The sequence below is a fragment of the Canis lupus genome, chromosome X (assembly GCF_048164855.1).
Source record: "Canis lupus baileyi chromosome X, mCanLup2.hap1, whole genome shotgun sequence".
Lineage (NCBI taxonomy): Eukaryota > Metazoa > Chordata > Mammalia > Carnivora > Canidae > Canis > Canis lupus.
The window spans coordinates 121,519,050-122,065,296 of record NC_132876.1 but is presented as its reverse complement, the minus strand read 5'-3'; the positions used below and the strand labels follow the sequence as shown (position 1 = coordinate 122,065,296).

Below are 546,247 nucleotides of genomic sequence, written 5' to 3'. Positions count from 1 at the left end.
AGCAACAGAAACAGCTGGGTGAGGATGTGGCGCAGTCTCACCTTCAGAGTTGAAATGATCGCACCTTGATTTCCTCAAGTCGGTGATGGAAAAAAAGTTTTTTTTTTTAAATGCATATAAAAATGCATATAATTGCTACCAATGAACAGATTTCCTATTTCCACAGTTTCTTAGAAAGATATGAGTGGCAGCTCTGAATTTAACTTTATGCATCTGAACATTTGGAAGAGTTGAAAATAGAAGCAATTTTCTCCTCTCTTCTTCCTTGTTATTACAATCAAATTACCTAAACAATTCAGATAAGATGTAATTCAGGGTTTTGAGTTATTCTAACAAACACATCAATTTCCCACATTTACAGGATTGCAAAGAGAATTCCAAAAACTTGAGAGAAAAGCATTTGAGAATTCTTGGGAAAATCAAAAGAACTGATGAGCAAACGTACATGTTTCTTGGGTCAATATTTATCACTATATTGCTGTTTCTAGCTAGGAATATAAACATTTATGCACGAGAGCCTTAGGGCCATGCTACGGGCGCCTGTGTGTGGGTGCATGTGCGACCAAGTGTGTGAATGTTTGTGTATAAATCTGGGGAAGAAGGGATGCTTTAGAAATTATAGACGTTAAGATCACCCCTTAAATGATTTCATTTCATGTCAAGGAGAAAGCAATTCTGGTGCGATTGTTTCTTACGAAAATCACAGGACACCACCTAGAGATAAATAGACATCAATTCAGAAGGAAAGAGCAAACAACTGTCTCAGGGGAGTAAACAGCCATGAGGAGGGAGTTTGGTTTCCCGGAGATGGTGTCTCAGCAATGTCTGTGTCTCTGGAATATCAGGTCTCATCTCCAGGTGGAATGACATGGCCCGTGTAGGTGTCCAGTCATCGAAGGATGTCGCGACTGTAATGCACTTATGTGCACAAAGTCTTCAAAGTTTACCCCGGTATTCTTTTCCAGGAACTTAGTAATTCTTGCTTTTCATGCAAAATCACATCGACAGACAGTTCTCATCAGTATATATTTCTTCGTCTTCTTGTGGTTGTTTCCATGATAAGGTTTTGGAATAAAAGGCAAGCATAGCTAGCGAGCGAGCCAATACATATAGATGGAAATAAAGCACCATCCATGTCTGAAGCATCTTAGGAAGGATTTGGAAATGCCTCTGTCAGGTATATAGCTCATAAATGAAACCCTGGGTCTTCCTCAGGTGAGGTCTGGCTCACTTTTTCCTTGGATGTCTCGTTAGAGTGAATCTGGACATAATTTGCAACAAATATTCTTTTTTTAAAATTTAAATTCAACTTGCAAACATATAGTACATCATTAGTTTCAGATGTACATTTTAAAAATTCATCAGTTGCGTATAACACCCAGTGCTCATCACATCACGTGCCCTCCTTAGTGCCCATCAGCCAGTTACCCCAGCCCCCCACCCATGCGACAAATATTCTTGATTTACTTTTCTCTTTTTTTTAATTAATTTATTTTTTTTTTACTTTTCAAATTCCAGAATGTTCCACATGGGAGTTTCCCACTTTGCCTACATATATACAATATATACATAGATCTTTTAATATGTCTATGCCACATAGATCAATATTACATGGAAATATATACATAAAAATTGATAAGGCATTTTTTTTTTGTAGTAGACAGTAAACGTCATTTTTCGCAAATGTGTTGTTACTGGGATGTAGATGAGGCTATTTCCACATCTGAACATCCGCTTATAGTAGCTGTATTTTGTTGATGGGATTATAAGCTAACAGTATAATTTGACAGGCTTGATATATAAGTGGTTTTTGGGGCACGTGGGTGGCACAGTTGGTTAAGCATCTCACTCTTCGTTTCTGCTCAGGTTGTGATCTCAGGGTCTTGAGATCCAGCCTCCTTGTGGCGTTCCACACTCATTGCTCAGTCGGCCAGAGATTCTCTTTCTTCCTCTCCCTCTGGCACTCTCCCGTCTGCTGCACTTTAAAATTTTTTTGTATTTTATTTTTTTAATTATTTTATTTTATTTTTTGTATTTTTTTGTATTTTATCCGCTCTTTCTCTAATAAATACATTTTTTAAAAATGCTTTCATTTTGAGGAGTTTTTATTTGGCTAGAGATGAGGGTGCAGACAAGCAAGTTGTGGGAGGTGCTCAGTGAAGTCAAGATGAGACGAAGATGTAGACAAGGTGCCGTTTAAAACCATGTTCTCTTATCGGGCACCAAAATGTAAACTACACTAAATTAGAACCAAGTAGCCCAAAGCTGTACATTAGCTGTTTGCTAAACGGTCTTGAACAAGATGGATCAATAATATTGTTCATGACATCTTTGCCTTTGGTTCTCTTTGGATCTGGCCAACCCATTTACTCTTCTTTTCCTCATTGGTCTATGACGAGAGTCTTCTGTCTCCATTCCTTTGTATGTGTACACACGTCCAAATTCATATTGGACCTTCACATGAGGCGACTTTGCAACATGTATCTTGAATTTAGAAAGGACGGAGTTCAGAAGAGTGTTCTCACAGCTGCCATTTGTATGTGGTCTGTTAAAACACACACGTAGACACACACACACACACACACACACACACACAGGATTTCTTTATTATCATAATGTCACAATGATTCACAAAAGATGAAGTTGTGCGTTAATGGATGTTAGGGACCTCCCGTAAGAGGGGCAATTATTTTCCCGTAGTGCAGGCTCAAAATCTAATTTTTAAATTTAAGAAATGCAATTTTGAGAAGACTACATTGCTGACTTCACTGCCAACAGTTGAGTTTCATGTGTCCTCTAGACCCAGCTTCCACACATTACAGGCACTTTTCAAAAAAATTAGTATATTATTGTACATCAGTGTTACCCAAAGTTCTAATCACATTTTCATGCCGAGCGTTTCTTTGAAGTACGTATTTTCAAATGCGAGCATTTCTTTGAAATACGTATTTTCAAATGTCTTCCTATAAATGCCAGACAAACTCGGGTTGCACTACATCTGTCTTTACCCACTTTTTAAAGATTATTTACTTGTTTGAGTGAGACTGGGAGAGAGAACATAAGGAAGGAGGAGGGGTAGAGGAAGAAGCAGATGCCCTACCAACTAGGGAGCCCAACGCCAGGCTCGATCCCAGGACTCTGGGGCCATGACCTGAGCTGAAGGCAAACGCTTAACCACCCAGTTACTGTTTTCAGCTGTTCTGATATGCATGTTCTGAACTTTACATGGCACTTGATTCTTATGCCCAATTGTATTTTATTAAGCTTTCCTGATGAGCATTCTAATTGATCTACAAACTCGCATCTTTTCTGAAATCAAGATTCATTACATCAAGTTGTGAGGTGAAGCTGTCTCACGATCCTCCCTCTTAAAAAAAAATTAAGAAATACAAGGAAAAAAATCATAAAATAGAGAAAGGAGCATGAAGTAGGGGGAACATTATTTGTAGTTTGTTTTCCTTAACTCCAAAAGAGTGGGTTTGTGAGCTATGCTTGGTGCCTAGAGCAAATACTTTGCAATTTTACTTGTGATCATTGCTTAAAGTCTGTGAAATTTAGATACACCGTGACTTAACCAGTAGGAGCCAGAGTGAAAACACAGCCGACGGCTTTCCTGTCTTTCTGGGAAAGGAAGCTAACTGGCTGTGACTCCAATTAAGTAGCCTCTGGTGCTCAGTTGACTTCTTTCTTGTTGGAGAACACAGGTAATAAAAACTAGTAACGTTACAGCTTGCACAAATATTGAAGACAAGTCCGTACGACTTTGTTTAATAGAACAAAAACTGAGACTCGGAGGTGCTGAACAATTGGTGGAAGATTACTTAGAAAATAATTAGAGAACCACTGGAAAATAATCAAAATTATCAACCTTGTTCTAATGCTCTTCTCATGTGGCTGTGACACAAAGTTAGGATAGATTGCATTATCAATAATAATCATAATAGTCATAATAATAATAATAATAATAGCTCCCACTCAGGAATTGCTTACTGGGCCAGATTTTGTCCACTGCTTAACTTATTTATGTTTCTTTAAGGATTCTGTAAGACAGATAGGATTATTGCCTTTTGACCGAGACAAACCTTGAGTTGTATAGAGATTAACGAATGATTTGTCCAAATACCCAGAGCTAGAAACTTTTAGAAGACAGAATAAGAGTGGATCTGTTTCATTTCAAAGGAAGATATTGAATTCATATGAAACCTATCAAGTCACTACTGTGTGGCATTTTATGGAGACAGACTTTGTTGTGGACATTTTATTTCATGTCTAAGAATTCCAGCTTCCATTATCTTGTGATTTTTACCCACATACAGAAAACATGTATTAATATATTCTCGCTTTCAACCTGTTGATTAAATATTAATGAAAACTTCCCCCTCCAGCTAATGTGTTAAGTCTTCACGTACATATATTCTCTATGACACTTGGATATTGATAAATCATGTCCTTCCCATTGGTAAATGTAGCAACCCTTCAAAAATCAATTGAAACACACCGGTTGAAGCACTTGGTGTGTATTCATCCAGAAGATGGTCGTGGAGTGACTATTAGATTCCAGCTCTGGACTCTGCAGTGTGGACGGAAAGTCTGCTGGGATGTAAGCATAGCGTAGCCAGCACCAGCACCATGTGCTTCCATGAGCAAGTGGGCAGTTTCTGGAGGAGCAGAAGGGCACCCAGGTGTGGATTGGGTTGACTTTCCAGCATGTCGCTGGTTCGTAAAAATGATTCAATTTATGAGTACACGTGGAGACTTCACCTTGTCATTGGCCACCAGAAGTTATGACAAATTGTTGTGGATGGCTGCTTGCAGCCTGATGCCAATCCTCAGAAGGTGAGGTGGATCCCCTGGCTGTCAATTCAAGTTGCCCTGAGGGTGCTCAGCAACACGCTCTGTTCTTTCTCGTCACCCCACGAAGCTTCAGGATCATTGCCCGTTGCAGGATTGAAGGCGTCTTGGATGCAACTATCTGCGGACTTTTCTCATGTTTGCCTTGGACGTTGTTTGAAAACCACATAAGACCATGACTTCCCCTAGGTACGAATAAAGGATGCTATTACGCCCCTTATTTTAAGGTAAATACATCACGGTGAATAGTTACCTTAATGCACACACCAATTCATGGGGGATTTCCTCGAATTCTATGCATACACATTTTTTTTTAATTTTTATTTATTTATGATAGTCACAGAGAGAGAGAGAGAGGCAGAGACACAGGCAGAGGGAGAAGCAGGCTCCATGCACCGGGAGCCTGATGTGGGATTTGATCCCCGGTCTCCAGGATCACGCCCTGGGCCAAAGGCAGGCGCCAAACCGCTGTGCCACCCAGGGATCCCTGCATACACATTTGTAAGTGAAAGCCACCCCCATTTTTTTTTCTGGATGTGACAGCTTCATTCTGTTGACAAAGGGAGTTTAAAAGCATTCAATTTTATATAGTTTTAGAGTGAATGTAGACAAATTAACATTAAATGCATCATGTACTTACAGTCAAAGAGATCAGCGTGGACTTTGACAGCAGCTTGAGGTTAGATTGGGTGTGAAACACAGTGGAGGAAACAGCCCTTAAAGAGGGTTGATGGAACCAAGAGGAACATAGTGACCTTGTGTTTGTGAAATTCTCTGCTCAGGCCGCACAGCAAACAGCACTGGGGATATGCTGCACACGGCCCAAGACTCTTGTAGGCAAAGAGGGCTCAGAGCTGCCACGAAATTCAGCTGTTCTGGGGGCACCTCGTCAAGGGGTGTATCAGACAACACTGCCAAAAATGGGCTGCTTGCACTGACTCTCTCATTGCAACTTTTTTTCCTCAAACATTCCATCATTGAAACGTGACACATGGCATGCCTGGGTGGCTCAGAGGCTGGGGGTCTGCCTTTGGTTCAGGGCATGACCCCGGGCTCTTGGGATTGAGTCCCACATTGGGTTCCCCACAGGGAGCCTGCTTCTCCCTCTGCCTGTGTCTCTGCCTCTCTCTCTCTCTGTGTCTCTCATGAATAAATAAATAAAACCTTTTTTTAAAAAAGTGACACATGTTCAGACAACTTACAAAAAGGTAAGAAGGAAACAAGTGCACATCGACTCCTAGTGGTAACACCACGAACATTTTGCTGAATCTACTTCCCTCTTTTCATATGGACAAAGACACACTCGGTTGGTTTTTCTTTTACATAATTGAAATTGTAGCATTATATCTTTTAATAAGATGAGCACAATTTGTATATGATTCTCACCGGGTTTATCAGATGTGATCACCACCTACATCAAGGAACAAAATATCAGCACTACTTTAGAAGTCTGCCTCATGCAAGCTCCTTCTAGATACTTCTATTGGTTCCTAGAAGGTAATGGCTTTTTCTGATATTGGACACCAAAGTCTAGCCCCACCAGCTTTGGAAACTTATGTAAATGGAACGGGATTTGGCATGTTCTCTTTATCTGGAGCTTCCTCCACTTTGCATTGTGTGATGCAGGATGTAGGGGTAGGTCAGTCATTTCCATTATTTTAAAGATTCCCTCACAGAAATAGCTACAATTTATTTATCCAATCCCTTGTTTGTTTGTTTTTTAAAGATTTTATTTATGTATTCATGAGAGACACAGAGAGACGCAGAGACACAGGTAGAGGGAGAAGCAGGCTCCATGCGGGGAGCCCGATGTGGGACTCGATCCCAGGATCCCGGGATCACACTCTGAGCCAAAGGCAGACGTTCAACCACTGAGCCACCCAGGTGTCCCTATCCAATCCCTTATTAATGGACATCTGGATTATTTCCAGTATTTAACAATTACCCATAGAGATGCTAGGTTTTTAAAACAATTACGTGTGTCTGAGTGCATGCACGCATGTGTGTTCAGACATATGAACATACATCTCTGGGAACTGTTGGATCAGACTTGATTTACCTTTTCAGCTTTGGTGGATATCATCAGAGAATTTTCCAAAGATTCTGGACCATCAAAAGTATGAGAGATTCGTTGTTCTACTTTTCTCCAGCACTTGATATTTCCTGACTATTTCGTTACAGCCACTCTGGTTGGTATGTGGTTGTATTTTGTTCTGATTTCATATTGAATCTCGGTCATGATTAATGAAGTTGCATTTTCTCACACGATAATGGGGAATTTGGCTTTGCTCTTCCATAAAATCTTTCAGGTGTTTTGCCTCGCCACAATGTTACAGGATCTGCTTTCTTCATATTGATTTGTAAGAATCCTTATTGTGCATGAGTCTGCAGTTGTATGCAGAGCAATTTATGTATTTTGAAGCATTATAGATATCATGAACATATTCTCCCAGTCTGGTGGTGTGTATCTTCACTCATTCAGCGATGTCTTTTGATGGATGACTATTAGTTATATTATGATCCAATATATCTGTCTTTCCTTTATTCATATATAATTTTAAAGATTTATTTGAGAGACAGAGACCATGAGTGGGAGGGGCCAAGGGAGAGAGAATCTGAAGCAGATTCCGGGTAAGCATGGCACCCAACATGGGCCTCCATCTCAGGATCCTGAGATCACGACCTGAAACCAACAGTCAGATAAATGCTTACCTGACTGAGCCACCCAGATACCCAACATTTATGTTTTTAAGAAACCTTTCCTAACACAAGATCATAAATGTACTTTCCTACATGGACATCTAGCTTTATTGTTTTTCTTTTGAAAGTTAGACGTACCTACAATCTATGTGAAATAGAATTTGTATATGGTGTGAGGTACAGATCTTTCTCTCCTCTCTACATAGTTACCTACTTGAGAAATACCACACCCTGAAAAGATTATCTGCTAGTGTGTGTCAGGGTTTTGTATCAAAATTCAAATACCTTTATGAGTGGGTATATGCAATGTTTCTATTCTGTTCCATTAGATTATTTAGTGTAACACCACATTGTCTAAGCAGTTATAATTTAAAAAAAATGAATGGGAATGTTTGATGAAATTATATACAAATATATTATAATAGTAAGTCTTACATATAAAGGATTTGTGGGGCCCCGGGGTGGCTCAGTCAGTTAAGTGTCTGCCTTTGGATCAGGTTGTGATCTCAGGATCTTGGGATCGAGCCCTACATCGGGCTCCCTGCTCAGCGAGGAGCCTGCTTCTCTCTCTCCCTCTGCCCTTCCCCTGGCTTGTGTTCTTTCTCTCAAATAAACAAATAAAATCTTTTTTAAAAAGGGCACAGTGGAGGAAACAGCAGTTAAAGAGGGTTGATGGAACATGAATATATGTAAGGACATGAATCATCCTCTGAAAATGTAAGCTCCTCTCCCCCAAATGCTCTCCCTTTTGAGTGTCTGAGCTGTCCTTGATCTTTTATATTTCCATATGCATTATAGAATCTACTCGTGGATTTCTACACACTAGGATTTTGACTGGGATAATAATTAAGGCACAGATCATTTTATCAAGGTTTGATACTTTAACTGTATTATTATTATTATTATTATTATTATTATTATTTTATTTATTTATTCATGAGAGACACAGAAAGAGAGACAGGCAAAGACACAGGCAGAGAGAGAAGCAGACTCCTGGCAGGAGCCCGATATGGGACTCGATCCCAGGAACACGGGGTGATGCCCTGGGCCAAAGGCAGGCCCCTGAGCAACCCAGGGATCTCCTTTAATGGTATTACTGATGCAATTTTAAATATACTCTTTTGCAAATTCACTTTCCAATCTTTAGTTCCCAATCGATTTCTATATAATTTATATCTGTACATTGACCTCATATCTAATGACTGAGTAAATGTCAGATATTATTTTTAGTTTTTCATCTTTTGTCAATGTAATGATTTAAGTTGATATCTATATTCAGCCAATCTTGCACTTGGGCAATGGTGGGAACTTTGATTTTTATATATATCTCTGAATACAGTTTGTTAATATTTTGTTTAGGATTTTGGATCTGAGGTTCCAAATGGCAGATAATAATAATGGATGCAGGTTATATCCTCTGACTTAGCACTTGTCTTTCCTGCATTGCCTTCATGTCTTGGTATCAAAGAGGGAACTGAGAGGACACATTTCTAACAGAGTCTTGCCTGACCACACTGTTGCTTTTTTCCATGGATGACTTTGAAGAAGGCAAAGAAACTCAGTGCTGCCACTCAGCAAAGACTGGGTTTTCTCTTGTGATGGAAACAAAAAATCAGCATGTGTGAATTTCCTGACAGTTTACTGTTATGGTCCCATGTTGTCCTGTTTGAATGAGATGAGAGGGATATAATCTGCATCTGAAGGCAGCACAGATGAATTGTAATGATGGCCTGTCTCCGCAAAACTTGCCCTCAGCCTACCTCAGTCAGATCAGGCGGTTCATAGTTTGAATCTGCTCTGTGTGGCTTTGGGTCTTGCAAACTGTGTCCTGTTAGTGAAGGTTATTTTGATTGCAAGCAACAGAAAGTTGCTGTTGACAGGTTGGGCCACAAAAGGGAAATCCATGGGAAGGATAATGGGGAGTTTCTTCCATTGTCAAAGAATGTGTTTAACTGCAAAGTCCCTGTAAAGGAATTGACCAAGAAAGCTCTAGAGGCTTCTGAGTGAGAGAAGTTGTACTTGATTATTAGAAAGAAAGCTATCTGCAGGTCCACCTCACTCCAGATATCCACTCCTGGACCAATCAACCGAGGCCATGTCTTGGGGTCCTACTAGGAAAATTATGGATACACATTCTGGATGGATAGACATCAGGAGATGACAAGGGGTGGGTGCAAAGCAATTTCTATAAGATGTGGTAAGTACTGAAGCCAACAAAAACATGCCAAGCCAACATAGAAGCAAAGTGCTGACAAAGGCAAATCACATCCTAATTCATTCAGAAAAGGGATAGTAAGACTTACAGTAGATGCCATATGTTACCAATGTGCTCTTTATCTCTTTTGATTCATTTAGTGGTTGAGTTTCAGAAAACAAAAAACAAAACACACACACACAAACAGGGTTATTCCCAGGCTGTGTATAAAGAGACATTGACTATGGTCATAATGGGAGGAATTTGGATTGCTAAAATGCAAGGTTTACTACTGGGCATTCCACTGAATGACAAACATCCCCGAAAGGGATATGTAAGGGCATGGATCATCCTCACCTAATCATGAGAGTCAAGCAATAGAACGCCGTCTGCACTGTGCATAAAACATAACAGTGCAATCTGGCTGTGTCATCCACAAGAGAAGAGCAAACACAGTTGCTGGGACAGCAAAGAGGTGACATTTGCAGACATCCCTCGGGCACTGGGAGTAGAGGATTATTTTTCAAGAGCGCTATCTGCGGGATTAGAAGCAGATTTCCTCATTCTAGTCACGAGGACATGTGGTCCTGGCAGGTCAAGAAGGAAAGATGACTGAGCTGTTCTAGACTTGAGTCTTGTAAAGGTGAGGGGAAGCCATGACCATCACTTTAACAGATAAACAGATCATCCTCTTTGATATTTTCATTATGCGTTGTGTAAATCACCATCTTGATGTATGTAAAAATCATGAATCCACACGTTACTGCATCATTGATTGCCCAGTTTGTATAGTCCTACAAATCCAGAGTCAGACTATTTTGACACAGACCTTAATAAGTTTCTGTCAACATGAATACTAATTTGACATTCCAAATTACGTTTCGAATATCTCAACCTAGATGAGGCTACATGGTGTTTTCTTTGTCTCTCCCCAGTGAAGTAACGCAGTCTGAAAATTTAGCTCTTTACAAGGATTTATGCAAATTGAAATTCCTTGTGTCCCAAACAATATTGTTTGTCCTATACCAGATGATGTGTAGAAAGATACAGTGAGCTCATCTAAACGATATGTGAAACACTTTACCCATCTATATTTATTTGCTACACAGAATCTTTCACAATTCATTCCAAAATCAAATTTCCATAGTAACAATATTTTTTTTAAATGCACTGACCCATCAAGTTGCAAGTTCTCAGTCATAATCTGGCAGCTGTCCTTAGGGGAGCTAAAAATAAATCATGCGTTTATGGAAAACATCTCTGTAAAAGTATATTCCATTTCTACAAAATGTGTTTTTGAAATAGATGTTTTGATAATATCCTTGTTATCAAAATGCTTAAAATTTCACATCCTATATTTGATACCGAGTCATTTTATGATATCAAAAATTCCCTAAATTTGGGGGGATTCTTTTTGGTCTAGTTCTGATGTTGACCAACATAAATTTCCATTTTCTGTAGTTGGTAGGGTCAATTTCACATAATTCATGATGTCATTGTCCATGGAATTGATTGTTTTATAAGCTAGGAACTGAAAAATAAACCCTGGGATGTTGATTGTAGGAAAAACATCTGTTAGATGATCTGCTTGCAGTTCAGAGAGCCTTTAGATAGAGCTGACACCCTGAATGGATGCTTGTTACACTCCATGGAGGTATCGCCTCAGTCAGTAAAACTCTTCCATGCCCCTTGCACACTGGCCTAAAGTTGTACATGCAAGACTCACCTGAAGTATCAGGATTCTGGTGGATTTTCCTGGACACCTGAAATCTCCTACATGTATGAGCCCTTCACTTACAGATGGCATGGATTTGAATGACCACACTCTGCAATGAGAAATGTTCACTAACTTGATGTCTTTATTTCATTAATCTCATTTCAAGTTGTGGGATTTTAAGAAAACTAATGGTAGTCATCACTGGGACTTGAACCTAAATTTGCAAATCCCAAAGGTTGGGGGGGGAGGTGTTAGGGTGCTATCCAGTCTAAAGTATCAACCTCCAGTGGTTGATTCTCAGTGTCCCACCCAGAGATGTTAAATGATAAATTAGTTTTTCTCAGTGGGATGGGAGGTGAGGATGAGATGGTGGTATTGTGTACCTTGGGGGACATTTGATAATGACCAGACACATTTTTGGCTGGGGAAACACTACTGGAATCTGGTGGGTCGAGTTCAGACATGTTGCTAAACATCCTAATGCATACACGACAGCTCCATGTCACCATAAAGAGGTAGGTGAGATAATAGAAAATATTGCCCTGGTTCCCTGCATGGGGCTCCTAAACCCCTTGTAATTTTATAAGGGTTAAGAGCATAGGAACATCTTGTTCTAATGGGGTGATTCTGGGTGGGGTCCTGGATGGGGGCTGGTCACCATAAAGACCAAGCCGTGATGAAAAGCTTGGCATTTTCATTGCCTTTCCCATCCTCCAGATGTGGAAGCAGGGCTGGAAATGGAATAATGGATCATATCTAAGTGAGGAGGTCTCTGTAAAATCCCAACAGTATAGGGCACGGAGAACATCCAGGTTGGTGAACACATCTGCGTGGGGATAATGATGCAACCCAACTCCATGGGGCCAGAAGCTCCAGTGCCTGGGAATTCTTCCTAAACCTTACCCTGTGTATCTCTTCATCCAGCTATTCTTCTTATCCTTTACCATTTCTTCTAATAAACTGGTGAATGTAAGTGTCTCCTTGAGTTCTGTGTGAGCTGCTCTAGCAAATTAATCAAACGTAAGGAATAGAGCCTCTGGTTTGTACCAAGTTGGAGAGAAGTTGTGGACAACCCGGAGACCTGCTACTTGCACTTGGGGGTGGGGTGGGGTGGGGTGGGTGGTCTGGTGGGTCTGAGCTCTTAACCTATGGGACCTGATAGATTGTGTCATAACTGAGCTAAATGTAGGACACCCAGCTGGTGTCTGAGGAGTGAAGGAGATACACAACGAGAAAGACATGCATGGAAAACTATACGTATTTCCAATTCAAGTACATCTCCAGCCCCAAATATCAGCAGTGCCAAGGCTGAGAAAGGTGGTTCCAAACCCAAGGGAAGAAGGTCTACTGCTTCTACACCTTGCTGTAGTCTAGAAGACCTTGTGTCTTCATTCCAACCTCCCTTGATTAAAACACTGCCTTTCCATCGGCGATCCTGCCATCTCCCCTGGCACCTTTGATAAATCTGCTGAATTACCACCTATTTTACAAGGATTTACCATCTCTCCAATTTTACATGACTTCTAGTTCCCCACATTCAAACCTTGGTCCCTTTTCTGGTTCCTGGGGAAACCTTAGACTCTAACAAACTGTCTTTTCTATCACGTAGTCTTCAAACTGGAGTCCACGCATTCCAAAAATCTTTCTCTGCTGCTCGCAAGAACAAAACCCTTTGCTTTAACTGTGTGCACACAAACAAACAAACAAACAAAAAACAAAAACAAAAAACTGTGTGCACAATTTTTTGAGTGTGAAGTCCACTCTGTAAAACAGTGTCAACAGAGGAAAGACTGTACAAGCCAGAATATTAACAGCAGCATGCCAAAAAAGTGGCATGAATTATGTTATTGCTTTATATAAGCTTCTCTATGTTTTATAAATTTCTCATTACAAACATCTGATATTCCATAATAAATTATAATTCTTTACATTCCTGTGCTCTTCGGCAATGTTTTTCACCTCGATGGTACAAAGTTCCCTACTTATTCTCAAGCTTAGTTCATGTGAACGCTAGTACTATTTTTTACTAATGATATTTCAGCAATGATACGTGTAACAAATATGTTTTTTACAATATATTTATAGAATTCTACTACGGACATCTTGATTATGTTAGACTGGCTTTATAAAAACCAGCAAGAATTATATAACTGCATTCACTGGCTCTAGTGCTAGTGTAATTCATAGCGTGAGCATATACTTCCCTAAAGCATTAGTGGTATGGTTGTTCAGATGTTATGTGTCCTCAATTACATTAAATCTGAAAACATTCCCCCAAAATAAGCATAGTAATTGTGTAACTTCCTTTGTTTTGTTCCTTGTGGAAACCTGTGAAACCCTAATTGCATCCTGTTCTCTGTTGTTTGTTTCTAAATGATCAGAAGAAAACAGGTCTGGCAACTCAGAAAATTACACTGTAAAACCACTTGAGAAGAACACCCTTCAGTTTGTCGTAAACTTAGAGAACTCAGACCAAACTTCTCATGGAAAAAAACTAGCAAAGCTAGACAAAATGAAAAGTGTTGCAGTGGTTATCAGGTCACTATCTGGGGCATTTAGTGCTGATTTCCTTGGTTGTCTCCCAACACAAGCAGCGGCAGTCAGAAGCTGAACAAACTTTTCTGTAGCCCCATTGATTTAGAGGGAAAAACATGAGTGCAATGCCCACAAGCAGCACTAAATCTCCCATGCTTTAGACTGAGACCCTTAAATGCTATATCCTAGGAGTTAAGTGTAATCTACACCAAGTGTGGCTGGCACCAGAGCTAAAACCCAACGAGTCCCATGTAATGCCTCATGATGATCTGGGATTGGCATGCCAACTAGCCACCTACTGGCAGCAAAGGCATTTTTTTTTCTGAATAAAAATAAATATTTTTTTTCTTTATTTCTTATCTTTATTTCTTTATTTCTGAATAAAATAAAATCATTTGAGACCTAAAATTATTTATGTTTTATCATGGATAATGCCTGGCAGTGATTTAGAAATGACTAGGTAGATAGTTGAAGAGATAAGACCACGTCAACTCCTTTCTGTAACTCATAAAATAGGAACACAAAAAATAGGGTCTTAATGTATAGAAGTTTTGAAAACCATGGAAACAAAATTGACCAAATTAATATATGCAGTGTATTCCATTTGAAAAAATAGAGACTACCTGTTCATTTGAAGAATATGTGAAATACAGAATTTATCATATTTGCCATACCTTCATGAGATTTGCAAAAGGAAAGATTTCTTAAATGGGACTCCAGTTACACTAACCATGGAGGAAAAAGTTAATAAATGAATCTGGATGGCATTTAAGAATTTATATTCACCAACAGTCATTATTAAGAAGAGGAAATGCCCAGCCACATAGAGAAGAAAGATAGGTAGTTGACAGGTAAAAGATTGATAGATGGATAGGTACAGGATTGATAGAACATATATGGATAAACGTCTATTATTCATGGAAAATGTATTTCTTAGTGTGGGCTGTACAGTTGGCCCAAAAGTTTGAGTCTTTATTAGGTCCAAAGGAATGATTCATTTTATGAGTGTATGCACCATTAACTAACAATTCAACAGCTTCCAAACTTTTAAAAGTGTACTATATATGCAGCAAATCACACACAAAAAGGTAAGCATAATAGCCAGTTATTTGAATTTAAAAATGCAAAGGGAGGCACCTGGGTGGTTCAGTCAGTTAAGCATCCAACTCTTGATCTCAAGGTTGTGATTTCAAGCTCCATGTTGGACTCCATGCTGAGTGTGGAGACTACTTAAAAAAAAAAAAAAGTGCAAAGGACCATGTTTCCCCAAGTCTAGGTCAAGAGAGTGAACATTTCCCAGAACCACAAAGTCTACTCTATGTTATTTCCCACATAATTATAGGCATTTTGTTCCTATTGTTCATTATTTTATCTGTGAGATTAATCCATGTTGGTGTGTGCAACGTTGCTTTATGCATTTTCATAGCTGCACTGAATTACATAGAACACAATTTACTGGGGCACCTGGGTGGTTCAGTGGTTGAGCATTTGGCTCAGGTCATGATCCGGGGTCCTGGGATCGAGTTTTGCATCGGGCTCCCCACAAGGAGCCTGCTTCTCCCTCTGCCTATGTCTCTGCCCCTCTGTCTCTCTCTGTCTCTCATGAATAAATAATTTTAAAAAAAGAACACAATTTATTAATCCTTTCTACTGTGGATGGACTTTTCTCCCATCTTGGAGTGCCTACAGATAACATTGCAACACACATTTTTTTTTTTTTTTGAAACCTTTCTTCAGGTACAAATATGTGAGCATTGGAGGGGGGTAGTATATATATAACCATAGAATTTCTAGATCACATTATGTGGTAGCCAGCATAATGGCCCTGAAAGATGTCCATATCATAATTCCAAGAACCTGTGAATATGGTCCTTTATGTCTTCTTTGACCGCCCTGCCTTCTTCCTCTTATAAGAGCGCTCTGATTACATTGGGCCATTTCAGATAATTTGAGATGGGGAAAAAAAAAAACAGAGGCTTAAACCAGCCTTTAAAATGTTTGTTCCAGCCTTTCTACAAATAACCACAGAAAGCTCTTAAAGTCTATTTATATGTCATTGGACTAATTAAGGGAAATTGTCCACCATTACCTTTTATTTTTTTGATCCAGATTTTATGAGCCCTGAGTCTAACAAAAAGTAACTGAGACAGACATTAGTCTTCCAACAGTAGCTGCCATCTGAAGGGGCTATCATGCTGTCCTACACAGAAATAGCTCTGTACGCTGAGTGTACCGATGGCATTCTTGGTTCGAAGAGCCTCAGCAGACAAGTGGACATTTTCTTAATAATGGGCTCAGGAAAAGAACATGTGTTTTTACAACCAGATGGATGGATGTCCTTTGCAAACACACTTCAAAAGAGGTTCTTCCATCTAATTGGTAAAAACTGAGCATGACCCAGCATTATTACAGACCTAGACATATTCAAAATATTTAAAAATACAATGTGTATCCACTACATGAGTTCTTTTTTTAATATATTTTTTATTTTTTAATTTTTTTTTTCATTACATGAGTTCTAATAGAAATGTGTACTCTTGACGACTGGTAGAACCACAGGAATTCCTAACTTTATTTTCATTTTCTCCAACAGAAATCCTCAGGGGGGAAAAATAACTCTTGTTTCACGGGGCAATTGATACAAACATCAAACTAAGTGTGGAATTCCCAAAAGAAAAAACAAGCTATAAAGATTTCTAATTTAAATGGCTTAACTCAATCATTTTATTAGATTATCACTTAGATTTATGACTAATTTATTAGACTTATCTCTTAGAGAGATTTACATTGAACATAACGGTATATCATTTCACTATAAAAATCTGCTATATGACATTCCTTTCACATTAAGGGTGAATATAAAAAAATCACTTAATATGGTTATAACTATTTAATATATGAATATCTTAGTATTAAAAGATCTCTGCAAGGTTTTCCTTCTACCCTTACTCATATTCATCCAGGAAAATGACTGCAAGTCCTTCTGGGTAAGGCTTAAGGGGAGTTTTGAGTTCTCTTGCATGCCTTTTATGATAGGATGTTCCCTTAAGCATACCCTCACTTCGTTGAAAGATTCTGCATCTATGACTTGCCTTGAGTCTGGACAGTAGGTGAGACATTGTGGTTTCCCCCTATAGTGAGTTATTCTTTTGCCAAACAGGTCTGGGAAATTTTTTCCCTTCCTACATCAAGCAGCACCTATTAGGCTACTGCATTTTCTGAGGTCCAATGATCAATTAGGCATTGTGAGAGACTTTAACATACTTTGTTACTGTGTCCTGGTCCATTGTACCAGAAGGTTAACTACCCTGCAGACTCCACTCTCCCAGGACCCCTTTACTCACATTGAGATCAAGAACTGAGCATTGTTCTCATCTTTATTTATTATTTTTTAAAATATTTTATTTATTTATTCATGAAAGAGAGAGAAAGAGAGGCAGAGACACAGGCAGAGGTAGAAGCAGGCTCCATGCAGGGAGCCTGACATGGGACTCGATCCCAGGACTCCAGGATCATGGCCTGGGAGTAAGGCAAGCGCTAAACCACTGAGCCACCCAGGCGTCCCCCGTTCTTATCTTTAAACTTAAAACTTAAAAGCAAAATCTGGAAAGACCAAACTGTTTTCAAGTTAATATTATTGTGTCCCAGGCACAATTCAAGAATAATTACAGAAATGTTAATAACTAAAACAAACAAACCAAAAAACCTTGTCAACCTAGAAATCTATACCAAGCAAAAATATCTTTCAAAGAACAATGAAAAGGTTTTTCTGGACATACAAAAATCAAAAACACTTTCATCACAAGCAGATCTGCAGTACAAGAAATTTCAGTCAACAGGGAGATTATGGCAGATAGAACTATGGATCTAACCAAAGCAATTGAGAGGTAAAATGGTAAGTAGGTGGGTCAGTGTGTCAGATAGTTTCTTCTTACTTAATCATTTTAGTAGTTAATTGAACAGGTAAAAAGTTAAAATGTAGTTTGTGGTTTATAGCATATGTAAAATTAAAATGCATGACAACGTGGCATAGAGACAGTAGAGTAGGAAAACTCATTAGCCATTCTGAGGGAATAGAAGTAAATTATTATAATGTTCTTATATTATTTGTGAAATAGTATCACTGGAAGGTAAATTTGTGACAATTTACTGTAAATGCCACAAAGAAGGTCACTTCACAATAAGAAAGGGCTTAATTCACAGAGGACATAATTCACAGAGGACATAGCATTTCTAACCATTCACCCATCTAATAGAATTTCAAAATACAAAATACTAAAACAACAAACACTAGGAGGAAAAAGTAATAGAATTGTGATGAGTCAGATTTCAAATCCCCCTTCAATAATTGATAAAAATGAGAAAATCAGTAAATTTATGGAAGCAAATAAAAGATTTGAACAAACCTGAAGTCAGTATGTCACAGTTTTCGTTTATTTTCACAAGAGCCCTAAACTTTGATACATGTTGAGGTATAATTGACATACACTAAATGATACATATTTAAAATACATAATTGGATATTTTAATATATGTAGATAACCATTTAATGAAACCCCCAATTTTCCTCCTTTTCTTGGTAATTTCCCTTGTATATCCCCTCCACCGCCTTCCCTTGTAAATGAGCCATGATTCAAGGAGACAATCACAAGAAAACTACAAAATATCTCACACTGAGTCATAAGAATGTGAACAGACTAACATTCATTTGTGAAGATGCAGGTAAGGAGGTATTAGAGGAACGATTATAGCTCCACATGATCTTATTAGAAAACATGTTCATTGTTAACCACCCAAACTGCCCTCTTAAGAAGGTAGTAAAATAAAAAAGTTTTTTTTTTTTTTTAATGCAAAAGGAAAGAATAAAGAACGTAGAGGCGATTGACTGTTGTCCATGGAGCCTTGACAAAGCGTGGCAAGGACACAATGATGCATATGGCAGCATGTTTGCTGGCTGCTGATAGTTAAGTGGCAGATGAATGAAGGTGAAGAGACCCTTCCCCGACACTACAACACATACATGCACATGCTCTAAACTATTTGCATCCCAATTATAAAGTCCTATAATACTAAGTGACAAAAAATGATTCACAAAAGGCATGGAAGTGAACTACCTCCCCCAAAACTCTTCATAGATGATGTGCTTTGAAAATCACCAGAAGGGGCACCGGGGTGGCTCAGTTGGTTAAGCATCTGCTTTTGGCTCAGGTCATGATCCCGGGGTCCCGGGATGCAGCCCGTGTCTGGGTCCGTGGTTGGTGGGGAGCCTGCTTCTCTCTCTCTCCCCTTGCTTGTTCTTTCTCTCTCTCTTTCTATCTCTCTCAAATAAAATTTTTTAAAAAGTGAAAGTTACCAGAAGATGGGAAAACAAGCAAACAAACTATCCAAGCTAACTATATAAACTGGAAAGAAAGGGATTTTTGTCACATGAATTTCCCTGATTGGTTCCAGTTACTTCTTTTCTATATAAGCAGCTGCTGGAAGTCATGGATTCTTACTCATAATGGGGACTGAAGAAAACCTCAAAAATAAGGTGTCTATTTCCCTCATTTCCAAATCAACAAATTCTAACATGCCAGGAAACATGTAATATAACCTAGCAATAGGAGGCATGGTATATTTCAGCTAAGTTTATAGTTGAAAAGGAGTTAATTTGTTTTTTTTTTTGTTTTTTGTTTTTTCTTTAAAGAACCAAATTAAATTCAGTATTACAGCCGGCTTGGTATTTCTCTCCATAAAATATGTGAAGCTCATAAACATGTTAACTATTTTTTTTCCAATCCAGATTTACTTCTTTGCATGCTCAAGTATTTCTTTAGCTGCTGAAGAATATTTACAAATTATCAATATATTTCACGTCTATATGCCACGCAGAATACTATCTCAAACGACTTCTCTCACACCAGGTTTTATATTTAACTATTAAAATGGCATTCACGTACATTACTGCCACAACAACTGAGCCCTCATAAGATGCTTTGAAGATCACCATAGAAAATACATTTATTTTCCACGTTATCTCCTTTCACTTGTTTTGTGCCCCTAATCTCTAGGCACTGAGTAATGCTATTTTGTCTGGTTATTCAATCTTTATCAAACTGAATTGTGCTGATAACACAATTGACTTTGGGAATCCTGCTTCATTAGTGGGCTGGGGCAGGCAGTGATTTGCTTCAGGATCTTGAAGCTTTTCATCCATCTGTTACAGTGACAGGCTGGTGGTCATGTCCACAAATCCATCCCTGTCAGAACAAATCTATTCATGGACAACCCTGAGCATGAAAAGCTCGGCTGCATATTTGTAACCTATTTCTCGAGGCATTTCCAGCTTCCTTGCAAAGGATCGCTATCTATACAGTGTACTACCCAAAGCGAACTCGCTTATCATTTCCCACATTATAGATGTGGGCTTCAATTTTCTTGGCCATTTTCCTTAAATGGAACATTTTGGAAGCCAAGATTTTGATGATAATAGTGTCTGGTAAGAAATAATGCAAAAAAGACCATTCAAAATATACATTAAAAATAGTAAGGGGTATACTTTTCACCAAATCTTACACATTTTTAGCTTTTTAATGATGAAAATCATATCTGAAGAGGGTAAATAATTCAATTTGATGCAGGTAGCAACACAATGAAAAGTCACTCACTGGTCAAAAAGACCCCAAACAAATGAAACAAAAACAGAAACTATTCCCAGAGATAAATGCTCTTAAAACATTCTCAGGGCACCTGAATGACTCAGGTAACTCTTGAGCTCAAGGTAGTGAGTTCAAGCCCCACGTTAGATGTGTAAGGTTTACTTGTAAATAAAAGTTTAAAAAAAACCATTCACATGTGGTTTCTCAAGATTATTCTTAGGTGAGTATATCTACATTTGTGATAAATAGATGAGTTCTGGGGTAAATGAGATACCAAGTAGGTGGTTCCACTCTGGCTGGTTGGCTGGGGTATTCGAAATCTTCAAGTCATGCTCATGTCTTTCTTTCCTGTGTTCACCCCCTTTTGCACCTGTTCTCTGGCACATAGCATCTCAGTCACAGTCAAGAGACTCAAGAGCACCCTCCTAGATTTTGGACCACCTGCACGCACAGCTCTGTCATTCCCACTGTCTGGCCCACAGATTCTAGCCACTGTAGGTGCGAAGACGTCAGACAGTTCCTCCTCCGCTGGAGGAACCACCTTACTCTTCTTAACCATCCTCTCACCAAGCGGGAATTTGTAGTTCGGCAGAAAGCCAGGCTCACGCCATGAATCCTTTTTCTTAGACATCCACCATCTTGGGTGCCTATTGGCTAATGTCTGAAAATAGTTGGTTAGTATATCTTGTCATTTTTATGGTTGTTTGGTGGAAGAAGGATCCGCCCAGCATACTTGGAAACACGTTCTAGCACACACTGTCCATTCCATGTTAAGGCTGGTGAATGACGAGGCATCTTCTGTTTCCAGTAATACCATAGATGAGTTTTTTAAGGGTTTTTTTTTTTTTTTTTTGGCGCAAAGATGCACATTGAAAACACCTATAATATTACAACTCTATAATGGAAATTGAAATGCATGTCCACGAAAGCACAAATGTAAGGGGAATCCTTGAGGACCAGAAAACCAGTGTGTGTAAACCAAACAAGTCACAACAGGGGATGTGCTTAAAGCATCTACTGTTCCTGGTAAAGAATTTGCTACTTGTTTTTTTTCTTTGATACTGGTACAAGAAATTGTACAATGGTCATAGCATAGCATGTAGTTATATGGCTTTGCCATTTCCTCATTTCAATCTTCTAGTCCTGAAGTTAATACCATGGTCTGCACTTTCACACTCTTTGCATACAATGGATATATTGTATTCCCATCACTTGCTTATACATATGGTTTACTCAACGGATAGTTTTTTGAGTCGCTTGCATTGTTTTGTTTTTAACTGAAGGTGAGATTCTTGTTCTTATGAATCGTGAGTAGATTTTATCAATGGCCATGGATGCCTGGGAAGTTTTCATTGTTTTCTGAAGGAGTCACGTAAGGCTACTTTTCATGAGAAATGCTGGCTATGGGCGATCAACTTCCTAACAACTGAAATGTGCTATAGTTGAGGAGGTAAATGCTAGTTACATGAAAATGTTCCCAAGGTCTCTTGTATGGGGGCAGGGGTTGGAGCTAAACAAGGATATATCTGCTTCTATATTTAAAGACATTTTAAAAATCAATCACATGCTAAAGATACTTCATGGAGCATATCCAACTTATTTGGCCATAACACCACTTCTGTTTTTGTTTTAATCATTCAGCGATATTTCCAAGACAGGGACTCGAGGAGGACACTTATGTGCAGATGCCAAAATATTGACCATATTATTTTTTTAAGATTTTATTTATTTATTCATGAGAGACACAGAGAGAAAGGCAGAGACACAGGCAGAGGGAGAGGCATGCTTCCCACTGTGGGACTCGATCCCAAGACCCTGGGATCATGCCCTGAGCCAAAGACAGATGCTCAACCACTGAGCCACCCAGGCATCCCTTGACCCTATATTTCTGAAAAATGAAGCCTCTTTGGACTTTTCCTTCTTGGCAGAGGAAGCTTAGCCTTTAGACACGTGAGGTATGAGGTCCTTTGTACAGACTAAGGAAATCTCTTTAAACTCCTTGAGACATGAAGACAATCAGTAATTATTATTAATATGAAAGATATTCTTTATCTTCAGGCTATTTTTCCCCAGGCTCAGAGATACTGCAGTTTCTATAACTCCCAAGTCCACAATGGTTTCTAATTTTTCTCATCTAAAAGAACGTAGAGGCTGTGCTTGATAACAATGACTATTTTTATTTTTTTAGATTTTTTTTCAAGTATTGGAGAATTGGCATGTCCCCTATTCTATGAGACATATAACAAAATCTATCCTGTGTGTGTCCTTTGTATTAACTACCTCACAAGTACTAAATTAGCTCTGAGACACAGCCCTAGAATTTTCTACTGGTCATCAAAGCTCACTGCAAGGAGCTCGGTTCTATGTGGGTCGCTGTCACCATGATGCTTTTGTATCCTCAGCAGACAGATCACCATTGCTTCCCCATATCTGGCAGCTGTATTAACGCCTAAGATGATCACCCACAAACTCTTTAATAGTTTCCTGTCTGCATAGTTCACAGGAAAGAAGGGATACAGTTCAAGGAAACACAAGAACACGGATTTGCTGAGTGACACTAGAAACGTCTCCTAACCTCTTGGGTGGGAACTTGCTTACCCAAGAGCTTATGAACTCCAGCCTAGAGAGTCCAAGGGTCTTTAGAAAACTCCCACCCATGCTGCTAATGAACCGTTGACCACCAATCAAGGGATTCAACTGCTATCATTTCAGATAATTGTAGTTATGTACATGAAGGAGCATGTATGTAGCATGAAGGAGCCAGAACCAAGTCACTTTTGAAAGTAGAACAAATGGTGTCGTTCCTAGGGTGAAGTCAGATATTTCTGTAACACGCGCCCACATGCCGAGTAGAGAAGACGACACAGGTGGTGTTGTTTAGAAAGACATAAGAGAGTTGACAAGGGATTAAGCCGGAGAAGGTTACGGTCACAGCCTTTTATATGCTGTGAGGGCAGATCACACAGGATGCTTTTATTGCAGGAACCCCTGCAGACGGTCTCTGTTCTCTTTAAACACTTGGCAATAAATTAGGCTGGGCAGGATCTCTTCCCCGGCAGCCCTGTCCTCAGCTTGCTTTGCAATTCTTTATCACAAGCTAAGCTCAGAGCGTCCATGGAAAACATCAGACGCCACCGTTGCAAGCACAGCTGGGAAAGTTGGTCTGATCTCTGCGACCTGCCATTCATCATAAACGAAACGTTTATTTTTTCCCCCTTCCATTAAATGTCACCAAATAAAATCTCACATTTAATAGCCATTCGTTCTATAAAAGTACAAAAATATTTTATTCATACGAACAGTTGAAAGCATGGCAGGGGCACTTGGTTCCTGTTTGATGGCATGCAAGACCTTCTGAATGTTAAATCTGTTCAGAGTGCCTCATAATGTAGCTCAATCGAGAGTCTCCAAAGCGACAAGGCTCTGGGGGAAATGAAAGAGGCGACTGATCAGCCGGACATCAGAAAGTGTGTGAATTCAGTACTAAGTGTGGCCATTACACAGATGCGAACAGATACTGAAAACACGGGCAAGTGCTTCAGGAAATACCTTCCCCGACCTCAGGCTCTGGGCAACCTTGTAGATTCTCCGTCCATAACTAACCGACTGGCAAGTGACGATGGAAAGGCAGTGCTGATCCATAGGGTCTGGATTTTGTCCGGCACGGATGTGATTATAAATGCATGGACATCGGGGGCAAAAATAAAAAGAATTAGTCAAGTTCTCTATGTATTTACAGGTGTCAACCTTTGTCAGTTTAAGGGACAATTAATATGCCTAGCCACCTCCCAACTTTCTCCACTTTCTTCTTTTAATGACAATAAATCTCCTGTCTGGTTTCAGGCCATTAGTCTGGCTGTTATGGGCTCGACCCTATTGCAAGAACCCCTATTCAGATAGAACTTAGAAGCCAGTGAGCTCTATATGCAGCTCCAAGGTGGTTGCGCTAGGATAGTCAGGGATGAAACTAAAGGAAGTCATTTTTCCTACTTGTCTTTCTCTATGATGGCTTGCCCTGCTCAAATCAGTGTCAAGAATAAGCTAATACCCCCCAAAAATAATAATAAGCTAATACAAACTAATATTCATGGTAGGTACAACAATGCCATTGGGTTTTATTTAAGGGAGTCCTGCAGGTTTGCTTTTCTACAGAGTATTTCATCACACAGTGTTTGGACTGAATGGCTGACGATGAATCTATGAGGACGATAGAATGGCTTTTTGAGGTCTCTGCCGATGAACACAAGAAATTTCACCTTGGTTCCTGACTTCAGAAATGAACGATTCCAGATACACACATGGTTTTGTTTGAACAACAGGCTATAACAGGGGGAGATGATCACATAGAAAATATGGGCAGACATGGTGGGTGTGCAATGAACCTGGAGTGCGTTCACATAATGTTTCCTTCGCCCGCATGTTACCGTTCTTTGATTCTCAATAAGAGGTCATACGCTTCATATTACATCACCTTGAAATTGAAACTTGACAAAATAGGCTTTCCTTCTATAATCAATATTTCGTGCTAGGAAATTATATTCTTCTCTGGCAAGAACTGAACGCTGCACTCCAAATCTTGTATTTGGAAAGGGAAGTATTGTAAATTGCATTCAAGATGAATAGATGGATACATTGATGTATGCATTAATGTTTTATCGAAACCCATTAGGGTTTGAGGAAATAATTTCTTATTCTGGCAACATGAATATTTATATAAAGCAAATGGACCATAGTATACATACTATATATTATATAATTTTATATATGATATTAAGTATAAATTATATTTTATATAAATTATTATATGATTGTGATATAAATGACATAAAATATGTATATATACTATGTATATGTTCATTATAATATAAAATATATAAAATATTTATATGTACACTATGTATATATTATAATATATATAACATGTACACACTATATGAATATATTTGCAAGTGTATACAATAAAACATTGCATATAATAAATTGCCATTGCTTTGATTATTTCTTGATGATGGGGATTCTTTCCTCAAATTTGATTCTTCATTCCCATGGGAATATTTGAGCCACTTGCCCTAGGAAAAATCGTCTCTCAGTCGGATGTGTCTGCTATTTTCCCTCATGGAAAATATTTCAACTGAGCCAATTTACAGTGCAACGAATGTCTGAGAAAGTTCGTAATACACACACCACTCTCCCCAGCTCACATTTAGAGCAGCTCTCCCTGAAAGACTGATGAATTAGGGAGGCCAGTGATTTTCATATAATGAGATCTAAATGGATGTTCTTGTAGTATCTTACACCCAATTGACTATTAGAAATACCAGCCACCATCAATTACTTCATTCACTGAATCCTGCCATTTCCAGACTTACTTCTGGATTCTATGTTTGATTATAACAGATACCAAGTTCTATATGGCTGTTAACCATTTTTAACTAGATATTTTGAACATATTGTGGACATAGGGTGTCCACATAGCAGCATATCTAATTCACCTTTGCTATACAGATGTTACTAGAGCTGGGCAAAGTCATTGAAAATAACCACTAAGTAAATTTCATTGGGTTTCATATCAAACAAAATATTTTTTCTACGAAATTAAAACTGCAATCAGTGTAGAATAACATTATTTCCCAAGTAGAACTAAACGTGAGGCTGAAAATGCTTTCTATTCCACAAAATAAGTCTTGGAGATAGGCTGACATTTTGGTAGGCTTTCTTTAAAAAGTTGTATATTAAATAAAATGAAATAAAATAATAAAATAAAATAAAAAAATAACAAGTTGTATATTGTGATACAATTTGCCATTTCTTCATATTCACATTATGGCAATATTCAATAACTGTTGAGTTTCGATTTCTTATTTTCCATACCTATGAAGCTTTTCAAAATAAACAAAATGGAAAGGAGCATGAAAATAAAAAACAATCAAACTTTGCAGTTAATTATTAACTAATTCTAAAACCTGCAAACAATTCATACCTCAGGGGTATACATGTATTTGCAACTATATACAATAAACTATCAAAATGTATTTAACAGTAGTCAGTGAATGATGTATGAAATTCTTACCATGTAATTGGAATAAAAGTTATTGGCTTAATGTTTCCATACCCCACGTGGAAAACTTTGGGATCTTTGATATCATAAAATCTCAGTAAAAATTCTAGCAATGCTGGTCCTAACTTTAGCTTCCTCTGCAAATTACTATTTTATAAAAGATACATAATTCACTTAGGAGATGTTCGTAGCCTCTTGCCACATAATGCAGGTCTTTTTTGGAGTTATATAGAGATTCTTAAAAAAAGATTTTAAGAAGGGTTAAAAAGAGTTAATATTCTCTTATTTAAATCTTAGGGTTTTTTGTTTTTGTTTTTGTTTTTAAACAGACTATTGGGGGCACCTGGGTGACTTTGGTTTCGGCTCTGGTCATGAGGTGGTGAGATGGAGCTCTGAGTGGGGCTCGGCACTCAGCACGTAGTTGACTTGAGATTTCTTTCTCTTCGTCCCTCTGCTTGCACTCTCCCTGTCTCTTACTTAAATAAGTCTTTTAAAAAATAAAATAAAAACAGACTATCAAATACATGATATCTGACTTTTCCCATTTTTCTGTAACTCAGAAAGATGCAGTGATCTGGAAGTTATTTTACATTCCTTAAATTATCTCTAAGCAAAAAAAAAATTATCTCTAAGCACTTACAGGATTTTAATCTTTGGATAAATTTCAAATAATGTTAATTATTTTAATATTCCATCTGTGCATAAAAATTTGCTGACATATTAAACAGATATGGGCTATCTTTTTATAACTTGGCAATGTATAAATTCAAGCTTAAGATTTATCTTATGTAAATATTATACATCTATAAATTCCATATTTACATTATTTTAATTTGCTAATTGCCTACATTAGTCTCCCTTTAAAGCCATATTAAGATACATTCCATTTTATGAATGAGAACATTTTTCTTAGGAGATAAAACAGTGGAAGTATTATATTAATAGATATGTAAGTAGAGAATAAGACAAAGCAAACGTGATGGACACCTTCCACTTAAAAGTAGGCGTTCCAAAGTATATGGACACATTACATAATGCCAAAAACATCTTTTAAAAATGTAAGCTGCAAGGTGCATCTGAATGGTTTCTCAGATGAGTGCCTGGAACACTAAAATACCTGCCTGGAAACGTAAGTGTGCAGCTTCATGGTCATTCCACAGAGAGTGAATAAAACTGAATTCACAGGAAGGTCATGATTTTACATCACTGGAGGTTTCTGAGGACACTTGGGGTCTCTGAATACACTTGGCTCCCGAATCTCAAGGAGATGACTTCCCAGGGCTTGCTGCCTACTGCACTTTTGTTTTTAAATCATTTGTTTTATTAACCTCGTGAAGATAATTAAATGTTATACCGTGGAGGTGAAAGCATGTCTCAGTGAAATGCAAAAATGAACACCATGACCCCGTGTGACTATGTGGCTAGAAGATTATAGAATGTGGGTGAGAAAGGTGGAAATGAACTTAAAATCTTGTGCTATCTGGTAGGCTACCGTGACGTCCTAGGTGGTAGCTAAGGATGCTCATGATTTTATCTGCTACAAAGAATTCTCATCATTTTCCCGAGTCTTACATGAAGATGTGAAGACTGTTCAATTCTGAGGGCTTTTGTTTAGCTTGACTAGGGGATGAGATGCTATTTTAATGAATTACCACTTGTCCCCTTTCTCCAGCTACTCTAGGATTGCTGCTCTTTTATTCAAAGTTGCATATAAATCATTGGATAATACTTGGAAATGTCTTAAGCTGATCATATTTCCATTTTAGTTCTCTTTAAGCACTCCACACCTTACCCTAAGAAAGGGAAAAAAAAGGCAAGAAGTGGTCCTGAAGATTTTTTTCCCCACTAGATAATTCAAGTATTTTCAATAATGATTGAATATTCGTTGTGTGTATATGTCTATTTTTTTCAGCAGGAGATTAATCCCTTGAAGGCTAAAATATTATCGAGTAAACTTGGTTATCCTAAATTTGCTGAAAATGGTTAAAACACAACCCAGATGGGTGAATATAAAAATTAAGATGCCCCAAGATATTGAGTATACAGCCTGGCAGATGTCAAAAAAAGAGTTTAATCAGGAATTACAAAGTACAGCCAACCATTCCTCAAGAAAACTCTGCCAAAGCAGTCTCCAGATTTTTCCTTGATGGCCTGCTGAGAAGGAATTCTCAAAACACCCAGAGGAGGCTTCTCTTACCTGCTCTATGGGACATCCTGCTTCCTCTTACTTCTTCCAGGAGAAACGATTCCCAGAAAAACAATCTGATTTTATAAACCAACATGACTCAAATATTTGGAAATAGGATACCTAGGGTCCTCTTTTCACCAGACTCAACATCTCTGCCTCCCTAGAATGGTTCATAAATGAGATGATTTAGATTCCTTGTCTTACCCTGTTCGACATGTTTTGAGAAATTTTATCTACCCAAACGCCTCTCCAAAAACGGAATCCAGAACTAAAGGCTATAATCCAGGTGTCGCTTGGCCAATGAGAAGGGAAGCATGTTTACAGCCAACCTTGGAGCATTTCTGTAAGGATGCTTTGGCATCTCTCACCCACTAACCCTGCACAACATCTAAGTTAATTATAAATTATGTTTTCTATTGTTATGCGAGGTTTTTGGACTTAAGAGCATCTCAGTATGCAGTTTCCATCTATCCAGATCTCTTTTATTTTTAAAGATTTTATTTATTTATTCACGAGAGACACAGACAGAGAGGCAGAGACACAGGCAGAGGGAGAAGCAGGCTCCATGCAGGGAGCCCCATGTGGGACTCGATCCCGGGTCTCCAGGACCACACCCTGGGCTGAAGGCGGTGCTAAACCGCTGAGCCACCCAGGTGTCCCCATCTATCCAGATCTTATTCTGTCAATTAATGACTAGTTCCTTCAAATTGTCACTCTATGTGTTATACACATGTACGTCATTGATAGAGGTATTGAAGAGGCAATATAAATAAGTACCTTACTTGTCAGATTTTCCCCCAAAAGTCACCTAATTTAACATGGTTCCATTAATCAACTCATTATACATGAGTATTTAATCCATTACAATTTTGCACCTCTATCCCTTCAGATGCTGTGGTACTCCAGCACACTGGTTTTCTGTATGTTATGATAGCTGCTATTTTCATATCTTAGCTTTTGAGGACTTCTCCTCTTTCGCCAACGTATGAAATTTTAGTCCCTCCAAGTTTCCATGCTCATCCACTGGGTTGTTCAGACCACCAGCCCTGGATGAGCGCTTGTACCTTTAAAAGGGATACCCAACTTTATAGAGTGTACATCTACCTGATTTCGCAAAGACAACGACACAAGGCACCTTAATCCAGATAGGCCACTGTTTCTGCCTGTGATGTTTCCATTAACGACCACTGATCCCTCCCACAATCAACAAGCTTACAAGTGAAAAGCCCTTTAGGGCCTTCATCCCCACAGTTGAATGTCATGCCGTGCTCATTTATGTCCAAAATATTCCAATTTCTCTCATCTAACAAAATGTATCATCTATTTATCAATTATCAATCCATTCTTAACTCAATTCTCTTGAAATGGGTTATAAGCTTTCTTCTTATGCCACTACCATGTTGCATTATGTTATAATTACCAATCTTGAGAAAAGGGTTTATCTCTCTCTCTCTCTCTCTCTCTCTTTTTTTTTTTTTTTTGCCATCACAGTAGAAATAGAATACACCACATCGTCATTCTTCATTCTTCTTCTTTTTTTTTTCCTAAAGAAAGGGGAGATTGGATTCTATCAAAAAAAAAAAAAAAAAAAAAAAGCCCACATGCTATTGTGGATATATAGGACAGCCCGCAACAATAGGAGTTAAAATTCAGTCTTCAAGGTATGAGCACAATCAATGCCCAAATATTGCTCTGAGTTTCCGACATCAGTTATTTGTTTTATCTTTGCTCTCTATACTCAATGAAATGTTGGTCAACACATGTAGCCACTGGGTCTGTGGTATTTTGTTACATCAGCATGTGGATGAAGACAGAAATTGGTACCTGAGATGTGGGATGCTGGTGTAATAAACACCTAGAGTCTCGGAAGTAGCTTTAGAAATGAGTAATACAGGCTGAGAGAGAGTAGAGGTATGTGCTAGAAAGAGCACACTTTGCTATGAGTAGACTTTTAGAGGTAATTCTGTAGAGGACTCAGAAAAGAAAGGAAAAAAAGCTGGAGACAGAGCTGCCATCTTCTCAGTGACTCCCTACAGGGCCATGAGTAGAACATTGGTGGGACCATGGATGGTAAAGCCATTCTGGTGTGGTCTGAGACAGAAACAAGGGCATAGTCTTGGCACTGGAGGAAAGGTGATCCTTGCTATAAAGTGGCAAAGAATCTTGTTGAATGTGTTCATGCCCTCGTGTCTTAAGATGAGCGAGGACATTGGATGTTTAGCTGAAGTGCATTCTAAACAAAGTGTTGGAGGAGCAACCTGGTCCCATATGACAGCTTAGCACAGGATGGAGAAAGAAAGGATTTAAAGAGGAACTTATTCTTCAAAATGGAAACTAAACTCAAAGATCTGGGAAGTTCTCAGCCAGTCCATATCAAAGTGAATGAGGGAGTGTGTTGGGGAGAAAACAGAGTGTGGACATAGGATGAGGAGATGGGCAGTGGTCTCAACAGAAGGCAGGACTGTTGTCCAAGACCATGGAAGATGGAAAGCAGAAACAACTCAGATATCAACAGGGCTCTCCCTCCCATCTCTGGCTCAGCAAGGCCAGGGAAGTGGAGATGAGGAGAGCAGAATGAGCGCCACCCTTCTCGGCTGCCCAAGGTGTAGCTCCAGCAAGAACAGGTACTTCACAGGCTGTGGCCACTTCCACCCAGAATTCAGAGGATGTCTGGGAGCATCACAGGCATAGGGCTCCAGGAAACACCAAGAATTGCTGCAGGGGTGAGGCTGCCTAAGCTATGGGGGCAGGGCCTCTTGGAACCTTGGGAGCCCAACTGTGTCTGGTAAAGCTGCAAGAGCAGGGCCAGCATCCCAGCAAGTCTGGAGGGCAGAGCATGGCCCCAAAGAATATTAGCCTCAAGTCTTAAGGCCAAATGGAATTTGCCCCATGGGGTTTCAGAGTTGACTCAGGACCATTTGCCCATTCTTCATTCCTATCCCTCCCTTTTGGAATGGGTATGCGTGCCCTAGGTCTGCCCCAGCACCCCATCGTGCAAGCATAAAATTTGATGTCACACATTCACAGCTGGAGATGAATGTGCCTTGGGATGAACGGTACCTTGAGTCTCACACTCAGACCTGATTTAAATGTTCAAGATCTAGAATACGAAAAGAACATTGAGCTACAAAAGAAAAATGGCTAAAAATAACTCTTTCTCTTTGGAACTTTAAAAAAAATATATTAATATTCTGGCCTGGCAGGGTCCACAGCCACCTGTCACTTATAACATTTCAAACCCGTCATAGTGTCAGTGCTTTTAATATGAATAGACTTCCAGGATCTGGTTCTAAACTAAATCTTTAGATGAAAATTCACAGCTGGTGGAGCTTCTGCCACCCGTATGAATTATAGTTATTGAATCCCGCAGTCATTATAATTAAATCCCAGTAATCTATGTTGACTGACTGTCACTGTCCATATGGTAAGGTACCACTTTACTATAGTACTGAAACCATCACTAAAAATCTAAGGAATATGAAAAACTTCCTACATGGAAGCCTTTCTACTCTTAATTATGCGTAATACTTCACGAGGTAATACTCTCATATTAAAATATTTCATGACATTGTTCTGCCTTTAGGGAAAACAGTTGGTTATGTTGTTGGAGGCTCCCCTCCCGTCGTCACATTAGCTTTAAATTTTTAAGTCTGTTTGTTTGTATATAATTTTGTGAAAATGCATTTTTAACATGTTTGGTTGAACAAGAATTGCATAATGGAACCACTGTTTTTTGCACATTCAGAGAGAAAATTAAAACTCATTAAATGCAAATGGGAATCCTACTGCCATCCCATGAGCCTACTGTTTCCCCTGGTCTGCAAGAGGAGTGCTTCATGCTTTTCTTCTCACCTGGACACCTTCAACTCCACCCTACTTCTCCCCTCAACCCCTTAGATGATGACTTGAGGACAATCAGACACTCTAAAGAAAACCAACAATTACACCTCCCAGCAACTTTATCATCTGCCATGTATTGGTTTCCATTGCTATGGTAACCAGTTAGCCCAAACCAAGGAGCTTACCAGAAAAAGGCCATCATTATAGTTCTGGAGGTTCAGGGTCCAAACTCCATCTCAGAGAGCCAAGGTCAAGTTTTTAGCTCCATTTCTTTCTGGAGACTGTGTGGGAGAACCTGTTGGCTGCTTCCAGCTTTTAGAGACTTCTGCATTCTTTGGTTTAAGGGGCAGGTGTGTACTCTATAGGGCTAAAGTGAATTAAACTCTCAGCTTTTTTTTTTTTTTTAACACTTTCAATTAAAAATTGGAATTACTGTATCAACATGGAAAGTAAAACTTTGAGGGATCCCTGGGTGGTGCAGCGGTTTGGCACCTGCCTTTGGCCCAGGGCGCGATCCTGGAGACCCGGGATCGAGTCCCACATCGGGCTCCCGGTTCATGGAGCCTGCTTCTCCCTCTGCCTGTGTCTCTGCCTCTCTCTCTCTCTCTCTCTCTCTGTGTGTGTGTGTGACTATCATAAAAAAAAAGAAAGTAAAACTTTGAGACATTGGCTGATAGTATAACTTCATCCAAACATCAGCATCATAAATGACATGAATGTCCATAGGACAAACTTCCAAGGGCTTAAAACATTAAGAATACAGTCAACCTTTATAATGAACATTGCCCTGTTCTGCATTTTCTAAAATACATACTGCATTTCAGCATTATCTTTGTAAGTTAAGGGAGAGCCTTTTGCACCTAGTATGCATTCCTAAGTCACTTGTAACTCTTCAGCTGCACTAACAGTATTCTAGGATTGCCAGGAGAGTATTTTAATAACATGCAAAATCCAATATCAGCATTGCAAAACCCCAGATAAAAACATGCATGTCAACCTTGCAAAAAGCAAATGTGAGTTTGCAAAAAACAACAGCAACAACAACAAAAAACAAAAAAAACAAAAATAAAACAAGCCAAGGCTTGCAAAGCTGAGATCTTAGGAGAATACATCATATCAGTCCAATTAAAAAGCATAATATTCTACAAATAACTTGAAATGCACATCTTCTTGGATATTTATGAGGAAACCTTTAAAATGCTTTTGATGTCACATATTGAAAATTTTTTTGTGGGTGCTATTTTTTCTTACTGGAGCAGGGAGAGGGGCAGGGGAAACAAATATTCATGGAGACTCCAGAGGAATGCAAAGCCCAAGGCCTACTGGATCTCATGACTAGGAGGTCATGATCTGAGCTGAGATCAAGAGTTTGGAACTTAACTAACAAGCCACTCAGGCACTCTGGCATTTATTAAAAAAAAAAAAAAAAAAAAAAATTAGCTCTTGATCTTGTGTTGCTATGGTTAAGATTTGAGACCAATTAGTTCTATGCGCAGCTTAAATTCCATGAAGTAGTGGTTTTCTTTCAACGCTTCATTAGAAAGCCTACTTTAGTGTTTGTGGGGGCAGTGTCCCAGGAACCCATGGAAAGATTTTAGGAAGACAGAGGGGGAGAGAGGGAGAATCTCAAGCAGAGTCCCTGCTGAGTGCAGAGCCCAACCAGATCTCACCATCCTGAGATCAAGACTGAGCTGAACCAAGACTCAGAACCAACTGAGCCACCCCAGTGTGCCTAGTGTTTCATTTTTGTAAGATAGTACAGAGCAATGAAATCTGTTACCCCAAAATGTGTGTCTTTGGCAGGTGGGTCATTTGAGGTCGATTGCTTTGAAGCAGCAGAAAGTTCAGGAATTACCTTTGACCTTCCCCCTACCTGCCTGAAAGGATTTAGAACACCTGCTGCAGTCCAGGAGCCATCACCATAGGTATAACCACCGTGTAATAGGAGTCAGGCATGGGAGATGGAGAACACCCACAGCAAAGTCAGTTTCTGAAAACTCCTGGTCCCGTTGCTTCTGGATGGCCCAGCAAGTGTACCTTCTTTTGGTGAACACACTTTTACTTCCTTTTGCCTCCTCTCCCCTTTGAAGACCCAGACCATACCTGCTTGTCACCTCATGATGTCCTTAAAGCTGCCCGATGGCCTGGGTGCCTCCATTTCTCACACAGGAATAAAAAAAAAAAAACACAGGTTCGTTTTCTCCTGTTCATTGGTCTCCCATCAATTTTAAGACCAGAGAAACCTTGAGGCATAGAGGAAAATTTTCCCTTCCCAACAATGGGAAAAACTGAAATCCAGAGGCAGCAATTTAACTCCGAGGTGACAGGAAATGAAAGCTACCATCCATCTCTGGGTTTTCTTTTTGCATGCTTGGTGTTTTTTCCACCGCCCCGCAGTTCATTAATGCTCCAAATCTCTGAAAAGGCCGTGCATCACGCGCTCCTACAACACAGCTGCATTTGCAGGCAGGCACCCACAGGTGATCGCAGTTGGTGATTGCCTACCACGATTTTCTTGGAGGAAGCTAATGACAGTCAATACAAATTAGAGCAATTTCCTCAGGATGAGAAATTAACCTGCTAGACTCTTGCCAACAGGGAGGGGTTCAGGGGTGGTTATATGTTGTGAAGAACCCGAATCTTCGAGACATTAAAAATAGGCTGTGGTAATTGGTGAGCAGCATCTACTGCTTTTCTTGCTTACCCTGGCAGAGGTTGGAGCTGTTTATTCAACTCATTACCCTAAACGCACTGAATTGCAATTATTTAGATATAAAAGTTGTAGAGGCTGTATCACGCATGTAAGATTTGCTGTTTTCATGTTAAAAAGGCAGGCATCAAGCTATGTTTATTCAATTCAGTAGAGACCCCGTGAAGAGCTCTTGGAGCAAACAGCCTAGTGTGAACCCAGGGAACAGAGCTAGGACCCGAGGAGGTACTCGGAGGAAGAAAATGCTGTTGAAATGGATGATAGAGAAACATCATTTCAATATTGTGCCTATTTTGTAAGACTAAAGCAGAAAACAACTGCATATTAAAGATTGCAATGATCTTATGCAAGTTTCTCCAATGTGCTTGGATTTCTTGATGGAAGTTCTTATAATTTTTTTTTTCAATCCCAAGCCTGCTGCACAGATGTTCAGTGAAATTGGTAAGAAATCAGGAAGGAATGAAGGAAGAGTGGAAAGGGCAAAGAGAGGAAAAAAGGAAACCCAGTAGGATGTTCAGGAGGAGGCAATGTGACATTAACTAGGCACTGGAGGGGTAATAGAAGCATCAGTGTGGAGGCATTCAAGTTCCAGATTGAAATACCACCTGATTTGCCGTTGGAGCAGGGAGAGATGAAGAATGCAGTAGCAAGTCAATCCCTATCTCAGGAGGAAAGAACACCACTTGACTTGATTTTGAAGGAAAGATACAGATCCTGACCCAGTGCTGCAAGGCATGGGTTTCAAATCCTGGTTCTGGCGTGTTGCACAGCTAGACATGAAGAAAACAAGAATTCTCCAGGAGAATCACTACAGTATTCAGGCTTGGAGCCATTTGGGGGATGGAGTAGGGTGGGGACACATTTTAGGAAGAAAGAAATCAGGAGTCCACCCCCCGTGGTCCATTTTGTCATCTCTGATGTGCTCCTTTTCATTTATGCAGACACCAAGTCGTGTGAATTGTCTACTCAAACTGTCTGGCTAGTCGTAGAAATCCTTCAGTGAAATAAGGCGTCTGCTCAACGCCAATACCCTACGTGTGGCACAGGCTTTCTGCAGTTCCAGGACCACTGAACGGAAATGCCTGGAAGTTGTGTTGATGGTTAACTGCCAGCACCCTACTCTCCCAGAGGACTAGACCCTGAGATAGGATCCTATACAAGTGTCGATGAAAAAGGTGATGGGGGAAGGGTAGGGCAAGAAGACAGGGAAGGAAAGGTGTAGATTACCTGTAGATTCTCTTATATGTAGCCATGAGAGTCCAGATTCATTTTGAGTTGCTTCCAACATGGAAGAGTTCTCCATTCTCAACACCAAAAAAATCTCGGACACCATTAGGATATCCTACGTTTCAACTAAATTCTGACACCATCTTCCCAGAGATCCTGTCAGGTTCCACAGGTTAAAAGCTTATTCCTACAAGACTGTCCCACTTCCCAATACAAAGGCCAGTCATACAGCCCAGGCTGGGCTCCTGACCAAAGGCCTATAGATTGGAGGTTCCCACAAACACCTTCTCTCTTAAGTTCAATTAACTTGCTAGAGTGGCTCACAAAACTCAAAGAGACACTTATCTGTGTTCAGCCGTGTACCACAGGATAGGAAACAGGATGTGAATCAACAGGCAGTTGCAGAGATTCATAGGGAAAGGTCCAGAACAAAGGAGCTCCCATCCTCATGGAGCTTGGGTGGCTGGCTCGGCAGAGCGTGAAAGTGTTCTGACTCCCCGACTCTGGAAGCATCCAGAAGTGCTTCTGTTGGGTTTTTGTAGGCACTTCATTGCATTGCCATGATTCACTAAGTCACTGGCCATTGGCTGGCTCAACCTCAAGCCAAGATCAGGGGGTGGGACTGAAGGCTTCAACTCTAATCACCTGGTTGGTCCTTCAGGCAACTACCCCATGCCTGTGGAGGAAGGTGGTGTCTACAAGTCACCTGCAAGTAACAAGACACCCATTTCACCTGATGGCTCTGAAGCATTTTCAAGAACCGTGGATGAAGGCCGAATATATCTAACAAATATATTTTGGTCATGTAGATAACAAAATATTTATTACTTTTACCTTGTTATAACACTCTGATACACTGCTTCTCCAATTCAGTCAGGATCAGAATCACCTGGTGGTCCTGTGAAAACATGACAGCTGGCCCCAACTGCAGAGTTTCTGATTGATAGGATGTGGCGTGCCCAGGGTCTACACAGCAGAAACAGCTATTGTGGAATGTAAGTTACATTATGAAATTAATCCCTCCTGGAGGAAGATGGGCTGATATTTTGCATCTCATATCTATCTGCATAGGACATCCATGATTGGGGGGGGGGATGGCATAAAGTCCTAGATTAGATGGGCCAATTAGTGCAAAACCGAATCTCCAGGAAAGGAGAAATTTGTATGGGAGCCCTTAGCAGTCAACATATCACTGCTGGGGCTGGGTATTTATTATATTTATATTTCTTTGTTATTATAATGATAACAGAAAAGACAGATGTTCGTATTTGTGCATGGGAGTGACCAAAGGCCTTCTACGAACCTGTTTTTGTCATGAGTTTCTGTTTGACTTGCATGAATTCCCACTAGTTTTGAACATGGTTTGCAATTAGTGGGCAGCTTATTGTCAATACTTATTTATTGAACTGAATTGCCTGTGGTAACAGGACTTTCTCAACCATGGATCTTATTCTGTGGGCTCTATTTTTCAAACCCTGTGGGAACAGCACGTCATGTTATTTCCCACAGACCTCTGGTACTCTGGGATGTCTGGTATGTTGGTCAAGTCAGTTTTAGGGAGTTATGATTTGCCTATGCGGACTTTTGGGAGGCGAGTAAAATATTTTCTACCTTGGTTATGCAATTACCTTGTTTTGTTTTTAGATAATGTAGCATCTGACACATGAAGAAAAACCCTCAAGCTAAGATCTGTGAAAAAACCCTCAAGCTAAGATCTGTGTGATGTAAATCCCAAAGCCAACAACATCCATCCACATTGCAACCTGCACAAAGTATCTTTGAATGGAAGATGGGTTCTGTTGTATTTCTACTATCTGGGTTGTGCTGGGCTCACACTGGTGGGCCAGGAAACATGGCTTCTACTCACCGAGAGCCTTGACCCATTCTTCCTTTTGGCAACAACCACGTGAAGCAGATGAGGAGTCTGCATTTTTCCGATGAGAAAAGAGAGGGGCCTCCATCGAGGTGCACAGCTTATAGGACCAGTAAGAGATGGACCCAGCCGTGCTCTTGGAGCTAAATGAATGACACTACACATAAGGAAGGCCAAAGCAGCTATGTTTGGAGGTATTGCAACCCAAATGGAAATGATCTTTTAGGCCTAAAATGCCCCTTCCTTCCTCCCTCCATCTCATCGGCAATACTGGCGGCTTGCGGAAGTCGAGGACAGCACTTTTTCATTGTAATAATGGGCTGCTTGAGCACCGCCACTCATGTGTTATTGGCATTCTCTATGTGGTGCTTCCATGGGGTGCTGAGTTCTGGAGGATGATTTCTAGGACGTCTCCAGGCTAGCCTTGTTGGCCTGAGAACATATCTTTGGAAAATAAATATGTCAGCGCAGAATATATGGTGTTAGCGAACCTACAGTGTTTCACAGTGGTTTCACTCATGACTTTTCATTCCCACTGGCTTGGAAGAGCCCGGGAGCCTGACTCCTGCATGCTGGGCATAAGCCCCCCGCTGCACCATTGTGGGACAAAACCATAAATACTGATAGGCCCACCTGGACAGAGCAGTGGGCTGTTGGGTGAGATGGGCTGATAGGCCCAACAAGGCACCACTGAGTTGATAATCTGGTGTGATAAGTTTCTGTGTGTGTGTGTGCAACTGCTCAACAAACACTGCTAAGACCAAACGAGCAGAAGGCACCCCTTATCACACTTTATCTGTATGATTATGAGTGAGCTATGTAACGTTTCTTCAGCCTCGATGTCCAGGAAAAGAAGCAAAATTATTCGATGGAAAATGCTCCATTGAGGGCTGGCGAGGAGTTGGGTTTGGAAGCAACTGGCTTATAGCAGCATTTACGACTTGCTGCTTCTTCTTGCAAGTGGCCACCTGAGTACTGGGCGTTGGGCAGAGGGGTCTTGTTGACGCTTCCCATTAAGAACATCTTAGTTTCACCTCTATGTTTTGACTTGTTTTTTTCTCCTGTTTCTTTCTTGTTCTCCTGTTCTCTTTGCTCCAGGCTGTGGTTGACTTTCCCTATTGCCAAAGACTGCAACGTTTACACCTCTTGCCTTCACGTTATTTCAAGGGCATATCATTGAAGCTATCACTCTAAAACTATGAATAAAAGCAGTAAGCGAATATTGGGGATACCTCCTATCTTTCGTAGTTTCCATCCTACCCGATTTCATTGACGTTGATGCTGTCATTATATTCACAAATATGGCAGGTACACAAGCTCAGCGTTTCCAAGTGTACACAGTGCAGTGGACAAAGCGTGTCCATCCATGAGTGTCCCAAATAAGGAAAGCATCATGTTCAAAATTTGCACTTGCAAAGCTTTCAATAGCTGCAAGACATAGGTGTCTCAAAGTTGGTAGAAAGGATGTTTGTTTAACAAGCGCACGTTGGATTATGTCTTGCGAGATAATATCACAGGTGACAAAGATGTAGTTTAATTTTTGAAGCGTTGGGTGGGAGGTTTAAAATTGCTCTTTGATTCTTCTCAAGGAGGCAGAGTTCTCCAGATGTGACATCCCTTTATTTTAAGAGGATAGTTTACACACTCCCAAGTCATGCGGTCTCCTTTCTCTGAATGAGCCACCCACTCTATGGTTTTATGAAACATCTGTAGGAGCATCCTGTGTGTGTGGGACGGGGAGGGGTGGCGGGAATGGAGAGGGTTTGGGAACTTTCTCACTGTCAAAGACTGAGAGGCAATAGCACTCGCATTCATTGCTCATTGCCAAGGCCCCGAATCTGTCTACCTGCTGCTCAACCACGCATGTGTGCACACATGTGTTGGGCGCGTGTGTCCACAGAATAGTTTTACTGAAAATATTTTCCGATTGCAGAAGGAGTTATGTATTTCAGAGAAAGTTGGGGACCCTGGACATTGCCATCAAGACAAAAGTATACATTGTGCACTCAAATGAGTTTTACATTTCAGGCGAATGAACGTGCCTGTTGAACTTTTTTTTTGGTCACAACACCCATTTGTGTTCAAACAAAAGTCTCTGATCCTATAACCATGGAATTTCCCTGTATGAAGAAGACAATTTCAGGGGTTCATTTCCAGCACACTGAATTAAATATGTTTGGATTTGATTTAAGTTCTCTCACTGAAGACTGTCTCAGAGCAAGGGTTTGGGTAGATAAACCTGATGGGGTTTTATGAAGATGGACATGATACTGAATTCCTTGTCTCTGGGAGCGTACAAGCCACAGGAAAACCATTCTCCTTTGCAAAGAAACCAGCCTAGGGTGAATTCCTCTTTGTAACATGTGTGCTTTCTTTCTTCCTCTCAGTGTCCCTGCTCCTTCCCTCCACCTCCGATGGGAATATGACTCCCTGCAAGAACCCGCATGGCATCTGCCAGAAACCAGCTACATGCCTCCGATTCCTTGTCGGGTGTATGGGTATCGAAACAGACAAGAATCTTGAAAGTAGAGGGGATAAAAGGAGGCCAGGAGTGTTTGCATCATTCATTTAGGAACCATTTCAAACTGGGTCTTTGTACTCAGTGGGCATCGAGGGTGGCGTTCCCTGGGGAAGTGACATTAACCTGAGGTCTAAAGGGGTGGCTGGGAATTCATGGGATGAAGAGAGAAAGGTGAGCAAGTGACAATCTTGGGTGGGATGGAGGCTGCTCAGGTTTCTAGGTGGTATTTTGAAATTGCAAGAAGGGATCGGGAGCTCCAAGGAGCCCAGGTGTGGAGTGTGGAATCAAATGCACAGGGCTGCCAGGTCAGCAGGAACAAGACAGGCTGTCTTCTCGGTCTGGTGACCAGTACCAGAAGAGCGGAAAGCCCGGTCCAGCCATGGAATGTTCCAGAAGGAGATCCCCTGCAGGACAGTAGAGAGGGAGTGGAGGAGTTTCTCTTTGCCAAGATCCCTGTGGAACACAGCAAGGTACGGATTTCCCTCCAGTGCAAAACCAGCGGCTGGTCTGGGGTGAACCTCTGGAGGTGCTAGAGGGATCTCTTGGATGATTCTTCACACTCAATTTGATAGCTGCTGACTCAGTAAATATGAGATGGGCATCAGGTTAGAAAAAAAAAAAAAAACAAACACACACACACACACAAAAAAAAAACCCAAGTTCTGTTTTTCTGGAGAACCCTGACCCATCCAATGTCCTGCCATTGATGCTACCCCGTTGTATGTACTGTTTGGGGGCTCCTTTGTTAACTTTAATAATGTTTCCTGTCCCTGGATATCAATGTATGTCAAGTTTCTTATTCAGTTTGAAGAATCTCATAGTATGGATGTGCCATGATGGCCTTGACAATGTTCAGAGCGACGGACGACACTAGCTTCACATTTTTAGCAATAACGAACAGCAACCATGAAATCTGTACGCAGCTGAATAAAGTCCCTTGCAGTAAAATCTTCCTGTATATCCTATATTCCAGCATCCCCAGGAGAAATGTAATGTGAGCTGTATAGGGAAGGTCAAATTTTCAAGGAGCCACACACACACATAAAAAAGAAAGAAGGAAAGAAAGAAACAAAGAAACAAAGAAAGAAAAGAGAGAAAGAAAGGGCAGAGATTAATTTTTAAAATATAATTTATTGAACCTGATGCAGGAAATAGTAGAGTTTCAACAGTCAGTAGGAAGCATCACGAATGGGACGGCACATACCCTTTCTTCTCTAATAAGCTCCTGATATTTGGTGTGTATTTTACATTTAGAGCTGCTTTATCACATCGTGCCTAGAACTCTATACCTATACCACGTACATTCTTTTCTACCGGGGGGAGCATCACTATTTCAGGGACATATTCATAAAAAATGAGAATCCCGAATCCCGTAGCACAGACCCTTTTGACACTCATGTAGCCCAATGGTGGCGAACATCCAAACATGTGCTAAGCATTCTGTGAACTTAGAGCTCCCCGTATTTCCTGCCAATGTAACCACTTCATGAAGCTTTGGTAGGACTTTGTCAAGGGATCACGTTGGGGAAGGAACGATGAATGGGGAAGGCTGATGAATACACATCCCCAGATCTATGAACACTGAAGCAAGCCAGAACTTCCTGTGAGACATGGGGCTTTTTGCTATGGCTGAAGGCAACACTAGATGTTGCACTTACTGTTAATTTAGGCATTAAGAAATTGGTCATTAAGATGTTATTAAAAATTGACTAGGAAAGAATATCCCACGGTCACATACTCAGTAAATCCTAAGTCTACCTGCCGCCCCATTGCCAAACTCCCCTGAGGTCTCCGATGACCTTCAGTGGTTAATATTATTAATATTAATATTGGATAAGTCTTTCAGGTCACAGAATATCTCATCGCATTTTAACTGATGAAGGAAAAAAGAAAAAAACACTGCAAGAATGCTCCCTTATGGGGAGATATAAAAATATCCTTGACTTTGCCCCAGTGACGAGAGGGCAATTAAGCTACTGGACTTCAAATGAGCAGAACTAATTAATTTGCCAAAAAGGGCATCAGAAACACCTAAGGAACCTTGAAAAGAGCCCGCCTTACTTCCCATCGGCAAACAAGGCCGTCATTTCACAAAAGAGGGTGTGAAGGATGATACTAAGCTTGATGGAGGCCAGAGCCACACTTCTTGTAACAGAAGACATGATAGAACTGGACAGGAGACCTCACGAGACCTCCATTCATCACAGGCGGAGCTCAAGGGTCAAAGCCAAGCACCTGTGCTGCACAGTATGCGCGCCCGTCAGAATTGGTGCATCGGTGGAAGTGCACACCTCTGTCTACGTGGGCCACCTTCGTCTCATCATTTGAATTTCCCAGGGTGTCATCATGGCATCGGAGGGATTGCAGAACAGAAGCGTGGGACGTGAAGAAGACAAGCTACTGACCTTGGTCCACCATTCTTGGTTCTTGGGAGACACAAGGATATGGTTCATTCCAGGGGGAAGGGTGCATATCCTTGTTTTACCAACTTAAAGGGGTAGAAAAGATGGAGACAGGTTCACTGGTTTGGAGACCATAAGGGATTCACCTGGGACAAAGGACTCGCCTTGCTGGGTTCTTGAATCAGAACTGCCTCGTAGCAGGTAAAGTTCAAGGATACAACAATCATTTATTTTTTTAAATTTTGTCGATTTTTTTCTACCTTATTGAGGATGATTGGAGAGATATAATTGTGTATATTTGAAGTGTCCAATATGATGATCTGGTTTATGTCCGTTGTGGAATGATCGGCAAGATGAAGATAATCAACCCACCAAACGCGTGAGACATTTAACTTTTTCCTGTGTGTGGTGAGAATGCTTACCGCCTATTTAGAGCAACTTTCAAGAAAAAGTTGCGAGGATCTAACACACACCATGGTGACAGGAGTTCATAATAAGGGATTGTAATACTTAATCATCAGATTTTGTAAGAAAAAGGAGCATATCTCATAAAACGCTCATAAAATGCGTTCTGAATGTGAAAATAATATTTTTGTACCAGGAAAAAAAAATGCCCCCCACCCCCCACCTCCCAAGGGTGAGGACGTAAATGTCAAACAATTAAAATGTTTTTAGCGAAGGGAAGGACAGTGACAAATGCATGTGCTCCAAGCTTCATGGAAGTGATACGCATGTTCACACGCCGGTGTAAGAAAACTGAAGAGCTTTTTAAGAGAAACAACAAACATATGAGACTAGACTTTGCTTCTTTTTTGTAGGTAGTTCTAGCAGATTCTGGTGATCACATTGAAAGATGGGTTGCCACTTTTTAAACTCAAAGATGGAAAGCCACATCTCGACTCAATCAAGTAAGCTTGGAGCAAGCTAAAAAAATGATATATGCAAATCATTCATTCACTGAGAATATCTACACTGAACAGCTACTTAATTCTGATTTCACCAATAACAAATTTAATCAATGACAAATTGGTAAAAAAAAAAAAAGAGAGAAAAAGAAGAAAGAAAGAAAGAAGAAAGAAGAAAGAAAGAAAGAAAGAAAGAAAGAAAGAAAGAAAGAAAGAAAGAAAGATTGACGTGTTGTTTATATACTTAAAAAAATAAACTCTTTGAAGAGTTAATAACGTGAATTAAGAAGAATGCATTGTGAGAAGATAAAAGGAAGAACCAAAGAAATCTCAATTCCGTTACAAGTGCTAGCTGGCATGTTAATATTTAATCATATTTTTTGCTTCTATAAACCGGTTCTCCTGTCTCAGAAGTACCCTGATTATAAGGAAATCCTTTGTAATTTATTATTATTTATTGATAATTCAGGTATTTTGTTAACTCTAATGTTGTCCTTTTCAAATTATCCAGATCATTCATATTTGACTATTTTTTTTTTCATATTTGACTATTTTAAACCTTGACATTAATGACTTAAAGCCCCAGAGGCCGTGGAAGTCCTGTATTGGTAGATGATGTGTGTAGGTCGCAAACTTATAGTCCCCTTTCCTGAGCTGCTTCGAGAAGAAACAGGTGAAGTTTGAACCACGTGAGAAATATGCAAGGTGTTCCCCTCTCCCTTTTACACCTTTTAGAGTAGAAGCTGGTGTTTTTAATTACCAATATTAGTGTGAATGATGTATTTTAAGTAATTTGTCTGGTGGGCTTCAGAAAAGCGAATTATTGAAAATAGGCCGTGGCCCCAACTTTTGCATTCGCAGAGTTGTGCCGTTTTCTGCGTTGCCCCGACCCTGTTATGAGATATTTCCAGCTAAGCTCTGTCAGCTTGTGTTCTCCAAGCGGCAAAGTGGGTTAAATGTCATGCTTTGGATTTTCTAACATAGAATCAATCAGATTAGATTATTAGCATCAGTCAATCAACAGAAACAAAGACACGTGTTTAAGATTTTATGTGTATATAAAGCATTGCGCTCGTGATATGCCCACTATATTTATTTTTCTTGAGATGTACTTGCCATATAAGGTTGTATTTGTTTTAGGTGTTTTCGGTGGTTTTAGGTAATGGTTTGATACTTGTATACATTGCAAAGTGATTAGCAGAGTAAGTTAAGACGCATCACACACAGATACACTTTTTTTTTCTTGTGAGGACAACTTTAAAGATTTACTCTCTTAGCAACTTTCAAATATAAAACAAAGTATTGGTGACTGCAGTTACCATGGTATACATCGTATCCCCATGATTTATTTAATTCATACATGGAATTTTGTGCCTTTTGAGTTCCTTCACCTATTTTGTTCATCCCTAAACCTCTTCCTGCCTCTGGCAACCATGAATCTTTTTATCTATGAATGTCGGTTTTTTTGGTTTTTGGTTTTTGTTTTAGATTCCACACATAAGTGAGATGACAAGTATTCATTCTTCTCTGTTTGATTTATTTCACTCAGCATGATGCTCTCGAGGACCATCCATGTTGTCCCAAATCACAGGATTTCCTCCTTTTCTGTGGCTGCATAATATTTCATTTTATGTATACCGCATCTTCTTTGTCCGTTCTCACCGAGGGATATTTAGGTTGTTTCCATTTCTTGGCCATTGTAAATATTACTGCAATGAATGGGGTTAGGGGCAGATACATTTTCAAGATACTGATTTTCCCCCCATTGGATAAATTCCCAGAGGTGGAATTGTTGGATCATATGATAGTTCTATTTTTCATTTTTAAAAGATTTTCCACACTGTATTGCATAGTGCAATAAATAGGTCATTTTATTATATTATTTTATAAATATTTGTATTTATTTTTGTGAGAGCTAGCTGGAGTAGGGGGACGGGGAGAGGGAGATGCAAACTCCCCACTGAGCAGGGAGCCCAACATGAGGCTCTATCCCAGGACCCTGAGACCATGACCTGAGCTGAAGGTGGACCCTTCACCACCTGAGCCCCCCAGGAGCCCCTAAATAGCTCATTTTAATTGCCATCCCATTCTGTCATCAATAGTGTAATCAGAGTTTGACATACAATGCTTCATTGCCCTCTCACACGTTTCCATGTCAAGAGACCATTCTCCACCGTTCTATAGATAAGGCATTCCAGGGTCAAACAGCTTTTACTATTTTTGACAGTCACACTAAGTATCAAAATCCAGACTGTGACCTCTGTGCCCTGGCTCTAACTTTCACACCACACTTCTTAAAGGAAACAAAAGATGAAAGTCGGATGCTGAGCGGAAAAAAAAAAAAATCCATGTCCAACGTATACAACCCTATATAGTTCCCTTGGGTGACAATCTTGCAATGGCAGATTTGTAGAAGAGAAGGTGAGATCGGAGGGTGTCTGGGGCAGGTGAGGGAGGGGCTCTGTGAATACAGAAGCGGCGTCAGGGAGGGCTTGATGCTGGTGGAAGGGTCCTGCATCATGGTCTTGGGAAACAAAATAGGATCTAAGCGTGACAACAACATGCATTTTCCAGTTGGGATGCTGGTAACACTGGGACAAATGAGGGAAGGGTACTTTCAGCCACATAAATGCTTTTATTTTCTTCTACATATTTGTTTACAATAGATTGTGAATGTATAATTTTTCAAAATAAAAAATTTTTAGGGGTCTACAAATTTTGTCTAATATCAATCTCCTTAGCTTCATGATGGGATTTTAGCCAAGTGGATTAAACGGGGGGATGGATGTGTGACAATTAGCCTTCGATTGTAGTAAATAACAATAAATTTTACTTAGAAATTAAAACTAATAATGAGATTCCTGCACATGTAAGCTCTCACTCAAAGGGTGAGATGCCACGCTTTGAATGTTCTACCATATAATCAATCAGACTAGATTATTGACATCGATCAATCAGCAGAAACAAAGATATGTATTTAAGGGGGAGTGGAAGACATATACAACATTTGCATGCAGTAGCAATGGAAAATTTGAATTCTATACAATAGATAAAATTTATCCTTAAAATTTCAGAAAAAAATAGTAATTTCCTGTATCTTATAATTTAATTTCCTTAGGCTGCTGTAACAAACACGGCTACAAATTTCGTGGCGTAAAGCAACAAATTATTTATATTCTAAGACGGGAGGTCTAACGTGTGTCAGAGGCTGTGTGCCCTCTAGAAGCTCTCTGGAAGAATCCACTTCCCTGCTGTTCTCAGCTTCCAGAAGCCATGTGCTCCCTTCCCTCGTATCATAGACTCTTCAAATCTCCTTTTCTGGTTTGTGTATCCTTCCTTCTTAGGGCTCGGGAACCCCCTTTCTCTTTCTCATGAAGACTCTTGCCCAGTGACCGTGGGCCCACCTGGATCTCCCAAGGTAATCTCTCCATCTCAAGATTCTTGACATGATCACACCTGCACAGTCCCTTTGATCTTCTATGGTAATACATTCCCGGGTTTGCAACGTTAGGGCATGGACACCTCTGAAGGGCTATTACTCACCTCGCCAGAGGAAATCAGGTAAGATTGCATTGAAGGAAAGACCTTGATGTTGCCTTGAATAATAAGAGGAGGATGCTACCAATGCCAGGCAGTCATACCTATAATGTCGGGGTGGGTACAGATTTTAATTGTTCCTGCTTTATAGCATGTCCTATTCCTTATTGCAGCAGCTATAAGCCTTCTAAATGTATCGTATTGTTCAATTTTGATATAATTCAATCTCTAGAGAATCATCATGGAGTCCCTGTAGAGGTGGAGAAAATGAGCTTCAAGAATTTCAAATATTAGGGATTAAGGAGTCAATATACGTGAGCCTAGCTTCGTGATGAGCCCTTTTTCTGTCCTGAGACCCAAAGAGCCACACAGAGCTGGCGGGACAGCAGGGAGACCTGAACCACATATGAGGCCGCTTCCTAATGCCCTTTGTCCGCAGGGCCAGAACGGTTTGCCCCATGCAGGCCAAAGTTAAAATTCATGATTCAAATGCAAGCAGAAAAACGCAGAAGGAGAATGTTTGCACAGAACACGCAGTCTTAGTATCTGGAAAACAGAGCAACCAAACACATTACCTTGCTTCAGAGCAGCCTGGATGCTGAAAACAGCTTTCCAGGTGTGCGTGTAGGAAGGTTTCTCAGCAGATGCACAGCCTGCCAGCTGGAAGCGGAGACCCAGGTGTGGGAGCCGCCACTTTGCTGCTGACAGATTTTCAAGTAAGCGATGGGGATTGTGAGCCTGGGTTTGTCTTAGAGCACTGGGGGAACGTGAAGACACTGGCTGCTGTGTTTTTTCTTGTTTTTGTTTTTTTGTTTTTTTTTTTTACAACTACCAAAGAAAATGTGGCATTGATTTCGCTGGGATGGATGGAATGACTCGTCATTCGAACACTCTCAAGTGTGGCCTCCTTACTAAAAAATGTCCAATCCCAGCATGGGGTGGGTGGGGAGGGGCAGGCATGCAAACATATCCCTAAAGTTCAGTGTGAAGGTAGGGGCGCACATAATAAAGGATGTACATGAAGTTGAGCAGGAAAAATATTCAATGTTGGCAGACCTTGCGAGCCATCCTGTCATCCTGATGAGTGAGAATCAATTCAGCTCCATGGGGCATTAGACTGGCTTAGTTGACTTTCACCAGAACATGCTTTTTCCTGTGACTTTGGTCTTGCACTGTTTTTACTTCATCCATTATATTTTTTCAAATATATTTAGTGACTACTCATGGATCTTTATGGCCTAGAGCTGACTAAGGCATAAGCTACCAGAACTTGGAGGGTGTCTGGGGCAGGTGAGGGAGGGGCTCTGTGAATACAGAAGCGGCGTCAGGGAGAGCCGCTATTTCAAATTGTAATGTACGCACAGAGCGCTACTCAAATGCAGATTTTTCGTTCTCTAGGTCTCTTTCTACCGTGGTCATGCGTGATATCAAAGTTGCTGTCATGGAAGAGAAGAAAGTGGCTAGACCAATTGAATGGGGTGCCATTTGAAGCTATGAGGAGACATTTCTCCATAAGATTGTGTGGAGTGGCTTTCTATAATGGAAATGGGTAATTAGACATTCTGAGTCTATAGAGTTCAAACCTTGGGATGTCAGACTCCTCCAAATGTAATGTGGTTGACATGCAGCAAATCCACCATGAGAAAAGAGGAGAAATCAAACCATCATCTATCTATCTATCTATCTATCTATCTATCTATCTATCTATCATCTAGCTAGCTAGCTAGCTAGCTATCGGTCTATCTATCCATCCATCCATCCATCCATCCATCCATAATCATCTAGATCGATGGATCTATCATCTATCTATCATCTATCATCTATCTATCCATCCATCCATCCATCCACCATTCCCACCCCTCTTTCCCTCCATCTGTTCCATTTTCTATTTATATATCCATGTAACATCTATCCATCCATCTACCATCCATCCATCCTTCCCTCCATCCATTCAATTTCCTGTCTATCCATTTAACATTTATTCAGCCATCACCATTCATCCATTCATCCATTATCCATCCACCATCCATCCTTCCCTCCACCTATTCAATTTTCTATCTATCTATCTATTATCTATCTATCTATCTATCTATCTATCTATCTATCTATCTACCTATCAATCATCTATCTATCATCTATCCATCCATCCAATCATCCTTCTATCATCTATGCATATAGGTACTTATGTACACACATAAACCAAAATGCAATAGCCCGTAATCATAGTCCAAAGAAAAAATTTAACTTTGTCAAAGACTTGAGAGAAATACAAATAAATATAATGATAGAGTTTTGTTTCAAGTTTAAAATGAAATTTTGGAACCTGTATCAAACATGTGTATTTTAAATATGAGGTGGGCAGCCCTTCAGACTGAAAACCCATGTGCCTCTGCCCTTCCCATGACCCTTCATAAAATAATTGAGAGAAAGTACCTAGCCACTCTAGATGGGTTCTGGACACCTGTTAGATGGGAAGCTATGGACTATAACAAGGAAGAGAACTTAGAAATTAAGCTCTACCAGTCTGGTAATGCTTTCCCCAAAATGATTTCTCAGAGTGCACAGCCCACCAGACATCTTGTAGCTTCCTAATCCACAAACAGGTGAGCACCAGAGCTGCCTAGTATAGGAAGCAGGGGCTTGCCCATTCCTATCTCAGTCCCATTCTGTATGCTGGCTAATGATCACTATCCCAAAAAAGCATCTTCAGTATCACAATGTCCATAATCTAATCTTTTTTTAAATGGGTGGACATCTTAACTTTGAATTCCTACACACATTCTGTGAATCTTTTGCACTTTTGGTACGTGGATTATTTCAGTATGAGCTATGACTTTAAATACTCTGTAATGTTTCATTTCTGAGAAAGAGGTACATTTGAAATAATTTGGATGACAGAGGCACCTGGCTGGCTTAGGTGGAAGAGCACATGATGGTTGATCTCAGGTCATGAGTTGGAGCCCCATATTAGGTGGAGAGATTACTTAAATAAGTTAACATTTTGGGGATGCCTGGGTAGTTCAGTCGGTTGAGCATCTGACTCTTGGTTTTAGCTCAAGTAGTGATCTCAGGGTCATGAGATCGAGCCTCTGGTTGGCTCAGCGTGAGTCTACTTGGGTTTCTCTCTCCCTCTCTCTCGGCCCCCCATCCTATTTTCTCTATATGTAATAAATAAACAAATCTTTTAAAAATAGAAAAATAAATAAACTTTTAAAAAATATCAAAATTTTAAAACAGTAATAACCTGGACGACACAAATGACCAAAATTTTATTACTAACATTTCCTGAAATAAAGCGGAGAGACTAATATCTAGTTACCTGATCTCATGAAAAATTTGCATTTGACTTTCACTTTCTATAAAAGTGTTGGAAATGTACAAACCTTTGACAAAATCTAGGAGCCGTCGATCTAAACAAATCTCTGATTCTAGGTAAAACCATACAGTTGGTTTCCTCAATGCTTTGCAGCATTTATGATGGGCAATGATTCACGAGGGCCCTCATTCCCTATGGGTTTCTTTGGATAGAACTGCAGGTGCTAAATTGTAGGGAGCAACCATCTCTGTTGCATGCAAATGTTTGCACCTGAAAATGTTGAGGTGTATTTTTAGACACGTATTTAAAAGTTAACATTATCATTTCATGTGCTTCCCAAGATTATCTGAATCTCCACTCCTTTTGCCAGATGGCATATTCAAATGTTAGCTCTAACAGTGATCTTTGGATGCCAATATTATTTCCAATGATTTTTTTTAAATAATTGAGGATAAGATTTGGCTATAATATATTTATAATGCTCAAAATGCCCTATCAAATATCAAAGAAGGGAAAAAAAATCATATGTCCATTAGAAAATTTAAAAGTATCCCAAACACATGTTTCAGGCATTTTTTCTCACTCAAACTATTTAAATACCCTATGCATGTTTCTTAATAATAAATAATGAATCCTGTCCTTCCCATTTTTAGGACGGTCAATCGCCTTCCTTTGTGTTTGCAAGAGTCCACGGATGAACACAAGTGTTTGAAATATAAGCTGATGTTTAAAAAGAGCTTTAAATAAAAAAGGAACTTAAAAGATGAGAATTATTGTCTGTGATGGAGAGAAAAGAACGCATTCATGTTGGTTCTTGTTTGATCAAACGGGAGGGGATCGCAAGGATCTTATGGATGGAAATTGATAGAAACATGCTTTATTAAGAGTGGTTTGGTGTATTTACTACTACTAAGCCTACCGCTACATCACCAGCACTAGTCGGGTAATTACTAGTCAGGTGTGTCAGGTGACATTCTCAGCGCTGTGTCTAGTAATGCATTGAATGCATTAAATCATTTGGTTTAAAAATGGATTGGAGAAATTTGGGAAGAATTGGATTGGAGAAAAATTGGATTGGAGAAACTTGGAGCAGTCCTGTTTTAGGCAGTCTCACCATCCCAATATTATGGATGAAGTTACCATTTCTGGGGGTACCATCATGTGGAAACCATGCTTGTGGCTTTCCATTAACTCTTGTTCTCTCCCATTTCACAGTCATCGGCTCATTCCACATGCTTGCCCTATAGACTTTAAGACACAGCATCGGATAGGAGAAATGGCGGCTTTATAGAGTTTGCTAACTTGCTCTCATCACTGGGTGAGGTCACACCCTGGTGCTGCTCCTCTGGTTGTAACCTGTCTGACCCACAGAAGAATTTTAGTGATGTGAAAAATTAGAGTGATAGATTTGATATATTTTTCTTAAAGTATTGGCAGCCCGGATGGCTCAGCGTTTAGTGCTGCCTTCGGCCCAGGGTGTGATCCTGGAGACCTGGAATCGAGTCCCATGTCAGGCTCCCTGCATGGAACCTGCTTCTCCCTCTGCCTGTGTCTCTGCCTCCTTCTCTCTCTGTCTCTGTCTCTGTGTCTCTCTCTGTGTGAATAAATAAATAAAATCTTTAAAAATTTTTTTTAAAAAATAAAGTTTTAGATGTTACATCGAAACTAAAATGCAACAGTGTCTGGCTGGCTCAGACGGTAGAGCATGTGACTGTTAATCTCAGCATAGTGGGCTTGGAGCCTAGAGAACTAACTAAATAACTGAATGAATGAATGGGTGGATGAATAAATAAAGTAAAATGTAATTCTTATTTTGAAAAACAATCTTAAAAATACAATAAGTTATGGACAATGTATCCTATGATTTTTAAAAATTCACCGAATATTTGAAAATGGGCATATTTTACATTTATAATCAAAATATACTTAAACTTACAGATATTTATGTTTGATTTGCTTTGGCTGTGAGAATAGGCATGATCACACCAACTTCCCAAATTTCTCCAATCCATTTTAAACCAAATGACTTAAAATTTCTAACTCTCCAAAAGATTGGAAAGATTGTACTATTAAATTGATAACTTAACTATTTTCATTGTACTTATAATGTCTGAGTGCCTTTTAAAAGGGACATCATGAATGAAATAATGAAATAATTAAGAAATAAAAATAAAGGAAAGTACATGGATATCATATCTGCTGGATAAAGGAAGCCATTAATGAAACCAGTAATTCTTCAAAAAACAGGATACTGACAACTGGTTCATTGAAAAACCGACTCCTTGCTCACCTGTGTCTATCTATGTATCTTCGGTTGGATAGTATTATGCACAAAAACAGGTTTATTTACCTTTTTATAAATGCTTTTTAAATTTTCCACACTCCGATGACTTTGCTGGTTGAAGTAAGTGATCTTGAAATTATAGTAGCTTTCAAGTGTGAAATTTAAATGGGTTCCAATGGGAATGTTTCATTAAACTTTTTGTGTTTCTGCCTGGTTTATGGATGATATTTATTCTATATTTTGTTACCAATAAACAAATTCCCTTAACTTTAATAATGAGATTAATGAGTATTTTACAGTGTTATAAAAATTGTCCTTGTATTTATTCAGCCAATCTACATACTTAATAAATCAGTAGATTCTCATCTAGTAAAGTATTTAGTTTTACCCTTCACACAGATACATTTTAGTATATTTTGAGTGGGGCAATATGAAAACAGATGAACAATGTGACCCACATTTTTGGCATAACAGCAGGTGTTCAAACCCAAATGCTTTAGTTGTGACATATGATTTCCTTGACATAGAGGGTAACTTTCAGGAGCAGAGAAACAGCTTCTCCCAAGCTGGAAATATGTGTGGGGTCCTGGGAGATGTATGCCTGGTGTTTATCTAGGGAAATATCTGGATATCACGTAGCATGATTTTTTAAACATGTCCCTGTTACATGTTTCATTTACAATTTCCCATATAATCTAATACATTTTATATACGTTTTCAAATTCTTACAGGACACCAGAAATTCAAAGAAATTCTGATTTCAATGTTTAAAAAAAAATGCCTTGATCACTATCTTTGACCTGTTGCTAAGAATTCATTGTCGATTCCCCTGGAAACGCTTTCCAGTACAGATGACTAGGTATTGAAATCTCGTTAGAATAGAAAAATACATGAAAAGCTAAAACAATTTTCTAGGTTGTTGTTCTGGCTTTTTGTGTTGTTCTTTTTGTTGCATTATTCAGATAAGTTGATTTTCATTTTGTTCATACAGATTTGGTTTTAGTTAAACTAGAAAGATTATTTTGAAGTTATTAGGACAGTCTTTTTTTTTTTTTAATTGCTTCATTCCACTTGTATGCATTATTTCTTCTAACCAGAGGAGTTTTTGTTTGTTTGTTTGTTTGTTTGTTTGTTTGTTTTAAGTAGGCTCCATGGGGGCTTGAACTCACCATCCTGAGATTAGGAGTTGCATGCTCTACAAACTGAGTCAGTCAGGTGCCCCCTAATGAGAAGTTTTTCTTTTTAATTTTATTTATTTATTCATGAAAGACACACAGAGAGAGGCAGAGACACAGGCTGAGGGAGAAGCAGGCTCCATGCAGGGAGCCTGATGTACGACTTGATCCCGGGACCCCAGGATCACGCCCTGGGCCAAAGGCAACTGCTGAGCCATCCAGGCCCCCTAATGAGAAGTTTATAATCAAATTCTACACTATTGTTGCTATATTTGGTTGATTGTTATTACTGAGTAGTTTTGAAATATATTTTTGCCTTAATTGTCTTCCTCACAAAAGTTCTTTCATTTGTAACACTGAAATAATTAAAGAATATGCAAAGTTTGAAATTTTCTTGATATAATTTAAGTAGGAATTTTAGTTAAAGAAAGGAAACTAAAGCAAAAATAATACTAATAAGCCTTTTTTTTCAAAACGGTGTATCCACATATTTTCAAGTATTAATAAAAAGCCAATTTGCCTCTCAAATACCACAAATGCATATTTAAATTTCTCTTGAGAACCTCTCTCACTATTTTTGTTTCAATTTAATTAAATAGCAAGGTAGCATTGATTTCACAAATCTCTGAATCAAAGCTCTCTACAATACAATTGAAGAGGATTTCTAAAGTGTAACTCTGAAATGCAAAGGGAAAATTCATTATGCTTTAAAGTGAAATCCCTTTATTTGAACTGAGTAACATGAAAATGCAGTGACACCTATGATTAAGCGACTGATATTTTACAAAACTAACATCCCTTCGTGTTTGAAGACTATTGATTTCAAAGGGATCCCACACAGAGTGTTATGCAACTGTGGGCTTTGAATTTGCCCGTGAGCTCTTGAAATTAAAAGCTATTCACAGGTTTGGGAAACTATGGCAATCCTCCTGTCTCCTCACTTCACTTCATGTCCTACATCTAATCTGTTAGATGAATCTCTTTCACTAAACGATTAACATATACCAAGAATCAGGTACCACTTTTGACTGAATTCCACAGCTCCCTCCTATGCTGAGCTGCCATTTCTGTTCCCGTGAATTTCTGCCAGCGTCCTTCATCTTCACACTTGGGCACATCCCCAAGACTTTTCTCAACACAGACCAATTCGTCTACATCAACTCTTTCAAAGCACCTGCTACTCTATTCTTTTCTTCTTAAATGCTGTTTATTTTATTTATTCTATTCTTTATTGTCTGTGTCTTCTACTAAAATATAAGGCTGTCAAGGGCAAGGATCTTTGTTTTGCTCATCATGAAACTATACACAGCACTCTGTCCGAAACACTTGTTTACCAGAAAATAGGTAGGCAATAAATAAAGGAAAATGTGAATACATGAACACAGTCCCTACCATTCCTCTTAGAATCAACTTAACTGAGCATTGCATTATACCCATATGGGTTAACAACAACATTTTGTTTTTATATTTTGGGTTTTTTCTTCCATGCCATCTGATTATTAAAATAGTATTGCCATTGATTATAAAGCTTTGTATCATTTTCTATTTAGTCTGAATCTCTAATACAATAAAGAGTCAATGATAGATCCATATTGTGACTTTCTAGGTGGAGAAGGAAATATTTTCCATTTGTTTCACAGCATCAGGTGAAGCCGAAATTCAAGCAATACCGAGACTAGAAAGTGGCCTTCAGTTTGTGATTGTGTCATAGCTTGTTTTTCATATTTGGTAACTGGTCTTATGAGGGAAAAAATCTAAAGGATCCAAAATATTTAATCATGAATTTAGTAAAAGAGATAATTATGATATATTGGGTTTTAGTTTGTAGATGCTTGAAAGAAAAAAACAATTATATTCTGTTTATTTTAGGCATAATAATACATTTACAAAACTCTTAGTTGCATTGTGATGTGGAGATGTTGACTACAAATGGAAGAACAATGTGTGTGCTGCCAAAGTGAGCACTATAAATAGGAGAATAAAAGAATTTCCTTAGTTTTGAGAAACTGTGATCCTACCATACAATATTATTCAGTGAAGTTTATTCTGAAGTTTAGAATTCTCTTAGGTGAAGTGCCGTTCTTGGTGCTGAGGAACCCGCAGGTGTCTGACATAAAACAGGCATGATTTTGACAAGCCCAGTTCATTTTGAAACACTGTCAGGAAGTATTACTTTTGGAAATGTTAAAAAAGCCAGAATCACTTTTGAAGCAGATAGAGAGAGTGCAGGCATCTGTTTCTTTGATTTTTTAAATACACCAAAAGCAGTAACATTTATATACTGGATATTCTGTATTCTGGCTGCACAGAATTAGGTAAAAATGTAAAGTGGCTGGTACATGCGTAATACAGTAAGACCTTTGAAATTTATTGGTATTGATACCACCCATATTCTATTTATGTTTTTATTTATATTCTAGTTAGTTAACATACAATGTAATATTAGTTTCAGGCGTACAACTTAATGATTCAACAATCCCATATCTCACTGGGTGCTCATCACACATGCACTCCTTATTCCCATCGCCTATGTATTATTTTCTTTAAGTAGGATGGGCACCCGGTGTGGAGCCCAATGTGGGGCTGGACCCTGAGATCAAGACCTGAGCTGAGACCAAGAGCCACCCATCTAACCGACTGAGTCACCCAGACGCCCCATCCCATCGCCTATTTCACCCATCCCTTCCATACCCCTCCCCTCTGGTAAGCATCAGTGTGTTCTCTATAGTTAAGATGCACATAGCATGTTTAAAATAAAACATTGTACTTTTTGTATTCATCTGATAAAATAGAAATTGTTATCAGGATTCATTTAGAAGCTCAGGAAGTTGAAACCACTAATAGATTTTCATAATCTAGACATATATATATATTCTGAGTGAAAAAGAAAAGTATTGGGACGCCTGGTTGGCTCAGTGGTTAAGTGTCTCCCTCTTTCTCTGTCTCTTATGAAGAGATGGGTAAACTCTTAAAAAAAAGAAAGAAAAGTATCATCATATCAATAGATACATTTGACCAAATCCAACACACATTAATGACTAACACTGTCAGTAAACTAGGAATAGAAAGGAACGCTCTCAACTTAATAAAGACTATTTATGAAAAACCCACTGGTAACGTGGTACTTAAAGATGAGAAACTGCAAGTTTTCTCACTAAAATGAAGAAACAAGGCAAGGATGTCCCCTCTAAGCACTGCTTTGTAGCATTGTAATGGAAGTTCTTCCTAATGCTCTAAGACAATAAAATGAAATAAAAGGTATCTGGATTATGAAGCAAGACATAATACTGTCTGTGCTCACAGGTGCCACAATCACCTATGTAGAAAATCCCCCCCCCAAAAAAAAATCAACAAAAAAAGAAAGCAATTACAGAAAGGTTATAGGATACAAGGTGAATATACAGAAGTCAACTGTTTCCCTATGATTCAGTGCAATTTAAAATTAAAACCAAAATACCACTTATATTTGTACTTTGAAAATAAAATACTGGGTATAAATCTAACAAAATATGTACAAGATCTACATGATAAAATCTATAAAGCTCTGATGAGTAAAATCATGGAAGTAGATAAATGGAAAGGTGGTCTGTGATAATGGATAGGAAGACTGAATATTTGTCAATTCTTTCCAACTTGATCTATAGATTTAATCCCAATAAAATTTCTAGCAAGGTATTTTATGGATATCGACAAACGGATTCTAGAGTCATATGGAAAGGCAAAAGACTCAGAATAGCCAATACTGTACTGAAGAACAAAACTGGCGGAGTGATGCTATTCAGCTTCAGCACTTACTATAAAGCTAGAGTAGAGAAAACAACAACAACAACAAAACCCAGGGTGGTATTGGTGAAGGAATAGATGCATAGATCAATGGAACAGAATAGAGAGCCTGGAAATAGACCCTCATGAATACAGATCAAGTCATCTTTAGCAAAGAAGCGGAGGCGATATCGTAGAGCAAAGATCATCTCTTCAAGAAATGCTGTGGAACAATTGGACATCCACATGCAAAACAAACTAATCTAGACATGAATCTTACACTCTTCGTGAAAAGTAACTGAAAATAGATTAAAGGAAAATGCAAAAATGATGAAACTCCTACAAAATGATGTAGGAGAAACCCTAGATGTCATCTAGGTGTGGTGATGACTTTTCAGATCTCACACTAAAGACACAGTCCATGAAAGACAGAATTGACAAACACCACATCATTAAGATAAAAACTTTCCACTCTATGAAAGACAGTGTCAAGAGAATGAGAGGAGAGGCCACAGATTGGGAGAAAATATTTGCAAAAGTCACGTCTAATAAAGGACTGTTTTCCAAAATATACTAAGGGACCTTTCAAACACAACAATATGAAAACAACAACAAAAAAAACGGATTAAAAAAAATGGGTCAAAGAACCTCACCAGAACAGATATGCAGATGGCAAATAAGAGTCTGAAATGCTTCAGACCATACATCACCAGGGAGATTACGCAAACTAAAACAACGATGAGATACCATGGCACACCTATGAGAATGCCCAAAATCTGGAACACTGATAGCACCAGATGTCCGTGAGGATTCGGAGCAACAGGAATTCTCAATCACGGATGGCGGAAATGCAAACTGCTATGGCCGCTTTGGAAAGATAGTTGGGTGGTTTCCTACAAAACTAAAGAAACTTTTACAAAAGATCCCATAATCACACTCCTTGGTATTTACCCAAAGAGTTGAAAACATGTCTACACAGAAAGTTGTGCACGAATGTTTATAGCTTTATTCACCGTTGCCAAAATGTGGAAATAACCAAGAGGTCCACTAGAAGGTGAGTGGATAAATAAGCCATCGCTGTGCTTGTTCTTTACAATGGAATATTTATTTGGGGCTAAAAAGAAATGAGCTAACAAGCCATGAAAAGACATTCTGGAACCTTAAATGCATCTGCTGTATGTCAAGTACCTTCACCTGAAAATAATGAATACGTCAAAGAGACATATTTTGGGGTGGCGTGTTTGGATTCACCAAAAGACAAGTACAAAAATATTATTAGTAATAATCAAAAACTGGAAGCAACCTAAATGTCCATCACCAGTAGAATGGGCAATTAAACTGGGATATTCCTACAATGGGATACTATACAGCAGCTAGAACCAACAAATTAAAAACCCTCAATGGAAGAGTAATGTATTTCTGGAATACGGAGGGCTCTTGTGTCCTCATTTCTTCTCAAGCTTCAATTCTGTGTCCTTTCTGCTTATCACAAGGTCAAGGAACAGGGAAGATCTCATGGTACCTCCAACTCCACACCAATTCTTGTCCTTGATTAGTTTGTAGGGCTTCATCTACTAGGAGTGCAGTATCACCCCGGTTTCTGATTTTCTCTCAATAGTCATTGACGATATCACTTGTTCCTTGAAATCAACAAGTAGCTCTTCTTGAAAACCCATATTGCGTTTTTTTAGCTCTCTATTCACCTTTCTATCTAATCCATCATATTAATAAAAAACTATATCTTTGTACCCGCTCTCTGCCACTAGAAAGAAACCTGTTAAAGCAGCATCAAAAGTTTAAATTCATCTTTATTCTCTCAGAACATGCTGTATTAGATGAAATTTTAGAATCCCTAATTAGGTAGCATGCATTTAAATTTAATATAAAATAATGTCTTAATTTAGAAACACTGCTCCATCTTCTTTGTGTTTCATGACGTCATTTCATGCATAGTTTTCAATACATTTTAAAAACATTGTCTTCAAAACAAGGATAATCCAATGCAGTTGTTCATAGCACATCAAATTTATATCCATCAAAGAAAAATTTGAAGTCACGCAGATTTTCATCCCAGCGTGATGCTGTTAATGGACTTTTATTGCAAGACACAAGTGCCCATTTCTATGACATTAGGACTGTATTTTTCCATTCTACAAACAAAGCCTTTATGGCATGACTTTACATGTGGATTTAAAATGTTGGAAAATCACGTGGGTATTTTCACACCCTCAAGAAATAACACTAAATATTAATCATGAAATTTAATATGTTTAATAATAATAATTAATAAAAGTAATGAAATATTTATTTAGTATTATATATAGTACATAGTATATGTATTACTGCATATGTTGTTGCTATATTATATATATTATATATATTATTATATTAATTATATATTATTATATATATTATATAATTATATTATATATAATTATTATATATATTACTATATATAGTAATAGTATAGTTATGTATTAGTATACTAATATATATTAGTCATTAGTAATGACATATATGTACTATCAGATTATTATAAATTATATACATAATAATCATATATGTATAGAGTACTAAAATACATATGTACTTATATATTATGTATTAGTAATATGCACTTATCATTATTAATAATAAAACTGATTATATATACTATATATAATATACATAATCAGTTAATGTAACATATATTACTAATTAGTTATGACATATACATATTAGTTAATATATACACATACTTAAATTATTTTGCATATTTTTGAAAATAGTAATGTATTATATTTATATATTTTTGCAGACAATAATATATTAGTTATTAGTAATCATGACATTAACTATGACTATATATACTACATAAGCCATGTGATAACTAAAATACATATAATTATATAATATACATTATATTTTATACATATGAACTCATGTATAATACCATATATTAGTAATATATATACCAGTTCTTTTTTTTTTATTTTTTTAAAAATTTTTATTTATTTATGATAGTCACAGAGAGAGAGAGAGGCAGAGACATAGGCAGAGGGAGAAGCAGGCTCCATGCACCGGGAGCCTGACGTGGGACTAGATCCTGGGTCTCCAGGATCACGCCCTGAGCCGAAGGCAGACGCTCAACCGCTGAGCCACCCAGGTGTCCCTATATATACCAGTTCTAAGTAATGATCTACATATAAATGTGTAATTATATATGCTATATCTACTATACATAATTACTAATAACTAATAGGTATCTGTATATAACAGTTATTTGAGGGATTCATTTGAGGGTCATGTAGCCTCTTCCAAGATTATATGGGGATTTAAATTCAGCCAATTATCAAACACCCCTACCTGGACACCCCAATCTATAGGTTGAACATGCATCGCAGACCAGTCTGAGAATTCCATCCTGCCTTGTGCAATCCCAGCGTAGCTCCCCCAAAGCCAGTCTACCTGCTAAACCTTGATCAGCTCTCTTCCTGTCTCGTTCCTGTTTGCAGCATTTTGGCTGAGAGAAAGAAACAGGGAGGCATGGTGTGCATGTGCTTCACTTCCATATGCTTCTGTCCCCTCTTGTCATCCATTGTCATCCAGGGCAGTCTGTGCTCTGTCTTGGTTTTTTGTTTTTGTTTTTTTTTTTCATATTTAGGTCTCTACGTCTCTGGGAATCATAACCTTCAATGTCCATGTCTGCAGCAGAGTGAAATTTGGGTTTTACTGTTGACCTCAGTATTGATTTACATACTCAAGGACCTTCCCCTCCCCCAACCAGGACTCACTATTCACAGCAGTCAATCAACTTAATTGGTTTTATTGACATTGGTGCTTCCAGTATTGGCTTTGAAAGCGGAAGCAGTTTGGAAGAGTCAGACCCCAGCAGCAGCTGGATGGAATATGTGGTGAGAAGCAGGCAAACGGATACGGTTCTTCACTCCTTCTTCCAAAGCAAACCCTGAAATGACTCCATAATTCGGCTTTACAGAATTGATAAAAAAATAAATTTTTATTAGTATGAAAGACGAACAGAAAACTAGAAGACAAAATATGGGTTTTCAAGAAGAGCTTCTTGTTGATTTTTCTAAATGTTGAGACAACCTATGTCTTAACTGAAGAATGAGAACCAGGAACAGGGTCTTGTAGGCTCTGCACATAGTGACATCATCCATTAGGTGCTTAGTACCGTGCTGTTTCCACCCTCCACTTTCCTATCATCCTCCAAATAGATACTGTAAGCTGTGTTTAAGGGACTTTATAGGGACACCTAGTTGGCTCAGTAATTGAGCATTTGCCTTTGGCCCAGGGCGTGATCCCGGGGTCCTGGGATCAAGTCCTGCACTGGGCTCCCTGCATGGAGCCTGCTTCTCCCTCTGCCTGTGTGTCTGCCTCTCTCTCTCTCTGTATGTCTCTCATGAATAAATAAATTTTTTTTAATTTTAAAAAAGAGACTTTTTAATAAAATCTGTTACCGACTGTGTTTGAAAGATCACCATGTTGCACAATACAAGCTTTTATAATTTAAATATAACAATATCAGTGAAACCAACGCTCTCTGGACTCTAATCCCAATGCTTTTATTCACGCAAACAATTTATAATAGGAATAAATGAAAGCATAGGAACAATGAGTCTAAATGTGGAAGCGACCAAGTTGTCCTCCCGCAGGAGAATGGAGAAGTAAATGCTGGTCTGGTCCACACAATGGAATGTCATTCAGCACTAGAAGGAAACAAGCTATCAGGACTTGAAAAGATATGGAGGATCATTAAATGCGTGTTAGGAAGTCAAAGAAGCCGATCTGAAAAGGTGGCATATGATATGATAATAGCCAGGTGACGTTCTACAAAAGGAAAAACTATGGAGACATATGAAAAACATCAGTGGTTGCCTGGGTTTTGGGGAAGAAGCGATGAATTAAGCAGAGCACGGGAGATTTATTTTTAAGATTTTATTTATTTATTTATTTGAGATAGAGAAAGTGATCGATGAGGGAGAGGGATAAGCAGACTCCGCGCTGAGCACTCAGCCAATGCGGGCTCTACCCCACGACCTTGAGATGGTGACCTGAGCTGAAATCAAGAGTTCCATGCTTAACTGAGTGAGCCTCCCAGGCACTCCACGGAGGATTTTTCCGGCAGTGTATGATACCATAATGGTGGATACAGGGCATTAGAAGTTAGCTTAAACCCACAGAATATGTAACACCAAGGGTGAACCTGACTGTAAACTACGGAGCTTGGGTATTATGAGGTACCGATATAGATTCATCGATGGTCACGGATGCATCACTCCAGTGAGGGATGTGGACCATGGAGAAGGTTATGCATGGGGCAAGGGATGGAGGATCTGGGCAATCTCTGTACTTTCCCCTGAAGTTTACTAGGAACCTAAAACTGCCCGAAAAGTATGACGTCTTGGCAGAAAGAAGAAGTGTAGGTTTTGTGCACCTGCTTCATAACTTCCATCCCAAGACTGTGATGTTTGAGCATGCTCGCTAGGTCATTCTGCAGGCTTGTGCTACGGGTGATATGTTAGCTTCTGAATGCAACGGTGAGTCTTGCCACTCGTGTGGGAATTTGGGGACTTCTGTGCAAAGGGGCGGGACCAAAGGGGCTATCACCAGAACTTCAATTCAGTGGCAGGTATGCAAAGTGAGGATGTCACCTCCCCATCTGGTGGCAGCCTGCAAAGCATATGATGACAGGGGGAAGATTTGCACCAGCAACCAGCACCGTGCTGAAAGTTGCAAGACATCTTTTGGAGAAGTGAGTCAGCAACATCATCACCATGACTATTAATGCCTGACAATCACAGCCTTTTGGTGCCAGTTTTTCCTCAGAAATGGCAGTTTATAGATAGCGTAAAATCCAAACATTTGCTCACAGCTCTCTCTTTGCTCCAACCCAAGAAAATGTGAGCCACGGAATTGCAGAATAATGATGTTTTTTAGAGTGGTCACCTTGACCTTGCTGTAATCGGAGGGGAGAAAGTTGGCACGTTGACTCCTATAAATTATTGAAAAAAAATGCCCACAAAATTCTTAACACAGGAGAGTTTACAAGGAGACAGTTTTCTCCAGCTGGTAGGAGAAGGCGAAACCAAATGCACGAAGGCTGAGGAGGAGATGCTGTGCCATCGCTGGATTGGAGGGCATGGTTGGAGGGAGGCGTGTGCAAAGGATTTTACTAAGAATTTTTGGACCCCTTGGCACATGTGTCATAAGTAAGGGATAGCTTGAAAACAGTTAATATTTGAGAAAAAAAAAACAAGGACAGAAATATGTTAGAATGAACATATTTGTCCACCATATTTATTGATATGATACATATTTTGATATATATTTTGTTGTGCGGTAAATGGTAAATGGGATCAACCATGTCATAGGACAATGTATGGTTCTCCATGCTTAGTGCTTTGAGGGTAATGGTGCTCCAGACCCTTCTTTGGATGACGGCCTTACAAAGTTGATGGAGGTATTATAAGGTCTTCTGCTTCCTTTCGCGAAGAAGTCAGTGCCATGGATACAACGCTTTCTTATGTGGAGTTTGCTCGATAGGCGGAAATTGTCTCAAAGAGCGTGCCAGCCCCACATCCCTAAAAACCGAGTCATGAATCCTTGCTTTTCTGTCATCCATCAGCTGTTCTTCTGTATGGAGTCTACATAATCTGTGGCTGGGTTATGGGGACAATGATATGGACACTGTGTTTGTTAGTCTTCATGCACGTTACCCATTTGGAAGCAAAATAGGAGAAGACCCCCCACCCTCAAAAGCATCTAAATGGATAAAAGCTGAAAGTGATGCAATCCCCCCAAAAGCATTTAAATACATGGACAAACGTTGAAAGAGATGGGACGTAAATTGTTTCAATCTCCCCAACTGCTCAGCACAGAGATTAGGTTTTAGACACATTTTTATAAATCCCACCCTGTGTTTTTGCATAAACCACGTTGACAGCAGTAAGAATAAAGCCAGGAATTGCTTTTTATGTTCCAAGACTCAGTTAGTTCCCCTACTCGAGGTTGGAGAAGGCTTTTCATTCATTGCAACTTTGAGAATGAAAAAGTTCATGGAGTCATGGCGGCTTGGGCCCCCAACATCGGGGTGCTGAGCCTCGCAGTCATCGTGAAGAAGCCATGTCTCACACGCTGTTTCTCCAACGATGGCCCTATCCATCCTCCATGGGCTGTTGCAAAAAAAAAAAATTACTTTTCATAAGTCGTGTGAAGTCAAGTTTCACAATCGCCTGTGGATGTTTTCATTTGAGATGTGAAATCGCCAGGAGGAAATTTGGAAGGTGAAGAAAAAAAAAAAAAAAAAAGAAAAAACTTAATAGGGTTTATGTTTCTGTATGCAATCTGGTTTTTGTTAAATTCTGTTAACACATCCATTGTTACGTGTGTTCTAATTTCTTCCGTTGAATTTTAAGTGTGAGTTGACACAGGTCTGCTAAACACGTAACCGAGGCGCAGAGGCATGTACAACAGAGTAGAAAATGTATGAAATGTATGAAATAAGATGAATGCATTATGGCTGAGAGTGTATTTTCTTATGAAAAATAAGACCTCTGGCTGCTGTGTCCTAGTGACCGCCAGCTTCATGGGTCTGCCAAACGGCAGATCCATTTAGCCAACTATTTCTCACCGTATCTCGCTTAAACGTGTTTCAAATGTAAAGCTCTCACATTCCTCCTACAAGCCTACGTGTGTCTCTCTCGGGACACATCAGCATGTCTGAAAATGCCAGGACAGAAAACCACGTGTCACCCGTGACTCCTGTGTTTGTCTCACCTGCACGCTAATCCTGGATCACTCCTTGGTCTGTAGTATGTGCTTAATTAAATGCCTGCAGGAGGAATCAGCCAGGCAGTCTGAGTGAACGGCAGAGACCACGTACTGTCCAAATCCTGGGATATGTGGGACAGGATATTGGATAAATGGATTTGAGGGAAGGGGAATGACCAAAGTTGCAACTGCAGGATGTAAATCTCCAGGGGGCCAAACCCAAAAGAAGAGACATCAAAGAGAATACATAGAAGCGACATTCGGAAAGTCTTGGCCACGAGCTTTGTGGGTGCGGGGATCTGAAACCATGTTGGCTGCTTCCTATCACCTTCTTCCTGTATTTTTTTTAAGTGGTTGATCTTTATATATATATATATATATATGGAAAGTCACCTTTCCAAGAGTTGGACAACTACAAAATAGGAATAAAATAAATCATTCTAAATGTCAAAAAAAAAAATAGTGCTTAAAAAATAGGTAGCTGGACATGTAAGAAAATTTTTAAATAATCAAATTTCTTAAATTGGGTCTTAAAAGAGCTCAGTCACCTCAGTGAGAATCCTCTATGGATGAAGAGAATGTAGTATGTGTGGGGGCACCTGGCTGGCTCAGTTGGATGAGCATTGACTCTTGACCTGAGGGTCATGGGTTCAAGCACCACGTTGGGTGTAGAGATTACAAAACAAATTTTTAAAAAATTTTAAAAAATAAAAAAATAAAAGAATAGTATCAATGATATACAAGGGAAGTTCCACTCATGCTACTCAAGCTTATCAATTCTTGAGGGGCACCTAAGTGGCTCAGTTGGTCAAGCAAGCACCTTGGGTTTAGGGTCCTGGGTTTGAGCCCCACGGCAGGCTCCCTGCTCAACGGAGAGTCTCCTTCGCCCTCTTCCCCTGCTTGTGCCCTCTCTGTCAAACAAATAAATAAATAGGGCAGCCCTGGTGGTACAGCGGTTTAGCACCGCTTGCAGCCCGGGGTGTGATCCTGGAGACCTGGGATCGAGTCCCATGTCAGGCTCCCTGCATGGAGCCTGCTTCTCCCTCTGCCTCTCTCTGTCTCTCTCTCTCTCTCTGAATAAATAAATAAATATTTTAAAAAACAAATAAATAAATAAATTTTTTAAAAAAAAGTATTCCTGACTGACTATAAAAGGATAATGAGGTCAAAACTGCAACATTTTTGCAAAAGGTTCAAATATCCATTGCCAGACAAATGTGCTAATGCCTTCCAGAGCACCATCAGCCGCTTCTTTGGGGGCCAAATCCATGGCGTTCTAAAAATAAATGATAAAGTAGGCTGTCCTACTGAGGTGAACTTCTGTCTCCTTTCGAGTGGGATCTTCTCCATCCTACCTGCCTCCGGCGAAAAGCCTGTATCCACAAAGACAATGAAGACTTGACACAATTATGTCAAAAGTGGGTGTCACAGAATTACTCCCGTCTATTTCCCCGTTTAAAGTCTTTTATTTCGCCTGACTGTATCATTTATAAATTGTAAGTACGTGATGGGATTTGAAGCACCCATAATAGGACTGAATTCTCATCCCCATGAACCACATGTAGACATAAAGACAGTGTGGATCGCCTGGGACTTGAGGTTAACTTTAGCACCAGGGGAGGCTTTTCCCTTATGTGTTGATGCAGTAGCAGTGTCAGGCATCTGCAGAGAGCTGGAGCTTGCAGATCGCACTTGCTGATTGCATCGCACACCTTGATGAGGGCAGAGCCCGGGAACGTTTGCATCCAACAGCCTGAGGCTGGCGGCAGGGATTGGATTGGACAACCTGGAGAGTGGTTGGCAAATTTGAAGGCAAGTCCTCAAGTTTGTGCGGATCCAGGCTGACTTCTTTCTTTTCTTTTAAATTGTTTTAAATAAACCTTTTATTTTTCATTTTTTTAGATTTGTGGAGAATTTCCAGTGATGGTACCAAATGCCCAGATAGCACCTGCAGCCGACTCCACACTACGTGGGGATCCTGCATCCTTTGGTCAAAGCTGAGATGCAAACGTTGATGCCTCCTCGGTAGTGAAAGTCCAGTTTACCCGGATTCTTGCCATTTTTGTTAAATAGATAAAGATGTGCCAATCACCTTTATATGCCAAGAGGGTGCTTTTATCTCTCTCTCTCTTTTTTTTTAAGATTTTACTTATTTCCGAGAGAGAGCACAAGCATGAGCGGTGGCAAAGGGAGAAGGAGAAGCAGACTCCCTGCTGAGGGGTTTGATCCCAGGACCCCAAGATCATGACCTGAGTCGAAGGCACATGCTTAAGCAACTGAGCCACCCAGGCACCCCTGGAATGATGGTTTTTAATATACATTTTCTAAATAAACGCTTGTAGCAAAAGATGCATATGTTGAACCTGAGGCTGATGGGTTTTCATTGATTGTCTCAAGGTTGGATGGTTTGCACTTGACTTAGCCAGGACGGACAATGAGGAACCATGTAACCCAGAAGACAGGATGAGTCTGATTTCTCTACTGTGTTGACGTTCATTTTTATGAGCAAAATAGGTTTGCTGCTGAATCTGGTTTATTTTTTTCATAATCATTCTTGTTCCGATTGCCAATTGTTCCGAAGCCAATTTATACATTATATTTAAACTCTACACAAGCCAGAAAGTGCCTCACCTACCGCAACTCTCAAACCTGAGTAGGTTTGTTTTGAATAGCAAGAAGCTTACATGGGATGTTTATTTGTTCAACTGAAGCAAGAATACCTTCTAGGTCAACTTCAAGAGACAATCAAAAGTGATGGAAACCATCAAACAATTTACACTATCTCTTTAGAGTCTAAACACTTAAATGCAAAATAAACATCAACCCAAAGCAACTTTCAGTGGGCCTGAGGTAGCTCTTGATGACGGTGTTTGGCAGCTGCGTTGTGATGAGTAAGGGCAGCTTTCTTCGGGGAGTTTTATAAATCCAAAACACACCACAAAAATGGCATTCACAGATTCCGTATTGATAGGGAAAAAAAAAAGTGTGTATTTTATTGAACTTGATTTTTTTTAAAGGCGATGCTTCTCCTGGATAATAATTCAATGCTTGGAAGACAATACTGTTAACTTTTATCTCCAAGTATTCCTTTTCTTATAACTAACGTGAATAGATGCTTATCACAACACAACTATGTAGCTCGCTAAATGTCACCAGACGACGTAGGCGTAAAAATCTATGGCTGAGGGTCAGTCTGTGGATCACCTCCTAAAACTGACAATGACTGAGCCACCAGATTTACTGTATGAAATCCCATCAACCGAGACTCGTTGAAACTTTAAAAATCATCATTTTCATAGTATGTGACATCATAATGTTCCCTCGTTCAGGATTATATATTCGAAGCATCATCGCCTGTTAAGATATTATAAAATCAGCTCCTGCAATTCTTTGGCGCATGATGTTGCTGGGTCGGTAAAGCTACATTGTTAAAGATACCAGAAATTCTCTTGAGATGGATTAAGGAAAATGGAACGAGAAGGCATCTTAGAGCATCAACGACTTCCTTCCTTTCCCTGCATGAAAGCTAGAATGAGTGATCCGTATTGGAGGTTGCTCCAGCCATTATAAATGGTGAAACCAACCCAAGGACCCCTCAATTTAAAGTTAATTGACAATAACTGGACCTCTGTATTTCACTTGCCACTTCCTTGCCATAGATCAGGTCCTGTGCCTTTGGTAGTCTGTTCTCTTTTTTTTATTCATACACACGGTGTCATTTTATCACAAAACAGTCCCTAGAGGAATGTTGAATAGTATTTGAAGCAAAGAGCAAACACCTGTCTTAGGTGATTCAGATTTTGGTTTTTAGGTCATCTCTAGAGAGGCTGGGAGAACCACAGCTACACATCTGCTTTGGCGATTTGTTTTTTCCCCTTTTGCACATTCACGTGTGTGTTGCCACTCCGTGGGAAGGAAATCTCATTGCTTTGCAACTCCTAGGAAGACCTCATGGCCAGATCTCCGGCAGAGTAACAGCCTTTGTTGATGACGTCCCTCCCTACCTGGGGAATCTGGGCCAGTTGATATTCTCAGAAAAAAAAAATTAAAATTAAAAAATTCTTCCAAAATGCAGCCACAGTTAATTATTCCTTGTTGTCAAAATGCACCTAAAATATCTCACGAGTTGTCAGCATGCCACCGTGGAGAAGTGACACGTTTTGACAACTACCTATTTGTTGATTTGGGGATTTACATTGCATGTGACAAGAGTATTTTACGATATAAGTACTGACTGTTCTTTCTTCCGACTAGTTCAGTTTTCCGCAGGAGTTAGCTTTCTGGTGAAGGTCACGATGCCAGATTCTGGTTTGGCCTCAAAAGGAAGTCTTTAGTGTCACAGAATGCAGCAGAGTGGTGGGTGGGCAAGGGCGGAGGGTCTCTACCCAAGTTAATAAGGGGGAAAGCAGGTGGCAGCTGCCTAGTGGGCTCTGGCCATCTGCAGATACGAGAATCCGTGGACATGACACATTACGGCAGTCGGCATTCTCTAGAATTTGCGAAAAGTGATTTTATCAGAAACAAGCCTAGATAATTCTAGTGACGACAGACTTAGGAAGTTTGTCTCTACCGTTCATTATACAGAGTTCTCATTTAAAACGAAAACGTGCGGGGCGTGTCACATAACACATTTAAAAAATTGCTAGCTTCATTAGGAAAAGTTAGTCGGATCGTTCAAGTGTCTGATTTTAAATCGCTAGGAATTAAATAATTCAAATGAAACGATTGCATCTATTATTTTTAAAATAATAGAATAGTCGAAATAGAGAGGAGGAGAGAAGAGAGGATAAGAGAAGAGACATTGGTCCTCTGAGATGCCCAACAGGTGCAGCCCCTCTTTCTTACCTGCGGAGCAGAAGAGTTGGAGGAAGAGAGGCTCAGTTGGAGGTGTTATTCTACAGATTTCCTTCTATGTGAGGGAGCAAGAAGTATATGGGATAGGCACGTCCCTAAAAATATGCCTGCAGAGAAAATAGGAAAATAACATTTGGCTTTAAGACTGTATCGGATACCTGACATCACACATACTAGGATAACATGTTTTTTTTGGGTCTTAAAAGTTTAATCCTTTCCATATATACTCATGAACGGTGTGATGGAAGATGGAAAGGATGTCATGCTTCCCTACACACATAATCTTGGTCTACTTGGTTAATCAGTAGGGCACGGTTTTCGTTCATCAATGTAGGTAACATGAGGAATCTAGGGTATTGATAACACAAATTATGCTCTACAACTATGTTAAGTCATATTACCCATCGTCATGGCAATAAAACTCATGGATCACATCTCGTGCTGTTCATATATTTAATACATGTTTTAGAAAGCCATTCATCATCAAAGGCAATGCAGGTAATTATATATTTTTTTATTTTTTTCTAAAGATTTTATATATTTATTTGAGAAAGGAAAAAGAGAGAGAGAGGACAAAGGAGAGGGAGAGGCAGATGGAGAAGAAGCTACCTCACAGCTGGGAGCTCGACTCGGGGCTCAATCCCATGGCTCATGACCTGAGCCAAAACCAAGAGTCAAACGGTCACCCAGGTGCCCCACAATACACATAATTTTAATTGGCACTCCCCTTAGATGTTTCAGGTGCAAACGATAAGTCAGAAATAATGAGAATTATTTTGAAGTAACTTCCTTATTGGTGTTTACTTCAATTTCTAGTTAATTTTTCAGGCAACTGTTGTCTCAGTCAACAGTAAACGGAAAGTTACATGTTTCTCATCTTTCTTGAAAGCAGAGGTGAGTGTAAGATGTTCGCTAAATCACAGCTCAGTAGAGATACTTGATCAAGAAAAAAAAAAGACATTCAATCAGCCCGATTTTAATGAACACCTACACCCGATTTTAATGGTCCTGCATTGCAGCCGTAAAGAAAAGAGAGTGCATTTGTAGAAATGTGTGGCACTGGACAGGTAATCAATGATAAAGCAGCCCAGTGGGATCGTTGGGAATTGCAAGGGCCTGTTGACACGCTAATGTAGGTGCGATGAAATCAGGACAGTCCAGCCACTCTCTGGAAGAAGAGTCTTTACCGCAGGTCATCTGGCACTTATGTTCTATTTTTCTTGGGAGAGCACTTGGTGAGCTTTGACTATATTTGAGGTTGACTCTGAGCTGCTGAGCTTTGGTGTCTGGATGAATCACTGTTTTTTTGAAGTCGGGCATGGGGTCGCCGTGTGTATGAGTCTGAAATCTTGTCTTCTGCTCCCATGTCTGAAATGAACAGCACTGTGATTCTTGGTTGACCTCATTCCTGTGGGAGAAAAGGAAAAGTGAGACCATCTTTGGCAGCTCTTTCAAGTTGATCTGTTTATGTAAACCCTCAGGGAAGACCCAGCATACTGCCATGCATGGACACAAATTAAAAGAGAGAGAGAGAGAGAGAGAGAGAGAAATCCATCCAGACTTTGAATCTCTTGTTTTCTCCTTCATGTTCTGCCTAAATCCCACCCCTACATGTGGAGAAACTTATAAGCCACTGAGCATAAATAATATAAACTGACATAAGAGCATAGGCCAAAATATCTCTCAAGCTGGTGTTAAATAGAGGTGGGAGGTGTGTACTCAAATATATGTGACATTTTGGGAAAAAAAGGTGTGAAACAGAAAATGGTATCTATTCAGGAATGTAATGCAAGGCTCATGCTTTCCTTAAAAAAAAAATGCAATTTTTACATTACTTTAGATAAACATTGTGTAGCCAGAGTTCCTTTTAAGGAGGCCACAACTCCACTTAACAGTGTGTGGTTTTGGGTCTTTCTCAGCTTTTTCATCCCCAGGGCACCGGTGGTCGGACTAGAATAATCCATTCAGATGCAAATTCTTTCATGGGGGCAGGAGTCAAGAGCAGCATGGACATTGAGGTTGGGTTTAATTAGTTAAAATGTAGTCTGTTAAATCTTAGGCCACAAAGTGAAACACAGGTGTTTTCTAAAGACTTCTTGACAAGACTCAAGAGGAGAGGGTCCTTGGGATGGACAGTCTCATTACAAGGGAAATGGAAAAGATGGGACCATAAGAACCATTGGCTCATGAGGTCGTTAGGTGGTGCTGGTTAATTTGAGAAATATGGAAAGGGACGTCTGGGTGGATCAGTGGTTGAATAAATAAATAAATAAATAAATAAATAAATAAATAAATAAAATCTTTTAAAAAGTTTTTGAGAAATATGGGGAAAATTCTGGAAACACCCAGTAGTTAATTATGCTTGCTAAGGAAGAGGAGCTTGCAATCGTTCTTTCTTTCCCAAATCAGAAACAGGTCAGCCAGGATGATGGCTTGAGAGCACTTCTGGCTCAACCTCACGGGAATAATATTGTTTTGTAGGTTACAATAGGAATCCTGTTCCACGTCACAGGCACGGAGATCTTTTTGTGACACAAAAGGATTGAGGCCACCAATTGAGGAAGACTGTCCAATCGCATTCGCATGAAGGCGCTGCCTTTGCATATTTGTAGGTATAACGTCAAAACCACTCAGGTGCGTTAAGGGTCCCCACAGTCATATATACTTGTATGAAAAATAATTTCCCACTAAACTTGTATGTCTCCTCAAATGCTTCGGATCCGATTTTGCAGGGAATGCAACATGACAAGGTAATGACCTGCCAGAGAGAATCCAATCAGATCAAAACTTGAAAGATAGTGTTTTGCAAACCTGTTTTTAAAACAAGCCATGCATCTCTTTAGCTACTCATGCTATTGTCTCTGTGATATATTTAAAATAAAAAAATAAAAGTTATTTCTCAACTTGTTGGAGATGTGTGCATGTATGTGTATATATAGAGAGAGATTTCTAAACGGCACACATACACATATATACATATAGAGTGTGTGTGTATATATATACACACATGAATATATGTATACATATATATTCATATGTATATATGTATATATTCATATGAACATATTCATATCTACCTATATATACATATCTACAGAATTATGGATAAATAGGGACGCCTGGGTGGTTCAGTGGTTGAGTGTCTGCCTTAGGTTCAGGGCGAAGGTCCCTGGGATCAAGTTCCGCATCGGGTTCCCCGCAGGGATCCTGCTTCTCCCTCTGCCTGTGTCTCTGCCTCTCTCTGTGTCTCTCATGAATAAATAATTTAAATATTTTTTTAAAAAAGAATTATAGATAAATAGATAGATGGGATGCCTATATTATATACAACTCATGTTGCATTATTAAGGCTCCCAGTTTTAACCCAAAAGTCAGTTTACTGCTTCCAGGAGTATAAATTATATATAACATTTCTAAATATTTACATATCAAGAACACACACATATTAAAAGCACACACGTATATACATATGTATGTCTGCAATACATATGTACACATATATGTGTAATAAATGTGTAGAACTTAAGGACACCCACATACAAATATGTTAGAATATACAATATATAAAAGCAGAATTGAAGGTACAATTTTTTCCATTTCTAGTGGAAGAACTTGAAATGTAGCTCTTTGAATGTGTTATGAGTTGTTATAAAAACTGTAAAAATATATAGCCAGAACTCGCTTCTGGACACTGAAAACTACTATCTGTTCAATAAAGCACTTATGCCCCCCAAACCCCACATAGATTTCGAGCACTTTTACTTTTTAAATCGTACATAGGAAATTCTAGGTCGCTTGTAATAGTAATAAGTAGTATGTCTCTTAGGAATGTCAGAAAAGGCAAGGGGCTCTATACAGAGAGTTATGGGCTACACCAATAAAAAGAATCATGGTTAATCCTGTTGCCGTCTGTAAACTACACACTAAAATGGAAACCCTCTTGGATTACATAATATCAAAATAATTCCGGGGCACCTGGGTGCCTCAGTCAGTTGAGCGTCTGAGTCTTGATTTTGGCTCAGGTCATGATCTCAGAGTCGTTAGACTGAGCCCCACGGTGGGCTCCGTGCTCAGCTCATTGTCTGCTTGGGATTTTTTTCTCTCTCTCCTTCTGCCCCTCGCCCCACTCATGCTCTCTCTTTCAAATAAATAAATAACTATTTTTAAAACATAATGATCTTGTGCTGCCCTAAGTATTCAGCTTTCTTGTCTACCAGGTTATGGTGCCACGGATAGTTTCCCACTTCATTTCAGGCTATACTAGGTAAAAGGAGACTAAACTATCAGTGGGGAGCAAGTAAGTATATTCAGAGCTGTCCATGTGGACAGAGACAAATATATAATTTTTTTTTTCATAGATTGTCCAGAATCTGGAGAGTTTAGATCTGTTGGTATGGCTGCACTGGCTTCACAAGAATTTTAAGAGCCAGTGCAATGGACTATAGATCCCAACACTGGTGGCTTTGAAAATGTGTGTTAGCTGTGTCATATCGAAGCAGAGGGAAGGCAGGCAGATGAGTGGCAGGAATGCATGCCTTCAAACTCTAAATAATCTAATAAGGGCATTTGTTCTGCAAGTGACTACAAATCAAAACTAGTTTGGAGCAAGAGGCTACCATTCAGTGTCTGGGGAAAAAAAAAAAAACAAACTTCTCAAGACTAAGTGTATCTGCTGATGGGTTAACATGTCCATGAAGCAAGCAAACTGCCCAATATCTGGGAACAGTGAAGGTCAGTTCTGGCAATTTTTGAAATGGCATTTTTATGGGGCGATTTGATTTTAATGTGGAAACATGGTTTCTGGTGTGAGGTTGGTCAATGACTGGCTTGCTTTCCAAGGCACAGGGCTCGGTGACTGGGTAAGTTTCAGGACCATCATTCATGATGCGAGGCTGACGTTGAAAGATCACGGTGCTTTTGAGACCGGTTGTAGTGTTTCTGGTGGTTGAGGACAAGGAATAATCAGTCTCCCTCTGATGCTGAATTTGGAGCAAAAGATCTGTATAGCCTCATAAATGTCCAATGCAGGACCACGTGCATGCTCTTACTTTGATCCATTTTACCTGCCAATCTTCTGGTTCACATGTTCATAATCTTAATTTGTCTACCTACATCCGGTTTGACCTTCACAACTTCATCTACCCTGTGTGCTTCTGCTTTCAAATTTCCTCAAAGTATGTTTTCTTGATCAGTTTTTAACGTAAGAATTTCAGCAGCCCCATGGTTGTTTACATAACATTCAAAATGTAACAGGCACACAGCCATCTACGAGAAGACACAAAACAAAAACACAGAAATCCCACAGAAATCTAGTAACTGAGAAATAATGCAGTTGACATTCCTTACGTGTGTGGTTAGCCAATCACTCCACTCTCTAGAGAATGTTTTGTAATTTGAAGATTATTTTTAGGTAACAATTTTTATGGCATTGCTGAGATATGCGCTTAATGAGCCTTTCTATGCTCCCCAAATCATATTCATTGATACCTTTGCTGACTTCAATTATTATGGTGGATGTGGATGAAATCAATCAATAAAACTAAACAGGGAAAGGAAACAAGAGTATTAGGAAAACCTCCTTTCATTAGGAAGACGACAGATTCACATCTTGTTCACGTTTCTGATCTGTATTTATTCAAGAGAAGCTTGTGCTTTTCCATTTAGAAATGATCAACAATACCTCCCTTCCACCACAGAGCCGAGACTGCTAGACTGTCCTCAATATCCATGTCAGTCTTCTTCTTCAGTTAATGAACTGAATTCTTTGTCCAGCCCTGGCCAGTGGGAGCACAGGCTACATTTCTCCGCACCTCCTGGGATTGACAGTTGTCTGACTCATATCCAGGAAATGTCCTGACCACAATGTCCTGGGTGCTTAAAGATCCACCCAGATCTAACCAGAGGTTACGGGTCTATCTTAAGTCATGAAAATATGCCGGAGGTGGAAGAAGGCGGAAGAATCCTTGCCTTCTGATGCCATCCAAGACTATGTAGTCCCGTAGTCCAACTATGTAGTATGTAGAGGAAAATATCCCCACCTGCTTAATGGTGATAGACACTATTCTTTTATGTTCAAGCACACTGAGTAAGTGGGATTTTGTTTTGCTTTTCACTACCAGTCTGAATTCTACACAATCCAAATCTAGCTTTAAATACAGTCTGTATCTTACAGTGGTGAAAGGAATTCTCCTGTGTACGGTTGACATTTGATCAATGATGGGGCAGGGCCACTGACCCCCCCTCATTCAGCCAAAACCCTATGTATAACTTTGACTCCCCCAAAACTTGACTAGTAATAGCCTACTGTTGACCAGAAGCCTTACCAATAACAGCCAATTAACATATAACTTGCATATCATATGATAGCACACTATATTCTTACAATAAAGTTAGCTAAAGAAAATGTTAAGAAAATCATAGGGAGGAGAAAATGCATTTATAGTACTGTACTATATTTATAGAAAAGATATCCACATATAAATGGACCCACACGGGTCAGATCCATGTTGTTCAAGGGTCAACTGTGTTTCTCTTCTCAAATAATTTATTATCGCCTATGTTTCTGTGGTTACACTTAAATAAAAGGAGTTTTACAATAGGAATCTTACGCTTCAACATGCATGTGATAGCCACATTGCATGATATAAGGAACATAATGCATATTTATGTAAAGACAATCATCCCTAAAATTTTTGGAGTCTGAATGTTCCATTGTGGGAGATCTATTTTAAAAACCGACTGCAGTTCAGACATATTCTAATTTCAGAAACAAGATTCAAATTGTACGCTTTGTAACTTCTTGCTTCTGCAATTGATATTGGCAATGTCAAGTCTGCAAATATTCGTGTAGGTAGGACAGGTAGGTAAATGTTTGGGATGTCATGCCGGTATGGTATCAGGTATGCAGAAGGAGATTTTTTAAAAAACGAAATGTGCTGTTGATGCTGGTCTAGAGTAGAGAAAAAGATGTTTTTCTTATACATGCAACAGTGTTGCTTGGTTAAACTATTTCAATCGGCAGTATAACTGGACTGCCTTTAAATATCAGGTCTAAAGGATGACAAGGGTTTGAAGTTGTTCAACAGATTAGAGGAAGCTCGAAATGTTGATCGTTCTTTCTCAGAGGCCAATAGGTAGACACACACGTGATGCCCAACTTTATAAACGTTCAGTTAGGGGTGAGAAGGCAGTAGCAATGGAACATAACGCAACAGAACATCTGTGTGGCTTCAGAGTGAAGGTGGCACATAACCACGTCTGGAAGAATGAGTCTACATCTGCACCGTGTTGAACTTGTGCAGCCAATATTTTTTTTCTTTCAGATGCAATGTGCCCTCATCCAACTCTTCACTGACTCCAACTCAATCATTCCTATTGCTACCTTTGCACTGTGTTCATGGAGGATAAAGGGTGGACATCCCCAGGGAAGGGAAGAGAATGAAAAGATACGGCAAAGAAGCACATTCGTGTATGTCACAAAGTAGTTAATGCATATTCATGATGTGATTGACTACGTTAATTAATTGATTATGCAAGTAGCTAATGGCAAATACACTGTTGCCCAGCACGGGCTACTTTGAGTATGAGTGCATTTGCAGATACCTCGTTAAACATAGCAAGTTGAAAACTGTTATTTCCCATAAACCCACTAAGAAGACAAAAAAAAAATGTGTCGGTAAGAGGCAAAATTTTTCGAGACAGAAATAGGAGAGCAGATGACCACATGTTCAAGATTTCAACAAAGTAACATAAGCTGGGAAGCAGATGGATGAATCCCAATGTATCCAGATCAGAGAAGCTTGGAACATCTCATCCTCAGGGGAGTAAAACCAAGAAATAGGACAACTCTGGGCCCCAAATGCCAGAAATACTTGGGAACTGGTGGTACAAGAAGCCTCTGGTGGTGAGGTCCCAGGTGGGGATAAAGCAGGGCTATCCTGAAAAACAAAATCCCCCAACCCCTGCTCAAGGCTTGAGAATCGCCTCCTCCTGGACCTAGCAGAGCACCCACTGGAAATCACGTCTCTCTCGGAGGGGCTCCGTTCTTCCAGACGCCAGCTGCAGCTAGTGGGCAGGGTGGAGTCAGATAGAAAATGAGAGCATTAAGGGAAAGTCTACACACCGCATGTTGAGAAGCACAGCCCACTTTCCACACTGGATTCTAAGCTTGCTAACAGCTGGGGTTCAGCTATTTCTCCCTAGGAAAACGGACAAGTGGAGAGAAAACAGAAACAGATACTGCTATTTACATGTCCCCATTGACAACGCATGCCCCCGATTTAAGTGTAAGTCCCTTCAGTTGGCAAAATCTCTCCAATCACATGCAGCTTCCAGCCGATTTTCATGCAACTGAGGATCACCCAGTCCTTGAAGCGGTGCTCTATCCAACGCAAAACAGGGGGACTGCTAGAAAAATGGTCCGAGCGCACCTGAGGTTCCACTAAGTTGAAACTCTTCATAAAAACAATGGGACTTGACTTAAATTTTTTTTTAAAAAATTAAGTAATTACTTACTTAATTTATTAATTAAAAAAAATTAGTTTATTTTGAAAGCATACTTATTTCTAAAAATTATTTAATTTTTTAAAATTACTATTTTTTTATTTTTTAAGTAGGCTCCATGTTAAGTGGGGCTCGAACTCATGAACCTGAGATCAAGACCTGAGGTAAGATCAAGAGTCACCCAGGTGCCCCCCAAATTCTTCCATTTTTTAAAACAGACACTGCATTTATTTTTTGTGATTTAAAACTGAATACACGGAACACCAGGATGGCTCAGCAGTTGAGCATCTGCTTTTGGCTCACAGCGTGATCTTGGGTCCAGGGATCGAGTCCTGCATCAGGCTCCCTGTGAGGAGCCTGCTTCTCCCTCTGTCTATGCTCTGCCTCTGCCTCTCTCTCCATGTCTCTCATGAATAAATAAATAAATACAATTTAAAAAATAAAATAAAACTGAATACATGATGAAAACTTTAAAAAAGTCTTAGTTCTAATTTCTAATATGGTAACTACCGATAGATACGAGTCACTTGTAAAACATACCTGCATGCACACATATCAGAAAGATGGGGGATGGTCTTGTAAGTGGTTCTTTCCATTTACCTAGACTTGGTGTTTATATTCTTTTATCTGATAGAGGCGCAAAGTTCTTACCTGGTAGGAATGTGCTGGAGAAGGCTGCCCTTACCTTATATTTACTAATTTCCCTTTGTGCGTGCATGTGTGTATTCTCACAAACACAAATATGCATGCACACACACACATATATATACTGCATATATGTAATATATACCTATATATATATCCCTGGAGAGAGACAGATAGATTGATGATAGATAGGTAGGTAGATATGTAGGTAGGTAGATATCATGGATGGATGGATGGATAGATAGATAGATAGATAGATAGATAGATAGATAGATAGATAGATAATGATAGATAGATGGATAGGTAGGTAGGAAGATAGATAGATATGATAGTTGGATAGGCAGGTAGGTAGCAAGATAGCTAGCTAGCAAATAGACACACAGATATGATAGCTGGATAGGTAGGTAGGTGGGAAGATAGATTGATAGGCAGATAGGAAGATAAATAGACAATAGGTAAATGGATAATGGCATAATAATTCTCATCAGACCCTTTTTCCTCCTCAAAAAGTCTAGATAATTTTATACAAATGGATGTATAACATAGCATGCTTTACAACCGTTGTCCCGCAAAATGTCTCATGTATTACCTCATTTGATCCATTTGCTAATTTCTCCTCAACAAGCGATTTGGCGACTGTTGGGTCTCATCTCTGAAATGTGCAAGAACAATGGTGAGCACATAAATTAGGCCAGCGTCGCTGTGTCTGAAAGCAGCATGTGGGTGGTGTGTTAACTGGTTCAGAAGAGACGGATGTTGGCTCTTTGTGTTATGAAGAGTTTCCATCATCCAATAACTCATCCAAACGTTTGTTTTCAAGTGATCTTTTCTCTCGTGCATTATGATATTTCCAAACCCAACCCTTGGAATCCAACCAGGAGTGTCCCCTCTCCCTCAGGGCGCTTCTCGCCCCAGCTCCCTAGATTGAGATCAGGAAGCAAACACACTTCCCTGTTAGAAAGCACAGTCTAATTTGAAATGTAGAATGGAGCAGATCCCAAGAGTAAGAAATTAATGCCCACACCCAAAGGCACAAGTAATTATTTTCCAAAGAGTGTGCCCGCTAATCCATAACTGCCAGATGCACAGTACTTCCCCGAGAGGTGCAACGGAGAATGAATGGCAAACAACTCTACTTTCCTCCTTCGAAATCCCACCCCTGTCCGAGACCACGCAACGCCAGGCTCTACAAACATCATAAGAAGTATCTTCAAAAAGCAGATCCAGGGCAGCCCGGGTGGCTCAGCAATTTAGCGCCGCCTTTAGCCCAGGGCCTGATCCTGGAGACCCGGGATCGAGTCGCACGTCAGGCTCCCTGTGTGGAGCCTGCTTCTCCCTCTGCCTGTGTCTCTGTCTCTCATGAATTAATAAATAAAATCTTAAAAAAATTAAAAATTAAAAAAATAAAAACCAGACCCAGCCTCACCTCTATCTGTCCTCATTCAGCCCTTTATTGCCTTACCCACCCACCCACTCACCCAGCTTTTGTCTGTTTATGTTCAGCTTGATTGCAAAGCTGGGAATCACTGCTTAGGAATCAGGATCTGAGAAGTTGCATGAAAGAGACAAAGGAAAAATAATGTGGAGTCGATAGGAAGACACACGTGAGTGGGGAGACTGGCACCACATTGTCGCCTGTTGTATGCGTGGTGGAGATCCTCACCTGTCACCCCTGTTTGCGGGTCCCTAACGGCTAGTACAGGCTCTTTTAGTATCTGTTTCTCTACAGTCAGATGGTGCAACCAGATGCCGTTATGGGTGACGCGCCCTGTTCTCACCCTTACCCCTTTCCGAAGGGTTGCTGCGGACACACACGAGCTTGAGGGACTTCCTCTCTTCACCTACACCCCATGGCTGACTGATGTAACGCTAAGAACTGAGACCCCTCGTCTCCAGCAGAACAAACCCTGAGCTGCAATCCACACTCCTGAGTTCCCGTGGGGCCAGGCTGGGATGCTTTGGCCTCTGCCCTGCCCATTCTGCTCCCCTCACTCCCTGACAAGAGTCCCCTGAGACCACACCCTCCATAAGCCTTGGGCCCTTGCTCAGCTTTCACTTCCAGAAGGGACTGGCCGGTAGTTCAACAGGAGGATGATTCCCTTATACTGTTCCAAAAACTCGCAGGGTTACCTTGAAGAGGCAGCCGCTGCCTGCATGCTCCGTCCAGCTTTGTGGTGACATCAACAGAGAGAACCAGAGAGCCCAGCAGGGGTGCTGTGCTGTTCTGGCTTCTGCTGCTACACCTCCTGGGGCACCATGGACTTCTTTGGACACCCTATAGCAAGACACGTGCCTCTGAATGAGCTCCGTGGAGGCAAAGCCAAAAGTGATGCTGCAATGGGGTCACGTGCAGCCCTGTTCTCCTGATGGTTCTCCTTTACTCTGTTGTCCCATGGGAAGGGAAAGGAGTCTCTGTCTCTGATTCTGCTACACTCATCTGAAAACACTCTTGCTCTTGGAAGCATTGGCCAGATTCTCCACCCTTTATACTCGGGAGCTGGTCAACATGCCAGCTGGGCCAGATGGCTGTTTGGACAGCTAGCAGTTGGTACAATGCGGATGCTTGGGTGAGTCCTTTCTCAAGAGCTCCTAGCACTCTGATTCAGATTCATCCCAACTGGGACTCGACTTTAGCGAGAGATTTCTAAAGATATCGAGTCCTTCTGGCTAAATCAAAACCAAATGGAACTTCTACTGAGAACCGGGGAGCAGCAAGAAGAATCTCCAGGAGAAAATAATAGGGAAGACCAGTGATTGCCACTGTACACAGGCATGTGGTCGCAATGCTATGGCCAAGACATGACCCTGCCTGTTCTTTCTGTAGCATGTGGAAGGGTGAAGGAGTAGAGCAGACACGGTCTTCTCCACCTGCCCAGTAGACATGCCAAGAAAGCATGAGGTCCTGGGGTCAGCCAGCTCTCTAAGCAAGCTGGGAGCTCCCTTCTGCATTTGAGGGGCAAATAGCAAATATGCATTTAAATCCATATGCAGGAGCACCTGGATTGAACATCTTCCTTCAGCTCAGGTCATGATCCCAGGGTCTTGGGATGGAGCCCTGTGTTGGGCCCCCTGCTCAGTGGAGAGTCTGCTTCTCCCTCTTCCTCTACCCCTCCCCCTGATTGTGCTCTCTCTCTCTTTCTGTCAAAATAAATAAATAAAATCTTTAAAAAAAACCCATTTGTACACTCCTCTTCAAGATGCCTTTTAATAAGACATTTAAAAATCTAGATAATCTAGACAGAGTATTAAAATATTTTACAAGGCATAGATATTTTAGGAAAGCTTAGTAGAACATACGGGGAAATATTCGTAAATAAAGCATGCTTAATCAAAATCAATAAAGTAAGATAGCAGGTGGTAGGTATTGGGACCACACGTGCGTTATCTGCAAGTGTTCACGAGTGTTTTAAGATGCAAGTCAACTCTTGACACAAAGGAAGGACACACATTCTTGAAACTGAGTCCAGAAATATGACGGGTTCTCGTGAGGAAATAGTGTAATTCACCGAAGAATGTCTGAAATAGGAAGCTACCATGTATGAACTGGCGTCCTGAGGGCCATCCCTCACGATGTTCCCCACACCAGCTGATGTCACAGCTACAAAACATGGCTCATGAATGAAATGATTCAAGGGCCAAACTCATACGGGATATGCTTCGCTACAGATGATTCATTCCAAGGTGTCTTTTAGAAGAGTGGGGGTCAACAAACATCTAAATGCTGACAAACACACACACACACACACTATAGACACATACATACGCTATACATGTACACATCACACAACATTCCGTAGCAAGTACACATATGTACACATTACACGCATACTTGACACACATTACGCACGTACACATTACACAGTACTTCAGCCACACATATTACACACGCACACTTACACGCGGACTTCACACACATAACAAATGTACGCGTCACACTCATTACACGTGCAGATTTACACACATAGATTTACACACACACTTCACACATATTACATAAATGCACTACACTCGTACGTTATAGACACATGACACGCACATCACGCACACAAACATTACACACACATTTAGGAGAGCTGTAGTTGTGCCTTTGGAGAGATACACGTGGACACCTCTGGTTGAGAAGCAGTGCTTTTGAACAATGAACGGATTGTGCACCCCCAGAATGAACTTTGTGAATTTGTGATAAATAATGCATGACGATGCATGTGAGGTCTCAATCCTTGGCAAAACCTCAAATGCAACCGGTTTACGTTTTAGCTAAGCTGTAACATTGCCTCTCTTCCAGGAAAAACTAGGATGTTCATTCATTTATGAGAGTCGATAGCTTATTCTAAGATAAATAGGCATCCGACGCTTCACCTAAATAAGGAAGTGGTTTCACTAGATGTGGAGGATTAGATCTCTATGCCCGGGCCCTGATGCTGAGCTGCTGTCTCTTCCCTATATTAGCTAGTGGGATGTGGATGCTACAGGTTTTCTAAGCTTGACACTGCATCCAAGGGTTATAAAGATGAGTTTCATAGATGTGGCACCATAGAAACCTACATTTCTGGGACCTGGCATAGCATGTGAGGAAATGTCATGAAAACAATGTATGTTATAAATACTTGAAATACATATTATAAATAATTAATTCAAAATAGTATCAGTTTTAGGGGTAGTTCTAATTATTTTACAAGAAAAAACATAGTCATTGCTATGAGTAAATAAAGAGTAAATGCCCACATCCTCGCATTGCTAATCAAAAATTTATATTTTCTTTTTCTTATTTTGCCAGTAAAACCTAAAAAAAGTTGGTTTCGTGTCTGTGTTTATCTGCTTTTTTTATTACTAGCGTGACTAGCCATTTGTTTATGTTCATTGATCATTTAAATCTTTACCGTGAATACATTTTTTCTTATTTTATAATTGTGGTCTTGTGGTCTGATGATCTTATCAGTATATATTTTCTTACTTATTTAAAGCACTCATTAAAAAAAAACCACTAACATGGGCTCATTGCTCCTTTTGTGTGTTGAAATGGTAAGAGAGGGATAATAACCATTTTGGTTTTGTTTCTTTGTTTATGGTTTCTGGCTTTTACAGAGTCAATATGGTCCTTGATACCATGAATTTTGATATCTAATATCATGATTTTATGATTCTCTGCTGTCATGTAAAGCTTAGGAAGGCTATTTCACTTCCAAATCTATAAAGATATTATTATTCTTTTCTCCTCATTTTTTTTTGTTTTTTTGAGGGAGCTTTTGTGTTTTTAAGGCTTAAAATTTTATTTGTGCAGGTGGAGACCTGTCTGTATACTATTCCCCAAACCCCAGTAGACAGCCAAATGTCCTAACAGTGTTCATGGAAACGGCTCACTGATTGGATCTGACCTTCTGATGTATGACAAATGCCTTATACACATGGATCTGCCTCGAGATTTTAAGTTTTGCTCTTTAATGTTACATTTCTCTCTCTGCTTCACTCACCCACTATTTCTATTGCAGGATCCATTAATATCTGAGGGAGCAATATTTATACCTTACACTTCTGTCTCAGATATTTTTTTTCTTAATTATCACAGCACATTTCTCAACCCCAAAATGTGAGACTCAGTTTGGTAAGTCACGCCAAAACTCCCGTCCATTTGTTTGAACCACGTCACATTCACAGATTAATTTAAGATGGATGAGTTTCTTAAGCTTAGCATTTCAAAGTCACAAGAAGAAAAAGAAGCAGCGGTTTAAAATAATAAATATCCCAAAAGTATTTGGTAAGAGCACACTATTTACACTTCGAATACAAGATTCTCTGGACCGTGCTCTTTTCCTGAATTATTTTTAAGCCATGGAAGCCATAGGATATTCTGATGATGCATGGTCTCATGAGGGAAGCCGAATTTTGCATGGGCTGCTTTATATCAGACCTAAACCGGTAAGATTTAGTAACTGATCTTGCAAGGAAAGAACATTATGCATTAATTGACTTCTGCGGGCTTTTCATCTCTGTTGTCTCTGTTGCAAACAGCTGGTGTAGCAGGTGGCGTACTAGAATGTGTACAATGGTGGAGACTATGAACTCAAATTTTTCCTAAATAAAACAAATAACAGTAGATACCACAGATCCTCGCTACCATGGTCTAGAGAGACCCCTTAAAATTATGAAAAAGGCATGCTGCAATTTAATTCCTTGGCTCTCTAAAGCTGACTTTGCCCTATTATCAATATCAGATTCAAAATTAATCAGTGTGGTTTTCTCTTCAGCACATGTAAGCAAAACTAAACTGATGGCTGTGTATATATATAGAAAGCATGAGTGATTTCCACGTGCATGTGGCTGAGAACCAAGTCTCTGGATGGCTTCCCCCCCGCCCCAATCTATTGAATACATACATACGTACATACTCGAGAGGAAAGAAAGCTCACAATGACATTGCCAAGTCTTCGAAAATGAGTATTTCACTTTGAGTGTCGATAATAGCGTCAAATTGTTAAGCCTCGCTTTGGTAAAAGGATGGTGAATGAGTACATTTATGTTTGCTCTGTGGGGCCACAGCATGTTTTTCTAGATGTCCACTGGAGAATGGCACAAAGTAGGGATCTCCATTTGTGGGAAATTTGAAAATACAGTGCAACAAAATTTATGAGAAGGCTACTTCCTCATAAATTCTAGACTCTGAAGTAATGGAGAACGTGTACTTCTGTGTTCAGATCGCCAAGGTCAGAGTGATTCAAAAGACTATGGAGCTGGTCTGTTCTAGAATATTCTATGATCTCCAAGGGCATACACATCATGTCTCCATATCACAGGTAGCTCATGTGCTTCTCATCTACATATTTGCATTGTGTGCTGTCAACTCAAATAAAAACACCACGCAGCCACCAATGGCAACGGTGGGCTTGTTCTGTCCATTGCCAAAGTGGCAGTGATGCCATATTCACATGTCTATAAAGCATCCCCAGAAATCTTTCTCTTTCCCTCTCTGTTCAACCATTCCCATGTCACCCCGTCAATCAAAACCTACGCTGTCTCTGGATCTGAGAGCTTTTCCAGCTCCTCTTCTGTCTGCATCTCTTCCTTGGCCATGAGCTGTCTGACATTCTTCTACCCTCTTTGCTGTGTCAGTGATGTGATTGTGTTCTGAAGACAGATTTCTAAAGATAAATTTATAAATTTATAAACATAAAGCTGAATTACCCCAAAGCGATGGGCATGGGACCTATGAAACTCCCATAATGCAAATATGTATGCAATTGAATGTGAAGAAATACTAAGATAGTTTGCGTCTTGGAAAAAGGAGACGGTCATTTTTCATCGAAAATGTTCAGAATATGTTCCCTTCCTCTTCCTACTTACATGCGTTTCATAAGCAAAGATACCGCTGAAGCTAAGATTATTATCTTTGATGTTAGTTTTATTTTTTTGTTTTGTTTTGGAGGGAGGAGCAAGATTTCAGGCTAGAAACTCTATAAATGGGCTTAAATATAATTGCATGCCATTTTAATTGAAGCTTTCATAATCACTACAATAAAATTACTACTTTACCAAACGTAAACTATATATTCCAGTAACTATCAATCACACTGACAACCTTTGGAGCAAATGCAAGAATTTATCTATTTCATCTCTCCTTGCAATTCTCGTTCTATTTATAGAGGCCCCTGTGGCATTGATTAGGACCCGTTTCAGGGAAATCTTCTCCAAGTCTCTTATTCTATCCTGATCTTTTTGTTGCTGCTTTTATTTTTGCAATGATAGCTTTGTTTTTAAACCAGAGCATCTGCTCTGAGTTACTTGGGAATGAAGACATGTAGTAACACTGTGTCTCAGCCATTTAGCCTTGAGTTTTAGCTAGACACAATTGCCATAATTCTGAATGCTGATAATATTGACAATATATGTGAATAACTGCTTATCAATGAGGAATATCGGGGGATTCTTTATGGATTAAGTTAAAGCAACATTTTAAAAAATGACTTTATACTCCATAGGGTCACGAGGAATTGCTTTAATATAGTTCTGGCTTCTCTCCTGCTTTCTCTGCTCATATTATTCTGCAGAAGAGTCTTTGCGACAGTGACCCGAGTGTAAATATTTCTAAACTGGATCCCCGCCACCCGTGGCTACGTCATTTTTCATTCTTTTCTTTTCTGTATCTTTTGTGTCAGGGTCATTGGGATGTTTCAGTATCACATTAGATCTTGTTGATGCAAAACACGAAAGCTTGTATTTTTATCTTTGTAATAAAGAACGTAAAAGAGTCCCCCCCTTAACTACAGGAGATTGGTTCCAAGACCTCCAGTGGACACTTGAAACCATGGGTAGTAGCAAATCCTATATATGCTATGTTTTTTTCCCATTCACACATGCCTATGATAATGTTTAATAAGTTAGTCACAGTAAGAGATTAACAAGAGTAAGTAATGATAAAGTATCTCATTGTGTCATACTCATGCTTCTTGTGATGATGTGAGATGATAAAACATCTATGTGATGCGATGAGAACAGGTGAAGGACACAGGTGTCCTGAGTGTTAGGCAACTGACCTTTGCGATACATAAGCAGGAGCATCAGCTTCCAGGACGCTATTGAGCACAGGCAACCAAAATCACAGATAATGGGGGAGAATTCTGTCTGTGGATATTGTACAAAAAATAGAAAATAGAAACACAAAACTATAAATACTATTAATGTCATCTTGAATCTCATGAGTCAGGGATACCTACTCCTAGTGAGGCATCCTCCGTGGTTTTAAATATGCATATAAATTTTTATTTACAAAAACAGGATCTCCCATGAAACTCATTTTTTTTTTTTTGTATTTTTTGCTTTTTGTTCAGCCTTTAATGCTGGATCTTTTTTCCATTTCCACATATATGCACTGACATCATCATGTGTAACGGCCAGGGAGTCTATCCACGTTTGGATGGTCAGGATGTTTCCTCACCTCGATGGCCATGCTTGAGGTTCAGTTTTCAAGGTGGTAAATGGAACACACCTGCCAGCCACCCTTTGTTAGCTCACCGAGCTACAAATCAAAGGAAACCGATGCCCTGAAATGCTCAGAAGAGCACATGGTTTATAAAATTCCCAGTGGAGGATACAAAAAACACCAGACCAAAGAAGAAATGAAAGCAGAAGGCATGATCTGAATTCTGCTTCATGAGGCGAGAACAGTGCTTTATTCCTCTAAAGAACTACATTTCTGGAAGTTTCAATCTCTGAATACAATTGACCCTCGAACAACATGGGTTTGGGCCACTTACATGTGGATTGTTTTTCAGTAAATGCAGTGCAGCACTATAAATGTATTTTCTCTTTCTTAATCATGTTTTCTTTTCTCTGGCTTACTGTATTGTAAGAATACAATTTATAATACATAGAGCATACAAAATGTGTGTGTGGGGGGCGGGGGAACTCCATCCAAGGACCCAAGGATCACACCCTGAGCCAAAGTCAGATGCTCAACCACTGAGCCATGCAGGTGTCACCAAAATTTATGTCAGTGGACTGTTTATTTTATTGGCAACGTATCTGGTCACGGGTAGGCCATTAGTAGTTAAGTTTGGGGGACTCAAGAGTTTACACAGATTTTAACCTGCAGAGTGGGTCATCGGCAGCCCTGACTCCCACGTTGTTCAAGGGTCAACTGAACTTTCCTCTTGTGCAAGTTGATGAAATCTGACATCTCGGAAATTGATTTCTATTAGTAATCCACAGTGGAAACATATCACCGAGTAATAGCATTTATGATGCATAAATATTTAACATGAATCGCATCATTTTATGAAGCAAGTTCCGTATAAGCCACAAATAGTTTGCATTCCATTGTACCTACAGGTCATAATTGGGGATGGTAGCATTCATTTTATTCTCAGATTTGTTTGTTTTTTATTCTTTGTTTTTGCAAATGACCTAAACCTAGTCTTATCAGGAGATTTCTCACAAATAATTAGGACTGATGTGCTTTCTTTTTTTTTTTAAAGATTTTATTTATTTATTCATGAGACACACACAGAGAGAGAGAGAGAGAGGCAGAGACACAGGCAGAGGGAGAGGAAGGCTCCATGCAGGGAGCTGGACATGGGACTTGATCCCGGGTCTCCAGGATCACGCCCTGGGCCGAAGGCAGGCGCTAAACCTCTGGGCCACCCAGGGATCCCCAGGACTGATATGCTTTCTATAAGTTTTGTGATAAATAAATATTAGAGCGGAGAACATCCCTTTGCTAATTGAACACGTGATTATATGCAAACACATGTGAAATCAGAGGAGACGCAATGGTCCGTAAGGGAAGGAAGTGACCTCCTTTCTCCACAAGCATTTCAGACTGAGACTAAATTGCGCTCTGAGTGAGCACCTGCAGGAAACCTTGCCTGCAGCCTCAGCATCTCCTCCCACCCCTCTGGACTCCTGCCCACCCTCGGCTGCGGATTGGCCCCAAGGCTAAGACAGCTGCAAGAGAAAGAACGCTCATCTTCATGAAAATAGGCTTTGAAGCCCTTCTGCAGATAAACACTCTTCATTTGTTAACGACTTAATCCTTTAATTAAAGCTCACTTTGTTAGGTGGCTTGGCTTTCAAAAGCAGCCCAGGCCGATATTTGCATGAGTCCTTTAAAGATCGTCAGACCAGGGGAGATGGTTAAAAATATATTGTCCCAGGCTTATGGTAAACTGATGCAATCTATCCCTACGCGGGATGGGAAAAGATTACAGAAGACTTTGTGTTGAATTAGGTTTCCTGAAATATAACTCTTCCTTTTGCATCCATCTCAATTTGATACGTGTGGTCGTGTAATTCAGTCTTGGATAACTCACCAACAGTAAAGTTCTTTCCTTTCCTTTTTGGTTGAAATTGTAGACTAGTGAGAATGGGTCAATGGACTTTAGTAAGCGTAGACAGTCTAACACCTTAATTGAATGGGATCAGTAAAATATTGTTCCACTGGAAATGGGGTTCTGGTGTATCTCTGGTTCAGAAAGGCAGTTAATTGAAAGCGCAGTCTGGATGGATAGTGTGTGAAAATCTCATTCATGCTGCATTTACAGTGTCTGTGGGTCTTTTCAGCTTAAGGGATAGAAGCAATAATATCGATATTTTAATGTGCTACCGGTATTGCACCAACTAGGAGTGGCATTTATCGGATAGCTGGAGAGAGGGAGACGTTATAAAATGCCAAAGTGATTTTCAACATAGAAGAGAACTCACATTTGATGGCCTGGTTCTTTTTCGGGGGGCAGAGGTGGGCAATCCCCAGAGATGAGCAATCACATATAAGCTAGGGTGCAATCAGGCATGAACCTAAACAGAAAAATAAAAACTAGGAGAGTTAATAAAACCCTTCAAGAAAGTGAGCAAATAAAACGTGAAAATATCAGTATCTCTAAGTCTGATGTGGCCCCAGTGAGGAGACTGAAAACAATCACATTCACCGCATGTAAAAATGAGTATTTTTAAATCCTCTATAAAAGTATCTGTAGAGGGGCACCTGGGCGGCTCAGAGGTTGAGCATCTGCCTTTGGCTCAGGTCAGGATCCTGGTGTCCTGAGATAGAGCCCGACATCGGGCTCCCGGCATGGAGCCTGCTTCTCCCTCTGCCTGTGTCTCTGCCTCTCTCTGTGTGTCTCTTATGAATAAATAAATAAAATATTTTTTTTTAAAAAGTATGTGTAGAGAAATGGGACCACTACAGAAAAGTATCACATTTTAAATTAAAAATAAGGATTTAAAAACGAGTTGCACAATGGACAGCCTTTCCCAATAAAACTCAAAGACACCAGCAAAAAAATAAAAAAATAAAAAAAAATAAAAACGAGTTGCTGGCCACAATGGACTAAGAGACCTGCTTGAGCATCCTTCATGAGACATGGAAGAAATTGAAGGAAGGCTTTCAAGTGAAGTGGCCAGCAGGAAACAAAGAGCAGTGACCTTTGAGAGATACAAGACAAATTAGCTGACACCCAGCATTGCCCCAGCTCCCTAACTGCCTTGAGAGTCCTGAGGTAGGGGGAGAGAAGCCAGGTAGAAACCAGAAAACGCTCCGAATCTCAGGAGACCAAAGTAGGTAGGGTTCTTAGGACAGAGTATCATAGAAGAGAGCTCTTTGCCCAGACAGAAGAATGGAGAGCTGCAGAGAGTCCTCCCACACTCCCAGTTGAGTAAATACCAGGGCATTTAGATGAAGAGACCACTACTCGGGCTGCTCAAAGCCCGGGAACTAACCACCTGAAAAATACAGTAGGATCTCCACAAAACAACCTGAGGCCGGTAATGTGGGAAACAAAGGCAGAAGAAAGATGCCTAAATCTCCTTACTACCTACAGCCCAGTGGCCAGTCCTTGAAACAGGCAGAGGGACCTTCCTCTAAGAACTCAGCTGCCTTGATGTTAATACTTTGCTAAAGGGAAAAGGCCATCTTAGCCTGACCTTTATGATCCTGGGAGTCTACATTAACATCTAAAAATTCCTTTGGAAACTTTCTTTATCTCTGTCCCCCAAGATAACAGTTGGCAATCATCCTCCATGCATATGACCTTCCTCTATATACATCTGAAGGGTGTCATGGCTCAGGTTTAATTAGACGGTAATAATGACCTTTTCCCAACAATAGCTAGCCCTTTGAAGGTCCTGGAAACCTTGCTTCCAAAATTCCTTGAGACTCATGCTAAATCAAATCCCCTCCCAACTTGAAAGCATATAATGGGCCACCCTTCATGACCCCCATGCAGCTCTCTGCCCGTGAATCCTGTCCCCATGCTTTAATAAGATCAGATTTTTACACCAAAATCATCTCAAGAATTCTTTCTTGGCCATCGGCTTCGAACCCCCACATCTTTCCTACATCAGCCAGGAAACAAACCAGCAGAGGTGAGAGGGAATGTTTCCTAGAGATTGCCCAGGACCAGGAACAGCTGCTGTTCCAACCAACCACCCTAGGAAACTTCATGAAGCATGGTGGTAGCAGATGAGCTGCCCAGAGGATTTTGCATCAGTAGGAGAGGGTTTGTCTGGGCCTGACAACCACTGTGGTCCAGACTAACAAATCCTAATTAGCAAGATGTGAAAGAAACAAACTGTGTGGTGTGTGTGTGTGTGATATGTATATGTGTCCCAGAACAAAGGCCAAAGATATCCATGGGAATATAAAAATACCCAGCACCCAACAAGGTCAACTTCACAATGTTTGACATCCAATCCAAAAGATTGCCCAAGACATAATCAGGGTACAAAAATCAATCATTTTTCTGTATACTGGCTATTGGAATTAAATACCATTTACCAAGAAACGCTTTTTACTGTACCATCAAAAATACAGAATGCATGGGCCAAACCTGACTGAAGAGTGTAGAGCCCTGTACATGGTCAACCCAAACCATTCCTGAGAAACTTAGAATAGTAAGAGTCAGAAGAATCAGTATTGTTAAGATGTCAATTATCTTCTCATTGATCTATACATTCAAAAACATCCCACCTAAATTTCCAGTAGGCTCATTGGGTAGAAAATGCCAAGTTGAACTTGACAAGTTGAATGGAAAATTTTAAACACTGAGACTGGTCAAAACAACTTTCAAAAACACGAATGAAGTCGGAGAACATGTATTACCTGATTTTAAGTCTTATTTTAAAGCTATCATGATCAAGAGAGCATGCTATCATTGATGATGTAGGAAAGTCATTAGGGTTCAAAGCTGACAGCCAAGAAAGGATTCTTGAGACATTTTTAGTGCAAAAAAGGTGATTTTATTAAAGCTCAGGGCAGGACCTTGTATCACATTGAAGAGTTAACTCAAAATGAACCATAAGCTTGAATATAAATTGTGATTGAAAATCTAAATGTATCAAATTTCTAATGGACACAAATGCAACCTAGGGTCAGCCAGTGATTTCTTAGACAAGACACCAAAATTGCAATCTGTAAAATATCATAAGTAGAGCTTTGAAATTTGAAAGTACCTGCTCTTCAAAAGATGCCGTTAAGACATTGAGAAGACAAGCAACAGAAAGAAATCGTATAGCCAATAAAGAACTTGCAACTGGAATACACAGAGAACTCTCAAAACAGATTAATAGAAAACAAACAATCTAATTTTTTTTAAAATAATGGGAAGAGATTTGGACAGACACTTCACTAAGTAAGATGCATGCATGGCAAATAATCACATGAAAACAGGCTCAGCGTGTCAGTGATTTGCTGAATACGATTAAAACTAAAATACTAGTAGTTGTGGATGGGACTATTAAATAGTGTAACCAATTTGGAAAACAGTTCGACAGTTGTTATAAAGTTAAATGTACACGTACCATGCGACAATGATTCTATGACACTGACTTTTACTTGTAATATTTATTCCCAGAGAAACCAAAGCATGTGTGTCTACCAAGGCGTGCAAGCAAATGCTCATAGATTCTTCGTCGCTGTTGCTGACTGGAAACAACCAAATATCCATCCAGGGAAATAGATGAAGTATGGTATATGATGGATTGCTGCTCAGAAACGGGAAGCAAAGCACTATTGATACATGTAAAAATATGGATAAAAATATTTGTGTTAAGTGAAAAAGTCAGACCAAACACAAAAACCCAGAGTAAATACCTTAGGGTCCCATTTATGTACGTTTGTAGGAAATGTAGACAAATCTCTGTGCCAGGAAGATTACTGTTTGCCTGGGCAGGGGGTGGTGATAGGGACCAGGAAGGGTCGGAGGTGGGGTTAGAGGCGCCAATGTAAATTTCTGAGGGTGATGGCAATGTTTGTAATCTTGACTATAGTGATGATTACACACACACACACACACACACATCTTTCAACACTAACCAATTAGCAGACTTTAAATATGTGCCCTATGTCAATTTCATCTGAATAAAACCTATTATTTTTAAAGGGCGGGGGAGGGGATATTAAATAACTATAGGGTAAAGCATTCATATGTGCTAAACGCAGGCTACCGGATTTTGGACCTTGAAATATTTCATAATTTAAAAATGCAAAAGTGAAATACACGAAGTGAATGATAGGTTAAAAAAAACACTGGAAACGGGTATGTGACAAAATTATCATCTAAATAGCATATTGAAATACTGTTGGGAGAAAATACTAAGATATCAAGAATTTAATCTGTAGAGAAAATGGACAATATTGTTCAACAAATTGACAATCATTGAGTTCTTGAGGGGGAAAAGAAATCCGGCCTTGCTAATAATAAGTATATTCAATGTTAACATGTTGCTCTATTTCTTGTATTAATTTTAGATTGCATTGTCCCTGCCTGGCTTGAATATTGTGCAACTCTTCCTACCACATTCATGACTTTGTAAAGGTAGCGTAGATTTGTGGAAAGCAGTCTGTTAATCTGAATGAAAAGCCAGGAAATGATTTATGCACTCTGATCTGGCAATTCAATTACCGAGAAAGTACACTAAATATCTCCTCGAAAATACTGAACAATCTGTAGTTCAAATGTGTTTTGAGATAATTTCTTATTATGTCAAAATGTTGCAAATAATCTAATTCCTGCAAGCTTTTATAACAACATGAAGCCTAGCAATATAAATGAGGAGGAGGTATATTGTAACAGCATGGGGAATGTCTTAGGATGATAACATCATGAGTGGAAACAAAGTACAGAAAAGGAGACAGGGCTGGAGGTGTGGGGTTGCGGAAAGACAAGGAGACATCGTCAGGTTGCATAAGTTAAGAGCCTAAAGAGAAGTATCCGTAAGATGAATAGTGAGTAAAATACATTTATTTTAAAATTTTCTATCATGGGACAACATTACTGTTATAACTAAAATAACAGAGACATACAATCAAATATCTTTGTAACGATTGGGCGGGGAAATAAATGAATTATAACCTAAATTTTCGGAATTGCCTTGCAGGGGCAAACTGATGTTTTTTTTTTTGTTTGTTTTTGTTTTTTGTTTTTTTGGCAAACTGATGTTAAAGGAGAATACAGAATTTTGAGGGAGTGACGCCAAATGAGAGGGATCAGTATTTTTGAGAAAGGACAACTGGAGTGCATTTCATGATGACTTCCAGGCAAGAGCTTAAGACGTGATGGCAATCCTAGAAGGAAGGAAACGTCCAGGTGTGGAAAATTAAGGCCATGGCTGATTGGGTGTAAGGACAAGTCCATCAGGTGGCTGCGAATTTCCATCTTACACTTAAAGGAAAAGAAAATGCAGACAGAGACATTACTTTACATCTTGATATTTTGAGGCTCTGGGTTCCCCAACGTTGAACTGTGTGGGTCACGAAAGCACAGGCTGAGGAGTTGATAGGGTAGATGGTGTCCATGGGTATTTGTGTGTGTGTGTGTGTACGTGTGTGCAGGATTGAAGGTGGTTGTGAATTAACAGGTGGTGAGGAAAGAACCAGGGAGGTTCTCAATGTGCCTTAAAAATGGTGTCCACAGTTGTTCATATGTGGGAAACAAAAGCAAACCCCTTCTCTTGTCCCCACGTTGGTCCTTCCTGTCATCCTTTGGGCAGGCAGTCCTCACAGAGGCCATAAGGACTCAAATGTTTGAGGGACTCCCCCTCAGTTGTTTGAAGCCAACAAAGCCAACAGATGAATTTGGAACAGGCTCCTAGAAGAATAAAGAACGGAATCTGTCCTTTGGACCAAGCCAATCCCTTCCCTGCTCCCTGGTGACAGCATCTGGTACTCCACCAGAATTTTCACTTGTGCTACAGATGTCTGGGTTATGATGCAAACAAATCTCAAATCTATTGTCTCTTTCTTATGTACACTCATGTCTCTCAACGTCCCTCTCAGCTGTAGGCTTGCAGCATGCCCATAAAACGTTCAAACAGCAGCCCATTTGGTGAGCCGGCCACTGACAGCTCACATCCCCTCGGATGCTCCCTGAAAAAATAAACCTTTCCATCCACCCTACGTATCCCAGAGTGGCACCTGCTTCAAAGCTCCTCGTGCTTTGCTACCTGCTCACCCTCCACTCCCCCACCGGCCATGGTCATCTTCTGCTTGTGCTCACAGGATGAAATTCATCTGTACCAGGAATGATGGATGCTCCTCATCCCAACCATCCCCAAATAATTATATCTGCCCAGGCATTTTTAGTTGGCTGACGTTCACATACGGGCATGTAATGTTGGGCATTTTGAGCTTCCTCTTGGATCCTGTGAGTCAGTATAACCATTATTTAAGTGTGTGGTGTTCCAGGAAGGTGGAAGAGCATTGGTGGCATGCGACTGAGGAAAACGTCCTTCCTATCAAGGTTCCCCTGAAGCATCTGAAGGCTGGTGACATTTTTCTTAAATAGCAGATAATAAAGTGTTGAGGTGAGGGGGCAGTCATATAGCGATCCCTATCATCTCAAGTATTCCTTAAAATGGTCATATCTCAACTGCTGATGGAACACCTCAATAGCAGCCAAGCTCAATATTCCAGGAAAACCTAAATTTTGCCTTCCAAAGATTCAGAATGGCTCCACTGGTTTTAAATCTAGCAGAGGAGACATAACTGAGGCAGATTCATATGCTAACTTCCCTATTCAAGTCTCCATGTGAAATATTCTCTTCCATTGTAGAGTCTGTGGGATTTGAATATTTCAGATCCACTGTCCCCCACTTTTTTTTTCACCATGATGTTTAAATCTAGTGAGTAATTTCTTTCTCAAATTCAAGTACTGTTTCTTTTAACATGGCTCCATAATTCCTTTGGGTATCATGGATCATGGACCCTTTTATTTAATTTATTTATTTTTAAAATTTTATTTATTTATTTTTTCATGGACCCTTTTATCTTGTTAACAAGCCTGTGTTGTTAGAATCTCCTGAGCAAATTGCCATATTGACAAAAATGTGTTCTGTATGTAGATGGCATCAGGTTAGAAGAAAGAGTTTACTGTAATAAATGCATGGTGATACATATAAATATTTTCTCATTATATACATCAAAAGACTGTTCTGTATATTTACACTTAAAAAAAGGATAGAGAAAAACCTAACCGTGTTCAAGTTATATTACTAGCAAGATTAAACGCAAGCAAAGAATGAAAATCCACAAGGTATACTATAAGTCTACCAATATGTCACCCTTCTTTATATGTCATTAGAATATTTCACAAGCACCTAATCATTTCCATGTACTTTTGGTTAGAAAACTTATAATCAGCATATGCATTGCTTATTCACATTAAAGCTGCTTCCTTACTCATGAGTAAAATAAATAAGTTGATGAAATATCATTTTTATCCTAGATCCTATGTTACATAATTAATTTAGAGATATAAGCAAATTGACATAATTAGGATATTGAGCTGAATTAGTATTTGTGTGATGCAAATAATAATAGCTATTCTGAAATGTTAATTTTTATATATACAGAGGATTAAGCCAGCCAGCCATTGGACTAAGAAGAGAATGTCAGCTGTGAATTTGGATAGTAGGCATTTGATTTTTTTTTTAAGATTTTATTTATGTATTTGAGAGAGAATCTCAAGCAGACTCGCCACTGCATGCAGAGCCTGACATGGGGCTGGATGCAGGGCTCCATCTCATGACCCTGAGATTACAACCTGAGCTGAAGTCAAGAGTTGGTTGCTTAACCAGTTGAACCACCCAGATAGATGCTAATGTATATTTTTTTAAAAATCAACTAGTCATGCAACTGCCCTCAGAGATAAAGGTTCAGTGGTAACCAACATGGCTCAGAGCATGATGAATATGGTAGGAGGAAACTTACCTGATGGCTCATTGGTTCACATTCGCTCATCAGCACCAATCGCTGGGTTTAACATTCCACATTGAGACAATAGACATCAAATTTCAGTGTCGCAAAATACCCCTGGTAAGTTTCTATAAAATGTACTTTCCACTGGATCAGTAACACCATGGTTAACAATCGTCCTTAGGAACAGTGGCAAGTCTCATGGATTACAGATGATATTTGTGAAGATTACTTATGTGGGGAGGAGAGAAGAAGGAGAAGGAAGAGGAGGAGAAAAAGGAGAGAAGAAGGGAGGGGAGGAGGAAGAGAAGGGGGGAGAAGGAAAAAAACAGAGAGGGGAAGATAAATTTTAACATTTCATCAAACAGAGTATAATTAAATTTGGGACCAATTGCCTCTTAAAAATAATATTTAACATTACAGTAATAAAGATGCTGAATGGTTGCTAATGATTTGATTTCTAACAGCAAAAAGGAAGATGAATTACATATGTTCCAGTACAAAAGGGACTATACCGCATGCCCCTCCAAATCCCAATTTACCAAGTAGAATCTGAAATAGAAACAAGGCGAGAATCTGCAAAAAGCGGTTTGCTAAAAATGTGACGCCATATATATTTCAATAAGCCATAGACTTCACCATAAATGCTTTTAAGCATTTCTTGAAGATAGTCTTCATTTTGTTTGAATAATATTGTAATAATTGATAGCATTGAGGGGACATGAGGTTCTTCATGTAGTCAACTCAATGATTTAACTGAAAGGCCCTCGCTCCTTGCTCTGATTAAGTGTTAATAATTGTGTTTCTTTTTCCCTAGCTTTTTTGTCTCCTTTCTTATTCCCAAGGAGATAAATCTTGCGTAATGGAAAGGCAGTTAAAATTTGTTGAAAAGACTCCGCCAGGTGAGTCGGTGAGGAACACGCTTCTAGGAAATGTAACAAAGTGGGAGGCGAGGAAAAAAAGGGCATTTTCATTTTATATTATCCTCAAGTGAGGTTGACAATCCTTAGGGAATTTGGCCGTGAGTCACTCACTGAGTCTATTGTGTTCGATTCTGAAGCAGTTTGTTGATTCTTAGATGACTAACACTTACTCAAAATGCATGAAAAATGGCCACTTATCTCTGAAAGATGTCTCCATTTTTTGTGTGTGAAATGTGATACTTTCCCTTGAAAATCAAGTCCATGGAACATACGAATTAAGTTAGTTCTGAAATATGAAGTTAGACCCTAGAAACCAATAACCAGGCTATTGACTGCCCCAGTACCTTGGCTTATAGAGGTTTAATAAATGCCTTCCAGGGCCTACTTAATAACACTTTATTGAGTTTTAGGGGAAAAAAAAGATAGGCATCGTTTTTCACTCTGCATTAAACTGACGAACATAGAAATAATAAAACATACAATATGATAATGCCACCACATTTAACTGATCTTGCATGAAAAGGTCATCTTTTGAGCGCTTTTGCTAGATTCAAATGAAGTCTCTAGATATACAAGATGGATATTGAAACACTGACTCTGGAAAAAAAAAAAAATGAAAGAGAACCAGTTCTCAGATAAAGAAAATCTTGATCTTAGTTCAGCTATGCTCCCGAATATATTTTGTAAATTGTGTGATTATGTAAACTATAATGGAATTTGAAAAATGCATTCTGAAACAATTATTCTTAGTTTAGAAAGAGATGTGATGATATTGAAAATTATCAATGATTTGCCTTATAGAAACAATTCATTCCTTTTGTCTGGATCCTTTAGATTGGCACTTTCTTTTTTAAAAATTATAATTAATTGATTAATTTTGAGAGAGAGAGAGAGTGAGTTAAGGCGGCTGAGAGAAAGGGAGAGAGAATCTCAAGCAGACTCCCCACTGGGCACAGAGACCCACCCTGGACTCAGATCATGACCTGAGCTGAAACCAGGAGTTGGGTGCTCAGCCACCCAGGCACCCCTAGACTAGTAGTTTTCTTACAGAACTTCCTGCAAAGATGGAAATTCTCTATATCTGAGCTGTACAATATGTTAACCACCAAGCGTACATGGTTATAAATTGTCAGTGTCTACATTGATGTTAGTTAGAGAACTAGTTAAAGGATGAATTCCATACATAAGATTCCACCCACTGCATATAATCCCACATAAATACAACACTTGAAACATCCTTTAAAAATATCTCCACAGATTTCAATGTGCCTTGCAAGAACTATATGTACATATTGGATTATTGCCAGAATTATATGAACATATGGGACTCTTTCCTTCATTCTCTTCAGTCATGACTTTGAAGGGCACTTGGATCTCATCTCAACCACAGCACTTTTGGACAGAATGTGCCCTTTTACAATAAACTATCTGGGGGTGACTAGATGGCTCAGTTGGGCTGCAGCATGGAGCCCAGTTAAGTAAAAATAAAATAAAATTAAATTAAATTAAGTAAAATATCTGAAGAATTTAAGGCTGCAATGAAACAATATAGCTTCTCTTTGATGTGAAACTATAAATTACGTCAGATATTTAAAAATATATACAATTACTGATTATTATGATATTAGTTTAATTATCTTTTTTTTTTTTTAACCCATATGTCTACATTAGGTCTCAATGAATTCTAAAGAAAGGAAACCTAAGTTTCAGTTGAGGAAGTGTGTGGCTCAAGCAGACGAACCCAGCAGTACATTCATGGGGAGGATCACAACGTATGGACGGGGAAGACTCCGTCATTCATCCATGGCTGCCTCACCTCAGTCAACCTCTTCTAAAGAAAATAGGAAAATGCGTACAACAGGGTACAATCCAGTGCCACCGTCTACAACAGCTATTATACATTCCCTCTGCACCTAGTTTTTAATTTATTCACACTCTGCTTAGATCTAGAACAAGGAAAGAATTTTTTTTTTTTCTGTAAAAGGTCAACATAATAAGCTTTTTAGGTTTTGAGGACCATAAGGTCTCTCTTACAAATACTCACTTGTACTGTGTTCATGCCCACACAGCCATAGGCAATAAAGAGCTGGCCATAGTGATTTCTCAATAAACACTGCTACAAAACCAGATGTCAAGCTGGACTTGGTACGTGGCCACAGTCTGCTGACCCCTGGCATCCATCTCTGGCAGACTTGACACTTACTAATAATGTTCTCATGGCCAATTTGGAAAGATGACATCTTATTTTATGAGAATGTATGTACACGCCCTCCTTTTGCTCTAACAGTAACCATTTCCCCCAACCCAAGCATGGATGTGTCAGTGGGTTTGCTGGTCATAATGGACAAGGCCACCTTGCTTAAAACGAAGTCTTTGGACATCCCTCAAACTCCTACAAGAGCTCAAAGTGGTATCCAAAGCCTCCGAGGACAAGGGGATATACACCCACATTACAGTTGGTCTCGTTATAATTATCTGAGAACCGGTTGGAGGTTGAATGGGAATAGCTACACTGAAGTAGTGCCTTCCTGTTTAGAAAAGAAAAGAACAGATTTATCCGTTTAAGCCTAAGGGAAATGAGTACTCATTTTGGTGGGGCATTTAGAATATAATAATACAAAACACCATGAGAGGCCACGTCTGTTGGCTCTGTGACAGCAACGATCCTGTATAGTTAAGGCTTAGACAGTGTGGTGCCAAGGGTGGGGGGAGAAAGAGATAGAAAAAAAGAAGAGAAGAAGAGGAGGAGGGTGAGGAGGGAAAAGAGGAAGAAGAAGGAGCATGCGGTGGGGTAAATAAATAAATAAATAAATAGATCCTAAAAAAAGAAAAAAGAAAGAGGAGAGGGAGGGAGGAAGAAGGTGAAAGGAGATGGTAAATTAAGCATGCTTTGATCTCTGGGGCTTTGCTATCCCTAAAGGAATCCCCTCTCCCAGGACCAGTGCATCCCTACAGTCACTAAAGATGGTAGGTAACTAGCTCCCAGCTCACAGTTTTCAAATACAAGCCAACCAGCGTGAGATCCACACCCCAACCCTCCTCTATGGGCCTCTCACACTGGAGGGCACCACGCTCCTGTCCTACTCTCTCCAGGGCTAGGTACCCGATAACCAGAGGCAGCCCCTGTAGCCCAGAGCCCAAGGACATTATTCAAGCCAGTCAGTCCTATGCCTGCTCACCTGTTCCTTCCTGTGGAGGCCACAGTAAAGGCCCCTGTCCACGTTTTCCCTCCTCGTCTGCCTCCCGAAGGCCCTGGGGCTTCCCCGTGGCGCCCTCATGGTGTGGTGCATCCCCTCCTCTTGGGAACTGTGAGTCTCAAACTATTTGGTCCATGGCACTCATCTCCTGATCTTTTGAGTCTGCTGTACCTCAAGAGTTCTAGCAATACATTATATTATGAAAATGACATATATAATATATACACATTATGTTGTACATTATATAATAGTTCATGCTTAGGTGTATTTATCATACATGTGTTATAAACACATAATACTATAAATGTATTTATGTGTTTTTCATATAAATAGATGTATTATTTACATATACATAAAATTCAGAATATCGGGATACTAGAATACCTAAACCAAATTTTATATATTTATAAGCATATATGTAGACACAGAGCACACATATATGTAAATATAAATGTAATATATGTAAAGGTATATATGCGGTGTGTGTGTAATACATATATTTTTTTAAGATTTTATTTAAGTTCATTTAGTCAACATATAGTATATTATTAGTTTCACGGGTAGAATTTAGTGATTCATCAGTGTTATATAACATCCAATGCTCATTTCATCATGTGCCCTCTTCAATGTCCATCACCCAGTTACCCCATCCCCCTATCCTACCTCCCCTCCAGCGAGCCTCAGTTTGTTTCCCAGAGTTAAGCATGTCTTATGGTTTGTCTCCCTCTCTAATTTTGGCTTATTTTATTTATTTTTCCTTCTTTTCCCCTATATTTACGTTTTGTTTCTTAAATTCTGCATATGAGTGAGACCATATGATAATTGTCTTTCTCTGATTGACTTATTTCAATTAGCATAACACCATCTACTTTTAACACATCATTGCAAATGGCAAGACTTCATTCTTCTTCTTCTTCTTTTTTTTTTTTTTTTTACTTCATTCTTCTTGATGGCTGAGTAAGAGTCCATTGTCTATACACATCACATCATCTTTATCCATTCATCTATCAATGGACATCTGGGCTCTTTCTGTAGTTTGGCCATTGGGGACATTGCTGCTGTTATATATTATAAGCTAACGAATGCCAGACCTTTATTTAATAAATATTCATGGGCTACCCACACATACTTGCCTCTGTGCATTTACTACAAGGTGCTTTGTTCTTATATCTTGGTTAAAATTAGTGAGACTTCCCCTTTAACCCAAAGATGACCATTCCCTGATGACTTTCTTCATGGGAAATCAATCCATCGTTTTGAGTGAAATAAAAAATGAAGATAATCGTGGAGAACATTCAAAGGAACATTCAAAGGAACAAAGGTAGGGTTTCCCTTGGTGCCTTAGCTAGAGCATCTATAAGTGCTTTGAGCCATTTGGAAAACTCAAGTTTTCAATCCAGGTGATGACTTTGGTGGTCTGCAGGGATTTGCAAGAACAGTGTCTGGTTGCAGAAGGAGGTACCATCAGGGACAACGGAGAGACAGAGCTGTGGGTTCAATGTCACAGCCAGGGAATGGTATGGATGCTCTGTCTGCATAGAAGTCACTGAGTTGCATTGCCCCAAGTAATTCCTTATTTTAAGCCTCTGACTGTCCCTTGGTGCATGAGTGTTAGACATATATTCTCTTATCTTAATAAAATAGAACTTCCCAGAGTAAGCCTCAGCCTTTGCAGGTTCTCGCTTTCCTTTGGTGGGACCTGTGAGATTTTGGAGTGCAGAGTGTTCTCTGCTGATGTTCAAAACAATAGCTCCTGGGATCCCTGGGTGGCGCAGCGGTTTGGCGCCTGCCTTTGGCCCAGGGTGCGATCCTGGAGACCCGGGATCGAGTCCCACGTCGGGCTCCCGGTGCATGGAGCCTGCTTCTCCCTCTGCCTGTCTCTCTTTCTCTCCCTCTCTCTGTGACTATCATAGATAAAAAAAAAAAAAAAAATTAAAAAAAAAAACAATAGCTCCTGAACTAGCAAGCAAGCAGAGGTATTGAGAAAGCTTTTGTCTCCATTTGCAATGCTGTTATTGCCATCTGCTTTTCTGATTTTTTTTTAGCCCACTGTATTATTTTACTGATGTGTCCATTGCCTTTTTCCCACATTTTCAATGAGATTTTCCAATGGGATAAGTTTCTGGCTTTGCTGGAAATGTATGCAGCTTTGTAGGAGATGGGGGAGAAATGGATAAGCCCATCTGAAACATGGAGCGAATAGAGTCTGTATCATAAGGACGAGAGATTATACTTATAGTGCTATTGACCCAGATGAAAGGAATATGATGCAGGTCTCATCAGGTCAAAGAAAATGACAAGAAACTCTTCTTCATAAATTCACTGTATTGGGATAATGCTACATCTAAAAACCAAGTGCAACACCTTCATCAAGCAGACTGGTATCACCAGCTTGTTTGCAAGTGTCCCCTGGAGATGAAAATGAATGAGTGCCAGTTTCATAGGCTCTCTGAGTGAGAGGAAAATTATGGTCATAATTTGCACAATGCTGTGATTTGCTCATAGAGATCTGCTCTGAAATTTAGAGCAGATAGAAGAGACAAAAGTAAAGCAACACATTATATTACCAGTAAGAAAATGCTTTTCAGGTCTACCAAAGAATGGGCACAGTGAAAAGATATTAAGCATGCCTGAATATACAAAATTAAGCTTTTATTTTGGTTTATAGACAGATGTATCAAGATCAGAAAAAAATGTCAATTATTCATTAATTCCCCATGGCATATATAAATGTGTGCATGCATTGTGACAGTCAGGATGACCTTATGCTTTATCAATCGGAATGTGTTTTCTCAGAGACTACCCATCCATGGTATCCCTACAACATCTGAGCAAGAAAGTAAGGATAGATCCAAGTATCCATCTATCGGAAGAATGGATACAGATGATGTGGTATATATACACAATGGAATATTACTCAGACATCAAAAATAATGACATCTTGCCATTTGCAATGATGTGGATGGAACTAGAGGGTATTACACTAAGCAAAATAAATCCATTGGAGAAGGATGAATACCATATGATTCCACTCGTGTGTAATTTAAGAAACTAACAAAACAAAGAAAAAACAGACCAAAACACCCCAGACTTTTAAATACAGAGAACAAAGTGATAGTTGCCAGAGGGGAGGTGGGTAAAGGAGTGGGTGAAATAAGAAGAGGATTATGGGGATGAAGGCGGGGACTCATTGTGATGAGCACTCAGTAATGTGTAGAATGGTTGAATCATTATATTGTGCACCTGAAATAAATACAATGCTGTCTATTAATTATACACAAATAAAAAAGCAGGAAGCAGATAGAATAAAACAGAAAGTCGGGGTAGGGCTTCATGTCATGCCTAACGTAGGAGCCAAATGTGAAATAAAAAGCACAGGGTTCTGTAGCTGTGACCCAAGTGCTTTGCACCATCCCACGCAGACTCTGTGTCTTGACAAGCATGGGGTAAACAGAGAATAAAAATCAAAGGTAGGGAAAAGAAAAGCCACCAGCCAGACAGGCGATAAGTCAGAGAGTGGAAATGAGGACCAAGATTTAAGCGTGAGGTGTAGAGATACAGGGACAGATACTCACCCAGACGAAGACTCAAGATACAGGTAAAAATAGACCGCACTCATTTCCTGGGGCTGCCGTAACAAATGGTCACAAACGGGGTAGCTGGCAGCAATAGAAACACATTCTGTCACATTGTGGAGTCTGTGTCTACACTGCAGATGTCTGGGCTGGGCTTCCTGGGAGCATCGGGAGACCATCCTTCCTTCCTTCTCTCCTAGTTTCCTTGGGCTCCCCGGTGCTTCCCTCCAATCTCTGCCTCTGCCACTACAAGTTCCCTGTGTCTCCTTTACCACATGGGAGTCTCCTCTCTGCATCTGTCTCTCCTCTTCCTGTAAAGACACCAGTCATCTTGGGTTCAGAACCTGCCCTACTACCTTATGACCTCACCTTTTGTGACCTCATTACACCTGCAAAGAGTCCATGTCCAAATAAGAGCAAAGTCTTAGGCAGTGGTGTTGAGGACACTGACTTTCAGGTTCAATGAACAATACGGACAGTGATCAAAACATGGTTTTAGAGATAGCAAGAGAGACAGACGTGAAGACTTGAGGTTTTTGCACACAGGATGAACGCAGAGCACCATGCCCGCGTTACAGGGAAACCCAGAAATCAAGTATAAACAACACTGAGCAAAAAAGAAATACCGATCTTCCTACTTTGATGGTAAAATGTCCTCATGCGATAATCTTTTCAGGTTATCCATGAAAACATGCACAATGGCATTGGCTTCTCTTTATTGCACTTCTTTCCGTGTCCATCTTCCAGCTGTTAACGTAGCCAGTTCCCTACACAAGACAAAGGCGCCTACTCTGCCATTTGCTCCTTCCTCTTGAGCTACGAGCAGCGATTTGTGTACTCCATGCTGAATGGTTATGTGACCTCCTGCTGGCACCTGATAGCTCATCAATAACTTGTTAGGAAGCGAAAATGACTACGTTGGAGAAGGCAGAGATGTTCATTTCATCCTCCGGCACTTATGAGAATGGCCTCTTTAGGATGTAATCCAGTATAAGGTACATAAGGAATCGAGGCATACGAGACCAGGATGCATATTTGTTAATTATCAGGTGCAAAAAAAAAAAAAAAAGAAAGAAAGAAAGCAAGAGGTGGTAGACGTATATTTGTATATTTTTCTTTGACGATCTATAAAAACATGCAAAAGATACCAAACCAATGAATCTTGCTGAGAAAAAGGCTGAACGAGTGCAAATACCAAAAAAAATCCTGAAGAAAGCTCACAAGTTTGGGAAAGTTCTCTGCACCTTAAAGCTTCAAGTCACAGAAGCCAGACCTTTCTCTCTCCCCATCTGAGGGATTTTTTTTTTTTCAATAATGTGACTCAGGCATGACAGTTTGACAATTGCCACAATGGTTTGTGGTCAAGCGTGCCCCCAGCATCCCACCCACTCTCTCAATCCTATCTCCGAGGACAGTCCACTAACCACCTGTATTGAACGAGTTTCTAGTTTCAGCAACCACTCTGCCACCAACGGAACTGATAAGCCATCGGAGGGTGAACGGCTTCTGATGACATAGAAACACCTGCTGTACCCAAGTCCTTATCTGCTTTGCAATGACAACTTCTCGGTGTGCGAACTCTCCAATAAAACACATCGTGGGCCCAAGTCCTGGAATAAAATGCAACACGCCTCACAGAGAGAAGGAAACGTGTCAGAAGGCTGACAAGATCACCCCTCCATGTGGAAATTGAAGTTGAATTAGATACGAAATAAAGGGAACGGCGCCCGGCTGGCTCAGTGGGTGGCACCTGTGACTCTCAATCTCCAGGTCAGGACTTACAACCTCACATTGGGTGTAGAGCTTACTTAAAAATATTTTTTAAAAAAGGCAGGGGACACTGATACTAAATGAGCCCAACAATAGAAGCAGGAGTCTTCTCTTGCCTACTACAGTTTGTAATAATTTATATTTTTTCTAGCTATGCCATTCTATGTTCTGGATTTCTTCTGGCAGGAGATGAGGAGGAGGAACTTAGCCATGAAATTGAGAAAAAGTGAATAGTTTTAGAGATGGAAAATTATAGTGGTTTTACCAAAATCAGTAGCCTCGTATGGAAAACAGGTCTAGGCTCTGAAATTAGATTTTATTTCTATTATGCCACCTAATTCAGATTCTGGAAATCCACAATAACAAAAGACCATACTAGTCTGTGTAGAGCCTTCAAAAGAAATTTAAAAAAATTGGAAAACTCTTATTTTCAAATAATTACTAAGGAAAAAAAGTCAAACTGAAATTTATATTTTGATATTTTGTGTAATAGTGTACATTCCTACAGAAAGAATCATATATTCTACAATAGTTGGCCTATTTTAACAAGAGTGTCAATCAACTGGCAAATATTTGATGGTGTGTATACATCACTGTACATCATCAAAAACATTGGAATCCAAAACCACTGAAAAAATTTAGTTTTTAAAGTCTGCATTTTTTGAGGATCAATATGTTGTCCGTAATTTCAATTTCTAGAGTGTAAAATTAAAAAAAATGGTAGCCTCAAAGAATAACCATCAACCAAAGGGATGATGGTAGTCTCAACTCTCAGTCTTAAGATGGTACGTTCTTGGGATCTAATGTCCAGCACGATGACTATAGGTACTTTGTCCCTGCAGAGGAAATTTAAAAAGCGTTGTTCATGCAAAAGAAACTTTAAAAATTTTCGTAAAATGAAAAGGTCAGCTCTCCATAAATAAGTTGTGAGTAGTTTTATAGCTTTGGGAGTTTAATTTTGCACAGTAAAAATGTATCATGAACTGCAATTCTACATATTAGGAAGTATTACATATAGTACGACACCACCAGATATTTGTACTTGGGGTACGCCACGTGATTTCAGGTTGATTGATCCTCAAGAGAAGATCGAGTTACAGTATCTGCTCCTGTAGCTGGCAGCTTCGTGTACAGGTGTGCCCACCTGCCCCAATGTGTGGTGGAGTTCTACGAGAATGCAGTGTCAGCCCTGGGGTCATGATACTTGGATAACTGTCAAAATTCTATTGAATTTCAGGTTATTTTATAGAATATCTTCCACACAAAAGTCCATCTTGCATATTTCTGTTCAAGCTAGAGGCCAAAAGTACTATAGGCAACTCGTCCATTTCTCATTAAGGAAAAAAAAAATTGATATTTTTCAATAGCAGAACTTATGCCAGGCAGAAGCAAACTGCCCTTTATAGGAAGGACTGCTTTATTTGAGCTTTTAAGTGAAGCATAAAAATATCGGCTGTACCTTTCATCTTTATAATGCTGTGGAATTTACATAGTGCTTTTCATGCATTTTCTCTTTTTATTCTTGCAGTTCAAAAAAATTGAGAGGAGGATAAGCATTATTAGCTCATTTTATAGAGAAGGAAATGTAGCCTCAGATCATTACGTGACTTGCACAAGATCTGCCAGTTGGAAGGCAGTACGGAGACCTAGAATCCAGGTGTTCTGAGGCAGGTATTATCCCTATTAATCTTTGGTCCCACTGACAAAACAAATGCCCAGGTGCATCCCCTATGTTGCACGGGCTTCTTGGGCAGAAGTCCTGAATCTGAACTCTTGATATCTCACCTATCCCATGACGTTGGGTGAACATTCCCACTGTCTAGAACTCTCTGATGCCATGGGACTACTGGAGTGCTCCGTGCAGAGAACCGCATCGTAGTGTGCAAGAACACAACACATAGCATAGAATTTTCATCAGAGAGAGAAATTTCTCCTGGTTCGTGGCTTTTCCCCTCTGTCCCCATCATTGGTATCTCTTGGATCTCCTGGAACCTATAAACACGTGGCTTGAAAATAACCACAGCAGGAGAAAATCACAGCCACTGAAAATCAGGATTGAGAAACGCCATGTGTTCTGAAAATATGAGAAAGTGCCAAAACCATGAGTGGGACAACGTTCTAACCATAGAGTTGTTTGAGAGAAACCAAGTTGTAATTATTCTGACCCAAGGTTTCAACCCACTGGCCGGTACACCTAAGAGCTTTTTGTAGGAGATGAATCTCTCCTCTAAATAAAGAACGAGTGTCAAAAATCAACTGAGAAAGTTTGTAAAGCCACACACATATCTGCATGGTCTTTCTTCCCATCTCACGTGTACCAGGAGGGCAGCCTAGAAGAAATTACATTAGGGAGGAGAAATTTATATACTTAAAATATCGAAAACATCCAATTTTCCTTCCTTTTCCTTGGAGTGTTTAAAAATGATTTCTTGTACTGATTGATCCCACGCAGTAGATAATTCTTTCAGAAGAAGGGTCCCAACAGTTTTAGATAAGAATAGAGTTATTCTGGAAAAATATGTGCAGGAGGTAATTTAAAATATTGTACAGAAAGTAGGAATAAAATTGCAAGTGTGCAGAATGTTCATAGTTTGCAGCCTTGAATACTGATGTTTCCAGTAAGAGAGACTGCGTGGGGATGGGGTATAAAGGGGAGGAGGCGGTGCAGACCCACAAAGAAGCCCACTGGAGGAAAAGCAGCATTCACAAATGCAGTCCAAGCCAATCACAGCCATGACATTTCTGGGAAGAAGAGAGCTACTATCTGAAATCAAAGACAAGAAGTGGAGGAGACAGACGACAAGCCTTGGCCAAAGGAAATCACTGCTGGACTCCATGAATGCATTTTTACGGAGGTGTTTGGGAAGACACTGCTGGCTACAATGTTCAAAAAGAAGGAAGTGATGATGAAGCCATGAACTGCTGCAGGATGCAGAGGGACCGGGGCAGGTTGGTTTGGGATGCACAGCATAGTACCTTCCGCCAGGGCAACCTGTTCACAACGGAGCCCCAAAGAAAGGACAGCGAGGAGAACATGGTGGTGGCTTTCCTCTGGTGTCCCCGTTGGGGGGGATACGATGAAAAGCACAAGTGTCGTTGGCTTTAGAAGGAAGAGTATTTCCGTTCTCCTTTTCCTTCTTTTCTACGTGTTATTGTGAACTTCTGTTGAGCCACTGCCTCTTGCTCTTTGGGCAGCTTCTGTGATTGACCTATTTATTGGCATTAAATGAAAAAGCTTTGACCATAAAACCAAGGCTTGCCTAGAACTCTGAATAATGAGATCAAATGTACAAGCCTACTTATTCTTTCTCCCCCCAACCTCACTGTGTGTGTGTGTGTGTGTGTGTGTGTGTGTGGGTGGGTGGGTTGGTGGGTGTGCATGTGGCTAACCAGCAAGATTTATGCAAGGTGAACCAGGGTTTGTTTTGAAGGATAATATAGGAATTGTTTTCTTGAAAATAAAGCTGAATAGAACAATGGTAATACACAGTTTCATTCTCTGCTTAAAAATGCAGTCACGTTCCAATAAGCTATTCTTTTCCTAGTATTTTTTTTTTTTTTGCTTTGACAGTCTATTGGCCATTTTTCTACTTATTAGCACTTCCATCAGAAGGAAGGAAAAGGAGATGAAACTATAATATGTCAATTTCAGACACAGAGTCTTATATTAGGCCCAACACCACTGTGAAGTGTCTAGACAATTCTTGCTCCCCTGGGAGGGTTCAAAGCCGCCAGCCCTACAAAAGCTGTGTCCCTACTAAACAGTGGAGGATTGCAGCAAACACACTCCATCCTCCTTAATTCTCCTGTGTGATGATCACATTTCACACTTCACCCAAACAGATGCTAGGAGACAATTAGACTAGGTGGGTTGGAAGTAAAGATATTAAGAGATTGTTATCTGCTAATATGAAAATTGCCTTAACAACATTCAGAATAGACAGATTTACTTCATATGAGTTTCGGTTTGAACATAAATAAATTATGGTTGTTCTCCTTTCTTTCAGTTAATGCTGACTGAAAATTCTTAAAGAAACAATTAATATAAGCCAGAATGAATTGATTCTTGCTTTGGATAACTTGTATTGATTTTACAGCCATTCCATTTCCCTAGTGAGTTAAATTTTTAAAGAATCCACATGTCTCAGTATTTATAGTCGATCTAGAATTATCACAACCTAAAACTGGCATCTACTGTGTATTCAACTAATATTCAGCAAGGGAGCCAAGAATACTCATGGGGAAAAGATAGTCTTTTTAATACCTGGTGTTGAGGTAATTGAACGTTCACATGCAAAAGAATGAAGCTGGACTCCTAGCTTACACAAAATTTAACTAGATATGGGCTAAAGATCTAAATATAAAACCTGAAACCAAACAATTCTTAAAAGAAAGAATAGGAGGGGCACCTGGGTGGCTCAGTGGTTGAGCATCAGGTCCTGGGCTCAGGTCGTGATCCCAGGGTCTTGGGATCGAGTCCCACATCGGGCTCCCTATGGGGACTCTGCTTCTCCCTCTGCCTATGTCTCTGCCTTCTGTGTGTCTCATGAATAAATAAATAAAATCTTTTTTTAAAAAAAGAATAGGAGAAAAGCTCCCTGGCATAGGCCTTGGCAATGATTTTCTGAATATGTCACCAAAAGCATAAGCAATAAAAGTAGAAATAAACAAATGAGTCTACGTCACTTGAAAAGGCTTCAGTACAGCAAAAGATCAACAAAACGAAAACGCACCCTAAGTAATGGAAGGAAATATTTGCAAATCATATATCTGATAAATATTATCTACAACTTATAAGGAACTCCTACAACTCAACAGCAAACAAAACAAAAAAACCCAATAACCCAAAAGATCTGAACAGACACTTTCGCAAAGCAGACTTGCAAATGGCCAATAGGTACTGGCAAGGTGCTCCACACCACTCATCATCAGGGAAAAACAGATTAAAAGCACCGTGAGACATGGTCTGACACCTTTTAGGATGACTACTATCAAGATACAAGAGTTAACAGGTATTGCTGAGGATGGGGAGAAAGGGGACCCCTGGTGAACTGTTGGTGGGGATGCAAACTGGTGCGGCTGCTCTGAAGAACAGTATGGAGGTTCCTCAAATAGTTAAAGATTGAACTACCATGTGATCCAGCAATTCCACTTGTGGGTATATATCCACAGTAAATGAAATCATTACGTTGAAGACATACCTGCAACCTTGTGTTCACTAAAGCATTATTTATAAAAGTCAAGACGTGGAAACCACCTAAGTGTCCACTGTGGGAGAAATGGATTAAGAGACAGTGATGTGTGTGGGTAGTTTGGACATAAAATGGGTAGTTTGGACATAGAAATATGCCATGTGAGGCAATATGGATGAAGCTTGATGGCATATGCTAAATGATATGAGATAGACAAAGACAGATATTGCATGATCTGACTTCCAGGTGGAATCTAAAAACAAAGAAGCAAAAAAAATCACAGAAACAGTAAACTGGTAGTTGCCAAGGGTTGGGGTGGGGGAAAGGGATGATGGTAGTCAAAAAGTCTCAACTCTCAGTCTTAAGATGGTACGTTCTTGGGATCTAATGTCCAGCACGATGACTATAGTTTATCAACAATGAATTGTCTACTTGCCAGTTGCTGAGACAATAGATCTTAAGAGTTCTCTCTACACATAATAATAGTTAAGTACCAGGCGATAGATGTGTTGACTAACCTTATCATGGCAGCAATACATACATATATCAGATCTTCACATTTTACACCTTAAATGTACACAATTATACCAAATTAGATGTTACGTATATGTCAATTATATCTCAATAATGCTGGGAAAAAATTAGAAATTAAAAAGTGGCATCTAGTGTCCCTGTCCTATGTTTTGTGTGTGCGTGTGTGTGTGTGACTCAAGCTTTAGTGTCACGTCTTAATTAATATGCAAATGACACTAAACTTTAAGAAGTGTTGCCGTTCATGAGAGTGAAAGTAGGGATTTTGCTTTTAAACAGGTTATTTTACAAGTTTTTTTTTTTAAAATAACAAAGTAAAATTGTGCTAAAATTCCAAAAAGCACATAATTTCCTCAGGGCACCACCTTAATCTCCAGTGATAGTTCTATTCAAAGTGTCCTAATGCACATTTATTGAAAACGATTTGGCTTTGAGACATTTTCCATTAGCGCTAATATGGGTAATCACGCTTCTTCAGTACAAAGTATTTTATACAGACATTGTGAAAGAGCTGAAGGTCAACATGATACTAGAGATCCATCTTCTAAGTGGCAAAATTTCACGTTGGGCTTGTCAGCAAAGAAAGCTGGGGTAACACTCTTAAGAGTAGTGCCAAAAAGATTGGGTCAAAGAGATGGTTTGGATTCATAGAATGAACCATTCCTACTTCCAATTCAATGAAAAAGCCATATTTGAAACACCTTGGGAAGCTTACAATTGTACATAGGATGAGAAATCTCTAAGTTAGATGCAGAGTAATGGAAATTTACAAGAATAAAGAAAATGGAAAATTTGATAATGATAATGTTAAAAGTTTCGGGAAATAGTCAATAGAAGTAGTAGCAGATTAGAACTTTTTATGGCATAGGGTTCTATGGAACCCTTTAATTCTAAATAATGTTTTCGACTACTACCCCAAGACCGAGAGTTGCAAGGTCTACTGACTGAGCCAGCCAGATGCCCTTAACTCTATTACTTTTGATGGCAGAAATGCACGCTTTTTTCTCATGCTCATTTCCGTATACTCAAGTAGGCTTGAAATTTTATTCTATTTTATTTGAAAAGATTTTATTTTTAAGTAATCTCTACACCCAATGTGGGGCTGGAAGTCACAATCTCAACATCAAGAGTTGCACGTTCCACAGACTGAGCCAGCTGGGCACCCCAGGGCCTGAATTTTTAAATAGTTACCTTTCAGAGCGTCATAGCCAAGAGCGTCAATCTGTGCAGAGTCACACTGAGTAATTTATTTAGCTGTTTTATGCCAGAAACTACGCTAAGTCATTAATCCTGCTGAATGGTGGAAATGCCGTAAGGAAGCATTCTAACCTAAGTTGGATTTTCCAAGCAAAATCCAAAAATACAATAACACATAGGCAGTGCTTCAATTAGAGATGAATTAATAAAGATTAAAATGTAAAAAAGGGCCTAAATGAGGATAAAACATAATGAAAATGCCTAGTATTGGTTCTTTGGTTAAAAACACAGTGTGCAGATAGAGTGTTTAATATGATAGTCTTTAAAAGGGGGGAGAGAGCCCAAATATATAAAGTGAGAACGGGTGATAGGAATCACAGCAATGAAGGAATTTAAGGAATCAAAAGCAGCTTGTTTGATCCACTTGGTGCAAATGCATTTGAGGACTCCAATGACATGGGTGATTTTCTATACGTACACATTTTTTTTTCTCCCCAGAAGACATAAGAACTGGAAACTAATTATAAAATCCCAGAGAGACCAGACCTCATTCCCTGCCTCACCCACTCTCCTGTCAAACACAGCATTTCCAGATGGCTTTACAGTTTTTTTTTTTCTTTGAAAATAAGATTTACTTGCGAATATTTACGCTGGTTGAGAACATAGAAAAGGAGAAATAGTTCCAAATTTTCATTATGAAGCGAAGAAAGCACCGATAATGAACTCCAAGAAACACAGCACAAACAACAACGCACAGATAGGAAAATCTACAACAGCTACCGAATAGAAGCCAGCTGAGGTTTCAAGAAAAATTCGCTGTGGTGACTTGACGTTGATTTTGAGGATAAATGTGGATTTCTGTTATTAGTCAACTTATTATATTAAATGTACTAATATAATCACCATCTATATCAATCATCTCCATAAGAAATGAAAGGCACTGAATGAAAGTTAATGTTTGTCCTTCATTGAAAAAAAAAGCAAGACAGAAACAGATGTGTATTATTTTATTTATTTTATTTTATTTATTTTATTACTTTGATTTAATTTAATTTAATTTAATTTTATTTTATTTTATTTTATAAGGTTTTATTTACTTATGTGGAAGACAGAGACCAAGCATGAGAGAGAGCATGAACAGAGGGGACTGTAGAGAGAGAAGCAGACTACCCATTGAGCCGGGAGTCCAATGTGGGGCTCAACTCCAGGACCCCGGGACCTTGACCTGAGCTGAAGGCAGATCCTTAACTGACTAAGCCACTCACGTGCCCCGAATGTGTGTGTGTGCATATATATATATTGTTTATGCATGATGTTGATGAGCATCATGTTCATCTATATGCTATACGCAAATAGATAAAAACACAAAGGGCATCCATATTTGAAGGAAGGAGGTGATTTTTATGATCATTGCAGATTTTTGATCACATAAGAAGAAAACCCAAGAATGTCAAGACATGACAGCAAATAGCAAGGTTAGGAAGCTAGAATAATGCATAGAATACATATTCTATAAATTTTGAGAAAAGGATTAGAAACTATAACAGTAGGAAGAATTTATAGCAGCTCTGAAACAATATATATTTGACAAGAACTAGCAAGGCTCATGAATCTATTCTGAAATGTTCTTGAGGTCAGCATAACTGTAATACTAAACCCTAAGAAAACAATCAAAAGGAAGAAAATTGGAGTTCAGTCTTCTGACAATCCTTCTTACTGATGCAGAATTTATAAAATTATGTGTAATTATAATACATAGTAAGATGTATTCTGTGATAGAATTTATATATACATTATATATATATATTCCAGTGATAAAGGGAAACATCACATAATACAACATTTTAAAGTAGGATTAATTTAAGGAATACAAGCATACAAAGGTGATTAAAATTTGAGTCATTTAAAGTAAACAACCATAATAAAAGAAACAGGAAAATACATATGTGACATTTCCATAAATGCAGAAAAATGCATTTTATTTTATTTTTTTTTTAATTTTTTATTTATTTATGATAGTCACACAGAGAGAGAGAGAGGCAGAGACACAGGCAGAGGGAGAAGCAGGCTCCATGCACCGGGAGCCTGACGTGGGATTCGATCCCGGGTTTCCAGGATCGCGCCCTGGGCCAAAGGCAGGCGCCAAACCGCTGCGCCACCCAGGGATCCCAGAAAAATGCATTTTAAAAGGATGAAAGATATTAACTATAATTAATAAAATGTATCTGCATCATGACATTCGAAGGGAACTTCCCTAAACATATAATAGATTTCAACTTTAGAAAAAGAGACCACAGGGGCAGCCCCGGTGGCTCAGCGGTTTAGCGCCTGCCTTTGGCCCAGGGTGTGATCCTGGGGTCCCTGGATTGAGTCCCGTGTAGGGCTCCCTGTGTGGAGCCTGCTTCTCCCTCTGCCTGGGTATCTGCCTCTCTCTCTCTCTCTCTCTCTCTCTCTCTCTCTCCCTCTCTCTGTCTCTCATGAATAAATCAATAAAATCTTAAAAAAAAATAGAGACCACAATACATCAAACAGCATATTTTGGGGCTGAAATGGGGAAAGAGTCTCCTGAGATTGGGAATGAGACTCGTGTGGCTGACATTCTCAGGTCTTTCCACGGTGCAGCAGGATTACTGGGCAGCACATGCAGAACAGTAAAGATAAATGCAAATAATATGATTGGAAAAGGAGAGTCAAGGCTTTGTGAGTTTAAAATCCAAATAAAAAATCTACAACAAAGCTATTAGAATTAGTAACTTCACCGGTTAATAAAGAAAACACAGATACCATCCATCGTGCCTACCAACCATGCCAGTAAAAAAAGAAAAAAAAAAAAAGAAAAAAGAAACTATCCTTTAAGGATATGGTAATGTTTCCAATGGCACATTCACAATAGTGTCTTCCCATAGTCGTGCCAGACACGCACAGAGAAGAGTGAGGACAGGCCCATCATTGGGGGGATATATCGTGTTTGCAGATGGGAGTAGTGTCTATCGTAAAGGTGTTAGTGGTTCCAAAAGTGCTCTGAGGAGTCAAGGTGATGTGTGTCTGTGTGTGTTGAAAAGAGAAAGAAGGAGGTGAAGAAGTAGGAGGAGGAAAGAAAATGATGGAGAGTAGGAGGAGGAGGGGGGAGGAACAGGAGGAAGACAGACTAGAGATGGAGATCCAAACACCATCAGCCACACTTCTCACGTGGACTGATTGACAACACTCATCAAAGAGCCCGGACCCATGACCCCCAGCAGGCTCTAAGCAAGTGTGTTCAATGACCAGAGAACACCGTAAGCTAGAGTCTTCCTAAATTACTCCATCTGGAAACGGGGTCGTTGCCACAGAACTAATTTAGACGAGGTCATGTGGGAGTAGAGTGGGGCCCTGATATGCCCGGTGTCCTTCTAGAAAGGGGAGATGCAGACACTTGGGCAGGGGGAATGTCACTTGCAGATGAAGACTGGTGTGTGTTAGCGAAGTCATGGTGGACCTGGCCAGGAAACCCCCAGAAGCTACGGGAAAGGCATGGAACAGATGGAACATGGAACATGGAACATGGAACACATGTCACAAGGGCCCAGGCCCACCAGCCCCCAGGACCATCGGAGGACAAACTTTTCATTATTTGATCCCATTCAGTCTGTGGGACTCTATGACGACTGCCATCAGGAAGGAGCACACTTGCTTTTAGCCAACGCTTGGCCTGGACAACCAATCTCCATGCTTTGTAATGGCTTTATGATGAGTATCTTGTCTTTCCCTTCCCTCTTTCCACTGATGGGTGGGCGACCCGAGGATTAAATTTTCCAAGTGGAAGACTTCTACGTGATATGACGGTTCTCCAGAATCTCTGAATCATCTTCCCTTCCCTGAAGCATTACAAATATTTGAAGGAGAATCATCGTAATCATAATCATAATAAAAAAAAAAAAGGCTGAGAAGGGCATTGGCTAACTGCAAATACCCCTTACTTCAATTTTCTTATAATGTCTATACTTTGGCTTACAATACAGAGTGAACTGATCCTACAGTGAACCCAACTTTGTCAAACTTGTGTTTCTACAAGTCTCCCGCTTTACTTATGGAATATAAAGTAGTGATAAAGACAATAACAGATTTATTGAAGACTGCCATGGATTTTTCCATGATCGCATGGAACAGTAGAGTATCGTCTGTATTCATTTTGAATATATATATATGGAAATCGTCGACACCACGTTATTTCAAACATATGTGTCCCCGTTTCCTCCAATGCATCTTGGTGTATAGAACCAAGGCTGGTGGAGAGGTGGCTTTTCTTCTCCTCCTCTGGGGTTTGTCACCATGTGTCCTTGAGAGGCAACGAGGAAGAAATGGATTAATTAATACCGTAGGGAAGTTCTCTTTCCTACTCAGTAAACCGCATAGTATCCTGGAGAAATGCATCTTTACAGGCAAGAGAGTTTCCAATTAAAATGAAACTTTTGTGACACAGAAAAGTGAAATAGAAATGACAAAGCATACGCAAGTTTTATTTACAATATGTATGGCTTAACACCATTTACGCTGAGTCTCTACGAATTGACTACCATTTGGGGTAAAATTAACAGCATTGGATTTGCAACAGAAAAAGAAAGATGTGGTTTGTTACATTTTTTTGTAGGAGTGCAATACATGACAGAAATATGAATACAGACACTAATGAGCAAGTGATAGATATATTTCATTATTACCATACGTGTCTATTTTATAAAATATGATGTGCTCTCGGTTCACAAATGGCAAATACACATAAAACAATCCTAAAGACTAAATAATGCAACTGGCTCAAATTGATCTATGTGACTGTCCTAGAATTCCATTAAAGAAAGATTAAGGGATTTTTCCATGAAAGGTATAAAATAAGAAATGAAAGTCTGAACGATTTCAGGAAAAAAAAATCAAGCCTTCGTACAAAGACATGATTCTGAATGAAATATGAATGAAATGCATCAGTTTGGATCTTCTCAATAAATAGCTCGGGAAGGCAAGATAAACTCAACCTTTTACTGAGAAACGATAAGGTTATGGAAGGGAAAACCTCCTGTCTAGTATTCATAGACTCAATCTGACTCATTTTCCATGGTTTCACTGAAATAATTAAAAAGAAAATCAGAAGAAGGAGGTATCTAGAGACTTCCTTTCATCACATCCATGAATTTAAAGTGAAGATTTCCAATTTAAAAGTAAAAACAACTGGGCATCCCAGGTGGCTCAGCGGTTTAGCGCCGCCTTCAGCCCAGGGCGTGATCCTGGGGACTCTGGATGGAGTCCCACGTCGGGCTCCCTGCATGGAGCCTACTTCTCCCTCTGCCTGGGTCTCTGCCTCTCTCTCTCTCTCTCATGAGTAAATAAATAAAAAATCTTAAAAAAAAAAAAAGTAAAAACAACCAAAGCCTTGTTCATTCAGATAATTGCTGATTTTTGTCTAAATTTTAGGAAAAACAACAACAACGACAACAGAGGGAAGACCCAAAGATCCACGTGAATACAGTTCTTTGGATGTATACATTTCAGATGACGGGAAGTTGTCTCCAATGGAGCTCATTATGGGAGGAATAGATGAGAAAAATAAAGTGAGCTCTTTCCCCTTCACATTTTTACTTTGGTCTAACGCTTATTTTGTCTTCACAGAAATGGATATGATAAAAGCAATACATGCTAAGGTGGGTTTCTTTAAAGAATAAATTGTAAAATTTATGATGTAACAGGGGCACACAGAGCATTGTGATGTATTTCGACTTACCTAGATACCTCACTACTCAGCGGACTCTCCCTCGTACCCACTTACCCCTTGGGATATTGGTGTCGTGTAAGAAGCTCACATTATTCAATGTATTTAATGAAGTCATGGGGTCCCAAGACCTTTGGAAAGTTATTTTCTGAGATCTACTGGATTTCTGTGAAACCGTGTGGCTGAAATCATAGTCCCATGAAGTTCTGATTTTGGAAAAGGATAGAGAGAGATCAGGAAGGTAGGAGATTGACAGAACCTATAAATTTGCTAAGAGAGCGCCCTGGCTTGATTTTGATAAATTGTATTCAAATAAGAGATGTACAGAATCGATAAGAGTGTCGTGTTAATCCACGGGTCAACTCTACAATATGGACGGACGTAATTATCTAGCTCCATATGGTGGTTGGTTCTCTGCCAACCTGAATGTAAATTCTGGGAACAGTGGTGTCAAGTTTTTCATGTATGGATAAGTTCCCAATTTTTAAAAATCCATCCTGATTCCCACGCCCCCGACCCCCATTTTTTTCCTCTCTCCCTCATGCCTTCTCTCACATAAACCAGCTACAAGATAACATCTTCCAACTCAACGGTGTTTGACCTCCTGACTGCCAGATTGTCTACACCTTAGATCACAGTCAGTCAAATCTTGTAGGGACACTGTTCATGTACGCCATGGTTATAGCCAAACATAGTGACCACATTAGAGTTTGAAGTCAGAGTCAGGGGGACACCACATTATCCAGGTGGGGTGGTGGCCAACGTGCTGAGCCAAGTGTCAGGTTGGGCTTGGGAGACTACATTAAGAAAATACTATGAAGGTCTTTGTCTATCAAATTATGATATTTATCTTTCTTCCTTTTGAGTAGTGGAAGCATGTAATTGGTTCTATGTCATGACTAGGTCATGCCTCCAAATCTGTGTAGATGCTATCCCGAAAGGAGAGATTGGTGGCCATCGAACTGTCCTGTGGACTATGACACGTGCCCAGGCAAGTGGCAGCAGGGCCCTATGGTGGAGTGGAGACATCTGGTTGAATCGGGAAGGGTGAACTCACAGCTTTAATTCCCACCACTCAAGAGACTCAGTCCAACAGCTGGAGGAAAGAAGAGCTTGTAGTAAACACGGTTCTATGAAGCAAGTAGAAGGGGAAGTCACCAGCAGGTGCGAAGCCTCACACACTTCTGGATGATGGAAGGCAGGTGGGAACATACTGAACCACTGAACAACTTAGAGAAAGGTACAGCGCAGAGGGTGCTTGGAAGATGTGCCCGAAGAGGTTCTGATGTCACGTGCCATCGGAGGCTGGCAGTGAAGTCATAATTTGATGGGCCAAACATGGCTGTTTATGTAAAAATATGGTACGTTTTGTAAAATGATCACTATCAAGCAATAGAAACACTGTGATTTCTATTTAAAAATTGTCCCCTTGGGATCCCTGGGTGGCTCAGCGGTTTAGAGCCACCGTCGGCCTGGGGTGTGATCCTGGAGACCCGGGATTGAGTCCCATGTCGGGCTCCCTGCATGGAGCCTGCTTCTTCCTTGGCCTGTGTCTCTGCCTCTCTCTCTCTCTGTCTCTGTCTCTGTGTATCATGAATAAATAAATAAAATATTTTTAAAAAATTGTCCCCTTGGGGCACCTGGGTGGCTCAGGTGGTTAAGCATCTGTCTTTGGCTCAGGTCATGATCAGGGTCTTGGGATGGAGCCTCATGTTGGGCTCTCCACTCAGTGGACAGTCTACCTCTCCCTCTCCTTCTGTCCCTTTCTCCCGGGTCACGATTTCCCTGTGTGTCTCAAAAAATAAATAAAATCTTTTAAAAAAACAAATGCATAAAATAAAGAATAAAAATTGTGCCCTAAAGTGCCTAATGCAATCTATACTGATAGCCAGTCGAAGACTACACTCATATGTTTTTCTTTGAGTCGTTTTGAAAATTTATTTTTGGATGATAATTTTTTTCCCAAATATTTTGCCTTATTGCTGCACACAAATGTGCCCTGACTAAAGCCATAGAATTTTTATTAATATAAATATGTTAATGTAAATTAGTTATTTATGTAGAATTCACGTATTCACATAAGAATTTCAATATATAGAATTTTATTTTTCTGCCTTGTTTTCTTTTTTTTTTTCTGCCTTGTTTTCACGAATGTTTTATCTTTGTTGGTGGTGTTATCTGGCCAGTGGGGACTTTCATTGCATTAGTTTCTTACACATCCACTTTTTACACAAATAAATAAAATAGTTTGAGTCTTGACTAATGTATACAACTGTGTAACCGACATCTCTGTCAAAATAAAGGGTGTTTCTATCACCTCAGATGCTACAAGACAAAAGCTATGTTACATTTCCCATATGATTCAAACCAAAATTGTATTAATTTCCCTTGTGATTCCTTATCTAATCCATGGGTAGTTTTCTGAAGGTGAAGGCAACAAAAAATGATATGACGTGTCATTCATATTTTAACCTTACTACATCCTAATAGAGTAAGACTTTGTGTATCTTGGGTTATATAAAATATTCTGGTCTTTTTTCCCCTAAATTTTAAGTAATCTCTACACCTAACATGGGGCTTGAGCTCAGGATCCTGATGGCAAGTCACGTGCTCTACAGACTGAGCCATCCAGGAGCCCCTAAAATATTCTTAATGTTGATTTTACCTGTTTTGATTTGCTTTTTGAAGCATAACTAGTATGATATTTAAAAATCAGACTTTGAGTTCACTTTATATTACTCTTGAAATAAGACTGGATGGGGGTCATTTACCTTTGATGCAATTATAACTATTATATGAAAGGTATAAATCTGCTATGTTATTATTTGTTTTCTGTTTGTCATACCTTCTTTTTTCCTTGGGTCGGGTATATTTTAATATTCCGTTTTAGCTCTGCTATGGGCTTTTTATGGGTGATTATTTGCTTATTTTACAATATTTTAGCTTATTTTATATTTTATATATATTTAACTTATATTAACTTATAACAAGCTGCTTTCAAATAATTTATACCATTTTGTATATCATGTAAGAACTTCACATTGTACACAGCCCTATTCTTTATTTGTGCCATTTTGTCACATATTTTTGTATGTGTGTGTTACATAATGCAGGATATATTTTTTACTGCTTTATTTCACACACTGAATTATGATTTGGTGCATTAAAATACAATTATTTCGGGATCCCTGGGTGGCTCAGTGGTTTAGCGCCTGCCTTCGGCCCAGGGTGTGGTCCTAGAGTCCCGGGATCGAGTCCTGCATCAGGCTCCTGGCATGGAGCCTGCTTCTCCCTCTGCCTGTGTCTCTGCCTCTCCCTTTCTTTCTCTATGTCTACCATGAATGAATAAATAAAATCTTTTTTAAAAAAAAAGCCACACAATTATTTCCTGTTTACATGTAAAACTACCATTTCTAGCCCTGTTTGTTCCTGGGTAGATATGTTTCTATCTGGTTTTACTTGTCTTCGAGATGATGCATGTTTGTTAGAATTTCTTGTGGTGTACATCTGCTGGCCGAGAATTTACTTAGCTTTGATTCATCTGAAAATATTTTCATTTTCCCCTCATTTTTGAAGTATAATTTTTTCAGGGAGAGTCATATTTCCTACTTATTCTTTCTTCAGCTTTAGTAGTTTGTATGTTTCCAAGAGCTTGATCATGTCAGCTCTTTTATGGGATGTTTGCCATCTAATTGTTCATAGCATTCTCTTGATATCCATTCCATTTTGATAAGACTAGTAGCAATGTCCACACTTTCAGGTCTGATCTTAGTAGTATGATTCTTCTCTTTTTTTTCTCGGTGTGTCTAGCTAAGGATGTGTCAATTTTGGCCAAAGAACCAACTTTTGGGTCTGTTAATTCTCTGTGATGGTTTTCAGTTCTCTATTGTGTTTTTCTCCACTCTGTTTTTTATGATTTCCTTCTGAAATCTATTTTTACTAAATATATAATCCTCGGTAGACATATATGTATTTTCCCCCCTTGGAAGACACTGTGTCATTCATAAAATAATAAGTAAAGTTTTATACATGTTGGAGAATGCAAAGCTCTGAGGGAATGGTCCTCAGGAAGCTGTAGCTGAGACACACTTAAACTCAACAATTAAGATATGCAGAAAGATGGAATGGTCTGAAATTTATCTTAAAGGCCAATTCTTTTTTTTAAGATTTTATTTATTCATTCATGAGAAAGACATAGGCAGAGACACAGGCAGAGAGAGAAGTAGGCTCCCCAAGGGGAGCCTGATACAGGACTCGATCCCAAGACCCCGAGATCATGATTTGAGCCAAAAGCAGATGCTCAACTGCTGAGCCTCCCAGATGCCCCTTAAGGGCCATTTCTATTGACAAGACATCCCAGAGTACGTACACCACCATGAGACACAGGAAGCGAGCGATGCCTGGAAGAGCCTCGGTAGGGCTCAGACAATGCAGGAGAAAGTCAGTGCCAACAAGGCAAGATGCCATCTACTTTCTTAGCTACAAAGGAGTTGCATAATTTTGCCAATCCCTTCGTTGTTATAGATAGGAATTTTTTAAATCACAAACTTGGTTTCTAGTCTACTTTAATTTTATAAAACTCTACTCCAATTGCCTGTGTAAGAAGTCAATGTGCTCTTTAAACATCTCTATTGAATTATAATTTACAACAGTTAACATCCAGCCATTTTAAGTGTCTACTTTAAAGACTTAGTAAATTTACAGAACTGTGATCATTTAATTATTTCAAACTAATCTTTTTTAGGCATCATAAAGTTCTTAGCACTCCTCATTCCCTCAGATTCCTTTACCAATAGATCTTCAGATAGGGCAAACTATCTAAAATATTGCACAAATGTGGTTGATATTCAACATAAATGAACAAATCAAGCAGCCTCAGTATAATAATAACTATTAATATTATAATGAGGAGTTCCCCCCCCACCAAGGAGCAGAAGAGAATATAAAATGGATACAGTCTGAAAGAAGCCATGACAGATATTTATGGGAAGCAATCTGACGAGGCGGTATTGTTGTGTGTGCGTCCACTCTACCCCAGTGATGACAAACTCAGCTTCAATGATTTAGCAACCTCTGTGTAAAAAAGCTTTAAAAAAATGAATTCCTTGCTATTTCTGGGTTCATATAATTACTCATGGGTGTAGTGGGGACCAAAAATAAAATATGCTACTTTTCCCTGGCCATCGTTGTATCTTATGACTACAAATCAAAGAAGAGGTCATGTCAGCTTCCATCTGAAACCCATGCTATTTTCTCCAAACACATGTTCAGAAAATTTGATCCTCCATCTGACTCAGAATTGCTATGTTTTTATATAAGAATGATAAATTATTAGTATTTTGTGGTGCACAAACATAATGTGTGTGTCAGTGTTTCAGAATAATGGGCACTTTCTGGGGCGACTGGCTGGCTGGCTTAGTCGGCGGAGCGTGCACCTCTTGATCTTGGGGTTGTGGGTTTGAGCCCTACGTTGGGCGTAGAGATTATGTAAATACGTTCCTACATAAACTTTAAAAAAAAAGAATATTGGGCACTTTCTAAAACCTTACATTCAGGTAACATACCACATTGGGATCACAACGTGCAACAAACTTAGAATCAAGCAATACATCTCATGCGTGCAACCTTTGCTTTTGTGATGTGTAACGTGCAAGATCTGAACTTCTGTGAAAAAATATAATGATCAGTATATCTATTGCATTAAACCAATAGAGAGAATATAAATTGCTGCTCTTCTTTGAAAGGGTGAGAAAAAAATTGAGTGACACGCCTAGTCTGGCATTTCACAGAGGCTGAATCTGTTCACTCCCCAAAGCGCATAAACAAAGACACCGTTGTATTGTATTCACTTGGCAGACGCTACGATGACACCAGGGTCTCCGTAGGTTAGACAAAGGGATTGGGCAAATCTCCACAAAGTATTAGCACCCCCACCCCCACCCCCACCCCGATCCCTGAGAAGTGAAGCTACTGATGGTTCCTTCCGGGGTGGGTGGGCATGACTCTCCTAAAGACAACCATCCTAATGAGCATGGTTTCCTTGGTAACTGGGAGTAGAAGAAAAAGGGGATAGAGTGGACAGATTGCAATCACATTTTTGCAAGCTTCAGGCCACCATGTGCATTGCTGTAGAAAACGAGGAGCTACCCTTTCCAAACATGGCTCTGGTCAAATGGAAGTGCAACCATCACTCAGTGATGTCCCGGGGAACCTCTGGCATCATTTACTGGGGAAACCTGGAGCATCCCAAGCAGGAGGCCTTGCTGTAACATGCAAGAGCCCAAAGCAAAGAATATGAGCAGGGGGTTCACCTGTCCCCAAACCAGCATTTCTCACCTCGCTCTACACAGAGGGAGCACCTTGTTCTGGGAACTCAGCTCTTGGTGGAAACCTGTTCTCCAGCCCTGGTCTGGGGGACAAATTGGGGGAGAAAATTGCATCGTTGCTTGGCCCCACATTTCTCATCTCCTTAATCAGGAGGATTGGGTGTTGATTTATGGATTAAATGGCACATCTTATGAGTGAAACTTTTCCTTTTTAGTGGGTTTCTGTTCAAAAATTACCTAAATTCAGATATCATTTTGTACAGCCCAGACTCACTGCTGTGCTTGGATCTCACCTGAGATCCCATAGGCTATAAACACTTCTTCTTATTACCACAAAGACACACATTTGGAAAAGTTTAAAGATTCATTTTGTAGGCATACTCCTCCAAAGAATTATCAACACACCATTTCAGAATTCACTTTCATGGTTGTCCTTACTTCTTATGAGCCGACTCGATTACTATTTATTAGTTTTGAAGATTCATTAGTATTAGTCATGTAAAATTAAAACTCAATGATAGGACTTGGAAATTATCTTTCATAAAAGTGCAAGACTAAAACATCTCATTTTAATAAATACAGGATTGTAACGATCCAATTCATAACAGGTGTAAGTGTTGCCATCACGAATTCAAACACACTGAAATTAACGTTGAAGCACGGGAAGGCACATTTGGGTTGATTTTTTTTTTTACATCTTTTTTTTTTCCCCCACAAGGGGTTTTAAACCACCTAGTCCAAACGATACTTCTACTTTTAACACATTAAAAATCACACAGTGACCTTCAAAGCAGCTATTCGTGGAAGCGTCAGATGTGCAATATGGAGTACAAAATTAAAATGTGAGATGTGAAAATACTGAGCAATTTATCTCCCCTGACCCATCACTGCGAGGCATCAGGCTTCTTAATCACACTTCTAAATTAGGATCTTTATGTAAGCAAGTCTGCCCATGAGGAAGGGGTAAATTAGTAACATATAAGGAATTCATTATTTCTCTCAGATAGCTCAAATCTACTTATTAATTACATCTGTCCATGGCATTCATTAGCTTCATACTACTGTGGAAAAGCAATTGCAAGTATAAGAGGTGAAAAAGAATCTCTCCCGACGTGTCCTCGAGGGAAACGCTTGGCAGATCCCAAATTGACGTGCTTACCTGGGAAGGTCAGATCCTTGTTCAAGTACAAAAGCCAAATCAGATGGAAATAGGTACCTTGATGCTAGATGCTTCTGCCTCAGCAGCTATTTCCAGTGAGGACAGTTGACACAAACGAGTCTTCTCCTGGGGACGTCAAACGTAACATCAGTTCAGCCGAGTTCAGTCAGTCCTTACTGGGCATCCAGCAGGTACTAAGGTGGCATGTGTCTGCTTCGAGGGCACGTATGACTCGCTGGAGTCTCTGGCTACAAAGCAGATGCCGAATCGGAAGATCTTGGGCGGCGATACACAAGAACCACGTAAATGCACACTCAGTGCAGTATTCTCAAAATCTTTTGGGAAAAGGAAAAAAAAAAAAAAAGCAAGAACACAGGTGTTCTGAGTCATCCTGGGTCACCTGTTTCACATCACAAATTAAGTCCCTGTGTTTGCTACTTCCCTGATTTTTCTCGTGTTTTCGCTTTGGCGTATCCATGGTGACATAGCAAGTCGCGTGTGACTTTTGGATTGCTTACCTTTACATTTAATCTAAATCTGAGCGACAATTTTCCATCAAGTTATCCTACCCAATTATAGAGACTAGGTTTATTATGTGCATGGCTAAATTTAGACACCTTTCAACGGAGGACATTGTGTCTCATTAAGATGATTCCACAAACCTAAATTAGATCCTTATCCAAACAGACCAAGCCTAAAAAGTCTATCTTAGGAATAATGCAGCAGTTTTCTCTTTTTGTTTTTTTGTTTTTTTGTTTTTTTCCATTGAAACGGTTTAAGAATCAGGAAGAGGTTTAGCAATAAACATGAAATCATCGGAGGGTATAGTGTTTTCAACCTCCAGATTATAGGCTAATAAAGCTCATTCTACACCCCTTCTCCCTGAAATAGCGTTAAAATAGTCTTTCGAGTACGACAGATATGGCTTTGTTATTTCTAAAATTCATACAGCAGTTAGGAAAATATTTATAAATATACCGTATTGCAGGATCCTTATTGCAAACAGTAAGTGAGTTATCATCCATTTTCCATGCCTGGCTTGCTGAATGATCATTTGTGAAAGCAATCACCCTTTGAATATAGCTTCTAATAATCCTGTCCATCAATCATATTTTTTTCTTAATCCATCCATGCACCATTTTAAATGCAAATAAAGATCACCTTCCCAATATCTATGAAAATTAAATCCCATCACAAATGAAAATTTACAACCCTATCTTATATTAGTTCATGGAGCTATATTCTCAATAGCTAAATCTCCCCAACACAGTCCAATAAAGTTAAGTGAGAAGTCTAATTTGGCGTTCTAATTCAGGCGTATGGTATTGACCTCTTTTTTCACGGTGTCATTGTGGAACTGGTGACGCCCTCCCGCAAGCCTGGAGTCAACCGAGAACCACCGGTTGTCCACTTTGGCAGCTTGCATATGCTGAGCTCAGAAGTGGGAGGGGAATCGGGTAAGGCAAAACAACCACCGTCAAGGATGCCCACATCCCCATCCCCCCGGCAGCCCATGAGTGTGTGAGCTCCCTCAGCAAAGGGGACTTTGCAGATGCGATCCCGTTAAAAATCATGCATTATCCAGGTGGGCTGAGTGTCGTCATGAGGGTCCTTTTAAGAGGGAGGAGGGACATTCAGAATCAGAGAAGGAGATGTGAAGATGCAAGCGGCGGTCAGCATGATGCACCTGAGGACGTAGGAAGGTGTCTCGAAGCAGCTGGAGGAGGCAAGGGTATGGATTCTCCCTTAGAGCCTCCGGGAGACATGCAGCCTCACCAACAGCTGGGGGAATGAGCTGGTGAGACCCATTTTAGACTTCTTACCTCCAGAACTGCCACCAGATATGTCGATGTTGTGTCGGGCCGCTGAATCTGTAGCAGTTCGTTATAGCAGCTGCAGGAGTCTCATACAGACTTAATGCAGATTGCCTCTGCAGAGACCATTGCAGTTAGGGGTGCAGACTTACTGGAGGAGGTGAGGTTGGCTCAGCCTCCATTCCTGACTGTGACTCCCTCACTGCTGACATGACACACGGATGTGGAAGGACACCAGAAAAATCTCATTGCACCTTCAAGCCCTGTGGCCTTGGCTCCCCACTGTGGGAGGCAGTTAGAACAACGCAGCGTGAATTCCTGAGCAAGGGAAAAGCCAACCTCAAACACAAGACACAAAGCACGAGACAAAAGGAAGAGCTTTGCAAGCATGTCTCGGGTTTGAAGGCCCAGGCGGGGAGCCGTGGCCTCTACGCTGCTGCACAGGACCAGGGACACGCAGCCTCTGGTGAGGGGAGACTGAGGCACAAGCGAGCCTGCCTCCCCGGCGAGGCACTTACAGCAAGCGGCATGAAGATTGATATTCCTTCATTTTAACTCAAGCAGCCTAATCAGGGCTTGACGACTGGGCGCCCCACCTAATCCTTTGCCTAACGCCTCCGTGTACCCCAAGGCGGTTCAGTCCCTGGGCCACCTGCTCCGGCGTAATTACAGCCTTGATGAAGACAAAGCATGTTTGGATCTTTGCTATTGAGCAAGATATCATTCTCCAGCCACAACGGGATCACTCTCCCGGGAGCCAAAGGTCAGTGTGTGCTGGGAGTGATGGATCTCTACTCTGCCGGCTGCAGGCGCTCTGCAAATATTAAATATCTATGAACCTCCTCGACTCCGATGGATGGTTTCTAATTGCAGGGGGATGGGCTTTGAGATGTGCACGTAGGGCAGAAAAAGTGCATAGGTAGATTTTCCGCATGCTGAAATAATTTACGGCAGGGGGAGGCATTACTCAGAAATTATACGGCTGCACAAAACACATTTTAAAGAATTACAAATGATAAATTCTTATATTCACAGCCTCACTGACTGCTTCTTTCACAAATGTCCGTTCATGGAAAGAAAGCACTGCCCTCAAGTTAAATACTTTAATAATATATCACGAATTTAAATGATACAACCAAAAGTTCAATAAGCAACATCTTTTTTTTTCCCCCTAAAAGGGTAAACTGGATAAAAAGAATATGGCTCTAAAAAATATGAAATGAAACACACAGATAAAATAATGCATCTTCTTTATTGATTTTTTTTTTTTTTTTACAGGAGAGGATTGGAGATAAAAACTGATTTTTAGTAAGGAATCAGCATGAAGTCAACGTGAAACCCTGGGCATGTCATCCATTCGGAAAAAAATTCTGATTTCTACAATTTCAGTATTCTCGTCTCTAAAACAATAGGTTTGAAATTAAAATGGAAAGGTTCTGCTGTTTATGCAGAACTCAATACGACTCACACACTGGGCTGAGAAATATATACATTGTGGGACTATATTCTATAGAGATACACATTTGTATAATGACATTTTAAATATAATACACATGTTTACATATGGATAATACGTGCACCTATTAAAATTATACATAGCATATTGGCATTCATGTAATATATAAAATTTATATTTATATGATATGGTGTAGTATGCAATATGAATTAGTATTGCACAAAAATGTACACGTCTTCTTCCTTCCATCCTTATATCAACAGAAGGTGTTGTTATAAATAGAAAAGGTGTCATCATTGTTTTTTCCCATTCTACACATGAGAACCTGAGGCCCTGGCTAGTTATGTTGACTTTCCAGCGACACGGAGTGGATAAACCACAAGATGGCTCTAAAGCATCGTCCGCCTCCATCACCTGCCTCTGGACCCCCTGGGGGCTCCCTCACCCACACCTGTCTTTGTCCCGCCCACATCTACGGGATCAGAATCACCAGGCAAGGCCTGGGATGTGCATTTGTAGTGCATTTTTCCAGTGATTTGGAAGTGTCCTCAACTCTGAGAATCTGTGCCTCCCCACTGAGGCTGGTTCCAAAAGCCACTTTCAGTTTTACGTTGCCAGGACTTAGAAATTCAGTGACAATTTTGCGATGATATCCTCAGGTCTTTCGGGTAATTATACAGCGTATTTTTCATAGGGCGATTTATAAGATGTGAATAGTAATCCTCTTAAAACCACCACAGGGAAGATAAATGATAAGAAATGCATCACCGATGTGCATTGAGGTATTTCTAAGGCAGGAAGGGCACCATGCACATTGTTAAGCGCGGATATAGTGAAGAGCTTCTATTTCTTAATCAGATGCGAAAGCCCCCATGATTTTATTTAATTTAATTTTTTATTTTATTTTATTTTATTTTATTATTTTATTTTATTTATTTATTTTATTTTACTTTACTTTTTTATTTTATTTTATTTTATTTTATTTTATTTTATTTTACCCCCATGATTTTAAAGGTCCAATATGCTAACAATAACTGTGTTCGTTCCCTGGGACTACTGTAACTCGGGACCTCATGCCGGGCAGCTCCAAATCCTGAAATACTCTTTCCCGGTTCTGGAGACCAGAAGTCTGAGATCTTTGTGGGGCGGGACTGTTCTCCTCTGGACTCTCAGGGAGGGCCCTTCCTGCTTATTCCAGCTTCCGAGGGCTCCTGGAAATCCCTGACGCTAGGTGGTTTGCAGCTACATCGTTCCCATTTCTACCTCTGCCTTCACAGAACCCTCTTCCCTCTGGGTTGGCATCCAAATTTCCATCTTCTTATAAGGGCATCAATCACTCGACTCGGGCTCGCCCTAATTAACGATGACCTCCTCTTAACTTGACCAACATGTGCAAATAGGGTCACCTTCACGGGTTCTGGGAGGGCATGAGTTTTGAAGGGTACTGGTCAACCCAGTAGGGTGGCCTTCAAGATGAAAGGCAATTCATAGCACATTTGCATAATTTTAGACAAGCTTGACCACATGGAGGATGGTAGTGATTGCACAGACGTGACCACTGCAGGAAACACATTGCCCCACTTCCAGAGATTTCCCGAGCAGCACAGCGCCTACCGTTAGGAGTACTGTACTGTACCCTGAAAGGTTTGTTAAGAGGATTGATCCCGAGTTAAGGGTTTGTATCACAAAGGAAAGGAGGGTGGGCCACTGGGGAATTTTGGGGGTGATGGATGTGTTCATTAGCTTGGTTACCAGAGGTGGTGGCGTCAAAGATCCGTGTCTACGTTCACACATACCTAATTGTTTCTTTTTTTTTTTTTTCCTAATTGTTTCTAATTGTCAGTATTGACCACGTGCAGTTGTTTGTAGATCAATCACACCTCAACAGGCTGCTATCAAAAACAAGAAGAAAATACATGTCCGCACACACCGGGATGGAATGGATCAGGAGCAGGGGGTGATGCGTCTGTGCACGCTGGATTCCTGCAGATGCAGAGGGTTCATTTTCCACGATGCATCCACCTTCTGATAGTACGTACAAAGTTTTCCTGGGTGTTCCACTGACCTTTCCACAAATCTGTTATTCCTCTCACATTCCTCTCCACAGACCCTTTTTTCAAAAACGGTATTTGTAGAAGGAAATCTATTATACCTTTCTTCCTTTAACCTTTCGGTTTGGTGATTTTTTTTTCCCTCTTCCCCTGTGCGGCACGATAGCATCCCTTTCTGTATGTACAAACCTTGAAAGGGCTCCACAGCCAAGCCACTTGCTTGGATGTATGTGACATAACCAGTTCTACTGAAGTTTCGTAATTCTGCTCATCAGCATAAATCCCTAAAGCACGATTTGAGAATGCAGCTAAATTTTCCTGTTTATTGGCTGTTTTATTTAGCGCGCATCTGATGCTTCTCTCTAAATATATTTGGTTTAATTTGCTTTATCGCGGTAACTAATTTGTTGTTGAATAAGCTGGATGCACACTGCCCTCACCGTCTACCTCCCAAATTGATTTTCTAAGTGTGAAATTAAAATGTCACAAGAAGCGCAAACTTTAAACAATGGCTTGGCATGCCTTCTGACGGATGCTCTACTCCCACCACTAAATCCAGCTTCTTCCGTTATATTGGGAATACAATTAATAATGATTAACTTTGGAATATGGCTTGTAACATCATTATATATTTTTCTAGGGGAAAATTAATTCCATGCATGGTAAAGTAAGCCTATCTGTCATGTGTTAAAGAGCTTGGACTTTGAGCCAGGATTTTGTCGAAAACTGTAGTCTCTGGGACCATGCTTTTTCGCGTGATGGGAGGAAGGTTCCTACGTAGGTGTTTATGGAAGATCCACAGGTCCATGAAGAGGTGAGGAGAACGTCTATAACACTGGACATCCTTCGTCTGTATCTGGCTCCATGGGCACAGCCCTGAGCTCAACTCTGTAGGGACCAGTAGCCTGCAGATGAGAATGGCATCAAAAATCACATCCCACTGAGAGTCTATTATAATAATATAATATTTGCTCCCGAAACTTGATCCTGGCCAGCTCTTTTACAAATGAATGTTTTTGCTCTTGAAGAGGATTGGGCAAAAGAGAAGAGATAGGTCAGGATCTGAAGCTCCATTATCACCATGAGGAAGTGACTTGGGTCAACGTTTGCAGAGAGCTGGTAGGGATTCCATGGGGAGTACGTTTCCATAGAAAGAACATGGCAGCCGGGAAAGGCGATGGGCCTCCGAAGGCTTATGGTACCCATGGGCAGCCAGTTTCTTGGCTTAGTAAAGAAGTCATAGAATAATTGTGATTTGCTGCATCTATATCTTCTACAAACATGTGCATCAAAGATAATGACCAAATGCACTATCTTACATAAGTGACTATGTAATGATTTAAGAGCAAAGAAAATGGAATTCCATCAACATTCTTGACTCTTGATTCTTCTGTTGACTACCTATGGGACTTTGAACCACTTTATGTGGGACTGTGGGTCATTTGTTTAATTTTTTTGTGCATCCGTTTCGTCAGATGTTGAAAGGGGAGGATGACTGGACCTTTCTTCACCGTGTGCTAGATAAACGGTATAATACTGAATGCTTAGAGTCATGTCTGAAGTATCTTATTTTTTGAAATATTTTATTTATTTGAGAGACAGAGAGAATGCACAAATGTGGGGGAGCGATAGCGGCAGAGGGAGAAGATGAATCCCCGCTGAGCAGGGAGCCCAAAGTGGGACTCGATCCCAGGACCCTGGGATCACGACCTGAGCCAAAGGTGGACACTTCATGACTGAGCCACCCAGGTGCCTCCTGGAGTAGTTTAAATACACACATATTTATTTTTTTACAGAGGAAACTCTAGAAGGGATATCTTCCATCGTTGTCATGTTTCTTTGGGACAAAACAAAGATTTGTGGGAAAGAATACATTTCTGCACAGGTGATCCTCTTAAGGCAGATAAAAGAGACAGCAGTGAATGAACTCCATCGAATCGCACCCGTGATCAACGGTTGTACTTGGAGGACGCAGCTGGAATCCTGATTCTCATCAAATCATAGAAACACATTTTGCCATTAATTTTTTTAAATTATGAATACAGTTCTCCCAAAGGGAGAAAATATCACTGGAGAAGAAACTTCCTATTATCTAGTTATAAAATAAAAATGTAAATGTATGATTTGGCAACAACGGGCTGAAAGCAATCGTTAAACATTAAAATTAAAAGGAAAAAAATCGCTGTGTCCAAATAATGATTCTTTCCAAAGTATAGTTTTTGGTTTGGGATTTTTTTTTTAATAATTGTTCTTTGGAGAGAGTGATTCAATTGAATCACGTTCAATACTTTGTAATGTTTCAATAAGCAAATAGTATTTCCCCAAAGGGCACTTGTGGGACTAAATTGTTTGTTCATAATTTGCTTTCGAAACACTTTTACAAGAGAAAGCTGAGTCCTGTTTAATTTCCCATTTAAATGATTCTTGAATTCTTTAGGAAAAAAAAAATCACATTATACTGAATTTTTATTGTAGCATTCATATTTTGACATGCACACTTGTTGTGATAGGATGCACTTGCAAACACTGGCCATGACGTTCATTTTTACATCCTATTCGACTTTTTAAATATTCTTTCACGATTGGCATCAAAATATCTGTAATGTCCCCGTCTCTCTGGGCAATCATAGCACTTACATTTTAAACATTTAAAAGGGGGAATAGAATAAGGCATCACAATGTGAAATTATGTAATAGTTATTTTTAGGGTGGTAGGATAATACCAGTTTTTTTTCCCCTTTATACATTTTGTGCAAGTAAAGCTCTCCCTTCCCTTAGCTGACATTACGAAATAAAAGATGCATTTGTTCCCTGTACAAGCTCTTTGTCTTCATCTGGTAGGTATAAGGTTTTTGTCATATTATGATCACTTGGAAGTGATGTATTTCTTCCCCTTGAATTACTTATAATAGTAACCCGTGCTTACACACACACACACACACACACACACACAAATGAAGACTGGTGTTTGATCTAAATATAGGATATCCTATATCAATCAATACACCAGTATTTACCTATAGTCCATTCGTGTGTGCATTTTATATAAGTTATGTAAGTTCTCCTTTCTCATTAGCTCCCCACACTTTGCAAAATGCCATCTCATTTGCTTTTTTTTTTTTTTTTTTCCTAGACTGTGTCTGGGAATATGTAGCTACTGTAGAGAACCAACAGCCTTCCCATGAAATCACAAGTCGTCATGGAAAGAACCACGTTTCTAGCATGTGTACCCTGCATTCATGACACAGGCATAACAAGCCTTCGTCTTTTGCACCTTTATGCTGTGAAGGTATGAGAGGGAGAGACAGGTGGCCATGGCATCCCCACACAGCACCAAGAGCCCGATGCCAACACACCTGGGAAGCATTCAGAGGAGGAAGCCACACAAATTGTTTTTGGCGGCGGGGAGGATGTGGAAGGTAACAAGCTAGAAAAAGCTAGAAGCCTTACCTTGTGACACAGGCCAGGGGTCGGCCCCCAGCGGACCACGCTGGCCCATGGTCCACGCTGCAAATGCAGGTGCACAGGATGGCTGGCTTCCCGGACGCTTGGCCAAAGTGGGTCCCTGGACCCGAGCACACTTTGCAGTCTGTCGGGCACAGACACACAGTCTGACTGAGAAGGGACGAAATAGGCTTGTTTGTGGGCACCGTACTGAAGCTGGGACGGTGACCCCAAAGCCCAAGGTAAGCCAAGGCAGGGCCACACAGGACTCCCCCAGCGGCCGCAGCACCATGCAGACGGGTTCTGTGCCCCAACCGTGTTCCACCTGCACCCTCACGTCTCTGCTGCTGTGTCCCCACGTCCAGGGGAGGGTGCAGACCCCAGGTCGGAGCCAGAGGCCGCAGAGCTCATCGGTCACTGGGTGATCCAAATGAGGGGGCTGTGGGATGGGAAACAGCAGCCTGCCTGAGAGGCAAGCCAGCAGGTGAACTCAGGTTGAGTGAGGGCCAGGGAGGGAGGCGGCTGGCCCCGGGGCTTGTGACTCCATCGCACACTTCCAGAAGCTCTCGGGCCACAGGCTATCCTGGAACTGCATTTCCTGAGCAGAACTGCATAAGCAAGGGCAGAGGAGAGAACCCGAGGGGCCATGTGGGCTCTTGGGGGTGACTTTCAGGCACACTGACATCGGGTGGGCCCAGGAAGGCCGGGGACAGGATGCTCATGGTGCTCTCTGGAGCACACAGGTCCAGGTGCCAGCCCACCGGGCCACCCGCCTTAGCCCCACAGTGCCAGGCAGCCAGCCAGAGGAGCAGGGGAAGCTGCCTTGGTCCCAGGCTTTGGGGCTCTGCGTGAGATCTGAAATGTGCAGAAGATGTGACCCTGTTACTGGACCCCCTGGCTCCCTGCAGCATCTGGCAGCATGCATGGCTTTGCTCTGCACAAGGCCACCCGTCAGGGGCAGGCCAGACAGCTCCGGACACCAGACAGCCTGCGGCTCCATGCAGCACTTCCAGCCTCGGGGGCTGCAGCACAGGAGCAGAGAGACTGAGGAGGATGCAGGGTTCTCGGGGAGGGAGCCCAGGAGGGAGATTTCAGGGCCGGGCTACAAAGTCTCTGCTGGGATCTGATGGCTCACGTCAGCCAAGAACGGGCAGTGGCTGGGCAAGCAGACAGCCTTTGCTCACAGACCCCCAAGGGATCCAATGAGCAGGAGTGGGATGTGACTGCAGGAACCAGACCTGACCCAGAAGGGAGGAGCACCTGCCATAAAGTCCAAAATCCACAAGCCGACCGATAGATAAACTCATTGGCATGCACGCGAAAATATCCATTGCACATGCGTCAGGCACATCAAAACAATTTTTATTGTGTCGAGTAATTGGATGAGTTGCACCTGCTGCCCCACACGAGTACTTTCCTTTCAATAGTGCTATGGGTGAGAAAGGACTGTTCTTCCTAATTATCCAGCCAGTGCCCCCCCTCTCCTATGGAATCCAGCGGAAGGTGTGTTGTTCTAAGATAGCATGTGAGGAAGCAAGCAGAATGGAAGAAATTATAGAAACAGGTCGGGTTTTAAAAATTAAATTTTATTCTATGGTTTAAGGGAAGCTAAACCAGCAGAAAATGAAATCCTAGGAAGAAAGAATTGGAAAATGAAGTTTTGGCCTCAGGGGAAATATCAGAAAATGACTAATGTGTGCAAGGGGAAAAAAAAAAAAACACTGCTCAGATGGAGAGTGTGGAAAAAAAAAAAAGAAATGGAAATCACTCATCAAAAATGTATGATATAGTCTTCAATAATAAATGATGTGCAAACACTAAACTAATGTGACCTGCGTAGACTGGCTTAAAACGAAGAAGAAAGAAAAAAATCTGAAGGATAGTACAACAGAGGTGAACAGATTTGTCAAGGTAGATGATCTTGAGAGGTGAGACAAGGGAAGGTCCCTCTGCCATCAATGGGAGGGACAGGTGGCCCCATTGGTCTGCTGTCAGGTGGATCTTGTTATTTGGGATCGAAGGCGTTCTTTCGCCAAGGCTAGTGATCTCCACAGGGAACAAATAGATCCCCTGCCATGTAGACCTGCCTCTTTCTCCTGCCTGAGAACTGACTACCCAGGTATCTTGGAGCCTGGATATCTGGAAGGCGGTTTTGGTAAGAGTAACACAGATTCAACCGAGTAGTGGCTAGCATTGGTCAAAGAATGCTAAGACTTCGCTTGTCTTGGGGATTGACCTGGTGAACTGGTTGGGCGTTTCTTGTCTTCAGATACGTAGGTGGGAAACATTTGGGAACACTCTTCCCTGTTTGAAGAGTTCCTTCAAGGGTGGGCCTGGAGCCTACTTCAGCACGAACAGCAATGAAGCAGGTGAGGGTCTTCAAGTCCTCTTGGGGACCAGTCAGGCCCTGAGATGACCGATTAGCAGAGGTGTTTAAGGAGGCAACTTGCTTTCCATTCTGACGTTTTCTACAACTGTGCACAAAATAACATACTATGGACAGTCGATGAATATATACGGAGTGCTTTTGCTGCTCTTTCCTTCGTTTCCCTGGAAAAATGCTTTCCATCGGTGGGAGAACTGGGGTGAGGGTATCAACAGTGCACATCATCTCCCTGAGCCTTGGATCTGGGACATTGATTTTCTCCTGTCCTCAGACTCAAATGGAAACATCAAGTCCTCCAGGGTCTCAAGTTGAGTGGCCTTCAAACAGGAACTACCATAATAATGATAAAAAATAATAATAATAGTTGCAGAATCTGAGAAAGGATGTAGAGAGCAAAAGCATTGTATTCCAGATTCTGAATCTTCTAAATGCTCCACAAAACGTTTCCTTCGACCATTGCTGCCTACGATGGGCAGATTTTGCCTTTCACAGAGGAACATATTTGTATTTTCTTCAGAGATGGCAGATTTTGCCTTTCACAGAGGAACATATTTGTATTTTCTTCAGAGATGGCGTGTCTTTTTGAGCCTGAACAACCTTGAGTCCTGCAGAACCTCATGCAGAAGCCCAGTCCATAAAATGACCACAGAAGACATTACCTAATTGACACCCTCAGAAGCCACTTCGCTGTACCTAGGGCACTGGAAAACACCGCTTGAACACCATCACTCTGCGTGACCATTTATTACTAGCGGTAGGGAAGAAATGATAAGTAGCGCATCAGTAATCCATCCTTTCTCTCCTCTGATAAAGAAATAAGGAAGATAAACTGGTCAAATCTAGAAAATGTGCTTATGAGAAACACAGTGGCAAGCCCTCTACTGTAGTTTGGAGGGAAAGTCTTTATGAATGGAATGCTTTGGGTAGAGGGGGGACCTCACCTGGACAGAATTGCTTATGAAAAACAAACCTGGGATCTAGGAATTTATTTGTTTTCTTAAGATTTTATTTATTTGTTCATGAGAGACACACAGAGAGAGAGGCAGAGACACAAGCAAAGGGAGAAGCAGGCTCCATGCAGGGAGCCTTATATGGGACTCGATCCCAGTATCCCGGGATCACAACCTGAGCCAAAGGCAGATGTTCAACCACTGAGCCAGCCAAGCACCTCACATAGGATGTGGCCTCAAGGAAATAGGATCATAGATATGACAAATAAAGGTGAGCCAAGCACCTCACATAGGATGTGGCCTCAAGGAAAATTTTACGAAGGCTATGTAACTGTATGAGTAGAAACTGCAGATGTGCAAATTGAACTCCAATAAAAAAAAAAAAGAAAAAAAGAAAAAAAAAGAAACTGGAAATGTTTCATGAGCAAAATGGCTCCCTTCTGGGTAAGTAACATGACCGTATATATGGACGAGTGAACACATGTAGGTCTACCCAGAGCTTGTCTTGAAATGGTAAAGAAAGAACATCTCTGGAGTTCTCAGATCATCTCTGTTTCCACTGTATCTCCTGCTATTTGCAACAACATGGATGGATCTTGACGGTATCATGCCGAGATAAGTCAGAGAGAGACAACCACGCCGTGATCTCACGTATATGTGGAGTCTGAAAAGAGCCAAATTTGTAGAAACAGGGAGTAGAATGGTGGGTGCCAGGCATAGGGCTGGGGGAAATGGGGATGTGTTGGGAAGAGGGTACATGCTTCTAGTTATAAGATGAGCAAGTTCTGTGGATCAAATACTCAGCATGGAGACTCCGTTAACAATACCGCTAACTATAATATACCGGAGAGTTGCTAAACAATAGATCTTAAGTGTTCTCACCACACACAAAAATTATAATTATGTGGGAAAAATGGAGGTGTTAATGGACCTCATTGTGAAGATCATCTTACCATGTGTATATGTATCAAATAATCATGTTGTACAACTTGAACTCACACAGTGATGTAGGTCATATCTGTATCAATAAATCTTGGGAAGGGGAGAGTAAAATTTAAAGAATAATGTAAAGTATCTTGAATAGAGAGAGTGTTAAACTACTACTCTCATGACGGGCGCCTGGGTGGCTCAGTCAGTTGGGTGGCTGCCTTCGTCTGGGGTCATGATTTCAGGGTCCTGCGATCGAGCCCCACATAGGGCTGTTTGCTCAGTAGGGAGCCTGCTCCTCCCTCTCCCTTTCCTTCTGTGCTCTCTTGCTCTTTCTCAAATAAATAGATAACGTCTTTAAAAAAAAACTACTCTCAGTAGTAATTATTTGTCATATCTGGAACTGTTTAATGCTTGACTTTAAGAAAATATGCTTCATGTCGCTTTTTTGTTATATCTTTGAGATATCGTGTTCTCTTTCATCTTTTCCTCTTTCTTTATTTCATTCCAGAGTAAGAGGTGTCTTCTTTCTTTCTATTCGTTCTTGCCTTCTATTCTGCACGGGGCCTCTCGGAAGGACTAAAGGGAAGTCCTGCCGGCATTACAGTGGATTTTCTCATCTTTGTAGGCTCTATCTTCAGTGGGATGCTCTCCATCTTTTGGAAGATGTCAATGTGGCAGGATCCATGATGTGAGGCAGGGATTTCAGGAAACGTCAGTCATCTGGCTCAGTAAAGAGGCATCTACGACATGTAATTACCAAAGAGGCATGATTTACACAAACTGTTTAAATTTTTAGAAGACGCCAGCTCTGTTAGAAAGTAAATTGTTTATTGTCCTTAATGATTAAAATGGAGCACTTTCTACGACTCTCACCTATACTATCATGGCCTGAAGGCACATACTTCTGCATAAAGGTGTATATAGAATATTAAACAATGGATCGACCAGTTATCTCTATAGAACAACCACCCCAGAACTTCACAGCATAAGACAATAGCCATTTTATTATAATCATTCTTGCTGTGTGTCTGGAATTCAGATACGGTGTAACAGCAACTTAAGAAGATGCAAATTTGGATGGCTGGGTGGCTCCGTTGGTTAAGCATCTGCCTTCAGCTCCAGTCATGATCCCAGAGTCCCAGGATCGAGGCCTACATCAGGCTCTCTGCTCAGCGAGGAGTCTGCTTCTCCCTCTCTCTCTTTGGCCCTCCCCCTGCTCTTTTTCTCTCTCACCCTTTCTCTCTCTCTCAAATAAATAAAATCAATAAAAAAAAAAAGAATAAAAGAAGTTTCAAAGAGCCTTATGTTGCTCAGATGGCTGGAAGGTAGAATTTTCTAGAGCTCCCTCACTCACATGTCTTGCACCTGGGCTGGAATGCAATCGAGGAGGGGTGCAAGTGGATGGTCAAAGGGAGCAGCAACAGACGGCTTGTGCACCTGCCTTGGGCTTCCTTGCAAAATGGCGGCCACTGCATTTCCTTACTACCAATGCTGCTGGGAATCTTCATGTGCTTACATGTTTCCTGCATATCTTCTTTGGTGAAGTGTTTTAAAACATATTTTGCCAGATTTGAGCTGCTTCTTTTCCTGTTATTGAGTTTAGGCATCCTCTATATAAGGTATATATATTTTATTTTTTTAATTTATTTTTAAAGATTTTATTTATTTATTCATGAGAGATACAGAGAAAGAGAGAGAGAAGCAGAGACACAGGCAGAGGGAGAAGTAGGCTCCATGCAGGGAGCCTGATGTGGGACTTGATCCCGGGACCCCGGGGTCACGCCCTGGGCCAAAGGCAGGTGCTAAACTGCTGAGCCACCCAGGGATCCCTGGTATATATATTTTAGGAGGTCCTATGGGAAATTGTTTTGCCAATGTTTCGTTTTCATAGGTCTCTTTGTTCCCTGTCTTATTATTACTGAAAGACAGGTTAAGTGGGTATAGATTCCTACATTGAAAGTTTCTTCCTAGAATAGCTTACAGTATTATTCTATTTTTAAAAAACCATTACTTATTTATTCATGAGAAACACAGAGAAGAGAGGCAGAGACACAGGCAGAGGGAGAAACAGGCTCTGTGCGGGGACCCTGATGAGCGATTTGATCCCAGGACTCCGGGGTCACAACCTGTGCCAAAGGCAGATGCTCAGCCACTGAGCCACCCAGGCGTCCCAATATTATTCCATTTTTATGGGATCACCCTTACTCTCTCTGTGCCTTATCTAATAGGCTTGCCCACACTGTGGATTTAAAACCAGGGTGGTTTGATTTAGAAATGAATAAATATCACATTGTGCCAAGAGATAAAAATCTGCAAAATGATGCCAACAGGATGAGTGTACAGCAAATGGGTATTATTTCACTTCAACCAAATCCAGTTTCTAAAATATAAGAGGAGAAAGGGACTGAAACTTAATCAGCAATAATTAAAAGGCGGTCACTCTTCCAGGTACCATGAAAAAGTCTCATTGCACCAACACGCCAGGTCTGAGAAGGAGAGCTCTCTGTGTCCATCTCTGCATGAATAACAAACTAAAGATGCCAGCGGTTGCTCGGTCACCCAACTAGCAAAGGGCAGGGATTCTCTGGAATCTCTTTCCCACAGCCTACCCCCCAGCAGTCACCAAATTCAAGCAGAACCTTGCCTCACGCAATGCTTTGCTCTGGAAGGACGACACCGTTGGTTCTGTCCACCTGCTTCCACGTTTCATTCCCATCTTCCTTCCTCCCAACTTTCATAACAAGGTTTGTTTCATAGATTCTCAGTTCCCAAGAGTAACACAGGATTCCGATATCAAGTATCTTCACGGTGATCTTTTTTTAAAGCATCCGTTTACAATGCTTTCTTCCAAAAGACACAACTATGTTGATTAAAATATTTCTTAAAGAACAGTTTTAATTTTTGCGGGAAAGAAACAAAACAACACTTGTGATACGCATTGCTTCTCAATGCTTGGTCTGACGATAGTTGTATCTATCTGTATTTGAACACATACCAATCAAACTAAATTTCTCAACAGAACTTACGTGGAGGAGTTAGGGCTTTGTAAATGTTCTCTGCTCTTGAGGAGTTATGTTATTGAAAAGACACGTTATAAGATTTTAAAGGACAGATTATTTGATCAACATCTATCTATAATTAGCAACTTATTGGACAGGTCGTGATTAGATTAAAATTCCTGTTAGAAGTTATACCTGGGAAAAAATGAAGCAGGAAATCAAATTTTAAGTAACAATTGAAGGAGCGCTCAGCGAAGATAGAACACTGGCAAAATAGCCACTAAGTGATTTGGGTGGGACCAGGTTATTTCTCTTTTAAACAAAATCAGATGTTTGTTGTCAAGCCCTAGGCAAATAATGCAGGAAAAACAGGTAGGCAAACATAAGTATTTTCTAATAAGATGGCTGTGGGGGCACCTGGGTGGCTCAGTCCGTTGAACATCTGCCTGATTCAACTCAGGTCATGATCCCGGGGTCCTGGGATCAAGCCCCACATCAGGTTCCCCACTCAGCGGTGAGCTTGCTGCTCTTTCTCTATCTCTCTGCCCATTCCCCTGCTTGTGCTCTCTCTCTCTCTCTCTCTCATATTAAAAAAAATGGCTGAGAGTGCATTTAAATTTCCCTTTACCCTCCGTGACTTATGTTCCCCATTTAATTTCTATTGAATGGAAATCTTTGGTGACCAGAAGAATATTCTTATTTTAACTGTAATCTCTTTTTCATTCATGTCTTCCTTCATTGTGAAAATATTCACTCTATAAGCATCTATGGCATCTACAAGACCATGCACTGCACTTGGTTTTGGGAAATTTTCAGCAAATATTGTCATGTGATGATATTCTACAGCTTAAGCACTACTTAGATCAAAAACTAATAGGAATATAGATTTTGGTTAAACACTATAGATATAGATGAGAGATCTACAGATACACAGTATATAGATATTTGTAAAGACACATACACATACGAATATAGATTTTAATTGCCGCTCATACAAACTGAAAAATAAATAAAAAATATATAGATATATGGAGCCACCCAACAGAGTTTCCATGAACACCATCAAATCTATTGCTGGGACACAGCAGCTCCCTCATTGCACATTCTGTGTCATCATCTGTTTACCTATAAACTGTCTAATTGTTGTGAGATCATTTTCATATGTTGATACAGAAATATCTAGGCCAGAGTTCAAAGTAGGTCTTTTTTGTGCAGAAATGTGCTTTAGAGCTACTGCTTCTTACCAAATTTTGAATCGACTTCCCTTTTGTTCATTGCAGAAGGTCCTTGAATTACGAGGGCAGCAAATGACCTTTGAATACATCAGGCAGGAGCCGCCTGGCAAAGACGATTCGTGCGCTCTCTGCGTTCGTTTACGATGTTTATGGATAAGGATCATCCACATGTGTGTTAGTGGAATTTTAAGGTGTTCCTGTGACTGCAGTTGGCTGTTAGCCTGAAAAATTGACTAAGCACCCAGACTGAGGTCATTATCTGCCTAACCTAAACATATATTTAGAAGCTTATTTTTTAAAATAATGGAAAACCAACAAACATAGTGAAGGGAGATTTGTAATATTACACAAACTTCATTTTTAAGCCTCTGTCTGCGGGTCCAGATAGAATCAGATACTTTTGCGTTCCTTGAAGAATATAAATTGTTCTCATTGTTGGCCATTCTCTGGGAGTTTGTTAGTCACTGTCAGGGATCAGAGATAAGGGCTGGGCTATGAAGGCGATAGGGGAGAAATGTACACTGTTGATAAAAATCAGAGTGCCCTTCCGATACCAACGGCGCTATCAAGCAGCTCTCTGATACAAATAGCCTTGCGAGCTCTTTGGAATCAAACATCTTCACTTTCTTAGGGGGAAGTAATTATCCTGTCTGACCTTCCTTCCACGACGGGGCCTGGCTTCCAAATATCAGGCAGCTGGCTTTGCTGCGGCTCTTTGGGGGCTTTCCTTCAATGCATCGTGTGGTCCCTTCTGCTTGAAAGGCTCCTTCATGGATTGACCCTGGAGCATTTTGGACAATGCTAGCAGGTCACCCCGGAAGGCCTGTTTTAGCACATTTCCCTGGCACCGGCCCTTGCTTCTGTAAGTCCTCTGGAAACATTTGCTTTCATTCTATATTTTCTTTCCTGACCCGGCCACTATTATCATCCCGCCGCTTACAATTAATGATACTCTTCCCTAAGGGATCTCGTGACAACCTGATACTAGACGCAGACTTAGATATATAGGGACAAATGGGCTGTACACACAGAGATGTGTACACACAGCTCAGCCTTCAAAGCCCAATACAGATGTCAAACATTTACCCACCTGTGTCCGTCCACAGTGTCAACTCTGTTCTCCCATCCAGCCCCATCCACAGAAACAGCACCACGTCACTTGCCCCAGGCACAGCCGCCCACTGTGTGCCTTGTCCTCCCTTCTTAGGCTGCTGCACATCCATGGTTCGGGAGAAGCTGGGGGCAAGAGAATGACAACTGGAGTTCATGAGCTCGTGTGATTAGCGCTCAACCCTCAGAGGAGAGGGCAGGGAATGAGAACAACCTGTGCTATGCACTTAGCTGGGTTCTGCGGGTGAACCCATTATGGTTACATTAGAGACAGTTCCTGCAGAAAGGAAGAGATGAATACCCGCCATTTGCTTCGACGTGGATGGAACTGGAGGGGATTATGCTGAGTGAAATAAGTCTGTCGGAGAAGGACAATCATCATATGGTTTCGCTCATATGTGGAATTGAAGAAATAGTGAAAGGCATTATAAGGGAAAGGAGGGGAACTGGGTGGGAAAAATTAGAGAGGGAGACAAACCATGAGAGATTCCTAACTCTGGGAAACAAAGGGTTGTGGAAGGGGAGGTGGGTTGGGGGAGTGGGGTCACTGGGTGACGTGCACTGAGGAGGGCACTTGATGGGATGAGCACTGGGTGTTATACTATATGTTAGCAAATTGAATTCAAACAAATAAATAAATATATAAAGAAAGGAAGAAACAGCAAGAGTGATAGAGGAAGGACAGCTGGAAGGAAGGAGGGATGGAAAGGCAGAAGAGAAAGTCCCTGTCCTGATGGCATTTTGGGGGAGACAGAAATTAACAAAGGAATTACAATGCAGTTTAAGTTCCCTGGTAGGGAAACCACTGACAGCCTACCCCTGTATAGCCTTGGTGGATAGTAAGAAAAATCACAATGCACAGCAGCCTAGAACATCAGAATAGGCCACCCTTGGGTAATGCATGTCCAGGATGCTCCCTGGTGTGAAATGGGTGCCTCATTAAAAGTAATTCCCTTTTATATGATTGCGCAAGTCTTGATAAACCATAAACCTGACCCCAGCCCAAGGCTCTAGTCTCACAGAAATGTTTGATTAGACAAGAAGGAGACTTCATTCAACGGTGTCTGCAATGCCTAGACGGTAGCGGGTTTCTAGAGGTCTTCCACCTTTCCCTCCATCTCTTGGGAAACTGAGAACATTTTCTATGATACAGGTGACATTGTTTTATACAGAAGTTGTAAAATCGCGAAGCACCATTGCAAGATAACCCATTATGTGGGTGTTGGTTTGCTTTCAAGTGATTGATTATATCCTGTTGGAACCATATTTCCACGCTTGTTCAGGCAACCCATGTGACTAGACACCCAAGATCTCAACACAGTCCTGCTGCACGCCGGAAGCGCCAATACTGTTATGCACCCCAAAATATGGTGGTGAGATGAACGGAGACAGACTTCCAGTTTCAGCTATGACACATAATTTGCTTGAAAGCCTCCCAAACTGAAATTCAAAGAGAATGAGTAAAAGCAACCACAGAATGACCCAGAATTGTCAAACAGATTCAAAAGTCATACACTATTTGTGCTTGGAATGCCAGAAGGAGAAGAAACAGATAATGGAGTAAAAGAAAATTTTAAAGTAATAAGGACAGAGTTTTCCAAGATTGGAGATGGACACTGACCATATAACACCAAACCAAATAAATACCAAAAGTGACATCTCTGTGTTTCATATTCAAACTGCAGAAAATTCAAAACCAATCCAAACAAAATCTTTTTTTTTTTAAGAATTTATTCATTTATTTGAGAGAGAGCATGAGAGGGCAGAGGGGGAGAAGCAGACTCCCCACTGAACAGGGAGCTCAATATGGGGCTCGATCCCAGGACCCCGGGATCATGACCTGAGCTAAAGGCAGATGCTCAACCACTGAGCCACCCAGGTGTCCCAAACAAAAATAAATCTTGAAACAGCCCAGAGGGTGGAAGAGAAACACCTTACCTATATATAAACAAAGATATGGATGTAAGTGGATCTTTTATCAGAAATCACAAAAGCAAGAAGACAGCGGAGTGACATATTTAAACTGTTGAGAGAAAACAATCCCCAACATAAAATTCTATGTCCAGTGAAATGGTCCTTTCAACATGAAGGAGAAATAGATTTTCTCCTAGAAACAAAGGTTGAAGGAATCCACTGCCACAGACCTGCACCACCAGAAATGTTGATAGGTTGAAGGGAAATTAAACAGATCGTATAGCTTGGGAATTTGGCTGATAAAGAAAGGAGAGCTTCAGGTAAGGAACAAAATGAAGGTACAATAAGATATTTTATGCTTAATTGGGCTACTCGATAACTCCTTGAAATTACAGTAATATATTGGGTGATTTTAATATACAGATAAATGAAATAAAATAGACATTGTAATGGAGAAGAGAGTTATTGGGGACACTTTATTATAAAGTTACTTTCACTGTACATGAAGTGATACAATGATTATAGAAAGTGGATATGAATTAGTATAAAAGGTATATTGAGAATTCTAGGGAAATGAATACACTTTTTGAAAAATTTTTTATTTATTTATTTATGAGATACACAGAGAGAGAGAGGCAGAGATACAGGCAGAGGGAGAGGCAGGCTCCCTGTGGGAAGCCTGATGTGGGACTGGATCCCAGGACCCCGGATCACAACCTGAGACAAAGACAGATGGTCAACTCCTGAGCCACCGAGGCACCCCGAAATGAATACATTTTTTAAAAATAAACTTAGTAAAAAAGACAATAAATAGACTTTATACAGAATGCATAATTTAAGCAGAGAAGACAAAAAATGGGGGGAAAAGACAAGTGTAGTGAAAAGACTTATAAATATGGTAGATATTAATCTTACTATATAAATTATTCTTTGAAATGGGGATGGTCTACATACAGGGATTAAATGACAAAAATTATCAGGATGGATAAGAACATGAGACTCTGATAGGTTGTTTCCAAGTGACTCAATTCAAGTATAAAGTCTGAGATAGGATAAAACTAAAGGGGTGCCTGGGTGGCTCAGTGGTTGAACCTCTGCCTTTGGCTCAGGTCATGACCCTGGAGTCCTGGGATTGAGTCCTGCATCGGACTCCCCGTAGGGAACCTGCTTCTCCCTCTGCCTGTGTCTCTGCCTCTCTCTCTCTCTGTCTCTCAAGAATAAATACATAAAATCTTTTTTTTTTTTCAAGGAAAAAGTTAAGGGATAGAAGAAGATATACTATGAAAACAATGCAAAGAAATCTGGAAGAGCTATATTAATCTTGTACAAAGCATACTTCAGAACAAGGGAAAATGTCAAGGATAAAGACACACCGTTCAATGACGAAGAAGACAATCCCTTAAGAAGATGTAAAAGTCTTTACTATGCATGTGCTGAGCAACAGAACATTGAAACACAGAAGCAAATACTCATAGAACTGCAAGAAAAAAATACACAAATCTATTATAAATGGAGAACCTCACCCCACCCTCCTTTTCTCAACTGATAAATCAAACAAGCAGGATGTCAGGGAAAATATAGTTGACCTAAACAAGATTGTATTCAACTTGGGACGCCTGGGTGGCTCAGTGGTTGGGCATCTGCCTTTGGCACAGGTTGTGATCTGGGGTCAAGGGGATTGAGTCCTGCATTGGGGTCTCCTCAGGGACCCTGCTTCTCCCTCTGCCTGTGTCTCTGCCTCTCTCTCTGTGTCTCTCATGAATAAATAAATGTTAAAAATCTTTTAAAAATCAACTTGATCTAATTGATATTTATAGAACAGCAAAATCCACATTATTCTCAAACTTAAATGGAATATTCACCAAAATAGAACACACCCTGGGCCATAAAACACCCCCCAACAAAGTTAAGGTAATAGAAACCATGCAAAGTATATTTTCAGAAAACAACAGGAATTAAACTAGAAATCAACAAAAGAAAGGTAGTTGGAAAAATCCCCAAATATTTGGACAGTAAAGAAGACAGTTCTGCAAAGCACATTAGCCCAAAGACAGGTAGCTCAAGAAAAACTTTATAACACTAAAAGTAAATCAAACAAAATGAAAGGGAACCTGATCAAAATTCATGAGATGCAGTGAAAACAGTGCTTACAGGGACATTTTTACCACTCAGCGCATCCTTTAGAAGAGAAGAAAAATTGACAATCTATAATCTAAGTTCCTGCCTTTCGAACGTAGCAAAAGAAAAACCATTTAAGCCTAAAGCTGGCAGAAGAAAACAAATAATAAAGATGAAAGCAGAAATCAATGAACTGGGAAGAAGATAAAAAAAAAAAAAAAGGTGGCTATCCGAAAAGGTCCATAAAATAAAAGGCCAGGCTAGACGACGCAGACATTCGGTGCCTATCGTGTATCTGATATATGTCTACACGCGTGGCATGTTTTTATGCACATATATTTAAATGTATTTTATAGGTAACACATATTGTAGACTTCAGAAAATAAAAATATTTGTATATTTATATACATAAATATGTCTATATGCAGTGCAAAGGAATAAACAAACCAATGCATCATTTACATCGTATGCATGTGCATGCAGTGCGTGTGTGCAACGATGAGCATCCCCGTGCTTGTATGGGACGACAGCCTTCCGAATAATAGGAGACAATTCCATTCTAACCGCAGATGCTGAGCAGTCACGTTCCGTCGAAAGGCGTCAAGCAGCGAGATGGATTGAATATTTGTGCTAACCCCACACTGTTTGCAACCTTGTGAGAAGGGAGAGCCTTTTCTGTAATGCGGAGGTGGGTTTCAAAGTGTGGAAGGGGAAGGGTGTGTGAGATCAGCGACGGGAGGTGGACCTGAGGTAACCAATATGTATTGATGAAGGGCCTTCTGTGAGCCGAGTGTTTAGGAGTCATCGCGTCCAACGATTTCTGCGACTTTGGGAGATATTATTAAGTAGTTCTACTGGTGGGGAAACAGCTGGACAGAGAATTGACAAAGTTGAGACTTGGGGATTGGTTGTGGGGACCCTTATTTAAATCCAGCTGTGCGGGGCACCTGGATGACTCCATTGGTTGAGCATTTGTCTTTGGCTCACATCATGACCCCAAGGTCGTAAGATCGAGCCCGGTGTCAGGCTCCCTGCTTAGTGGGGAGTCTGCTTCTCTTGCTGCCCCTCCCCACCTTGGGCTTGAGCTCTGTCTCTCAAATAAATAAGTAAAATCTTAAAAAGAAAACAAAATCCCGCTGTGCTTGCCCCCAGCTGGCATGACCGTCCCCACACATGTTCTCTGGAGCGTTGGGGTCCCATGGAGGAGGGAGCCCCAGCAGCCAGAGCAGAATGAGGAAGAGCCTAAGCATGCACTCAGGTGTATGTGTTGCATGCATCTGGCTCAGCATAAAATTCAACCAATTGCTATGATTCCATCCGGAACCCACCACACTGCACAATCTTCAAGTCTGAGACACACACGAGACATCATGTGCATCAGGTGCTCTTTGACACCTATTCAACCCAAGCCATCGGTAGATGACACCAGACTTATCATCTCAGGAGAATATTGAGAATATTTTTAATCCTCAGAGTGCCCACTCAAGGATTTATGATCAGTGAATCAAAATATATTTGTTTTAGTTCTTTAGAAAATTTTTAGACATTTTTCCCGACCTAATGATCCAAGGAGAAGATGCATAAGAACGATGTATGGGGCACCTGAGGGGCTCAGTCGGTGAAGCGTCTGCCTTCAGCTCAGATCATGATCTCGGGGTTCTGGGATCGAGTCTCGAGTTGGGCTCCCTGCTCCACAGGGAGTCTGCTTCTCTCTCTGCTCCTCCCCCTGCTCATACTTTCTCTCTCGAATAAATAAATAAAATCTTAAAAAAAAAAAAAAAAAGAGAGAGAGAGAGAGAAAAAGAACAATGTAAGCCCGGAACAGACCCATTCTGCTGGTGTGTTCCTAGTAACGTCAGAGAACACTGGCCGCTGCCCTCTCTGAAGCTGTCTGTCCCCAGATGCCGAGAAGCAGGGGTCGGGGTCTCAGAGAGAACCCCACGTCTCCTGGGAGCCAGGCTGTTGTTCAACTGTCCCCACGCTCTCCTTGGAGGGTCTATTATTTGGGTCTAAGCCCCAAATAAACTGCAAGGCATCACTGTTTCTGTTTTCTCTTGTAAGGCAGAAAGTTCTCCTGGGGGACAGGACAGGGACCGGACGATCTTTTTTTCTCAATGATATATTTGTTCAGCCTGGATGTAAGAGCTATATTTTAAACACACTTCCCTATTTGCCTTAGCCAAGGAGTCTCATGTTCACGAAAGTACTAAATGCAGCGGAGCAGCGGCTGTTGAGAAATGCCTCTTTGCTTGCTAGATACAGATCTATTTCTTCGGGGCACCTGGGTGGCTCTTGAGAAACTGTAAATCTGCACCATGGCGATCGAAACTGATCCCACAGATAATCACATTTGAATTGTTGGCTGATTGCACTACATGGATGGATTTTAGTTTAATAATAATAATAATAATAATAGATAGGTACACAATTCCCTGGCTGTTCACCACCTTCCATGAGGTCGGTTTTTTAATGCTGCATCCAATAAACTCAGACATAAGGTCTTTTTATTTTATTTTATTTTATTTTATTTTATTTTATTTTATTTTATTTACTTTATTTTATTTTTGACATAAGGTCTTTTTTTTTTAAAAAGCACATAGAATCTTTTTGTTCCATGAAAGGCAAGTTTTAAATCTACCCCAAGTTAAATAAAATAATAATAATAAAACAATAAATCTACCCCAAGTTATGATTTCTAGGAATGTCAGTTAATTATATGGCATTTTGATTCTTGACTGATATCCCAAGAATAAAATACACAATATAAATTTAAGTATAATGCTATGGAATTATAAATATTTAATGATACATTATTATAATATTATCTATTTATCATCTTTATCCATCCATCAATCTACCCATCCATCCATTGATCCCTATCTTTCTATCACCCACCCATCCATCCATCCATCCCTATATCTATCTATCTATCTATCTATCTATCTATCCATCTCTTTATAGATATTATTCAGCCGTTAAAAAAGACTGAAATCTTGAGGCACCTCTATCTATTATCTATCATCTATCTATCTAATCTATCTATCATGTATCTATCTATCCATCCATCCATCCATCCATCCATCCCTATGCTTATCTATCTATCTATCTATCTATCTATCTATCTATCTATCATCTATCTATCCGTTATCTCCATCCATCCAGTCAGCCTGCCATCCGTCCATCCCTATGCCTATCTAATCTATTATCTATCTATCATCTATCTATCTATCTATCTATCTATCTATCTATCTATCTATCTATGTATCCATCCATCCATCAGCTTCATGTATATCAGCAACATAAAAGCAATTTACTCTTGAAATGACTGTCTCTTTCTCCTGCATGCATGTGTGCAGGAAACATTTCCACCCATTTTGGAGAGTGTTTGAAACAGTCTGGCCAAAACCACAGGGGGTGTGGCATGGCATACCAAGAAGCCAGTGGAAGTAACACTCGGCTGTCTTTGCAGCCAACAGAGACACAGGGAGAACAGTCCACCTTCTGGTAGGGAGCAGCGTGCCCCCTTTTAAGACACTGTGGCAGAGGAGACAAACAGGGGGTTCACCTAGGAGCCGCAAAAGGCAGGGTCTCATCAGGGAGTGAGCTGTGATTTGCGGCCACCGGTGACTGAGCTGGTTCCCTCTCTGCCCCCTCCCTCCGCAGACGCTGCCTCGGGGAAAGGAGCAGCGGGATTTATTTATGAGGCAATGGTAAATGATTCTTTCAGGCAATGCTGGCATGGCTCGCTATTCAGTAAATAAAATGCAATCTTTTCAGACTGCCGGCGTTGCCTTGCAGAGCTAACATCTACCTGGAGGCTAACAGAGTTCTATCCAATTTTGACCATGAGAAATTATATTCCGGATTAGATGATTTGGACATAGAATACCGTAGTCTTGAAAGAATGGCCTGGGTAACAAGGGTTTATGCCATAATTCTATCTCTCATCGTTTAAAAAAAAAATCTCCTTCTCAAAATAAAGATATAGTAGTATCAGATCAAATGTGGCAACAAACAGACAGAAATACGCGAGTCCAGGAACAGTGACAAACGAGCACAGGAGGTTGTTTAGAATTTAGAACTACAAAGAGCTTGCTTACTGCAGAAACTGAGCGAGTCGGTTACCCTGGATGTCTGTGGGTCTTAGAGCAGGAGTCGACCCTGGAAATAAAAAATACGAAAGAAGGGGACTTCAGCCTTCATTTATTTTTCTCATTCAAGGGAGAGGATTTCTGCATCCGTGAATTAAATTAGGGGGCTGGAAACTGGAATGTGAAGATTTATGGTGTACCTTGAGACCTCTCGCGTACCATCAAAGCAAACAGAAAGTTCAGCTCAGCCTATAAGACTAATTGCTGTGAGATCTTCCTGCAAACCTCCAGCTTGGAGTCTCTGAATGTGGAAAAAAGGGCCTCAGGTTGGATTTCAGTGCTTCGGATACCAGTGTGTTTGCAGGTGTGACACATGATCCTTGCTGACCTTTTAGGCCGCCTTAGTACGCAGGTCTGCCCACGCTCACTCACTCACTCACTCACTCACACACACACAGACGGTAGTTAGTGCACGTATAATGCATGTTTTTAGATTTCTGTCCTGAAATGGGTGTCTGTCTTTAGAAACGGTCTCCTCATACGATTTGAACCTAAATGGGAAGGAATGATAAAGTTCGTTAGCATATTTGTGGGAAGTACTGTGTGCGATTCATTTGTGAGTAAATCTGCACCCCTGTTGTCGGGTAGCAAAATTAATGACCAATGGGTAGGACCCATTAGAGTTTGCAACTGTGTTTCGCGGTGCTCGCGCCCAGAATTATTTTTCAAACATGTGGATCTACCACACTTTCTATTTGTCATGGATCAGCTGTAGCCTGTGGGGAAATTTCTCCTTCTGATGTCGTCTGTTCTCATATGTAGGGATGCTAGCTGGAGAAGAACTGCCAGGTGCAAAATATATATTCTGGGGCACTGAGCCTATTAAGATGATTGCGATGTTGATGATGATGATGATGATGATGATAAAGATGAAGAGGAGAAAGAGGAACATAAACATGTTGAAAGATTTTGCTCTCCTGGCCTGAATTCCCTAAAAGCAGCACCCGAGGTGGGTGACTTATTGAGAGGTGGTGTATTGGGAATACACCAAGTGGGCCTCCGTTCAGGAAGCCAATAGGGCAGGGGAAGCCGTTAAGCCAAATTGGTGTTTCAGCTGGAGTCCAGCCTCTTCCTGGTCCTGCAGGGAGCTCTGAGTTTTAGGGAGGGCTCAGAGCTTTGTGTCCTCTTACCGGGAATTGGTTGGGGGCTAAGCCAGCAGAGGGATGGGTGACCTCTTAGACACTTCCAGGCAATGCAGCTCTCATCCGTCTAGGGCAGCATTTCTAAACCAGGGATGTTTTTGTCTCCAAGGGGGACGTTTGGCGATACCTAAAGACACTTTTGGTTGTCAGCACTCAGAATGCTACTGGCATTGAGTGAGTAGATGCCAGGGATGGATGCTGTTAAGCATAATGCACAGAACAGCCCCCACAAGCATGAATTATCCAGGCTGCAATGTCAATAGCCCCAAGGTTGGAACCCCCAAAGGACCTATTTCTTGCGAGGAATGAATCTCTGTGGGATTGGCAGCCAGTACTCACGGCAGCTGGTTTTAGGTGCAATGACCCGACGAGGAGAACCCGGAGGTGCAGACTGACTATCCGCGGGCATCGGTTCGTGTGTATTGGCGACGGTTTGGGAAGAGCTATGTTTGGTTTCAAGCAAACCTCGAGATGGCCATGCTTTCAAAGTCAGGACCTTATTTTGCTTTTCCCTGTGAATGCTTTCAAAAGATAGATAGCAGGCTGATGCCAACGCAAGGGCAGCCGGAAAGTCCGTTTTTGCCAAGGACTCGGTACCAACTGCAAAATTAATGTCGGTATTGCTGGGAAGTTTCCGACAGGCCTTGAGGAGGTGGTGACAACCCTCTGCTGTGATGAGATTTCCTTGCAAAGTCCGGATATTTGATCCCCTAGTGCTTTCATTAACATAATTGAAGGGAGGATTTATTTTGTGCTGGTTAAGTGAACTAAAAGGGACTAATTATATGCTGCCCTCCTTGGAACATTAATTTCGTCTTGGAATTTTTAACAGCAATGAGAGGACATGCTTAAATGTTATACACAATAACCGTCTTTGGTCGTCTTGAGGACAGGGACCGTGGCTTCAGTGCATTTGAATGACTAATGAATCCATAGTATTTTTCTATGTGTTTAAGTAATGAGGCTATTTTCTGTTGGTCTTCATGATTAATAAGTCAGAAATAGCAAGAAATGGAAAGATATCTCTTAGGGAGATATATTGGGAGCGATTTGCCAGAATGATGTGATGTCCTGGTTTTCTTTTATGTGACTTGGAAAATACACAATAGAATGTAGATTAATAAGTTGGTTTTTATTATTAAATGGTGTTTGAGTCAATAGCCCTTGGTATGTTGTGATTTCATTCATTTCTAAGCCAACATGTTAATTACTAAATATATATGCGATATAAAAATACATAAATATGTTACATTATTCCCTGCTTTTTAGAAGGAACTGTTTTTGCAGAAATATATCGATTTTATTAAACAACCAAAATTGGAACTCTCATTCTTGACTCTTGCTCAAGACTGAAAAGCAGATAGCATGGCCAGCAAGACATGGACTTTTCTTATAAAACTATTGGTTGCAAACCCAGGGGAAAAAATTACTTGAATTTTTTTTAAAGTTACTATGAAATTACCAGTTTTTTTAAATTCATAAGACTCGGGTGACTTGTGTCTCTCACTGAATGACCTGGCTTTTCTCAAAAAGTTAGTTATAGAACGTTGAATTATGGTGTGTCACTTGCTAGGATGGCCTAGTCTAGAGAAATGCAGAAGTGGCGGGGATGCACCAAAGGTGATGTCATGGGGTTCCAGGAAAAATAATAATTCAGGAGAAGTGAGGCCAGGAGGGTCGGACGCCCGTGATGCTGACAGATGTATACCGGGTACAGGTGAAATTCTGTGAAAAGCAATTAAAAAAAAAATAAGCACAAGGAATTAACTGCTCAGCTATCAAAGAAATCCTTCTGAAAGAAGTGGCACTTTGTGCCTTTTACAGGTGCATTTTAACTACTTGGTAGCTGAAAATAATCTGTGGTCTTGACCCAATCTTCATGTAATCAAGTGTTTTGATGGATGTCATACTTAAGGTGTGTTAAGATGTGTCCATGAAGGTGGTTGGTGTCTCAGGGGCATTGAAGCCATCATCTGAGCTTGGTGAGCCCTGTAGGGTCTGGGTGCTGAGTCCCAGCTGGCAGGTCTAGACTCTTGACTTCGTTCACTTACCTGGACTTTACCAGCTACGAAGGCAGGAGGGAGGGGCTTTGAGACACAAAATCCACACACCCAAATGGAATGTCCACCCAATGAACTTTCCTGGTTTTCAAAAATCACAGTGGATTTTAAATAGTAACCACATGTGTGTTTTAGGAGCATAAAATCCAAACAAAAGAAGTCAGACGAGACAGGCTTTGGGAAATTCTAACTGGACGAGCCTCAATCTCCAGTCACGTATGCTCTGCGGGAGCAGGAGCGCAGGCTGACGTGCTGCTCAGTTTTATGTGAGATGGGAAGGTCAGAAGCCATTTGCTTGTGGGCTTCAAACAAAGAAAGTAAAATCTGCTTATAAAAAGCACAAAGGTTTGCCCCATAATTCACGATTCTAAATAAAATTTATAGAAGTTACTGAGATAAAAGTTGAACACGACCCCATTTTTTTGTGGGCCTTACATTTAGACTCCTTTTTTTTTTTTTTATGATGATCGGATAGCTTTGTGTTGTCATTTTCAAAGGCCCATAAAATCAGCACCACCTGTCGCAGGGAGTGGAGATTTATTTTCCTGGAATTTATGGTTTCAATCTGATTTTGCCTACTGGATTACTGGTTGCACACCATTGCAACCCACAGGGAAAGATGGCTTTTTATTGATAATGATTCACATCACATGTTTCTCGGTTACCAGATAAAGCAATTATCATGGGAATCGAATTCTTCATATAGGATTCTGAAAGAAAAGATGATAAAGACAGAAAATCGGTGGTCTCCACAGATTCCACCCACAGATTGTGTCACAAGATTAAGCAATGGAGGTGGGAAGGGAAAATCTAGATTCTAAATTTAAGTTCTCATTCCGTTGGAACCACCATTAACCCTCAGCATGCAGACATGGATCCTAAAAGACAAGCTAATTTGCCTCTTTGTTTTTACTAAAAGACAAGCTAATCTGCCTCTTCGTTTTTACTGGAAATCTGCTATGGAGGCCAGGCATTTACAATTTATATGCTAATTTGAATGTGCTGGTCAACCGGTGGTTTTCTGTTGGGTGGATCTAGGTACGCGCTCCCTTGAGCCACATCCTGGTTCTGGATGGCTGTGCCACTGGATAATTTATGCACTGACTCAGTGGTTCAGATGCCCGGTGGAGGTACTAGGAGGAGACAGATTGCCAACTCAAGGAGAAAAAAAGAGCTAAAGACATCATAAGCACATATGGATTTTTCCCATCTGGAGATGCGTGAGTCTCTAAAATGAGTGACGTTAATTGAGTGGTTTATTTATTTTTTCCGAGTATTCTAAAGGTGGAATTTATAAATTATATCTATGTTAGGGGAGCTCATATACTTATATTTTAATATAATATATACTTATTATTCAAATGCTTCAATGTCTTAGGTGCACAGACATTCAAGCCAGATCTTCTGGGGTCAAATTGTGGATTCAGTGCACACTAGCAGGGACAGTTCAAGCCACCGACTCCGCCTCTTTCTTTCTCATTGTCCTCATCTATCAATTGGGAATAAAGTACCAACTACCTCATAAGGCTCTTATAGGGATTCGGTGAGTGAATACATGGACGGTGCATGAAAGAGTATCTTGTTCCTAAAGTGCCATCATTACCATCATCATCATTCCCTGTAGACTATTATTACTGTTATTATTCTGTCCCCAGCAGTAACCTCCTGCTTCAGTTCCAGATTTATGTTCACTTGGGCAGCACAAAAAAAAATATTAATTTTGCTGACCTCTGTGTCAGGGATCATGCACCATTTTGGGTGTAGACCTTGCCTCCCTGGCATGGCACTAGCAATAGGCTCATAAAGAGTAGAAGATGGTCGCATGTGAGATTAGGTTACCAAAGACTCTACACGTGTTACTGAGTATCTATCGTAGCCCCCATCCTCGCCCAGTGCACTTTTGCATTGACGTGCGCCATTTTGAATCCCCATGCCCACCCCGATTTATCCTTCTGGCTCATACATGTCACTGTTAGCTGATTTATCTTTCTGTCCAGCTGGAACAAGCTGTCATAAAATGCATGTATTTGTCCTATATCTCTTTGCTTACCCAGGGGGCAGCGCTTAAAATTTGCTGTATAAATAAATGAATACTTAAAAACCATGCATGGTAGTGGAGGGCCCTTTACAAAGCTATATTCGGGGTGCCTCTGCCAGCCCCCATCTCAGCCACAGAGCGATAGCTACACTTCAGTGAGTAGCCACCTTGGGCCGAGAACGTCTGCGCCGTGAGCTCTCATTGTCATAGAGCCCCGACCCCCCAAACAAGTAGAATTCAGTCAAGCAGCCAAGAGTACACAGCCAGTAAGGCCAGCATCACACTTTGAACCCTAGACCAGTTGGCTGTTACACCTGGAGGATTGTCATTCATCCATGATTCTTTGGGGAGATGTGAAACTGATTTAAAAATATATTCCCCTACGCACAAATCACCATCTCTATTTATGATGAAAGAGTAAGCCAGCTACAAGGTGTCGGTGGGCCTTTCCATTTCTTTCAACCCTGGCACCTGCTCTGACCCACATTTTTGTGACCCTGCTAAACCAGGTTGTGCTTTGTGTGATAAAGCTAAGTGGTGACTTCAGTGGATGGGGGTGTAAAGTTCTGACTCTCTTTTCTCAGTAGCGGACGGTAGTGCCTTAACCTGACCATAGTGTCAAGTACATTAAATGGCCAGTGTTTGTAAAATACTTTGTGCTGCTGCCTCTTTTCCCCCCTTTGGTGTGTTTCCAGTGGAGAGCAGAAAAGATGAGGAACTCTGGGAACACTGCCTGGAATATTATTAAATTACCTGTGTCCCGTTCAGTGATTTACAACCTGTGGGACAGCAGACCTTCAAGCATTTGTGTTCCAGGGATATTTCCCCAAATTCCACCACCGCATCTGCATTGTTTTGATTTAAAATGTACATTCATGGTAAGGAGATTTCTTAAATATATGGCATGAGCTATAATCACCATGATGGTGCATTTTGCTTCTAAGGAAATCAGAGAATGATCCTCCTACATAATAAATGAAGCTGAAAGTTAAAACGATGATATCTGAACTTATTCCATTTGTATTTTAAGAGAGTTATTATAATTTATTTCATATTTATCTAATTTTGTCATGATTCATTTGATTCTTTCATCTCACCTATTTTGTTGGACGTGATTTATCTCGTTTATTATTAGAGGCATTGGAATCATTAGGAAATAATTCACACCACAGGTAATGATGAGATGTTAATATACTCCAATAAATTATCTTTATTTCTTCTGAAGTTAAATTCAAAGATAGATACTATGTGCCAGCAGTCAACAAAGTAAGAAAAATACTTTCTTCCAGGCACACAAAACACAGCCTTGACTAGCTTCTGGGATTGCATGATAAGAAATAGCCCAGTGAATTCTGTGCCATTGTTAAAGTGCAGCATAGTGGCTTTGGTTTTTGGGTTTGGGGGATTTTTGCACATTTTTTGGTCTCTCCCTATTGTACTGTGAACACTATACAGTAACACGGATTACACATCTCATTGACAGATTTTCACAGAAAACTGAAGTTCTGTGATTACATAGTACGGATTTGCAGGGATTCAATGAAAAATTGAGTTTTAAATTCAATTTTTAAAAGTTAAAATTCCATCGATTAACCTGAACCAGAGCCGTTTGGGTTTTTTGTTTTTGTATGTTTCCTGTTTAGAGTTTTTTTGTTTTGTTTTGTTTTGTTTAGAGTTTTTAATAGGAAAACTGGGATACAGGTTTCTTCTCCTTTACTTACTAGTTTGCAAAATAATGAGCTGATTCACGAGTATTTTCTAAAGATAATCAATGTGCCTATTTTTAGCATCATCATGAACTCATGAACTTAAAAACTTGGTATATTTTAATACATTTAAACATTGTCCTTATTAATGGTCAGGATGTGTCATCTTTAGCCAGAAGGAGACCATTCAGATTGGCTCTCGAGTCTTTTGATGACATCCTAGAAATCTTAGAGAGTTTTGCTTTCTAGTAACCACATGGTTGATAAAAAGAATCCTTTATTGATGAATTGCAAGTAGATGATAAAAAAAAGATGGGTATATGGAAACTCTCACTATTTTTCAGCCACTTAGGAGTTAATACGTTTAGGCAATGAGCATCAAGGTCTTCCAACATCTCAAAGAGAGAGACAACGGTGCTTTTGCAGATCCTGGTAGAAGGAATGAATATCACTCATGAAGCAGTCTTGCTAAATTCGAGATGGTCTTGAATCTGGTTGAAATTCTAGATCATTCAGTACACGTATAACAGAGGGTTCGCACTACCCGCCTGGGAGCCTTGGCGCTGGAAGCCTTTGGATTTCTCCCAGGTTGGAGTAAGTGGCCAACTGCTTTGATGGCCGCAGCAACCGCTGGTCAAGGTCCACCATGTGGGGGATGCACACCCTCGAGGGTAGACAATGGGCTGCAGTCTAGGGCAATTCACACAAAGGGATGAGACCAGGAGCCGTGAGCGGCCAACATTTCCAGCAGATTGGGATGAGCAAAATACTCTGAGGATGGGTCAGGTGGGATCACTGTAGTCTGCCACTAGTCCTTAATAACTCCCACAGGTCAAGCTATTCCACATCTTTGGGATTTTCCTTAATAAACTTCATTGCCGATCACTCACCGTCAACTGCTCAATGCCAATTTAAGGCTACTCGGAAGGCCACATGTACGGAGCATAAGTCCAAAGGAATATTCATGAAAGCAGACAAACGTGAGCTTGGGGAGTGATTTTTCACATTAATAGGTTTTATGGTGTAATCTGAGTCACTAATCACCTCTTTTTCATGTATGATATGACTCTGCTTTTCTTTCTCAGCTTTAATCAGGAAAGATTTTAACTGTGTGTGATGTGTTTTCCTCTCCATTAGCCTCCGGGCATTGATGACCAGGAAGGCAAGATTGATTCTGAAAACGCCAAAAAAAAAAAAAAAAGTAGATATCGTTGTCGTTGTATATGACTTTTTTTTTTCCCCCTTTTTAAGAGCTCCATACTGAGCTTGAATTCATGACCCTGAGATCAAGAGTAGGATGCCTAACTGACTGAGCCATGCAGGCACCCCCGTATATTAAATTCTGATATACAACCTTAGGTTTCTGGAGTCTTGATCCTAATGTAAATTAAGCTGTTTGAAAAAATGCCAGTGTGAACTTCTAAACATGCATTTTTAATGTGATTTCACTATTTTGTTTCATTATATAAACAAATATACACATTGTTAAAAAATCTGCATGGTTCCAAAAATCCCAATGGAAAAAAATAGGACCTTCCACTATGATGTAGAGATTACTCTTAATGTTTTGTCTTATATTCCTCCAGTCATTTTCTATGGGTAGAAATACATATTATAGGACATTTTACCATAATATTCACATGTTCTACACCTTTGTTGAAATACTCATTTTTTTTCAACTGGTAAATAATAAACAATACCTTTGCTATTAAATAGTTTTCTGTATTATGACACTAATTAATGGATTATATGGATGTATGACAAAATAATTTATTCAGTCTAGATGTTTAGAAAATTGAAGTGTCATTGAAAACCTTAAACATCGCCCCCCCATCATTTACTAAAGAAAATTCCTAAAATGGGATATATCATCTGTTTTAATTTTTGTTATTTTTTTAAAGATTTATTTATTTCTCTGTGACAGAGTGAGCACAGGGAGGGACAGAGGGAGAGTAGAGAGAGAATTTCAAGCAGACTTCTCACTGAGTGTGAGGCCCTACATGGGGCTTGATCCCACAACCCTGAGATCATGACCTGAACCAAAACCAAGAGTTGGATGTTTAATCAACTGAGCCACCCAGGTGCCCTTATTTTTATTTTTTCAAATGAAAATTGCATTGATATCTCTTCCAGAAAGGGCAAACCAAAAAAAAGAAAAAAAAATGCAATGCAGCAAATTCTTGAAGCTGAATTGGGATGACAAACTCTGGTCTATGAGTTCTTAAGAAAAGAACTTCAGGCTTAACAAATTGTGATGTGTTAACAAAATGCACCAGATTTTGATTATTTGCAATGAAAGCAGTATATACTATTTTCTCTTCTTTTATTATTTCATGGAAGTTTGGAGAAAATGTAAATATATTTAATGTGTTCACGCCCTAATCTTCCCGTGAACATTTAAAAGGTTAAAGACCACTTACTATGTATGAGTTTGGCTTTAATGGGAAATTAACTACTCATGCAAGTAAGGCCCCTGCTTGGAGCTCTCAGCCTGGCTTTGAAGTGCTAATAAGACAAAATTACTCAAATCCAGGAAAGAAATTAAGAAATGTAAAATGTTAATTAAATTCAGAAACAGAGCTAATACGAACACCAATGTGAAATGGAAATTAAACACGGGGAATATAAATACATATATTATATATATGTTTAGATAGCAGGTAAAAAGAATCCAAATGAAGTAGAGAATTACAAATAGATCTTTAAAACTGCATCAAGGGATTTTGCCCACTTCTAATAAGTTCGGTGATGGTTTCTGAGAAGGTAAATAAGCATCCAATTACAATAATTGGGTTGGCTGTTTCCCTCACAAAAGTACAGTCTCATAATTACATCAGATTAAAATAGAAAATCAACTTATTGTCAGATGTCGTTTAAGGGCCTTCTGTGGATGGAATTTGAGGGCTGGGATCATTGAATTATCCTTTTAGCTCCCTTCCAAAAAATGAGCGTTGTAATCCTAATTAAACGGGAGCTATGTAGGGAAGGTCTACTTTGTTATCCCCGCAAGGAGACCTGATCCAAAATAACAGTTCCATAGATTTCCCAGGCAATTTGCATTGTGACAAAACTCCGGTGGACTGGGGACCCTCCCGAACTGATTCTGTGCATTGCATGGAAATGGCACCTGCGAAGTTTCCTGACGATGACGTTGCACGTTACCACTTTTTCCTCCCCTAAAGCAAATCTGGTTTTAACCTTCACGGTTGCCCTTTTCTTTTCTTTTTATTATTTATTTATTTATTATTTATTTATTTATTTATTTATCTACTTATTTATTTATTTTTGACTTTTTCTTATTAGTACTTTAGCACATGGTAAGCGGGAAGAAAATGCAATTCAAACTAATACATATTTGCTTTTCAAACCTCCTACCACATATTTCTGACAGAAAGTATGAGTGAAGATGATGCTGAATCATCCTTCTGAGATTTAACAAATTCGATAAGAGACGATGCAGCTGTACTGATAATATTTCTCGACAGAAGCTGTACCTCCCCAATATGTACTTAATATTTACTTTGATTTAGTACATGTTGACTATCACTATTAAGTCTGTGTTTATGTCGGGAAATTCTAATGGAATTAAGAGTATGAAATTTTGCTGTTTTGTATTTTCTTTGTGGATATCAAATATATGTGTGTGATCACCTAGGTGTCTCTCCTCAAGAGTTCGTGTTCTCAATTTTTTTTTCACTGAGGTATAATTGATATATAGTATAATGTTTGTTTCAGGTGTACAACATAGTGTTTTGGTGTTTATATATATTATGAAATAGGATGCACTATAATTCTAGTTACCATCTTTCACCTTACTAAAGTAATATAATAATAACATTGACTCTATTCCCCATGCTGTACATCACATCCTCATGATGTATATTGATTTTACAGTGAGAGGTTTGGACTTCTTAATCCCCTACACTATTTTGTGCCTCAACCCCTGACCCTTTAGCCCTCTGGCAACCACCTACCTGTTCTGTCTCTATCCGAATCTGGGTTTTGTTTGTTTGGTTGGTTGGTTTATTTTGCTTTTTAGATCCACATATAATTGAAATCACATGCTGTTTGTGTTTGTCTGTCTGACTTGTTTCACTTAGTGTAATACCTTCTAGGTCTGCATGTCTTCAAAAATAACAGATGGTTTTGAAAGATTTTATATGTTTATTCACGAGAGACACACAGAGAGAGCAGAGACACAGGTAGAGGGAGAAGCAGGTTCCATGCGGGGAGCCTGATGTGGGACTCGATCTCAGGACCCCGGGATCATGACCTGAGCCAAAGGCAGATGCTCAACTACTGAGCCACCCAGGTGTCCCAAGATGGTATTTTTTTAATGGTTGATTAGTATTCCAATGTGTGTGTGTGTGTGTGTGTGTGCATATGTGTGCACCTTCTCTGTCCATTCACTCATCCATGGATGAGTAGGTTGTGTCCATAATGCTATAAAGAGCACAGGGTACAGATATCTATTCAAATTAGTGTTTTTGTTTGCTTCTTTGCTTTAAATAGATGACCAGGACTACAATTGCGGGATCATATAATACTTGTATTTTTAAGTTTTTGAGGAACCTCCATACTGTTTTCCACAGTGGCTGCACCAGTTTGCATTCCCACCAACAGCACTCAAGGGTTCCTTTTTCTCCACATTCTCACCAATACTTGTTGTTCCTTGTCTTTTTCATACTAGCCATTCTGAGAGGTGTGAGGACATACCTCATTGTGGTTTTGATGCACGTTTCTCTGACGATGTGGGATGATGTGCCTCCATTCATGTGTCTGTTGGCCATCTGGATGTCTTCTTTGGAAACATGTCTACTTAAATCTTCTACCCCCTTTTTAAATAGATTTTTTAAAAATTAGTGTTCTCAATTTTTCATGTCCTATTTCCTTTCTCTCATTTCTCTTTGGGATTCTGATTACAGGTATGTTACAGAGAAGCTGGTATTGTACCACAGGTAATGGTACTATAACATCTTTGTCTTTAGCTTTTTTGCGTATATATTAAATGGATTGAATAAAATATTCTCTATGTTTCCTTTTACATCCGAAGATTTATATCTCATGACAATAATTAACTGGTCTTTTTTTTTTCTAAATCACAGCACAGACCTTTCCCTGACTTTATTTTCTGCTAGGCGGATACATGTTCGATAACAGAGTATACTATCTGAAAATAGAAGGATATTTTCTTTCTTCCACATGACCTCCAGTTTAGTAAGAAAACAAAGAGGTATATCATGTGGAATATCTTTAGCTGAATTTGTAAATCTATGCATTAATGCTAATTTTACCAGTTGCAATTTACACCTCATGGACATGCAGGTATATAGGGATCTTGAAAACATGCAAGACTGAAACATAGCCTTTGGAAGTTGCCAAAAGAACACTGCCTTCAGTTTCAAATTTGCTTTTTTTTTTTTTTTGTCTGGAAAGAGAAAACCTGCTGAGGGATGGAACAGTCTAATTAACTCTCAGGTTTGTAGGAGACACATGTGAAAAAATAAAAAAAGGTGAAAGGTACCACTTTTCTGTCTTCTTTATAACATTTCTTGTCATCCACATGCAAGGTTAGTTATTTCTAAATATCTCACCTCAAAAATGTAAGTGGGTTGTCACAAAAGTATGTGATGATGCTCAATTTGGAAGTCATTTTCAAGTGAAGAAGTGGTTCAAGTTGGAGACACGTGTTACAAAAATGCATAAAACCACTGGTTTTACCAAGCTCTTTATTTCACTGCCCGTGACATTGATTTAGCTTGGTGACAGTAATAACTGAGTAATATCTAACCAGGCTCTAAAGCAGCTCAACAATTCCAGTGCTTCTTTAAGGTTTGGGCAAACAATTAAGGGCATATATTAGGGGCAACTGTCCATTGTAGAAGAATGTTACTATCACAGATCTGTATGCAAAGCACTATATCATTTGATCTAGAAAAGCTGATGATCTAATGCCAGGTTGTTAAGGAGCTGCAATGAAACCACTATCTCAAAGAAATATCTGCACTCCCACGTTCATGGCAGCATTATTTGCAATGACCAAGGTATGGAAGCAGCCCATTGATGGATGAATAGATAAAGAAATTACGAGAAGGATGGATAGAGAGATAGATGATAGTAAATGGATGGATGGATGGAGAATGCATGGATAGATGGAAGGGTAGATGGGTGGATAGATGGGTAGATAGATATGACGGATGGATAGATGATAGATATCAGACACACATACAGACACACAATGGAATATAGTTGAGTCTTTAACAAGAAGGAAATCCTGTCATTTGTGACAACATGGATGGACCTTGTGGGCATTACGTTAAGTGAGATATAAGTCAGATACAGAAAAGTAAATGCTTCATGATCTCACATATATGTGGCATCTAAAAAAGTTGAACTCATGGGGCACCTGGGTGGTGCAATCGGTTAAGCATCTGACTCTCGGTTTAGGCTCAGGTGTTGATCTCAGGTTCCTGAGACCGAGGCTTATGTCAGTCCCTGCACTCACTGCTGAGTTTTCTTAAGACGCCCTCTCCCTCTCTCTTTGCCTCTTCCCCCTATGCATACTTGCTCATTCTCAAATAAATACATAGTTTTTAAAAATTAAAAATTAGGGATCCCTGGGTGGCGCAGCGGTTTAGCACCTGCCTTTGGCCCAGGGCGCGATCCTGGAGACCCGGGATCGAGTCCCACGTCGGGCTTCCAGTGCATGGAGCCTGCTTCTCCCTCTGCCTGTGTCTCTGCCTCTCTCTCTCCCTCTGTGACTATCATAAATAAATAAAAATTAAAAAAAATTTTTTTAAATTAAAAATTTAAAAGTTGACCTCATAGAAGCAGCAAGTAGAATGGTAGTAGCCAGGAGCTGGGAGAAATGGTGAGATATTAGTCAAGGAATACAAAGTTTTATTTATGCAACCTAAATATACCTGAATATATAGTGATCCAACATATAGTGCAGTGACCACAGTTGATAATACTATATTGTATACTTGAAAGTTGCTAAAGGATCTTAAATGTTCTCACCACATTCACACAAAAATGGTAACTATGTGAGGTGATGGATATGCTCATTAGCTTGATGGTAAATGATTATTTCAAAATGTGTACTATATCAAAATGCCATGTTGCACACTTTAAATATGTATAGTTTTTGTCAATTATACCTCATAAAGCTGGGGAAAAGGGATTAGTATATTGCACCAGGGTATCCTAAGAGTAGTTGTGTGTCACTTATGTATACCCTGAGATCATGGGAGATTTATAACAAAACCCACTGTCTGAAAAATGCATGTGAAGAAAAAATCCCAGCAAGCAGAACAAATGGAATTTTTATAGAATTATCAGGGGTTTCTGATATGATCATCTGGCCCCTTGAAAGGCATCAGTTCCACGTTTTGGATCTTTCATTGACTTGCTAAGTGACTTCCATGAACTCATTAAGCTCTAAGTGTGTCAGTATCCTTATCACAATTTGCCAGCTTCTCCAATGAATCGTGAATCCTCCTTGAAGGTAGGTGAATCCTAGAGAGTCAAGTCATCCAGATTTACTCTCTCAAGAACAATTGATGTGAAGAATATGGAGTCCTGAGGTCTTATGTGATGAAGGCAAACTCCATATCCCAATGCTCATCTTTTCACTGAGACCTGTACTCTTTTCAAAACTTCTGTGCACCTCCCAGTTTCCATATTTGGTGTAAAAGCATGCTCTTCTCTTGTATATAACCCCATTTTCTTTATATTAATCCATGCTTTCATGTATGGGTCCATGAATGTTTTAGGCCAGTGCCTCAATCTTGGACATGTCTGTACCCCGTACTTGAATCAGCACACTTTATTCAGTGAGTTAATCCTAATCATCTTCAATAGCCCCTTAGAAGCATCAATCTTGCAGAGCTTCAGTGTGTGCTTAACTCTCATTTATCACTACATAGTTTATTGTCCAAATTACACAAAAAAATGTGCTTGTGGAAGATTCAGTAGTCACCTCCAAGCTTTGACTCCCCTGCCATGAATTATATATCTGCAACCTTGCCATGTATTTGGGGGTTTGGATTTGACAAAAATGATTTCTTTTTGGTCAACAGAAATGAGCCAATACTATGTGAAGGAAAGACAAAACAAATTGCGTGCACCGATACAGTTATCCTTGAGCTCTGGGGATGTGCCTCCATCTCTCCTGTCTGGGCTCCTGAAGAAATATCCATGAAACATGCCTGAAGAGCACTGTCTCCTTGACCCCAGCCCCAGGCAGGAGCAGAGAAGCTCAGACTAGTCCATGTCAACTGTCCTTTTCAGAATTCCAAAATGAGGTCACACTGGAGAACTATTATGACCCAAGTGCCACAACAGAGTGGTCATAAATTCTTTCTCAGGTAATTGGCTCACATTTTCAAGGGGTGGCTTTTTCTCCTGGTGCTGTGTCTAGAACATCAACCTGAACCTTTCCCCTAATACGCAGCCACTTTAAAGCAGGAAAACACATCAGTGACCAGGATCTACAATTGTGTTTCCAGGAAATCTCAGGAGCTGAAGTGATGTATGTATAATCTATCTGCAGTCATCTTAGCTCTTCAGCACGTGTCAACCACTTTAGCTCTGGCCTTTATAAATATCAGGTCTTAGGAAGGAGAAGAGGTTATGCATTCTTTGTAAGGCACAGGCAGTAAATTGGTATAATTAGCTCTCCTAAGTCAGATATTATCATGATTTCAGAACTATGGCCAGCCCTGGATGTCATACTAATGTCTCCTTTCCCTCTGAAACATGGCAGCTGTTGCTTTTAGGCTCTTAAAGAAATCATCAGTATACAATTTAGTCTTAAGATTATCTGAGAAAGCAAGTAGTAGGTTATGGCACCCACTCCCCACTTTTCCTTAGACTCAATCCTTTTTCCCAAGCAAGTGTTGATAAGGCAAAGGCCAGCTTCCCCCTAAGTCCTCCTCTCCATTCAAGCCCATCCTCAATTTGGCAGAGGCTTCTTGTCAATGACTCAATCCTCTGACCTACTTTGGGTGGAAAGATCTGTCAATATTGGAAATTAAAATTGGATCTTTCCAACCAAAGACAAAGAGTATCTGATTCGACTCATTGTACATTTAAATCAACCAAATCATGTATTTTTGAATGGCATGCACTTTTCAATTTTTCAAAAGAGGACAAGAGAAGGGGCACTAAAAAAAAAATCTATAACAGAATGATTTACCTAATTACATTCCAGGGAAGTTTGAATAACTATATCACTTCAAAAATATTCTCTTCAGATAGAAAGAAGGCACCTGTCCCAGGAAACATAATAAACTGGTGGTATTTCATCCTGACTCAACCATCAGCTTGGGTATGCAATGTGTCATCTTAGCAGCTTTTAAGTAAGAACAAAATTGGCACTGAAATCCAACTTATTTCTCTTCTACCCAGGCACTACCTAGAGTCCATTGAAAATTGGACTTCACGGTCAACTTGCTCCTTGCTAACAACTGAACAAACAATTGAGGCATTTGGCAGGCCATGAGTGAGAGCCAGAGGTCATTTTGAGAGGCTACGTTCAGCCCTTCAATAAATTTTAGGTAAGCCATGTCAAGAAAGCGGTGAGGCTACATCATCACACTTCTGTTTGATATGCTGTGGTTCCACTTTTATGCAACAATCATGCCCTAAGTAAAGAGCCAACCTACATGGTCAAAAAGAAAGGGAATGCCTTAAGTAACACAACGTATAACTAACTCCTCGCTTCCTGGATGGAATTTAAAATAGAGACTCCTGCTTTTTAACAGCAAACCACGGAGTGATCAACAGTTGGGGTTGACCAACTGAGGTAATACTGCGCTTTTCGGTTATTTACAAAGACAGAGAGTATCAGAGTTGAGTGATAAGGCCTATTTTATCTGTTGCTAGTTTCCAATGACAGAGGCTAACTATAATCTCTTTCACTCATAACTCCAAGCTAGCTGTTCCAATCATAATTTTGTATTCACTAAACAGTTAGGCTTGTTTTCTGGAAACTGTACTCAATGGGAACATCTCATGGTACTTTGATGTCTCAGAGGAAGTTCATTTTAGGGCAGGTTGTTGAGAAACATGGAGATCTTGGCAAGTTGAGTCCTAAGTCCTATGTTGAGAGATAATCCTCTGATCAATAATCAGAAAGTATGCAACTTAAGTGGCTTTTTTTTCCTATTTATTTATTTGAGAGAGAGAGAGAGAGATCATGGGTGGAGGTGGGGGTCAGAGAGAGAGAGGTAGAAGCGAGCCTGACACAGGGCTCGATCCCAGGACCCCAAGGTCATGACCTTAACTGACTGAGCCACCCAGATGCCCCAAATTTAGTGGCTTTCAAAGACCCAAGAGAGTGAAGTTATGAAACTTTCATGGATGACTATATCCCTGACACTTTCTGATAGCACATAGATGTCAGGGGTAAGTCCGTCTTTATTTTCCCCTTCATCCAAATCAGAGGACTGAAATTAGAGTCAGCCAGTGATTAATAGCATCAGGTATCAAGTATGAAGTTCTATGATCCAGTGATTTACACATCACTGAACAATTTATATCAGAAACATCCAATATATGGAAGTGTTCTTTACAGAAAGTTCTACTGGACACTGCTGATATTAATAGTTAAGTGACATATAAGTTATGTGGTAACTGAGCATGAACTGTGGTATCTACTGAGACCTTGAGTTTTAATCTATATTTAATTTAGGCATATTTCACTTTTAAAGTAAATAACCATGCACTGAATATATTGGACAATACAGATTTATGCTTTTTAATATGTTTTTTTTCAAATTGTAGACTTCATTTTTTTCTAAGTAGAAATTTGATGCTAAGAATGCTTTTTGGTGTATTTGGAGGGATAGATATAATTTTATATAAAGATAAGGAATAAGTCCATGCACTGCATATCCCTCATTTTATAAATTTCTCTTCCCCGGAAAAATCTTTACTATTAAGTTTATGGGTTCCACATCAAACCAATATTATCCACCTGAATGATTCCATTTTAAATCATATATTAACTACAAGGACATAATCACTGATTATAGGATTGTCCTTCGGATGGGAACTTGCACACCGTAAAATCGTATTTGGGGACTAGTGGGTATATACACTTCATTCTGGGGAGAGGTTAGAATAAACAGGGCAATTTGAGATGAACCAGAGCATGGAAATGAATCAGAAAGGAACGAGTTAGTCCAGAATATCCGCTTGTCTAAAGAGATTGGTGGATTGATTATAATATTAGCCCATGGGTTTTCAGCCTTCCATATATCTAAGTTCTAATATAAATTCTTTCTTTTGAATCTGCACTGTCCCTTGTCACCCCAGACACATTGTCCCATCTGAAGGCATCCGGGACCAGGGATCCCTCAGTCAACTGTCAGCCAGCCTCTAGGAGGAGAGCCAACAGGTTGACATGTACTGGCCAAAGCCCTGTGGCAACCCCGACCAGACCAACAGAACCAGGCAGCAGCACTCACCCTGACTCAAAGTATGGCAAGCTAAATAGTCACGGTCACTGCCGTATCACCAGCAGATGGGGAAGAAACAGCACAGGCTGGTACCTGGGTAGGCAAGTTGGGCCCAAATGGGGTGGCATTAGGCAATGTTTGTGTTAAAGCAGAAGCTTAAAGAGGATCCAGAATTCAGTTGGAAATGTCAGAAAAGAGGCAATAGCATGGAAGAGAAGTCACTTCAACCCCTGGTCCTGGAGAAGAGGTCTTTTTCACAGTTTGAGTGTCTGAATCAGGAGGGTCTGGTTTCTACCTGCTACTAAATACAGAGGGACATAGAAACTCTAATTCTCAAAAGATTCTTCTTAAACAGAATATCCCTAATATGTTTTATCTCCATTCTACATATGCATCCTCCAATTTAGAAAGCGTAATATGCCACATGCCACCTTTGTAAAAATGTAATTATTTGAACTTTTTAATATTTAAGGTTATAAAGAACTGAATGCTTTCCTAAGATAGGCATTTTGAATGAAACCCATTAGAATAACTTTATGGAGACTTGGATAAGCAGGGATTACAAAATGGGCTGTGAAATTGAAGAGTCTATTGTGGGAAACTAAGTAGCCTTTTTCATCCATGTTGCTAGGTCATGTAATACTGAGTGCAAATAAAAAGGTTCCCAGTATTGTTCTCAATGGTCGACCTTCTGTAACGTCATAAACAGAAAAGACTTCAGCAGGTTCACAGGTATGAATTTATGTATAAGTATATGAGCATGTGTGTATGTATATAAGTATATATGTCATATATGATAAAGTATATGCAGACTTAAATGCTTATATATACCTATACATATACTATAAATAATATATAATATATATACACATATATATTTACTTATGCCAAAAATATGCCAAAAAGAAACATAAAACAAAGTAAATATCAACTTATATTTATATATAAGTGAATATAAATATACAAATAAATATATATTTATATATTAAATGTGTAAATATAAATATATATTTACATGCACACATACAGATATGCATATATGTTACATACTCTATGTTACTGTATATATGCATACTTATGTAAGCATTTAAATATATACACTTATATACATATAAAGCATATATACTTACATATAGTATGAACTTCTGTATATAAACTTGTATACATTTACATACTTCTATAATTATAAAATATATAAACATATACATATTCATATGCCACAATTGGTTACATAATCGGTTACATGCCAGCATTTGTTTTTTGGTAGGCATTCACTTTAAATTTTATATTGGGCCTTCTGCTTCCAGTTAGGATATAGAAAGTAACAAGAAGAAATGACTCTTATGCTATCAAACGGACTGGATATGGTACAAATCATATTTAATATAAACACATCAGAGATTTGAGGAAGCCAAGAAACCTATTAAGTTAAATTGTAAAGGAGATGAGCTCTGTCTGAGAGAATGGCCCATGGCTGTTCTAATCCCTGAGGAGCTGGGGGAAGGATTCATAGAATAGAGAAGGCAGGAAGATAAGGAGGAAGATTTTTTCCAAAAGCCAACATTTCAACTAATTTTCCATAACTGAATGGGCGGGTGAGACAGATTAGAATTCTGAGGAGTGTCAGCCACAAAGGGACTGCATTTCCCTCCCACCGATTTCACACTAGATCTTTGTTAAAAGTATAAAGAGCTCACACATGCCTGAGGGCAGGACAAGAGAGTTGGTGTACATCTCCTACTAGGTATTCAGCTCTCCTCCAAGTGCCATGTAGCCACACTCTGAAGGCAGGGGCATGGGATAAGAGCTAAGAGAGATCCTCCAAAGCATTTCTGGTCTTCTCAGATCGTAAGGCAACAGTCCTCTACAGTCTAGGGAAAGAGCATCAGTGCAGAGAGAGACCTCCCCACAACAAACATCAGGGCAGGACTAGAGAATAAGAGAGAAATCCTTAACAAACCCAAAAGCTAGATGCTGGTCAGTAAACAAAAAAGATAGCCCATGGGATGAAATCATGCTAATGTTCAGCATTAAATAATGCTAAAAAATATATATATAAAACCCTTGAGCCGTACGCTCAAAACATTTGAAGGCACTAGTGGGTTCAACCAAACGAAAGCTGTAAAAGACAGATTTAGCTGAACTAGAGGTCTTGTTGACACAGCCCACACTCTAGGGGCTTAATAGGAAAAAGGATAATGTTTTCCCATGGGGTTAAAGATTATTTGGTTCACACTCTACTATTCTTTAATGTAAAATATCTGGTGTGCAAATCAAGCGTCATGAGATATCCAAAGAATTAAAAATCTTGTAAGTGTAACACATGCTTAATAGAGAAAATAGTCAACAAAAGCAGACCCAGATGTGGTCCAGATACTGCAATTACCAGACAAGGTATTTAAAATACTTATGATAGATAGAGATAGATAGATAGATAGATAGATAGATAGATAGATAGATAGATAAATGATAGATAGATAGATGATAGATAGATAGAGATAGATAGATAGATAGATAGATAGATAGATAGATAGATAGATGATAGATAATATGTAGAGAGATAGATGATAGATAGATTGATAGAGAGAGATGGGTAATAGGAGTTAATGTAGAAGATGAACAAAATAACAAAGAGTGGATGTTTTGGTAAAAAGATAGAAACCCTCAAAAGGCACCAAACAGTAACACTGGAAATTAAAAACTACAGTATGAGCAATGACATATTCACTAGATTCAATCAACAGGAGATTAGAACAGCAAAGGAAAAGTGTATGATCCTTTGACATAGGTCCATAGAAAAGCACCCAAACTGATAAACAAAAAATTTCAAATATAAGAATAGAAAAGTAACCATTGTTATAAGTCTATAAAAACGTCTCCTAACCGAAAAACAAAAATTTTAAATAAAATAATGGAAAACAAACAATAGAACACCTGACATCTGATGGAAATTATCGAAAGCTAAGCACATGTACAATTGGAGTTTCAAAAGATACATAACATAGAGAAGGGCAGAATAAATATTTGAAAACAGAATAGCCAAAAAAATTCTAGAGTTGATAAAACACATTACCCAAATAAGGTGAGAAGTCTAACAAGCCCCAAGCAGGATTAATACAAAGAAAACTTCACCTGGCCACATCATAGTCAAACTGATGAAAAAGGAAGTTATATATAAACATCAGAGCAGTCAGACATAAAAGACACATTATATTCAAAACGTCAAAGCAGTCAAAGATAAAATCTGTATTTCATTCAGGAAAACAATGAGAGGGAGAAAATCTGACAATTTCCCATAGGAAGAGGAGCCCAGAAGACAAAGACAACTAAATTGCTGCAAGAATTGTTCTCTGGAAAGTTTACAATACAAGAGATTTAATGATGGAGCTTGAAAACATAGGAAGTCATGTAGTTCTAAAGGGAGACATAAAAAAACACCCGCATTTATTAAGTAACAGATGGGAGAAATATTCAGTGAAGACAAGGAAGATTTGAACAAATTTACCTAATTGAAACTTATGTAATGGTATATCCAGAAACTTTAGAATACACATTGATTTTTAAGTGTTCCTGGAACATTTAGTTAAATTGTGTGCTGCCCTAAAAATAAAGCTCAAAAATCACTAAACGACTGGAATTATAGTCAGTGTATTCACAGACTAAAAGGATATTAAATTATATTAAATTAAGCTAAATTTAATTGATAGCAATTAAATAGGTAAACAATCTCCCAGGCACTTTCACAAAGCAAGAGAGGTATGTGTATGTGTGCTGTGTGCATGTCACTGTGTGTGTATTTGTGTGTATGTGTCTTGTGAGAGAGACAGAATCAGAAAAACAGAAAAAAAACCTATATATTTGAAAATTAAGAAAACATTTTTAAAAACCCACTGGTCAAAGGAAAAAAAAAACATAAGAGAAAAATAGAAAATATTGACCTGCCTGCAGATGAAAAGACCAACATATCAAAATATCAAATGTGTGTGAAGCAGTTAGAGTACTTACATTTAAGGAAGAGTATAAAATCAATAATCTAAGATTCCACATTAACAAGCTAGAAAAAGAAAAGCAAAATGAAACCGATGTAAGTTGAAGACATTAATAAAAATGAATGCAGAAATTCCTATTTTAGAAAACATGCAAAAAACATATATCAAGATTAGGTGGGATTTTGGAGGTAGAAAATTTTAATAAAATTCCAAACGTTTATAAAGGATGATAAGGAAAAAGACAAAACAGAAATGACTGATATCACAAATGCTAAGGGGTCAGCAGATGTTAAAATGATGATAAGGGCACACTGTGAGTAACTTCCTTATAATAAATGTAAACATTTACATGAAATATTTCCTTGGGACGCCTGGGTGGCTCAGTGATTGGGCATCTGCCTTCAACTCAGGGTGTGATCCCAGGGCTCTGGGATCAAGTCCTGCATCAGACTTCCCGTGAGAAGCCTGCTTCTTCCTCTGCCTGTGTCTCTGCCTCTTTCTCTGTGTCTCTCAGGAATAAATAAATCTTAAAAAAGAAAGAAACATTTCCTCGAAAAACACAATTTATCAATTGGATATGTATCAGTGGACACGTAACTATCACAATTCATTTGATATAGGATAATAAAAAATACCATTAAAAAATCCTCCAGGTCCAGATACATTTAATGGTGAATTTTCTGGAACATTTAAGGAAGGCATGATACCAAGACTATGTAAACACTTTAAAAACCAAGAATACTTTTCCACCTTGTTCAAAAAAGTCAGTATTACCTTAAAACCAACACCTGGTAAACACACGGCTAGATAGGAATATTATAGCTCAGTAACTTCATGAATATAAATGCAAGAATGCCTAACAGAATATTAATCAATGGAATCCAGAAATTTATATAGAAAGCTGGTTACATCATGACTTTGAAAAGAAGAACAAAGGAATTTACACTATGTGATAGCAAGATGTAGCATATTACCACCATCAGTGTGGTGTCATTGTGTCATTAGGGTAGATAAGTAGACCACAGGAAGAAATAGAATGCCCAGAAATAGATCCAAGCGTGTATAGAAATATGTTCAATAAATGGTGTTGGAATAGCTGGTAAACTGAAGAAGACAAGGACCTATGCTTCTGCCTAATAAATTCTAACAGTTCATTTTATGTGGGATATGTATGTGAATTTAAGAGAAATATTTAGAAAGAAAATATAGGAATATTTCACTTTGGCCAGCGGGTAGCAGGGTTTTATTGAAAGGACACAGACCACCAAACATGAAGGAACAAATGGAAAAATTATATTCAATTAAAATTGATAATTTCTGCATATCAAAGATATCATGGTTAAAATATTTAAGCTAACCAGAGACTGAGAAAAACTATATACATAAGGGTTTTTTATGCATAAATCTCTCCTTATTGTAGATAAGATAAAGATATACGAATGAACAATGGAGGCTGAACAATGTGATGAAACGGGCTAAAAGTGGGTAATTCACAACTGCCTGCATAAAAATTGCCAATAACACTGAAAATGTGCTCAACAGTAGATTGAAACCATATCTACCGAATGATCTCAATGATGAAGACGGACAATTCCAACTATTGGTGAAGACGGGACAAGTGGAATTTTCACACGTTGCTGAGAGTACACCATTGGGCAACCTCTTTGGAAAACTTGCTGAATCCTTATATACAAGGTCAAATATTTAACATTTATATTTTAATATAATATTATATATTATATATAATATAAATATTTAATTATTATAATTAATAGTAATTAATTATTATATTATATATATAAATATTTTAATATAATATAAATATAATATTATATTATATATTATAAATATTTAAAAATTGGTAGTTTCTTATGATGCTAAATGCATATCAATCCTACAACTAAACAAGCGAATAATGCAAAAACAATATGTCCATGTGAAGATATGTACATAAGTATTTATTTCTAGAACGTCTACGTGTAATAGCCCAAACCTGGAAAACAGCCCAGATGTCCAACATCTAGAGAATAAACAACTGCCTATATTTGGTCAAGACAGTACTAATATGCAATCAAAATGAATAAACTATTGATACATGCACCTCTATAATGAATCACAGCAAAATTATATTGAGTTTTAAAAAATGCCATAGAAATACATTACCTAATCAATAATTAATACAAGAACTAGGAAAACTTTTCCATGGCAATAGAAGCTAAAAAATGCTTTCATCTGGTGTGGAGTTCACAGATGGGAATGGGTTTATGGGGGCAGGGGTGTCTTCTAGGATAATGGGAATGTTTTGAGCATATATTGCATAGCTCCGTATGCCATTAACAGAAGGCGTCAAATTGAGAACTTAAAAATCAGTGCATTTTCTGTGTGTGTGAAGCGTCTCTCTATAAAAATGTATCATTTACTCCGACGTTCAATGCCTCTCCATTAAACCTGAAAGAAAATGACATCTCGCAAGCACAAGGCCATGAAAAAAAAAAAGGGGGCAAAAACCCTGAAGCAAATGATTTAATATCTAGCCCAAATTCTAGTTAAGAATTGGCCTCCCCACCCCCCGGGTGGCTCAGTGGGTTAAGCATCCGACTCTTGGTTTCAGCTCAGGTCATGATCTCAAGGTCAAGCCCACATTGAGCTCCCTGCTCAGAGTGGAGTCCACTTGTCCTTCTCCCTCTGCTCCTACCCTCTGTCCCACTCACTCACTCTCTCAAATAAATAAATAAGATCTTAAAAAAAAGAAGAACCAAACATCCATTGAGTAGAAGTGTGATGAAGTGAGTTTTGACAATAATTAGTCCACAAATATTAAAAATTAACATAAAACTTCCAGTACAAACCCTACCCATATCTTTGAAGATGTTTCTATTCCTTGTTGGGTTATAGTTTTCTCCAAATGATTTATAAAACATGTTATTTTACCTCCTGCTCTGCTGTGTTTAAGGAGTAGGAAGCAAAAAAAAAAAAAAAAAAAAAAAAGCAAAAAAAAAATAGCAAGCGAGCGCGAGAGAGAAGGAGCAGGGTTGATGGTTCAGTCAGTAGCCAAAAGATGGATTAAATTTGTAATAATCAGTGGGAGCAAGTTGAGCTCCAGATGCAAATTCTATTAAATTATATCCCGGTTTTATTCAAGCAATGCCAGCCTCATATATTTTATTGTATTCTAATTTGATGCTAAAACAAACCGTAGGATTTAAATCTTTCTTGCTCAGTTTGTGATGACAAATACTGTCTCACTCATCGTTTCTGAGTAATCTGGGTGTTTTGACTCTGGGGAGCTGTATCCCTGACCTCGTTCTGAGCGTAGGCTGTAGCTGATAAAAATAACAGACCTGTTTACCAGTGGGGGACAAAAATGGCACTGCCGTCCTGGTTGCAAATGTCAGAGGAAAATCTATTGAGACAAGAGACAGGCAGCAACGCAAAGATCATTAACTTAAAAGTCTCTGTCAGAATCCTCATCACACATGACTTTGCTCAGAATGCGTAGCAAAGCATTGCAGTCTCATTTGGAAGCATTGAAGTTTTCGGATTTAGCATGTACTGAGAATTTAAGGGGGAAAAATACACCTTCATGAATTTTCATGAAATGAGTGGGCTTAAAAACGAACCCCTATCGATTTAACCCGTGATATCACAAAATCCCCAGATGGAACATGCACTCAGGAGATCCGCAATGTTAGTTGTTTCTAAAGAGCTGAAAGCTTCACCTTTCCCTCCCCAAATAATCAATTATTTAAGATGTCTGCCAAATAGAAAAATATTGTTTCTAGATTGTCATGACTTCGTAGCTAAGATAATCATAGGAGATCAACAACTGGCTATAAGGTCCACTTTGTTTTTTACTTTGATTATGTCACAGATTTGTAGATGCGCAGTTACTCGTGTCCATTGGAAGAAGCAGTCAGTTACCTGTTACCATGCCACAATGCATGATGCTCACAATGAATTCTAAGAGGAAAATAAGGAAAAAATATTTTTGTACCATCATTAAGGAAAAAAAAGCAACCAAATCTTAAAAATTACCGGTCTATTATATGTGTTTGTTAAGTAAACAGGTGAAGGAAATAGCAAAACTTTGTAACATGTTTTGATTATTTCCAATCCCTGAAATGGACTCTCTTAGAATGAGTTTTTTGAAGCAATTCTGAAATTCAAAATCTTTACTTCATCTCTCTGCAAAAAGGGTCACTTAACAGGAATCATTCACAGATGAGCTCTTCCATTCAACAAGGTTTGCCAAAATCTAACCATTTTGGAGGAAAACACTTCTTTAAAAAAGTAGGTTATAGTTCATGTCTTCTTTAAGTATTCAGTGCCACTTAAAGGAGCGTTTCCCGGATTGTGCTGCCACATACACTATTCCCATGGGGTATTATTTGATGTACGAAATTTATCGCCTTAACACCTATTAAAACGCTGGAGATTGGGGCTTCCATAGATATATATTTTAGCAGATGCTAATTTAATATATTATCTTTAAAAACCATAATAATTCAATATGGCATAACATAAGCACAATAAAATAAATACTCTTAAGAATACAGCTTCATGGATGTGGAGAACAGGCGTAACCATGTGATCAGCACCCAAAACACGATATAAAACATTTCTGTCATCCATCAGGAAGGAAGTTTCTTCACGCCCGGTTCCAAAAAAATTCTTCATCTCAAGATCATCGTAGGTTAGTTCACCCTGGCCTTAGACTTTCCATCAGTGGCATCACACAGTAGGTGCTCTTGTGAGTTGGGCTTCTTTCACTGAATGAAATATTCCTGATACTACAAAGGATTCTTGATGTTCATTTATGCTATTGTCAAATCGGGAATATTTTGTTTATTTAGTGGTAATTCTGTTGTATGAACATGACACTATCTTTTCTCTTTTATCGATGGGCATTTAGATCTTCTTCCCAGTTTAATTTCGCTTTTTCTTGATGACTCAGGGTTACAATCATGGAGGTGAGTGATCGTAGGGTGTCATTAATTTCGAACCATCAAGCTAATGCATGTAATTGAAACTGGATTACCTACTGTATTTGGCTTTTAATATTGTAAGAAATCATACTATGGAACAACTCAAGGAAGCAGGCATGAAGTCAAAACGGTCCAAAGTGGAATCCTCTTAATGTTATCTAAAATATGGGCTTTATCTGCCCATTGATTTTTTTTTTTTAAGATTTTATTCATTTGAAAGAGAGTGAGCGTGTGAACACAAGCAGGGGGAAGGGCAGAGGGAGAAGGAGAGGGAGAAGCAGACTCCCTGCAGAATGGAGAGCCCGACTTGGGGCTCCATCCCTGGACCCTGAGATCATGACCTGAGCTGAAGGCAGACGCTTAACCAACTGAGCTACCCAGGCGCCCCTATTGGTTGAATGTTCTTTTTTTTTTTTTTTTTTTTTTGGTTGAATGTTCTTAAGCAGATTTTGGTAGAGAATCTAAAATCTAACACCAGCAACAACAAAAGACAACTTCTCACTGTAGTACCTACAAAGAACTGGCTGAAAAAATCGTGTTTGACCAATTAGAGCTGCGTGTTATTCTTGTAACATCTACATGAACACCAAGGCCGTGCCTGATTCTCACTCCTGAAAACCACTCTCTTTTATGCATACGCATTTCAGGAAATTCTGGTAACATACATCACTTTTATTGTGAATCCTTGCTGGCAGCTATCTCTTCAAGGTCTACTTTCTCCCAAATTAAAAGAGGTAGCTTGCTCTTCCAAGGATAAATTACTTTCTGAAGAAGGCATTCTTAACCAGTGATCCATATATGGGCTGAAAACCCCTGGAACTGTGTTATGTGCAAAAACAAGTATAAGCATTCATCTGGTCAAGGTCAATAGTGTTGAGCAGCTATTCATAGGTGTTTACGACTCAAAATATGTTAATAATTTCTATTTAAATAATGATAGCTCATTTAACCTTGCTGATAATCTTGGGAAACGTCAGAAATAAGAATTTCTTATAATTTAAGGAACAAATTTGTCAGCTCTTAAAACCAGTGATTTCTGGGTTCAGATGGCAGCAAAGATTTCTATAAAAGCAGAAATTTCACCTTCTCCTAAATGCTGCCAAGTTTCAGATTGTTCAAACAATCTGAAAACTAAGAAACTAAGAACTAAGAAAATTTAGGGGGAAACGGGAGGGGAAGAAACTGTAAGAGACTCTTAAGGATAGTGAACATACTGAGGGTTGACAGAGGGGAGGTGGCTGGGGATGGGCTAGACGGGTCACGGGGATTAAGGAAGGCACTTGTTGGGATGAGCCCTGGAGTTCTATGTAAGTGATGACTCAGTAACCTCTATTCTTGAAACCAATATTACACTATATGTTAACTAGAACTTAAATTAAAAATTTGAGGGATCCCTGGGTGGCGCAGCGGTTTAGCGCCTGCCTTTGGCCCAGGGCACGATTCTGGAGACCGGGGATCGAATCCCACATCGGGCTCCCGGTGCATGGAGCCTGCTTCTCCCTCTGCCTATGTCTTTGCCTCTCTCTCTCTCTGTGACTATCATAAATAAATAAAAATTTAAAAAAAAATTTTGAAAAAAAAAGTTAAAACGAAATTTTTTTGCCAGATGATTGAATCTGTGCAATTGCACACTGTGGTTCAGACTTTCTAACCACGCAGAGGTAAAGTACATCCGTAATGTGATTTTATGTTGGGACAGGGTAGAAAAGTTATCTTCACAAATGTCTTTTTAGGAAGTTATAGAATCATTTCATTAATATTATAATTTTATACTTAGAAAAGGGTATTAAAGTACTTTTCAATTTAATTTTATTTCTAAGGGCTGGTTTACTCTCCGTAAATTTAGAACGAGGGCGGTTAAATTTCAATCTGGTCTTTGCAAAAATAACAAGCGAGGGCACTTGGGATTATAAATCTTATTTAAAGAACCATACTAATGGAAGCTGAAATTAAATATGTAAATGCTAATGATTTATTTTACAAAATCAAACTGACATAAATAAATTCATATTAACATATGTACAAGCAATTTGCTCTTATCGACCCTGATAAATTTATCAACTCTTATAAATGTTTAATCACTTAGTGGACACACACACACACACACACACACACACGTCTTTAAATCATGAAAATATAAGGAGTCTTTGAATGAATTCCATCTGGAGTGAAAGAAAATGACTATAATTTTAATATTAAAATTGCATTTTTTAATTGCTTGGCAAGACAAAAAATCTGAAAACCAGTATAACCCTTGGATTTTTTTTGGTCACACAAGCCCCACTGGAAAAATAATGGAACAAAAGGTTAGCTGGAACCAAAGGTCCTTCTTTAGATGCTCCTGAAGCATTCCAAATGCTTTTAAAAACTACATGCAACATTCCCTTGTGAAAAACCAAGGAAATTTTTGTCACCAAAAGTGAGGAAAAAATGACAAGGTATCTCATTTTGAAATCATAGCTCCTGATGTGGCCATGCTTACATGTAACCTTGCCTTGTCCCTTGCTTGAGCAACCAGATTATGTGTCAGCCATGACTAATGGCCTGGGGCAGCCAACTTCCTTCTTGGAAAGAATGTCATACTCCTGGCTCCCTTCTCCTCAGTTTGCTGACATGCCTCAAAATTCACCTTAGGTTCACTTTCTCCAGAAACTGTGCCCTGATCCTCTCTACCATCCCACTCCAAGGCTTCTTAGATGACACGTCTTTGTTACCCCGTGACACCCATGTAGACTTAAGTTGTAGAACTTTCTGTCTTGCTTCGACTGTTTGTTGGTCCTTATTACAATTGTGAAATTTAATCTACACCAATTGTACACTGCTTGAAGGCGGGTCCTGTGTTTTTTACCCCTTCTGCACTTAGTCTCAACATAATACCTGGCCATATATTAAATATTGTCAGCCATGAGTTTCAAAAAAAAAAACATGAACAATAATTTCACTAATATCTTGCCCTTATAGTTCAAGGACATTGAAAGAATCATTTCATTTCTTTGGAATTTATTTCATTTTTGGAAAAGATTTTCCACAAGTACTTACTGAATTGGGATTTTATCTGCATTAAATAATTCTTGAAGCAAAATGACCCTTGGCTGAATGTGTTTGGTTACATTGATAATTTGCATTGCAACAAAATTTGAATTTTTGGATCAGATGTTTTCTTAAGAAAAAAACACATTAAATCTTTGAATTACACTAGAGCAAGATGTATTTGGGGCCACATGTTTTTTTTAATTCTTCTTCTTGCTTTGCTCCTGCCCCAGTCAATCTCTTTCACGGTTTCTTATTTTCTTGTGAATTTCCCTATTGTTTTACTTTCCATTTCAAAGATTTGCATTCTGTTTTACATTCTTGACATTTGCATTTTCAATTATTGTGTGCTTGCATTCACTTATCTGTACATTATGCCTCACTCTGATTCAGTCCATTCAAGACTTCCATCTCACATAATGTATTCCTTACATGTGACAGTCCAATGCTTGAGAACTCGCATTTGTTTGAATTATGAAATTCTTTCCATTCAAGGCTTCCAAAAATCTGAGCTCCACAAACTTGTCTCAACTTACCGCTTGGGTTCCCCATAACTCCTTTAATGGACCCTGTACAGATTGGAACGCCTTTGGTTGAAAGTAACAAAAATCTCCAATTCAAAATGGCTTTAACTATGAGAACCATGTATTATTCCATAAAACGTTAAATACCAAAGCAGAGGTGCTCCCATGTTGATAAATCCAGTGACTCAAAAAAAAAAAAAAATCCAGTGACTCAACAAAACCTGCAAATTCTCCTTCCATCTGCCCACCCCGCCATCTTGCTCTTCAAGCTAGCTTCTTTCCTTCCCCAAGAGGGAGGCTCCGTTCCTACACATCACACCACACCTCACAGAACAATACAATGAATACACAGTATAGACAGTAATGTCCAGGGGTGGAAGAGAAGCTGTCTTCCTCATCTCCTTTCCAGGAACCCCCCAATAACATTATCTAAGCTTTCCATTGGTTGGAACTGGGCACTTTCTCCACCCCTAATCAAATCTCAAAAAAGAGACTTCTGAGAATGGCTCACACCACGGAAAAATGTCCTGGGGACAAGATTTTTTGAGATACCTTAAAGTTGCATTCGTATCTGAGAAAAGCCAGAATTATATAAAATATCTTTTTATTTGACTTTGTTTCCACGGTCCATTCTGTTCTCTGTCCCTTGTGGCTTAACTGGTTGGATTACATCAATGGGATCCTCTGAAAGCTGGAAGCCAGGTTGGTTCTTCCACAAAGAGAAAGAGGCATTTAGTACTTGGTAAGGCACTAATGCTACAGTACAATTTCTGTCTTTATTTATAGATTATTGTCCTTAGCTTTTGTGTCTTTCCTACTGGACTGTAAACTGGACATTCTCCATCTGAAGCTCACGACTGTGCACATTTTTGGGTATATGTACGTTTAGGCAATTTTTCTAAAAGGCCACCCACTTTTAGTTAAGGAATAATCATAGAGATATAGGTATGCCGATTAAGCTCTTAACCATAATATAGAGTTTGTATATTGTTTCTTAAAGTTTAATGCCGTGTATGATAAGGACAGCTGTATTGGAGTCAGCTTTAGAGATATTCTTCACTATTTTCTTTAAACATAAATAAATTCCCTGTTCCTCTATTCCTGAATATAACTCAAAGCAATTAATTACTTACTATTTAAAGGAGTTTTCTGAGCTTCTTATATCATGACCTATAATTTAAGCTATGCCATTTTTAAGGTATTACGAGAAAAAACATTAAGAAACATTGCTACATATTTATATGAAAAATGTTTAAATGAATTAGGTGATTGTGATCAATATAATTAGCATTCAATGCAAAATACTCATTAGAACACAAAGTTTAGAGCAAATGGTTACTACAAGAAAAATAAAAGGTAGTAATTAATCTACGATAAATTTCCAGTCAAATAAGTCAAGCTGTGATGCTATACTTAGAGAATTAAAAATGCAGACAATTTTATTTTGTGAGTAAATTAAGATTAACTTCAGTGATGACTATTAATAGAGATAAAATGTATATGCTGTAGAACTAAACCCCATACAGAAAAAAAAAAATTCCAAACGCTATTGTGGAGGGACATCATATAAAATTCAGCCAAACAACTCATTTAAGGGCGTAGGTTAATGTAAACTAATATGTTCATATAACCAAAACATCAGCTTTGGAATGAGAAAGATTTGAGAATATTTACAGAATGTAAATGCTGGCTAAGGAAGGGAGTGATAAGTGATTTTGGAGGCTTTGTGAGAAAATCACTTTTTAATGGCAAAAGCATCTGAGAAATAATTTCAAGGTTATTTTGTGCTCTTTTCTGGATGGTTCCAATATTTTAGAGACTAGCTTAATGGTTACTTTTGACTTGGTTGGATCCAGCTGTGGTCCTAGATATCGACAATCTTAGTACAAAACAGCTGGAATTTATGTAAATGTGACAAATCGGAATTAGCTTCAGGGACATGACAGTTGACCCTTGGACAACTCATGGCTTAAGGGTGCCAAACTCCTGTAAAGTTGAAAATCCATGTACAACTCTTGAGTCACCCAAAACTTAACTACTAATAGCGTAGTGTCGGCCGGCAGCCTTACCGGTAACATAAACAGTCGACTAGCACATATTTTGTACATTCCATACATACTGTATTCTCATCATAAAGCAAGCTAGCGAAAGAAAATGTTATTTAAAAATCACAATGACGAGAAAATACATTTACAGTATGGAATGCATATTTATTGAAAAAAATCCACTTCTAAGTGGACCCAATGTTGTTCAAGGGTCAGCTGTAATTTAAATGCTGGGTCGTCAGACAAATGTGGAATGGGTCTTTCAGATACTGTGTTAAGTCTGACTCTTCCTCTTCTTATAGGTCCTTCTGAAATCCTGAGTTCAAAACACATCACTCTGTATGATCAACCAATGCATTATAGTACAGGGACTTTGCGTGGATATTTTTTAGCATTTGTCCCTCACACCAGAATTCTGTTTTACCAGAAATTATCACCAAGATTATGGACTTTACACTGAAAACACTGGAAATGCCTTTTATCTAAAGAGCCATTGACAATCTTTTTTTTTTTTTCTCCAGTGGTTAGATAGTAAATATTGCTGGCTTTACATGCCCACTACTGAACTTTGCCATCATGGTGAGAAGGCGGTCATAGATAATGTGCAAACAAATGCATATCCTTGTTTTCCAAGAATAGTCTATTCATAAAAACAGGTGGTAGGCTGCATTTGGCCCATGAGCCTTAGATGGGAGAAGATAAAGAAGATGAAAAAAACTACAATGCTGAGAGCGGTGTGTTTTTATAAGGACCAGAGGTGGGATGGAGATTGCTTTGTTGATTAAAGGCCGTTGGAGCTGGACCCTGCTGACTAGCAAAAGGAGTAGACCACGTTTCCAAAGGGGGCTTTCGGACCCTGGGCAAGGTGCAAGTCATCTATCCGGACTATCTTTAATTTCTGAAAAAGTCTTTTCAATCCTGACACAATTGCATTCCGAAATCATCAGGTGTGAAGACCTGATTGGAAGTCCATTTGAACAACTGCCGGTGATGAGCGACCTGCACTAAATTTTCACAATGCGTTGTAAAGACCGGATTGTATTCTCAGGGTATTAGCAAGTGCTGAAGACAAGAAGGAGGCAAAAAGCAGTGCATTGTCCAAGACCAGGTCCCCCCCCACCCCCCCGCACCGTTGTCACGCTACTGCATTCTCAGTTTGCCAAAAGCTGTCGCAAAGTTCCTATAACGTTGCAGGAGGAAATACTATGTGATCTTTTTAAACAAGAATGATCTATCTTTGGTAAAATTTTATTTCTTAAAAGGTGGTAGTTTGTGAGCTTAAGTGTGAAAGAAAAAAAAGAAAGCATTTATCAGTATCAACACTATATCTTTAATAGACTCCAGTTGGGAACATATTTTTTGCTTTATGTTTTGTTCAAATATCTATCATTAAAAATGCACTCTTTTTGATACAAAGATATTATCAATATTTTGTTGTAGCAGATACTAGGGGTGAGATACAAAGACCCTTTGGATTACCTTTACCCTTAAACTGTCACTATGCACCATGCCTGTCTTGGGTGTCTGTGTGTGCATGTGTGTGTGTGTGTGTGTGTGTGTGTGTGTGCAGTTCAACATCCTATTTTCCATAACTCTTGAAATAACTGTTTTTCGGCTGCTGGATCTCCACTCTCCAGTGCAGACACCTAGAGCTACCCGGAAGTCAGTCTCCTAGGCTGAGCATTAGCTCCTATGACAGCCCATCTTCCTTGATCAAACCTAAGAACAACCTCGACTTTCCTTTTTTATTTTTTTTAAGATTTTATTTATTTTTTTTCATGAGAGACACAGAGAGAGAGAGAGGCAGAGACACAGGCAGAGTGAGAAGCAGGCTCTATACAGGGAGTCCGACGTGGGACTCAATCCCGGGACTCCAGGATCAGGCCCTGGGCTGAAGGCAGGCACTAAACCGCTGCGCCACCCAGGCTGCCCCAACCTCGACTTTCCTTTTTTTTTTTTTTTTTTTTTTTTTCGACTTTCCATTTCAAACTTCCTTATGGTTAAATCAACACTGTATGCTCTCAACCTAATGAATAAACTCAAGTAGACAATGAAGTAGGAATCACCTCGCAGGATGATGTTTGAGGTTTTCCAATGTCAGGTACATTTGTGTTAATTGACCCAGGCTCACATTTGTTTTCTTAGGTTGAAAGTACAAAGAACCACAATGCTAAACATTACCAAAGCACCTTTTATTTCCAAAGTGCCTGAATCTCTCTGGAAGTTGAGAGGTGACATGATCAAGTGTTATCTGTGTGGTTGCTGTTTCATGGCGTTTTGAGGGGGGAAAATGGACTCAGCTCCTTTATGCAAGGGACCCTTGTACTTGGCTTGTTTGAGAAAACTGTGTCAAGAATGGTTGTACCAAATCTTAAACATACCTGTTCTTTCACTGGTAAGACATGAGGAATGGTTAGGGAGATAGAACAAACGCCCTGGTCTTCAGATCCTGTGGATTCGTTAATATTACCGGCCAAAAGCAGTTGACTTCCCTGATAGCATTGTTGTTGTTGTTGGCTGACGTAAAGATAGGGAGATTATCCTGGATGATCTTATCTGTGTGAACATCCTGGAGTCACTTTCCTAGATGTGGAAGAGAGGGGCACAAGAGTTGGTGTCATACAGACAGCAGTGGGAGGAGACTTGATTGGCAATTGATGGTGTTGAAGATGGAAGGACCTGTGAGGCCCAGAATGCAGGAAGCTTCTAGATGCTGGAAAGCACAGGGAAACAGACACCCCCTAGAACCTCTGGGAAGAGATACAGAACTACCAATAGCTTGATGTTAGCCCAGTAAGACATCCAGCACCCAATAATAATAAGATTACAGGGGTAGGGTTTAAGACACTAACTTTGTGCTCATGTGTTCCAGAGCAATAGGAGACTAATTGAATCATCACTGGACCTCACCCAAAACCTCATCAAACTCCCCACTCCAGGAGACAAAGGTCAATGTTTGGATAGAAGGTGATAATGGAATCAGATGGAATGAGTGTCTGGAATGTTTGGATAGAAGGTGATAATGGAATCAGATGGAATGAGTGTCAAGGATGAAAGAGGAAGTTTAAGTTATTTCACATGCCATAGCATTTTCTTACTTTTCCTCCCCCCCTGGAATCATCCATCCACTGTTGGGATTTCCATCTAGTTATAATATTTAATTAGGGATCGTTTTCCCCATCTCGCCAAGGGCTGAGTGAATGACCCCGTTAGGTCAAGCGATCAATGCTTTCCATCTTAAACCTATTAAGTGGGGGATTGATTAGTGGCAAGCACAGAATGCAATGTGTTAAGACCACCAACCAGACAAGCAAACCCAGAGACGAATGTGAAGTCCGCTCTGGCAGTTCAGGGCACCACGTAAATGTCACCAGAAGGAGAGATATTCTTATTGCCTGGGGGAGAAAGCCTGTTATTTGGGTAGAGACACAGGAGAGATTTTTCCAACTTCCACTGAGGTTAATGAGTTCAGTTTTGTATAGCAGGTAAAGGCAAAGCATTTACGTGGAAGTGTATTTTAGGCAGTAAAATGCACAAATCTGAAATTCGAGAGAATGCTGAGCGTTCCAGAAAGAATCTTAGGTTCCTGCTGTTTTGCAAAGTGAGTACAAACTGTGTCGAGTCGAGCTGGAGATATTCCTGGTGATATTATTTCATCTGAAGCAGTGAGTGTCTGTGATAGAAGTCAAAAGTTAGGCAAAAACAACAACAACAAAAATACTCCACTCTTAGTGCCTTTTCTTGAATAATAAACTATTAAAATTTTAGAGAACCAGTGTTTCTATTTTCCATGAAGCAAATTATGGGTACAACACATAGTTTATTTTTTATTTTTATTTTTTAATAGATTTTTTTAAAAGATTTTGTTTATTTATATGTGAGAGACCCACATAGAGAGAGAGAGGCAGAGACATAGGCAGAGGGAGAAGCAGGCTCCATGCAGGGAGCCCGACGTACGACTCAATCCTGGATCTCCAGGATCACACCCCAGGCTGAAGGTGGCGCTAAACCACTGAGCCACCTGGGCTGCCCACAGCACATAGTTTAAAATAAGAATTAGGGTGTGCATCTATTTTTCAGATGCTCTTTTTTTTTTTTTTTTTCTTTAAGTACTCTTGATCAAGGAGTGCATGTTAATCCAGATCCTCTGAAAAGCAGACAGGACAGGATTAGATGAGCAAACGTTTGTTAGGGGGTATTTGTGAGACCATGGGGAAGGAGCCTGCAGGGCCTGGGGGAGCCATCAGACCACGATGCGTATCTAAGCCATGGTGCATCAGGGCAGGAAGAAAGGAAGGTGGTGAGGAAGCACGTTGGCTGGCAGCATAGTTCAAAGACAGATCCATAAGGCTGTGGGGAAATTCTCAAATCAAAGGACAAATCAGCTGCCAAAGGCATCCTGTGACATCAAGGAACAAACCTGCCTTGGTCTCCCTGCTGCTTTCAGGCACTGGTGGGGAGCAGCTGCAGGAGGCTTAAATTTGGTTCAGATGCAGTGGTCGATTACAGAGCTCAGCAACTGGGCTCCTCAATCAATGATGCCTTCAAAGACCGGCCCAGCACACCTTTACGGCTGCCATGGCTGACTATGGCTTGCTTTTGGCTTCTCATAGTTGGTCAGTGCGTAGGCAGCTAATTTTTATATTCCGGAAGCATGAGTTTTAGTGTTGCTTTGGATTGGGGTACAAACAGTTCATTTGGACGTGCATTAGATGAGAGTTCTTCGTTGACTGTCACTAAACAAACTCTTCATGTAGAGAGGATGACATTTTCTCAGCAGCTCATTGGAGAAAGCCTCCAGGATCAGGCCGGTTTTCTAACTAACCAAGGGAAAAGTGAAAGTAAAGGATACTTAGGTTACCCCTGCGGATTATATGAATCTCATACACAGGGTGCTAGTCTTCTTGAATCCGGCTCCGAATCTCCTACCCATGGGATCATACATTGGACGTGTCTGGATTCTGAGATTTTCCCTAAAGAAGATTTTTGATTCCAAGCATCCTTTATGATATGCCCTTTTGAACACAGCAGACGAAAAATGTGGTTCTGTCCCTTAAAGAATCTTTCTTTCTTTGCATTTGGTGAAAAGAAAGTGTTGATTAAATATTTGGGGAGAAATGATGGTTCTCATAGTGGTGATGATGGTAATGATGGTGGTGGGGATGGTGATGGTGATAATGATAATGGAGATGATGATGATGACAATGGTGATGATGCCAGTGGTGATGGTGGTGAGGACAGTAATGGTGATGGTGGTGGTGGTAGTGCTGGTGATGGTGATGATGATAATGGGGATGATGGTAATGGTGACTGGAAAGGGATTGTCCATACATAAGAAGTGGGAATGAGATAAGTAGAAAGCAATAACCAAGATAATTTAGAAAAAAAAAGGAGTAGAATGAAGGAGGGAAGGTCCCACACTTCGAAGTACTGCTTGGCTTGCAGGACAGAGGTGCCTAGCAAGTAATAGCATAAACTGCCCTGTTAATGCTTTTTCTTTTTTTCCTAGTGTTTGGGCTTCTTACTTTTCCAAGTGCTACTTACAATCCCCAGATGGTGTTTTATGAAAATTTGTGTTCCAACCTCAAAACCTTCGTGGTCAACACAATCACACATGTTGAAGCAAAGTGCTCATTGGAAATGGAGAATCTCACAATATTCCTTAAGCGACTTACGGAGAGCTTGGACACATGCTCCCTCTTCCCATCCTTCCTAATAGCTTCAGAGTTTTTGGTAACTTGCTCATCTTTGAGTTGACAAGGCTACTCGAGAACCTAGAGAATAGTAGTATAAAGGTGCAGGAAAGGATCTATTTTGATGTACAAATTTGTGAGGTGCATAGGTTTAAATGACTCACATTCCTTTGGTCTATTCAGGATGCTGTAACAAAAATCCCACAGACTGGGTGGCCCAAACAGACATTTGTTTCTCACAGTTCTGGAGGCTGAACGTTGAAGATCAAGATGCTGGCAGATTTGGTGTGGTCAGAACCCACTTCCTGGTTCATAGACGGCCATCTTCTCATCTTCCCATGATGGAACGGGCAAGGGGCTCTCTGGAATCCCTTTTATAAAGATGCTGAACCCATTCACGTGGTGTGCACCCTGATGACCCAATCACCTCCACAAAGCCCTGCCTCCATAACATCACCTTGGGGCTTAGGTTTGAACATAAGAATTTGGACAAAACACATTCAGTCCAGAGTACCCACTGAGCAGCTTCATTCACATGGTTGTAACAATTTTATTATACATCAAACATGTACGTAATATCCTTTTTGGCAAGAAGGAGTGACATCCTCATAAATCATTAATATGTCTAAAGAAATTGCTTCTTTCTCTGACAACAATGATTTCCTCAGACTCTGAGCTGTTCATTTGATGCCTCTTGTATTTTTCAGCATAATCATCTGACAGGACAGCAACACTCCCAGTCACTGATGCCTTTTATTATGCCTGGCTCAACACTGACTATGTCTTTCCTTAGCTAAAAAGAATTTTTTTTTATTTGCATTTAATCTTTTTTTCAGATTTCTAAGTTTGTAGTAACATTGGCATAATTCATGAGGATCTTAACTGTAGGTTTTCTAGTATGTATGGTTTCTGGTTCCTTCCTGTATATTATAAATATAATAGTGAAAGTTTTCTTAAAATCAGCTATACCTTAAGGTTAGTTATTAGTATACAGTAGGAGTTATTAAAATAAATTAAAAGATCCAGCTTGTAGGCCCCAACTCAGCCTTTGAGTATGCACAGAAACTCTTAGGACTCTAGTTCATCATGAGGAAACAAAGGAGGTTTAAGTGGCTGTAGATTCTGGTATTTGAATTAATATTTATCATGGATTTGAATGCAATATCTGCCACGAGACTCAAAATGTACTCATTAAGATCATCCACCTGCTTTATACTTTGAAACATGAAATAATTCCTAAGCAACGAGGGAACACCATAGTCAAAACAGCAACAATTTTGGGGTGCAACAAATGTGAATATCAATCTCAAACTGACCATAGATGAGCTCTGTAGCTTCAAGAACGTATATCAACTCTCTGAATATCTATGGTATCAGATGTTTGAGACACATAATAATGCCAATATGACAAGATGATAAGGATTGAATGTAACTAAGGTGGAAGTAAATATGCAGGTATGAGGCTGGTGCCTATTTAGAAGCTTTTCTTTTTATCGTTGAGATGAAATAGTGACCTCATCATGACCTCATCATGACCTCATCATGTGTATTCTGATGGCAATGAGGAATGGAAAGGAAAACCTACAGCGTTGTCTTTTTTTTTTTTTAAGATTTTTATTTATTTATTCATGACAGACATAGTGAGAGAGAGAGGCAGAGACATAGGCTGAGGGAGAAGCAGGCTCCATGCAGGGAGCCCGACGTGGAACTCAATCCTGGATCCCAGGATCACGCCCTGGGCCAAAGGCAGATGCTCAATCGCTGAGCCACCCAGATGTCCCATCTATAGCATTATCTTAAACACCATTTAAAATGTGAAGGAATTTTAAGGATTTTGGAGGACACGTATGCCATCCGAAGGATTCCTTGAAGCTATTCACTAGACGTAAAATGAAGATTGATAACCTCATTGAACACTGGGAACAGATACAGATGAAAATTCTTGCATTTCCTCAATATGTGGAAGAAAGCATGTTGTATGTCCCACGCTGTTGTCTCATTGCATGTGGACTGTGGACAGACTCAATTATTCCATTACACAATCAGAAACCCTTTACCTAGCCTGTGATGATAGTGGGGATGTATTATCTCTTATCAGGTTCCTTCTTTTTCCTTAAGATGCTTCAGGCTAGTTCAACCGATGAAGAAGAGTCTACCATGGGCCACGCTGGGCAAGGCTTTCAGACTGCCCATTGTATAGGGTGAATTTAAGCTCTGAGAGGACCAAATCAAATATTTAGAGCTGAGCTGCAACTTTGGGGTATTCACTCTTACAACCCAATAGATTTCTTTTATATTTCATATATATATATATATATTTATATATATAATTATGATCTACAGGAAAACCAGCAAATGCACCTCACTTTTCTGTAGGCAAATCTCAGCTCATGTGCTCCCATGGAATAATCCTCTTTTCATGCAGATGAAGAACACAAGAGGGCACATATTATGCCCAGTGGGAAGGCTCTCTTTATTATATCATTTAGTAGAAATATACCCTTCTAAGTAGAAATTTTAAAACTTTGACATTTAAGTAGACTCCGAGTAACCGTACACGGCCAAGATGGAATTATGTTCGCATTCATTATGTAGGGATAGAGAAGTGGCATGGAGATATTTGAGAAGCTATAACTGACATGAAATTTACATTAATTAAAAGTGTGAATAATCACTCTAATAAAATTTATCAGGAAATGTGCTGTAGAATAATGATGAGACAAGGATTTTAGAGAAGGTGTCACTCTAACTTTATTTTTAACCAGAATTAACTCAGAATCAGGATGTCTGGTTATATCCTAATAGACTCAATCTTCACTGAGAAGTTTTACACTGAGAAGACTAAACAGTGGTTCTTTGAGGAGGAGACAGTAGGTAGGTATCGCTTCTCATTTTCTTATTATATATATTGTAAATGTTTTTCGACATATACTACTCTATGTATTCTCCTCTACATTTTTAATTCCTGTTAAAAATTGGAAAGAATTTGGGATTCCTGGGTGGCTCAGTGGTTGAGCATCTGCCTTTGGTTCAGGTTATGATCCTGGGGTCCTGGGATCAAGTCCCACATCGGAGCCTGCTTCTCCCTCTGCCTGTGTCTCTGCCTCTCTCTGTGCGTCTCTCATGAATAAATAAAATCTTTTTAAAAATTGGGAAGATTTTGTTTTTATTGCTATTATTAATACCAGATTTCATAAGGTATTAAATATTTTTAAATAATCACAAGTATTTTATCTGAAGAGGATGAAGGGCTGAATCAATCAGTTACTACCTTTTGTGAAAAGATAAACCTGTAAACCTTCTGTAAACTTTGAGGCATTTTAATGGGGATGTGGTTAACATTCTTCATATTTGGAGTTCTACAATCAGTGGTTTGGAATCCACAGTTTTCATATGTTCTTTGTCTTCTGGCATTCGGAGAAACCACCCACAGTGGATGCCAGGCTGAGAGGCAGACTAGAGGCATCCATCTCTGTTCACGTCTGAAACTTACCCAGATAGTATCAAGCTGGGTAGTCAGGGAGAAGCTGTAGAAAGTTCATTGTTACATAAACTCCAATGATCCTCAAATCCTGGTATTCACATCTTTGCAGAATTCTGTCTCATTGAGTGCTGGCGGTCCCAGTGATCCAAAGGAACAGGAAAGAAGTGCTACGGTGTCACTTTCATGATTGGTTCATAAAAGACTTGGATTTCTGTCTTGCTAACCCTCTTTTTAACCTTCAATTTATAGGCTTTGATAAAATAAGTAGCGACTTTTGAGATGGTCACATGGATAAGATATCGGGGCTCTGACAAACTGCTATGAACTGAATGTTTGTATCCCCCACAAGTCCCAATGCAATGGTACTTAAAGTGGGATCTTTGGGAAATAATTAGGTGTAGATGAGGTTGGGGGCCACCATGAGGGTCCAGTGTCCTTATCATAAGAAGAGATTCAGAGCTCTCTCACTTTCTCTTTTTCTCTCTGCATGTGGACAAAGAGGTCACGTGAACACATGGGGAGATGGTGTCCAGAGAAAAGAACTAAGAGTAAAACCCTACCTTTTTGATACCTTGATCTTGGACTTCTCAGTCTCCAGAACTGTAAGAAATAAATGTCTATTACTTGAGCCACTTAGCCTATGGTATCTTGTTATGACGGCCTGAGCAGATTACAACACCAAGTAAGACCCTAAATCCAACAACCCAGGAAGAACTTAATTCTGCCAATGGCTTGATTGAGCTTGGCAGTGGCTCTTTATCCAGTCAAGCTTTCATCATTTCTCTTACTTGGCACATTATCCACATTATTGGCAGAAGCCAACCCCTGAGTTTTAAGGAATCTTGTTTGCCCTGTTGAATTCTGGTAGTCACATAGGATTTTTATTTTATCTTATTTTTGTGCCATTCCCTTGAATCTTTAGGTCCAGTGCAGTTGCCAAAAGTTAAGGAATGAATGGGGATAGTTTTGATGCGGGAACAAAACAATGGTGTCCATACGACTATATGCAGAAGACAGGTTGCCTCTAGGGAGGAGCTAGAAGGAGCTGAAACGGCCTAACTGTTGCTAGTGCTAGGAAAGACTTGCTATAGAGGGCAGATCAATAATTCACGATCTTCATCTGAAAAAAAATTATTGTTAATTAAGTCTTTCCAATCAACAAGCAGAGCCATTCATTCACGAGGCTATGAATAAATTCTGGATCAAACTTTTGCAAATAGTGTTTTTGCTCCTTTAATCAAACTTACTTCAGTAGGTGATAACACTCAATAAAACATTACATATCTTCCTTTCTTCCTTTGATGTTCTAAATCTCTTGTTCATTATGGAAATAACAAGCTCAAAGCAACGAACTACATGAGAATCCTACAGAACTGAATTACCATGAATAGGCTTAACTCACTTGAGCCCATTAAATAGCAAAGGGGACTCTGTTGGCATTTATATTTCAGTGAGATCTATCCGTGGAGGCCACAAATGTCATCACTGGCATTTAGCAGGAGGATAAGAGGAGATGCTAAGGAGGTGGAAGTGGGCAGTTTCTTTCCATTTCTACTGCAAAAGTCAGAATGAGGAAAGTTGGTCTTAAATTTCAGCAGAAATGACGTAAGTTGGATTTCATTTAAAAATTTGGGATAAAAAAGTTCTCGGTATCTTCATATGGCAGAAACAGAAATCACCCTTTTAACTACGAGTCTACATCAATTAAAAAAAGAAAAAGGGGGGTGGTGCCTGAGTAGTTCAATCGGTTAAGCATCTGCCTTCGGCTTGGGTCATGATCCCAGGGTCCTGGGATCGAGTCCCACCTTGGGCTTCGAGGGAGCCTGCTTCTCCTTCTCCCTGTGTCTGCTGCTCCCTCTGCTTGTGCTCTCCCTGTCAAATAAATAAATAAATACAATATTTTTTAAAAAAGAGAGAAACACACAAACACATGCTATTGCTGCTACTCATCAATACCAAGAGATGTTGAGTGATACATCATTTTTCTCTCACAGAGTTTTAGGTTTCAGAACACACACCAGATAAAGCTGAAAGGAGACTTCGTTCACATTACAAAGCGTTGGTCCAAGAGAAATTGCTGAACATGGTGAAGTCTTATCTGACCGCTCTTCCGTACTTCGTTTCAACCCATGGCCTACAAAGACGATAAGAGGTTGGAAAATAATTGGAGACATTAATTCATATAAGAATACTTTGTCTAGTGCGTTTTCAACTTAAAAGAGCACCAGTAAGGGCAGGCAGTTTCTCAGGAAAGGGTGACTTCTTAATAAGGTAATGCCAGACATCTATGTCTGAGCAGGGACGCTGGTTCATTTTATGCTACCACCTGGTAGCAAACAGTGTGATCAAAAATACTGCTCCAAAAGAGGTACTGAGTGGAAAGAACCTGCCCATGGCCATTACAATAAGATAAAAGTATTTATGACACATTACTTTCCCATAGGCATGCCTTACTCTGTGGTGGAACCACATTTTACACTGTCGGCTTCTCTCTAAAATAAAGATGCACCAAAAACGGGACATATATTAATAACTCTGCTTTCTCAGCGCATCCGTGATCTGAAAGTCCTGCTGGTGTACATCTTGGAAAGAAAAGAACTTTTGATTTGGGTATGAATATAGTTGTTGGGATTGGAGAGGGACACACAGGTGTAGTTTTCAGCGGTTTGTATTTACTTAACCGTACTCAGGTCTACTTAACTCACTTAGTTTCCCTCAAAAAAAACAAAACAAAACAAAACAAAACTTAAAATGTAGCAATAAAAAGACAAGTGACCCAATTAAAAAAAAATGAACAAAAAAAAAATGAACAAAGGATCTGAACAGGAGTTCTTTTTTTTTGCCAAAAAGGGGGTGTAAATGGCTATTAAGCACATAAAAAAGATGCTCGACATCGACATCATTAGTCATTAGGGAAATGCAAATGCAAGCCTCAATGAGATTCCACAGCGCAGCCAAGATGTCTAGAATTGAAAAGAAATAAAGTTAAGTACTCAAGAGGTTACGGAGAAGTCAGAACTCTGATACTCTCCTGGTAGATTCCTAAAATGTAAATGTAGATTCCTAAAACATCTAAAATAGGGCCGGTGCTTTGGGAAACAATTTGGCCATCCCTCAAAATATTAAACATGGAGTTGCCCATGACCCAGTGTTATATACGTAGGAGAAATGAAAACATACGGCCACTCAAAAAGTAGCACACAGATGTTCACAGAAGCACTATCCATAATAATTATAAAGAAAAAAGAAGCCCTCGGGACGCCTGGGTGGCTCAGTGGTTGGGCGTCTGCCTTCGGCTCAGAGCGTGATCCCAGAGCCCAGGATCGAGTCCCACGTCGGGCTCCCTGCATGGAGCCTGCTTCTCCCTCTGCCTGTGTCTCTGCCTCTCTCTCTCTGTCTCTCATGAATGAATAAATAAATCTTTAAAAAAAGAAGCCCTCAATGTCCATCAACGGATGAATGCGTGAACCAAATGTGATAGAGCTCTATAATGGGATATTATTCAGTAACGAAAAGGAAGTGAGTCGTGAGACATGCTAAAATATGGATGGACCTTGATCATGTTACGATAAGAAGTCAGGCACAGAAGACCACCTATCGGATGATTCCATTCATACGTAATGTCTAAAATAAGCAAATATGTAGAGACAGCAAGTAGATTAGTGATTTCCAGGGACTGGGGGCACAGAGGGATCGAGATGACTGCTAATGGTACGGAGTTGTCTTAGGGGTGACAAAACCATTACCCCAGTGAATAGTAATGACGGTTGCACAATGCTGTGAACACACTACCATATGCTAAGTGGTACGTCTAAAGAGTGAATTTTAATGCTTTGTGGATTTTACGTCAGTCAAGTCGTTATTTTAAAAAATAATAGGCAGCATTTCACAAAGTGGTAGAAATTAAACAGCACCATGTTTACTTACTTATTTTTTCGTTTCACGTTTTTATTTAAATTCTAGTTAGTTGACCTATAGTGTAGTATTGGCTTCAGAGTAGAATTTAGGGATTCATCACTTAAATATGACACCCAGTGCTCATCCCAACAAGTGCTCTCCTTGATGCCCATCACCCGTCTACCCCATCCAAACAACCAATGGGTCAAAGAAGAAATTAGGAGGGAATTTAGAAACTGTCCTGAGATACCAGAAAATAAAAATGACACGTAGCGCTTATAAGATGCAGAAAAACCAGTACCTGAAGGGACATATTTATAGAGTGAAGGGCCTCCATTAAAAAAGAAAGGTCTTCCAGAGACAAATTAGCTTTACACTTCAAGCAACTAGGAAAAGAAGAACCAACAAAGGCCAACGTCTGCAGAAGGAAGGAGTAATAGAGGTTAGAGCAGACACAAATGACATGGAGAACAGGAAAAAAAATAGAAAAAGATCAATGAGACTGAGTTGTTTTTTTAAAAAAGAATAAGAGAAATAAAAATGGAGATATTTTAAAAAGATGCCGCTGAAACCAACCATATCATAGTATCCTACTGTGAACGATGGTCTTCCAAAGCATCAGAACATCTACGAAGAGGAGTTAGGAAGCTCCTAGAAGCACACAAACCTACCAAGCTTGCATCATGAAGAAACAGAAAATCTCCGCAGACCAACACATGGTACAGAACGAATCAGGAGTGAAAAAAAACTCCCAAGGAAGAGAAGCTCAAGACTGGACGCCTTCGGTGGTCAATTCTGTTAAGCAGGTAAGAATTACCGCCCATCCTGTCCCATTCCCACAACCGAGGAGGAGAGAACGTGTCCAAACTCATGTTTGACACATGGGTGTCCACCCTGACAAGCCTCCCCGGCCCCCAGGGAGCTCCGGACACCTGGAGAGCCCCGCTGAGCTGTGCAGTCGCATGGCCCAATCGCTATTCTGCTGAAACCAGTAGCTTCTCAGCCGGTTTACGGGAATCTCTCCATCTGTCCCCAGGACGCCAAGGTCATAGACGTATGATGCTGTGCACACGTATGATGTCACCTTTCAACTTCCACTCTCTGTGCCCATGCCCTTCACTCAGGACTTCCTTCCGCTCTTAGAAAGGTCCTCACCTCCTCTTCTGTAGACACCCGCCTCCTCCTTGACTTCTTCCCATGCTTCAAGATTCGGGCCCCAAGCGGACCATCACCTGCTCCTGGGCAGTTCTCATCCGAGCGTGCACCCCCTGCACCTGCTTTATTTTGTCACCCCATCCCGTCCCTTCCAGAAGTGCCGTTCTTCCCCCTTATTCCCGTTGTTGACTTTCTGAGCTAAGACGTCAGCTCCTCTCTTGGAAACGGGGCACGTCTCAGAAGCGAGCAGGAAATCAGGCACATAAAAATCACTGAATAAATATGCCCTGAATAGACCAATTTTAAGAACGGGCTTTCGGGACAAACCATTTAGCACTTCAGGACGTTAAGTCTCCTGAGCTGTAAAAATAAGAACGTGTCATAAAGGATCAGCAGTGTGAATATATTCGAACACAGTACGGAATCACTTTAGCGGTGCCATGAAATGTATTTCATGGTAAAATAGAATTTCGAGTGAAATTTCCAGTGGAAAAATGTCATAGAAACTTGGCACTGGAGCTTTTACGGATCATGACGTTACATACGATGCAAAACTCTTTTGTCCCAATCGAGGGCCTCACATCCTATACTTCGCTTCATGTTGAGAATGATAAATTCGTGTGCATATTCCTCTTGTCATCATTTTTTGGAAATAATTACATTTTCCTAAAACCGATGTTACCAGTATCGAATATCATAATTCCCCACTTGTCTGAAAGGAGTGGAAATGTCTCCAGTTTGAGATGCTGCAAATTCCCAGGGTAATATTTTGGAGATTTTTTTTTTTTTTTTTTTTTTTTTGGATTCTGTGAACACCAGGGACTCTTCATCTTTAGCTCCAGCTCCACCATCTCGCGGCGGGGCTGGGTGAGCAGGATGGTGCCCGGTGCCCTACGGCAGCTCTGCCCAGGACTGATGGGAAGCCTCGTCCCTCACCTGGCTGCGTCTGCAGGTTGTCAGCCTGGTCTCTAGGCCACGCCACCAGCCATCCCGGTCTCTTGACACAGAGCGGATAGCACCACCTGCTGGGCCACGCACGTGGGTTCGCAGCACACACTGCATTTGTCTCCCTCCCCTTGGGAAAAATATTTTGCTCTATCATGGGGAGTAGACAGGTGCAGAAAAATAGGAACACCTAAATATATCGATAGGATTTGCATCATTTATATGGCTGTGATGACCCTAAAAATCACATGAGGAAGAAAGGAAAAAATCTCTCGGTGATGTGTCCAAGGTAAGCACAGGGGCTGGAAATGGAAACCAGTGTGACATGACAGCGAGGTCTCTCACCTCTCATGAATTTCGGTCTCTCGGTGGGAGAAGACGTGAACAGAGCTTGGGGTTATCGTCCGATTTTCTTCTAATGACGCCTCTTTCAAAGCACTCTGATCAACGTCATAGCAGGGATTTGTCACCACATAACATGTATATACACAGACACATCTGTGTCTATGGGAACGTAGGGTAAAATTCACACGTGTATATTATAAATTATATAATTATATATTATAAATCATATAATATATAATAAATTATATAATTATAAATTATAATATACATTTATTTATATGTATTACATAAAAAGAAATGTGACAAATACGCAGTGTTATGTTTTGCAGATGCTGCAAACACACACGTCTTCTTAACCATACATAATATAGTCCGTGTGTTTGTGTGGACGTCCTTAGACAGTAAAACTATTTTCTAAAGCAAGAAGCAGAGCTGGCCTTTGGTTGTCCTCCAAAAGCTGATAGAGATGTACATCCAACTGCACCGGGGAAAGTTGACCTCGATACTATAACCATTTTACATTTGCATGTAATGGCTTTTATGTTTCTGGCACAACAACATGAAAATGAGACAATTGCCACACTGGATATGCACTCGTCTCTAACCCAACATTTGTTCTGTCTACGATGGAGGCATAACGCCATGATCCATTGTTCTCTAACCCGGTGCTAATATTAACACACTAACCACGCGTCCCAAGGAGCTTCTTTAATCTTACCTGCGTAGGTTGACATCACTTTGAAATTAAGGACAAAGCTTGTGCTTGTCCTAAGGTCATTCAAGTAGTTTATGAAAAGTAAAAATTTATCCTCAAATACTATGTGTAACATTTGCAGGAGTAAATCAGAAAAATATATATACAATTGTTACATTTCAAAAGAAAAGTTTCTATGCCCTACAGGCCTTTTCTCTTCCCGTTACAATTAGTTACAAGTGTATATAAGTAGATGGTGTACATGTGCAGGTGTATGTCGTGTATAGTGTATATGGTACAATGTATAAAATTGTATATACAGTATATGCTATATGTATGTGATATTGTATATATCATATATACTATGTGTATTCAATATTGACTATATCATATATACTTCTTTTTTTGTTTTATTTTTAAAGATTTTATTTATTTATTCATGAGAGACAGAGAGAGAGAGAGGCAGAGACACAGGCAGAGGGAGAAGCAGGCTCCACGCAGGGAGCCCGACATGCTACTCGATCCCAGGATCATTATAATATGATGTATGTCATGTGTTATGGTGTATATATACTATATACTTCATTATTTGTATGCAACCATAAATGTATTTATTTTATTTTTTAAAAAAACATTTGTATAGTTCTTACTCTGTGCTAGCTTCTGGTTCTTGACATATATTAACTCATTTCATCTTCAACAATTCCATATGGAGGGTAAAATTATTATTCCCATTTTACAGATGTAGAAATTGAGGTTCTAAGAAATTAATAAATATTAATTAAATTAAATATTTGCCCCAAGGCCAAGAAAGTCAATAAGCAGAAGAGTCAGGACTTAAACCGTGGCAATCTGTCTCCTATTTTGTACTCTGTATATATACAATATATTTAGCCATGAGGGCACCTGGGTGGCTCAGTGGTTAAGCATCTGCCTTTGGATCAGGGCGTGACCCCAGGGTCCTGGGATCAAGTCCCACATCGGGCTCCCTGCATGGAGCCTGCTTCTCCCTCTGCCTGTGTCTCTGCCTCTTTCTGTCTCTCATGAATAAATAAATGAAATCTTTAAAAAAGCCCAATATATTTAGCCATAATAAAATTTTATATATGTAATTATATACATATAAATATATAGTTATGTAGATATAAATATATAAACACAATATATATAGCAATAATAAACTTATATATGTAATTAAATATAAATATTTAAATACTATATATGGATAATAAAATTATCTATACTTATATATGTAACATAAATAAATTATATATAATAATAAAATTGTCTATGATCTATATTTAACAGCCAGTATAATACTAGGATGTGCATGTGTATATATACACACAAACACATACACTCACCACTGGACATGAATATATATTAAGACTTGCTACTGATCAAAAATTTTTAGGAAAATTTCCAATAACTGTGCTCCACAAAAATCTTGGGGAATTGCCAACATCATACATTTTTCAATGTTATCCATTCTTTTTATCTTCCAAAGGACGTTACTAGGATTCCAACATCCCAAGAAGGCATCTGTGTGAGCGTATGTGTGTGGTCATCATGTGTATGCCATTCTAGCAGCTCCTCTTCACCACCACCATTTCCTGCTCTTTTTGTTTGTTTGTTTTGTTTTTGAATATTTAATTTATTTATTCATGAGAGACACAGAGAGAGAGGCAGAGACACAGGCAGAGGGAGAAGCAGGCTCCATGCAGGGAGCCCAACGCGGGACTCAATCTCAGGATCATGCCCTGAGCCGAAGGCAGGTACGCAACCACCTGGGAGCCACCCAGGGCCCCATCTCCTGCTTCTTTTAACATCAGACCCATCATGTCTGAGACACCTCCACCTGCTAACTGCAGCTTTCTCTTTGCTTTAGCTCCTCCCCTATATACAGTTCAGCATGGTTTCCTAAACCTTCTCATGTTCTCTTGTCCCCTATGGGGTATCCTCAGGTCCCTCACATGGTGTCTTCCCCCAGGTGAGATAAGCAAGCACAGTCTTCTGTTTCTCGTGTACCCGCCCAGGACCCAGTGGTGTGCTAGCTACGAAGAAGCCAAGTGAGGAGAGGAAAATGAAAACCACACAAGGCCAGGTTGACAGGCAGAGTTGCTAGAAGCCAGCAAGACAGAGTGGCCACTTTCTTCAAATATGGTCTAGGAACAAACTTGAGAAAGAATCACATTATCCAGGAGCCTTTGAGATTTATAGGAGTCTATAATAAATGCTCAAATCTGCAATTTTGTTTTATCTTTAAGTGGACCGGGGGAGCAGGCAGGTCTAACACTATCCTTGTTAGCAGATAAATGCATGGAAATTAAGTGGCTTGTCTGAAGTCACTTGACCTTCATTCAGCCAGAGCATGAGAAAACTCTAGGTCACTTGCTTCTGGCCCACGGCTCCTGGGTGTTTCACTCATATTGAAACTCATGCTTTGCAGGTTAATTAACAGAAATATAAGTCTTTGCCCTGGCAGGTTGAGTGTAGATTTATTTTCATTGTTGAAAAAGGAAAAGGGCTTTTATTTCACTTATTGATGTATCTCTTGTGACCATGCATTGATAAAAAACTATCCTCCGGTGTTGCCTTTATTTACAATTCTGCAAAAAAAATGTTCGGGGTCTTAACATTGTCGTTAATCTTTAAAATATCTTTAAAAAGACCAGTGAGACCATGAGTTAGTATCATCATCCATTGCAACCAAGAAACACAGCAAATATGCTCCCCGTCTTTGGATTTTTCATGTAGAGCTCGACTGTCAGTAAGGGGTCAATGAGAAGCTACATTTTTTTTTCTTTTTTTCCCCCCTGATTGGCACATTAAGGATCATACTGTCTCTCCCTTCTGCAGCAGCGGACAGGCTAGCCGCTGATTTTCAACCGAAAACATGCATAATAAAAAGGTACATTCTGCAAAGCCATAGTTTTGCAGAAGGACGTATTATTTCATATGATTCCGTCAACTGATGCTCGATACCATATTTTCTTTGCAGCAGACTGGAACAAACACATGATTTCTTTTTCCCCCATTAAAATCTCAGAGGTGCTTGTCCTGACCAGAAACTACATTACGGTTTCTCTTTGGCACACTACGTTAGAGAGTGTTGTTGACAAATGTCCATTCCAATAAATCAACAGCCCCCTCCAATCTGATCCCTCCAGTTGGAAGACGCCTTGCCGGTCCCAGTTGGACTTGTTATAGCCCAGAACAAGGGGCAGAAGCTACCGTGCTTCCCTGTCATTTTGATGCACCCTGGGTCTTATAGGGGAATCTTCAAAAATGTAGGTTAAAACACAATAGGGTTCCTGAAAAATCTACGAGAATGCCTCACATGAAGCTTGCTTCTGAGGCGATTTTGCTATTATTGTTCAAAAGGAAATAAAGATGGGATGTGTTTGGGGGTGAAGACGGAGCACGTGAAGCACCCAGAATAGAGACGTACGCTTGGCTTTGGTGGAAACAGAATATTTAGCAAGAAAGAGTCCCCATGAGAGGTCAAAAAGAAGGGGTGTTGAGCGAATCAGAGGCGCAAAGGACCCCCGATATCCACTTATTTCTAATTTCCTCGCTTACAACCTTCATCCGAGCTCATGATGATAATCTTAATAAAGAGCTTCAGCCACCCTGCAGCTGAGATAAAGCCTAGGGGAAGGCGGGATCGTGGGATGTAGAAACGCCAAAAAAAGGTGGGTGGGCCGTAAACAACTGTTGTGTTTACAACAATGTTTGTCTTTGGTTTTGGAGGTTATCCCAAGGAAAAGGGACGTGGAGACAAGAATTCCTGCGCTCAGAACAGGAAAGTTTAATTAGAAATGTGCCCTTTTCAGAGCCTTCGCTCTCTCTGCTTCATCCGTCCTTCTCCCCAGGCTCTTTGTTTTTTTCCCCCAAATCTGTGTTGTGTTGCCTTTGATTTCATGTTGCTGAGCATGTGCCCAAACCATACCTGGTGTGTCGGTTGAAGCGATCGCTGTGATATTTGCTTATATTGATTCTATCCTGGGCTCATATAATGAACGTCAGGCTTCTGATGCTTATTGATAGACATACTGCATGATATCATTCCAGCATCTCTCTCAGTGGTAGCGGGCAACAGAGCACATCACGGGAAGTGAGAGAATTAAACATGATGCGCTTTATGGTTTGTTGATGGGACGGGAATCCATATTCTGGGACTCTTGGCTCCAAGGTGCCTACAATTTCTACTCTACTATCCATCCCCCCCACTCCCCCGCGAAATCTCGCCTTCAAAGTTCCCATGACGACAAAGGCAAATGCAGAATTTAATTTTCATGGCTAACAAGGGAAGGCCATCGTTCCTCTAATGTGCCCTCAACACCAACCAGGGTAGCATAATTTTGAAGTCGCACATCATTTCTTAGACTACTGTTTTTTTCTTTTTCTTTTTTTTTTTTTTTTTTATAAAAGGAACATTACCGTGTTTCTAGCGCACACAGATCACCCAACACTCAGATACTTTGGCAAAGAGTTTTGCAGACAGGACGTCAATTGCTATTTCCCCTGGTCACCCCCCATAACCAATTGAAAATGCAATGCTTCAGCTCTCCACGTCACACAATATCTAAACTAACAGAGAGGCACGTCTTAAAATATCAGTCTGTGCCTTATTTCTGCTAGCGGGTCACATACATGTATCTGCGGTTCGAAAGGGATTTGGAAGAACAAGATTAAAACATGGGCTTTGTTGCGTTGTATTTAGGTCTGTGATAAAAAGTGTGGCTGATGGGCACCAATGGTAACCAGATGTCCTGCTAATTTCTTTTTCTTTTTTTCTTTTTGCAGGACTATGCCGGCTCCTGGGATTGGGCCTCTGTCACAGTCTGGAATGCTCTTCCAGGGAAGGAGCTCCCAAAACGGGCACATGGGGTTGATGTCTGCACTCACAGGAGGTAATGGAGCTGTTCTTGGATGCTGCACGTATGTGGAAAGTGGGGGTTCCCCGTGCACTGCCAAGGGGACACCTCAGTCCACTGGGGCTCATGGTGTTATGATAATAACTCCTATTTCACGAGGCACGTGCTGAAGCCACACCCTGTAGGTCACCAGCACACCTGGCTTTGAACGGGCTTCTCTGTCCTTCCTGGGCCTTCAAACGTGGCTTCTTCCAAAAACGGGTGTTTGCAACGCATTTGGGAAACACCTACGGCAGGTCGCGTTTCCTCCTTCTGAGGTTATAAATCACTTACACCGTTTCCCTGTGTCACTCCGGCTCCTTCATGTTCTCTTACCTTCATAGGCCGCGTTTCGTGTTCTGTAGTCATCCATTCGGGGGAGATGCAGCCACGGCAGGTGTCTAAAAATATTAGCTCAGCAAAATGAGATCCCAATGATTAATGGCACGAAAGGAACCTAAAATTGTAAGACAGTGGGTGAAACTGATAAATTACGTTTTTTTTTTTTTCAATAAAGCAACACTCTACAAAATTGTATACACATCTGAATGTGTGTGTGTAAGTGGGGGCAGGGTGCATATGCAGGGCCGTGTCCATGGGAAAAGAATTCTAAAATTTAAACCTATCCTCAGGGCAGAAAGAGAGAGAGAGGTGATGGGAATGTGTTTTCTTCTTTTATATCTTCCAAAATCCCTACAGGAGACACATATTTCTCTACTAACCGGGTACATTAGAGAATAGAGAAGCACCCGAGAGCAAAACAGATCTTACCGCTGAAGCTTTATAATGCTTCCCATATTTGCAATTAGGTATCATCTGATTTCCCACTTTTTTAAGATTTTATTTTTTATTTATTTATTAGGTATCATCTGATTTCCCACTTTTTTTTTAAGATTTTATTTTTTATTTATTTGAGAGAGCAAGAGACAGAGCACGAGCAAGGAGGAGAGGGAGAAGCAGGCTCCCCGATGAGCAGGGAGCCCAAGGCGGAGCTCAATCCCAGGACCCTGTAATCATGACCTGAGCCCAAGGCAGATGCTTCACCCACTGAGCCACCCAGACGCCCCTAATTTCCCATTTTTTTAAGAGAAATCTTCAGGGGTGTGTATGGTTGTCCCCATCTCCTTCCTACATCAACGGAGGCACTGGGCTCCCAGCTTAGAAGGAAAGGCTTAGAAGATTTTTCTTTTCAGAGCTTCTGCCCACTGGAGCCCCCACTCATTTTTCCCCACCCCCCAGAAGCTCCAAGCCACTCGTATTAGGAGCCACCGACCTCAGACGACAGTAGGAAGACTTTGCCTTGCTACATTCCACCTCTTCCAGCCGCTGCTTCTGCACTTTGGCCAAACGTCTAAGAACAGGCGGGCTCCCCATGTTCCCGAAAGCCCTTGCGTTGAGAAAACACAACTATTTGTAGGTTTTCCAAGTATGCGGATGGTCACTTTATAGAACGGTAGAGTCATAACAGACCTCTCCCTAGAGGTCTATATCCCTATATCCATTTCTTGGTCCCTGTATCCATTTCTTAAAATACAATCATGACAGTCTATGGAGAAATCATTGCTTTGGCTTCTTTAGGAGAGACTAGATCTATGATTTTTTTATTTTTTTTATTTTTTTTCTAATCAGATGGCCCAGAAGAGGGGACATGATGGATGAGAGCATTATTAGGAAGTTCTGAGAAGGAAAAAAGAGCCCTGCCATCTGACTGCTTCAAACTAGTCTGATGAATGGCTCACTCATGGTGGGCCCCCCCTAAAAGTGACCCAAGATCTGCATTTATTCCACTTTCTTGGCTGATGCCAAGCGTCGACCGGCTCCGTTCCTCTCACTTCCCGCCTAAAACTTATCAACCTGAAATTATCCCAAAAGCAACCAACCCAGAACACCTTCTTGCTCCCTGCAGCTGCCCTGAAGCCGCTCAAGGTAAGGCCACGTGCTTGTGTAGGCCGTGCGAGCTCCTCACTCACCCAGATGGCTCACTCTTCTCGCACGCATGCCCTGCATTTGCCGCAAAGGACCAAACTCAGGTTGGACGACGGAAGGGCCCCGGCCTGGCTGGCGGCGGTGCTTGCTCAGTGCTGGAGCGTACAGCTGTAGGCAGGCTCTCACTCCTGGCCCCGAGAGGGTGGTCGTATTGCACTTCTCGGATTCCTCTAGCTCCCCAGGAACAGCGTGCCCTGCCCCCCGGGGAACCCGTGCTGGTGACCATCGTGGCTACATCTGGAGCGAGCACCCTAACAGTTGGGAAGCAGCAGGATCTCCACCAGGTTGAGAGGTTGTTGGCAATGGGAAGACTCCAGCCCACACATGCCCGGCAGAAACAGACTCTGCACCCTAGCCCGGCATCCAGCATGTTCCCTGAAATGGCACTGCTCGGGGGATGCTATTAAATATGACAAATATGTTCACACCACGTCTGTGCAATCTTTTGCGGCCTCTCGCTTGGAATCAGGACAGTGTGCAACCTGTGTGCCTTGTGATTTGGGGCGTATGATGACCTTGACGCTGTTCCCCACACCTTTCCCAAAGACACCTTCTGTTTTCCAGCCATGACAATAAAGCTCTGGCTCCCCAAACTTCCTGTCTTCTCAGTTGGAAGGTGTACAGTTGACCTCCCCGAGCCCTCACCACCACCGTTTCGTTCACATGGACGCCCACCCATACTTGCAGACATGTGGTTTGGTGGTGCTTCCTAGAGAATGCTCGCCAGTCCCGGCAGATGGGGTGAAGGGGGTGTGTCTACACTCCTACTGGCGCGGTGGGGACCATGTCCAGAGCCTACTGACATTCTGTCCCTGTACTTCCCTGACTTCCATGCCTGGTTCTAGGATGGAAAGAGTGTTTCCTTTCGTTTCTAATGCTGCCCCCAGCACACGGCCTGGGGCCATGGAGATGCTGGGTAAAAGGTTCCCTGAGTGAATAAATGGGTGAGTGTTTCAGTCGAATGAGTGAATGCATACATTGTTTGCCATTTTCCAAGTCAGGGTGGTCAAGAATGTATGCAATGGTGGAAAAGACAGTGACTCCTCATCTACCTAACATTTGCTTAAGATTCAATACTATCATATTAGAGGGGTTTTTTTTCCCTTTTTTTTTTAAATTTTTTATTTATTTATGATAGGCACACAGTGAGAGAGAGAGAGAGGCAGAGACACAGGCAGAGGGAGAAGCAGGCTCCATGCACCGGGAGCCCGACGTGGGACTCGATCCCGGGTCTCTAGGATCGCGCCCTGGGCCAAAGGCAGGCGCTAAACCCCTGCGCCACCCAGGAATTCCATATTAGAGGTTTTAAAAATTTTTTTCAATTTTGAATCCATGGAAATGGCATTTCCATTAAATATATATTGATGTTATATATGCATATATGTATGTATGAGAACATTATATTTTCACATATATGATAAATGTAATATATACACATATGCAATATATAAAATATGTATGTAAATATATAAAAATCAAAATTCTATAATCTGTGATATATGTAAAGTATATAAATTACAGATTATAACATATAGTTATATACACTATCATGCATAAATTATATAAATTACATAAATCACAGATTATAGCATATGTTACATATTATCATATATAAATTATATGAATTACAGATAATATATATTATATATCAATCATAAATTGCAGATTATATAACGTGGTATAGAATATATCTTTATATATTTTATGTATATATTAAGTATATTTATATATAATATATAAATTTATTTCCTGTACTTTAAATTTAATAAAAGTAATATATATTTTACTTTATATAACTATATAATTATCAATAATACAATCACTGTTTTTATATATCATATAGATATGTTTATATATCTTTATATATGTAAATATATTTCTAATTATATTGTTATATAATTATATAATAGACTATATTATCATATATTAATATTGTGTATCTTATATGCATTAATAATTTAATATTTTCATATATTTTATTATAATTATGTTATAATTATATATTAATTATGATTATATTATCATAATATTACATATTATAATTATTAATTCTATTAATTAATTATAATTAATATAGTATATTAAATGTCATTAAGTTATTAATGTATACAAGATGCATATTAATATTAATCATATTAAATCCCATGCTGTTTGCCTCATACTCGGCCAGTGACCTGAATCAACATATAAAAATATTCAGAATTCAAATGCAGCAAACAGTCATGGGATTTGCTGGGGTTCTTTATGTGATAATTGGCTAATTCATGATGCACTTGGGTTAGAAATTCCTGCTGTCTTCCTTACTGGTGGAACTAGGGCTTGCAAGCGCACTATCTTGCTTGGTACCGATGCTCTGCTGTCTAGCGTCTAAGAGCTTCTGACTCTCAACGTCTTCCACTTTCAAGAAGGGGTAATACAGGTGCTTGGCCCTGGGGGCTCTTGTGAGCGGCGAACAAACAAGATAAGAGATGGCCAGATGCATCGTGAGGACTTGGCAAATTTGCTCTCCCTGGCATGGTGGTGATTTTCTGCCTCTTGAGACCTACTCAGAATTTCTTGCTGTCACTTGAAGATTTACTCAACTAAGGCTCTTTGGAAGCTGTAGGGCATGATTATGTCAAACGCTAATGCCAAACCCAGCACCGTAAGAATGAACGGGCAGTGGCAGCAGTAATGAGTCCAAGTGTTCCAATTCGGGCACATTCAGCGAACATGGTCATCATCCAGGGCTTCCCAGGCAGGACCTCCCCTGTGGTGGCACGAAAATCATGAGCCAGGAAGAACAGTAAGAAACCAATCCATTACCAGTCGAGTGTGTCCATTTGTGTCTGATGTACCACTGAGCTTTTCAAATGAAAAGGGCAGTCAGAGGGCGAAAAAAAAAAAAGTAAATAAAATAGGCCACCTACAACAAAAGAACGGACGCGTAATTATTTGCACAAAGCATTAGAAAATACTGTGATATTTTATTATTAAAAATGCTGCTGAAAAGTTTATACATATGTGTCCAGCCATATATATCTTCTATCATTACTTAAGGCAAAATCAAAAACAAAATCGCAAAATAATAACCCAAGAAACCATTAAACCCTGCGTGCCTGTGAAGGTCAAGAATAAAAGCCTAGGAAAGTTTTTTTTTTTTTGTGGTTTTTTTTTTTACTTATTTTTTCCTCATTTTTTTTCTCTTTTTTCTCTTTTTTATAGATAGCAAGTATATTTTATTCTCATAGAACTCTATGAAGATTCTATAACTTCTTTCCATGTAGAAATAAGATATTTAAGGTGTATTAAATTTCTTTTGATCATATCCTCTGTAAAAGCTAAAGTTATTCACTTAACAAGAACTCTTTTTTTTTTTTCCTTATCCAAATGTCACAAGCCTGACACATTAGTGTGCATATTGCTAGCAGAAGACAATTGGAAATACTAAACAAATATTGGAATTCACATTACAAACATACCGGACCCACACTGATGCCAAGCATCACTTCCCATGTAGTTTTATGGAGAGAGCCTATTTGCTGGAGCCCAGCTGGGGCAAATACATAGCTTGCAGAAATGACCTGACGATAGCTTCAGAAAGTGATGGTTTGGGGACAAAACTCGTATCCGTGACACCTGTAGCTAGCTGCAGGAGAGGAGTGTGGTTTCACCATGTGCAAAGTCGGGATTAGCATATTTCACATACGTATATACAGAGAACCACTCTCAAATTTAAACCCAGATGAACGACAGAATCTGATTGTGTAGACGTCTATGCATGTCTAAGGACTGTCCTTGTCTAGAGAGGGCAAGTGGTCGGACACGTTGATGTAGATCACTACGGTTTTGTTCCGTGTAGGGGTTCAGTAGGCAAAGGCTGCTCCTTTTAGGGCTGGGGTTGAGGGGGATGGAGGGGAGGGGGGCAAGGACGTCGGACTATTTTTGTGGAGAATCCTCACCTTAGCAATGACTTTCAAGCCTGGGTTTCCAAAATAACCACGGTCAAGCCCAGAGACGGTTATTTTCTAATATCTTTGGCTGCTATTTCGTGATGTCGCAATAATTCTTGAAAGACAAAATACAAGCAGGGCTACGTTTTCCTTCCACTTTGTGGCACTCAGACTCTTCCTTTGGGGGAACCGAAAGGACACTGGGAGCAGGGGAAGGTGCTGGAGGGCAGATCTCTGGTCCCCAGCTCGCCAGTTGCGAATGGGTGAATGATTTCCGTATCTCACCTCGACAGCGAGAGCTATGCTAACTTCCCGGAAAACTCAAGCACTTTTTAAATCACGTTCTGTCTTTTCCTGTGGGTTTCTATTCTGTCTGCCACGGTCACTGCTCAGTGACTGAGACACAAGTCCACGAAAAGCCGTTACTTTCAGACAAGCATATGTTGCATCCGGTAAATGACATAAAGAATAAAGGGGGAAGAAAAAAATCTTGCTTACGGATAAATAAGGGACTTAGTGCTTGGATTAAGAAGAAGGAAAGACGCATGCCGTCCTTCCCTCTGATTAGCTAATCTAAGCAGGTAGGCCGCCCGCCTTCGCCTTCTGCAGCTGCTGCGGAACAGTGAGCCGTATTTACTCGGCAGGGCACAGCCCCACCAAAGGCAAGCTTTCTTCGCTTTTTGGCAGGACCCTGGGGTGGGAAGCAACTCTCCCTGAACATATTCAAAGAACCACAACCACAGACCGAGGTCTGTATTTTGTTTTCGCTGCAGTCGCTCTGTGCGTGCGTGTTCCTAATTCCACGAGCTTTTAAACAGACTCCACGCCGGGGATCCATCCTGGTGTTGCAACTTCATGAAGGGTGACCCGGGGAAATAAAAGTTTATTCTAAAACAACGGTCTCCTAAGGATGCTGTCGCATGCACTTGTGAAACCCGTCAAAGGGGGAGGGGGGAAGGAGCCCCACCGCACACAGACAGTCTGGGTCCGCTGTGTGACACCACACATCCTCCTACAAACGCAACGCGTTAGAAAAGCCCCATGTCTTCGCTTACCACGGGTAATTAAGAAGAAAACCCTCCTGTGTCCGGGAGGAAACAGAGGTGAATGACTAATGTATATATATATTTATATACATACAGACCACAATGGAAATCACAAACTTGCTAAAAGCTCTTTCAAACTCAAAACACCAATAAAAGCTTTTTTTGTTGTTGTTGGTCGGGTTTTTTTTTTTTTTTCCTCTGTGTGTGTGTTTGTTTAAACTCACAGCTATATACATTTTTTTTTTTTTTTTACAAAGTTTCTTAAATATAGTCCAGGCTGGCAAAACATCTCTTTGCACGGAACTATACGTACGTTACTACATAGTCAGCTCTTTTAATAATAAAATCCTACTTTTCCTTCTCTCTGGATTACAGCTCCGTATGCTGGGTAAAAGCCCACACAGACTCTTTCTTTCCTCCAGTAGAGCCATCCGTCGTATGGCACATAAAGAACTTTTTTTTGTTTTGTTTTTCGATTGTAATTAAAAAAAAAAAATTTTTTTTTTTTTTTTTTGTAGGCGTCCCTGGCTGAGTTCCCAAAGTGTCAGCTTCTGTTGTTACATTGGAAACATCCAGGTCCTTTGTAGACGGCGATGTCCTAGTCACGCTAAGCATTCGCGGGCGAGATGGAGATGTTAAAGCCGTGACGTAACAGCAATGTATACTTTTCACATTTCATAGGGTCAGAAGTTGATCTCGTAATACTGGGAAATGCCAATGGGATGGGTCCACAGGGACACGATGGCCGCCCTGTAGCTTTTTTGTTTTTTGTCCTAAGTCAGTGGGATGACAAACATTCCTCGTGTGGAGATGCTACTTCTCTCTTTCTCCCTCTGTCCAGCGGGCAGGAGCAGAGGCAGGGGATGGGAACCGCAAAGCTATACCCTAGTGGTCGAGTGTCCGTGGGGGAGATTTGTACTGTTTTGTCCTCCGCTGAAAGTGTTGAACGTGTGCAAAGGCTGCATCCCCGTCAGTGTGTTTGGAATCATGGTGATGGTGTTTGGTGTCATGAGCGGGATGTCATCCGGAGACCGGCGCAGCGTAAGGGTGTAGTCTGGAGGACAGGTGAGCCTCAGCGTGTCGTGAGCCTGCAGGGATTCACACTCATGGTCGTGCTCCAGCTGCTTCATCTGCAGCGACATGATCTCCTCGTTCTGGATGTGAGCAATATCGTTGGTCGTGTTTCTCTGGGGGCTGGGGCGCCTGTGCGTCTCGTGGCGTCTCTTGTCCTTCTTGTAGTACAGAGCCGCAAATGCCAAAATGTTGAGGAAAAGCAGGGAGGCCCCCACGGCGATGGTGACACTCAGTTCGGTGGAATAATCCCGTTTGGTTTCGATGAGGACGGTGGTGTCCTCAGGCCCTGTCTTATGAGGGTCCTTGGAGTGTTTGGGGTTGTTAGCGGGAGTGATGGCTGGGCGTTTGGTGGTGGGCCATATCTTGGCGGGAGACCGCCGGGTTCCATAGGGAAAGGAGGTCATGTCAGGAGGAGGGACCTTTGTGGTTGTTGAGACGTACTGGAATATCTCATTCAGGTTGTGCAGGTGTGGAACCAGTTCCAGCCAGAAAGCCACCTTGGTGGCTCGGTAGTGATCCCTCACTCTGGGCTTCAGGCCGATATGCAGATAGAGCTGGTCTTTGGGGTTATACTTGGACCAGGCCACTTCCTCAAAGCGATTGGGTTTTGTGTGGATGAACTTGGTATCCTGAGGCACAGGCTGATTTGGGTCACTGGGGACAGAAGGAAGAAAAAAAAAGAGAAAGAAGGTCACGCTCTTCGACATGTGGCAAGTAAATCTCTCCATCAAATAAAACAGGGAATTATAACCAGCTAATCACATGTTTATTGATCAGCACCAAGTACCCCAGTAACAACAGACACATTCTGCTTCAATCCAAACATGGCTGCCATTTTGTCTTTAATATCCCCTCTTCCCATTATTTTATTTTTTTTTATTTTTTTTATTTTTTTATTTTTTTTAAATTTTTATTTATTTACAATAGTCACAGAGAGAGAGAGAGAGAGAGAGGCAGAGACACAGGCAGAGGGAGAAGCAGGCTCCAAGCACCGGGAGCCTGACGTGGGATTCGATCCCGGGTCTCCAGGATCGCGCCCTGGGCCAAAGGCAGGTGCCAAACCGCTGCGCCACCCAGGGATCCCTCTTCCCATTATTTTAAAATTAATTCCTTATGGCAAAGTTATGGCATTTTCATAGCATCTGTACTTTTTTTCTTTAAATGCATCAAATGATCTTTAACAATGAAAAAGTGAAAAAGAATGGGTGTTATACGGAAATTTTTCAGTATTCCAAGTTTAGCTACTTTTGAGGCATAAATTCCAACCGAAGGTGTTTTGGCCATACAGAAACATTAGGCAATGTCTGGAGACATTTGTGGTTGTCATGGATGGAGGGTGGTGCCGTGAGTGGGTAGAGGGTCCAGTGTGCACAAGAGCACCCCCCACACAAGGAAGTCTCTTGTCACAAATGTCAATAGTATTGAGGTCGAGAAATCCTGATTTAGAAGCAATTATTTAAAAAGCAGGCATGCTCTTTACTTTTCAAGAGTGGCTTTAAAAAAAAAAGGATTTTATTTATTTATTAATGAGAGACACAGATAGATAGGCAGAGACACAGGCAGACAGAGAAGTAGGCTCCCCACAGGGAGCCCAACATGGGACTCGATCCCAGAACTGGGATCATACCCTGAGCCCAACCACTGAGCCACCCAGGCATCCCTCAAGTGTGGCTTCTGAGGTGATGAATACATATTGCAGTTTAAATAACTAAAATGTATGTTAAAAATTCATTAAAAATAGGCCTTGTAATGGCAAAATGTGAGGAAATAGTAATATGCATCATATGTGTGCTCTCTATTTGAAAGAGGAATATTCCTGTACCTGAAAACCTTTTGAAGACTGAGCCACATAAAGATCAAACATCACTCCATTAATTCTAAGAATTCTGATAAGATCGCGCTTTCAGATATGATCAAGTTAACGTGCTGAGAGGAAGTAACACTCGGTGCCAGAAATTGAGGGTTTCTGTAGATGTTAAGTGTGCCGGGCCACCTTTGAACCCAAGAATTGTCTTATTATTCACGTAAGTGGGCCCAGGTAGGATAGAGAATCATGACCATTAAAGGATAATCCACAAAAGATTGTACTTTAAACATCCTTACCCCCAACTTTTTTAATATAACAACTTCCCAAAATATCACATTATTTATCCTATTTGTTTTTAGGATTGGTAGAGCCAAGTGTAAAGACAAACTCCATCTTCGTGTTTATTTGTTTTGAAAATTTTGAGCTTATGCACAGTGAAATGTCACCTAGTGGATGGTACTCAACATTTAGGCATCATGTACAGGCCAGACGAACTGGGACTTGCACACCCAGATGTACTGCCCTGGGTGCTGGAACTTCTACTTTCCAGGCAACAACTTCCTGGCAGCACGTACAAAGTTACCAAAGCCACCACCTACCAGCTCACATGCCAGAAGACTGTAGGAGCAGAAAGCTCTACGTCGAGATCCCAAGTGCACATACATGACCATGCGATGCGCACGATGCAAACATATAGTAACCACCAGTGCAGTGTTTGCTGAAGGAAGGATTTTTGCCCTCAGTCTGAGGCTGTCAAAATCATTTCCCTGCATTATGCTCTGCAACCCTCCCTCTTTACAGCTGTGAAATCTTGGGCAAACTGTTAGGCCTCTCTTGGCCTGTCTTCATCTATAGATGGGGTGAGAATATTGGGATTAGAAGTCAGTGATGGAGGTTAAATGACCCCTGCAAAGTGTAGGGCAAATAGGGAGAGCTTAATAAATATTATCCCCTTCTGCCAATATGTAAAGTAGAATATCTAAAACTGGCTTCGGGAGAGAGGACTATAAAGTAATATACTGTAATACCCATGGCACATATAGTATATAGCGCATGCCATGGGAAGGTATACTGTATACCACGCTATATACGGTACACTGTGCTCTGTACGTAGGATTTACTGTACGCACAGTATGTATGGTTTATTACATTTGTATATTGCATATTATAAATCATAGCACATGCACTTTGTTATATATTGTCCATAGTATACTTTGTATAGAGCTCTACTGTAAACCACAGTATATCTGGTATAGTACGTCTGTATATTGCACACATCACACGTCATGGCACACGCAATCCAAACAGTCTATAGCATACGTTGTATAAAACTCTACTGTAAACCACAGTATATCTGGTATACTACGTCTGTATATTGCATACATCACACGTCATGGCACACGCAATCCAAACGGTCTATAGTATACGTTGTATAAAACTCTACTGTAGGGATCCCTGGGTGGCGCAGCGGTTTGGCGCCTGCCTTTGGCCCAGGGCGCGATCCTGGAGACCCGGGATCGAATCCCACATCGGGCTCCCTGCATGGAGCCCGCTTCTCTCTCTGCCTGTGTCTCTGCCTCTCTCTCTCTCTCTCTCTGTGACTATCATGAATAAATAAATTAAAAAATCTTTAAAAAAAAAAAAAAAAAACTCTACTGTAAACCACAGTATATCTGGTATACTACGTCTGTATATTGCATACATCACACGTCATGGCACACGCAATCCATACGGTCTATAGCATACGTTGTATAAAACTCTACTGTATACCACAGTATATCTGGTATACTACGTCTGTATATTGCATACATCACACGTCATGGCACACGCAATCCATACGGTCTATAGCATACGTTGTATAAAACTCTACTGTGTACCGCAGTGTATCTGGTATACTATGTATATTGCATACATCACACATCATGTCACACGCAATCCATACTGTCTACAGTATACGTTGTATAAAACTCTACTGTATACCACAGTATATCTGGTATATGTATACATTGTACACATTATAAATCATAGCATATATAATATATACCATCTATAATATACATTGTATAAAACTCTATACCACAGTATATGTGGTATACTGTATTTGCATATTATATATGTTATCAATCATAGCATATGCAGTATATTATATAATGTCTATAGTACCCGTTGTATAAAAGTATACCTTATACCACAGTGTATTATATGCTGTGTATAGTATATACTGTATACTATAGTATATAGTATGTTGTGTATAGTATCCCAGCATCCCAGCATCCCAGCATATATAGTATGTTGTGTATAGTATACATTGAATAAAATTATACTTATACCACAATATATTATATATTATATATAGTGTGTTGTACACCACAGCATACACATAGTAGTGCATGTAGCATATATTCTATACCACAGTATACATGGAATATTGCATATTATATATAATATATACTCTATAAAAGTACACTGTATAGTATATTCCATATGAAAATATATCGTATACCATAATATACACTGCATAAAATGTCCTGTATCTCTATATATGATATATAGATATATATATATAACACATAAGAAAAAAAAATAAATTTTACCTGTTAACTGAATACACACTAACTGCAGTGATTTTATTTTACTAATGGGTCAAGGAAATAAAACATAAAATTATAGGTCCTAGAGCCATGAGTTTTCTTAATCATGTGTTCATTTATAAGCGTTAATATATTTGAAAATAAACTGTTTATCTCTTATTTAAAAAATCTTACGTTTCATAAAAATGTTGGCTTCAACATAGCACCTCATGCTTCTTTTATTCTAGTCTTCTGGAATAAATTTGTGAAAGAATTCCTGTTTAACTGGAATCTGCCATGGAAATATTTGTCATCAATTGTTATTGTTCTAAAAGCAAGGAAAGGTGGTAAGGATTCCTGCTATTTTTCCATTGATCTGATTTCACTGAATTGGTTCTATTAGCTGTGTGGACCTTTTATTAAGCAGAGGGCATCTAGGAAAGAGAGTGTTCTGTTCATGTTGGATATTGGACTATTTTTGATGAAATTCGGTGTGCATTTGAAAGGTAAAGAAACACATTTATTTTGTTCTCAAAGAATAGAGCAGAGGATTTTGAAAATCCAGATAAGTAAGCTTTAGGCTGATACAATCTATCTATTAAAGTTCTTGGAGATGCACAGTCAGAAGCCTTAACCCAAGATAAACTCACAGAGCTTATGAAAGTCCATCATTTTTCTTGTCAAACACTCCAAAGACAGCAAGACCCCTGAGTGCAATATCAGTGTCTTGTTTCCTAGACTTGACTTCCGCATGCAGCATGTTTTAATTTCCATGAGTAAAATTAAAGATCATAATGATTAAGGAGAGAAAGAAACGGATGTGTCTTCCCTGCCTTGTAAAAACCCCAATGCGTATCTGCATCCACATTCCCCAGCACCTGAAACACACATTTTCACCTGTCACAATTTATTTGAGGCATCATTTTGGCATTGGACAGTCAAGTGCATTTCTAAGCTCTTGTGATCCATTTTATTTGCTAGAGTTAGGCACTGTGGGTTCTTCAGAAAATATCAGTACACTTTCTGAGAGGGTCCTTTTGGTGGTATAAGATCCTCCTTACACCTACCATAAGGTACTAGCTGACTATTTGTTGTTAGACCTCTAAGAAGACTACCCTAGGCACCAAGAAAATGTGTTCAATGACACATCCCCACCTGCACACCAGGTAGAGATGTTCATTCATTCAGCTTAAAATGCTTCCTGGCAATAAACGTCATTTGAACACCAGACATGGGCTACAGATCTCCCTAAGTCACCGCCCTAAGAGCCTCTTGCTTTTTGCAAAGGTTGAGTACCAATTCCCCATAGGATACCAACAAAATCCAAAGTCACGGCGTCTGATGCAGACTTACACTAACATCCTGAGAACGATCAAATCATTGAAATCTCTGTTGGCTGCATCTGCCGTGCCAGAGCTATCTTTCCATTCTCTCAACTCTAATACCATTGAAGTAAGCATCATGGACAATGCAGCATTTGGTTGGGCAGAGTGCTGCTTGTTGCAATGTGTTCTATTGAGACCACGCATTCCTTGGTGCGGCCTTTATTGGCACTTCTTCCCACGAAGAGCTCAAACCAAATCACTGTTTGATCCATGGATTCTATGGACCAGTTGGGTCTCGTATTCCCAAAGAGATTTTCGATGACACATGTTAATTCTTCCCATAATTTATTTTATAAGTTTTACTTTTTCCTTGATGTTACTTCCCTCTTATCAAAACTTTCCACATCAGCTTTATTTGTAGACTAGTACTTCATGTCTGCCCTGTGTTTTTTGTTAGGTTTTGGTTTGGGTTTTTTGTTTGTTTTTTTTGTTTTGTTTGTTTTGTTTTGTTTTGTTTTGTTTTCCAGCATTGTTTTGGGTGCAACTTCTAGCCTGGATCATGGAAACAGCCTCCTAGCTAGGAAGAAGTCTCCTCCCTCCCTCTTACATGCCTATTCCCAACCTTACTTTTCTGTGATCAACAACAAAGTTGGCTACCGTGTAATATATATGTTTAAACCTAGACATAAGGTCACAGCTGTTGAGCTCTGGGTAGTACAAAAGAAGCACGGGTGTACACTTGCCTTGCCTGCTGCATGAGCGATAAGGACACCAGTGTGCTGCCTGAAAGGTACGGAAGATTGGAGGCAACACCAATGATAATGGAGATGCATGTCCTGATGCCATGTACTCCTCTCTCTGTAGCAACGTGCTGTGATAGGGGGATGGCGAGATACTCTTATAACGCAGCTCCTGCTTCTCTAGTGCTTACAGGGGGCAGTTGATGGTCCTCTGGGTATTCCATCATGGTCTGTGTATCATGGCCTGAGTCCAGAGTTCAGCACCGCCCCTCACACAGTTGCATCAGACATGGTTTATCCTATGCTGTTCCCTTATAGGCACCATTTTGGCTCATCTTCCTCCGCACCACTGAAGTGGTCTCCCGGGGACAAGGAAATACTCCCCTACCCAGGATTTACTGCATCCCTGCCCGACTTAAGTAAAGAACTAGCAATCGCCTCTTAAGACTTTGCCATATATTGACAAACACCTCAATGGGTGGACTGCGTATCCACTCAAGCCTCCGTTTTCTTGCTAAACCCGTGGCTATGGAAATGTTCTCACCTACTGACACTGCAAAATGGTATCTGCATTTCACGTTGGAGGAAGTTCTTCCTCTAACAATGATTTCTATCATTTCAATGACCTTTCCAGATGAATGAAGGAAACTCACTGCATTAATATCCCCAAGTCTTATTTCAGCTGTGATCCGCATGCACTGCAGAAGCAAAAATCAGCTCCTGTTTGGATCCAGCCCAGATCCTTTAGACCGACATCCAAAGCTCCCCATCGTCTCTTTCTCATTCGCTTGGCGAGAGCTTGACTCTCACTCAAGTTCTAGACTCCACTCAGAGGAGAGCTGTTCTTCTCAGCTCTTCTGTTCACTCTTTCTCCATGTGTTCTATCTGCTTTAGCACCTTCATCAAAGCCAAAAGCACCCTGAGCACCTCCCACGAGTGGCCACATGCATGTCTTAGGCCAGTGCTGAATCCCAGGCTGCTTTACAGCTCCGTGTCTATGCTCCCCATATGTGAGGCATGAACTACAGACATGAGGCACAGAGATCTTAGGAACCAAAGTTAGGGCATGAAAAAGCCCTCAATACCAAAATGTTGCAGTATTTTTAATCCTGGCTCAGTCTTTGATAGGTCTTGGTGAAAATGTCCATTTGGCGCTAGGAGCTCTTTCCCATTGCGTGACACTAATTAATTTCCTTTATCTTTTCTCTTTCTTTTTTAAACCTCACGAGATCATCAGCCTCAGAGCCTTTGGCAAGGCAAGAGGAGCTAATGAGAATTTAATGGCTTTGTTTGGATTTTACCATGTTTTTTAATGGTTCAGTTACACTGGTGATGAATGAGAGTAGCTTCCCATTTAAGAAAATCATATGAACTTCATTCCCAAACACATTAAGGGAAGAAAGTATGTGGTTTTAACTAAGGTAAGTAACAATGAAGTGTTTAGATATTAGGTAAAGAGTGCTATGAGTGGGTGCCAGTGTAGCGAATGGGCATGACCATCATTTGGGAAATGGCCGTGTGAGTCTTTCTGCTTCAAGAATGTGACACTTTGCTAGAAAAGGTACCACGTATCTGAGTTCAAAGACACAACTGGGCTGATGGGTTGAACTGTTCCCCCCTCAACCAAATATAGGCTGAAGGGCTAACCTCTAGTCCCTCGGGATGTGACCTTATTTGAAAATAGGCTCATCGCAGATGGAATCAGTGAAGATAGGATGGAGCAGGTTGGACTTCTACGCCATTATGACCAATGTCCTAATAAGAAGATGGCCATCTAAAGACAGAGACACGTAGGGAGACCGCCACGGATGCAGATGCAGGAACTGGAGCGATGTAGCTAGAAGCAAGCAACGCCAAAGGGAGCCCGCCACCCAGAAGGAGCCAGGAAGGAGCACAAAACCTTCCCCCAGAGGTTTTAGAGGGAGCTGGGTTCTGTCAACACCCTCATTCTGGACTTCTAGCGTCCAAACTGTGCGACAATAAATGTCTGTGGTTTTAATCCACACCGTTTGTGGCACACAGTTACAGCAGCCCTAGGAATATTATAATAATATAATAAACAAGGATTATGTAAAAATACTTGTTGACTTGCCCCAGTTGTCTCCTTATCTGTACATTCTCTCTCGTCCATGTGAGCCTTTCTCAGACCAAAGTCATAAAATCTGGCAGTTCAATGTGGGTATCCACACAGTACACGTGGCACTCTATAAGGGCGCCATACTTCCCCTAAGACCACAAAATATTCTGAAGCCAGTTGCCACCCAATCAATGTTGGGAATCAATGTAAAGAATGATACCGGCTAGAGCCCTAACTAAGCATGGGAGCCCTCGGCATCCCCACGTCCTGTCTCTACAGGTGCGTGGGAGTCAGGCAGTGCTGGGCTGTCACAGCCGGGGGTGCCTCATTCCGACTCCTGGCATGTCCCGGGGAGGCTTACCAACCCTCGGCACTGTGGGCATCTCTGATTTATTCACCAACCCTCGGAGCTGTGGGCATCTCTAATTTCAATTCAGCGCAAGAGGCTCAAGGTTAATGACAGAGTTACACGCAGGTAGAACAGAATGATAGCTCATTAATTTCCACAATTACGCCATTAGACAAGAGAAAAACAAAAAGATGCTGTGATGTTTGCAGCTGTCTGAAATGTTGGGGAGTCTCTTATTGTTTGCAGGGATGCTGCTCAATAGGACATGGGTGGGACCTGTTGTATGTGTGGCTCTTGTATATTTCCTACTATATTTGGCCAACAAATTTCCCCTTTGAGGTATATTATATATATATATTTATATACACGCACATATATATGAAATATGTGTTTATTTATGAAATAAACATGTGTGACAAATTTAAATGAATGAGTATATTTGTAAATATATTTAGGAATAAATCCGATAAGTGTAGAGAAACCCTATACATTCATACATATGTATGTGTGAATATACAGTATATACACACATGCATAGTGCTTGTTAGATATATTATGAGATCGATTTTATCCTCCTGGCTACACAATAAGCACAATTTGCCATGTGGCACGTGGGTTTTGATAACTCTACAATCAAAGAAGACAAGGTCCTAAGTCGACTTAAAATTCTGGGACCAGCATCCAGTAGAGTTGCCGTATATGTCTCAACCCTGAAGCAGCAGGTGGGAAGCAGACTTTTTAGTAATGCAACTAGCACGGGAGTAAAAATCTGGCGATGCAAAGCAATTGAGGCATGAGGACAAACGAGGCCCCCCCGTCACCGTGTGTGTGAGTGTGTGCATGCCAGCATGGTCTGCGGCACTGACTCACGGGAGCAACACTCGTACGGAGGGATCGGACACACTAGAAGAGCGATAAGAAGCCCACGTGGGAAGCACATACCCAGTTTTGGCGAAGTTGGTCCAGTAGGTCATGACCACCGCGCTGAGCATGACGTCGTTCTTGGAGAAGTTACAGCTGAAGAGTTCAGTAGGGCCGATCATGGGGATCCCAAAAACATAGGGCACTTCGTCGCCATGGGCTGAGTCCGCCCAGCTGGGCTTCATTTCACTTTGGCAGTGGTGGTAGAAGGCGTAGAAATAAGTGGGAGAGCCATACTGAGCGTGCAGGTCGGCGGTGGCCACCGCAGGGGCCACCCACTGGTGGTCAGTGAACAGAGCCACCAGGGTTTTCCGACGCGTTTCCGGGTTTTCCTTGTCAGCCCAGTCCGTGTACATGAACTTGATGGTCTCCCGCAACGTGTCTTTCCCTTCTGGGTAGCCGTAAAGGTTGTCCACAAAGTTGGACACGGAGAAGTCGAAGTCGTTGGGCGTCACGCCGTCCTCGTTGTCCACGATGCCATCGACAAACTTGAGGCCCTCCCCCTGGTTGACGCCGAGCATGATGTCATAATTCAGGAACTCGCCCTGCTCCATCAGGATCTGAGGGTCATCCGGGATGACATCGCCGTCGATGACGGGGCCGAAGGAAATGTGGTACGTGGCCGGGGTGATGGTCTGCTGAATGAGCTCCTTATAGTTCTTATTCCGAAGACACTCCACCATGTCCGTGGTATCCAGCATGTTGCAGCCGACCTTATCTGCCAATATCCGAGTGTACTTGGCAGGCTGGTAGTTCACTGCCCAGCTGGACAGGGCGGTCCCGCTCTGGATGATCGCCTTCTGGAACAGACCTGCAGGTGCAAAGTTGTAGACATGCAAATGAAAACCCGAAAGACAGAAAAGCAGCTTTTACTTAGCAAAGAAGGCTCTGATTGTCTTCCGGCCATGTGAATTTCTGGGTACAGTGGCATTCAGCTCTTTCAGGATTTTTTTTTTTTTTTTTACTCGTTTCCATCCCTTTCTCTCCCCCTCCCCCTCCTGCTGGACTTTGGTTTTCCGCGATACTCTTCACACACACGCACACACATACACACAGGGTTTAAGAAAATGAAACTGCATTTACAATTTAGCTGCAGTGGTAAAAAAAAAAAAAAAATCGTGCAATCCATTTATCCTTCCACAATTTCGTGTAGTGTTGGCATCCCCATCCCCACATGCTGTAAATAAAGCCTCTCAGAGTTATCACCTCCCGCATTCCTTAAAAAATACGCTTTGCGCCAAGAAGACGTCAAAGACCGTTTTGCCTCCCTTGCAAAAGCAGGTACCACTTCATTATGGGGGAAAAAGCATCCACTAAAATCAATTCCAGAGTATCAATTCAGACACGTATTTCTATTTCCACCCTCCATATATTAAAGGCATTAAACATTTACAACCAAAACATTAATTAAATTAGCGATTCCTAAAGGAATCCTCACTTGATTGCCCAACTGAAATGTTTGGGTTCCCCCCCCCCCCCACCGACAAATCACTGATCTCGAAATTGCATCAATTCAAAACCCAGACTTTTCTGTCATGCTTCTGCCACATGTTAAAAATGTCTGTTTGGTGAGAAGTGAAAAAAAAGTTGGGCAATTTGATGAGTAAAATTCTGTGTAGCTTACAATTTTGTATCAGATCAGCCTGGTATATGAATGTCAGTAAGTAAAAAAAAAAAAAAAAATTACGCCCTCTCTTTCTCACTACTACAGGACGAGAGATGATAGGGTATAAAAATGATAGCATTCGGTTTCTTATCTCTTCCTGACATTTTCTTGAATTCCAGCGTGATGTAGCTCTGATGCCTCGGGAGTTGCTAGAAGAATAATTCATTGGGAGCCCAGAAGTTCATGCCCTGTAGAGTTTTAAGGTCATGCAAGCAATCAAGTGAGGAAAACATGATTGCAATCAGGAAGATGTGATTCTAAAGACTGGAGCGTTGCCCAAAGATGACACACAAGAGAAGATTTTAAATTGACCTGGCCCTGCTCAATGCATCATCAAAGTCATTTGGGGGCCAATCTCCCAAAGCCGATAATGCTCTCGGAGATGCGCGCCTATGGACTTGGGCGTTCGGCTCTCAAGATTAATGTGTTGAAGCTCGGGAAGGAAATGATGTCGATACTTGATCTATCAAACACTTTCATAAGTTAAAACAATGAGAATTAGAAAAGTTTTGCTACAAGTTATGTGGTTTATTTTTTTATCCTCTCACAGTCATTGGCCATGACTGATGTAGGAGGAGGAGGAGGAGGAGGAGTAGTGGTAGTAGTATTGTGTGTGTCGCAAAATATAATTCCCGATAAACCTTGAAAAACTGGACAAAGAAAAATGCCACCCATAATTCATACCATAAAATACAAGTCACCTTAGCATTTTGGTGTCACTCCCACTTTGCTGTTTTGCCCTCAATGCTCTGTTTCGTACAACAGAGTCCAATAAATGCTTAACGTTGACACTGGGTTTCCCAGACTCCTGTACACTTCCTCCACTATTCTTGAAGCTAATGACTGTTCCTTTGAGCAAATGCACCTGTTCCTTATAATCTCCTGGTCTTTTGAATCTTGGAGCTTTTCATTTGCTTCTTTGCTGTAATACTGTGGCGAACATCCTCGTGAAAACCTCATTCTCCATGCATGTGCTGATTGTTTTCGTAGACTGTATCGCCACAAGTACAATCCTAAGGCCGACAGTCTGGGTATTTTTGTCATGCTTCCCATATATTGCTGGGTTGTTTTGAAAAACTGCTTTGCAGAGACGTGACCCAGGCACAGCCCTGCCATAGAGCTCGATCATTTCCGATCTGTTGATTTAAGTAATTAATGCTCTTCCTCCGATTAGATTTAGTTTACTGTGTTTGATTAGTATGGAGGCTGGTCCTGACTACTTGCTCACTCGAGAACTCGGATTGTATCAGTTGGCAAATGGGAAAGTCTAGATATTTTCTGGAATGCTATGGGAATTGATATTACCCATGACCCCTCTAGTTATTCTTCTTTTTTTTTCATTTTTGTAAAAATGAAGGGTTCCTATAAATGTGAGCCCCTATTTGACCTCTCCTTAGATATTATGAAATGATCTACAACCTTGTCAGCTTCGACTTGATTGATGGTTGCTCATGGTTCCTGCACTGAGCATCTTATTGACAGGTGAATTCTGAATGTCTTTAACTACGCTCATAATCCACATGTCACATCGGTGTGCGCGACTGGTTAGAGTTCCTACTCAAGCTGAACTTTTTTTTTTTAATTTCCTAAGGCCCCCCGAATACCTTCAGAGGAAATGTGATGGTCTTAACAGAAGATGAAAGGGGAAATGCAATTGATAAGTAAAATAGCACATAGGAGAGGCAATCGGGAATGTCCCAAGAGTTGTTCTGTGCACGGATGTTCGTGAACCCGCAGGACAAGTCTATTCTGCACAGAAGATCAAGACTACCTCCGTTTTTCCCCGATATTTAATAGCCGGAGGAGAATGAAGGAAAGAGGTTTCAATCGGGGTCTGGGAAGCTTGGGTTCTTCCCTGGCTGTGTTGCTTGCTGTGTGACCCTACACAGTTGTGCAACCTCTTTCAGCGTCCATTTCCTTTCTATAAATGATGGCTTTGAGTAGGTGAGCTTCAAGGTCACCTTCAGTCTACAGCTCACCAATGGACTTGAAGAAGCCACCATGAGTTAGGGTGAATCTGGCTTTTTAAAAATAATTTAATTTTTTTTAAGCAGGGCAAGTGGCAGAGGGAGAGATTCATAAGTAGACTCCATGCCAGCATACAGCCTGACACAGGGCACGATCACAAGACCCTGAGATCATGACCTGGGCTGAGATCAAGAGTTGGATGCTTAATGGATGAAGCCACCCATGCAAGCCAGACAAGTGACTTTTAAAAATCACACGGTCAGGGGCCACGTTGCTCACCAAATGTACAAATCTCCAACCGTTAGCCACGTAACTGTCTTCTGTGTTACCTTTCTCAAACTGAGATGAGAAGTTGACCGAATGTAAAGTTGACCAAAATGACAAAATTGAAAATTGACCGAATCGAGTCAGAAAGGCAGGTGCAAAATGCTGGTCTTTCTAACAAGGTCATTTTGTCGCCCTTGTCGCAACCAGCATCATGGTTAACGGGGAAAGACAGGAGACTTAGAAGCACGGGAGTCCACGTCATTTTGGGGACTTTTGGTGGAGGTTGCAAGAGAGACGTAGGGCAACCCCACCACCCGGCACCTCGGATGTGAACTCGATGTGTGTTTGTTTCTCAGCCCTGGGGGGTCGCGCAGCCACGCAGGGATGCCCTTATTACCTTCTGAATAGTGCGACAGGGTCAACAAGCTGACACAAGAAGCCCCCGCGCCCGAGCCGAAGATGGTCACTCGCTTGGGATCCCCGCCAAAGGCCCCGACATTCTCCTCAATCCACCGCAGCGCCTGGATCTGGTCCAGGAGCCCGTAGTTGCCTTTGGCCGCCTGGTCACCGGTACTTAAAAACCCTACAAGAGAACACAGGATATGTTGGGTTGTCATCCATCAAAAAGGACATGCGCATCGCTGGCACTTGAAAACACATCTCCTGGTTTACCCCGTTCGTCCTTGGCTGTTCTCCTTGGAAATGAGAAGGACCACTGGAGAGCCTTTTTCATGGTGGGACGGATTATGTGGTGTAAATCAGTGTTATGATAACTATTGTTTCTGTGCACCCTATGATAAAACGTCTCATCTGTGACTTGGTATGGGGCTCCCATATCTGACACAATCAGCATAAAATATTTATAATATTAAATATATTATATACTTATATATTTAATATAATATAAATATATTAATATTTATTTATTTTTATCATACCAGAGATTATAAATTTTATGGGATGCAACTTATCACTCCTGTGCACACGTTGGTTGCAATGTGAGAAACTCTCCTAAAAGGAGTTTTTCAGGGCATCTCCTAAAAGATGTTTTTGTTTTTTTTTCCTGGGGGAAAATCATGGCATGCATTGGGCTGGGGGAATGTGTTTTTGTCTGGGTTTGAGAGAGTGTGCATGTCTAAACAAAAGCAAGGTGGGGCATTCTGACATTGAATTTGTTACTGATATTTTGATGTAATTCCTTTTAATGTTTATGTTTCAAAGTAAATGATAGACATGATGAGATCCCACTCTTACTTAGCATGCGCCTCTGTCTTTCCCCTATAGGAACGATACTCGAATCTCACAGAAATGCATTAGTCTTTCATCTTAGCCAAATGACAATGCATATTCAAATCACTCCAAGTGTCCCTAAAACAGTATGAACTGGTATGTTTTATTTTAAAAAGATGGAAGATTCTGTAACTGGAGGAACTAGTTACACTCAAGGCATCAAATTCCTAATTCCCCATTAGACACTGCAAATAAGGCATTTATGAGAGCAAAGGGATCACACCGACATTGGACTCCTTGCCTGTTGCTCTCATGTGGCAAAAAGATCCTGACCTGGGAAAAAAAAAAAAAAAAAAAAAGGTTTCCCTCTGATGTTTGAAGTCATTTTGTAGACAGATAGGTACTGCTCTGCTCAAATTCAAAACTACAACTATTCTATAAAGCATCTGCCAAGGTTAATTTAATACACAAACATTAATCCAGCTTTATATTCCCTCCCGTCTTGCAAAAGTCTTCTGACAAAAAAATAATGAAAAAACAAGTCACAAAAAGTTTTGGGTTGTTTTTAACCATTTTACTTTGTTATTCACCCCTGCCCCCAAACACCCAATTATGATATTTCCCCGTTCCGTTCCGCTTCTTGTTTGCAAGGGCCACGCCATTCACCTCATTTCAATTACTGCTTATTAAGTTGCTGAGGCCACCTGCTGCAGTGTTGATGTGAATATAGAGTGATTCAGGCCCTGAAACAACGTGAATCACAACCGATTCCATCAAACCCCATCTCTAAGCAAAGCTGACAGCAATCTAAGGAGCTCTCGAGTGCCGGCTTCTAAAACCTAAAACAAAATAAGTAGAAGATGAAGCGTTATAGCAGCTGAGGGGGCGAGGCTTCCTTCTCTGGGCACCTGAGAAAAATGCAGAGTTGTGAGCTCAGAGGGTATCAGAAATGCAGGGGCTGGTTTAAAAAAAAAAAAGCAATGGGAAGGCTTTTTCTTTTCTTCTTCTTCTTCTTTTTTTTTTTTCCTTTTTGGTTTTTTGTTGTTGTTTTTGGTATTTTTTTTTTTTTTGGTTCTCCAGTTGCAACGATCAGACCTCACAGTCTCCTGTATCTGCTGCAGACAGATGCAAGACGAAACCTGCAAGGTTGTGCATTTATGGCACGTCCCGCAGATTCAGGCTTCTCCAGCGTTCACAGGGATGGAGCAGAGATTAGCTGTGATTAGTGAGAATGTTCAGACGTTACCAACCCCTCCCTCATTTAATTAGCAATTACTAATTAGCGTTTCATGCCAGCGAATGTTCCCTGGCTCTGGCATTCATCATGCAACCTTTTACACAGTTTCTCATAAAATGCATCGCGCTCTACTTGGGAGAAAAGCCCCTTTCATGCAGCTTTATGTATGAAACGGGCTCCTAATGGCAGTTTGGGTGCCGTATAATAACCATAAGACAAGCCTCTCTTTCCCCATTAAGGAAAGAGGTGATTAATTCCTAAAGGCTCCAGTAATTTTCTGGCAGCACTGCTCTGTCTTTAACACATCCTTCCTCCACCGCCTCTCCCTCTCTGTCAGCTCGCCCAGAATGACCTATTTGCTTATTTTGTTTCCGTGGAGCACCGTGAGGATTTGCAACATACGGTAAATCACCGGCCTTTATTAAATTGGAGCCCCTCCCGAGCAAAACATGTCTGTTGTAACCTCTCAAATGCCAGGCTAATTAATATTCTATACCCTGGCAAATCTTAGCTTTTCTAACAGCCTCCTATTGAAAGGTTTGATCTTTGCGATTCTGAACTCCTTCCAAAAAGTCCTGAGGGAAACAGCTCCTCTATGCATCTCTGAAGTTCAGCAAATGGACGTGGGTTTTTTTTTTTTTTTTTTTTTTTGAAGTTGGTGTTTCCATAGTTTCTGCCACAGAATCTTCATTTACTGCAACATCCAGGGACTTTTGTTCCCCCTTCTCTTGTAATTTAAAACAATCACAAGGCAGAGTTTCCACTCAAGGCAGGTACAGAATGAATGCAAGCAATTGTATTTTCTCTGCAAGAGTGTATGCCTTTCCTACTCGGACTGTGGAAAGGTGGGGTTTGCTAGAATCCACGTACAAGATGTGTATGGGTTTTCTCTGGTGGAAGTCTATGAACGTGAGAGCCGTTTGGAAACAGCCAGGCACATCACCAGGGCTCAGCGCTGGTGCTGTCCGGCCGCGGAGGACAGAACTTCCCATATAGGCCGTAGATGAATTAATAGAAGCAGCCCCTTGCTGGCTAGAACCAGAGATCTTGAACAAATGGCCCCTTTCACTGATAAGCACTGTTGGCTGCAAATCCTCTAAGCATTTCAGCGGATGAAACGTTCGGCTTTTTGAGACTTAAGGTCTCTGAAATGAAGGTTGTAAATCAGTCCGCCCCCCACCCCACCCCAACGAGGGGACAATGAGAGAGAGATACAAAACAGACCCTCGAACTCAGACATATAGTCACTAGATTGAGACCAAGATTCATTCTGAGCACAGGAAGGAACAAGAACAATAGCAACAATATATATATATATAAAATCTATAAATATAAATATATAAAAATAAATATAAAAAATAAATATAAATATTTATACACATACACACAAGAGATATGCTCAGTTGTCGAGCGGTTATTTTAAAATATAGTCCATGAGAAATGGCTAAAAATCGGAAATCACATGTTCTCCCTGCATGTTGAACCCAATGGATATCATATAAAAATGAAGCACTGTACTTGGTCTATCCTGCTGGCGCTAGGATAGAAAGTTTCAGGCTTTTATGATAGGTGACGGCAATCTAAAAGTTTCTTGATCTTCCAAATTGCACGGTAGGGTTTAGAAGGATTCCGCTCACGTGGCTGTCCATGCACTGCAGGTCAACGGTTAGAAGCCTAATGGTGTCAGCTGTGGTTGCCATTTTGTTCAGTTGTAATAGGACTCTACTGGTCCAATCCATATTCTTTTAGGAGATAATTCATTACATAGGCACAGAAGACCTTTTTTTGGTGACTGTGAACCAGAAGGTAACTACTCCGTGAATGCAGAACAATATATCTTATATTTTTTAGAGTGTGTATTCACCTGTAATTGGTAGAACTAGACCCTCAACCGTACTTCTAAAAGAATTCCTGAAATATAATTGAGAGTAAATTAATTCTTGTTGCTTGTATATGTACACATATGTGTATATGTAGGTCATATATGCATATACATATTTCTATAATGTATGTAGGATGTAGAGTGGCTCAGTGGTTTGGCACCTGCCTTCGGCCCAGGGCATGATCCTGGAGTCCCGGGATCGAGTCCTGCATCGGGCTCCCTGCATGGACCCTGCTTCTCCCTCCGCCTCTCTCTCTCTCTCTGTCTCTCAAGAATAAATAAATAAAATCCTTTTTAAAAAAGTATGTGTATAAATAGGTCATTCTGTGGGAGCCTACATGTATATAAATATGTGATGTGTATATAGATACAGAGCAGCATGAGGATTGGCAAATCACTAGCACTTATTAAGTCATAACACCTCACTCCTATATGTGTGTGTGTGTGGAAGCAAAAAGGAATGTTTGCATAAGAATTCTTCGATGAGACATAGAATTTACTTTAGGTCACATAAACGAGCCCAGAAAGAAATGTGTGATAAGAATGAGGGCAGAGGTATAAAATGAAAATCAGCCAAATAAATGCAAATCCATACTCCCTGAGGTTTAGAAGAAATCATTCACTGGCTGCGTTTACTAAAACGTGAAACGTAAGTTTTCCTAGTGGAATCGTGTATGATTTAACAAAAGGGTCTATACCTATACAGGATGGACACAAAGGGAAGAAAAGGTATATATTTCCATTCTGTGAGCCTGATGGAGGAAAGCTCTTGAAATGTAGTGTCTCTATTCGTCGTTTTTAGTATACTTAAAATGACACAAGTCGTAACCTCCTGTATTTAATTATCACATCAAGAGTACACAAGGTCAAAATCTATTTGCAACGTCAGTAGAATAAATCTCAGACAATTATGAAGACATATGATTTCTATGGCACATGTTCCCAGATACGGGGCCTGTTAAGTTGTTTAAGGGATTCCTTCCATTATTTCCATAAAATATACTATATCCCCACACAATATTTTGCAAGGCTGCCCAGATAGTTTTTAAAGTACATTAGCTGAAATTATATTAAATCACAAACTAAAACCAAAATTGCATTCTGGAGACAAAAATGCAAAATAATTAGCACAGTTTTGTTTATTACACAATACAGATCAAAATGTGAAGGTAATTATTTCATGATTTTCACTGTGACGGAGGTTTGGCGATGACCAACCAGTCTGGAACCAAATCCCCTCTGAGCCAACTTTAGATGCGTTTCCATTTGAAACCCCATACTGGAACATTCCTCTAGATTTGTGAGACTTGAATTCAATTGGCCGTCAAATGCTTTTGATTTAATTTCTGAAACTGCTCATCCACCTCATCACTCTGCTGGGCCGTCACCTCAATACCCAAGACAAGACATCCAGTTCACTCCTCTCTCCTGGCTGCTTCCAACCCACTTCCATACCATGAAGATGAAAACCTGAAACCCTTTGACCATGAAATTCTATATCTATAAATGCTTTCTATATATATATAAAAAAATCTTTATCTGAATGTAGAGAAGTAGCCAGCCACCCAAGGATCAATTCTTATTGATTGTAATTTCGAAAATAAGAGATGACAGCAATCTCAGTGTTGATGAATAAAAGATATGTTGCATGAATTCTGTTGGCTGAACCACGTAATGGGAGTATCTTCATTTGTGGAGACACAGAAACACATCTGAGAGCTCTCAAGGGAAAACAATGAGTTGCTGAATACTGGGTCGTATGATCCCATTTTTATTCACGTAATCAAGCGAGGTATAAAATATAAACTCTGGAAGGAAATCTAACATTTAATACTGTTTAATTCTGGGAATGTGATTATAGCTGATTTTCCACGCTTAATTCTAAATATGGAAAAAAATTTCAGTGTGTAGCTCTTCTGTAACAACCACACACACACACACACACACACACACACACGTATGTTTTAAGTCAAATGCCTTAGTGGGACTTGCAGGGCCATTCCTTAGGTGCCATGTCCATATCCCTGACCATGTCCTACATTTGTTCTTTAGCATACGATTAGACTATGTTACTTTTTGACTGTCCCCTGTAGACCTGGCTTCACTGTTTGCTCACCCAGCGCAGCGCGACCTGTAGACCAACCCCATCCCCCCCTGCCCCAACCCTTGAAGTAAGAATCTGGCATCCTTGTTTTGATCTCCCAATGGGGGCCCCTTCTCAAAAGTGTCCTGATTGCTTCCAATCTCTCAGCTCGGTAAATTTCTTGCAGTGAATTTCTATTACAGAACTTTCCACTCTCTAGGAAGGATACAAGCTTGTCGTTCAGTAGCGGGTTACTGTTTGCACTGGGTTCAGAGTCACTCACCATTGAGTTGGAATCTATGGTGACACCTAGGGCATGTAATTTAAGATCTCAAAGTCCCACTTTTCTCAAACGTGGGATTGAGAAGGGAATTGTAGTTATCCCATAGCACTGCTTGGGGGAATTAAATGGAGAAAGCACATATAAAAGCACTGTGTCTGCTGTATACACATGGTCAGCGACTACTTTGACTTCCTTGATATCAGACATGCTGCTACTTATTTGTTTCCCCTATGCACTCAAGTATGGAGAGATGCCCTTCCAGTAAATGAAATGGGTCCAGGGGGAATACTGATTACTGGTCTACTTAGACTCAGACTTTAAGATCATGCAGGTGGCAGAGAAAGGTTCTATGCTGTCCGAGTGCACATGTTGTTTATGAAATGATTTTGCATAAAGGTAACGCATATGCATTTAATTCTGTTTATTTTAAATTTATTTATATATTTTTAAAATATTTTATTTATTAATTCATGAGAGACACAGAGAGGGAGAGGCAGGGACATAACCAGAGGGAGAAGCAGGCTCCATGCAGAGAGGCCGATGCGAGACTCAATCCTGGGACTCCGGGATCACGCCTTGAGCCAAAGGCAGACGCTCAACCGCTGAGCCACCCAGGCATCCCTAATTCTATTTATTAAGTGTTCATTATATGCTTGAAGTTTAAAGAGAAAATCAAAGAAAAGAAAAACACCACCAACAACATATTATGGCTTTTACTCATGCTGTGAATTATGGAGATGCCATTGCACCAACATTTATATGTACCCACAATGACCCAAGCAACATGTTCAAATTAAAAAAAAAATATTTAAAAACTGATTAGAATGGAAAGTCCTATTTTTTCCATTAAAGTATATTTCTAAAGCACACAGAGGATACATTTTTTGTACCTGTATGGTATTCTTAGGCCTGTAAAGTACATATATGAGAAAAGACAGTTTATACAATACTATACATTTATAAATATGAGACATAATTGTCACAATCTCTCTTAAAGTATACTAATTCAAAATATGCTGCTGTGTTTAGATATGCTTTTCTATTCTCAACTGCTAACAAGCATGGTGATGGAGATACTAGTGGTATTTAGTAGTACTCACTGCTAGGTACTCTCTGGGGGCAGACCAGAATGAATCTGGTCTGTTCTTATTTTTCCATGAGATCACCAGAACGATTAAATATAATAAGGACAATGCATTCTTTTTCAACTCTATCAAAATCCAACATTATCTCCTAGCTCACATAATCTTCTTCCGTGCCCAGAAATATCCCCAAGCTCTCCAGCATTGGTTTTCTCTGGCAAACTTGGAACCCAGAATAGGAAATTGTTTTAAGAACAAACAAGGAGATCTTAGATGAATCAGCACACACATGAGTAAGAAGCAAGCATGGTAACTAACCTGTGAAAGAGCCAAAATCCCAATGGAAATGTGTAGTTTGGGGAACAGAAAGGTTGTTGAAGATGATATATTCCCAAATTGAGGGAAGGGAAAGTGTGTATATAGTCTACGTATGGCATGCTAAAGCTGTCCCTTTGGTTGAAGCTCTGGTTCGTTACATTCTCACTTATTATATATTATATTCACGACTATTCTAAGATCAATGTTTTTGCTGCCTTTGCTATTTTTCTTCCGCAAGATGGCTGCCACATTTGCACACAGCTGTGGTGTTTACCCACAACCACAACACAGACGTGGGGTGTATTTCCTAAGACTCAAATCTAATCTCATGTACAAATTGAAGACTATTTCACTAAGGGCTGGATACAAGCTCTTTGCAATTCTGTGTTCAATGAACAGGAGATCCTCCTGATTTGTGAGCAGCTAGGACGTCCCATTCTACCTCTTACTGTACTAACATTTATTGTTATAATTGCCATTGTCATTTTTGATAAATATCCTAGTGGCACTTGAAGATGCAGGGAAGGCTTTTCTGAGAAATTTAAAAGGCAGAAATTAAGATTTCTCACTGAAAAAATAACATACAAAAATACTAGACAGATCATATAACAAAAACAGGTATGAGTAAATTCATCTCAATAAGAGGATAATTTTCTACTCCTTTCTTAAGATTTTATTTTTAAGTAATCTCTACAACCAATGTGGGGCTCAAACTCACAACCCCAGATCAAGAGTCACATGCTATAATGACTAAGCCAGCCAGGCAACCCAATAACTCTCTGTTCTTAAAGATTAGACAGTATGCAGCTCTAGTTGTGCTGATTCTCCACTTAGGAAATGTTATCTCGCCAACTTTTGCTTACACAAAGCCATTTCCCAGTCAAGAACATATCAAGTCTTCCCTGCACAGACAGCATGTAGAGCCCACAATGGGTCCACCGAATTTTGGCCATTACCCTTGGATTCAACCAAATATTAACCTTGCAATGGCCAAAAAAACAAAAGCAGAACCAGAGTTGGAGTCAATTGTGGAAGAAAACACAGATCTTATAATAATGAAGATAAAATATTTAGCAGGCACATAGCATTAATTTATTTAACTCAAATATGGCTCAATTCATCAGATCTTCATGGGTGCCTACAACATTCTAGGCACTCATTATCCTTGTGCTGAAGCTGTAGCAATGAACCAGGTAAACCATATCTTCAACTGCCTGAAACTCATATTCTAACATAGCTAGGTCAACAACAAACAAATACAAATTAAATGATATAGCATATTAGTTTCCTATTGTGGCTGTAACAAATTACTACAAACCTTCATACCACACGATTTCTTACTGTGTAGTTTTAGAGGTTGAAATCTAGATAGATAGATAGATAGATAGATAGATAGATAGATAGATAGATGATAGATAGATAGATAAGATAGATGATGGATGGACAGACAGTCAAATGGATGGATGGGCATGCAGATGAGATGTATGGATGTATGGATGGATGGATAGATGAATAGATAGATGAATAGATGGATAGATGAGATATGATGATGGATGGATAGATAGATGGATTGATGGAATGATGAAGAGATGGATGGATAGATAGATAGATAGATGATAGGTAGATAGGTAGATGAGATAGATGGTGGATGGAGGGATGGATGGATCAATGAATGATAAAGAGATGGATAGTAGATGGATAGATAGATGAGATAGATGATGGATGGAGGGATGGATGGATGAATACACAGATAGAAGGAAAGCTACAATGATTTCAAAGGCTAAAGCATAGCGTAGACTCATTTCATTACCATCACAACAGTTTCAAGGTTGCCAAACCTCACATACAAGGGCAGAAAGTGCCCTTTTAGAGTAGGGGCTCAGAGGGAAATGTGCTCAGTCCCTCTTCCAGATGCTTCTACCACATGACCATAAGCTGCCTCGCAATATGTGACTTGGCTACATTGAGAGTGAACGAGAAAGAGAGACCATTGGGCACCTCCAGGCACAGGTGTCCCTTTGTCTCCCAAACACACCTACAGGCAGTTCTGCATCCTGCACTGTGCTCCCTGGGTGAGCTAGGACCATCCTCTCCCAGCTGCCATGGTGCTCGGAGCCAGGAAAGGTTGGGCTATCTCGGAACTCGTGTAAGGGATTCATCGGAACCACCCTGAGTTCTCAGGAAGAATGGACACAGGTTAGGCTCCATCCCAGACCACAGAAGTGGAATCTCTGGCATTCCAAGGGCCTTTGACAGATGTTGCCATCCAAAGGTGGTTTTTTTAAAGAATAATCCGAGCAACTACCAAGGTAGTATTTTTCTAGGCGCAGGAATGTAGGCAGTCATTACACATAATGAGCAGACTCTCCACTGAGCAAGGTCATCTCAGACTTTGGTATATTTTTCTTAATGTCATCAGTGAAAGCCAGCCACCAAAGAAAAGAGAGAAATAGCAACCTTCAGGCACTACCTCCTCTATCATCACCAACCCCATATCCTAAAGAAGCAGAAGGAAAAGGGAAAAGCTTTCTCTTGCGGGATATAAAAATCCCCAAATCAAATGTTTCTTTGTCTTTAAAAAAATGTTTTTTGCTTTGTCTGCTAGAAATTGTGACCAAACTAATGCTTACCTCAGGCACCTGAAAGTCCCTGTTTGTTTTGTGTCTCTATGAGGGAATCTGGTTTATTTTTGAGGAAAAAAATGTGTGGGGTTTTATATTCACATGCTGCCTCACACTGTCCTTAAGTTGAACAAAACTAAAACAAAAAATCATATGAAGTAATGTGTGTGTAGTATACATTTTTCTGCTTTCATCATTTCTAAGTGCACAAGTAAATATGATTAATTATATTCACAGTGATGTGCAACCATCACCATGTCTATTTCCAAAATTTTTCCATCGCCCCAAACAGAAACTCTAGGAAGCTATAAGTCCCTGGGTGGGAAATATTTTGAATTGTAGTGTTCATAAGGTATGTTATCTATACATTGGGCTAAACCCACTTAATAAGGTTATGATACCTATACTGAGGGACCAATGCTACCTCCCCTTCCATTTCCTCTTCCAATGGACCGAAAACTTTTGTTGCCCCCACATTCTTGTGTTGAAATCCTAATCCCCAAGGTTTATTATTAGGAAGTGGTACCTTTGGAAGATGATTAGGTCATGAGGGTGGAGCCTAATCCATGAATAGGATTGGTGACCTACAAGAAGAAGCCATAGAGCTAGCCATGCAAGGATGTAACCAGAAGTCAGGAGTCTGCAACCTGCAAGACGGTCCTCTCCCCAGAACAAGACCAAGCTGCTTTTTAAAAAGACCAAAGAGCTTTTTACACCTTCCTCTTCCAGCCTCCAGAAGTATGAGAAATAAATGTCTGCTGTATGAAGACACCAGTCCTGCCCATGGGGGGCTATGAGATCTGAAAACCTAAGAGTAAAGGTCCTTGAAAATGTCCACAATAGCACTTAAGCTGTTAGATGCCTTAACATTACTTTGACGTTGTTGTTTTGGAATCTACATCTACGTCAGTAAAGCACCACCAGAATGTGTCTACCTTGAGTGGAGTTAAGAGCAAATGATGGAAAAATGGAATACTTTTTGTGTAATTATCCAAGGTTGATTTAAAATCCAACTAATATTCCTCATCCTAGGGAGAACCTGGATTAGCCAAGATGGCACTCTGTCCAACTTGCTCAATGTGGAATCATGGCTAATGATCAACAGGATGATTCTAAAACATGGCATTATGTTCAGTTTGCAAGAAAGATCCCATTATGTGGAACACATTTTTTATTTCTGAGTGAAATTTTACTTTTAAATGCTTTCAGGACAAGAAAAATCAAATGAAGAAAAACATGATTTAATTGACCATGGCATTTAAACAAAACCTTCAAATAACAGGCAAACTCTTTACGCAAAATTACCTTTTATCATTTACAAAGAGCTTTTTACACCTTATTTTATTTGTCCCTCTGAAACAGAGATTCTTTTCAGTTACCAGTATTTCTTGATTCTTGGGTTATGTCTATGGTTAAATACATCTTAGTTTCCAAGAGTTGGGTAATACCAAATAGTTGATTACCCTCCCTGCCCACGCTAAACATCTGGGCATCTTTTAAGAAATTTTCATGCCTAAGCACCACTGCTAGAGATTCTTAATGAATTGCTTTGGGTAGGGTGTAGGCACATACATTCAGAAAGATTGTACAATTTTAGTGAATATCAAATACAGTGATCTGCTGATCTAGGGAGAAAGCAAGTTAAAATAATGACAAGATCTTTTCTGTTATAAAATACTTCTCGCACATGTCATTGATATGTTAGAAAAATCAGATAAATATTCATGGGAAGCAATATTTCTGCATGTTAGCAGGCATCGAAATCACCAGGAGGCCCCTCCTGCCCTGTTTTATTTTGATTTATCTTAATAGTGATTGAACACTGGATTCAGGTGGCAATTCATCCCACCATTCATGAAAAGATATCTACCAGGCTTTCCAACTGATGTTTAAAAACCATTGGTGATGATCTCCTGTATCTAGGACTCCATTTGGGGCTCTACAGAAAAATGCTGATTGCCTGTTGTCATTCCCTCTGCATTCATTATCTGGAATTTCATAAAAACTCATCAAGTTTTGAAACTACTCTGAAATTCAGTGCATATAGGGAAAGTGGGAGAAAAGCATGATTCTTTTATTTACTGGTATTCAGAGAAACGTGGTTGTGCCCTGGCAATACGACCAATGAATTGTACTTTTTAAATATACTTCATTTTTGTAGAGGAGTTTTAGGTTCACAGCAAAATAGAGAAGGTGTAAAGATTCCTCATGTACCCCCGCCCCCACATCTGCATATGCTCCCGAATTATCAACATCCCCAAGAGTGGTACCTTTGTGACAGTCAGTGAACCTACTTTGTCACATCATAACCGCCCAGAGTCCAAAGTTTACGTGAGCGATCTCTCTTGGTGGTACATATTCTATGGGTTATGACACATGTATAAAGGCAAAGAGCTATCACTGTAGTGTGATACAGAAACCCTAAAAATGCCCTGAGCTCTACTTGCTCATCTCTCTCTCCTCTCCAACCCCTGGCAACCACTAATCTCACTGTCTCCATGATTTTGCCTTTCCCTGAACGTCATAAAGTGGAAGCACACAATACATACAAAGCCTTTTTAGGTCAGGTTCTTTCATTTAATAATATGCATTTTAAGGTCCCTTCATGTCTTTTCAAGCTTTGGCGGCTCATTTCTTCTTAGTGCTGACTAATATCCCATGTCTGGATGGACCACAGCTTATTTATCCATTCACCTACTGAAGATATCTTGGCTACTTCCACATTTTAGTAATTTTGAGCAAATCTGCTATAAACACCCACGGGAAGGTTTTTGTGTGGATGTATCTTCAGCTTCTCTGAGTAAATACCAAATAACATGATTGCTGGATCTTATGGTAAGAGCGTCTTTAGTTTCATAAGAAACTGCCAAACTGTCTTCCAAAGTGGGTGCGCCATCTTGCATTCCCACCAGCAGAGAATGACAGTTGTGATCTGGATTTGGACCGTTCTGAAAGGTGTGCAGTGGATGTCTTAATTTGCATTTCCAACACCAGACGATGAGGAGCATCTCTTCATATAGTTATTTGCCATTCTATAGATCTTCTTTCATGAGCTATCTCATAAGGTCTTTGGCCCCATAATTTGTTTTCTTACTATTGACTTTTAAGAATTCTTTTTAGCCAATGAATGAGTATATTGAGCATCATGGTGAATGAGTGGGTTATTATAGATTTGTCATGGATCTGGTCAGTATACCTACTATTCTTAAGGATGTTGGAATTGATCCAACATGTCCAGGGAGGATCCTTCCATTTAGCTTTTGGAGTCTTTGTGCTTCTATTATTTCCCTGTTATAAATAAATATATTATATATATTTACAGTTGACCCTTGAACAATGCAAGGGTCAGGAACACTGACTCCCACTCCCCTGCAGTTAAAACGTCCCAGTATGACTTTTGATTTCCCAGAAAGTTAACTGCTAATAGGCTACTGTTGACTGGAAACCTTATGATGACATAATAGTTGATTAGGACATTATTTTGTATATGTCTTATACAAAATAAGTCTTAAAATATATATAAATGTCTTGTACATTATGTGTTAGAAGACATCATTCAGAAAAATCACAAGGAAGAGAAAATACACCTCTGGTACTGTACAGCATTTGCCGGAAGAAATCCACCTATAAGAGTGGTCCACACTACGTTGTTGAAGGGTCAACTGCACTTACAGACATATATTTATTTTTTATTCTATTATGCCCTTTGACGCTCTACATCTATAGTGTTGAAGGTGTGTTGTTTCAGCCATGAGGCCATCAGAAAAATACAAAAATATTATCCTTAAAGAAGGCTATCATCTGAAATGGAACTCAGGCATTCCACATCGAAGGTGTTTTATGGTCTTAGAATAGTTTCAGGAAGCCAAAAGGCGGCTTCCAAAGATTGCTGTGGAGTTTCTGCGGCCAACTTTTGATCAATTATACTTTCTGTAGTGAGTCTGGGAATTACTGAAAGCAAATTGTATGTAGGCATGTATACTGTGTATCAACAAACTTCAAGAAAAAAATCATTAAATATTAAGTTTGGAACTCAGCCTAAAAGATATTTCTGCTAGATCTGTTTTTCTATCAGATGGATAGCTTTGGTGAATCACTACTATTCTTGCCCATCTCTTCACAAAAGCACCAAGGGGAATATAAAACTAGGTAAGACAGGATTTCCATTAATTTTGACAAGTCCTGCAATGAGGAACTGCTCCCAACATAAGTCTGTGAGCCAATATCGACCTGCCTGCCCCATCAACCATCTGATGACAACGCCAGCCTGGATCTTTAGGGAATCACCAGGGGGCCACCTTTACGTGTCCCTAAGCATCATGGAGTTGTGCCACTCAGATGTCCTCCTGCCTGGAAAGCTCGGTGTGTCCCATATTGAGTGAAGCATCTTTATTTCCCTCAAACTGATCTTCCTTCCCACTTCCTGTGACCATATCCCAAGCGTGTCTCCAGCTTCTGAGGTTGACACATTTGAATTCATGTTTTTGGCATCGCGGCTCTTGTAGAAACCCCAGCATTTGGTTAGCATTCGGGCTGTGCTGATTTTACTCTTATTTATTATAACCACTCCTACTCATTCTCACACCCATTCCCAAGTCCAGAGGGAAGACCCGTATCCACAGGAAAGAAGCAGCTTCCCAGTTATTCACCCCACCCCTATTCTAAACTTTACCAAGTGCCCACACTTTGTTGACTGTCCTCATGCTAAATCTTGCCTAAAACTTGTATTCCTCAGAATTCTGTAGGAGTTGTGTGATACAAACATGATTATGTTCCTAGTCTTGTCTTTCAAAGCCATACACACAATCTTGTTTTTTCATCTAATATTTGTTACTCTCCCCTTTCTCTGCAGTTGAGTTTCTCCTGCAAACTCTATGTTCTCAAACTTTTGATGTCCATGCTCTCGTTAAAGGGATGTTGAATGAATAAATAAATGCCCTCTTAACAGGTGACAGATGGCCCAATCTCCCTTCCAAAAATCACTTTTCCAGTGTCAGGGTGATTTGAGTGGGGAAAGGGATAAGGGATTAATTGAGATACAAATGCAGATGTAATTACATTTATAAGGGTGTATAAATATTCCAGACTGCATGCTTGCTCAATTCATTGCTTTTCAATACACAACGAATAGCAGACCTTTTGAAAAGTTATTCATTGATTGTGAAATTGTGTATTTAGCAAGAACGTGTAGCAGTGACTTCCAGCTGAAAATGCTGTCTCTGAGCTTCCTGAAATCTCACAAGCACCTTACCTTTCATCATCAAAGACGTGACACGGACAGAGCTTGCGGACTTGACCTGCGAATCACCTTTCAAAAAAGTCACCATCGCCTGTCATGAAGTGGACTACTTTTTATCTTACTTGAGCTATTAGTGAATCTCTTGAATGAAAAATGCAAGGTTTGTTGTGTCTCAAGCTTGTTTTAGAGATTCACGCTTACCATTTTGCAACAAAACGTGTGCAAGAGTTGCTAATAAACCACTGTATGTTAACTTTTGTTTAATAGGTACCTTTTCACATAAGATATTAAAAATGTATACATATACAACACTGATATCTCATATAAGATTTAACTGCAGCTAATGAGTATACTTAGGGAGTTGTTTGAGGCAACACATTAGGTAGGCTTCTCACTGTAGTTATAGGCTGGAATAAATTAATTTTAGCCTGGAATAAATTAATTTTAGCCTAATATAAGACAGATACAGATTTTAGGAACAGAGTGATTGGGAGTTGGCCACCAATAAGAGGTATGGATGACAATTCACACAACTTTTATGACATCTAGAGGTCTAGACATAGCACTATTCGAAGTATATCCATGGACCCACAATGACCACCACATCACGTGGGAACCAGCCCAGCTATATGAATCCTCTGGTCCCCTCTCATTCCCCAGAGTAACTGAATCCAAATTTTGGAGGCTTGGCTACGGAGATTGCTTGTCAGCAAGCATTTTGGGGGATTCTGATAAATGCCAAAACATGAGACACATTCTGGAAGAGTGTGTTGCTCACAGAAATAACTATCACCCCAAAGGATCAACTTGGATAGACATATTAAGAAGACACTTGACAAATCAACTAACAAACCATAGTTCCATAAACTAGATAAAATGTTTGCACAAGAAAGTCTTCAGGTTTGTATATAAATATGATTCCTTATATTCTGCGTTGTTGGGGGAAGCCTGATGGTCCATCTTTTGTATAACATCTGGACCGGGTATGGTATGAGGTCAATGGGAATAAGCTGTGGGATAACCAACTAGCACTATACATTTCTTAATCTTAATCTTAACAAAAAAAGATCATTTATCAAGAAGCGACTCCAAATCTTACACAGATGGTATAACTATAAAAGACAACAGATGATAAGTTCCCTACATAGAGTATCAACATACAATAGCCAGTACTATTTCAATATATCAGCACGAGTTCATGGAAAAAAATTTTTAAAGATGTCATTGAGCAATGCATGGAAATGTAAGAGAAAGCTATACAGTTGTACAAGATCTATATGGGGAAATAGAAAACTACTTGCTAAAATCATCTGTCAAAAAATCCTGTCACCATATTGTGCCCCAAATTTCAAACTCATGAAATTATATGTTTAAGATATATGTATTTTGCAGATAAATTATATCTTTAGAAATAAATGTTTATAGTCACCCGGTTAAAAAACAAACATAAAATTTAGATAATACCTGGCCCAGTGGAGAAGAAGAATAATGGAAACTCACATGCTACTCTTGAGAGGATAAAACCCCAATCATTCAAAAGGTTTCTGACTTTTGCAGGTCTATGTAAATACACACATAAAATATGGTACAATGGATTGATCAGTCAGTGAAGACACTTCTACTTTTACAACAAGAGATCTGTGCAAAGTGTTCACGGCTACACTGTTTTCAAAAGGTCAACCCAGAGGAAATTTCCAGTTTCAGAAAAAGAGGTACAACACTGTGGCATAGCCATTTAATGCAGTTCTGTGTATCAGTGAGTATAAATGAACCACAGCTTCAAACATGACCTTGGCTGCATACCAAAAATAAGAGTATTCAATGAAACACCAGGTGAAAACTATAACAATCCAATTTATAAAAGATAAAAAACAGACCACATTTAATACACATTATTATGGCCATGCTAGAAGTGACAATTTTGAAGAAATAAAATATCCTAAAAGAAGAAGATGAAAAACGAGATTCAGAAAGTTTAGTATCCTTAGGATGGGACCAAAGACATGTAGTTTAGGAGGGAAAGGGGATTCAAAAATCTTCATTGTGTCCTAATTTCATGTCAGATTGTGTATAGAAAGATGTGTCTTTCATTGTTCCTGTCCATGTCTGAAGCATTCCCTAATAATAAGAGAGAAAAAAAATGAAATGGTCTTTAAAAAGCTAAAAAAAACAAAAACAAAAACAAAAAAACATAATTGTATGAAACAGCTAGAGATATATCCTTGAGATAAATCCTTTTTGTGTTTCAAATCAAACCCACTAGTTCAACAACCAGTATAACCACCAACCTTGAATTTTCTAATCCAAAGAAAACAACGGGTTTTAATTTACGGTGTATTTCCAGGTAAACATGAAAAGAACTGTTTATCTGGAATAAAGAAAGTGATATGTGCTCTAAGTCTTCCGTATCTCATGCCAACTGCCATTTCTCAGTAGCTAGAACAAAACACTCTAAATAATTAAGTCTCAAAAAATAAATAAATAAATAAATAAATAAATAAATAAATAAATAAATAAGTCTCAATTAGTAGGTAGAAAAGGATTTCCTTAAATTTTTTTTTTTAACTTATGTTAAACAATTCTCAGTTGCCAAGTCTGGAGAATTCATTACTTATTATAAATTTTACCAGTGAGTTCCAGACACAGCTAAACACCCGGGATGTGTTTTGCAAGAAAAGTCCCAGGCGGTACCACCTGGGGATTCTGACCTATTGACAGGCTACAAGAATTGGTAGACAATAAGTCCTCAAATTGCAAGCGTAGCTAGGAGAAAGGGTACAGCGCCAAAGGGGGCTCCCCCTGTGTATGCAGAACTATCTTAACAGAAACACACATTTACTATGATTTTTCCTCAAAGAAGCAAAGGTCATCTCAGGTCGAAACCAGACTTTCATAGCATCCTTTCTTAAATCATGAGTGGCAGAGAGTAAAGGCCAACAGTAGAATGGACTATAAATCTGTTCTAGTAGATCAGTGGGTTTGATGACTTACTGTTGAGACATCTAGTAGAAAATCCCCAATTTTAGGATGCCTATGAGGTATCCATCACAAGGGCTAGGGGATGTTCAATTTGGAATGTTTATCTTCCCATTCTTTGATAAGACGCTCCCAGTTTCCCCTCAAGTCATAAGTTAAACTTAATAAAACCAGACTATACTACTCACACAGACACCTAAGTGCACAATTCATATAGTTAAGTGGATGTCTGAATATCTTGAGAAGTGGCTAAGTTTCTCATGTTGGGGACTAAAGTGGAAATTGCAATATGCATAAATGAGAATTATAGAAAATCGGCTCCAGAAATAGCCATGTTAACCAGTCTCCATCCATGCCCTGTGGAAACTTTGCAGAAATGTGTGGGGAGGGGTTAGGACTTCCATATGGAGGGAATCCTGGATCTGAGTCAGTGTAACCTCCAGCCACTACAAGAATGTCCATTCCAAGGGGCCAGGCCTCTGAGTCTCTGTTGTTCATGGCTGTATCCACCTGCCTACCTGGTACCTGGCACACCGTTGGTGCTCCATAAATATATGTGGAGTAAATGGATTTTTACGGACACAGAAGCCCACTATTATCTCTGAACCTCACAGTGATGTAATTGGCAGGATCACAGAGGTAGGTGTTTGGTTTGGGTGTAGGTTTGGGTTCAACTTTGGATTCATGTTCAGATTTGGCTCAATTAGGTTTCAATCCTAGCTTCCAGAACGGGTTTCGGTTTGAGTTTGGGTTCAGCTTCACATTCACTGTTTGAGACCGTGTGTCAACTCAACGGTCAAGAATCAAGGCATCAAAGACCAAGGCTTTGTTCCAAGTTTTCATCCTCTGGTTAGAGTTGATGTTAGATGTAGGTTTCAGATTTGGGATCTGGTTAAGTTTCAGTGTCAGTGTTCAGATCAGGGGTGAAGGGTCAAAGGTCAAGTTTCATATGGTGGAAGTTAGCATCAAAGGGTCAGAGGTAGGGTCAACACACTGCATTTAGCTTAAGGATAGGTTTCAGGTTAGCATTTGGGTTTGGGGGGATATAAATTCAAAGCAGATAATATATGCTGTATATTTTATATATATATTATTTATTGTTGCAAGATATCTACAATATAAATGTTACCATTTCAACATTTTAGATGTACCATTCGGCAGCATTACATACTCGTATCATGTTATGCAACCATCACCCCATCTACCTCCAGAACTTTCCCATCATCTCAGACACAAACTCTGTAGATCTATGCAAGTACACACATGTGCGTGTGCTCTAGATACATAAAGTATAAATCTGTACGCATACGCACAGGCATACGCGCCCACACATGTGTGCACGTACACTTACCTACTGATTCAACTGTATTTTTACAACATTCAACAGTAATAAATGACCAATTCTTTACTCCAAGACATCATTCATATGTTCCCAGCATTTCTGCTAACACGAATGGGTCAAAGGTCAATGTGAAGAGAACATTTATAAATGCATTTTCAGCCTCCTGGTAGATTTATATGAAAATACAGAGAACGGTGCTTATAAGTGCCTCTCAGGTCCTTTTCTAAAAATTGCCAGATTATGCCCTTAATTATTTCTAGCACGTGGGATGCTTCCAAACCTCTGAACCCCTCTCTGGAAAATTCTATTCCAGGACTACAGGTTTTCCATAACATGAATGGTGAAGTTTGGTTTAGTGTTGTTCAGCCCACGTACGTACGTAGAGATAAATGCATGAGGACAGACGCATACCTCAGATTTGGCCACCTCAGCAAATGGGAAATGCAGAGACAGGACATGGGTCCTGGCAGATGTACGAGAACACAGATATGGAAGAAGAAGACAGAAAGGCAAGGGTCAGGGAGCTCTGGGATTTGCAAGGTTGGATAGAAATTTGGAAACCACTGCACACAGAGAGGAGAGTGCAGAAATACTTCATGTAAGCATGTAAATATTTAAATTAGGGTGTGCCAAACTACTTAAAATAGGTATATTGTGAAAAAATCTGACCACCCAGATGGGGGTGACACACACTCTGTAGCTCCCAATGGGCGGGTCTGGGATCAGAATCAATTTACTGTCTGACCTACAAGGAGTTCAGGACATTTCATGAAGCAAATTGGCTAAATTGCTGTGTTTATACAACATCCGTTCCCTGATATCTTTTGTGCTCTAAAATCAAAATAATTTACTTTTTTAATAACCTTTCCCCTCCCATGCCTAATTACTGTATGGTTGATCTCTTTTCACATTTGTCTCTCATAAAAGGATGCATGGGTTTTGAAGTTTTTCCCTTTTCATGCATTTTTCTAATTATGATCCTCAATCATAGTGATGCAAGAGGTAAGGATCCCCTGTGGCTTTCTCAGTTTTCAGTTATGTTCTGAAATTAAAATAACAGGAGAGGAAAAAAAAAAAAGGTCGGGAAGAAACACCTAAAATAATTTGGTTTACTTAGCAACACTAACCACGCAGGATGTGAAACACCAACAAACTACCTATTTTTAAGCTACCTGCAGGCTCTTCCTGCTTAGATGTTGATTTTTTAAAGTCTTCCCCGGAAGCCTACATTTCCTGTCCAGGTAAGGGAATCTTGAAATATTCATGGAAACGCAAACTCCCTTGAGAATGAGCAAGCAGATGCAGAAAAATCCAAAATGTCATCTCATCACTTTTCCTACCTGAGTTCCACCACCTGGAAGGCAGCTGAGAGCACGCTGCTGGAGTGCTAGGTGCGCCTAAATATGTTCTTTCCTGTACCTTTCTTCTAAGAGTTGCATTTCATTTAGATAAAAAAAAAAAAGAAAAAAAAACAATCCTCATTTCTAATACTCATTTATGGAAATAAAGCCATATTTTTCAGGGATTCAAACAGCACCAATAACTTTATTTTAAATTTATTCTACTCTCTTACAAAAGTCACTCTCCTGTCTTATAAGCACACTTTTATTAAGATATCTAATTATTTAGTCTACTTCTTAATTGAACTGCAGTGGATTGAGAATTTTTGAGGGCTAACTAGATGAGTAGAAAACTCCCTTAAAGTTCGTCTTCAATATACCGTCTTAGAAGAAGATAATTTTATTGCCTTTAGCAAAATGGTTTAATAAGTGGGGGGAATAGTAGAATCATATCCTTGTGAAGATAACGTGCTAAAAAGATTCATATTATCTTAAGAGAAATATATAACACAGTGACACTGCTTGCTTCTATTTTCTCAAAAAAGAATACTTCTTTAGCTGAGCAAAATGGGATCTATAATCAGAAATTACTTGAAAATACCTTTCTTCCACTACTCAATTATAGCCTACCATGGCCTCGAAGAAGCTGTTAAAAACATAAGAATCTAGAACACTAAATTAGCAAGCCAGGCTACTGCCTGTGAACTCATCCTGAAATAGCACAAGGCAATGGAAATCCCAGTTAGAAACAAAGCTGAAATGTCGCTCTGGATGTTAGGTTAATGTTTTAAAATTATTATTATGAAAGGTAGTTTAAAGACAGACTGTTTCATGTCCAAAGCAGTATCTCCTAAGACAATGAAAAACATGTGTACCAGGATGGCCTAAGCAAGACCAGGAAGCAACACCAGGAAAAACAAATATTGGAAAATGTGTCTAAGTCGGATTGAGTTGTACCAATTAACTGTCCTTGCAGTGCTCTCTTGGGTTGCAAAATCACTTTGAATAAAACAAGTAAGGATACATAGAAGATGATGGGAGTACGGACTCTGAGTTTCAGTGAGCAAACACTGCAAATATTAGCAGTTTAGATATCTGGAGCAGAGCATTAGGACCAAAGTTGTAACTTTCTTCCTAAGAATGTTAAGACTTCCAAAGCACAGGACGATCTCCCAAGGTCTTTCCTTGTTCGTTGATGTGATTGAAGCCTCATTAAAAATGCAGAGGTTGCCAACTGGCTGACTGATGAAAACGTATCCACCTTTTGATTCACTGCTGGAGACCGATGAAGGGGAAAAAATTAACCTGTGATGATTCAAAGGAACCGAGGAAACAAGATGGGAATTCGAGGGGGCCCAGTTACCAGGTCCCTTTAAGGTGACATAAAAATTGCACCCTAAGTAGAAATATTAGAATAGCAACTGCCATATCGCAAGAGTCAGTTGGTTTCGGGGTGTGGAATTTTGAGAAAATGGAAATGCTAAGTAGACAACAAAGGTAATGGATAGAAGGATTTAGGTGTTTTGAGTCTATTAAGTACGAAAGCACAAATAATTGGAGGGGGTGGCCAGCCCCATAAGAGAGCAAATTCAGTTATCCCTGACTATATGTGGTGCCATTTGAGGATTATTACTTATCATGGGGCAGGGTAGGCAATTAATGGCATATCTTCCCCAACAGGGCTTTTCTCTCAATTGGGGGAGCCTGATGGTTGAGTTCAATGCAGCCTAGTCAAAGCCAGTTATCAAAAATACTTCAACAAACCTCAACATTTGAGTATATAGGGGAATGTAGTAAGCAGAATTCTAAATATGTCCCCTTAAGATTCTTCTCCCCCATAGTTATTGAGTCAACTGTGAACTTAGGTATTCTTAGGAAGGGACTTTGTGAACGTAATCAAAAAGTACTAGCCAGCAGACCTGAAGATAAGGAGATTATCCTGGAATATCAAGGGGATCCAGTGGAGTTGTATGACCTTTAAAAGCAGAAGATGGACACAGCACAATTAGATGGATGCCACGGAAGATGGAAATGGACCAATGAGGCAGAAGGGATGTCAGAGTGATTGGAAGCATCTGAAGCTGCCATTGCAGCTTTGAAGACAGAGGAAAGGGATGGGAGGTATGAAATGCCAAACTCCTCAGGAAGCTGAGAATGACCCACGGCCAAAACCCACCAAGGAGACAGGAACCTTAGACCACACGGCACTGAATTCAGCCAACAAACCAAATGTGGCTGGAAAGGGGATTCACCCCTAGTGTCTCAAGGAAGGAACATAGTCTGTCCCATGCATTGATTTCAGTTGCGTAAGAGTTGACGGGAGAAGCCATCCTAGGAATATCGATTTCTGATCTACCGAAGTGTGAGATGATCAATTTGTGTTGTTCGAAGCCAGTGAGTGTAGGGTCGTTACGGCAGCCGTAGGAAACAAATTCATGGAAAAGCAGGCAGTGCTAACCCTACGGGTGAAGCTGAAGTTGCAAAGTCTGGGATTTGGAGAAGTAATTATTGAAGATGCTCAGAAATATATTTCCATGGAGTGTGAGAGTGTCAGAACCCGCTGGCAGGTGCGTTTTCCTTCAAAGTTAATGAGATAATTTAAACATATAGAGTGACCATCTCTTCCTAAGTCACCGTACCTTCCAGCCTGAATGGATATGAGTAACATGCATATCAGCGGCTTGTCACAGCCATTCAGGAATCGAGTTGTCTCATCACTATACGCCTACCTGATGATCCCCAAAGAATATCTACTGACACTGACAAAGGCCGGAAAGATCGGAGAGGAAAATGCAACTGTGGTACCATCTCGGACCATCAAGGTTATAAAGGGCTGATTTCATATCTCCTCTACTAGATGAAGGTGATCCAGAAATTCAGTGAAGAAGCCCCCTAGCTGGGGGGCACCCCACCTGCAACACCAGCCCCTCATCTTGAGTGAACACAGATAGCTCAGATGAAATTTTGGTTTTGCTACAACTCAAAGATTCATTGTCAGCCTAATGCAGAGGTGAAATCTTCCTTAATGAGGGCAGCACTCATGGAAAGCAAGGGGTCTGAAACCCTTGACACATATGTGCCGTGGAGCAGGGAAGCTGCTTTATGTTCTGACTCTGCAGGGGTCTGCTGGTTGCCCTCGTCCCTGCCTCTCCCCAGAACCATCCAGTAGGACCCTAAAGCTGCCCTTCATAATCAGCTCACTTGAAGACACAGGTGACTAAAGCACAAGGATGCATGTCAGCCTTGGAAAGTTCTCTGGTCTGAAAGAAGAAATCAGTCACGGGAGAAACACGATTAAAGCTTTATTTAGTGTTATTTTTAGGAGAATAATAGTAAGTGACATGGAAAGAATTACAGAGCCAGACGATGGATTTTGGATCTCTGGTTTTGCTGATTATTGGCTCGGAAATCCCAGCAGGTTACAAAATCCTTCTTTCATCACATAAACCGTGGGGGTGATAATAATACCTTCACTGGGAAATTGTTGTTGGGGACGAAATGAGGAGAAAAGCAGGTGGAAGCCTTTGGAAAGAGTATTTATTAAAAGGAAATGAAAAGCAACACTGATAATAGTGGAAAAGGATGAGAATGTATTAGAAGGGCCATCGGGCATGTTGTCTCACTGTCCAATATGCAAGACCCGCAATAAGTAATGACAAATGCCAAGGAGAGGGAGGAAGGGGAGCTCGTAAAAAGTGCAGCGATGCTGGGATGAGACAAGTGTAGCAGTAAACAGTTTATAGAAAGACTAGAGGCAGCGGTGGCGAGATTGATGTCTTGGGTCAGCAAGCATCCTTGCAAGAAACCACTCTGAAGAAGCACCCATTGTGAACTCACCGGGAATGACACTTAACCAGATGTACAGCGTGATTTAAACTCCCAGAATAAAATAAAATGGCATATGCTTCGGAAAAGAAAAGTGACATATGATTCATTTTGTGAAAGGTTCCAGCAGAAGAGAGTAGGCTGCCTGCATGCCTTGTTGGTCAGCCCGGAGCAATCGGATTTGGACGCGAATTTTGCAAAGGTGAAAAAGGTAATTGACATTAAGATACAAAAGCACACAAAATACACCGTTTCTGGGGCACGGCGCTTGTGTTGGGTTAGGAAATATGTGTCTCCCGGGAAGTTCGTGGGTGCCGTGTTTTCCTTCACGTGGACCATTCGGGGAAGCATCTTACCTGATACTCCCTGTGCTCCAAACAGAGGTTGCACAGAGCACGCAGGCAAAATATTACTCATGAATTCCATATAACCCAAGCTTTATTTCTTCCCATGATCTTTAGTTGTAGTTATTGTTGTTAAAAAAAAAAACAAAACCAAACAGTCAACAGGCATAAATCATGTAGGGAAAAAGCTGTTCCAAGCCATATTTTGTGCTTATCACTATAATCCTAGACCAGGGATCCTTAACATTGCCACTAGTGACGCTTGGACAAAGGCCCACTTTGTCACTGGGGGCTCCCATGGGCCTCATAAGGATGGTTAGCAGAATCCCTGGCCTCTACCCTCTAGATGTCAGTAGCACTCCTTCTTTCAGCTGCGGCAAGCAAAAATGAGTCCAGGTCCTGAAAACCTTCCCTCGTTGAGAACCACCACCTAGACAGTGAGACATTTATTAACCTACTTGACTTCTTTTAACTGACTTTTCAAAAATGTATTTAGTCATTAAGCATGTGTTGAGCGTATTAGACAACTCCAATATTTTTTACAGTCTTTGTACATGCCCCCAAGGAAAAAAAAAATAAGAGCTGAGGACACTCTTGTACATAGAGAATCAAATTATTAAGCAGTGCTTCCATGGTCTATAAAACATTTGGTGGAATAGGAATCACAGCAAAACAGAAACAAATGTGGCGAGCAAGAGAAGCGAAGCTGACTTATAAGCACAGGCAATAAACGAATTGTTTTTGAGCTTGAAGAGAGAGTCTCTAAGATGGAACTTAAAAACTAAGTATGTAAATACATTGGATAAAGACGTATCACCTAGGATTAGACAAAGAATCAGAGGGATGAGGGAATGTTTTCAAAGTGCTGCTGGTCTGAGGTGTAAAATGCATGCAAATTCGTGAAAAGTTTGCAAGAAGGAAATCTGGAATTCTTTAGGGAAACAAAAATAGCTTGAAGCGGCTTTAGACCTTGGAGATGGCTTGATACTGGGGGCAGAGGATCTCTGTTCCATGTAAGGGAAGGACACAGGCTATAATTTTGACGGAGTCTTTTTTTCAGAAGCTGATGGCATTGTGTGTCTATACACACACACATTACATATATACACAAACGTGTGTATTGCATATGTTACATACGTGTGTGCCTGTGTTTCAGAGCATCAAACAGGAAAGGAATACATTCCTACAAAGAAATAACCCTTCCACAAGAAGCTATAAATGTCCTTTCTTTATGTATGCCTTATCCTCAGAATGCAGACGTTTGCATTATAACTTGAACCTGAGAACGGAAATATGTGTCTGTAAGCAGAAAATGAAATAAATATGTAACGTAAATACTTGCTGGGCAGATAGACACTGAAAGGAATTTGATGGGTATTTTCCGACTTTACAAAAACATTCAAGAATAGGTAGGACTGAATTGAGAAGAAGAGGTAGGCAGTTGCATAGGAATAGAAATGAAGGAAAGCTCGTTGAACGTTTGCTCTGAAAGGGAAGGTAACTACAAACTACGTGTTTTATAAGTTGTTATTTTCTGTGGGAATGTGTTTTGCAAAATTCATAATGTAAAAATAGATCTTTATGTGACTCAAACAATGGGAAAGTCATGGATGATAAGACAAAATAAAAATGGTGTTCACAATTGACATTTAAGCATAACAAAAAGAAATAAAAGGGAATCTATTATTATAATTACATCCTTGACCTTTTGCTATGCAATGGAAATTATACTATACTGAGATTATAAATAACATACACCTCTGAAATTCATATTAACTATTATGTTCCTTAGGAACTACTTATGACAAACATGTTCATTGGGATGCCGTCTTTCTATTTTAAAAGACAAACACAAATTTATGTGAAATTGTACAGTGCCCAGAGTGATATTTTTTTTCCTGTAGGAGTCTGAACGAGCTGGTTTTTCATAGGGTTCTCTTTTTCCATCCTACTTTTCCAGCCTCTCATTTTCTTCCCATCCCCCAAACCCATTGCCCTGCACCCACGGCCTTTCAAGCTCCCATCTGCCATCTAGTTCCCAGAGGTCAACACTATATATTCTAGGTTTGAGGTTTTAACTTCTGGTTCCAATTGTGTTCTGGTTAGCTCATGCCATGTAAGAAATCTACCCAAAATGGGAGGCGTACAATAGCAGTTTATGATTATCTCTCATGGGTCTGTCGGTGGGTCAACCAGGAAGCTGTCTCTTGACATTTCCTGGGTTCTAGTCTCTTACAAGCTAAGGACAGAATCATTTGAGGGGATGCCCATGATGGTGGGACTAACATGGCAGGTGCTCAATGTTGAATGTCACTGAGAGCATGGCCAAGGTCACTGATGGAAGCAGGACACATGGTCTCCCCATGTGGCTTGAACGCATTGCAATGTGGTGTCTCGGTTACAAAAGGAAGTGTCCCAAGGACCAGCATTCCAAGTTGTCTAAGTAGAAACTATATGGCTTCTTATGATCCAGCTCCACAAGTACCAGTGCATTACTTCCAGAACATTCTACTGGTGAAGAAAGCCACTGAGGCCGGCAGAAGATGCAGAACCGCTGCTTCTAAGTTCAGAAAGCAGCTGAATATTTGTGTTGATTTCTGTCTGTTGCACCTGGCACATTAAAAGATAGATAATAGAGCCACCTCTTGATTCAGAAAAAGAGTGCCGTGATCAATTAGTGATGCCTACCAACTGCAACGGCCGATTAGAAGTTGAAGATCTGAGTTATTCCAAAGTCATCCCTTTAAACACAGGGAACTTGTGACTGCAGATGAGTAACTTGTCCTCAAACTGCCCCAAATCATACATCATATGTCAAACCATACATACATGATTGGTCACAAATAGTGCATCAAGTGTGTTCTGACATATTATATTAACCATGAATTTCAATGGCATCACTGTTAAAACATTGTCAATTAATTTCTATGGCAGTAATAAAGACATAGATGGAATTTGCATTAGTTCATGATTTTTTAAAAAATGATACACCACAACAGTATATATGGCATCACACATTACACAAGCAGATGGAATTTTTCAGACATTAGTTGACCTCAGTTGAAGGAGCTCTATATCTGCTGTGCTTTAGGGTCTCCTCTAGGCATGATGGATGGATAGTGAAGAAGAAGGGAGACACTGTGCTCTCTTGGAGCGTACAGCCCAGAACAGAAACCAGATACACATTAGAGACCAAAGGTGTGAAAAATGTAAAGTAGAAGTGCAAGGTGCTTGAAGGTTTAGTCCAGAAGGCCTACAATACGAAGAATAAAGGAAAGATGATGTGGGGAGAGGCAAAATGGTTTAGCAAGTAACAGACCATTTTGAGTCTTGAAGACCAGAACCCAATTATAGAGGTGATTCAAAGATATAGTTGAGTTTGGACATCTACTGTTTAAAAGGTCATTTGGTCTTCCTAGAAGCCAATTAATTTGGTGGGGCACGAGTGGATGCCTAGAAGCCAAGAGATTGTTAGCTGAGGTACAAATGAGAAAGGATGGCTGCGGATGCTGGAAGTGTTCCAACCATCCCTTCCAATATGGTAGCTGGAACCCCATGTGGTTATTGAGCCCTTAAAATGTGACCTGCCCAAATTGAGATTGTTTAAGTGCATCTGGATACCAAATATGCAGCAAAATAGATGCAAAATATCCCTTTAAGTATTTGATTACATGTTGAGTTAATAATACTTTGGTAATATTGGGATAACCTAAATGTATTGTTAAAATGATTCCTACTGGTTTCTGTTTAGTCTCTTTCATGATGTTACTAGAAAATTTAAAGTTGCACATACAGTTCATCTGACATGTTGATGGGATATGGGTACACTGGAAGAAATTGGTGGCGCTTAGATGTCTTGGTTTTCTATGGCTTGTAGGGGTTTCCAAACATAAATAAATGAATTTAACAGCTTAATGTGTGTCATATAATGTTGCCTATTTCTAGAAACTTTGATGCTAATAACTTTTCTTTATGAGATGAATGCATATAACAACGAAGACTCCAAAATTACCTACAGAGCTTGTGAAGGAGAACCCCAAGTGCTGGCGGAGTAGTCTACAAAGGTGTGTAGTTGAGGATGAAGAAGTTCTGAAATTGTTCATATTCTTCCATCAGTGTGACCTTGAAACTTCTGCCCAAGCATGAACCAAGGAAGAGACAGGGATGTTTTCTGATCTGCCTTCAGTCTGGCAAAGTCCTTGCACCATTCTCAGGAGGGAGGATGGAGAAGGAGCACTCCCCACGCAAGGCGAGTATAAGAAGGATTGCAGGGGCACCTGGGTGGCTCAGTCAGTTGGGGTCTGCCTTTGGCTCAGGTTGTGATCCCTGTGTTAGGCTCCCTGTTCAGAGAGGAGTCTGCTTCTCCCTCTCCCTGTGTTCCTCCCCATGCTCATGCGCTCTCTATTACTCTCTCTCAAATAAATAAATAAAATATTTTTTTAAAGAAGGGACACATGGGTGGCTTAGTGTTTGAGCATCTGCCTTTGGCTCAGATCATGATCCCGGGACTCTGGGATCGAGTCCTGCATCAGGCTCCCCGCGGGGACCCCACTTCTCCCTCGCCTGTGTCTCTCATGAATAAATAAGTAAAATCTTTTAAAAAAATTAAATAAAACTTAAAAAATTTTAAAAAGAAGACTTAGATTGGTCGTGGTTCTTCAACTGCCTTTCTCTTGTGCTTGTGTCACCACAAATCAGAATCAACTCTGAGAATCATCATTAACTTGCAATGATTAGCATTCACCCGTAGGCAAAGTAGAATGTTTCTTTCTCTTTTTGTAAAGTTTTTGCTTAAATTCCAGTTAGTTAACATACAGTGTAATGTTAGTTTCAGGTAGTGATTCAACAACACCGTACAACACCTGGTGCTCATCGTGACAAGCCCACTCCTGAATCCCTAACACCTCTTCCACCCCTCCCCACCTCCTCCTTTCTGGATAGTGACACTTACAGTGATTCATAGTGTTCTCAACTAATTGTTCTGTTATAGAAGATGTCTTCTCTCTTCATATGATTATTACCTGCTCCAGATTCTCAGACAGCAGCAATGTCCTATTTATTTATGACTTCACAAAACAAGAACTTGTCCCCAGTTTAGGACTGCACCAGAGTCTGACCACCTGCCTTTTCACATTCTACTCCAGAATCCCAAAGAAGTCACTTGACCCATTTTTCTGATGTCTGAACAATTGGACAATTGACCAGATGGACCAAGAAAATTAGAAATGTAAAGCAGCCTGTTTGTTCTACCTGGCGGACAGAAGGGCACTGAAGTTAAACAAATTGTGCCCTGCTCGGCCCCCCACCTCCACCCCTCAGTCTGTCTGTTGGGAGCAGAAGGTGCTCTGAAGGTGCAGAGCAGCACAGGTCACGGGGAGTTTGAGGGCTCCTCCACCCCTTCTCAGTATTTCCTGTTGACAAGGCCAACCTCAGTACTTCCCCCAAGCATTCCGAGATGTGGACTTCTGAAACCCCACCAGAGCAGACAGGATAGCCAAGGAGTTAACTCCTAGATGGAGCAGCTGAGGGCTCCATGGTGAATTAGCAACAGGAGCTTGGTGGGAGTGGCCACTGGTCTACACTGACACAGGCAGATTCAAGAGAGGATGAGGAGAGAGACTGAAGACAGTGATTGGTGAGAACTTTCCACGGGGAAAAGAAAGTGAGGTTCAGGAAAGTAATTATGAATGGGATAAAGTAGAGAACGTTTACCAGGTATGACCAGTGGGTATGAAGAGATACAGGATACATGAGTTGGCAGAGGAGGGTGTCAACAATGTTCTTGAGTAGGTGCGCAAAGGATGGGGTTTTCTACACAGGATCGTCTACGGTTGAGTCTCTTTTCCTGTGTGCATTTCCTATTTTTATACTGGGTTGTTGATAGATCTCTTGGTGAGTGGGTGTGTGTGTGACACGGATGCCAGACAACGACTTATATTTTAGTCTAACTTATCCCAATTTCTCTGAAAACAGCCAAGCAAGAGTGGTACCAAGATGAATCAGTCATAGCTCTCTGTTAAATTTGTCTACCTGTATAGGTTAAATTGATCGAAGCAGTCTATTTTAAGGAATTGGCTTGTGCGATTGAGGGGGCTGACGAGGCAGACATCGGAAGGACAGGCTGGCAAACCAGAAGCTCAGGCAAGAGAAGATGCTGTAGAGTGGACTCAGAATACCTTCTTTCTGAGACCTCAGGTTTTGCCATCAAGGTCTTGACTGTCTGGATGGGGCTCACCGACATTATGGGGGGGGGGGGGCGATCTCAAGTTGACGTGCAGTCGACTGATTTTAGATATTAACCACATCTACAAGACCATCTACATAGCAACACCTACATGGGTGTCTGATTAATTAACTGGCTACGATGGTCTAATCAAGGTGTTGCATCCAATGGGCCATTATATGGGGGCAAAATGAAAATTCCATTATTAAAAGGGAGCTGTACAACCTTGCCTGTCTCTGACCAATTACTGATCAATATTCCGTGAGGGAATACCTGCTGATTTTTACCTTGTAGTTTGCCATGATGTATAATACTACGGGCAAACACAAAGACCATACCACACAATACCCCTAAATCTGATTTGCATCTGCCCCATACTCTACACTTCCTTTGCATCCTTCCCCTATTAACTTGCAAATACGGTAAAAATCAGCATGCCTCTTTTTCTGCCACTAGGTTAACAAGAGTGACCGAAGTAACCTTGGTGTATTTGCATAGATAACAGAAGGTCCTTCTGCTTGCCAGTCACCCACTAGCTCAGGTCAGGGCTATTTTGAGAGATCTTTTGGTTATCTTTCACTGCCAGGTATCTCCGAAGGCCCAGTTGTTGGGGAGTTCCATCAAAAAGTCAAGTCAAATAAGTCACAGGGATGAAAAGTACAGCATAGGGAATATAGTCAGTGATATGGTGATAATTTAGTGTGACGGACTGATCACTACTTATCGTGGTGAATACTGAGCGATGCATAGAATTGTCGAATCACTAGGTTGTACACCAAAAACTAATTTAACATTGTATGTCACCTATAGTTCAATAAAATAAATAATTTTAAACAAATTAAATAAAAGCAATTTACAGGGGTACCTGGCTGTTTCAGTCGGTAGAGCATGCAGCTCTTGATCTCGAGGCTGTGAGTTCAAGCCCCATGTTGGGTGTAAAGATTACTTAATTTAAAAAAAAGCCTTTTCTTTCTTTTTTTTTTTTTTTTAAAAAGCAACTTACCAAAAAAAGTCAAGTCAAAGACATCATTTTGTTTATTTGAAAAGCTACTGTTAGGATTAAAAACTGAGGACTTTCTTCTTTAATTTAAATATACCAAATTCTGATGAAGAGGCCAGAATATTGCTTTTCTGTCTTCCTTGTTTGGGAATGCAATGTGAGTGATTTTTATTATCCTAGGAGCAAATGGGTGTTGGAACCCTTGGCCTGTGTTTCACTGTGTGGTTACCAGCCAGGATAGGAAGTGTCCTAAGGAGGCCTAAGGCACACTGTAGTATTGATGGCCCCATGCTCCCTGCCATAGAATGTGGACTGAAATGGAAGTAAAGATACTATTTTGCCAGTGGATTGGGCCGTGGAGAGTCTCCGGTGGATCACGGGCATATGTCCTCTCCCTAATAAAGTTTTAATAATTTATGCCCCCACCACAAAGCCTGGAGAGGAGGAGAGAGCACTGGCCTTTCGCCAGGGATTCCAGGCAATGTGGGCAGCTGTTTTGAAAACTCAGATCCTGAGCTTCAGTTCCCTTCAGTCTGGAGAATTTAGAGAAAATCCATTTTTAGGAGATTGTGAGGCATTTAGGTGATAGAAAGGAACGGAGAAGCACCAACCCATGCCATAGCATGGCAATTCCCAGCAAAATGTCCCCATGCTATTTATTGCAGCTTAGGTTTGTTCTCTGTCTTGCTCAGAATATATCATAGATGCTCTCAAAACTGATCAAAGTCTTCATTGATCAAATCAGATGTTTTAAATAGAAAACTATCTAAAACAAGACTTGCGAACTTACAAAGATGCCTCTGACTTTATAGCATCTAAAGTAGACCCTGCAATTATCAGCTTATCCTGTTTTTACAATATTTCCCCAATACAAATCCTGATCATTGAGCAACACCTGAGGGCGTAGCTCAACATAACCAGACTGTGGCATAACATTCCACTCAGCCCTAGAAGAGAGTCCTTTCTTTATCAGTAACTGATAGAGAAATAGTTCAGTGATGCTAGACACAGCTCATGTGTCAGGTAAGAAAATAAATGTATTCGTCACCAATGAGAATTTCAAACCCCACTCTCATTCAGATGGATATTTAAAGCCTTAACACATCAAATCATAAAAAGAAATATATTCTTTAAGGAGTATGCGTCGCATCAGGAGAAGGGAATGGTAATTTCCATGCACATAGCAAAGAAAAAGAAAATTCAGGCTCAGGCTTAATATCTTAGAGGAAACGAGTATCACACTAACAAGTCCAGTCAAATAAAAACCAGTCCCCAGGGCTGGAATCCAAAGAGGTTGTAAAATATCAATATAATCTAGTATAATACAAAATGGGGCAATAGTGATAGAAACATATTGAACTATAACATTAGCAATATTTTGAAGTATGGTGTCTGTCACCAGTGCGTGTCATGGCATTGCCCTGGCAAAGAAAACTAGTCAAGTGTCATTCCCAGTAAGACCAAACACCTGAGGCCTCCCAATATCTATGAAATTGAAGAAAGAAGCAGGGATATAAAATATAACAATGGGCAAAAATCCTCTGAAAGTGCAAACCCACCTAACAACATTGCTCAAAGAGATGCAATAAATGCTGGTTGTATAGTGTGTTTGCTTGGAAAACAATGCAGGATATTCTTGAAGAGTCAAGGATATGCAAGGGGCAATGAATGAATTGGAAATATGCTCCTTCCAAACAGAGTCAGCCTGTACCCTCTGTAGGGGACACACAGGTGTAAATTATACGTTGGGTAGAAATTGGTAAGAACTACAAAAATTAAAAGTCCTGGACCAGAATGTAGCCACCTAAGCCACGCGATCTAAGAATGGCCCAGACTGACCGGTGCCTGCTTGCCCTCTCTTTGTTCTCCGAATTATTCACTGTGGAGGGAACTAACAGATTTGTAGACCACTTTGCAGAAAGTCATCCACATCTCAGTTCCAAACCTCTTGTCACACAGGGCCGTGGTGCCTAGCACGTGCAGATTACTCAACAACCAGAAGCCATGGGAGGCAGGACACAGCATTTTCCATTGGGGTGTACGGAACGCATTTGAAGAAAATGGGCGTCAAGTTAGAAAACGACTCACTCTGCACTCATGTGGGGTCGCTACAAATTTGAACATGACAAAAATGTATCTTGATCTGCTCTCTTCTCGTGTGTGTTTCTGTATCTGAGAGACAACAGAACAGAAAGCGACTTTGTACCGGAAAGAGTCACCTATTTTGTAGTCCCGTTATTGGCCTTTTTTGCTGGAATTGTGTGGTAAGACATGAGAAGAGCCTGTGCGTGTGTTTGTGTGTGTGCACGTGCACAAATGAGACATGCACATGGAGAGAGAGAAACAGACGTACGCAGAGAGAGACAAAGAAGAGAGAAGGCAATCATTTGTGCATGACACCTCAAGACTGGTTCCCCCCATCCCTCTCAAACCCTGTTTTTTTTAACAGCTGCCAGTTACTGATAAAAATCCAATGCACTCTACAACCACCTGCATCTTAACGTGTAAACGAATAAAATATTAATCTCTGCCTAATGGCTTGCCCTATTTGGAATGGGCCCTCTTCCATGTGTCATTTTCACTTGGCATCCTTAGCATCATAATTCTGGGGAGAAACCGCAGGGAACAGGAGCCCAACAGAGTGAGGATTTATGAGGTTTTCACACAAGTACTGACTCTTGCATGTAACATAAGTGACATTAGATTATTGCCTTTGCATTGATACAATCAGTGTGAAAGCCCCCATGCTAGAATTGTTTTTTCCTTGGGAAAAGGATATGTAGTGATATGAGATAGATATTTGAACATCCACAATGCCACACCCCCTAGTGTCTCCCACAGATGTACCCGGGCAGCCACTGGTCATTGCTGCCTGATTTGCACATCCTGTTAGTTGGTCAAACACATCATGGTGCAGGTGAAGTAAAACCACACATCCTGCAAAGATCACAGGGTTCTGTCAATTTAACTAGAAAGTTGGAATCACTCCCTGAACTTCTAACAAAGTGAGATGTGGGTGAGCCACACATCATGTCCAAAAACCAAACCCTGTCAACAACAGTGACCAACAGCCCTTGGCCAATCTTTGTTGTCTATGCTTTCCATATAGTTTCACGTATATCATACCTTTTCTTAAATATGAGATCAACTTAACTCCACCCTTACAACATTTCCAAAAGCATTTAAAACAAACGCCTTTCCTATGATGGGCACAAATAAAAGTTGGTTCTTTTCTAAAAAAATATTTTTAAGTGAGTTCTTTTTAAATGGTATTTTCCTGGGTTTTTCTTACCATTGAGTAATGAGAACCATTTTTATACATTTACTATAATAACACTCTTTGCCTTCTCCCCTACAAGGAAAAGTGTCTGTCTTCACAAATTTGTAGACTACAGGTGATGGGCCATGTGGAAAGCTGTTAAATGATATTTGCTGAGAAATCCACTCAAACTCAGGATCTGGGAGGGCAGGGAGAAGTAAGGGGAAAAGCTGAACATTTCTACAAAAAAAAAAAAAAAAGCATCCAATCATTTGATTCTTGGATCTCTTACAGACTTCTGGACAAAACAGAAGAGTATAACATTAAATTGACCAGAGTCAGTTAAATAGGTATTACCTTCCCTCAACTCATTGTTAATATCTATCATCTATCTATCTATCTATCTATCTATCTATCTATCTATCTATCATTTATCTATCTGCCCATCCACTCCTATATCTATTCTATCATCCATTATCTACCCATCCATCATCTCTCCATCATCCATTCTTCTATCCATCTATGCATCTGTCTATATAGCTCTCTATATAGCAAGCAGTCAATAACTCAGACAACAGATCTACTCATCCATCCATCCATGCATCTTTCTTTCCATCTATCTATCATTAAACTGTGGCCATGAAGATTGAGCAAGAAATAGTAGAATGGCGAGGGTTTCACATGGATTACATTCTCTGAACTTCCTAAGTTCTACTAAGTGGATAAATGTGTATTTTTTCCTACCTTGTGTCTAAGGAGCTATGCTAAGGCACTGGCTGTTGCAGATCACTTTAAATGCTTGACAAGGTATTAGTATAACCTTCAACACAGTTTTCCAAAATAATTATGCCTCCTAAATTTGTAATGGAACATGAGTGTTTATACCACGTTGGCTCACATTCAACATCGCTGTCTAACCCATTCCCTAAACTATCCCTCCACCTAATTTTCTTCCTCTTCTCGTTTGGTCATGGTTTATTTAAGATTTGCCTAGAGCAAATGCATGCAGCATTTCCCTATACAGAAAGGAGGTTGTGGAAAGCCAAGTGAATACTATATACTGAAATTTTATGTAATTTGGCTGAGTTTCATTAGGCTTAGCCCCTGGGACAGCCCTCGGTCAAACTGTAACATCAATGTCACAAAGCTCCCTAAGCCAATTTGCTAATCTACAATTCTTAGGTTCATTTGGTAGGTAACCTCTGAAGACTAGGGAGAGGATGCTTAGCTATGCTCCCCCTCTGCCCCTTTTCTATCTTATACATCTTGAACCCAAATGTCACACATACAACCACTTAACAGACACACAGCAGTTCATGCCAATGGTTCTATACACTTTCAAGAGGTCCAACTTCTATCTTGTAGCTCCTCCAACTTACAAATCTCTGAGGACAGCACAGGGGGGGTTCTTTCAATAGCATCCAGCAACGAGAAATCTTCCCCACTCAGTGGCTTTGCACAGGACTATGGCTGCTTCAAGCCAGCAGTGTGGGATCACGTCAAAGGCATGGACAGCTCTGGATTTGTGTACCTCGACATGAGAATGTGAAGAGTCTCTAAAATATTTCAGGCACTCAACATATCTTGAATATCTTTAATGTGACCAATGAGAGTCCAACCTAACATTCCTTGTGATGTAACAATTCACTTCATGAGCAAAATGCATTTCTGACATGCTCATGCTCATTACAGGCAGCTCAGTTGACTGTGATGAGGATAACTGTGAGACTCAGCTATCTGATGTAGGGCTAGGTGACCACTCCTGGAGTGTGGACATGCCATTAAAATAGTGGTATCCTCCTCCAAATAACTAGCACATACATAATATCATACTGTCTATGCTTTTCATCACCTCAACTTCCTTTCCAGCTGGATATAGATGCTGTGTTCCACATCACAGAAACTACGGGGTGTAAGGCAAGGGTAGACAAAGAAAACTTTCAGATCTTCCTTTAAAAGCTAAATATGAAAAAATAAAATAAAATAAAAGCTAAATATGAAGTATTTTGGGAGTTGGAGCGCAAGACCCTCAAGGAATGTTTTTGTTAGTTTTATTGGTAGTAACCGTTTGCTTGTTTTGTTGTGATTTACATTTCTACTCTAAGGGACTCCCAACCTCACATGAGAAAGCTCAGCCTGCATTTTATCAATAACAAAAAAGTACCTATAGAGATGTGAGCTAATTGGCACCGCATGTCCAATTTACTCCAATGACATTACAACGTGTCATGGACTTTGTGAATGGATTGAGTCCTAATCAGCTTCTGATTTCTCATAGGATTTCCACAAAGTACCAAGGTAGAAAGAGAGAGTTTTCATGGCAACACTGTCCATGAATGCCCCCACACGAAGGTTAAAGCAAAGTACTAAAAATGAGGCAACAGGCCCCAAATGGAGTCTCTTCTGTTAAGCCCTATGTCATGAAATCAAGACTTAGTTTCACTACAGTTTTGGCTCTCCCTGAAATGGGAGTACAAGTCCATCAGAAATCACCTGGTCGGCACTGGTTGGGTAACTTGCCTGATAGACCCCTGTCATCCACGAAAGGAAGGCAACCTTGCAATAACAACCAGCTTTTTTGCTTAGTACAACTTCCTTCTGCCTATAAAAGTCTTTCATTTTGCACAACTCCTGGGAGTTCCTTTCTATCTGCTAGATTGTATGCCTGATTGGAATTGATTTTCACCCAAATAAACTCCTAAAATTTTTAATATGCTTGTTTATCTTTTAACGCAAGGAAGTAAATAGTGGTGCATGAAGTCGAATATTATGCAACTGTTTAAAAATGATGTATTGCCGTAGACTTCCGTATGGATATAGATTTTAGTGAATAAAGCGAGTTGCAGAGTAGCGGGAATGACAGGATACCAATTTTGTGGAGACATTTAAAATAAACATGGCATAAATGCCAGAGCGTGTGTGGTGTAGCTGTACATTAGATGGGGATGCTTCAAGGAACAACTGAAAAATATATACAGAGCATGCCGAGAGAGGAACTTCACTGTCCATGTCATGCATTTCTGTATTATTTGAAGATGTTAAAAATAATATATTTTCAAGTGCAAATGTATCTTAAAGAGATATTTTAAAGGCCTTACTCAAACATCAGACTGGAAGTTAGCAAGTAATAAGGTATGAGAATGCCAAAGGAAGCTTCTATTTTGATTGAGAATGAGGAAGAATTTATCTTTATTATGTGATTGTGTCTTATAACATCACAGTAAAACCATATGCACTATGTGTGAAACCTAATTTACTATCTTTTCTACGAGCACATTAATCAGGAGCCTTCCAAAGACATGATTCCTTAAGATAAACTGAATCATAGAACTGAGGAAAAGTTCAGGTAAAATGGCATCTCAGAAAGGGAGGTTTTTGGAAACCAAATGTATATTCATTAAAAAAAAAAAAAAAAACACACACACACAGCCACCCTGCTTGCCATCAGAGCCTGGCCATATGGTCTAACAATTAGTTTATAAGTAGTGTAAAGATCCTGTCAAGTTTATGAACTTTATTCTTGTATTTCCCACATGCAATATTGTTTCAAGAAAGTTTTCTTCTAAAAAATGTCTCCAATTTTCACATCAATAAAAAATTTCAGATTTTAGGAGAGAAAACTTTTCATATCTACAGTAACACTGTAGGATTTTTTTTGTGAAAATAAGTTAAATTTTGAATAATGGTTTTTGCAACGAGAGGTTCACTTTCAGAATTGAATAGATATTTTGGTAGAGTCATGATAAAAAAACAGAAAAGCTTTTAATGCTCTCTGTAGAAACCTATTGGCACTCCATTAAGAGAGTCTTTGACGTTCAAAGCAGTTCTTACTTATGTAAGTTATAATAATTCCTTCAGAATTTCAAACCTGTTTTCAATAAAGATACATATCCCTTCACAGACACAGCTACATTCTTGAATTTGAAATTCACATGCATACAAAATGTAGCACAGGCTGGATGGATATCAAAATCTATATTTTAACACCATATCCCTTTAAGATCTAAAAATGAGAATGTTAACTTGTTTTATATTAGGTTCCATGACATTTTCTGGAATATTCAATTCCATAAAAGTCAGCACAGCCATTTACATAAGACACTGGAGTTTAAAAAGAAAAAGCTAATTCTGATTTACTAAAATGTCAATGTCAATTTGAAATCCTATTAAGGTTGGAAGAGAAGTTCTTTGCCATGGATACTGAAAAACATGAGTCATTTCAAACTTTAAACATGTTTTTACATTTTTGTGAACCTCTGAGGTATCTTGAGGAGGATTTATCACCTGAAAGTCTTAAAACATAAAAAAATATATTACAGGCATTCCTCGGAGATCCTGCAGGTTCCATTCCAGACCGCTGTGATAAAGGGACTTTCACAATAAAGGGAATAATAGTGCAATAGAGCGAGTCGCATGAATTGTCTGGTTTCCCAGTGCATATCAAAGTGATGGTTACACTATACTGTAGTCTATTCAGTGTGCAGCAGCATGATGTCTAAAAAATCAATGTGTACATATTAATTGAAAATACTTAATTCCAAAAAAAATGGTAGCTATCATTTGAGCTTTGAGTCATAATCATTAATCAAGAGATCAGCATCTAACAAATAGAATAATAACAAAAATGTGAAATGGTAGGAATAACTGGAATCTGAAAAAGGAAATGAAGTGAGCAAACAGTGTCAAAGAAAATGGCGCCAGTAGTTTGGCTCAGTGGCAGGGTTGCCACAAACTTCATTGGTTAAAAAAAGAAAAGAAAAGAAAAGTGCAGTATCTGCAAAGTGCAATAAAGCTAAATGCAATAACCTGGGGTCTGCCTGTATGTCAAACACTCAAAAGTAGTGTTCAAAGGTGGCCTAATATTTCAACTACAGATGCATGCATAGAGTGTATCATCTCTCCAAGACATGGGATAAGCCAGAGAAAAATTTGTAAGGTTCACCATCACTTCACACTATGTCATCTCATATCTGCATTTATCTTCTGTTGCACACCAGGTTACTCTGCCCCCATGTTCACAAAAGTGTCAATCAAAAGCTCATTGTGTCCTGAGTTCTAGGGAGAAGAGTTCCCAAATAAGAAGATGGAAGAAGCTAGTGTTTATCTGTATTAGCCAAAAAAGTAATCCAAACTATTTGATATTAAGTGTTTAGAGATGTTTCCATTGACAAGGAAACTAGAAAATCAAATGGACTATAATAAGGTCTAGGACAAAAAATAACAACAATAATAATGTTTAGGGCGGGGGTGTCAGAGCTCTTGCTGTTTTGTCTTTTGTTACAAGGAGGCTGGCCAGGAACCTAGAAGGTAGTAGAAAAATTATTGTCTTCCCCGCACTCACTCATTTTAAGAGACAAAAGACTAAGTTTTCAGATATTGGGTAACTTTCCCAAGATCACATAAACTCAGAGAGGAGACTTACAACAAATCCAAAGTCACACTTCTACCCGTAACCTAGGAGAAAATTAAACATAAGTACGTACATTCATTTTCAGGATAAAGGATAACATAGAGAAAGTAAATGTGATGAAACCAGAAACACACTTGAGTGTATTTTAATCAAAACACTAGAAGAATTTATGGATTTTCATAGTTTTCTGCTAACATCTCCTTAGCTCTCTAACAAATATCTTAAAAATGAAAATAAGGGGAAAAATAAGGGGGAATGTATCTTGACATTAATACAAATAACTGCTTTTAATAGAGTATGCAGGGAATCTTGTCCACAGCAGCAGTGATGGGCAGCACATGCAATCCTGTGTCACTTGCTGGGTACGCGGAAATAAATAAAAGGAAATCCCTTCCCCGGAGGAATCCTCAATTTCAAGGGCTGGTAGCACATTTGGCTGATGGAAGTGTCCAACAGATATCATTAAAATACAATGCAAAGTTACTAAAATAACAGTCATTATACTGTATGCCTGGAATGGTACAATTTATTCTAGTCCTAGGTATTCTAAAAAGATTACAACTAAGATAAGAACTGGCTGCCATCTACAAAGCAACAGAAAAGAGAAAAGAAGCTAGGTTGAATTAGCCAATTAATGCCTCTGAAGAAGAATGCAGCCCAGCCACTGTTTTTCAATTTAAATATGAGTCTTTTCTACTAAAATGGAAGTACGATGACATGCATGTCTCTACAAATGCTTTGCAACTTTAAGAAGAAGAATTTTCTTTAGTAATAACAGTTCCAATTTATAAAAATATGAGGATTTCACCCTCACCCATCTATCTATCATCTATCTATCTATATATGTATTTAGATTTTATTTATTTATTCCTGAGAGACAGAGAGAGACAGAGAGAGAGAGAGAGAGAGGCAGAGACACAGGCAGAGAGAGAAGCAGGCTCCATGCAGGGAGCCCGATGTGGGACTTGATCCCGGGACTCTAGGATCACATCCTGGGCCAAAGGCATGGGCTAAACCACTGAGCTACCCAGGCGTCCCACCCTCATCTGCATTAAGTTATCTGAGAGACGTAGAACACCGAATAAGTCTAAACCAATTATATACAGCAGTGCATGTGGACCATGAGGGTAACGAACTGAAGGAACAGCTGTGTGGTGATTAGTTGGAATTTGGACTAAGCATATCCCGTGTAATTATTATAGACTGAATGTCTGTGTTTCCCTGTAATTCACAAATTGAAACCTATTCCACCAATGGGATGGGATTAGAAGTGGGGCCACTTATCAGGTCATGAGGGTGGAGCCCACACAAATAGCATCAGTGCCCTTATGAGGGAACTCCAGAGAACGCCCGTCCTACCCCCTTCCACCAAGTGAGGACATGGAGAGAAGATGGTCATCTGTGAACCAGGAAGAGGGCTTCACTGGACGTTGAATCGGCACGTGCCTTGATCTGGGACTTCGAGCCTCCAGAACTGTGAGAAATTACCATCTGTTGTTTATAAGCCCCTCAGTCTACGGCGTTCTGTTACAGCAGCTTGAACAGACAAAGATACTGAGTGAACGGGCTACCAGAGTGAGTCCAAGAACAATATCACGACCTATCATATGCATACGGTGAATGTCTAGGGCAGGGTTCGGTGCACCTATGGATTAGCACTCACCACATGACAAGCCAAGGCAGGCATTACATATCAAACTACGAATGTCTACAGCTCCCTCGCCTTACCCTAAAAGCACCACCTGAGAGAAGCACCGGGGTGCAGGCAGTTTATTTGGAGAGGGGAACAGTCAATAAACGGAGCTTGCAAGAGCGGGCAATTGGAATTCAGTTCTTCTGGGAGGCCTCTGGGGCACTCCATAGAATGCACCGCTGCCCCACTACCTGACGGAAAGGAGGCTGAGTGGGGCATTTTTTTTCCACCCCCACTTTCACTTGAGAGCCATCCCTGGAGTCTGCTGGGGTTATTTCCACTGCTCTTTTGGGTTGTGCATACAAATGGCCTGGTCCTCAACGGCTTCGGAGTGAGCACGGCGAGGAGAGACCAGCATGGTGGACGTTTGGTTTATTGGGGGTTTGGGGGGATGATGGCAATGGGCTCTGTTGGAACTGTCCACTGGGACGATGCTGAAATCAAGCAGAGAGGAGAGGAGTAGGAGAATACCACGCTTGCCCGCGACAGCCCTTCCCTCATGGGCATCCGTGCATTAGGTAAATGATAAAGCAGAGGCTGGGAGAAGGTAAGTCATGAACCCACAGTCAAGCTTTCTGCAAGTAAGAAACCCTCACTTCTGGGTAAATGTTTTCCAGCTCATGGAGGCAATGACCAGCACTAGACAAATGTGTGTTAGGGATCAGACATTTTAAATAGTGTCATTCCATTTAAATGACAGGGAAAACTCTGTAGGTGTCATCCAAACCCCATTTAAAAAACCCCAAGAAGCAGCTCTTATTACCTGTATCACTAGACTACAGGTTTAACATCTTTTTCAGTTAGTAAAATTTAATGCCTCCTTGGCTGCGAGGAGCCCTGGGGGCAATGTGTCACTGTATAAAGAAAAACAAGCCACATGCCAAGATCCCTGCAAAAGTTATTGATCATTGATCAACTTCTCATGAACTGGAAAGGTACAGCTCTGAAATATTCTTAATGATGATTAAAAAAAAAAAAAGCATCCAGCAACATTTGTTCATTGGCGCTCTCCAAAGGGTAAAATATGGTATATCCTTTACTTTCATTGCTGTTTTTAACATTTTGTCACAAAATAATACAGACAGTTGGTAAAGCAACAGACTTTGAGCGTGAATAAGATGCTGAGTCATGCACAGCTTCATGTAAACATTAATAAACGCTTAGTAAATTTATCATTTTGATTTTCTACTCATACAGCTTAAATTTTCAGGGCACACTTTGCCATTTCTTTACAGAGATGATCTACTCCTATACCTCATAGAACATGAAAATTCATGGAGAAAGTACAATTTGTATAAAAGCATATTGATATTATAGAGTACAAGTGGAAAAGCCTATGAATCTACTGTACTTTGGAACACTGAAAAGTAGTGACTCACCACCTACCACACTGGTCTGTTGTTAATAATTAAATATGCCTAAAACCATAGAAATACAGACAAATGTCGACGTGCTTTAATGTCACATTTAAATACACTCTTTAGAGAAGCTGCTGTGTGACATCAGAGATAAAAGCACAGCAACCATATATAAAAGTTTAATTTTGAAATGACGCCTTCAAGATAGTTTCAATGGCAAAGGTAGGAGATACATCATTTACTGAAATGTCAGGGTTCAGCTGAATTGCCAGGATGCCAGCTGAAGTCATTTGAGAAACTGGCTCTGGTCCAGACTGGATATTAGGAGAGAATGTTGTGAAACTCAATCACTTAAAATATGGAGGGAAGAGGCAGCCTTGTAGAAGTCTACACCTGAAAGTGGATGCAACATCTGTAGGATCATTTCTAGTTCTACTATTTCCATGAAACACAATGTCCCCACACATTTCCCCTCTTGAGCCTCAGTACAGTGGGCGGTAGTCAAGCTCCAAATCAAACTGGGGGCAAGCTCATGCTGTCGTCAGAGATGAAGTGAGAAAGGACTTCAGTTGACAGAATGAGGCCATTTTATTAGGGGGGAAGAGATTCGACACCAGTGACGTAGAGCTCATTGGAAGCCACTGGGGTCTTACGTTTCTTCCTTTCTGGCACCTCGAGTAGGACGGAATACTAATTTTTTACTGTAAAATGTATTGTGGACTCAGTTAAAATACTACAAAAGGGTGATTGTCACAGAATCGTCTTTAAATCTTCACTGCAGAACTCACTTTTTAAAAAATCAACCATCTAAGAGCGTTGTTAGCATGCTTTATAGTGGAAGCACCAGGTAGGGATTGGATAGGGGAAAAAGTAGTTCCTTTCCCTCTACGCCCTGGCCCCTGTCTTGGTTTCTCTTGTGGATGTTCCCGGAACAGCACAGGGGAACTCCCCTATAAAGTCTTGAGACCAAATCCAAGGAAGGCAGAAGAAACTTGGAAAAAACGCTGACCATTCCACTCCTCTTCTCTTTGTGGGCATTAAGCCTCCTTTGCCACTCAGTCTTGCTCAAGGGAGTTGAATCTGATAACCGGAAAGGGGGTTCCAAAGAAAAGTTTATTTTTAACATTTGTATCAGCAGCACCATGCTTCAGCACATGGGAGAGGAGCAGACACTGATTGGCTGCTTGGCCTTCAGACCCTAGAAACACATGAAGAAAAGTCATCGGGGGGCAGGCAGGAAAGATGACTGCTCATGGTAGCCATGTAGCACGAGCCTTGCACCTTACTCTCCCCAGATATCGACTCAGGCGATATCTGCTAAGGACTCGGCCCTGCTTCTAGTACCATTATCCCCTGGTTAACTATACTTACCTCAAACTTGGCCCTATCATATATCTCCACGGCCATCCACACATCATCAAACCCAACCTAAAAAAAAAAAAAAAAAAAAAAAATCTGCCCCTCATTGTCTATGTAACTCCTGAAAGTCCTCAAAGGTATAGCCCTGAAATCTCATTTCCAATCTGGGTTGGGTGTCAAAGAGCATTTCACCCTCCACTCACCTCCAGGTGGCAAAAGTTCATTACAGTTACACGTCCCCAGCAGAGTATGGCCTGGGCCTTTGGGAGGTGGAGAAGCCACGAGTTAAGCAGCTGATCAATATATTTGCAATGAAAGAACCAATGAATCACACTGAAAGGACCCTTGGAAACTCTTACCTCATCGTGCCCAACTTTTCTAGACATTTCATTCTTTTCTGAAAGGGATAAAAAAAAATGTGCTTCACGGGACACTGATCTTTCTCATCACTTCCTCCATCAAAGGAGCATCCTTATCTCTAAAGCCAAAGGGACCCTGAGAAGAGTCCCCATAAACAGGCCTGCTTCCTCTCGGTAACTATACGTATACCAAATTCTGCACTGTCCTATTTCTGCGTGGCTGCCCCCGCGTCATCAAACGCAGCATAAGACACGGAGGTCTACTCCCTCTATTCTCTCTTTCCTTATCAAGGCTCCCATGTCATGCAAAACTGATACTAAATAAACGTCTATGCTTTTTTCTTATGTTCATGTGTCTCTGTTGGTTTAATTCTCAGACCCATCCTGGGGCCACAAGAGAGTCAAGGAAAACTTTCTCCTCCCCTATAACTGTGAATTTTCGTATGTTCGTATGGTTTATCTAAAATTCCAACGCATTTGAAGAGAAAACCAACTCCTATGAATGAATTCATGCAGCTGAGTGATCACAGTATTCCCTGAAGAGCTTATGAAATCTAGCTCTCAAACATGCAGTAAACAGCAGTTTGTGGTTTTTAAAAAAAGGTGTAATTTTTATTGCCAAGTTGCTCTGGATGCTTTACGCCCCAGCTGCGGAGACATATTGGCATATGAGTGTGTGACTCTCTTACCTGGCTAGGAGCCTCTGCTTTCAAGGGTATTTCTAAGCTTTAGATGGATTTGGGGTGGGCTTTAACTCAGGTGTCAATCAATACGGTTGGCAATGAACGGAACCATGATAATGGAGAAGGGGGTGGATATTAAGGGTCTGGACTCAGAGAATCCCAGAATGGCAAAGAACCACAGACCTGATTCAGTTCAAATGTCCTTCTACAATGAGATGTTCTTTGCACCATCTTGACCACTACTTGTCTCACGGAGGTTTGAAACACCTTGTGTTATAGGGAATTCACTGCCTGCTGAGCAAGCCCATCCCATGGCTGGAGACCTCAATGATAAGCAGTACTGATAGTTACTATAAATAATTGGTAATTATGAGAAAGAAAATCTCTATTGTTAGAAATAATTACGAGAGACCCCACAGGCCAGGCACAATCTTAGCTCAGGTCTCTCAAATAATGGGGAAAATCATCCATAATTCTGCCTCTCTCATCTAGTTCCGAAAACCATGGTTGCCTAGACATTTAGACTCACCATTCACCAGGTCAGAGGGTGTCAGCAGAGGAATGTCACCTTTTTTTTTCAGGTGAATAATCCCAGAGCTGGACCATGACATCATCTTCCTAGGAACCCTCCATGGGACCAGCTTTGGGACAAGTAGAACTCAGACCCCATCTGTGCCTCGCGCTATGCTTTCCAAACGAGCTGCTGAGTTTGGGCCGGTGTTTCCGGAGCCTGGGAAAATCATAACAAATCCTGTCCAGCAAGTCTTAACGAAAACTAATTAAGTTGCACTTGCAGTGATTTGCAATGATTTTCAACTAGTCCTTGCCACACCAGCTATAAGATCCCAGCAGTCATGACGTGAATCATTGCCTCCTCTCTGCTTTGAAACTGCTCCTGATAAAGGGAGCAAGTCAGAAAGGCCCAAGGATAATGCACCCTGATTTTCCACTTCTGAGAAATGCTTCCAGCAGGTAGATGTTAATTTAGCAAATAGGAAGGGGACAAGGAGTGATGTCAATGCTTGTGTCCCATCAGGTGCAATTGCCTTAGTGACGCTTTCCTTCTTGCAAGAGGATGACACATTTCTTTAATCAATTTCATCTCAACTGCCCATATCCTCATTTGCGCATGATTTGCACAATAAATGACATAACAGGCTTTGGGGAAATTATATTAGACAGAATTGGGCTTCGAATACAGCCACCCTGCTGTGTTCCCACAGTATGTTCTGTTCTGGGTCAGAGGAGTGAAAATATTAATTGAATCATAATGTGTGTCCTGAAAGCAAAGACCATTCTTGGTAGGTGCAGAGAGTGAAGGAGGACATTAGTTCAAGAACTTTATTATTTTTTTTATTTTAATATTTTCTCCTGTGCCAGATGCAAGAACACTGTCAATGGCAATCAATGGCTTTCTGCTCTGAGACCAATTGGAAACATTTTTTAAGATAATGGTAATTTAAAGCATTGCACAATCTCAATAAACATTACGTAAGGAATGATGAAAGCATTTAAAATACGGAAGGAATGAGAAACGTCACACCGCAAACCCACCTGTGTGTCCATATAGTCTCATCCTATTTACTTGATTAACTGCAGTCTTCAGACTTAAGAGACATACATGCAATATACCGAAGTAGGAATAAATAATTTGGAATGTGCGATCATAATTTTTGGTAGTGGTTTAACTAGGAAAATAATGCTCCAGATCTTGTCTCTCAATGGATTCTCAAATTCTTTCTGTTTTGTGCATTCAGTCATGGAAGCTGGTATTTTGAGACTGATTCCATAGTGCTATCCACGTGATTGGTCACTGAAAGCACAAAGACATCGACATGCCACATTTTTAAATACTAACCCTTTACTAAACATAGAAAAAAAAAAAAACCTTGGCAAAGTACTAAAATTAATGCAAGATTAACACAGTTAATATAAAAGTTAGTCAACTGTATCTACTGCCTATTAGGAGAAAACCTGAATACTTATCAACTTAAAAGTCTGCATATGTATGAATAAGTGATGTATTGAATAGAAATGTGAGCACCTCAAAGAAATCCCTGGTGTGTCTGGCTGGTTAATGTCCAGGGTTGGCTGTCCCAGGATAAGGGCGAGAAGCCTAGGAATTCTCATTTCTCTGTGAGAGACCGCTCTAATATCTATCTCTGCATTAAGTAGCCACGTCGACAAGTGTTTTTAAATCGTGGCCACTATCTGAATTAGTATCCCATGTACCGGTGCTTCCCTGCTCCATTGTGACATCCCACAGAGGGAAGGTAAGCAGAAGTAAACTTTGTTGGAAGTGAAGGGTTTTGAAGAGAACAGGATTGCTGGTGAGCTGGCATGGGAAGAAGACTCTGTTGATGCATGAGTGCACCTCTCTGGATGAGAAATAGTTAAGCTGTAATCCCAAGAACAAAGGATGCTTGATTTTTGAGGTGTTATTTTAATCCCTATGGCAACTGGCAACCACAGCTGGGAGGGACCAGGAAAAAGAAGACCCTAGGACAAAAGTCCAAAGCTGAGTTATAGTCTCACCTCCATGCTTACATCCTAAGATCCAGCTCAGGCGACTCTTTGCAAATAGAGTCTGGAACAGAGCCACATCTGTTCATCTACCTACCATCTATGGTGCTACCAAACTATGAAAGATCAGAGCAGTTGGGACAGAAACCATAAGTCTAAAATATTTACTCTCTGCCCCTTTATAGATGTTTACTGAGTTGGGATAGACAGAAATTACACATTTTATAACACCTTGTGTTGGCAAGAATGTGGCCAAGATGCACTTTTCATAGATTATGATTAGAGGCTAAATTGGTTAAGCCTCCTAAGCTCTGTAAGTATTTCAACATCTATATAAATTTATAAAAGATATGGAATCCCACCCCCACTCCAAGAGGACTGTTTCTACTGCACCATGGTTTATAGCAGTGTTTAGAAATAACCTAAGCGGGTCAAGAATTTGGGTTATGTCTAGAACTGTCCAATTGTCATGGAATCTTTCTGAAAACAGGATAGATTCTTATGTGTCAAAATAGGCAATCTCAACTTTATGTTATTAAGTGGAAAAAAGCAAAATGTTGGGATCCCTGGGTGGCGCAGTGGTTTGGCGCCTGCCTTTGGCCCAGGGCGCTATCCTGGAGACCCAGGATCGAATCCCACATCAGGCTCCCGGTATATGGAGCCTGCTTCTCCCTCTGCCTGTGTCTCTGCCTCTCTCTCTCTCTGTGACTATCATACATAAAAAAAAAAAAAAAAAAAAAAAAAAAAAAAAAAAAAAAAAAAAAAAAAAAAAAAGCAAAATGTTAGGCCTAGTATCTTGCAAGCTGGCATTTAAATGCAGGTTAGGTACAAATATCTCTGGAAGAATTCAGCAGGCAGAACAAACAGTTGTGCTTTCTGGGAGACCTGAGTAAAAGGTGTGTTGGAGTGTAGACAGGCAATTCCCTATATACCTTTCTTTATATTGAAGTTTTAGCCACAGATACAATTAATTTTTCAGAAATAAGAACAAATACCCGGTCTGCTTAAATGAAAAGTGGTTCAGATATGGATATTTGAAGCACAGTGTGGATACAGCAAAAGGGACAGGCTTGAGAGACAGTTTCCGTAAAAGAAAGACAAGTTCAATTTCAATCCAAAGTCATGAAATAAGTCAAGTGAGGAGAAATTGTAGTTGGAGAGGCTCAAGGGAAAGTAAGAAAAGGAGGAAAGAGAAACCATGAATTCAAAAAGAAAATAAACTCATGAGTTTTTCCTTCCCCAAATTATACTGACTGACATCATAATAAATTTAAAATCCTTCTGCAGGATATAGTGGATCAAGAGATAAAATGACTGAGCTGAGTGGATACCAATTCAAATTCACTGAAAGAGAAAAGACAAGCAATGAATCCAAATCCCTGGAAATACCGCAAAAATCCTGTACAAAATGAATTTATTATAACTTAACCAAACATGTGGACCTGATTATCATTCTACAGAAGCCATTTTGGGTAGAAATAATGTTACACAATTGTTTAGTAAGACTAAATATATAAATGGCTTGACAAAAGATAAAGATTATTGCATGTTAAAGGAAAGAGCGATTTTCTATTTCTTAGCAGAAACTTCATATTTCAAATTTTTTAATACTAAGAAAAGACCCCAAAAGAAGCAACAGGGACCTCCAGCTGCAGAGCCTCTCTCTTTTACCCCTTGCTTCCTCCTGAATGCCACACAACCCAAGCATAAGGCTAACTCAAGCCACACTTCATGGAGTCTACAACCGACATGTCCCTTTGGGAAGGTGTCTTGGCAAAAGAAAAATAGGCAATTGAGAACTCCAGTAAACACAAAGCAACAGCTATGGATTGCCATGTAACTTCAAACCAAGGGCACCGTCTCATAAGTACCTTCCTTGATGTTAATAATTACAAAGTTTCCAACAAATGTACAGTCTGTCCGTGAGATGCTACATGTTAAATTGCAGGCACATGAAACTATCCTTTGGGTAGATACAAACTGATCATGTCTTGCCTAGTTACCAAAGGCCACCCCATGGGGACTGGACCATCAAAACCATGAAGGCTGAGGTAAACATCTTCCAGCAAAATGAATAAATACAAGAGAATTACAAAGGTTAGAGTTTTCCATGCATCTCATTCTCTGAAAACATGGTACGGAGGAAACTCATTTGGTAACTAATGGAACTTCTTAGAAATATGCTTCTCTCCTGCTGTGAAATCACTTAACTCATTTTTTCGAGAGGGGATAATGAAGAGTCTTACCCTTTTGTTAATGTGTTTTTCTTTTATTGCTCTCAAAAAAAAGAAAATAAATGGGCCCCTCTCATAGCTGGGATGCTTATATTACAGCTTTTGAAATTGAACAGAGTCCCTCCCATGTCAACACCCTTTACTTTGGACTACACAAATAATTCTATCGTTCAAGATATTTTCATCAGTATGTTTAAGGTACTTTTTTTCTAAGTCTCCATCACCTTTGAGAAACATGAAAAACAAAAGTAAAAGCTGTCTAGCTCTCTGGCCCTCTGCTTATATGGAAACAGGCTCTTTGGTAGTGCGTTCTGAGGGTGTGCTTGTCTCATGATGATAAAGAGAGATGAACAATTTCAGAAGACAATGATTTTTTTTTCTAATTGTGGTATTCAAATATTTAAAAAAATATGTCCAATAATATTGCTTCATATCTTCCTTGTGAATATAAAGAGTATTATATTAGTAAATGTACTTTAAGACAGATCCACATGTTTTTTTTCCTCAATAACTGGTCTCACATAGGGAAGGTTTAAATTCACATTAGCAGAGTTGAACTAAAGAGAAAAGCCCAACATTCTTCCATACATCCACTTCTGTTCCAACATAAATAGTGAAGTAAAATGGTCTTTTCTAAGGTAAGTGATTATTGAATTTAATTTCTTTTCTGTTTAATTACATAGATCATAAAGAAGAGAATGGAAGGAAAATAAAATTGTTTCACTATTCATTAGTTTCTAGATATGGCAGACCTCATGGGGAGAATGAGGGTAAGGAAGACATGTCAGCTAATTTTAAACCTTGTTGAAGCTGAAAAAAGAAAAAAAAGAAAAAAAATAACTGATAGAAATACATATCCATTGCATATTGGGTAGAAATTATTTTTACTCAGAAATTTAACCAATATTCCTAGATAAATAATTTTAAGATAAGTCAGATGCTTTTGAATTGAAAATAACATTCTATATCAAAATATAAAGTTTTTGCACAGCAAAGGAAACCATCAAGAAAACAAAAAGATAACTTGCTGAATGGGAAAAGATATTTGCAAATGATACGTCTGAATAAGAGATTGATACCCAAAATATGTGAAGAAGTTATACAACTCAACACCAAAAACAAAAACAAAAACAAAAAACCCAAATGATTAAAACATGAGCAAAGGACCTGAGTAGACATTTTTCCAAAGAAGAGGTACAGATGGACAACAGACTCATGAAAGGATACTCAACATCACGCACCATCAGGGAAATGAAAATCAAAAGTACAATGAGATATTACCTCACTCACGCTTGTCAGAATGGCTAAATTAAAAAGATAAGAAACAAACATTGGTGAGGATGTGGAGATAAAGAAATGCTTGTGCGCTGTTGGTGGGAATGCAAACTGTGCAGTCACTGTGGAAAAGAATATGGAGGTTCCTCAAAACATTAAAAATATCAGGGGCGCCTGGGTGGCTCAGTGGCTGAGTGTCTGTGAGACATTCTCAGTGTATTAAGACTTACAAATGGATTTCATGACAAAACTCAATATGCAAATCATATCACCAAGCATATTACCAATAGTAATAGTATGCTATAGTCTAATTGTTAGCATTTTTAAAATGCTAATAAAATAGAAAATTTGATGGGGAAAATTAATCAGATTTTGGGGGTGGAAACCAGATTTAGTATTGAATATTTATCTCTATTTTGAACAGACTATTTATGCTGCTTTAATAGTTCACATTATATAGTTTTAGGCTAGAGGAAACCCCTCATTCAATGTAATTCTTATCCACACAAAAAATAGTATAAGTCATTTCACTGACGCTGTATAGTTCTCTGTCTCCCCCCACCCCCCCCACCCCCGAACATGTAACAATGTCTGGAGACTTTTTTTTTATTTTTTCAATTGAGGGAACGAAGTGCGGTGGTGGTGTTACTGACTCTAGTGGTTCCATGGAAGCCACAGATACTGCTCATCACCCTACAGTGCACAGGACCGCTCCTACCACACAGAATGATCCAACCCAAGGTTAACACACTATACAATAGATTTATGAGGATGTGGTTCAAAAAACTAGAACATAGGGCACCATCTTTTCATTGCTGCACAAAGTAATTGGTTTCAAAATTACATGGAACCGTTCATGGAGGGGCTATGTTGGACTCAGTGAGCTCCACCGGAGGTTCACCAGATGCTACTTTGTTTCATGTTTACAGGGAATCTTGCTCTCTGGTCATGCAAGGCTCCCAGGTGCCTTCTCCTTGAACCAGTCTGTTGGCACACAGCTGGTGTTTCAGTCTGATCAGCTGCTGTAACAGACTCCCATAGGCTGGGTGGCTTATAAACAACAGACCATGGTTTCTCACAGTTCTGGAGACTGGAAGCCCAGAATCAAGGTGGCAGCAGATTCAGTGTCTGAGGTAGGCTCTCTCTTGGTTCATAGACAGCCATACTCTTGCTCATGTGTCCTTACATGAAGGAAGGCATCAGGGAGCTCTCTGGGTCTCATATTTTATAAGGGCATCGATCTTATTCATAAGGCTTCACCTTCATGACCCAATCAGCTCCATCTGATGTGGACCCACACCCCACCTCCTAAAAGCATCCAACTGGGGGTCTGGATTTCAACATTTGAATTTGGAGGGGGCACAAATATTCAGTCTATAACACCTGGCAAGTTGCTCTTACATTGAGCAGATGCTCTCCAGAGGTTTGCTGAAGGATGCAAGTAGATAATAATTGAATTTCAGTAAATACATGCCACAAAAAAGAATCCTTTTCAGGCATTTCACAAAATTCAATCGATTGTTTTCGTCTGATAAGATGTTACTCCTTTATTACCGTTCAGGACTAGGGAAGATCTTAAATATATTGAATCATCCCATGAGTGTTCCTATAAACAGGAAATAAATATATATGTATATATTACATATGTAATAATATGTAACATATATTACATATTACATATGTAAATAATATATATAATAGAATGCATATAATATATAAATATATATAAAAGTAAATATATGTATAATACATGTTACACAAATATGTATTTAATATATGTAACACATACATATGTATGTTATATGCATATATGCATATATTAATAAATATTAAATATATAACATAGTATAATATGTATATATTATATTTAATATATAGTATGTTGAATATATTTATTCTATACATGTATTTATTAAAAATATATGTGACAGTTCCTGGCTGTGAGTTTGAGCCCCATGTTGGATGTGGAGATTACTTAAAAAATAAAAGCTTAAAAATATACATACAAACACACACACACACACACACACACACACATCTTCCTTAATGTCCCTCAGTGATTGTTTTCAATGCAGAGATCTTGTGTGTATTTTCTCAGATTTATTACTACATAATGTACATATTCATGTACCAGCATACCTTTCTTTGATGAACTGGAAACAAAAGACAAACAATCAAACAAAAAACCTAATTATCCATGACAGATAGTTGAAAAGTGTTATGCTATGAGTTCTTCTTCTTTTTTTTTTTTTAAAGATTTTATTTATTCATGACAGACAGAGAGAGAGAGAGAGAGAGGCAGAGACACAGGCAGAGGGAGAAGCAGGCTCCGAGCAGAGAGCCTGATGTGGGACTCGATCCTGGGTCTTTAGGGTCACGCCCTGGGCTGACAGTGGCGCTAAACCGCTGAGCCACCCGGGCTGCCTGCTATGAGTTATTCTTGAGAAACATTTTCATTTTGAAATTTCCCATCTCTAAAAATATGAATATTCTGATATCATTGTAGTTTGCTCTTCTTTCTGCTTTTCATTGAACAATTGATAGGTTTTGTCAAAACTGCACCTAGCCAGTTTACAAATTCTGTTTGCGTGGGTGCACTTGATATACATGTTTCACTTTTACTGAATTGAACTTCGTTACTATTAAAACATACTCAAGACTGAAAATTTTCAAAGTGGGTTTGCATTAATAGTAAGGCAACTAAACTTTGAAAGGAGTCCCAGCAGCATGAAATATTCAAAATTATCAATATAAATGCCTAATTTGCATTCCTAGAAAAAATATACTATTGTTACTATCCCAAGAAATTTTAATTTTGGCATAAAATATACCATTATTGTTTTATATTATGCCTGGATTTCAAACATAAATTAACTGCTACAGGACTGATCAGTAGACCTATAATCACAGAACTATTATTTGTTGAGTAATTATTATGTACAAAGAAGCTGGCCAGGTCTTTTACAGGCATTTTCTCATTTTTTTTTCTCATGATAACTCTGCAGAGTAGCTATCATTATTGCCATATGATAGTTTTAAATCAGATACACTCATGAACAGCTGGCAATAACTTTATCATTAATCTTTAAGGTCAATGACCTTACATCACATCATGCAAATATACAGGAGAACATTTTGATTGGGAAAATTTAAGTTCTGAATTTTAAATGAAACGCTAGCTTTGGTAATTTCTGCTTAAAATACTCCTGAGTTTATTTCTAAAATGGCTTTTAATCATGCACTTTAAAAGATCAAACACTGTCGAGTAAACCAGAATAACCAAACTCACATCTCCAAGGGAACACACAAATAGTGATTGAAAAGTGTAAAGAAATCTGTGAAAAACCAAGAGCATGACTCAGTGTTTCCCAGAGAAATGTTAATGAAAATATCTTCTCATCCATAACTCTAACATAAATCCTAATTAAAATCCAAGTTGCATGTGCTGTCTTGTTAAATGATGATTAACTGTCTGAAATTTCTTTGAAGTTCGGCTTCTTGGGAACAAGATTGCCTATTTAATGCCTGTAAAATAAAGTAGTGATTCTCTGAATTCTGAACTGCTCTTAAGAGAATATAGCTCTAATAAAATATTTTGCATTATCTCTATAAACTAGTATCTCCTACCTTCTCATTTGTGTTAAAATTAGAATAAATCAGACATCTACATCTTGTAGTAATACACTAGGTAATTCAAGCCAACGTCCTTACTGAGAACAAGTTAAAATGTGCATGGTTAAACAAAAAATCTTTTAAAAATTTCAGGGCTAAAATCATACTTAGAGATTGCAGTCCCAAAACCATTGAAAACATGCTGATCCAGGTAGGTAGACCTGTAGGCTACCCAGCACACAAAGCAGCTCTGCCCCAGGGCATTTTCCAGTGTGGAGGGAACTACTGTGGCGTACACAGCACCACAGCACAAGGAAGCACATGTCAAACCCAAGAGTCTACCAAAGGTGTACAATTTGAAAGATTCTGCCTAATATTTTCCTTCCTCCATGGGTCTCACTCTCAGGTGAAGCATGAAAAAAAGTAAATTCAGACTTGCAGGACCATACAGCTCGCCTCCACAACATCTAAACAATTCAGAGGACACCAGGTCTTGGTGGATGAAATAATATGAAATTCTCACATCTGTAGGCATTTGCCCTGGACAAAGAGGCTGTTAATCCCAGCGTCAGTTTATCACTATAAGCAGTTTCTTTTCAACTACAATGACCAGTTCACAAAGATGACCAAGCACATAAAGAAAGAAATAAGAAGCCCTGGTAAAACTAAGCAGAAATAACAGTCACTAGAAAGAGACCTTGCAAACACTGAGATAGTGTCATGACGAGACATATATGATAATACAACTGTTTTGGAAGAATTACAAAGAACTACAAAAATGAGATTAAAACTTTCAGAAGAGAATGAGAAACTGTTAAAATGGGGGGGGGGGGAGGAGGAGACATCATAAAAGACCAAAGAGAAATTCTAGATCAGAGGATCGCAGGAATGAAAAAAAAAAATTAAGAATTGATGAGTGAAGCTGAAAGGAAAAGGAGTGAAGTGAAAGGAAAAGGAGCAGAAACTACAGAATGTGTCATGGAAAGATACCAAAAGAGAATATAAAACGAGCATTAGAAAAAGGGAAAGCCATATAAGAATTTCTAAAATGTGCATCATCTCAATGCTCAGGACATGAACCTATCAGACAACAAGATGAACAGAGAATAGAAAGAGACAGAGCCATGGACATTTGAGATAATGGAAATACAAAAGGTATCACTTACGACAATGAGGAAGAATATATAGAAGAAGATACAAAATTGGGAACCTCCAAACTGTGGAAATTATAGAGAGGGTCAAAAAATAATTCTAGAACTGTAAAGAAACTATGTAACAAAATTATAAAATGGATGCCCTGGCTTCTCCATTCATAAGATCCAGAAGAAAGGAGACTTAGTGGAATAGATTGTAGGTCTGGGGGAAAATATTCAAAGATTTTATTTGTTTATTGGAGAGAGAGCATGCACACGAGAGAGCATGAGGTAGGGGAGAGGCAGATGGAGAGAGAGACAGACTCTCTGCTGAGCAGGAGGCCCAATGTGGGGCCCAATTCCAGGACTCAGGGGTCATGACCTGAGCTGAAGGCAGACACTTAACTGACTGAGCCACCCAGGTGCCCCAGGGAAAAATATTCAGAAGGACGTTTGGAAATGAAAGTGGGTGAAAATACAAACAAAAAGGATAAAAATGAGGCCACAAGGTTAGTCTAAGCTATGTGCATGTTGACCACCAATAGGAAAGAAGGCAGAGAACACAACCGCAATGTTGGAAGAGGTCATGATGAACCATCCACAGAACTTAAGAAAAACGCCCTTGCAAAAGTGAAAGGTTATTAAGTTATTCCAATCAGATAAATGAAAAGAATGTAATATCTCACTATATCAGAGTTAACGTGGAAGAGACTCTAAGGCAAACAATCTTTGAAGCATCATGGGAATGAGATGCAGGGAATGTATGAATTTCAAAGAAGCAACTGTTACACAGACAGCTACATTCCCTATAGCAACAATGACTCCAGCAAAGAGGAGGAGGATTTATCTATGGCTGGAAAGAAATAACTGAAAGTTAAAATTCAGTGGGAATATTCTTTGAGAGGAAGGAATCGTAAGGACATTTTCTTTCTTTTTTTCTTTTAAGGTTTATTCCCATCGAACCAGTCACGGTATCCTCTAGTAATTTTCTCCAGTAACAGAGCAGAGTCTTTTTTTTTTTAAGATTTTATTTATTTATTCATGAGATACAGAGAGAGAGAGAGACAGGCAGAGACACAGGCAGAGGGAGAACTCCATGCAGGGAGCCCAACGTGGGACTCGATCCTGGGACACCAGGACCAAGCCCTGGGCTGAAGACAGTGCTAAACCACTGAGCCACCCAGGCTGCCCCGTAAAGACATTTTCATCAGCCTATCTGAGGGTTTCAAAAGCTCAAAAGCTCTGAAAACATATTCTAGACCATCATTGGGTGTTTTTGTTTTTTAAGGAGGATGTTGACAGATAAGGTTAGAAACATAAAAAATAATGAGAGACAAGTAAATGATATGGCTATAGGGAAATTGAAATTAATGTGGACTGAATCAAGTAAACACGTTTCCTAGCAGATTTCTAAACACACACACACAAACCAAACGACAGTAAGAGCAGGTAAGTTAGGTGGATGAATATGGAGGTAAAATATACTAATTAGGTAGTATTTGCAGAGAAGTGGAAATGGTATTAATTAAAATTAGTGATTATATTAAGGACCCCCCCCCATTGTAACTTCTAGCATTGTCCATTAAAAGATTACACTCAAAATGTTTTCATTTCTAACATAGTGGGAGGGGGAAGGAAACAATAAAATGATCTTTAAAAATGATAAATTCACAGGAAAGCAAGAAAGGAGAAGAAAATATAGAAGAAGTGGGTTAATAAAAGCACACCTTTAGGATAGAAGATTTTAAACCCAAATAGATCAAAGGGGGATTATAAATATAAGTGGATCTGCAGTTACAAAAGCAAAGAGCATCAGACCCCAATATATATAACCTATAAAATATGTGATTAAAACAAGTAAAAATATGGAAATGACTCACCACTGAATTACTAACAAACATAGCAATATTAATATCAAGCTAAATAGATGGTAAGGTGTGAAGCACCACCAGAAATAAAGAATCACATCATAATCAGAATTTCAACTTGTCACAATGTGTAAAAATTCTAGACATTATCTCCTAAATTGATAAGCACATAAAATATGCAAAGCGAAAGTATACAAAAATATAAACAAAAAGGAGAAAAATCATTTCCCACCATGGGAAAATTTAAGAGACTTACTCTAGTAAATGACAGAACACAAAAAATATCAATAAAGTTATAGAATATGTGCATTCTATAATCCAACAACTTGAGTTGTTAGTTGTATATAGAATAGTGCTACCATCTACTGCGAAATAGTTTCCCCACGGATGTGAAAGATGTTGACATGAAATAAACAAAATTAAATAAATGTAACTAGAAAAAAAAGCACATACATTTGGAAAGTAAAGAATTGTTTCTGACAAAATTCACAAGTCAAAGAAAAACTCACAATGGAGGTCACATAGTATTTCCTAGGAACAATAAAAGTATCACCCAATTTGTGGAATGCAGCTAATGCGTTTCCTGGAGCAAAATTTACAAGTACATATTAACATATTAGAAAATGAAGGTATGGCAACATTAATAAAATAGGCTTCTAATTTCAAGAGGATAGTAATATTAATGAAAAGGAAATAATAAAGATAAGAATAATGATTAATGAGGGGTGCCTGGGTGGCTCAGTTTGTTAAGCATCAGACTCTTGGTTTCAGGTCAGGTCATAATCTCAGGATCATGAGATTAAGTTCTGTGTTGGGCTCCATGCTCAGCATGAGTCTGCTTGAGGTATTCTCTCTCCCTCTCCTTGAGTATGCTTTCTCTCTTCTCTCTCTGTCTAAAATAAATAAAAGTCTTCAAAAAAAAAAAGAACAGTAATTAATGAAAATTAAGTTAACATACAGTAGACTGAAGAAGAAAACCAAAACTTGGTTTCTTGGAAAGTCTATCAACTGTTGAGTTTTATTGATAAAGTGAAAAAGCATAGTTATTTGGGGTATTAAGAAATAGACCACTACCATCTGTTTGCAGAAGTAGAAAGACAAAAGAAAATTACTAATTTCTATCCTCTGATAATAGAACACTTAAGAGAAATGGAAAGACATAGCATAACAAAAGTGACCCAAAAATAAACTGAAAACCAGAACCATTTAAGATACTAACTGGATGTCAAAACTCATACCACAAAGACAACTCAATGCAGAAATGGTTGCACTTATCCGTTCTGAAAACATTAAGGAAGAGATACTCTCGACCTTGAACTCTTGAAGTGTGTATGAGGAAAGGTCATATCCTTGCATGTGTCATATTATAGTATTACATGCACCCCAAAAGCAGCAAGGGATAGGATTCAGAAAATGATAAGCCAACAAATTACTCATGAACAATGTTCAGCAACATCTGAAAAGCACACGAATATGCCCCTATCAAGCTAGTTTACCTCAAATTACAAACTTGTATGAACATTAGAAGATACAAAGAGATACTGTTGAAATGTTGGAAACATTGTCTTTACGGCCAGAAGAAAAAAAAAAAAAAAGAAAGAAATACTCAAATCTTTGTTTCATTTTGGCAGTTACTGTGCTAAGGTGAGGGAAAAAAATGTGTATAAAGATGGAAAAGGAAGTATCGAAATTATTTTTACTCACAGATGATATCAGTGTATATGTAGAAAATCTCAAATAACATAATTTAATAAATCTGCTGGTTATAAAATTGATATTAAACAAAAAACTGTATTTTATATTCCCACAATAATAGGCAATATGGATTTTAAAAAGATAAATGTTACAATAGTTCCGAATACTATTCCTACCAATCATTGACACAAAATGTGTACAAGACCTCTTGTTGAAACATTATAAGAGATTACTGAGAAAAAATAAAAATACCTAAATAAGTTATAGGGATATGCCATTTTTTTGTTAATGGTCTATTCAGTATTGAAAGAGGTCCAATAAGCCAGCCTGGGCCAAGAAGTTGTATTCTCAATTAAAAACCAGATGTGTGTTTTCCCAACGAGAGATTCTGAAGTATATACAAAAATGCAAAGTTTCAGAAAAAGATAAGATTCTCTTTAAAAAGGACAGGGGAAAAAAAGGGGGGAAAATAAAAATAAAAAGGACAGGGGGAAAAAAAACTTTTTATACTATATATAGTGAGTTATTACAAAATACAATGTTTAAGAAAATATGATACATAAAGACAAAGGAACTAACAGAAATGTAGCAATAGAGTATACTTCTTTTTTCAACAAATGGTAATGTGAAGTCAAATTGTCTATATGGAAAAATAAATTGTACCCATTATCCACGTAGTACAAAAATGTGGAATCCATGTGAATTTTAACATAAAAAATTTAAAAACAAACGTTGTGAAGATACTCTAGAAAGATATAATCTTATCTTTGGGGAGGAAAAGTTTTTCGTTTTTTTTTTTTTTGTTTTTTTTTTTTAGGAAAAGACAACCAAAAATTCTAAAAAATATTGTAAAGTCAAAAAACTAAGTTTAGGAACAGTAGCTCATGAAAAGATACCCTTAAAAACAGGGAAAGACACACAACAGAATAGAAGATATTTGCAACATGTGTAACTGCGGAAGCCTTCTAATTAAGGTAAGTCAAGAAGAAAAAGATAGGCAATCCAATACAAAAATTGAGGACAGAAAGAAAGCTCATCAAACAGGAAATACAAATATAGCCAAGAGATAAATGGACATGCATCGATCTCAGGAAACAACAAATGAAAAACAGAGTGAGTTTCCACATACGAGTACTAGACACGAAAACAAACGTGATATTCTCATTCTGCCAAATATTGGTGCAGACTCCATGCTGCTAGTAAAAACACTGATTTCCAAATTGGAAAATGCCGGGACGCCTGCGTGGCTCAGCGGTTGAGCACCTGCCTTCGGCCCAGGGCGTGATCCTGGAGTCCTGGGATTGAGTCCCGCGCCGGGCTCTCTGCATGGAGCCTGCTTCTCCCTCTGCCTGTGACTCTATCTCTCTCTCTCTGTGTCTCTCATGAATAAATAAATAAAATCTTTAAAAAAAATTGGAAAATGCCTTGGTCTTAACTTAAAGTAGATTTAAAGCAGCAATTCCATAATGGGCATATGCCTCAGAAGACCCACGCTCTTGAGAAATGAGAGTGTATTTCCAAGAATGGTTGCAACGTTAAAGTTTGTAATAGCCAGGGCTGGAAATAACACATGTATCTATTAACGATAAAATGGGGGAAATACAGTGTAACGTATCCACGCAGTGGAGCATACAGGAGTTGAAATGAGTAGAACATATGTGCATAAAGGAACATATACGGACTTTAAACACTATAGTGCCTAAAAAAGGACACATCAGAAAAGAATATACAGTTCTGTTCATTTGAAGCCTTCAAATAAGTAAAATTTAAATGTGATTGGCATAAAAGTTAGAATAGTGGGTTATCACCTGGGGAGCCGGGGGGGAGGAGGGGGAGAAGATATGGCCCAGGTAGGAAAGGAACAGGTGCTTCTATGAGGTTGGGGACATCGCATTTCTGGACATGATAGTGGCTACAGGAATATCTGCTTTATGTTTTCACATGGCACTGAACATCAGTCAGGCGACAAACAACATTTTGGTTTTGTGCGTTATATTTCAAAGTCTTTTTTTTTTAATTTTTAAAAATTTATTTATGATAGTCAGAGAGAGAGAGAGAGAGAGAGGCAGAGACACAGGCAGAGGGAGAAGCAGACTCCATGCACCGGGAGCCCGACGTGGGACTCGACCCCGGATCTCCAGGATCGCGCCCTGAGCCAAAGGCAGGCGCCAAACCGCTGCGACACCCAGGGATCCCTTGTGCGTTATATTTCAAACACAGGTGTGTTCCCTTGTCTGGAAGTTACTAGTTTAGACTTGTCTGTGTGCATGTGCAAGAACTGACCAGAACTCTACAAGTCTACAGCAATTGCTCCTGTATCTTTAGCAATTTATCAAGCCACATGAAATATTCAGAGCTATTTCTACACAACGGGCATTATAAAAATGTCCAATTATTCAAGACATTTGTTGGGGAAAAGGCTTAATTCAAAGGAAAGCAGACTAACTAGATTTTAACACCGAGGAAGTACATTCATTAGTTATTGGTGACTGTGTGACTGGCCAAAATTATATTGAAGATGCATGAAATAATGAGGAACCGCTTCTTCCTATAGACTTTGAAAAGGTGAGGATGCAAAACGAGCGTTGTGACATTCAGCATGGTGGAAATAACAGCTCCCAGGGACTGTGACACTGAGGTTGTGCAAAGCCTTCTGATTTTTCTCCTTTCAGTATGCCTTCAGAGTGATTTGAATTAAGCTTGAATTTATTGATAGTTGTACCTTTTCTTTGTTGTAAGTATAAGTGCATTAGATAATGCGCGGCCACTGGACTTACTCAACAGAATCTTGGCTGTGTCCAAATGTAAATCCATCTTTAAGGAGGAAAACTTGCCTCCGAGCCAGGTATTGAAAATAAATTACAATGGGCTCTGAAGGAATTTCAATGACCAGAAACCTAAAAGGTTCAAGCAATCTTCTATGTGATAATTAGCGTATCGCCTACACAGTGACTGATTCGTATACAGTCCCACTCATTTGAGTATATGATTTCTGATACACTTTCTAGATTATTTCAGCCTATGTATGTAAGAGTCAGTACTCATGTACCTTCAGTGTTTTTACTATTAATTATTCAACTATTTCTCAACTAACACGGTCCTTCTGTATGTGAATGGATACGGGGCGCCCATCCGGACAATGGGGTATAATTCAGCACCAAAAAGAAACAGGCTACCAAGCCATGAAAGACACAGAGGAATCTCATACACAAATTGGTAAGCGAAAGAAGCCAATCTGAAAAGGCCTCATACCTTTTGTATGATTGTGTATGTACGTATAGTAGGACTCCAACTATGTCACGCTCTCCAAAGGCCAGACTATGGAGACAGTGAAACGAGGGGGAGAGAGGTGCGATTATGGAAACACAAAGGATTTTTCAGGCAGGGAAATTATGTACAATATTATAATGATGGAAACATGTCATTGTACGTGAGTCCAAATTCATGGACTATAAACACCAGGAGTGGATGCTAATATAACGACAGGTTCTGGGTGATGACGTCATGCCAGTGGAGGTTCATCCTTGATGAGAAATGAGCTACTCTGATGAGGATATTGACGATGAGAGAGGCTGTGCAAGTCTGAGGGTGGAGGGCATATGAGAAATCTCTGTATCTTCCTCTCTCTTAATTTTATTATAAACCTAAAATTGCTCTAAAAATAAATTTTTGATAATGATTTTCTTTATTTATTCATGAGAGACACAGAGAGAGAGAGAGGCAGAGACACAGGCAGAGGCAGAAGCAAGCTCCCTACAGGGAGCCTGATGTGGAACTCGATCCCAGGACCCCGGGGTCATGCCCTGGGCCAAAGCCGGACGCTCAACCACTGAGCCACCCAGGAGTCCCTAAAAACTAAATTCTTAAAACAACACAAAGAATTGAATACCAGACTTTGGAGGATAATGGAGACCTGTAAGGTAACACAAGTGAATCTCAAATAATCCCTGAAGATATATTGACTACTATGAGAATTTTTTTTTAATGGCACATCTGTCACACAAACAGGGATGCTAGAAAAAAAGACTCTGGAAAAGTTCTTAGATTTTTAAAAAAATATAAAAAATAAAATTTTTATTTTTCAGTTTATAAAATTTTTAAAATTCCAAAACAAAATTAGTTGGGATTAAAACTTAAGCAGGAAATTAGTTTCCTAGAAATTAATACAAAAACCAAAGTAGATAAAAGTGTGTTAGAAAGTTAAAAAAAAAAAAAAAAAAAGCTTAAATACCTGACTTCCAGAATTTGGAAGATCTTTTTTTTTTTTAAACATTTTTTTTTATTTACTTATTTATGATAGTCACACACAGAGAGAGAGAGAGAGGCAGAGACACAGGCAGAGGGAGAAGCAGGCTCCGTGCACCGGGAGCCCGACGTGGGATTCCATCTCGGTTCTCCAGGATCGCGCCCCGGGTCAAAGGCAGGCGCCAAACCGCTGCGCCACCCAGGGATCCCTGGAAGATCTTTCATAGACAAAAGTCTAAAAACCAGATGGGAGGAAATTGTCAAGAAAAATATAATAAATTGGAATATTTCCCAATACCACAGGACATGGGACTCCAAAGGGAGACCTGTCTTGTGTAAAAAAATAAAATAAAATAAAAATAAAAATAAAAAAAATCCTCACACCTAGCACACCACGTTGAAATTTCTGAATGCCAGAAGGTCAAGCCAACAATCCTAAGTATTTTGGAAAAGAAAAAGTGCACACAAATTAAAGGAATAATAAAAGCAGTAGAACCAGCATTATATGCAAAAGCAAGATAAGACTATGGACATACTCATTCTGACTTTCGTGCATTTGCTATTTCTAACACTGAGCTCTTTAACTCAGTGCGTCTTTGTGCAAGGGCTTCAGGTTTCCGGGGAATGATTTAGCCTCTCAGGGCAAAGCAGAAAACAAACCAAGTTGGGTCCAACAGACCATAAACGTATTAACAAGCAAGCACGTAGCACATGGCAGGAGTGGAGGGGGGGGGGGCGGGGGGGGAGGGCCTTTCTCCAGTGACGCACCTGCTATCAGGTGAGTTGGAAAAGGGATCACCTGTGGCCACAGCTGAAGGCCAGGCTTCCCTTAGCCTCCTGCCTTTGCATAGTTTACAAACTATTACACACAGCTGTAAGTGCGTGTGCGTGTGTGTGTGTGTGTGTGTGTGTGTGTGTGTGTACTTTTTATTATTTTGAATTGCAAGAACAGGGGCCTTATATGGGTGCCAGCATTGCTTGCCTACCACCGAGAACACACACAGGCTAGAGGGCGGTTCTTGCATCAGAAGACACAGCCGTGAACTCAGTGGCCATGTCCTCCCTGTGAGGTCAGCACCTGTTTTAGGGCGGCCCACAGAGTCTAGGGTGGGAGGAAGTAGGAAGAAAATGGTCATGTGTCCATTAATTAGCTTATTTTGCAAGGGAACAGAATCAGAGGAGCTGGGGTTTGTCCCGGACATTACCTCCTCTTTGCTCCCCTCCTGGCTTCATCACACATGCCCAAATCACCCATCTCACGGGTCAGACAAGGAACAGGAGGGTGGATAACCTCCTCCCTACCTCTGATTTCCTCCTTCTTCCTCAAAAGCAAGGCGGACCTGCATCCCATGGCGCCTGCGGCTGACAGCCAAGGTTGCACTTTCCATAAGCTGGTGCTTTCTCCCGTGAGCAAGATGGAAATGGGCGAGGCGAGCGTTCGGCATTCCCAGGTGTAGACACCCACCAGGAATTAAGGTCTCTTCCTCGGGATGCAGCATTCAGAGGAAGACGTGGAGACTGTGTCCCCATCCGTGCTAATAACGGTAAACCAGTGTGAATGATGCCAGCCACTGATTAAAACCCCCGAGAAGACACGGAACATCCCTTGTGGCTGATAATGCCAGTGGGTTATAATTGAAAGGGATGATAAAGATACCAATACTCACATGTCCAACGTGAAGACAGCCTTCCTTCTGTTTGCTTTATTTTACCTTCACTTTAATATCCTGAGAGGGACACCACAATCTGATTCCATTTAATGAATGAGGAAGAGGCAGGAAAAGGGAAATTTAATAAATTTCGACCAGTGGGATTATTTGACAAGGGAGGGTCTACCTCTTGCGAGAGGGGGTTTTGTGCGTAAGGGGTGCTAACGCCCACCCGTAGTCCCGCTACCTCCCAAAGCTGCAATGCTGTTAACAGGGTAGCGCTTCCGAAATGCCCACTCTTGGCCACGCGCTCCCGTAAGCCGCACGAACGTGTACAGTCTAATTACCTTCAGTGCTGGACCTTCTGAGGCATGGAGAAACAGAGGTTTTAGAGGCACAGAAAAGATGAAGTTATTCGTCCATGAGCTAAGATCACAGACAGGGCTGGAAGTGCCCAAGTTGGGACTCACATCCAAGACGTTCATTCATATCTAGGGAGTTCAAAATCTCTGTCCTTTGCTCCTCCTGAAAGCTGCCACCTGGTAGCAGCTCGATGGGCACCAGCAAGCATCCCATGGTCTCTAAACCTCAACACTAGTAACATTATGGGACAGATGGCTCTCTATTGCTGGGGGCTCTTCTGTGAACGGAGGGATGCTTAGCAGCAACCTCATCTCTACTCAGTAGATGCCATCCCCAACCTCAAGTCGTGACAACTAAACATATTTCCAGACATACCCAAATGTGCCCTTGGGAGCAAACTTGTCCCCAGTTGAGAGCTAATGGTGTAGAAGAATCGTCTAATAAATGAGTAAGACAACGGCTTTGACTTAGACCATGTTGGCATTGTTGACTTTGGGGATCAGAGCATTCTCCGTGGGGGCTGTCCTGTGCACTGCAAGGGCATACCAGCAGCCCTGCCCCACACCTACTAGATGTTAGTAGCATTCCCCACTCTCGAAGTGACAACCAGAAAGCCTCCTGACATGGCCAAGTGTCCTGTGGGAAGCACAACTGCCCATGGGGGAGAGCCAAGGATCTTAATCAAGGGACTAGTTCATCCAAGCAAGACCTGCCACGACACTTGCCATCATTGGCCCATGAGGCTCCGTCTGGTTTTGTCCGACAGAGAAAAGAAGATGGTAGAAATTGAAGATACTGGAGGGCTTCTGAAGAGAGGACCCTGTGAACTGTGATGATGATGATGTGGAGCCAAGGTAAACCTCCTAGAAAGAATCATTCTTTGGTCATCTACAAAGAGTCCTTGTTCAAGAAAACCATGCCTACGACCAGGTGGGGGTTAATTGACTAGATCCGTCTGAAGATAGCTGTAGATGAGAACATTCAATAAGAAGAGGGTTGACCAAAAAAAAAAGAGGGTTGACCCAACTCACACAAATGGCAGTTGGTGGGACCCACCACAGGAAATTACAAATGCATCCAAAGGCAAATTCAGCTGTAGACACCTGTCACTCCCAGAAAGCAGTCGCATCGGATTTCAACTCCGCCAGCCGTGTGAGAGTTCTGTTCTTTCCTCTAATTTCTCCTCTCCTCTTGGTGAGGGAAGAAGCCAACATCACCCTCCTTTATTACTAAATGGTTGTCCAGACCGTGGTTGGCCCAGAGAGTGAGAAAGCCTTACCCCGGAGGAGACATTGCAATTAGATTGAGCTGGATTATTACAATCCGGGAGTGGCCGGAATTGCTGTGCCTCATGCCTCGTGTTTCAGCAAAAGGAAGAATATGGAAGAAGGAGGAAGGAGGAAGAAGCCTACAGAGTGCATCGGAAATGCAAACAATGGAAAGAATAATATATAATAATAATTTCACTTTCCACTAACGCTACCCAGAATGATGTGAGTCTGCACCTTCCTGGAAGCCATGTGTCGGTCTCCACCTCCAAGATGCTGGAGAACGACTGGACTCCTAATATGTTGCACCAGATACCTACCAAGTGTTGAGACTGGACTAAGACAGCCCATGAGGTCCCTAAAATCTCATTCTATTCTTAACTGTCTTTGCAACATAACAATAATAAAGATTACATATCCTCAGCCAAAACCAAATTGGTGGACGCATTCTGCGTTTTGCCCTTGGAGAACCTTGTCACCAGGCCTACCCGCTGGGCTTTGCAGGATAAGGATGAGTTCACGTGGGTCCTGCTCTGAGATGCTGAGAAGATCCCTCAGGATAGTGAGGGGGTCAGGTGGGTGGGAAGAGCCTCTGACCTCCCAGCTAAGGCCGCGCAGAATGCAACAACCCCAGTGGGACTTGTAGGCAAGGCTCACGTGTTTGCAACATGATAACCGCAGTGTAGAAGCTTGACACGCCGTATGGCAGGCGGATGGCACATTCACTGTATTGTGGCCATCTCTGGGGGTTACACATGCTCATCGCCGTCTTAATACCGATGACGTTGGGACGCGTATGTACATACGCATCCCAACACCGATAAAAAGTCAGTGTATCAATGATACCCAAAATTATATATTGTTGGACATTAGTCTTCTCCAATACTCTGATATTTTATAATACTTTTGATTAATCGTGTTTCATGTTATCTCTTTCTAGAAGCTTGGTAACTGCTCCTCCAATGAACGAGTCAATACTTTTAAATGATGCCTTTTAATTTAGCCATATTTTTTTTTAGTGTATTTATTTATTTGAGATGGGGGAAGGGAGTGAGAGAGAGAGAGCAATCAGGAGGAGGGGCAGATGGAGAGGGAGAAGCAGACGCCCCGCTAAGAAGGGAGCCCGATGCGGGGCTTGATCCCAGGACCCTGAGATCATGATCTGAGCAGAAGTCAGATGCTTAACCAACTGAGCCACTCAGGTGCCCTAATTAAGCTATATTTTTACAAGACTTTCTCCACCGTCAGTTGATAAGCTGAAGGAACTCCGTTGGTTAAATAAATGAGTCCCATTTAATAGAAAAGAATGTCGCATGAAAGCTCCGGCCTCTCCTTTCCTGGGGGAGCCTGCTGTACAATAGTGTTTCCGGTTTCTGGGTGCAGAAGGCACTGTGATGCTATAAAAACCTTCACCCAAAAGGGGAGGAAGGCAGAGGAAGAAAAAGATGAGTCAGGAAGAAACTGGGGGCGGGGTGGAAGGTGTTGGTACCGGAACTCTCCAAGAGCTGTACTCACAGCCTGCTGGTTGTGTCTGACTTGCTCCTCACCCCTAATGCAAAAGGAACGACAAGATGTGGTGCAAAAGCCAATGCCTTTTGCAAAGCAGGAGGCAGGTTGCGTGATGAGGGGCTGGAGATCTGACCTCATCCAGGCGGGACGTCCACCAGCAACAGTGAAAGCTGCTCAGACTTCACGAACGAATCGCGGACCGGGCTTTACCCAACGGTGAGATGGAGGGTTGGGAAGCAGCGGGCACATCCCAAGTCTTCTGCATGAGCAACTATTACTTCCACCATCTCCTGAGATCGGCTACCATCCGCCACCTATTCTTTATTATGACCCAAAAGGCCATCCCTGTGCCAAACGATCTTCTTTCGCCTACAGCCAGACCTTGGAAATTCTCATATTCCCTGGAGAGCTTAGTAGTCATTCTGTAGGGACCAGAAGAGAAGGGAGGGTTTGGAGCTGGGACAGTGGGGTGAGGAGTGAGTGTGGACGTAGCACTCTGTTGGCCGTGGGGAGGCTGGGCGCGAGAGAGGGATGTGTCTGGAGAACAAAAGGGCCCCGGTTGGGAGGATGCTGGTGTTGGAGCATGTGTGGAAAGAAGAATAAGGGTATTGGGCTGAGAGCAGGGCAGGCCAGGCAGGGAGAAGAAACGACTGCAAGAACATGTAAGTTTGAGTCTGCACTTGGCAGCTCTCTCCCAAGAGATGCACATAAATTAAAAAAAAAAGAAAAAAGATTGTATTTTTCTAATTCTAGAGAATTTGCAAGAAGGAGAAAAGCAAAGTCTTTCCTCTCATCCAGAGATATCACCTGGGAATTTAGGGATATAGAGACAGTATAGCTTTTTTTCACACATATATATTATTTACACTATGAAATTGGAATCATGTCGTCTGCACTCCAGTCCTCTGACTTTTAAAATTATTACGCATGTTTATAGTGTTTTCACTTATTCATAAAACTGGATTTTCATGAATGATAAATTTATTTTTCAATTTGGTACAATTCATATCTTTTTTTTTTAAAAAATTGCTTAGTTCACATACCGTGTGTAAGCATATTTTTAAAAACTTTCGTTTTTTTGCACATTGGAAGTCTTTGTGCAATAAGGATTTATTCACATCCCCTTTGTTTCACGGGAGAATATACATTAGCAGTGTGCAATAAAGAGAAATTAGAGGACTTGAACAAAGCTGTCACCTGAAACGGAGAGGGAGGTGGGAAAGACAGCAGGATAGATAAGCAAGTTATGAAAGAACTCCTAAAATCAAGACTTTTAGGTCCAGACCAGTTTTGCAGGGGAGCTGCTCCAAGTGTAGACTGTGTGAGCTGCTTTGGGGGATTGAGAAGAAGGAGAGGGATCCCTGGGTGGCGCAGTGGTTTGGTGCCTGCCTTTGGCCCAGGGCGCGATCCTGGAGACCCGGGATCGAATCCCACGTCGGGCTCCCGGTGCATGGAGTCTGCTTCTCCCTCTGCCTGTGTCTCTGCCTCTCTCTCTCTCTCTCTGTGTGACTATCATAAATAAATAAAAATAAAAAAAAAAAGAAAAAAGAGAAGAAGGAGAGTTTCACCCCACGCGGATCCCAATCCCATTTGTCAGCTAGTTGCCAGGTGTGTAACTCTGGGGCACATTTACCGACGCTCTTGGAAACCTTAGGTTACCATCTACGAATAAGGATAATAACTGTTCCCTCCATAATGACCTTCCACGCGACAGGTGTTTCTCTTAGCACTTCACATGTCCTAAGTGGTTTGAGACTCTCGGAGGATCCAAGGAGTGGTCTATCCCGATCTGCACTTTACGGATGAGCAAACGACACCTGGGGAGCCCAGCATCACACAGCGCAGGAGGCCGCTGTACCATCCAGGCTTCGCCACAGGGGAAGGCGCCAGGTGGGCAGGCTCATGTGGGCACTGCCTTCATCCATCTCCATCTTCAAGTTCTCTGCACGCTTTTCTGCAATTTCATGGAACATTCTCCATGTCGGAAAATTGCACAAACACAACTTGGCCGTGCATCTTTTCATCACGTCCCCTAGGGCGCCTTTCAAGAGAGTTTTTATTTAGATACGTTTCTCAGCATGAGCACCACGGGTGGAGGACTCTTGGCTAACGCTAACCCGAGATATGAAATGATGAATTCGTATCACGTGGAAATATGCTAAAATGTTTGAGGAACATGCCAAAAAATTATCTCTGGAGAATCCGATCATTCAGAGATACCGTCAAAAGCATAGTGGACTTTTTTTTATTTTTATTTTTTTCCCAGCAGCTAAAATGGAAAGCCACAGTTGTAGGAAAAAAAAAAAAAGCCAAAAACTGAAAATTCTCTTGGCCCAACTGCTTTGAAAATATGACATTCCTGGCAATAAATCAATGCAAAAATTAATAGACAAATCTATATGGGGCATGGCTTTTCAGAGAATTTGCCAGAATTAAGACTTTAAGCACGTTATATGGTGGTTTTGAAATTTGCAGTTGAAATGATCATAGTTTCATTTTTAACAAAGTGCAGTAGATATGCCTGCGTTGAGTGGATTCCATTGAAAAATCTGCACCATTTGCCTCATCGGTGCTGTAGAAATGACCACATCTCCTCGCCTCCTATTCACGATCACACTCTGTTTTAGGGAAGGCTATGGAGCAGATTTTTTTCTACCTCCAAGCTTTAAGGCGAACAAAAACCCAAGTAGGCACCCACAGGGTGTTGACCCAGCCCTGACTTCGGTCATCTATCTTCCCCGGTTCACCACAGGTAGGTAGCTCCACAAGAGGAGAAATACATATATATGTATTTTTTTTTCTTTTTACTCTTTCCCACCAGTGCTATTTGCCTGTTAACACTGCTTGTAGCTAGGACAGCCCTGTGCATGCGTGAGCTCGGCCACTGTCTGCGGAACTGTTCCCGGACTGTGGTAAAACTCACCAAATATCTGAAGGTGGTGGAAACGGTGCAGGATTAATTATCGACCTCAAGGACTGAAAGTGTAAAACCCTTTATCTAAGAATCAAAGCTGTCGGTCAGCTTGTTTCTTACTTGGTTCTCTTACCATCTTTAAGTGTATTTTTGACAACCTAAGACGTACGGCTATTTTTAAGAGACAACTATGATAGTCTCGTGTTTCCCGCTCATCCAGAAGGAGCTGTATTGGCTCATCAGGAAAAAATGAGCCTAGGATTCACGTATTGGATAAATGGAAGAAGTTTTCTTGTACATGCCTCTGGCTCTCAAAAACCAGAATCATAGACTTTAGGAAAGTAAGGTTGAATTGGTGAGCATCGGGCTTCATGACCTAAAATTGCAAGATGTCCTTCATCCATGTTTTTCTTTGCATTTCACTGTGCTCTTCAATCCAACAAGACATGCATGGGGCATATATCTTGGCTTTTTGTGCACGTGTACTGTCTGTGTATGCTATACTGTTGCTGCCAGCTCTGGGTGAATCTGAGACCCTCCCCAGTGTGGTCTGCATGCAACAGCTGTCACCGGGAAGGAACAAGTGTCAGGAGTGACGGGTTGGTGTGTGCAATTCAGCCACAGTGCAGGAAGTCATTGCTCTGCACTTCACCTGGCCCCTTCAACCTGGGAAGACTGGACCACAATTTATCAAGCTCCGCAAAGAAATTATTCACCATCCACAGGTCTTAACCAGCCATGGAAAGTAGAAGAATGAAATTAAAAAGGCAAACACTTTGGTATTGACCGTCCTCACCCCAGGAAGGCCCAGGGAAGAGGTTGTTCAGGCTGTATGTGGAGTGCTCCCATCCTCGACATATCCTCCTCCGAGAATAGGGATGGCACCTGCTGGCCGGCCATAGAGCGCCTCCCTGTATGCCACTACACAACTGTTACTCAGCTTCCTTAAATTCTTAAGGCTGTGTTGGGTCACCCAGGTGGCTCAGTCAGTTAAGCGTCTGCCTTCAACTCAGGTCATGATCTCAGGGACCCACGTTGGGCTCCCTGCTCAGTGGAGACTCTGCTTCTCTTTCTCCGTCTCTGGCTCTCCTGGCTTATACTCTCTCTCATAAATAAAAAATTCTTAAGGCTGTGTCCGATGAAAATGAGATCTCGCTGGAGAATGTGCCAACCATGTGCAATGAATAACGTGTTGGCGTTCGGTCTCCTAGAGAAAAGCTGGAAGTTTAGAGTCATTGTACAGTCTTTGCTGAGCTATCAGCGCTGCCCCATGGCCCCTGTGTGATTTGGAGCATGACACTTGGTCTGTTTAAATCCTTGGTTACTTGAGAAAGAGAAGAGCAGCCCATGGCACCTGGCTGCTGGCCCGGGGTTACCACATAAGCATGGCTGGGAGCGGGCTCAGCCCACGTAGCCAGGCTGTGGTGGTCTCCTGTGGAATATAAATATTTCATAGGACACCAACATCAGGCAAAAATACCAAGTGACACTCAGCGATTCTTTGTTCTTTCCTACAGTATCAGCTTTCATCTAATTTTTTTCCCTCCTTTTTGATGAGCAACCATAGAATTAGGCCATGTCCAAAGAGTTTCCACTACAAAGCCATACCTAGCTTCCTTGGATTCTCCCTAAAGTCACTCAATACAAGCTCACATCCTCAAAGTCCTTCTGACTCCCTCTTATGAGCACCCCATATGGCGTGCATTCTCTCTTCTCACAAAGAGTCAATAAAGCCAATTTTATCTAAGTAGGGGGGATGTATCTAGTCTTATGTTTTTGAAGAATGCTAATATATTACCTGGGAAAAGAAAGATGCAGTGGGAAGTCCTTGGAAGTTACCAAGTAGATGATGAGTATGACGTTTTCCTTAATAGGTCAGCCTCTGGAGGAGCGTGTTAGCCAACATTTGCATCCCTACTGTGTGCTGCAGACAGCAAATCATCTCCATCCACAGAGTCAATAGATTCTCATGAACTGTTGCAAGCTTACCCAGGACTATTCAACTTGCTGAGGGCATCTCACTCAACGTTCTCTGACGATCAAAGTTTCCCTCACATGTTGACATTTCGATTAACCAGAACATGGAAGCTACAGAGCGCAAAGCGTGGGCTTCAACATCACTGCTGATACTATACTACTGCTAACATTGACACCTGCTGGAGTTGTGGTTTTAAGGGAAATGACTAATTAGAAAATGGGTATAAAAGCCCTATGGTTCTATAATAACGTTTTTTATATATCCGTCCTAAAATAATGAATCCTACTAATGGCTATCCATGCGGCTCTGCAGTTAAACCACGTGGATTCTAATTGTATCTCCAACGATGACCAGCCAGGTTGTCAATGGGAATGGGCTCAACCCTTCTGAATCTCGCATTAATATCTGGTAAAGGAAAGCAAATAGTGCCCTCCCTTTATTTTTATCTTTTTTTAAGATTTTATTCATTTATTCATGAGAGAGAGAGAGAGAGAGGCAGAGATACAGGTAGAGGGAGAAGCAGGCTCCATGCAGGGAGCCTGATGCAGGACTTGATCCCAGGCCCCCAGGAACAAAGGCAGACGCTCAACCACTGACCCACTCAGGTGATCCAGAAAGTCTCAAATTTCTTACAGCAACTGGTCAATACATACATCGGATCACGGACAGAGATGAGAAACTTCTCACCTGCAGAATGACGGCTCTGATAAAGCAATATGCGCCGGTCTTCGATCTGAGACATTGGAGTGAAAACCATGTTGTTTGGGGATTAAGAAAGTCCCACTCCTCTCGTGGACCATTTCAGAAACAAGCAGAAGAATGAATCAAGATCCTGGAAGTGTTCTCAGAGTCATAGCTTTTGAACAGGAAAACCACTAATGTACATTGAGGCAACCACCACCACAAATGTAGCAAAATTCTATGAAAAAAAATAAAGGAAAAACCCACAGCGAAATGCATTCAATTCTATGTTCTTAGAGTGGAAGCTGCTGGATTTTGGCCGCTCACTTCTTTAAAGGGATGTGGAACATATACAGTTTATTGGCTAAGGAAGTTGGAAGGAAGAAATAGGATCTGTGTTTATTTGCTGCATCGGGCTGGGGAGCTGTGCTAACTCTGAGGCCACGTGGGACAAGCCAGATACATCCTATGAACGCAACAGGAATTTGTGTGCAGTGTTTGAAAGGGGACTTGGAATTTAAACATTTTAAGTCTCCACACAAATGTTTGTCTTGCACACCACGAGTTGAACACAAAATCACATTTTTAAAATCATAAATTTTAAAATTTTAAAATCACATCTTCTTTGTAGACTCAGGCGTGTCAACCACACGAACACATTTGAATTATAAAATGGGATGGAAAGTGAAGATGAAACTTGGTATAATGTACTAAATACTTCTCCAAATGGATACTATCCATTTAGATGGAAGCCACACAGAGAGAGAGAGAGAGAGAGCACTGACTAGTGCAAATTATCCGGAGGACCTGAAAACAACGTTGCATTTGATATAAAGGGTGGAGCTACAAATAACAAAGTAAAAGTAGGCAAAGGCATGCTTTCCTTTTTCGACCACTTAACACAAAGTGGCACCAATTTGTTCTTTCCTCCTGGCTCAGCGTGAGCTGGTGTTAAAACTCTTGAGTTGGATGAATTCTTGTTTCGTGTTCTGGAAGATGTACGGGAGACAGCTCCTTAGCAATAATGTAGCCCACTGAGATGAGGCGTCAAAATTTAACGAGGCGCTTTGAGATTTAAATGACATGCTATCACATGGACGTATCAGCATGTCACCACTGCCAGGCTGGGATTCCAATTCGGTGAAAAACGATGGCATATGGATCAAGGGTTAGAAGTCTCAGGAACCACTCCAGTTCACGTATATAACACATGTAACTCTCTTTTTAAATTATACTAAACCTTGAGGCTACCTGTAATTTTTAAAAAGTTTTCTTTAAAGAATACATACTTTGCAAGAGTTATATGGAAAACTCAAAGAGGAAGGTATGACACAGGTCCTATAACGATGCTCTGAATGTATGATGTCCTCTTGTGCTGTATTTGCAACCAAAATGCATTCTTCCAAGGAGTGGAAGATAAATGCACGCCTTGGGTGTTTAAAGTCTTGTCAACAAGTGGCTGAAGTCACAACGGACATGTTGTTCTGTCAACAGTCCTAGATCTATAGGGCTGCCTGGCTGGTTTGGTCCCTAGAGCATGCAACTCTTGATCTTGGGGTCATGAATTCAAGCCCCAGATTGGGCATGGAGCCTACTTAAAAACAAGAGTCCCAGATATTATAGAGACTTTTGAGATGTTGACACGTCTCTCAATGGTGTTCTCTGTCCTCCTAAACAAGGCACACGTACACTCTGGTGTGCAGCTCTTTGAGGTCCTCATCAACCCAGTGACAGCGGGTGGGGAAGGGTCCTTGTGTGGTTCTCAAGGTCGTACCGTAATAATGATGAGAAAATAAGGGAGCTCTAAGGGATGGGAATAGGACCCCTTGTCTCACTGTAGTGTGGGGAAAGAATAATCAGGGCCGAAAACTTCTAATAGTTTGGCAAGCACCTCAACAGGTGACAAAGTCTAGGCACCAAACGGAAAGGTCCAAGCACGATGCCTCTATGGAAAAGCACCCACTCACCGAGGGCCCCAAACTGCATGGCAACCCAAGTAAAAGCCAGTAACATTTTGGCATTTTGGCTCAAAGCGGGATAATTCTGAGGTTTATGGAGACCGCACTAAGAAAAAGTAGAAAACTGAAGCCAAAACTGACTCTCGGATGACTTTCATCATTCTGAAAACAAGTTCGCCTTTCCAAAGGGATTTTCTTTGAATCCCATGCTGTTTCATCCACTTTTCTTCCACATGGGGCTTAGCTGTGGCTTTGTAACTAGACACAATGTGGCATTAATTCACGACGAGCAAATTTAACTTTCCCTTCTCTTTGTTAAAAATCAGCTTTTTAAATTAATTATAATGAAAACAGAAATGAACGACATGTTGGCTGCCAAAAGAGAAGTTGGAAAACATGCTTTTCCTTAAAGAGTTATCCCTAATTTAAAATTATCTCTGATGATACCACTGTGCTTCCACACACACAAAACAGCAACAGGTTATTCAGTTGATACGTATCAATAAATATTTAAAAGCGTTATTTTAGGGGCCCGTGGATGGCTCAGTCAGTTGAGCGTCCAACTCTTGGTTTTGGCTCAGACCGTGACCTCAGGGTCATGACACTGAGCCCTGCTATGGGCTCCATGCTCAGCAGGGCTTCTGCATGAGGATTCTCTCTCCCTCTGCCCTTCCCCCTGCCCTCTCCAAAACAAATAAATAAACCTTTAAAAAATAAAATCATTACTTCAACAAATGTACGAAGTCACCGATATGTGCAACTGAGGCTGATGAGTTGGTTTTGGTGATATCCAAGAAGTTCAAGAGTAGGAGATGAACAATGTTAAGTTCAAATAATAATTTGTTCAATTTTTTTTTTCAAACTCGGAGTGGTTTCCACTTACATGTAATGATTCCTTAGGTAAAGCCACACCTGCTCACAAAATAGTAGATGTAAATACAGGAGGAAGACATGCATGTGTGAGCCCAGGGCCCTGAACATGCTTCCAGTCTGGGATGGCTGAATAAATACATAAAGGAATGGGCAGGAACTGACTAGTGCACATAGATAAACGTCTCTTCTTCCTTTTTTTTAAAGATTTTATTTCTCTGAGAGAGAGCTTGAGCAGGGGGAGAGGGAGAGGGAGAAGCAGACTTCCTGCTGAGCAGGGAGCCCGATTCAGAACTCGATCCCAGGACCCAGGGATCATGACCTGAGCCCAAGGTAGACCTCAACCACTGAGCCACCCAGGTGCCCCCAAGTCTCTCATTTCTACAACTTTGCAGTTTCAGAGGAATTTCTTTAAATCAGGTCTTCACCTAGTCAAGAGCATAGGAATTCAATTAGCAACGGAAACTGAGACCCTGGAACTGTAAAAGGTCATATTTGATTTCCTGATACAATGCCTCTGAATACAGCAGAAATGGGGGGCGTGGGAGGTCCCCGAGGCCAGTTTATTTTGTTTTTCTTGTTCATTTGTTTTGCATTTCAGGATGTTGTGATGTGTCTTGACCGTGTTTTGTTTGTTTGCTCTTTGGTTTCATTTACACGTTCCTTTGAAGAACTGCTCTCACACCGGGCTCCTTTTATGAAAAGTGTGAGGACGGGAGCTCAGCGAGGAAGGTGGGCCGCATCGCACTTTATTTTTTCTGGTATCCTGGGGAAATCCATACAGCATTGCCCCAAACGTGCCCATGAATCCAGTTGAGCCGCACATCAGGGGTCCCTGTTTCAGCCAGAGCCACCCCAAGCTAGGGCCCTGCATCACCTGCCCTCTGGGGTCAGAAGAGCCTCTTCTGACTCCTAGCTCTGAACCTGGATTTCTCGTCCACCATGTTTCTTCCCGCATTTCACGTCCCACAGGGATGGAACCCAAATGGTGCACAGCGATGGAGGCACCTGATGCGCAATCCCAAATGGATCCCGTGGCAGTCTGGTGGCCCGGGGCAGAGGGCAAGGTGGCGCTGCACGAGGACTAGTACTCACTGTGGGTGAGAAGAGCCAGGCTGTGCGCTGGTCAGTATGCTAAGTGCGCGAGCACAGAGCGCTGGTCAGTCTGCTGAGTGTGCATGCATAGTGCGCCGAGTGGTCCACTGTGTGTGTACAGTGCGCTGGGCGGCCCTGAGTGCGTGTGCACGGTGCACTGGGCAGTCCGCTGAGTGTGCATGCACGGTGCACTGGTTGGCCCGCTGAGTGTGTGCACACAGTGTGCTGGTCAGCCCACTGAGTGTGTGTGCATGGTGCACTGGTTGGCCCGCTGAGTGTGTGTGCATGGTACACTGGGTGGTCCACTGAGTGTGCGTGCACGGTGTGCTAGTCGGCCTACTGAGTGTGCACGCACAGTGCACTGGGTGGTCCACTGAGTGTGCGAGGTCAGTGGGCTGGGTGGCCCGCTGAGTGTGCGTGCACGGTGCATTGGGTGGTCTGCTGAGTGTGTGAGGTCAGTGCGCTGGGGGTCCTCTGAGTGTGCACGCACAGTGCGCTGGTTGGCCCGCTGAGTGTGCATGCACGGTACACTGGGCGGTTCGCTGAGTCTGTGCATGCATGGCGTGCTGGTTGGCCCGCTGAGTGTGTGTGCACGGTGCGCTGGGTGGCCTACTGAGTGTGCACACATGGTACACTGGGTGGTCTGCTGAGTGTGCGAGGTCAGTGCACTGGGGGGTCCTCTGAGTGCCCGCAGGAGACACTCTCTGCTGCTTCCACAGCTGCTGCCAGGGGCCCCGAGGGCGGACTCCTGTTAGCCACCCCAGCCCGGGTGTCCTCCCCGATCCAGCCACCCCCACAAACCCCACAAACCCGTTACCCAGAGGCCCCAGCAGCCCCCAGGTCTCCAGAACCGCTACCTATCATGTGACCGACCTGATTGATGGGGGCGGGGGCTGGGGAGGCCGGAACCAACTATTCTGACTAGGGTTTTTGTAGAATATGCGTATCACAGACCTTGTCTCTGCGTTAGTGTAGCGATGACTCATTTCTGGGTTGCTATCACCTCCATTTCTCCAGGGACGCCGGGAAGGCACCCATATTTGAGCTGCAAAGGCTGGCCTCAGGACGGAGAGTAACGGGCAAGCGGCCCTAGGTTCACACATGGGTGATATCTTTAACAGGTAAGATAAACAGAAATCCCACTGCAAACTCAGGAACTAGGAAATTCTAATCATTACTTAGAAGTCACATTTCTACTGTTCATCTTTACGTTAAAGTGTGTCGTACTCTCTAAATTTATACTTGCACCGAAACGAACATTTCCCAAAAGTGCATCTTAAAAATTTTCATCACAAGGGGAGCCTGCGTGGCTCAGATGGCCAAACATCTGCCTTGGGCTCAGGTCATGACCCCAGGATCCTGGGATCATCTCCTGGTGGGCTCCCTGCTCTGAGGGGCATGTGCTTCTCCCTCTGCCCCTCCCTTGTTTGTTCTCTCTCTCTCCCCAATAAATAAAATCTTTTAAAAATGCTCATCACAAGAAAAAAGAAATTGTAACCATAGGAGGTGATAGATGTTAACTGAACCGAGGTGGAGATCATTTCACAATGTATACACACATCACCACCTTGCGCCACTAAGGCTGTTACAATGTATCATGTTGCAGCCTGAATGTGTTACAATGTATCGCATTCTATGCCTGAAACTGTTACAATGTTATAGATCAATTATATCACAATAAAACTGGAGGAAAAAAATCGCTCAGGGAAAGAGGGTCTCCATGCGAATTAATAAAGAAAGAAAGTCTAATCAACAGGCCTAGAGTATCAGAAACCATAAGCAATCTAGGCCTACTGGAAACATAAATGTACAGATATCCTGTAAGCTAAAAATCACCGGTCTAGGGGCGCCTCGGTGGCTCAGTCGGTGAAGCGTCTGCCCTCAGCTCAGGTCATGATCCCGGGGTCCCGGAATCGAGTCCTACATTGGGCTCCCTGCTCAGTGGGGAGCCTGCTTCTCCCTCTCCCTCTGTCCCTCCCCTTGCTCTCTCTGTCAAAAAAAAAAATGAAGATTTCTTTTTTAAATAAATAAACTATGAGCCAGCTAAAGCAGGATTCTCTGCTTTTACTTTCTAGGAAATGAAAAATAAAGCCTAAGATTTCCCTATAATGGACCATTTTATTTTCACTTGGCCAAATGTTCAGCAGGAGAAGCAGTACGATATCATGTTTTAGGGGAAAAAAGTGCTCACTGCCCCATGTGAGTCGTGGGCTCAGATCTCAGGGGGTTTAGCATCTCTGTTCACGCTACCCTGCATCCCGCCCACCAGCTACGTCAGAAGCCACCAGCGCGTATGTCCTTCCAATGGTGAAGGCCACATGGCACCCGTGAATCCGTCACGGGGCACCAGCTCCTGCCACCAGACCTACCTAAGACCGGTGTGCGACGAATGCCATCATCACTCACCTGCGCTTAAAACCAGAGACGTGTGTTAAATAATCTCTTCATAGTAACGTGGGACAAGAGTGAAAATAAAAAATAAAGAACATCATGTCACCAATCCTGGATTCAGGCGCACCAACCTGCACTCAAAGGCGACACGTACGGTGATTGATTTGAAAAGAAATCAGAAGGCATTATAAGAAGCCCATTGGTTTCATTAAAAGTCCATGAGTCACTTTAAAACTTCAGATGGATTTGAATAAGTCCCTTTTTAAAAACTGGTATTAATCTTGTACATTAAATTTTAGGACCTGCATTTTGAGATGGCATCGGGCCAACTTGCAATTCCCAGATAGGGCATTAAGGAGCATTTGTAATTGGATTTTATAATAGAGAAAAGGCGGTAAGAATATAGCAAATTGATACTTTTACTTTATAGCTTTGGGATTTAAGAAGAAAATGCGAGACAGGGCCCCACACGTCGCTAGAACAAAGAGAGGCAAGGTGAGTTTTGGAGCTAACAGGGAAAAATGATTTGATTGCTTTTGAAACTAGTGGGGACGTTTTAAAAGTTCAGAAAGAAAACAAACTTCTTGATACTGCATGACTGCATTATTTGAAAGCAAAGATGATGCAAGAAGGAGGTGAAGTCACAGAAAGTGCTAGGGTCTTCTATGAAGGTGGTCTGTGAGTGAAGGGCTTAGGTTTCATCCTGAGCCCAGGGACACCCCAATGCATGGATGGAAACTTTGGATACCCCTGTACATGGAAGTCACAATAACGACCCATTTGAGAAAGCTGGGAACATGGTTTGAATGGTGTCCTCCAAAAATTCATGCCTACTTGGAGCGTCACAATGCCACCTTATTTGGAAATGGGTCTTTGCAGATGTTATTCGTTAAGGATCTTGAGACGAAATCATCCTGGATTTAGGTGGGCCCTAAATACAATGACTGGTTTCTTTATAAAAACAAGACGAGGAGACAAAAAGACACAGAGAATCCACGTGAAGATGGATGCAGAGACAGGAGGGACGTGGCCACCAGCCCAGTGACACCTGGAGTCCCAGACGCTGGAAGAGGCAGGAAGGGCACTCCTCTAGAGCCTTGGGAGGGAGCATAGCCCTACCCCTTCTGCAGCTCAGACTTCTGGTCTCAAGGGCTGTGAAAAAATATACTTCCGTTGTTTTAAGCCACCAAGTTTGTGGTAATTTGTCATGGCAGCTCTACAAACCCTACAAAACTGATACATCGAGATTTTAGGATCGTCTAAGAAACTTGGCCAGCCATTTGCAAAAACTTGACACAGCCTTTGGAAAGATCTTAATTATTTTGTTGTTTACCCCTGCAAAGAGCCATTACCGTCATTCTTTAAAATACCCCTACAAAGAGCCATAGAGAGAAAAATCTCTATAGTAGAGATCTATTGTTTGGGTTAGTTTTTATAGCTATCAAAATTTGATTAAAAAATATAAAGATATGCCAATTTCTAAATGTTTCTTTTTAAAAGCCTTAGGTTTCAATTCAAGATCAAGTGCACGCCACAAGTTATAAAATTGTCTCTCTCGAAGCTAAGCTACATGTTATGAAGATAAATCCTGAACTCATGACACCAGCATAAGTAGATATTTCGAGGAAAATGGAACCTTTCAGTATCTGTGAAAAAGGAACAGCTGCCAAATGTAAGAAGTGGAAATAAATATGGTTTACATAAAATTAGGCATTCACAGATTTTGACAACCAGGAGTTCACCCATGCTGCAATAAAAAAAAAAAAAAAAAAAAAAAAGATGTTCTAGTAAAATATATTCTCTCCTTTGTTAATTAGTTTCCACTTTGCAATTTGGAGTCAAACACAGCACAACAGGTAATCATCCAGAAGGTGATTATTATCTGGTAGACACTCGGAAGAGAAAAGGCAATATGAGCTATGACCCTAGCCCTCAAGGAGCTTCAAAACTGGTTACGGGAGATAAAGATTATCCACAGGAAGAACCAAAGCCACATACACCAGAGTGTGAGTCTCATGGTTTGAAGCCAGTTGAGGGGCAGGAACATCAAGCCAGCACGACCTTCTGTTCTCAGAGAGCGCAAGTGCACGAAGGCAGGGGGTTCTCAGCCTGGTGGACACCTGCATCCCTGTTCCTCCTCGTGAGGGGACGCTGAGCAGAACCTGGGAGGCCAAGGCACACTGCTCACACCCTACCGGGCACAATGCAGACACTCGCATGAAAAGAATGTCGATCCCAGATGTCAATGGTGCTGAAGCAATAGTTCAGAAACACGGCATCGCTCATATCCCAGCATCAGACGCCATGTCCTTCCTCAGCACATGAGAGTAAGGGAAATAAGTCTATTCTAAGAATAATCAGAAATGAGGTATAATAAACTTGAGCGGAGGCATGAAAGTCATGAAACGGAAGCCAACCTAGCAGCCTTCCGTGCTACGTATTTATCCACTGCACTCACCGCGTCGTAGGAGACTGTGCATTTTATGATATGTGTCCGGTTTTTATTTTTCTTCACTGCAGTGAAAATGTTATATGCTCAGGGATTTTTGTCTTTTTTTGTTCACTGCCTTATTCCCAACGGAAGGCATCGTGTGGGAAAGAGCGGGACTTCAGTATATATTTATTGAATGAAAGAATGAATGAATGAGATCCACTATTGTATTTTTCTTGGCAAAGCTATCTTTGTAAGGGTAGGAAAAATTACCTTGTCACTCAGGTTACACACATACAAGTCCTCTTTCTCCCTCTTTCATTTTTTTTTTTTTGAATTTAAATTCAGGGCTCTCCCTGCAATGCCTTCTGAATTTTGTTTGCCAATTCCCAGTGAAATTGCCTTATCGATTTTTTTTTCTTGATAGTTATGGAGACTTTTTACGCCTCATGATCAATGAATAAATCCTCATCATTGCAGTTTGGCCAATGCTGTTCTTCTCCTGATAGATGTACCAACTTTGGCCTCGCTCACAAATTTAGATTTCCAAACCTGCAATATCAGGATCAAATCCCCAATCATGGTAATGCTGGTTGAAGGGAGTCGCCATCTGTAGAGCCTTGGAGAGTTGGTCTATCCTAGCTACTCTTCACTCATGCTTGCATCTGTAAATCGGGTGAGTGTGATGGTTGGACAATGCGGACAGTGGGAGGTGGCACAGGGGCTCGGCCCTGGGTGGGCTGGTGGGATGGCACTGGGCTAGCAAGATACTGGGATGGAACCGGGGGTGGGGAGCAGGCTATTTGGGCAATGAGAGTCATGTTGCTGAGCTGTGGGCGTGTGAGGCTGAGGACCTAAGTGTTCGCATCCATAAGTGGTAAGAGAGAGAGACATGAAGGTGAATGAAAGTTTCCCTCTTTGTGGTCAGTTTTATGAGTAACGTGGAACCTTTTCCTTTGAAAGGGTTGGTTGTGATTTCAAGTGGAAATACGCTCTGGATGGGCAGGAGGATGCAAGTGAAAAGTGTAAAGACGACGTCGTGGAAGAGATGTGCAGGGAAGTGCCGTCACCTTTGTTCCATGTGGGCACTGGGGGTCTGATGGCACACGAACTCAAAAGACGGAGGACAAAATCTGAGCAGAAGGATCAGAGAAAGTGAGTTAGTACGAAGAAAAATTTTCCTCCATGAAAATCCCAGGCCCAGATGGCTTCACCGGTGAATCCTACCAATTGTTTAAAGGAGAAATTAACACCAACCCTTCACACTCGCTTTAAAACCAGGGGAGTGAGGGGACGCTTCCCACTCATTCTGCGAGGAGATTAGTACCCTGAGACCGAAAGCTGACAAATGCATCACCAGAAAGCAGATCTACAGATTTATCTTTTTTATGAATATAGATGTAAAAGCCCTCAAGGAAAAAAACACTAGCAAACCACATCCAGCAACATGTAAAAAGGATTATACGCTGTAACCAAGTGGGATTTATCCTACAATGTATGTTAAGGTTGATATTAAAATCCTGCTTCATGTAACGTATTACAGCAATAGAAAACAGGACAAAAACCATATAATGATGGTTTAAAACATTGAGTCAAAATGAGCTGGTCTAAAACAAGACCTAAACTATATATACAGCTCTTAGGAAAAAAATACAAAAGTAAAGGGGCGTCAACTCACATGAAACGGATGTTTTATACATAACACAAAGTGCAAAAGCAAACAAAAGAAAAAACACGTAAATCGAACTTCCTCATGATTACCGTATAATAAATTAAAATTGTATTTTAAAATTGCCTCACCATTAAAATACAATAGATTAAAATAAAATGAAAGGTGGGGAGGAAACGCAGAATGCAAGTACATATTTGCAAATAGATCCTATATCTGATAAATATGTATCTAACATGTTAATTTGAAAAAAAAAAAAAGTTTGACAACTCAATAAAAGCTAAGTAAAATGGGCAAAGATTCCAAACAGACATCTCTCCAAGGAAGATACATGACCCATAAGCCCGTGAAGAGATGCCCAATGTTATAAGGTTTCGGGGAAATGCACATCAGATGCACCGCTTCACACCCACTAGGAAGGATCCAGTCCAAAGTCAGATGTTAGCAAGCGTGTTGGCGAGGATGTGGAGAACCTAGAACCTCTATGTCGATACAAATGCAGCCACGTTTGAAAAGAAATCAGAAGTTATTCAAATGACTAAACAGAGTTATCGTCTGGCCCAGCTGTGCCACTCCTAGGTAAACACGCGAGAGAAACGCAGACGAATAGTCACGCAAAATCTTGTACGTGAATATCCAAGGCACATTGATGCATAATCTCCAAATAAGTGGGGACAACCCAAATGCCCATCAAAAGATGGCCCCACAAAATGCATCCTATCCATATGCTGCACTAGTATTGGGCGTAACGAAGTCCTGATAGATGCTCCAAGCGACAGCATGGACCAACGTTGAAAACATTCTGCTCCATCAAGGGAATCAGATACGAAGACCACACAGTATGTGATTCCATTTATATGAAAATGTACGGAAAAGGCAACACCATCGAGATGGGGTATTAGGGATGGCCTAAGTCTCTGGGCGCTGGGGGATTCGGTACTGGGTTTGGTTTTGGAGGGATGACGATATACAAAACTCAGGTGGGGTTGATGGTGGTGCCACTCTGTGAATGTACTAAGGGCACTTAATTGCACACATTAAACGCACCTGGTGTTCAACGAGGTTTAAATAAAGGATACGGATGAGAAGGTACAAGTGCAGACAAGCCCAGTGGGTCATTTACGAGACAATGAAGAAAGACAAGGATGTGATAAAAGCTGTGAAAAGGATTTGGGGGGCCAGAGGAAGTGCTTAGGGCATCCGAGTGGTCCTCCAGAGAACAGTTGCGATGAGATATGATGAAAAAGGAGGAGAAGGGCTAACTGGGCAGAGACAAGGGGACGAACCAAGAGCATAGAAAAATGAGAAGAAGCTGTGATGAGTAGGTGCCATTCGCTCGGGATGCTTTTTTGGAAAGATGGGACATCCGTGCATGCTTTGCACGAAGAAGTAGCGCAGAAAAACACACGTGATATTTATAAAGGGTGTTAAGTTGATGCTTAGGAGAGAAGAGAGGGAGCAATGAGGGGAAAAGAGATTCAGAGGTCCCGAAACGCACGGTAGATCTCGGAGAGCAAAGAGCAACAGGGTCATCTACCGTGTTCTCGGGATATTTTAGTGAAGAGGCGGGGGTCGCTCGAATGGTAGAAAAGGTTTCTGAGTCCGAACGGGAAGCATTTCCTTATTCCAAAGCTGTTCTTTCAAATCTGGCACAGATCCCAGTTATACTGGGTAGAAATGATGGTATTTCTCTGGGAGATCAGGTCGTGCATATGTGTACACTAAGCTGTGGACCTTTGAAATGCATTTATGCCGGCCAGCTGCTTGCGACTGCACCCATTTCACAGGACGCAGCCACCCCTCCGCGACATCTGAGCCCATAATCAAAGCCGTCATAGTGAATGGGACAAAAGTCGATCCATGAGCAGAATCAGCAGAGCCTTGCACCTGATGTACTTGCATAAAGACTTTTTAGCTTATCTGCATCCAACGGCTGTTAACACCAACGGAGGGTTGCATGGGGTGTTCTACAATATTTTTTCTTTTTCTTTTTTTTTTTTTTTTTATGCTGGGACTCGCACACTTCCTTCCAGAAAGCTGTTACTTTTTTTCTAACTAAAGGATACACTCGTTTAAGCATTAGACACAACACACCGGATCAATATGCTACAATGTAATTTAATCTGAGAAATATATTCATAGTGCCTAACGTGCAAGGAGTCGGCCCCTATCCAACTTGCATTTTTCTCCCTAAGAAATTCACTCTGAATTTGCCCCTTGTGACCGCCAGCTCCATGCTCCTAAGGCCAATGGACTCATGCAAGATCGATTGGGCAAAGCCAGGAAGGGGGCCTGGAGACTACGTCCCTGCCTGGCGTCCCGGGCATGACATGCGTGCATATGCATGCATTCCTTCTATGCTTCCTGCAAACTAGACTATTATGGGGTTTTTATGGGATTTCCAGGCAAACGTCTGCACAAAAGGAGGCTGGTCTCTGGCCAGAACTGCAAAGCCAGGGAGTGCTGCGTTCAGCCCGGTGGTCAAGACGCTTCCCACTCAGATTGCGTTTTGGAGATTTGTCTGTCATGCGACTTGAAGAGAAGGCAGACAAGATACCCAGGAAGCGTGGAGGTATTTATCTTCGTAGGGATTGTTTAAACACCATTCCTCTGACAGAACCATCGCCAGAATCTTAATCCCCAGCCCACGCCAATCAAGCTCATGTATTTCGATTTGCAGCTTCTCCCTGGAACATGCCACCTTCCGCCGGGGCGCAGGTGCCCATCCCGGCCGTCCTCGTCTGCACAATGATGCCTTTGTGCCTCTTCTTCCCCATACAGACAGCGGCCACCTGACGTTTAACAGCTGAAAAGGATCAACTGTTCATACCCTAGGTGTGAAGCAAAAGGAAGGAAACATCCAAAGGAAAGAAGGTAGCTTCTTTAGCTTCTTTTTTTTTTTTTCCGGATTAATAATCTGAAGAGACTCTGCAGACGTTCCCAGGAAAAGAGGGTTTTTAAGGTACATCCCACGTGACTGCTAACCCAAGCTGCCATGATACTCTGCAGATAATGTATTTATTCAATAGATGCCTCTACCAAGTGTGTCCCAACATTTTGACTTCCAAAAACCGCTATGCACATGAAAGAGCAAATGCCACCTTCCTTTAGGGAATTCTGAATCATTCATAAAGGACCAAGGGGACCCTCCACTGCGTGGCACAGGCTGGTCAACAGTTTTGCGCACGTGAGATTAAAAGAAAAATGTGGTTCTAATGTCTCCCCCGCCATCATTTTCTTCACTCAGAAAAATCGCTTCAGATCCCTGGGTGTCTCCACTCGCCTTTGAACAGGGAGGGAGCTTCTTTGCGGGGTTGGTTATGTCCACCTCTCTGTGAAGGCGGCCTCCCCGTTACAGGGCCTTGGCCCCAGTGAGTGGTTTCTGCATCTGCTCCCAGGGTCCCCTCAAGTCAGGACTTCTTGCTGAAAAAATCAAGTCAATGCAGTGGGCGTTGCCAGCCACCAGGAGGCAGAAGAGGAAAACCCAAGCCAACGGCCACCAAGGATGGAACAGGACCATGAACTTGTCCACTCCCGGGGTTCAGGTTCTGCACCAAGAACAAAGATCAGATGATGGTGTTTCCAAGTGAGGACTGAATGTGTAGAAAGTTGCCAATGAAGGAGACAATGAAATTGTCGGACAAGTTGGGGGGCGGCGGGCATTTCTTGGTTTTTCTTTTTGGCCAAGCCAATGCTCCCTTGTGCAATGTACACATCTTATAACTTTTATCTGGAGTGTATGTGCCTCCTGCCCCGCCCCGTGCCACCTCCCAGCCCAACATAGAAAGACACATGAGCAACCAATGCCCCAGGGACACCCAGAGCCTGTTCCCAGGAAGGCCAATCACCTCTACCACCCATCACAGAAGACACTACACTAAGGGTTCCTATGGTGTCCACCACCGACTTCCAATATCCCAGATTTTGCATGCTCCCACACAATTTCTCTTGCCTCTCGATCCTAGCTCCTGCCATTTGCCCCATATTCCGTTTACTTTTCTACTATTGCTTATTTTTCCCTCAATGCAACGCTTCACCTTTCCGCTCTACCCACTGAACTTTTTCACCCCATTTTCAATGCAACTCTTCCAGTGGGAAATCCTATCAGGGCAAAGCTGCCAGGAGAGGGAACATGGAGTTAGGAGGGTAGCATCAAGACGTGCAGGATCCTTGAAGGGGGAAATTATTTTTTCCCTTTACATACACGCTCATGAACTCTTCGGATCAATAGGATGTGTTGCATTTGTACTTTACAACAAAATGCTTTATAAAGCATAAGAACAAAGAAAATACAACAAAGAGTCTAAGAAAACAAAACATGGAAATTAGCAAATAGTGAACATCTTTAACTTCCAAAGAAAGAGGGATGGATGTAGGTCTGCACAGCACCTTGATGTTTTTCAACAGAGCTGCACAAGGCATCATTATAGGGACCCACCAAATCGTCATAGACGCAAAATGCTCATGCACGACGCACTCACTATACAATTCAGATCATAGGTCTTTATAGGAACTTGTCAATCCTGTGCCTCAAGGATTCCCAGACTCTTCCTACGGAGTCGAATCTCACATGGAACGCCAACATACCGAATGCATAAGACTGAAACTTCTCCAGCTGATGTCAAAGAGATGCTTCCCAATGCCACCCACCCAACCCTCCATTTTGGATGGAAACCAAGCCCTCACCAAGGAGACCAGAACCACAAAGGAGGATACGCCACTGCAGTATGCATATGGCTCACATCACGTGGCTCGTAATGTCACTGCTCTCTGTGCTCTGCAAGTAGACCACCTTTAGGTGGAACCAGTTCTGTGTTGAAATTCAAAGAAGTCATGAGCTCCCTGCACCTAAGCGAAGGTATGCAAGTACTGACTTTAAAAACAACTTTCAGGACACCCCTGCACAACCTTCCCTGAGACAACATTTCAGAGTAGCTCTAACACCTGAAAAACAGCAGGTGTTCCTGATACTTTTTTTGGATCCTGGAAAAAGTCAGTTACATAAATCCATGGGCAACATTTCTTACGGCTGTTCAATACCCATCAGGTGAGAAATCTGTTGAAGTCACCATCTGGCTCAGCAGTGTTGACTCCATGATGGGCAATATGCAACAGACAGGCGATGAATGGGCAACAGCAGTCACGCACAGCACTGGCTGATAATGAGTTAGATCTATGACGCCAAAGAGCTCTTATGTGACCCATTGATGGGTTGGGGTGGATCGCACACCACTGGCTGATAATGAGTAAGATCTATGATGCCAAAGAGCTCTTATGTGACCCATCGATGGGTTGGGGTGGATCGCACACCACTGGCTGATAATGAGTTAGATCTATGACGCCAAAGAGCTCTTCTGTGACCCATCGATGGGTTGGGGTGCATAGCACCCTCGTTGAGCACCCTAATAACAAACAAGCAAACAACAACCTGCTTGGAGGCATAGAAGACTATACCATAAGCATCAAATCACAATTTTGTGTCTAGATTAGCGATAAGTGTGTCAGACATTTTTTCATGTGATTATAGAAGCCAAATCTGATGTGAAGGAGGCATTTGGTGTCCTAACTCACTTGTGGTTTACCTGATTCATGCAATACTCTGATTGGTGAGGCTGGAGGTGGGATCTAGTGGAAAAACTAGACCCGTGGCTTTTGTCGGCTCTGGATTGCGATCCCAGAACTGCTCCCCCTCAGGTGTGTCACTGTGAGTCAACCCTATCACCTCCAAGCCTTTGTTTCTTTGTAAGTAAGGTAAGCAAACTCCTCCAGCAGGGTTTGTGAGGATTAAGTGAAAAGCTATAGCAATCCAGTGCTGGGCACACTGCAAAGGCTGTCTTTGATTTGCTGCTAATGCATAGGGGTCAGAGCATTTTGAAGCAAAAGTCATTTAAAGCATTCACGAAGCATCAGGTTGCAGGGCAACCAAAAAGGTAGTAGTAATACCATGGGAGGTCGATGGAAATGGATATTTGAAGGGGGGTAGAATTAACCGACTGTAGATGCAAAGGCAGGTGGGAGACAATGAGGAAACGGAGAGGCAAGAGCCACCAATAAATAAATCCCAGGTGTTTCCATCAGAAAGCATGAGAGAGGAGATTTCTCCTCTATATTGAAGGTCATTAAAAAACAAACAAAAAAACCAAGAGGCAGATTTGATGGAATTCAAGTGTTGGATATATATGCCTTCCTGAGGACCAAGGTGTAGACCTTGACAAATAGGAAATATGTTTCTAAAAGAGCATCTTCTCTGAAAATAAGGGGAACACCAGCTCAATCACCAGACTTGAGGCCGGCATGACAGCTAGGACAACCCATCCCCGTTTGCCCAAGATGACCCCAGTCTATCAGTAGCATATTAACAACTCTCCCAATATCCCGAGCTAGGCGGGCCTTATATGGGCGATGATGCAAGACCATGTCATGCAGTCGTGATGAAAGAAAACACTCATGTTTCAAAAAGCAAGCATGCAGATCCTCACACTTATACGACAAATGTCTTATAATAATAATTATTATTTTTTTGCATTGAAGTCCAGTGTACAGGGTGGCATTTGATAGATACCAGGCATTACATAGTTGGCCAGCGGCAATCGCTGTTGTAGATCAACGATGACACTACTCTGTTGTCCGGCGATACTAACACAAATGGAGATGACAAGGGGACCCGGTGTCCCGGATGCCGGTTCTCGGCTGGGTTTTTGCACGGTTTGTGCAATCGCCTTGGAAGGCAAGGAATGCTAGCAAGTTCTCTGGACACTGACGGAATTGGCTGCCTTCCTGAACATCACCGCACAGACACGGGGTGCGGCAGGACTCTAGTTCACGTCTTGTACATTCTGGAATCCATGTTTGTTCCATGTACCAGCCTCCTGCTTGTAGCACCCTTCCTCTTGTTAACCCTCTCTTCTGAGTGGGAAAATGGCATTTATTACTGCATAGAAATGATGATATCCAGCGATATTTTTCCATTTCTGAGACAGGAAAAGAGCATTTATGCACTAATGACTTTTTGAACAAGAAACTCAATATTTCAACGTTTTGCTCAAAACACATCTACTCGACTCAAAAGCACTAATTAGAGCGTGCGTCGCAGGCCTGTTGTGCCATTTTATTTGATCATCTTTTTAAATATCTGGATCCCAATGGTTTAAAAATATTTCTCTAGCCTCAAAATAGCGGCTTCCTTGACGCTACAGTACGAGTCGCGGTTTTTCAAGAGGATGGGAGCGAATGCACCGTCCCTGGTCGAGATAAACTAAGTCACATTTAAAAATCTCTACCACTGTTTATAATCAGTGAAGTTGGCACATGCCAGCCGGGCAAATAAAAGGGGGTCTGTGGTGTTCTTAGCGCCTCCACAGTAGCTCATTCGCGGAATGTAAATAGACTGGCATAGAGATGCTAAATTGATTCTTTGATTTCCATGTCACCCATCCCAGCTCCCTGTTACCTCGCACCACGATTTCTTTTTTAACATTCAGTAGCAAAAGGTAGACTTAAAATGTTTCAGTGAGAAAGACTCTAAAGGCAAACTTCTTTTCTTGAATGATATATAGGTATATATGTGTGTGCGTGTGTGTATAATTCACAGATGGATCATGAATGCATAATGCACATATGTGTGCATAATCCATAATCTCCATTTTCTTAAATTCTATATATGAATATATATGTGTGTGTATGATTCATACATGGATTATGAATCTCTAATATCAATATATATGTCTGTGTATAATCTATATATGGATCATGAATCCATAATGCACATACATATGTGCATGCATAATCCAAAATCCCCACATTTTCTTAAATTATATATATGAATATATATGTGTGTGGATGATCCATATATGGATCATGAATCCATAATATCAATATCTATGTGTGTATAATCTATATATGGATCATAAATCCATAATGCACATATATATGGGCATGCATAATCCATAATCCCATTTTCTTAAATTATATATATGAATATATATGTGTGTATATGATCCATAGATGGATCATGAATCCATAATGCACATATATGTGTATATAATCCATAATCCCCACATTTTCTTAAATTGTATATATGAATATGTGTGTGTGTATGATCCATATATGGATCATGAATCCATAATATCAATATATATGTGTGTATAATCTATATATGGATCATGAATCTATAATGCACATATATATGTCCATGCATAATCCATAATCCCTACATTTTCTTAAATTATATATGTGAATATATATATATATGTGTGTGTGTATATGATCCATAGATGGATCATGAGTCCATAATGCACATATGCATGCATAACCCATAATCCCCACATTTTCTTAAATTATATGAATATATATGTATGTGTGTATGATCCATACATGGATCATGAATCCATAATGCACATATGTGTGCTTGCATAATCCATAATACCCATATTTTCTTGAATTATATGTAGATGCACGCATGGATTTACATGTATGTATTATGTGTGTGTGCACATGGAGTATGTGTATGTGCATAATCCCCACCGCATTTTCCAGATCTGCACGTAACTTCACAAACAGGCCAAATTGATAAGAGATCACCATGTAGAGCTGCTTAATACAGCTCAGCGTGAAAGGGGGACAGTCAACATCCCTTGAAAGGGAACCTCTTCAGGAGCGTGCACACATCGTGTCTGTCACTCCACCAAAGCAACAATGTGTTCCATATCCTCGCTTCATTCAGAAAACAGAGCCCGGAGCTCGGCCGGGTGGGCTGCTGCCCGTGGCCCACAGCCGCTGCCTTTCGAAGGGCTCTGCTGCTGCTCCACGCGTGTTTCCTCTCTCTCCTCTTAGTGAGAAAGGGCCTTCATAAGAGATCAAGAAACACGATTTCCTGCTCCAAGCACGAGTGGCCGAGGCAAGTGCCCAGGGGCTGCCGAGAAACATCCAGGCATACATGCCCGAGTGGCTACGTGACAGCGGCCGAAGGGAGTCCACAGAGACCCCGGAAAGAAGAAAAAGAAACTGAAGTTGCACTACGACTGGGCTCCTGACGCTAAGGCACTGCATTTCCCTTACTGTAAAAAAAACCAATGGGGAATTTTGGAATTTTGAGGGCTCCGCGGATGCTCCAAAAGGCACAACTTTGCAAAACACCCGGGGGGGGGGGGTGAATTTGCCCTTCTCAGTTACAACTGCATTGCTGCCAGGCGTCCCACTCCATGGTCTTTCCACGGGTCTTCCCTACGTGAATGGTTTCACATGGAAATGAAAAAAATTTGCTCAAAATAAATTAAAACATCAAGGCGAAAATAAATTTTTTTTTCCCTAATATTTGCCTACTTGGAGGGCATATTCTCAGCTGTATTTTTTGTTTCCAAGGGCTCCATCTGTGCACTTTATTTTATTTTTTATTTTACCGTCACCACACCTCAACATACACGTTTCCCTCGGTAGAATCACAATGTCACAGACTCAATTTGTAGCACCGTCTTAATGCATCGTCGCCCTAAAAATGAACATTTTTTTTAACGTACGCCTAGGAATATCAGTCATAAAGCATACAACAGCAGACAAAACTACAAAAACTCTCAAAATATTGCCCCCACCCCCACCACGGCCAAATGTATATTTTTTTAAGCTCCCACTGGGGTGGGGGGGATCCATGAAAACAATGAAGAGTTCCACGGGCAGATTTCCGTGAACTTAGCCAGCGTCTGTTCATTGTAAATATTAAACGTGCAAAATCCAACTAAGAGCTGAGCTCCATTCTGTGCAAATAGAATGCTCACCGCGACCCCACAGCAGGCCCCCAGCACACTCGGATGACCCCTTGAGAAATCAGGGGAAAGATTTTCCAATGCAGAAGCAGCTCCCTGACATACCTACGTGACCCCAAAAGAAAGCTAATGTCTGTGGCCACCATCACCTGTCCCCCAAGTGTCACCCGTCAGCACATGGGTTCGCTCCACAGAGCGGAGACCCGTCCCGAAGTATCCTCTCCGCCCAAAGACAGGAAAGCGCTTTAAACGAACTTTCATCAGACTCTGGCCACCTCGGAGTCCGCCTTCATTTGAGGAAGGTTCCCTGGAATCAATTCAAGAATTAACAACCGCAAGCTAAGAAAGCGGGCCGTGGCCCGTGAAGACACGTCTCCTGCCGCGCACGGTGGCCCCGGAGAAACAGGACTTCCTAAGGAGTGGATGGACCCGGTTCGAGTCTGTTCCCATTGTGACTGACACGAGGCCATCACTTACCCAGGATCCCCAGCCGGTAGTTAATGGTGATGACGATGACATTGCCGTAGCTTGCCAGGACGCTGCCGTCTATCATGTTGCCGGTGCCCTCCATGTAAGACCCGCCGTGGATGTAGACCATTACGGGCTTCTTACTGTTCTGATCATGGATGTCTGGAAAAAAAGCCAAGTAAGGAAACACAATAAAAAATCACACGATTAACTGATGCTAAGGACAAAGGGCATGGGTTACGTCCCCCCCGGTTTGAGCGGAAGCAACCGTGACTCTATTTCTGAAGTGTATGCACCCCGGTAAGACTCTCTATGGAAACTGCTCAATGTCATTATATTCTCTCCCCCTAGAGCTGGCATTCTGAGGAGCATACAGACATCTGGACTAATATGAATGCACATGTACATCTCTGCATAAATCTAAAAGGCTAAAATATAGAGAATTTCGGTGAAATCCTTATTTCCTAAACAGCGCTCCAATCCTCAACGCTGACCTACTGAAGTAGCACGTGGCATTATATTTTCAGCATCTAAGTGTGAAATCAGCCTCAAAATGATGATCGACTTTGCGGTATCCCTGCCCTCCTAATTCAAAGGTGAGCTCGCAGGTTGATTTCCAACGTCACAATGAGAACACAAGAGCAGCAGCGAAACGGTAAATGCTCCACACGGGACAGATGATGACAAAAAGCAAAGAGATGGTTAAAAAAGTATCCACAGAACAGAGACAAGTGACGTCGGAAACGAAGCAAAGCAAGATGTCCGAGCAAATGTCGTTGCTTTCGATTAGTGGCTGCGGTCATAGCACAACATATTTAAGTGACAAACATGAAAGCCGCGTAATAAAAATGACACAACATTCTGGCCTGGAGATGGAATTACTGAAATGCTACATATTTTCCAAAGGAATATAAACCCCCATGGTGATTTGCAACCAATGGGTACCTTAGTGATTACTCTGTTGCTTTATTTAGCAGGGATATAAAAACAATGTTTTGCAATGGTCTGGAGACCATGTGTCCATTTGCGGAGGCCGCTTTCTACAAACGTGTTGATTAGATAACCTGCTTTATCAGTCCTTATGCTTATGTCAAATGTTTAAGAAGTCTGACCTCAGTGATCATTATCTCTGGATATCTGTAGGCAATAGATACACATACGTGTGTAAATAATTTAAATATCTATATGTTATCGAAAGAAACCCAAATGGACCCATGTACATTCATTTTCACCATTTTATCAATCAAGGTTTGTTTCTCCCCCTCCTAATTCACAAAGACACTTCTGAAATCTCAGAAAGGCTTATTTTAAGGACATGCACCACTATCATTTAGACGGTGGCTGCTAATCAAATGAATTGTGATCACAATGTCGAAATGAGTTCTTTGGCTGCCTTACTAAGGCATGCAGAAGGCTCCAGAAACCCACTGGTCACAGTCAAGTACAGAAAAGAGTATCGTGTTGGGGCCCCTGGGTGGCTCGGGGTTAAGCGTCTGCCTTCGGCTCAGGGCATGACCCCGGGGTGCCAGGATCGAGTCCCGCATCGGGCTCCCCACAGGGAGCCTGCTTGTCCCTCTGCCTGTGTCTCTGCCTCTCTCTGTGTGTGTCTCAGGAATAAATAAATAAAATCTTTAAAAAAAAAAAAAGAGTATCGCAGCCCCATGTCTCTGCAGATACTGAATAGATCACAGAAGAGATCTTATTTTCTCAAATACAATTCAAATATAAAGTCAAAGTCCTTTATGGATCATCTATTCATCATGCACTACGTGCAATTTTGAAATACACGGCTGCCTGGGCAGGTGTGGCGTCTTGTGTGATCTACTCCGCTCTCTCTGGCTGCGGATGGAGTGGATTTGACCTGATTTTGTTCACCAGTACTGGCTGTCGGCTACTCCACTGTGGAAAAATGTAGGGGACTGCTTAAAGGGGTTTCCTTGGAGAAAGGGCTAGGTTGACATCTCTGAGTTTTGCAAACACAGAGAACAAGGTTCTCAGGAACTTGAGGTAGTAATAACCAGGTGTTGTATTAATACAAATTAAAAAAGAAAAAAAAAGAAATCATAAGTCATTGGTATTCAGTGAAAATTAGGGGGCATTTTCCGGTAATAAAATGGCAGAGAGAACTCACCACCTGCTTCCCTGCTTTATATTGCCTTTCAGCCCCAAACTCAAGGGACATTCTTCATCCTCTAAATAAATGGAGGTCCGTGCATTTTGCTCTTTGGATGGGAGAAATGTGCTTCTCACCCACCCCATAGAGCCTTCACAGCAACATTGGACGTTCTGTTTTATTTCTCGGAAACAGTCTTTTCTGCTGAAGGCATGAGGATGCCATGTGTTCCTTGTCACTGAGAGGCTACTATCTATCTTTCATATTTCCAGAAGCATCAATTTACTCCTGGCGGCTAATTTGTCAAGTAACTTGAGATCCTCCAAGAAGCAACGTGAACATTTAGGGAGAAGGGGTGAAAAACTTTTCAAAATAGTCATGGTGTGAAAAGGGAAATGTATAGATCTAGGGGCTTTGAACTTTTTTTTTCCCCAGAACTATGCTATTCCTGCCCCCCCCCTTAAATGCCTGCTAAACAGCAGCCCTCAGAGAAACAATATCTCATTAAAACACTTTTTCTTGTATTTCACTGTGAGCCAGAGAAGATTCTTTGAAACCTATTTTTAAATCTGTAGGTTTTTAAAAAAAAGGAAACAGAAACAAACAAAAGCAGAAATGCTAGACACCCAAAAAGTCGTATGAAGGTGTCTCACAGAGTTTGGCAGCTTGTAGTAGGAATTAAGAAGACCAAAGCTCCAAAATACAATATGACTTACAAAATAAACTTTGGAAGGAAGAGAAGAAAGTATACATGCATGTTCTAAAATTTTGGTTTCTCTTCTTATGACCAAGCCAAAAAAAAAAAAAAAAAGGAAAAGGAAAAAGAAAAAGATGGGCTTCCTTGTAAATAACATTATTATTATTTTTTACTCACTTTCTATTTAGAAATGTTTATACTTCTCACAGGTGGTTTGGATTCATCTATAGGGTCCTTGGGATTAAAAGGGACAGTGGTTTCCAAACAAGAAGAAAATAAAGAAGCACACAAAAGTGTACTCATTTCAGAGAAGGGGAGGAAAAAGAGATTGAAATAAAAAAAAAATAGAGAGATAGATATAAAATCATGCATCAGGGTTGAGCTTTGAAAAAACAAAAAATACCTTCATCTTCACCACGGTCATTACTGGTTATATCATCTGCGTGTTTCTTTGTGTTGGCTCCTGGGGTCATATTGAGAAGGAAAATAAAGGGAAAAAAGAGATTCAAAAACAACAGGTTTGCAAAAAAATCAGAAGAGAAAGAGATACTACCCAGTAAAAGAAAAAAAAAATGTCACACAAAAAGTTGAAATTTATTACATTTGGATTTCAAAAAAATGAGGTAGGGCAATGCAAAATGCATAAAAACATAAAGATGTCAAAAAGAACAAATTCAAAATGTTACTTGCAAAAAACATCCTCTACCCTGTGAAAATGCAGTTTGGGGGTTAAAATGATAGTACTGCAAAAAAAAGAAAGAAAGAAAGAAAGAGCTAATGTGAGTTTGAAAAAAAGAAAATTAAATCATTAAAAAGGATTTCCCACATTCTTAAAAGAAATGCACATGAAGTATTCAATGTTCCCCTAAATTTTAACGTTATCATGTACATAAATTCATGAAATGTTCCCAATACACTTTGGTTAGTACATTCCATAATGTAAGAGAAAACACATTTATGCAGTAAACACAGAAGGACTTTCAATAAATACTTAAAATTGACATTCGTTTCATGCATAAGAAGTTAAAACAGAGCATTTCAAATACAAATCAGAAATGTTTGTTAGTTACTTAATTTAAATCATGCCATTCACCTCTCACCAGTGGCTAGAGAGCTACTACCTAGTACTTGCTCCTGTTTACTATAAAAACAACAACAAAACTACCATTTTCATTAAGGTTTTCTTAAGACAAGAGAAAACAGGATCCATCATGTTCTCTGTGTTTGAAACCGTTATTAAACACTACTTCAGTGTCATTGCTCGTTGGATTTAAGATAAATAAAGAGCCACCTACCTTGATGACCTGGAACGAAAGCCACATAAGAATCTCCACGGAGACAAAATATGGGGAGGTGGGGGCGCCCCTCACTACACCAAAGAGACTCACGCATTCTGTATGCAGGGCACCATTTTGGTTTTTCACATTTTCCAGATACAACATGCTAAAACACTCGATATGGCCTGAACTGTTTGGTTAATTAGCTCAATTGTCTTCTTCTTATAGACAGACATAGCCCGGGGAATGCATATCCCAGATCCAGTAACTTCCAAAGAGCCTGAATGACATTCTTCTGGAAGTTCTACACAACTCAAAGGAACCCATCGCGTTTCGAAACCAAGATTTGGAGTTGCTGGTCTTGTAGGTCAGTTATGGCTCGCATGTGGTCCATGTTATGTGGGTCAGCATCTCTGCACGAGCAGACCTGGGTGGGAAAACTGATTTGTTGGTTTTTGAGGCTTAAATATTGATTCTCACTGTAGATAATTTCAAGTGACCGATATGAGGTCATTGAAGACAGCTGTGAAGACACGCCTGGGACCTCTTGAACCTCCGGGCTACCAGTAATTCAACCCAAACTACCTAAAAGTAGAGTTGAGTCTTGTAGGAACCCATCTCTTCTCCTTACAACACGTTCTTTTCCAATCCCTTAGAAAGCATCATGACACTGATTATGTCAATCTACTGCAGTCATTAGCTTGATATCAAAATCTATATATATCCAATAATCCCACTGCATTTACATATCCAAAAAAAAAAAAAACCTCAAAAAAATCAAATGAGTTTGACTGTCTTTGGGGTTGCTTTTGTCAGGGTTTATCAGTATAGAACCTATCTCAAATCGAACTCATGGACTTAAATTTATGATGAAATTGTGTAGAGAAGCCCAAAAGGGATGCTTTTCCTAAGGAACAATACACAAAAACTGTTTTACAAAACGAGTCCTCTCATTTCTGAAAAAAAAAAAAAAAATCCCATTCATTCTTGGAAGGAGATTGTATAAGATTCTATCCAAACAGGTCACTTCTTTCATTTAAAAAAAGAAAGGAGGGGATCCCTGGGTGGCTCAGAGATTTGGCGCCTGCCTTTGGCCCAGGGCGTGATCCTGGAGTCCTGGAATTGAGTCCCACGTCAGGCTCCCGGCATGGAGCCTGCTTCTCCATCTGCCTATGTCTCTGCCTCTCTCTCTCTCTCTCTCTCTCTCTCATGAATAAATAAATAAATAAATCTTTAAAAAAAATAAAAAATAAATAAAAACTAAAAAAAGAAAGGCTAGAGAAAAATCAAGAGGTAGTCAGATGCCACAGAGTGAGAACGTGCTCCCGGAGTAAGCTCCTTTCTTCCAACAAAACATGTTCCTTGCAAATTGGCCTCCCTGTAGTTCTAACACAGCCTCCGGAAAACACGCAGGCAACGAGAAGAAGGCGTTCTTTAATGAAGACCCCCGACCTGCACTTTACCCTCCCCAGGAGCCTCTTATAATCCTGCCCCTGCCTGAATGTTCTTGTTCGGGATCGGTTTTCTCTTCCGTGCTGTGGCTGGGAGCACAGAATGACCCGTGCCTTGGCGCTGGCCCAAACAAAGGCCATTCTGCAAGCCAGGTGTGAGGTGAGATACATGCCAGATCCCTCGCTTAAGACCCACCTCTCTGTGCCTTCAGGCTCACTGTGCAAAATGTTTTCTGAAATTTTATTTAAATTCCTTTTGCCTAAAAATAGTATAACACCCAATGCTCATCTCATCACGTGCTCTCCTTCATGCCAGTCACCCAGTTGCAATATTTAAGGGATCTGAACTACGTCTCAGGGCTGGATGAGAGGCACTGCTCGGGGGACATCCCCCCACCCCCCCAAAAAAAGCAGAATTCTAAAGATTAATAAAGCTTTCACAATCTTCATAACATAGCTCCATTGTCGATTAAGTAGTAATCCAGAATAACCTACAGCCTCTTTGATTCCTTCCCAAATTTCTTTGTTAACCAAAGTGTGATTTTTAAGAGCTTGACTGACATATAATGTACATACATGAAATCAAGTCATCAAACCGTAACATTCGATGATTTTTAAAATGGAGTTGTGCAACCATCAGCATAATCCAATTTTAGAACATTTCCATCAACCCTCTGCCCCCCTTAAAAATGATTGTGTCTCATTACAGGGTCCATGTGCCTATCTTGCATCTCACTAATCGACTCTTTCTAGATTGGTCATTTTTGAGTGTTTTGTATAAAAGAGGTCATATAATACGTAGTCTTTTGTGTCTGCTTTCTTTCACTTAGCATAATGTTTCCAAAGTCATGCACGCTGTATCAGGAACCAGTTCTTTCATCTTTAATATGGATGAATAATACTGCACACTCTATGGAGACACCAAATTTTGTTCTTCCATCCATCAGCTAAAGGCCATTTGTACTATTTTCACTTGGTGGCCATTTGTACTATTTTCACTTGGTGGCCATTAGGAATCGTGCTGCTATAAATATTTGGGTACAATGTTTTTGTTTGGGTATATGGCTGTTGGGTAGATATCTACGAGTGAGATTATTATTTTATAGGGCAAAGTGACATTTAATGTTCTAAGAAACTGCCGGACTGTGTCCCAAATCAGCTGCATCATTGTGCATTTCCATCAGCGCATATACGGGCTCCAGCTTCTGCATCCTCTAGCCAACGTTGTGTTATCGTTTCGGTTTATAGCCATCCTAAAGAGCGTGAAATAGTATCTCCTTGTGGTTTATATTCTGGAGCTTGCTAATGACGTAGTGACGTCCAGCATCTTCTGTACCATCGTCTTTGGTGGGATGTCTGCTCAAGTAGTTTGCCCATCTTTAAAAGCAGATTCTTTGTCCTCTGTTGTTGAATTTTTCAGATATAGGTCTTGGCCCAGAAATGTGACCTGCAAATTTTGTCTCCCATTCTGGGTCATCTCTTTCGGTCTTCTCGATGGTGTCTTTCAAAGTGCAAAAGTTTGCTGTTTGATTTTGATGAGGCCAATTTTATCAATTTTCTTTCAACGCTTGCACTTTTGATATCATCTCTAAGAAATCCTTGCCTAACCCGTGACCCTGAAGATGTTGTCGTATGCTCTTTCCTACACATTTAACAGCTGTAGTTCTTACAACTTTCAATTATTTGACTATGAGGTTAGGGTTGAGATTCATTGTTTGCATAGGACTATGCTATTTTTTCGGCACCATTTACTGAAACACTAACTTCTCCTTCATTCAATTCTTGAGATACCTGGATGGCTCAGTGGTTGAGCATTTGCCTTCGGCTCAGGGCATAATGCCGGGGTCCTAGGATGGAGTCCCACATCAGGCTCCCTGTGGGGAGCCTGCTTCTCCCTCTGCCTGGGTCTCTCTGCCTCTCTCTGTGTATCTTTTATGAATAAATAAATAAAAATCTTTTAAAAAATAAAAATAAAAAATTCTGGAGACACCATTGCTGAAAACCAGTTGACGATAAATGCTAGGATTCTGTTTATTTCTGGGATCTGTTAATTATATCCCATCCCGTGTGTCTATCCACATGAGTCCCCAACTGTAATGATGACTATAGCTCTAGAGTATGCTTTAAAATGGGGAAGGAGAAAGCTCCAGCCTTCTCCTGCTTTTTCAAGACAGTTTGCTTATTCCAGATCCTCTGCCTTTCCACAGAAATTTTTTAAATAAGCTTGTCAACTGAAGGGAAAAAATATCACCCACTGAGATTTTGACAGAAATTATTTGCCCGACCACAATTTTGAACTAATTATATATAGCGGAGTGTGACCCAGAAACATAATTAGATACCACCTTTAATGTACTATGTATATTTAATTTTTCACCCTTTTGTTCTTTTTTTAGTAAGCTGTTGCTATATTTTTCCTTGTAAATATAACTAATTAAATGGCCTCAAAGACAACAGACTTCTCTAGAATATCTAATTTACTAAGAATCATGAACTATGGGGGAAAAGGTTCTGCTGGGATTTATTCTAGAGTAAACCCATTTTTCTGCGTGCCAAAAAATGGTATTTCAAAAGCTATACACACCATGAGTTTTTTCTTCCCTCTTCACATCTACACTTTTCCCCAAATATCAGAAAAATATTTCTTTGCATCTAATAGCCTATCAACCTCCATTGGGAAGTAGCTGTAAATATTAAAGGGAATACTTAAGCAACTTCAAACAAATGTATAGCTGTTCCATTATTAAAATTTAAGTATGATTTTATAAATAAAATATCTCAATGTCCCTAGCCCTGAAGGATGTCCATCATTTTTTCATATCCGTTCTTCTGATGTTCCTTTTTCAGGCAAAATCTCCATCACTTTCTAAAGTAAAGCTATGTAAACGAGTACTTTGTATCCTAATTGGAACAGAAATACTTTGTAGAGAATTCAGGAAAGGCAGACCAAGGTGAGGGGGAAAATGACAATCCTCTCAGTGCTGCTGTTAATATTTTGAGGATAGAAGTAATTTTGTATTTCCTCTTTTTACTATGCATTAACTTCATTGCCACTGATGTATGCAAGTCATCAAACACAGTCATCAGATAGTGTGAGGCGATCACATTACTTACGCAAGAATATAAAGAAATGATAGAACCGAGACAACCCCTGGGGTTGTTGCTCTTAGGGTGAGATACTCTACTGAAAATGTATGAAATTGTATTGAAATGTGTAGCATGAGATACTATGTTGAAAATGTATCGAAAATGTAGCATGAGATACTGTATTGAAAATGTATCAAGGGATCCCTGGGTGGTGCAGCGGTTTGGCGCCTGCCTTTGGCACAGGGCGCGATCCTGGAGACCCGGGATCGAATCCCACGTCGGGCTCCCGGTGCATGGAGCCTGCTTCTCCCTCTGCCTGTGTCTCTGCCTCTCTCTCTCTCTGTGACTATCATAAATAAATAAAAATTTTTAAAAAAATGTATCAAAAAGATATTGAAAATGTAGTCTTTGGATAGTGTGAGGCAATCACATGATTTATGCAAGAATGTAAAGAAATGATAAAACCGAGAAAACCCTTAGGATTGTTACTCTTAGCCTGAGATACTGTATTGCAAGTGAGTTTGCAGTTATATCTTTTTTTTTTTTTTTTTTTTTGTCTCTTAAGAGTGCAGATTCTAAGTGCAGGTTAGCCTTGTTATCTTAAATACAAAAAGAGCATGTCTTAGCTAAATGCATTAGTTTCATTAACAGGGGAAGTAGTGTAATGGGTTATGGTGGAAATAAATGCATTCCTGGCCATCACGGATGTGTGTGTGATTGATTAGTTTGTCACTCGGCCCTCTCAGAGGAATACTTCTTTAATCTTCTAATTTAATAACGGGCAATAAGCTGAATGGGACCAGCCCACGACAAATGGCCCATGCCTCATTACTTAATTCACTGGTAAACCCATTTGTCTTACAAACCTGTATTGACCCTTTAAATATGCTAGCCTTGACCACCAACGGGCTTTAACCAGAATAAATACTCCACACATAAATTTCAACACGTCTTCGAACGTTTACTTGAACACGATTAGCTCAGTGAATCTGAAACTTAACAGGGAACACTTAATCTGAGAGTTTCATCGAAAGCACGTGGAGTTTGGACCGAGCATGACCTACGGAAAAGCTGACTTTCCACCTTTGAAGGAATCAGCCTAGCTCTGTTTTGTTTTGTTTTTTTTTTTTTTATTCCTGAAATCAGAACATCTGAACAAGATGGGATTTCACTCAGTGAAAATGTGTGCAAGTCTGGGAAGCCTGGCAAATGCAGGCCTCAATGAAGGGGTTTGGAATACCTCTTGGTTACGCAATGCATGGCGGTGCAAGACAGCAAGAGCGGCCATGGGCAGCGAAGACCATCCGTGTTTAGTGTGGAAGGAGGATTGTGGGTGCTCAGAGAGCCTTAGAAAGAGAAGATGAAGAAGTTGACTACATGAAAGTGGATTTCTCTCAAGTCATCAGGAGGGTTGTGATTGGAAACAAATTTTAGGAGACCTCTGCTCCAAGGACACATGAAGGGATACGTAGACATGCAGAGTTACAGACTGTGGTCTTGCGGTCAGATACCTACAATTCACCCCACAGATAACAGAAATAATTGGAGGGGTTTTCTTTTTTTTTTTTTTTATGTTTTCTTCTTTTTCTCTGACTGGCTTTGGAAGACAGAGTGGGAGAAATAGGAATAATATATTTTTAAATTTCTTTTGGGATTCCAAATGTATGGGTGTCTGATACACATTTGTGTTTTTTTTTTTTTTTATTAAGATCTCAAGGCATTGCATGGCCTTACATTAGCATTTTTTGTTGTGAATCTGGTTATTGAAATGCCTCCGATCAGGGAATAAAAGACAAATCCTATTAGATTGGAGTCTCTCCTTTTTATTAGAACGTTCAGCCGAGAGAATATATTACCTCCCCACACAATCTCCATGAGTTGGAGATTAAATCACAATGCATTTAAAAGCTGGAACTAATTTAATATGGGATTATGCTACATGTGTTTTCTGCACCTGTATTTAGAAAACTCATGTTGAAAATGAAACTGGTTTTTATTTGACCTGAGATAGGTCCAGAGATGTTGTGTAATAAAAAATGATAAACCTCCGTAGGTGTGTATGTAGGTATGTATAGTCATTCTCCCGGCCAAGAGGTTCTGGAAGATTTTGAGTTCTTTGGCATAGTTTTAACTATAATAAAAGCTTCTTTCTGTAGTCAGAGCACAGGTGCCGGTGACTGGATGCGTCTCTATGCCAGGAATTTCTGGTTATGGCCTAGGCATTACAGGGAGCTGAGACCTTTGGCTTATTGTCTCTTTGCTGTCGACGTAGAGCAATAAACTATGTACATCTCAGAGCACCTTGTCTATTTCTACCGATCAAATCTGTCAAGTTGCCTTTGGCGTTCCTTGTCTGTGTGTCTGACGTGGGGACGAGTGCACAACCATCCCCTAGAAATGAACTTTGTTTAGATTCATGCAGAATCATCCCCCTCTGCAATTCCTGAGTGTGTTGTACCAGAGATGCTAAGTGAATGTCCTCAGTGAAGGTTCCTAAAAATATTTTTAAGAAGCACATGTCAGAATCTTTGGAATGCAGGATAATATCTTTAAGTGCAGGCAGGGACTTTTGCCGCTAGGTCTGCTTTTGAACTCAGCTGACTGGCTACAGAAGAGCTGTTCCTTGCTCTCTCTGTCAGGGAGAGACAAAAGGATGTCATGATACAGACAACACAACTGTCAACCAAGAGAAATGTCTCTCATCTGTTTCTCAGTGTGCTTATGGTCACTCGACACATTCTCAATAAAGGACTCTGTGATTGGCTCAAAATATAAATTTCCATGTCCTCTCCCAGGAAAATATGGCACCATCGCCAGCTGCTAACACACCAGTTGGGGCCAAGAAAAAGTGAAAGGAAGAGACACAGGTCACCCCCAAGCCAAAAACGTTATGAGGGATCACATGTCTGCCATATTTTTATCACCGCTACCAACCAGACCAGCATGTCCCAGTTGGGGACCTACCCCTTCAAGTCTCGGTTTTGCAAAGAGGATGTAGAGAACAACCAGTCAGCCCAAAATGGACACAGACGTCATAAAAGGGAAATAAGCTGTTGTTGCTGTTGTGAGCTGCCAAAATTGTGGGCTCTTTTGCTGAGCAGCCCAACCATTTGCTTCTTTTCCTGAGATATGCATTGACACACACTCACACACAACACACTCACACACATGCAGCATGCATACTTAGAGCAGCACACAGCCTCCTAACATCCCAACACACACCTCGATCCAACAAATCATTTTAGATCAGAAATGCGTCTGGCTCCCCAGTGCACTCGAAATTTGCAAGTCAACGCCAACATGGTAGTTTTCCCTTTAGGTGCGTGTTTACTGTTACAGAAAATAACTTTTTTGGGGGGGGGGGTACTTGGCACTAATTAGTATGTAGGTGACTATACTGTAGTTTAAAAAAGGGAACATCAACATACTTCATAGCTACGTATTTATGGTGACTAAGAACACCACTATCATGATTATATGCTAAAATAACTAAGACAAGGAAGGGGCATCTTGGCGGCTCAGTCTGTAAAGTGTCCAATTTTGGCTCAGGTCATGATCTCAGGGTCATGAGATCGAGTCCTGTGTCAAGCTCATGCTTAGCACAGAGTCTGCTGGAGATTCTCTCTCTCCCCCTGCCCCTCCCTCCACTCATGCTCTCTCTCTAAAAAATAAATAAAAAATAGTTAAGATGAGGAAAAAGTCCACTATTTATTTCAGTCATCAGGGATTTTCTGAAGAAAGAGCTTAAACGAATCACATATCCAGAAATACCACTATGCACAACTTTCCTTCACATCTGCTGGTTCTCCGGTTAACACACAAATGTTGTCTTCCACAAAGCAAGCACTCCATAAATATTGGCTCATATTATTGCTGGAAGTGGTATTATTTCTCATGGCTCCCTGTACATTTTGCTGCACTTTTCTGCCTCTCAGATATTGCTCCTGCAGCAGTTTCTTCCTAGCATCTGAGATGATGATTGATTGAACCCCTCCTCCCCAAACTTACTCTTCAACTTTGAAAACTGATGAACGCCTGGTCCTGGGGCCATCAAATCAAGGGCATATCCCCCAGGTTCTACTCCTCAAAGTAGAAATCCTCTCTTTATTAATGTCTTCAGCAGCATTTTGTGGGTATCCCTGTTACATTTGAGCTGTATGTTGATGATGTGCTCCCCATGAGGAGAGCAGGTGCACCCTTGTCCCTAGATCCTTTACTGTGCAACCCAAATCACGTAGAATGTCCATCAATGGGTGACTAGATAAAGCAATGTGGTATATTATCGATTTTGTATATATATATCTAAATCTACAATCCATATATATCACATATACCCACAGTGGAATATTATTCGGGCATGAGAAAAGAAGGAAATCCTGCCATTTGCAACTCCATGGATGGACCTTGGGGTTTTGCATTACACTAAAGCGAGATAAGCCAGACAGGAAAAAGACAAAAGCTATGTAATCCCACTTATGCTGTGAATTCTCAAAAAGCTGAAATGGTAAAAATAGACAGTACAATGGCTGTTCCCAGGGGCTGCAGGTGGGGGAATTCCATTTAGGAGTCAGAGAAGGGAGATACGATTGATATCCACATTTTGTTTGCCTTTTTTATTAAATAAAATTAAATTTTAGGACAGTTTTTGATTTAGAGAAACATCATCAAGTTAGAGAGTTTCCCTATGCCTCACACCCAATTTGCTCTAGTATTAACACTGAACATGAATCTGGTTCATTTGTTATAATTAATGAGCCAATACAGAAATATTATAATTAACAAAAGTCTGTAACCTATTCATTTTTTTTCTCAGTATTTGCTTAATATCCTTCTTTGTTCACCTTCCATTTCAGTCCTCAAGGCTCCATAAGCTCTTCTTGGCTATGAGAGATTCTCAGTTTCCTTGTTTTTGATGACTTTGAAGTTGTTTTTTTAAAGAATTTATTTATTTATTCATGGGAGACACAGAGAGAGAGAGAGAGAGAGAGAGAGAGGCAGAGACACAGGCAGAGGGAGAAGCAGGCTCCATGCAGGGAGCCTGACGTGGGACTCGATCCAGGGTCTCCAGGATCACGCCCTGGGATGAAGGCAGTACTAACTGCTGAGCCACCCAGGCTGACCTGATCTTGACAGTTTTGAAGACCTCCTTTCCAGGAATTTTGTAGAATATCCCACAAATGGCTTTTGTCTGGATTTTCCATGATTCAATGGGGTTATGAAATTTGAGTGGGGGGAAGCTTCCACGGGAGCCCACAGGTGCCCTCCTGAACACATCATGTCAAGGGTGCATGGTTGTCACCATGACTCATCACTGGTGATGCTGGCCTTGAACACCTGGATGAGGTGTGCTTGCCAGGTTGCTCTACTGTAAAGTTGGAACCTCTCTCAGTATCACATTCTTTGGAAGGAGATTAGCACACGCAGCTAAACCTCAGGAGTAGAGGTTGAAGGCAAGGCTCTCCATAAATTATCTAGAATGTGTCTGCATGGGAGATGCATTCAACTGCCCCATGGTAGGGAGAATAACATCTCCCATTCCCCCAAAGAGAACCACATTCTAATCCTCAGAACCTGAGGATACGATACGATATGTGACAAGGAGGAGTGAAATTTGCAGATGCAATTAAGAGTAATAATCAGCCAACATTTAAATAAGGGAATTATCCAGGATTATCCAGATGGGTACAATGTAATCAAAAGTGGATTCACAGTGGATCAAAGAGGGGGCAGTCAACCAAGAAGGGCAAGTGTCCTCTATGATTGAAAAAGACAAGGAAGACATTGGATCCTAGATTCTTCAAAAGGAATGCCATCTTATCAACACCTTGATTCTACCCAGTCAGATCCATTTGGGATTTCTGACCTCCAAGTGTATAAGATAAATTTATGTTGTCTTAAGCCCATAACAATGCGGTGAGTGGTTACAGCAGAAATAGGAAACTCCTAAGGCCTGATTTATTTATTCATTCAGGCCTTTATGTCAATATGAGGTAATGGATATTTATTTTATACTTTGAGTTATTACCCACTACTTATTTTGTTCCTCAAATAATTGCTGAAGCATTGACCACTGAGAATGCTTTTATTTGACTTCTGTGCCCCTTTGATATACCCCTATCATTGCGGTTTAGTTTGGGTTTTATTTGTTTTTTTGTTTTGTTTTGTTTCGTGTTGTTAGCAGTTACTGTAAAGTGCTCCAGGCTCATCGTGTCTCTTTCCTGACCCATTTCTAGAATGAGACACACTTCCAAGGAGCCCAGATTCCTTCTATGTGACATCTGCATTTTAGAAGTCGAGAAGCTGAAGGAGACCAAAAGTGGGTGACTTGCCCAAAGAATGCAAGACCTCCTTGGTGACTCAGCTGATGGTTACGTAATAGCCTTCAGAGTACACGCTTGGGTCTATAATTCATACTAGCTGGTGACAGAGTAAAAACGTTCACTCATCCTGCTGGTCTTTCTATTACTATTACTTGATGCAAAGTGATGGGTTAGTCTCTGGCGAGGTAGCTTCGTTTTGCACACCACATAAATGATAAAACACAGGGATGATTAAGCCCTAAGACGTTATTTAGGTATACAACTAAGCCAAGGATGGCCAGCTGGTGTTCGGAGAAAGGCACTACCCGGATGTTGGAAATTATGGTTTGAAGGAAAGAAGATGTTCTAGAAGAGGAGTCGATGCAGAGACCTGTCTGACTGGGGGTGAGTCTCTAAATCATCAGAGTATCATTCATCAAGTAGAGCCATTCGTTGGGCAAGCCTGTGGCAATGAGCATGAAGAACACACTTGTGTTTCAGATATAGTCCTATGCGTTGGTGATAAGAGATTTTTAAGATATGGCAAGCCATTGCCCCCCAAGGACTCAGAATCCCTGGGTAATGCTGTAAACATAAAATACTTCCCAGCTTTATTAAACAAATCTTGATAATATCTAATTTACCTTGATTTCTATATTATGATATATTTACATTAGCATTGTATTATTTCCGAAAATAATGCCATGCGGTGATTGTACGATGGGATTTTCTTTAATACAACTGTTTAATCCCATACCCTTAATGACTCTAAGCCAATCAATTCATTCTATTATAAACCCATAAAGCCTTTGCTTCGGGCCAAGATGTAAGCTTAATATCTCTCTAGGTGTTTACGGATTTATGCTAAATGAGTTCCATTTTTAAAAGCATGTTATTTTGAGATCCACAGACAAAGTCATTGCCAGCTTAATGATTTCATTTCTTTGGTAATTATATGCAATTTTAGGTATTTATGAAAATCTTTCCAGATAATGGATTTTGGTTTATATTATTATTACTTTCAGTTTCAGAAACAGGGAATGATGACATTCAGCTCAAAATATTTAACAATATAAAAAAGAGTTAGTAAGAAGGTGGTAAATAGTGTTAAAATATCTTTAAATACCGGTCCTTTATTGAGAAAACCCATTCTTGCTGCCATGGCCACATCTGCCTGCTGGTCAATATCTCAACCAGCTCTCAAGATTTGGATAAAACCTCTTCTTTGCAGGGTCCTCCCCTAAGAAGTAACTTCCCAAGTATAGTGTCTAAATAGCATCCTGATGCAAATTTCCCAACGGGAACACCCATAAAAAGAAGTAAAAATGTGAGCATCATAGTAAACCAAGAATAGCAGAATACCTAAAGGTTATGCCTGGTGGGTTTCTATTGATTCCATTAAGGAGCCTAAAGAGAGCTCAGCCTTGCTCAAGGATCTCCCCAAGGCAATGCCACATTGGGAATTGTTCTAGTAACGTGATAGGAAATAAAGCGAAGAACATCTGGGACCACCTTGCAAATAGCCACATATCACAGAGAATACGTGCCTTTCTATACAAACCAAAAAAAAAAAAAAAAAAACCTAGGAAATGTATTCCAGAAATAGACATTATTTCAGGAAATCTCCTGCCTCCAAACATCTCTATGTATACATTCAAATTGGACAAAATCTAAGCCAGCCAAAACATACAGGTGAGAGAGCTGGTTGGTGCATGCAAATGGCTAGTTGCTGACTTCTGCAGAGTTGGACAATTCAGGAAAAGCCCTGAAAGCTCTCTGTTATAATCTGCAAACTCAGCTGGTACAGAGTATTTGAGTGTCAACTAAAATTTTGATTAACTACTACTTCACTAATACTTCATATTGACAAATACCCTTAATGTCCTGGTAAGGGACAGTGCCGCCTGGAGGACTACCTTGTTGAAAATGGGATTTGAGGGTTGGTTCAATGGGTCACTAACTGCAACGAGTAAGGCGACTCCCAGGTATGTGTCATGGTGGTCTGGGGACACCTGTTGCGTGATGAGGAGTTGCCCGGCCACTGACACAGGATAGGACCTGTCACAGATGCACCTGCTAGCAGACACCTTCTGTGGGTCCATCCTAACTTGCTCAAAGATGAGGAAAGAGAAAAACAAAACAAAACAAAAAGAAACAGCATGTGTTTCACGGAGAATGAAGTAGCATAGAATAAAAGATAAGCACAGCCTTCGGAAGAATCTAAGACAGCACTGAGATAACCGTTTCTCATGGAGTGAAAAACAAGATGTAGCTTCTTCAGTGCAGGGGCATGAAAGGGGAAGAGTCTGATAGAGAAAGAAGAGGGTGAGCAGGTAAAGGTAGATGCAGAGAAATGGGAAGTGTAGCAAGAACAAAAACACACTCTCCGTAAGGAAAAAAGCATAAACCAAAGTGTGCCTTAGATCTGAATACAGGCAAATCCACAAAGAGACACTATACCACAGAAGTGCGTCTTCAGGGGGAACCCAGGTATACACTGTATTTATCCATTTAAACATCTTCACGTGAGGCTAGTTTGGAAGAGAACTACCACGAGGAGAGAGGAACTTTGATAGGAAGAAACTCCATGATCAACTCTTGACGTCTTGTCAGGTGTAAAGACCATCAGGGTTTCCAAAGGCAGAAACTGCCAGGGCGCTCCGCACCACAAGGACACTTCAAATGGCAACCGTACACTAAACAAAGCTACCACGAGGAATCCAAGCATGTCCTCACGCGTCTTCCAGTGACCACTTTGAGGAATAAAATGCTCATTTTTTTTCTAAAGGAAGACTTGTCATGATCCGAGAGGAATTATGTTTACTGTAAGAATGCTGAACGTGGTTCAAGAGGAAAAAGGGTGGTATTTCATGAACAGTGGAAAGAGCAGAGCCAAATGGAAACCAAACGGAAGATCAAAAGCAAAGTATTTGAAAGATGGCAAGTAGCACTTGGTCCAATGGATAGGTTTCGTGAAAGGATTTGAGTATCTGGAATATTTATGTTGGCAGGGAACCTTTTTGTAATCCTGCCGATGAAGTATGGACATATCCCTACACGGAACACGCTCTGGGGAAGGGTGAGTGATGTGAATTTTCACTAAAAGTGTAGGCGAGGAAATGATGTCATGACCATCATTTTTCAAGATACTTCTGCAAGTTCCAGTCAATATGTTAAAAATAAAAGTAATGAGAGCTGAAAATATTCAAAAGCAGACACAATAAAGTCATTCCTGCATATGATTACCTACCCAGGAGAGAAAAATTCAGAACATCAACTAAATAAATGAGCGTAGATGAGGTATTAGTTATGATGGCATGAAATCAATACGCAAAATCAATTTTCATACTTATGAATATTAACATATCTAAAAAGAAATGCTTTTTATATTAACAAGAAATGGCCTGATCATACCTTACAAAGCAGATAAAACACATTGTATAATATAAAATCTGAGACACATAAAAGACTTGTACACATTCAGAAGCTTTCGGTGGCAGAAATTAATTGTGTGAACAACATCAATGTATTTTCAAATTGATTTGTTGATTTAAAATAGTGAGATTTTTTTTGGGTAATAACAAAGTCATTCTAGCACGATTCTGGAAAAAAATATGCAAGTGTGAATAATTTTGGATTGAATAAGGTAGATTTTTCTTCTGCCCTCATTATTTATTGTGCTATTAATAATATTAGCATGAGGATGATGAAGTCTTTCTTTTTAGGAAGTGCCATTAACCAAACACTTGAAAGAGACAGAAGAATAACAAGTTCATCTTAGGGCAAAATAAATTCTGTATTAATTAAAAATTTATACTTCAAAAACAATGATTATGTTTATCAGGCTATTATATAATGTTTAGATTGGTATTTTGAGCCAACAGATATTAATATATAAAGAAAGACAGCATTTATCAATACAGATGCTGGTATTTCTATGTTAACACACAAACACAATTATATAATATATATATATATAGTCAGGTTTTATAGTGATATTCTCTGAATTTTGCTATGAGTATACAGAGAAACAGACACGTATAACACATACATATAATGCATATACTTTTATCTTTTATTAAACATTTTACATTTATGTGTGTATAGAAATATATAGAATTTAAAATGGTAAATAATAGAAGCAAATGTGTAAAAAATTTATATATATATATATTTTAATGAATAATGGAATCAGGATATATATGTATATTTTGTAGAAATACATACATATATATTTAATAAAGAATAATATCACTCCATAAGTATAGATATATTTAAATGTATATATATTTATTTTCTATACTTATATATTTATTTTGAATTTAAACTTATACAAATATATAAAATATAAATATTAAATAATACTTTATATTATTTTAATTTTTCACTATTTAAATTTCAATAAAATTTTATATTATTAAATATATGAATATAATATAAATTATGTATAAATAATATATATAAATTATATATTATAAATATCTAAATCATAATACAACATAAATTAACTATAATATAAAATATTTTACATTAAATATTTTAATTTTTCACTGTTTAAATTTCAATAAAATTTTATATTATTAAATATGTAAATATAATATAAATTGTATGTTATATATAAATTATATATTATAAATCTATATAAATCATAATATAAAATAAATATAATATAAATATTTTATATTAAATATTTTAATTTTCACTATTTAAAATTTCAATAAAATTTTATATTAAATATGTAAAGGTATATTTAAGAAGTATTAAATATGAAAAGTATATTTAATAAGTATTAAATATGTAAAATGCATGTTTAATAATTAAATATAATCTATAATTATTTGCCTTTAGTGTATATATACATAAAATGAATTTGTGGTGTGTAAGTATATATAAAATAAACAAACAGGAAGCTCACTGAAGGGGACCAAAAAGAGAAGTGACGCTGTGGCCAGAAGTAGAGTCAGCCAGCCAGGGACAGGAAGGAAGATCAAACAAGTCGTGAAGAACACAAGCAGGATGATGGGTAAGGGGGTCAGGAGAAGATCCTCGAGGGCATCAGAGTTGAGCGTGAAGATGGTATTTCTGAGTTCACTGCCCTGTTATTTCCAGAGGATGTGTGGCGAGAGCTAGACGCAGAGACATGTCCTGGCCACTTAGCTTAAAATCAGGGAAGTGAATTAAAACAAAGAGAAGGACTGGCGACTGAGTGGGAGAGACAGCTCCATGCCCAGCCGACCCCGCAGGGGCCACAGAGGCCCATCTGCCCAGGGCAAGGGGACATGAGCCAGGTCAAAGGTATGGAAGGCCATGCTGACCGTCCCCAACCCCTCCAGGGCCCCCACATGCCTGGCTGCGACCATCAGGGGCCGGGGACTCAGGCCTACAGGCATCCTTGTATACACAGGTGCTTGTTTTCTCGAAGAAGCCACAGGAGCTGGGCAGCCCCTAAATGCTCAAGGAGGCAGGCGGATGGACGCAGAGATGAAGCAGCACAGCCTCAAAGGACACACCACGTCCTACGACGGGGGCCCTCCCTGCTTCTGCTCCTGGAAGGCTGCTCATGCACGCCCTTCCTGGAGCTCCGATGAATTTCCCTGCACTTGGAACATTCCGTGCTGTCGGCTCATGTGCTTGGGTGAGCTCCCCACAACGTCTTTAGGATGATGACAAGCACGCGAAAATCTGTCTCCTCTGAGAGTTCTCTGCAATGCTAAGTGGAGATGATGATGGAGCAAGATCTATCAGGTTTGGGTAGAGAACCTTTGCCCCCCATCCTACAGGAAGGCATTTTCAGAGATGAAAGGACTCCAAGACTATCCTCCCTAATGCCTAGTCAAATTCCTCGGAAGCCACCTCCACTCATCTAATAAATCAAGGACAATTAAGCTCCATCAGGCTGAGAAATTCAAAGAGGATGAAGTCAGAATAAGGTTAAGAATGGGGGAAATCATGGCTCCAAAAAACTGAAAATTAGACAGAAAATCTCTATCTATCTATCTATCTATCTATCTATCATTTATTTTTGGATTTTATTAACTTATTTGAGAGAAAAAAAAACAAGCATTGGAGAGGGAGAAGCAGGCCGCCCAACCAGCAGTGAGTCCGATGTGGGGCTCGATCCCCGGTCCCTGGGATCGTGACCTGAGCCAACCAAGTGCCTCAGGAAGCATCACCATTTAAAATATCTTATGATAGTACTGGAAGTCCTAGCCTCAGCAATCAGACAACAAAAAGACATTAAAGGCATTCAAATTGGCAAAGAAGAAGTCAAACTCTCCCTCTTTGCCGATGACATGATACTCTACATAGAAAACCCAAAAGTCTCCACCCCAAGATTGCTAGAACTCATACAGCAATTCGGTAGCGTGGCAGGATACAAAATCAATGCCCAGAAGTCAGTGGCATTTCTATACACTAACAATGAGACTGAAGAAAGAGAAATTAAGGAGTCAATCCCATTTACAATTGCACCCAAAAGCATAAGATACCTAGGAATAAACCTCACCAAAGATGTAAAGGATCTATACCCTCAAAACTATAGAACACTTCTGAAAGAAATTGAGGAAGACACAAAGAGATGGAAAAATATTCCATGCTCATGGATTGGCAGAATTAATATTGTGAAAATGTCAATGTTACCCAGGGCAATATACACGTTTAATGCAATCCCTATCAAAATACCATGGACTTTCTTCAGAGAGTTAGAACAAATTATTTTAAGATTTGTGTGGAATCAGAAAAGACCCCGAATAGCCAGGGGAATTTTAAAAAAGAAAACCATATCTGGGGGCATCACAATGCCAGATTTCAGGTTGTACTACAAAGCTGTGGTCATCAAGACAGTGTGGTACTGGCACAAAAACAGACACATAGATCAGTGGAACAGAATAGAGAACCCACAAGTGGACCCTGAACTTTATGGGCAACTAATATTCGATAAAGGAGGAAAGACTATCCATTGGAAGAAAGACAGTCTCTTCAATAAATGGTGCTGGGAAAATTGGACATCCACATGCAGAAGAATGAAACTAGACCACTCTCTTTCACCATACACAAAGATAAACTCAAAATGGATGAAAGATCTAAATGTGAGACAAGATTCCATCAAAATCCTAGAGAAGAACACAGGCAACACCCTTTTTGAACTCGGCCACAGTAACTTCTTGCAAGATACATCCACGAAGGCAAAAGAAACAAAAGCAAAAATGAACTATTGGGACTTCATCAAGATAAGAAGCTTTTGCACAGCAAAGGATACAGTCAACAAAACTCAAAGACAACCTACAGAATGGGAGAAGATATTTGCAAATGACATATCAGATAAAGGGCTAGTTTCCAAGATCTATAAAGAACTTATTAAACTCAACACCAAAGAAACAAACAATCCAATCATGAAATGGGCAAAAGACATGAACAGAAATCTCACAGAGGAAGACATAGACATGGCCAACATGCATATGAGAAAATGCTCTGCATCACTTGCCATCAGGGAAATACAAATGAAAACTACAATGAGATACCACCTCACACCAGTGAGAATGGGGAAAATTAACAAGGCAGGAAACAACAAATGTTGGAGAGGATGCGGAGAAAAGGGAACCCTCTTACACTGTTGGTGGGAATGTGAACTGGTGCAGCCACTCTGGAAAACTGTGTGGAGGTTCCTCAAACAGTTAAAAATATACCTGCCCTACGACCCAGCAATTGCACTGTTGGGGATTTACCCCAAAGATACAAATGCAATGAAACGCCGAGACACCTGCACCCCGATGTTTCTAGCAGCAATGGCCACGATAGCCAAACTGTGGAAGGAGCCTCGGTGTCCAACGAAAGATGAATGGATAAAGAAGATGTGGTTTATGTATACAATGGAATATTACTCAGCTATTAGAAATGACGAATACCCACCATTTGCTTCAACGTGGATGGAACTGGAGGGTATTATGCTGAGTGAAGTAAGTCAATCGGAGAAGGACAAACATTATATGTTCTCATTCATTTGGGGAATATAAATAATAGTGAAAGGGAAAATAAGGGAAGGGAGAAGAAATGTGTGGGAAATATCAGAAAGGGAGACAGAACATAAAGACTGCTAACTCTGGGAAACGAACTAGGGGTGGTAGAAGGGGAGGAGGGCGGGGGGTGGGAGTGAATGGGTGACGGGCACTGGGTGTTATTCTGTATGTTAGTAAATTGAACACCAATAAAAAAATAAATTAAAAAAAAAAATAAAATAAAATATCTTATGAAGTATCAGGACAAGGCCAGGCAAACATCATTTGTCAAAATAACATTTTAACTCAATCAAGCAATAGGAAGCTATACACGGCAACGATGTCCAATATTCTTTTTACATTTCAACTTGTAACAGAAGACACTAAAGATGAACGGGAGGTCGGAAATGATCTTACAGTGTTCAAAGGAAGCAATTCATGCCCACCGATTTTTTGAAATCCTAAAAATAAAAGCCACCAGAATGGAGGGTGTGATGCTGTCATTGTGTTGAAGGTCTCACGGTATAACTGAGGTCGATTCTGTTTTCCGTCTCATTTCTTCAGAGTTTCTATTGTCTTCTTTAGAGATGCAACCTCCCACCATTTGGGTGGCTTTAACACAAAAGCTACAACTGCAAGATCAAGGTGACACCTGCTTCTCGGGTCGTATGTGGCTGTCTTCTCGCTGGGTCCTCACACGGGAGAAGAGGCAATGGAGCTCTCCGGGAGGGGGTCACCTTTATAAAAACACTAATCCCATCACAGAGGTCCCACCTGATGACCTGCTCACCTCCCAAAGACCCCCTTCCTAATGCCATCAACTTGGGGGTTAGCCCTTCAACCAATGAAATCTGGAAGAGCCCATTCAGACCACAGCAGAGGCTTAGACAATATTTATGTGCAGGAATCCATTTCATAGAATGCAGTGTTTCTTCTCTAATGACCATGGAAAATCCCCTTGCTGGAAACACAGCACAGAGCCAGGAGCAAAAACACCATTTCTCCCCCAACTGGAGCTGCAGAAAGCCTTTCCTAGGGAGGCAGTTGGCGTTTCCTACTGTCCATTTGTTCTAAACTATGGGGCTGAGGAGACCAACGCCAAGGAGACTCTGTCTTTGCTCTTAGGAAGCCCATCGTCTCCTTGAGTATTCAACAATTAATTTAATAATCACACCAAATGTTTACATTCCTACTGTGAAACAATTGCGCATGGCCTGGTTACCCCATGACCATACACGCTGCATGTGTACCCTGGCGACCCTCTAATGACCTGTGGTGCTCAGGGGAAGCTGCCCCAGGAAGAAGCAAAGGAGACGTGCTCTTGAAGAAGGAGCTAAAAAGATGAAAAGATACAGGAAAACATTTCAGAAAAGGGTCAGGAGAGTGTGATGGAAAAATGACACTGGGGACTTCGGCAGCAGCAGCCCAGGGGCAGAGCTTGGTGGACGGCAGTGCACTGAACAGCACCCCCAAAACTCAAGTCCACTGGGAACTCAGCACTTGACTCTGTCGACAGATGGGGTCTTTGCTAATGTCACAAGTTGAGGATCCGGAGAGGAATCATCCTGGAACGATGGTGGGCTCTCAGCTCATTGCCTGGGGTCTTTACAGGATGAGCAGTGCTATGGAGACACATGCAGAAGGTGATGGGGACATGGAGGCAGGGGGCCCAAGAGCCAAGGGACGTCAGGGGCCATGGGAACTCAACGAGCTAAGAGGGAGACAGGGAGACGGTAGGTTCTTCCTTGGAGCCTCCAGAAGACTCCAGCCCTGCCAACACCTTTGTCTTGCACTTGTGGGCTGCTGAGCTGTGACACAATGTGTTGTCCTGAACACGGGGTCCCCTTCTGTTGGAAACACAGCCCCAGGGGCCCCCGTTCCCACAGGCCACCATGCGCCTGTGAGCTTCTTTATAAGGTTTAAAGTTTGCTGGGGTGTTTTGTGAGCCCTTCTCTAGTAGGCTTTGGTACTTCGTCTTGCTCTGTTTCTCCTTTTTTAATTTATGTCCCTCTGTCCACATTGGTTCCACCTACCCCCAAAGTGCCATTGTGCTCATTGGGGAGGTGAAGGGGGACACCCATCCTACCACACATGAGATGAATAATAAAGGCTGGGGAGACCAAGTGGACAAAGGAAAGGAATGCCTCTCGTCTGCCAAGGCTGACTAGGCCCTATTAGGTGCGTAGAACAGAAATGTGGACCGAGGTGGGATGCTTGAGTAATGAGGCCACGAGGATGTGCATCCTCAAATGGCGTGTACGTGGAGGCATAACTCGGTAAGGGGCAAGCTGCCCCACTCTCGGCACACAGTCAGAGGGAGCACGGATCACTCAGCAGCTCGCGAGCAATTTGGGAAGCTCGTGTTTCTCCCCCTTGTCATGCAGCAGCCCGAACCTCCAGAAGCAAGCTGGCTCATGGCCCTGCAGAGCCGCAGCAAGCATCGCCAGCCACGCACAAGTGGACGCAGGCCAGTGGGTTCCTGACCACTCGGGTGGCACACAATTGTCACAAAAAAGAGGACGAAAAGAGGGCCTTTTTTAAATAAAGGTCAAATGCCTGTACTTAGAGGCATGTGGCAATACACTGCCATCTAGAGAGATGACAACCTCCCTGATTTACAGCATCACTTCATTACCATGGAGATCCTTCCGAAAACACCACCAAATTTTCCCCCAGCATTCCCTAAACATAACCCAAATTAACTCTGGCTCCTCCAAAAACACAACAACAAAAAAGAATCTGTGGTTGAGCTCGGAAGGTTTCCAAAATGGTGAGCTAAATAAGCCACTCAGAGCAGAGCTATTCTATTTCTATTTGGACACCTTCCTTGCTATGAAGAAGGAGCATCGGGAATTAATTGCTCCAGTGGCCATGCATTACCACGTGATGTTTCACATGTCACCTGGCAGGGTGTCCTTCCTTTTATTATTACTCTACAATGGGGTCACCGGTGTATTCTAATGAAATTTGCAAAGACAGACATGATCTATAATAATCGAAGCACAGAAGCTACAAAAAAAAAAAATCAATAGGTTGTACTAGGAGCATTAGTCAGGAGCTAGCGATTATTTCCAAATAAAGTCTTCATGGTCGCCATTTAGCAAAGAGGGAGTTAAGACACACGATGGTTTTTCTTATTTTTGCCCCCATGTGAGACGCTCCCATGTTCTCTGAAGGAACAACAAGGTTGGCCGCATTCTCAATTTCATCAAGTTGAACCCACAGGTCATAAAACCACATGTTCTGTGTGACCCATGTTTTCCAATCCTGCTTTTGGAATCCTTGGATGAGGATAAAGGTACAGATTTAAGAAGAGTGGTGAGAGAGGAATTAGGTTGTGACTGGGGCTTCTCTGCAGGGATTTCATGGCACATGAAACCTGCGGGCTTGCCTTCCTCTCCAATCCACAGAACAAGCCTCGGTTTCCCCAGGGCAGTCAGCCACATCACTCAGGTGGAGGAAGGGTCCACTGCTCTGCTGTCTCAGCAAACACAGCCCACGGTGACGGAAGGCTGGTGGCCAGCAGCTAACTCACTGAGCGGAAAAACTCCCCAACGGCCTAAAACCCCAGAGCGTCTGGCATTTGTCTATTTTCCTCCCGCCATCTTGGAAATCCAAATACATCCAAGTGGACATATCCACTTGTCCGCTTTATTATTCTCATCTTGTTTACTAAGAGAGGGACACATTTGATGCAAACTGCCTGCTGAAAACGTTAAGCTTCTCCAGTGTCAACACTACACGATCATGCATGATGGATGCAGTGATTTTGTGATTCATACCCCATTCCTATTTTATTAAATCAAAATGAAGAGTCAACGCCATCACTACAGAGCTGTAATGTTTAGGTGGGCCATTTCATGCCGCGGAGGAATGGACACGCAGGGTCATGGGAGGAACCTTCACATACGAGATTCAAAATAAGGCAAAAGCTCAGTGTCACGCGAGCAACCAACTTTTCTGTTTTCTTTTGTTTGGGCTGAAGGAAGAAGTCAACCTCCCCATCAGAATTGCCTGGAAACATGTGTTAATTGGACAGCTAGATGAATATGTGTAACATGCACTATTGCTTTGAAACCAAATAATTAGGGAGAGCTGACAGGAGATCAGCCAGCAATGCATTAGCATCTTTTAGCCAGATATTATGAGTTGACAGACTGAGTGAAGCACAGCAGATTGGGACCAGTCCACTGTGGAGATAAATTCTATTAATGAACCTAACATGTATTGCTTTGGATACAGAGTTACAGAATGGTTCGTAAGTCACCAAGAAGAGGAGGCTATTGACAAAAATCAGCAGAAGGAGATGGATGGCCCTTATATCTAAGCAAATGTCAGTGGTAATTGGATCGGCCTAAAGATCATCCAATTTCTTAGCTCCGGGAGGGGGTGGCGTCAGTGATGCTATGACTATTTTTAATGATACAGATTTAATGAAATAAAGCAACACAAGGAAACAAAGAGACACCTAGCGTCTAATAGGTACGTTATCAATGGTGCTGATTTAAAGCATTGAAGTGAATAGAATAAATAGTTCTTATTGTCCAGGATCATCTTTGAAAAACGTGAAGTATTATGCCAAAATGCAGGTTTGTGTTAACTGAGTAACGCACACACAGTTGTTTTTTGTGTAGACGAAGTGGCGCTATTTTGCAGGACTCTAGGAAAATGGCGCCAGGAAAATGAATTTTGCTGTTGGGAGGTGGTGTGATTCTGCAGAATCGGCTGACAGACTGCTTTGGGATAACAGGGTCTCAAACAATTTTCTCAGGTACACCGAAGCCAAGAGGACCAGACACCCAGAGGAAAAGTTCAATGGTATCATTGAGAATCATTCAGAGGCTCAAAATCATTTAGAATTAGGAATCAGCAGTGATTCTATTAATAGTTCGCCTAGTGGATTAAGTTGCAAAGTGCCTTTAAATCTCTTTTTCACTTTAAAATCCTTAAAATGTACATCGTGTCTATACGTAAGGGTCACAGGTGTCATGAACATGTGATTGTGGCTACAGATCCTCAGGCTGATTTAACTTGGTGTGTTTGCACTTAGACTCAAAGTTCTCATTTCTGTAAAATCTACTTTTTTTTTTCTGGTAATTGATTACATGGCGTGATGTAAGGGAAGATGTCACATAAATTGAACCATTACAAGAAGAAGGAGAAGACATGAAAGAAGAACCACCACCACCACCATCTGCCTTTATTTCCAAACTGATAGAATGAAGTGGAAGTCAACAACAAACTGCCTCCACGTGAGCCAAAAGCTACTTTCATTCACACTCACTGTAAGGTTTTAGTTAGAGACCATACAAGTTCCTACCTAAAAACTACTCGATGTAACAGGTCTGATCGACTCATCATAACACAATGAAACTTTTACATACGGTATCACTTCAAAGTTTGAAATATCAACAAAGAGATGTTACAAACACAATGAAATTGATCAACATGGTGCAGCATCTTAGGTTTGGTGAGGAATTTCAAGCTTCAGAATCATACCAAAGAGACAAAAAGAATTTTCAGTAAACTCTATTAAAATATGTGTGTACATAGGAGCACCAGGGTGGCTCAGTGGTTGAGCATCTGCCTTTGGCTCAGGTCGTGATCCCAGGGTTCTGGGATCAAGCCCCCCATCAGGCTCTCTGGTCAGTGGGGAGCCTGCATTCAAGACTGCATGAAAAATGATGAAAATAATTATCTGGTAGAGAAACAAAAGCAGTGGAATATAGGCAAAATAGTTATTCTGTTTAAATTCTATTATTCAAATCCTTACCCGCCTATGTTGCAGATTTAAAAAATGACCTGTTCTTTGTTAGGGATTTTTATTTCTAGCATATTACAAATGAAAGGAATTGTATGCTTTTTAGGGAAATACCTATCAAATTAACATGTTAAAAATAAATTTGATACATTAAGTTTACCTGGAATTAATATCATTAATCATGGTTTTAAACATGCAAGATCAATTACGAGCAGTGCACTTCTATATTAGATGATTTGTCTGAAATTATATGCCAACTGCATAACCCATTTAAAAATAATGACTTAAGTAAGAATATACAACCGAATATTATACGGATTCAATATGATGGATGTGCTTTCCTTCATTAAAGGATGAATCACTGAAGAGTTAGTATAAATATAATCTCCAAACACCTGACCTTTGGTCTCCTGAAAAATTAATCATGGAGATGTTTTATAGTGAAGAATACACAAAGATTCTATATGAGAATTCATACTGATGGAATTAACTAAAAAATATGCATTGCTGACTTCAATTAAAACAAAACAAAACAAAACAAAAAACCTGAACTCCAATAAAAAATAAAGAAAGAAAAGTAAAACAAAAAAAATATGTTTTGGACCACAGCAGACTTCAAAGAGTGGGCTGGAGTCACTATTGTGTATTTGGGCCACTTCCAGAAAGGCAGTGACTATGATTCCATTTTGTTGGTAGCTAGATGTTACCGCCCAGTGCAATGGAAATTCGTAGTGTCTATAAATTAATTTGTCTATTTATGGTAATTTTCTGGTAAAGGAAGAGAAGCTGAAAGAAACAACCATTGATGGGAATGATATCAAACACGGCAGTAACACTGCTTAGAGCTTAAGAACACAAGAGAGGTGCAAAGCACCCCCTGACAAATTTCAGCCCACACGGATCGTGTTTTCTTCAATTTTTCACTATTGTCTGAAATCCACAATCATCACCTTCAAACATCTGTTGCCTTATTCTCTAATTATCTACCCCACACATGCTGGCGGTTAATTATACATTCTCTTATTCCGTAATTACGACCTTGTTGGTTTTCCCAACAAGACTTTAAACTCCTCATGAACTGCATCAAAACCTGAGCTCCTTTTGTGGTAACCGCCCTACTTGCACAGTGCGGTATCTTCCCAACAAATACTTTCTGCCTGATAATAATCAAATGTCACAATGTTCCATGGGTTGCGGAGAGGGCAACCCAAACTTCAGCTGAGACACCATGATAAGATCTGGACCAGAGACGATGAGAAATTATGCCAGCCACTCATTTATTGAGAAAATACTTGGTTTTGCTCCTTTTTTCTCAACAAATAAGGTTTTGCTATCGTAGCTTGTTTACTTTTTCATCATGCTAAGCAGTTGTTTTTTTGTTTGCTTTTTTCCAACATGGCACAAGGACTCTTTCCTGAGCCAAGGAATTTCAAGAAAACACCTAATATTTATCAGGCATATAACCGCTTATAATAGCTAGCTGACTCTACCTTATTACTCTTGGACACAAAATGGACACATGATACATTTGGCTCCATTTGTGTGGATCATTCACGGTGGCGTCACTTTAATTATGGAGAATCCAAAACCATATACTCTAACTCATTGCTGTTGTTTCAAGAATCTGTGTTGTTAGCACTTTAGAGCAAATCTTAGGAGTTATTCCAATACAGACGTGGAGAACTGCATGGAAACAGGCAACCTATTAACTCTTTCCAAACCCTATTATAGTAGGCACACAAACACTCAGAATCCTGTGCATTGTGGTAGATAACGTTTGTCTCTTTGTGATTTCCAAGGTGGTGGTAGTGATACCCACTCTTTCTTGGAGTTATAGATCATGACCATGCCTATAGCCTTAGTTCCCATATATCACTCTCAATTCTTGATTCTTGCCCAGCAAAACGCTAACTCTGGGGAAATCCATCTTTTATCCAGCACACATCTACATGTTTGCTCATGAGCACAGATGAAGGAAAACACAGACCCACGTTGAGTGGTCTCACCTTCCACTCATGATCATAAATGTGCAGGAGGTTCAAATTAGAGACAATATTGCATTTCTCCAAAAAATTTCCTTTGGAGATTCCCTAAACAACCAACACCTATGGAATCCCGTCATCCCCCAGTCCCATCTTCACTGTTGCTTTGTGATCTCACAGTTTTTCTTTATAGTGTAGTAAGAATGAACAATCTAAAGAGAACATTGATAAGTGCCCATGAACCCACTGACCCATATGGCAATAACGATCCCATCTTCCATGCTCCCTCATTTCCCTACAGGTAAATGGTAGGGCTATCATCTAAGACTAACGATCACACATCAAATCTCATGAATTTACCAATCTGACAACAAAGCACCCCTCTCTCGCCACATCTTGTTTTCCTCTTGTGGAGGAAACCCAACCTACTGATTGTGTTATTGTTCAAAGTACTTTCCGTCCCCCTCTGTGGGGAAAAAATATACACCGGGAGCTGTTCAATGGCAGGCTTGGCCATAAGACTTACAGTGTCCCACCCTGGGAAGACTTTTATTGCCCCACCTCAATGACAGGAGATAAACCCATTTGACATGCTCTAACGAGTGATGCATGGACAGAATTTAAACGCACCACTTGTAAGAAAAAACCTTGGGAACTCTGACGTGGCACTGCCATGCTTTCCCTCCACTCTGCCATCCCATCAGAAATGTGTCTTCACCCTGGGATTGTGTCCTAGAATGAAGAAGAGATGGAGAAGAGCCAAAGCGAATCCCTGAAGAACACACGCCATTTGAGAGAAATAAACCTCTCTAGTTGCACGTCACTGATATTTTAGGGATGTTTGTTAATGCAGCGTAAGGTAAGCTAAACTGATCAATACCACATGCCCCTAGATCATTCCTACAGCATACAGACATGCTGTGAGAACTTCTATCATATGAGAAATACAATAAATTTCTCTTGGGTTTATGTATCCCCCTAGCTGTTGCCTATTTCTCTGCTCTTTTACAGAAAATCTCTTCAAAACTGTCCCCTATACGCACCAACTGCAGTTCCATGGCTCTTATTCACCATTAAAGTTACTCCCACTGGGCTGCTCCACCTAATGCTCCACTAAAATTACTGCTATTCTAGTAAAACTTGCCAATATCGTCCAGGTGTTACATTGGTGGGCTTCAGACTCTGACTTTTCTGCTGTCTCTATCTTCAGACTCTTCATGACTCTAAATACCACCGATGGGGACTAGCCCAACATTTTCCTCCTCAGCACAGACCTGTCTCTTGAGACTCCCCCTGAACTCGGGCACCCACCCCTATGTTGTCTTTGATGACCTATATTCATTTCAACGTCAAACTTTCAAACCTCAACTCATCCTCAAGGTTCTCTCCCCCAGCACTGTCTCCAATACCATCCAGGTCAACAAATTTGGACTCCTTTCCTTTCCCTACATTCCACACGCAAATCATTTGCAAATCTTATTTTCAGAAATATATAAAAAAAAATTCAAGCCCTTCTCCCCACCTCATTACTCCCATCTGAGATATACAGTCATAATTTCTCTTGGCGACTCTTAAATTCGCCTCTGACCAGTCTGTTGCTTTCTGCTCTTGCCCCTACAGGCTGATCTCAGCAAGGCAACAAGTGTTACTTTAAAACATACTTCACCATGTCACCCCTCTGCTGAAATGCCTCCAATTCTTCTCCTTTTAGTCCTAAAATTAAAGTCAAAGTTCTTAATGGCCTCAACCCACTTGGATCCCAGTCACTCATTGCTATCTAGTGGTCTTCCCCAATGCAATGGGAAAACTTCCACACTGGTATGTTCCTTCTGCTTGGAACACCCTCTGGTACATCAACAAGGCTTCCTCCCTCACCTCTTTCAATTCTTTATTCAAACTCATCCTTTCCAACGAGGTCAAAGTTCACCACCCTGGTTACACTTGTACTTTCCTCAGCAATCCTGACTCTCTTTATCCCCTTTCATTTATATCATAGCACCCTTCGCCTTCCAAAATAATATGTAACTTATTTAATTCTTAAATTCATTTTCCATGGCCTTCATAGAATATCAATTGTACTAGGCAGGAAATTTTGTCTACTGGGTATGTTGATGCATCTCCAATTGCTTAGAGCAATACCTTATATGAAAGAGGGAATCCATAATAAAAATAAAATATTAAAAAATAATACACCGCAAATGTCGTTTTTGAAATTACACAATAATGCTGTGTAACGCATGAGAATGAACGTTTAAAATTCTTAGAGAATAAATTATTTGAAAAGTTGAATTATTTGAAAAGTTGAAAAGTCAAGAAAATGTACAGAATGTGCTTCACCAAATATACAAATTCTTGATATGTCCTTCCCAGGTTATTGAAGCACAATTATTCAGATGGCCGCTTCCAGCTGTGCAGGTGGCTTTGCTTTGATTTGCTCATTTGGCTCTTTGTTTTTGTCACAGGTGAGCTGATATTTCATTTTCTTTTATTTCTTATTTCTGTCCTATTTTTGGACACCCATCAGCGAATCTATATTCCTTCCGCACAGACTTGTAACAAGTTGATGAACTGCATGTGTTCTCTGGTCTCCTGAGGCTTGTTCCTTTACTTCTGTCCCACATACCTTCCTGTGCCTGCTTTCCCCCAGCGTCATCCTTACAGAGCCTGAGAAATCTCAGATTCCTAGAATGTTCTTGAAAAGCTGGGCTTGGGTTTGCCAAGATTTATCATCACCTCCCCTGCATTACTGCAGAGAGCAATGAAGCTGCACACCTGGGAAAGACGTTTCAATGATTAGAAAGCCAACCTCTGTCTTTCACAGGAGGACAAATGCCACACTGCCTCAGAAACACGGGAACCTGTGCTGTTTCTCACTGTCTCCAGGAAGAGAGGTTACGGCTTTTTTTCTGGGAGCCATTCCATTCCAGGAAGCACACTTATAGTCATCTCATCTTAAAACCAGGTAGAGAAGGGTAAGCTAAAGATAGAGACCTTAGGGGAGACAGAAAAGCCTCCTGGGTGAGGTCTGTGTGCATGAGTGTTTGTGGAGATACATGCAGAAAGAGGAACCAATTGTATAAGCAAAAAAAAAAAAAAAAAAAAAAAAGACAGGATATACCCAGGGGAAGCAGACAGGAACACAAAATGAAAACACGTACTAAGACACAAATGGATGGCAAAGAGAAAGGAGGCATTATTATTGCTTCTGATGAAAAACTAGTACATGTCATTATAGAACTTTAGGAAATACAGAAAAGTAAAAAAAAAAAAAGAGGGGAGTGTAGAGAGAGAAAGCAGTACAGATCATTGAACCACACACAATGATCACTTTTATCCTATCTTATCGCCCAAGATTTTTGGGGGGTGGGTGGAAGATTTTGGTGTCAACTAGCCGGATATTTGAACCCAATGCTTCCCTACAGCTGGAGTCTCTGCTCTAAAGCTGAATCCAATGTACAGTCTCTGGAAATTTTGCTTTGGTGCACCAAAACCCAGAATCTGTTCTTTCTTTCTAAAACCTCTCTCTATCCAAACCACATAGGATGGGTCAGGAAATATTGCCTCCTTTACTTGGTGCCTAAATCATCCTTCTGCATTTCTTGACACATTAAGATTATTTGTTTTGTCTTTAATGCGGCTTCTTTTTTTTTTTTTTTTATTTATTTATGATAGTCACAGAGAGAGAGAGAGGCACAGAGACACAGGCAGAGGGAGAAGCAGGCTCCATGCACCGGGAGCCCGACGTGGGATTCGATCCCGGGTCTCCAGGATCGCGCCCTGGGCCAAAGGCAGGCGCCAAACCGCTGCGCCACCCAGGGATCCCTTTAATGCGGCTTCTAAAGTCTTTATATTTCTGATTTAAAGATGTAAAAAAAAAATAAAAATAAAACATGCCAAACACGTTCGACACGGAATTCAATTATATGCTCATCTACGAAGTAAAGTAGGTGGTTTAAACAAATGATAATAACCTTCAGATTGATCACTAAGTCGCATGTTGATTTTTTAAATGGCACTATCTACACTAGGTTTAATATTTAGTGTTGTGACATATCTTAAGAGGGTTTAGTAAAGTATCAATGTTTTCACACGGTGTTCAGTCATGCATAGTGTTCGATGTTGACGTTGTGGCTGCCCGGCGTACCGGTGTAACATTTCCTGTGTGTGCTCTTCCTCCTTCGTGATTTCCTTTGCTTATGGACATCATCTACTTAGTAGACATTCAATGTCCCACCATTCTGCCATTTGTGCTTCTTCTCTTCCTTCCAGGTTCTTAGCCCCTGTTCTGACCATATATTGTCATGCTGGTCTCAGAGTCTACGTGTTAGCTCCACTCCTGTCTCCTCTATGTGCCCTAGTTAGGCTCTTGTTGGCTTATTTCTACATGGTCTTGCTATTTTCAGGTTTCCTTTCATGGTTTAAATCCTGGTCAAGATTGTGCATAATTTTGATTCAATAAAATCTCAGAAGGCATGGAGTTTTGTAAGCATCGTTCAGCAGCCTGTCTCTGCCATTCTGTGTTCATCCATGACAGAGCTCCCATTGGGGTGAGCAAGGGCTTCCTTTGTTCATGTATCCTGTGTGGAGTGATCTCGTGGTCCTCACATCCTTCAGAGATTCCCTTCTTCCTCCCATTATCCCTTGCTGGACACCTTTCTGCTCTTGCTTTGGATATTTCTTCTCTTCCATCTTACCCTTCTTCCTCTATGATGTTCGTATGATGGTGTTACCTTGGCACTTTGACCCTGGAGAGGATAGACCCTGTTTGCTTATGAAAAAGGCTTTGTCGGGGATACTTCGGTGACTCAGTGGTTTAGCACCTGCCTTTAGCTCAGAGCATGATCTTGGAGTCCCAGGATCGAGTCCCACATCGGGCTCCCTGCATGAAGCCTGCTTCTCCCTCTGCCTGTGTCTCTGCTTCTCTCTGTGTGTCTCCCATGAATAAATAAATAAAATCTTTTAAAAAAAGGAGATTTGTCTTCATATATTCTTTCTCTCTTATATTATGGTTAGGTTGGGCTAATTGGAGTAGAATTCTACTTCTGTGTTTTGTGTTCACATGGGGTCATGGTATATCTCCAAGGTCTTGCCTGGCTACACTAGTGCTGCATCATACCCCTGACCACATATCACAGGCGTCTGCTGTCTCCTTTTTCATGTGGGCATTATATAGAGGATCTAGGACAATCTGTATGTTACATTATTATTTTAACCACTTGCATAAATTTCTAACCCTTATGCTATTTGCAAAAAATTAAAACAGATGGAGACAAATGACATACATGTTTGTGTTGGAGTCACTCATTTAAAGTAACACTGCAATGATCATCTTTCTGTGCTGTTTTACTGGATTCTGTTGCTCTCCAAAGCTAAGGAAAGAAGAAACAGTGTTTTGGCACCATTTATTTTACTTTAAAACTAAAACAAAAGAAATGTCCTTTTTCACATCCCTAATAACTGGTGGCATATCCATGTAGCTTTATAGCCTTTTGGCCTCTCTGTGATTTCTGTTTTGAAGTCCATTCTCTTAGTGTTTACTGTAGAGTTTTACATCAGTGCCCAAAATCTTATTGCTGATTAAAGCCCACAGTCATACTTAGGAAGTATTTGGCAGCACATCTGGAAAAGTTTAAGCTGCGGACTTTAAAAAAAGAAGAAAAAATGTATTTTTGTCCCTTACAAGAAGGCCAGAGAGAGAGGTTTATAACTCAGCTACTCCACAATGCCTCCAGGAGCTCAAACCATCTCTCTCTTACCACTACACCATGTTTAGCTGTTGGGTTTTCATCTTGTCCTCAACCTTGCAGCTCCTGATGTGAGAGTTGGTCATCCACATCCAGGTAAGGGGAAGGGAGGTCATTGGTATAAGGTGTTTGGATCCTTTTTATTATATAAGAAAGATTTCTCAGAAATTATGTCCATATGGGTGCACAGGTATCTCCTTGGTCCCATTCATCTTGGATGCCCCCCACCGCCCACCCACTCCATGCAGGTTGGGAAAGTGTATTAGACCAGCTGACCAAAGTGTGTCCAGGCCTCAGAACTGTTTGGCTCAAAATGGGAAATTCTTTTGGAATGCTTGAGTTCCATTGAACCAAGATTCAATCATTTTTCTAATTAACCTTCATCTGAAAGCAACAGTGTAGACAAACACCCCATCACAAAAGAACAGTGACATTACACTAGTTTATCCAACATCCAGGAATAAATGATACCTCCTTAAGTGCTAAGGAAGACATAATGAAGTAAATGCAAGTTCTGGTGCAAAGGGTTAAAGGAACAAGATTTATGAAAACAGTTGAATGAAAGTTAAATAAAAATGAGAATCCAGACCTGAAAATAATATAATGGCAGTACTAATAGCTGTCCAAAGTAATTACATAGCCAATTATGGTTACAAATGAAAGTTAATGATCATTAATTATTATCAGTATCTTTTTCTTATAGATCTCAAACTTCAGAAATTAATATAGAAAGTACAACTAAAAATTCAAACAATTCCCCAACAATTAAAAAAATATCACCCAGCAACACATTAACAACCCACCAGTTCATGCAGAACCAGGATCTATAACCACCTTTTATTATTTTAGAGAGGACTGCATCTGTTGGACTCATGCTATTTGTGTTTGTAACAAGACATGCCCTTGGATGAGGTGAGACACTTCACTGTGAAAATTTAGAATAATTTTATTCATAACTGAAATGAAAAATAGAACCAAACTTTCTGGATGGCTGACATAAGAAATGCCTGATGGTTATACATCTATGAGATAATTGGATGGAATTCAAGTTTCCACGGATGGAAAATAATGATGTATGACTCTAATACAACAAAAAGCCACTACAATCAACTCAGGCCATAGTCATTAAGCTTTTTGCCCAGGTGTCTGACTCCACACTACTTGTTAAAATAAGACAATGTCAAGGCGCCTGGGTGGCTCAGCTGGTTAAGTGTCTGCCTTCAGCTCAGGTCATGATCCCAGGGTCCTGGCTCCTGGATCAAGCCTCACATCAGGCTCTCTGCTCAGTGAGGGAGCCTACTTCTCCTTCTCCCTGTGCCTGCCCCTCCATCTACTTGTGCCCTTATACTCTCTCTCTGTCAAATAAATAGATAACATATTTAAAAAAAAATAAGACAATGTTCCCATTCCTGAAATTAGCAGAGCAGTTAAGTTCTCTCTGTCAAATAAATAGATAAAATATTTTTTAAAAAAATAAGACAATGTTCCCATTCCTGAAATTAGCACAGCAGGTAAGTAGCAAAAACAACACCAACATCAACAAGCAAGAATCTGTGTCACCCTTAAAAGAGGCACGTGGAAGATTTTAGAAACACAAGTAAGTTATTAAAACTGATAAGAAGCTCAAAAGCTTATACTGAAAACCATTTGGCTATTCCCAATTATTAATACAATATATTTTAATTTTTAAGCTTTTTTCCCCAGATTCACATTTAAATTCTAGCTAGCTAACGTACAGTGCAATATTGGTTTCCGGAGTAGAATTCAGTGATTCATCACTTACATACGACACCCAGTGCTCGATATGACAAGTGTCCTCCTTAATCCCCATCACCACCTAGCCCATCCTGCCCCACAGCCTTTCAGCAACCCTGAGTTTGTTCTCTGTCGTTACAAGTCTCCTATGGCTTGTTTCCCTTTCTTTTTTCCCCCTTCCATATGTTCATCTATTTTGTTTCTTAAATTCCACAGATGAGTGAAATCATATGGTATTTGTCTTTCTCTATCCGACTTATTTCGTTGAGCATAATACATTCTGCTCATTCCACTCCATAGAGACTTCCTATAGACTGGGGCATAGAAGCTACATATTTGATAGAAAACATCAAACTGTACCCATTTGAAACCCAGTTTCTCAGTTCATATGATATCCTTTCATAAGAAAGTATGAAAGTTACCTTTGTATAAGACCGAAAACCATCATGTTTTCAAGACAATTAAAAAGGTAACAATTGTAGCCAAGAGATAATATCCTTGGTCTTTTGGATTATTTTCATGCTCTGGGTCATTGGTGGTGGTGGGAGACAAAGATATGTTCATTTAAATTACCTTAAGGTTAAACATAACACCTTTATAACAAGAGTAAAATACGGGCCTAGAAAAAAAATCTAAAACGAGTGACAGAAACAATTGTCCAATATGAGAATTGCCATTCCCGTGAGGAAGAAATGAAGTGAGATGTGCCCACATCATAACTGCTTGCAGTTTTTGTTCTGCTTCCCACTGTGGTGAGTGGAATGGGAGGGGAGTTGATATCATTGTGATCCTGGACAGAGCCAGCCACTCTGCACCTTGTTATATAGCATGACATCACTTAAATGCATTTGGTGTTTAATGTGGCTGGAGAAATCTCCAAATGTCAATTGAAATCCTGCCCTTAATTTGTCATGAGCAGGATTTGAATTTTAACAGGAACAACAGGGCCCCTTGCCCAACATCATTAATGAAGATACTCGAAGAGTGCTTGAAAGCATAAAAGCAGCACCCGGGGAGCCTTTCGCATACTCCAGGGATTTGGCTGGTCAATGCCATACCTCCATTATAAATTCAGTACCATGGACAGCTGATGACTACTCAAGAGACCACAAAACCATTCACAGCAAAATCATGTTCTTTTCCTCTTTTTTTTTTTTTTCCTCCCACGAGCAAAGATAGATATTGGTCCAAGCGATGCCATAAAGGGCATATGCTTCCTTTCACTTTTAGGGACTGTAAGAGAATGCTGGAGACAGATTTCCCTGATGTTTGAAGGTGGTTTTACTGTCTGAACATGTGGATGTCAAAAATACTTATCCTTGGGCTGATCCTTTTTTTTTTTTTCCTCTGTGAGACAAAATGAACCACTTATCACTACAAATCATGGCCTCTGGATATGGACTAATAGCCTCCCAGCAGTTCTATTTGTAGGGATCTCCCCATATCACTCCTACATTTTTACTCCTCCATTTTTCTAGGCATTGGGTTAGTTTTACAATTTACAAGTTATCGGCTGATCCTAGATCCTCCTCCTGACTTGTGTGGGTATGTGGGCCTCCCCTTAGCATCTGCCATGACCCCTCACTCTTCTTGCTGTTGTCACATTGGGTTCACCCTTGGGATGACCCTTATATTTATCCACTCTCCTTTACCCTATCCACACTCCATTTCACTGCTTTCCACACTAGACACACTAGTGTGTCTATCCACACTCCATTTCACTGCTTCCAGACCCCTTGTTAATCTTGCCTCTTCCCCCACTGAACTTCTATCCTAAACTTCTAAACTGGAGTCTCCTGTCCTCCACCACTGTTCATGCTACTTAATGCTGAAAGACCCATCTCTCCAGAAACTAGGGTCAATCTTACCTACAACCCCAATTAACCCCAAACTCTTTACTCCCACATTCACTGAACTCTGAGCCACTTCCAAATCTAGCCACAGATTCCCTTTCTGCTCCATACCGAAATAGATCCTGCTTTAGACAAGAAAGATCCCTTGTTCTTCCTAAGTTATGGCTCACACTTTGTTATTCTGACAACTTACTTACAATCGTCCCTCAATCACAATGTCCAATGGCTCCTCTCCATTTTCTTTAGGAACCATTTAAAATTCACCTCTTTTATGATTCCTTCCCTAATGCTACAATCCAAACAGCATTATGCTTCCTTTATATCCCCATCACACAAGCCCGGATTCACTCCCTTACCTTGTCCAGTAAATAATGACATTTTCTTTTATTTCTATACTTTATTTCCCTTACTGTAGAAGGAACTGACTTATTATGCATTTGCCCAGTGGCACATATCACAATGATTTGTAGAGATTTGGAACTCAATAAATATTTGTTGATGAAATGAATCAGTGAATCACATAGAATGACAACACTAGCACCATGCTTATGTATTTAAAATTAGAATAAATTAGGATTCAATTTAATATTTATGGTGGATTCTAGCATTATCCTCGGGAATGAAATTACACCGAGAAGGACTGCTGACATTCTTGTCAAATTGGCGTCACTGTGTTCAAACAAAGTAAAGGGGATGCTCATGAAAGAGAGTTGAGAGTGCTAGCACAGTAGTTCATGCTTTGAAGGAGGAAGACAATCAAGGCATGGTCTCTACCCTTGGGAATACATGACACGGTAGAGGAGCAGCATAAACAAAGGTAAGACGATGGGGAGGCAGTTATGAGATAATACATACGACTGCATCATAAGCTAGAAAAGAGAAAAATGAGAAGATGAGTAAACAATGAAAGGAAGTAGGAGATGAGAGACCAAGAAAGACTGTAAGTGGTGAAGTTTAATCTGGGTTTTAAAATGGATTAATGAGGAAGCCATATGTTTCCCAAGCAGAGAAGAAGTGTCAGAGAGAGAATTTAATTGTTAAGCCACTATTCTGTGACAACAGACTCTGATCTGTACTCTTTAATGGCCAGTGGGTGTCTTTTTAGGTTTAACTAAACATGCAAGATTACAAAACCTCCAAAAGTCACCATGGGGCTAGTAGTTCAGTAGGACAGAAAACAAAGCTGACCTTGTCAGCAGAGCTGCAATAGGCATCGGGGAGCCATCTGCCCCAAAGGTGACAGCTCAGATGCTAAGAGACAAGATCTCTACAAGGCCTCCATCCATCGTGGTTACTCCTACCTGGCACAGAAACTCCAGGCTTCATAGGAGTGAATATCTCCTATAAACACCACATAAGCAAAGAGTCCAGGGTCCCCATAGGGAATGTGGCACTTACAAAAGGTAATTCCCTCAGCGAAGCCTAAGGCTGTGGCATCCCCAACGGACTCTTGTAGTTCTTTGGGGTCCTTTTTTTTAAATTTTTTTATTTATTTATGATAGTCACACACAGAGAGGGAGAGAGAGAGAGAGAGAGAGAGAGAGAGAGGGAGAGAAGCAGGCTCCATGGACCGGGAGCCTGACGTGGGATTCGATCCTAGATCTCCAGGATCGCACCCTGGGCCAAAGGCAGACGCTAAACCGCTGCGCCACCCAGGGATCCCAGGTCCTTTCTGATCCAGAGGTGATTTACCAAAATGGAGACCCTCTTTATGGTAGGCCGAGTGCCCAAGATCATTGTTGCCATGCCCTTCATCTGGCTGAAAGAAGAACTGAGCTAGACAGACAAATAAAGGTCAGATTCTCACACAGCAGGGCGAAGGTCATGTTACATTGATACATAGACATTGTGCATGTCTGAGGCCCTCAATCATTGTAGCCATGGAACACAGTAGGAACAAGCACCAAAACTAAACAGATGAAGAAACTGAGAATCCCTGAGGGGAAGGTAATAGCCACTGACCAGGCAGGAAAAAAAAACAAAACAACAATGATATGAGGAAGCAAGAGTGAAACATCGATCTGTATGATTAGCATGCTCGCATTATTCATATTGGAAGGCAGCTATGCCCACCACTATACCACCAAAGCTGCAGGTACTATTCATATTGATTGATGAAGATTCAAGAGCAAAGGGGACAGATGAGAGATACCTAGGAAAAATTAGGATAAAAATACAGTGTGATCACAGCAAATGGTACTCTAATAGTCAAACAGTCATTTCTGGAGATCTTGCTGCATGCCAGGCAGTGGACAGGCACACAAAACAGTCCATACCTGTACAGGCAAGATTGTCAAGAAAGCAATTAACTCAATGCAAATAAAAGCCTTCGAAGGAGAATAAGAAAGATCCACTTGAGTCGGCATGGCCACATGTGACCACGTGGGAGGCAGAAAGCTTCATGGGAAAGGTTGCATTTGTTCAGAATCTTGAAGGAAGGGGTACAGAGTCCATCAAGATACTAACCTGGTCTTCAACAACTGGCTCACCAGAGATGGGGCTGGGACTTGGTGCCGTGAAGAACAGGGAACCAGTAAAGTGCTTGGAATGGGAAAAAGGTGACCGACCCCATCTGCCTTTTTTTAAAGATAACTCTAGATGAGCCATCAAAGATGGAGGCTCCAGAGAGGGAGACGTGACCTTCATATACAACAAAGGAAATGGGAACTTGAACTAAGCACAAAAGGGACAAAGGGAGGAAGGAGAGATAAGAATTAGAGACATTTAGAAGCCATTCCTATGGTTTTCGCTCCCTCATCAACTGGTTGCTCAAGCCAGAAACATGAAATCTCCCCAGACTCACCTTCTTTCACTGCCAACCCTTGTCATTAAAATCCGCCTCCATGCCTTGCCAGGTCAACCTGCAAAAATCTCTGTACAACTCTAATCCCAGGATGATATGATAACTGCCCTTTAGGTGGACATAATGGCTCGGCACTTGAGCGTCTGGAGGATGAGGAAACAGGTATCACTTAGTCTTTGTAAAATATTGCAATGGGAACCAATGTTGAGCATCACAGATCCCTAAAATATAAATACAAAGCCACAAAAAAACAAAAGTAGCTTAATAAATGGCTCATAAACTGGCCTTCCATCCATCCCAGAAAAATCAGCTACCATTGTCACCAGTGCAAACTACACCCATAGCCACATGATAGATTAAAAGGGCTCCCTGCATTATCATTTAGGAAGAAAAGACGTTTTGTATGGATCTGGCCCTTTTCCTAGTTGTTCTGATGCATTGTTTTATGGTTTCATGGAACCAAACATATGTAGAATGGCCCAGCTCCGCTCATTTCTTAGCAGCTAAGCTTGGCTGACCCACAGTGGGATAAATACTAGGGGACTGGGGTTGTGATTTTTCTCTTAACTAACTCTTCGATGAATTCTGGGTGAAATGCTAGCACCTTGTACCTTTGAGGAGAGTTGCAGATGAAGACTGAGGGTGTGCTCAACTGCACTCACTATTTCACTAGGGAAATAAAATACCCATTAGGTGAACCTTGTGGGTCTTTCTTATTTCCTCAACAGAGGCGAATGAGGAGATACGACATTCATCTGGCTACTGCTCTGGGGTTCTTTATGCTGTTGTTTCTCTATGGTTACTGTGCTTTTTTGAAATAGATACAAAAAAATGACTATTTTTTAGCATTATCTGTAATTGGACCCTAAAAGAACAAAGTCCTAAATGTTATTTCCATATTTCCAATATGTTCTTTCATTAAGATTCTAAATTTAATTTTTTTTTTACCTTTCTCCTTTCACTCCCACATATGTTTTAAATACAAAAAGTGATATACCACCTGCCATTGTGACATTTGCACAGGTGGGTATTTGAAAATGTTTACACTTAAATTTGGGGTAATGAATGCACAGAGAAAAATTTATATCGTGATTCACATATATTTTATATGCTCTTTTCTCATAATTCACTTTAGCATCAATATGATCACATTCCGAATTTTTAGTTTTGTACACCAAAATCATCTCCTTGCTCCTTAAAATTTTCTCTGATCAACCTTTCATTTCCTAGAATTAAATAAGAATTGCCCTTTGGATTTCTTTTTTTCCTTTCATCTACCTTCCTCCTATTTCAGAAACATCCAGCTAATTATCCAACCACCCACCGACTCAACCAAAGTGGAAATTAATACAGAAGTTTGGCTTATGAAAAGACAAGCATTCATTGGAAGATACTTGCTCTTTGCCAGGTTCACTGCATTTTTCGTTGCTTGGCAAATGATGAGAGACTCTTCATTTTAGCCCATCACCAGCTTTGGAAACCGAAAATGGGATTTAGAGCAATGCTCCCCTTTCTAATCCCACCAGCCACAAAGGAAGCCAGGTTCCCTACAGCGTGACCCTGAACTCCTACTGCTAAGTTTATTAAATTTTAGTAAACTTGCAAGCCTGTCTCACATGGTGAAAAGACCAATGTTTGGCCCAAAATCTGTCTGGGATATATTTGTCCTGTTCTGTGTTTGTTTTGTTTTGTTTTGTCCTTTACCTATCACCTTCAATTGTTCATCCTCTTACAGATCTATCCTGGTCACAGAATCTAAAGTATCCCCATCACCCACACCTCTTTCACGCTCTTATTTGCCTTAGAGCTTCCATGCCAATCTGAAATTCTGTCCTTAACGAATTTGTTCACTGGAGTTTCTACTTTGTCCCCAACTTGAGTAAGGAAAGGACAATTTTGTATCCTGTTTACTATTATACCCTCAGGACTCAGAAGAATGGTTCATAAATATTCATTAAGTGAATAGATGGATGGATGAGTGGATGGATGAGTGGATGAGTGGATGGGTAGGTGGATGGATGGATGGATGGATGGATGGATGGATGAATGGATGGGTGGATGGGTGGGTGGATGGATGGATGGATGGATGGGTGGATGGAGAAGTGAAAGAGAGTCTATATGTGGGTCACTGACCCTGCTCCCATGCATCTGTGTTGTGTCTACTGTCAGGGGCTCTTGTGCTAGAGAGCTGGTCCTTCTCCACTAGTTTCTGATCTCTCATGATGTCTAGCATCTCATCTTGGCCAAGTTGGTTGTGGTGGGGGATGAAGGGACAGAGTTGTTTCCATGACTACTAACAGCAAACACTCTAATAATATGCTCACAGATCGTGTCAACCTTAACATGTCCAGCATGTTATCCAGTGTATCCAGTGATCTTAGCCACAAAAACAAAATTGACCATTTTTTAATTTATAACAAATTACGACACAGTCTTGAGAATTTAAACATTATACTGAAACCATTCAGGAGTGTTTTTCTGTTGCTCCCTTCGTCATGGTTTGGGAGCAGGAAGGAAGTAATTCAATGGGGGATATGCCGTGGGGAAGGGAACTGAGGTGTGTCCTGCTCTTGTTTCATTGCGGGGAGTATGAGATTCACAGTTAATAGGCTGTGAGCCCCAGTCCTCATCTGATCTCTGCTGAGTTATTCACTCGCTGTAATTATCAGGTTCCATATGCACATAATGAAGTTAATGAACAGTATCCCCTTCTGGCCCTACTAAGTAGACAATGAGATAAGGCTTACGCTGGTTGTCTACTCACATGCCACCTAGCAGAGACGCCTGTGTCCCCTCAACCACTGCTAACCTCCGTCCAGCCTTGGTGATCCAAAAGATCACTCATCACAACTTGACCTACTTTATATTCCCGAGCTTATTACCTTTATGAGTTCACTTCTCCACCTTAGAACATGGACACCAGGGCAGCACAGAGTGGTTAGTGCTAATTACGGCTCTGTCTTCAGTGCTGGGCACATAGTAGGGACTCATGCCCATGTGTTTCCTATGACAACGAATATCCTAAAACATGCAATTACATCTGGCATGTAGTAAACAGTCAATAAATGTGATCTGCAATTATGTATTTAAAATACCAAGGAGATCTTTGGCACCATCCTGCTATTTTGCCACCCAAGGGGAAAGGGATCTTACATTGATTGTGAACTTCTAAGAATGCTTACGACAACCCTCTGAGGACTCATTATCCCTGTTTTCCAGAGAGTTGTATCAACTTCCTCTGGATCACACAGGAGAGAATTCAAACAAGACCTGTCTGACTCAAACACACTCCTTCTTCAATGTGAAAAGGTCTTTTTCTTCCTGGCCACCTTTCTACAAATTGCTGGGTGAGCCGGTATATCCCCTTTTTGAGGAGCTTTCTGTTTAGGAGATAATGTGAATGTATGAAAAATATAGTATGAGCCACATGGAAAGGACAAGAACTGACAGTTTTAGGTCTAAACACATGACAATCCCATATGGTTCAAAGTCATATACACTAGGAAGAAATTTCTTTTATGTTCCAAGTGAGTGGACCTGACATTCTGAATCTGAACCTGGAATTCTTTATCTTTTATGGGTCATACAATTCTCTGAGGACATGATCCTCTCAATACAAAAATACATTCTTATCTACTCACAAAAGTGCCACACAGGTTAGGGGGCGGGGTTTCTTAGACCTCCTGGGAATCCATGGGTCTCAGCTGAAGAACATCTACTTCCAAGGATACAAAATTATCGTCAGCTTGACCTCAACATGTTATAGGAAAATGTGTATGGCCTCAGAGTCTTAGGTCTAAGAGGAAATTTGAAATTTAATTGAGAGGAGCACATCTCTCTTTTCTGAGCTAAATGTATTCTCAAGGGGTTGGCGGGTTTACATAAAGCCACTCAGGCAATTTTGACCAAAAGAAAGCTCTCTTTTATTTAGGAAGAATACATTTAGCCTGGAAACTTCCCTTGGAAAATAACAGCAATAATGCCTTTCTTTAGAAAACAAATTGACCTGGTTGAGACAAGATTATAGTATTTAATGTAATAGTCAAGTTTTGATCAGCAATTGTCGGGGGCATTTCCAATCTCATGGAGAAAGAAAGTATCTGTAGGGTAAAGGGTATGGTGGGAGGATCTTGGGCAAGGGTTTCAGACTTCAGCCCAGAAGCTTGTTCCTAATTTTTCCCTTCTCTGCTACCAACTACTCATTTGTCCACAGTTATGAGCCACATCTTTAAGATGATGTTTAGATTGTATGATCTCTAGAGATGGTTGTGGATGAACAATCCACCATGGGAAACCCTCAGATGTGCATCACTTTTAATACAGCTTTCCAGAACTGCCAGACACACAGGTGCATTGGTCAGTCCAGGTTATTGCTTTCCTCCTCTTGTGCAGTAGCAAAGTAGTGTCTCCTCCACTCTCTGAAGGCCCCTGGAATGACACTGCACCCTCCACACCCAGTACACATTAGTGTCACAGGAACCACTTGTGGATCCTGGACAAGCTGGAAGGGAACAGAGAATGCAGAACACAAGAGGGTGATAAGACTTCTCTCATTCCTCAGACCTCTTGTCTAAGGGGAAAGAGGCAGGTGGGGCTTGCACATAGGTGTGCGGGTTTATTCGTGCACGTGTGCATAATTAGACAGACACACATATGTGTGCATTCATGGGTGAGTCTCTAGATACATCCTCAGTCTATCAAAATGAACTCAAAAATATATGTAAGAATTTCCAGCAAAGCAAAAATTCAGCTAGTATTATGGTATAGAATAATAATAAACAATAATAATAATATCAGTATAATAGTAATTCTCTCTATTCAATGTCTGTGTATACACTTTCACAAACAACATGGATAGTACTGGCAATTCTTTTCCTTTTTCTGGATTATATTTGTTCTGACTCCATTTATGGAAATGCAATTAGATGTCTATTGAATCTAATAAAAATATTCAGCTTATCTTTTAAAAGCCTGATAAACTAAAATAAAAACTGTCACCAATTAATACAGCAGGTATACTCTGTGCTTAGACACTCAGAACCAAAACTTTTAAGTGTTTTTTTTTTTTTGAAGATTTTATTTATTTATATGAGAGAGAGAACAACCACAGAGGGAGAGTGAGAAAGAGAAGCAGACTCTCTGTTGACCAGGAAGCTCAATGTGAGACTCGATCCAGGACCCTAAGATCATGACCTGAGCCAAAGGCAGATGCTTAACAGAATGAGCCACCCAGGTGCCCCAAAACTTTTAAACTTTAATTGTATGCACAATTCTACTAAACAGCATGGTTATCAGGTTTTCATAAATGTATTTTTTAAAGATTTATGTATTTGAGAGAGAGGAACACACTGGTGGAGGGAGGTGGAGGCAGAGGGAAAGAGGAGAAAGAGAATCTCAAGCAGATTCCCTATTGTGCGAGGAGCCCACAACATGAGGCTCAATTCCACAACCCTGAGATCATGACCTGAGCCAAAATCAAGAGTCGTAGTCACTTAATCAACTAAGCCACCAGGCGCCCCTGTAAATATCTTAACTGAAAGAAAATACAAGTAGGCAGAGCAGCAAATGTGACAGCTGGTCTACCCCATGGTGGAGAAGTAGCTGATGGAGAGTTGCCTCCAAACCCAAAGTCTCTTAGAGGGATGTCTCAGGAGGGATCCCCTTGATACTCTTCCCTGCCACAGAAGCTTCCAGAATGATGCCTGGCTGGTCAAGTCAAAGCCTCGGGGTAAGACAGTGTGTCTGAGTAGGCCTTCTTCTCAGTCGGTAAGCCTGCTGGACAACATGGCCCCAGCAACAAGAGGAAAGGTTTGCCTCCCTGGGGACAGTAGTTGGGAGAGGAGGAGAGGCAAATCATTCCAAGAAAAGCACTGCCCACATCTAGGGTGTAAAAAGATACCAGGTCTGGAAGGCATGACACTGTGCCACTAGAGCAAGAAATATTTTCCTTCCATCCTTCCCTCCACCCCCTGCCCATATTCTAGAAGCCAGAAACCAAAGCTCAGAAAAGATATCCCAAGAGGAGTGAAATGCAAGGTGATGCAAGAGGACAAAAAGAGTATCTTATTTTCATATTGCAAACATACCTGTTGTCAGCACAAGAAATTTTATAAAAGACTGAGACAAAACACCACAAGACCCCCTTCATCTCCAACTATGCTGTGCTGCATAAAGGCTTAAACTGTTCACATCCCATTCTCTGTTAAATTCTTGATATTTGGCGCAAATGAAACAAATAAACATTTTTAATAATGCACTAGATAATTTTTCAATATAAAATAAAAACAAGCCACCTGTCCCCTCCTTTTGGCCTGGTTTCACCCAAGGCAATCCTGTGGTTCTAATATTCTGTAGTTTGACAAGGAGTCATTGATTTCATGCATTTGTCAATTCAGAAATCATTTGCTAAGTCATACCTGAAAAAGACAAATGGCTTAAACATCAAAAATACAAAGATATATCAAAGAATTCATATATAAATGCATGCATATATATGTATATATGTGTATATGTATATACAGTGTGCATGTAAGGTTGTTTGTAGATATTCTCCAGGAAAATAAAGATAGGGAAAAAGTCCTTTATTACAAGATTTATTTCATTTTATTTTTTTAAAGATTTATTTATTTATTTACCTTGACCTGAGCCAAAATCATGAGTCGGAGGCTTAACCCAATGAGCCACCCAGGCACCCCTTTTTTACCCCGAGATTTAATAACTGACTGGGACTTCCCCAGATGGAGAGTGAGGAAGAAGACATGTGAGTACAGCTTGTCAGAAGGAAGGCCCGGGGGCAGAAGGACGGCAGGCTGTGCTCAGGGAAACATAAGCAGTTTGTTCCGAGAGGCAAGAGTACATGGTATATGGAAGTGGAAGGTGGTGGGAACTGACCCTGCAGAAGAAACACAGGGACACATTTTCAAGTTCCTTCTGCATTGTCTCAAAGGTTGTAGGTTCTCTGGGCTGGTAAAGAGGCAGCCTAGAGAGATCTGGTCATGATTCACTTTTAATTAGGAAATGAAGTCATCAGATCTGGGAATCGGGACATGCATGTGACAGTCCCATGAAGGATGGATTTGAGGCTGGAGAGTGACAGTTTAAGTGGCCCTCCAAATGAAGATAACGACGATAAGAATTAGAGCAGTCACTGTGGGCATTGAGAAGATAGCACATATTCAGGGATCTTTTCCAAGCAGAAGTGATGGGATGAAGACAGGCACCTCCTAACTGGTAAGAAAGAGGAATTAAATTTTGCCTGAGTTCTTATCTTGGACATGCTGGTGTTCGGGGTACCTTTGACCAACATGAGGGTGCAGAGGGAGCAAAAGGCTTTAGCAGAGAATCATCTGTCAACATTTGGACGTGTTGAGTTTGGAGTGTCTGTATGACATTCAGATATAGGCTTTTCATAGGAGTTAAAAATACAATCTCTGTAACTGAAACGAGTGGTCTGGGCTGCCAGCGGAGACAAGAATCATTCATAAAGATGTGTAGCTGAAACTGTGTGGGCGGACTGAATCATGGATCAACTATCAAGAAGAGAATAGGTCAGGAACAGAGTGTTGGAGAGGCCAATATTTAAGAATGCAAAGGGAATTAAGTGGAGAAGGATCTCACAGGGCTGAGGAAGAGAACGAGGAGATAGGGACACAATGAAAATTTAGGAATAAGGACTGGGCCATGGCGACAAGCACCATAAGGACTTGCCATTGGCTTTGGCAATGTAGACATCGCTGGCCATACTGTCATGAGATCGTTTTAGTATGAGGTTGAGGAGGGTGGAAAATCCGTCTTGGGGAAATGGAAGAGAAAGAAGGAAATAAAAGTCCTGATTTCAAAAAAATGTGTCTATTAACGAAAGGAGGAATATACGTCATAATGTAAATTGGTGCAGCCAGTATGGGAAATAGTATGGTGGGATGCGTGGGTGGCTCAGCGGTTCAGCGTCTGCCTTTGGCTCAGGGCATGATCCTGGGGTTCTGAAATCAAGTGCCACATCGGGCTCCCCACAGGGGACCTGTATCTCTCTCTGCCTGTGTCTTTCATGAATAAATAAATAAAATCTTTTAAAAAAAGAAAAGAAAATAGTATGGAGATTATTAAAAAATTAAAAGTAGACCCAACATATAATCTGGCAATCCCACTTTTGGGCATTTACCCAAAGAAAATGAAAACACTAATTTGAATATAGGCACCGCTACGTTCCCTGCAGGATTATTTTCAACAGCCAAGATGGATACAGGGATAAAGAATATGTAGTATATGTATATACAATGGATTATTGTTCCGCCATGAGAAAAGGAAACCCCGCCATTTGCGATAATACAGATAGAACTTGAGGGTGTTCTGCTAAGTGAAATAAATCACTGGAGAAAGACAAATACTGTATAGCTCATTATAGGTGGGATCTTAAAAACAACAAGCTTGCAGACATAGAAAACAGATTGGTGGTCGCCAGAAAAGGGGATGGGAGAAATGGGTGACTGGGTGTCCAAAGGTACAAATTGTGGTTATTAAATGAAGTCATGGGGATGTAATGTACAGCATGAGGGCTATAGTTAATAATACCATGTTGCATATTTGAAAGTTGGCAGTAGAGTAGATCTTTAAAAGTCCTCATCATCATAAAAAAAATTTAGCAACTATGTAGATGTTAACTGGACATCTTGATCATTTTGCAATATATAGAAATATCAAATCATTAAGTTATACATCTGAAATAAATGTATGTCGATATACCTCAGTTTAGACAAAATGCAATTTTCATAAAATTGTTCAGTTGCATTAACATGGGGTTGGTTTATTCTTGTTATTTTAAATTAATATTTTACAAGTTAAAAAAGCATATGCCAGAAATTTATAAGAAATCAATAAAATTATTGATCTGCTGCCCTAAAAAAAAGAACAAGCAGGTAGACGGGGTTGAGGCTGTTTAGGGCTCAACCATTGAGCCATCCAGGCATCCTGAAATTACAGTGGTTTTAAGAGCTTTTTACTAAGAACCAGGGACAAAGACAGGGTGGAAAGACAGACTGGCCAATGGATAGGGAAGAAGTACCTGAGTTGGTGGTGGGGGTTAGCTTGTAGATCACAGGCAAAGGTTGAGCACTGCTCCAATTCTGGGAGACAAGAGAGACGTGGGTGCAAATTAATCTGCAAATGTGTTGTGCCATGTGGCTTTTGGGGGCTTTGTTCATCCCTGATGGATTCTTTGTTCTCTCTGTGAAGAGGGAGAAGGCTATTTTCTGAGAACTATGAAGTTGGGAACGTAGAAAACAAGGGAACGGTTGCCAAGGGAAATGGATATGAGAGCTGCCTGCCACCTGTGAGGTCTCCACTCTTTCCGGAAACCACATATTGATTGATGGAGAAGCCAATCCCATGCCATGATCCTGTCCGTTCCAGGGACCAACATCATGAGACCAAAGACATGGATATCCGGATGGACATAGAGCTGGGGGTCAGCAGGATGAGCTCCACCCAAGCAGAGGAGACAATTAAGGGTGTGAGGGAGGGTTCAAGTCAGATCCTCTAACCTATGCCTCGCATCTGGTGGATGAGAGGAGAGGCAGTCTGAGAGCAGCAAGGCTTGAGGGAAGACCTATCAGAGCGGGAGGCAGACTAGGAGCTCGGCTCTGCTGTTGTAAAAGGGGGCAGGAACAGGAAGATGGGAAGCTTGAGGGATGATAAGATCCTACTGAAAACCGAGGGGATGGCTGTTGAACAGTGATGAAGTTTTCAAACAGAGATTATGACACTTCCATTCTTTCTGGACCCTTTTCAGTCCCTGCCGGTGTCATGGACACAACACCAGCGCTTCCACATCCACGGTAAAACAGGCGCCTTCACCCTTCAGTTGTGTGATGGAACAACAGCTCTTGCCTCCAATATTTATGTAGTCGGTAGCTTTGGGGCATTTACATACATCTGGGATGTTACCCTCACGCACACCGTGTTCCAAGTCTGCACACAGACTCTGCTTACATGGGCTCATGTAATGTTTCCCAACATGATTTTTTCAATACCCATTTTGAGGACCTCCCGAACTTGGTGGACCACAGCAGTCTGTTGCAGCGGCCATAGAGCAGACACTGAAATACGCTCTTGTTGACGACTTGACTCAAGCCAGGGTCTTCAGAAAACCATCTACGTCTGATCCTGGTGCCTTTCAGGGGTGACTGATAACCTGGCGCCATTTTTCTTTGTGGGGTTACAGACACTCAAAGGGCAATGAGAGGAGCAGCCGAAGCATGGCGAGGAAATCTGGAAGAGGGTAAAGGTGGCCCGCAGGGGATGGCATCCTGCAGGTGCAACGTCTGCCACTTTCTACTTCCAATGCCTTTAAATCAGGATCTGTGTCCCTGGATGCTGTGGGTTTAACACAGGCCATTTCATGGTAGGTATCGTAAAAATCAGGCAAGAGAGCTCACGTAAACACGAGAAAAATGAACTATTATTATCATTATTACTACTATTTGTTGGAGGGTGGGTTATGATTCCATTAAGCTCAGATGGAATCTGTCACCTTCTGGATGCTGACAGAATTATGAGGAGGAAGGAGATGCATGTCAATGCCCTAGCTTTACAAAAGACAAATGGATAGGAGTTAAAAGGTGGCGTGGGTGAGGCCAGGGAAATAGGGTTTAGGGAGGAAAGAAAATGTTTTCATGTGTAATGACTACTTTCAGGATGTGAAATAAAATTTTTGAAAGCCAAGATGTTGTAAATAATATAGTATATTGCTCATTTCTCTGACGGCTTTCTACCAAGCCAAAAAAAAAAAAAAAAAAAAGGCACTGACAAATAGGAAATAGAACTATAAAGCAGAATGATCTGTAGGCCATATATTCCCCTGAGTGGATTTCGCTGTAACAATGAACCACAGGAAAGCTTCTGGGAATCTCTGGGGTTCCCAGCCGAAATCTCAAAATTGGGCTGATGGGGACAATCGTGTTGACAACTCATCAATTCTCTTTCAAATATTAGGGGGTTATTTGTTTCAACGTGTGGCTTTCTTCCATTCAAGGGAGCTTCGACTAAACAGATTTAGGAAAAAGAATTATCCCATCAGCTGAGTCCAAATCCTAACCCGTGTTTTTCTTCTGCAACATATTAAACCATCTGCTCTCCCCATGGATTCTCACACAGGTGTAGATCTGCACAGCCTTCAGGATTATTTTTTTCTTAATATCATGTTTACTGTGAAGAATTCAAAAAATGCCTAAGCATAGACACAATTATGGTTTTCACTTTCCCTGACAATCCCTGTGTTCCCAAGGCCAGGTACCTAACTCCTCTAATTAGAGGTAAACACTCCTTATTTGTTTATTTTTTTTTATTTTGTAAGATTTTTATTTATTTATACAGGAGAGACACACAGAGAGAGACAGAGAGAGAGGCAGAGGGAGAAGCAGGCTCCCTGCGGGGAGCCCAACGTGGGACTGGATCCCGGGTCTCAGGGATCAGGCCCTGGGCTGAAGGCGGCGCTAAACCACTGAACCACCCAGGCTGCCCCTTATTTGTTTATTTTTGAGCTCTTTTCTAGGCTGTGAAATACACAGACACATATTTGTATACACACATGCATATATGCAGAACATCTTAAATGCATATATGCACCCACACACATGTATGTGTACATATAAATTCATATATGTATATAGTCTTGTAAAAACACGTATATCCATATCTATAATGCCCATATAAAGTGTTAATGTAAATATATAATATAGTAAATATCTTTACATTTTTGCATCACTTGTTTTCTTTTAAATGAAGAGTAGCTTGGGACGCCTGGGTGGCTCAGCAGTTGAGCATCTTCCTTTGGCCTCAGGATGTGATCCCAGGGTCTGGGATCGAGTCCCACATCGGGCTCCCCGCAGGGAGCCTGCTTCTCCCTCTGCCTGTGTCTCTGCCTCTCTCTCTGGGTCTCTCATGAATAAATAAATAAATAAAATCTTTAAAAATAAATAAATAAATGAAGAGTAGCTCTATATTTGCAGGTGCATACAAGAACTCATTTACTCATTCCCCCGATGAGAAAACCTTAGGTAGCAACGGACATCTTTGTCCATGAAGCCATAGATGGAATGTTTGTGCCTCATCACAATTTATATCCTGAAACCTAACTCCCAATGAATGGTATTTGGAGGTGGGGTCTTTGGGAGGTGATTGGGTCATGCAAGTAGAGCCCCCCGTGAGTGGGATTAGTGTCCATAGAAGAGGGACCCCAGTGAGCCCGCTGGTCCCTCTTACCATGTGAGGACACAGGAAGAAGACGGCCACCTAGGAACCAAGATGCAGGTCCTCCCTCACTAGACACCAAATCTGCAGGTGCCTCAATCATAGACTTGCAGCCCCTAGAAGTGTGAGAAATAAATGTGTGTTGTTCACACCCGCAGCATGTGGCAGCCCCGGTGGACGAAGACAATGCGTCTTTGCAACCATGTATGTCAGACAGGTTCCTGAGAAAGAATGCTGGGGGGGAAAGGGAGTCCTTTTTGAAATTTTAATATAGAATATGAAACTTCTTTCAAAATTCTCCACCGATCCATCCACCCACTAGCAAGGTGTGAAAGAGCTTATCCGACCGTGCCCACAGATAACTGAACTTAGGTCTGTCATTAAGCAATGCAAAAGCGTAATAAAATAAAGTAAAATAGAGTTGACTTTCCTTAATATGACTGGGATCGGGTACATCTCTTGATGAGTTTTAGGCACTTTATTTCTTCGACTATGAGCTTCCTTAATGGCTTTGACAGAGTCACCTGCAACTGATTCCTGTCTTTTCTGGTGCCATGTAATGTGTCACTTTTGTTCTCAGTTTGCTATTCTCACCTCCACACAGTTTCCATATCCTACCCGTAGAATTTCCCTGCTACAATCCATGGCGGGGCAGGCATTTTGCACCAGCCCAAAATTTGCAAATCCATGAGCAGGGGAAAGGTGAAAAGTGGTACCCTTTGGAAATTGGCCAAAAATGCCAACTAAAGCCGTTTTCATTTTCTGTGTGACATTTGTCATGCTCCACGCATGGACCATTTTAAATTGCACATCTGACCTTTTTAACAATAGCAGGAAATGCCAGGAGAAAATGCAAAGCTCTTCATTTTCTCTCCTAAGCCCCTGTAGAAGCCATTTTTCACGGTCCATGGCTAGAGTCTATGATAAGATTGTCAAGGTGCCTGAAACAAGCCATCAATTTCCAGGCAGTTCCCCATCCCTACAGAGGAACATCACACACTCATGGGGCACGGTGCAGAGGGCTTGTTTCCCTCTGCTCTGGTTCGGGAATGCCGCAGCATAACAGTACCCGAGTCCATCCGAGACAAAGAGGAGTTCCACTCTTCCTATGGCATGATCCAGTATTAACCGACAAGTTCCCCACCACCATTTTAAGAAGAGAATTCCTTACACCCTATCAGGTTACAAAAGTGAAGGCTATAAACATCCCCTCTCAACACTGGAAAGAGAAATAATAAAGTCCCACGTTCCTCCTCAAAGTGCCATATCTACGAGTTTCTACTTAGCTTTTGAACCAAAGCAATGGTGGGTGTTTGCTGAGTTTTGAACAAGTTTAATGATGACACAAGAAGAATACATGATGCCAAATTCACGTCATCATCTTTAATTAATGACTAAGTGTCTACAGATTTAAGAGAGTAGAATTGACAGCACACAATGGAGAAGGTGAGTATGCGAAGTCGTTTGAATTCAGGCACACGTAATCACAGTGAAATCATCTTTGAGTTGCTGTGATTTAAGCATTAATTAAGATAAAATATTAAGCAGTGCTCCTCTATTATTTGGACAACTTTCTTTTATGGACAATAGATTTCTGGTCGCATGTATTTTGATATTAAAATAATTTGTTTTTTCCAAAACATCCAAAAAATAAAATAGCACGGAAATGAGATCTAAAATGTGTTCTCATGTTAAATTAAGGAAAACACATCTCTCGCGAAATTCTTCATTTTTCCTGAAAAACACATCCTGACAAACACTTTTTCAAAGAAGGTTATTCAATATTTATTTTTCTTTTATGTATTTAGACTTTCAGTTCTTAAAGCCGCAGCATCAGGGGAGGCATTGAGATTCTGATTTGTCATGAACAGACCATAAGATACAACTGTCTTCATAATCGCAAGAATTATTGCAACAATAAGAATCCCAGGGATGGAGAAGAGGAGGGGTGGAAAAAAAAAAAAAGAATCCAAGAGATTGGAAAGAGGAGTTAAAAAAAAAAAAAAAAAGAATCCCAGAGATGGGATTTCTCTAATAAAATCATCATTTACGGTAAAGAAAATAACTTATTCTCTTGATAATTGGCAGGATAGTGCCCTAGGATCTCTTTTGATGCTTCATAACAACAAATCAAGTTAAAGGATTAAATTAACTGTTTCCATGAGAAATATGCTGAAGAAATACTATCTTAGAAAATAAAAGCATGTTGCAACTAATGGCACAGCTCCTTCCAAGAAACAGGAGCATTAATTACGATACTAAGGGACGATCGTGTAATGTACGATCATGTGTAAGTCCATGAAATGTTACTTTTAAATATAAAATGCTTCAACTGCCTTGGTTTTCCTCATTCTCCCCGAGGAAGGGGACCACACTCTTACATAACAGGAAAGGGCGCACACTACCTCGTCCAAATCTACTTTCCCCACTCGGGAGCCTCCCATTCTTCCCCATGTCCAAGCACCGCACATCATGACCCACCACGGTGAGCTACCCCATTCTTGCTTGTGTCCAGCATGGAACCTGCCCCCTGCGCCCCGCCACTCTGTCTGCTTTCCCTCCCACTGAAGTCTTGTGCATCAAAACGCGATTCAACCATCAAATCTGGGAAGATAGCATATGGCGCCTCCTGTCTGTCCCCACAAGTCTTGGTAATCATCCAATCAATCGTGCACCGTCTACAGCACATCACAGGTTCTCTGCTACAGGATTGCCTTGATCCGATTCATGACCCAATGCCCCGCCCTACTCACTGTCTGCATCCTAGAAAGTGCTGCACGAATGGGTGCTGTGTTGGCTTTGTCCACCCACCAGGATTAGTCATGGCAATAAATGAAAATTAAAGTACGAAAGCATCTTTTGGTTGTGATCAAAATGCTTTGCTTGTTTAGCAAGTAAGCAAATCATCTATTTCCACCAAGATAAAATTGAGAAAATTGCTCCTTCCTGAAACATTCACTGCATGACAATGCCCACACCGTGGGGCACTGGGGTCCTTCCTGTCAGAGACGGTGATGTAACCCGTGGCAGCGCCATGCACACATCACAGGGCATCAATGACATGAAGACATGGCTGTCTGGCTTTACCATCCAGCCAGCCCTGTCAATTACTCCCATCTCCAAGAAAAATTTGCTGTATTCTCATCATCCAATTTCCAATTTTATGATTTCCAAGTTTGCCTTTGGTTGTTTTCGTTGTATCCTTGAAAATGCATAGCGTGCAAGTAACATTCTGACAACTGCAAACAAGCAAGTTTCTGTACCAAGTTTTATAATTTTCTGTTAACCCAAATTAGCTCCCTAAAATGCTATATTTTCAATCACCCTTCATCATCCATGTTATACTTTATTATGTAATATTAATATATTACACATTTATATTATTTGTTAGAGGTAGATGGCTTATTATTGATATTATCACATTGAAATTATTATTATTTGAGCAGTATTTTGCAATCAGGTGATGCTTGAAATGACAGAAATGGTATTCAGCATCTTATAATCGTAGGAGGTTGCCACAGTCCCTATGGCAAAGGAAAAATACGATTTTCCTTTCAAATATGTATCATTCATATTAACATTTGCTATGTGTGATTTTTATACTACATATTTATGTCGATATTTATCATGTATACATGAATTCTTATGGAGGTTGTGATGTTTAGATAATTATTCCTTGAATAACATTTTGTACCAAGCATTAACCTCAAAGGATGCTTGCCATGAGGGCAATGGCTTCCAAAATCATACATCATGAGGTTGCACTGTAGGAAAAGACAATGCTTTTGATGATCTCAGTTGAGACACAAATATAGAAAAGGATCAACTCAAAAAAAAAATAAAGAAAAGAATCAACTCTTTACATGGATCTGTACTTGTGTGTCTTGTAAGCATCCTGTGTATCCTTCCTGAAGCGTTTCCCACGCAGGTAGGTAGTCCTACGGGGAGAGCCTGTCTGAACTTCCTTCCATTCCCTTCCCTAAAGTTTATTATTTTTTTATCTCAGGTTTTTATTTAAATTGTAGTTAGTTAATATATGTGGTAATATTGGTTTCAGGGTGTAGAATTTTGTGATTCATTACTTCCATACAACACCCAGTGCTCATCACAAGTGCCCTCCTTCATCCCCATCATCCATCCGGCCCATCCCCTTCCCCACCTCCCCAGGCTAAGTGTATTATTAGTAGCTTTCTGATTTTCCTCCCAAATATCTCTCAAATGGCTCCCACCCACTTCTCCATCTTCATGACAGCCCTAGTCCAGGCCACCAGCCTGTCTCTGCTGGACCACAGAGGGACCTGCTGATGAGATGTCCTCATTGCTCTCCACCCAGAAGAATCTACCACAACACTGACCATGACTCACCCCTGTTCAACGCCCCCCAACAGGGACCAAGAATCAGCTGGCCATTCACCAAGTGTCTGACTCTTAATATCCTCTCAGGTCATGATCTCAGGTTGTGGGATCAAGCCCCACATCTGGCTCCAAACTCAGCACAGAGTGTGTGTATCCCTCTCCCTATGCTCTTCCTCCTGCTTGCTTTCATAAATAAATAAGTAAATATCTTTTTTTTTAAAGAAGTGCTAAGTCCATTCATAATAAAGGGACAATTTCAACATGCTAACTTAATATCCAGGATAATTGTAAGTAAATTCCATAAAAAAATTCATAATTTGGCAAGAATTTCATTTCAATCACCATATATATTTGCCATAATGATCGGAAAATTGCGAACACGGCATAAACTAAATTTCTATAAAGACTATATATAATCTGATGGATTACGTTAGTAAATTGCAATGAGTGGTGTGTAGGGGCTGTTTGCTAAAAGCAGGTAGTTAAAGATGAGTAAATGTTAACGCCTATTGTGCAAACAAAATTGAATGAATATCTAACTCTCTACATTTTGAGATTGTATCTCCCCGTCATCCCGTATTACCCATTAGGAGTTTCATGCATGGCTATGCTGCCTGGGTAAAAGCAAGAGCTTGTGACAGCCTTAATTATCATAAAATAATTCCATACAGCACCTAGAATTTTTCTAAGAACACACCAGGTGTTCGAGAAATAATTGCAAAATCGAAAGCTATAGGAATTGAAGGGTATTCTTATTTAAACTGAAGTTGCCTACCAATGGTAAAAGGTACATTTTTTTAAAGGATTTTATTTGTTTATTCATGAGAGACAGAGAGAAAGTAAAAGGTACATTTTAAATATCTACAAGTAGCATGTAACTGTTTCAGCCTTTTCTTGCCCATATATCTCCCTCAGGATATAAGGAAGACAGAACTCAGTTGAAGTCAATGTAGAGAAGGATGACCCTCTCTGCACAGGGGGAGGGAGACACAAGTGGAAAAGACTGGAAGCCACCCATCGATCCATTTAGCAAAAGGTTTAAGGGGTGGTGATGCCATGTCAAGTAGCATCTTGGACAAAGATGGGTCCAGCATGGTAAACTTGGAGATGCCTGCTGTGTGCATGTCTGGAGACCAAGTAGGAGTGGGCAAATACCTTGGCTTCGGACTTGGGCATGCAGGGGGCCACCTCCCTTGGCCACCAGTGACTGTGCACAATTGGAGAGCTATGTAACCACGAAGTACCTCCATTTCCTCTTCTATAAAAGGAGTATAATTATCAATGCTGTAAGGAAAAATGCCCCTGCAAGGTGGTGGACCAAGGTGTAGCTAAATCTGAGAACAATCCCAATAAAACCCGATAATATAAACGCTGATATTCTCCAAGCTCTGCACAAAGATTACCACTCCTGGAAGGATGAAGCTGGAACATGCTTTAATAACCTAATTTTAGTTTTTCCTTTTGTACGTATTTCCTAATAATCTTCAGGGTTGAGCTAAAACTTGTAGGGTTTGGTCTTCCCATATTCTTCCATCATGAACATTTATCTATGTATCCATCCAACTGTCTATCCATCCTTCTATCTTCTATCTACCTATCTATCCATTCCACTGTTAATATATTTAGGTAAATATAATTCAAATTATTTTCACTTTAAGAATTTCAAGAATGTACTGGGGACAATGGAGTAGAATGAAGTGTCACATACATGACATGGAGAATTAGGAAATAATTATCATGTCATACCTTTATGACTTTTACTCTGTTCTGATTCTATCAGAACCTCATTTTAAGATGTGTAAGAGTAGCTAATATAATTACATGGAGTTGCATGCTCATTCCCATACAAAATCATGTTTATGTTGCTGTATGTGGGCTGTAAAAATAACAACATAATTTCATTTTTAAATCGATAATGTAAATTTTAAGAAGCGATTTAAGAGCATATCCCCCTACAAATTGGATAAAAATACAAGAATTTCACAATCTTATAACTTTGAACTGTGGGAAAGATGTAAAGCAAGGTTTTCACTGGTATATGGTATATTTGAGAGCAGTGGTTCTCAAGCAGGGATGATTTTGGCACACAGAGGTTATTGGACAGTGTCTGGAGACACTACTGGTTTTCATAACTTGAGGTGGAGTCACTAGTGGCCTCTGGTGGGTGGAAGCCAGGGATGGTGCTAAAAAAATATCTTACAATGCACAGGTGGCCGCACCTAATGAAGAATTATGCAGCCTACAGTGACAGCAGGGCCACGGTCGAGAAATCTACTCTTTTATTTAATGATAATGATAACTTATTATATTTAAATTTTAAATTCGACTTGCCAACATATAGTGTAACACCCTGTGTTCATCACATCATGAAATCTAGTCTTATAGGGGAAATAGAGGAAGAAGAGAAGGAAAGAAGGAAGTAGAGGAGGAAGGAAAAAGGAAGGAAGAAACAAAAAAGGAGGAAGTAAGGGCCTAGGTACGGAATTAGGGAAGGAGAGAAGGAAAACAAGTTGGTACTACTCATGGTCTGATATGTGTAAAAAAAAAAAAAAAAACCTCAGTCATTTTTTTTCCCTAAAACTACCTCTGAAAGCTTGAGATTTTAATCTCCATTTTCCTATGAGGGCATTACCATCCTGAGAGGTCAATGAGTTGCCCCAAAGTGTGCTGGTCTTGGGACTCGGAGGCCTTGTATGTACCTAAAATCAAGGATGAGGGTACAGTGACATGCTCCATCCTCACTGAGACCAGATCTTTCTTAGGTTTCCTGTCTTAGTCTTGTGTTCTAGAAGTTGGAAGACACAAGATCTAGTTTCTAAAAATATACTTCCTTATAGAATATTACAGGAGATTCTATCAATGGTTGAATGTCTCTGCTCCTGGAATTTAGACATTATTCAAAATTGGTACTGGATGGGTTTCATTGAAAAAAAAAAAGTGGCATTAATGTTTTAATGCTATTTTTCTTCTCATCCTTTAATTTTAGATCAGCATTCTTAATTACAACATGAAGCTGTACTCCAGCCAACCCTGGAGTAATACTATAAAAGCTCTTTTCATGAAATCTATTTTCTCATGGACTTGGATTATAGAATAAGAGCACTCAAGGTCATGAGTTAAAGCCCCATGTTGGGTGTAGAGCTTACTTAAAAAATAATAATAAATAGAAAATTTTATAAAGCATAGCAAAGATTTGGAAATTAACAACTGGAGGTGAATTTAGGTGACATTTGTGTGAAAATAAAAACATCTATTATGGACACCTGAGTGGCTCAGTGGTTGAGCATCTGCTTTTGGCTCAGGTCGTGATTCTGGGGCCCTGGGATCAAGTTCTGCATCAAGATCCCTGCAGGGAGCCTGCTTCTCCCTCTCCCTGTGCCTCCACCTCTCTCTGGGTGTCTCTCATGGATAAATAAAGAAAATCTTTAAAAAAATATCAATCATACCTAATCAAAGTTCCAGAAGGAGAACATATAAAGAATGGAGAAGACACATATTTGAACATTCTTTTAATGCCCAAGCAAATATTTAGAAAATGCTAGTTTAGAAAAAAATGTATATTTATATATATATTATATATAATATAATTATATTTATTTTATATATTTTATATATTTTATATATAAATATATAAATATACATAATTATATATTTTTTAAACTAGCATTTTCTAAATATTATATATAATACTATATATAAATATATTTTTCTATGTGTGTGTGCAGGTGTGTGCAGATAAATGTGTATACATTTAGTAATTTGAATAACTTGAACTATATTCCCAAAGTAGATGCTTCATATTATTTATTCATATATACAAATCCTATCAATAAAAAAATACTAGCACTAAATGGGATTTCCTTAATGTATTTTGTATTCTTAAATAATGAATACAGAGAAAATAAAACCAATAATGAAAAAATAAAGCACTCTTTTTACTATTATCCATTTTTTTCACCTAGTCATAAATAAATATCAAATGCATTCCAATGAACTGATTGGGAAGTCACTAAAGTTTATAATTGTAGTTTTAGTCTGTCTTCTAATGAATATGCACTATGCAAAGTAACTTGACTATTTCATCCATCGCCATTATAACCATGGGAGAGGGTAAGATTATTTCTCATTTTATCACAACGGAGATGCAAAGAGGTTTACATGCATTGATCTAGCATCACTGAGGTGCAAGTTTTGTAAAAAAATATTTCATTGTTTTTTAACCATGTTGTACCCCAAAGTGTTAGGAATGATGTAGGCCATGTAACTGACGTGATTGAAAGACGCTGCCAAATTTCAGGCATCTTTATCTCAGACCTGCAGGGATCCACTCTTGCTTCCACCAGACCTAAAATCAGTGACCAAATGCCCCAGTTTGCTTAGGATTGGGTCCTAAGACTTTCAGGGACAAATCTGGGAAGTCTTAAATGAACCAAGATGAGTAGGTCAGTCTACCGGAGATTTCCATTATGGAGGTGGAGGGGATGTTAGAGACAAGCACTGCATCTCAAATAGACCTGATAATGGGTGAGGCAAAAGTCTTGGAGGAAATTTACAAAGAAGACCCCAGAGGATCTACTTCAAGTTATAAATAAGCACGTGTTATTTATCTGGCTGGCCATGGGGACTTAAATGATAAGGAACCCAACCGTGAAAGATGGAAGAATCATTGGCTATGGGTGTCTGTAGTGCAGGGGGGGAGCAGAGCAGGGAAATGCGGTGTGAAATTGCCAAGTCAGGGTGTCTACACCTAGGTTGAACCATGTGTAAAGGTTTAGAGTATTGAAAAAAGTTGCACGAAATAAAAACAAAGGCAAATTTGCGTCAAATCTGTACTAGACCGTTATTTTCTAGAATATGTATATTTATTAGAATGTTCAAAATCACACCCTAAATAGAACCGTATGCTCACAACAGTTAATTGCTCAATTCCAAAATTATGGCGTGCGTGTGTGTGTGTGATTATGGCAGTATTGACAGATGCATAAGCGTGTCCCCTGAACGCCAGCTCTGAGTATACTGTACTCGGGTTGCACACTCTTCAGTGATCACGTCCTACTCTGGAGAATACATGTAATTCTACACTTTTGATGTTGGTGTTTAGAGGACAATAAAGACAGCAATGGGCGTTGAGAAGCAGTAGGTTCCAACTAGCAATGCCTCGATGCTACGGAGCAATCTGTGCTTGTTAGCCTCATAAATCGCACTGCATCTTTCAAGCAACTGCCACCTTATAGAACTAGACTTTTCACAATGCCCTTGTAATGCTAGAATTTTGGTTTAGGGCTTTTTTATTCAATATGAAGTGTTGTTTTCTGGTCTTTTACGTTTTGTGATTATATCAAATGGTTGCAATGACTGTAAATAATTTTCTAAACAAATTCACCCTCATGTAGTATCGTAGGAAAATTCTACCCACATATGCCAAGGGTAACAACAGAGGCAATAAAGTGTAGTGGTGCACAATGTGGGCAAATGGGACCTCAGGTGACACTTGCATCATCTTGGAGACAGTTTTGGTCACTACATGGGATTTCTGATGACACTAAGTGGGTAGAAGGACATGGCTGAACAAGGATGTTCATGCACAGGACGGCACCCCATAAATGTCAGTAGTGCTAATGCTGATAAACCAAGTATTTGTGAAAGATATAGATGGAAAAATCAAAATGGCCCCTGGCTTTTCTGCTGTGTGCAGCATTTATACCTTAACATGGTCTCCAATGTCCACCATCATTTGAGTTTCTTAAATGATACCTGAGAATATTCATCCTTAAGCCAATCAATTATTAATTATATGAATGGAGAACACTCACCCTGTCTCTACAACAGCAAGAATTGTTTATGTCATGCATCCCAGTCAAAAACTATGCTTCACAGTCAAATCCAAATTCTATAGAAAATATCTGGTTTACTCCCAACATGCTGGTGCTCCTGAAAGCTCACCCAAGTGACCCTCTGGGAGCTAAGAAAAAAATCTATCCACTCGTCTAACACATGCAAAGCCTGCAAGAGGGCAGCTCCTTTGCTCTTCCTTGGTTGTCAGAGCCGATTAACACTGGGTCTTCCTGTCTTATCCAGCCACATTTCCTGCACATAGGACCAACATCAATGGAAAATGGAAACTATAATCTCATTATTTGAGATTACTGGCATCAAAAACCCACTCTGTAATGTCCCTGGTAAGATGTGAAACCACAATGCATTTTATCTTCAGAATTAACCTTTAGAATATGCGTCTTTAAAAAAAAATGGAAAAAAAATTAAAAATAAAAAAATAAAAAAAAATGGTACGATATCTTCCCACATAATAATTGTATTGATAATGCAGTTAGTATTCAGTTTTGGAAAGGAATGTTCATGTGTCCCGGGACTATTCAAATGGCACTTGCAGAAGAGTGGACGGTTACATGCCATGATGTGATGAAATCAAGGCCAAAGATGTTAATTTTCTGAGGGCTTTGACTGTTTGATGTTAAAATCCCACTGACAGAAGCAAGCACATACGGACATGAGCATGTCTTCTTAGCACAGAAACGAACAAAAAATCAGGAACATATTTGGTTAGAGCCAACTATTTCTGCCCCAGCAAAAGGAGATTTCCAGGTCAAGTTATAAATCAAGTCAATCACTGAAATCACGTGTTGGACTAATTATTTAAATGCATCTCACGGACTCAGCATTATTTCCAGGCAACTGGATTCCTATAAGGGTTGGGGAGACTGTGCCTAAACATGGAGATCTGAACTCTAACAACACTAACTAGACCTTGTATGGGCCACTCACTGCTCACACATGGTTGGCTCATCTATCGATGATGGATTTACACTACCCGTCTCACATGAAGAGAGTAATACCATCTTAACATGCATGTGGCACTTTGGTCACTAAGAAGTCCTACAAAAAATGTGTCCAAAGACTAGCCAACTCAATAAACTTATAAAATGCTGATTTTAAAGACATTTGTCCTTTTAATCTACGAAGCTGCATAACTACAGGACCTTTGAAAATGATTTTGTTTGGCTAAAGAAAAAAAGAATGCCGGTTATGATCACGGCAGATCCTTGACAGACATCCGTGAACAATAAATGCTAGCACAGATTTTATTTTTTCTTCTCCTTTCAAGAAGGGATAATGGTGTTGTCTAGAAACTTCTTACTCTGGAACATGTCGATAATAAGCTAAAAGCACCGCACAGTGTAAGTAGGACAATGAGAAAGCACTTCCCTGTGTACACACCCTCTACAAACAAGATGAAGATACTTAAGAAACCAACAGATGGACTTTCTCCTAGTCCATGGGTCTGTACAACTGAGCCTTTTAGCCTGCTGCATCCAATGCCTCTTCCGGCCTCCTTACTGCTGCTTTATCTCCCTTAAAAAAATATTTCTTTTGAAATTATTGGTCTAAATATAGAAGGAAACACAAGAGACTTAGAGTACTGGGAGCTAAGAAAGACCTTGTAGGAGAGACAATTAGAGCTGTAGAAAGAGTGGTCTATGTGGTATGAGGCCTGGGATAAATAAATAAATAAATAAACAAACAAACAAATATTAAATTAATTAATTAATTAATTAAATTAAATTAAATTAAATTAAATTATTAAATTAAATTAAATTAAAAACAAGGGAATGTTGAATTTGGCCATTTTGCTATAAAATCAAGATAAAGATTTATAAGACCAGAGTAAGTAGGGATTACTAAATATTAAATCAATAAATGTTAACTGGGTGTTCATATTTCAGGAGACAAATCCAGAGGTAATATTAGTACACTGGGTTATCAAATGTTATAATATCATTTCTAGATACTATAAAATTTAAGGTGCATTACTAGTTTAATTTTGTATCATCAACAGGAAGATGCTGTGTATAATGCCTCAGAATTGCAATTCTCTTGGGTGGGTACAATTTCATTTAGGAATAAATTTAACAAAAAAAAATGGGTAAGACTTATATGCTGAAAAAGATATTCCTGAGGAAAAAAATTAAAGAAGGTGCAGATGAAATAGAGGGCTAAATTATGTTAATGGATTGAAAGGCTCAAAAGTCTTAAGTTGCCAATTTCCCAAATTACTTAAAGATTCATCACTATTTTAATAAAAATCCCCAAATCCCATCTCTTTATTAAAAGTGACACACATTCTATAAATCTATATGGTCTTACACCAATTTTTGCTAAACTTATTTCTAATATTTTATGCTTTTTGTTCCTATAGTCAATGGCATATTTTCAATTTCATTGTCCAATGGTTTCTTGCTGAATATAGAAATAAAAATTTGTGTGTCATGTATCCTGAGATCATTTATGAGTTTTAGTAGTTTGTGAAAACCGTGTAGGAGGTTCCATATAAAAATCACATCATCTGCATCTAAAGATAGCTCTTCCTTTTCAAATCCATATACTTAATTTTTTTTTTTTTACCTTGCTGCACTGGCAAAGACCTCCAACTTGTTATTAGCTAGATGTGGGGAGAATGGGCATCCTTGCCTTGTTCCAGATCTTAAGAGAAAAGCAATTAGTAGGCCGTGATTATATTCTGTTAACTATTCTCCTGAACACATTTTAGTATTGGTCTAAAACGTAAGTAATAGAACAAGTAAAATCTAACAAGAAAGTCTCGATGGTATTGCTCTGGTTGTAGAAGAATAGATTTTGGAGATTCCCTTACCCTAATCCCAGGCAGCCTCCCTATGTGAACCTCAAGCAAATCTAGAACCCTAAATCTGAAGATATGATTTAATGAGATGGGAGAAATCGTGAAAGATTAAAAACAAAGAGAAACAGAGTGAACTCTTAGCTGTTGCCACAAATATATACCATGACCTTTTGGTGTCCTATAACATCTTTATTTATCACATGTCCTCTCGACTAAAAAAGACTCCACGTGACTTACTAGTTCAAGGCTGCTTCATGCACGATAGTTTAGCAAATGCATGCAACTGAAAGACATGCTAACTCAGATTTCCAAGAAAATGACAGATGTCCTCAATTCATGGCTCTTTGCAGTTCTAATGTTAAGAGTCAACATCCAGAGCAGCCCGGGTAGCTCAGCCCAGGGTGTGATCCTGGAGATCCCGGATCAAGTCCCACGTCGGGCTCCCTGCGTGGAGCCTGCTTCTCCCTCTGCCTGTGTCTCTGCCTCTCTCTCTCTGTGTTGTGTGTCTCTCATCAATCAATAAATAAAATATTTAAAAAGAAAAAAAAATCAACATCTTGCATTCCAAATCTATGAGGGACAAGGCTGGGTTGTTTGCAATCCAACTTAGAAAAGGAGTAAAAAAATTGAACACCAATAAAAAATAAATTTATTATTTAAAAAAAAGGAGTAAAAGGCAAAAAAAAAAAAAAAGGAAAATCTCACAGTGAGGAATCAAGAACTCTAACATAACATGGAGGAGGAAAATGAATGAAAAACTAGAACAGCACAGGGTATTAGGATTAGGGGACAAAAAGAAAAAAAAAAAGGATTAGGGGACAATTAGATGCATTTGAGAATCATCATCTTGCCCAGCAAATGTCTTCTGACTGGGAATAGGAATTCGCCAGGGCAGAGACCATTTAAAAAAAAATTATTTATTTATTCATAGAGACACAGAGAGAGAGAGAGAGAGAGAAGCAGAGACACAGGCAGAGGGAGAAGCAGGCTCCGTGTAGGGAGCCCGACGTGGGACTCGATCTCAGGTCTCCAGGATCACTCCCTGGGCTGAAGGCGGCGCCAAACCGCTGAGCCACCCGGGCTGCCCCAGAGACCATTTTTTAGTCGTCTTTCTATCCCTTACGTCTGCCATTGGGTTAGATGAGTAGAAACAAAAGATGTTGATCCAATGAGTCAGGGTTATTGCAGGAAAGTATCAAGAATGACAGGGGAATGTAGTCCATCTGATCATAACTGTGCGTCACACTGCTGATGACTAGCACACTCCCAAGTTTCGCAATCTCAGTACTATTGACACTTTGGGTCTGATCATTGTTGAGGGGGCTGTCTGCTGTGTTGAAGGAGGTTCAGTAGCATCCCTGGCTTCTACACACCAGCTGTCAGTAACAAACCCCACTCATGACAACCCAAACTGTCTCAAGACATTGCCAAATATTCCTGGATGAAAAAACCACCCCTGACTGAACAACCACTGCTCTAGAGCATGAGCAACATTAGAGTAGAAACCTGCCTTGTGTTTCTCAATGTTCTATTTCCAGAGTCTAGAGCCACAGAAGAGCACATAAGAGGTGCTGAGGACATTTGGTGGATAAATGAACACGCCAGCAGTAACCGTGGGTTAATTTCAGATCTGCTTAGAGTTGGTAGAAAACAGTAGGCTACGCAGTTCAGCAAGTCTTACTTAATTTCCATCGAGCTCTGGGAACTAAAGTGATTCTGAAAAATGTACAACCACCACCGTACCTGACGGCTCTCCAGTTGATGCCTGATTGCTCTCCAAGGACATATTTCCCAGGGGCTTGGTCCTATGTGTCCATCGCTAGGCCTGCCAGCCTTTGAAAGCTGAATGGATAATAAACCTACACGCCCATTGTGATGTCATCCAGAACTATTTACCTCATAATGTCTGGTGCAGAGCAAGTGGTCATGAAATATGTGTGGAAACGGACTGAATTGCCTAAATCAGCATGAATCAACACTTTGAAGTAAGTAAAGGCTGCTGGAAAAGTTATCAGATGACAATGACATGTGGTTGATGTCAAGTCAATAGACTTGGCTTGGGTTGGGAGTAAAACCCTGCAGAATCAGTCTCTCTGAGCTTTGTTTGTTTGTTTGTTTAATCTATTGAGCAAAGTGAAAATATGCCTTCATCACCTAGTTCATCAGCTGCTGTACAAAATGAGAGGATATCCGTGAACGCTACATAGAAGGCACTTTCTTTGGTTTTATGAAAAGCAAAGCCAGGATCTTCACTCACTCAAATCTTATCGTCTGGCATGGCTGAGTTAGAAAACACAGTATAATATATCGATGCAGATAAAGTTCAATGGGAGTTCAGTGGGAGGGAAATTTATCTCTACACAGGAGCAGTTGGCAAAGGCACCTTACAGAAGGAGCCACCCGTGATCAGTTTTCAAGGTGGGAATTAGACACTGGACAGGAGACAAGGGAATCCAAGTAGGGAAATACCAGCCATGCCGTACCAGTGGCAGTACTGTTTATGATTCGTTTATTCATCCACAAATATTTATTAAGCAATTAAGTCGTACTAGGCATCAAAAGCACAGTACTGAAGAAAACAAGGCCCCACAATTTTTGAGTTTTATCTGGGGAACAATGGAAGACAGGAGTCACACATTCAGTACAACCAATACCCTCCTATTGAACCTTGTGCATCACCGTCATCGTGGATGCCATCTTTATACTTGACACACATTAGACTGGTTGGATTTCAGAAACAAGGGCACTTGTGGGAGCCTGTGGGTGTAGGAAATTGTGTTTGAAAAGAATAGGAACATCCTACCAAAGACGAAAAAAGAAAGTGAGGATAACTGTACTTTCAGACTGTAAGCAGGGTGTCCCCACGTGCATCCTGTAAAATCCAATATTGTAAAATCCAATATCCAGGAATTGGAGAGATGATACATGGATGAATAAATAGGAAATATAGGTGATATAGATCAATAAACAGGAAATATAGATGATATAGAGAGGCAGAGACACTTGCTCGGGGGTGGTTGCACATGATAGATACATATGCAAATATACACAATCATATATACACACACTATATATATGTACGTTTATGTAATCTTTTATGTGTGTATATAGTCTTGTTCAGTTAGTTAAAGACCTGGAACTCATTCGCTCATTTATATTTTATAAGACTGTGTGCACATATAATTTACTGATTATTTACATAAAAACTCAGTTCACATGTTGAGATTGAGAAGCTCTTCTTTTTAAAGATCTATTTATCTATTTTAGGAAGAGAGAGAGAGCAAGAGGGAGGGGCAGAGTCCCAAGCAGACTCTGCAATTGAGCATGGAGCCTGATGTAGGCCTGGATCCCATGACCCTGAGATCACAATCAAGAGGCAGAGGCCCACCAACCATACCACTCAGTCGTCTTGTAGAAAAGCTACTTATTAGGGAGACAAGCCAAGATAGTTAATCAATTTGATAAATACACTGATCATCAACTAATCACTAGGTAAAAGCATGCAACGATCCGACTTGCTGCATGAAGACGCTGCCCAGGGAAGCTGTGGGATTCCTGTTGTGGGGAATTATTAGGGTTTGAAAAGGCCAGAGTACTTCTGGAAAAGTATATAATGCTCACCTTCAGGGGGTATCCCAAGGCCTCTTTCTTTTGGACACTTCCTGATGCTGCTAAACATATCTTTATAAAACAGACAGTAGATAGTCACTGAGTTGAATTTTAAGGTTCATTTCTTTTGGCGGCACACACGGAATATTTATCAACACAAGGGAAAGAAAACGAAACTACATGGTGACGCTCATGTGGTCGCCACTCTCCACCACATTGGATGATTTGCCCGCTGTCTTTTTCCCCCTGGGGTGCAGCTCCAATTGTTCTTTCTCTCCAGTTCAGGAGAAAATCCAACTGAGGCTAATGGGTAGCCAAGACTCAATGGTTCCAAGAAAGGGTGAGAACAGTACAGTGCAGAAAAAGGTGATTAAATGGGATTCTGGACCACCTGGGATTCAGCAGGCAGCCAAACGTAAGGAGCCAAATGTCATCACGTACGACATCTGCCAAAATTCTCTTACGACGTACAGAGCCCTCCTAGACACCAAGGTATTGATGTAGAATGTCATCAGTACCATCAGCCCGATAGTCTACCATCATGACATGTGGCTTGCTCGGGCCACACTGTGACCGCAGGACACCTGCTAACTGATGCCTCACTACAGCTCAGCACCTGTGCGACGTGATTTCGAAACACAAGCACTTAATGATTCAGGATTTTATTTCACAACGTCGTCTAGGTGTATGATAAAACATTAATACTTTGTAGCTCGGCTCTACGCAGAAATCCGTAATAGCTCTAAAGTGTAGGAACCATGAGGGTGTTTCTACCCAAACCATAATGTCGGTATGTTGTATTCATTCAAGAATTCTCTGCAGATCACCGGCAAAGAATAGTCGCGGAATCTATCTGTGTCAGGTGTGTGTGTCTGGGTACCCTATGACCGCGTGTGAGTGATGTCTTTGTGTGTGAGTGGAACAGGTGTATGAGCGGTGTGGGCGTGCATGCATCTGTGTGCTGGAGAGGTATGTGTGCATATATATACATACGGTCCCACTGTTTTTAAAATCTATTTAGTGTTTTCAGATACAGCATGGAGGCACATTTTAGATTCCACAAATGCTAATGTTTATCCTAAATTTCACCTCCTCCACAAACTCTTGTATAATTGCACATCTATTTTCTACTTAGTAACAACCAGCCTGAAGACTTCCTGGAATTGCAAGTACCTACAAATTTCTAGAAATACAGAAATGAAACCTTGTGTCTTTAGGTGAGAAGAAAGAACATATTGCACAGCTCTTAGGTTTCTGTATAATCTTCCTAAGTGAGGGCTTCAGACTGTATCATATATGGGGAAATATATTATTAACTACCGTCACAGGTGGATAGGATCTATATATGCGTGGATTTCTGTGTTAATCTGGGAGAGGAGGTTATATCTCAGTGTGTTCATCTGTTGCTTGTCTGTTTCCTCCTTCATCTTCTTCCTTTGGGTTGTATCCTGGAGGTCTTTCTCTCTCTATGTCTCTCAGCTGAAGGCTGATGGAGAAACGAACATGCAGAAGACCCTCAGATCTACAAACTTGGGGAACGCTTCTACAGGAAAAAGAGAAGACATAGTCCAAGGGAGAGAGGTGGTGGGCCATGGGGGAAGACCCAGAAGTCAAAGGGAAGACAAATGATGGCCAGCAGACCGAGGGCCAGCTATGCTAGACTATTCATGGCGGCTCCCTGTGTATTACCTGGGAGCTCTTGCTTTTTTTTTTTTTTTTTTAAGATTTTTTATTTATTCATGAGAGACACAGAGAGAGAAAGAGAGAGAGAGAGAGAGGCACAGACATGGGCAGAGGGAGAAGCAGGCTCCATGCAGGGAGCTCGATGCAGGACTCGATCCCGGGACTCCAGGATCACACCCTGGGCCAAAGACAGACGCTTAACCGCTGAGCCACCCAGGCGTCCCTCTGGCTCTTGATGCGAGGTTGACACCTGTGAGCCACCTGCATTGGGTGGAACACGTGTGTGTGTTGGGTGGGGGGGGACAGGATGGAGGCAGGACAAAAGAACCTCACATCCTGACCCACATGGAGTCAACCAGACCTAGCAGGTGGCTCCAACAGGAGTATGGATGGAATCACAACTGTTAGACATCTTTGCAGCATAAACCAGAATAATGCATATATCAGAGTAGTGATTTCATTAACAAAATCAAATGAATTTAGAGCACGTAATCAACAGTATTTTACAACAACCTACAAGCGTATATGCACTTTTTATATGAACGTAACTCACAGCATAGAATCGGTGTGTACATACAAATATGATTTAGGATATGGAATAAAATATTTAAATTGATGTGCTTTAATGAAGGCAAACGATGAGCAAAAAAATGGTGCCTTAAAAGATGTCTTGTGTTAAGACTTTAGATTAGCTTGTTTAAAATAGACTAATGGGTTTTATGTGAGCAAATAGAAGTGGGTTCATTACTTGTCAGGGCTTAGAAAGTGTCATCGAACCTGTTATATTAAATGAATTATTATTTTCCTAATGAATGTTAACTTGGAAATTATCACCTTGCTCTGACTGACACAGAATCCCAGAACCATGCCTTGGAAATCTATCTTCATAATTACTTGGGGAGTTTAAGTTGCAAATTGAACACATAAAACCAAGACTTACCCCTCACCTCATTTCTCTACAAAGAAATGCCATTATTTTGATGGGAGCTGCTTTTTTTTTTTTTTTTTTTTTTTGGCTTATATAATCTTCCATTAACATCACTCAAGTCTGTAAACATAAGGGAGGTCGTTACATTGCTTGGTCACTTTTGAAAATGACTAAATATGACTTATTACTGCAACTACGGTATGAATTCCAGGCCTGGTTGCTATTCTTTGCAATCCACTTGACCACTGACCACCACGACTCTTGATCCACCACTGATGACCTACAGCCCTTGCAGATGAATATACTCTGGGGAAACGAGGGAATTTAGAGTCTTTCGGTTTTTATGGATATTATGCATGCTACACCTCCAGAAGAACCTAGAACATCATCTCATATACATAATCCAATTCATTAATATTTCCACAGCAAAACATCTAAATGTCTACCCCGAAATGGAAAATAAAGACCATCCATTGCCATCTGTCAGGTCAGGTTTTGTGCCAAACGAGTTGTAAAAGCACTGTCACGATTTTGTTGTTGGATGGGGGTATTTTGTCGTTGGATTGGGATATTTGGTGGATAGTGAAGTCTGGATCTGCACTTCTCCCGATTTTACTTTTTCTTTTTTTAAATAGCTTTTTTTTTTAAAAAGATTTTATTTATTTTAGAGACAGAGCAAACACAAGTAGAGGGAGGGTCAGAGGCAGAGGGACAAGCAGACTCCCTGCAGAGCAGGGAACCCAAAGTTGGGCCCAAGCCCAGGATCCTGAGATCATGACATGAGCCAAAGGCAGATGCTTCTCAGACGGAGCCATCCAGGTGCCCCTGCTGATGTTTATTAGCCAGTTTGAAGACAGCACCAAAAACAAGGACCCCAAAACATCCTATTTAGAAGCAAGAGCTTTAGGTTATGTTCATCGAAGTTGGTTACCACTTGGATGCTAGAAATCCATGCCCATTAGATGGGATCCACTATGACGAATCTGAATAGTTAATTAGACCGGACTAGCCTTTTCTAGTGATGCTAAAAATACACACAGTGCTCAGGAGCACTGGCATCCCAGCTTCACCACTTCCAATCCCTGAGTCCCTGAACTGAATCTGGAAGCGTTCTGATCGTTGACGTCATCCGTCCAGTGGAAAAGACACACTTAGTAAATAAAGGACCCCAAACACAGTGGCGATCCATGGAAATGGTCCGAGTGAGTAACCCCAGCCTCACCGGGTTGTAAGCGTGTTGACCCTCATAGGTGGTCCAAGAACGGGAGCTGAGGTTATTGCTGGTCTGTTAGTAACACCATTACTGTCTGTCATGAAATTTTAGCAGCACCTGGACAACTAGATGTGGAATCAGGAGACCTATCCCGTGAGACCGTTTCCTCCTATGAAGAGCTCTGTTCACTGGTCCCGAAAGTCCTCAAAGTCATGAGGTCTGTGACTCACCACTCCTTCGGGAGGTGGTGACAAGAAGCAAGAACAGAATACGCATTTCCTGTCATGTAGAAGTTGGCCGGCTTTTCAGAAGATATTTGAAACCCGTAACCTTCACGAAAACAATTTCATTTCTCTCTCTCTCTCTTTTATACATATTTTTTTTTATTTGAGATTGAGCATGAGCAGGGTGAGGGGCAGAGGGAGAAGGAGAAGCAGACTCCTTGGTGAGCAGGGAATCTGATCTGGGGCTCGATCCCAGGACCCTGAGATCATGACCTGAGCTGAAGTCAGATGCTTCACTGACTGAGCCACCCAGGCAGCCCTACCAATACCAATTTCATTTCTCTTTAAGTCAGGAATTAAAAGAGTTTGAATGGGAGGGGTTTGATCTAAGGCTGGGCTTGTCTAACTATGATTCCTGGTCATCCTAAAAAACAATCCTTCGAAGAAGGCTCTCTCGTTTCTGTCATGGGGTAGAGCAGACATGCAGGAAGCCTCGTGATCTGGATGCTGCCTACAACACAGAGCTGGGCTCCAGTGGCTAGGCTGAGGGTCGAGGGTCCAGAGCCCAGAGCCGCGGTATGGCTGGGATGACTAAACTAAGAACCGCCAATGCCTTCCCAGGAACCAATCGGCATTCAACCTAGAAACAAAACTGAAGAACTCGTGAGAGCCACTGTGGTGCAGATAACCTGAATTTTGAAGGATGGATTTTTTTTAATCCTTTTCTTACTAACACAGAGGCAGTTTCGCTGATACAGACACAAGTAAACCATGAGCTCAAGATGCAAGCCCAAAGCATCTTGAGGACATTGATACACTTGGACCCAATCAGCCACAGCCAGTAGAGCACTGGTTTCAGAGCTCTTGATGGTTGGATACGATACGTCCCAGCCATGTGGCTTATTCTTCCCATCTGGTGGGGAAAAGGGCTGCCCGGGCAACACCCAGCTTGGGCCAGGTGCAACGTGACCTCTCACCTGCTCTGGCACCTCATGGAGATTGGCCTACTGAAACCTCCTGAGCACTCCCCAAGGACCTTGGGGAGCTTATCTGTAGTAAGCTAAGAGGAGGTGCAAATGGATGAGTGACTGCTTCCTCCATCTTGTCCCTGGGAAGGTGGTCCTGGGACACACACCTGAAAGGTTTTCAAGCAGCCCCAATGGGCCAAGCACGAGGTACCCAATCAACCCAATGCTGAGTTACTCCTCAGTCCTCCTGAGCTTCACGCCCATGCCCTACATCCCTACTCTTGGCGTGTTCCCGGCAATAATGAAGTTGCTGCGCCAAATTTTGCATAATGTAATAAGAATGCACAAAGCAATGTATAATAAAACAGTAACACTGAACAAAACTTTTCTTGCATTCTCTGCTTTAAAGAGAATCTAGGTTAAGGGAATATTTTGTGAGTCAACATTTTTAGCTCATATCGTCAGCAAAATAAAGAATCAAAACAGACAGATTTCAAATGTGATGACCTTGTACCACGTCAAACACCTGAGTCTAATGTAAACCACTGGAGCCTTCTCACTGAAGTTTACTTCTTAGTAGAACTTAAGTTTGACTTTTTATGAAACTTGCACGATCCTGGGGGTTGTTTGTTCCTAAAGTGTTTATCACATATGTGTGCAAAATAGAAAAAACATAATGCCTGGTTGGAGAAATCAATTTGCAATACCATCAAAGGAACTGACTGCAGAATTTTGTCTGTGGGTTTTCATTGACTGGCCAATCTCTCCCTTCTCATCTTTCAGGTTTAGGTCAAAATTGTGCTACCTCTGGGAAGCCCTCCAGGCTGTCTCCAAGATCAGGAGAGATGTCACTGCTAGCTGCTCTAATCGTCTCTGTTCCCTTCTAGCAAGAACTCTTATGTATCACATTCAAAACTCTTTCAACCTTTAGAAATCCACTAACAACCAGCCCCATACTATGAGTGTGGGGCCTGTAAAATGACAGCAAGAATTGCATTAAATATGAGAGCAGGGGCACCTGGGTGGCTCCGTTGGTTAAGCATCCAACTCTTGATTTTGACTCAGGTCATGATCTCAAGGTGGTGGGATTGAGCCCCACCCCGGGCTCCACACTCAGTACAGGGTCTTCTTTTTTTGTTTTTTTGTTTTGTTTTTGTTCGTTTGGGTTTTTTTGTTTTGTTTTTTTTTTGTTTGTTTGTTTTTTTAGTACAGGGTATTCTTAAGACTCTCTCTCCTCTCTCACTGCCCCTTCCCCTGCTCACATGTGTGTCCACACACTCTCTCTCTTTCTAAACGTAAAGGAGAAAGAAAAAAGAAAAGAAAAGAAAAGAGAGAGAAGAAAGAAATAGAAGAGAGAAGAAAGAAAAAGAAAGAAAGAAGAAAGAAGAAAGAAAGAAAGAAGAAAGAAAGAAAGAAAGAAAGAAAGAAAGAAAGAAAGAAAGAAAGAAAGAAAGAAAGAAAGAAAGAAAGAAAGAAAGAAAGAAAGAAAGAAAGAAAGAAAGAAAGAAAGAAAGAAAGAAAGAAAGAAAGAAAGAAAGAAAGAAAGAAAGAAAGAAAGAAAGAAAGAAAGAAAGAAAGAAAGAAAGAAAGAAAGAAAGAAAGAAAGAAAAAGAAAGAAAGAGACTAACCATGACATGACCTAACTATTATTATTATATTGGCACCTTTTATGCAGTTGACCCTTGAACAACACGAGTTTGAACTGTGCAGGTCCACTTATACATGTATTTTTTTTTTAATAAATAAAATACAACAGTATCTGTTGTATAAATGTATTTTCTCAACCTTTTTTGTCTCTAGCTTAGTTTACTGTAAGAATATGGTATGTAACACATGCAACCCACAAAATATGTGTTACTCTACTATTTATGGTATCGGCAAGTCTTCTGGTCAATGGAAGTCTACTAGTTAAGGTTTTGGGGAGTCAGAGTTATATTTGGATTTTTGACAATGCATGGGCTCAGTGCCCCTAATCTTCATGTAGTAAGAATGGTCAACTGCATTAGTTGATTAATCCTAAGGACCCAAAGAATGTATGAATTGAGTCATGGATTTATTCTTTGTAAATTTCCTGATTTCTAACTTTTTGGCCAATCAGATATAAACCCAGACTTTCAACAGTGGCAAACACGAGACACACATTGATCACGTGCGTTCTGGGTTTATTTTCTAAGCTGTCTGGGTAAAACAAAACAAAACAACAACAAAAACAGGAAGAATAAGCAAACAACAAAAAAAGCAGAATGTGCACACAACATAGCTGAATCTGCTGTACCATCTCTTTCAAAACTATTGCTTTATTTTGTGACTGCAAACTTTTTCCAGATCCATTGGCACCAGGTCTCCTAACTAGAGCAGTGATACCCCAAAGGGAGGGTTTCAAAAATAAGCCAACTAAGTGGGTCCAAATTTCAGCACCCCCGATGGGTAAATGTGTCCTGGAGCTGGGCCAGTCAAGCAGGAAAATAATACTCTCCTGATGCAGAAAAGGAAAACCATGGGGTTTTACTCCCTCAGATGCAGGGCTGGGCATGCACACTTTTTCTCTTTTCTGCCAACCCACATGGAAAGGTAAGGGTGCAGCCCCCAGCAAGACACTAAAACTAAAAGCCTTTAGGAATTAGGGTAATATCTCTATTAGCCAACAGATGTGTCCCGGGGATACATGGCACTTTCAGAAGCTTTGCTTGAAGGTGCAGAGCAAAGCTGGGGAGAAGGGGGTGGAAGGATGTAGTCTGCAGGTTTCTGGATTCCCAGGCACTGCAAGAGATTCCTTAGGGTTCTCCCTGGGATGTTCTAGTCCCTTTGCTATGGTAATCCCGACCCAAGAGACTTCCACCCATACACAGAGAAGCCTCACAAAGAAGGAATCCAGTGACCATCCCATTGCTAGAGAGCTGAGCCATCAGAGTCCTGGGCATCTGTGCATCCCCCACAACAGGCTCAGACCCTATAGGCAGGTACCCCCAGCAGGTTCGTTCTTCCCAATATACTTCTCTAATCATAGCAGTCCTTCATTCCTGGAATATATTTAATTGTAGAATGCTAAAGTAACAAAGGAACTGTGAGGAGCTTCATCTTCAAAGCCTTCGCTCTGCAAAGATAAAAACAGAAGTCCTGACCTTACTAGGAACAGCACACTGGGCAAAGTTTTGGGAGGAAAGATAGAAATGAATTGGACCTCGGAGGTACTCGTAGCATACCCCCAGGAGAAACAGCTTCTGAGTGCCTTTGGGAGCCCTGGTTCCCCAGTCTTTGATGGTCTCCTATTGGGTATACTCTTGACCAAACGGCCTTTGTTCAAGGAAATTAAAGACAATGGCTTGGATCCGAACCTTCACGTCCATTTCTGAGTCTGTGCAGAGGGAGGAACCAAGGTGTGAATCAGAAGGGGCAGGTGCACAGAAAACCAACACCCAGGGGCTGTGGCATTGGAAGTACATACTCTACCTGGCAAAGCAGAGCACATCACAAAAACCACAAGAGCCAGGAGGCCCTTTTTAAAGAGATCACAGTGCACATCCATGGCTATTCTTCATCAACATTATTATAAGATTTATAAGGTATTGCTGATTTTTTAAATGCAATTTCATTTAAGGAAAGTAAAAATATGCAAAACCTTTTATAGATGCATTCATGTCCAGAACACCCCTGACCTAATGTGGACCATTAGGTCTTCTGTTCATCATATGCTAAATATCATGCCCTGGGATGTTTGTTTAGACATCTAACCATAGCTGTGAAAGGAAAAAAATACTGTAAATATTTGTTTCAAAAAGCCAGAGGTACAAGATAGCCTTTAGTTTTTAGGAGAGTGATTTTAATTAACTAAGCAACCTAAGGTCTTATATAAATGACTAGATAATCCATAATCTTAAGTAAATGAATGAATTTTGTGGCAATCAAGATTAATTAGAAAATGCTTATGTCCTAAAATGTAACATACAATTGTTTGGCTGGCCTCTCTCCCAGATAAAATAACAGCATGCTTAATGCTCAAAAATAAAAAATGTTCAGTTCCAGGTTATTTCCTAAAACCTGTTGTAGGTGAATAACATAATATTGGATCAAAACCCAATACATAAAATAAATATCCAATCTATAGTGATAAAAGGAAATAATGAATAAATAAAGAAATTTAGGAAAAGAGGGATCCCTGGGTGGCTCAGCGGTTTAGCGCTTGCCTTCGGTCCAGGGTGTGATCCTGGAGACCTGGGATCAAGTCCCATGTCGGGCTTCCTGCATGGAGCCTGCTTCTCCCTCTGCCTGTGTCTCTGCTCTCTCTCTCTCAGTCTGTGCCTCTCATGAGTAAATAAATAAAATATTAAAAAAAAAAAGAAATGGAGGAAAAAAGACAAATTTCTCATGAGGAATGAGTTCAAATAATTTATATAGATACTCTGCCTTCATGGAGGGAGAGGGCAAATCCCCATTCCTTAAGGGTGGGTTGCACGGTAGTGACTTCCTCCTGAAGAGCACAGATTAGAAAGGGGGCAAAGCCACTTTGTAGTGGAGAATGTGATGAACATGACCTCCCCTAGGTAACCAAGGTCAAAGTCATCAGATATAAGTCACACTGATGACAGCATGACCCTCCCCTCCCCTGCCATGATGTAATGAGAAGGGCACTCCAGTCTGCGGACTAACTCCCCAGAAGCCATAATCCCAACCTAATCATGAGAAAAACATCACGCAAATTCAAACTGAAGGAGCAGTCCTCCTCAAAACTGTGAAGGTCACAAAAAATAAGGAAAGAATAAGATACTGTCAGACTCAAGAGGAGTCTAAGGAGATACAGAGACCAAATGTGACGTGGGATCCTAGAACAGAACACAGTAGATAAAAATTGAGAGAATCTGATAACGTGTGGTCTTTAGTCAATAGTAATGCATAAATATTGGTTCGCTGTATCAAATATGTAATAGTAATATATATGATATTAATAATAGGGGCATTGGGGGTGGGGTATATGGAAACTCTATACTATTTTCCAAAATTTTACATGACTCTAAAAATTTAAAGATTTTATTTAACCATTCATGAGAGACAGAGAGAGAGAGAGAAAGAGGCAGAGACACAGGCAGAGGGAGAAGCAGGCTCCATGCATGGAGCCTGACATGGGATTCGATCCCGGGTCTCCAGGATCAGGCCCTTGGGCTGAAGGTAGTGCTAAACTGCTGAGCCACCTGGGCTGCCCCAAATATTTTATTTTTAAGCAATCTCTATACCCAAAGTGGGGCTTGAACTCACAACCCTGAGATCAACAGTCACATGCTCCACTGACTGAGCCAGCCCGGTGCCCCATATCAATGTATTTATAAAAGAAATTAATTGGTAGTTCAAGGTTTTAAACTTACTAAGAAAAAAAAAACTCTAATAATAATAATAATAATAATAATAAAGATATAAGAATGTACAACTTTGCAATAAATCCCAATCCTTTAACCATAAAAATGGCCTAGCTTTAGAGCATGTAGCATCGTCAAGGTCCTTTGGAATGTCCCGACTCAGACTGAATCGTAGGGACTAAGTCAGGTTGGGATATGCTTCTTTCCCAAAAATATAGGACATGATTAAACAGATGCACTTGACGACTCCATCCATATCTGAGTTATTTTAGATTTCTATAAAATAAGAGCCGCTTCTGTTGAACCAACGGATCCTAAAGTTTTTCTCTATTTTCATATTCCCTGACTTCCTTCTACTGTATTAGATACTCATAGATTTACGGCCTCAGAGACTTTAAATGGTTTCTTTGGCAAGAAGCGTGTAGGAAGGAATAATCTGAGCAGGATATTAGTCACTTTTAATACCTATTGAATATATTTTACTTACAGAATGTACGGAGACAAATTCCAATGCTCAGCTCTTGTTTATACTGAGATAAAAGCCATAACTGTTTCGAGACATTCCCACAGGAGACATTCCCATTACGAGGTATGGTTCCCCCTTAAGCCGCACCCTCACATTTTCCCTGACGGTTAGCAATCAGTACGAACATGTAAAGCTCCACTTTAATGGAAAGCTCTTAACAAGAAGCAGTCTTTGTAAAAGTCTCTTTCCATCAAAGTGGCAAACGCACATGCACACACACACACAGACACACACCCAACTTTCTACAACTTGAATGATTAAAGTTTAATTGTCTCTTCATGATTTACTTCCCCCTTTGTTATTATCGTAATCAGTCAGGTAAACTAAACAGCAAATTATTGCATCTTTTCCTTAATCACTACAATTATTAAAATAAAGGTATTGCACACGGTCGTTCACGGTGACTGCGGTGGACGACTTATCAATTATTCTATCCTTGGGGAAGTTTAATAAACGTTCTTGCCAGCCTCCTGAATTTCTGCTTCTCAGAGAGCATTGCTGTCATCCAACAAACCATGGAATCCTGCTGATAAACTGCTTCTCAGCACTTTATCTTTTTTATTAAATCTAGAAAAACAATCCCTAATGGAAATAAACACCAGTCACCATGTCTCCGATTGTTGCTGCCTATAACTCATTTTTAAAAATCAACCCATTTTTCAAAGTGGCTCTTCATCTCTAAGTGGTTTCTGGAAACAAGAAAAGATATTAGGAATGATGCCTCTGTTATGAAAGAGGTGTGTTCTTTTATGAGCGAGGGGCAGAGAGGATCGATTAATAATTCAGCATCAACTCTTCCAGGACATCGTGATTACTAGGAGGGGAAGAAGGGTTGGTTGCAAAACAGATAAATTTTACATAATCACAGCCGTACAGGCAAAAACAGTCATGCTGTATCTTGAAAATATAGAGGATCTCGTGCATCCTTCTGATAAAAAACCTGAAAAGGAAATTCATGTACAATATATGTATTTTTCTGACTGAGATTATGGAATACCTGTGCTATTATACATGAAGCTGGACAAAAATATGACTCTGCCTCAGGGGCTTCAAGTCCCCCCGGGGAGAGAGGCGAGTCCACCCCAAACCCAGCATTCCACTGATTCAGGAGAAATTGGAACAGTGGAAACTGGGAAGAAACACTCCAGAAACAGGGATGTGCAGTGACAAAACAAACCAGATGAACAGATGGTCCCTACAGTAAGAGAAATCTTTTTGGAAGTAGGGAGGTGAAGAGGCCAAGGTGAGTATTTTGGAATTCTCCAGAATGCCTGCAAGCGACACTCAAACTTGCCTTTGGAACAGGCATCCTCAAGACACACCACCTGTTTCAAATGTCCGGTGACTTCTTGTGGGCTGTTGGGATGGGGGAGAGGGTCTTCAAAGAGGATGGTCCCACCCTCCCCACAGCTTTACCATGCACATCTCCGCTCTTTGCACAAGGAGCAAGGTGTGAAAAGGACGAAATGCATGGGGTTTCGTGAGGGTAATTTTTACTAAAGAAACAAAGAAGGTAATGAACACTCTAAAAGAGCAGACATTGGATTCACACATGGTTCTCAGTCAACAAATATTTACTGAGCCTTACGAAAAAGGGCCATGAAGTTGGTCAGTTCCTGGGGAAATGAGCATTACCATTAGGATATTTCACTCCTGTGTGTGAGTGTTTAATTATTAATACAGTGTCCTCATGACACATGTATTCCTCGATGCCACGTGGCAGATATCTTTTGGTTTTGGGTTCCCATAAGAAAGCTACGGACTTTTCTTTGTCATCTTGTGAGGGCATTTCTTCGAAACGCGTTTGCCCCGACATTCCAATGACGCAGCCAGAACCCAAAGTGACCCAATAAAAATGTATGTCTTAGATTGTCACTCCTCTGCTCAAAACTCAGTTGTGGCTTCTCATCCCCATCTTTGAGAAGCTGAAGTCCCTTCAATGGCCTACCCATCTTGTAGGGTCCGACACCTAGGCCCTCTCCATTCTCATCTCCACTCTGCTTCTTTCTGCAGTCCAGCCACACTGGTTACTTTGATATCACCTGAACACATCGAAGTCTATACCACCTCAGGGTCTTTGCACAGCTGTTTCCGACTTCTAGAAAACTCTTCCCTTCAGACCTGGCCTTCAATGTCCTCTGCCCCTAACAATTGCACCAACTCATTCCTATTATTCCCTGTCTACTTTAATCTGCATTATTTTCCTCCACAGCATGGATCGCTGCTCCAAACACTACATATTAATTTCTTTATTCACTTCAAGTCCATAAGGAAAGGGATGGTACCTACTGGGGTCTATTTATTACCTGGAAAAGTACCTGTCCATAGGACATTCTCAAATATGTGTGAACGAATGACTGCATGCCTATCACTAAAAACAAAGCAACTCACAGATATAAGATTTTAGGACGATAAGAATCTTTATCATATTTGGTATCTACTTGGATAACTATACATATACTTTGTTTTGTTGATGAAAATGTCAACAGAAATGTTTTCTAAGTACTCCGTGAGATAATCCAGCAGATATGAAAAGTGTTGAGCCAATACTTGGCATTGGATTATTGATTTTAAAAAATGCTAAAACAACCTCAAGATCAAAAGCATAAATTCAGAGCTTTCAGGGAAAATGTAAGAGTCAGGTAAGAATATAGGAGAAAAAAAGCATTCAGCCCGAGTGTTGGGGCCACATTAGGGAGTGGTGGGGAGGGTGGCGACATAGCAGAGTGAACGGCATGTCTAAAAGGAAGAGCCACTCCTCATCCCTAGTCCACTACCGGCCCAGTCTTGCCCAATCTTACATATTTGTAAGCAATGTTGTAAATGTGGAATCTCTGTAAAAATTTCCAGCTTCTAAATATAACCAGAAATTTTAATTTTTTCGACATTTTCAGGGACTGGCAAATCATGAAGATATGACTTCTCCACTATACTAGTTGAGTGTCGTCATATTTATATTGCCATTGGCAGGCCCATCATATTTATTATGATGATATTAACACTCCAAAAATAGCCCCCCAGTGGAGATTAGAGCAATTGATTAACCCCCGGGGGAAAAAATATGCATCATATCTTACCACTGATTTGGAAAGTAGCCACATGATCTTTGCTACATAGAATAGAGGCAAGAATCAAGAGGTAGAGTAAGTAACAAGCATCTCTGAGCAGGACATATTAAGGCCAGTCCCCAAGATGATGGACATCTTGAATGCAAACATTGTTTGTGTTATCACCTTATGCCCACACCTAGATCATGTCTGGCACTTATTTGGAGCAAAAACAAAACAAAAACAAAAACAAAAACAAAAACAAAATGGGAGGAAGTCACTGAATGAAAGAAAGAACAGTCAGTACTGGGAGTGGATGAGTTCCCTGATAGCTCACTCTAATCAGTTTAAGGGTCATTACGGATAGCAACATTAGTTAGTGTTCACATTAACTAAGATTTCTCATGAGTGGGGCTCTATGCTTAGAATTTACATCAATTATCTCACAAATCTTTGCAACAGCCCCTGTGAGGTAGGTGCTATTATTAGGCCCTCTTTACCCATCAGAGGCAACTGAGATTTTGACAAGGTAAGTACCCAGTCGAATGCCAGAACTTGAAACGGCCAGAGACCATATTCAAACTTTAGGTCCCTGGGCACATTGTCCCAGCAGAGAGGACCATACGCGTTTCTCTGTTATGTTTCAAGCAGGACTCTAGCGAGCTTCTCCATCATATTTTAGAGCACAGATCAGATCACATGATGAAGAGCAAACAGGGGTAGGTATTTAATGCACGTTGGCCAGCAAAGGGGAAGAGAGAAAAATTATCCAAAGCAAAAATGAGTATGAAAAAAAAATACGTTAGTTTGTTTCAATTTAAGACAAGCCCAAGAAAGTGTTGAGAACATAGCAGGCCTTGAAGACATCTCCTACAGTAAATAATGTCTGCGGTAAACAGTGTTAGTCAACGATTCAAGGTCCCACATCCTTCGGTACATCTGTGTTCAAGAAGCCTGGGTGTGTTTCTTAATGATTTAAAAGGAGCTCTATGCAAAATGTTTTCATTACAGGGAAAATCCTGCTTGAGGGTGAAGACCTCTACAGAAATCTAACTGAAATAAAAAGGCTATCATCTCAAGGGTTTCAGGTGGGAGAGATGTTACTGTCTATCAAAGCCTAAGTGGGAACATACAATAATCTGAAATATTCAAACATTTTTTTTTGTTGTTGTGATTTCCACAGGACCGCAATCCAGTGTGTTATTTAGTCTTGATAAAAAGAGCTTCCCAAGTTCAATTCGGGCCTTGGAGATTGTCCTCATGTTGTTAAATGAAGGAGATGTGGGAACCTAGGCGAAGCCAGCTACAGAAATACAGCGCGGCGGAACACAGACACGTCGGGTTCTAATGCAATGAAAACCGTTGGCAATTGAAGAGCCCCAGACGGTTGTAGGTTTGTTGGCCCACACGTTAACAATAACAGATGGAGATGCAGCAAGATGTTGTGAGAGAATATTCTTGGAGCCAGAAAGTAACTCTTCTAGAGTTCTTTCTCTTTTTTTATGACATCTGGAAACTGCTTCCTTTTATTTACAGAAATCATGATCCTCCAAAACCACTGTAGTCGCAGCATTTTCCACTTCATTTTCTGAACAAGCCACCTAAATTTCTTTCTCTATTTCTTTGACCAAAGTATTTACCTTTTTCCGAAATCACTACAAAAATGGAGAGATGCCGGGAGAGGTAAATAGCAGAGCTGGGCTCGTTTGTGGGAAGAAGTAGGGGGAAGGATCCTGACAACCCAGGAGCCTCTAACAGGTGAGAAAGAGCTTCCCAGCCCTGTATGCTTCATCCCCGCCTCGCTGTGAGGGTGGATTGCTGGCTTTTCCTACCTTCGTGATACCGAATCAAGAAATTCAGGGAGCAGACTCAGCAGAGCCAAAGGTCCTGAGGTTTCCGGTTACCCACTCGAGTGGGGATGTGATAGCAATGAAACTATCCAGAAGGCCAAAACACATTTGCCTCCCATCCTCATGCCCCACAGGCATTAGGCTGAGTATTCACAACTGAACTTTGCAGAGTCTCAGATAAGAGCCTGCCTGAGGATGGGAGGGATGGAAAGGGAGGAAAGAATACAAAGTTCCTGGTTCAAGAACTCAGACTGGAATTGCAGAGTCATCTCTGAAAGGACCCCATTCTTCCTCCAAACTACCCGGAGGTATTAGATGGAGAGCAAGGCTTTTGCTTAGCCTTTGTTTTTTTTTTTTTGTTTTTTTGTTTTTTTTTGTTTGTTTGTTTGTTTTTTTGCTTTTTTTGTTGTTTTTTTTTGTTTTTTTTTGCTTAGCCTTTGAACATGAGTTACCTACCACCCTTTCCACTGATGATTAACTCATAACAAATACTTAGAAGGCAGCAGAAGAGGAGAAGCACTAAAAACAAATAGAATAATCTATTTATTAGAAGGACGAGAAAAAAAAAAATAGAAGGACCAATGATCCACACCAACAAACATCAGGGATTCAGTAGAAGTGTATCAAATATCCCACACTGGGAGAAAATAAGCACCAAGAACAACTATGAAGGGAGGTCGAGAGATACACGGGGGGAGGAAAAATAAAATTGCTGCAGGTAAGAGCCCCAAGAATGAGCTGAAAAGGAAGAATGCAGCCAAGGAATGCACAGGTGCACCCAAAGAGAGGCATCTTCCCAAAAGTAGAGCGACACAGGGAGGAAAAATCCCCTACGTGCTAAAAGGAAGAAGACATAAATCTGAATGTCATCCTTCATCTGACAGGAACACTCATTTAAATCAGCAACAAGGATTAATGGCTAGAAATAATGGTGAGAAGTACCAAGCAGCAAAGCCCATGCAAGACTTACGACAGAAAAGGACTCACAAATTAAACAAGCCTATTTCTAAAAACAAACAAAAATAACCTCTGGTCCAATAAGCATGATTTGTTTTAAAGATTTTATTTATTTTTTCATGAGAGACACACAGAGAGAGAGACAGGGAGGATAGCAGGCTCCATGCAGGGAGCCCGACGTGGGACTCGATGCCGGGTCTCCATGATCACGCCCTGGGCTGAAGGCGGCGCTAACCCGCTGAGCCACCCAGGCTGCCCAAGCATGATTTTTAAGGACATTAAATACATACAGAATGTCTTCCAGGGAGAAAAAAAAAGCAGAGAATGTTCAAAGAAAGGAAGGACAATGTGGCTGATACAGGCTTTTTTGCACCAAAACGGGATGGAAAAAGCAACACAGGATACAAATGGCATGTTACTCTCAACAAGGTGAAGGGAGAGGAAGAAGCCTAGAGTTTTATAACCTAGAAAAGTTATCTCTTGAATGAAAAAGAAAATCTTGGGACACCTGGGTGGCTCAATGGTTGAGCATCTGCCTTGGGCTAAGGGCGTGATCCCAGGGTCCTGAGATTGAGTCCCACATGTGGCTCCCCACAAGGAGCCTGCTTCTCCCTCTGCCTGTGTCTTTGCTTCTCTCTGTCTCTCATGAATAAATTAATAGAAATTCTTAAAAAAAAAAAAAACTTACAGAATGTGCCACATTAAACCCTCTCAGAGAAAATCTTGAAAAATTTATTTCTGCAAAGAGAGAACCAAATCTGCAACAAAGCAAGAGAGTCCAGCTAAGCAGAAAGCATTAATAATCTCAGAAGGCAGTAATCTAAAAAGAAATCCTCACTATATTGGACACCAGAAAGTAATATTACACTGTATTTTAACTAACTGGAATTTAAATAAAGAATTTTTACAAGGTAAAAAAAAAAAAAGACATCCAGAAATAATCTCGAGCCAAATTTCCCTTAGAATCAGGCATGGTGGTAGTTGGGAGATAAGAGTGGGCTTCTTCTACATTTTGTTTTGAAGAAAACAGCAGATACTCAAAACGTTGACAGGCAATAAGAATAGATATGGGTCTTATACGAAAATATAATTGTAGGATATCACTTTTTTTTAAAGATTTTACCTATTTATTCATGAGAGACACAGAGAGAGAGGCAGAGACACAGGCACAGGGAGAAGCAGTCTCCATGCAGGGAGCCGGATGTGGAACTCGATCCCAGGTCTCTAGGATCACGCCCTGGGCTAAAGGCGGCGCTAAACCACTGAGCCACCCGGGCTGCCCAGGATATCACTTTCAAACAAGTAAAGGAACACTTGATGAATCGTACATATAAGAAGAAAAACCACAGCACAGAAGACAGACTAAAATAACCACAACATTAGCAATAGAAACTTAAAAGCCATGCAACAGAAGCTAGGAAAACCAAAGAAAACAAATGAAAACCAAGCATGATAAACAGAAAACCCAAAATAGAATGATGAGAATTATAAGCTGTTTAATAACAGCAGTTTGAAATTTAGAAGCGAGATACACTGATAAAATAGGATTACAAATAGCTTTATCAATATACAGATAAACTTAACATGGATATATTTCAACACAAGAGGCCTCCTCAACTTGAAAATGAAGAAATCAAAAAAGACAAAACATAAGCTCAATATGATTGAAAAATATCCGGGGTGCAAATTTACTATTGGACAAAAATATCATAAAAGTCACAATTGGCCATTAAATATTGGAAGAGGAACGGAAGTTAAGAAGATATCACCAAGACGTTTTTGAAAGTACCCAATAAAACCTCGAAGCATGTAAAAGGTAAATACTATGAGTAAAATAAAGGAATGTTAAGAATAAAAATAAAATAAAATATTTTATTAAAAATATGTGGTGAGAGATTAAAATGAGACCTTCTTGAAATTGATTGAGGTAGGAGATGAAAGACTAATGGAAGATATAGAATGTTTGAGTAACCCTGTTGAGCGTTATCTGATACACTCACATGGGAATGTATGTCCTAAAATGTGCACACGTGCACACGCATCCATCTGTAATCACATGTCCGCAGGTATATGTGTATGTGCTTGTGTGTGTAGCTTTCGAGCACACGTAGAATATTTCCAAAAGGTGCCATTCATAGATGGTGCTCTAAAGAAGCCATACCAGGCAGCAACATATTCTTTGAACCTAATCAAATCAAATAAAAATTGATAAAAACACCCCATAAAAGTGTTAGAACACTAAATATGTGTATGTGTGTACCTTGAAGTCAAAGTAAAAATACAAAATACATGGAGTCCAAAGATAATTTAGGTGTCACATGTGAAAATACGTCTGACAGGTCTAAAGAAGTGCTTACAGGCATAATTAAAACTTCAGATACATTTACAAGATAATAAGAAAGATTGCAAATAAATGAGCCATGGAGGCAAATCAAAGCTGGAGTAATAGAAACAGAATAAATCCAACTCAATCAAAAAAATATGTATATAATAAAGAGTCGAAATCTGTGAAAAGGGAACGAAAAAATAGTCAAGCAAGCTAATTATCAAAATGAAAGCTAGTTTACTAAAAGCTTATTAATAAAAACAAACTTCTGACAACATTGACCAAGCAAAATCGAGAAACAACGAACACTAATGTTGAAAAGTGAAGGAGATCACTTTAAATAATTCCAAACAGAATAAAAATATTAAAACTATTTTAATGATATAAGCACTGATGTTAACAAATACATTTAAATGAATAAATATTTGAGAAAAGGTGAAGAAACTAGAACCCAGATTTAAATAAATTAAAGACCATTAAAACTCAGTAACAAAAAAAAAAATAAAAAAATAAAAAATAAATAAAACTCAGTAATAATAATAAATTCCCCCACATAAAAACAACTCAACAGCCAAGATTATTTTCAAGCAATTTCTCGTGATTCAGTTGTTACTGAAATTTTGTTCAGAAAATATAAAATGAAAATAAGCAGCAAAATATCTTTGTAAGAAAAAAAAATATCTTTGTAAGGTTAATTTAACTATAAGGACTGTACAAGATCAGAAGATCAAATCAGGAAACCCAGTCAAACTTAAATAAAAATTATAAATCAATTTCACTTATGAATGAAGATGCAGACATCCTAAGTGAATTAATACAGCAAATAGAATAGAGTACTGATAGGTTTTTGAAAGTTCACTGTATGATCAAGACGGGGCGGTTTCCAAACACCCTAACAGAAAAAAATCTATGTTATTAAACCAAGTAAATAAAAAAAAAAGTAAGAAAAAAATCCTGTGACCAACCATAAAGATGTTAGAAATAATTATGACAACACTCAATGCTTATTTATGATTTTAAAAAAAAAGTTTAAGTTAGTAGAAAACTAGACTTTGAAGGTAATTTCTTTTACCTGATAGTGGCCATTTCCCAAAACATCTAGCGCCAATATAACATTTATTTAATAAGTTTTGGGCTCTGTTCCTATAAAATCATGAACAGGGATGTCAGTTTGCCCCAACGCAGTTCAATACAGCACTGGATGTCCTGAATCAATGCAATGACAACTGGAGTAAAGGCAATAAAGGGTATTAATATTCAAAGGGGACGAGAGAATATGGTCATTATTTGCAGAGAGTATGATCACTTTTATGGAATCCATGTAATTTGATAGATAAAGTACTAGACATAACAGATAATCCAAAAAAAGATGTCTGAATATCTAATCAAGACCTTCTTTTATAGCAGAAGTAGGAAACGACATAAAAAAATAATTAGCAAGAAGAACGAGGAGAAGAGGAAGAAGGAGAAGAAATTAACTCATTAGCTGAACAAAGCTAAAATTAGGTCTCAATAAGTGGTCAAACTATGCCAGATCATGGGTAAGACAACATGAGTTTGGAATGATATCTCTTCTTCCTAAAGTCACTTTTTTTTAATGGATTTTATTTATCTATTCATGAGAGACCCAGAGAGAGAGGCAGAGACACAGGCAGAGGGAGAAGCAGGCTCCATGCAGGGAGCCCGACATGGGACTCGATCCCGGGTCTCTAGGATCACGCCCTGGACCGAAGACGGCGCTAAACCGCTGAGCCACCCGGGCTGCCCTAAAGTCACCTTTCAATTCAATACACGTCCCAACAAAGATAGCAGAATTTTGCAGAATTTGGCACGTTGATTCTAAATTGTGCATTAAAGAATAGACACCCCCCCCCCCACATACAGACACAAAGAGAACGCTGAAGAAGAGACGCATAGGGGCATTTCGTTCTACCAGGCAAGTCACACTTTGCCTCCTGCAGGAGCGGCCTGGTGAATGAACAGGAGCAAATATACACCGCGTAGATTGCCCGCTGCATATGTGGTGGAGGTCAGAAGTTCGTCCTGGGTTATATTTTGGAAGACCCCTTCGAGACGTACTGTCTCTCTCTAAGACCCACAGTGGTCTCTGCCCTGAACCCGTAGGGACTCGCTCTTGCCTCTGGCTTCCCCTGGGGGAAACCAAGGGACATCATGGTAGACAATCTGGAGGCTGACTCAGTTCTCTCTGGAACAGCTCTGTACCTACAGCCTCCAGCTACCTCCCCAGCAGGGACGATCAGAACAACCCAAATGGGCATCTGTAAGTCCGCCTAAGGGCTCCCTCCTATGACCACTCCAGGGTTATGCATTACCCCATATCCTGCCCCATCTATGAATATCTTCCTTTTTGTGTGTCCTCTGTCCCTATCAGGACCTCGCCTGACACCAAACCAGTGGAAAAGGAGACAATGTTTACATTACGTGGGTTGTCTATTTGGAGAAACACTGCATCCCTGTCTCACACCATATATGACGAATTTACTCTGCGTGGATTAACAATGTATGCATGAACTCTAACACTCGTACAAAAATCTCTAGGAGAACATTTTTTGTGATACAAGGGTAGAGGTCAGGATTTCTTGAATGGGTCCTACTTAGAAAAAGACATAAGGAAGGAAAGAAAAAACTGTTGGGGGATCTCTGCTAAATCAAAACTATTGATTTTTGTTTCAACCAAGTGGATAGGACACAGGCGAGAGCAGAGATTTGCGACGCGTACACCAACACTGGTTGACTACTGAAAGCAGAGGATGCTCACAGCCGCAGATGCAGGGTTAAAACAGAACCAGGATGTGGGGCCCTCAGGGCTGGTGTAGCCCAGAGGACTCAGAGCTGCCTGGAAGTTTCCTCCTGTCCCCCACAGCATTTCTGTTCACACCACCGTAAATATTCCCAACACACGACATGCCAACCTGTCATCGTCTTCCATTCTTGTCGTTATATGAAATAAAACCGACAAACCTGGGAGGAATTATACAGGGGAACACAAACGAGAAAGGGTGCAAGGCCCAAACAGAAAAAAAATGTGATTAAGTTGTTTTTAATATACTACTACACACTGTGAGTATCTCCCCATATCACTAAATATCCTATAATGCAATTTTAATGGCTGGTATTCCATGCTTCTATTGTATCTCTAATTATGCAACAATTTCTAGACTGTCAAAAATTGCTGCAGCCTTCCCCCCCCCCTTTTTTTTTTATTGGCTATCGTGAGCACTCGACAATGAAAATCCCTGTACGCTCATCCTTCTACACATGTGCAATTACTTCTTGAGGATAAAACTCCTCGAAGTGCAATGTATTTCAGGTATTTTGCTACCTATTTATGCGTTGTCTTCCAAAAAAAAAAAAAAAATAGGACTATTTGCAAACACTCCGGCATTGGATGAGTGGGCATATCCCACAGCTAAAATCCACAGCTAATGGGGTTTTTAATAATTGTGGTGTCATGAGATGTTAGAGGGAATGATTCTGCAGAGTACAACAGCCACAGAGAAAACGGAAGGACTCCTTCCAAAGAGAAAAAGAAACCGCTGGCCTCATATTTATTCCAGTGGTTTCCATTTAACAGGTACCTGTGGTCAGCTCTACTTCTCACATCCCAGGCATTAGCAGCTTGGAAGACTCACGGGGACCAACGCAACGTTTGCCGGTCCGTAGAATACTACTTCCAATGGATTTAAGAGGTGAGCATGCCATCTATTGAAACAGGAAAGGATGGAGGCCAATGCAAGGGACAGATGACAGTCCACCCCACACACAGGAGTCACCGCCAGAGGCCTGGGGGCCGAGAAGGCATTTTGGAAACAAGCTTGGTTAAGCCCATTGGCTGATGCTTGATTTTTGCCTGCACACGTTCACTGGCTAGATCGGCAACGAGGAGCCCCGAACTAAGGCCTTTGCTTTATCCCTATTATTTGCAACATGTGCCTCTTTCTTTTATTTCTTTTATTTTTTTTATTTATTTTATTTATTTTTTGCCTCTTTCTTTTAAAAGGCAATAAATAGCAGGTGTTAGAGTCTCACATCCGTGACGCAAAGGAAGCTCTGCTGACTTCCCGGGGCCTCAAACAGGTGGTACGTGAGCAAGTGTCAAGTCTATGATGAGCACCTGTTGGCAAATACGTGTTAATCTTCCAAAATCCAATGAAAGAGTCTTTCAAAGAAAAAGAACACACAGAGCAGATACAAAGCAAAATCACGTACGAACACACAAGCAGGGTTTTTTGTACTGAAATGTTACCCCAAAAACCCTATTTGCTAAGGAATCCATGGTTTTCAATTCTATGCCAATGGTGAAGGAAGTTGCTGAATCTTTAAAATACTCCCCATGCCCCATTTCTTTCTAAAAATGTCGATCTTAACTGGATTTTCCCTCAGTTCCTCCTATAATAGCATTATGTGTTTTACCATATTGAAATTCCACATGAAACCTGAAATGGAAAGAAGTCCCCAATGCGAATATTATATTTTCTTGCTGCTGTTTAAAAAAAAAAAAAAAAAAAGGTATCCCATAAGACCGAGAGATTGCCTAAAGCAAACACGCTTTTGACACCACGCGTTCTTTTCATTTTTAAGATTTTTCTGTTTTCACTTTTTCCCATTAAACTCTGCTGCTGGTAGCATTAATTCTGTTGCATGCGCCCCTAATAAATCACTGCAGCTCTGTTTTCCTGCTCCTCTGTAAATCTGGCAACAATGATGTTAATTGTGCATGAAAAATATATTAAAACTGTAAATCATTTCTATTTTCGAGGAGGATTGGGAGAAACAAATCTAAAGTAACAAATCAAACGCTCTTTCTTTTGTCCGGATTTGGCCAGAGGCCATTATATTAAAAGCATAAAATTACAGCCCGTTTTCATCAATTAGGTCTTATTCTTCAGTTCTTGAATCTAATCAAGAACATTAAAATGTATCACAAATCCCATGTTAATGACCAATGATTAATTTCATTAATCGTGTTAGAAGTTTCACTTTTGGTAGCGCATTCTACAGAGGACTCCTGTATGGAGACCTTTTTGTACCCATTATATATAATATATATATTAATTGTTTAATTATATATTATATATAAATGTATATATAAACATGTAAAAAATATATATTAATCATATTATATATTATATTAATTAAAGTATATTATGAATATATTATATATAAATATATTTATACATTTTATATATTATATATAAATATAAATAATATATATAAAATATATATTAATTATATATTATATTAAATTATATTATAAATATATTATATATAAATATATATTATATAAATATAAATAATATATAAAATATATATTAATTATATTATATATTATATTAATTAAATTATATTATAAATATATTATATATAAATATAAATAATATATTATATTATTATCTTATAGATGTACTGACAGCGTAGACGAAGACGCTCATAAGGAACTGTCTCTCCTTTCCTAATGGCAATCGCTAAATTCTGCTTTCTATTCCATGCAATACTCAATAGAATACTTTTTCTATGAAGGATGAAAGATTGTACCTGTGGGTACTCCCTCGTGGTCTTGCTAGACTGCTCAACACTGATAAAAATTTTTTACCACCTTACCTAGGAAGCAGAACCAATCACTCCGTGTATTTACCAACAGGCTTTTTTATACAAAAAACAAAAATAAAAAGTCACTGAGACAAAAGTCTTCTATTTTCCCTATAAGTGCTGCTTTATCCAAAAAGATGGCTCATTTCCTGCTAAACTAGCTAGCTGGGCAAACTCATCATCTGATAAACTAATCCATTGGTCAACGTTTTTGATCATCTAATCCATGCCCAGATCTTTGATGGCTTTTAGAAATGAGATGCCGTAACCTAAGCAAATAAGTCTTTAGTGGTCAGAAATTGCGGCATCGGGCCAAGTTAATGTAGGGGCAAATCACCTCTCTGCAGAATAAATCAAATTACACTATCTAGATGCTGGCTGAGGCCAAGCTGGGCAAGTTAATGAATAACTGGCAGTCTGAGTAATTAATCTCCAAATGCAAATCAGAGCCTGTCATTTTACTTCTTAAAAATATTCCTTCATGGGACTCCAGCTGTCAACAAGATAATTCCCAAACTGGATAAATGAGGTAATACATGCAAATTGCCTACTGTAGTGCCTGGCACTTTAGCAAGTGGTCAAGAAATGTTGGACTCTCTCCCCTTCCCGTCCCGTTGGAGAGCGATTGCAATTTGGTTCCAATCTGCTTCTGCGGGAACTGATCATCCCAGGGGTGACAGAACAAGATATCAGAAACACTTTGCTGTCACTAAAATTTGGGGGAAAGTACATATTGATCGGTGAGGAACGCTGACTTGTTAAAAAAATATTAGGCCTAAATATATACCCTGCACATCTCATTTTCTGTCGTTGCTGTGAATTATCCTGCTATGAAGTTACATTAAGGATTCGGGTAGAGACGACCGACAGGACGGGGTTCCGGAAAGAGTTGAGTGAGGTCCTGCTCATATTCCAAGTTGAGATATTCTCTTATTAAGACCCAGCCTCGGATCCCTGGGTGGCGCAGCGGTTTGGCGCCTGCCTTTGGCCCAGGGCGCGATCCTGGAGACCCGGGATCGAATCCCACGTCGGGCTCCCGGTGCATGGAGCCTGCTTCTCCCTCTGCCTGTTGTGTCTCTGCCTCTCTCTATCATAAATAAAAAATGTTATCATAAATAAATTTTAAAAATGTTAAAAAAAAAAAAAAAAGACCCAGCCTCAGAGCAACTAGGTGGACCAGGAATTAGACGGTATTCACATATTTCTACAATTAAGTCACATGTGCAGGCCATGCGGACCCAGGTAGAAAGAACGTATAGATGTTTGAATGGAGGATTGGTCTGGAATTGGTTCATGACGGGTTGCAAGCCACCCAGCCACCAAGGAGGAGGTGGGATCTGAACACAGAGCTCGCCCTTCTTGGTTTCTCCATGGCCAGGAAGTGAGTTCTAAGGAGATCCCTTGTCAAAGCTCCGGAGTAGGTGTGTTCCTGTCTCTACCTTCTTCCTTCCACTGCTCCAGACCACCATGCTCCAAGTTCTGGGATTGGCTGGTACCGCTGCAGGCCTTGTTGATGGGTGTGGGAGCCACAGGAGGATCCTCGCTCCAGATCATCACATGCCCAGGTCTGGATTGGCCGCAGGCACCAGCTGATTATGCTCCCTGGCTGGGTGTGGGAGCCACAGAAGGATCCTAATTGGCTCTACACAGACCCATGATAAAGACCTGGACTCGGTAAACCTTGGTCCAGAAGGAGGGAATTCAAGGCAGACTGGTTCTGCTCGCCGTTCTCTACTCTGTGGCTCCAGCAAATCTGCCCTGCTACGTTACGTGTTATCGTAAGCCCATATTTCAGTGCAATAAATGAAAGCAGGCTGAGCATGACTTCATTCCAAAAATATGTCATAACTTATATCTCATCTTTTTTTTTTATTTATCTCTTATTTTCCTATCGTAAATAATATTAAAACAAATTTTTAGGCATTCATCTCTAGGAGCATTTAAAAATCATTTCATTAGGGACGCCTCGGTGGCTCAACGGTTGAGCATCTGCCTTCAGCTCAGGGCGTGATTCTGGGGTCCTGGGATCTAGGCCCGCATCAGGCTCCCTGCATGGAGTTTGCTTCTTCCTTTGTTTATGTCTCTCCCTCTCTCTGTGTCTCTCATGAATAAATAAATGAAATCTTTTTTTAAAAAAAATCACAGTATACGGGGATTCCTGGATGGCTCAGTGGTTTAGCGCTTCCTTCAGCCCAGGGTGTGATCCTGGAGACCCGGGATCGAGGCCCACATCGAGCTCCCTGCATGGAGCCTGCTTCTTCCTCTGCTTATGTCTCTGTCTCTCTCTCTCTCTCTGTGTCTCTCATGAACAAATAAATAAACTCTTTTTTAGAAAATAAAATAAACATTATTTTTAAATGGATTTCTTGAGAGAGAATTACTGGTTCAAAAGTCATGGATATTTAACATTTTTTTCACACATACTGTTTTACTGCTTTTCCAAAAACTTATATGCCAATTGATAAAAATGCCTACCAAAAGAAGTCATGCGTGCACATCCTCTTCAGCGCTAAATATTATTTTATTATGTCTCTGCTAATATTATCAGTAAAATGGTGTTTGCTTTTATTAAATTGCATTAATAACTCTTAAGAAAATTACCTGGGAAACTCTCAGAAAGACTTAGATCTGAATTCTGATTTTTCCTTTTACACACTGGGCAATTTAAGTAATGGATGAACCACTCCTGGCGTTATGTTTTCCATTTGTGACTTGGCACTTTAGAGAGCTATTAAGCGCACTCACTGATAGAAAATGCACAAGCTTTAGTGCAAAGTGTCTGCTGTAAAAAAAAAAAAAAAAAAAAAACTCATTCGCTGAATAACAACTAATATCATCTCCCTCACTATCATCATCATCATCACAAAAGTCACCATCATCGTCTTCATTGCTGTCACCATCACCGTCATCATTACCACCACCACCACCACCACCGTAATCACTATCACCATCATCAACTTTATCACCAAATCACTCATCATCATCACCATCATCATCACTCATCATCACTATCTTCATTGCTATCACCATGGCTACTCTCATCAAAATCATGACATCACCATTATCATCACCATCATGTTCATTATCACCTCCATCATAATCACCACCATCATCATCTTCATTTCCACCATCTTTTCTGACACTATTATCAAAATCATCATCTATTTTCTACTACTAGTAATACTACCTATATTTATTCATTTATGGGTTAGCTGTGCCCATGGGCCACTGTTCTATCAGCATTCTGTTTAAAATTTGTTTTTAAGGATCTTAGCTAACCATCTAACTGCCTACGAATCTACTTTGCAACTAGTTGCTCTTAGAGGTCCCTCCAGAAATTTACCTTGGTCTAGGCTATACAGACCATGGTTTCTTTAATGGGTTTCATTATTTTTTTTCCTAATGGCAGAAAGGAGTATTTGTTTATATTTGGTTTAATAAGGTTTCAGGTACAATTTTCTGAGGTCCTATTTATGACTATTTTTCATATCATTAGCCGTCATATAGAGTCCCATAAATATGACTATAATTCGCATACAAACATACCTTCTTATGACTATTATATGACAAAATCACATAATATCACCTTCACAGTCATTAAAATTCAAATTCTTGGGGCCCATCCTCAGAACTGATGAGTCAGTAGCAGCCTGAGTGGAGCCTGGGAGTCAACATATGAAAAAGTTCCTGGCTAGTTTGAGAATAATTGTGCTAAGGCCTGCAACTCTGGACTCTGTCATTCTGCGTATTCACTCGAAGATTCCCAAATGGCTTCATGAAGATTTCCCTTTACATCAAGGGTCAGCAAACTTTCTCTATAAAGGGCAGGATGATAAGTATTTTAGACTCTGTGGGCCATATGCCCTCTTTTGCAGCTATTTGACTCTGCCAGTGTACTGTGAAAGCAGCCACAGAAATTAGGCACATCCATGGGTAGGGTTGTGTTCCATTAACCTTTGTTGCAAAAACAGGCAGCAGCTTGACGGATTCAGCCTATGACTCATATTGTCCTCGCTCACTTCACATCTCTAAAAGGAAGTGAGGCCCTCTTTCAGCTGAACGTTTGTCCCTGTTGAGTTTCTCCATTTTTATAAGATCACATCTGCCAATAGTCTCTGTAGCTCGGGTGACGATGGGAGCATGCCACCATGCAATTAACTAACCACAGCAGTGGTTGTACTTTGGATGCTTGGCTAAGCCAACACTTCAAATTCACTTACTCAGTCTCCTAAACCATGCTCAGCCAAGAGAATCAACATTAACATCCGCCTCCAGGCTCCATGTTTGGCCACGCTGTCCCCTCCACCTGAATTCCCCCTAACCCACCACCAGGGTCAGCTGCTGTCCTTCAAAGTTCTCCTTCATGTATTCTGACCTCTGAGTCCAGAAACATGTTCCTCCCAGATGTTCCCACATCTCCCCAACATCACAGCACTGATTATACGAGATAGTAATCCTGGCTCATCGTCCATCCCACGTCTGTACGATCTGCAAGGGAAAGCACGGTACCACATTCAGCAAAGTGGCCAGACGGTGAGAACATGCTCCGGAAGTATTTGCTGAATGAATAAATTTATAAACCGCACTTAATGTCAGGGACTCCTACAGGAGGAAATGTTAGCAAACAGGCCAAAGAAATGCAATGAAGTAAGGGTACTGGTGGGGCCTACTTGCATTTACAGAGCTGCAAGAGAATTGAAGACCGGGTTTTACCACCATCCTGAGAACCCACCCACCTCAAATTCTCAGAGATGCCCAGGGAGCAGAAGAAGCCACTGAGTATGATGGGATTCTTAGAGAATTCCCTGCATGCCACCTTGTCGGCCATCTGTCCAGTGCCCTGTAATGCAACTATTACCAAGCTCTTCCCCCTGCTAAAGGCTTGGGCTGAAATTCGTTCATATGCAATTTCATTTCCCCTAAATCAACCCTCTAAATTGGGTACTTCTTCAGTAAACGTAACCCATTAGCTGCAATGCTTAGAAGAAATAGTAGACACAGTAGGTTACACCCTGTCCTAAACAGCTTGGTTCATTTCAGGGCAAGTTCTCTACCTGGGTTATAGCTCATGCTACCCCTGCTTTGCCACCAGAGACCAGGTTCCAGATCCAGACATCCCTCTGGAGTGCAGTACCCAAAGTGGTGCTGCCTCAGGGTTGTTTGAATATAAATTTCCTGATGTGCCAGACATTCCTGCCACTGCATCACTCTACATCACGAAGAGGGTCCCGATGCTTACAAAACAACAACGGCAACAGTTGATAAACAAGCTTTCCCAATTTCCCAATCCTGAGATTCTTCTTTTGAGCTGAAAAGAACGATCCTAGGTAACGTTTTTCTGCCCTTGAAGCCATTTCAGTCTTTGTCCGGTTACTATCCCAAATACGAGGGAGGGTAATGGATGTCAGTGGGTTTTGTCTGCTTAGCATCTGGTTTTCCTTTGGGGAGCTACCTTTCCTACATGGGCCCTAAGCTAGGTCTTCTTGGACTCACCCATCCCTGTCCTCATTCAGAAATTATGCTAAACCAGGCCATGCCAATCCAAGGGTGCTTTCCCCCTAGATATGGAGATTGGTTTGAGTCGGCCTGTGACCCCAGCTGGGCCAGTGGCATCATCTCAGGCCAATGTGCTTCTCTGAGCTCAAGAGTGATATCACAGGGAAATGCTGCTGAGCTTTTTTGTTTCCCCACATGGAAACAGCATCACAGGGAGACAAAAGAAAGCCAATGATAAACCAAAAGTGCCAGGTTACTAAGAGTGTTGATTCAGACCCAAATCCAGATGGCTTACAGCAACAGGAATTTATTGTCTCGGTGTTTAGTGGGACAGACGTCTGAAATTACAGAGGCAGCAGGGTTTGTTTCCTCTCTGGGGTCCGGGGGACAATGATGTCTCTCTCTCTCTCTCTCTCTCAGTTCTTAGTTTCTGCTGTTTCCCAGCAATCCTTGGTGGTCCCTGGCTTGTAGATCCATCTCTCGCATCTCTGCCTCCACCTTCACGTGGTGTTCTGTCCATGTATCTCTGTCTGTCTTCCTCCCTGTGTCTCCCCTTTTAAGGACACCAGTCGAAATGGATTTAGTGTCCTTTTTAATCCTGCATGACATCATCTTACCTTGATTACATCTGTAAAAACCCTATCTCCAAATAGACTGACATTCACAGGCACCAGGGATTAGGACTTCAAATATCCTTTTGAGGGGACACAGTTTAACCCATAATACGAGTCAACTCAAATACCCATTTACAAGAGATAAGTTTGAAGGATGAATAGCCACGATGTGGTCTGTAAACCTCTTTAAACTATTCTAAAAAAAATAAATAAAAAATAAAATAAAATAAAATATAAAATAAAATAAAATAAAAAATAAACTATTCTGATACCCTGCAGTCTTTGAACAACAATTTCAAATCTCATAGACCCCAGATTTCTCTCATAATATCTCCTCAGACATAATCTAAGTTCAATGATGATGATGTTGCTGTGGTTGACAGTGACGACCACAACAGTAACAATAACAACAAAGCCTTAAGTAGAAGAAAACGCTGGAGGAAGTTCATTTTCCCCTAAGTCTAGAGAAAGGCTTCTAAGATGATGATTCTTCTCATCTCAATTCTAACCTGTGAACTCTAATTAATTTCTTGGAAATGAGTCCATCGCCATTAAATCAAGTCATAGTCAATGGTATTTAAAAGCAGGAGATGTGCTGTTTCCTCAAAACTCCAAACCAATTAGCTTGTTGGCTGTTCTATCATGATTTTAAGCTGCCTTCCCTTGTAACACCTCTGGGGCTTGGAATTTTAGGGCAACATGCAGCAAACAGACTCTGGCCAGGCAACTGGTAAAGATTATGCAGTTAACATCCCGAGGGGGTATCTGAGCCACAGACGCAAATCCCTTCATCCCGGAGTGTGCAGTTTTTCAAAGCAAGTAGAGGGATACTGTTTTCTACCACTTTCTAAATCTTGTCATTCCCTAGGATACTACTTCTTTAAAAAATTAAGAGAACATGTGACTTTCAGGCACAACATATGTATAAGCCAAGAGCTTCATGCATTTGCAAAATCAAAAAAAAAAATCTAACATCAACTCTGGGTATATTGAGAACATATGTTGTGATGGAGAACAGATGCATGCCTATTGGTCGACATCAGCAGTCATCACTCACACCAAGTCCTCCCTGTGAGAGCCAATCAGTGGGCAGCCTACGCACAGTGAGCTAGGAAGGAGGATGGGAGAGTCTCAAAGGCACTTGCAGGAGGAAGTTAGACCTGTTTGAGGATGTTTGTAAAAGACTGCACAGAAAGGGCATACCCCCTTGTCTTCAACGATTTTCCAAGCAACAGAGTGAGAGAAAGAAGCATCCAGAATTGCTCCAGCTCTGTTGGTAGATTTCACACATATAGATCACCAACCCTTTCTAACAATGAAGTGATGAGCTCTCTCATAAAGCTGCCAAAAGTCTTTCTTGGCCATGTTCAAAAAACGGCCGCATGGCCAGGTGCTCCCCATTCATTCATTTGTGCTGTGCGTGCCCAGCGGGCAGACAATGCATTCATTCATTCATCCATCTCGGCAGCGTCCCCCTGCCTATAAAAGCTTTACAGCCTACTGGGTGTTTGCATATGTGTTCCATACCGCCTGCCTCTCCTCACTAGCCTGATAAAAGCAGGGACTTTGTTTTGTTTGCTATGGTCTTACTTTGTGAGTCTCAGCTTTGCTCGTACCCACGCTGGTTTGAGGGTGGTTCGGTGCAGGGAGGCATTGGGAATGCCAGGAGCCCCGGGGTGGTCCCTGGCAGCTCGGCTGTTGCTCCTTGTGTGTGTGCCTCTCTCTCCTGGGCGTCAGCTCCATGTGGGTGGTGTCCGAGAGGCAATGCCCAGAGCACAACAGATGCCCAGCAATCATTGCAGAAGGTGGAAAGCATTGAATAATTTCTAAAAAGTTCTACAGTCTACTGGGGGTATAGCCTTATAAAATAATGCTGGCATCAAAGCCCTAAGAACACACGGGAGGAGGCTGCATCTCTGCACAGGGCTTCAGAGTGTAAAGCATGAGACGTATGGCATCGCAGGAGACCGTGCATGTGACGACCCCTCCAGGTCCTCCCATGGGAAGCTCTTCCAAAATCTCTGATGGGCGTCCTACTTGGTTCCATCACTTACCCCAGCTAAACTTTAACAATGGTACTCAACATGCCAAAATCTCTTTCTTTAAAAAAAAATTTTTTTTAAAAAGGATGGGGGCACCTGGGGGGCTCGGTAGGTTAGGTGTCTGAGTTTGGCTCAGGTCTCGATCTCAGCCCCCGCGTGGGCTCCATGCTCAGCAGAAAGTCTGCTTCTCCCTCTCCCTCTGCCTCTGCCCCTCTCCTCTGTGCTTTCCCTCTCTCAAATAAATAAATAAAGTCTTCAGAAAAAAAAGGGTGAAATGCAAACAACTTGTAAAACGTGCTACAGTGGAATTTGATCTCATTATTATGTGATTTAAGCTCAAAAGGAAAGAACTAGTCTAAGTGGATATATTTCAAACATCTAAATTTTCTTAGGAGGGATGCAATTTTCTCTCTGTGGTTTGCTACTATTTTTTAATCTAAACTATTTTTAGATATGCAAAATTAATATAAGTGTATTTCATATTATCTGGATGGATACATTACAAAACAGTGACGAAGGTATTTCAGTAGATAAAAAATTGGGGGAAGACAGGCGCTTTTAATAAATTTTCTTTTTTTTTATTTTGGGAGATAAAAGTACATTTGAGTTTGATAAGAATAGGACCTTATATTCTTCGATTTAACCTCACCACACAGTCTGCTGAGAAGAAAAATGTGCATTAGAATTCCTTGGGATGGAATTCCAGTTATGAATCCTCCGATATCAAAAATATAGCAATGCAAAAAAACACCCAAGTGAGTGCTTTGCATGTTAGATTATCCTATCGATGCACCTTCCTATCATTTTGTTAGGTTTTATCTCTCCCTCCTCCCCATTTTTGCACTTTTTATGTCTTGGCCCAACTAGAGAAGCAATAAACAAGGAGCTTACCGTGGGGGACTCAGAAACCATTTCCTCGCCACACAACATTTGTGCGTATGCCTTGTGTATGTGTGTCAGGCTCAGTGGGAAACTTTCCATTGTGGATCTTCAATGCAACACATCAACTTACAGATTGTTTTACTTTTTTATTTTTTCTTCTTGAAATCCTAGAGAACTCCCTGAATTCTTCTGCCCACTGATCCTTTCTGAAATTCGAGTTTTGCTGGGGCTCATTCATTTTGCAAGCAAAGAGCTTCCAGTTCCTTGTATCACCACTTGGACTGGCTCAATGCCTTGTATACGGTAAGTGCAAAGAGTCATTTTTCAATCAATGATTTTTATTGTTTTATTTTTTTCAAATCAATAATTTTTAAGTGAATCTGCTAAGAAGGCTCTAAAGAGAGTATGGATTGAAAGAGAGAAGAAAAGACAAAGAGTCAGAGTTGAGATCAGGAGATTATAATTGAGTACATGGCGTGAGTTGGGATGAAAAGTCAACTCATAGCAGGTGGATGGGATGTTAGGTGAATACTGGGTGTTCACTCTGGGACGGAGTGAGGATTAGGTCCCAAAAGAGATGAAGCAGATGTAGCTGAAGACACCAATTTAAGGAAGAATGAGTTAACAAACATTTTCATATCTTGTGGAAACACATCACAAAAAGCTCCTTTGCTTAAGAAGAGCCAAAAGCGGTGTTCCAGCTTTTTTGACGGGAATACCCTCTCCCCACACGGCAAACCCAAGTATTGTGCTCATGACCCCATTCACAGCAAACAAGAGGGTGGGTGTTTTGCTTAACTGAGATGTCCGAGGGCTTAGGAATTCAGAGAGGAGGGGGCAGGATAGTAGTTCCCACATTCAATTGGACATTTCCAGAAACCATACCGCACTTGATCTTAATTCAACTGTGGATATCTGTTGTTGGCTTTCCTCCAACACCTTACACACACACACACACACACACACACACACACACACACACCATACAGCTTCACTTATCCAAATATCCAAAATAGTCAACTATGCAAAATCTAACAGGGGATTTTTTTTTTTCCCCCTTTAAAAAAAAATCTGCTCCCATGTTGTGGAAACCTATTTTTCTGAACCTAACATAGAACAATCCGATTGAATTAATAAAATAGAGATTCCTCGTCTTGATGTATCTTAACAAGTATTAGTGGTGGAAGAGACCACTCAGATGTCCCCCCAGCTTGTCGCCTGTGAGTTCAGTATGTGATTTGGAGGTCTGATTTATTTATGTAGGGCCATTGCTTTGCATCTCACGCATCTGTGGTCCTTGAATCCAAAACTAAGGAAATCTCGGCTTCTGGTCACTTTTGCTACGATTTGGATGTCAGTGTACCAAGGAGAAGGGTTCTCACAGAGGAGGGAATGTGAAACAAACCCAGTACGAAAACAGCCCGCTTTAGGAGAATGAAAACACATGGTGGGAAGGCTAGGAGCTACTCCCAACCATCCTACCCAAGAAACTGAATCTTCCAGTGAACGATCACGTAAGATTAATATTAAATTCACGTGAAATTAAATGTGAGACCTATTGATCTTTTTCAATTCATAATTTTTCTTATAATTCTATTGTTAGTCATACTTTACAATTCTACAGAGGCTTACTCCAAAGTTGCTCTAACCTAAACAGTCAGGGGAGGTATACCAGTCGTATTATTATTACTAATAGCTGAGGTTACTAAACACTGAGAAGGTTTAATGTCTCAGCCAAGACAATATGGAAAATAAACGACCGTGTCCAAACTAGCAGTATCGCTTGGCAACAAATAAAGCTATCCGGTGTCCTTGGAGGTAAGAATGAACAAGTAAATAACGAGCAAATTGTCGAAAATGGACAGATTCTAGGTGGCCAGTCGCATGCCCAGTTTCCATCTTAAACGTTTTTGTTCTGTTTTTTGCCTTTTTTTTTGTAATATTGTTTATGATATGCACCATATGGCAAGTCGGGTTTTTAACACATTCTACATAATGGAGACTTGTTCTAATTGTGAGAAACATCTAAGTTGCAAATGGGATGGAGTTACAGTTCATCGGATGGAAAACAAGGAATCATTCTCTTCTTAGGGAGTGACTTTGCTACATTTTCCAAACAAGCATAACTCATGCCACCGAAATAGTATTTCCTAAACATATATAATTCCTTAACCCTCAATAAGGGTATGATTCTATGTTCCAATGGGCGAGATCTTCTAAGCTGGCGGAGAAATGCGTGTTATCAGAAATCCACACCAGTTTAACCTTCTTCACAAAATATTGAATTCCACTCAATGAATCCTTGTCAGGCCGATATTTGTCTAATAAATCTCTCATAATTATCTTCCCTTACAAGCTACGTCTATAAAACGTCAAACATCCGGGTGACACATGAAAATGGCAATCGTTGAATTGTTTTCACATAGTTGCAAGCTGATGTTGACTGGTTAAAACATCTGTCTCATTGTGTTAACTCACTTAAGTTTTACTGTGTCACCTGGATTTTGTCACTATCTGCATACAATTGGACTATCTGGGCCTTGATGAGAAGAGAAAGGAAATTAATTTCTCCTTTATCTCACATAAAGAGAGGAGTAGTATTGTCTTTGGATGTTCTAAGGCATTCTTCCAAGAAATGAATTTTAATGCTTTCTTGATGATTAATTTCTGTAACTCACATAGGATGCTGGAAATTCATTTCACAAGTGAGGCTGAAAATGACAAAGCTCAGGAATAAAGCAGAGTGGAATAATTTCTCTGCTCTTTTAAAAAATTATATTTCCTTTTACTAAAGTCATAGTACTGTCAGAAATGATGGTCCCTTGATCCTATTCCTCCAGCTGACCTGTCCAGGACTACGGTCAATAATTATGTTATAGATAATAAACATATATTAGGCATGGGATTAATATTTGCATTAGACCCCATATGCACATGCAGTTTCGCTGATATGTTCTGCTTCCTTTTTTGACGATTAATTATGTTCCACTAACATGGGACCACTGAGTGGTTACGTGTGCAGGATACGAGGGTAAGCACTTTATATGGATTAAGGCCTTAACCTCCCAGCGCATCTCAGTCATACACACAGCAAAATGCGAGACTCATACAAGCTCAGCAACCTAAAAAAACAAAACAAAACAAAACAAGCCCAGCAACCTGCCTACAGTCCCTCAGCTGCTAAGGGGACAAATTTTGAATCCAGGCAGGCACGTGCTTAGGGCTATTCCTCCAAGCTCAGCCAGAGGAGGGAATCAAGAATCAAATTTACATTACAAAGCATGAAGAATAAAAAAAAAAAAAAAAAAAAAAAAGCATAACGAATCACTTTGCCCAGAGCAGATCAGATCTTGAGGTCAAGAGAGGAAGAGCAAGGAGCCCAAAATATTTTGCTACCATGGGTGCAAGCAGGACCAGAAGCCATTTAGAGGTCCGGCCGTCGTCGTGCGTGAGATTTAATGGACATAAAAGGACAATTTGGATGTTTTGCTGTAGGTCATTCATTGACATGGACTCTGGAAATTAGTTTTAGATGCCTGGGTAAATTTAAATGGTCTCTTTATGATGTCCCTGTGCAAAATCACTGTATTTCCTAAATATGGCTTTTAGTAGGATTTGCCCTAACACTACACTAACACGGTGAACAAAAAGACTGGGTACGTACACTATAAGGTTAATGCCTCAAAGCTGCAAAGTGTCTCCCCACAAACTGGGGCCTGCATGGTCTCCTTGGCAGGCATGTGCAGGAGCAGCAAATTTTAACTACCGGGCATTAAGGTAAAAGTGTTTTTTCAATCATACTTGAGGTTGAAAGGGAAGCAAAGAAGAGTCTCTAATGGGAAGGGGTTCAGAAGGCTCGAAGCAAACACAATTTTTTGGCCATTTCTTTGTTTTCACTGAGGGTAGAGACTACCGTGCATTTCAAATAGTGCTGTTAACACTAGGCCGCAAACATGAGCGCTTCGGAGGCAGCCAATGGGTATGACCCTACAGCTTCATAGATCAGAGCTTGCACGGGGCTAAAATGAAGGTGGTGAGCTGGGTTATGCGGCTTCCTGGGCCCCTGGGGAGAATCCATCTCCTGGTCTTTTCGACCTTCTAGAAGCTGCCCACACAGTTCTCACATCCTGGCTATATCCCATCCCCAAAGTCAGAAAGCTCAGCTGGGTCCTTATTACACAGCTGCATTCTGGCTCTGATGTGTTTTATCTTTCTGTTCCACAATTGAGGGGCTTTGTAATCAAATACTGGGCCCCTCCAGGTAATCCAACATATACCCCCTTTACTGTCAAGTCAACTGATAAGCACATATAAATACACCTGCTATCTAAATTCATTCCCCTTTACCACGGAAGGCCAGAGAGTAACAGCTTCCAGGGATGAGAATGGAGGCCTCTTTGGGGAGGCCATGTTCTGCCTACAGTGTGTGGCTCCCCAAATTAGGAGTTCTCATGTCTGTTGTAATCGTAACATCTAAAGCATGCCTGGCACATAGAAGAGCCTCAGAAGTATTTTTGGCAGTCAAGTGAAGTTGTGCCTGCACATCGCCCACGCTCTCTGAGGGATGCAGAAAGATAAATCTAAAAAACTGAAGTATCAAAGTGGAATTCTGAACTCCGAATACCCAATATTGCTGCGTACGCCGTTAAATAAATGCATGGATATAAACTAAGCCCATAAAGGGAGGGCTTTGGAGGAATCAGTACGATGCCATCATTTCAATGTGTTATTAAGGACGGGGAGTTGATTTCATTAAGTGAATAACCAATAATTAAATAGCTAAAGCTCCACACTGATTCTCAAATGGATGCAAGTATTTAAAAGAAAGAGAGAGAGAGAGAGAGGATGGGAGGAAGGGAGGATAGAAAGATGGAAGGAAGGAAGGAAGGAAGGAAGGAAGGAAGGAAGGAAGGAAAAGAAAGAAAGAAAGAAAGAAGAAAGAAAGAAAGAAAGAAAGAAAGAAAGAAAGAAAGAAAGAAAGAAAGAAAGAAAGAAAGAAAGAAAGAAAGAAAGAAAGAAAGAAAGAAAGAAAGAAAGAAAGAAAAAGAAAGAAAAGAAAAAAAAAGAAGAAAGAAAACCAAAAAACTCCTGCCCCAACAGGCTGTGATTTGTAGTTTGTACAAACTTGGAAGCATCTACCTTCACTCACCAGCAAAATTCCAATATTTATATATTGTAGGAAAACAGATTCCACCTTTCAGGCCCTATTGGGTTCCTGATTCTCCTGTCAAGACCCCGCAAGATACGATAGGCAAACACACTCTGAAAAACCTGGGAATGTAAACAGGTGGCACTGGGTTTATTTGAACGGTTCGACTACTTTTCCACTGGGGAGCATTTTTCACAGTTTTCTTTTTTTTTTTTTTTTCACATTTTTTTATTCCTAAATTCCTATTCAGTGCTGAACCGCAATGAAATGGCCAAATTGTTTATGGTTTCGAGCCACACAGTTGCACCTCTGCGGTGGTTCTGTAATCAGGGAGCTTACTGGTTTCTCTCCGCAGGCGGTCTCCTTGGGCCCAACCTGTCCGGGAATGCAGGGGGCGCAGGGACGGGGCCTTGGAAAGCCACCAGCTCCTACACACCCGCAGGTCAGGGATCGTGGGAGAGAAATTTTGATATTTTATCCTTTTTCGTTCTCCTGGTTCTTTTCCACTTCTCCTTCTTTTAATTTTTAATTTTATTATTTTTTTATTTGCATAGCTCATGACCCAGGTGGCTTCTGAAGTGAGGCATAGTGCTCACTGGTTGTGGGTACAGTCGGCTTTCCCCAGACCCATGCCCAAGGCATGCTGTGTGCAATTACGGCATCCAAGGGCCACGTTCACTCCTTGGCATCACATTCGGACCCAGACTTTGCAGGACAGTTGTGCGGTCTATTACCATAACCACCACGGCCACCCTCCAGAGGCAGCTGATACAACAAAATGCCATCTTTCCATTCCTTTCTGTGGGTGTTCTCGGGATCTCGGTAACCAACAACCGCGGCCTGCTGTTCCATGACACGTTACTGGAGCTACCTTTTAGCATTTCCATGGAGAAAGCACAATACGGCAGGTCCTGCACAACTTTGGAGGTTGTGGGTAACATAATCGCTTGTTTCAGGCCATCCACTGAAAAATCATCCTCCGAGGATTAAAGGGAAATAAAACAAACAAAATGAAATTTCTCCCCTAAAAGTTACAAAGGACACACTTTCATTTCTACCGTAGACAGATGTCTATGACTCCTGTAAATCACTTCTTTTAATTCCAGCAAGATTTACATTCCAGGCTTTTCTCTTTCCTTGTCTAAAAATAGCATATGCAAATGGTAAATGAGAAATGTGTTCACATTGTAGTATGACTTTGGTTAGCCTTTATAAATTTTTTTTTCATCTGAAATGTACACAGAGAAGGAGATAATAAAATTTTACTACCATTGGATTAAATTAATAAATCAAACATTATTGGTTTTTTTTTTTTTACCAGATTTTCACTGCTGTGTTATTGAAAACAAAGGGGCCATTTCGTTCAAGCAAGCACACTATTTCCTAATGTAGCTAGAATCATCGAAGGACACACATTTTCCATTGGATTTCTGTGACTATTGTGAGGAAACAAGGTGTTAGCAACACAGATTCTAAACAATGAACTCCAACCATTTCATGAAATGGAAATACCCCTTGCTTCTATATTTAAAATAATCAGCACTTTTTCTTTCAAGACTCAATAGGAAGGAAGGAAGGAAGGAAGGAAGGAAGGAAGGAAGGAAGGAAGGAAGGAAGGAAGGAAGGGAAAAAAAAGAAAAGAGAGAGAGAGAAGGGGAAAAAAAGGTAAAATCTTAAGTCATTAAAGCAAAAGAAACTGCCTTATAATCTTCAGTTTGCTAACTTGAGCATGACAATGTTCTTAATTCTATTGTTTTCTATAGATTTCATTTTCCTGTTGGATGAATGCAGGTATAATATGTAGCACTATATGCTGACACCGGTGGCCAATTGCCAGTAGTCACTGTAACCCCGCTAAAAAGGCCACGGATGACTATAATGAAGCCATTAATTACAGCATTGTCCATTTCCTAGATGCTCCATAAATACAACTGTAATGATTTACAGGTTAGGGTAACGGCTGCATTCAGAATATGAAAAAATAAATAAATAAACGGGTTGTAGAAGAAACAAATCACGCACAGGACATTCTACAGGCCTCCCGCCAAATCTGACAGCGAGTGGGCAGGTGCGGTCTTCTGTTTAAATAAAGTACTTACCATCCTCCGTGGGCACGTAGATGTTTAAATAGAGGCAGTCTTCATTTTGGTCTTGAACGTAGGTCATTAAAGTATCCAAATTGGCCGTAAACCAGATGGGCAGCATATCGTGCAACAAAGACCTCTCGTCCAGGTGTTGGGGGCACACGGCCGCGAACTGGGTGGCATTTCGGACTCCAGTCCACGAGGACGGGGGTTCTGGGGGCTGAAACCTCCTCTCTCCGGTGGGAGGCGAGGCGTACGGGACCCCCAGGTATTGCTCCACTGGACCCAAAATCTCATTGGGCAATGGTGTTCTTAGGCCTCGGATTTTGCCATAATTTGTGTTGACGACTGGATACTGTGCTTGGCTGTCAATGAGCGTGAACCGAATGGCAAGTGCGGTTATCCACAGGAGGACGTTGGAGTTCAACATGACGCAGACTGGGGTGAAGAACACTGGCAGCCATAACAGTCCCTTGGGTCTCGACATTGTTCACTGCCACATCCGCAGGGGCCTGGGGGACACAACTCCAAGCAAATGAAGCCGCGAAGCGAGCCTGCGGACAGAGAGGGCTTTCCGGGGAGCCGAGGACCCAGGACAGGAGCCTCCGGGATGGGTCATAGACAGAGCCCGAGGTTAAGAACAAAGCCAGCTGTTTCCTCGGCAGCCCATTGCGAGAGAGGGCAGCCCTCTCTTGGTCCTGGAAGTGAATTCCAGCAAGTGTGAGGCTCCAAGGACGCGGTGACCATCCGACGCCTCCCAAGGCTGAGGATTCCTTAGGAACAGTCCGAGGCCCAGCAGTCCGCCTAATGGGGAAAGAAAGCAGATGAGGACAATGAAGCCAAGGGAAGCCATGCGACCCCATCTGCTCCGTGCAACCCTCAACATCTCCCCATGACAGTCTCATTCACTGATGAATCTGCCTACCCATGTCCTCACGTGGTAGATTCTGGCAAGAACACGACTTGCCTTAATTCTTGGTCGGCTCCCCGTTACCTGGAATGTTGCACCACATTTAGAAAACATGCAACAAGTCTCCGTTGAGTTGACAAACAAAAATTATACATCTCATTCAGATGACGGTAATGATGTCGCCCAACGTCAGTCTTATTTACAAAGGCCGGCCACTCAGTGGTAGGTACCCCCCAAAACGATGTCTCTCAAATGTCTAAGGAAACTGCCACTTTTCCCTAAGGGGATATGGATGGAGCCTATCAAAGGTTTGGAGTATGAGAAAAGGAGACGCGGGGGACCAGGCCAAACTGGCTTTATGACATGCGGATACATATCAGCTACGCAAAACAAGCATGACCTTATGGAAAAGGTGTAGGCTCTGGATTCTAAACCTTTTCGGGCTACTCAGTGGCACATACCTTTAGGCTACACACAGCGTCAGCCTGAAACTGCAGTTTCTCATAAAACCTGAGCAAGACGGTACATGGCGAGTACCTGCTGCAGTGCTTGTCCTCCCAGGGTATCATTCATAATATTAAAAAGCATTGATAGGGCCATCCCGATCTCCACGTAAGCCATCCACCTTAAACCTTTCACCCCGCAGCCCATTTTCTTTATTTTCGTTTGTTTTTGCTGCTTCCTTTAAAAGCTGATGGTACACCTGAGTTACCCTCCTGTTGAGTGTGACCTCCTAGACCTGTCTCAATATGGACCATAGGACTCTCACGAGGTAAGTCATTCCTCTTAGGACAGTAAAGAATGCTGTGCATGGGGCAGCCCGGGTGGCTCAGTGGTTTAGCGCCGCCTTCAGCCCGGGACCTGATCCTGGAGACCCGGGATCAAGTCCCACATCGGGCTCCCTGCATGGAGCCTGCTTCTCCCTCTGCCTGTGTCTCTGCCTCTCTTTCTTTCTCTGTATCTCTCATGAATAAATAAATAAAATCTTAAAAAAAAAAAAGAATGCTGCGCACGAGTGGGAGCGTATTGCTCATGATCCATGAGGGATGGAAAACATGACATTAAGTGTTGCAAACAGTATACATTTAAATAGAGCGTTCCTCAACTCGAAAACGGACAAACGCAAAAGATATTCTGGGTGATTCAGAGTATTTCTGGGGTTGAGTATAATTACACATTTCATTTAAGTGGACAGTTGAGTAGAATACATCAATAAGCTCTTTGGTTTTTTGTTTTGGGTTTTTTTTTTTTTTTTTTGCTTTTTGTTTTAATGAAACCTATTAGAGATGGATCTGTCACGGAGCTATACACCTCTGGGGGAAATCCATAGCCCATGACCTCCTGGGCCAAGTCCATCAGACCTGAATGAAAATGCCCTCGAACTCTGGGTTGTAATGTCGAAAGTGAAAAATACCATCACACCAAATGTTGGGTGTATGTGTTTGCTTCTATCTTTGAATTCTGCTGTAGACAACGTTTGGATTTCTGCCACACGGAGATCCAATTTCTGAATAATTAGGAGGCAGACAAGAACAAGAAAGGGGTGATGACATGTTTGGAATCTTTCTGTTTTCCTGAAAGCCCTTCTGCTTCTGAACCAACATTAGCTGTTCCTTCTGGAGCCTCCCTGGCGATAAAAGGAGACGCCATGGATTTGGGATTCTGAAAGACCTGGGTCTTCAGATGCCACCTCTGTGAGCTGAGGAACTGAGCCCACCAGCCTGGACTTGACGTAAATGGTGTGTCATGCCTTCCTCATGGGGTGTGGAGAGCAGGAATGAGGCAATATGCAGAGGTGGAGGGCAGACACATTGCCCACTCTATAAACCCAAGGTGCTGGGATGTTGAACGTGGATGCGCTCAAAAGAACCATACGTACAGAGACAACATGCACAGGCTCTGAAGTCAGCCAGGTGTTGGTGCTGAGCAAGTCTAGAGCAAGGAATTTACATTCTTTGTGTCTCCCTTTACTGATCTGTTTATAACTGTTTAAGAATCAAACGAGATTGGGACGCCTGGGTGGCTCAATGGTTGAGCATCTACCTTCAGGTCAGGTCGTGACCCCGGAGTCCCGGGATTGAGTCCCACATTGGGCTCCCTGTGAGGAGCCTGCTTCTCCCTCTGCCTGTGTCTCCGCCTCTCTCTCTGAGTCTTTCATGAATGAATGAATGAATGAATAAATGAATAAATAAATAAATAAATAAATAAATAAATAAATAAATAAATAAATTTTTTTTTAAAAAAGAATGAAATGAGGTCGTCCACATGAGGCAGCACACAGTCCCTGGAACACAGAGCTTAGTAAAGGTAGGACTTAAAGGTTGATGGGTTTATGCCAAGACCTACAAGGTGGGATCCCTGGGTGGCGCAGTGGTTTGGCGCCTGCCTTTGGCCCAGGGCGCGATCCTGGAGACCCGGGATCGAATCCCATGTCGGGCTCCCAGTGCATGGAGCCTGCTTCTCCCTCTGCCTGTGTCTCTGCCTCTCTCTCTCTGTGTGTGTGACTATCATAAATAAATAAATAAATAAATAAATAAATAAATAAATAAATAAATAAATAAAAAGACCTACAAGGTTGGTTCCACTGGGAATTCTGGCCCACTCAATAGTTCTCCAACTCGATATGGATGAAAGTACCCACAAACCACAAAAACATTAAGAGTGCACAAGGGTGGGCCACCCCTAGCCTTCATGCTGAGTCCAATGATCAAGCCTCTCCTCTGGCCATATCTACCTCCTCACAGGGTTCTGAGGGCCAGAGAGAGATCATGGGCCAACAGGACCCCAGAGAAGGTGCCCAGGGGCGTGTGAGCCTTTTCTAGGTAATGTAAGATCGGAGCCATTTTATTTATTTCCTCCATTTTTGAAATTTGGCTAATTTGCACACGAGTCACACAATCTGAAGCCCCTGATTTCTCAGCCTCAGCACTGTTGACAGTATGGACCATATGGTTCTTTTTGGTGGGCATCGTTCTGTGTCCTGTAGGGGGTGGAACAGCCTCCCTGGTCTCCACCTACTGGATGCCAGTAACACATCCCCACTCAATTTTAACTATCCAAGATGTCTCCAGACATTGCTAAATGACCCCCGGGGCTGCATCACCCCCACAGTGAGAACCATGGGTGTGAGTCATCCAAGACAGAATTCTGGTGGCCATGTAAATGATTACATATGTGTGGGTACGAGTAAACAATGTGTGTGTGTGTGTCACACTCAAGTATGACTGACCAAGAGTCAGTCAACTTCAAAAGCTTAAGCAATACAAGTAACGAAGAATTTTAAAATACATCTATTAAATATGCATCATTATCATTAAAAAAACCCCTCTAAAGTTAACCAACCAATATATTTGGGAACAAAAAAAAAAATAAAAGAGTTCCCATATAAATCTCATGTACTGGAAAGTTTTCACAAAGGGTGAAATGTTGTTATATATGCATATAACATATATAATTAGCATATATCATATATATAGCATAGATCTATCCCTTTGATATATTATACATATTTTTTATTTTTCTCCAAAATAAAAAGGTCACCCTAGAAAAGGGATTAGCTGAATAAAACATTTGAATGGAAAAAAAGTAAAAATTATACCTTCAGTGAACACATACAGCTGGAAAGTTAAGAAGGGCTCTACCGCATGCTTTCTCTACAAAGGTTGCAAACCGAGGAATAGCTCAGAGTGGCATTTCGACGTGATTTATAACTTGATTGGCTGGTTTAGAATGATTCTCTACAGGGCAGTCATTCTGCCTGAGATTGTAATTAAGACAAGGCTCAAACTATCCAGGCATATCAGAATATAAATGGGTCAAAATCAAAGTCACAGTACATTTGTCCCCAGAGTGTGCATCCTTCACATTGAGATTGCTTTAATGTTAAAATACGTATTTCATTAAGATGAGTCCTGACCAAACTTGTTTTGCTATTTTGAACCAAGAAGGAATAAAATCACATCTCCCGGGGAGGGGATGCAAGGCTTTCCTTTCTCGTGCCCTGACAAATACATTAGAAGACAGAGAACTTAACAAATAATAAAAAATTAAAAAAAAAAAGAAGACAGAGAACTTTGTGAATGCATCTTCAAAAACCCAACCTCCCATCCCCCCAAAAGGGAGAGGATGAATGAGCTGGAAGCAGCCCTCCTCTGTGCTGCTCTCTATATACACGGAAAGCCGGAGACTCAGTGCGGGTTTTGGTGCCGAGAGGTGCTGTGAAGATTCACTTGCATCTGACGTTATGAAGCATCAGGACAATAAGAACAGCAAGCTCTGGTCCTTGCCCAAATTAATGAGCTTGTACAACCATCCTCCTGCACTGTTGACTATGAGAGCCTGTGACAGCCGTTCTTCAAACTGTGAGCTACCTATAGACACGTCTGATTCCCTTTCCCTTTTGTTTCTGGGGAGGACAGACACCAACATTTTACAGTGCCTGAGGGGGGTGTGGTTCATCTTTTGTTCTAAAAGACAGAGGTTGGCCATGAGGTAGAACCAGTGAACCTAGTTACCTAGAGGCACCAATTCCACGTTGTGCATGGGCTTACAACAGACACACACCTGTCAATCCGTACCAAGATTCACTCAATGCCAGCCATCAGCCAATTAGTATATTATCTGCATATATTTATATTCTGGTCTTATCTCCTAGGTGAGCAAAGTTACAATCTATCATCTTTTGCCAACTGCAATAGCTCATTGCCCATTGACCTTCTGCACCTTCTTTCACTTCCGAAAATTAGATCCCGTACAAATCCGCCATGGTGAGCCACGACGCTTAGATGTAGATAAAGTAATTGGAGAGTCAAATAAAGAAGCCAAGTGTAAGATCTTCAGGGTGGTTTTGCGCCCAACTGTAACCTCAGAGCATCAGCTCCATCACCTGCCCCCCTACTTCTGTTCTTCCCCTGAAGACTAATGGATCAGGAACACATCTAAGCCACAGTTGAAGGAAGTGGAGTTTCCAGCAAGAGGATCTACAGAATCCAGGCTAAACCCAAGACAAAGAGCTCGTACTTTCTATATGGTCCTGTCAAAACTGACTGGATAGAAAAATATTCAATAGTATGCAGCCCCAAAATAGGATTAGGAATAAAGCATGGATTTTTTTCTAGAATAAATGTGGAGAGGAGGACCTACAATAGCCAAAGAAATAAAGTAACACCAAAACCTAGTCACTGGTCAGTACGTACTTCATCAAGATCAGCACTCAAGGTAATGAGGATACAGCGGGGGAACAAGATAAGATCCCAGCCCACTACACGGCTGCATTTTCATGAAACTATCCCTAACTGTGCTGCTTATTTTCTTATGTCCTGCACATTCAGAGCAGGCACGGGGATCAGCATGTAGGAAAAGCTCATTAAATGCTTGATTTTCTGTGTCTAATTAAACTGTTACCAAATATGATTTCCAAACCTAAATCAAATAACTTGCAAATATCTCCAGGGTGTCAGTGGACTTCTCACCAAACTCAGTCATACATCTTCAAAGTCAAACCATCATGTCTCCTGACTATTGTCACTTAGATACCTTGCAATGTTCTAGAAATTCTTTTTTTATCCACTCAAATTACCTCCATATTTTGTTCCATATTTTAATAGCTAGTATTGTTATATTTTTTCAGTTATTCAAGCTAAATTAAAAACCATCTTTGGTGGCTCTCCTTCCATGATTCCATGCAGTAATCTCTCAAATCTGCCAAGGGTCTCCTAGGACGGGAGGCTTGACCTCATTCGTTATTGGCAAAATACAGAAGAGATCAGAAAGGATTAGCAAAAATGCAGAAGACAAATGGTACCATGTGTTGAGCAAAGACGTGGCACAACTAGAACCTCATACCGTGCTGGTGAAAATTAGTGCAATCCCAAATGGAAACCAATTTTGCGTGCCATGGGGAGTCGAGCATGCAGAAGACTTTTGAGGTGACAAACATGCACACACACAGAGAGACACATATCCATACTACATGGTATAGGTATGGTCTCTATTTTTCCTATAGAGCTTCTTTCTTTAAAAAAAAATTATAGATTTATTTGAGAGAGAGGCAAATTAGAAGCAGGGGGAGGGGCAGAGTGAAAAGGAGAGAGAGAATTGCCAGCAGACCCCACACTGAGTGTTGCAGAGCCTGATGTAACACTCGATCTCATTACCCTAAGATCATGACTGTGCCAAAACCAAGAGTCAGACGCTTAACCAACTGAGCCACCCAAGAGCCCCTGGAGAGCTTCTTAAATACTTGTGTCTGGACACATGCACTAGAGTGTCCATGTGCAGCCATACTCATAGGAACAAACAAACTAGGATAATCCAGATGTCCATTAACAGGGGAATGGACTAATAAATGTTGGCATATCCAAAGAGAATACTACACAATAGTGGAAAATGAATAAAATACAGACATGTATCCAAATGGAGAAATCTCAAAAATTAAAGGCAAGTCACAGACGAATATGTAGGTGTGCTTCTGTGTATATGACACCATATAAAACTAGACAGGACATTGCTTAGAGCCAGTGGGAACAGATTATTCTGCAGTGAAGCAGGAAGACCTGACTTTAGGACATGCATAGATACGCAAAAATATCGATAACCTTCTATTTTGTAGTCTGGCAGTGGGTATGTGTTTAATTTTTATTTTTAAATAAAATACATATTATTTATATATTTATATATAGTGCACATTTTACAAGTATGACTCTTTAATAATATCAGTCTTATTTTTTTAAGATTTTATGTATTTATTTGAGACAGAGGGCGGGGGGGAGGGAGAGAGGGAGAAACAGACTCCCCATTGAGCAGGGAGCCCAATGCAGACTGATCCCAGGACCCTGGGACCCTGACCTGAGCCGAAGGTAGACCCTTCACCACCTGAGGCACCCAGGTGCCCAAGGATGCAAATTTTCATCAAGAGTTCCATGCCTATATGGGTTTGGCTCAGTAACTTCACTCCCCATGAGCTATCAAAACAGATTTAAAAACTGAAGGAAAGATACAAGCTGTTTTCTCCCAAGTTGTGTTATGAGCCCATGGGAGGAAAGGCCATCCGCTGACATGTCCGTAAAAAGCAGCAGTGTCCTGGCAGCATCGCTAACAGGTAGAGTCAGGTCACCTAAGAGCGCTACTGCCCTGGTCACTAATTAGCCGGGTGACCTCTGGCTCATCACTTGGTGCCCAGGGCTTCCACTACCTGAGCTGACAGTGGAGGGGCTCCGACAAAGTCACCTCGTAAGATGCCTTCAGCCTGAGGATTCTCTGAAACCTCACACTATTATCTTCAGAACAGAGTGTTCAGGAAGTATGGAAGCCAGTGGGAACAGAACATTCTGCAGTGAAGCAGGAGGACCCAGCTTCAGTGAGATAATTGATCCAGAAAAACACGGGAAGGTCTGTTGTGTCAAAAGCAGCTGCAATCGCCTTCCAGCCATACCTCTAAAAAAGGAAGTTTGCAATACCACAGGACATATATTAGAGAGGTAAAAACATCACCATCACTTAATTCACCTGATGCCTTCATCAAGGTTCGGAATGAGGGGCACCTGGGTGGCTCAAGGGGCAAAGTGTCTGCCTTCAGCTCAGGTCATGATCCCAAGGTCATGGGCTCCCTGCAGGGAGCCTGTTTCTCCCTCCTGCTCTGCCCCTCACACTACTTGTGCTCTCTCTCTCTCTCAAATAAATAAATGAGTAAAATATTTTTAAAAAAGATTCAGAATGAATATTCTCTTGTTTCCAATACCCATTGGCTTACTGGATGACTTATTCTGTATCAATAATCTACCCCCCTCCTCTCTTATCTAACTATATGGAGTTCTTTCATATGTTTATTTTTAAACTTAATATATATATTATACTTATATGTACACACACATCGTCTATGTTATATACATAACACACGTAATATATTATATAGAAACTATATATCCCACATACACAAATTTTTAAACATCTAAGTCTACTAATCCCAACTAATAATGTAATATGAATATGCATGTATATGTCTGTATGTCTCCAAACCAAGTCACTCAAATAGTAAACCCCTTCGGTTCATAAATTATGCCTTCTCCATCCTTTGTAAATCCCCATAGTCTATAATTCAATGTGCTTTATGTTGTAGGTAATTAATAAAACCTGTTATACGTGATGTTGATTATCTCTTTCCAAATAGAGGGTTCTCGGCATGAGCCATTAGAAGAACAAGACTCAAATACGCAAGGACAGTCACTGTAACACCTACTCATCCATGTGTTAAATCCCTGGGGCACCACCTGGAGCTTGGTCAGGAACCTGCCCTCTAGACTCATGCTGCCCACCATTAGCCCAGGCTTTCACTCCAACAGCAACCACAGAGGAAGGTGTAAACCATTAATGCCTCTAGTTTCATATCTATAAAATGGGCAGGGTACAAGACAAAACTCATGAACATCAGCAGGTAGGCTACTGTATGTGTGTTAGAACATATGTGTGTGTGAATATATACTTATAATTATATTCAAATATATTTATTTAAATATACACATATTTAAATATATAAACATATATAAATATGTGCATAAACATGTAAATTTAGAACAAGAAGTCTCCTCCCAAGAAATACTAGCCAATTATAATTACTTTCTGAGGTCCTAGTAAATGTTTCCACTGTGGGACCCACTCCGATAAATATAAAGAGATGCCAATCCAATATGGCAACCCATAGAGATGTCTTTATCCCAGTTGATGAGATAAAACCTGTATCACAAAAAAATAAAAAGTAAAAATAAATTTTAAAAAACCGTGTATTGCAACTGTTATAATTAGGCAAGTGTGTGGTCCAGTTCCTCCTTCTGTGGGACCACGGGCTTGTGCAGGATGGAATTTAGGATGGTTTTTGTAAAAGATGCATTTAAAACTTAGGGGTATGAGAAAATGCTCTGCATCACTTGCCATCAGGGAAATACAAATCAAAACCACAATGAGATCCCACCTCACACCAGTGAGAATGGGGAAAATTAACAAGGCAGGAAACAACAAATGTTGGAGAGGATGCGGAGAAAAGGGAACCCTCATACACTGTTGGTGGGAATGTGAACTGGTGCAGCCACTCTGGAAAACTGTGTGGAGGTTCCTCAAACAGTTAAAAATAGACCTGCCCTACGACCCAGCAATTGCACTGTTGGGGATTTACCCCAAAGATACAGATGCAGGGAAACACCGGGACACCTGCACCCCGATGTTTCTAGCAGCAATGGCCACAATAGCCAAACTGTGGAAGGAGCCTCAGTGTCCATCGAAAGATGAATGGATAAAGAAGGTGTGGTCTGTGTATACAATGGAATATTACTCAGCTATTAGAAATGACAAATACCCACCATTTGCTTCAACGTGGATGGAACTGGAGGGTATTATGCTGAGTGAAGTAAGTCAGTCGGAGAAGGACAAACATTATATGTTCTCATTCATTTGGGGAATATAAATAATAGTGAAAGGGAATATAAGGGAAGGGAGAAGAAATGTGTGGGAAATATCAGAAAGGGAGACAGAACGTAAAGACTGCTAACTCTGGGAAACGAACTAGGGGTGGTAGAAGGGGAGGAGGGCGGGGGGTGGGAGTGAATGGGACGGGCACTGGGGGTTATTCTGTATGTTAGTAAATTGAACACCAATAAAAAATAAATTAAAAAAAATTAAAAAATAAAACTTAGGGGTTTTGTAGAGAGATCTTCAAGGGTTCTTCAAGCTATGTAATGGAGAAGCTAAGCTTTGAAATTCAAGAATGTGAATACAAGCCTACCAAGATTTATGGAGAGCGGGAATGATAATACCAGAAGGAACACTCACATTATGTCATAGTTACTTCCTAACTGTTTACATTCATTGCTAGACTATGAGCAATCTAAGGGCAAAGACCAGAGATGATTAATTCTTGCACTTGGAAAACAGAAGGTCTCAGCAGAGGTTATTAAATTAAAGGGAAGAGAAAACATGCAGAAGGGAGTCAGAAGGACATGAAAGGCAGAAGAATTGGCAAGGTCAGGTTCCCCGATGCTCTCCTTAGCTCACCCCGTGTAGGTACCACCACCAGGTACACTCACGCTCCTGACATAAACTTCCTTTGGGCCCCACGATCTAGCTCCCACGATTTCTACCCATAGGAATTTTATCTCGAAAACAAGGAGTCTTGGCTCCCTCTTTGACACAGCAGTAGACCATGATAGAGTCTTTGGCACTCTACCAGTTTCAGCCAACCTCAATGAGAACTAACTAAAAACAAAACAAAACATTCTGATCCAGTTCTGAGACTAAATTTCTCTACACTTCTGCAAGCAAAGGGGTCCCGGGTGCCAAGCACTCTTGCCTAACTATAGGAAGGCTCCATCATAGCTACAAAAGATGGGCAGACATAATCTCAATCACCAAAAGGCAATATTTAAGAGAGGACAGTGACCGACTTTTCCATCACAGTTGGAGTAAAAGAAGAGTTGCATGCTTATTAACAGCCCAGTTTGACCTGCAGTTGGAACCTCGGACGTGGCAGGTCTGCAGACAGATGGCTGAACACTCGGACTCTTTGAGGTTAGTGTGGGCAAGAAGCATGTGCTCCCAAGTGAGGGACAATGGCAAGAAGCATCTCGGGTGATAATGAGAAGTATGTCTCTGCAGGTCTTCAGTAAGTAGCTCTGAAACTGCTGCTCACAGCCTCTCCTAATGAGCTGTGTGCTGACCAAAACAGAGAGTGTCTATAGAACGTATCCCAAGACACCATGCATGACCCAGGGACCACCTCGATCTTACATAACCCCAGCAGGAGTGCCCTCTTTTTTCCTCTGAAGCCTGTAACCCTCTTTGCCTACGGGATACTTCATCTCCTAGGGAAGGATGCACCACCTTGGATGGAAGACCCTGTATTTTGGAAATTAGTATTTCTGCGCCACGTTTTCTCTGACCACATTCTCCTCTTGTGCGTTTCTGATGGCGCAGTCACTTGTAATGACAAGGCGATGGGCTCAGGAGCTGTAGGGCTGTTGGTTATCAAACAATCCTTCCTACGCACATCTTCCTTCCTGAGCATGACTCTTGCACAAGCTCCCAGGAAAGGCAAGGATTTGTCTTCAGTCTTGAGCACCGCCCCCACCAACTCATCCCCCAAAATGTGTCCTCTGCATTCCTCCAGAGGGAGTGTTCATGTGTAAAAACCGAGCCTTCCCCAGAAAAGGAGATCCTTCAGAGAGGTTTCCTGCCTGGAGATGAGAACCTAACTGAGGTAAGACCTTCCATCTGTAGGACGTGACAAGGGCTTCTGAGATTGGGAATATGGGCAAAGAGGTTTCCCTCAAAGCCTTTCCAGCACATTCACATGGGAAAGGAGAAGACAAGGGGGGGAGAAAGCTGCAAAATAGAGGAGATGGTTCAGGAAAGAAGGCTAGAATAAGAAGTTCAAAATTGAGAGACAGAACGAGGGTCAAGTCCAAAATACAGAAGGCATTCTGGCATTATCTTGCAAAGGCATCTCCTTCAAATCTGCCTCCAAAGCCTCACGAACATAATCACAAGGTAAAATGCATTAAAATGAAAAGTATTTCGCCAAGAATGGCAGTCAATAGCATTCAACAACAACAACAACAAAAAATAGCATTTAACAATAACTGCTCTTAAGACCTTCCATTTTCTTAAGCAAAAGCGATAGGAAGAGTGTGAGCCACTACATTCCTGTTTTTTGGTTTTGTTTTGACACAATTCTCACTCTACCCACCATACTGAGACCTAGTCAGTCTCACACCCATTCCCCAGCCTCTGGCAAAATCCCTACACACGCAGGCTTTGGAAAGGAAGTATGGATAGAAGGTTTAAAACTCTTTATTCTACCCAGAATCCGTGATCCCCGCTCCTAGCTAGATGCCCTGCATCAATGCTTTTCTAGGGTTCTGTAATATGAACAGAGAAGAGAAACATCATCTTTACGCTTGCTGAATGTGAACATTTGAAATGAAGCATTTTCTTCTTCAATTACAAAGGCAGTTGTAACACACACACACATACACTCGGCAATATCAGGAATTCCTGCAATTTTTCCCGTAATAAAAAAACACATATATTTTCCTATCAAATTAATGTTCTTTCAGATACCTGAAAATACTACATATACTCACTACTACCAGGAAACTGTGCCAGTTACGAGGCTCTTAACCAGATCTGAACATGAAATATATAGTCTAGAAGTACATATGTTATTATGGCACATTTATTTTTAAAGTTGTCTTGATAACTCTTTCAATAAAACTGGTTTCAAGTTTATTTATCTTGGGACTTGAAAGTGTTATTTTTAGAATAAAGTGTCTATTTTTCACCGAGCTGACAAAGGGGTCCCATTCAAACACATGTGCATGCACCCACATACCCACAGACCCCAAGCATTCATGGTTAAGAGCCCTTGCCTAATGGCCAAACCATTGACCTGCCTCATGGTGGTGAGTAGACAGTCAGCTATCATGACCTGGTGGACACAGCAAAGGCTATAGCACAGCTCTGTGCTGGTGGAGAAGGGGGATGTGGTTGGGTGAATGAAGACCATCTACTCAACTACTTTGTACAACCTTTTCTGGCTTTTCTCCCCTCCCTTGGGAAGACCTGTCCTTAGCATTGGTCCATAGTGAAAATAAATGACCTTCCTTCCACCTGCAGGTCTTGCTTGGCTCTGGTCACCTCCATCTCGGTAAAGGATATCTTTTTCTGGGCCACCTCAACCTGAACCCTTTTGCTGGAACCTGAGACCACGTCATCTTGACCTCTCTAAGGGCCAAAGCTGTGCCCACAACAATTGCCTATTAGGAACATTGGAGCTTCTCTCATCCAGGAACACCTGTCTGTGCCCCTTCCATAGGGGTGGGCATCATCTACAAGACCAGGGCACCTCCAACCTCTGGAGAGACTCCAGCAACCACATGGTCTTTTTCTCTCTGAACCAAGCCCCTTCAGTGTCAAATCTACAACCTGAAAATAAAGGAATGTTAAAGCGGATGCTGTGTGCTCGGGGGCGGGAGGTATCTTGTATGAAGCCATGAGAAAGAATTCCAGGGATAGAATAGAATTGATAGAGGCGTGTATCACCCTGCTGCTTCTCGATCCCTGCCCTCCTACCCTCATGCTCCATTTCTCAGAGAAAATACGGGAAAGGCTCAATATTATATAAGCTCCAGAGTATTTTATAACAAATGGCAAAATCCTGAAACTCTGAAAGGGTAGGTCTATCTCTTGCCCGTATGGGGAGCCTGTCCACCATCCATTTTAAAGCTCAAAACTCTTTCTTGTTTTCTTAAATATGTATGTGGGAAGATTTCTTTCTCCCAGTCCCCTCCTTTCCCTGTACAGAAGGATATAAAAAGGTTGGTCTTTTTTTTTTTTTTTTTTCCACCACGGTAATCAGATGTCACAGATTTTCTGCAATTAATGCTTTCCTTGGCTATTTTCAGACCTCCTATTAAGAGCTATTCTCTTACCGTGGCCTATTCCTCCGAACCCAATTAAACCCAATTAAATCCTCTGCCATGATTGTTCTATTTCCCCCATGTTTAATTATCTCTTAACAAGTCTGTTACTGCATGTTTTCAATTGGCCACCCCAGACGGTGTCACTGAGAGGATGCGGGACACACATCTCTAAAATCTGGATGGGAAATTATCACCTGGCAAAGTCCCCTGAGTGGAAACGTACCAACAGGGAAGGTTCCATTTTAAGAATTCCTACTGCAACCTCAAGTTTTAGGGCACCATAGGCTGATTGCGTCAAAGAGGTCTTAAAACAACAAATATAAAACAATTTGCATCTATTAAGAACGTCCTTTGAGTTAACTAGGTCACTAGGAAAACATGCTGAATTTATGGCAGCCCAGATAACCGACTTCAACATGTATTCACAAATAAGCTTCACTTCTCTGTGTGTACGTGTGCGCACATTGGTGTGTGTGTGTATGTGTGCAACACTGGCTGCTTCCCTAAGATTCTTACAGACTATATTAAAATTATAAGCCCCACCCCCAGTGAGGAAATTCTTGGTGTCAAGTTTTATTTCACAAATCAGAAGCTTATAGAGATACACTAAAGAGGGCAGCCCAGCCGTTTAGCGCCGCCTTCAGCCGGGGGTATGATCCTGGAGACCCGGGATCGAGTCCCGGGCTCCCCGCATGGAGCCTGCTTCTCCCTCTGCCTGTGTCTCTGCCTCTTTCTGTGTGTCTCTCATAAATAAATAAATAAATCTTAAAAAAAAAAAAAAGCAAATACACTAAAGAACACAAGACATTCACCAGCCTCAAGGATATTCTAAAAGAGCAAGATTAAGAAGCCACAACTCATGAAAAAGTAAAGAAAAATCAGAAGAGGCAGGATAGAGACAGATGAGCCGTCAGATGAGCCCTCCGTGAATACAGTCTGTGTTTTCAGATCACAGAAAGGGCCCTCGAAGTGGGACAGACCACGGACATCTCCAGCAGACAGGGGAAACAAATGAGGAACTTCTATCAAAATCAATAATTTGAGAAAGGGACCCAAGACAAAGATCATGTCATGGTGCCAGCTCCAAATGTCAGTGCTGCATGGTTTTAATGAGTTAGCTTCTCCTGGGATAAAAGGGACTCAAAAATAAAGACTTGTGGAAGCCAGGGGCTGCTTGCTGGATAACATGCAGACCTACAACCCGTCTGACATTGATGAGGTGGAAGGGCCGTTGCAGAAAGGTAGACGACGTGCGCTGCAAAAGGTAGGGAAAGCCTCCTATTGAGAATTGCCAGCGTTTGTGCATAGGAAGTCGACCCTTCCCAGGGTAGCAGCTTGGGAAAGAGCAGGTCATAATGAAAGGAAATTTCGCTTCAATACAACAAGCATCCTTGACCACTGAACAAATTTCTGGTGCCGGTAATGACGTCCCTGGCCCTTGACTGAAAGGACCTCATGGAATGAGACCAGTGGCAAGCACAGAGCTCCTCCGTGGGGCCACTGGGGATGAGTGCCAGGGAAACGCACATGGAGAAAATTATATTTAATTCAACCTCATGTGCGTTACAGAAACAGGAGAAAGTAGAACACTTGCATTGGCACAGCGCCACGGACCATGCACAATGGGCTTCCCGTAGGATGGGCAAAGCACTCCAAAACCAGAACATTCTGTGACTTCAGTTACGAAAAAAAAAAAAAAAAAAGTAAAACAACCAGAAAATAGAAAGCTTTTGAGAGAAAACATTAGGTCATTTTTAAGTGATTACAGGCTTTCTCTAAAGAACACATCACATAATAGAAGGGAAAGGAAAACAAAACAAAACAAAAAAAAAAGAGTGATGAAATTTGCTCAATCTGCATCCTTGGTTTATTTTTTAACCGGGAAGCACTGTCTGTAGATGAAGGGAAGAAGGGGTGGGATTTTGAGTTAAGGCAGTAATTTGTGCTCTTCTTTATCTACGGTTCTCAAATTCGACTGTGTGCTAGGATCTTTGGGGAACTCTGATAAATCTCACTGCGCAGGTGGCACCAAGTCACCAGAATCTGGTTGACCAAGTCAACCAGAATCTCTGGGGAAATGAGGCACTGGCATCTTATCTTTTAAGTTCTCCAGGCCATGCTAAGGGTCAACCATTCACGCACACAAGCCACGCAATTTGGGCCTTATATTATTTTCATCTTTTACAAAAATTGTGTCTCGACAAAGACTCGCATGAAGTCCTAGAAGTCAAACTATGAGCATCATTTAAGCAAGACCAGTAACACCAAGCAGCCTATGCCTGCCCCAACATAGGCCAGCCCCACTGCCACGTCTCGGGAGATATATTATATATTGATAATATTATTTCTGGATGTTACATCCAGAATTTTTCTATGGGCAACCAACACTTTGCCATTTACGTCCTCCCTCCTCACATCCCAGTATAGCGCCAACACTATTTGGGGGTCTTCACTATTGACATTATCGTAACCAGGCGATTCATGATCACTTTTGAAGCGAGCTGTACAGTCTATAAAATCTCCTTTTCTGAATAACCTGTTCTATCCACACACAGTCACAGCATCAGACTTTCATTTTCAGACTTCCTCTGTATCTACTGTTCAATTTTTCTAAATATTCCCATATAACCATAGTCCATCTCAAATACTATGTGCACAGGGTCCAACGCCTATCTCCCTTTACTTATGTCTTCTCTCCAAGTCTCTCTTTCTGTCTCTAGGATCCTTTTATGTCCCAATGTGCTCCCCACACTCATCTGGGACCCAATTCCTTCTTCCATCTCTCGTTGAATCCATGGTTTCTTGGAAACCGAGTCTTTCTGTTTTATTTACTCTGCTACTTGAGGGAAGACATAATCTCAGCTCATTTCTCAGCTTTCCGAGACAGAGTGCATGAAAGCTGAGTCTTTTGAGATCCTGCATGAGTAAACATTTCTTTACTCTGACTTCACATTGACAGTTTGGTTCATAATAGAGTTCTCTATTGTCAAATCGGTTTTCTCACCACTGGGGAAGTGTTTCTCTGTCTCCGAATTTCCAGTAAGGACTTGGAAGGGTCCCGTGCCATTCTAACTCTTGACTATTAATGCGTTGTTCTGGTTTTTCCTATGCTCCCCCAACCACTCTGAGGACCCCAAGCTCTCGGCCTCTCCTCTACATCGCTACTGTCCTGAAATCCCAGGACAACGTGTTTGGGAGTGAGGTTCATTCTATTCATGTGCTGGGCATCCCATGTGCCATAAAATCAAGAAGCTCGAGTTTTTTGATACTGAGGGAAAATTAAATTATTTAGAAGTCATTTCCACCTCTTTCTGGAATTACTGCATGTATGACAAAATCCCGAGTTGAGTTTTAATTTTCTTTCATTTTTTTCCCCCATTGCTCCCTCATTAGCTTTTACCAACAGGAAATATCCTCCTATTTGTTTCCCAATCCAGGTCTTCAAGGTGTGCCTATTATGTGACTTTTTCATAAGACCCTCATTTCTTTGTTTGTTTCTTTGAAGGATCAATATTTTGGCTTATCCCCCACAAATTACAGAGTAGAGATTTGTGTGTGTGTCTTCTATTTGATGCTTTGTGTGCTTCATCCATCGACTGGCTATCTTTAGACTCTCTTACTAAAGGTTTCCCTAGAATATGTAGGATTAAGACTATCTTTTCTCATTTGAGAATAAGCTCTATGTGGGGGTTTTCAGCAGGTGGATTTTGTACAATGAAAAAGCAATTGACTCAAATGGTCTTTGAATGCGATGTATGGTATTCTTTTCAGAAGAAACTGCCTGTTCGGCTTCCCCATAAAAAAAGATTCCTCCGGTATCTGTTTGTGCGAGTGCAGTGGCTTTCACCCTGCGGGGGAGAAGGGGAGAGAAAAGGCTGACAGGCCACTGGCAAGCAAAGTGTATATAATTCCCTAGTTTCCAGGCTAAGTACCGACTGCTCACTCCACTAATTTTCAAGTGCCTGGTGCTTCTTGTCTGGGTTGAATTCCTCCAGAATAAATTTCTTCTGTTTCCTGAGGAGTTGGCCAAAGGACACTACTTCGCCACACAGAATGGAAATCTGTGGCCTCACAGAACTTCAACTGAGCACAGAGCTTTCGAAGAGGTAACAAGATCAATGGATGTGTTCAATCGAACCTGGATGAAGAGAAACACAGACTTCTCCACCACCATGGAAACAATTTCTCTTCCTTACTCTGATAGAAATAGCCCCACATGCAATACAAGGACCTGCGCTAAAAAAAGGAAACTAGCAAGAGAGATGTTGGGGTAGCATAAGATGATGCGCTATTATACCACCCTGAAGGATGGAGAATGCTCTGTACGAGATGCAATTTCATTACATCAAAGTAAATGCTTTCCAAAGTCATTTAAGACCTGGCTTGATTGAATATATTTCGTGCATTATTTCATTCTTCTTACATCGCACGTCATATTTCTTTTTGTTTTCCATTTGTATCTGGCACAGATGCATCTAATACAACGAGATTAAAGCAATTTTTAAATAACCAGGTAGGGCTAAAAGTGAAAATTTAGATAGAAAAATAGGACAGCCCTGGGAGTGAGGGTGAGGATATGGAATGCAAACAAAATACGTGTGCCAACGTTGAGCTCTAAACTTTCCTCAGTTAATATTCTCACTTTCTTCCACCTACGTCATCCAAACAGCTCCAGACTGCAAACTGTGTCCTGTCCATCAGATGTTGTCAAAAGGGCTCCTAATGGCCACTAGTGCTGAGGTGTCCCATCTAAATCTGAGTAAGAACCTCATGTATGTATTTAGAGAACAGGCCATCCAGTGGAACTGTTTGCAGGTCTCTGGACAAGCTCTAAAGTCAATGAATATGCTAATATGCTACATGGGAGCAAGCGGTCCCCCAAATCCAGCACAATGTAATGCAAAATCCAAGACATTGCCACCTCGTTGAGGTAGTGGCAAAACTGATGTCAACGCAGGCTGGGAATAAGGGTATCTAGCCAACCAGTTATGCTGCTGATCCCCCTTCATTTCCGCAGAATGAGAAGCACAGAGATGACTTTCAGAAGTACAGAAAAGAAACTATTAAACAGAAATGCCTATCAAAGCAGAAGAATGCGATCCAGCTGTTTGCAAAAACACCAGACAGTGCATTCATTCAGAATTACAGACATTCTCTGGCCCTTTAGTCTTTTATACAAAATATATCAGCCATCTATGACAATTTCCATATCCTTTAATTTGCAAATGAAAACTCGGTGGCTTATCTAAACAGCGCTGTGGGATTAACTTTCCAATTTTAGGATTACATCTACAGAAAATTAAATCCCATACATTTTCTGCAGAAGAGAAGCTTACACAGGGAAAGGTTGCAAAAGATGTGGGAAACATTTGCATGTAGGGAAAAGAAAGCAGATGACAAGGGAGCAGATGTAATTTTCTGTAGCATCGATGATTTATTGCATTGATCTATTCCTTCAAACTCGCCATGGTAGAGATTTGTTACGAAGACACGTGTGATCGTAAATGTAGATGTCAGTAAGCTCGAGGTGCCTACTGCACCATCCTCCCCCAGAGAGATGATGTCGGCGGGCTGGTCTGCAGAGAAGTGGGCCCTTCCATATGCCTCCTCTTATTTGCTTGTTTTCCGTGCTAGAAATGCTACCCTAAAAATAGGTCTGATTAATCCCTTCGGCAAACACGCTGCCACTGTCTTCGGAAGAATTATTTTGCTGAGTGCATTTGCATTCCCAGTGCACATAGCCGTTTCAGAAGTCAAGAAAAAGAAGTAGCTTCTTCCCTTTTAGAGAACGTGACAAATAATGTATATTCCAGCAATCCCACTCCTCAGTATTTACCCAAAAAAGTCAAATCCTTAGATCCATGCAAAAACCCACACATGGGTGTTTATAGTGGCTTTATTCATAAGAGCCCAAACTTGGCAACAAGCAAGATGTCCCTCACTAGGTGAATGGATCAACTGGGATCCATCCAGACAACGGAATAGTGCTCAGGGCTAAAAGGAAGTAAGCAATCAAGCCACGTATGATAAGATGTGCATGAATCTGAAATGGACTTTCCTGAGCAAAAGAAGCCAATCTGAAAGGGTTGTATGATTCTAGCTTCCGGGAGATTTTGGAAAAGGCAAAACCATGGAGACAGCACAAGGATCAGTAGGTTGGGGTGGGGTGGGTTGGGGTGGGCGTGGGAGGGACGCCTAGGCAGAGCACAGAGAAAATTTAGGGCAACAGAAGTACTCTGTATGACGCTGTCATGCTGGATACAGGTCCTTCCACATTTGTGCAAACCCACAGAATGTGCACCCCCAAGAGGGAACCCTAAAGCCCACTATGGAGTTTAGGGGATAATGATGTGTCCTTGTAGGTTCATCCTTGGTGAAAATAACATGTACATATATGTGTGGGTGGGGAATGTGGATAACAGGGAAGGTCCTATGCATCCATGGGGACAGGGGGCATATGGGAAATCTCTCTACCTTCCGTTCAATTTTGTGGTGAACCCAAAAGTGTTCTAAACATATAAAGCCCTAATTTTCAAACACTATCATCTCATTACCAAAAAAAAAAAAAAAACCTTTTTTAAAAATGATTTTTTAATGTATTCATCAAAGGGAACATGAGCTGGGTGGGGGCAGGGGAGTGGTGCTCAATCCCAGGACCTTAGAGCATGATCTGAGCCCAACCATCTGAGCCACCCAGGCACCTCACAAAGAAACCTTCAAGTAAACAAAGTATTTATGGACCCCAGAAATGAAGGTTATTTGGGGGGCATGCTAACAAAGTTCCTGTCTGAACACCTGGTTTTCTCATCTGCTCCACACAGCTGTCCCATGAGAGCAACACCACTCTACCCATTTTACAGAGAAGGAAATGGTCCAAGATGTTGACACCTGTCCAAGGAGACAGAGGTGGTGCCAGTATTCACACCTTTTTTTTTTTTTCTAAATCCTGTGCTCTTACCCCCCTACCCCCCGCAACGAGGATATAAAGACCTTCCAGTGTTATAGCACACTATGCAGTAGAGCTGAAACGATTAAATAATATAACCCCTCAGTGTTAATTGAGCTTTAAATTTTCTGGTGCCTCTTAGCACTCTTACGTTAAAGGGATATTTGGCAGCATTAATATAAAGAGGTTGCTGACTTCAAATCAATCCTTCTGTAATTTAATTGAGTTCTTAAAATACATCAGCGAAATTGAATATTTAAAATAAAAGCCAGAACCGGCAAAACAAAAAGGATTACTGAGAAAGTTTTCCATTCATGTTGTGGAAATATTATTTACAAGTTTATGGAAGCAATTAACGCATGTCTGAAGCCGCGATCAAAGTGCCTGCGAAGGAGAGAGGAGGGGCTTCCTGATAAATCTTGAGCATGTCATTTCCTCCATATCCTGCGTCTGGATAATCATTAGACATCTTTTTCTTCTGATAATTCATGTAAAATTTCCAATCATCTAGGGGAAAAAAGAGTACCTACTAAACTCAGATTTTGAGGAAGTTTGTGCCTGCTGTTTCCATACACACACACACACACAAAAAAAAAAAAAAAAACAAAAAAACAAAACCAGGACTCGGAAATTGTTCAGATTGGCTTAATATTTCTGGTTCAATATTGTTTTACTGTCATTATGAATTTCACTCTCCTCCCCCACCCCACCCCTTATTTCTAACCCATTGCCTGTACCTATTCTTTCATACTGAAGGTCAAAAGGCAGCCACCTACTGATTTGGGATTCCCAAGGATCTGAGGTAAGTATGTGTCCTACCCCCAGCCCTGACAGCCATGCTCTCCTGGCTTCACGGTGTGGCTCATACTTTCCCATGCCTCTACCACACAGTCACCCAATGACCTTGGTTAAGCTATTCAACTTTCAGGGTTGAGTTTCCTCAGCTCTAAAGTAAAGATCATAATTGCGTGGTAGGTAGAATGATGGCGCCCTGAAGACACCCTTGTGTTAATCCCCAGAACCTCTAAATATGTCACATTATGTAGAAAATAGGAACAAAGGTTGCAGACAGGATTATGGGTGCTAATTGGCTGACCTTGACATCGGGAGATAATCCTGGGTCACCCAGGTGGGCCCGATGGCAGGAAGACCATCCTTTGAAGAGAACAAGGGACACAGAAGAGGGGAGATGATCCTGGGTCAGCCAGGTGGGCCCGATGGCAGGAAGACCATCCTTTGAAGAGAACAAGGGACACAGAAGAGGGGAGATGATCCTGGGTCACCCAGGTGGGCCCAATGGTAGGACGAGGATCCTTTGAAGAGAACAAGGGACACAGAAGAGGGGAGATGATCCTGGGTCACCCAGGTGGGCCCAATGGCAGGACGAGGATCCTTTGAAGAGAACAAGGGACACAGAAGAGGGGAGATGATCCTGGGTCACCCAGGTGGGCCCAATGGCAGGAAGAGCATGCTTTGAAGAGAACAAGGGACAGAGTAGAGGGAGACCCAGGGAGATGATCATTGGAAAGGACTCAAGCCAGTGGCTCTGGACATAGAAGAGGGGGCAATGAGCCAAGGAATGGGGCAGACTCTGGAAGCCCTGGCAAAGAAACACATTCTCCCCTAGAACCTAGGAAGAAATGCAGCCCTGCTGCCATGTTGATTTTAGCTCTTGCTGAACTTCTGAACGCCACTTTGGCTCCTGAACTCCACAAGTGCAAACCTAGTAAGTGTGTGTTGTCTTAAGCCCCTGAGTTTGTAGTAACCTGCCGTAGCGGCCGATACGAATGCTGGCAACCAATATGGATGGTAACTGCTGGATACAGTGGTTGAGGTGATTGAGTTAATATATAAAACACACTTGGAACGGGTCCTGGCACAGATGAAAAGCTATCTCAGTGTCAGGCCCTGTTATGGTTGATGGCCCAAAGAGATAACGCCGGGCTCAGGACTAGAATGCTAGGGTGGCATGGTGAAAAAAAAAAAAAAATGACACTCATGAAGATACACAATCCCCCTTATATAAGCATTTAAATAGTATCCGATTCCATCTATCATTGTTTTGATTCCACAAGCATTCTAATATATCTTGGCATGTGTGTATTTCCTGTATAGGATGGTCCAGATTTATCTATAATTCTAGTCAGTTGCCAAATAACAGATTACTCACGCAGAGTCACGTCCTTTGAACATGAAAAACTGCTTAGAGGTGGGAGAAACTCTGGGCATTTTTAAAGAACACCAGGAGGCACCTATAAAGTTGACACACCCGACGATGGGGGGGTGTCATGAACCTGGCCAGGTCATAGCACTCTCCCCATGTGTTCCCGAATATGACCACGGTTTCCATGACCACCCGAGATAAAATGCAGGATAGATAACATACTTCAGCACAATCAAAGGTTATGATGTTCATCCACCAAATTCTGATGCCTGAGCAAATACCACAATGTGCTTCGCCGCGAAGAGAAGCGGATGCACGTCCGCATTCATATATTGATTTTATCACTCATGCTCCTTTTAGGAAGGCGCCATCTCCTGTGATCCTTGTACACACAATGGACAAGACAATCACTGAACAAGAGCCCACCGTGATTTTTCTGGCAACCGTTTCACTTCCTTAAAGTTCAGTTTCTACTCATGGGAAATGGACAAGCTACCTCTGCCTAACCTGTCGGCACAATCAGATAGGGCCACGCGTGTGAAAGGAAGGTCAAAAGCCACAGAGCAAACAAATGCACCCATAATTATTCTAGTGGCCACTGACTATTTCATTTCTTTAAAATAAGGTATCCTAATGTAACCTAATGTAATGTACTGACAGCCACTCCTATGACCAGAGTCAGCATCGTTCAACATTATGTGCACAGTTCAAAAGAGCATGAGAAACATGCCTCCCTCGCTGACTTATCCTAAAAACGAGTAGGATATAGAAATGCTAAGCATATATTGATCTTGTCAATTGTGTGTGTGTGTGTGTGTGTGCACTGAGGTAGTTCTCATAACCCAGGTAAAACCGAGGAAAGTAAATTCCATGCTACTGGCAAAGAGATAACATCAAGTCAAGCTTTTGAAGGTCTGAGCTAAGAAAAAGCTCCTATACAATAAGACCTAAAAAAAAAAAAACAAAAAAAAAAAAAAAAACAAAAAAAACACCAAACCACTGAGAATGGCACGGTAAGGAAAATCAGGCATATTTTGTTGACAAAAGCTATAAAATATTAATATACTCAGGAGACAGGGATAAGGCTTCTAGTAACGTCATCCCAGCAGCAAGATCATGCCATCCTAAATGTCAACCACCTCTTATGAGTGTCAAGGGCTTTGAAGAAGTCATTTTTTTTTTGAAAAAAAGAAAAAGAAAAGAAAAGAAAATACAGTAGGCTAAAATTTAGAGTCCTGCTACGTATGTAATTTTCATGGCGTTGGTAAGGGAGAGAAGCCCAGATGTTGGAATTGCCCGATGTGCATGTGGGGTACCCTGATCTGGTCACACTGGATGGGTGTTCATGGAGTCGGATGCCCTCATTTGCACAGTGTTGGGTTCACACCATCCTCATCTGCTCAGTGGGCTCTCAATGAGCTCAGATTTCTCATGATTGACTACTTGCTGCCCAATACCTGGCCTCTTGGGTCAATCAGGTGGACACAGCAGGTACTTCTCTCCCAGAACAAAAGGCAAGTGCAGGGCAGCCCTGGTGGCGCAGTGGTTGGTGCCGCCTGCAGCCTGGGGTGTGATCCTGGAGACCCCTGGACTCCCTGCATGGGGTCTGCTTCTCCCTCTGCCTGTGTCTCTGCCTCTCTCTCTCTCTGTGTCTATGAATAAATAAATAAAATCTTAAAAAATAAAATAAAACCTTTAAAAAAAAAAAGGCAAGTGCAAATCACGAGGACACCATCAAAGTTCGGGTTGAAGCCAAGTGAAAAAATAAGATGGAGAAGGAAGTAGCTTTTCTCAGCTTACAAAGCTGTGACGTGGGGTCCCTCTCTGCCTTCCCCAAGAACATCTCCTTATGACTCCCTGTCATCTACTAGTTATCACTTCAGTTATCACTGAAGACAACTGACCACTTTTTCAGAGCTCATGAGACATGATTAAAATTAATCAATGTTCTGGGACACCTGGGTGGCGCAGCAGTTGAGCGTCTGCCTTCAGTTCAAGGCGTGACCCCGGAGTCCCAGGATCGAGTCCCTGCGAGGATTCTGCTTCTTCCTCTGCCTGTGTCTCTGCCTCTCTCTCTAGGTCCCTCATGAATAAATAAATAAAATTTTTTAAAAAATAAATTAATATTCGGTCACTGAGATTCCCTTCAAGATTTTAATACATTCACCTCATTTTGTGATTGGAAAATGGATGTGTAGCTTTGGGAAAAGGGTCCAATTTGAAAAGGCTTTAACACACAAGAAAACTACAGAGAACAAAAGTGCTAAGTGCTCATGCATGTGAGCGAGCGCTACACTAAACCATAGTGAAAGGCATCCAATGTAATGCAGGCTATGTCTGCTTATTGTACATAACGGATGCTGAATGCATTCATTTACTGTTTATAAACATAGAAAGTAGCAGCAGAAACTATGTTAAGAAGAAAAAAAAATTTAAAAAAAAGAAAAAAGAATCTCTTTGACTATGATTTTCTCAAAACAAAACAAAACAAAAGAACAAAAACAAAAAACAAAGAGATGTCAGAGTTGCTGTAAACTCCAGGTAAGCGGTTCTCCACATGACCTTCACAAGGTCTAAATGGCTGACGGCATTTTTTTTTTTTCAATTTTCACTTTGATTTCTTGATGTTATTTTGAAAGCATTACTCTTTAGAATCTCCCCTGGAGCAAAGCCATACGCACACAGTTATCGCTTCATTCCCACTACCTTGGCCTATATTTTTCTTTAAGTAAAGTGAAGGTAAAGGATTCCCGGGGCAAACACGATTGCATTCACCAATAGTTTGTCCGTGTGCCTGTAAAATGACAGCGATGATAAGACTCTGTGCTTTGGGGAGAACCTCAGTCTCACCATCGTTGGTGCATCCACGGCTTTCCAGAGCATGAGGACGGGGCTGTGCAGAATGAGGACGGTTCAGGTCATTTGGAACACTGGCCCTCTTTTGACAACTGTGCATGCATGTTAATAAATTTTAGCAGATGATACAAAGAACCCTCCACTTTAATGACTTCCGTAGTAACCCGTTACAATATACCTCACACGGAGATGCACATACCATGGAATGAATATGAATATGCTTGTAAGAGATGGGGCAAAGTCATGAGACTGTTGCTATGCATCGACTTCAATAATAAAATAATGCTCTGTCATAAATAAAATAAATTCGATAATTAAATATTAATTCAATTAATTTAATAAATCACTTTTGTCTGTAGGGGGCACTGTGTCAGATGGGGTGGTGGTGGAAAATAATTCCCATAAGTAAATGGGCAAGAGTCAATACTGCTGGTTCCGGAAGGTTCTGAATGGTTGGACCTGCCCAGGATAGAGCATGTGGAAGGATGTCGGAAATGGGGTGCAATAGGAGGCTTAGAGCCAAGTCACCAGAGGCCATTCCAACAGCCCCCTGGTCTTTATTCACACAAGGAGGGGACATCCAGACACAGCCTCCCTCAAGTACAGAGGGGAGGATTCCAAAAGGAGACAGAGCAAAGAAGGAAGGGGAGTGGGGAGCAAGAGAAGGGAAGAGGGCTCTGGAAGCAGCCTTTGGAAGAAGGAGGAGAAACAAGAGCTCATCAGGGATGAGAAGATCCCAAGGAAGGGGAGAGATGTCCTGGAGGTCACTGATGAAGACAGCTGAGATGCATCTATAGGCACTCACAAGATCGTGGCCTACTGTGTGTGGTAGGCTGAATAATGTTCCCCTCAAAGTCATGCACGTCCAAATTCCCAGAATCCCTGAACCTGGAGCAACCAGGCACTGACCCCTGTGCAGCTGGAAATCCACATCTAACTTCTGAGTCCCTCAGAATGTACCTACTTCCAGCTGACTGTTGACTGGAAGCCTTACTAACATAGTCAACACATATTTCGTATGCTTTATGCATTATGGACTGTATTTGTACATCAAAGTAAGGTAGAGAAAACATTCTTAAGAAAATCACAAGAATGGGACACCTGGGTGGCTCAGCAGTTGAGCACCTGCCTTCAGCCTATGGCATGATCCTGGAGGCCTGTGATCGAGTCCCGCATCAGGCTCCCTGCCAGGAGCCTGCTTCTCCCTCTGCCTGTGTCTCTGCCTCTCTCTCTCTCTGTCTCTTTGTCTCTCATGAATAAATAAATAAAATCTTTAAGAAAAGAAAAAGAAGGGGATCCCTGGGTGGCGCAGCAATTTAGCGCCTGCCTTTGGCCCAGGGCGTGATCCTGGAGACCCGGGATCGAATCCCACGTAGGGCTCCCGGTGCATGGAGCCTGCTTCTCCCTCTGCCTATGTCTTTGCCTCTCTCTCTCTCTCTCTCTCTCTCTGTGTGTGACTATCATAAATAAATAAAAATTTAAAAAAATAAATAAAAGAAAAAAGAAAAAGAAGATCACGAGATTGAAGAAATACATTTATAAGACTGTATTGATAAAAAAAAAAAATTCCGTGTATGAGGACCCTGACAGTTCAGATCCATATTGTTCAAGAGTCAACTATATATAGCCTTCCATGGCAAAGGATTTTACAAGGACTTTGCAAATTGTGGTTAAATGTAGGATCTTGAGATAGGGAAATGGTGCTGGACGATCTGGCTGAGTGCAGAGGAATTATAAGGTCCTTAATAGAAGAAAGAAGCAAGGAGTCAAGTCAGAGGAGATGTGACCAGATGTGTGCAGTAAAGCAGAGGGATGAAGTGACATGGGGCCACACGCCAAGGAATGGCAGCTCCTTGATGTGCAAAAACACATGGAAATGAATTGTCCCCTAGAGCTCCCAGAAGGCACCAACCCCGGGGGACACTTTGGTGCTTGCCCCCAACAACAGACCTCCAGACCTGTTTTTATTAAGGAATGCTCTTCAAACCATTGAGGTCATGATCATGTATCACAGCAGCCGTGAGGAATTAACACCTGGTGGAAAGAGTAGAAATGGGGGAGGGTAACTGTGACTTAGTTGTTTAAGAAATACAGAACAGGCACAGAGCAGCGGGATGGTGCCTGTTGGATGTGAAAGATTGCCATTGCATCTCCAAACACAGGGAACATAAGAATCCTATATGAGGGCAGCCTGGGTGGCTCGGCGGTTTAGCACTGCCTTCAGCCCAGGGCCTGATCCTGGAGACCTGGGATCGAGTCCCATGTCAGGCTCCCGGCATGGAGCCTACTTCTCCCTCTGCCTGTGTTTCTCTCTCTCTCTGTGTGTCTCTCATGAATAAATAAATAAAATCTTAAAAAAAAAAAAAAAGAATCCTATATGAAAGATCCTCAACAAGGATCTAGCGCAAGGCATTGGCGAGGACATGTACGCCATTAGAGCTGGAGTTCACTTTCTCAGCCCTGAACAGTTGAATCAGTTTGAAATTTCTTTTGGAAAAAAAAAAAAAAAAAGAAATTTCTTTTGAAAGCAGTTTAACCATCTCCATACAAGAAAGAATTGCCCCAATTGCTCCTTAAAATCTAAGATCAATTCATTGATCTTCAGCGACACAAAGAGAAGATGGCCTCGCTGTTGAAAATGACTTCAAATGTTCTCATGCACTTTTGATGAAATTAACATAAACTGACTTCTCCTTAAAAAAAAAAAAAAGATTTTATTTATTTATTCATGAGAGATACAGAGAGAAGCAGAGACACAGGCAGAGGGAGAAGCAGGCTCCATGCACCAGGAGCCTGACGTGGGATTCGATCCCGGGTCTCCAGGATCACGCCCTGGGCCAAAGGCAGTCGCTCAACCGCTGAGCCACGCAGGGATCCCCTGACTTCCTCCTTAAATCAGTTCTCATCCTGGCCAGATGTTCTAGAATTCCAACTCAGTGATAGTTCATTCCTTTTAAAAAGTGTAAGCGATGGTCGATGTCTCATCATTTCCAAGACTGGTTCTAGGACTTAACCACACAAATGGTAATGGTTTCTAAGTACCTGACACAACTTGTTGATGGTAAAACATGATCGATGATCGGCACAGTAAGATGTTTACGGTGATCTGAGGTTTCCAAGCATAAAATGATAAATGTCAGTTTTTCACTGTCAGCTATAGTCCCCTCATTCATTAGTTTTTGGGCAAGTATTTGGTTTAAATATTTTAAACTTATGATGTCTTATCAAAAAAATTAAAATACGGGCGCCTGGATGGTGCAGTCAGTTAAGAATCTGACTCTTGCTTTTGGCTCAGGTCATGATCTCAGGGTCATGAGACCGAACCCCAGGTCCCCCCAGGTCCCCCCAGGTCGGGCTCTGCGCTCAGCAGGGAGTCAACTCGAGGATTCTCTCTCATTTGTTCTCTTTGCCCCTCCCCCTGCTCTCTCTCTCTCACTCCTCTAAAACAAAATAAATCTTTAAAAGGAAAAGAACTAAATTCGTCAAGACCTCTATCAAAGTCATGATTATAAAAGGCTTTTAAACAAAAATCCTAATAGTGACAGATCACAGGAATACCTATTCTGAAGCCAGCACACTTCCCATTTGTAAACTTTATCTTCACTATGAATCTGTAACTTTGGAAAGGTAAGAAATTAATGAGGACACACATCTTGGACACAGAGTGCTCTTCATTCATCTGACGCCCTTTGCTTATCACCTTGCCAGATTTTATTTGTTAACCTTCTTCCCAGAACAGCATAATTTGAACACGCCGATCAATTACCATTAAAAGCAGAAGTGAAAGACTAAGCATTCCCCAAGGAAGGCTTGAATTTTCTAAGTAATTGAGAAGAAAATATAGCAGCTAAAATACTAGTCCATTTAGAAGACTTAATTACAGATAAGTCAATGCTAAATAATTTATATTCTTCAGTGCATATATATGAGACTAGAACAACTACCAGATGGAAAAGAAAAAAAAAAAAAACTTTGTAGAGTCTACACTTCATTGCTTCCAAATGCCTACTACCTATAGACAAAGGCCGTAAGAGATTGTATTTATTTTCTTTTTATTCCAGATTCACAAAATTCAGGGAGAAAATAATACTTATTCATCTCTGGGTGAAAATAAAAGGTTTGGTTTCCTGAATGTGATGTTTGTGATTTGTAATAAGAAAAATATGTCTGATCTTCATCTTTCTGGCAAAGAACTCCTAAAACCCTTGGAATTTACTAGGTGGTGAGAAGGCTAAAGATGCTATTGGTGTGTGAATGAGGTGATTTTTGGAAAGTATCTAGGATTGGGTGCTGGTTGCTAGTAGAGACATCCCTGTGATTGATTAGAGGGTTAAAACTTAAAAAAAAAAAAAAAAGAGGGTTAGAACTTTCTCTCCTATCTCTGACCTACCTGCCTCTGACCCCTGGGGAAGAAGAGAAAAGCTGGAGGTTGGATCAATCACCAATGCCCAATGATTGAATCAACCATGCCTGTGTAATGAAGAAGCCTCCATAAAAACCCAAAAGGGTTCAGAGAGCTTCCAAGGTGGTGAACATGGGGAGGTTTGGGGGAAGAGGCACATGTAGAAAGACTATGGAAGCTCCTTGCCCTGTGTCCATACGTATTCTGTGCGTCTCTTCCACTGGGCTGTTCCTGAGCCTTTTATAATAAGCCTCTGATCTGGTGAGTACCATGTTTCTCTGAGTTCTGTGAACCAGCTGCCAAGGTAAAGTTACAAATTAGCAGATTAATGGAACCCAAGGAGGGGGTCGTTGGAAGCTCTGATCTATACAGCTCGTTGTGGGTCAGAAGCACAAGTACTTGCAACTGGTATCTGAAGTGTCGGCTGGCCAGTCTTGTAGGGCTGAGACCTGACCCTGTGAGGTCTGACACTGTCCTCAGGTAGACAGTGTTGGCATCAGGTTGAATTGTAGGACACTCAGCTGCTGTCAGAGACCTGCTTCATGGTGTGGGAAACCCTCCCCAACACACATATCCTAGTCAGCGGTCAGAACCCTCTTACTGAGCCATCACATATTTTTGCAATGATGTAATGATATTAAGAAAGAACTGCAGAAGGATTTTCTGCTTAATAGAAAAAGGTTGCACCCTCTCAGAGGGTGGTCAGCTCTGTGCTAATCTGTAGAGAAGCTTCAGACAAGGCCGGACAAAAGGGGCCATCATGCAGGCTCACTCCTTTCCCTTTTCATGCAGGCTCACTCCTTTCCCTTTTCAGTTGAAGGGATGGGAGGAGGTAAGAGGGTTTGTGCACTGTCACTGGCCCACGTGGCCTGCTGAGCCAGGACGAGATCTTGCCCCCCTCCAAAACAACACGGTTGAGCACATTGACTTGCACTCACCCAACACTTCCCGAGAATCTCCTGTGTGCCATGCAGTGTGCTAGATATGGGGTGAAGAGTGAAAATTTAATACTTCAATTTCCAACTGCATGCTAAGGACACTGAAGGTTCAGGTGAGGAAAGGATGAACACTGCTCCAGGCTAGTATATTAACCAGGTTCATGGGGACGAGGGGACATTTGGCCTCTCAAACTCCTAAGTTTTGCATTCCCCCACCCACCCCACGTCATGGTTAAATCAATTCATACTTAGGGACATCATGGAAAATCCTGTTTCAGCACTCACTACGGAAAAGGAAAGAAATAGGGCATATGAAAGGAACATTCTTAAGCAAAAGATCCTCAATCATCTGCAACCGAAATATATTTTGTTAATATTTACTACCACAGCACGCCAAGTATGACATCCAACAACCTGCCAGAGAAAAACAAAACAACCCCATTCCCTATTGATATTAATTACCCACTTCAGGGAAGCATGCTGAGTCAGAATTATGCTGCTCTCAAATTCTCAAACACACCAAAGATGGAATCAATGAACTCCCTGGTTTTAACTTTAGGAAATGCACTTGGTTCAAAAGTTTAGTGAAGCAGAAGAAAAAAAAATCACAATAATTGCCTGCACTTAATCAACTGTTCTTTTCTTTTTAGATCACAAGACAAGTGGACTGGGGCCATGGTAACATCAGTCAAGGTGGCTCCCCACGGTCAACTGGCTTCATTGTAAACCTGAGCCCTAACAGACACAGCAATCGGAATCTACTGCTACAAAAGCTAAAGAGGACACGTGCTGAGCGGTGTGTCAGCGGCCTCACACGTGCTGTGTGGATGGTCATCAAATCTCTCTCCGGTGACTAGAGATTCCACAGGTGCCATTCCCGAGTGCTCCCAGCCCCCACTGATGCATGGTCACAAACACCTGCTCTGTGTCTGAAAGGTTGTATGTAGAGGAGGCATTAATAGAATTCCCAAAGGGAAAACATCTATGTACATATGCATATATCATCTACATATGTGCACGTACATAATACACGCATACACGTCTATTATATGCATGTACATACGTATATACATGTATTATATATACACGCATATATAATAATGTAGTATTTCCATTCGTGACTGATTTGTGAAACCAAGCTGTTCACCATCAACGGCCTTCCTACCCTGCAAAGAATCATGCCATGCCCTAAAGTATGGATTGGCAAAACTCATAGCACTTAAGTATTTTTGGCTTTCCGGGCCCTGTGCTCTTGAACCATCATTCAACCCTGGCATAGCCGTGTAAAAGAGCTGTAGAGGAAAAAGTCAATGCCAAGGTGTGGCTGTGTTCCAATAAAACTTTATAAAAACAGGTGACCTGCCCACAGGCCATAGCTGGCTCCCCTTATGCCTCTACATGTATTGAGGTCATTTACCCGAAAGCTGAGTTCATTTATGTCCTCCAGAGTGCAACAAAATTAACTTATGCATAAATAACTCATAAATAGTGTAAAATGATCTACTTAACTAGATACACTTGCCCCCCCCCTTTTTTTTTCTATTCTGAAATAGATCATTTTGACAGAAAAGCAGCATTAAATTGGCAGGGGGGAGGCAGGCAGTATTGTGTTGGTACAAAGGAAAGATTATGGGTTCAGAAAAATAGTTGAAAGGAAAAGGATCGAGGAGACCCAAAAACAAAGTATTTCTATTTATATGATAACATGTATAATAAAATTACGTATATTTACATTATTTATTATATTTATGTAAATTTTATATTTCTATATTTAACTCTGATCCCAGTTACTGTACCAAGTGGATTTGTAGAACTACTGTGTCCCTCTGAATCACAAAATATTCTTTTTTACAGATTTTATTTATTTATTTATTCATGAGAGACACACAGAGAGAAGCAGAGACACAGGCAGAGGGAGAAGCAGGGAGCCCGATGCAGGACTCGATCCCAGGACCTCGGGGTCACGTCCTGAGCCAAAGGCAGATGCTCAACCACTGAGCCACCCAGGCGTCCCTGAATCACAAAATATTTAATAAAAGATCCATTGGCATAGATAGATCTGTTGGCATACTGTGTTCAGAACTACAAAGAGCATAAACAAACTATCTCAGCATTCAAATTTATTCTTAGGCGATGAGTAGTCCTCATCAGGATCTTCAAAATACTCATAGGTTCATTTCCATATCATACTGGACTTCCCAACTCCTGGCTCATCTCTGGATGACTTCACCCGAAAATGAAAATTATGAGTCCAGAGCCACCGTGGAAGGACTTTTCCTTGGTCATCAGTTTTGAGATGAACCAAGCCATCTTGGGAATAAAATCAAGGGATTTCTAATGCTGGTTCCCCAAGACCATCCCAGATCCCTATAAGAATCCATCGCAAAGGGGGTTGGGGGCACGGGGTAACTGGGTGATGGGCACTAAGGAGGGCAAAGGATGGAATGTGAGCACTGGGTGTTACCTGCAACTGATGAATCACTCAACTCTCATTCATGGAGTTTAAATAATTTTTTTTTCAATTTTTTTGAAAAAGAAAGAAAATCCATTGCAAAGAGTCTCCTTTCACAGAGGTTACAAAACCAGAACATGCTCAGTCAACGTTGTAGAGAAAATGTGATTAAAGTGGCATATGTTGAAATTTTCAAGTATCAAGAGGCTTCATGAATGATCTGTCCTTCCTAAGGAGTTGCTTTTCTTCATTCATAATCACAGATTCCCCGTAACAGAGAGGAACGGGTGCCTGCCTCTCTATTCTTTACGTATATCAGAAGCCTGATCACCCAGAAATAGCTACCTAGCAGCAGCCCCTGATCAAGGCATCAGCGCCCCCCACCCCAATGCACAGATGTGGGTGGTTGGCCGCCAAAGCCTGCACCTCGTGAATGACCCCGATGAAGACCCACGGAGCTTTCAGCTCCCATGTAGACACGTTGAGAATCCACAAACACGAAAACTCCCTGCCGTGAGCTGTTCATCCAGCCACGCCATCCTCAGGATACAACACGAGAAGCTCCAACTTGGGATCACCCCTCATCCCGGCCACCCCAACGTATGATCGGAAAGCACGCCCCGATTCAGACGGGCAGGTAGGCAGCCTCCTGCACACACGTGTCCATACTGCCTGGTGGTTTCAAATGCAGATTGAACCTAAGTGCACATGGCCCAAAAAGTGAGAGGTCTTTCTAGATTCAGAAGTCCTCATTTTCCTCTCCTGATTGTGCACTTTATATAATGTTCCCTTTGGGTTTCATTATGTGAGCTGTCACATTATGAGCTGTGGCTCGTCCACGGCTCGGAGCGCGATGCCAGACCTATTACTACTGCTTCTCCTTGGAACCAGGACAGCCTGATTATATTAAACAGAGTGCTCCTAGCACAGCGGCTACCGAAATGATTATGACCGAGCTGCATCGGGCTGCCGTTCCAAAATGTGATCGTGTGAGAAGGAAGACAGATTTCCAAGACTCTGTGCCCCCGTTAGAGAGCAACGCTCCTCCAGGTTGAAAAGCGACATAAAAACAGGGGGGAAAAAAAAACTCACGGCACAATTAAGAAGACAAAGGAATTTACATAATGTGCTGTTAATGATGATTTGCTGTATGTGCTGATGAGAAATGTGTGTGTACATTGAATACCTTTGGTAAAATAACCTACACAAGCTAAAAATAATAACCATTTTGCCATCTATAATCATCTTCCAAATTTGCATGTTAATAACAAAAGGGGGACAGCGTGTGTCTTTGTTAATTAAGAAATTATCTTTAGGGGAGAAAAAAGTTTTATGGCAGGACATGGGAGAGGAGTTTAGAAATCCAGTTTGTTGGGAACAAGGATCTCATAAAAAATATGACCTTGACAATCTTGTAGAATCCAGGAATCCTACAGAAGTTTGTCACCGACTAAAGGTATGGAAGTCATGCAATGGGCTGTAAAGAAGCCAAAAGCCATTTGCGGTCTCCATGGTGGGAAATATTTGGAAGCTGTGCCACTCAAATTGTTAAGAAAAATGGTAGATAATGAATATGAGAATGATATATAATCACAAATACCACGTCAGCAGGGCTCGAGTCGACAGCTCAGCCATGAAAAGACATAACCATTTACTTGAAACACACGAAAACACAACCTTTCTGGAATTTAAGTATGGGAAGGAACGGGCCCAGGTTTCAAAGTGCGAAACGATTTTATTAACAAGCGCTCACATCCATAGATCATAGAAATATCCCACCCATCTCCCCTTCGTTGGGATCTGTTGTCCAGATAGAAAGATCCCGTGGCCTCGGTGGGCCCTCTGCCTGGGTTAGAACATGTCTAGCATTTGGGTGTCATTCTGAAGGGACGGCCACCATTCAAATGCCCTCGTAGCTGGAGATGCTCACTCTAGATCGGAGTAGGCTTCCAGTGGCCAATGGGCTTGAGGGTAAAGTTTGGAGCGGTTTAGACAAGGTGAGTCAGAAAGCAGAGCCTCTCATTTATGCACAGCTAATTAATGAGATATACCCAGCTGACATCGTGGCTATTTGGAGGAACAAGCAATTATTACAAAGCCCCGAATTTCCAACATGTATCATTATACACGCTGCAAATGAGCTTGAAAATCACGGCTTTGCACTTTGGTTCGTTTCAAATAGATTTTTGAAGGAGGAACCCATTCCGACTACCACAGGAGCCCGAAAGCACGGCGAGATTTGATTTACCCAGGCTGCAAATGCATCAATAGCGGAAGTCAGCAGAAGCCAATGGGTCCTTCGGATACTCACCATTACATCGTCCTTCTAGGAAGACGCCTTTAGAAATGCCTCCACGGACATCCGCTTGACGTCTTTTCCATCTCAACACCTTTGTCCCTATTAAAACAAAAACAAGAAAGAGGTATGTTGGTCCAGCCCATAAAAGAGATGAGTGTGCGTGCTTCAAGGGCAATGTCTTATTGCTCACATAACTTTGCTTTGGGGTTGTTACCGGAAGAAGCTGGTAGTGGCAAAGAGCGATTCTTAACTGGGTCCTTAATGAGGCAAGCTGCTAATCATGACACAACACCCCTGCAGGTGCGGCTAACTGTAGACGCCACATCCCACCATCCTGGTCCTCGTGCAGCGCGACGATTTAGGATAAACAGACAGGTTGAGGCTTCCAGTCCGTGTCTCGTCGGTATTCATTTGGGCTCTGTTACATCTTGGTTGACGACGACAATCAATTTAGTGCACATCTACGTGCGATCTAGCTTTATTTAAATTAAGACTTTGAAATCCTCGAAAAATGCAATTCGTGAAAAGAGTCGATCCGTGGTTTGGAGATTGTTTGCTTGCAAGAAGCAAGCCTCAGCAGGCAGCCAGTGTTCTTCGCCTACAGCCAAGGGTCAGGATGGGCAAGACCAAACACTGCCCTGTTTGCTTGGCCCCCACTATGACAACACTAGTGTCTCTTCGAGCAGAAGTCACCCCCAGGATCGTGTAGCATTATTCTTGTCATCCCGACCTGGACTCTTCTCTTTAAAGGGTGATTCTCAAGCAACGTGCCGCTCCTTCTACTTTCAAGTGAGGATCACAACAAGGCAAAGTGGCTCCCTGTGAGCTCTTTCACAGAGTCTCATCTTGTGACTGACGCTCACCATTTTAGAGCTCGAGGAAGGAGAGTAAGTGGAAAGAGAGACTACTTCATTTAATGCACTTCTCATGGTGCTTGAGGAATATTAGTACCAAGTAGATGAGGTCTTTGGGTTTCAAAGGCAGCAAGCCAATAGTGCATTAATAAACTGTAGGAAGGCAGGGTCCTATTTTAATTATGCTCTGATTACTCATAACAACTAGCACAGTTACTTCTTCTGGGTTTCAAGAACACTGTTGATTAAAATATATTTAGGAAAATGAATTCATATGTAACAACAATCACGACGGCGTTCAACATCGCTGACCCTTCTACAGCCGTGCAGGGTAGCTATCATGACATCTGTTTTACAGTTAGAAAAACCAATGTTCACACACTAAGTCATATAAGTCATGGGCTTCGAGGCAGACGGAGGCAGAGCTGAGTCTCCCTGGACGTCCACGACCACACATTTTACCAAATCGAGCGGCATCTTCAACTAAACGAACGATAGTGGCCAACACATATGTCGTGGGTCAGCATTTCACATACCGACTGCTTTCTATACTGACTCTTTTTATCTTCTCAAGAAGCATAGAAGGTAGGGAAGGGCGTTATCAACACTGGTTGGAAAAAGGGAATCAGAGGGAAGGCAGCCAACTAGCCCAAGAGCACGGAGCTGCAAAAGGTAGGGCTGGACTCACACCAGGTAGTTTCCCTTCCATCTATCTTGCTACACGGGCTCCGGTGCGACAAGGAATATCATTTCTATCCCACATTCTCAGTCCCCACACCGTGGGAATCTACAGCTGACATGGTTTCTGTCCGTGAGAAGGAGGCTATTTGATATTGATAGCAAAGACAACCTCACAGTGCATGAGTGATGCACACAGTAGGTGCTATTCTCACGCTGTAACATTAATACTACAACTTAAAAATTGGCGCTATTCCTACTTCACCCAATCCCAGGTCATATCTGGGCTCTAAACCGCAGGCCAGTGCTACATACACAACTGCAAAGTTAACTCCATGTGTGTTTCAGGAAAGTTCTACAGACATTAGTATGAATTATGTCTGACTGGCCAATACAGTTTTTTCTTTTTTTCTTGTGATGGGGCACAGAAAAATGTTCATTAATTATTATTTTAAGGTTGAGCTTTTGTTTCTTTCTGTTTGCTTGAATTTTGATGGCTCTTTTTTTTTTTTAAAGATTTTATTTATTGATTCATGAGAGACACAGAGAGAGAGAGAGGCAGAGACACAGGCAGAGGGAGAAGCAGGCTCCACGCAGGGAGCCCAACGTGGCACTTGATCTCGGGTCTCCAGGATCAGGCCCTGGGCTGAAGGCAGTGCTGAACCGCTGAGCCACCCGGGCTGCCCTGATGATTCTTTTTTTAAGGTACACGAGTGAGACAGAATGATTAATCATATTAACATATGCTTTCTTTCAAAATCTGATAAACCTAGCAACTGATAGAACAAAATAAATATTCCCATTATGTAGTGCTTACTGTGTGGTCGTCTAGCCCAGTTAAAGTCCCTGGAAAGAAGTCTGTTCATCTGTAGCTGGACTGAGCTGTATTCAAAGCTGGCCGGCCCCAGTCAGGAATGTTTCCACCTGTCCTGCGTCCCTTTCTCCCGTAATCTCCCAGTACCTCTCTTACTGGAGCCTACTCACCCCCGATCCTTAACGCACGTTGTACTACGTCTCCTGCTGTAGGAGGTTAAATACGTTCCAAATACTCTTAGTTTCTTCTTCATGGCTAACCCATTAGGTGCAAACCCACAGCGTAACATTCTCCCAGAGGGGTTTTTGTATGAGGAACTCAACGCTGAGGAGTCAGAGACAGGGAGGGACCCTTTACAACATCCATACTAATTATGCCACCTCCGGGTTAGCCATCGAAATCAAGGGACAATGCAGATCGCCAACTCTCGTCCACGCAAATACTCCATTTTCCTATGTGATTTCTGCTGCATGATTCACCATGGGACATGATGCAGGAATCCTTTCTTGTATTTGAAGCAAAATTCTAAGATGTAAGTCATGTGCCGAATAGCATATCTCAAAGGTTAAAGAATAAATTCTTTAGATGAAAATAATTTTTTTATCAAAATACGTCTTGATTTTACCATTACGTTTGCAGTGGATGCCCTATAATCAAACGCCTTAAAAGGCAGATAAATTTTTTTAAAAAGCAGATAAATATGACTACAAATAGCCGATTATTTTGAAAGTGACGTGACATTATTTTTTAATCTTCATTTTGACATAGAAACGACGCCCTATCAAATACTTATCATCTGTGAAGACTTACACTGTACTTCATATGTATTCATTGACATAGAAAAGGATCTTTTAATATAAATGACTTTTTTGTTTGTTTGTTTAGTCATCTCTGCATCCAATATAGGGCTTGAACCTAAGATCCTGAAATCAAGAATCACATAGTCTTCTGACTGAGCCAGCCGGGTGCCCCTAGGAAGGAATCTTTTAAAGACATACATGGCCCGCGATGATAGTTTTCAAACAGTCAAGGTGGATTAAAAAGGGGGAAGCAGTAATTAAAGCAATATTTATGAGTCACTAATATATTAGCAATATTAGAGTTCATGAATATGTTAGCAAATGTTACCATACAATTATATCATTTCGATAGAATCTTAGCATGTGGAGAACACATGAGTCAAAAGCATACAGACCTTTGGAGGAATACGAGGCGTGGAACGGGGAATGATATATCCCACACTAGGATAATGTTTCAAGGAACCCTCTCCATATACTTTCATCTTTACAACTGAAGGTTTGGAGGCTCATGAAGACGTTCATGGCCATTCCAATTCACCCTGGGTAGCAGGTCCAAAGGATACCTAGAAAATAAGATAGGAAGATCTAAATACCTTCATAAAAGGTACCATTCATACACCTCTGACTTTCCAAGATGGCACTGACATGATTGTATCCCTTCGTACCTAAATAACTTGTAACAAATCTTGTCTAGAAATCCTATCGTTTCACTTTACAGGTGTTGGTTGAGCGCAGACCACAAATGAGATATGAGGCCAGGAAAGGAATTCTGAAGACTAACAGGACAACCCCCGTCCTCAGTGGACGTGTCTTCTTGTGAGGGAGGGCATCCTCAGAGCAAGTACTCATAATGAATTGCAGGAGCTCTTGTACCAGTCATAAAGGGATAGAAAGTGCCAGGGACACTTGGGTGGCTCGGTGGTTGAGTGTCTGCCTTCGTCCCAAGGGGTCCTGGGATCGAGTCCTACATCGGGCTCCATGCAGGGAGCCTGTTTCTCCCTCTGCCCGTGTCTCTGCCTCTCTCTATGTCTTTCATGAATAAATAAATAAATTCTTTAAAAGAAAAAAAAAAGGAATAGAAAATGCCAGGCTCGGTGGAGGTGACTGCTCTAAGAAACTCTTAGAAGAGAGCCTTGAGAGAGGAGGATGAGAGGGGCCACGTGTCAGAGTAAAGCATACAGGAAGCAGGAGCAGGAGGTAGCCGCAGAGCTCACAGGGCCCTCAAGGGATCCACACCACGACTCAGCTCAGGGCTCCCAAGGCTTGGGCAGCACCCGAGACTGAATGTCTGCACCAGACTTGCACACACATATGCAAAAACAAGAGAAGACAAACTTATTGTTAAAACCTAAATATATTTCAGAGGTATTTAAAAATCTTTTGCTTATTTATTTGAGAGAAAGACAGAGACATCACGAGCAGGGGGAGTAGACCAGAGAGAGAACCAGACTCTCCGCTGACCAGGGATCTTGGACGTGGGGCTCAATCCCAGGACCCTGAGATCATGACCTGAGCCAAAGGCAGATGCTTCACCAACTGAGCCACCCAGGTGCCTCTAAAAAAGACTTTTTTTAATCCCAGGCTTATTCATCTGTTATTTAATTTTCTTTTGAGTCTCAGTGACCTACCAAATTTTTGAAGGAAAAATGAGGGGAATTTTCATTTTGGTAGATTTTTTGGGTAGCTATTAAAAAAATAATAAAAGGGGATCCCTGGGTGGCGCAGCGGTTTGGCGCCTGCCTTTGGCCCAGGGCGCGATCCTGGAGACCCAGGATCGAATCCCACATCGGGCTCCCGGTGCATGGAGCCTGCTTCTCCCTCTGCCTGTGTCTCTGCCTCTCTCTCTCTCTCTCTCTGTGACTATCATAAATAAATAAAAGTTTAAAAAAATAATAATAATAATAATAAAAGGCATGCTCATGGGGCACCTGGATGGTTCAGTGGTTGAGCATCTGCCTTCAGCTCAGGTTGTGACCCCAGGGCCCCAGGATCGAGTCCCATATCGGGCTTCCATAGGGAGCCTGTTTCTCCCTCTGTCTGTGTCTCTGCCTCTCTCTGCATGTCTCTCATGAATACATAAATAAAATCTTTAAAAAAAAAAGGCATGCTCACATAAGAAGAGAATGTATATATCTAGGTTTCAGGGGGTCACCCTGGATATTTCTAGATGTGTATATAAATGTTCAAATTGACATAAGTAACCTAATTTATCTAACCCAAATTTTATCTCCCATCTCTCAAACAGAACAATCCTCCAAATTATATCCATTTTTGAAAAGATGCATATTTAATAAAACATCTGTTTCTGACTTGGATTGGCTCCCAGTTTTATACAATGTTCAAATTGTTTAATTTTTAGCGTTATAAAAGTCGAGTGAAAAACAACGAGGAGAGAAATTTCTCTACGGAATATAAAAAGCATAACTTAAAATGTATATAATCAATTTTACACAATTCTACTCCTCCTGAGTCAACCCACATTTTGGACGAATTCAAGGAATTCATTCATTGTCCACATGGCTAATTCTGACACAAACCTTTACAATAAAATGAAAAAGGACTCAAGGCATCTCTTCAGCAAGCAGTAGAAACAAACAGCACAGCACAGCAGATTTATAGCTTTCATGTAAGACATTAAATAATTAAGCTCCAAAATCCTTAACATTCCTAAAATTTATCACTCTCTATTTTCTAGGCATGGACTAGAATGGGAAACGTGAAGCCTTTCTTTGACACTGTTTTAAAAAAATTTCAGAAAAAGAATTGTAAAAAGTCTAGGGACATGAAACCAGCAAAAAAAGAATAATATAAAAATAGCATCTAGAAATAAATCATCCATATATTGAATAAACTACACATTTTTGGTTAATCATGCTAGTTTATAAGTTCAATAGTTGATGAAGAACCGGCTTCCCTTAGGTGGAAGACAAACTTCCTTCTACAACAAATAGGTTAAAAGATCAAAGTTGTTCCCTCATACTGTCTCCGGCCTGGCTATATTGTCTAAGAAACTGCGATGGCTGCGCTGCTAACACTTGTCCACCACGTTCAACCTCTGGCTTTTCATTCATTCAGTGAACGTCCGCAGCGTGTCTTGTAATTACTCATTTCTTCAACAAACACCCAGGGTGCACCTCCTCTGAGCTGGACTCATGTGTTTAAGGAAAGGCAGAAAAACGTTAAAACACACCTAAGAGGGCAAAAAATGAAAATGCTTTCCAATGTGACAGAGCGCCAAGAGGGGAGTAAGAGTGGGCTAATAAACGTGAAGACGGGAGAGCATGTAACCCACTTTCTGTGGGAAGAAGAGAGGAGGTTCCAGGCAGGGGAAGTGGCACAGGCAATGCCCTAATTTGGTACATGCTTAGTTGGATCACAAAACCAAAAGACAACTGGTATACCAGCAGGGTGGTAATGGGAGAATGCCATGGGGTGGAGCTGGGGAGGTGGGCAGGAGGCTCACCGTGTAAAGCCAAATAGGTCAGTATAAGGAATTGGGGGTTTATTCTAAGTATAACATGAAGCCATCCTTGGTAAAGCATTTCAGAGCAGGAGGGAGGAAGATAAGACCAAAGATAACAATAGGAAGAGCCTGCCTTACCATGTGCCTGTATTTTAAGGTACTTTACGTGCCTCACTAACTTATCTGTCTTGCTAACATCTCTAGATGTAGGTACTCCACATAATAACTCTCTTATGGATGAGAAAACTGGAACATGAAAAAAATAACTTTACGTGGCTAGGAAGCCTCAGGTGTCCTGGTTCCCTCGGTAGAAACTGATGAGTGCCAGAGACGAGGGTCCATCACGCACACCAGAGTCAGAGGAGACAGTGCGCACAACAGAATGTTAGCCTCATGGGATGGATAAAGTATGGAGATGGGTAAAATGCTAGGGAAAAAATGTATGGGGCTCTGCTTCTGGTTCCTGGCACAGAGCTCCTAAAACCCTTGGGATTCCTAAGTGATTAAATCACTGGGAGCACCTTTCTTCTAATATTTGGCCTCTGACCCTGGTCCCTCATACAGAGCTCCTAAGTCCCTTGAAAGTTCTTGGGTAATAGGAGTGTCCTTTGTTCTAACGGGGCAAGACGTGGTGGGCTTCAGCATAGCTACAAAATGGGGTCTGGTCTCCAGGAAAACCACGTCATGGTTAGAAGCTTGGACCTTCCAGCCCCTCTCCATCCTGAGCGCATCCATGGTTGGGAGGGTGGTGCATCCCAACTCCAGGAGGATGGAAGCTCCCAATTCGAGACCCTCGCAGACCTCGTCCTATGAATCTCTCCACCTGTATCTTTTATATGATGTCCTTTATTATCAAATAAACTAGAAGACATTAAGGAAATGTTTCCCTTTGGTCTGTGAGCTGTTCTAGCAAATGATGCAATCCAAGGAGGGGGTTGTGGGAAGCTTTGATTTGTACTCGAGTCAGAGAAAAGCTGGGGACAGAGTGACTTGGGGGCTGAGCTGCTTGCAATTGTCATCTGCAGTGGAAATGGTCTTGTGGGACTGAGCCCTTCACCTGTGGCTTCTCCAGTTAGTGTCAAATTGAACTGAATTGTAGGACACCCTCTTAGCATCACAGAGAATGGCTTAGCATTAGGGGGAAAAACCGCACACATATGGTGACAGGACGTATTGAGTGTGCGAGTAAAGGAGGAACACAGGAGTAGTTTTACCAACCAGCATGGGAGAGCGGGGTACAAGAGTACCCAGGTAGAAGGAGAGCCTGAGGATGACAGGGCAAGAAGGCGAGGAACAGGTGTGGTGAATCCCAGCAATGCTCAGGATGGAAAACAGCTACCTGGGAGGAGAGTACAGGACTGAAGCGAGGATGGCTGGTTCAGGAGATGGAAGACCATGTGTGCTTGTGGACAGTTTCTGGACAGGATAGTCCTCTGATGCAACCTATTATTCAGGAATGTGGAACGGGCAAAGTTTTAAAAAGTGATGGGAGAGTATGAACAGCCATAGACAGGACAGGAAGCAAAACAGCAAATGTAAAGTGAGAACATGGCCATGGAAAGTAGAGATGTATCCCAGCCAAGAGAAATAAAGAGACCCAGAAAGTGATTCACACCAGGCAGATGGAGAGAGGGGATGCAAAGTACGGGACTGAGGGACGAGGGACTGAGTGCGGAAGATGCCTCTCCCGGGAAAACAGTGTGCAGGGAACGGAGCAAGCTTGGCAAGAGAGGTGATGGGCTGAATTTGGACACACTGAACTGTGCCTTTGGCAGAGCGTACAGATGAAGCTGTCCCAAAAGAGGCAACTGTGAGAGCAGTATGAAGCCCGAGGGAGAAGTGAGAGCAGAAAATCAGGACACGGGGGTCTCCTGGGGGAAGCACGGATGGATCACTAGCAGAGGCAAAGCTACGTGGGACAGTCTGGGAGCCAGGGAAGTGGCCTGAGGCTATAGAAGGAGCAGCAGTACCTGAAGAAGCAGGACGAGCAGAATCAGAAAGGAAGAGAAAGGCCATAGAGGGGACCCAGAAGGGAGAGTGTTCAGGAATTCAAGGAAGGATAAAGCCCATGGAAGGAGGGGCAATAACACATCAGAGTCTATGGAAAAGCTCCAAGAACGTTGGCTCTGCTGAAGGGTCAGCCACCTGCAGTGGTGCCCAGGGCAAGCCCCAGAGTCCAGGTGTGCTGTCGGAGTGGAAGGCAGAGAGATGTGAGAAGAAGTAAAGAACTGCTTGTTACCACGAGTTCCTTGTCTCAGGGTACGATGCATCAGGACATAAGTAGGTTTGTGGGCGGAGGAGGACAGTGGTGGGGAAGGTCTTGATAATGAACATGGGAGGCCGGTTTCAGAAAGAAAAACACTAAAAGACAGAAAATATGAAGGAGAGAAAAGGACATCCTTTCAAGTCCGTCTGTGACCTTATCACCACCAGAATGAACGTGCTCGGTGTCATTCTCACAGATCTCTGTAGCATCTGGCTATGTTGACCGGTTCACTCAACTTTTGAACCCTCTTTCTTCTTTTAATGAAAACAAGTTGACATATGACCCCAGGCTCGGATGGCTCCCCCAATACCTGGTTCTCTATGCAAGACGTAGCCCGCTCCCATCAATACCACCTTCCAGGGCTTGGCAGGAGTGTCATGCTTTCATTTCCTCGGTTGTCTACTACTGCTGGATCTCAATTCACACTATTAGCCTCGTGGCCTCCACCTCTAATTCCACCACTACCTGCCTCCATCAAATTTGCCCTAAAATTGACATTCAAAAATGGTTCACTTGAGCAAAAGCAGCAGCGGGTCTCCCCCATAGCCAGCGGATTAACATCTATCGGCCTTACCATTGGTTTCCACCATCTAATGCTCTGGTTTCAATTTAGTCGTCCAACACAACCACCTGCCCTTGAAATGACACTCAACCCATTCATGTGCATTTGTGTGAATTAGCACACGATGTCACATGCATGTATGTCATCGTTTGAGAAGTGCCCGTATCAACACTCGCCGCACGTCCGTATTGACTCCCTCCCTCCTTTGCTCTTCGCACAAAACCCCATTCATCCATTCATCCTGAGACACGGTTCATAAACAACCTCCTTTGTACATGTTTCTTTGATAATCTGGCTTCCAAGATGGCACTTGTTGGTCCCTGCCTCCCTGCACCAACACCGTCCCCTTTCCATATGGTGCCAAATGGGTGACCACCAGCATGTAGAACTGATGATGCACCACCTCTGAGATCAAGGTAGGAAAGATGAAGGTTTGCATCTTAGGCTCCCTCCCTCTCATCCTGTGTCTCTCCTACCCAACTCAGGGAAGCCAAGCACCAATGTTGTATGACTGGCCCTAAGGAGTGGCCCATGTGGCAACGAACTAGAACCTCCTGCTAAGGGAGGGACACCTAAGTGAGATTCTCCAAAGCCTTCAGAAGCCTTCCACCCCAGTCTCCAGCATCATCGCAGACCCTGAGCCAGAACCACCGAGCTATGCAGCTCTTGAACTCCTGACTTCTAGAAAATCTATGAAATAATAAATATTTGCAGTTTTAAGCTGGGTTTTAGGGGAATGTTTCATGCAGTTAATAATAAATAAGACAGATAATAAACCACGTATGTGATACTGGTGCCAAATAAGATCCTAGTGGAAAATAAGATTCTGGGGGCACCTGGGTGACTCAGTAGGTTAAGCATCTGCCTTCGGCTTAAGACATGACCTCAGGGTCCTGGTATCGAGCCCCACATGAGGCTCCCTGCTCAGTGGGGAGTCTGCTTCTCCCTCTCCCGACCCCTACTTGTGCTCCTTTTTGCTCTCTCTCTCTCAAATAAATAAATAAAATATTTAAAAAAGAAACTAAGACTCTATATTCCCAAGGTCTTTATCTTCATCCTCCTTATGGAATGTACTGTGTGCATGTGTTGTAGTAAAAATCATTTCATTAAAAAAATAATAATGATAAAAAATAAAAGCATTTCATTGATCATGTTGTCTTCTTTACTGCAATGGTGATCTCCCTGGGGTTGGAGGTTGATGCTTAACTATATTTCTCTGTCTTATATCATCTAGTCTGATGACCCTCTCAAAATAAGGTGTGCATACATGGTTATCAAGTGAATAAATGAATGAATGAAGTTCTGTGCATGGTTTCTCAGTGTCTGAAGGCAAGAGAGCTGCATGCAGCCTGGAATTACAAGACCTTTGTCTGAGACAGAATGTGCCCTTGGATCCCTGAAGTGGGAAACAATCGGCTGCCTTCAAGTGTTTTGAATTATGAGCCAAGCATTTGGAAGCATGGGGAGAATAAATAACATGCAGCATATCAATGAGTTTTTATGGTGGTTATTATTAATCTTTACATCCCGCACAGTCCATAGCACATGGTAGATGCCCAATAAATATGCACTGATCGGGAACCTGGAAAAAAGACAACGTGTAAATCAGTAGAGCAAGACTCGATGTCAAAAGCAAACCTCCAGACCCAGAGGTATTAAAGCCACCTTCCAAACAGGAGAGACCAAAATAGTATGCCAGAGTCAAAAATTAAACCGGTCGTTTGTGAAAACATAACCTGAAAAGACCCAAATGCAACGGTTCTCAGAGTTTGACCCCCTAGATGAGTAGCAGCAAGTTGATGTGGGTGCCATCTTGGATCTACTGACTCAGAAACCCTAATGGGTGGAGCCCAGCCATTGATGCTCAGGTTTGAGAAACAGTGCCCAAGGTGATGGGCTTCAAAAGCAACAAAGACTTAGGATTCAGTGCCTTTTTCCACTGACAGTTTTACCAACACTCTTATTCTGAGGACTGAAATAAAATGGGTGGGTATCTACCCTGAGCCAAGGATTGCATGGACCCGGCACTGAGGCAACCCAAGAGTCCAGAAGTCATCTCGGTCCCTCATTCAGATCCCATGGGTCTTTCAGCACCAGCTCTGAACCCCTGCACCCTTCAAGCTCCAAAATCTGTCTCTCTCCCACCATATCCTCAAGTTGTTTCAACTCCGTCTCAACTGGAAGGTCTTATTTCCCTTGGAAGACCTCCCATGAACCCAACCCCAAGTCAGCGTCCCCTCCTAGGGATCCCCATGTCCTCCCGGCCCCATAAATATAGACTATGCCACACTTATTAATGTAATGATGTCACCTGAACTTAATGCCATCATTCGAGACGTGCCTCTATCCCCCACCACCAGACAACACTACATGCACCATGAGGGAGCTGATAGGCCTTCCTTCCCTACAGAAAGTCCAATAGGCACTCCTTGCTCAGTGCATGAAACATTCGGCAAAATTTCAAAAGGTTCTGACATTCACACTGATTGGGAGACAAAAGAAATGCCTATTCCACTCTATAAAGGTTGAGAAATACCTCAAATATCAAATTATATTTTCCCTTTCCTCAGGGAGAAAAAAGAGAAGGCATGAATAACTAGAGTCCATATAAGCCGGGAAAACACAACAGGCTGCTCTTTTGCTCAACTGTTTATGATCCATGATTAGAAGTTGAAAAGACGCTGGGGAAAACCCATCCTGGGGTTGATTATTTCCTAAGACTGAGACACTGTAGTGGGAGAGAGGCAGACATAACGTGACAAATCATTCCCATGTCCCATGTTTATTTTTAGTGCAATTTAGATTTTTCTGCCGTAAATGCTGCCCTGTGCTTTTACGATCTAGCCTGACTTGCGATCATCTACATGTGGTCCAGGACCTCTGGATTTGTTCCAAATCTCACAATTTCCAGTAGCAAACCCCCTCTTGTCAGTTCGTATGCACCATTTAACCAGGTCACAATGAAGTTTATTCAGAAAATACATGGAGCGTGCGTATCACTAATCATGGCTTAAAAATGAGCAGTATTCAAGTCAAGAGTCTTAATTACAATGATCATGGCTCTGGAATCATGCAGAATTAGTTGGAAAGGACCTGGGGATCGGTCCAACCCACTCATTTTACAGTTGAGGACTACGAAGCCCCACCACTTCCCTGCAAAGGCTGTCATTTAAAAAAAAAGGAGGGGCCGCCACCCCTTTGCCCCAGAATGTGTGGTTCCTGCGATACGATGCAGTGGCATCCCTAAAAAGTCTGATGAAACACAGGGGACTCTGGAAGACAAGGGTCCCCCACTGCTGGAATGTGTCAGAGAAGCCAGGCAGGGCTAAGGGACGAGCATGGAGCTGGGCCGGGGGTCCGCCCTTTACCAGGCGCTACCCAGGCTGGCTGCTTCCCTTTGGTCGCTCCTGTAGACAGCCCAGCCTCTTGGCGGGATTCCTAGAGCTGCAGGGACAAAGTACCACAAGGTCGATGGTTTAATTTATTGTCTCATCAACGTTCTGGAGGCCAACCTTCCAAAATCAAGGTGTTGGCAGGACCGCGCGGCTCTGAAGGCTCCAAAGGTGCACTCAGGTGGCCGCTGGCCATCCTTGATGTTGCTTGGCCTTCAGAGGCATGGCACCACATCTGTCTTCTCCTTGTGCATCTGTCTGACTTCTGCTTTGTCTTCCCGCCGAGTGCTCCCCTCGTAGATGGACAACAGTCATCGCATCAGGGCCCTCCTACCTCTCTCTCTGCAAAGAACCTTTTTCCAAGTAAGGTCCCTTGCGCAGATAGATGCTGGGTGTGAGGACTTCATTCTAACATTTCGGGGGACACAATTCGACCCATGACCCTTGGTTTATTTGTAAAATGACATGGTTGGATTCAGAGCGTTTTTACTTGAATTCCTGGCAGGAAGCCTGGAAACAAATAGAATGAGAAAATTGCACGCTGTCTCTCTCTCACACACACACACACCGGACACTGGAATTTGGAATTGTGGAAACAGAACAATGGGTGAGTGGCCAGATGTGTTTACTTTCAACCAGGTATCGGTCCACCCCTACAAAACCTACCTTGCTGCTTCTGTGCGTTCACACTGCGTTGACGAATGAGGCCAGAACGTGTGCTATCTGCCGAATTCACATTCACAAGTGCATCCGCTATCAGCGTGAGGACAACTGCAAGCCAATTGTAGGTGGGAGCCATTCGCATGCACACATCAAACCGTATCTGGAACAGTCGCATAATAAGCAGGTTTTCCCTTTTCTCTTACATTTTTTTTCTGGAGCCTCACATGTTTGCCTCTTCCCCTGTGTAACTAAAACTAACTTTAAATCGTTCCATTAGTTAGTTTGACTATTTCAGGCACGGCGACAGCCGCTCAGAAATGCAACCAAAGTTTGCAAAACGTAGGCAAGCAAGGGAAACGGTAGGCAGGGCATTTTACGAACGAGGCACTGAAGGCAATGGGATGACATTCGTCGTAGTAAATATAAATAGCGGAATCCGTACGGAAAAAGCACGGCGCGCACCCGCGCAGTCCAATGTTGCAGAATTAAACTCTTGATTCAGTGGCAGTGGATCATTCAGGCTTTCAGGAACCAGGTATGGAGTGCACTTCAAAGGAAGCACGTCAACACAATGCGGTTTTATTGCTTTCGGAACACGAGGGACTGCTTTTACGTAACCCTTTTAGCGCAAGAATGTGAAAGGTGGCTACTTCTTATCGACGTTAAAAATGATAACCCAATACAAGCCACTATGAAGCCACTGATGACAACGTCACATCTTCATTCTTCGGGCGTGGCGATGCTGATTCTGAAGCTCTGAGGCTCATAATGTCTCTTCCAAAGACATTTCCCCATATGAAATGGGGAAATCTTGTGTTCACTCATCGACTATTTAAACTTCTTTGTTTGTTGGAGAATCTAAGTTCAATCAACCGGCACCACAGCTCAGAAAATATCACCCCCGCCCCTTTCCAATGATGCTCGCACCTCGTTCTCTGCAAAACACGTTGTTGGTGTTTTGCACCGATGTTAATAAGTTCTAAATAACAGGCTGCACTCACTGGTCCGTGTGCCTCTATAGGACGGGGAATCATTCTGATGCTCGCACACCGCCCATCCACTGCGCGTCCATTCGCAACCCAGCTTTGCCCAATCTTAGATAAGCTCGCTGCATCGCACTCTGCACTTTGTTCTGAGAGATGCTTATCAGGGATTTTTTTTTTTTATTCTTTTTATTTTCTCTAAAGCTCTCGCTTACCCACATCAGTTCCATCTTCCTTTCCGATAAAGTGCTTTATAATGACTGTGCCCAAACACCAACCTAATTCTCATCGCAGCGGATACAATTCATAAAGTCGATTCTTCTTACGAGAAAGGCTTCAAGGATCATGTGGGTACTGGGGCTCCATTGTCCTGTTTGCCCCTGGTTTTCCGGTCATGCCAGGCACACGTACGGGGCCACCGGGATCCCAAAGAGAATGAAATCCTCCGTGTAACATCTAGCAGAGGCACAGCTCATTTTATAAAAGGGAGGGATTTTAGCTCCCAGGGGACATCTAGCAACGTCTGAAGATGCTTCTGATGGTTGCAGCTGGGGAGAGATGTGCTCCTGGCACCCAGGGGCTTGAGGTCAGGGATACAGTGAAGCATCCTACAATGCACAGGCCAGTCACCTGCATCAGAGAATTATCCAGCCCCAGCAACAGCAGTGCCAAGGGCAGTAAATCTTTGTAAGGGAGACTTATTCCTGTCACCTAGCTGAGCATCAAATCATGTTTTAAATATTATCCAGCACCTGTCACTTTGCAGAAGTCTTTAATGCATCCTCCTTATAATCAATTGCCATGATCTTCTACTTATTATAATTTAGTATCTCTAATCTATGTGGTATAGACATTTGGATTTATTAAGCACACACACACACATGCATTCGCATACACGCACTGAGTAGGGGCACACCTACCTACCTCTAGCAAAACCATGCCTTTTATTTTATTTTAAGTTAAATCTGTAATATGTATCATTGTAGACTAAATCGTAACTATCTGTCCACCAAAAAGGAATGGTAACTAGGCTAGGTGACAGGGTGTCATCGAAAGCTATGGTGGTAATCATATTGCAACATGGAAGTATATTGAATCCACGAGTAAACCTTACACTTAGAGTTTGATATGCCAATGAGGTCTCCATAAAGATGTGGGAGGGGGAGGATAAAATAAACCAATGGTGAGAAGAAATCACCTGTGGGAGTCCTCTGTTTACCCCTTTGCAGCCTTATTGACGACTGGCAAGACATGGAAACAACCTAAATGTCTATTGATGGGTGAATGGATAGAGATGTGATAGCTTTATACGATGCAATATATTATTCCACCATTAAAAAGGGTGGGGGGGCACCTGGGTAGCTCACTGGATGAGCGTCTGCCTTTGGCTCAGGGCGTGATCCTGGAGTCCTGGGATTCCAGTCCTGCATAGGGCTCCCCACAGGGACCCTGCTTCTCCCTCTACCTGTGTCTCTGCCTCTGTCTGTGTCTGTCATGAATAAATAAATAAAATCTTTAAAAGGAAAAAAGAAGGAAATCCTAGCATTTCCAAGAACATGGATGGAGCTGGAAGGCGTTATGCTAAGTTGAATAAGCCAGACACAGAAAGACAAAGAATGTACAATCTCACTTTTATGTGGAGTCTAAAAACAAACGAAAATAACCCAAAGTCATAGAAAAAAGAGATCAGATTTGTGGTTAAAAGAGGCAGGACAGTGGGGAGGGGAGGAAATGGAAGAAAGTGGTCCAAGAGCAGGAAGTCCCACCCATATGCTAAGTAAGTCCTGGGAGGTAAGGGACAACATGATGACCATATTAATATCAGAGTTAAGCTGTGTGATACATAGAAAAGCTAAGAAAACAGAGAGAAGAGTTCTAATCAGAAGGAGGATTTTTTTCCTTCCCTTTTCCCTTTTTTATTTTCTTCTATTTCTTACTTTCTTTTTCCTTTCTCTTCCTTTTCTTTTTACTTTAACTGTATCTATCCAAAAGGATGGATGTTAAGAGTGATACTGTGATAATCATTTCAGAATGGGCGCACATCAGACCACCATGCCGTCTACGTTAAATATATTTGGTGACCAATGGCAATTACATCTCAATAAAATGAGAAAAATAAGCAAAATGGCGCATCCTTACAGTAGCATAAGAACAGCCAGCTACGATTGTCATACGTGAGGTTGCTATTCCATAGTCTATCTTTGCCAATATAGCACACCGCACGGGCTCCAATCAAAGTGATATCATTGGTAGACTGTGAGTCAGCAAAGGGGAACAATTGTGGTTGTGTGTTGTGTGTTGAATGAAGGAGCAAAGCTCCCTTCGAACCCTATTTCTCATTTTCTCTTGCCAGCATGGTGCATTCATTGGGAACCAGAACGGGAGAGATGCAGGGAACCCACAGGGGCCCCCCAACATACACACACACACTCCTGGCCGTATCCATGCAACTTTCCTCCTAGGGGGAGCGCTGCCTCAGGCCACGCGGGCTTACCCCACTAAGGAGTCGGTATCCTGAGACCAAAGACAATGGAGAACACTCATGTTCCTTTAAAAATAATTTGAGTGCTACATTTTGCTGATGCTATAACCTACTTTCCTGTTGGATACGTAGAAATAGCAGTTTCTTCAACGAGACTCTGCTATGAAGAGTAAAGAATGGAGAGGACGGTACAGCTGCATCAAATGTTCAGAACACAAATCAACCTACTGTCATGCAAAGCGCTATGCAAAGGCTTCCTGTGAGTTAGCAAAATAATAAAAAAAAAGTCATTTTCTACCTTTATGCCTCGGACGTTGATGATATTGGGAAACTGATAATAGTTTTAAGTGTAGTAAAGATAAAATAGATCTGTAAAAACAAATAAAGGTTTTTATATTTCAGAGTAATTTATGGATATAGGTTTAGATGAATTCCATGGAGCCATATGAGAACAAGGGACATAGGTGAAGTTAAATAGGAAAGATGAGACTATGCGCTTCTCATGTCTCAAGCTGGCTGATGGGTACATGGGATTCATAATTTCATTTTCTTAGCTTTTCTGCGAGAATTTTAAATTTTCAATAGTAAGATATCCAGTCAGATTTCAAGCGCATACAAAAGGATTTTTTTTCATATTTTTTTAAGGACTCAGAAATAAAATCAAAGTTTACAAATCACAACAGTAGACAGAAATACATCAGAAATACACAACAAAACACATCTTGCCCCTATGATGAAGAATTTACATGGAAGGCTTTGAAAATGAGGTATAGGATCAAAACTGAATAAATATCCTAAAGGTAAAAAAAATAATAATGATGATGATGATTGGGTTAAGTGATAACCTTCTGTGAGAGTAAGTCATGAGAAATGATGCTCAATAAGATTTGTAACGATCCTCAAGTGGTTTTTTGCTACCATATTGCAGGAAGTGTAAAGTTCAAAATGAAATATGCATAGATACACTGTAAAGAAAGATGTGGATGCGTAGAGAAATATTGATACAGTTTAAGTAGTACAATTGGGAACAATATGATGTCGACAGTTACAAACATGATATCAAGCTGATATAAATCATAATGCATCCAGATATCAAATGTAGATGAACTATGAATGCAGATGCGGATGGACATATATTCATACACATATATAGAGAGTAATGGTAATGATACAGATGGATAACTGTCATCTATGTGTAAAACATCCAGAAAATTACCTGCAGAAATGGTACAAATGGTTTGGTGTTTAACCACTGGCTTTGGAACGATAACTCTTCCATTTTTTTTCCAAACGTCTGTGTTTCCTATAATACTTCTCATTCTGTCCCTATAAGGAAAGCTCCTTGACGGGCACCGGGGTGGGTCAGTAGGTTGAGCATCTGCCTTCAGCTCAGGTCATGATTCCGGGGACCTGGGATCGAGCACCTGAATCAGGCTCCCTGCTCAGCGGGGAGTCTGCTTCTCCCTCTCCCTCTACACTTGCGCCACATTCATGCCCTCTCTCAAATAAATAAATAAAATATCTTAAAAAGAAGAAAAGGCTCCTTGGAAAGGGTGCAGTGTGCTTATGTCTTATTCATAAAATGGACCCGGTTACTAGAATTGCAACAAGACTGCTTCTTAAGATGTACTTAGGTGACAGTCACCCCTGTGCCTTTTAAAGTTTTATATATTAACGTGCACACCACGGGCTAAGAGAATGAGGTCACTTTTTAAAGTTCCGATCGTGGTGAACAGAAGCACGTGGCCATGCAGACAACAGGACCAAATGTAACCTCCGTAGGGCACCACTGGAAGTGTCTGGTCCACAATGTGTTCCTGCCACTTCATACATGTTTCCAGGAAAATGTTTCTACTAGGATGGTAGGACGGGTGGGGGAAGGAGTGGCGCCCACACTACTCTCCAGATTCACTTCGGGAACAGGAAGGTTGCAAGTGGATGCGAGGAAGCTCTGTCAAAGACAGTGTGCATGTGGCTGGTCCACTGAGGGCTTCTGCAAGCTGAACACCCCGGGGCCAGCTGTTTGGACAGAGCTGACCAATGCAATCTACACTCTGAGGAAAACGTCAAGGGCACATCAGGTGCCTCCCTTCCCCATAGCTTCCGAGAACACCCATCACCCTCCTTCTATGTCCTAAACCCTGGATGGGATTTTATCTCAACATACTCCTTGACATAGAGTCTTTGAGTTTGGGAGTCATCAAAATGCAAAGACTTCTTGGGGTCCAACCACGATGGCAAAATAATAACAGGTAGCAAAAGAAGTAATAGGAATAAAGTATTGGGTGATACTACCCCGTACTATTGGAAGTATGCACTACATATCCACATGTCCATATTGATGTAAATGAATGAAGGAATACATAAATTAATGGGAGGATGGGGCAAATCTTCCCCAGAGAAGAATTCTAAGTCACTGAGGTCGGTACTGCACCATCCAAGACAAGCAACTGAATTCTCTGTCCTCCCTATGGTGGATGGTCCAAGACATGCAGTTGAATTTTCCATCCTCCCCGCACCATCCAAGACATGCACTTGCATTCTCTGTCCTCCTCGTCGTGGATGCACTTTAAGTGACTTGCCTCCAGAGCTCAGAGGATGGCAAGGTGAGGGCTCAGGAGACTTCACAGTGCAGGAACCTGGCAAAGCACTACAACCTCGGCCGGGTGATCACGGTCAACATCCCAGGGTCCTGGGATCAGCCCCACATCGGGCTCCCTGGGAGGCTGCTTCTCCCTCTCCCTCCCTGCTTGTGTGCTCTCTCAAATAAATAAAATAAAATGATAAAAATGAAAATAGTATTGCAAGCCTATCATAAAGGAAAAACGTGTTTTATTTTGTACAATCAGTCAACATGTAAGAATCAAAGGATCAATGTTACAAGCCAGGGAGGTGGGTCAGCCGCCTTCCTACCGATTAAATTTTCCATCCAGTGGCATAATCAGCTCCTGGTTTTAATCCCGAGGAATGAAAGCCCCAACGTATAAAAGCAGCAACAACAAAGTTAAAAGTTTAAAATGCCTGTCACCAAAATAAGAAACGACCCGTTTCAAGTGGCTTTGCATTAAAGGATCGTGGGGAAAATCGTGAGTATGAGGAAACGGAGAGAGCTGTACCCACAGCTCCGGGTTCATGTTCGTAGGTAATAGTGCAAAGCATAAAGGGCCGGTGACAAAGCCATCAAGCTGCGTGTCAAACAATAATTAATTCTCTAGGGACATGGAAAGCATCGACATGAAAGCCGGGACGCTACGACACTGCAGGTTCCTCAGGTGCACATTACAACAGACCAGCATCCAAAAATAGGAGGGTCCGAGTGAGCTTTGTCGATGCACACCATGGAGCATCATGCTCACGATGAATTCTGCAATGCTTTTTTTTTTTTTTAGATTTTATTTATTTATTCATAAGAAACGCAGAGAGAGAGGCAGAGACATAGACAGAGGGAGAAGGAGGCTCCCTATGGGGAACCCAATGCGGGACTCGATCCTAGGACCCCGTGGTCACGACCTTAGCTGAAGGTACACACTCAACCACTGAGCCCCCCAGGTGCCCTTACAGTTTTAAAAATAAGTGACGGGGATGAAAAGTAAAGCACAGGGAATCAAGTCAATCACATTGGAATAAGGTGGCACGTGTGACTACACCCCTCGTGGGGAGCGTCAAAAAATAGCATTTCCAATCAATCTGGGACACCTGAAACCAACAGAACATTCTATGTCAATCATGTACCAATTAACTAAAAGAAAACAGGTTTCACCAAGTAAGCTCCAGATTGGGGGATCAGAAGATGCCACGCACCCAGCTCTTTTGGCCACTCGGACCCTTTGGTGACCTGTAAACTCAGGCCGTGGTCAATCGTGGCTCCAAGGTAACAAGTTCTGCTTCCAATTTTGGAGATTTTTTTTTTCCTCCCTTTGGCTTCCTCCCCTGGTGCCTTCCAGCAAAATAATTTACCTTGTGGGATTTTTGCAGCACCGTAAAGAAAGGCAGGTCTTGAAACACGTCGTATACGATGAACCCGTAGGACGATTTGGCAAACGGAGATATATGGGACGCTGAAATTTCAGGCATTCTGCCCATTGTTTCGTGAATGGGTTTTAAAAAGTACTGACCAGGGGCGGCTTGGGGGCTCAGCAGGTTAAGTATCTGCCTTCGGCTCAGGTCATGATCTCGGGGTCTTGCGATCGAGTCCCGCATTGGGCTCCCTCCACTGTGGGGCGTCTGCATCTCCCTCTGCCCTTCCTGTCTGCTCACTTGCGCTCGCTCTCCAGTAAATAAATAAAATCCTCAAAAAATTAAGTGAAAGTACTGACCAGCTGTGCGCGGTCTGGGATAAATCACGGCAGCTCCGTGTGCCTCAGCTTCTTTACACAGCGATGCTGGAATGCAGATGTTCGGTCTCTTGCAAGTCCTAACAACGTCTGACCTTAAAAGATTTCCTAATATTATCATCACGCTGTATGCTGCATGTGGTCTGGGCAATGTAATAGTTATTTAGGCGGGTTTGTGCATTCCCCAAGTTGAGAAAAACGTATACTTTTCTAGAATCATTGCATCCTGTCCCACCTCCCCCCAGACACACACACACATGCACACAAATGGAAAGAGACCAAAAGCTTACATAGCGTCTGCTTGAGGGGCTGTTCTCAACCTGAAGAGAGGACGGTGGGTCCTGTGCAGCAGCTGCACGAGTGGAGGAAGGAGGCAGCGCAGGTGCCTCCCACGGTGACCCGCTCCGGGGACAATCCCTGGAAGGAGGCACCTGTGACACCCACCGCGGCTGCCGGTGACCCGGTGACCGTTAGGGCCACACGCGCTTTACTGGGCGCTTCCTCGGGGGACAGGCCGCCGCCACCTGGCACGTTGAAGACAACCCGGGAAGCGCAATGACCATGGCGTGGCCCCCGCCAGGTGTGTCAACACCTGGAGCCCCAGGGATGGCCACCAGCGGACAGCAAAGGCCGCCTCACCCCGGGAAGGCCCGGAGGCCCCGCAGATGCTGCGAATTCGCAGGCCTTGCAGGCCGGGCTGCGGGTTCTCTGAACCAGAGGCGTGTTTGGGGAGGGGACAGTCAGAGTCTACGCTTGAGCTGCTTCCCCTTCGAGGGCTCTCAGCCTCAAGTCACGTTTAAGACAGAGAAAAGGTGAACCGAGAGCTTGGAAAGATCCAGCAACAGAATCACAGCAATCGGCGTCTCCCGATAGGAGCAATACTTTGCAGTGCTCCCTGAGCCTCCCACGGCCTTCCACAGCGCGAGGACTTCGGTCTTTTCAACATCTTCACAAAAGGGGGCACCTACATGGCTCAGTCTGGAAAGGGTCTGCTTTGGGGTCAGCCCGTGATCTCAGGGTCCCGGGGTCGAGCCCCGCATCAGGCTCCCCTGCTTCTCCCTCTGCCCCCACCCTTCCACCGGTCAAGCTCCCTCCCTCTCTCTGAAATAAAGAAATAAAATCTTAAAAAAAAAAAAACCTTCAGAAAGTGCTCACTTCAGCACCACAGAAAGTTAAAAAAAAAAAAAAAAACAGTCGTCGGAAAGCTAGGTTTCCCAAAAAAAAGGTTAAATTATGTATATATTTAAACATATTTGAGCATTTATATGATTTAGGGATTTGTTATATAGACATGTATAAATTATATATACTGATGTATACTTATGTATTCACATTTGTATGCTGATATTTTATATATTTATATATCTTGTTTATATTTTAGGATGTTTTATATAGAGGATATATATAAATTTATGAAATATCAGTATACATGTAGGTTTTATATGTATAAAATATGTATGCACGTTATATATGTTTTATATATAGAAAACCAACATAAAATTCCATATATCTGCATATATAAGATGTCAGTACATATGGTAGGCATTCATAAAAACTAAACAATTTCTGGGGTGTCTGGAGGTCTCAGTGGGTTAAGCGTTCACTCCTGATTTCTGCTCAGGTCATGATCTCAGGGTCAGGAGATCGAGCCCCCACATCGGGCTCCCTGCTCAGGGGGGAGTCTGCTTCTCCTCTTCCCTCTGCACCCACCCCCACAAGCACATACTTTCTGTCAAGTAAATAATATTTTTTTTTAAAAAAAGAAGGAATTTCTTAAAAATTTGGATGTGACCAGAGACGTTTTGCTGTGAAACTAATACACCTGCTTATGTATGTTATTTGATGTAAATTTGGTAAATTATCATGATTCCTATCATGCATTCGAGGAGACTTTTAATCAATATAATGATATACAGATGCCTGGGTGGCTCAGCGGTTGTGTGTCTGCCTTTGGCCCAGGGCGTGATCCTGGAGTCCCAGGATCAAGTCCTGCATCAGACTCCCTGCATGGAGCCTGCTTCTCCCTCTGCCTGTGTCTCTGCCTCTCTCTCTGTGTCTCATGAATAAATATATAAAAATCTTCAAATATATAATAATATATTATAAAAATATAATAAATATAAATAAATATAACCATCACATGAACTTGTGCCAGACCCTGTGAAACCGCCATGGCAAACTGAATCATCATAAAACACCTTTGCACGTTTTAGTGAAGAACCGTGTGAACTGTCTTATCATTTGATTTCCACTATGAACCTCGATGGTCATTTATTCATGAGAGAGGCAGAGACACAGGCAGATGGTGAAGCAGGCTCCCTGCAGGGAGCCCCATGTGGGACTCGATCCCAAGACCCCAGGGTCATGCCCTGGGCTGAAGGTAGATGCTCAACCACTGAGCCACCCAGGCATCCCCCTTTAAAAAAAAAGATTATTTATTTGAGAGACAGTGAGCAGGATGGAGAGGAAGACAGAATCTGAAGCAGAGTGCACGCTGAGCGCAGAGCCTGATGCAAGGCTCTGACTCACGACCCTGAGATCATGACCTGAGCTGACACCAAGAGCCTGATGATGCACTGACTGAGCCACCTAGCCCCCGCCCCCCACAAGATTTGTTGCTTTATAACTTTGCTCCCTGTGTTTGCAAGGGCTACTAGTCACCCACGGACCCCTCCTCCTTCCACGTCGGTTTGTATTGTGCTAAAGCAAATTCATGTTTCTCCCACTTTCTGCTCTGGTGTGCTAGAGCACCTGCTTTATACAGGGATTCCCCCCTTATCTGTAGGAGATTCAGGAAACACCCCCCCCACAGTGGATGCCTGAAATGGTGGATAGTACTGAACCCTACACAGAATACGCATGCATACCCACGATGAGGCTTAATGTATACAGCGGTCCCAGGAGGAGAGTAACAATGACTCACGGTGCAAGAGAACAAGTATCATGATACACTGTAGCAGGAGTTTATGTGCATGGGTCTTGCACTCTCCATATACAGGATGTGTGTGCACCGTCCTGTGCTCAGCCTCCCCGGGGTGCTGGCGTCAGATGACATGATGCTCACCCGGGGGCGTGAGGAGAAGGACACAGGCGCTGAGACCCAGCCCAGCGGGACGCTGCTGCCCTTCTGACGTAGGTCAGGACTTGCTCTGGTTCCTCACCCAGGGGACGGCGGGAAGAGCCCTTCGCATGAGGGGGAGGACTCAGTACGTGCATTTAACCATTACCCAACTTTCCTATAACTGGGACTTTTTTCCTGGGTCTGCTTTCCCATTTTGCACGCAGAGAAGTCCCTACACCAGCCTTGCCAGCCGATACATCCTGCGAACTCTCTGGGCTAACAAAGTCGGCTATTTTTTTGTTTGTTTGTTTTTTCCAAATGTCTACTTTTCACTGATTCTGGTTCTCCAGGGACCATCAATTCCAAATAATGGTGTGTACTGTGATCTTTACTACCGCAAGCTTTTGCACAGCATGAGCTCGGCACAAGCGCCATGTACATATGCATATGCACGTTGATGGTTTGGCAGCCAGACGTCCAGCCTGCTGGTTTAGAGCTGGGACACAGGTGTCACCCAGGTGTCCCCTAGGCCAGGCAGCCTTCTCTTCCCCGAGGCTCCAGGTCACCTCCTCACCCCATATGGAACATCCTCACCCTATTGGTTCAACGCTAGGGCTTTGTCTTGTTAAAGCAGCTAAAATATCACAGTATTACCATGTCCATCTGAGAACCATCATAGGCACCTCATATTTACCCTCTAAGGCCCCGGTGATTTTGCCTTTAACGATATGAAAAAGACTGCTCAACACTGAATTAAACCATGGTTTTCCCGTAACACTGGACGTAGGACCCAAGAGATTAAACACAGACATACACTGGAAGAGAGATTCTGATATGAAACTTTTCTTCTTAATTGCGAGTTCACATTCAACTGTTTCCACCCACCACACACAACTTTTGTATTTCTACAAAAGTGGTGCAAAATGGCCTTGTCCTATGGAAAATAGAGAAAAAACAGACATTTCTTTATATCCCTACTTCTTGGCCTTCAACAGATACTGAATAAATAAGCATGATGGGGGGAAAAATACACCAAGTTCATTTCTCCAGATGACTCTGGCAATTTAAACCCTCTCTGGTAACCTTAGATCATCCCACTTCCTGCTTCTGCTCTGTCAATAAAATACAAGGATTCTCAACACAGTTCTGCAATTCTCGTTATGTAATTTGGGCATTGCTCATGACCCAGAGTCTCCAGTTATCTCTCACATCTCTGAACCCATTAGCAAGAGGCTTCTGAAGCCCTGAATGTGTCTCCAGGATGAAATTAGTGAGAGAGGAATGACACGTGAGGTTCTCTGAAATTAGTCAATCTGGGATCCTCCTTCAGGGCCGATCTCTGATTCACGGCTCTTCCAATCAAGGGCTATCACTTTTGCGTGATTTTTTGGGAACGAATCGCCACCAAAAAAAAAGAAAAAAAATGAAAATTGGGGCAATGTCATCTGCAAGCCATGCTGTATGGCCCGTCCAAGAGTGGCATGGTCCATCCTCAAGGCTGGTTCGCAAAGCTAAGACATCGCACATGGTGGGGAAAAAAGAGATTATACGAAGGGTGGTGGAGTATGAGACGATGGTCTGCTATTTTGCAATCTCTGAGATTTGGGGGCGTGAGGATTCGCAGTGTCGCTCATGCCTTGGGGATGGTGCCAGAGCTTAGTATGGCCTATCGATTTCCAGAAGGACCACCAGGCAGCGGCTGGGATCAAGGGGAGCAGGGCCACCGCCACATGTTCACACAAGCACCTCAACAACAAAAAGTCTCAGGAGCGCACAGTTCTTGCTGGAGTCAAAGTCATCTGTTTTATATATATATGTGTGTATTTACTCAGAGGATTTGCTGGAATGAAAATCAGTGTTTTACAAATACAGGGTTTGACAGCTTTTAAAAACAGAGCCAGCCACACACATATGGCATGTGAAGAATCCTTTCAAACCGTCGTGGAAACTCTTTGCTGTTACGAGTTGCTACTCTTTCCAGATGATTTGATCCCTGCCTCGTACCTAGTTACATTTATTATTCCTTCAGCCCTTTAAGGACCAGTGAGAGCTCATCACTCAGCAGAACAGAAGGGAGCTAGGAAGCAACAGGAGCAGGAACAGAAGGGAAGCACCCATAACACACAGTGCAAAAGGGGACGGGGCAATACATGCATGAACCAAAGACCCTAACAACTTTCTTATGAGCATTTACACCCAGAGGTCTTGGGGAACTGGCATATTCCACGCTCATCTCTTTACTACCGGCACTAAACTGACGCCCGAGCCTGTAACTGGCACGTCGTACATGCTCAATAAAATAGCATTAAACGAAAGAAGGGGAGGGCAAACTTCTGGCGCAGGAAGGAGCTAGTTTCCAGAAAAACACAGAAATACCTTAGTCCCTCAGTTTCTTTCCTGCCAGGGCTGAGTAGCTCCATTCCTGGATCTACTATATTGATTTTTCCATGTTGAGACCAAGTCAACGGAACCTGTCCATGATGGGCAGAGGGATGTGCAAATGGGAGTGGGATGGTCACCACCACCGCCATGCTCATGGCCATCACCGGTCACCTGTGGCCTTCTTTCCTGCTGACCTCCACATACTCTCAGATAGTCTGCTCTTTTGGTTTGTTTTTTGTTTTTTTTTGTTTGTTTGTTTGTTTTTGTTTTATTTTATTTATTTATTTATTTATTTATTTTGGCTAGGGTATGCATTTTCTTTCTTTTTTTTTTTTTTTTGAGTATAGTTGACACACAATGAGTGTCAGGTGCTCACAGTCTTTCCTGATAGGAGCAGAACTTGCCTATCCATCCAAGCAGGAAAGATACATGGCTTGCCACATGTTCCCACTGACAGAAGGGCTCCCAAATGGTTCACAAAAGCACACTAAATATCAATTAATTACATTTCCGTGAGAACTGCAATATGCTTGCCACCACACTGGCAGTAATAGATCTTGAAGCGGTAGTTTCTGTGGACCATTAAATGTAGATACTGGGGGCCAGCCTGAAAATGTACTTTACCAGATACGATACTTTGTTCAGGAAAATGCGGGACTGTCCATCTACCTGTATCTATAAATGTAGTATAAATTTTTTTTTATTTTTTTATTTTTTTATTTTTTATTTTTATGATAGTCACAGAGAGAGAGAGAGAGAGAGGCAGAGACACAGGCAGAGGGAAAAGCAGGCTCCATGCACCGGGAGCCTGACGTGGGATTCGATCCCGGGTCTCCAGGATCGCGCCCTGGGCCAAAGGCAGGCGCCAAACCGCTGCGCCACCCAGGGATCCCTAAACGTAGTATAAATTTACATTAACTATTGATATAGTAACTCAGGGCAGCCCAGGTGGCTCAGGGGTTTAGCACCACCGCCTGCAGCCCAGCCAGGGCATGATCCTGGAGACCCAAGATCGAGTCCCACATCGGGGTCCCTGCAGGGAGCCTGCTTCTCCCTCTGCTTGGGTCTCTGCCTCTCTCTCTCTCTCTGTGTCTCTCAGGAATAAATAAATAAATTCTTAAAAAAAAAAAAAGATACAGTAACTCATTATGTAGGCTATTTATATAAAATTGCAAAACACATAATTGTGTATATATCTATATATCTAATGATTTCATTCAGTAAGATATATAAAAGCTAAAAAATATATATAAAAGTTTTCCAATAAATTGTGAAATATACCAAGTTTAGATGATGAAGGCTTTCTTCATCAATTACATAAACGCAATGATACGTGCCGAGCATATAAGTACAATTACATGATTGTATGTAAATATACTCCTACACACTAGAAATCATATACGTATTTAGATGAAATTTGATTACTTAAATGATACAAGGTTTCTAGATACGATTTGCCAATAAAACCATCTTATGCAAGAAACAGCTCGTAGTTACATTGCGGCTGTGAGTCACCTGAGGCCACTCAGGTCCACACGCCAGCATATGGATGTGTCAGGGACCTAGGCGTGTTTGCAGTCTCGTCATGTGTGACCGCATTTCTAAAGACCCGTGATCGGGGGTGAAGCGACAAGCCAGGAGAGCAAACCATCCTACATTGGTTCACCCCTGCTGGGGCCGTCGGCTGGGATTTTGCAGTGCTTCCCGGCAGGCGCCACATGAATGAAGAGTCCATGCGGAATGTGTGCGACTGCAGAGGAGCTTCCCCGGGAAGGGAAGGACCCAACACCCAAGACCATAAAGTTTTTCAACTCTTGTGGACTCAACAGCATGAAGAGACGACTGTGAATTTCTCAACTGTTGTGGCATCAACGTCTGGGAAGGGGTAACATTCTATTGCACTGATCATATAGATGATTTTATCATTAACATGGGGGATCGATACCTTGTTAGAAAATAATGACTTCAATTTGAAGACAAAACTTCAAGGTAACATGGAGAAGGTGGATGCTTGCCCATAAATATCCACTCTCCATTTATTTGGGTCTCATTACTAATCAATGTCTCCACTCTCAAAGGAGGAGCACTCAACAAACACTTTGCAGGTCACCCACAGGATGAATATTTTAATATGACTTACATTTGGGAAAACGATGGAGAGAAGGATGGGCAATGGGGCAAAATCACATCTTTCCTTCTGGTATTTTTTGCATTGGTCTAATGTGTTACATTGGCTGAGGAAAAAAAAACATCTTATGCAAGAAATATCTCTTGGTTATGCTTGTGCATCTGGGCATCTCTGTGCATATAAACACACACAATTCAATTCTTACCACATCCCTTGAGATGATGATGCATTTGTTTAAAAAATGTGGGGTGTTTTTTTACATTTTGCCACCTAGTGCATTCACAGCTCTACTTAAGTAGGAAGCATTTGCAAACAATAAAGGCACGTGATCTCAATGGGTTCTGGTCTCCGCACCCGCCCTGCTGTTTCTGAGAGCACCGTTCATTGCTGCGGACCATCCAAGTAATGGAATGTGTGTCCCTGCCCTGGTTCTGAGCCACACATTGGTGATGTTGATACAGGAAACAGGGAACATGACACCGAGAGCAAATCCCATCAGGGCTACGGGAGGCCTCTGCCACGCTTTGCAGAAATAAACACCAACCCGCAGAGCTGCGGCCTATCCGTGCCACTCAGTTTCCTCAACCGTGGTTCCTTTCTTTTAAAGGATCCCAAACCTGACCAAGAAATGCAACTTCAAACCAACCAAATCATTAGTTTGCACTGTAGAAAGAGACCAGGCACAGTTCCACGTTTCAAAGCCATGACCGAAGACTCGTAAGTAGAGTGGAAGGGTGGTTGCCAGGGGCTGGGTGAAGCGAGAAAGAGGCAGAAGGGATCCCTGGGCATAACCACCTTTCAGCTAAGCAAGATGAGCAAGGTCTAGAGGGTGGCTGGCACCATCTTGCAGCGAGTTGGCCATCCTGGGCTGTGCCCTCAAAAGTTGGCTAAGAGGGCGGATCTCCGGTTCCACGGTCTTACCAGGATACGGTAAAATGCAAAAACGCGCCTGGAACGATAAGGTCAAGATCCTGAAACCCGAATGCTCAGCAGTATGAACGCGTACAACCAAGAAGGTCCGACTGTAATCCCAAAATAGCCCTCGGTTACTGTAGCAAGTCGCTATTTATAGAACACACGTTTCAAATAAAGCCACCCAAACAAAACTCTGGATTATTTCCACACATTTCCAAACAGCTGCGAAAGCACATGCCTTTTCATTAACACTATCCTGAATCAAGATCTGACTCCTGGAGATTCATTCCAGTGAGGCTTTAGGGTTTATGCTTCCTCATGTCGCCCACATTATGCAAAGATTGCGCTCTCCCCTTCCAGAATGGGGACAATACGACGTCATCTTACTCCACAGTTTACGTTTGTTTGGTGGGGTTCGGTCTCTTTTTCCTTCAGGTACCACTTCTGGGAGGAAGGACAGGGGTTTGGCGAGATAAGAGCACCGACCTGGCAACTGGCTGGCCAAGCTGCACAGGCAGGTGGAGCTCAGGTAACCACACACCTGGGACAGGTGAACTCCGCGCTCAGTGTCTGCAGTTTGAACAGAACCCCAAGTGGACTGGCTGTGCTCCACCACCAACCTTCCACCCCTGTGAATTTTATCAGCCTTTTATGTATTTATCTTTGTTTGTTTGTTTAGTAGAACCTCTGCAGATAGAAAAAGCTTCACATACATGTTGGCTGGAAGGTCATAAATGGCAAAATGGCAAACTCGTAGGCAGTACCACTTGTTTTCTTTCTCCCCCTCCCTCCCGCTCACTTGTGCTCCTCTGTCCTCCACAAGAAAAATGAGGGTTTCCCATCCTGCCATTCAGTAGGCAGAGAACAGTGCAGGCTTTGAAAGGCCCAGTGTAGGTTGTTTAGAGAAAAATGATAAAACTGGAAAATATTCATTGAGTGAATGGGGCATGAATGTCCGCCGCACACAACAGATGACCTAATTGCCGAGAGCCACGTGACCTTCCCGGGCGAGATGCTCACTTTCTCTCCCTGAGCGGGCAAAAGCTGTATATTTGATTTGCAACTGGTAGCGGTTTCAAGTTTAAGAAATCACTTGTGACTACATAGAAGGCACAGTCTGTCTTAACATCGCGATTATTACTTAATGTGATTAAGTAGAACACGAAGTCTCTTCTCAAAGGATACGGTCTCCAGGAAAAAAATTCAAATAAATAAATAAATAAATAAATAAATAAATAAATAAATAAATAAAATTGAGCAACTGGCTTAAACTAACCCCCGAACGTGTTTTTCCTCATTTGGGAATATCACATATATCGTGAAGGTGGAAAACAGGATAGAAAGAACACAGGCCGGTTTATATACCAAAAAATAAAAATTAAAAAAAAAAAAAATCTGTTCCTTGCAGTTGCAATCAGCATGCTGAAATCAGCTCTCACCATGTTTGGAATTTAAGTACGTTTTAACCAGATAAGCCTATCTGCAGAGTGAGAGTTTAGGGACTTAAAAATACTGTTATATTCAAACTTCATTTGCATGAAATAAATTCCATCAACAAGTTGCATCACTGACAATACTCAAGCACGTACTCAATGTTGGAAATGCGGAGTGCCAATTAAAAAGAAGAGAATCTTAAAACAGAAGCCGGATCCCATGCACTTGAATGTTTACTTTTGTGAGAACCATCCCCAGCCTTTTTTCTTTTTCCCTCTCTCTCTCTTTTTTTTTTTTTTCTTTTTCTTTTTTAGTCTGGGCATAAGACCACTATATTCTAAAGAGTTCTGAAAAAGACCCTTGCACATTCTGAAAGCAATGTAACAGGCTTAGTCGGTAAGCACGCTATCTTTGTGCAGAGACCAGAAGCCTTCCACAAATTACTACAAAGAAAACCAAATGAAAAGGCCAAGTTCAGAAATAAAGAGAAGCCTCATATACTTATCATTAGTCTACACAATCCACGCCAAAAAAAAAAAAAAAGAACTTTCGACAATCCTCAAGTTCATTCACTTGCAAATTTCCTAACAGCTCTGTACCTGCCTTAACCACCTCCTGTGGCAATCACTCATATTTCAAGTATCTTTTCTATTCTTAGATTTACATGAGAAATTAGCAGGACTGCTGGATTTAAGGCAAAATGTACGTTCGGCATTATTTGTTTAAGGAAAAATAGTACAAAAGAAAGCAACGATTCCTTTCCCCCGGAAAAATATGTCAAAACACCTTAAAGTCGGCATCAAAGCACAGCTATTATTATGAAAATACAATTATCATTCAATCCCAGCTCCAAACCATTCTGGTTTCCCAAAGAAAACAATGCTCTCGTTTGAATTCAGTGATTTAAAAGTGATGAAGTCATTTTCGACTTGAACCACAGGCCCTGACTATTTTATTACATGTCAGAGATGATGCTCTTTAAAACTGCCATAAATAGCAACCATATGCCATACATACAAGCCACATATATAATTATAAATATATAGATATTGCATTTTCTTGGATAACACAGTACTGCAAGTCTAATCCGAAAAAATATATATAAATAGTTGCAAAGCCCTTGTGAAATTCTCATGTTCTCGATATGGAGAGAAATGCAAAAAAAAAAAAAAAATCAGATTTTTTTTCTTTTTTCTTTCTTTTTCTTTCTTTCTTTCTTTCTTTCTTTCTTTTTTTTTTTTTTTTTTTTGGAAATAAGGGTTGGATGCAACCATGTGCCATCATGCCATCCAGCTTGCTCTCCATCCACACAGGGAAACCTATCTCCTGGCGATTTTCACAATTGCTCTTAACCTCTTCCCACCGAGAACTAAAGGCACGACACACTTTTCCCCTCGCCCTCCCTCTCGCCCCAGCGCCCCTGCAAAAGTGCAGATTTCTGCTCATTTCTCTGGGGTCTGACACCCTCTAAGAAAACGGTGAGCATGTCCCTTCCAAGCATGGAGCTCGGTGAGCAAGTGATGCTGCTTTGTTCGGTCTGAAAGTCAGGTCTTTTTCTCTCCTGGTCCTTTATTTTGTGGCTGAGCAAGGGTACCTACCAAGCGCGGTCTTCAGCTCGCCCTCGTCTACGCCGCCCGCAGAACGCCCACACAGCCTGGAAATTCTGCATCGGGGTAACTAGGTCTCCCTAAACTTTTTCTTTCTCTCTCTTTTTATTTTTTCCTTCTCTGCGTCTCTCACATCATGCTGAGTGCTGACTCTGGGCAGGGACCTCGCTCGCCCCACCTCTCACTAGGAGACAGTTAATGCAACGCGCCCTTGATGCTTGAAGCCCTGCCAGCGGTGGATCCCTTCAAAAAGCATAGGATATGAGCACATAAAACCGTTCCCCCTCAACTGACCAAATAGGAAAAAAAAAAAAAAAAAAAAAAAAGAAAAAAAACCAAATGAAAAGAAGAATCCATACTACCACCTTGTGGATTCTTCTCGCAAGAACAGCACCTGCTAGGTTGAATAAACCACACACACACACACACACACACACACACACACACCCTAGTCGGCAGCCCTCACCCCAAATTTAAGTTGGGTCCAAGAGGCAGATTGAGGATGCGCGCCCCGGGTGCAGGCCTGCGCTCCGCGCGCTCCCCGCGCTCCCCGCGCTGCGACTCCCCGCCACCCCCGGGCCCCCCACGCCGCCAGCCCCGAAAGAGCAGCCCGGGGCTCCGGAAATAAATACGGAGAGACCCGCACCTGCCGGCAGCGCAGAAGGAGGAGTCGCAGAAAAGACAACCCGCGGTCAAAAAATAACAAAATATTAATAAAAATAATAATAATAAAAAGGAAGGAAAAAAATCCAGCAAGCCGCGGGGACGGGGACGGGGACGGGGACGGGAACGGGGACGGGGACGGGGACGGGAACGGGGACGGGGACGGGGACGGGGACAGGGACGGGGCGGGAGGGATGGAGAGGACGTCCCTCGGAGCGAGCGGGACGCGCGCCCAGGTGTCCCCGCCGGGCAGGGCTGCGGGGCCCTCAGCGCCCCGGGCGACAGGGCGCCGTGTGTGCGGCCAGCAGGCGCCGGAACGGGCGCCCGGGCCCAGGGATGCGCGCAGCCAGACAGACCCCGGGGCGGCCCGGGGGCCCCGCGCCCCAGCCTGCGAGTCTGCGCGCCCTCCGGGGGCCCCGGGGAGCCGGGGCTGGCGGGGGGGGTGGGGGGGGCGCTGGGAGGCGGCGGGCGTCCGGGGCAGCGGGCGGGGGTCCCAGCGCCCCCGAGCCCCCGAGCACCCCCCGCCGCGGGGTGTGCGCCCAGCGCCGCGCCCCCGCCGCCCCCGCCCCCGCCCGCGCTTCCGCAGGTCGAGCCACGCGGCCGCAGGGGCGCCGCGGCGGCCTGGGGGAGGGGCAGGACGCGAGTTCCCAGGCCGGCTCCGGGGTCTCCAGGCCCCCCCGCTGCCCCCACCCCCGCTCGGGCAGCCGGGGGCGGTCACAGGGCCCAGCGGGCTGGGAGGGGGCCCCCGGCCGCGCGGCGCTGGGGCGCGGGTGGGGGCGGGGGCCGCGGGCCGCGGGCGCTGGGGGTGGCGGGGCACGGGGGAATTGTGCAGCGCGGCCGGCGGCTGCTTCGGGACGCGGGTTTGTGCCGGGCGGCCCGGGGCTGTGGGGGTGGCCCAGGTCGGCCGCGGCTCCCCAGAACCCCCCCGCGGCACAGCCCAGGGTGCCGGCCGGCCGTGCGCCCCGCGGGCTCGGCTCCCGGGAACCCGCTTCCCTGCGGGCACCGAGCGGGGGCTGCATCCCCCGAGACCCGCGCCGGGGCGCCCGGCGCCCGTCCCCGCAGCTACCAACTTTTGTGGTCCTGCAGCCGGGCGGGCCGGGCGAGCTGGGGGGAGGGGGAGGGGGGCCGGCCGCAGCCGCGTGCCCCCCGGGAAGGTCCAGGCCACAGCCACGGGCTCCGGGAGCAGCGCACCCCTCCCTCCTGCCCGCCGCTGGCCTCCCCCCTACCCAGACGCACGGGCAAAGGGGGGCACGGAGCCCGCTCCCCAGCTTTGCAGAAACAGCTCGAAGCTACCGTCATCGGGTCTCCGCCCGGGGTCTCCGGCGCGCCCGGGTCGCTCCCCAGCGAAGCCCAGCCAGGTCCTAATCAATCACGTGCGTTATTTCGTGCATCACACCAGCCGTCATCTTCTACGGAGCCAGCAGAGAGGAAGGAGGAAAAAAAAAATTGCTTAATGCAACCCCAGCCAAGCCTGTTTTCCTTTTTTCTCTCTGGTTAACCCAAAAAAAGCACCCCAGGAGGTGGAAGCTGACAGTTTCCTTAAAGAAGAAGGAGGGGGGGGGGGGGTTAAAAAAAAAAGAAAGAAAGAAAGAAAGAAAAAAAGCCCGTTGGTTGCTCACAATCTCCAGAAGTACTCCTGTCTTCATCGCCAGTCCCGGTTTGCAGGGAACTGGCGCTTTTCTCCTGCTCCCTCTCTACTGCAGATAAAATTTTTTTTTTCCTCCTCTCCCCGCCACACTCTTCTGTTTATTTGTATGGAAGACGGCGCTACTTTGTAAACACATCACACACGGCCCCAGAGCCGTTCAAATAGCTGATTGCAGCAAAATGCTTGCAAACCACGGTGGTCTCGATTTTCTTTTCTTTCTTTTTTTCTTTTTTTTTTTTTAAGTCCGAAGGGGCAAAAAAAAAAAAAACAACCAAACAAACAAAAAACAAAAATCAAATGCTTCTGTGGAGATGTGCATGAAGCTGGCACAGGACACGCCGCACATACATGTCCACGCTCCCACCCACACCTAAGACATGGAGCGGCAGATGGGAGAAAGTCCTGTCCGGATTTGCAAAATAAAATGAAATAAAAAGGCCAGATGGAGCGAAGCCCCCAACGCTTTTGGTGAGGCTCGTTGTCTTTTGCCGGGGAGCACACGCGAGTCCCGGGGCCGAAAAGGCTGTAAAAAGAGAAATCCGGAACCCAGAGACACATCTGAAAAAGGCACCTACCTTAGTCGTGGCAAAGCTGCAGTGGCTCCAAGTGTTCTTTTGCACACATCCAGATTTTTCTAGGGAAGCCTGAGTGAGGGTAGGATTCGGGAGGCTGTGTGGTCCAGGAGCCTGTGCTTGCTTTCTCTCGAATCCCAAGCAGATCTGCTCATCCAAAGGAATGTGGGGACCACCGGCTGGTCCTTGTGGAGGAAATTCGTCGTGTCTGCCCCCGAAGAGTCGGGAAGAACAAGCAACACAGTCCGAGCAGGGAGGGCAGACCGAGGTCTGAATAAGAGCTCTGTGCTGAGAGACAGAGACGGGTCTGCAAGGAAAAGGGGAGATTGAAGAGAGAGCTCCCGATGTCTCCCCGGTCCCCCTCTGCTATTGGACCAAACTGAATGGAATTTACAAAGCCAGCAGCCAATAGATCTCCGCACTGGGTCCCATCACTACAGAAACCACATCCACAGCTACAAGCGAATGCAAAGAGCAGCTAATCCCAGTGCAAACCAGCTGTAACCGAGGTCCCCTCCCGGGGCCGGGGTGGCGGAACAGGTGAGCGCGTCACGCTGGGCCACCGGGGCTCGGGCGCGGTGCAGGCTGCTCTCGGGCAGGACCCTCCCCGGCAGACGCGCTACAGTATTTGCAAACATCCTTAACTCTTGGAGGGTGCGCAGGGCAAGAGTGCCGGCGGGTACAGCCCTTCCCGGTGGCCAGGCTGACAGATGCGTTCCGGTTCGGGGTGTCATCGTGCCTCTCTCTGGCAAGCCAAAATTCTTGGCAGCAAAAGGACAGTGAAGGTCTGTAAAGGACAGAGCCTCCTTTACGCCCAGGTGATGGGCTGATACCTTTTGTTTGGTCGCGTTCTTTTCCGAGACAGTATTTTTGTTGTTGTTGTTTCATGAATAAAAGGGTGGAGATGTTGCTAGGATTTGGCCAGTTATTTTTAAATAACTCATCTTCACTTGCAGGGTCCAGGAGTTTATCTTTCCCCGGCCAACTTCCAGGGTGGTGCTGTGGCCCAGTATTTATCATGGGAGTTGGAGGGAGTTGGCTCTGAATGGGCAATGTCTGGAGTCCCTAACTGATAAGTCACTAAACCGATAAAGCCCCGCACAGTGTGGCGCGATATGAGCACAGATTCCCAAACCACGTTGCTCGGGGTCAAATTCCACATGACCTTAGGTGTGTAGTTTAAATGTCTGGTCTCTGCATCTGTAAAATGGGGTGGATGGACGTCATCACTGCCTCATTGTATCATTGTGATGAGCTAACACAGGACTCAACATGCAAGATGCTCTAAAGTAGTGCTTGCTTTTCTTAAAATTATTTCACAGGCCTACGAATGTATTTGTTGAAGGCAAAAGATGATGGCCGCTACCCAGACGACTTGGATGGCAAACTTAGGCATCCAACCTGCCGTAAGTGTTTGCTGTGTTGGCCTAATTAGGGACTCCGCACAAGTTTTGAGAGAGGAGCTCATGGGGGATGTGGCCACTAAAGGGGAAGGTGAGGCGTACTGAGTCGGGGGATCTACTTTCATATCAAGTGTCCACCCTTGCTAGCTTTGACTTGCTGGAAAGTCTGTCGTATTCTGTGAATCTGGGAGATTACATCTGCTAAGCAGTGACTTAAAATAGCTCTTTTGTGGGTTTTTCAGGATGATTAAGTGAGATACTATGCATGAAAACACCTTTTACCAGTACCTTGTATACAAATACCTATGTCTGCATATATATAAGATATGTATCCAATAATAGAAGAAACATGTGTTTTATACAAATAGATATTTAATCGGATAGATATGTAAGATCCAGTAACATAATAGTATTGCTAATAAATACACCCTTTTCCCTAAATCAATGACCTAGATCGATATCAATACAAAAAATATAGACGTAGACACATGTATCTGGCAAGGCAGAGGTTAGAAAAGAGTTTCCACTTGAACATAATACTTTATAGGAGGCCAAAAAGTCATTGACTTTGCCAAGAATATATTAATTAATTGATTGATTTATAAATTCAAGTATTAAAATAAATAAATAAATAAATAAATAAATAAATAAATAAATAAATAAATAAATTCAAGTATTTGTTGAGCATGGGCATGGTCCTAAGCACGGAATATGCATTTGTAAGTCACAGCCCTTTATTTTTGAAGAAGCATACGGTCTAGTGGGTAAGGTAGCCAACAGTGTAAGAAAAAGAAATGATTACAAGAGGGTGTGGGGAAAATCCTGTGATTCATGAGTTCTTAGGGATCCATAGAGGTGGAAATGCTGAAGGAAGGGTCTTTCTTTGAAAGAGAAGTAAGTAGTCGTTGATCAGGTGCAGAAGTTGAGGGAGAAAAAGCTCTGGAAACACCGTGGATAATGTGCAGCATCAACTACGTACATGTGGGATTTGAAGCGTGGAGGGTGTGGTGTGAGCAAGGCACGGGGTGCGCAAAGAAAGGAGATAAGACAAGAGGGTAAAGAAGCGTTCGGAGACCTGTTTATGGAGGATCTTGAAGGCCATAGGGAACAAGTGGAGTTTATCCCATAACTGATAACGTAGTGTAAGCCCTGGTAGGGGAGAAATAATCAGATTTACATTTTAGGACAATCCCGATGGGGCAATATGGAGAATGAGTTAGAGGGGGACAAAATTATGGGAACAAGGGAGATTATTTTCTGAAACTCTTGGAAGGGTGGATGTCATAAATGATGTCCGGAAAAACAGAGAGAGAGAGAGAGAGAGAGAGAGAGAGAGAGAAGACACAGTGAACCCTAAATGCAGTCTTGGCTAACCCAGTATTGGGCAATACTAAGTCATGCCTCAGCTACTTACAAGGATTAAAAAAAAATAACAAAAACAGAAATATGATTAAGTAGAATAATAATTATTAGTGTAATAGTAATATATGCTATTTGATTAACTGCCACACAGTATTGGAGATATAAATATGTATGATATACAAGATGCTGAAAATCTAAGAGGGTGTTAAATCAGTAAAATCCAAGGTGATATATGGTATATGCCATCTTAGGAGCATAGGAGAAGCATAGCCTGCTTCCTGAAGGGAAGATGAGAAAATCTCTCATACATAAAGAAGGTTTTTTTTACTGGGAATTGGAGAGCAGAGGTGGGAGATCATTCCGAGTGAAGAAAGCCTGGAAGAGAGAAATGGACATGGAGTAGACAGAGGTTCTGAACGTGCCGAAGGACCACCCTGTTAGCTGTTCCACACTCTTGGAACTCAACCCCATGGATCCAGATTTAGTAGACCTTGAGTTAGCTCTATGGACCTGAATTTTTTTGGACATTTTGCTAAGTGAGTCTTCTTTTTTAAGAAGCCCTCAAATTAAACCATGAACATATTAATGGTGGTGAGTTTATGGTAGGTTCATAGCATCCATGAAGAAGAAGAAGGAGACATAGATCAGACCAAGTTATGGATGGTCATGGACACCCATTCACTGGAATCGTGGCTGGCTTTAGCACACAAGAGGCACGGATTCACTTTTAGGAAGTTTACACAGAAGCATTTTAGGGTATAGCTTCGTTTTGGGGACGGCTTATCGCAGGAACATTCCAGAACAGGGGAGTACCGTTGGTAATCCATTGCAGCATTCATAAACTAAGGTGGCGACGGTAAAGGCTAAAAACAAGAAATGGGTGGAATAAATAATCATTACAAGACTTGAAATCATGGGAATTGGTTAACAGCGGGATGGGACCTTAGAACACGAAGAGTCTACAAGATTGCCCTGATGTTGCAAGATGGAAAAGCGAAGATAAATGAAAACATGCAGAACCAAAAGAAGTTGAATGGGGAGAAATACGAAGACTTGACTTTGAGGTGCTCACAGATCAGGTCGATGAGATGGGCACACAGAACTCAGATCATCGGAAGATTGAGATTTGATAGGAATAGGAAGCTGAGAGTTGGGTCAATAAATCTGATGGCAACCCCCATGTGTGGGATACTTGAAATTGTGGTGTAAAAAGGAGAGAAAGTGTTAGCTTAAGCGGAGGGACACGTCTTTGGAGGAACCGACACTGAGTGAGCTGAATGCTATCCTCATTCCGGTATCTAATGGACACAAACCTGACAATTGCTGCTTATTCCAAGAACTCTTTAAAATACTAAGGATGGAAAAATAAGACATGGTTTTTGTCCGTAACTAGCTAATTCTGAGATATTTTTAGTCCATGGCATTTCTCATCAATACAACTGTCCTATTTTATTTTTTTACATACCTATTTATTTATTATATTTTTTTACATTCATTTACCATTGTCGTCACAGTCTTGGGGGAAAAAAAAAAAACCTCTGCAACGTTATGATGGTAAATGGCTTTAGGTGGTCATAATTATATGGGACCACATCAGACCATAAATTTTAAGAAGTTTGAGGAAAGATGGGATATGAAATAATTTTCATATGATCAATGGATTGATCATCGACAGATTGATAGATATACAATAGGTGGATAGAGATTCAGACATATATGTTACATATAATAAGCATAGCTGGATTTCATATTGTACTTAATTTATTACAAAGCACTCAAGTAGTAGTATTCCCAAATTGGATTTAATGACTAGGTTGTAAAATGATTAACGACATCGATTGAATAAAGGGAAACAATGCTGGGAACCTTAAAAATACTTACTCTTGATGTTTTACGAATTCCATTCTTATCATGTCCTCTGATAAATAAACCTGTCCTATCAATGATACAAATTAAACTTGGGACCAGTGTAAGGTAAATTATAATGAATTTCAAATTCACGTCAATCACTTAAAAGAAGTTCTGTGACACTAGCGGAAGGTACATACCTTTCCCTCCACGTCTAGAGACACTTACTTGCAAGAGACACAAGCGATTGTCTTATCTATCCCCATCGGTTTTGTAGGTAAAGTGTTTTATGAGACTTAGAAAGCTTTAGGGAAAGATATTAAAGTTTATATTTTCCAGTAAGAAGGCTGTACATGCCCCTAATGCAATGCTTGCATCTGAGAAATGGGAATAATGAAATCTTCACAGACGAGGGTCCACTTCCAGTATTTCCTAATCTTTTGTCCTTGTGTTATTTCAAATCCATAAAACACCATTAATTATGTAACATGCATCCACGATACGGAGATAGGCTCTGTGCTGACTTTCCATCTGATTATTTTAAATCCTTTCCCTGGTTATTATTTCATCACTGGGCATGATTAGCCTAAATGACTTTTGAATGGCTCTGATTTTTAGAAAATATTCCAGCCCCCGAGTTTCACAGCATTCACTGTGGATGAGAAAGCCATTAACTATTGCTTTTGTGTGAAAACCAAGAACACTGAATCCCAAATAGCTGGAGTTCATTTTTAAATGACATTTGCAGCAACTTTCTCAACTGCTATTGCCTGAGACTTTTTATGAACATCTTTCTCAATGTCCATGTCCCTTTGACAAGTAAGAACACACACTACACTTGAAAATTGTGAAAAATATGCATAAAACTTCCACTCTCCTGGTTACATGGAATTATAGATAAATATATATATACATATATATGTCATATATAAAATGTATACACAAGATAGAGATGGACAATACATTATATACAGGGTTATATAAATTACATATATAATTTATATTATTTATCTATTTATATAATATATAGCTTTAAAAATTATATAAAGTCATATATTATATAGAGTTGTATATAACATATATACAGGGTTACAAACAATATGACATATATTACATATAACCCGTCTTTATTTTATATATAAATATATATTCATAAAATACAATATATCATTATGAATATATAAAGTTGTATGTATGTAGAGTTATACATTTATAACTGCTTATATTTATATTATAAATATAATTATGTATAATATATATTATATTGTATGTATTATCTCAGGTATAATATATACTTCTACATTTCTCTATATTATTATATAAAATCATTGTATATTTTATTTATATTTAATATACAATTAATTAAATATATTTAAATATATGAAATATATGTATATTTTATTTATATAATGTATAAGTATTTAAAATATTCATTATATATTATAGTTATATGTTATAGAAAATATAGAATGTATTGTATGTATAATATAATATAATACAATTATATTCAATAGGGATGCCTGTGTGGCTCAGTGGTTGAGCGTCTGCCTTCAGCCCAGGGCGTGATCCTGGAGTTCTGGAATCGAATCCCGCATCAGGTTCCCAGCATGGAGCCTGCTTCTCCCTCTGCCTGTGTCTCTGCCTCTCTCTCCGTGTCTCTCATGAATAAATAAATAAAATCTTTAAAAAAAAAAAAGCAATAGATACTCATATATATAAAACGTATTATATTAAGTATATGACATTAAATATGTATTTATATATTTGTATATAAAATATTAAAATAATGTTATACAATTATATAATGTGTTACAATTATATTTATATTTAATATATGCATCATTTCATCATTATATATTAGTAGATATTATTCTATATATTGGAGCTGTATTGACATAACTACATGTACATATGTATATGACTTTCTCTATATACGTATATTTTATATAACAGGTAGTTACTTATACTCCCACCATGGTTGATTCATGCCTGATTCTGCCTCTGTATCTTTGTTCTGTGTATGTACACTCCCTCTCTTCCTACTTTCATACTTTATACTTCAGAGAATCTGTCTTTGAAAAGAAAGAAATTTAGCGTTGGGAGGCACAAAAAAGGATGTTTCGTGTTAGGGGTAACATAATGTACTTTGTGTACTGACGCGAGAGCAGACGCCCTCTGTCTTGCTAATGAACGTGTGTCACCCATGCCAGTAGAGAAGTAGAACATCTCTGGAGAATGCCACATGGTTTGCAATTTTTTGAGTCTTAACAAAATGCAGTTGGCATAGGGAAAAGGAGAGAGACAAACCAGAACAGGCTCTTAAATCCAGAGAACACGTGGATGGTCACCAGACGGGAGGTCAGTGGGCAGGTGGGGGAAGCAGGTGATGGTCATGAAGGAGTGCACCTGTGATGAGCACCGGCTGATGTATGGAAGTGCTGAATCATTAAACTGTACACCTGAAACTCATATTACATGGTATGTTAACTAACTGAAATTTCAATAAAGACTTTAAAAACTGAAAAAATAAAGTGTAGTTGGCAAATAAATTATTAGGACGAATGCTGTCTTTTATCCTTTTGAACTAAAGGTTCATTTTGGAATCTCTTTTTAAAGATAACGACTTAGCTTTGCATCATCATCAACAAGTGAAGTTAAGTGTCGGAAATATGTTTGGCACGTGACACATACACAGAGATGTGTGTGTGCAGCTATGTGCATGTGTGTGTATATGTGTACCTGGGAGACCAGAGCAGTGGGAGGATATGTACTAGGACCAATGGATTTGTTTTGAATGGGGATCAAACTCTGTTATAGGGCCTTGGTAGAGTAGTAATATGGTGGTGTTTTCCTGGTATCTATGTCCAAGGATATATAGAAAATAATTGTATTTTCCAAGTTTCTGTGACCAAAACTACACGTGCCACATATCCATGTCAAAAAAAACCACTGGTGCCTTTTGGGCACAGCCAGTGAAGAAGTGAAATCCTCAGTCCATTTGCCAGTGAGGTACTGAATCCCAACTACTATGTGATCTGACAAGTGAATTCTTCCCCACTCGAGTTTTCTGATGAGACCGCAGCCCCTGCCCAGATGACACTGGCGTTGCAGCCCAGGAATGTCCTAGAGCACAGCACCCAGCTAAGCCACAGTCCAACTGCTGATGCCCAGAAGCCGTGAGATAAGCCATATGAGTTTCAGCCTCTAGATCTGGAGTAATTTGCAGTGGCGTAACAAATAATGGTAATAATAGCACGCAAACACATACGTGCGCATTTATGTCTGCCTGGGCAGATATGCATAGTGATGGCAGTAAGCCAGCTGTAGCACGGAGGATCATAAAAGAACACTGAACAAGTTGAACCAATATCCTGCATATTTTAGTTTTCAGAATGGTTGCTTGGCTCTCTCTGACACACCGTAGATGAATGAACCAGAAGTACATCATCTGCTCCTAAATCCTGCCAAAAGTTATCAAATTAGAGGAAAGGCAGACGTTGACAATGAAATCTGTAATTCCTGCATCAAGCAAAATAGATTTCCTGCACCCTGGCTCAGAATTCTCCTCGACAGCCTTCTCACAGTGCACCAAATGAAGGGGTCATTAGGGAATCCACCCTCCACCTGGTCAGCTCTGTGCTAACCAGGGTGAGAGACGCTCGCAAATGTCACCTAATTCCAAAGGGCTTCTAATTTCTTCATATAACCAACCCACTCCCCTGCCCCAATCCTCCATCGGAAAAATTCACTATTCCACCTCCCATGTTCTCAAAGCAATAAATCCACTACTTCTACTAGCATTTAGACAGAGTGTGTGTGTGAGTGCATGTGTGTGCATGTGCACACACCCTGTTCACTGGACTGTAAGCGCCCTAATGCCAGTTTTAAAATGCTCATTAAGGGCAGCCCGGGTGGCTCACCAGTTTAGTGCTGCCTTCGGCCCAGGGCGTGATCCTGGAGACCCGGGATCGAGCCCCACATCAGGCTCCCCGCATGGAGCCTGCTTCTCCCGCTGCCTGTGTCTCTGCCCCCCACCCCCGTGTCTCTTGTGAACAAATAAATAAAATCTTTTTAAAATTTTTAAAAAATAAAAATGCTCATTAGTGGGCACCTGGGTGGCTCAGTCGGTTAAGCATCGGACTCTTGGTTTCAGGTCAGGTTGCAATCTGAAGGCTGTGAGATTGAGCCCCATATCGGTTCCATTCTCAGCAGAGTCTGCTTCAGATTCTTGCCTTCTTCCTCTGCACATCTCCCCTGCTCATGCACATGCTCTCTCTCTAAAATAAATAAAATCTTAAAAGAATAAATAAAAATGCTCATTACTTTTCACAAAAAAAGAAGTTGAATTTTGCTTCATTTTCTCTGGTCTACTTTCTTCTCATAAATTGGGCTGATTACTCTGAAAACATTCATCAACATTTCCTGGGAAGGGTGGCTGTCACCGTGTCTTCCTCCCGACACCGTGTCATCCGTGGGTGTTGAGATTCCCACCTTGGGGAGACCATCGTGAAATCATTTGCAAATGTCACCTAATCCACTCATAAAATCCCTAGCCCTCTAGAATGAAATGAAGTAACACGGTTTTGATTATCAGCGTGAAAACGTGAAGCGCCGGGTGAACACGATCCCTATGCCCACTGCGCCGCCAAGTCACCTGTGCACATAACTAGCATAAGTAAGTTATTCTGTCCAGAGATCCCTGACAGTGATGGTAAACAAGCCCTCTTTGATAGCAATCAGGGATCAATAGTCTTTAACGGGAGCATCTAGCAGATGGGTTACGAGACTGCAAAGGAACGTTTATTCCAAGTTGGCCAATTTAAAGAAAATAAAAATTATTTATAGATCCTATTCTTAAATTCGCATTCAAAATGTGTTTCATAATCCTAAGGAATAAAAATGTCTCCCTCCTCCCTTTCTCTCTCTCTCTCTCACACACACACAGACACACGGGTTTGCACACACTTTTTTTTTTTCCCTCTCTGGAAAGGACTGGGCTGCAGGAGGCAGGGCTCACTTACGTCAGCAATTCTCCCCTTTTGTCCAAGGACCCCACAGGCATTTGTTTCACTGGGCTGCAGGCTGTGCCCACTGTTCCATGGAGAAGCCCCGGACAGCCTGAGACCCCAGCCACCCTCAAACCCATTCTCATGTCTAGTTGGACACCCCACCCCTTCCATGAGAGCCTCCCCTTGGTTGAGTCCAGGCCCCTGGAGCACCATGAGAGCCTCCCCTTGGTTGAGTCCAGGCCCCTGGAGCACCATGAGAGCCTCCCCTTGGTTGAGTCCAGGCCCCTGGAGCACCATGAGAGCCTCCCCTTGGTTGAGTCCAGGCCCCTGGAGCACCGACGCGTCCTGGTCTTCTCCACCGGGCTGCTTGCCCGGGCGTTGGAAGAGCACTTCTAACCATGCAGAGTGGTCTCCCAGAGGGATTTCTCTAATCTTTCTGCTCTGTGTGAACAGAAAGGTGCACAAAAGCCAGACAGCCACTTGCAACCTCCAAGATTTTAGCTAATCTCTGGGTTGGCGCTGGAAATCAGAGCGGTGGAAACACAAACACTTCACTGCAGTCTTTGCCGGACTGTGGAAACTGGGTCTTCCTGGGGTTCATCCATCTGTACCACACCTGCCTTGTCAGCGTAGCAGGGCTGTCTTCCGTCCAAAGGCTCATCCCTCAACCATCTGGCTTCCTTCAAGCCACCTTTTTCTTAATTAATAACACACACTTTCATTTCTCATGGAAGTCAAACACCCCACATTGGCTGAGACGCTAAATAAGTTTGCTAGAACATTCCTTGAGAAACAGACTTCCCGCTAGGCATCTTTTGAAGTTGCCAGCTCTCCACCATGTTTTCTCTCTTACTTTATTTCCAATATTAGGTTTTTCTTCATTTTAGCAGTCTAGATATTTAAAATCTACTATTAGTGCTGAAGTAGAGAAAGAGAGAAGGAGGAGGAGGAGAGACAGACAGGCTGAGGAGCATCGGGAAGAAGAGAAAAAAGAAAGCAAACAGCAGAATCGCAAGTGAATTGATTTTCCCCTTAAACTGTTTTCCACTTCCAGATCTAGTTGGGTCTCGTGTCAGTAGATAATAACACTTTAAATACCATTTGTTAACCCAATCTTACATAGATCCCATGGAAATATTTAACCTGGCATCAATTGTGTAACAATGAAATTAACAATATCCAATGATTTACATACAGGAGAGTTGCAAAGAAGGTAGTTAATCTACAAATATCACTCTTCTGAGCCCGATTTCTGATCCCCGTGTCTCTCCGAGAAGAGGTCAGGACCCGTCCATTTGCGAAGGACGAGTGCATTAGAACGGTGATGACTCCCACTCCCACTCTTACACCGGTGTTAGAAAAATATGAATCTCTGGATGAATGTCTGGCTTTTTCCCTCCCTTCTAATCTGGCTCCGTGCATTCGTAGCACTGGGAAGCTCAAGTCCCCGCATCTTCCATGTGGGGGTAAAGCATTAAGTGATGGAGAAGTTGCTGGAATTGGGAGCTCAATTACATTGAGCTGCTGCTCAAGACGCTCATCAGAGCTGGAGTCACTGACAGCTGTAACAAAGCAGGAGGGATATTGATTTTCTTGGCTTATATGCCCCCCCCCCTCTGCAAATCCATAGAGTGCTTTGCATTCATCGTAAACGTAGCAGTTACATAAGTGATATATGATAGGAGACGCTCTTCGTCGTCTCTCATGTCCTGTGTGACTTGCAAGAGAGGTATTGGCTCTTCCTGTGTTTTGCGCTATCTCTTCGAGAAGAATTGCCTAGTCAACAGCCTGGAAAGATGGCTAGTGGCTTTTTACAGAGCAGAGCATGGGTTTGTGTGCTCACTATTATGTGCCCATAATGCCCATTATAACGTAGTTGACTTCCGTGACCTCAGGATACTTGCGCGGCATCCACGTGGGCCTCTCGGCCTCGCCCCTTTGGGTCTTGGAGTGCAGAAGCGGGGGGCAATCGTGGTGCTTGCTGTGCTGTGAGTAATAATGCTGTGTCTCTGACCCAAGGGTTTCGTGTCTTCTGCAAGCATCCGTGAAGGTCCGGCTGGGTGGCTTGATAGCTTCCAAAATGAGTAAAATCTCAGATGCTTACCTAGTTCCTGGAAGTGGACACAGCAGTACCAAGGAGTAAAACCCATCGCGGAATCTGGCTCAGCAGACACTGAGCACCCATGGGCCTGGGTGCATTGGACGGTAGAGAAGTGACCAGACCAGGAAGGCCAACGTGTGTTGATATTTGGTTACAAGTTTGTCCTCAATTTCCAGGAAAAACAGCACAATTATGCAGTGAGGCTGCCTTTGTGTTTTCAAGGATCAGCATCCATTTCTTTTAAGGCCTCATCAGCATCAGCCAGTCCTACAACATAAACGTTCCAGCCACTCTGGAAGGATGCTCATCAGAATGCAGCTCTAACAGCTGATTTTTATGCACAGCCAGGGAAGCAGAGGCCTGTCAGGGAATGGGATAGACTTTTCCAGATATATTATCTCACTGAATATTTTTTTTGACAAGTAGAGGAAGAGGATATTCAATCTCTCCATAACACAGATGAGGAAGGCAAGGCTTTGAAAGTCCAGGAAGCATGTTTCTGATGTAAGTAACTAATAAAGCATTGGGCTCCATGCTCAGTGGGGAGCCTGCTGGAAGATTGTCTCCCTCTGCCCCTCCCTCAACTCACATGCTCCTCTCTCTCTCTCAAATAAATAAATCTTTAAAAAAGGTAAACTCCCCCCCAAAAAAATAAAAGAGAACAGAAAATATATTCATGGTACGTAGCACCGTATGGATTGGAAAAAAAAATCCACATATAAGTGGATCTGCACAGTTCAAACCCTGTTATTCGGAGGTCAACTGTATATACTTAGTCCATCAGCAGATTTAGAGTATATCTAACATATACTATATATCTAGTATATATTTTATATAAAACACAGGGAGGGGGATTAGGAAAATAGGTTTTAAGAGTCTCTCGGGCTGGGGTGATGATGAACAATAGGCTGAAACAAGCTGCTACTAGACACTATATATATGAAAGGAAAATTATAAGACCTTACACTTCTTCATAAAGCATCCATAGCCTCTCAGAAAAGCAAGTAAATATGAATTTAGTAATATATACGGGCTCACAATAGTGCAGGACACTTTAACGCGCACAAAAAATGGTACAAGGCATGGTCCTCAAGAGATGCGTTTATGTCACCGAAAACATATATGTGAAGCCTAGTAGCGGCCACAAACATATTTAACTGCTGGGTTTCTAGGTCAGGTAAGTCCCGATTTGCAGCAGGTGTTGACTTCCGTGGGGAAATACTTGGATCCTCGCTGATATCCTTTATCAATGTGAAGTCCCAGAATGTGGAAATAGGAAGATGCACAGAAGGGGAGCCTGATGCTATAGGATTTCCATTATGAACGTACGATAGGCCTACCCTCAAAAGTATGGCTCGATCTCCCCACCATGAGATCAGGAACTGAGCCAAACCCAGAGCCGGTCGCTTAACCAACCAAGTCCCCCAGGAACCCCAACATAGACGAATTCCCGAAAGCAACCATGCTTGTTTCTGCTAAGTCAAGTTTTCTTTCTTTCTTCTTTTTTTTTTTCTAAATCAAGTTTTCATATGTAAAATTTCACCATGCTCACCTCTTAAAGACTCCTCAGAAGGAAACCTCCTCCAACCCCCCAGGTGCAAATGCAAATTCAAACAAAAATGCAAAGTTGGTTACAATGCCATTGGTGATTGATTACTTCCCCCGCCCTGAGTCGCCCTTCCCCAGAGGAGATGGGGTCAGGTTGTTTAGGATTTGGAAAGGGGGATGATGGGGGCTGGATGGTCAGAAGAGAATAGTTCAGCGTAGTCAATAATAACCCTATAATTTATAGATTTTATTTATTCAGTTCCCTTATCATCTTTAAAGATCTTTTACGAAGTTGCTGTCGAAATTTTGTATTTCAGCAAAAGGGAGAATGAACAAGATGCACACAATAAATGTTTTTGGCACAAAGAAGCTCCCTTGGGTATTCTGGATTCCAGCAAAGGCCCAGTAGCCCAGTGATCCAACTGGGGAATCTGAGGAAGCTGACCTGCATCTCCCTCGTGGGGATGAATCAGGCACAATTACAGTGGACACTGACTCAACTGGCATCATCGAGAGACTATTGTACATCTGTGCACCTAAAGCACAGACTGGCAAACTTTTATTTTTTTATATTTTTATTTTTGGCAGACTTTTATTTTTAAATCATAAGCCAGTGATCTACTAAACGATAATTAAAGGATATAAAATTAAAAGCACTTTTTTCTCCCCCAACCCCCCCGTGAGATTATGGAATCTTGTTTTGTGGAGGAAGAGGGATTTCAACATTTATCTCACACTTTAAAGGGATTAATAATCGTGACACAAAACTTCAGCCGGTTTTAGTAAAACCTTTTATAAGATTTAGTTCTTATAATATCTCCCGCTTTCTCTTATTGAAGTAGACATTTCAGTAAAAGTAATATAGTGATTGGATTTGAACGTTTGCGACGGATGAATATTTTATTTTATGAGGAGAAAAAAAAAGACAGGAAACAATTTATGAACTTAACTATAGGAATGTGCTAAATCTGATTTCTTATATTCAGCGATGGGGAGGTTAAGAGGCAGGAAGCTTTCACCGGGAGCACAAGCTGTTATGCAGATTGAAAAGCTTTAGTCCTACAAGGTCATTCCTGTTTAGTTTCTTAGAACGGCAGTCGAAATGTTTTGTTGGTCAAGTCTGATGATTAAAAACACTTAGGAAAATGATGCTTTTTTTTTTTTTTTTTCAAATCTGTGCAAAGCTCTCGGTTTTTCATCTGGGGATATTTCTGGGAAGGTAAATCAGGGACATCCAAGTTCTCTCTTCTGGTTTTAATGGCCAGCTTGTTATTTCTTTAAATGTGTTCCCATTTAACTGTGATTCATGGGGCACGGCTACCAGTTTTACTGGGGATGAAAAGCAGAGATCTATGAGTGAAGATACTCTGGGCAAAAATAAATAAAAAAATAAAATAATAAATAAAATAAAATAAAATAAAATAAAATAAAATAAAATAAAATAAAATAAAAAATAAGGGATCCCTGGGTGGCTCAATGGTTGAGCATCTGCCTTTGGCCCAGGGCATGATCCTGGGGTCCTGGGATCGAGTTCCACATCACACTCCCTGCATGGAGCCTGCTTCTCCCTCTGCCTGTATCTCTGCCTTTCTCCCTGTGTCTCTCATGAATAAATAAAATCTTTAAAAAATAAATAAATAAATAAATAAATAAATAAATAAATAAATAAATAAATAAAATTAAAAAATTAAATAAATAAAATAAAATAAAAAATAAAATAAATAAAAAATAAAATTAAATAAATAAAAAAATAAAATAAAATAAATAAAATAAAAATAAAATAAAATGAATAAAATAATATAAAATAAAATAAAAATTGCTAGAAGATACCCGGCTGTTCCCACCACACTGTAGACACAGTAAATTATGTTTGGGTTGTAATAAAGCTAATGAGTTTTGGTGGCAAGTTGCTTGCATTTGTAGGTGGCTGATAGCGGTGTTCACGTTTATTTCAGGGTGTGGATACACTTTACATAGCAGCACGTTTTCACGGGAAGGATCCATCACCACACACTTTCACGCATTTCCCAAATGTTGGCTCCCAGATGCATCTAGAAACAAAGTGCTCCTCCTGGTTGTAAAATCGCTCCCTCTTTGTAGGTTGCACTTCCTTGAAGTTGGGACACTTTCAGTTTGAGACACGCCCTCCAATGCGTGAAGGTAGGTTTTAGTTGTTACCAACTAGAATTTTGCAGTGTTGGTTGGGAGCTGGGTGTACCTGCCCTGAGAATCTGGGTGACTACTACCTGTTTTAAGATAATGCAAATATAAGCACTTAGCTAAGAGATTCTAGCTTAGAAATATGGCCTCATGAAGCCCGAAGAGCCTCTGGAAACCCAGCTTCATTTTAATATTGGCAAATCTCACCAGAGTTGGCCGCATTGCCTTTTGAATTTTCCTGGGACCTTTTCCTGTCGAGATAAATAAATACATTACTTAACATAACCACTTGGAAGACTGTCTTCTCCCTTGGGATTTTTTTTCATTTGGAAAATGAGCAAGAAAAAAAAAAAAAAAACAGTTTTGTCTTATATCCCCATCTCATGCCCAAAGAGTCTTCCTGCTAAGCTCTGCGTTGAGCGACTCATGTTTTTGTGCAAACAAATCCATATGCTGCGTGAAGAAATATTACCTTGAAAGATACTGTGGATTTATCTAAGAAAACCTGAAACCAAAGACAGTTGATTCTGTTTCTGGGTAAGTCAGAGGGAACATAAAATTGAAATTAAGGTTTTTTTGTTTTGTTTTGTTTGTTTTGGGAAGTGGATTGGCTGTCCTAATAGGTCTGCAGTCATATGAATGGAAAGGACACCCAATTTGTTTAGGTAGACCTTGAAATTGAAGAACCAATTTGGTCTGGCCATTAAGTCGGTGTTGATTTGGTCTGGGCATTAAGACAAGCTTCAACCAGTTTGATTTTCTTCTTTAACTTTTAAACTCTCTGCTTGGCACTATTTAGGAAAAGTTTTGATTTCAAGTCTATAGAAAGAGTAACGAAACTGCAAATAACATTGCAGCTTTTCTGCAGGAATCTAAAAGGGGAAAGACGACGCAAAGAATTCAATTTAAAAATGTTTATCTCCACTTTACTGTAATGGGATTTTCCACCCCATATTTATGCATTCCTTCCTCCCATTTCATTCTTAAATAAATCCAGAGCCGAGAATAGAAGGAATGTCTCCCATAGTTACATTTGGGCCTAAACAATGAAGTCATTTATCTAAAGGAGGATTATTTTTGTTAAGCAGAATAGCCCTATTGTACAAGCTGTTGTTGGGTTTGTTATTTATTAAGTATCCTACTCTGCACTAAACACAAAGGAATGCACTGTCGATCTCAGTTTCGTTCTGCAGACAGGACGTTGGGCAGGAGAAATTGAACACCCTGACACTTCATTCTCCAACAAGCACCGCATTTCACATGATGACCGTTCTTTTCCTGGGAGGATGGGTTTGCTCAGGGCCATAAATCCCAATATGAAGGGTCCAGATCACCAGTTATTTGCAGCAGTAGAGTTAGAGAGATGCGTACCCAACATATCTGGGAAAGTTGGGTGTGGGATTGGGTCCACACATATACACACACGCCCCAGAAGATAAGAGGGTACTGAAAAAAGTTTTAATCATGAAAAACATGAAAATAACCCAAGTCAAAAATAATGTGAATAGAGATTGGGCATCATCCACTTTGAAAGTCAACGGTTTGACTAGAGTCATATTGCAACTGCCTGCCTAAGGGTCGTCAGCAAGGGCATGTTTGCTACCGGGAATCTGGAATCTGCAATTTGGAAGGCAAGCATGGAGCAAATGTGAAAATTCTGAGGGAAACATGCTTTATTGATTCCCATCAACCCCAGAATTGAAGATTTAGTGCTGACTGGAGCACTCCAGGATGATTTTCACCTTGGGGGCAATCCCATCATGGTGACTAAGTTGTGGATGTGAATTAATTGGTACCATATCTATTAATTACTTTAAAAAAAAAGAGAGAGAGAGACAGAATGAGGGAGAGAAAAAATGTTGAGAATCTATTTCTTCTCCTGGGTGTGTTTGTTGTAATGCTTGCAAGTAATAACGTCGCTCCATTTGATGTTTGAATAATCAAATCCCAGCCACATAAGGTCCTTTCCATATGATTTCATTTTTAGGGAATGAAACATAGTTAGAGTCTCTCCACTTTCCTTCACGTTTGCTGCTCAAAAAAATCCACGGAATTGGGCAACAGAGGAATTCTTATTATGTCATCTTCCACAGATGTGGATTCTTCAGGTTGTACCATCATTTGAGCTACGTCTCAAAGCCCAAGTTTTCTGTTCTGGGGATGCTCCTCTTCATGCCGTACAGTTTTCTAAGGGTAATTTTAAAGATTTAAAATGTTATTTTAGGGCTCGGCTCACTGTGATGTTCAGCTACTGAGTACCAAGAATTACAGCCACAGAGAACCGCACGCTTCACGGCGGGGTTTGGAAAACCACGGTGTCCGGGTCAAGTGCGACCACATCCATAGAATTTCCAAGCACTAGAAAGGATGGTGCATTGTGCATGTTGAAAAGTAAATGAAAGAAGAATCTTCATTGAGACAGGAACACCCCCATGTAGAAGGTGGGGGTCATCTTCAAGGGTCATGCTCAGCAGGATCTCCCCGGGTCCCCAGGGCACCACGACCGACTGTTAAGATCAGAACTTGCAGTATTTCTGGGAAAAGAATTGCTTCCAGTGTCTTGTCCGCAATCCCTCCTTGACGGTTTAAGCTTCTCTAGTCTTGTAAGAGGGTGCACAGGGGGGTCTGAAGCCTGTGGGGTGGGGAGTGGGGGGGGAGCCCAGGAGGCAGCCTGCCCTTCGGAGTAGGAAGGAACCATGCAAGCTGCACCCCGGGCCCACACACTGAGGGACCAGGGTTCGCAAGCCCCCGGGGCCTCTGGGGACGGTGATGGGCCATCCAAGCAGGCGACGAATGGGCTCTTCCTCCTTTCACATGGACCTCAGAAGACAGGAGCACTTAGGGGCAGCAGGCTGACGCTCAGTTTACCTCCTGTAGCTACAAAGGGAAAAATGCTTGGGGACATGATCTACATGGTGGCAATTATCACCCAACATCCTTTTTATTAGTTTTAACGTGACCTGATCTCTTACTGTTAAATGTCCAGAACATCTATGCCTGAATCACTCTCCAAATATATATTTGGATACAGGAAGGAGAGGGGAAAATAATAATGTTTTTGAAAAGTGCCAAATGCTTTGGGAAGATAATCTTATTTCGGGGAAAATAATTAAGTGAATGTTGTTTTCTCTTTAATTGCTTCACATTTAAAATCAAACGTTCTCGGGTTAATGCTGTTCTACATCTAATTGAATTCTCTGAGTTCCCTTTATTATAGGACCAGGTTCTACGGAAAGGTGACGACTTTAATGTGATTATTACATTGTTGTACGAAATTATACCGTCAAAGATTGTGTAGCAACCGTACTTTTATTTTTTTCTCCCCTCCCTGTGGAATTTTATACTACGAAGCGATGACCTGGGCTGGCAGCTGGTGTCCTCCTGCAAGCCAGTGGGGTCCATTTCTATTTTCAAGTCCTAACCAACTACCTCAAAGAGTTAAACTGTAGGTACGACGTTAAGGAAAATAAACTTAGAAATGTATCTCTATTTGTTAAGTTATCCAAGGGGTAGTTTTAAAAAAGGGCATTTCCTACATAGGACAGACCTATGTATCATGTTGCATCCTTTTATCGACTTCCTCGATGATAGTTTTCTTGGACCAATGGCGCTCCCCCCCACCCCAGCGCCCGCCAAAATTGAATAAGACCCAGTGTGCTAACAAAGGTGCCGTAGGAATCCGATGCCTGCTTTTTAGGAACCGGTACCTACAATTTTAACATCAATGTACAAAATCCCAACGAGTGCTCTCACCCTATTTCCACCTTTCCACGGGATGCGTTTTCACCTATGCTTCAGGGAAATTGTGAATCAATACATTTTCCAGGTAGCGCAGGGCTTCCATGTGCTGTTACACAATGGGTTTGGGCCCAAGAGATGCGGGTTTTTGAAAATGGAAGTTTCTAAATGTAAATGCGTTACAAGTGGTGACAAAGAACAAGCACCTTTATCGCAGGGAAGATGAGAAACAGCCCAAATACTAACAACAGGTGAGGATTTCGGTGTCCAGGGCACGGGGGGACGAGGAGGGGAGCGACCGCGTGATGCTATGCTCTGTACAGATAGTCATGGTCCAGAAGCTGTGATCTGACTCATGGGAAATCAGCCTTTATGGGATCATGTGAATAATTTTAGGGTCTGTATGAATAATAGTGAGTCGTGGCTATAATTGGGCTGAGAAATCTAGCAATTTTCAAGAAGGCTTGTCCTCAAGCCAAATATTTTAAAGTCACTCTTGTTCCGTGTTTTGTAATAATGACTTGAATTTTTTTTCCTGCTTTCCATCTTCCATCCAACATATCCTGCATATTTTAATGCGTAGCAATTGCACCGTCATGTATGCAACATCTTATCCTTTCTTACGCTGTCTAATAAAATTGCACAGCGCGGAGTGAACAATGTCTTGATGATTCCGGTTCTTTGGGGTGGTTTTTCTGATTTCCTTTGCAGCACTGGGTAAACTGGGTCAGCGATTCAGGTGCCCTGCAAAAAGTTATGTTGAATGTGTTTTTTGTTGTGAATAATTAGCTACCTTTTTGTGATGCATCAGTTAGTTCAGGCTTGTTAATGACCAGATTCCAGGTTTCATTCTTGTTTTGTTTTCTGTTTCCTTTTGTAATACATGACAGGAGGTCACTCAGGTCTCCCGCTGAAGATGGGTCTTGAGAATATCTTGGGTTCTTCAGGGGCTTGGGTGGCTCAGTTGGTTGAGCGGCTGCCTTCGTAGGCTCAGGACATGATCTTAGGGTCATAGGATCAAGCCCTGATCAGTGGGGAGTCTGCTTCTCACTCTCACTCTGCCCCTCCCCCCACTTGTTCTCTGTCAAAGAAATAAAATCCTAAAAAAAAAATTACATTGTTGGAAGGGGCACCTGGGCCAGCTCAGTCGGTGGAGCGTGTGACTCTTGATCTCGGGGTTGTGAGTTCAAGCCCCACCTCGGGTATAGAGATTACTTTAAAAAAATAAAATCTTAAAAAAATAAAATATCTTTGAGTAATTCTCTCATTTTGAATGTTAGGTCTGTCAAGACTGTTGTTAGCCTTAAAAGGCAAGTTTCAGATTATCATGCATTTTTTTGTGGGCGGGATGTTTTTCTGGTGATGTAATATCCTGACCTCTGTCCCCTGCTTTCGCCTTCAATTCAATTGTATGTCTGCTTCATTCTGGTTATGGTGCCATTTTCATTCCCATCATTTTCAAATGCTTTTTGCTGTTCTGTTATAGATGGGTTGCTAGTAAATAGTGTGGAGCTGCATTATTATTTTCTTTAGTTAGTTTTAATCCAGCCTGTCTGTACCTTTTAATGAGGATGAGGGGTTAGTGACTGTGATTTCTGATATAATTGGACATATTCCTACTATCTCTCACATTGCATTGCCATTTCTCACCCTGCCTTCCTTCTTTCCTCTCTCAGTTTTTTTTTTTTATTTTTTATTTTTTTACTTTTCCCCACTTGGCCTTTTAAATGTTCAGCTTTCCCATTTCTTAGTGAACTTGAAATCACCGAAGTCACTTTATCCTCTTTCTGCACGAGACAATGTTGTGTATGTGCTCACGCTGGTCACATAGGTCTCCCCACCCCTGAGTCCTTACTCAGATTGTTTTAGCATTTCTACTCCAGCTCACTTTTCTGTATAAATATTAATATTGCATTAACATCATTTTTGCAATTAATTGTATTTATAGATTTACCAAAATAGCTCATATGGCCTCTACTTATGTGGCACATTGAAACTTAGTACCTCCTATAGAGTTTATTACTCTTGTGCTGAAGTATATCTTTTCATAGTGTCTTTATAAAGTATAAAATATTTTTGGAGTCCTTTATACCTGAAAAATATCTGTATTTCTTTTATGAACTTGTATCACAGATAGCTGTGATTGGAATTGTAGATTCTCACATATTGTGCATCAGCGTTTCAAATATAGTGTGATGGACGCCATATTTCTAAGATGATCCTGATGATGCCTCTTCCCTGGTGCTCACACCTTTCCATAATCCCCTCCCTTAGAATGACTTGTTTCTAGGGCACTTGGATGGCTCAGTGATTTAAGTGTCTACCTACCTTTGGCTCAAGTTATGATCTCAGGGTCCTGGGATCTAGTCCTTCATCTGCTTCTCCCTCTCCCTCTGCCTCTTCCACCGCCCACACTCTCTCTCATGCTCTCTCTCTCAAAAAATAAGTAAAATCTAAAAAAAAAATGACTAGTTTCTAGACATAAGCTATGGAAAACCTTAAGGGAGATTGCCGATGTAATTTATGACTCTACATTCATTGTTATCAAGTGCAACTAAAGGAAGGTTATCAGGGGTTGGTCTGAATTAATCAGATGGAAGTTCTTTGGAGTCTTCCCCAAGAAAAAAAGTTCTGCTGTGGGTCATTGAAGTCAGCAACCATGACTGGAGAAGCTGATTCAGGCTGCACCTGTGTTGGACAGAATTTGGCCGCCATCTTGTGGGAGAGCACTCTGATATGCCCCTGTCCTTGGTGCGTCCTGGATCTTAGGATGTCACTTGTATGTTTGCTTATGCTGCATAGGACTCCATCCTGCCACCAGATTCTCTCTAGAGACTCTGGGTTGGTGATATTGGAGAAGTAGTTGGTTCTGTTGGAAGGTGCACCTGGTGAGCTGCTGAAGATGGCTTTTGGGACATGACAGTGGCCTCTGCCAAATCTCCAGACATGGCCAGAGTCCCCAGTACTATAGCTGCAAGGAACTGAGTGCTGCCCACAACCTGGGTGACTTTAGAAGCAGACTCTTCTCAGCCAGTTAGCACCCTAATTGTACCCATGTGGGGCCCTGAGCAGCGGACCCACCCAACCCATGCCCTGATTCCTGACCTGCAGAAACTGTAAGGTAATAAATTGTTTCATTTAATCAATGTGTTAAGCTGCTATGTTGCAGGATAATTCATTACATGGTAAAACAGAACTAATGCACAGACAATTCTGTTATAACATCACTGAAGCAGAGAGTTGGAGACCTTGGTTCTGAATCCAAACATACTTTGCTTCTCTCTGACACATTTAGCTCATTTATTAATTGGGATAAATATTCCCTCCACCACAATCATTATGGAGATAAAGTGTGGACTTTTTAGAGTCCTTAACAGAGCGAGTGATTTAGAATAAATATTTAATCAAGCTATGAGTATTATCCCTATTGTTTCATCATTCGAGGATCTGAACGTACTAAGAAATTAATATTGCTTAGCTGCTATTTTTTTTTTCTACTTCTTAGACCAACTGTGAGTTCTACTTAGAAAGTACTTGTTTGAAGAACCCATGGTTTCAGAACATCTGACCCTCTCTTGGTCTCTTGGTTGTGTGAAAGATTTAAATATGAGGTTTCTCCTTTCTCAAGATCTCTGCAATTATATACTTTCTACACTCACCCCCAAACATCAGCAATCTATTGACTGTTGAAGTGAACACATTGATTTTTTTCTCTCTCTTCTATTACAATGCCAAAGGCTTTTAATAAATGAGCAATGGCCTTTTTGTGAACTAACAGAAGTTGCCCTGATGGAGCAGCTATTAAGATATCATTCAGATGTATAAGCAGGATCATTTATATAGCCTTGGCATTGAAGCCCTTGGTCCTCATATGCTGTAGAAGCTCACACTGCGACCCCTGACCAAAATCTAAAATTGATTGTCCCTCTCTTGTTATGTAACTCCACACCATAATTTTTGAAAATCCTGATCCTTTGTACATCATGTTCCTAAGAAAGATTCATAGCCTTTTTTTTTTAATGACAATGTCTTATGGGAACCCCAGTTACTTGATTTTCTAAAAAGGAAATTGCAACTTCCCTTAAGATTGTTTCATCTCAATGGATCAAACAAGAAAGCTGACAAATAAACCTGAAAGGTATTATTACCAATGCATAAAAAGTATGAGTTAATTTCTTTTCAAGTGATCCAATTTATTCACTCTCCCACAACCACTTGCTTTGAAGGAGCGTCTTTAAGAAATTAATCATTGATTCCACGTTAAGAAGTCATCAGTAATCCGTAGCGTACATTTGATGAAATTCAGGGAACAGATAGGATATTTGTTTTGTATGGTTGTTAAACAAATTGTCTCGGTCACAGAGGCTGAAAACAATAGACAGTTGTTATCTTACAGTTTCTGTGCCTCTCAAGTATGGCTTAGCTGGATCCTCGCTCAGGATCCCAAAAGGCTACAATCAAGGTAGTAGGTGGGCCGTGTTCCCATCTGGCGGTCCAAATGGGAGAATTCTTGCAAACACATTCAACTTGTCAACAGAGTTCATTTCCTTGTAGGTGTATGAATACACTTATACTTCCAAGGAAGTATGTGACTCTAGGACACTAGTAGTAGGAAAAAAGTATGTGGTAACTAAATTCAAGCACACACACGAGTATAAAAGATATCAATCTAGTGCTGAAAATGAGGTTAGGCCTACTTTTGTTATTGATTTTGTGACTTAGACAAGCCAGTTACACTCTCTGGAGTCCTAAACTTATGCTGGGTAAAATGCCTCTTGACTAGAGCATATTTACGACCTCATCCATCTCTAACATGCTACGATACTTGGATATCAATTACATGTTCACAGGTTATTGCCTGGAGAAAACAATGATGCAGGCCTTTGCTGCACAGGTGGGAACCCCCTGTGACACGTGGCCAGTCCAACCTCAGATGTGCTCAAAGTGGGAAATACACATCAGGTCTCAAACAGACACAAAGAATGTCAGATATGTTATGAATATCTTTATATTGACTGCATGTCGGGATTGACGATATTTTGTCTATATTTGGCCACATCACGCATATTGCCAAAATTGATTTCACCTGTTTTGCTTTGCTTATTTTTAAAGAGGTTTCTTGAAAATTTGAAGCTACACATTTGGCTAGCCCTGTATTTTTATCACATAGCGAAGATCTAGAAATTCTTTCCTATCTGTTTACATTTGCTTGCTGGATCTCTTCAGGGGGTGGAAGCAAGGAGTGCGATTGAATGAATCTGAAATTATATCTCCATTAGTCAAAAGTTCCTAACTATGTGCTTTTGTATTTCAACTGATCTATTTGTGCAGTGTATTGAAACTCCTCATCGATGAAAGCAACTATTCATTTTCATATAATAAATCCTACAAAAATACAAAAGCATCTTTTTCACATTCCAGAATATAACTAATCCTTACATTAGATCGAAAGGAAGATCATGTTATCATGTTTCCTTGAGTTTCTTATGAATATTTGGTGGAATAACAGATATAAATCACTTAGCTCCTATTACACATAAAGCTCTGCCAATTTTATTATTTGTAAAACTATCATATAGCTGTTTAAAGCAGCTAGGATCTTAGGAAATATTTTTTATCTCATTTATGCATTTCTGTGGACAACCTTGCATTACAGATTTGATCGTTTAGATTGCTTAAAGTTAACAAGGCAGCCAAACATGGGAGATGGGCCTTCTCCACTTCAGCTGTATGTTGTAATTACTGGGGGAGGGAGGAGTGGGGTGGGGTTTAGAACCACTCATGCCTGGTAGGAATCCCAGGTCCCACCAGTTCAATCAAGATTTCTGTGAACTAGAGATGGACCTGGGTGTTAGGATTTAGGGAAAAAAAAAGCCATTAAAAAAAAAAATGCTATCCAGGTCAACCCAGATTGGTATCACTGAGTAACAGAGCCTAGCTTTTGACCTAAATACAGTATATATATTTGGGACAGCTTAGGAGTAAACTAAAAAAAAAAAGAAGAAGAAGAAGAAGACAGAAAAAATAGAAAAATAGAAATCATGGTATAATACATCTTGGGATTCAACTGTCTTTAGCTCTTCTCTTACTCATTGCTTAATTCTACATGTCAGACTATTTTTTTTTTAATATTGATATTCATGACCTCTAACTTACCTTTGTTTCGGTCCTGAAGAAGATCCCCCCCCCCCCAAATTATGTACATGCATCAGACGCAGCCAGACTTTTGTGACTGTAAACATGTAACAACTGCTTGGGCATCTTATACTTTCACCAAAACTAAACCCTAATCATTTTTTATGTCTATATTTACCTTTTTGTAGAAGACGAGGGGGGAGGGGCAGAGGGAGAGGAGGCCCGCTGTGGGGCTTGAATTCACGACCCTTGAGATAACAACCTGAGCTGAAAGCCAGAGTCAGACGCTTGACAGAGTGAGCCACCCAGGCACCCCGTAACCTCTAATCATTTTTGAAACAATCGTGGCCCCCCAGAATGGTCAGAGTCATCTGAAAGCTGCGGGCATTTTTTTCCACCTGTTTGTGAGTTGGCGAAGATTTACCTTCTCCTTTTACCGAAAACAGCTACTATTTTAGGAAAACAGACGTACCTTCTTGGACGGAAGAGGTTATGCAGGAGAATGCCTGGGCTTGTTAGGGATCCCTGATGAGGCGACTCTATGATGGACCTTAGTTAGAGAACTGACAAACCGTGATTCAGTCGGATGGGATGGTTTTAGGAGAAACACCTGCCCAAGGCAGAAATGGGTAGGATCTGGGTGAGGCTGGGAGAACCACCAGAGCTCAATGAAAGTCCGGCTGTCAGTGCAAATAGAGACAACAGGAATATGAAGATTGGGAAAGGCGGTTTGGGAGACTTCAAGCCAAGCTGATCATCCAGGAAGTCTTCTGTCTCCAAGGAACTGACGTCCCATATCATCTGTGCCACACTGGACATGGGGGACCTTTGCCCACGGGACCTATGAGCACCACACCCAAGAACTTGTTTCATGTTCTCTTGTCTTCTGTGTGGTCAACTGCCTCCTACTCATGTTTCGTGTAGCGTCCCAGCTTAGGATCTGCTGGGCTGTCTCCAGTAGGAGACGCTCACACACGTCGACTTGAAGGCTGGCCTCACTCATGCTCTAAAATCGCATCTACCAGAAGCCACAGGATCTCGTTAGGAATGCAAATGGAAATTCTAATCTGGGGGCATAACTTTCCCTTAAGGACTGTTGTAAGATTTTCCCAACTTCCAGAGGGCTTGGCCAGAGGGTCTACTTAAACCTTTCAAGTACAGGTCTTAATCTAACATAGTTTCTCGAGGAGGGTTCAGCATGTTTTCCTCAAAATTTTTGGAGTCTAGCCTGGTCCTACAGAAGGGATGTCCTGCCCATGATGGAACGGATCGATGGCCCCGTCCTCATTGTTGGCCATGGGCTTTCTGCAGTGACAGCAGTCCTGGCTGAAGTTTATCCTTTCACCAGTATAGAGGATGGAAGTCTGAGATAGAGGCATGGGGGGAGGGGGCCGGGGTTGCTTCCTTCCCAGGGCAGGGAGGGAGTCTGATCCATGCCTATCTCCAGCTTCTGGTGGTTTCCCGGCCATCGTTGCTGCTCCTTGGCTTGCGGATGAATCATGCCCACCTCTGGCTTCATCGTCACACAGCCTTCTGTGTGTGTGTGTGTGTGTGTGTTTGTGTCTCCAAATTTGCCCTTTTTATAAGGGCAGCAGTCGTATTGGATTGGGGCCCACCTTTATGACCTCGTCTCAACTTAATCCCATCTTCATTGATCCCACTTCCAAGTAAGGTCATATTCCAAGGTGCTGCTGGTTGGGTCTTCAACATGTGGGTTTTGAGGGTTCAACACAATACTAGTGAATCCGAGAAATGGTACTGGAGCTCAGGACTGAACTTCGGGGCCCTCTGGCCTGCCCGGAGATGCTCAAACCTTGGCAAGAGTGACTCAGTTTTAGGACAGAAAAGCTGGCTCAGTACCTGCAAGCAGCCTCCCGCGTCTATCATGTCAAGCTGTCAGATTTCCTGAATTCTGCAGGAGCACCTCTGTTAACGTGATGTGTATACATCACTCAAAGTCTGGTTGACCGAAGAGGCCTCGCCAACTTCCAAAGGCGATGAGTTCAAATCCGTATCTTATTGTTACACACAAGCTGCTAATCATCACAATATCCACTTTGGTAACTGCTCACCTTTTAATGCAGCACAATTAAATAAATGTCAAGTACTTTCTTTTCCGCGGGTTCGTCAGAAGTGTTCTTAACAATTACAGCCTGTCTGCTCAGCGGCGGCATTGAAAATTGTCGGCACTTGAGAATATTTTAAATTTGTCATACTTCCTGGCATAATTTCTGGAACCTGGAAAGAAACCTGCATATCTAAGATGTCAGACTTTTCCCTTCGTAGCTCTTGGATTCAAATTCTGTGGTCCATGTTTTGGTTACTATCAATGATCGCTTCTTTACTTTTAAGCACAAAACACAACTTGTAAGATGTGCTCGTAATCAAATCAGTTATACGATACAAATGCGTGAACAGGGCAAATTTTAACCCGGGCCTGAAAATGTAGGTTTCTTATGTACGAGAAGGATGTTGTGATGAATGATCTCAAGATGTGGTTATTTCAGAGATATCGGCTACCTTCCAGGCAAGATTGGCCTTTTCTTTGCCCGGGAATGAACTGATTATTAGTCTTTATCTTAGAGCAGGTTGCATTTTCAACAGCATCGAGCGCTCAAGGGCTTCAGTGTAGATGGAGGTGAATAAGCCGGGGCCAGCTGCATGGTTCTGTTTTCACAGCCTCCTCTGTAGAGTGGTGACTATTCATCGAGAGCCTGTGATTATGTTACAAAAACAGAGCCCAGTCTAGCCTCGTGTTACTGGAAATGAAGGAATTCAGGAATACCCCACTGACGATTTTAACCAGAAGTTGGAGCGCATATGGGAAACTAAAAGGCCAAGAGCCATAAAGACACGGAAGCATGACTTCACCATGGCTGGAGAGCAGGTTTGGAGCTGCTGTTCCCTGGAGGCTCCTGTCTCCTTCTCTGGTAACTTTCTGGAAAGACTCCAGCTGAGCTCAGGAGTGCACACGTGTGCACACATACACGCTCACGGCTGCCCGAAATTCCATTCACTGTCATTTCATTTCTGCCAAGGGTCATAGTACCATTTTTGCCCTATTTCTGTGCTGCTACACAACAGTTCTGTAACGTACTCACCCCAAAACGTAACCGTCTCTGCCTCAGGGGAGTGTGTATTTCAGTGTGCCTTCCTAGAGGTGGAAGTGAAGGCTGGGTCGGCCGCCACGTGCATTTTAAGTGTGGATCTGCTTGGTCAAGGCTCCCTTTCAAAGGGCTACCTGATTCGTAGTCTCACCATCGAAACACTTGCTATGTGTTATCGGTGTTTTAGATCGCTGTCAGTTCGAAGGTTTAAAATATAGGTTCCCACCACTGTTGATTTGCATTTCTTTACTTACGAGTGGAGAAAGAATTTCGTACTAATTTAAACTTACACATGTATTTCTGCTCGTGGTTATTGTTTGGGGTGTGTTTTAGGTACCGTAGACCACGGCCTGCCACATATTAAGAATAAGAAAATTTATCTTACGTATTGCATTGGTTTGCTAGGGCCACTGTAACAAAGCACCGTGGATTGGGTTGCTGTAACAACAAGAAGTGGCTTGGCGCCCAGTTCTGGAGGCTGGAAGTCTGAGATCAAGGTGTTGGCAGGCTTGGTTCCTTCAGAGGCCCAAGAAGATAAGATCTGTTCTAGGTCTTTCCCTTGACTTGTAGATGATGGTCTCCCCTTGTATGTGTCTCTGTATCAAAATCTCCCATTTTTTGGAAGGAAATCAGGCATACTAGATTAGAGACCACACTAATGTCCTCATCTTAACTCAGTTATGTCTTCAAAGAAGGTCCTATTCCGTGGGGGTGACAGTTAGGATTTCAACACACACATTTTGGAAGGAACGCAATTCAACCCATCCCAGTAGAGAGAGTCTGTTTCCATCATAAGCAAAAAGAGTAGCAAGAAAACACAAGCTCTTTCACACAATGTGTGAGATCTTGTCCCACCAACTATCAGCAGGTTGTCACGAGGCACTCAACCAAACTGGGTGAGAATTTCAACATTTTGTCACCTCCTATGAGGGGGAGTTTGGTTTACAGCAAGATGCTCATTCTTACAAATGCCAACTGGAAGATACTCACAGCCCAGGGGAAGAAGTTCATCCAAATACCCATGACACTAAAGATTGTGTCATGTGCCATTTTTTAGACATCTAACACCTGAAAAAGCCAACCATGGCTGAGAGAGATGCCTTTCATAAAAACTTCTTAGCTGTTCCCAATGCCTAGAAATGATGACATCTTTTAAATAACCTGCAAGGAGTTTTAAAATTCCAAAGTCCTTCTCTGAGGACCAGAAAGCAGAGCATGCACCATTAAAATTATGTGGAGAGATGGAAGGAGAATTATGAGCTGGCCGTGAGATGGGAGATATTTCAGGCCAAAGCTTAGAGACCTATTTTGGGAAGAGATATTAACATCGAGGGGACACCTTGACCCAGGACCCAGCACACCACACCTGACTTAGGAAATGGGAAAAGAGTGAGAAGCTCAGACACGTAGCTGGATTTGGTACACCGAATCCTCATCACCTTGCAGGCAATGCAAGGTGATGCACCTTGCCCATTGCGGGGATTTGGAGAAGGCTTTCTGAACTTTCTCCCAGACGTGCCTTGACTCTTTATACAACTGAGGGTGCTGGCATTGGAGACAAGAATTTTAATATGCTACTCAAAATTCCCTTCCTAGAAATGTTGTCCAACTCATATCCATGGTAAATGGACAACTTCTCTTTTGTGATTTGTAGCAGCACAGCCTTTAAAAAGTCGCCTTATTGAGCTATGATTGGCACACCAAAGGTACGCATATTTCATGTATACAATGTCATGAGTTTGGAGGTGAGCATATACCCGTGAAACCATTACCAACATCCATGCCATAAATGTACCCATGCCTCCAAGGGTTTCTTCTCACCTTGTTTATGTATTATAAATCCTTTGTGTGTATGTTTTTTTTAAAGATTTTATTTATTTATTCATGAGAATACACAGAGAGGAGAGAGAGAGGCAGAGACACAGGCAGAGGGAGAAGCAGGCTCCATGCAGGGAGCCTGACGTGGGACTCGATCCTGGGTCTCCAGGATCACACCCTGGGCTGAAGGCGGCGCTAAACCTCTGAGCCACCGGGGCTGCCCTCCTTTGTGTGTATGATAACATTTCAGATCTATCCTCTTAGCACATTTAAAAATATACCATACAGCATCACTAATTGCAGACTCTATGATGTTTCTAGAACTTAATGCATTAGGCATAACCAGAATTTTGTACCCATGACCAACACCTCTCCATCCAGCCCCTGGCAACCACCATTCAACCCACTCCTCCGATGAGTTGTCGATTTCACATGTAAGCGACATCACACAGTATTTGTCTTCCTGTGTCTGGCTCATTACAACTTAGCATGATGTCCTCCACGTTCATCCATGTGTCACATCCCAAATGGCAGGATGTCCTTCTTTTTAAGGTGGGTTTATAGCCCCTTGTATGGATATAGGACACATTTTCTTTATCTGTTCATCGGTCAGTGGACCTTTGGGTTATTTCTACATGTTGACTACTCTGAATAAAGCTGCAGTGAACATGGGGCTCTTCTCAAAAGAAATCAGACTTTGGGGGGAAAAAAACCACCTTAAGGACAAAGTGAAATGTGGAACTCTGCTGACATTTGTAGATTCTCCATGTTATCTTGGGAAGAGTGCATGCAACGCAGGTACAGGTATTGGTTTAGTATGGATGCAAGAAAAGACAGACCTGCGAATAGGTAACTGGTGAAAAGAAAGGTTTTGGGGGATCACTGGAAGGCTGAATCAGCCCCTTCGTTTCTGCAGTGACTCCCAGGCTTAAAAATATGAGATGAAAACCATATGACGTTCACCATGCATTGTCAGTCCCCAAATACTAACGCAAGGATAGTCGTTGGCAAGACTTTTCTCAGAGATGGAGGGGAAGCACACCCACCCCACTGCTCAGAATGTTCAGTGTGTTCCTAGGTAGCTAGACACACATTATTAATGTGAGTCTCTCCTGAGTTATTTTTCACAGCATGGAAATGCTTCTAAAAATAACCTGCAGAATTATGTAACTCCCTCTGCCATTACACTCTTGCTTTTTTTTTTTTTTTTTTTTCTAAGAACTTCTAGACGGATCGACCATGAGCCGACCGTTTCAGCTAGCGGCAATATAAAAGATATATATCTCAACGGACCCTTCTCCTTCATGAAGTTCTAGACCATCGATGCTCCCGGGAGTTATGATTTAATCTCTGCAATCTTCCCAGTGCAATTTAAGCAGTGGGTTAAGTTGTAAAGTGAGTGTTTCAACATCTCGTTCTCCAACAGTGCGATGTAAATGTTTTTACTGCTTTTTTCTACAGCCCAGATTCTCCAAGAAAGTGAAAAAAAAAAAAAAAAAGAGAGACAGTGAGCTCATGGTTTTGGGGGTGTGACAAACGGAGCTAGGTTCACAGAATATGACAGATTGTTGCTCAAGAGCCCCAAGCTAAGGACTTGGGGAACACTGCAGGAACCAGCATTCTTCAAGCCGACTCTGTGAGACCCGTTGGTGTTGATTCCAGAACTCGGGGACAGGGCACAGCTTGGAAGTCAAGATTAACATCCGCCTTCTCGCGCCATTGTTCAGTTTGTTTCAAAAAGGCTTCCTTTCTTTCCATTTTAATGAAAGGAAAGTACGCAGAGGCATCTTATTACAACAATGAAATCTCAAATTGCCATTCAAATGTATTCAAAAGTACATTGTACTGTGGACTTAAGTCATTAATAGAATCAGAATGTGCTGGTGAAACAACTGTTAGAAGCCCCCAGGGGTGCCCGGAGCGCTCCAAACAAGATGATTTACCTTTTTTTTTTTTTTTTTTTTTTTTTGTGAACAAAATGTGAATTTCTTTTAAACTCTACATGAAATACCGTAGTGAATATATGATTTCAGTTAGTAGAGAGGTGATTTATGATTTTTGTGTTTGCTCTGCTTTATTCTCGTTAGAATTAAGTAAGTCAAGAAATCTATTCAGTTTGATAAGAATCAAAAATAGATGGGAAAAGGATATGTTCAAGTGTTTGACATTTGTCTTTTCTAATGGTTTAGAGTTATAGGGTCCCTAAATATTTCAAGTGTTCTTTTTAGACTCCCATTTAAATTTAATGTTTGTTTGGGTTTTTTTTTTTTTTAGATTTTATTTATTTATTCATGAGAGACACAGAGAGAGGGGCGCAGACACAGGCAGAGGGAGAAGTAGGCTCCATGCAGGGAGCCCGTTGTGGGACTCAATCCCGGGTCTCCAGGATCACGCCCTGCTGAGCCACCCAGGCTGCCCTAATGTTTGTTTTTAACGTAAATTAGCTCTGCCTTCTTACATCTAATGAAAATGAATCATTCTCATTTTCATTCTTGAGCAAACCATGTTCCCAATTGAATTAAGTCAGTCCATTTACACATAATTCATCTAGAGTTCAGTGTAAGGAGCTAGATGGAGGTGGGCATGTTGTACTCATCATGTGGGCACAGAATCTCTTCGAGGTATCATCTTTAAAAGTGTATATTCCAAAGTGATGCTAATGTAAAAAGTCATTGAATATCAATGAACAATTTGGCAAAGGAAAAAAAATGCAAACCATTTGCTTTCAAAACTTCTGACAGGTGTAGGGAGAAAGGGTTTTATCTATTAAAGCTCCGCTCATCTTATAAATAGGAATGATGCTTTGATTAAGGTAGCATCCTGGCCAACTCTGGTCTGACCTTCATCCCTTCTGCTGCAGAGTTTTGTTGCTGATACAGCGAGAGGAAATCCAAGCAAAACCTTAACTCTTGGAACCAAAGAAAACTCTTGGAAGAACTATACTAACGTTTCCATGCTTTTTAATTCCTCATGGTCTATCCCCATGCTTGGGGGTAAATGATGTCCTCGATGTGTATTTATTGGATAGATGATTAAATGAATAAGTCTAACCTATGTGCAAAATGCTGTGCCTTGCAATTTGGAAGAGCGCTAGACACAGGAAGGAGAAAGAGAGAGCTCTTCTACTGAAACCTGCCTCAGATCAGGGAGGTATTTGTTACTTTTGTCCATGAGTAATAAAAATGATGAGAATAAAAACCATAGTATGCATGAAGTAGAAGACACTGGGCGCCTTTTGTCTTCAGGAGAACCAGAGCTGAGTGTTGGCTGCAGAAGAAAGAAAGGACGTCAAATCACATAGATCTAGGACCTAAAGATCTTTAGATCTAGGACCTAAAGTAAGAAGGACAGCCTGAGGTGCTTTCAGGAAGGTCTTTCCCTTGTACATTTTAGTTAATCAGCTCCCCATGAGCTATTGTTATCTGCACCATCCAAATAAGAAAATTGAGACCAAGGAAGGTTCAATGGGATGACACCTTCCAGAATCCGTGCTCTGACAGAGATAGTGCCCTACCTCAAACTTAAAATAACACACATTCATGATCTCACAGTTTGTATGGGTCAGGAGTTCAGGCACATTGGAGTCCCCTGTTCAGAGTCTATGTGAGCCTCCATAAAGGTTA

The 546,247-nt window shown here is 41.0% G+C and overlaps 1 protein-coding gene and 6 long non-coding RNA genes across 28 annotated transcripts; 5 read left to right on the top strand and 2 right to left on the bottom strand.

Moving 5' to 3' along the window:
- Positions 1 to 64,706: 64,706 nt before the first annotated feature.
- On the bottom strand, positions 64,707 to 106,928 carry LOC140627570 (uncharacterized). Of its 4 annotated transcripts, XR_012026243.1 has the most exons (8): positions 106,585 to 106,928; positions 98,905 to 99,120; positions 91,404 to 91,496; positions 88,739 to 88,826; positions 80,800 to 80,862; positions 71,673 to 72,471; positions 71,055 to 71,170; positions 64,707 to 65,611 (listed from the first exon to the last, which is right to left on the bottom strand). It is a non-coding gene; the product is annotated as an uncharacterized lncRNA (long non-coding RNA). The 4 variants fall into 4 exon arrangements; XR_012026244.1 differs by lacking the exons at positions 80,800 to 80,862; positions 88,739 to 88,826; positions 91,404 to 91,496; positions 98,905 to 99,120 and having other exon boundaries at positions 64,707 to 65,098; XR_012026242.1 differs by lacking the exons at positions 80,800 to 80,862; positions 88,739 to 88,826; positions 91,404 to 91,496; positions 98,905 to 99,120 and having other exon boundaries at positions 64,707 to 65,671; positions 72,055 to 72,471.
- An 11,916-nt stretch (positions 106,929 to 118,844) lies between these two features.
- LOC140627549 (uncharacterized) lies at positions 118,845 to 120,883 on the top strand. The gene is made up of 2 exons (XR_012026233.1): positions 118,845 to 118,989; positions 120,720 to 120,883. It is a non-coding gene; the product is annotated as an uncharacterized lncRNA (long non-coding RNA).
- A 49,483-nt stretch (positions 120,884 to 170,366) lies between these two features.
- Positions 170,367 to 189,457, top strand: LOC140628114 (uncharacterized). Of its 4 annotated transcripts, XR_012026515.1 has the most exons (7): positions 170,367 to 170,536; positions 171,415 to 171,563; positions 171,771 to 171,811; positions 173,326 to 173,565; positions 174,100 to 174,200; positions 178,878 to 179,152; positions 188,344 to 189,457. It is a non-coding gene; the product is annotated as an uncharacterized lncRNA (long non-coding RNA). The 4 variants fall into 4 exon arrangements; XR_012026513.1 differs by lacking the exon at positions 171,771 to 171,811; XR_012026514.1 differs by having other exon boundaries at positions 171,415 to 171,811; positions 179,000 to 179,152.
- A 1,151-nt stretch (positions 189,458 to 190,608) lies between these two features.
- On the bottom strand, positions 190,609 to 521,263 carry LOC140628113 (neuroligin-4, X-linked). Of its 16 annotated transcripts, none has more exons than XR_012026510.1 (12): positions 512,399 to 512,936; positions 480,236 to 480,403; positions 476,707 to 476,793; positions 440,277 to 441,065; positions 330,848 to 330,907; positions 327,644 to 327,796; positions 231,299 to 231,484; positions 227,022 to 227,811; positions 215,101 to 217,865; positions 209,510 to 209,630; positions 199,237 to 199,352; positions 190,609 to 190,624 (listed from the first exon to the last, which is right to left on the bottom strand). XR_012026510.1 is itself a non-coding variant. In XM_072817068.1 (10 exons), exons 5-10 carry the CDS (start codon positions 440,746 to 440,748, stop codon positions 217,016 to 217,018), a joined length of 2,511 nt encoding a protein of 836 aa, XP_072673169.1. In that variant the 5' UTR covers positions 440,749 to 441,065; positions 476,707 to 476,793; positions 480,236 to 480,403; positions 512,399 to 512,702; positions 521,120 to 521,263; the 3' UTR covers positions 214,106 to 217,015. The 16 variants fall into 16 exon arrangements, 13 of the variants coding, with proteins under 13 accessions (XP_072673169.1, XP_072673170.1, XP_072673171.1 ...); XR_012026509.1 differs by lacking the exon at positions 190,609 to 190,624 and adding an exon at positions 198,486 to 199,090; XR_012026511.1 differs by lacking the exons at positions 190,609 to 190,624; positions 209,510 to 209,630 and adding an exon at positions 198,487 to 199,090.
- LOC140628116 (uncharacterized) lies at positions 205,780 to 211,567 on the top strand. The gene is made up of 3 exons (XR_012026517.1): positions 205,780 to 206,029; positions 209,064 to 209,170; positions 210,803 to 211,567. It is a non-coding gene; the product is annotated as an uncharacterized lncRNA (long non-coding RNA).
- Positions 397,612 to 424,081, top strand: LOC140628117 (uncharacterized). The gene is made up of 3 exons (XR_012026518.1): positions 397,612 to 397,690; positions 421,980 to 422,094; positions 423,807 to 424,081. It is a non-coding gene; the product is annotated as an uncharacterized lncRNA (long non-coding RNA).
- Positions 512,186 to 519,510, top strand: LOC140628115 (uncharacterized). Its single transcript, XR_012026516.1, has 3 exons — positions 512,186 to 512,935; positions 513,718 to 513,801; positions 518,523 to 519,510. It is a non-coding gene; the product is annotated as an uncharacterized lncRNA (long non-coding RNA).
- Positions 521,264 to 546,247: the final 24,984 nt, after the last annotated feature.

What these genes read in the sequence shown, in the direction of transcription:
- LOC140628113 (XM_072817068.1), bottom strand. Translation starts at nt 440,748, where the DNA reads ATGTCGAGACCCAAGGGACTGTTATGGCTGCCAGTGTTCTTCACCCCA. An exon ending in CCTGTCGCACTATTCAGAAG is followed by an intron (nt 227,812 to 231,298) that starts GTAATAAGGGCA and finishes TTGCACCTGCAG; the next exon opens with GTCTGTTCCAGAAGGCGATC. An exon ending in ACCAACTTCGCCAAAACTGG is followed by an intron (nt 217,866 to 227,021) that starts GTATGTGCTTCC and finishes TTCTGTCCCCAG; the next exon opens with TGACCCAAATCAGCCTGTGC.